At 37.4% G+C, this 527,219-nt stretch overlaps 3 protein-coding genes and 1 long non-coding RNA gene across 22 annotated transcripts; 1 reads left to right on the top strand and 3 right to left on the bottom strand.

Annotated features, from left to right (window-relative positions):
* Positions 1-161,598: 161,598 nt before the first annotated feature.
* Positions 161,599-257,290, bottom strand: CEP170 (centrosomal protein 170). 9 transcript variants are annotated; one of them, XM_048296282.1, is made up of 20 exons: positions 257,105-257,289; positions 232,540-232,685; positions 227,631-227,720; positions 223,712-223,790; positions 223,086-223,144; positions 222,807-222,969; positions 220,035-220,169; positions 211,581-212,057; positions 208,271-208,914; positions 196,114-196,263; positions 189,558-189,684; positions 184,931-186,739; positions 180,856-180,906; positions 179,001-179,235; positions 174,000-174,177; positions 172,412-172,579; positions 172,051-172,139; positions 168,043-168,136; positions 165,166-165,217; positions 161,599-163,619 (listed from the first exon to the last, which is right to left on the bottom strand). In XM_048296282.1, exons 2-20 carry the CDS (start codon positions 232,642-232,644, stop codon positions 163,333-163,335), a joined length of 4,992 nt encoding a protein of 1,663 aa, XP_048152239.1. In that variant the 5' UTR covers positions 232,645-232,685; positions 257,105-257,289; the 3' UTR covers positions 161,599-163,332. The 9 variants fall into 9 exon arrangements, with proteins under 9 accessions (XP_048152239.1, XP_048152241.1, XP_048152244.1 ...); XM_048296284.1 differs by having other exon boundaries at positions 174,030-174,177; XM_048296287.1 differs by having other exon boundaries at positions 174,081-174,177.
* A 10-nt stretch (positions 257,291-257,300) lies between these two features.
* On the top strand, positions 257,301-366,421 carry SDCCAG8 (SHH signaling and ciliogenesis regulator SDCCAG8). Of its 7 annotated transcripts, none has more exons than XM_048296295.1 (19): positions 257,301-257,388; positions 266,965-267,129; positions 267,236-267,318; positions 270,679-270,792; positions 271,198-271,323; positions 271,619-271,759; positions 273,109-273,173; positions 275,224-275,412; positions 277,475-277,613; positions 280,192-280,344; positions 282,692-282,826; positions 285,873-285,989; positions 297,962-298,104; positions 317,536-317,663; positions 319,761-319,869; positions 326,701-326,832; positions 359,543-359,669; positions 361,723-361,805; positions 366,080-366,421. In XM_048296295.1, exons 1-18 carry the CDS (start codon positions 257,379-257,381, stop codon positions 361,771-361,773), a joined length of 2,127 nt encoding a protein of 708 aa, XP_048152252.1. In that variant the 5' UTR covers positions 257,301-257,378; the 3' UTR covers positions 361,774-361,805; positions 366,080-366,421. The 7 variants fall into 7 exon arrangements, with proteins under 7 accessions (XP_048152252.1, XP_048152256.1, XP_048152255.1 ...); XM_048296292.1 differs by lacking the exon at positions 257,301-257,388 and adding an exon at positions 257,664-257,930; XM_048296294.1 differs by lacking the exon at positions 257,301-257,388 and adding an exon at positions 263,948-265,938.
* Positions 366,422-369,104: 2,683 nt separating this feature from the next.
* On the bottom strand, positions 369,105-519,453 carry AKT3 (AKT serine/threonine kinase 3). 4 transcript variants are annotated; one of them, XM_048296301.1, is made up of 14 exons: positions 519,366-519,453; positions 506,662-506,816; positions 439,414-439,539; positions 427,535-427,646; positions 425,958-426,102; positions 419,273-419,404; positions 415,330-415,395; positions 413,650-413,718; positions 406,536-406,658; positions 404,586-404,714; positions 386,766-386,980; positions 384,000-384,087; positions 374,854-374,956; positions 369,105-372,810 (listed from the first exon to the last, which is right to left on the bottom strand). In XM_048296301.1, exons 2-14 carry the CDS (start codon positions 506,705-506,707, stop codon positions 372,725-372,727), a joined length of 1,440 nt encoding a protein of 479 aa, XP_048152258.1. In that variant the 5' UTR covers positions 506,708-506,816; positions 519,366-519,453; the 3' UTR covers positions 369,105-372,724. The 4 variants fall into 4 exon arrangements, with proteins under 4 accessions (XP_048152258.1, XP_048152257.1, XP_048152260.1 ...); XM_048296300.1 differs by lacking the exon at positions 519,366-519,453 and adding an exon at positions 519,055-519,317; XM_048296303.1 differs by lacking the exons at positions 506,662-506,816; positions 519,366-519,453 and adding an exon at positions 456,304-456,307.
* On the bottom strand, positions 479,077-487,501 carry LOC125322544. 2 transcript variants are annotated; one of them, XR_007202067.1, is made up of 4 exons: positions 487,143-487,501; positions 486,551-486,608; positions 485,168-485,219; positions 479,077-484,186 (listed from the first exon to the last, which is right to left on the bottom strand). It is a non-coding gene; the product is annotated as an uncharacterized LOC125322544 (long non-coding RNA). The 2 variants fall into 2 exon arrangements; XR_007202066.1 differs by lacking the exon at positions 487,143-487,501 and adding an exon at positions 486,738-487,098.
* Positions 519,454-527,219: the final 7,766 nt, after the last annotated feature.

Here is a 527,219-nt window from a genome sequence, read left to right as displayed (position 1 = left end):
TACTCAGCAAAATTTTCATCACAAAAAGTATTAAAACAGGAATTATCCAAAGCAATCTTACACAAAAGACTTTTTTCCTATATTTTTCTACCATACAAAAGAGTATACTTCAAAATAATCCAAAAATTTTTAACACAGACAAAAAAAGTCAATATATTCTACCTAATTTCACAGCACAGAAAATTTTTGAAGATATTTCTCTGAACCAAAGAAAATTATCTAAATTATAATTGCCCTTTGGAAATTAGCTCAGAACTTTCTAAATAATGTCAAAGTGCAAGCTACAGTATCAGAAGCTTTAACACAACCTATTTTCTAATTGCAATAAAACTTAGAAGAAAAGAAATTTATCTGTATTTGTGCCATCCTATCTACCATGGATACAGTTGCCTTGCAACGTTTTTCACTGAAGTGTTTGTAAGCATTTGGATGGTGGCTTCCAGTGAAATACAGGTGAAAGGGTCTATTTGCTGAAATATTTTCCACTGAGAGAAAGCAGAAAGTTATGCCACAAAAGTCATGACTTTTTTTCCCCAAAAGAATTATGTCATGTTACATCAGATATCAGACTTCCTTGTGTGACCAGAAAGATATTTATTGGTGTGACAGTACCTAAAATTAGATTAAATAGGACTCATGAGGCAATGTGACATGAGTTCTTTAACTGTGTGCTTATCTTTGTACCATGGCCCAACAGCATTTGGGGTAGTTGCATTTGAATCAGACCAGCTATGCGTAGAAGAGCAGAGAGGAAGGACAATGTTCACACATGGTTGGTGCAGGAGAGAAGAAGAATAGACTGTAGCAGCCTGGATTTAGAGTGGTTTGAGTTACAGAGAATCATGTCCTTACAAATAAGTGTATTTTATATAAAGCTTGACTGATTCAGATGATTAACATTTCAGGCCAAGTTTTCTAAAGGTTATTATCAATGAGTGCCTAGCATACATTATGGCACAGGTACAGTATAAAAAAATTACAGGCACTGTCTCATTCACATTTGCTGTGACAGAGATCTTGGGATTCTTTGTGCAAGATTTTGCATAGATATATTCTAATTGATACTCTCTGCCTCTCAAGCTTTCTATCTGAATAAACAAGACAGATCAGAGAAAGAAAGGAAGCACTTATTTCATTTTAGCAGATAAAACTTGAGATACAAAGAAGACATGCCAAAAGCTATTAAGTGGCCTGTAAAAGACCTAAAGGTTGAGATAGAATCTCCTAGAATTCATTCCACTCTGTAGCCAGAAAACACACCATGGTTTTGTGTTAATGATTCAACACTACAGAGGAAATTTCAGCTCACTGGTTATGCAGTAAAGGATTTCACTATGTTTCTCTACTATGGCTTTACTAACATAAGTACCAGTGAGGGTGCTGAAAATACTATAAATGTGCTGTCAAACAGATATGGCCTCAACCAGACTTGGAGAATTCATTACATGATTTTGACAGCTGTATTACAAACTCTTGATTACTTTACAACCCTGATGCTATTTCACAAAGTAACACAGAGTGAAGGAGAATAAGGTACAGAAAAACAAAAATACAGACGATATCAACTGTTACTTAAAGGAGGTGGAAATTAATAACTATTGGTGACAAATGCTAACAGGAGACAAAAACACTTGTAATAAGATGGTGATAAAAAATAAGCAATATGTACCAGTTTGTGAGTTGTAACAATATGAGGCAAAGATAAAAATTTTCAGGAAAGTGCATTTACCTTGACAACAAAAACAAAGTGGATTCCTAGCACAAAAAGATTTACAGGTAGAGGGCTAGAGGGGTTTTCTACCAAGATAAACTAATACAAAGGAGGAAACAAATGCAAGTACCAACAGTCAGGGTTAGGTTTTTCATTGGTGTAGATCCCCTCATCTGGCTCGGCTTTGTTTCTTGGTTACATGGGACATGAGTCAAAGCTGCTAATATTCTGTCCCTGACAAACTGTTTTCCACCTCAAGAAGCAGTAGTTGGTTTGAAGATTGAAACATGTATAGTGTCTCACATTTCAGAAAAATGGGGAAGAATTAATGATGTAGTCTTTCTCACTGCCCCCAAAACTATTTTTTTTCCTAATGCATATATTTCTGTTACATTTAACGTATTTGAAAGGGGACATGCTGGAGCTGGCCAGAAAAGCTGCTGGTTTATACTTAATTTTACCCATTTGAATATGCACTCATGTGCAATTTTGTTAATGTGAGCAAAGTGACCAACACTTTGCTGAATCATTGATGATTCAGCAAGGACTGATTCAGAAAGGACTGAAGCTGTCTGAGATCCCTGGGATATAGGATAGTCTTATTTTTTATGAACTTCTGGGAGCAGATTAACATAATTAAACACAATATATTTGCCTTTAGAGCCACAGCTCCAAAGAAACAGTCTTAGCTCATCCTCACTTGGCTGTATCCTCACTAGGAGGTTATACTGGAAGACAAAAGCTGAATGAGGGAGCATGGATAAGTGTCTCTGCAAGCAGTGCTTCCTCTACTGTATCATTTGGTTAGGCCCTTGTATGCAGAGTCAGGCAGCATTGCCATAGCTCCAACCTATCACAGGCACATGTGAGACATGCTCCTGCTGAACTTTGCTGACTTCTTGTACAAAATGTGTTTCATTCTAACAAAATCCACCGGAAATGTATTCTAAGGTAAGAGTTATTTTTCCTCATAAACATCCTCAATAGCTTAAACTAAATCTTCTTGAAATGAAAAGTAAAAACTCCTGTGAAGTTGGAAAACTTACTTCCTTAAATCACCAGAACGGCTGTAAACTGGCAAGGGAGGGAGGGACTGCAGTATTTACACAGTTTGCATACTCTACTCTAGAAAGGAAAAAATCAAAATTTCTTTAGGGGACTGAAAAATAAAAATAATTAGAGCTTTTATCAAAGTGGAATTTTGATCATCTGCAAAGCCTAGAAACTACTGTAAATGTTCAAGCTATTGAATGTTGAAGTAGGCATTACCCTTTCCTGAAAAATGTTGTGGTGCATGTGATCCCTTTTTATATGGCACAAGAGGGATTCAGGTAATCCCTAGATGTGTCGCTCAGATTTTTTCATGCAGAAAACGTTTGCAATTGTGGTAGTCCTTAGGAAAAGGTAGAAAAGATTGATGCAGTGTAAGATATTTTAGTATTTAGTAGATATACTGGGTTATTGCTGTTTGTTTTCCAGTTAATTTGCAGCACTCTACTTTCCTTCTGTAAAGTATTTAATTATCCTTATGTAATGAAAGTTAGAAGCTGAAAAACCTGAAGCAGTTACATAAATGCTTAAACCCATCAACCAAATTTATCAGGCATTCTAGAATTTACAAATTCAAATACAAATTCTTGAAATGTTATAGAAATCAAAATAAGGGCACTTTAGGGATCTTTTTTTAAAGATGTTTAATATGCTCCATGCTTTGGAATAGAAGTAGAATTTACAAGGGGTTGATTTTGTACCAGGAACGTGCTTCTACATTTCTTGTAAAATTTCATCCAGAACTGACCATGTTGTAGTTCTAATTCATACAGTTTGCTCATTATGTACTTAGAGCTCACATGAAATTCCAAGAAACTATATAGGTAAAGAATACCCCACTGTCACATACTAAAGAGTTTTCCTAGGCTTCTTCTGTCTGTATTTCTTCTGTGGGGTTGGGAACCAGAACAAGAAAAGATTCTCTCTTCTGTGAATCTCTGTCTTAACAGCAAGGCATAAAAGACAGAAGAGTCCATTCAAAAAGGAAAGGAAGTTTAGAAATGGAATATTATCTCTGATCGTGGGAACTGCAAAGTGGGAGTTAATTAGAACTGGCTTTCTAGGAATGAAGGCAGTCATGGAGTTTTCACCGGAAGAGAAGAGAGTTTGCTTTTAGACAAGACTGAGGCTTGTCTTTCTGCAATTCAGAACATACTGTTTTGGGGCTATCCCGTAAGTGCCACATCCCTACAGTCAAAGTATTGATCAAACGTAAGTTCTTTCTGCTGGTTCAATGGATACTTCTTCAAGAGCTTTCCCTGTAACTCTGACTTTAGGCAAATGCCTGGCTAGCACCATCACAAAATCATTAAACTAATCTCAGTATTACATAGAATCATAGAACTTCTAGTTGGAAGGGATCCATGCGGCTCATCAAGTCCAAATCCCCGCTCCTTGCAGGACTACCTAAAAGTAAACAGTATGGCTAAGAGTGTTGTCCAGCTGCACCTTGAACTCTGGCAGGCTTGATATTGTCACCACTTCCCTGGGAAGCCTGGTGATTCTCACTCTGTCTCACTCTCACAGGCAGGGTGAAACACTTTCCTAGTGTCCAATCTGAATTTACCCTGATGCAGCTTCATTCCATTTCTTTGTGTCCTAATGCTGGTCACCAGAGAGAGGAGATCAGCACTTCTTCCTTTGCTGCCTGCCTTGAGGATGTGTCTTAACTAAAGCATGCTAGCAGTCTTTATCAAGTCTGTTAATGGCAAGTCTGTAATGGCCCCAGTCTGAGCACGGCAAACAAAGGGGATGGACTAGCCTGAAGAGGATTGAGCAACATTATGGAGCCTGAACTCAGGTAGCTGAATTCAGAGCAAAAGGGACTTAGAGTGAACAGAGAGGCTGGGGAAAATAGTTTAGCATTTAGCTGTGTGCCTGCAATGTAAAGGCCTCTCTAAGTGGAGTTTCTTTATTCAAATTAAACTTTATTCAAATTAAACTGTAATTAAACTTTTCCAGTCTGCTGTGAGGGACTTGCAATTCAAGATGCGAATGTCACTATTTACATTTGATTTTGAAATATCCTTCAACACTCTTCTAATACACTTTAGCTTTATCATCTCAAAAGAACTAAATTCTGTGAAAATTTTATATTTACTTTTCTCTACTAGTAATGTAGTGAAGGAAACCTTAATACTTATGAATATGTTAAGGGAATCCATTTTGAACAATTCTTTACAGAATATTTCTTTCAAAAACTAATTATTAATAATAATGAATATGCCTTCCAAAACTAATAAAACAATAAACCTATATAATTTCTTTTTGTAATACAAGCTGTAAAGCAGTTCAAAAATGGAGAAAGAAAAGCATGCTAAAAAGTTAAAAATTACTCTTTGAACCCTCAACACTTACAGCCTGACATGCTGCTTATGAGCAAAGAGCCAGTCACTGTGAGCTGATATTCCTCCAGTGTTCTTCCAAATACATCTTTTAAGGAACTAAAGTAACTGGCTGGGAAAGGTATCTGATGTAGCTCATGTGAAAGAGCAGTGGGATGTGCCTCCAGATATTTTCACAAACAAAAGAAGAAACACTGGTATGGCTAGGGCCTGGCAGAGAGGAAGCTTACATTCAGGGTAAAATAATCCACGTACCAGTTAAAAAGTGAGGAAGATCTGGAGCATCCTCCATTACCTTCAGGCCAGATAATGCAGAAATGTCAAGACCTAATGCATAACTATTTGACCAGAGCTGCAGGATGCAGTCTCCTCACCTTGTGAACAGCTGCTCTACCCAGCCCTCTTATTTAGAACCATCATTCACTATGTAGTTTTGAAACTCAAATATAAAAGTTTCAAAATTAATTTTTTAAGAAAGAAAAAGCTTGCCATTAATCCTCAGAGCACACTACAGGGGCCACAGTATCTCATACAAGCATATCCCATAGCCGTGTTCTGTCATGTCTTTATTTAGCCAGCCTAAGGAGGTTATCATCAAATAGCTGTTTGACCCGTGGTAGTTTGGAAGACCATCTAATGGCATTCAAAATATTCAGTAAAAAAGAACAACCAAACAAAGAATCCAATGCAAAATAGTTTCTTCTAACAAATAAGAATTTTGTATGTTGCATATTTGAGGGAGGAGAGTAACCTAGGTTTGTAGAAGAAACCCTGAAAATATGACCCAGTTGCGCCTCACGGTTTTAAAGAAACAGAAAGCAGATACAAAAGATCACATTTACCAGTGATTTTGGCATTTGGGGATATATCATGTTTCATCCTCTTTAAATTATTGAATTTGTCAATAATATTATGCAAGTTTTTTTTTTCTGGATACCTTACAGACATAAGTTTCTTGCTTTTGTACTACTAATTAGGCCATCGACAGCAGTTTCAGGTGGTTTGTGGTTTCCCAGAGTATCTGTTTTAGGAGTGAGGAACAATACTGTTACTTCTGTAATTAATGGATTGGCTTATCATTAGGGCTTGGAAATCAGCTGCAATTATTTGTGGCTGCAGTACATAACTATAGCTTCTGTAGTTTTGTATAGTGGGATAGGAACATCTAATAGCTTGTTACAGAGCCTGCCTTAAAAGCTGAAACATTTGCCAGTCTTCTGCTTGGCATTATTGACATTTGGTGTCAGAGAGGAAAAATAACACACTGAAAAACAAACAGAAAGAGCACGAAAATAGAGAAGAAACCAGGCAGAAAAGCTTGGAAGTTAAGATATTGATAATAAACTGTTGTCTGGGACAGCAATAGTTTCATTTTCTTCCATGTTTCCATATCGTTAGTTCATTCTGTTCAATAGGGCAGCGAAGGCAAGGCAAAGGAAAGCAAAAGAGGGGAAAGAAGGGAAGGCAAGAAAGCAGGTATTTGTTTGACTCTTCTGTACTTCTAGACATGTACAAAGAACAGAGTGGATTAATCAATAGCCCAGAGGATAGGAGTAGTAACCGCACTATATGCTTGTCTCCCATGTAGAGCAAAATAGGCCTATATACTGTAGTTCTGTCTACCTCTCTACCTATTCCCAGTGAGAAGCAGTAATAGTGATGGGCTCACAACTATGCATGGACTAAGAATTCTCCTTGACCTCCTGTACTTTGGAACAACATTCTACCTTGTGTCCACTTGGCCTCCCACAGAGGAGAGGGACAAAGAATAAAAGAAGAAAAAAAAAAGGGATATAAAGGAAAGCAGCGGCAGCACATTTTTTTAGGCTGCAGGCTTTTCTTCCTGCAAAAGGAAAGCAAATGGCTTTTTATTCCCATTGCTGCCTGTGGCACTTTTCCTCTCTGTGGATCCCATTAATTTTAACACACTGGTCTTACTGCGTGCATCCAAGTTCCTGTCTCATTTTTGGTGCCTTTTGCTGACCTGAAGACTCACAAGAGGAAATAGGACATCGCTTCACAGGACAACAGAAGGCAAAAGCTCAAAGTGAGAATTTTCTACAGAAATAATAGATTGTTGACAACCTTGCAAAGTAAGGCAATACTTTCCCCTTCCTCTCTTCATTCATTTTCATTTATTTTACAGTCAGAAAGGGGAAAAGTTTTTCTGCAGAAGTTGAGTGTACTAGTTTGAAAACAAACCAGTGGGAGGCACCAAGTCAGAATAACAATTTAATGGTGAAGTTAAAGAAAAGGAAAGAAAAAACTAAAAGAAAACACTGGTTCAAACTGACAGAGTCAAGATACAACCTGAGTCCCTGTTAGGCAGGGTGGTGGTAGCAGTCTGGTAGAATGGTGGCTGCAGTCCTCCCGAAGCTGCAATCCTGTAGGAAAAGGGTCTGCTCTTCCTCAGAAGGTCCAGTGGTGGCTGTGTAGCTCCTGTCCTCTGGAAATCCAGTGGAAAGGCGTTCTCTCTGGTGTTCAGCCTCAGCTTATATCCACGATGGGATGCTTGGTTCCTCCCTCTGGGTGGAGCATCTCACAATGGGGTAATGAGTCATGAGGCCAAGTGTTGATTAGGCTCATTAACAGAAGATAGTCCGGAGGGAGTTATCTCTGAGTCATGTGGCAGGACAATGATGGGCCATTAACAGAAAGATAGTCTGGGGGGAGGAGGCAAGGAAACGCTGCCCCACCTGATTTCAACACCTCATGAGGATGGTGATAGAATACACTGCAACCCAGGACATTGAGCTTCTGTCTACTTCTTAAATAGTCAGAGCTTGTAATGCTCTAAGTGATCATTTCTGGACTAAAGTAAATGAAATCTCTATTAACACATTTAAAATGTAATTTTTAAGCAAAATGAAATAAAGAAGGTGGAGATGTATCCTTGCAGTTTTCTTCAGTGACTTTGTGTTAGAAATCTTATTCTTTTCATGGTTAATAAATTCCACAAAAACATCATTAAGGCAGGTGCTTTGTAACTAGTATTGGTGATCAATGACTAATAATCACACTACCCTATATTTCAAGAAATTTAAATTGCAAAGAGGCAATTGTGTGTTAGTTGGAATTACTGAGTTCTAAGCAATCTCTTTTTCTGGGTCTACTCTTGGTTCATGATATAAAAATTAAAATTACATTTTCAGCAACTCAGAGCAGTTGAGATTTTAACTCCAAATTTTCTTAACCTTCTTTCACTGAGATTGCGCAGGACTGTAAATGATGCTGAGTGGAAAAAATGGGAGAAAGTAATGCAATCTTATTTTGCATCAAACACCAGACTTTTTTTTTTCATATTTGATTAACAGTATTCTCTCCCAGTTCACAAGGGAAAGACTTCCTATACAGAATGGAGCATGATTCTATTTTTATGGAGATGAGTACAAACAGGTATTTACTGCCTTTCTCTATTGTCCTCAAAGTCTTTGAAGATGTGATTTTTGAATGTCAAATATTTTTTGTATCATCCAAAAAGTATCATATGCAATAAAAATCAAAATAAATATTCATTGTTTAAACTGAAGGTAGTTGAGCATGAACGTTTTGTGAACTATTTTGCATTCTGCTAACCACATTTTGTAATCTTCTGAAAGGATATGCCTGTATTTTCTTTGATCCACTGGCAGCATCATTATTTGATCCATACAATTCCAAAGACAGATACAAAAAAAATAAAAATCTGTCTCCCCCAAGATTAATCAACAGCCACCAGCACTGAAGTTTGTTCTTAGATTCACAGAGAAAATAGGGAGCTCTAAAGCTATATCACATTTTTACTTGAATAGATTTTATACACAGTGCTGAACTCAGCCATTGAACAATGCATTTTGTGATAGCCTGCTTCCTTAAAGTCCTTTGCCTGCTAGACATAATCATCACATAAATATCTTTCACAGTAAAATTAACCCCTTGTTTCTCTTGACCAAGAGGAAAGAGCATGTTTCAAATGATGCAAAACCAGACTTTCTGAAAATGAAACCAACAACAATGAGGCGAAGAGAGTTTTTGTCAGTGGAAACTTTTTCTCTCTCTGGTGGTTGTGTATGCAAATGTTTCTACATTTTTGTTACAGGAAATCAAATTTATTTACAACTGAATAAAAATTGCAAGGCATTGATTTTTTTCTGACATTGCTGTTCTGATTATTATTTTGAGCAATAAAAATGAATGCAAACAAATAAAGAAACCACCCCCAGAACATCAAGGCAACATGCCAATTTCCTCACTGCTTCCTGTAGCAGTGCTCCTGTTCCAAGGCTCATCCTTGTTTATAAAACATCTCAGTACATATTGCAATGTTACCTTCATTTTTCCAAAGCCTTATGGTATTTTCATCACTAGTCAAGCCTTAGGGCATTATCATAAGCTAGAAACAGGGCAGTAAGAACTGTAGTTGTACAAGACAGTACGAAATGAATGCCCTAAATTGCACAGTCTTAACTTGGAATAGCCCAACTTTTCCAGCTGCTGGCTGCAAAACCAGCCAACACAATGGAAGGCTCAGGCCACTACAATGAGAAAAACTGGGCCTTTTGTCAGGAAAAGCATGCAAGCTGCAGAGTACAAAAGCATCAGCAACAGACTGATGCCTACGTTAGTGTGAAATACATTTCCAAAAGCATTTCAAAATTTCATCCAGAAAAGGTACAGTATAGAATTGTTATCTGATACTCTCTCCTCAGTAATGAGTGGTGGCCACAACATTGGCAATCTTAGTCATCACTTTGGTTAGGGGAAGGCTCTCTTTCAGCACCTCAAACCTATATTTAAACAAGAGAAATTAATCAACACCAAGGCTCTGGTGCTTCAATTTATCTCCCCTTGCTGCTATTTCACCTCTGTTTAGCAACCTAGGAATCTTTCCAAAGTCCACAGAGATACAAATTCTTTATCATACTGGATTAAGTCCTAATGGAGTAAATTCAGAAAAAAGTCCAAGCTTCTGTTTATACTAATGCCAGCAGCCACATCAATCTAGTAACGCCATACAGAGCAAAAAGATAGATAATAGAATCTGATTGGGGATTACGTGGGAAGTTTCTTGCAGTTTCTATGGACATGGCTAATTTGTTAAATTCTGTAATGGACTGGATTTTGCATTCATGCAAAACTATCTCTACACCTCTCTGCACAAGGGAAATAAGGAGCTGAGTAACTCTCAAGTCTATTAATCGCTTATTCTGGACTGCAGATACCATCAGTGCATAGGTGCAGAAACCATTCAAGATTATTCTCTGCCTTTCTGCAATCTATTTTGTCAGAGAAAGTCAGGAAAACCAACAGGTTTCATAGCTGAGAGTGGCATTTTGGCATTTGCAAAGCTGTGCAAGTTTCCTGGGTAGTTCTTTGTCCTTTTGTAGCCAAACAAATTTTTACCCCATTTGTTATAATAGAGACTTTGAGATTGCCGCTATTATCGGTAAAATAAATAAAAACATTAGAGTTCTTTAAAAATTCTCTCAGGAAACATGTAAAACCACACAACCCCAGTAACAGTATTTGTTATTGCTACTGTGAACTGCTCTTTGATCCTAGGATCAGGAGAAATAGCTTGAAGGAATTTATATTAATCATTCCAAATAATGTGAGTTCCTGTAGAATAATGCTACCTAAATGGAATACTAACATTACTCTCCAAAATAAAGGCCAAAACTCATGACATCAGTTTTTATCTATAGTATAATACTAGTTACTTTGACAGGGATGCAAAAATATATGCTCCATTATTTAAGCTGCAAATACTATGCTGCTATCATAAACAGATCTCTTAAAAAGTATTCTTAATATATTTTTCCTTGCCTAGAACTGATTTAATATTCTCTACCACGATTAAAAATGCTCCAAAGGTAATAGATTTTGATTGTTTGCCCAGTGTCTTCTAAGCATACATAAGAATAAGTAAAAGTATCCTGACTCAGCATAATCTGAATATATGATATCTATATTTTATCAATGTATTTCCCTCTCTTTTATGTGTGGAAATCTGAATTTTCTTTGTATACACCTCTGAGATGACCACCAGCATTACTGTACAGAAGGAGAAACTGGACTTAAAAAACCTTTTGCTCCCTTTTGTTAGCATTAATTGCATTTACAATGAGTGTGTGTCATTTCTTATCAGTAGCAAGTCCCTTCCTAGCAATAACTTCAGAATATGTGTTAATCTGGGATGTGATAACACAAATGGAATGTCAGCTGGAGCAGACCCAAATATTACAATTTATTTCAAAGACCAAAGTTGTCAGGGAAAGAGAAGGCATTTTAATCAGAGAAGTCACCTCAGCAGGTGTATCTAATCCTCAAAAGAGATCTATTCAATATTGCAACTGCAAATTTGAGCGTGGCCAGAAGGCCAAAAAGAAGAAAAGAAGTTTATTTCTGCAGCTCTTTCCAAAAAAAGTAATTAAAAGAGCACCCTCTCTTCTTCTCATTGCTCTTAGAGAGTACAAGGAAAATTGAAGTGTAAAAGGGTGCTGCAGAGAGTGTTGAAGCAGACATAAATTTGAAGGCAGTTCTGAAAAACAGAGACAGCAAGGAGAAAGCTGAGAATTAAGATTCTCTTATTACTGTGTTAGAACATGCTCAAAATATATTATGCATATTGCCTTATTGGTTTTTGGTTATGTTCAGGTACAGAATCAGAGTAATATCTGATATACTGTCTCCTGATACCACTTGCCACTCGAGGTCCTGAGGCTGTTCTTCAGGTTGTTGTCTGCAATTTCTTTTCTTCCTCTATTTCCATCCTGTAGCAACACTGTTGCATTTTGCTTTTACCGAAGTTATCAAGAGAAAACTAGAAGAAAGTTATAAAAGATAACATATGTATGAATTTGCTCTTGTTACACAGTGGAAGGCAGTTCTGAAAATCATGTATTGGTGGATCATTTGCATTGATAATTATTTCTTTGAATTTATCTTTCAGTTAAAAAAAAAAGAGTGTGTGAAATGTGCATGTGTGTGTTTTATTACATACTCTATGTGTATGCAAATGGTATATGAGATCTTCTAAATGAGAAAGAAGAGAAAAAACATAGACATACAACAATAGTGGAATTTAGGTGAGGCACAAATTCTCTTTCTACATTCGTCTTTTTTTTTCCCAAAGAATTTAGCAGTTGGACAAACACTTATCAGCAATCTGTCAGCCCTTTGTGTTATTACAGTAAGCAGAAAGCTGCTACTGTCATATGGCCTGTAGCAAATGATGAAATGTTCATGTGATGTAACTGACACCTGAACATAATTGCTATGGGTTTGGGTTTTGTTTGATTTTGTGTGGTTGGGTTTTTTCACAAATTGGTTTCAAATACTTTAAAATACTGAAATAAAATTTCTTCTCCCACACATTGGGTATGTGACCACAAATGGAAAATAATACTATTTTGAAATGGAGTTTAGATGTAAAAAAAAGTCATTTGTAGTGTGTACTTTATGATCTGATTTTTAACACTTGTACACACACGAGAAGTTGTCACTAATTTGTTGCTCTTATTCCATTAAATAATATTTTCATGGCAGAGAATAAATTTCAATCTATATTGTGTCTAGTCCCATGAGAAGAACAATTAAATGACAATGGGATTAATTATTTTCTTGGCCTCAAAAAGCTGCACAGATACCTGGAGGAAACAGAAAGCTGGGTTTGCCAAAACAGTGAGCTATAAACACTGTTGTTGCTATTTCTAGGTGAGAGGAAGGAAGAGGCTTCATTTTAGACTGAGACCAAGAGTCAGAAGAGGGATGCTTAGGATCAAATCACCTCTTAGATGCAAATAGATTTCAGTGGCCTTCTGCTTCCCTCAACTGCTCTCTCACCTAAGAAGTATCAAGATCATGATGTCAAGAAAAGGATTAAGGGATTTTACAGATAACCAGAATTTGAATCAGCAACTGAAATTAGAAGCTGGCAGAGTCAAACTGGAAAAATAATGCTGTATTTAGTAGTGAGACTGTGAGGGTGAACATCATGGAACTTGACAAATTCATCACCTTCCATTATGAAGGTTATTCATGTCCTTCTAAAAGATTCACTCAAATGAGGATTTTACAATTCAAATGTAGCAATGACTTTTGGTAATTCAATATTAATGTTATCTAAGAGGTCAAACAGACATTTAAAATATTTGTCTGACTTTGAATTCTATGAATATTATTAATATATACAGCAGAAAACTCTAACACATGTAACAGGATATTTATGAATGAGTAAAAGATGAAATCAACTTTTGCTCCCAAGTAACCAATTTTTCATTTTATACTTGCCTCTAAAAAGAAAACAAAATAAATTAGATAATTATATTGGATAATTTTAATTAATGTTGTAAAATAAGTATATGCTAAAAAATCTCTATAAAAATAATAATTGCAGTAAACATGGTTTAGAGATTATAAAATAAAGTTACTGATAAGCTTGTTGAATCACCTATTTTAGAATATATTTAAAGAACATCAGAGGTAATTGGAAATTAATTTATTAAATGGTGTCTGTTTAAGGTATCTTCTCACTTGAAAATGCTGAGGGACAGGTGAAATGTTCAGATGATGCAAGTCACAAAAGCCACCTGCTGAGGTGTAAGGATGCTTAAAAAAATACTTTGGATCAAGCTTCAGGAAAAGGCAGCACATATATTACATTCTCCATCTGGAGGATGTGATCAAAATGGGTCTATCCAAAAAAAAGAGCTTCAACCTCTAAGAGCTTTCACTGTGGTCACAGCTGGAAGCTGGGCTGTGGTTTTGTAGGCCAAGCTTTTACACTTATTGCTGATAACTATTACAAATATGTGGAGTGCTGACAGGTTCTTTTCAGGCACTGACCTAGATTTAGCCTGATTCAGTTCAAAGGCCTTTTTGTAGGGAGAAAACCCTGCCCTTCCTTATATTCTGTCTAATTTATGCAACTCGTTTAGTCTAGAAGACCCTACAGCCTGTAGTACACAAAGACAATTCAAAGCGTCAAGGGAAGACACTAAATATGAGCATACCCCAGTTTTATCATCTCTGTGTCTGACAGCAACAAAGATTATTCTATAGCATTATAAAATCATGATTCCCATGAGCTGTTCCCAAAGGACAGGCATCAATCAAAGTTTCAATCTCATTATGGATTGGAGAGCTTTTATCTCCTTTGACAAGTTCAGGTTCAGAAGGATGACTTTGACCTTCTCAGAGCACCTCCAAAGTCACAGAAATTGGTGTCTTTGCCACGGGCACATATTCACGTATATAAGCAGAGCAGATTATAGACATTTTCTACTGTATTCACCATGGGCTTAGATTTCACTTTTCCACTCCTAATAAATTCCTTTTCACATGAAGAGAAGCCAGGCATCTACCACTACTCTCATCTTAATAATTACCTATTAAAAGTTTACCTATCCTTAAAATACCAAGATTACATTCTAATGAGTACCTTCCTACCTAAATCCTTACATGCTTAGCAAAAAACCCCAAACCTGTGTTTTTCTTACTAAAACAGCTGTGCTCAACCTCAACTGACCTCAAAGACAGAAAGATGTCACTGGTTACACGGGGAGTTTGTGCCATTCTGTACATTCTGCTCTTTTCAAAGTTATTAATAGTTGTAATAATTTCCATGTTTTATTGTGTTAATGTTTAAATTCTCCAGGGTTCCTTTTTCTTGAATTCTGCTTGTCACACTGCCAATTTGTATAGTTTCTTTAAATCTATTTGAATCCAGTCCTTTCCAGCTACAAGTAATGTAAACAGCATCTACATCTTCAACCAACTTAATTAACATGCAATACATTCTGACTTCTCAGATTGTCACCAAGGGCAAAAATATACAGTGAAAATGAGGGCAGAGGAATTATTGATGCATAATTTGTAAATATGTAACTGAAATGCTAAAACTAGTTGGTTTTGGTTTTCTTTTGTGGCCAGTAGTGAGCAAGAAGACAGTGCAAAGTGCCTAAAGGTGGCTTCTCCTTTCATTTTCTTGCTGAAGGTTGACTATGTAGGGAACCAAAAACGAGATTTGTCTGACCAAATGCAGATATGAAGAGCTGTGATGGTCACTTGAGGCTTCTTTTCAAGGTCAGTGGGAAAAATAAGGAGTAAATCTTCTTTAAACTGCATGTCTGTATCAGGTCTAATGAATCACTTTCTGCTTCCCCCACTGACCTTAAAAAGAAGCCTCAGATTACTTTTTTAAGTGCATATGCCTTCAGCTTATGTTGTAAATGCCTGAAGTTGATCAGATGAACTCCACACGAACTTCCTAATTTAGATTATTAAATTTAGGTAGCAACTTCGTGCATAGCTCCAGGCTATCCAGTAATTAAACCTTCTTTTCAAGCATTGAAATGTGTATTATTTTGTTCCCTCACAGTTCATGTTTAGTTTTCAGGCAGCAAAAAGAATTTAGCAGACACATTTGACACCGAAACCCTCCCCACCTTATCCTTCCAGGCCTGTAGCTCTCACTCCATATCCACATCAGACAGACATCCAGATTCATGAAGTAAAAGTCTTTAATTTGTGATGTCATGCGGGCAGAGCCACTTCCTCTTGTGAGGCCCCTATGATCCCAGCCCTCAGTAGGACCATTGGTTCCTTCTGAACAATTGGCTCTGGGATACTGGACAAATTTTTGGATGCAACAGGAAAATTCTAGTTCATAAATGGTGTGTAACTATTACAATTATACATTGCTTTGCCTGGAAACAAGAGACATCCTTGGAGACATTTGGCTGAGATGGCTGCCAGAGAGTTGTTCACAGTAATTTATGTAATTGGATGATCACCCAAGACACTGGTGGTGGTGAACAAAATAGGAACAGAAGTAGAGAGGTGTCTGACTTGGGCATTAGGAGAGAATGTGTCATCCTTTCCTTGTAGATTTCTGTCTCAGCTCAGAATCTCTAAATTTTGTCTGGAATCTCCTTCCAGTGCATAGCTGGGACAGCAGCAAACTGAACAAAATGAAATCAAAGTTTGAATAAATGCAAACTATACATTTTTCTTATACACTTATAATAATATACTTCTAACATTTCAAAGCATTTTTACCAATAAGAGGTCACTGTTTATCAATACAACTTATGGTGGCTCCTGTTTGGCAATAACTATCAACAAACTCTTCGCTGATTTAAAATTTTGTTTTCTTTTTTCAACGATTCATAATGCTCTACAAATCATGAGAGTATTTTCTTGATAACAGAACTGCCTCTTAAAAAACAAGACTGTACTCAAAATATATACATATGACTCTTAAATTGTCAATGCTTCTAAAATTATGTGAGCTTTTGCCCAATTAGGATTTTACATAAGCAAATGGCACGCAATTTTTTATAATGGCAATTACCAACAAACTCTTCATCTGTCTGAAGGAAGCGGGTTTCCTGCAGCAGCTGGCAGCACACTTGATTCTATCAAGACACACTTGTTGTGTCTGTGAAAGGGGAAAATGAAAGTGTGACTTGTACTGCTGCTACTCCACTGCCATCATACCAGAGCCTTCCAAGCAGGGGGAGCACAATCCACGCTTGTATCACTGTACTTTTTGGGGTTGTATCTTGTAGTTGTACTGGCAATGAAAACCCCATGGAGCAGTGGTAGCAAAGCACTTCCAGGGAGGAGCAGGAAGGGCTGCAAAGCTGAAGCTACTCTGCGTACCAAGCTCCCACCCAGTAATAATCCACATCTCATTGAGGGGGTAAGTCAAACTGTTTGCTTCTTTCACTGAATAAGAAATGTTCTGCCAGGATGATGGGAGAATTGGAGTCATTGTAAGAGAGGGAAGTTTTAAAACTGTTTGTGAATGCAGTGAGTTATTGCAGCTGTTGCTTTGGGCTGCATCTTTTAAAGAGCTAGTGGGGTTCCTTCTGCAGGAATATAAGCAGCTCAGAAAATGCCTTGCTGGTTCAAGACATAGAAAGAGGGTAAGGGTGATGTACATGCCACAGGGCTGCAGAGATACAATGTGCCTTAAGTAGCTGAAGGACCTGAGGAGCAGGTCTTAATTTGGGGAAGAAGAGCAGAGATGTACGGTAGAAATAAAGGGAATTATCAATCACTATGGACTACAGAGGGGAAACACTGACCTTGGTGGAAAATGGTTAAAGAGATAGAAGGTAATATGCTGGGATGGTGGATTAACAGGCAGAGTCTGCACTGGGTCTAGAGGATATGTATATATTTGTGCACATACGCAAATATATTTATGTATGTGCATGTATATATTTTTTACTTAAGTTTTCTATAGAGTATAATTTGTCTTTACTAGAGTTGTCAGTAGTTGTTAGAACCATTCAGCAACATGAATATACCCTACTGTGTGTGATAAATCAGTAGTACTTGCATTCAGGCTTATTTATCACACAAGTCAAACATCGTATCACCAGTCTCCTCTTTAATTACTACCCCTACTGAAAGACACTGGCCTGATTTACAGAGCAGTACAGCAAATGTGAGATTACACAGACTTGATAATGAGCTGTAAGCACCTATGAAAATGAGGCCAACTTTATAGTTGGGTGTTGCACAACCCAGAGCTAATGAAGCAGCCACACTGCTGAACACCTCCTGTATAAAACATTCATAATGAAAAGTACATACTGCAGTGTGGAGGCTGGCACTTCGAGAGTTTGTTGGTTTTTTTAGTCACCTACTTTTCCTTGAGCTTTGCAATATCAGTGAGAACAGAAAGATGGCAAAAGACAATGACTTTGATTTTTGCTGACTGTAAGCATGAAACTGTTTTATTTTATATAGTCTTTAGTCTATCAATTTATTTGAATACCAAAATATTGGTGCAGTCTGCTAAACCACAAATCATGACAATACGAAAAATTCTAAATACAGAGAAAATAAACCTAAATATATAACAAAATATGTCTGACAAGAAAGCTAGGTTCTTTCTAGGTCTTAAGGTTTTTATTTTTATTTTTAATGCTGAAAAAATGTCCATATATATCTTACAAATTTCACAACTGTCTTATGACTACACATGTCATAATGAAGTCTGTTCTGGTTACTTCTGAAGTCAGCATGTGGCTTTTATTATGAACCTTGCTAACCTGCCATTTCATCCTGCTTAAATTCCTGTAGGGCTTGCACAGCTTCAGCACAATTTTCTCTTTGCATGCATTTTTAAAACTAACATCTTAGGAGAGGTACTGAAAATACCACTTTGACCAACATTCAGCCCTACTGTAAAATGCCTGAATTCTTCTGAAGTTTGTGAAGTTTAGACTATACTCTGGCTAAATTTGTCCCCTTGTTCTTATAGAAACAAAGGTGATTTTGGTAGCAAACCTGTTAGAAGCTATTCAGAGCTTATAGTTGTGTTTAGTGTTTGAAAGTCGTATTCTTCATGACATGCTTGTTGATCAATATTGAAAAACTACAATTTTAGAGTAAAATTTCCCAAATATTCTGTAATTATAGGATTTGAGGGACGAGAGCATTTTTTGCAAAATCTAATGCAATGCTGCTTGCAAGTTCCTTGAAAAGTGTAGCAAGGGATTTAAAAATGCAGTTGCAGTCCATAAATGCCCAGGAGAACTTATGCTGAGAAATGATTAGAGACTATTCCTGTAATGTAATGACCTCCCTGAAATACATTCCCTGGCCATGAATGTATTAACAGCTGTACCTCCTCTTCACTAGAGCTGAACCATTACAAAATACTGATAGATTAAAGTGTTAGAAAGTAATTAAACCATAATTGCACAGTGAAAAATAACTATTAGAATGGTGAAGAAAAGAACAAACTTACCAGATTGTTAATGTTTTGGTTTTTAAATACAACATAGCAATGTAATCCACTGGACTACAGCATCTTTTCTGGCACCAATGGGAATTTACAGAAGATTTCAATTAACAATTTTCTTCACTGTTCAACACTGTCAATTAAAACATGAGATATACATTTAAAAGAAGTCTAAAACTGCAGAGCCTCAGAATTTAGATAAGACTAACCTCCATCATTCATATCAACATCTTTACGTGCTGCAGTATTTTATGTAAATCAGACTGTATTTACATCCTCAAAAAAGCAAAAGATTAGAAAGGACTTCAAGCCTAATTAATTACAACGAAGGACCTGATTATGTAAAGAGTTGAGCATAACTCACAGGAGCCTGAAAAGGGACATTTTATCTGCACCCAGCTTCCAAAATATAAAAATATGGTATAATCTAAATTGTGATTCCTTTGCAGCATCTGAGCAGCCTGGACTAGTGGCAGGTGTCCCTGTCTATGGCAAGGGGTTTGGAACTAGATGATCTTTAAGGTCCCTTCCAACCGAAGCCATTCTGATTTTACGATTCTATGATCTGTAGAAAAATATGCCTAGAATCTTTCTGCTTTAAAAAATCATCGAGACTTGTGTTTATCTTTTGAGGAAACCTTGGTCTTCTGATTAACTTCAAAGTGCTGTCAGAATCCAACACTTGCTCTTCATCAAAAATGACCCAATTGCATTAGGTATTTTTAAACTGAGGATTACCTGTAGAGAAAAGATCATGCTGAAATGTATTAATTGCATCAATTATCTTAAGTAATTCATTAAAATGTCACAACACTGAGAGATGGCGCTCTCCAGAGTTCATGTATATATGATCTTGGTTGCTTTAATGTTTATTTTGTATCACCCATAATTATTTAATTCAGACAAAATGCTTCTCTGTGTATGTAAGGAAAACAATGAAAAATTTGTTCTTTCTGGACATGTAAAATGTGAAAAACTTGCGCACAGATCTGAAAGCGTATTTTTTTTCTGGTTTTCTTTTCATTATTTTGGAAATAAAAATCTCCTAAATAAATCACTGAGAATCCATGGACTATGTAATAATGTAATCTCTCACTTTGTTTTATATTTACTGGTACTCATAGAGAACGTGTTTTAATTGGTTATTCAGTGCTCCAATAATTATCTCAAGCAGAACTAGAGCTTGTTCATGTTTTAGTTTAAGCTTTAGAAGACAAAAGGAAAAGTAAAAAGTGGCATGTTGATTTCCAGGTCTCACATAAAAAGTAAGATATAAACTATGTGAAGTAAGACATAAGCATATGTTAAGTAAATTGAAACCCAATAGTAGGTTTTGAAGTGCAGTGCTGACTTAGATACAAAGGTCACCAGGCACCAGAGACACTGAGACATTGTGAGGATTTGATATTTTCAGTCAAAATATTACATGATTATATAATGTGTAACTATTTTTCTGAGAAATATTTTTTAAAACATCATTAGCCTAGTAGATGAAAGCATAAGAATATTCAAAGACTGGACAACACCAAGCACAAAATTACTTGTTTTCAGTAGTCAAAAAAAGTAATAGTTAGCTCCTTAAGAATTCATGGTTTAGGGTTCACATTCATAGAAATTATTCTGTATCATGTAGAAATTAGTATGTTGAGTGTGGAGCCATTGAAATGCAGAAGAGAGAGAAGAAACAAATGTGAAGGCATGCAAAGGCTCTGATGCTGAATCAGAAGGCTGAGAGACAGTTCAGAATATTTACCCCATGAGTTTTCCACAGAACTTAGAAAATATGGGTAGGAAACACTTAAGGAATTTCTTCACTGTCTTCAGAGCAGAATATAATTCTGTGTATGGGAGATAAAGGGAAGGACCAAGAAGAAGCTAAAGAAGAAAAGGGAAGAATGCCAAGCTCACAACTGTGATATTTCATTGCAAATCAATGATTAATTCCTAATAATACAACTTGAAGACACAAAGGTGTGACTGAGACTTCCAGTTTCCTAGACTTGCACTCTTTGCACTCAGCAAAAATAAAGGATAATTATTTAATGGGTATATAATTGCAGAAAAACCAACATCAATTTTAGATACTTTGCAACCAGGATTTAACTCGTGCCGTCCAGTCTTTAAAAAGACCACTCAAAGCATAATGTCATTGTCCAGGAACAAGCCCACAGCTAACCAAAACCATATCTGCAGGATTCAAACTCTACCAGATAGAAAAATTAATCTGAGCAGTCTTTGATTTTCCCTTGCTTCACAAACTCTAGTAGAACAATTTTGATGTTAAGAAATTAAGACTTTATTATATCCTTTCTATAGTTACTAAGATGTATTTCCACAGTTATGTATATAAATACATAAATACTGGTATGTGAGCACATATAAACCAATCATACTTAATGAATTATGAGATTAAGTATATTATTTTTGTGTTTCAGTGTTTTTGCTTGTATTTTTCTATAAATGTAAATCCCAAAGTTCTTTTCATTTGAAAATTCTTGGCATAACTTGAAGCAGTGATAGTCTGTTTCAGATCAGCATTTCTTATTTTTTTCAAGCAGAACTCTGCAAATGAAAGTAAGTGAAGTTCCCACCTCTTTCACTTCTCTAACTCTCCTCCAAAGTCAGACCAAAGACTGACCTGTCTTTGTGTGTGAGTCATACTTTAAGCAGTTCTCTGACTCCCCAGTGGATCTTTCCATACTTTTAGAGAAGATGGGCAATGCAAGACAGGGATTTATTTCACCACAGAATGATGGGGAACACATTTACTGCACAAATTTATGATCTTCTGTGAAGAGAGATAGCACTGTTGGGAACAGTGTCACCAGATATGTGACAAAATGCATAGTCTGGATAGGTTTGGGATTTTTAAAAATAAATACTGCATAAACATGGACATATATAATGTAGATCCCTGCCCTGTATTTCTAATATCTCGTTATAAATACATGTGAAATAAGTAAACAGCTCAGTGCACCTAAATTTGCTGTAATAATTCATCCACATTAATGAAATCCCAGAAATTTTACATCATCGGTGAACTACACAGAGAGCAGAATTTTTCTTAGATGGTGCAAAAAAAACCATAACTGATGGAAAAAACTTCTAGTAGAACTAAAGAGAGTGTCAGATGACGCTATGCATGCAGCTTTTATCTCTAAAAGCAGAAGAGACTCTGCAGAAGGATGGAACTAGAAGAAACCAGAGCATCTGGTCAAAAATACATGAATTTTTTGCTACACATGGTCTTTAATTCATAGAGGTAGTACATATTTGATGAAAAAACATAGTAACTACTGTAAATAATGTTAGAATAAAATTTCATTCAATTTTATAGGCAAGTCAATATAGCAATATTGCTAGCATGACTCTAGTAATTATAAGCAAGTCTAAGCCTCTCAGAAACCATGGATCTATGTCATCTGTTGAAAATAATATTTTTATTATGCAGGGAAAAGATCTGGAAAGTTGTTTTATTTCAGAATAAAAGTAGATCCCAAGTTTCAGAAAACGAGAAGCTTGTGTTGCCATCACAAGTCATCCCAATCTGTCAAAATGGTTAACATAAAGAACAAAACAAATCACTGAGCATTTGAGGTTTTAATCATTCAAATGTGCACTTGGTATAGTTGGGGTGAACTATTTTTGGTTTTATTACATTTCTGTTACTACAGTTAATGAGTACCATTGCCTCATAGTGCTCCAATACACACCATACTCTCAGTCAGGCACAGAGTACCATGTGGCCACTCTGCATCTAACTCACCTTTGGGACTTAGAGTGCACTAATCATGCTTCACTTTATAAAGCAAAATGCCACTTTGGTTGGATTGCAAACTGCTGGAAAACTGAGAAAGCTACTGCCAGGGGATCTAGAGTATTTGGTTACATATACATGAGATAAAGGAAAGAAGAAAAGAATTCTGGCTTAACTAGAAAGAACTTACCACCTGTGAATGGAGAATGTCTAATATGAATTTAATTCCCAGAGCTGAGTTGTGGATGCTAAAGAGCAGGAGCAGAGGAATTTTCCAGCTGCTGAAGCATTTTGTAAAGTTTTCCTTTCTCATGCTTTAGCTGAGAAACAGTGAAAGAGGGTTCTGTAAATAACTCTCTATCTTGCACCTGCATGGTCTTGTTTTGGTTCACTGAAGAAGATATTTTGAAATAGGGGTCATAGCATTCAGCCAATCACTCTGGGAGGTGTATGGTCAAGCATCCAATAATGTCATTTCTCTATTGCGAACCAAGTTATATAAACGAGGTGATAATTAATTAAATAATCCCATTTTATCCTGGAATTCCATGTCGTGATTCTCGCCATCCTTGGGGACAGCAGAGACACTGAGTAGTAAGGGAGATAAAGGGAAGTGAATGAACTAGCAGCTCAAAAACCAATACCAACAAAATGCTAAGTTTTAACTTGGAAATAAGCAGGTTACCTTAAACATGTGGAAGACTTAGTGATCTTATCAGTTCATTTTATTGCTGTCTCTAATATGTGGGAAAAATACTTTGATTAAGATGATTTTGACCCCTCTATGAGAATTGTCTTGGGTATTAAATAACTATCCATTCAGTAGTACTGTTACTTGTACCCTGAATGTACTGATAACAATCAGCAGTTCAGGGCTCAGAAAAGACAATCTGAGCATTGCAAATGACAGCATTGCAGTTTTGCTCAGAAAAAAAAAGGCTGAGTAGAGTTTGCAAATGGATTACTTACCTGCGATGAACATTAGCTAACTTTTCATTTCATTCATCTAGAATGGGCCTTTTGATATTAGAAAACTCTTCAGAAGATAATGAAGATTAACAAAACTTACGGCACACTGTTAGAGTTTCCTGCCAATTCAACACAGTCCTATCAGAAGTCTTGTGGCATAATATTGATCTCAAATAAAGACTTTTTGACCTGCCAAAGAAAGCCAGAAAAAAATCTTTTTCAGAAAAATCTGAAAATCACTAATGCTATTGAAATGGCAGGTATTATAAAAAATTGACTTATCTATAAAATGAAATGAAATTTTATTTTAACATTATTTACACTAGTTACTGTGATTTTTCATTATCAAAAAGCAACAAATGTATTTGGTAAAAACTCTGACCTGAGATTAATGAAGATGAGAAATAAGATGGCTAAATGTAATACATACTCAGAACAGTTTTTCCTCTCTTATGTGCTGTTTTACATAAAAGCAAGCTTTGAAGAATTCAGGTGGAGTACAGTCACATGGATACTTACTCCTCAAAGCAAAAATAAATTAAAATTGCAAAATTATATTACAGTTACATAAAAGAGGTTTCACGACAGCTCTGCAAAGTTGTCTCTTAATGTTCCCACTAGGTATTACTCAGCAGCACACAAGACTGTGCTTTGGTATTTAAAAAGGCAATGAATAAGTAATGTCCTTTGTATTAACCAGCTTGCCAAGAGGTAGTTGTGCAACTGTTTCTTCTGGTCATAAATTTGTATAGAAGTCCATATATTTTCATAATGATTGATTGGGGTGCCCTCTGTATGTAATGTAAATATAAAAGAAAGATTATCATCTCAGAAAGAGAATATACCAAAAAAAGCATTTTTAATTTAGATGGTATTGTCATCTATATGTAGAATTCGAAGTATTCAGTATTTTGACACATGCAAAATGAAATGGTAAAGGGAGTTAAATAAATTCTTAAACAATAGAAAAGCTAAACAAAGCTGTGAATGCTTCTGATTTCAGTCATAAAATTGTAAATAATATTTTAGCTAACTTCCAATAATTACCTCTGACATATATAGAACCTTTCATGAGTTGTATTCACAGATTCTAAGTATGTGGAAGAATTTATTTGTGCACAAAATCTGTTCGTCATTAAATCTGGAAAGTTTAAAGTCAAACACATTCAAATTATTTTAAAAATTAAAGTTAACTTCCATGCATCATTAGTTTATACTGTAAACAGAATAAGATGTTGCTTTAGAATGTCTCATAACTAAAAAAGCACAGACAGAAGGTGGATATTGATTTGGTTGACATTAATATGAAGAAACGTTTCGATATTCTGTCTCATAAAACAATGAAAGCCAGAAGAAACTCCATCAGAGCCAAGGGATTCACAGTCCTGCAAAAGTGATTTGAAAAGAGAATATAGACCATTACTTCTTTGGCATCTTTCCAGACAGAATTTTTATCCCGGCACTGCCTGGATTGTTTTATTCTAGGCAGTGGCTCAGTGTATGTTATGGATTCAGAGATCCTCCTCTGTGCTTACAATATATATTCACAAGATGCAGAAGAAAAAAACTAACAGCTGTGTAAGTACAGGAATAACTGTTGCCACTGGCAAAGTTTTCTATCATGTATCAGACAGCTGCTCTTTAAGAATTTTTGTGCTTCCTTGTCCCAGTTACAACTGCTTGCTCTCTTTTCCTGTCTTCAACTTCCTTTATCCCATTTTCACATTTGTTCTTCTGTCATGTAAATTCACTGCAAAGTCACTCAGCTTACATTGGACCTGTTTACATTCACATTTGAGTTTGGCTCGAGTGTGCTTTTGAAGTAAATCCCCTCTTTGTGCTCTACGTATCACGTGTTGGTTCACATCACAGAGCAGCTATATTATGTACAAGAGACTTTCTGTATGAAACTGAACTGAAAGATGCCCTCGAAGGATGCACCTCCAGCACTGGCCATTGTATCATCTGCACCAGCTGCTTCTCCCTACACACCTGCTCCTGTTGGATTGCACTACATGCTAATTACTGCAGTTGCATGCAACCAGCAACAAGCCAAATGTATCTCTTGGTTGCCAAAATAATTCATTTCCTTCAATTTTGATTTGTCTTTGGACACATAGCTGAATTCTTTTTGCAACAAAAGGATGTGATGAAGAATGTAGCCTCTTGACACAGGACCTGGAGAGAAGGCTGTTTGGGAGTGTAATGTGAGATAGCAACAGGTCTGTCATGCAATTTAGCATGACAAATGCATATGAGGAGCAAAACATGCAATATGTGCATTGTATCAGTGATGGGGAGGGTAGGGTGAGTCCTATTAACACCTGGGAATACTTCCCTATGTCTGTCCTCTCTCTATGCATAGCTTAGTTCACCTTCCTTTCCCATTTTTAATGGTAGTCCTCAAAATGAACTGGTAGGAATAGAATTGGGGTGGTGATCTCCTCTACGACCAAACAAAGCACAGTGTCTGTGCTTACTCCCAATACTAACTTTGAAGGAGGGTGGAACATGGGGATCCTTCCCAACTGCGATTGACATGTTGAAATAAAGAGAATGAAGGGACCATATGTTTTGGGATTCTGACTGAAGAGATTGTCATCAAGTCATATATGTGTCTAGCCTGCTAATGAGTAATCCAAGCCTCTTCTGTTACACTGTTAATTTCCTGTGCTGAACAGTGTTTCTCTAAGATTACAATGAGTTTGGGATTTAAGTATTATTTCTGAGGGTGGTGTGTTTACACTGAGTCATCCATCCATCCTGGTGCCCTCACCTTTCTTGGAGATTCTTTTTAGTAGAAGTTTTGTTTTCTTTCCATTTGTTTGAAGAGTCAGATGGGGTTTTGGACTAGTTTCAAGGATGTTAGCAAATGCTGAAGGGTCAGCTGGAGCGATTAGGGGTTTGTTCTGGGGAGCCCCAGAGCTATCTAAGTGGTGGAGATCTCCGGGTTGAATCAATCAGAGAACTCCGATTTGAGCTCATCTGTAACTTGAAAGTTTGATGCTTAAAACTGAAGACTCATGTCTACCCTTGCTCTTTCAGGGGCCTCAGCTCAGGTTTCAGGCACTCCCTATCATACTGAGAGTAGGCCTTTGCACTGGAATACCATCAGCATCAATGTGCAGCTGTGCCTGAGCTCATATATCACCTATAGCTTGAATTCCATAGACAAACTAAAACTCGTAAGGTAGGAAGAAAACCGTCAGAGTATGTATCAGGTACATCTGGTACTAAGCCCAAATGAGGCCAATAGCTACTTACAGCTAACTACCAACACTTTCACTTAGCCCACTTCAAGCCCAAGATACCTTTTAAAATTATCATTAAAAAATAACACCAGAGCTACCTCTCTTTTACTGCTCCTAAACATGCTGCTTTCTCTCTATCCCAGTTCTCCTGTGGATTAAATTCTCATCTTCCTGCAGCTGTCTACAACTCTCCTTGCAGACTAACTCACCTGCCTTCTTTAAAACCTGATTCAATCCCATGAGCACACCTTGCTGTGACCTTTTACAGCTATCTTCCTCTTTGCTTCCAGCTTGATTAATTTTGCCTCGTTTTCTTCCTTCTGTGCTCTTATTTGCACATCTCTCTTATACAATCTATTTGGCCTTGTCCTCTCTTTACCTTTGTCTCTCTCTTCAGTTCTCTGCCTCCTGCCTTCTATTTACACTCTTTCAAAAGGAACAGGGTTCTCCTTCCTGTGCTCCAAATATTCTTCTTTTTTCCTCATCATACAGCCCTTTTCCTGTCCTCTTTTGCAAAGCCTTACTATAATAGATTTCTCTCACAGTGACCTTTTGTTTTCAAAAGTGTTAGTCTGCAAAACTGCTTAGCAGTGAAACCTCAAGGATGTGTGCAATGGTAAAAAGAAAAGAATCAAACCTGAGTGCTTGACCACTGTCTGCATGTAATGTTCAGTTGTTCCTTCTCCCCCAGGCTTTGCCTGGATGGTTCACACCAGTTTTCTCCAAAGCACCCTCACTTCATCTGGGCATGATTCACATCAGGGATCACACTGAAAAAGAGTTAACATAAGAGTGCAACAGTGTTGGCTCTCCCCACCCTGTACAATTCTTCACCACCACGTCCTCAGTAACCAGAGAACCTCAGGGCCTGTCATGGACAATGTCAGTGCCAGGTGAAAAAACCATTTTGGTGGAATGTAGAACATTCCTCACATTGTTTCAACATTTTTGAACATAAAAGTAATTGCATTTTAAGGCTACAGGAATACCACATCAGCCAGGTGATAAATAGCTGCCTGCTGTAGAAGGTACCAGCCAGAAGCAACGTAGGTATAGCTGCATGCACACAAATTTGCTTTAGGGACAAGGATATTCTTCTGACTTTTTTGGATTTCACTCTGTAGATTTTTTTATTATTGTTTTTAAAGTTTGTTCCCCTACAGAATGAGCTAGGCACATATGGCTCAGTGCTTTACAGACATAATCTAACCCACCATGATGATACCTTCTCCATTATCACACTTGTGGCTCTTCAGAGCTACAACTGATCTCAAGACAGACATTTCTTTCTTTCATTCAACACTTTTTCTGTCAAGTTAGTCCACGCTATGTGCACGCTCAAGCATACATGCATGGGTGAAAGAAGTGCTGAATTTTCCACGTGCCCAATCTCCATTTAGGCTTTCTTCTGCAACTGAAAGCAGTAATGACTAGATGCTGCTGCTTCGTACCTGTGCCCACAATGTACCTCTCTCCTGGTTTTTTTTTTAGGTCATGGTCTTGCTCTAAGATCCACAGAATATTGCAGGACTGCCCAGTTTATTACAAACTCAATGCCAGGTTGTATTCTGATAATTTACTCATTGACCAGATGGCAAATAAATCTTTAGAAATTATGTCAAGTATCAATGGAAAAAGAGAGACCAGATGGAATTATGTTGCTGGCCTCTGATTGAACAGTTCTGGTTTATATGGTCATAACTACATGAGGGCAAAAACCATTTTTACCAAAATCAGTGAAAATCTCTCCATTAGTATAGAACATGTGGTGATCATAGTTTGAATGGAAAAGTGTATTTTTTAGAGCAGTTGATACAGGTGGAAAAAATAGACAAGCATTTTTGCACAGGCTTTTTTAGGTAAGAAAACAGAAACAAAAAACAAAACACTTCAAATAGCTTGTGAAAATTGGTCTCAGTTTAATTATATTCATCAGCCTGAAAAAAAAAAGAGGTAGGAGTTAGTAGTCGTAAGATAGGGTGATATTTTAGCAAAGGGAGGAGGAGAGAAGTTCAGTAGCTCCTGTGAGAATACAGAAAAAGAAGTAATTATCTCCTATGGAGCAATGAGGTAGGAGTGATGTTTGGCACAAGGGAAATTCTAAAATCTTGATCTCATTATATGATTTTTTTGTGGATTAAAGTTATGAGAGTCAATTCCTAGGCTTGTCTTTTAATGATACTTTGAAAGTTTTCTTTGAAATCCAAGATGTAATGGTTATTTTGTGAATGTTCTGCTAATGATAACATAACTCTTCCAGCAGCTCTATTTATGTCTTGCTTGAAGATTCCTTTTATGTGGAAGTTACATATCTAAGATGTATGTATGTTGAATATCCTGCTGGATAAGTGATAGATACAGATTATTGCACATTTAAGGGGTGATAAATGAGATGCAAAGAAATAAAGAAAGATGAAGAAAGATGAGGAAAGAGGGGAGCCTGCTCCTAGAGAACAGTGGCAAAGGGAAGGAAACCTTAGCTTCTGCTCTCCATCTTCGCAGAAGGGACAAAATAATGAAAAGAAAGTTAGAGGGGAAAAGATGAGATAGCCAAGCTCCTGCTCTACAAATGAATCTTGACTAATATTAAAGGTACTCTAATGGTAAGTCTGGGACTTTGAAAAGTGAAGAGCTACATTTAAGAAAAATTCTCCCAGGCACTCATTAATTACTTCCTTCTGACAAGCAGCAGAGGAATGTGAAGCAGCAAAAGACTTAAAAAATTCACCCCATTGTTACATGAGGCAATGAAAAGAAAAGGAGCAAATTCATTAATTCATGGAGACTGGAAGTTTTGTCAAAGTTTACTTGAAGGTTGTCCGTTTAAATGTATATGCTGACTGCTTGAAATACGCTGAAAAAAAAAAAATCTTTTTCTTCCTTACTATTCTTTGGGATTACATTGAAAAATCTGCTTTAAGCACTATTGCTTTCTGGAGGTCATACCTTGTTTACTTGCTTTTTTAAACCTTTATTCTTAGGCAGGTCAGAGTGAGTACCTTATCCTATCAGTAGTACAGGAATGTAAAAACCTGATGAACAATGAATTTAAGTGAACAAAAAAAAAAAGGATAGGCATTTAGTGTGCTTGGTTTGCAGCAGCATCTAAGATTTAAGCTTTCTGGGAACATAGATAAGCAGGTCTTTCCTTTCTGTTCTCTCCTCACCAGAACTGAGGAGATACATTTGTTGTGGGTTTCCCTTCAAGTATTGTTTATCAGGTAATTCTGTGCTTTGGTGGAGAGAAATATAGAGAAAATTTATCTACTTAGAGAGAATGTTCCAGAGGGATTTGAAATTCCACTGAACTGGATGTAGTGTTGGATGTAAATGAGAGGACAAGTGGGCCTTTGTAGCTACTACCAAGCAAAACCACCCTGGATATCACAGAGTATGGGGAAACACAATTGCTTTTATAAGTGCAAACTTGACCCCTGCTGTTCTTATTCACTGTGAAATTGTCAATAAGCAATTTGTACTCTTTCATCAAGCATGATATGCATTCAGAGTAAAAAAATAAGAGAGCAGTGTTAGACTAATCAAAATAACGTCCTTATTATGATGAGCTTAATACGCCAAAAATGTATCTTAATTAATTAGCTTTAAATCAGATGCTAAAAAAAGTATCTTGGTTCTAAGTGGGACCTCAGATTAACTAATTAGTTAATGTTTGCAAAGTGTGGTGAATATGTGGAAAGGGAGGGAGTTTTTTCTGTAGTGCAGGATCTGTGCTTAGTCTGGGGGAGTGTGGTCTCAGCTGAGGCCCTGCCTGGAGCTTGCATGTTGGAGAGGATATAACTTGGTGGTTATAGTCAGCTGTTGCCAAAACATCAGGGTTCGGAGCTGCACTCTGCTACTGATGTACTGTGACTGGCAGCAAGTCTGTTTTGTTTCCCTATTATAGCAGAAGAGTTAAAGCAGACTACTTTGTTAAGGCAGAAAAGTTCAGTCAGCTGATGGTTGTGATGCTCTTGAAAGGCCATTGAGTGATACTGAGTGTGAATTTAATCTCTTTATATTGACTGTGATCAAATGCAGTCCTAAGGATTGTGCTGGTAGGGTGAGGGAGGATAATGAGTTCTCTGTGGCTTTCACAATGCCACGTGCCTGCATGAAAGCAGCTAGGTCTTTTGTTTAGTTGGCATACCAAATTGCTTTGATTTGCAGATGTACAACTGAGGTGAAGTGACCACCATACACAGGGAAGCATGGAAAAGATTAAAAGCAGAAGAGATTGAGGGGCAGCTGTCAGTGACAGGCAAGAAGCACAGATTGAAAAATGAGGGAAGGCATAAGGTGGGTTATGACACAGGAAAGGGCAAAGTGGGGAACACGTACTTAATAACAGTACAACAATTAATCTTCAATTCCTTCCTTGGCAAATGACAACACATTACTAGAAATTGTTTTCTCTCTGAGAATTACTCAGAAATAGACTGGGAGGGGAAAAGTCATGGAATTTTTACTGTTATGGAGTAATTTGAGCACTTGTGAAGGATAGCAGAAGGAATTTATCTGCTTGATGATACTGTGTAGATCAAAGGCATTGTAACAAAGCAGGTATGTTCATGCCCCACTAAATTGGCTCTTTCTCACATCCAGATGAGAAGATGACACTTGCTGTATTTTGTACAAAAGTTCGTGGCTGCTTGTTCTAGTTGCTTTCCCCTTTGATGATCTGCCTCTACTTCTACCCTCTGCTAGACAGCCTGCACCACTGGCTCACCACTGGCTGTTGCAGAACTGACATACGTGTCAGGATTCTTGGTGACTGCCTCAGTTTGTGCTCCTGCCTAGTTGAGGACATCTGTTCCTCATTAGATTTATCTATGAAGTCAGAAACTAGCTTGGTCTCAGGCTCCTTCACAAAATTACCAAGTAACACATAAAACACTAGTGCCAAAACAGTGTTCTGTGATGTCCACTGACAATAGCTTGAATTAAAGAATCCAAGCCACAGCTTTTTCCATATCCATTTACTCACTTCTTTGTATGCAGTATCATGCATTTCTCATAATTAATCTTATTTTCTTCTATAAGTTGAATTTTCATTACTACTCAGGTTCATTAAAATGAAGGAAAACATCATTTCCCGTCTACAAAATACTGTTTTACAATGTTTACTATTTTAAATTCCTAAAATGTATTTAATTTATTAGTAATTTCTCCACTCTGAGGAGCTCCGTTCAAGTACAAAAAGGAAACTTCTACAATATTTTGTCTCTTTATGAAAGTTTCATACAATACTCCAATGGAAACATGCATGATCTATTAAATGCAGTTACTGATGAATTAATTTCAGGATTATTTCCCTTGCATTCTTAATATTTACCTTTGCCTCAGTAAGGGCTGTTGCATGCTGCTAGAGGCTTTCCTTGGTTTGGAAGCAATCATTCCTATCTCTATATTTCAGTATATCATCATTTAGAATTCAACAGTGCCTACAAATAGCATCTAATATGCATTATTATGGATTTTTCAGCAATTAATTTCATCTTTTATTATATTGACAATTTATCTACCTTTTTTTTCCCAACTGATCTTTAGACCTGACTAATCTAATTACTCTTTTGTTCTTCAAAGCTGAGAACAACTTGACTCATCTGAGGAAACCAGGACCACTGAAATGGTAACACAAAATGAAGCTGGCTAACAGGGAAAATAAGTTCAGGTTACTTCAGTATCCTTTCCTTGAAAGGATACCTTCTTAAAATTTTAGTTTTATATTTTAGCTATGTTCTGGAATATACTCAAAAGGAATAATATGCCATATTCAAAGAAAGCAATCATTTAGAATTCACAGTCATGTGGATTCACATTGGAAACACCAGCCAACCAGAGTGATGAGAAAGTACAGCGACATCAGGGATCCTTACTCTTCCATGATGTAAAAACAAAACTGTGAAAACTGTAGTGGTTTGGCTTGAGAGTCATGTTAGAGCTGGACTGTCTTCCTGTGCACATAGAGATGAGGCCGAGTATTTCTTTTGCCTACCCAATCTCCTAATTATGGTGAAAGTAAGTTCAATGGGAGCCCTGCAGAGCAAAAGGCTCAGATTACCCTTAATCTACACATCCCCAGAGTCCAACTTCCACATGGATATTGGGGAGGTTCAAATACTCATATGTGTACAAAACCCATCCCCACAATTCCCACCACAAACATAGGACGGGGACCAATGTTACAGCTTCACCCTTCTTACTGTTTTTCTCTTCTAGTCTTCATCCTTTTCTCTCACAATAAGTTCCTTGACCCCCACTAATTTACTCCCATTATCTCATTTTACTTCTTTGCCTCAGCTTTTGTACCCCTGCCCATACTATTTTCTTTCTCAGTTCATCATGAAAATATTCCTCTACTTACTTTTCTAAAAAGGGCCTACTTCCCTATCTTCCCTCTAAAGAGTGTATCACTCCTTTGATATTGTGTGGGCTCCAGCAACGTTTGGAGGACGCGAAGAACCTGGCAAACACAAAGTGAAAGATACAGCATATGAAACAATAATAGACATTGTTTGTAACTAAGAGTAATTTTACAAATTAAGAAAATACATCAGCTTTTAATTTGGTAATTTTAAAATGGCTCCTTTAAGTAATTCCACCTTTCCTTTGAACGATATGAAAAAATCTGACAAAGTGCTGCTAGCATGAGGGCTGTCAGGGGACATGACAGTGATAAGTTTTGAAGAGAAAGCACAGACAAAGAGGTTTGATGAAGTAGAGCACATTTTCTTTGTTTCTGCTTAATTTGATGCAGCAGGAGATATAAATATGACTCTTGGTATCTTGGTTCAAAGAAAAGGAACATAGCAATCTCTTCTCACACAAAACAAAACTCAGCTGAGCCATTACCTGCAAACGGATCTGGAAGTTTTGATAGCTACTTACTTTTTATCTGAGGTGTGCTTATCAACCCCACATTCAGATCAGTTTCATTGCATTTTAGCTTAATGTGATAAGGAAGAAATGTTTTTTAGGAGAACGAGAAGTCAGGCTCAAGACAGTTTCTGCTTTTAGCAAACCTGGGCAGTTGGTAGCTAATCTCTTGCACATTTGGTCCACAGTACCACCACACAATTTTCAAGTGCATTGTCAGGACAGACGCAATGTCAGAACAACAGCAGTAAGTCAATACACATGTTCAGTGCTGTCAGAGGCAGAGCAAAGAAGGCTTGTACAGACTGGAGTTTGGAGAACTGTGGTATTTTTCCTCTGACACAAAAATGTGATGTTATCTCCTGTCTCCCAGGAGATGAGTTTGATTTAAGGAGTGAAGAATTCATTCTGTATAGCTATTGTGTTGAGGGAGAGATTCATAACAATCCTCAGGATGGTGTCTGAGCAAGAGATGTGTACTTCACTTCAGGTGATGTAATTCAAAACAGACTATAGGAATCTAAGGAAAGTTTAAAAAAAAATTAGGAGTCAAAGAAATTTAATGATCTACTGAAAATATCCTCTGTAGCCTGAGGAGTTTATCAAATTCATTATCTTTTTTTTAGTATCAGCATTATTAATTAATTGATTAAAAGAAATCAATGTAGCTAGTGAAACAATACACTTAGCAGACCTTTCAGATATCACAGACAAGAAAAAAGAAGCAGTGACTATCTAAACCACATAGTTCACATACCATCTTTAATCTGAAAATTTTTCACATATGCTATTAGTTTGTGAAAATGTGAATAAGTAGCAAAATGAAAAATACAAAAAAGGCTAAATTTATCTCTAATTATATGTGGTTTGCAGGCTGGGGACTAACTTTCTGCTTTTCAGTGTTTGCTTCCTTTTGTCCTTTTTCTTACTGTAAATATTTTAGAGACTTTCTGAGCTAATGGCATGACAGATTTTTTCCAAAATGTCCTTGTAAGTTCTCAGCAGGGAGCTTATACTTATCAGTATCCTCTTCTTTAACCACCTATCTTCAGGGAATCACTGCTTTCAAAAACCCAGGTTTGACCTGAAGCTGTGTGTATCCATGGAAGAGAGAAAACACACCAGTCACACAAATTTTTCCTGTAAGCGCCATGCTTGAATGCTCTGTGCAGGAATGAGATGTCATGTTAAGTTCCATACCTAAGAAATATTTCATTCTTTGCTGAGTCTGCCAAAAAAATAGTCAATTAATGCTAGAGGTGAGCATAACCTACCCTCTAGAAACTAGTAGCAGACAGACAAACATAATTTCATACAATCCAATATTGCTCTAGTGAATAATGCAGCCATGCTGATTGAATATTCCCATATAAATCCCACCTCTGAGGAAATTCTGTCCTAGAAGAATGACTTTTCAATGCCACAAGCAAGTGCAAAAAAAAATCCTCCATACCCCCTTTTCATGTATAGAAACAATGTACAAATGAGATAGAAATTGAATCTAACTCAATACTTCCTTCAAATTCTCTTAACTCTTGAGGTGATCCCAGCCAAAAAGCCCTGAAGCTCCACTCCACCTGCTGGGATCCAACCTATTGGGAGTCCATCTTCTGGTGTTGGCTGCAGCCTTCCATTGAACAGTCACTGTCACAGCTAAGCTTGTGAAGATTCTGTGTGAAATCTCTTCAGATATGTGGGCTGTGGGAACTCAGATTGGTGAGGACAGCGCCTGACGGTACCACAGAGGGTCTCTGCAATTACTCACATCAGCCTCACTCATAGGTTTGGAGAGAGAACTGGTAAAAGATTAGACTGTCACTTTTTCTTGCTACCTATAGGTCCTCAGAAATGCTGAAAAAGTGCAAAGAAAGATGTGTGTGAAAGTGGTGACCATTTTCTACCCACAAAAGGAGTCATTCTCCCAAGCAGCCTTTGGCTATAGAGAAGCACTGATAGCAGATGAGCAAAATAGCAGAAGGAATTTAAAAGTAGATGCACAGAAGGAAGATTGTGGCCTTCTTGATGTTAATTTTCTCATGCTCAGAAGGTGGACCCTGAATAAGGAAGGTCTTTGACTACATCTTCTGATGAATGTACACTTTTTTATATCATCGCCTATGTTTTATACACCTATTTCTGTACTGTTAATTGCAGCACTGGGCTTTGAGGCTAGGTGAAATGAGGTCTCCTTACTAGGTTAAGTTTTCCTAAAGCAGCTTCTAGAGTGACAGAAGTTTGCTTCAGTATGGAAGAAATAAAATTTAAAGTGAAATTAGTATAGCAAAACCATAAATTGTGCCAGCTACAGAGCTTCATTTGCTAAGCAGCCTGATTCAGCCTGGTACAGATTCAGTTGCTTATCAGCAACTCAGTGTTTGAAATCCCAACCATTGTCACAGGACAGTTTGACATTGCTTTAGCTCACAAACCTCAGTTCCTTGGGGCCCTTCAGTACTGCTAATGAACTAAAATAAGGAAAGGCACCATATGTTTAACTCACAAAGGGAATCGAAATGCAAAAACCATGACAAATTATTAATATAATTCATAATCCTGCAGAGACAAAGTAGAAGTTTCTGGTAGAAGCTAACAGAATTAAAGACTTAGAAATACTTTCCTGTTTAAAGGACAATTGTGAGAGGTATTTTTCTCAGTGAACTTAATTTTTTCTACCAGAAATTCACGTTGAACTATTCTGTTTGGGAGGAAAACTTGAATGCAAAGAGCTGCAGAATATACTAGCGTGTATATGCTAGTATGGGGGAGGGGGTTGTTCCCTAAAAATGGGACTTGTACCCCTTTCCCACAACAGTCAAACCAGGTATACAATTTTTATATAATATTTTTCGAGTGTGCATTCATGAAGCTTGTTGCAACTGTTCAGTCTGAAGAACAGGAGGCTAAAGAGGTACCAGATTGTAGTTTTCAATAGCCAAGTAGATAGCTATGGAGAAAATACATGGGAAAAGGTCAGTGTCTATTTGAAAGTGCACAGCAAAAGGAATAGAGGCAACACTCACAAGTTGCAGGAAGGGAAATTCCAAAGAGAAGGTAAAAATTCTCCAATAGGAGTGTGCTTAAATGCTGAACCCAGCTACCCAGAAGGGTTGTGGAATCCCTGCCAATGGACTCAAAACTCCTGTGTACAAGTCCCAGAGCTGCTCTGACTGAGCAGGTAACTGTGCTGTGAGAAGGTTTATCATGTCCTCCAAAAGTCCCTTCCAAGAAAGTCTCTAAACAGTATTTAGAATAACTTCATAGTTGCTGAATGTCAGAGTAAGTATAAGTGAAATAGCTGCATTAATGAAAGGCAAGGTCAAAAGGTACTACGAATGCATGGAGCTATGTAATCACAAACTCTGTCATTTCAGCATGAAAAATTAATTGAATTTACTTTGAAAACTGGGTCAGAGACAAATTGCTTCATGGAGAAGGCTCAATTTATTCTTTACCACATCAAAATCCAAAGCTCAGGTTATCTAAAAATAGTTTGGGAAAAAAAAATATGTGGTTTTGCAATAACATTCGATGTTCTACAAAACAAAATATTCTCTGACATGTACTTATACATGAAAACATCTACTGAGCTGATAAAACACTGATTCAGCTATGACTTTGACAGTGTTCAGCTTCAAATGCTCTGCTTCAAAGATGTGAAGACTACTAGGCAAGTCTAAAAAACCTGAATGATTAATTGATCCACCACTAAGAAGAGATAGTGAATAAGCAAACAACCTGAAACTAAGATTTTTTGTATTTGCTGTAATTCAATCACTGTTTATTAGAACAATGCCAAACATTTCCAGTAGTGCTGTTCATTTGCATTATACTTTCATATGCTTACATTCACCATAAATTTAAAAAGAAAAAATAGTCCATGTAATATTCAATGATTGCACTGATGGCCCCCTACTATGAAATTAAAAATATGGTTTTATTCTGAAAATAATCACCACTCAGAACCCTTCTGTTCATAGGTTAATATTTTTATTGAAAGGGTATTTAAATTGGGTCATACTAATTTAAAAAAAATTTATCACTGTTTACACTGAGGTACTGAAACTAAAACAATAACTGCAATGAAAAATCAATTATCACTTAATAACCTCAGTCATTTGACCAACCAAGATTTAAATCAAAAATAATATGCATGAGCAATAGTATCAATAGACATAAAATTGAATTCAGTTTTTTGCCTGTTAAAACATAGCATTTAACACAGATTTGGCTCACTGAAGAAACACTATAGACAATCATCATATATACAGGTGGATGTACACAGGTGTGTATATATATATATAGCATACATAAACCTGTCATTATACATGTGGTCTAAAGAGGTTTAATGTGTTTGTCTTATACCGTTGCTGTAGTGCAGCATCATTTAAGATAATACGAGCATAATCAAATAACAAATCTCCATCACACATATTTTTTTAATATCTTGTTCGAGTTGGCAAAATTCTGTGTTAGTCTGTTACACTATGGTTGTCACTGACTATTGTAGCAGTAAAATCCAGTCCTATTAGTTTCTGAAAGTGATCTGAATTGTTTGGTCTATCTTCTCTGAATTATCTGTGCCCATCTCTCTAAGAACTCTGGAAACAGAAACACAGCATTATACAGTGCCACTCTGCCACTTTCCCCCGTGTCCTTTTTAAGATCTTTTCACTGAGAACCTCACATTTTTCTTCAAGCAATTTGTATCTACTGTGACATTGCTCTTTTTCCTGACAAATCTTTTCTGCAAAATTCATTAGCATTCCAAATCATCTTTCTACATCTTTGAGTTCCTTTTCCTTTTGTAATCAACCTGTTTCATGCTAAGGAGAAAAATACATTAATTATTTATTTCTCAATGCAATGCAGTGCTGAATAAAGAATAGCCAAATGGCTTCAACTTACAGTTTGCACTACACAAAACACTGAAAGAGGATTAATTTCAGCTGCTATTATTCTCCAATGTGAGTTCTCCATAGCAGTTGCATTAAATATTTTATCTAACTCTTCTTTTGCAGCTAATTTTTCCACAGAATACTTTTTCTGGGAACAAGAAGAAAACACGTACAGTTTTAGCAGGATGAAAAATGGGTTTCTGTTATGTAAGACTTATCTTTTCTGTAGATTAAGACCCTCCCTTACTAACTTAACAATACATAACAATAGAAAAGAACTCCTCAAAGATAGTCACAGAAATACTCAGAGAAGCTGTCATTGATTGTATTGTGATCAATGACTTTCAAAAACACTGGATCAAACTCAAAAGGAAATGCATTTTAAGAAGAAAGATTACTTAAAACATTAAGAGCAAGTAGGTAGGAAACTCTTGGTAAATAGTTTTTACTTTATACTGCAAGAACATGACATTTGTAATGATAAAGAATTTTTTACTAGAAATAAATCATAGACCACCTTTAAAGTACTTCTTTGTCATATAGCTAGCTTTTCACCTTAAAATATTTCATATTTATTAAAATTCAAAACATGATTTAAACCTGAAACTAATAACATTTCTTACAGGAGGAATAAGAGATTCCTCTCTAGCCAACATGAAAGCACTCAAACCACATAGTCAGCTTCAACAGTGAAGCTTGGAAAAGCAGAAATAAATGCACCATCCAAAAAGATTCCCAAAAAGGTAGGAAAAAAGTTCTTTCTGTTTCATCCTATGAGATGGACACATTTTTCACTGTAATGAATTAAGTAATACAAAGGTGTTATGTCATTTGTCCAAAGAACAGTTTTGGTCTTAAGAGAAAGTTTATGAGCATTTTTGGTTCCTTGGCCTTCCTGTTCCCATGAACAACTAAATTTATACCTTCTAAAATTGTATTGTGCCATCTGACTTAACCAGCTTTAAGGCCCATACTTCTACCCTAAATCTATATAATCTGGAAATTTTAAATTCTGTGCATTAGAACTTGTAGATTATCCATTTGGTAGGTAAAAGCTGACACACTTAAATATTAATGAGTTTGTCACCAATCCACTTAATTTAAAAACTAAACAGCATTTCAATTACTTCCGGCTTTCTGAGGACAAGAAATTGAACCAAGTTCAATATTATGATGTAAAACCTAGCACTTGTTTCAAGCAGCTCATTTATTATAGTGAGTATATCATCATTGTTATTCACACTCCAGTGTGATCTCCAAATGGCAGGATATATATCATTCAAGTTGATATTTACAAAAGAAACACCACATGCTGCAGAGAAGGATTGGGAAAGGAGTAAGCCTTTCAGTGAGTTTTTTCCTGTGAGAAGCTTACTATTCTTGCCTCGCTGTAAAAAAATGGCAAAACTCTCAGTATGCTTCAGCCATTGTCTCTTGCAGCCATTTGCCAAGCAAAAAAGGTAACATAGCAACTATTTGTAATCATGTTTCTGAAAATATTTAGACAGATGGTGTGGTGACAAGATGTTGGTAACTGCAGGTTTGAAAGAAAGCATACTTTCAAAATCATCTTAGTCCACCCATTTACAACAGCAGCTTAGCATAAACAATATTGCTCACATATACGAAAGTTTCAGAAAAAGATTTCGTTAAAAAAATCTGCAGAAGTTTCCCTGGCATAATTGAAAGCAGACATTGTTAGGCAGTTAAATTAACTGATACAGGAAATAGTGATAGTAAAATAGTCAAACAATAGCCATGAGAAACCCATATTCTCTTTAAAATTGATTAATAATGCAACAGTGTATAATCCTTACACTATAAAATCTAACATTTATGTAGCACTTAGTAATATTGAATTTCATGTCATTTTTATCCTTTCAATAAATATTAAAGAGATAACAGCCAATCTCCATCAAAATCTGTGATAAAATTTCCCAAGGACTTCAAGGAAGACAGGACTTCAATAATGTGTCTTTGGGAAAGGGTCACTGATTAAAGTGTTTGCCATAGATCCAAAATGGCTAGAAAAATATGAGATTTAAAAAAGGTAGATTCTTAGGGAACAGAAAAGATGACCTGTAAAAAGCCAAGAGAACTGAGATTAACCAAACTTTCACTTCAGAACATTTGCAATTCCTCTCTGTCTTGGAAGAAAATATCTTTAAGAAAACTGAAAATTGTCACTGATGTACTAATATAATTCTAAATATATTTCTTTTAAAAATGTCTTATATTTTATATCAGCAATTCCATATTAATGATATTGAAAACATTTTAGCTTAGTAATTCAAAAGTGATGCATTTGTCATACATCTGAGTTCCACCACAGACACTCACTGATTTCACAAGCTTTTGTGAAATGGAGGCATGTGGACAAATCAGTCTCATGGCTCAAAAGCTCTCTTTGTCCTAGTGAAGATGCTTGGAATTTTATGAAATAACTCTGCAATATCTACATCAGCCAGGGTAGCTCTGAGTGCATTACAAAGACTGTAAGAGGAGCCCATAATAATTGTAAAAACATGAAACAGTAAACAGTAGTTAATAAAGCAAGCATACAGATATATAAAATTTCTATTCAGAACCTCACCTCAAATTTCGTAACTCTGTGGGACTTTTTTTTATTCATGGTACTATTGAAATTAGAAAGTCCATTTCTGGCACACTAATAACAGAGAATAATACTCCTAGAATGCATGCCAGCAGACTGATTTTGCCTGTACATTTTCAAGCAGAAACTCTATCAGACAGATAGGATAATATCAAATAAATCTGCAGATCAATGAGTACAAATGAAATGGATGCTCTTGGAGACAGAAGTTCTGTCCAGATTGGCATGGTTCCATTTGAAAGTAACAATTTCTTGCTTGCACAGTATGGACTGTAGATATATCTGTGCTGTGATCCATCAGTTTAAGTGATAAGAAAATTACATTTCTGTATCTAGTAATTCTTCCACCTGTTTTGATGCTGCTAGAAAGTGGTTTATAACTGCTCTGCAGGTGACAGGTGCTTTGGAGACAGCAGCACTATGGAATGTAATGATAGTACAATAGGAATTTCTAGCTATTTTACTATAGACACCCAAGGAAATCAAAAGGCATGTTTAAGATTGCCCATGTATGCTTGCTCAGCCACACTGTGTAGGCACTACTATGAACAACTCTATGTAGGACTCATGAGCACAAATAAACACATCCTCAAAGAGGGAGCAGTCAAGGAAAAAGATTAATTGAAAAGTTATTTCCAAATATATTTTGCATTTTGGAAGAGTATAAGTTGAAAAAATATCATTAATCATCTTCAAAATTAATCTTAAAGATTTGCTTTTGTTTTTTGAAGCTCTGACAGTTCTTTTCCCTTCTGTACTTGTTTATCCATTCCTAGTGAATTTATTCCAGTTCTGAGTTCCCAAAAGTCTTCTCAGCAAGCCTACAACATCTTCTTCAGCTAACACAATTCAATTACATAGAGCTCATCACTTTGCTGGGAATAGATATGCAGCATAATAAATAGGGGAAGATAAAGACTTTTCAACTCACTGTCTGCTCATTTTAAAAACACTGCTTTGGTCTAAGCTTTACACTGGCAAAGATCAGCCAGGTATAGCAGAGGAGTCAGTTCAGTCTCACAAAACGGTTTGGTACAGAGTGCTGACTTAATAACATCTAAAAGTGGAAAGTACAGTGCCAGCAGGGATGGAAAAGTAAACAGGTGTCACTGCAGGAGAGAGTGATATGCAATATTATCAGTATTCTTACTGCCTCCATTTCAGGAGATCATAAGTGGACTTACGAAATTCCATGATAAGGAAGAAAATCAGCAAGTCAGAAAGACCTGCTACTCTCTGTTAAGTCTGAATATTAAGATATAGCCATTGTGGCACTATTAGCAAAGTCAGACAAATGTTAAGGTCACACAGATGAAAGTGCCATGATATTATTTGCTGGAATGAAGCATGGAAATCAAGTTCTCTGTTCACAAGGCCAGGCAATCTTTATTCTATTATTCTTGACTCCTGAAAGCTTGATTTTGCATCTAGTTTGCATAGTTTTTGCATATAATATCATCTATATTGTTTTGCCAAATAGTAAGTGATTTATTTTTCTTCTTAAATTCTAAATGAAATGTGTTTACTTGTTACCAAATTGGGAACCACAGAAGATAAAGTAATTGCCTCAGCTGACTACATTCTAGCATGACATATCTGGATTTAGTTCAAAGATGTGGTTTTTTTCTTTTCAGTCAATTAAATCAATAGATAGCCTGTAATATTTTCCAGCTAAATCCCTACGTACATCATATATACTTATTGTTCCAAAGCTTTTGTAGGTTAGGATCCATCAGCACTTGCAGTGGTAGTAAATAGAATGCTAATTTAGATCTGTGTACATGGAGTAATTGATTATTATTTACAGTTTGCATGAGTTTGCCTTGAGTAAATCAGCATGGAATATTCTGATCCAAACACTTTCCTGAGAAAGACAGCGCTTTGCTCTCCTTTCAGGACACCTCAGTTTCCGTATCAGCCAGTAGTTCAGAAACCTCTCCAGGGAAAACAATTCAAACGAACAGGAACTTTTCAATGAGTTTAAAATCTTTTTTTCTGTCAATTCCAAGTCTTCTTTATTAAAGTTCTGTCTGAGGCCTTAAGGTAAATTTCCAACAATAAAAAGTTGTATTTAAGTCAAAACTTCACTGCTAGAAAGTTCTTTAAAGTAAAAACCGAGCATTAAGAAGAGGGGAGAAAGAAGGACAGGAAGTAAAGTCAGAAGCCAAGACTCAAAAGACATCCAAAGACACAGACACCCTAGCCTTCAGTAAAATGTTTCTGCAATATGTTATTAGTGCAAAAATGAAAATACATAGTACAACTGAGGTAACACAATCCACTAATTTCCTCCTTGACTATTTAGCTGAATGTTATTCTAAAAGTTCTGAAAAAGGAAAACCACATAAACGGCATTCGCTTGGAAAAGGATGTGGAACATAAGGTAGTTCATAAACTAAACATATGTCAGCAGCAATGTGATGCCATGAAAAAGAAATTATTGTGTACAATTTTTACCAGGTAACACTCATAATGAAATTACTTCACTCTGCTCAATACTGGTAGAGCCCCACCTGGATTATGAGGCTGACTGCTATCCACTGTAATGCATACAAGATGAAAAGACTGCAGGGAAGAAAACATCATCCCCAAATGATCGACAAACTATAGAGGAAAGAAAATGGAATCTGTTTGCTCTACAGGGTGAAAAAAGAGCAAATATAAATAAATTTATCAAACACCTAGTATTTTAGAAAATAAGAGCACAAAAGTTCTGCAAATGTTCTCTGAATATGATTTACAGTAATGTTTGAATTTCAGCAGAAATATTTATACTAGATGTCAGAAGACACCTTGTAATAGGAGAACCAAGGTCTAAACAATTGCCTGGTTGAAGAAACACTCTCATTTTGAAAATGGTTGTATAGTAATTCAGGAATTATGGCAGGCTGGTGAGGATAATATATTGATATTCTTCCAATCTTATTTATATTATCCAATGAATAGACATGTACACATATGTACAACTACATATTGCTTATTCAGATTTCCAAGAGAGACCTTTCTTATTTGAAGAACAAAAGAGCAAAAGCATGAATACAGTGATAACTGTACCAAACCCCAGACTCAGTTCCTGGCGTTCGTCAGATTAGTGCGCTTTATAAGTTTTACAATCATGGCATGAGATAGCAATTTTACAGTTGTTTTTCAAAATATACTCATGAAATTCAAACTGTTTTACTGTTATTATTCATGCCACAGTATATTTGAAAACTGCAATACTAACGTAACTAATCCTGCTCACATATGATGGGCAGGTCTAACACTTTGCTGGTTTCACTGAGTGATATCGTGTCACCAACATTTAGGTTCTCTTTCTGATGATTCCAAGCAGAAGTTCTACTGAAAGTAAGATGGCACAGTATGATCTACTGATATTATATTGCGTGTCCATACATTTTAAGAAGGAAGATAAGCACATAAAATGATTAAAATCATAGGTTTTTTCATGCTGCTTTATTTCAGAGTGGCTAAAACATGAGAATAATACAAGGTATTTTAATTGGTGATAAAATAGATTGTAGAGCTATGTAAAAAAGGCATATAGATTATAAGTGGAACACTTCAGTCACATAAACATTAATTTTAAAAGAGATACTTGATCCTATTCACCCTCTAATATCCTTGGAAGACACTAATTATCATGTTGATATGACGACTTAAACTGGGCAAGTCAGGGCCTTCACTTTCATGTAAACATACTGCATTATCCGCAATATCTGATCCTCACGAGTTTCTATGCTAATTTTGCAAACTTTGCAAAACTATTACTTTGATCCTGCAGTCATAAGGGAGCATATGGCTGCTTAGGTTTTGAACCAAGACTGTCCACATTTAGCTTCACTTCATCACAGTATCTACTACATTTCCCAAGTTTTTTTAAGTTCAAGTCAGTAGTTGGATCCTGCTTGACTGAGAAGGTGGAGCCAAGGCTGTGTGGCACAGAAAAGGGCTTCTCTAGTTTTGAAATGCGACACTGGCCAGCAGTTGTCACTTAATGGTATTTGAACCATCTCCCAAGAAAACAACAGAATAAGCTGGATGTGTTGCCTCCCCTTGGGAGGCAAACATGGTGTGTGGTGTGATGATCCATATCTTTCACCTGTCTGGAGTTTGCCGGCACCTCCACATTGCCTGCATGCCCTCCTTTCCTTCCTGTGGATATCAGGAGTAGAGAAGAAGCTTGTGGGCACTGGCCACTTTGTTTTCAGATGCGGGTGTTAAAAAGCACACTGGAGTACAGTAATATCCAAGACTATCAAACTGTGGATAAAATTCCAAAGGAAGCTAACAGTGGAAAACATCAAAAGGTTAGTTTCTCATTATACCTACGCATTTTTACAATTCACAGGTATGGTTTTCTGTAATTTCGTGTCTTTGCACTAGTGAGAAACTGACTAGAAATCTGTTTCAGACTTAAAACTGCAGAGTTGTTCATTCATCTTGTATAAAATTTTTAGTAAGAACTGACATAAATATAGACCAGAATTTACACAGGGAATAAAACTTCAAAACCTAGAATATTCAAAAGAGAGACAAAGGCAGAACAACAGTCAGAACTTACAAGCAAGTAATTGAGAGATTCAAAAGACTGTTAAAATGCATTTTTTTAACAATAAGGAGCTACTAAACCATTTCTCTGAAATCTCAGAAAATGTAAAAGCTTAAATGAGTGTAAAAAATCAACCATTTTGTTTCAATAGTAATCAGCATTCAATTTGTCTTAATGAGGATGATAACTTATCCCATGCAACCATTCTCCTCCTTTGTGGAACAGGGTAACAGTTCCCTAAACTTACTTCTAAAAAAACGCCTTATTTTTTCAGGAATAATATACCAAAAAATATAAGGAAATTGTATGTACCTCTAGACAGGAAAATCCCACGAAGGGAGAAATTCAACTTGAAAGCACATCTACTAAAAACTCTTCTAAAAAAAAGTTACCAGCTTCCATCAATTACTGTTTTGAACAACAAAAAGTAGATATTACTTTAAACTTGAGTTACAGTGCTAATATTTATTGGTAAACACCGCCTTTCTGATAGTCAAGGCAGTGATTCTTCAGCTCCCTGTCTTTTTACTATTAACTGAGCATTACTCAGCACAGACAGGTAATGTTTTTAGGAGCTGATTTATCCCTGCAAGTCTAGAGGCTTTGGTATTAGGAATCTTCAAGGAGAGTCAAAACTCATTGAGCACAGGTGGAACTACAAAATGAGTAATGTACCAACAGGGATGGCAGTCCTGAAAAGTGCAACCTGACTGGTAATTAAATACAAGTGTGTGTCTGTTTTTTGCTGAGGGTTGAGAAGTAATAGTCACACCTCTTATCTAATTCATTCCTGATATCACTCTGCTTTGCAGCACTGAAAAAGCAAGCACCTGATGTCACCTAATTGAGAAACCAGATTTCTTACAGTGTTAACATGCATTTTTTGAAGCCTGCAAACATCTTGCCTGTTAGAAGAATGTGTCTATACAGAATTGTCTCTGACAAGATTTTGTAAGAGTATATACTAAAAGAAATATATTTTCCTAATACAAGTACATGATCTGATAGAAATTCATCCCACTTCCAAAATTTATTCTCAATAACCATTTGCAGACAGCATAAGCAAAATAGTGTGCATATGAGAAAAGACTATTCCTGTGATATTTAAACATCTAGAGGTGTTAAGCACTATAATGAGTGTTAGCAGAGACGTATCAAAGATAAAATAGACACCTATTTTTTCAGTTTCTAATACACTAATCAGCAAAGCTAATAATTTCCCAAAGAGCTTAAGTGCATAAGGCAGAACTGAATTAAATAAATTGCCATGATTAATTGTGAAGATACTTCTCGAGCTGTGTTTTGGCTGACCTTCATGATTTAATTGGCAGTGCTGTAAAATATCCAGTGTCACATACAGAACTGGTTGAATAGTTGACTTCAAGTGTTGGAAGAAATTTTCAAATGTACAATATTAAGATAGAAATCAAATACTTACCTTCATATTTACCTACATATAAGACCACACCTCTGACATTTGGATCCTATATTTCAGCTCCCAAACATGGATTTTGCTGCCTTCAGTCAGGCAAAAAGATATAACAGGTTGTGCTAACATTTTCTTACTGAATTGTTTGTGTTTGCCTTCTGGAATGTATTTTCTTTCATGTGAGCAGACCTCTAGCTAACAAAGATGTTGCAACAATTTGACTTACTGAGTTTCTATCAAGGATGTGGGTATTAATGTGCTCTATAGCAGATGCTGGTACTTCTCATTATAAAGCCACTATCCCTTTAGAAAAGCTTTTCTGGCTCTTCAGAGAAAATATGACTGTTGTAATTGAATTTAATCCTAAGGTGCATATCTGTTTTGTGACTTGAGATGAGAAGAGAGTGTTAAAGTATCAAACCCCTCCAGACATAAAACAATCTAAATAAATAGATCAGTGAAAACTATGCATATCTGGAATTTTATTTATCCTTTGTGGCTTTCATTTTTAGTATCAGCCATCTCTAAATCCATAGAAAGATGACAAGTAAAAAGTACTGGATTAAGTGTCTGTAACTTATGCAACAACAGATAGATACCAATATTTGTGAAGTGAATTAGACACATTAAAACACTGATTATAGAACAATCACTTTGCTGTTATTCTCCTCTAAGGCAAAAAAATTAGAAAACTCTGCTAAAGTTCCTGAATCACCCTGAGGTTATTGTGAGGCTACAAATCTCTGAAGTGAAAGTTTCTTCATCCTGTGAAGACCAGCTACCAGAACAAAAGTACTGCTCTTAAAACGACCTTCTGTCAAGGATATCTTCAAAAAGATTTCTTTACTTGCCTGCAAGCTAATGGGCAGGAAGAATTAAAGTTTTTTATTTTTTGAAAGACATTATATATGGAGAAAATCATCATTGTATAGACTGACAAGGGATAGAAGGACACTTTGTCATGACATATCCAATTGACATGTTTGTCCTTTGTTTACTCCTGAACTCACAGGGTAAGACATTCTATCACAAAATAAACCCTGCATAGATGGCAGTAAGGCAATGGCAACACATTGTTATGTGATTAAGATTTCCAAACCACTTCCTACTTAGGAAGATGCAGCAGCTCATAATGCTACATTTCATGGATTCTCAAGGGTTCAGATATGATGCTTGTGCTCTTCTTAATGAAATTGGTGAGGCTAGAGACTAACAGCTGCCATTGATCACTGCTCTCTATGTTGATATATATATAAATCTTTAGGGAAACAGTATTGCAACCTTTCAATAATTAAAGTGGGCTTATAAGAAAGATGAGGACAGACTTTTTAGCAGGGCCTGTAGAGATAGGACCAGGGGTAAAAATCAAAACTAGAAGAGGGTTGATTTAGATAAGATACAAGGAAGAAGGTTTTTGCAAAGGCAGTGAAGGCATTGAAACACTAACAGATTGCCCAGAGAGGTGGTAGATGCCCCATCCCTGGAAATATTCAAGGCCATGTTGTATTGTCATCCTGCTTCCATTGAAGATGTCCTGCTCATTGCAGGGGAGTCGGACTACAAAACCTTTAAAGGTCCTTCAATTGAAACCATTCTATGATTCTATGATTTATTTTGAATTTCAAAATAAAAGGACTTTAGAATACAGGATAATTCTCTCTGTATGCTCGTGAGATGACAAGAGCCTACACATTTCTGTAGTAATCAAAAGTCACTACCTCAAGACCAATTCTTCTAACCTGAATTCCACTGGAAATCTACCACTTAAAGAAAAATACAGCCACCATTTACTTTCTTACTGTCTGAAGTATGGGGAAGAGAGCTTCTGCTTCATGACTTACATGACTTAAAGTCTCTTTTTCGTAGTCTTGTTCACAGTAACTAGATACAACAAAAATGATTCAAGATCTATTCTATTAGCTGTCTCAAAGGTGACACGGTTTAGAATGAGATCCAGTTTGAATGCAAGTAAAGTTTGTCATAATGGATTTTATGAAGATAACTTCACAAGGTACCAAGAACTAAATTTCTACACAAGAAATCACAAGTATGCTTATGCATAAACTATAAATGCATGAGACTGTGATCATGAAACCTTGCTCTGACGTTTGGCTGGCATCACATCTGGTTTACCTAAGATCTTCTGAAAAAGGCAGAAAACTCTTGCAAGTGATATTTGGTAAGGTAAAAAAAACCAAAATAACTTCCCTGTTTCTCTCACAAAAGGTAGAATTCTGTATAACAGTTCTTGTGAAAAGAGGCTGAGAAAACTCTATTTGTTGAGTCAAAAAAGATGGAGAGGCTTTAACTGCCCTCTTCATCTACTTAAAGGCACACTGCAGAAAAGACAAAGCTAGTCTCTTCTCACTGGTACGTACTAAGATATGTATATTCTGCTTTCTGACATTTAAAGAATAATACAAGAAAAGTATTTGACTTTATCTCTGATGTTTTACCAGACTGCAGTCAGGCACAAATTGTTTTACAAAGAACATCTTTAGAAAAAACCAATATATTTGTAATGCCTAATTAGTACGTGTTCCTTTTTCTAGATTACTAGAGCATGGGGTGGTATTTCATTAAGAACCATTACACAGAGCAAAGCACACTGAGTTATGCCCTTTATGTTTTATTTGGTCTGCACTGGATAGAGAATGTAAATAGTGCTGAACCATATCAACTAATGCATTAAAATACATTTGTGTATCATTGTCAAAAAACTTAAAACAGACTTATTACCATTTTAATTATTTTTACAAGCTAACTTCTTAATCAATATCTATAAACCATCACTATCTTTCAGAACAAAAAAAACCTGCTCTAAAGTAACAGCTTTTTATCCTTACTAAGCAACAAATAAGGTCAATAAAAGCTTTCTACATAGTAAGAAAATTTCTGTATGAGAAGAGAAATAGTAATCAACTTATATCAAAATTCCAAAGTTTAGCATTTACTCTATGAACTTCTGCAAAGCTTTTCAACAGGATCAATGGTACATGATTTGAGGGAATATCTGATACCACAAACTGGTACTACAAAAATATGAAAATTATACAGAACTCCTAAAGAGTGCATTTAATAAGCATCTTCATGCTAGGAAATTTCTAGCGATGTATTCCCCTTAGATATCTAATTCCCACCAATAGGCAACAGTTATTCAGGGCTGCATCCTTATGATGGGATTGGCCATTTTTACCATTAGGTTTTTACATTAATTTTTACCTTAGGTTTCTACGTCACCACTTCATGCCTATACTCTGCATGGTCAAGACCGGGAGGGCCTGAGATGGTCTCACATTTTCAATACAATCTAATTCTGTCTCGTGACTCTGTAACTATATCCCCAATGCCCAGACCGTCAGCCTTGTCCAAGTTAAGCTTCAATCGTGTGGCCTTTTTTCTCAAGTACTTAAAAATTGCCTTGACTGGACCATATACTGTCTGCCTGCTTAACTCCACCTCACAGTCATTCCTGTGGCAGCACCTACTCCTTTGTTTTCTCGCAAATATTTAATGGCACTCCAAAATAGCTACTATAAATATCATCTCAATATAAGCATTTCCAGATCATTCTACATGAACTCTTAGAAATAAATATAAATATAGATTTTTAGCAAGTGAATCAAATGCAAAATACATGGTAATTTGGTCAGTCTACCAGTGCACACTGCAAACATTTATTCTTTCAACATATCTCATAACAACCTCATAACAACAATGGCTCAAAGGGAGACTCACAGGTTGTGAATTTTTTGTGCATCTCAGCACTTTAGTTGAGTTGATATGTAATGTATTTCAAGCAGTATTTAGCTGAGGAGAGAAGTACTGCAATGGCTAAAGAGTAAAACAGAGGACTAGATCTTCAAAGAAAAAAAAAAAAGTGAAAAAAGATTGTTATCTGTTTTATTCCATAACATATCTTTAGTTAGGAATAATAGTAAAAATAGACCAACAATTAGGTGGAAAAACCCCATGATTTATCAATGCAGCCAGTGACTCTGCACTGAATTTAAATTATTTAGAAGATTCAAGGTGCCTGATTTTTTCTAATGAAATCAATTGGAATAATAAAAACCCTTTCAAAATATGTTCAGCTTCTTCAAGAATCTACTTTAAAAAGAAATGTAAATCTAATGAACCATCTTCCTTGTAAAATCATCACTTATTCAAAGAGAAAATAAAGTTTGTAGCAGTTTTATGCAGTAGAACATTATTTTCCTCACATATAACCAAGAGATAGAAACCTTGATCTCCAAACAGAGCACAGTTCAAGCTTAACTACAGAGCTAAAACCCTTGCTCCATGGCATACATACAGACACGTTCATTCAAAGGGATGGTTTTGGTCTCCATGAAACCTGAACACTGAAATTGCATATGTCTAGACATGATTTTTTCATTGCTATTTTTTTCTTGTCACATATTCCTTGTTTCTCATTTGCAGAATCCCATGCTGTTTGCCTAAGCAGTGATAAGGAGGATAGCTAGTAGCTGCACAATTCATTGCAAATGAAGCAGCACCACAACTAACGAACAGCAGGAGCTAAGGCTCACTAAAGCATCTTTAAGTCAGCCCTGAAATGAACAGGGGAGCACCACTGGGGAATTCAAAAGAAACACAGTTACCAACATACTATCTGGTTTAGAAATCTTTAAGAGAATTAAAGCCACACAGATTGACCACACTTTGTTGAATAGGATAGCACTCTTCATCACTGTTTGTTTATATGCTCTGCCTTTAATTTTTAATGTTATCTTGTATTAGCTCATTACCAAGTATATACAAAGGAAAAAAAAATATTAATCAAATTCATACTACCATTTGGATTCTACTTAGAGCAATTCCATATTTATTCTGCGGATTGATTAGCTTTATCTTCTTGGTTAAGAGCTTTGCTAAAAATAGGAGCGAGAAGTAGTGAGAAATGATTTAGGAAGAAAAAACAACCAAGCCCCCTAAGCATTATGATCATCTGTTTCAGCTCAGATAAAATGCTGAAAAAACACCAGTGTCCCATGATTCAGTGAATCCAGGTCTGCCTTGTCCTGGTCCCTTCCTCTGCCATCTACCAATCCTTTCTGAGTTTATCCAAGACAAGGATTTTTTGTTAAAATTTCCTCAATTATGATTCTGTCCTCCCTTTGCCACTGCACTGATGCTGCTCCTTCTTTAACACTTCCTTGAGCATTTTAGCTTCACCGTGCAATACGGTCATTAAAACTGAAATAGAAAAAGCTCTATGGGCTACCTTGAACTGCTACAATAATTTAGCATGAATATTGTATTATATGTATTTCTGCCAGGCTGCTGTTAGCTTGCATAAAAATGTGTGTTTGAACATTGAAAATTATCTAAAGAACTTGTAATTAATGCAGGTCTCCCATGTGTTAGTCTCAGAAAAGTAACGTCTGGAGGACTGGATTCTGAATGTGAGCTCCTCACTGGATGCAGTTTTTAGAAGCTCTGATGGCAGCTGCTTCTTATAGCTCCCCTCACACACTGTTTCTGCTTTTCTGTGGCTATCCATTACCCAGGCTTTTTCCTCATAAGAACCACACAAGAACAGGGGAGGAACTCTTGTAGAGCTCTCTGAATTTGGCTGAGATGGGTGAATCCTGATAAATCCAAACTACTTTGCTCTGAAAGCAAATATGCATTAATTTGTTTTTTCTCAGGTGAAGTTTCTGGCACACACAGATGCAGAGAAATATATTCTGTAATATGCATTTTAGAGCAATCCTTCCATAGCTGATTCTCCTCATAATTATCAGTGCTCTACCAGTCTCTTGCCACTACATAATTTAAAGGAAATCTCGACGAATACTTTAAGCGATGCAGGAGAGAGCAGCCCCCAAGCACTGAGATATGTCATATCTGGTTTCATATACAAGCATCTTTATGAGAGAACTGAGAGGTCCAGATTCTAAACTAGCTGCAAATTTTATTTAAAAAAATAAAATATTAGTATTCAGTTCTGTTTCCACATCAAAAAAAAAAAAACAAAAAAAAAAAAAAAACCACAAAAAAAAAACCAAACCAAAATAGGAACATAAGCAATCTCCTTCAGAAAGCATCATCTAAGGAAAAATATTATATTCAAATGTTTGATGAACATTTTTCAGTGTGCCTATAAATCACTAAAAATCACTGTCATCATTTCATATCTGGAGAAATTTAAAGGGAAAAGTTAGCCTGTAAATGATTTATCTATTCACACTCCTAGAATTCCTAGTTCAGGCGTTCTCATCCTTTTGATATCCAAGTCTCAGCTCAAAATATTGTCAGGTGAATCCAAGTCTGCCTAGTCCCTGATCCCTCCACTGACATCTACCAGTCCTTCCTAAGCCTATCTAAGCCTCAGGATTTCTGTCCCAATTTCCTCAACTGTGTTTCTGACCTCCTCCTGCCACTGCATGGATGCTGCCTCTTCCTTCTCATCCTCTATACTCTCAGCTGTAGCCACATTGGTGCTGAAACAAGAATAAGGAGCCCATTGAGATGCATCTGATTGGGTCATTTTGATACCTGTGCTTGGGAGCAGGGGAATGGTGCAGAGGCTCTGACACCAGTCCTGCACAGAGATAGCATGGATACGTGCAGCTCTTTGCTTGGAGTGTCCTAGAGGAAGGGTCTAGTCAGCAGAAACCACTTTCCTACATCACATCATCTTTTGTGGGCTTTCATGTTTATGCAAGGAGAGTAAATGTGAAAGAAGCTGTGCAAAGCAGTTCTCCCAGTAAAATATCTCCTATATGTTAAAACAATGATTTCTCTCCAGTTGGTTCACTGGGGAAACAAAACACATTATCATTATTTAAAGTCACTGGAATTTGATGAACGTATCCCATATCAAAATAGAATTGTGAGAGTATGAGCATCTAGTGGACTTCTAACAGAGTTCAACTTACAATATAATAATTTGCCTCTAAGAAGGATGTAGCTTTACATAAAAAGACTTTAAGAATCTGACAGTACAACCCTACAGAGAGAGAGAAGCTTCTTTTTGCTGCTTGCATATTATAATATGCATTTTACGATGTACCTGACCTTGTCATGCAAATGGAAAATTTAATCAGTGCAGCTGTAGAAATCTATGTAAATTTTAAAAACTAAGTTGTTATGCAATTCAGAAAAAATCAATAGCTTCCAGACTAGATGTTTCCAAGCTATTATTTCATAGATAATTTAAACTCCAAACTGCTAACAGCTACTCTCATAAGGTACCATGTGTACAACTGTTCACTGAGCTTATAAAGCAGACCTTCTGGGGTTTCTACTTGAAAGCATAAAACAGAAAACACCATATATTGTACATAATTCTGTATGATTGGTATCATCTAATCCACTACTATAATACTCCAAAAGATGAAAAGGCAGTAGCAACTATGTCAAAATTTCCACCTACCAGCCTGTTTCAGATGAGTGCTATCTATCTTTTCAAGGTAATCGGGAAACTAAATGTAAGTGAGCATGGAACAAATGTCTGATGGGTGACTTACCTGGCATTAATGCTTTATACTTAGTGGGGAAAAGCAAGCTAGTGTGTGCTTAGCTCCAGGCTTCAAAGGGAAATATTAAGATGGACTGAGTGGGATAATCTCCTCCTCACTGCAGGAAAGGATGGAGCTACTGGTAAGAGTTAGTGGACTCAACAGAGAAGGGTGCAACAGTAAAAGTGGTGATTTTGTGGCAACAGTGGGAGACCAGACAGCTTTTTTCAGAAGGCAAAATTGGGCTCACTGAGCCATTCACTTTAGGAAGGGAGCACAGATGGCTTATTGACACATTTATCAGGCACTTCAGTGACAGAGCTTCAACTTTTATGCAACTTTGATGAGATTAATGTTTCTAAAAACATTTCAGTAATTATCTATTTAATTTTTACCAAATTCACCCTCAAGTCTCAATCCCTTCAGTTAGCATATCTGGAAGCAGATGAGGACCTCTAAGTTATACTCTGCTAAATACTGAAAAATGAAATTAAAAATCTTCTTGCTTCCTACCATCACAAGGTGTAAATCTCACTGGCATTACTGGGAATTTTATGAATAGAGAATAGAAGAAGAGTATTTGACAGACAGTTCTTTCATGCACAAAGAGGAACAGAATGAAGTGATAAATGTCACTACAATTTGGATGAACTATTAAAGAAAAACTATTTTTGTCACAAAACTAGGTAAGATAGTACTGGATAAACTGATCAAAAGCCTTGCTAGAGCTTTGTATGATATAACAGAAAGCACCTTCTTTTTTAAGTAGTCGTAATTGTAGTCTATAGTATCTTCTCATTGTCAGTGCTGCAGATTCTTTATCTGAAGCTTGAGTATATACTGTGAAAATGAGGGAAAATCAGCTTTCTAGAAAATAACACCTCTGGGGTAAGTTGTAGTTTATGTGAAACTAGTGATTATGCAATGCAGTTTCTTTCTCATTCTTAGTCAAACTGCTGAACAATTTTGCACTGCAACATTGAAGAGAGTAAGAAAACAGAAGACTGAAACAAGAGGAGAATAGCAAGGAGCTCTGCCATACTGCAGCACCTCACTGGTCACTTCATACTCAGTCTTTGTTCTGACAGAAAATTCCAATCCATCCTTTCATTAGTCCTGGTGATGTATAGAGGTTTACAAAACAAAATGGCCCTTGGAGATATGAGCCATTTCTTTTACTTAGAGAGCTGAAGGACTAATTTACAAGATACTGGGGTTTTTTCTCTTATTTCCAGATTCTTCAGAATCTATCACATTTTTTTTTCATGTTTACTCTGTATTTGAATACAGTATTGATCACAGATATTTAAAACTTGTAATATATTGGATAAATAATGTCAGTAATTCCCTCTTTCTCAACTGAATGAACATTTCTACAGCTAAAACATCAGCTTTTTCAAATTGAAGCAATCTGCAAATATTCCTCTATGTAGCAACAACATTCACAGCTAATAAGATGTATTCTGTTTTTCCAAATGTGGGAGAGGAGAATTACCATAACGCAGCATTAAATTAAGTTTAATCATAGCAAGCCTTGTTCATCCATTCCTATAGACACCATGGCAAAACATGGCTCATGAATAAAATATGGAGCATTTTCACATTGTCTAGCACAAGCTGAGGTAATACCTAATACTCTTCTCCCTTTGACTCTGCTTAGTCCAGAATAGGACAGAGTGACATATGGAACCTTCTCTAAAAAAATTATGTCCACTTAAAAGCAAGGATCAAATGTTAAAAGAAGGTAAAAATGCCCTTGGGGCTTGAGGGAACTTCCAAGTTCATAGGCTTTGCTTTCACAAGCGATTACATCATGCAGTGTTTTTCATGAGGTGATGACATGTCACTTAGAAGTACTGAGTGCTTTTCACCACTACACTAATCATTATTGGCCAGCTGTTCCCAACTCTCGTGAAGTGTACTCATGGCTATTTAATGTTTAGGTTTTCTAGTACTTAGAATGTCTTGTAATTTCAATATCTCATTTTCCTTCCTGGAATCACACTTTGAAGAAATCCTCTTGTTTCCTCTAATGTTTTCATAGACATTTTAAAGTAGTCAGTTTTCATAATAAAATGTTTAGTGTTATCTTATCATGGGAATGAATCTTCTGTGAACTTAAAGCTCTAGATATTAGTCTAACTCCCCACATAAATTAGGATTTTGTCCATTCATGTTAACTACACTACTCTGTAGTGCTCTGCAGGGCACTTCTTTCTTCAGACAAATTATATTAGCAGAGAGGATATTGGTCAATAAGCTAGAATCAGCATTTGTCTGTTCTGGATTTTTCAGTCAGTAAGACACGCCAATTTGCAGACTTTTAAAGATTAACTTATTACTTACTTATTTTTTCAAAACCATGTGTTATTCCAGCCTAAAGCCATTCTGATTCACTCTCTGCTGCTCTCCCAGTCCAAGATAGTCCTACCATGATCTAGAGCTGTCATAACTGTTACTGTGACATCACATTCTATTATACAGGTCACGTTCGAGTAAAGGCTAAACCATCCCAAATTAGAATAGATAAGTCTCAAATGGGCCAAAGGCAAAGGCCAGATCTTCCATTTCTGACAATATGCTGTTAAACAAAAGCTTTTTTCCCCCACTCCTTTGATTCAAGCAGAAGTCATACTATAGATTTGGCTTATCAGATACCTAATTGAATCTTTCTTTTGACTCAATGCCTCCTTATATAAATCCTCAGCCTGAAGAGAAATTCACTCTTTATGTGTGAAAGTACGGCTGGGAGGAGATTTAGCACACAGATGTGGACCTACATACGTCAGGTAAGATTGTAGAACAATCTAAAACTTGAGTAGTACCTAACTGCCCATAATTTTTCATGCAGAGTGAATTTAATCCTAAGGCAAAAAGTCCTCTCATCCCCAGTGCTTGCAGAGAGAAAGGGAACAATTTTTTGACGACAACATATAACAGCTACAGAAGAGGTTCCAATTTCAGTTTGGGATCTCTTCAAAAATAACTTGAGCCTAAATGATATTAGTGACTTATAATGACACTAACTAGTCACATTACTTTCAAATCCAAAACAATTTTGTTTTCAAGTGGTTTTGAACTCAGAATCAAGTTGCATATCTAGACCCAAGGAAGTACTGTGCAGATAGGATTTCTTATTTGAATGTAGAGTAACATTCAAATAACCTTACAGTACATGCTGTTTGACTGGAGACATAAATTTTCTGAGTTGACAAGGCAGTAGCACATTCACAATACAATGATTTTTAACAAAAATCTAGTGCAGTTTAAAAGAGATACAGCTTATGGGATGTGTTCATCTTATGCAATATAGTCCAGTGATACTGTCTATGTACTGTCCAGTTATAAATAGAGTTTATAGTTCTTGTTTAAATATCCAAGAAACAATAAAATATACCTGAAACATTTCTTGTATTAAAGGCATAGAGCTTTTGGTTTTATTATTTTCCTTAATACTTCTCAAGGACTAGTGTAAGAAATTGCTACTCTACCTTGTTCCTTTGTGGGAAGTTCCCAAAGGCAAAATTCATCATTTTGAGAAGTCCATCTGCTTTGGCAATGATTTGCAATACCAGAAAAGCACAGGGAAAGAATGATAGAGTAGAAGATGGACTGAGAGCGCTTCTGTCTATACTTTTAAAATGAGAGGCATGCCTGCTATTTACCTGAGACATTGCAATGGAAAGATTTTCCTAATAAGAGGAGCACCAAAATGTATTTGCCTGTCTAGAATACAGCTTCTTTATATCCTGTACCAAATGTTGTTACATTTCATATAAATACCTTCCATTTTAGTGTCTTTGGTTGTGTTTAAACACTGAGAGAATCAAGCAACCAGCAGAAATTTCTGGTCAATCCTGCTGACCAGCGTAGTGAAAACAATATACCCTCTCATAATCAAATTGACAAAATCTTTCATGCTAACAGGTACTTATATATCTAGGGATTTATTAAAGCTTTCCTCTTTTAAGGTACCTGCAACACATCAGCCTTTAAGACATTTGTAAAAACCTTCAAAGACATCTTGAAAGTTTCCTTCTAAGTTCGTAAGCACTGGAATGTATGTACAAATCCTTCCTCTCACATCGTTAAGCAGATCAGAAACCTGTCAAAACAAAGTATGGAGAAAACATTCTGTGCTCAGATACAGTTCTAGGTGCTGGAATGAGAACAAAATACAGCTAAGACATTTAATTTTCTGCTTCAATGATATCAGGAGGCTGAGGAACTGTGGTGACCTAATAATAGCTGTAGTTTAATGGATCCTCCACTTGATACTGCAACAAAGGAACCATTGGTTGTTTTTTCCTACTGTTTCATTCTTGTACCATCATCTTCATTCTCTTTTTTGTTTTACCTGAAAGGCTAAAAGCCAATCTGCTAAGTAAGGGTAAACTATTATTGCTGAAGTCTTTTTTCTGTCTTCAGAATAAATTGCCATAACAGACTAACTTTGTAACCTTCAGTTGGAGGTCTCAGAATTCTAATGAAATTACAGCTGTAGGCAAATAAATATCTCCTAAGTGACCTAGATAGCTTTTTCCATTATGTATTCTGTGTCAGTTTAGTGTGACACAGAGCAAGAGCACATTTGATATGAGAGCAGTTACTTCCCCATGAGCAGAGTTTCTATTATATTAACATTCTCTGGTTCCAAGTTGACTCCTTCCTTCTTACATTGCTTATACTATGAGCCTATCCCCTTGTAACAAACTTGCAAGACAAGCAAAAACCTGAATGTTAGGATCCAAATTTTCAAATAATACTAAGATGTTCAGCACTGCAGTTGTGGAATATCCAGGTTAAGACTCCTATGGACAGAGATCTTTTGGATTTTGACTGGAGTTACAGATTTCAATGTCTCTGGAGAATGAGGATGAACATATCTTGAGCCAAGTATACAAAAATGTAGACATCTCATATCTGTGACCCAAAAGAAAGTGGTAAGATACATTAAGATTTTAAAAGGGTATCTCTGATATTATTGAATGATGGAACAAATTATCCATGTTTATACTAGGTGTAATTCGGTGGCATTATGTCAGCTCTGAATTTGACAAGTAGCCTCACATGCCACACAGAGAAGCAAAATTTAAGTATTGGAGCTTTCACAACATATGATGTCTGTGAAGTGATCACTGAAGACATGAACTATGAGGAGTAAGACTTCTCTCTAAACCAAACAGAAATGTTTAAAACTGAGGCGTATCAAAAATGGGGCCTTTATAATGGAAATAGTGACAAAGCATCATAACAAAATAGGATGTTACCGCAGAGAACAGGAGAAAATAATACTAATGAAAAACTTAATAATCTAAAGAACGGCTGAATTATTTTTTCTACCTGTATAGTAGGAAAGTCGAACATATAGACAGATATAACTACTTTGCAGGCAGAATTTCGTCCTGTCACAGAGGAAGCAGTGTGGTCATGAATAAAAAGTTTTCATGTTTTTCCTTTTTTCTTAGTTTGAAATAAAAGTACATTTTCTCTAAATGCTACTGAATGACTATAGGGAAATTAAGTGTGAGGATCAGACAGATTTTTTTCATAGTTTCAAAGGTTTTTGCAAGGTTACCTCATTTACCTCATTTCTTCCTTACTTAATGAATATATACAATAAGGTGTACTGGGATCCTGGAGCCAAGTATTCTTACTGATATTGATTTTAATGCAGGTATTCAGATTAAAAATGACACTGAACGAATCAGCCTTGTTGTGTGTATTTTTCCCATCATGTAAGCTACAATACAATTAGACAAATGCAGCAGCAATTTCTCTATTAAAATTAATTTTTTTTTTGCTTGAAAGACAAATATGTCATCCTTTTTGGTGTGAAAAAATTACTTTATGCTTTGCCAACTAACACCACAAATATATGAATAAAAATAAAATTCCTTGTGGATATTAAAGTAAGGCTGCAGTTTCTAAGGCAGTATTATTTTAACAATTAAATTCTTCAGGCATACCTCAGCACAGATCTGTAGAGATGTTGGCAATTTTTTCTTGTTATTTTTCATACTGTGATATATTTCTAAATTTATGCTATTTTTCACTACATATATTATGGTCATATTGCCCAATAAGACTTAGTTCCTTTTGTCCTCTATAAACACAATGGCAAAATCCCAGTCTTGAAGGTAATGGCATTTTTTCTTAGTCAAGGAAAGAAGAGGCTCCCACTTCTGCTGGTAAAGAAGACAGTGTATTCTCTTGTCAACAGAAGCCTGTCAATATTTGAAAAACGTTCTTAGCTGTCATACCTCTTGATCTCTGCTAAAATATGAGAGGTACATTCTCTGCTTGGTTCATCATCACAGATTACACTAATTTCTCCCACATAGAAAGAAAACATCTCAATGTTATTGTTTCTTTCTCTTCAATATTAAAATCATAAAAATCTCCAAGAACTAAAAATAATCCAGGTAAATATGAAATCCCATCCAACTTTTAAAATTTCTGTCCTGTGCTGCTACAAAATCATTCTCAGTAAGGCAGCAGCCATGGCTTAGGCACTCGAGATGAAAGAGTTACTGTCTTTTTACTGACCAACATTTACAGGCGCATAAGTGCAGATTTATTTGTGTTGGTATAAACCTACTCATTCTTATTCAGCTGCAGAATACAGGGAAACAAAAGCTCTGATATCAAATTCCAGTTCCTGAAGCAGTGTTGCATAGGAACTACAGATGTTTTAATTAAACGCACGGGTTTCACAGATTTTCCTTCAGAGATGGCTTGCATGAGTTCATTATGCAGAATGTACCACCACTGAAGTGTAAAAAATATCAGGTGGAACATCTTTATCCCCTAGTTCCTGGTTTGATGCATCCTTTTATAACTTAAAGAGCACTTATTTTCCACATAACCAAGGAGCCAGTTTCAGGTGTTTTTTTCCTGTGTGACATTAGAAAGCCCTGCCTGTCGCAATGCAACAGCTGACATCAGGTAGGGGAGTCCTTCTGCTATCGTTTGTGTGCAGGTTCTGTGGCTGGAGGCTAGGTGATTTCCAGGTGCAATCTTCATTTTTGAAACTGGGAGTTTGACCTATAAAGCCAGCACAAGGTTCATATTTTCAGCTAAAGCTTTGTTTCAGATGTGCCATGGCAACATCCTTCGTACAGATTCATAAAAGCTATATCCTTTTGATTTGTGTAATGGAAGTCATAAGTCCCAGAGTCAGTAATGTCATTATGGTAGTGGCTTTAGACAGTTCTGCCGAAGGAGCTCAGACTTCTAGGATTTGATTTTGCCATTTCCTGTTTAAACAGTCATAATATTTTGCAAGAAAGCATTGATCAGGAAGCCAAACCATTTTCCTCCAAGACTGGAACAATAATGGAGCATTGCTTGTTGTCCACCGAAGTTTTAGACCTACAGACTAACAGTAAACGTCAGAAAATGGTCACAACATTTTACCGCACCTCAAAATATCATTGCACATTTGAAGTCTGCAGCCAACAGGCTTCACTGCTGACAGTACACAGCTGGTGTTTAAAGCTGTGCAGAGATTACAGTATCTGCAGTAAATACATCAGAGGTTTTAAGATACTAATTGGATCCGCTGTAATTTGGAAATTCCTATGTGACTGGGCATATGCAATGAATCATGCACATCCTTCTCTGCTCTTAGCACCTAGTAGGAATATTTATGACAGTAGCTAGAAGTTAAATCATGAAGGACATGCCATGGTCCTATCCCTGGATGATATACGTGTATACATATTGGGAAACGTAATACAATAGTGTATTTATTACCTCCTACGGCTTTGCATAGGCTCTGTCACTTACAAAGATAATAAAAATTGATGTGTGTTTTTAGATAGGGTCTCCCACAAGTTTTAAATCACATAAAAATGGGGCAATTAGGCAACTAAATTTACATAATGTTCGGAACATATGCGAAGGTGATTTCAGCACAGATTTTCAATTAAATTTTTAAGAGTTCATTTTCCTTTCATTGTTTTATTAATTTGAATATTCCATACATTTTTATTTGTGTTGTATTGAAAGCCTTACCTACTAAAAAGTGGGAGCTGTCTTGATGATAGTTTTTAATCTAAAGCCTGCTGCCAGTAGTTCTAGCTTGCATTAATTAGGTTTGCTGTCTTCCACTGATCACAGAGAAGTGAAGATCATTATTCAACTTATAGACAAGCCTACTGTTTTCTACAGGCCTATTTTCCCCTAATCTAGGAAGCTTTGTTCTAGTAACACAATTGGGCTTGGAATCAAGCCTATAGAAACACAGAAGGATTTTTCTTGCTTTTGAGACTTCACTTCAGGCCAGGTTCTTGAACTGCCAGAAAAGAAAGGATGTAAGTTTTTTTAGCAATGAATTCTGCTCAGTCCTTCAGACAATATAAAGAAGCGTGAGGGAGAGAACAGTGTACTGGGAAAGCAATAGAGTAAATATGGCCTATAGCCAGAATTTGACCCTCCTAATCAAAGACACTTGTCCATCTAGGAATACAGTTGCTGCAGGCTCTTTGTACAATCAAAGATCTACAAGTATTCTTACATTATCTTAATTAGTGTCTGAAGATTTCTTGCTCTCTTTCTAGAGAGGAGAGTTCAGGTTGAATTCTGTCACCTGTATAACACACCTAAAGATGGGTCTGGATGTGTTACATCTAAGAAATATATGCCATGTTGGGAGGATGATTACTAGACAGAAAGGCTGGCAGTACCAGGTAGTGAAAATTGTGTTTTCCAAGGAGGTGGAATGGAATATTGTGGTTGGAATGTAAACTTGGCCTCAAAAATTAGGAAAGAAAGAAGCTAAAACATATCAAATCTGAACAAATTATGTGAAGTGCAGCCACAGTACATTAATTATGTTAAACCAAGATTTCTAATTCTGACCTGAAACAACCAGTTAGATACCCTGCCAAAGCACGTGTCCTATACCACTTCCCACTCTACATGAAAGACAACACCCAGCTGCTGCTCTTAATACTTCGTTAGTTAAAGTAGCAGCTGTTAGCCTGAAAAGGTTTCAGCCCTGCTGATTGTAGCTGTTAACATGATTCTGTTTCAAATGACTCAGTTCAGTTTTGCATGTTTGTTTGTTTAGACTGGAAATTACACATCTGAAAGTTGGCATTAGAACAACAAGATTAAGATTGAAAACCGCAGCTCTCTGGGAGATTAATGCCAGAATTGCCCAAAAGTTTTCTGATGGGCAATTCACCAGGATGGCAGTCCAACTGGGCATATGCAACAGCACAACTACAGGTTCCTGGTGAAGATTGAGGTGCCTGTTGCCTAAACATTAGAAAGTTCCCCAACAACTGGACGGGGGTTTTGTGAACACCTTGCTAGAGTCAGTAGTCTAATTTAGGTGCTCCTGTCCATCTGAGTAGCTAGATGTCTGATTCTTCAAACAGGTGTTTTTAAAGGGTGATGAAGGATAAGGATAAGGATATATGCATTTTCCAGTTATCTACCAAGGGTAGATGTGCTACTAAGCAACCTAATATATGCCTACTAGAATTGTTTCTGTGCTTTCCCTCCCTATGGCGCTCACTGCAAAACACAGCTAAAATTAGGACTCAGAGATTTACCTTCTGCTCTACGACAAGAGATGCATAGATTTATTAACTGGCAAAGACAACAACCAGGACCTTGTGCACATGGAATATTCCCTTTCATCTTTATTTTAAATGCAGTTGTGTAGAAGTTGCATTAATAGGACAAGGTGATATTAGGGTCCATGCCACAAGCTGTACAAGCCACCAATTCTTCCAACAGAATTGTGCAAAAACCTTCTGAGAAAACAGGCTCATGACAGTAACCTTTTCTTTCTCGCCTGCAGTATCTCATACCAGATACTACAATCTCTCCTAAGTAAAAATTCAGGAATATCACACCAACCACTGCTTTTGGTTGGGTACATTTACACTTCATATCTTGCTACTTTTTAGGATTTTTAAGTGATTAACCTATAAATCCTAATGACTGATAGTTCTTTTTCTACCAAAGCAATGTGGAAAAATCACACTGATTTTTCATGAGAGATGATTCCTTCAAGTTCTGCTGGAGAAAAATTTCATTGAATTAGATTGTTTCTGTAGTTGCTAACTTAAATAAAATCTAGACAAGCAGACGACCTCTTAACTTTGCGATGTAAATAAATGTGTAGGTCCCATTAGAAATAGTTCAACTTTTCTAAGAATTCAAAATCTTTTGCATAAATGATTTAACAAATATTTAATACGGTTTCTCAAATTTCAACTATAGATGAATGTATAATTTATTATGTGTGTATGTGAGAGAGAGAGAAAAGCAGCTAAATAACTTTTCAAGTAAAATTTGGAGCATTTATTTTGCATTATTTACTGAGATACTCCAGTAAAAGCATGCTACTGTTGAAAAACAATGGCTGTAGAAAGAAGGCTGGTGAACTCCCATACGGACTTGACAAATACTTTTTAGGCTGATAGATGAGCAGGGGGAGCTCTCAAAACTGCTATTCAAATTCAATTCATTAAGCTTAATGGAAGAAACCCCAGCCAAGGTATGAGCTTCTAGTTCATCATGCATGCAAAACCCCAATTATGTTCCCACTTCCTCTAGTGCTAGCAGCTTTCTTCAGAAATAAGTAAGCAGAAGACATAGCTGAAATCATAGGCTTGAATAGATTGTTTTTACCTAGCAGAAATTTTTAATATCATGTATATTTAATTCAATATATATGTTAAAAAACTGTTTAAAAAGAAAGGAAGAAAAATTTGTCAGGTGCAAATTTTTTTTAGCATCAGACAGAAATAAAGAGAAAAAATTGCAGCTAATTATTTGTTAACAAAAGTGATTCTCTGAAAATCTTATTTTTGACATCACAGTTAAGAGTAGCTATTTACTTCTAGTTAGTATCCAATAATAAAGTAATAGCACAGAAAGTGCTGTAGTAATTATGCTTTATGCTTAACAAGGTAATGATTCTGTCAGCCTGACACATGTTGAGGGATAATTTACTCTGTATACTGTCCTAGTAATATGAACAAGTTATTTTACAAATCAAGGTATGACTCAAAATGAGGGAAATCCTTGAGTGATTCCCTAAACAGAAGAAGTCACTATAAATAATAGAAGCCATGGCAGACTTTTCATCTTAAAAATAAAGAGTTTGGCTCTTTAGACCAAAAAATACATTATTCGTATCAGAATTCACTTACTGATAGGAATGCACAAATTCTTGCACAGTTACAAAAAACAAAGCATTTTGAGTTGCATGTATCATCACTACATTATTACTTTGGAAGTTCTGTCTTTTATGTTTTGGGATTTGTGGTTTTTTCCTCTTTATGACAATTTCCCTTAAGCACACTTTAATTAGTGATTTTTTGATCTTGACTAGTCCCTGTTGTAAGCAGGACAAATGCAGCGTTTCTTTTCTGGCTTGCTGTGTCTGCAGTTTGGGGCAGGGAAGCAGACATCTTTCTGAAAGAGAGAGGAGTACCCATTCTCATATTTGAAAAATGTTTTTTGTTTACCATCACCATTTTGTTAATGACTGAGAGCCACTTTTCAGGTATTCTTGAGACTGACATCCATCCTCATTACAATAAGAGTGCAAATCTCTCCTCTTCTATCAGGACTTGCATTAACATTTTAATTTTGCCTACTGCACAGAGGCATTCATTTTTTAATGGAAAATTTAACAAGAGCACACAATTCCCCTGCACAAAATACTGGCCAAATCTTAAACTAACAGTATAGCTCAATACTTTCTAGAGTCCTCATTGCTGAGAATAAATTTCATAAATAAGGGAAAGCAGACAGACTTTGGTTCAGACCTTACAAAAAATTGTTGCTTATCTGCTCTGAGGTTTTCCCAGGAAAGCAAGCTCTAGATGATGGTTTTATCAAATTTTCTTCAGTTGGTTATCAGTTAAGTACAAAATTGAATTGTATGTTTTGACATGATACCAAAATAAGGTAAATTTCAGCATTTGTAATACTTCTTGAGATTATATATATAATTGTATTGGTCAATACAGTGCATCAACTTGTAAAAACGTTTGCATGCTTTAGGAAAATTAATTAAGACTGCATATATGCCTTTCTAGAGTCATAGCACTCTTGCCATGATTATATATCTAGCTGTCATCGAGTCACACTTGCAGAGATGTCCTTTGCTTTGTGGAGAGATAAACTGCATGATCTAATAGGTCATTTTCTATTCCTAACTTCTATGGCTCAATGAGCAATAAGTAATATTACTGTGTATATGTAATGTCTTTTTCCAGCAATAAAATATTGCCCACAAGACACAAACATCACTGAGATTGTGATATAATGCCTCAAATGACTAGAAATGATCAATAGATCAAACACAGTATAATTTTTCTGTACTGTGGGCCATATTTAACATTGCTGCTTCTCAACAAATCAATTTGGTTTACCCCACAAATTAAAAAAAAAAAAGGAAACATGAGAGTTTTAAATCCTACAGAGAGAATCTTACAAACTAAGGCTCTTTGTTTTCTGTTTTCCTTCACAAAGCACATCACAGATAAGCATCTCCGTTAGACACCAAAGAAAATAATTTGGTCCTAGCACACTCACAGTGTTAAGGACAGAATATATATTCAGAGCTGCACAGAACACACCTAACATTTTATCTCACATGCTCCACAGCTGCAGTCTGAGTTTGGATAGGTGCCTAGAGAAACCAAATGTTTTCCCCAGTGATGATAAGCTGAAGCTGAAGATAAAAATTATATATTTGAGAACAGCAGAGTACCCAATTAGATGGCTACATTGGTCAGATATGTCTTTATGAGGATGCTGGGGTTTTGTTTTCACACGCCTTACTTAGATCTGTCCCCTCAGATAAATTAGAAATTTAATACATGGAGTGCTTTTCTATTTAGAAAGCAATAAAAAAGAACAAAAATACTTGCAGTTCATACTGTTTAGCAGTTAAATCAAGTATCTGAATTCTGCTGGAAAAATAAATGCATTATCTAAATATTTAAAGGTACAGCAAACATGATAATATGGTTTCCATTATTATCACAGTCACCAAAGCCTTTGTAATAATTCCTGGATGAAGTCCAAGGAAAATCTATACTGTGTCTTCCACCTCACTCTACTAGACTAAAATTTATATCCAGTCCCCTTATCAGCTATGTAATCACAAGGAAGTACTGTACCAGAAGCTTTTTATAGTTTCAGGTGCATTAAAAAAATAAAAGTGCATTAGTTTCCAGCTCTCCAAAAGGTCAAGATTCCTAGAAAAAGAGCTTCTTCATTTTTTTTGTGAAATATACAATAGCAAAAGCTTGAGCCATAGAAAGCAGTGTGCTAATATTGCCAGTAAAATGTCAAGATTCCTTCATAGTAAAGCAAATTCAACCAACAGATTTATTTGCTTTTGCAAATTAATTTCAACCCTGGGTTGCAATACAGGGTGTGCCGTATATTCCCATAAATATGTAATAGGTAAAAATCAAGCTATGTAATTACCTGTCTGAATTTGAAAGTGTTCTCATATTTTAAACAGAAAATTTCTTCATTGTCCATCCCTAAGCAAAATTTAAATTAAAAAACTTTATTTAATGATTAACCAAATATCAGATAATGAGCTGAAACAGGAAAACCAAGAAAATCCATGAAATTTAATTATAAGTGACGAAAAGGAGATAAAAATTCAATGTAAAATTTTTAAAAATTTTATCCAATTATTAATCCACCTCTACTAATTTCCCAGTCCTAGTAGAATAAAATACTCTTTCCCATGGCATAACTCCTGATGGACTTCAGTGTTTTCATGGTTGATCACTGTTGTTTCTATTGTCCTCAACATTTGTTCATGCTCTAGGTTTATAAGATAATGAGATGAAGGTTTGTCTGCCCCATATCCTCCAGATAAAGTTTTGCAGAACGCTACAAGTATTTTCTCCTGTGGAATAATGACATAAAATCATGGCCACGTGTAGTAAGTGCACCAAACCAGAGCTGAAATGCTCATTCTCAGCTCTGCTGTGGACTTATTTAGAGAGTGAATCAGTTTAGATCAGCACGCCCTACTTTTAGAACTGAGTAATAATAATGTCGCCTCACTTTCATTTTGCATGTTTTATGTAGACTCTACACTCCTGCACACAGGGAATTGTTTAAACATGTCCCATGTTAGTTTAATGGAGACTCAAATCTAGACATACAGTCCGTGTAGTACTATAATTAAAAAATTACTGAATTCAGTCTAACTTAAGATTCACCTTGGGCCTGAACTTTGTCAGCTATAAACCATGGAAATCTAGAACAATCTTGCTTTATGAGTTGTGTAGCCTACCTATGCCAAATTCAATAGACTCACCACATAGCCTTGAAGTTCCATCAATGAATTACTTGATCAAAGTTCTTTTGTTCTCTGGATAGAGTTGTTTATCTCCCATTTGAAACGTGATCATAATCCTAATATAGCTACTTATAAAATGGAAAAGTCTAAAAAGTCTATTTGAGTAGAAATACTGAATTATCTTTATATAAGCAGGATGAATTTCTGTGTTGACAATGGCAAAATTGTACAGTTATATCTTCTATTTACATTGATTTTAAATTTAATGGACTGGTTATTTCTAACTGAATAACAATCTTACTGAGAAGATTAATAAAGTTTATGCCAGTTTTGAAAATTAGTAGACTGCTAACAATTTACACTGATGACTTCAGGGAATCAAGCCACACAGCTCCATTCTTACATCCTTATCTTCAAGATGAGGGATTTTCCCTCAAATTTTTGTAGCAGTCCATAAACTAAAGTTAATCTTATAGTATCTGTTCCAGTGTTTTATTCTGAGCTGTAAAGATGTCAATAATCTTCTATATAATAAAAATACTTATTTCATATTAGTTCCAGTCTTCATAAGCCAAAAAGGTCAGGCTGAAAAAAGTTTGACAAGGGACAAGTTTGACAAAAAAGCAAGGGACATGCATGGTAATACAAACCGTATAGGAAAAGAATTATGGTGAGAAAGTGGAGGAAAGGACAGGTTTCACAACAAAGAGAATTTGAAGAAGCTTTTAAAAATATCTATAACTAAAAAGATTAGTCAAATATAAAAAATTATAAGTAATTCTTGGACTTGAGTGTTAAATGTAACAACTGAAATGTTCTTGGGCATTTATTTGACCAAATTATCAGCAATGCATGAGGTAACTGGCAACATAATTTTGTGGAAATATTAGCAGCAAAGGGGAGTATTGCAAAAGTGTTCATAAAAACCCACACTGGACAGGTAGGAGTATATCTGGAACAGCACTTTAAAAAGGCAAAAAAAAAAAAACCAGCACCAAAAAGGGAAAAAACCAAAACAGACTCTTTCTAGAGGGACTCCATATCATGGTTGCTGACTGTAAAATCCTCAGCATCATTCATACAGTGGTTGCACTGCCTACCACTTCCACCCAAGCAGACTAAGCCAACACAGCAACTTTGCGAAAACAAGAATTTGTTTCTACAGATGTGGAAAGGTTCACATCCAAATTCAAAACACACTATCATGAGCAAAATAGCTTCTATCAGGCTTCTTTTGAAGGCAAGACATTAGCAATTAATTCAGTCTTGCCTTGGCCTACAGTATTGATTTGTTTATTTCCTTTCCAATACTTCCACTGAGGCTGTGATAAGAGGGGAAAAAAACTGATTAAATTCAGTAAGTTCAGAAGAAAAGCACAAGGAATATCACATCAGATCTGATTTCAAGTCAGACTTATCTGCTGACAGGAAGAGAAATTCAGAAGAAAGACAAAAGAGGGAAAGAGAGATGCTCTTTCATACAACTTCTGTTAATGCATATATTCAGGGTGCATTCCAATCCTGGGTATCATGCAACATAGCAACTATTTTTTAGGGAAAATTTCTACATTGTAGCATTGTGGCAGCATTTTGCTACTCTTTTGCAAGAGAATTCTTTGTTGTGAATGTTAGGTTTTATCCCCAGAGATATGCCTTGTTTCTTGGCTTTAGAGAAGACAATATCAAAGTAACATCTTTATACTTGAGGCAGAAGTTAATGAGATGTTTTATAATCTCAGTTCCCAGAAGGGATTTCATTCCAGTCACAGGCCAGCTCTCTCTTGAATTCTGTCTTTCAAAGAGGTAATTTTTTACACCTGCAGCTCTATCTTTGCTGCAAAGAGAGACACAGAATCACAGAATCTTAGAATGGTCTGGGTTGTAAGGGACCCTAAAGATCATCTAGTTCCAGACCCCCAGACATGGGCAACCTTCCACTAGACCAGATTGCTCAAAGCCCCATCCAACCTGGCCTTCAACACTTCCAGGTGAGGGTATCCATAACTTCTCTGGGCGATCTGTTCCAGTGCCTCACCACGCTCACAGTAAAGAATTTCTACCCTATATCCAACCTAAACTTACCCTCCTTCAGCTTAAGACCAGTCCCCCTTGCACTGTAACTGCAAGCCCTTGTGAAAAATCCCTCTCTAGCTCTCTTGTAGGCCCCCTTTAGGTACGGGAAGATTCTGTAAGGTCTCCCTGGAGCTTTCTCTTGTCCAGGCTGAGCAACGCCAACTCTCTCAGCCTGTCATCATAGGAGAGGTGCTCCAGCCCTGTGATCATCTTCATGCCTCCCCTCTAGACTCACTCCAACAGGCCAACGCCCTTCGTATGTTGGGAGCTCCAGAAGTGAACACAATATTCCAAGTGGAGTCTCATGAGAGCAGAGGTGGAGAATCCCCTCCCTTGACCAGCTGGCCATGCTGCTTTTGATGCACCCCAGGATGCAGTTGGTTTTCTGGGCTGTGAACATGCATTTTTGGGTCACATTGAGATTCTCCTCCACCAACACCCCCAAGTCCTTTTCTCCAGGTCTAGTCTCAATCCATTCTCTGCCCAGTCTGTATTTGTGCTTGGGATTGCTCTGACTGAGGTACAGGACTTTGCATTTGGCCTTTTTGAACTTCAGGAGGTTTACACAGATCTACCTCTCAAGCTGTGACAGTCCCTATAGATGGCATCCCTTCCTTCCAGTATATTGACTGCACCACAGAGCTGGATGTTGTCAGCCAGCTTGCTGAGGGGTGCACTTGATCCACTGTTCATGTCACTGATGAAGATTTTAAACAGTGCTGTTTAAACAGCACTGGCCCCTGAGGAACATCACTCATCACTGGTCTTCACTTAGGCGTCAAATCCTTGAACACAACTCTGAGTGTGACCATCCAGCCAATTCCTTGTCCACACAGTGATGCATCTGTCAAATCCATGTCTCTCCAGCTCAGAGACAAGGATGTTGTACAGGACACCCATATGCCCTGCACAAGTCCAGGCAGATAACATTACTCACTCTTCCTTCATACCAATGCTGCAACCCCACCATGAAAGGCCACGGAGTTTGACAGGCACTATTTGCCCACAGCAAAGTCATGTTGGCTGTCACCAATCACTGCCATATTTTCCATGTGCCTTTTCATAGTTTCTAGGATGATCTGCTCCATGATTTTTCCAGGCACTGAGGCAAGACTGACTGGCCAGTAGTTCCTTGGGTCTTCCATATTTCCCTTTTTAAAAATGGCAGTTATGTTTCCCCTTTTCCAGTCAGTGGCAACTTTACTGGGTAGTCAAGAGTGCATGGGTAGAAAGAAATTATCACTGGCAGTTGTCATCCCAAAATCAGGTACTAATCTGAAGAAGGGGTGAGAGAGTTTGTTTTGGAATTCTGTGGGAAACCGAAGATGACAGAAACAACTACTGTTGTACTGTGCCTTCAGATAAAAAGCAGAGTTCACTCACTGTTAGGGGTCTGGCTTCAGGCCCAGAATACAAGCCAGGAACCCCTGAAAAGCAGCAGAGCATGAAGAGCCGAAGGCTCACACCACTATCCTTATCCTACAGGGAGAAAAATTTCCGATGCTAAATGTATCCATTGTTAATCAGCAGAGAGCAACCTACAAAGCAGCATGCTCACTCCAAAATATCCCACAGACAATTCTGTCTCTGTGAGGGTTCAGATCAGGAAAGCACCCATAAGCTCTCTTACAATATGAACTAGTCTGTGGATATGTGCCTTCAAACAAAGAAGTCTGTGCTGTCACTTCACATTTTTCAGTATTTCACCCTTCTGTTCTTCACCAAGATACAAATATTTTAAGTGCATGCCTCAGCCACTGAACTATTCACAAAGTGGAGATGGTAGAAATGAGTATCATCTGTGCATTTCTGGCACCTGAGCCTTATCATCTTCACTGTTTACCTGAAGAATACATGTGCTTATTGAAAAGATTAGATACACCAGGATTCTAATAAGAGTTAGGGGTCTGGTTTCCCATGACTTCCTGGCTTCCTGGCTACTCCTCTTTGCAGAATGAGTCTCTTTACTCAATCCTAGACTCTTTCCATTTCTCTCAAATGTAAGAGAAGTATTTCATGGTCAGTGCTGCAGTGGTACTCAGGATTTATGAGTGAGAATATCTGCCTACAGAACATTGAAAGGAAGAAATAATTCATCAATGCCACTAACTTCTATGTCTTGGTTTGTGTCCAAATTTTTTGCCCAAGTTTATAAGAGTTCAGCCTAGGATTTGAGCAGAAAAACAACTGATATGTCAAAACAGAAAAAGAAATACTGGCAGCTGTAATTGTGTATGTGAAAAATTGATACTGACTACAGGTAAGTATTTTGCAATATAAAATTCAGAATACATCTCTGGTTTAAAAAAAAAAAAAAAAGCTTGAATTCAGACTGGATAAATCCTCATGCTAAGCATCTCTAGAGGCTTAAAATTTTTATTGTTAAAATCCTCTTCATCTCATGGAATAAGTGTTTCTCCCAGTGTCCCAGAAATACTAACATAATGTGCAATCACAGATCACTGATTTTTTTCTGCTTATTGTCAACATTTGTCTCCCATGATGATGTTAAGAGAGCTTAAATACTATCCTGCTTGTTATTTCAAATTGTGATTTAGGATAGAAACATATTGCAACAAAGCCAGAAAGAGTTACCTGTTTTTCTCTTTCTGTTTGTATAAACCTCTTCCTGTCTGGGATTTAAGCTTACCTCCATTTCTTACATTTTCCTGTAATGGAAAAAACATAGTTAATGGAATATGAGCACCTATTGTGAAAGCAGTTTAGGGTACACCATAGTAGATAATAGCTGTCATAAATTAAGCTAGGTAAGGAACACTTTGTTTTGTTTGCTTATAAAGTACACAAGGATATTCAGCTAGAGATCTGTCACGAAAAATATTAAAAAAACCAAAATAGATTGCCTCTAGTTTTTAAAAGGTCAGTTATGGGAACTATTGTCCACTAGGGAAAAGAACTCAAACAAAGAGATGTTCTGAAGATCTGCTTTGCAGATTATTTTTTTTTTACCTACTGAAATTAGCATAACACTGTGATAGAAAAGCTGAATCCTGATGCTGAGATAAAATGAAATTTCCTACCTGCCTCGAGGGAGGAGATCTGTTTTTTGAAATGAACCTAATAATGGTGGTAGCTGCCCATTATTCGAAACATAATAAAATGATTATGCAACTACTTCACTGAGGATTTCAGTGACTCACGGTCCTTGAATATCCCACAAAAATTATTAGCAAACTTAGGGTAGCTAACTCTGGGAATTTCCACCATATTAACTAGCCCAGATTAAGTTCTGTGGAGGATGAGAACAGATTCTGTACATAATAGCTGATTCAGAAAATCACAAAACACTGGAATTGCAGGTAGATGATTTGAGCTGCAAGTGTCCTAGTAGATATTAGTTCTGTAAAATGCCTGTTGGTACCTCCAAGTCCCAACACCTGTTTAAAAAGCTGGCTCTCAGTCTCATTGAAAACAGAGTTGAAAAGTTAAACTATTAAAACCAAACTTTTCTTTAAAGTGGCCTGGTTTTCACAAGCTCCAGAAGAAAATGAAACTTCCTAGCAAAAACTAAAAATCAAGAAAAAAGAAAACAGTTCATTACAATTCACCATTCATCTCCCTAGCCTGATGTGGACAAAGTTTCTTTCAGATTGCTCTTTTTCAGGCATTGAAACCTTATGAGAATAAATGTGTAACTTCATAATTAAAATAAGTTCTTTCCTATGAGAAACAAGACACCCAATAAACTACCTCACAAGCTGAAAATCGATCACTCTAATGCAGCTACCAAGAAGATGCTTAATGCATATGGTATAGTTAGTTACAACTCTCCAGTGTTAAATTCATCCAAGATTAATTCCAAAGAATAATGCATTCTTATTTGGCCAGAGCTAGTTGGGTATTTAGTTCTGGAACAGTTATTGGTGAATAAGGAATTAAGGCTGTTGCAACAATAGCATATGAGAAGACTGTTTCATTGTCATCATTTTTCAGACTAATTCACTTTGAGAGCTGATTTCCTATACTAAATGCCCATGTTAACCACAGAAGTTTTTTATCCTTTATCAGACTCTTAAATGTTCTGTATTTAAAAGCAACTCTCTGACTTCAGTCACTATACTTTAGATCTTGTCAGAACCAGGATTATTGATCTACCATGAGAAAAAACTAGTCTATATTAAAAAAACCTAAACAACCCCAGTTCCAAGAAAATTTTCTTTTTTGTTGTTTTATTTAGTCCATATATGTAATCTGCCTTTATTGGTAAAGACAAAGGGGAATCTCATTAACTGCAGTTATCTGCAGAATACTGAATTACTTTTAATTTGGTGAACAAGGCATCACGTGGTCACAGGTAGAGAAGGAAGAAGGCAGAGCAAATGAGTTCTTTTCTGATCAGAGAGTTAGGGTATTTCTGAGGAGCCGGCCAAGCAGTGGGATGGGGCTATGGCTCGAGGATGAAATGTGAAGAGTTTAACACTACTTCTTTGAAAATGCAGCCCTCCTAAAGAAACACAGCCTCTGACGCGGGCGAGACCTGACTGAACCAAGCAGTTGCATCAAGAAGCTGAGTTCCCTGAGAACGAATGCAGAGGCCTGCCCTGACAAGGAGAGAAGCTGATGACACCACACCAGGAATGCACAAGAAATATCAGAAAGTAAATTTCATGAAAAATGCGTAAAATACAGCAGATCTGTTCTTTCCTGAACAAATTACAATTTACTTAAGTCTAAAGTACAAGCATTTTGAAAACAGGGACTATGGAGAGAAAAGAAGAATATTTGCCATTAAATTCTCCATTTGCATATAAGCATTAAAAATCATATTTCCACAGACTAAGAGCCTTAATCTTCCTGGAGAAGTGAAATTCCATTTCATATCCAAGAGATCTTAAAGGATATTTACACAAAGACCCAAATGAAAGTACAGATATATGTATGGTGTCACTTTTCTGGAGATGCTGAAATTACTTTGACCTGAAATTCTTAACATGTTAAAGGTTCTGCCACATACGTTCATCAACAAAAGAGGCATTTTGCATGTATCTCCAAAGTCAGCGGACAACAACTGTGTTAACTGGTCTATATGTCTTTCAGACTGTAATTGAACTGTCTAGTGTAATGAATGAAGCATAGAATCATGTGCATCCAGTTTGCCTTTGTTTATCCACACTGTCAGGCTGACTTTGCTTCACTTTTACAGGCAGATTTCTCTATTAATGTCCATATAGTTTCTTTCAAGTTTAACTTCCCAATGCTTAGCACTCCTTCAGGTACAAGACTCATTACAGCACTAGACTAATAATTGAAGTGTTTTTCTTTCTGTCACTGTTTTATGTAAGTAAATAAATGAAACAGTTTTAGAATGCCATGAATTACATTAATCATAGCCTTATATGCACAACTTTTCTCCTCACAGTAGCTCAATCTTCTCATTAAGTTCAAGCATGAAACACCAGCCAACAAAAATTTGCTTTGAACAACAATCTTAACAAGTTCTTAAATACATGAGAAAAAGAGGGAGAACTGGCTTTTCTTTTCCACTCCAAAATATATAGCTCAAAAAGTTTTTCCATGCAATGTTATTCTATTGTGTGATTTATTCCACATAAGTACATAGAAAATTCGACCTTAAGTATTTATTAATATTTTGCAATTAACACAGGCATACAAATGTATGTTTACTAAGGGTATTTCTGGGGTCCTAATTTGCCCGATATAAACAGAAACTCCAGTAAAACTGAAATATATGTCCATTTTATTCTTTGAACGTGAATCAAATCTCAACAAAGTCAAGAGGAAGCATCTGTGCATTTTCAGTAATTCTGCTGAAGTCTAATTGAGCTTCCAGAGATCCATTTGGGGCTTAGAGGGATAGAAAACTATCACTCCCACTCTGAAGTGCATATGTTCCTAGAGCAATAAAAATTTCCTGCACACTCATAGTTCTAGTCTTCCAGACAAATAAAACAGCAGAGACAGTTTGATTGCATGAACAACCTTACTGAGAAGACTAAGAATGGGCCAGGATGATTCCCCTCTCAGTAAATATCACCACAGCTGAATATCCAAGAGTTCTATTCTTGCAAGCATTCATTTAAGGATTCTGCTTTGGATCAATTTTAAAAGCACATACATAAGGGGGGAAAAAACCTAACCAACCAACCAACAAAAATCCCCAAACCACAAAAAACAGCAACAACAAAACCCAATAGTGTATCCTTTCCTTACAAAGCTTAGGTTAGCGCATAATTACTGGTTTTGACAAGCTTTAGTTGATAAAAATGAATGGGAAAATGTTTGCATGTGTCTATGTATTTATATATCTATATATCTATATTCACATCTATAAATTGGTTCTAGCTTACACTTGATGAATGGCTGAGATCTAAATTCCAAGTCTCCATTATTTCTTATTAAATATGGCATCTGAATGATTAGGTCATAATCTTTTCTCTACAGAACCTATCACATGCTTCTTCCTAACAGCATGGATTGTAAAGTCAGTGAATTAAGTGTCTCCTTTGAATTTCTGAAGGAATCTGCCATCTACCTAGATGTAGGCAGTCCTGCATCACTCTGCATGTCCTGTATCACCAGCCTCATAGATTAGGACAGGAATGCTCGGTGTTTATCAAATTCTACGTGGGGTTCAGATTATTCATAGTCTTCTGCAATTATATGATGAAGGGAGGGCGAATCTAACAATGTTCTAACCTCTCACCCTCCCTAAGCACAACCACAGAATTTCAGACTTTTCTCTCCATTCATGGAGAAGTCCAAAAGGAAGTAGTTCAACCCTAAAACAGATGTGTCACTAGATCCACAAGAAAGATCTTCCAGAGTGCATGTGCTGGTTCCTAGGTGGCCAAATAAGTCCGTAGTTTACACCATTGTTAAAGGTAAAAGATTCAATTTAACAATAAGGAGGTTGGGTGTCAAATTCATGGAAAATTGCCATGTACTTATCTGCCAGAAAAAGTCAGGGTGCATTCTAAAATCATTCAACAAAGCGCTATGAGATAACCCCTCCCCCCCCGTATCCTAGAACAGAAAAGATCTTTTATTTGACAAGTCACTAAGCCAGGTGTTACGTCATCTTCTTGTGACCTTAGACCATGCACTGAGTTTCATCATTTCCGGGAAGAGTGCCTATAGTTCATGATAACTGAAAAGCACACCCTGGATCTTGCAAGCTCCAGGGAAAACACAGAATCAAAATAAGAATTAAAAAAAAAAAAAAAAAAAAAAAAAAAAAAAAAAAAAAGAGGTAATAAAAACAACTTCCCACCTTAAGTAAACACCAATAAGCATAAAACCTCCCTAAATAAGAAATAATTGGATGAAACTTGCAGAAGAGTATGCCATTGCCTGTGTAAGGCACAGAGTTGATATCTAAAATTATCCAGAAGACTGAAAGGAGCTGGAGGATTTAGAGCTGCACCCTGACACTTTATACCATGCATACTTCACAGGAAAGAAATAAAATATGAAAATGTGCCTGTAGGCACTACAAGGCCTGGAAATGGGTAGGAATTCTTGTACACATATACTACTAATGAGATAAATGCAAACACAGATTATCACTTCAAGAACGAAATGTCACATCTGATAAGGATGTTGAAAAAATAACTGGACTGGAAAATGTTCATCTACTTTTAAAACACCTGTGATTGACAGGTGATGCTGAAATCTGGATGAAAAATTCCAAGAATGTTTCATGCTAATGATTTGTCACGTGACACTATTACCACTGACTACATGTAAGCATCAGGATTAGCAACTCAGCATGGTCCTAAGTATATTATGCTGCTAGAAATAACACCTCTGTGTAGTACAGTGACCTGATTCCTGGCTTTGTAGGAACAGAAGTTCCACTCAATAAAATCAGGAAAAGGAAGTACAAAATTAAGGAGGGCAATAAGGGCAAAAAGGGAACCTGAATGTGCCAGTGGGAATGGGCTCAAAATTCGGCAACAGGAGTTGTTAAAAATTAGCAACCAACAAGTATATTACCTTATTGTCCAATCAATACATAGTGTCCTTGGTCCTACAATTGGACTCTGACAAAAATAATTGAGCAGCACGTTCTTCTATAGTTGCCAACACATTAGATCCCTACCACATATTCCAAAGCAAGTTGTGGGCGAATCTGCACAGTCCCCTCCTAGAATTCTTCAGTAACCTGGTTTGAATAACAATCTGTGGCAAGGGAAGAGTGTAAGTGTAAATAGTTACAAAAGCAGCATGAATGTTTGCAACACGTGAACAAAGCTGTAGCCAAAATTCACTTTTGTGTCAGAAAAGATTTACATTGTATTCTCCACAAGGGTGTGGCAGAATCATTCCCGTTGGGTGCTGTGAGCAGCCTGCGCTCAGATCATGGACAGGCAATACGAAGTAGAACCAGCAGAGACCCACAGGTCAGGGATGCACAAGTGCACCTGTGTTGTGCTTTCACCAATGTGTGTGCCAAGGGATTGTGGGAAGCAGCTAAGGTTCACAGAAAGTTGGAATACCAACATCTTCAACAGGAGTCTTGTGTAACTAGGGGAAGCTGCACCACAGTGGGGCTGGGCTGACACGGGGCAGGGATAGAGCTTTCCAGGATTCAGTACAGAAAGGTGTTTAAAAAATTGTACCTGTACTTTAATATTTTAAAATACCTATTATTGTGGTTTATCTATTGCATTACTGATACTGATCCTGAAGATGCAGCTCACTGATTTTTCGTTAACTAGATGCCTAATAAAACAATAAACTACCTCAGTCCTTATTTGAAATACGTGTATCAAGGAGTTTTTCACTGCAACAAAAGGTGCTATTGCTATCATTCTAACTCCATAGCATTTCTGAATGATTCTAAATTATTGCAAAGAGCAGAACAGAGACTCAGGCCAAGCTTTTTGGAGCAGCAGCAGAATCTTGTTCCAGACTTGCTGTTACCTTACGAGTTCTGAATTGCAAAGAACATAAGAGATTTTAAATAACTGTATTCCTTTCAGAGAACTGGGGAAAGCAACTAAATCTTTACAAGCTGGAAAATTCAGTAAAAGTAAAAAGCTGGACAAAACTGCCACTCTTAACATACCTGCACCTGATATAACATCTTTGGCTATAAATGGCAAAGCACAGTGCTATTAGATTTCACAGCTTTCTTTTAAGCATGGAACACTAAATAGATTTGGGATTGTTAAGTCTCCTATTAAACATCCTAATGCAACATATAGAGGAAAAGTTGTCATTCTTTTTTGTTGCTTGCTCCAAAGACAAGACCAGAAGACACAACAAATCCAGGAAATCAAGTGAACTGATTAATCAAGTCAGTCATTCTGCTCATTACTACAGGACTGGAATAAGTAATTTGCACTAGTCCTTCCCTTAATGCTCACATCTGCAACAGCACGCAATTGGTATTTTTATAATTAGGTAAGTATGTTTTCTAAGAGCTGGTGCAAGTGTCAGAATGCAAGAAGTATGTTGACTAGCTGGTGTCAGCTCTAAGGCTCAGCAGAGCTCTAATTATATGTTGGAATATTAATAGGTGCACTAAAGACAGTTTTGGAACTTCTCATAACCTTCTGTAGACACACAAAAATAATTTTAATTGATAGCTTGAACTCTGTTATGAATTGACAATGGAACTTGAAAGTTTTGTGATTAACTTTATGTGCAACCGAGCTGTTCCGAGCTGTTTATTCAGACCAAGATGAATATTTAAAACAAAATGCATACTGGGAAAAAAAACCATTATAGACAGATAATGCTTGGGCAAAAAAAAGAAATCCTCTGGGAATTTTGCTAGTGACTGAATTAAAAGGTGCAGTATTTTATCTGTGGCTAATGCACTACTTGGTACAACTCTACAAAGCAGTTGAATGTAATAGAAAGGTTTCTTGGAACACAGCACATACGCTCCTTATCCTGAAGGACAGTGGGCATAAAAAGAACAATTAGGGATAAAAATATGTTTAATTATGTAAGACAGGCTAAATGTTTGTAAAACATTTGCATCATGACTAACTTAAATGTCAGGCTTTCTACCTAGCTATTTAAGTGGGAAGATTCCTCTCAACTTCCATGAGCTCTGACTCAGGATGTTATACAGATTACAGAATGTTTTCTACAACCTTGCTACTATGAAACACACAAGAAGAGGCAACCATAAACCACAAAGCTTTTTACTCACTACCATAACATGAAGCGCTGATTTTCTGCTGCACTGACCTTTGGCTTATTCCATCTGTTCCATTATACCTGCAATTCTGGAACCAGCACAGGGAGAAAGGCTTGCTTAGTCATAAAAACAGCAAGAGAAGAAGAAATATATGAAAGAGTTGTGCAAGAATAAAAAAAAATAGCATACAGCCTTGATTCAAAATAGACCTGGACAGCGAAGGAATTTCCAGAAGACCTGACTGCGCCTAATGATGGTAACAACTTCAGCAAGGGAAAAACTGACAAAACTCAGTCTGCTGATCCTTGTAAGACCTTTGTAATGGCAATCATTAACATTTACATTCCACTGTGCCCTACTTTTACACAACTACATTAAAAAATAAGAATAATGTCATTTAGTTGGTTTGGGTTTGTTGTTCTTGTTGTACTTTGGGGGTTAAATAAAAAGGTATCACTTCAGAGTACTAAAATAACCCCTATTTTCTAATCAAATGATACTGAAAGTGCCATAATAGAAAAAAGTCCTCTTATTATCACAGTATAATGTGCAAAAAAACCCCACCAAGCATTGTTTTGAACAGGATTTGGAGATGACCAATTCTAACAGGCAGAATTGGAGTCAAAAGACAGGAAATGGCAAGAAGTATCTCTTTGCTTGTTTATATTCTTCCCTTATAACTCTTACATTGACTCCTAGTGACCTGTCTAGAGCTATTTGCCCAAGAGATGGTATCACTAGGACAGAACAACATGATCAGATAAATGGTAGTGACAAGTTGTTGGCATTGCTGTCAAAATCATTGTTAAAATTTGTTTCCTCTCACTCATCATTGCAGGAGCCTGTATGAATCAACAGGAGTATACTTCTCCTGAAAGCTTTTAGTATGCAGTGCCACACAGAAGGATAAAGGCATGTACTAAGTATTCTTGCATAATTTAGCTAAGGAGTGCTTGTTATAAGAATTAAGATGAAAAGACAGTGAGTAGGAAGGATGGTGAATTCCATCTCAACCTTTAGTACAAGCATGAGCAGGCTGAGTTTGTATGACAAAACTGAATGCAACAAAATGACTGGTTTTGTACATCACACCATCAACCTTTTTTTTCCTGAGTTTAGGAAATCACAACTTGATCTGTCAAAGACAACAAGGCATTACCTAGAACTGAAAACAGAAACTGAAATAAAGAACATCTTGGGAGAAGAAATACACTAACATGGCTGTTCATACTCTGACATCCCCACAGAAGGAAGGTCAGAGTAGTTTAATAAGATGCTTTCAGAGCAGCATGTAGGTTCTCTTAAACTAACACAAAGGTTGTGTATTTTGGACATACTTTTCTCCATTTTTCTTTCCTTTTGGGAGATTACTGTTCTTTTGAGTCCATTCTTAGAATATTGATGTCAGAGGCACAAGACTTATTCTCAAGGTGAAGCATCCCAGTCCTCTCTCTTGTTCCTATCCTAGGGGAATAAATGAGGTCACAGTCTCAGTGGAGGCAGAACTCAGAGTTTGAAGAATATTCCTTCTGTTAACAGATATAATCGAAAATTATCCAACTGAGAGGGTAAATGAGACATGATTCCTTTTGACAATTTCTCTTCTTGCTCTCTTATGATAAGCAAGCAAGTATTTTTTACAAATAAATTCACGAGTTGCAATTTGTTGTCCTGATCCTACAAACATTTCAGATGTCCGAAATTAATTTTCACCTGATGTAATCTGCAGTTAGTGAGACTATCCAAAAGGATAAAAAGCTGCCTTTAACACTTCATCTGCAAGTCTTGGTTCTGTACTTGAAAGCAGCTGAAATCGAACAGAAGAAAATGTGGTACTAAAGGTTGCTGCATTTGCTGCCAATCTCTTGGCAATAGCATGGCAAATCATGCTGAGCACCTTCAAATTCTATTGACAGAGAGGGAAATTCCAAATGAAAATCTGTGAATACTCAGTTAAAAATTAGGGAGGATGTCGGAAGAGGATAATCCATAGGTAAGAATCTACAACATAGAGTTTTCAAAAAACACCTTCGAATTAGGTGAATTCACCCTCACCTTCAAATTCATCTTCAAAACACCTGAAAATCACAAACTGACCATCAGAGGGTTTATGATTAATTTTGCATAACAGACATCTGCAAATCTATTCTTTGTCTCATTCATATTGCAGGCTGGCTAGCTGAGCAGCAGAGGTGGACAAATTCTGCTTACACACCTTCCTTACAAATCTTAATTTTCCTCTGTTTCCTAATTAGAAAAAAAACAGTGAAGTATTCAGCTTTTTCACTGATTTTGCTTATTGATTGCAAGATATGTTGTTAAGAAAAATTCTGATCATCCATGTCAAAGTCAGCCAAATATTCAGGTCAAGAAATGTGTAATAGGGCTTGGGATGCTATAAATTTTCACAAAAAAATTGTATCTTCAACTCTGCCTTGTTTAATGTTATGGTTCATAATAGAATGTATCATTGAGCATTATTACTTCAAAGCATAGTGCTTCTAATGAACCTTTTTATTCTTTTAGAGGATGAAGTGTTTTCTCAACAACAAAGGAAAAGTTGCTGACAGATGAGTGTGCTAATTACTACAGATTTGTTTAAACCAGACAACCACCATCAACTGCAGAGACTTCACCTGACCGAGCAAGCAATATGCAAGTGTGCAGAGCTAATCACAGCAAAGGAATAATGGTGGACAGTAGATGCTGGAGTATCAGTTCCATCAGCATGGCTACTTAGATGACATTAATGCTCTTAGCAAAACAGACAAAATTTGTAGGAGGTATCTGCATACGACATCTGGAACCGATCCATCCTTCAAATCTTACAATAAATTTAGGATCTATTCACATTAAAAAAAAAAGGAGACAAAGTACATGCACACAAAAACTACAATGCAGGAAGAAGTCACTCCTGAAGAAGGGAGTTTGCTGTTAATTTAGCAATGTTAAAGGGACAATAAAATAAAACTTCATAATGTATCACCTGGCAAAACAAGGTGACAGCAACATACATATTCCAAAGACAGTAAGATTAACAGATACAGTCAACAAAGAAGAGTAAAAGGAAAGGTCAGAATAAAATAAGCGAGATCCTGCTGAAACTCTCCTTGTAGTAGAAAAATTCAAAAATCTCTCTCTATGCCTCTCTAGAGGCTTTGTTGTAAAATCCAGGTGAAAAACTCATGCTGTATATTTTTCTATCATGAATACACTTACTGGTTTTCTCTAGTCAGCCACCTATCCCAATCAAATGCTAAAAAAATGAAGCCTCTTAAAATCCACCACTGTTATATTTGGTATAAATTTTCCATAAATTTCAGAAGATCTAAGATGAGGACTGAAAGACTGACAAATGGAAAGCATGATATTTGTATCTTGTTACTTTATAACACCACTTTCAAAAAACGAAAAAAAAAAAGGGGTTTTGGTTTTTTTTTTTTAAAGGCAATCCTGTGTAAGCATAGCCAAGACAAAAAGTATATTTAATTATTTGCTCTGACTGTGTTCTGATGTTAGTTAAAGCAGTACAGCTGTTCTTTGTTCCTGCTAATCAGACTGTCTCTGACTGCAATCAGTTGTTCAATCTAATTTTGCTCTTTGTATATCTAGATCACACAGTTCAGTCTATCCAGACTCAGAGAGAATCATATCTATTTCACAGTTTTCACACAAAGCAATACTGGAGGATTAGCTAAATATTTCACCTTTAGAAAGAATGTGAGTATCAATAGGTCTGTATTTCCACATCTGGTTCAGCAGCAACAGAAACTTTCAAGTAATAGAAATTACTGAGATGGGATGAAAAATTCTGATTGCAACCTACAAAAGCTCCCTCTTCATCTTCTAATGGCATGGCAGTGTCACTATGTTGATTTGGGTTTTTTCTGCAATAGTGAAACTTAATGAATGTAACCTTCAAACTTTTCTGTGAAACTCCCATTGGGATAAAGCAGATCTGTGCATCTGAGATTCACTGGGCTATGCAGTTTAGAGACTGTGACTACTACACCACGCAGCTGGACCAAAGTACCACTGATTGCCATCTGGTAGCAGAATAATGTGCTCTGGGAACTCTTTGTGCAAGCCACTGCCTTCTGCTAGTGAGGAATGCCTTCAAAAAGTGGGTTTACTTCTAGTTATTTGTTTGTAAAATAGTACATTTTATCCATCCACAAAACGTGAAAAATATTTTTTAGGAATTTCTCACACATGTTGGATACTACAGAATGGTATGTACACTCATTTTTCTTAAATACTTCCTTTAATCCTTCTGTAAAATTAGTTTACAGAAGTCTACAAGCCCATAAATAAACCTACTTACCTGAAACACTGGGTAAGTTTCAGATAATGTATGTGACAAAAGACTTAACTGCTGAGCCTAGGGAGCTGAATAGCAAACCTGAGAATTGACATGAGCAGGATACCCTAAGAAGACAAAAAAACCCCAAATTCCTTACTTTAGTAAGTGAAGGGAAACATCTGGACCTCAGAAATTCATGTGTTAACAACCAGACTGCACCAGGATGCCTAAGAATACTTCAAAGGAAGCAAATGTTATTGGAGAGGACTAAAGGATGTCTGTGTACTATTGGATAATCATGTTTAACAGTTTATTTCAGCTGTGTATAAACTGCTCAAAAATTCCTAGAAATACCACCTTTCCCATATGATGGTGGCAGGCGGCATCTCATGATCTTGAAATAAATCTTTTGTAATTCTACCCTTGTGTCGCTTAGTCAAAAAACCCCATCCCAAATAGGTTTTGCAACAATGTATCTAACTTTTTTTTTTTCTGTAAAGCCTGTATTCTGCAACCTCTTTCCTTCAGGTTGCCATGACTATCCCAGCTTAAAGTGTAAGCAGTAATCACCATTTGCAAGTAGATGGCACATTATCACAGCATACTTATAAACACAATGCACTTGAGACATATGTCTCAGTCACACAGTAAGACATCTGAGATCATTCCTTACTGCAAATTAAACATAGCTTAGTTTTATATAAGTTACAGTTTATACTTCAGAGACTAACAGTGCTAGCAGTTACTAGTAGAGTAGATATGCTTAGCACACTAACTGCTATTGCACATTTACTGAGTAATTTACAAATGGCACAATTCAAACAATGAGCTGAAGTAAACAGACTCTGTGACCTTTTACATTTTAAAGTAAAATCAAGATTAATTTCAATAGAACAGACCATCCAGTAATGCATAATCAAGGAGCTTACTTCCCATCACATTGCTTATCATCTCAGCCAAAAGCTAGAAGACTTTGAAATACTGCTGCTGCATCTCCATGACATGCATTCTGTTTCAGTTTCACTAACCTTTTCCTAGCTGGATGCCAATGTGTACAAGAGCAATTACAAAGTTGATTTATCAATTATTTGAAGCAGAAGAAAGTGAAAGGTGATAATACATTAAAAATTACAAGAACTAATCTTATTTATAGGATAGAATCATAGAGTTAGGGTTGGAAAAGGCCTTGAAGTTTCTTGAGTCCAACCATTAACCTAGCACTGCCTAGTCCACCACACAATGTAAAACAAAATCACAATTACTGCCAAAAATGCCTGTACATTTCCTGGTGTCAAGGAACACTTAGGTACAAGAGTGAATATTTTCACCTTTACAGGTTTCTTGAGTATACCCTACAGTCTGATATCTTTTAAGCTTTGATTTTAAATGATTCTTGTAAGTTTGGGTTTATCTGACAGTCCATTAGCTAATCACATAAAGACAAAAGCCTCTCCATCATAGCTAAAGATGACAAATACTGCACTTTTTTTCTCTATCCCTCCAAAAAAGGTTTTCATAAGCAGGATTAGTCTGTCATTTGGCAGCCATAATGAACACAGTCCCAGCAGTCCAGTCTGGACTACTTCCTATTTCAACTTTTCACTTTAATAAGGGCTTTCAATGTAATATTAATGGAGGTGCAGGAAATAATTTCTTTGTTGGGCACCAATTAAGCCACTGAAAGACCTTCACTGTCACCATATTTTTTGGTAATTCCAAAATGGTGTGCATTCAAAATTGAAGTATCTGTGCCATAGACCACATAGAGTGTCACTGGATAGGGAATATTTCAGATTTTTATTTTAAATATTCTTCTGGATCTAGGATATGCTACGCTCAAAGCATAAATTCCAGGTCTGAAGTTACATAGGTACACATCCATTATCCCGTGAAAACACTGTACAATCAATACACCAGAAACATCTAATTAGGATGGAAAGTACTAAGACAGTTCCCTAACTTGATGTAGAACACTTCAGTCGTTGTATGGCAAGTTCATTACTCAGTTTGTGGTTTCCTGCATTCCCCATAATTTGTTTTTTATGACCTAGAAGTTCAATATTTAATTATATTTTTGTGGTTCCGCTCCAGACACAAACCAAGCTCCAAGAAGCCTCTCACTCACATCCCCACCAGGGGGATCAGGGAGAGAATTAGAAGGGTAAAAGCCAGAGAACTTGTGGGTTGAGCTATAAACAGTTTAACAGGGAAAGCAAAAGCCACATACACAGGCAAAGCAAAACAAGGAATTAATTCACCACTACCCATGGGCAGGCAGGTGTTCAGCCGTTTCCAGGAGAGCAGGGCCCCTGCACATGTGCCAGTGACTTGGGAAGACAAAAGCCTTCACTGCAAGTGCTGCCCTCTTCCTCCTTCTTCCCCCCCCTTTCCATATTGAGCATGATGCCATAGGTCATACATTTATATAAGTAGTAAAAAATGGGTATAAATTTGCAACTGTCCTTTCTTCCTGCTCTGTTTATTATTTCCTTTTGGGGTTATATACATCCTAAGATCAAGAAGGATCAATGATATTCCACCATTAAACCTACCTAGCTGAAATGTGCGTTTATTTCCTGTTCAATCTCTAATTTCTAGATATTTGCTTTGACATGGCTTTGGGCCACTTCCTTTGCACCTGTTATTTTATCTCTGCACAGGTTCTTGCCCAGCCTAACTTCAGCAAATTTATTCCTTTTGATAAACTAAGCAGACATAGCTACGAATTCCCCATTGTGAAACAATTTCTATGATCCTAAGAACACGTAAGATTCATTACTGTATTCCATAGTATTTTTTAAATATCCATATTAAAATTTGGAAAAGAGAACCAGATGAAGTTTTCTATCACCAAAGCCATACACAGAAGTAAGATCACTTCCCTCCTTCAATTTTCTCTACCTCAGTGTATTCAGTCTTTTTGACATTAGAGCATATAGGGGGGACTCAGAGTTTTTTGTTTCTTTTGAATTCATAGATCCTTTCAGAATCACAGTTTCACAGTGTTTCATGCTTAGACAGACACTAGAGCATTTCATACTGTAAAATAATGTCTCTTTGAGGGGGATCTGGTTAAAAAGCTTCAGAGTGGTGTTTGTGACAAGAAATGGAGTATAACAGAAGAATTCATATAGATAACTGCCTCACCTCTCTGTTATTATCAAAGAAGTTTTCTGTGCCTTCCATTATCCTGTCATTACTCCGTTTTGTGCTTTCCTTGCTCCTATTAAAGATCCCTCGACTGAAAAAAGAATGGATACAGCTAGGATGCTGACAAAGAAGGGATGCTTACCTTTCCTTTTGCACCATGTGGTGAAGAACACATGCAGTTCCAGATGGTGCTAACAGAAAATATGATTGGGCTAGAGCTTTCTAAATCCCTCTGCCCACTCCAATAAACATGTAACTGCTGTAACAGTTGGTGCACAATAAATAATCTCCTCCTTCTGCAAATATGCAATTGGAGAAACTTGAGCAAGAGATTCAGTGAGTTACTTTATGGTCACACATGATGCTTGGTCAGAGATTAAGCACAACACTGCTGCACACCCATGAACAATTAGTTACACCATGTAACCCTAACACTTTGCACCCTAAACAGTTGTGTGCTATTGTAAGTTAGAACGAACACCACATAAATAATATGTCATGACCCTCACTTGGCCATTTGTATAGAATTACTGAGAAAGTAAAGGCCATTTCTTCTATTCTGCCAGAACCAATTTCATTGAACCTAACTCACTTTTAGTGACTGTGTATGTATTCTAGAATGGGGTAGCTCAGCAGTTTCCCTTGAGCTCTTCTTTTATTGCCTAACTGTCTTTAAAATTTTAAGATACAAATGAACATCCCATAATGAGCAGTTATTCTGCAGGTGATAGAAGGCAGCATTGTAAGGCAGAAATTTGCTATTTCCAATTGTAAATTTAACTGTAAAATTCTTTCAATAAATCAGTTGTATTATAAAGGAAAATGACACACACTGATGGCCTATTGCCTACAGCACTGATGATTAAAAAAGCTCTTCTGCCTGCTTCTACCCTACTCTGTAGAAGAGAGAAGTGTAATCCCTTCATATATCAGTTTAGTCTGTCTTTAAAAGGGTGACACTGATGCTTACCACTTATGCTTTTTCAGATCTCTTCAGACATTTGTAAGAAACTGAAGCATTGCTACGTCCTAATGGGATTCTGGCTGTCATGCAATGAAACTCTGTAATTTCTGAAGTCCCCCTGGCTAGGAGAAAACCTTTCCTGTGTACAAAAGTGGCACTAAAAACCCAGCCAAAGCTGAAAACGAGATTTATCAAGTATATAGGCAGTGTTTGGTGAGGTATTTGAGAATTTGTTTAGTTCTAGAGAACCTCTCGATGATGCACGTTAAGTGCCTAATGAATCAGGACCATTGCTAAAACATATATTCACAAGAAAAGAAAGGAAAAGACACAAGAGAATTTTTACACACCTTGTCATTTCTGCTTTTTTGTACTGAGGTATGTTAAAGCACCCTTAGTACTTGGTTGAAGTATATGTTTGTTTGACCCCTGTCATCTCTTTCAATATTTAATAGGTTCTGTTTCCAGCCCTCAGCAAAATCTCCTGACTTCATTTGAAATGGTAGACAAGCAACAGCCCCTTCGTTTATGAGATAATGAGAGTTTGGGGCACTGAGGTTGGACAAGGTCAGTCCTAGAACAGTTGGAAATAGAGCCCAGATTTCCATTGTGACAAATGTTTTAGTCTATTGGTTTTCCTACCTACTCCCAGGATGAACATCTTAGATTCTGTGTTTGGGATGAATAAAATGGTGCTATTACATTGAATTCACTTCAAAAAGGCAATAAAATAAGGAACAAATGAATGCACACAGTAGTCCAGATTCCTGATAGTATGGGGTGGTTATCAAAAGCAAGACAAGTGTCAGAAGACTTCTAAATGTATGGTTTAAGAGAGATGTAGACTAAAACTTCTGACAGTCTCATTTTCACCCTATATAATTGTCTTTACCAGAAAAAAAAAATAAAGCAGAAATAAAAAATCCTGATGTACGTTAGAAAGAATATATGCAACCCAGAAGACCCAATACTGTGCTTATCTTTAATGATCTTTAAGCAGGCAGAAATGGAGCATCGTACTTCATGGAATGACTGTACAAAACATGTTTGAATTCTGAAAATCCCAAATACAGGTTTTATAATTGGGCTCATAAACTTGCAATTTAGGAATTGAAAATGTCTAGAAAATGAACCAAGTTTAAAACCAATCACAGTTAAGCAATCACTATATAACAAATCAGAAATTTTCTCACACAAATCAAAATACTGCACTGGAAGCTGTAAGCACAATTACAGTTGGAAATAGGTAATACATGCAGGATCTCATTATTAGGGATTAATAAATACACCTGTCTTGAAGAGCTCATTAGGCAGCAGTGACAGTGAAGGAGAAAAATTTGGCTGTCATAGCCAGCCACAGCATGAGCTGAGCCACATAAAAGATGTTTAATGTGAACACAAGCTGTCTCTGGCAAGGTATTTTCAGCAAAGATCTGAGGCATTCATTGTATACGGTGTAAGGTATGGGCTTAAGCACATCTGTGCAAAATTCTGTCCACCCTTATTCAAAGCAGATGAAATCTAAATAAAAGTGGCCCAGAGGAAACTCATTACTTAAAATCACAGGAATTGCAATTCTACACCGTAAGTAAAGGCAGAAAGAGCTTGGGAATTTGGTAAGCTGTGGTATTGTCTGTGTATACTCATGGAGATCAAACATCAATAACAAAATTTTTAGGATGAAGGCTACAAGAAAAAAATTCAGGTGAGTATTAGTTAAGACCTAGATCACAAACCAGCATGGTGCTAACAATCACAGGAAGGAGGGGTCTGGATCAGAACACATCTCCTACCCAGGATCTTCTATTAAAATCAGAAAGGAAACTTGGAAAGGGCAGAGATAAGTGACCAGTTTCAAGATGGAGGCAAATCATTTTATGAAAGAGATTACATAATGAGATAATCCACTGTGGAAGGTTGCATTGATACCGCAGATCTTTTGCAGTCTTACATTTTAAGAAAGGATGGTCTTGTGACTACTGCACTAGCCAGAAAGGTATTTTATCACAAACTTTCTGTATAACATTGCTCAACACAAAGGACCTTATTTTTAAAACATCTGAACTCTTAAAACTGAAAACTTTTTATAGAAAGAGGAGCAGGAGGTGCTCTACAATTTCTCAGGTTACATAAGCACAGCTGAAAAAGTTAGCAATTTTCTGTCTCTGCTTTAAGTCCTTAGCCGTACTGCAGAAATAATACCATTGTTTCAGAGATGTGAAGCATCACTGTGTGTTAGATATCACTGTGATCAGTTTAAATTGAAAGTGCTATCCTTTAGCAGTGCTATATCCTTATGTGACCAAAAGAAAATTTAAAATCAATTATTGCTCAGCAGGAAAGAATATCCAAAGCAAAACAGCCAAATGAGAGGTTAGGTACCCTGACACACCCTTATAATCAATAGGATGCCAAGACCCTCCCAGACATCAAAATAAGCCTTGACCTGTGTGAACTAACTGGTAATTTAATCAAAGCAATGTGCCCAAGCACATACTTAGGAGAGCCACTTGCTCTTTTTCCTTTGAGCCTCTGTTCCAAAACAAACAAAAAATTAGGTTTGCTGTCTTAATTTCCCCATTGGTAGTTAAATCAGCAAATATTTGATAGAGGTTAAGAGAAAAATGTAACACAAAGAGTATTTGTTTGCCTGTTTTCCATCTTATTTATGTGAACAAGCAGACCTCAGTGTGCACTTTGTGAGGCTGTGCATGGTGGCCCTTTACCCAGAGAATGCAAATATGCTTCCTAGCTTCCCAAGGCTTAAAGAAATTAAGTTTTATTTTGAGTGTTTATGCCTGCTTCTGGTTCAGATTATATCAGTATGCATTTGTTTTCTGTCTTCCAAGAGGGCTGGTTAAGGAAAGAAAATAAAACCAGTGAAAACAAACAAAAAATCATGCTGGGATGTTTCTCACTCATATAAAGTGGGTGTGACTGATTTCACACTGGACTCTCCCACCTAAGTGAGGGGGTGTTAAAGTAATACTTTTAATGCTGTAACTTGGTTGTACTAAAGGTGCTTGTATTCTTAAACAGACTCCAGCAGTTAGAATGGCATTTTATGGTAGCTCTGGAGGAAGGAAAAATCAACAACGTATTTTCTGGGTTTGCTACCTGCTGTTGTCTGCACTTGCTTTAGAATTTTTATCTAGTGCAATATTAGCTAATAAAGAATAATATAATAATAAAGAATGTAATAATTTTCTGAGAAAAGGTCTGAACCATGGAGATACAGACCAAGTCAAAGGTGTACTCTATTGAGTACTATGCACAGGCTTACTATACACCTGGGGAAAACAATTAAGAGATATGATTAGCTAAAGGAATCATCTCTTTTTTTATGCTCACAAAAGCAATTAAATAGCTAGAAAAGTGAGCAGAAAATCTAGGATTATTAAAAATGTTTAGTTAGTTCAAATCAGGTCTTACATTACTATAAGAAAAACACAAGTTTGCAACTTTTTAATTCTTGCTTTTTTAACCTCTTGATTTCAGTCTACTGGATTTTCCATAAAACTTTGATTCTGTGAGCTCTTTGTTTTCAGTTTTTTGTCCTACCACTATAGTGTCGACAGAGATCTATGACTCCAGGAGAGAGGTGGACCATACTCTCGTTTTACAGAGTAAAATAGGATCACAGGTCTCATGTAACACAGCAGGCCAGTGGGAGAGCTAGAAATAGAATCCACATTCTGTGAGCCATAGACTGTTACTTCATGTGGACTCTGAAATGCAATACAGTAGTGAAATGCTCACAAGACCAACTACAGGGAAAATAATTTGAGACCCTGACACTGAAAGGGAAGGAAAAAACCCAGGCAGCAAGAGTTAAACAGGTAAAGCAGCAAGAGTCTTCAGACAAAGCTGACAGCAAATTAGACACAAGCAGGCAAAAATACGCGAGATACTCTGATCTTGTACTGAAAACAATCTCAGTAAGAAGTCCCTTGTCTTTTGTTATTATGGATCTCTTGCAACTTCAGACAGAAAACTGAGAGGAAGTTGGGAATGAAAAGAACATGACATTTTTTAATAGAAGGAATTCAGCAACACACAGCTGAAATTATTACTAATCTGAAGCCTAGATATGACAAAATACTAAAAAATGTTTACATTAAATGAATAATTAAAAGCAGCCATAATGACTATTTATAAAAATTATTGTAAAGATTATATGAAAGAGAAAAATTATCATTGTGGTACAAAGAAAAACGTGTCTATGAGTAAAAGGATTAAATAGATAAAGAATATTTAAGCACTTGTGTGAGAAACAGATTTCTAATGCTCAGCCCTCTTAGGCAGTGTAAGTCTCCCAAAGGAAGGAGTAGAGTTTCACTGCATGAGTCTTTTAGCTAGAATATCAAATTAGTTTTTAAGTGGTCTTTCAAGATAAACTAGCATATATGCTCTATTTTTGCTACCTCCTTAGGGTAATGGCTGATACAGTAGCATTTATATCTTTTTGCAGAACACATCCTGCAGATACAGCAAAATCATTTTTTCTCTTCACCGAGTGAGGGTATTAAATTACTTACAGATCTAAAGTGCAGCAACTCTTATTATACCAATAATAGTGAATGGGAAGCAAAACCAAACCTCTCATACTGGGATATTCTACCTTAGGCACAGCTCCTTGGTATGGCTGTTTCTAGACACTGAGGTGCCACAGGGATACAGCAAGATTTCTCTCACTAACTTTTAGCAATGGAGAGTTGCAAATATAACAGATCTTTCTCAGCATTTTCCCTATGGCTTCACTAAAAGCACTCAGATTGTTGTCAGGTGGGCTTTTAGCACAAAAGCAGTAAGGGCACACCAGCTAAATGCTGGGCTCTGCTTTTCTGGTTCTGATCTGTGAGTAGAGGGTACAGTGCCTCAAAAAGTAAACAAAAAATGCTAGGTGATACTACCTTTAGTGTGCATTTCAGGCACTCAGATTTTAAGAATAATTTATGCTCCGTTTTCTTCATAATCAATGAATAAATATGTTCATGTGTGACTTTCTAACTCACTTTTATTGGACCAGCTGTGTAGCTCACCTGTTATCACAGGTTATAATAACATAACTCTGCTTCAAGCACTGGCTTATGGTGCCTTAAGCTCTGGGGTTACAGTTCCAGAGCTGAGACTCAGCGGAGACACTGCGAAGGATACTAGGTGAATAATGTGCACAATGCAAGCACCTGTAAGGGAATCAGCTGAGAAGGATGAGGAAGATGCACGGGCTCTTCCTAGGGAGCTCACTGTTTAACATTCCCTACTTAACTGCAACCTTATGTTATTATTTCCTGCCATTTCATTATCTTTCTATGAAAAATCCATGTCTCTTTGTGAAAAAAAATAAAACAACCAAACAACCAACTCCCCAAAACAACACAAAAACACAAGCAAACAAACAAACAAAAAAACCCCCCAAACCCAAACAAAAAAGGCCCCCAAGTTTTAAAAAGGAAAGCCTTGGATTTTGACATGATACCAAATTTTCCAGTGTGAGACCTTAGCTTAGATTAGTGGGTTAGCCATATGCTTTAGTTATTTTTCTACTTAGTGAGTCTGAAGGTTCATACAGCTTCACAAAGTAAGAAAAATTCCCATTCCCTTACAGCATCAAGAGTTGCTGTAAGCTGCCTTTTCTAATCTTATCAAAGTCCACTTCAGAGAATATTACCTCAGTTAAATGGAGCGATTTAGGTTCTATTTACTTCATTTCTTCAAATGCTAACTAGACTTTCACTGCTAAGGTAGATGCATTTTTGTATCCCCTGTGTGGCATGAGCATTCATGTATCATGTCATTCACCTTTGCCTACCAGGGCACAGACAGCCCCACATCAATAAAAAATTCCTTTGGAAAACTTTCCAGTGAATTTCATTCTCATCATTAAATTAAAGGGAAAATTTATGCCCTCCACTCATGTAGTGGAAGACTAATAACAACTGCAACCCTGGATTACAGGTTAATTTTAATATAATGATCCATTTAAAATTTTCCCTTAATTGCCACATATTTATCCATCTATTGAAAGAAACAATCATTATAATAATTATTTCATGCATGCCATTACTCATAAATTTTATTATTCAGGAGTCGCGAGATAGCAGATTCACTTACAGAAGGCTAATTAACTAAAATGCTCCTTTCACAAAACTATTTCTGACTTATGGGCAGCTATCCAGAATGGAAATATTTACTCTAAGATTTCATTTAATTATATAATACAGTTAAGGCAGATATGGATGGCAGCTTGCCACAGAACACTACTATTCCATTACTTGTTTAGCTAACACTCTTAAAGAGAACTAGAAGTGTAACTTGAGATACACGCATAGCTTCCCATTACAAACTGGTGGTGCTCCAAATCCTAGATTCCTATGTCATCCTAAGCACTTCTAGGCATAGTATGCTGGATTTCTGTTGCATCTTGCATTAAATCTATCTTAGCAGAAATAAAAGAGTTTGATTTAACTTCCAGGTATTCATGGAAAAATCTAATGATTAGCCAACCCTTTTTCCATAGTAGCTTTTCTCAGCTGTAGCAAGAACGCATATGCTTCTGTTGCTATTAATATTACCTATTCTGATCTCCAGCTGTTTTCTGTTCTGGCTGCTGTCATGAGATAAACTCAGACAGAATGGCTAAGAGGATTTGTCATGAGATATGGAGGCTTTTAACAGGAGGCCACAGGGTTCTGCCTGTCCAGTGACCTACAGAAAATAAGGTTTTTTCAGTTCAGACTCCAGGGGACAAATATTCTCACTGAAAAAAATAAATCAGAAACTACAATTCTTTTTGATTTGCCTCCTAAGTTGTAGGTTTCAGAGAGCACGAGAAGGACAAATGCAATAAGCTAACTTCCTCAAGTACTAATTTTGTCATTAATTGTTCAAGAATGCAGAACGTAACTTTCAAAAGGGTGTTGTAAGAATTGGCATGAACAGCGTACAAGAACTGACTACAAACTTGGTTGATAATCCATACAGTCAGATGATTCATCCTTCCACAAATCAAAAGATAGACTTATAGATATGTAATAGTGACTCTGTAAGTTAGTTATTCAAGTCAAGGTAATAATGAGAAAGTGGTACAATTCTTTTGGTATACAAGCAATCCACTTGATCATACACATCTTTGAATTCTGAAACAAAGAAGCAAATAAGTTCTTTGATGGGCTCATGGTTTGTACTGAAGGGGTGAATAGTGTCTCTTTGACAAATCAGAAGGGGAAAAACAGTTTTTAAGACAATTGTTTATATTCTGCTTTAATCAAACTCTGAGCCTGTCACTGTTTATTAAAAGCTGAAAGTGTGCAATCCATCCCTGCTTACACTAACATTTGTCAAAACCACTAGGGGTTAATGTGTTATTTTTGTAGATGAGATATTTCTCTTCCATTTGATTAAGTTTTTCTCGCAGATATTTAATAGCAGGAAGATACAAGAAATAACTTTAAAGAACATTTCTAAAATATGAGGCAGAGTATTCCTAGCTTATTTAAGGTAAGGATTCTTGTACTTTGGAATATCTTTTCTTCCTACAGACTAACCTCCTACATCCAACGGAATCAAGGAGGTGGGAAATCACCAAAAATGAGCCACCTAATTACAGGCTCTGGTCCTGAATCACTGCTAAAAATCATGGGATGGTGTTTGTTTCCCACTGCAATTTTAAATATCTTTCCCTTTATACAAGAAACAATAGAAAAGCACAGTTTTTTGAGTCAAGGAACTGCCTTTTGTTGATTTTTGAATGTCAGCTGAAGCCAAGCATACGCTAACAGCTCTAACACAGAAGAGAGGTCACATTTGTGACCTGCAACCAGATGGATAAAACAAGTGGTGAAGCAAGGCTGGTCCATATGACTGCACAGGATGAGAGCTGCAGTATCTCATCTCACTTCCAAAACAGATTAAAAAATGTGCTTGAAATCCTTTAAAAGACATCTGCAAAGTGATACAGTTTTAGGTGAATGCAGTTGAAGAAAGAGGCAGTACCAATTTTACTCTGCAAGTAAACATTTAGAGGAGGAAATGGAACCAGGGAGTCACTGGACCTGAAAGAAGATGAAGTCCTGACAGGTTAAAGCTACTGCTCACTAAGCTGATGGTTACATCCTGCTTGCCTGATGGTCTTTTCAGTTTTCTTGCTGTTGTTTAATCTACTACTAATGTTTGGGGGTTTGGTTGGTGGCTGGTTTTCTTCTTCATATATGTTGGATACCACTTTCTTTTACGGTGACAGTCTTACAATTGCATCACCAAGTTGTATGTTCACATAGTAGGAGCCTACCCACATGCAGAATAACAGGACAGAACAGCAGCATTTCCCCCTCCCCCTGCCCTGCTGGAAAGTTCTCTTACTGCTACAATATTCCTTAATTAGTGCACCTGGTATTCCTTAAAAAGAGCATTCTTTCTGTTCTCGGTGACATATTGATACACAGCATATTTCACATTTTCCACTTTTTCTCAATATGGTAACTTATATGTTTAATCTTTATTAGTTTTTTCAGCTACTTCAAGCATATTCCAGACTCTTGAATATGTTTTGTAGAGACCCTCCCAATATGCTTTCCATGTAGAAATCTGCTGCTGAACAAGAGACATTTTCCAAGGACTGAGAGAAGGGCAGCACTGAAAGAGTAATTCTCAGAGGGGAAAAAAATGACTGTATATAACTATTTTTTCTAAAAAAATAGATTAGGGTAGCAAGCCATGCAAAGAATACTCAGTGCAGAAGTAGTCTTACATTCTTCATGCATCTCAGATGACAGCAGACAAATCTGTGCCTTCAGTCATCATTGAACAAGTACTCTGAATCTGTTTTGGATATAAAATCCCCAGAGAAGATTGCTGTTTCTGTTCACTGACTGGAGACATTGTGCTGGAAGCAAACAAACAGCCTGCAATTCACAGCCAGCTGCAAAACCAGCTGGTAAAATTCCACATAGTCATATTCTTCTGAAGGTGAAGGCTCTGTTGTTTCAGGATTTTGATTATTCTTTTTTCTGCTCTGCATCCTGTACCCTCTTGAGGCAAATGAATAGGGCTGATCTCTGATCAAAAAAAATAACAAATAACAACGTTAACTAAAGTATTTGTAACTATCTATCCAACACTGAATATTGAAAGAGGCAGAGATAGTTTAAATCCTTTACAGCTTTCAAACTATTCAGTATGCCATTATTTCAGAATTCTCAAATACCAGCTTATTTGACAATTGACTGCCAACATGGTCTGTAAATCTCCTGCAGTGAGCAAGGAATATTTGTGCAATGGAAACTGACAGTAAGAACGAAGGTCTGGTGATGTCCTGTGCAGAGAGCCCTCTAAAACACGGGAAGAAAACAACCATTCCAAGGCCCTGAAGGGAAACTGTGAGCATGTACAGCAACCTACATGGCTGTCTCATGACAAGGACCAAGTGTGCCACGTAAACTGCCAGGTTTTACTTTGTATTTCTAAATCTGCTATATGAAGCGCTGTTAATCCTTTCTTTGAAGCTAGTTCAGTACAAATTTAAACAGGTTAACGTGGGAACTCCAGGCTGCCAAGACATAATCTATGGCCAGAAACTGTTTTCTTTTTGACTAGGTGCATATAAAATTACAGCTAAAATATATTGTTACATCATCAGTACTAGGAGAAATAGTGTCTGTGCCTACCACCAGGATAAAAAGCCTTTACAATTACTGAAACTTTAAAACTTGGAAGTTTTCCACAAGAGAATGACTTCCATGTTCACAGAACAAGTTACTTTATTTAAAGAGGCTGGTATCCACAGGAACCCTGTGTTCAACCATTAAAAACAATTTTTAAAGCCTTCTCTCAAATATGCACTCAATGCTACGTAACAACATCAAAGCATACAGTTGTAGATACAGTGTTCCTCTGTCTCAGCAACATGATGAAGCCAAATATTCATTGACAGCCATACGAAGGGGCAGCTGAGGGCTCTTGTCTGTTCAGCCTGGAGGGACTGAAGGGAGACCTCATCACAGTCTACAACTTCCTTTGAGGGGAAGAGGAGGGACAGGCACTGAGCTCTTCTCTGCAGTGACCAACAACAGGACCCAAGGGAATGACATGGAGCTGAGTCATGGGAGATTTAGGTTGGATATCAGAGAAAGATTCTTTGTTTAGAGGGTGGTTGAGCACTGGAACAGGCTCCCCAGGGAAGTGGTCACAGCACCAAGCCAAGCAGACTTCAAGAAGGATTTGGAAAATGCTCTCAGGCACAGGGTGTGACTCTTGGGGTATCCTGTGCAGGGCCAGCAGTTGAGCTTGGATGATCCCTGTGAGTCCCTTCCAACTCAGGATATTCTGTGATTCTGTGATTGTTCTCTGATTTTCAGAGAACTCAACACTAATAATAAAAACATTGTTTTTTGTAATTTCAACTGAAAAGCAGAAACATTTTCATTTCTCAATTTGAAACTCCATGCACACAACCTCTGTCATATCTTGTAAAGATAAAAATTTCTGTTACAGATTTCAGCTGTGCAATTGTATTAGCAATTGCAAAGTAATCACTACAAGTAGTATATTTAAAATTAAATAAAGCTGAGAAGAGCAACAGTTGATTTAATACTTAGTGAGCTGAACAATTGAAGCTACCATTAAAATAGCCCTTCTTTTTTTTTATAGAAGTACAAAAGAACATGTGTCCTTAAAACCTATTCCATTTTTATGCATATTGAAAGTAAGCTGTGTCAGTTGTGTAGAAAAACTTCTCTACAAATTTAGAAGCATATGTGGAAATGTGCAATGTATGAGTAATTAATATAGTGAAGAATCCGACAGGAGCAGAAATATCTATAACTCTTTGTCATCAGCTTTGAAATGGTTTAAAATCTGCAGGCTTAAATAACTGTAAACAAAGACTCCCTCTAAAACCTAAATAAACTGGATTAAAGTGTAACACATTTTAGGAAGTAAAAGAAACTCTGTTCAAGTGAAAAACAGGTCAGTCAGAGATCCTACAGGAACCAGCCTGAAGCAGGATTCTCAGACTGGGTATGGCTGCCTTTAGGTTTCACCAATACAGTTCTAGCCTGTGCTTCCTTTCTTGACAGTGTCCATCACATTTCTTCGCCAACAATTCTCACTTTTTTTTCACATCCATCTCAGCCTCCCCATCCTCCCATCCACAAAGCTGAAGCACCAATAGGCTGCTCATTTTACCCATTCTGTTTATGTCCCTTTTGGTCTAAGCAGTTGGTAGCCCCTTCAGCACAGGAACCCCCACCTATTCTCTGCTTCACAAAACGCTCAGGTACTGGAGAGATTTGAGTTGAGGAGGAAGGAGCCCTATCACAGCTTTTGTTTCTTAAAAGAAGATATGGTGTGTATTCCTGTCTCATGCTCTGGCGACACAGCTGCTGCAGTCCTTTCATTTGTATTAGGGCTTTATCTCAAATGGATGAGTGATACTGGACAGCTACATACCTGATCAGCCCTCAAGTACTACAATAAAAAGCACTGTTATGATTCCATATTAAATGACACTTCAACTCTGTGCTGTAAAATTACAGCACGGACGAAAGGCAGGAAAATTACTGAAGCATGTCTAGAAAATCTTTCTTTCCCTACTGATGCCTTTCCTCAGGCTATCATAAATACTGACTTGACCCAAGTTCATGTAAAGTATTGACTATCTAAAATTGAAGTGAAGTAACATCATCACCATCATGCAAATACACTGACGCTGGCTTTCACTCAGAAATCCCAGAATGCTCAGCACTTGCATGAGATGGCATGATAATAAAATATTTTGCCAAAGGGCCGAACAGAACTCAAATGAAAATTTACTGGAACAAGACATATTCTCTTACAACTTGTTCTCTTATGGAAGAATACTTCCTAGCTGTGTGGTGTGCTCCAATTGTTGCCTTCCAGCAAACTGTCATTAAATTTTAGCCGACTGGTCTGCTGTAATCTGGGAAAATAATCATGCCCACAACAGCTTTCATGATTTCTACCCCCTGCCAATGCTCAGCTTTCCTTTCCCCACCTAACAGAATGGAGGACAAAGTCTCTCCAATTACATCCAAGCTTTTCTGGCAGTAAGATCCAGTCTACCCCTTAGACTTCCTTCACAGACTTTTTGCATATTACCATGCCTCTGTACCCACACAGGCACATCTGTAGTACACATATAGAGAACTACTACTCAAGGAGTCCTCAAGGAGTACTTACAGACTAGATAAATAGTACTACCAACCTTGTAAATTGCTGGAAAAAATGGGGACAAAGAGGTTTTGAGTTCACAATGATTCAGAGCCAAAGGCAAATCTACACTTTCTCTCATTGTCCTTTTTACTCCAGGTTGCACTAATTACAACTAACTACAAAGGATGCTCTAATAAAGGAGGTTCAAAACCTACCCTACACTTAAGAATAAAACAAAAAATTCCACCACATCTCAGAAGAATTATGGAATTCTGAATTTGGCTGTATTCTGCACGTTTTTGCTTTTCAAATTTTAAGTGAAAATAGCTACTTAAAAATATTTTTAGGCATTTGGAATAAAATGGGGATTTGACACAATTAAAATTTTTTTGTGATTAAGAAAAATTTTTTGCAGTTTTGGCAGCACCTTTCAGCACAGTAAATATTATGGGCTATTTTACCAATGTCTTGAATGACTTTATCATCCAGAGACACTGTAATATTGAAAATCCAATACTATTGTATGCAATACCAGCAGGAAAATTCCAAGACTAGAATGGGGTAGAATGGCAGAACAGGATTCTGGTTCCAAATACAAGTTCAAGAATACAGCAGCATCTGTTCACTGACTCAGAACTTGCAGGTGCTTCTTCTGTGCCTATTTCTAAGCAAAGCTCCTCCGAAGACCCATTATTTAAGTAATACACATGGCTTTGCAAGAATAAAAATCAGTGTGTGGCAGCTTGGAAGAAGAAGCTGGCTGAGAATTTCAGGCTCTTTACAGCACATCCCGCTTGTACACATTATGTCCAGAACCAGCACCTAATTTCAGATTCCACTTTAACAGAGGTCTAGCACAGTTTTTGAGAAATTTTATCAGTTTGTCACTGGGGTAAATCCATTCTTTCGTGAGTTGCATGACTGCAAGTTTATCCAACATTTCCCAGAACAAATATACTTTAAAATCAAATCCTTCTGCAAAATCCTCAGAAAGCTCTATGACAACCTTAAAGATTGTACCCCATCAAGATTATTTTATTGCTTAAGAAGAAATTGAGACAAGTTTGTATTCAGGAGAGGCTGCCTAGTTAAAAGCAACATCAAAAAAATCTCAAAAACAATACCAACAATGAAATCAGTTTGAAGGTGTCATCCTTGTACAACGATCCTTTTAAATTTTAGTTCAGTCACAAATCATGGAAACAACACAGATACATATGTTTCAGAACTGAAAAATGCCACAAAGCCTTGAATGTTTAAAATAGGAAAAAAGACAGTGATGAAAATTAAGGACACACATTTAAATATGCTTTCTTTGTTTTTCACCAGACAATAGAAAAAAAATGCTGGAACTACCAGTAACAGATGGTTTTGGCTAAAAAGTAGTTATTGGCTTGCACCCGCTTTGGTGATACCAAATTTTTCACTCAAATTTTATTTGTAGATGTAGTAGAAGTGGTATGTAGTTCTGCCAACCTATTTCCTGCACATAAGATTGTTATGTAAAAATATTTTTAAATTAAAAGCAGGTATTTGTAATTGATATTTGAGCATATTTAACTCATTTCAATCTGGATTGGTGTTAAGTGGGCTCTCTATAGCAAGGGGACAATTGTACAGTATGTTTCTTTGCTCCTGTTTCTTCATGATTGCTACCACTGCTTTTCTTCAAAACGTAACAAATTTGACTTCAGGAAATATGGTCCTATTCCGTTGTTAAAGACATTCCTTATAAATTCACTTTCTGAATCAACTTGGCTCATGCAGCAAGGAAGACATGATGTCAACAACAACCTACTTCAGCAATGCTTTTTTGTCCATTAAATGGTTTTGACTTTGCCTCAAAGGTAATTTTGATTTCTGATATTTTGCACTCCAACATATTCATGTGGTATTCATGGAAATACTAAAAACTGCTTAATAAAAAGCCATCTAATAATTTGATTGAAATAGGTCATGAAATGTGAGTTTAATTTCATAAAAGTAATTGAACAGAATAAATTTTTATTATTTCTGAGGTCTTTTTGTTCCGCTTCTGTATTATGGCAATTGTCTATTTCCATTCTCATTGCTTTATTAAGCACTGAGATATATGTGTGAGATACTGACAGGCATGGGAAAAAATAAGCAATGTATTAAATAATATATGCCAACACTCCATGATGTAGGAAACAGTGAAGTGCAGTTTCAGACTCAAAGCCAGCCTGAGTGCAAGGGGGTATAAAATGTTTTAAAGAAACACCTGGACTCACTGCAGGAAAAGTCTATTTCAAGGACATGTAGGAGCAATACTGGAAAATTAAGGAAGCCCTAATCTGCAGAAGGAAACTAATGCACTCAGTATACAAAAGCCCCACAATAAACTACTATTTTGACATGTATCCTCAGATACTTTAAAGAAAACTCTGATAATAATTTCAGTCTAGAGATGTATTCTGAACAACATAAATAAAATTTGACATCTAAAACTGACAATATACAAACTGCATCAAAAGTTTTCAATTACCAGAGTAGGCCAGCAGACATGGGCAAAAAGATGAGGCACAGGAGCTAATACACATTCCTACCTTTGTCTTTTTGAAGTATGTACCTAAGATGCATTTAAGGCAACTAGTCTGCAGGAGCCTGAATTTTCAATAAAATACAATGCAAAAAGCTGAGTACCTTGAAAGACAGATTATGTTAGTAAGTTGGAATATTAGTGCTAAAATTTGTAAATATTTCCCTCATAGAACACTAAAACTGGTGAGAAAAGAGCTTCCTTGTATATGGAAGCTGTATGGAGAAAGCAGGTCAATCCCTTGATGGAGCTGCCATTTTATGTTCCCCTTGCATTTGAACAGAACTCCATTCTGAAGTTGGGATTGTCTGAAGAAATGCCCCAGATAGCACAGCTGAGAGAAAGGCAGCAGGGTGAGAAGAAAAACCAGAGATCCCATCTGGATTATAGCTCAGAATTCAGCTCTATCAATCAGAGCTGCAAGGGATCAGCCAGGTGGAAATGAAGAGTAAATTCACAAGGGAAAACACAAAGAAAAATCTGATTTTGATTAAAATCTCTTCACATAAAGCAATTCCAGGGTCTCAGAGCAGAGCTCTGAAACAGAACTCTGAATTTCCTAGCTTAAACTACATTTTGTTCTTTTTCCTTCTTCATTCTTTTCTTTTCTTCTACATTCTATATAAAAGGGCTTTATACCGCATTTAGAATGGTTTAGCAAGGTACCACAGTGCTCTGTGTACACCCTGTTCAGCAATTACAAAACATTTCTACATTATCAATCCTGTTTTCAGCACAAATCCAAAACATATCCCCGTACTAACCACTGTGAAGAAAATTAACTCTACCCCAGCCAGAATCAGCATAGAGTTTAAAAAATGAAGAAAAGGAAAAGTGACAAAAATGTTATGACCTAATGTGCAAATAATATAATTGTGAAATCGCTCAGGAAGCAAACAGTATATGTTTAAAATCTACTCATCATACAAAAGTAAATGCTAGAAGATAGCTACATAATTGAAGCACTTCAGGTTGTATGCATCCAAAAGCAAAATTGGAGACTTAAGATTAGCTTAATGTTACAGCTAAATTAACTTAGGTTAAGGATATAAACAGCCAGCAAAATAATCAGTTGTTTCATGATGACTTTAGCTGCATGAACTAACTCATCACAAGATCAAGCAAGAGCCATTGTAAGTAACAAAGAAATTGCAAGAGCAGACAGATGGAAGTGACAGAGGAGGTGTAGGACTGTCTTAGCAGCAGAGACCAACTTTATCAAGATATCAAGCAGTGCCCTTGTGGACGCTGATACAGATGTGCAATATTCAAAAGTCCAAGTTTATCACATTTGCAAGTTGTTTCCCTCACTCTACCACACACACAAAAAGCACTTGTATGATATTAGCGTTAATTTGTCCTAATGACAGCAACTTGCAAGTATTTCCTTCTGTTTTTCACCATGCGAGACAAGCAGTTCACTTTCACTTCAGCCATGAGTTTCTGTAACGATTGGTGAAACACTGCAACAGTCAGAAGTGGCAGTAAATGCATTCCTGTTCTCAGCAGGAAATCGGAAAGTTATTAGAAAAGTCAACAGCAGATTTTGTAACTATTTTGATATATAGTCACCAACATAGACACTACAATACAGCATTTTTCTACTTCTGTTTTTTAGAGGATAAGTAGTCCCAATAGTAGGAAACATTTAAGAAAAATGGTACAAAACTATTTTTAAAAACTGATTACATGTTTACAAAATAATTCTAGTACGTCTGAATGGAACTTTTCAACAGAAATAATGAAATGGATGCTTTTCAATTAAACATAGATCTTTCCTGATCCCACTGATACTAGGACTTCCAAATACAAATCTGAAGTGGAAGATATGTCATTGGGCAGGATCAGAGCAGAGTTAGCCTGAACAAACCCCTGGAAGGCACTCCAAATATCAAGTCCTCTACATCAACTCTTTCAGTCTAATGGTCTACTTCTACTTCACAGCAATACTTGCTTATGAAGAAATTGCTGGAAACTTGATTTATATCTCCTATAAGATAAAGGACAAAAACTTTCCAAGTTGCCCAATTATTTGACTAGTTCCTGAAGATAAATCAAGAGTTCTGATATAGAGCAGCGTCAAACACCCTAAATTCACTGGAGTATGGATGTACTGCCCTTTTCTACTAACAGGAAAAAATAATCTTCCAAAGTAACAGCCATCTCTGTATTAAGGCCAGAAGTTTGCAAGGCTACTGGATTGTTACAGCATCCAGGTAATAAGGATTTTTCTCTCATTTCTCTGTCAATTTCCTTTGAAAATGCAAGTTGCTTACCAGAAATCATGTAGCAGCTGTTATACATTCAGTATGAAAACAGTGACGCTTATTGACGCAGCATGGGGATAGGTCCAGCAAAAGCATTTACAAGCTGGATGGAGAAGTTGTGTGGCTGCCTCTCTGTCATGCCTACATGCACCTACAGGGTGTTAATGAGAGGGGGAACAGCAGATTTCAGTTCTTTTAATATTCATCTGTCCTATTAGAAAGGAACGTGCCACCAAAGGAGATTTCTGGGGATACAGGGTCATGGTATCATTTTAGGAAAAAGTAAATCAGATCTCCTGCTTTTGAAACTGTCAAGAACGCTTATTTTATTGCATAGCACCATAAAGCATCATTGACATATATTATTTATTGTTTTTAAAGTATTATTTCCAATTACCAAAAACTACTAAAAACCTGTAGATTATACCTTCAGCAGCTTCACAACAGGTAAATGAAAAAGTAAATGAATGGTCTGCACTGAGAAGAGAAAAAATCTATATTAGGACATGCATCTTTCTTTGGTGTTTAGAATACCTTTAATCTGTGACTGCAAATTCATTGGATTCCCAAGCAGCTGACCTTTCTTTCTTCTGCAGTCTCACTAAATTGATTTCACATACACTACCTTTTAAAATGAGCTAGCCGATCATTTTGCTCCGAGTAGTGAAGCTCCAGCTATCACATCATTTCTTCTTTGCCAAAGTCCTTTCAAATATAAAATAGAACCAAAGAGAAGACAATATGTTCCATATCGTGTCTTTCCATTTCCAGAGATCCCTGGGGCAATGAGAAAACACTTAACAATGCAAGCTCTGCGTGTAACTGCGGTGGTGATTAAACACTGCACACTACCTCACTCACAAATTTGGATAAGGCATTAAAGTATATGTTAGAAGGAAATAAAGTCAGTTGAGATACAGATTCTCAAATAATTATTCTGAGTTTAACTGGTGATCCTGAGCACCCCTTTTGTTTGTAGAATAAAGGGTATAATCAGATAAGCAAAGCATGATTGTAAAGCTTGAAAAAACCTAGTAGAACAGGATTCAAACCTCACAAAATTATCTTAGGTAGTCTGTAACAAAACCCAAGGAAATTTCTTTCTACTTCTTTTGAAAAAGATAGTGCATTGTTCAGATTGTCACTTCATCAAGTAACAGCTGCTGTAGCAACTCAGGCTTCCTGTTTAGAGGATGACAGATCTAATCCCACAGCTGGTGCCTAGCAGTGCACCAACACAGCAGCAAGGTAGAGGGCTACTGTGTGAATTCTGAGTCTCAAAACATCCTGATCAGTTCACTGAGTCTGACTTAGACGTGGTCAAAGTAGTCATTTGGGAAAAATTAATAAGATTGAATTGTAACTCACACATTTGTGCAAGCGTGTGCTATTGTAAGTCTTGCCCAAAATGGAGGGAAATGAAGACAGAGAAAGAGAAGTAAATGACATCTACACCCTTTTGAATAGTTAATGCTAAGAAGCATAATCATATCTGGGTACAAGAAAAATCAAACAAGTTATAAAACCAATTAAATACTCCCTGACATCTCAAATTTATCTGTGGCATACTGCAGCATTTTGGGTATTGCTCAGTGTCTGCACCAGCTCAGGCATAAAGAGCTGCAGCTGACAATAGTACAATACCGATCTCTCAGCAGTCGTAGAATGAGGAGGTAGTTCCTTTAAGAATAATCTTTTTTACCCTGAGAACATGTCCAGTTACTCCACATTACCCACATACTTCCACAGGGTATGCCATATGTCTATCAGAGTAACCTGCAGCATCATCACTTCCATTTGGCCTCCTAAAAAACTCCACCTATTAAGCTGCATTGCTCTTGCACAGATGTTTGGCTGCTGTCTCATGCTGAGAAATGCTCTCCAAACACACTAATGCTGCATTGGTACATTACATAAATCAGGCTCCTCCTATCTAAAGATACAACAGTGTTGTGCCTAGCTCACTGCACATAAACTACATCATTTGCCATCTGTAATCTCTCAGCTACTTTGCATTGAATGTAGCCTAAGCAGGAATTTACCAGCAGGAACAGGTGCTTGTTTCACTCTCATAAGCCCTGCCCAGTACAGCACTTGCCCCTGTATTAAGACACCTGCTTGAAACACTAAAAGCTGCACAGTGCCTCTTTTATCCTTCCTCCTTAGATTATGGATGAACCCCCCATTTAGCCATATACTTCATGTTCAGACCAACTGCGGCTCAGTTGCTTAAATGGAAAATGAACAGTATTATATTCTTCAGGTTCAGGGTGGCTGCAATACAACTCCCCTTCCCTTTAGTGTGATATGTACCATACGTGCACGCTCTGACATTAAAGCTTCTGGAGTGCCACTCCTAAACCTCAGCAATGCACAAAGCACTCCTCTCAGACAGAGCCCTTTGTTTCACATATCCTGCTCTCTCCTGCTGCTTTACTTGCAGTCTGCTACCAGATCTCATACACAATTTCTTATAGATATTTGTGCCCAAAAGCTATTTGTATTCTTTTCCTCATTTTTGGGGATAAAAATTTGCAGGTTGTTTTACAAAAGCAGATAGCATTAAAGACTATTTTTTTCCAAGTGAAAAATAACCAAACAAAGATTTAATCTTTTTTTTCTAATACCACAGAAAGAAAAAACAACTCCAAAACCAGTATCAAAGCTAAGAAATATGGATGCAATCAATCAGTTTGACTGCTCTGTGACCTGTGCAACATTAAGCAAAGAATGGCTCTGGTTTTCAAAAGATGTTTGCTTTCTTGTGGTAATAATTATATTAGTATCTACTACTATTTACTATAATTACAGCTAAATTACAGCTCGATATGAAGGTTTCACACCTATAAATCATTTAAAATGTTTAGATCCAGCATGCACAGGAATGTTAATACCAGTAGTTTTTAGAACTAAGTTTTACTAATATGGAGAGTGGAGTTAACTTCTTTTTTAAAGAATATACAGAAGAACTTCACTGAACTCCAGTTCAGCATTCAGGCTTACACTATACATCTAAAGTATCTTTATGTACCACCCTGTGATGCTTCATAACTTGTTAGGAGTTTTCTATTTCTGTTACAGATAAAAAAAACTAAGATTCCATCAGAAATGGTATATTCACGTCAGCTTTCTCTGCTGACAAATAAACAAAACTACCCTAGAAAACAAAGACTGGGCAAAAATAATAAATAAACAGTTTCAAATAAAGGTTTTGCTCAAGAACTGATGACAGTTTGAAAAGATATCCCACACTAACACATCTATTGACATGCCTATCAGACTGTATAGTGATAGGTAGATTTTTTTCAGTTCTAATAAAAAACTTAATGAGGCAGGGTCTATATGTCTGGGTATTAGTTTGAGTATTTCTGTTATGCTTGTTAACAGAGATACAGAAGCATGGATCTGAGCAAGGATGCAGGTCTCCTGTCTAAAGCTGCTTATCTAGTTTGGATAATACAAGCACTCAGCTGTGCCAACACTGTGACCTCAGTGGAGAGGAACACAAATACATTTCTTGTGAACATAAGATCCATCTTTCCTCTTCTAATGTAGCCATCAGGCTTGTACATTGCTGAGCTAGGAAAGGGATTCAGAAACTTAAGAAGATGTAGGATATCTGAGGCCTACACTGGTCTAACTCTGCCTTCTAGTAAACTAATCCAATATGGCTCATTTTTTAACTTAATATCTGATTGATATACTTCCCTTTCATAACAAACAAAAAGTTTTGAGGTTTGTGATAGCTAATAGACCACCTTCAATTCAAGACTTGTACGTGAAGACTCTTCACACTACAGAACTAAAATTGTCATAAGCGACAAAGGCAGGGGCAGAAACCAGGTATCATCTCAATCTTCCTGTACCAAATCCTCAGCAACTATACTTAAAATATGTTCTTGAGAGGGAATAAAAATATTTAGGATAAAAATGAACAAAATACCGAAAACACATGTTTAGTTTGGGGCACACCTTAGTATCACAGACTCACATGCATAAAAGCCAACATAGCACATGCTGAAGAGTTTCACCTATAGAGGTTCTTTACAGAGGAAAGAAATAAAATCCCTCACTCGCTGAGCCAGGGAAGGAGGGCCCAAGCTATGCTATAAAACTCTTGAGAAAAAGCAGAATCAAATGATTCTTTAAATGGTGATCTCATTCAATATTCCTACTTTCCAGAGTTTTTTAATGGCGAAAAATCGATGTCCTAATTGATTTTTCACCCATTTTTCATTTTCATCTGTAAGCAAATGGCATTAATAATGAACTGCTCTTGAGAAAAGCTTTGATTTATTAGTGTGCCGTATTGTTGTACAATTAGAGACTTCACTCTTTCCCAAACTTCCTGAACTACTATATTCTGGACAGTTTAAAATGTCTAATTTTCCAAAGATGCAATTAACTCCTTTTTTTTTCTTTTTTAAGTAGGGAATGGACATTTCATACTTGTATCATACCAATCATGTAATTTTTATATTGCTATCTAATTACATTTAAGAAAATAGATCCAGTTTAGAGCTGAATCTAAAGGAAACAAGGAAGCTATCAATGACCTCTTTTTTTGACCTCTCTAATTTTTTCTTCCATGTGTTCCCTGAATTAGATTTGCCTTTGCAATACAAATATGGAAATAAAACAGGATTGTAGCTCAACAAAGCTGACAGACACAGTGTTGAATTCCTTCACTCCATGAGCACCAGGCAGAAGCGAAGATATTGCAAAAGGGAACTATCCATAACTACTCTGTCTCAAATAGGTTTGTGTTGCTTTTGTCCCCAGTGGAACTTAAGCAATCTCTCAGCAGCCTAAATTATGCTGCTGATCCTGAAAGAGATCTCAGCAGCGAGATACCTTTTTTACTGTGCCATAAAAGCAGGGTAAGGAGAAATACATTCAAAAGCATGAGACAGCCTGGGGATTCTCTATGCTGAAGAGATGTCTTACTGAACTGCTATTTTTAAATATTCTATTAGAAAAATTGGCACAAATTTGGAGGTTTAATGACTCAGTTGAAACTGCTTATTGATAAGCAGTGTATCTCTTAGCTCTCTGAGAATTATACTATACGTCTCATAGAGGATTCTTTAAACTGCACTTTATTAACACCTCATTAGAATCTCATTAAGCTCTTAAAGAAAATGTGGAAGAAACCAAAGAGCTTTTTTTTCATTTAATTTGAAACCATACTTGCATGACTGTGAGTAAAAGGAGAGAAAAGCAAAACAGGAAAAGGACTAACTAAGCCTTATGCCCAGCATCCCATCTCAGGCAGTACAAGTAAGAACAAGGCTGGTTATGTGATTGATTCCTTCAAAGGCTGTTTGGTACCAGACATGCACAGACACTGCTGATACTGTCACAAATTAATATGATGTGGTGTTATTTTCATGAAACCTGTAATGAAAACACTAACATACACGCCAATACTGTATGTCCTCTTCTCAATAAAAGAAGAAATAAAAGAAATTTTAAAAGAATGTATGAAAGATCAGCACGAAAAAAGAGGAGAGCCTTACCATGTTTTGTGTTGAGGTCACCAATGGATTTTCTCTTTGGGTATGTTTATATTCTTAGGAAGCAAAACTAAATCGTTGACAATATATTTGCATTTTATTTGCTTACTGAGTCTTTTCAGTAGCAGAACATAGTGTCAGTTCTTACTCTTCAGAACCCTTCTTTTTATACAAATGCAGGTCTTCTGGGAATCACAGAGATGCTTTCAAACTACTTATCTTTGATGGGTCTTTATGTACACATGGATTTTATAAGACACTGCTTCAACTAAGGACTAACTTACTTATGTCAGTATTAAAAAAGAAATCTACTTTTTTCCCCTGAAATACAGCTCTGAATCTAGTTTTAGTCTACTCATTTATTAAATGAGATTTTGTGTTTTCTTTTCCCTTGCAGGTAAGTTCTTAATCCATGGGCTAAATTTTCAACAGAAGGACAAGGTTTTCAGACAGACGTTCTGAGAAACTCTAGAAAAATTGGCAATTGATTGAAAAAAATTAACTGATTAGAAAGCACTTTTCTGAATGAAAAATATGGGTAAATAAGCTTTTTTTCAACTCCTTGGCAGCAGAAAGCTGTTCTTGGTGCCTGTATGATATAACCTGGCTTTTAGGCACACAATCAAGTTTTGACAGAGTCTTCGTACATATTTTTTTTTTACCTAGTGAACAAACGCTCACAAAAAAGGCAGTAGTGACCATTGGTACAACCCAGCATTACTGTAGGTGTTGGGGGAGAAGATTATAGAGGATATGAATGAGGAAGAAATAATAAATACTTATTATAAGCCTAAGGTAGCAAAGTTTCTCTACTCTAGGATGAAGAATATATTGGTGCTCAATTCATTAGAGTGCCTATCTCTATCCTTATGGTTCGATTGGAAGCAATGGCAAAAAACCCAAACTGATTTAAATCTGTGACTGCATTTTTTAATGGACCTGATACATCATGGATTAAGTTGGAGAAAAATTAAATGCATGGCCAATATTGTTCATTAGCATGGACTACTAGTACTGCTTTTCTCAGATTCAAAATAAAGATTTGAGTGTTTTCAAATAACTCTATTATTTTCTTCTCTGAGTTTCTTGGCCAACCAAATTCAAACACTCTAAAGGGATTAGTTGTTAAGAGTGTCTAACTCTCTAAGCATCAAGCTTATTTATAGAGGATCAAGTTAGACACCTAAATGTCGAACATACAAAGCAGAGGAAATTATTTCTCCTCTCATTTTCTCCTTAGATAAAAGCTCTTATTAATCATTTCCCAGTTATTTTTGTTTTCTGTTCTCTCCCCTTTGGTTTGCTGCTTCTGTATTTTTCTCCCATTCTTCCTTATGTTACTTCTTAGACCACCCATTTACACTTGGAATAACCTCCATAGAAAAATACATCCCACTTGCATTCCTCCTACAGTATGTCTTAACAAAGCATAAGTATTTCAAATTATTTCAGCCCTACACTCCACATACAATAGAAGACTTCTTGGGAACCAGGAAATGGAATTTAGTTTATAATATTACAGAGAGAAAAGTTGCTCCAAGAGTTAATAAAACCCCCAGTTAATGTAAGGGGATCTAGATGAAGTGTGACCAATAACAATGATTACCCAAGCTAAAGTAAGGATGAGTGTTAATGCTGGACAGAAGTCATACTCATTCCTCACATGCTGAGCACAAGGTGATGTGTAACTCCAGGCGTATAGAGAGAAAAAAGACAGAATATAGGAAAGAAAACAGAAGACTGAAATAGGTGAAGCGACAAAAGAAGAAAAATGAGACAGGAAGGAGAATAGAAAAGCAGATAAAGCTGACAGAAATCTTCCAGCATAAAAATAATGGATCATGGCAGGTAAATTTATTTGCATTTGGTGGAACATGTGCTCTCCAAGTATCTGACACTCAGATGGTATCCTTCCACTAATCTGGCACTGTGTCCCATCTGCAACACCACAGCACCTCCTATATCCTTAGACTTCTGAAAGCCACAACTTCTGCCCATCACAAATACAGATTCCTTCTCAGATTAAGCACAAAGAATGCACCACTCCTTTTTCACTTCTTCATTTTTATTGCCACTAGAATTAAAAAAGAAGTCTGTATGTGCAGCCAGGGAGTCACACCCTTTCATCCAGGCCCATGGAGTGTGCTTCTTGCAAATGATGAAACGAGCCCCTTGTATATGAACACAAATAGATAAATTTCACAGATAATGGAAAGAAAAACTCCTCTACAGTGCCTTGCACTTAATGAAATGACAAACCTGAAGGGTCAATTGATGAATAAAAATCTATTCCCATTCAATTCTTGACCTGGCACCACTAAACACCAATATAGCTTACTTTTTAGCTGAACAAGGAGAAAAAATTTTAAGAGAACAGTGGCATAAAAACAGTCCCACTTCTGAAATAATAAATTATTAAGCATGTTAAAGGAGATGTTGGGAAAAATTGCTGTAGTTATGTTTCTTTAACATTCAGGTCCTCTTTCTTTAACAAACACGAGCATGCACTTAGATTAAAAAAAATGTCTGACTTGTAAATTTTTGAAGAATAAATCTCCTTCAATTTTTTAGCCAGCTTAATTTACCAATATATTTAAATACATTTTGTTGGACAGCAGTTACTTGTAGTGCCTATCTATCTTCATCTGTCTCTGCTTACATTGTTCTTTCCCTTTCTTTTTCCTTTTTAGATAAATGAAAAGTGGCCCTTCAATGAATGCTTCTCTATTTTTTTACATCGGTCATGATTTTGTACCAGCAAAACAAAAAAAGAATTTAAAAAATGGCTTTCATACTTTCAGTGAACCATAACTCTCTCTACAATAATTCATGTTTAGTATAAATACACATTATTTTCTCCTTCCATCATGCCAAGAGCAATGGTTGAAGCAATCAGGTCGAAGTCCACATTTTCATATCAATGATGTCTAAACTGACCAAACACTTTGCTCCTAAACTTTTATTTAGTTGTTTGGTTTTTACTTTGAAAAAAAATATACCAAAAATATTTTAATACTCAACAGTACATGACAATGCACAGTGGTGCACAATGGCACACATTTAATACACAATGGTACCAACCTTTTTGCCATTTTAATATTCTCTTCAGGTCCTGGGGGCACTGTATGTATGGACACTACAATGTATGATTCTATTTAACTTAGCTCTATGTTTGCTTTTGCTTTTAAAGAAACTTGCATGTCACAAACATGTTATTGGCTGGCATGCCTTTCTATATTCAGTATTATTAGGATAGATATATTTAGATATATTATTATATATAATATATATTATATATATATTATACTACATATATAATCCATATAATAGATATATTATTAGGATTAAATAACAGCTGAGGTCATACATGAGAATCTGCTTACATATTCCAATATTCTTGATGGTCTTTCTGTTCATCCAAAGGCTGTATTGACTTCATGGTTACTCTTTTTCTTCATATGGTATGGTCATTCTTAGGCTTTTTTAGACAAAGAAGATTTGGTTAAAATGAAGTTGGTAGGAATTTCTTTAAAATATACTGACATTCAGCTTTCCCAAAGCAATTTATGTCAAATGTATTAGTCTTTTATATCTTTTAATCAAGACCAGTCAATATTTTTAACATACACTTTCCCTTCCCTACACAGCTCACAGGAAGCCAAAACAACTCTAAACTAAGTTTTCATCCTTAAGAACAATTTGCATACCCAGTCACAAAACTTCCCCTCTGGATGAGGCAGGCATTAACACACCATCGAAGTTTTCAGCTGATCAGATATCAGGCTTCTAACAATGACTCTGATGTGTACCAGTGAAAGAAGGCTCAGCCCTCCTCAGGCTGCCTATTTACCTCGTGTCCTGTCCCATGGTAGAGGGAACACTTGTGGAGTCATTTGTGGCCCTCACCTTCACTCACCAGTCCTTCCATCCCAACCAAAGAGTAGGAATGAGTGGCTGGAAAGCAAAGGACGAGCCCAGAAGAGCAGGTGGGACAGAGGCTTCAGTGGCTGCCATTCCCCCCTCAGCGGGATATTGAGGGGGTGCTGGGGCTCGCAGCTCTCAGGCCACAGGGGGTAACTGTGGTCCTTCCTCCGAGCTGCATCCAGCTTTACATGGAATGTTGTGGTTTGATGCCTCAAACCTCCACCATCACAGGATCTTGTATCCACTGTGCAGGCCCACAGACTGCACCTAATTCCGAGAATCCGTAAGGGAGTTTAAAATGACCAGCTTCCTGTGGGAAGGGACCCTGAGAGTAAGGTCAAATAGAAGTCGGGAAGAGGACGGTGATGGAAAATACCTGCAATAATAATAACAAAATTTCTGTGACTATAGCTCTCTGCCTTGCAACTTCCTGTGCTAGGTGGTTAGTCTAAACAAGCAGTTCAGATCACCTCAAAACTGGGATCAATTTTTTGCAGGGATGTGCAGCTGAGGGAAGACAACCTCACCCGATACGTCCAGAAAACCTCCACATTATGACCTATGACCTGTCTCTCTGGGAACATGAAAATTAATCCATGCTTCTAATTGTGAATCCATGCCTGTAGCTCCAGGCAATGGAGGGTAAAGATGTACCTCAGAGATCTGCAGATATCACATGATGGTACTCACTTGCCTCAGAAGATTGTTGACAGGTTATGTTCATTAGTTTTCGTATGAGTCACACTGTTGCTAAATTGATAGAGCTACAGAAAAGCCTACCAGTGAACAAAAATAAATAAGAACATTTCTTCTCCCTAACTCACCATCTGCCACAAGCTTATGATACCTTCAAATTACTTCAGGTAGTTAAGGCATGTTTTCTACAGACTGGACTCCCTCTTTTCTTGATTTTTCCTCAGAAAGTGCAAGCAATTGATATTCCATTAATACAGTCCTGAGGAACTATCCTGTATTTGGTCCAGATAACCACTTCTGTGATGTTTTCTAAAAGCACTTAATAAAATCATTAATTCCACAGCTCCATGGACTTGCTAAAAAAAAAAATATAGTTAGATATGAGTACTACTGGTAAGCATCTTCTGAGATGGTACTGAGGATGAATAGCACAACTACACAAAGTCAGACCAAACCTGGGACTGGCTCCAGCAGAGACCAAGAGCAGGGGTCTCGGGAGCAGCAGAAGAACAAGGCAAGCCAAAATGTTACTTCTCAACAGTGTTTCTACACCCTCCAGACACTTTCAGCACAGGGATTATATTTATCTTTGTAGTAACCATTAATAGATGCACTTGGCCAATCCTCCTATAGAGGATTCCTCCATACAGACTTTTAGACCCAAAATAACTTCTAGCTCAACAGCTCAGATACCCACTGCACAGAAGGTCACCTTTCATGTGTGGAAACATGTTTCTTTCCATGTCCTCTGTTTTTGTACACAAGTGATACATGATTACATAATGTTGACACTCTGGTCATAATATTACCATTGTTTTATTTAGTCGTTTCCAATATGTAGGTCTTCCATGTGTTTTTCCTGATGCCCTTCTTCAAATCTTCATATTGCATCACTTCTGAGATGGCGGAAAGAAGGAAATGCCTTACAGAATTAGAGATGCAAGCATACCATGGATGTCACATTACTAAAAATTCCTAGTGTTTTATTTTCTCTTTTGACTGATAAGAGCATTAATCAGACATTTTCTTGGAATGCTGTATGATAATTCCTAGATTTCATTCAGAGCAAAGATTAGCTTAGAGCTGGTCACTTTATATGTGTAATTAGAAATTTTTGAGTCAATTTGTATTTATTTCCATTGGATTTTATCTGAGGGGGCTACAGACTAATTCAAGTATGTGAAAACAAGTTAAGGTGACCACAGTTCTGAAACCTTGATACCTAAGTTAAAATAAACACAATTTGCAGCAATAACAATGAAAATGGTGGTACTGTACTCTCTTCTGACGTTGCAAATGCAGGTAACACCCCACCACCGAAATGCTTTGCATAGACTAACTGTTCTTCATGACACAAAAGGGATCTGAGCTGTCCTGACTGATACAGGTTTACCTAAATACGCTATTTTATTTGCAATTACAGGGAAAAATACTGTGTCTTGTATGTATTTAATGCAAAACAAGAGACTTCATGCAACAGCAAGTTCTTACTTACACTGGGAGTGTGTGGATTTTTTTTTATAACTGCACAAACGCACTAAAAGTAGAGCATAAAAATAAAAGCAAAACATTTGCAGTTTTTCATTTAATTTAAATGCAAATAAAACATGTCTGGCCTACATTCCCCAAGTTTGTCAAGCTGGAGCATGTGTGACAAACATTATAAGAGGTAAGGCTCAACAACAAGTCTGGTGTTTGGGAAATTAATTGTTGATGAGTTGACCAGTAAAAAACTAAATAAAACAAATTATAAACTGAAAAAGATACATGAATTCCCAGCTGCCTGTAAGCTGGATTTCATTGATAAGACTTGCTCTGACATAAATAAACAGGTTGAATCACTTTTCCGTAATATTAACCAAGATTTTATATTGGTTTTATTTAAATACTTAATCAGTTGGATGTAACAAGATTTCCTTAGAATTATGTGAATTACCATGAATCAGGTACTTGGTACATTCACATTTTAGCTTTTCTTCCTTCCTCATCTGCAATAAATTCGTAATATATTTGGCCCACGCCTATTTAATTTATTGCACCTTTTTTATTATAGTCCTTTCAGCTGTGATGTTCCTTGTTCTCCTGATTTTCAACACGGGCAGTGCATTTTGCACCAGCTTCCCCTTTTAGAGGTGTTAGTTATAGAAAATAAGAAAGTTGAACTTTTAGAATTATAGTCATTTTAAGCCAAATGTTTTCTTCTGATTCTATTATATAAGCAGAGAATTTGGACCCAAATAGTACCAAGATCACCACTGCATTATGAATTCCCATACTAGATAAACGATGGAAGATGTCACTCAGTTTTTTCTGATTCCTGTGTCTGGGCTTTTCTCAGCAGAACCTAACACAGTCTGTCCTACCTTTACAGTAATACCACCCACACTGGTAAATTGAATTGCCAGATTATGTGAGAACCACAGCCTGGGATGCTAGCTGGTAGTGGCTTTGACATGCACTTTATAAGTAGCAATTGTACTGGTGCCAATTGCTGAGTTATGTCTGAGGTGGTGCAAGGGTTCAAAACTAAGCAGGATTGGGAGTTTGGTCTTTTTATTGGCCTTCAAGAGCAGGAAGAAAAAATATGTGACACGAACAAATAGCTTCTGATTATCTGCAGGCTGTTACAGTTCACTGCATGTTGACCAAATCCATAACCAGGTGTAGGACTGCAAATAGTAACATTTACAGGACTCAAAACATAACAGATCGAGGATCTTTCTTTAGTTCTGGTCCTGAAAGGTCTGAAATAGGACAGTGTCTGTTTCCAAAAGAATTAAGGCTAGTTCCCAAACAGTTAGAAAGTTCTCAGTGGGCAATTTTAGGATTTGGATCCTGCAACAGAAGGTTAACATGAGGAATGCTACTAGTATGGGCACATGCTGGCAGCAGTAACTCATAGCTAGTCTTCGTTCTTTAGGATGCCCTGAAGAAAGAAGAGGTTTACCCTTTTCACCGTGCCTAACACCCTCATCCTAAGAATGGCTCAAATAAATAGACAACCTGGACAGTCACGTAACTTGTTGCTATTCTGAGCTGCCATTCAAGACAAGTTTAAATTACACTTGGGATTAGTAGAAAGACGATAAAGATTCAGTTTATTATTAGGTGAACAAAGACAACAAAGATGAGGGCTGATACCAGCTGGGCAACTTTTCATGGATATTTCTGGAGAAGATACAGGATACTAAGCTAAGATGGATGGTAGGTTAGCAGCTAGAATTTGAGTAACAAGCAGTGAAGGGCAAAACTGTTGCTGCATTTTGAAATATTTCTGAAACAAGATGTAGACTGCAGAAGTCCAGTGATGTGGTTCATAATTTGTTAGGACTGGGTTCATTTAGGCCACAGTTTTCCTGGATGCATATATTGATAGACTCACTGATAGGACCATTATTCACTTATTCTACAACCTTCCTGCCCTCATTGCAGCACATGAGTGTTTTTCAGATTCCACCAGAAGAGCAATCCTTTTGGTGCCTACTGCTGTGAATATCCACCCTATGCCACAGCTAAACCTATATGCTGATCTGGTCTGCAACAAAACAAACGAAACTGCTGGCCATTTTTTTGCCAACCCTTATCTCACTGATGGGCATTTTGCACGACCTGTCAATCAAACTAAAACTTTATTCCCTCCTAGTTCATCCATAACTGAACTCTTAATATAAGACCCAGCTGTAAACATGGTTCTCAGATTTGGTTTGTACCTTTGCTCTGGAGAATCTGGTACGTTCTCCAGCCTAACCCTTACTCTACCTTTTTTGTCCATTTTTTTCTTAGGCAAAGTCTTACCTCAGAACAAAAAGTTTTGTCCCATGAAATCACAGTACCATTTCTCATTGTTTTCCTATCTATCTTGCAGGATTTAATGACTAGCCTTAACCTTATCCTCAGAATAAACCAGGAAGGAATTGTCTTGCTGGCTTCAGCATCTTTATATCTTGCAGTATTCAGCCATAATCATAAATTCTTCAGTGCCCACTGTTCTAACCCCCAACCCTCAGCCTTGGACATAACCTACCATATACCTGTACCTGCAGACACAGAATTACCACTGCTGGAGAAACAACATCTTCCAAAGAACATTTACCCTTCAGCTACTCGTTCATCTCATGCTATAAGAATCATGTGCTCTTTAGGTTGTCTTACAGATGGAATTCAGGTTGAAACAAAGTACTGCCGTCAGACCGAAGTGCTATCATCCTGAAGGCTACAGCATCTAACTAGGATGTGTTTATACTGTGTACAGGGGAGTTCAAGGCAGTATCATGTAGAAATGCTAGATCTGGGTGAACTTAGATTTGCACTCGTAGAGCCTGAAATTTCAGGCCATAAAAGGGTTATTTCGACATTATTGGGGTACCTAAATCTAAGGTACATGACAGTGCCTCTGAGCACATGAGTGTGAAGCCATTATCTCACTTCCAGACTTAAGTACTGTCAGATCATTTGTGCAGAAATGGGTCTCCTGAACACAGCAGCAAAATAAGACTGCAATAACACTCAGGTTTTATAGTAGCTTAGCAGCAGAAACGAAATTCCTTTCTGGCTTCCTGGCAGATCTTCTCCAAAGCGCTTCATCTATCACGGTGTGTGGATTTCTGCAGTGGAAACAACCAATATCCACTAGTGAAACTCCTCTGGTTTTTAAAACTAATTGAAGTACAGCTTGGAAAACACAGTGGATATGGCTTTGATAGTGAGGTCTTAGAATCAGAAGAATTGATCAAAGGAGGGAGACCTCAGATTCTGTCCCTTTTTTAAAGAATATTCATGCATTTCATCCCGCAGCTTTTTCATTTGTAAGTTGTTGGGACAAACGCCAGGACTTATATCTTCCCCTCATCAAGAAAAGTGTGAAGTTAGAGGACGTGCACAAAATACTCCCTCCTACTCTTAGAAGAAGCCAGTGCACATCTTTCTTTACTAACAGCACTGGTAGTGTTATTTCTCAAATATATTGGTAGATTTTCAATGAAATGCACCATGGAGAATTGATCAAACAGGCCAATGTTTGTAAGTTGTCCTGTAAAATTCTAGCAAGACTGGGGAGGAGGATGGGTATGGTTTGGTATCCAAAGTGAATTACAAGCCTCACTGAGGCTGGTGGTTGCTGTTAGCACTTTCTGGCTCAGCTGGAGCGATCCAATTCCATTCTCTAGTAAGAATAACAAATTTAGTTTTGATACCTTTGTTATCACTTTGATAGAACATGTTTTGACTGAGCACAATTTCTGAAGACAATCTTCTAGATCTATAACCAGCATGGCTTATATTAACCCCTTGGAGATACAGCCCAAGTACATTTGGCTGCATAAGCAATGCAGGCAAGAACCTCTTCTGCCAGTGATGGGTGTACTGATTGCCTTTGCAAGGATTCTGCGTCACTGAGTGCAGCCTGTGCAGCTTGGAGGAGAAAGCCAACAGCAGCAGTTGCAAGGGTGACTAATTGGAGCACAGACACAAGTAATAGAGGGTAGGATACAAGAGATGTGTCGATTTTGAAATAAAGCAGTTTCACACTGTGCTTAGAGAAACATGACTTTCTGTAAGTAAACAAGATTAGACCAGAGACTACACCAGACATTAAAGTCTGCTTTTCAATTCTAGCAGAACAACCGAAGTCAATAGGTTTGAATTGTATGCTAAAATCAGGTACCATATGCAAATATTTTCCCGATTTATGATCTCTGCTTTTTAAACAAGAAGTCAAATTAATCAAAGCAATGAAAGAACTGAGGGGAAAAAATCCCTGAAAATTAATGACTGCCTGCATGTCTCCATTTCTGGTCCATCAATAGCAGCTCTGAAACTTGTGGCCTAGATACTATAAACATTATACTCAGGCTTCAATATGACATTAGTCATATTGAAGATGCTGTTTGATAGTTTCTGTACTGTTTAAGAGACCAATATGGAAAAATGACTGCAACACCAAAGTCAGGGAAAGCCATTTATCTTCATACTTTTTTTCCCCTTATGCAAACAAAAAGAAAATACATAAGACAGATTAGAATTTAACTGAGGAAAACAGTCTTTACAGCCTTAGCAATTAAATAGTTGAAATTATTATGACAAGTTCCATGTTGCTAATGCAGGCATTCGAAAACAAAAGATACTATTGTTCTCCTGATGTCAGGTTAAAGCTGTGAGTGAACACTAATGTGTTTCTCTCAATAAGGGTTTTCCAGAAGATTAATACAGAGACTTTGATTCTACAAATATCTGTACCTTTTTCATTTATGAGAATAAGCAGTTGAAGTTAATCTACTGAAATGAGATGCAATATTTGCTTAGAACTTTGCCTTGTTTGATAGAAGACTCGATATAATAATCATAAAGAGTTTTTAATCAAAGGAATGTGAAGATACACTTTAACTGCGTACACTGCAAAAGGAAAAATATTATGAAATAAAGAGATCGTGGATTTCCTATCAGGGATTGAGGTTATGAGAGTAATGACTATAAAAATGGTTTATCAGCACCAGACAGTAAGAATTTGACCATTATATCTTAATGTATTGTGAAGGAACAAGCAACTTATTCGATCTGTTTATATATACTATTCTTCCATTAGCAGAATAAGTGACTTAAATTGTCTTTTTTTAATTTCAGAATTGAAAAGATGAAGAATAAATCTGTGTAGCTTTTAGAATACTGTATTTGACCAAAAAAAATTCAGATGGGCATAGCAGGAGAGATTAATAAAAGCCATACTGTTTATGAATCTAGAAGATTGTCTTCAGAAATTGTGCTCAGTCAAAACATGTTCCATCTAAGTGATAACAAAGGTATCAAAACTAAACATATAAGGATTAAAACCACTCTACAGGGCAATGGAAAACAAGAATGTTCTAAGCAACAGGATTCTTCTGGTTAATTTAGGCAAGAGACTTAAAAAAGATGCATATCCTACTAGAGATTTCTAGTCCATTTCCACTATTAAGTTGAAAGAAAAAGAATAATGGATGGTCTGCCTCAGGCAAATGGAATTAATGTGTTTGATACAACATCTGCTGAGTTCATGGTAAAAAACCCCAATCTCTTCCCAGTTTTTGACCTATGTTGAGGCTTACGGATCTGGAGGATAGAGAACAGAACAGGGACATTGCAAAATTAATTCTGTTCCAAGCTCTCACACAAATCTCCTGTATGACTTTGGAGAACTCACACCATGTGCCTTTCATTCCCTTAAAAACATTGTGCCTGTTGTATGAGGTTAGACAGCAGCCCTTGTGAGACAAGGGCTTTTACTGTGTGTTTGTACAGCACAAGCGCAACAATGTCAGGGCTTAAATTAAAGTCTCCAGGTGCAGAGAATAAATATGGGCACATTCAGCAAAAATAAGATAAACAACAAAAGAGATTGCACATGACAGTACAATAAAACTAGGAAAATGGACTGCTTGGATTTGACACCATCTGGGTGTTAAAGGTAACACTGAGTAGAGACACATAGTATACCTCTGACTCTTGCTATTGACACCAAAATGAAGCTAGATAGCAAGTTTAGGATTTTTGTAGGACAAGTTCTGCCTTGCAAAACATAATTGGATCTGTTGCAGCAATTACTCTTAAGTGGAGACTCACAATTTTCCCTTTGATAATTATGTTGCAAGGTTTGAAAGAGATTTGAATACCAATGCACCTAATTGTCCTTTCACACAAGTGAAAGTTCCCAGTAAGGCTGACAGAGGTGTGAGTGAAAGCTGAAAACTCAGTCCAGGTAAGATACAGCAGATCCAGCAGTTAGTTACGAGCAGCTACTCCTCATCTTAGACTTGCCTGGTTTATTACAACGTCCTTCTAAAAACGATGGGGAAATCACTCCTCACACAGCACAGAAAAAATATGCTTTAGCTTTTTGAAGACAGCTGCATTGCATCAGAGGAGTAAACTTAGTCTTGTTTATGTCATTGCTAGTTGATGTCTCAGATTTCCTGTGCTATAATTAGCAAACACTTGAAGATAAGAATCTGACCTTGGGTTTTCTGCTTGGAGCAAAGTCTGTGGAATGAAAAACAGATCTGAAGAGTTTGTGGCAAGCTGTGTTGCTGAAGAGGAATAGTGCATCATGCTGCAACAGATAAATTTTTCAGAGTGCTTAAGGTTTCTTGCTCATTTATAACCTCATTACACTTCAGAAGTTGTACCAAAGACAAGAATAACTGAAGCCAGGTTATTACTTCAGGGTGAGGTAAGTCTCCTAGCCCACAAGAATTCCCAGGAAGCGTTACTCACCACTGCTCAGAGTTCTAGGCACTTGCTGGGACTCTCATAGGAAAAAAATCTAAATTACTAAAGTGTGGGTGTAGATCTTTAACCATAGCTCAGATTTGCAATAAGGTGTTTGCAATATTTATCCTACAAAGACGGACCTTTTTCAAACAATGAGCCGCCCCAATAAAGGCAGTGAGTATATGTGGTTTAATACAGGAAACAGCAGGGAGACATTTGCTTATTGATGATGTTCAAGGTCATGTCACCTATTTCATTTACTGGAATCATGTAGATTTTGCCTAGGACCAATAGACAAGTGATCCTTGTGAGATTTCCTAATGAAAATGTCAGTTAGTAAAGAAGAACTTTCTCATTTCTACAATCCTCAGATGTGTCCATCGAGGAAAGATTCAAATATTTTATAGGCACTACATATTTTTAGCTATTCTGATTACTAAGTGTATCACAGAATAACAGAATTAATAAATGGTCTAGAGTAAAAGTCTTGTGAGGAGTGACTGAGGGAGCTGGGGTTGTTTAGTCTGGAGAAAGGAAGCTCAGGGGAGATCATACTTTTCTCTACAACTACCTGAAAGTAGATTGTGGCAGGGTAGGTGTTGATTTCTTCTCCTAGTTAACAAGTAACAGGATGAGAGGAAATGGCTTCAAGTTGTGTCAGGGGAGCTCGAGATTGAAAAAAATTTTAGCTTAAGAAAAATTTCTTCACTGAAAGGGTTGTCATGCATTGGAACAGGCTGCCCAGGAAGTGACTGAGTCACCATCCCTGAAGGTATTTAAAAGGCATGTAGATGTGGTGCTTAGGGACATGTTTTAGTGACACTTAGACTTAAATATAAGTATCTTTTAAATGGTAATGAAATAATTTAAATTCCATCAGTAAGTAACCCAGAAAAATAGTCAACTGTAGGTACTAAAGTTAGGGGGTCTTTTTTCCCTTATCTGTTTAATGGCCCAGCTAAGAATTCTGTGAGTTCCAGCAGAGTTAAAAGAAGGAAGTTGCTCTACAGAAGAAGACCTGGAGGTGCTGGTGAACACCAAATGGAACATGAGCCAGCAATATGCCCTTGTGGCAACGAGGGCGTATTCTGGGCTACTTTAGAAAGAGCACTGCCAGCAGGCTGATGGAGGTGATCCTTCACTCTGCACTGGTGAGGCCACAGCTGCAGTGCTGTGTCCAGGTCTGTGCTTCCCAGTACAACAGAAATATGGAGCTAAAGGAAAAAATCATGCAGAGGGCAATGAAGAAGGTTAAGAGACTGGACAATCTGTCCTATAAGGAAAGGCTGAGAGAGCTGGAACTGTTCAGCCCGTGAAAAGAAAGTTCAGGAGGGAGTTCAACAATGTGTACAAATATCTGAAAAGAGGATATAGAGAATATGGATCCAGGCTCTTCTCAGTGTCCAGTAACAGATTAGGAGTCAATGGGCACAAACTGGAACACAGGAGGTTCTGTCTGAGCATCAGGAAACACTTTTTTACTGTGCAGTTGACTGGGCACTGGCACAGGTTGTCCAGAGAAGTGATAGAGTCTCCATCCTTGGAGATATTCAAAGGCTGTCTGGACACTGTCCTGGGCAGCCTTCTCTAGGTGTCCTTGCAGGGGGATTGGACAAGATGACCTCCAGAGGTCCCTTCCAAGTCAGCCCTTCCGTGATTTTGTGATTTGATTATGAGTGCTCCGAATCACTAATGCTGGTGCTTGGTCATTCTTGGAACACTGGCAAAATTCTAGATAATAAAAGAAAATTTATGCTATTCTTCTATGCCATAGAAGAAATATTATGCTAATATTTTATAATATTAAAAACACCTATTAGAAAATATCAGTCTTGGCCAAGATACTAGAATGGCTGGAAAAGAGTTGAAAAGTGAGGAATTAAATATGATAGTGTAATTACAGCTAAGCATTACAGGTGCAAGCAATGGGTATTTTCATTAACTTGATTGTTTAATGGCATTGTATTTTGGCATGCAAATACACACACTCCACCCTAAAAAAAAAAATTGATTTAATAAATTGCTTTGTTGCAATTTAATAATAATTTAAAAACCCAAACAACTTTGACAGAATTTAAATTCCAGTTATAGAATCTTTATGTTTAAGCCAGGATACATCTATAGCATTTATAAGTAATTAATTCAGGTTTTCATCCCTCAATCTGAGCAAAAAAATAACATATAAAATGACTAATAAGATATACAGGTGAGATTGGAGAGCTGGACATTAATGAATAGGACAGATAACTGACAAAAGTCAAACCAGGTTACTGGGTAAACAGTCCCTAAGTGGGGGAAAAAGGAGTAAGCAACCAAATCAACAACCCATACTCACCAAGAGAGCATGGGACGTTTTACTTACGAGGCAGGAGTAGTCATATAGTCATATATTATGTCTTAAGAAGACTCTGTCCTGCACTGTATGGTCAGATCAATACGAGCACACTGTTTATGAAACTGTCCAAGAGCAATAAGGAAAGAATCCCTGTGCAGCCTGGAGCTCAAGGCTGCATAGGTTAAAACATTACTACTTTTTGTATCCATGCTAATGCCACTGGAATCATGTGTCTGGTTCTAATAGCTAGAAAAGTAGGAGAGAAATTACAGAAGATTTAGAGAAAATAAATCACAAAGATAACTAAGATGTGGAAAATGTTCCTTACAATGGAGGACTTTCAACTGCTACCAAAAAAGAGATAAACTCTCTTCTTTACATGGGGGTGAAAATGTCGTCATGTTTCTGAGATAACTGTATCTTTCAATCCAGTAAAGTCTAGTTGAATGCTGGAACTTGCTTAAGTATAGCATCAACTACATTTAATTAGGTTTTATGTTTCTCTAATTCTCCAGCCCATCATCTCAAGAAAAAACCTACTTCTTAAGACCTCCCAGTAGCTGATGATTCACACAGTAAAAGAACTTTGTGCAGCAGAAACATAATATATGCAGATAGCTTTTTCAGTCATCTCAGAGAGCCCCTTTGGCTCATCTTACTAATTCAATGCACATATTTCAGACTGTATGCTTTGAATTACAACTTTCTTTTCCCCTTCAGAATGAAAATATTCCTAATTATACAGAGAAAATCCTGACATTTAGTTCTCTAAATTGTTCATAGCTTTAAACTTCAGCATCCTGTCATGAATTTGTCTCAAACTGCTACTTACCTCTATTTTTTTGTGTTTCTGTTTCAATTGTCGTAGCAATGCTCAGGTCATGACTTTGGGCAAAAAATATTCATAAGGATTTGCTGAATGCTAATAAGATGATCCCTTAGACAGTAAATTTCTCTAGTATAACAAATGTGGAAAGAGATGCAGATAATAAAGAATGGTATTGCAGCAGAACCATGCAAGTGTATGTCTTTTGCAATGTTCTTTGAAGCATCAGGCATTCAAACTGTAGATAACACAAGCAAACAATAGGAAGTTCTTTTGAGCAGAAAACAGTGAACAGCCCCATTAACAATGCTATTGTAATCCAGCATTATACTTTCAAAGTTAACAAAAGAAAGAACCACAGAGATTAAACAATTAGCCAAAATCTGTATAAAATAAGATGAATGAAGTAAATATCACATTGATTTAACGTTGTTCAGCTGAATCTGCCTAATATCAAGGGTCTCAGTAAGAATTAGATTCCTGATTTAGCCTTTGGCTATGTATGAGTAAAGCCAGAGAGAAAGGTAAAAGGTCAACTCCATATCTCAAAAACTCAGTGTAAATTTGGTCATCATTTAATAAAGTCAAGTAAGATCTTTTAAAGCAAATTATTTAGCCATGGAATCCTGAAACTATAACCACACAAAAGGGATAATCCAAGTATTTTAATCCATGGTCAGTAAACAAAAAGCTCTAATTCCCAACTGCAATCTCTCTTGATTAATGTTCTTTAACAAAACCAGACACTGTTGTGACAGTTCCTCCAAATTCTTGCCATTTTTTCATCTCATTTGCTTCCTTCAGCATCCATCATGCGTGGCTGGGTCTGACAGACAGGCTGGTGATAAATCCACAAACGAAATATGTCATCAGGGAAGTGGCTGAGTCACCATTTCTGGAGGCATTTAAAAGATATATAGATGTGGCACTTAGGGACATGGTCTAGCGGTGGATTTGGCAGTGTTAGGTTTACAGCTTCGCTCAATGATCTTAAAGGTCTTTTCCAACCTAAATGATTCTAGCATCTTAAAAAAAGTTGTATTCTTCTACCTCAACGCAAAGTGAAGACAATGTTCTTATTGAATAGTACTTTTTAAATTTGCCTACCATATGATATGAGGAGGTAGGCTTACGTAAATTTTGTTGCTTTATTGGTAAAATCAAGTTACTATAGAAAATATATCGGTATGTATTCTTACTTAAAATATGTCTGTTTGCTGTCATCTTGTAAACAGAAATCTATCATTTGCATGTCTCAAGATGTGAATGCATCTAATTTCTTCCTACCACTGCAGTATATCACAGACAACTTCTAAACTCATAAAGACCAACAAATTCATGTCAGTCCTTCACATCAATTGCATTTTTAGGTTAACCATGAGTTTATTTGCTATGAAGATACTAAAATACTGTTCAGAAACAGTCTCTTTGAAGGGAAATGAACTTCTACTTTTCATAGGATGACAGCTATTGATCTCAGAATATTGTTTTTTGTTACCCCTCCTCACCTAAAGTCATGTGTGTGGCTGGCCATGAAGCCTGTCCATCCAGGTTATGTCCCATGGACTGATTTCCTGGCCTGGCCTCATCCTGACCCTGGGTCGTCCTGACCCTGTCAACACCCTGAGCCTGTCTCTGACCCTGGTTGCCTTCCCCAGACCCGATCCTTGCCTCCACCTGTGGGCTGATGGCCCAGCCAGGCTGTCCTGCCTGCTCACCAGCCCACCCTGCTCTCTGACTGCAGCAGTGGGACACGCTCTGGCTGGCCCTGCCCTGCCCTGCCCTGCCCTGCCAGCCCAGGAAGCCCCTGCAGCTCCCAGTTCCCTGGGATGCCAGCAGACTGGGCATGGCAAAACTACCTTCCCTCAAAACCCTCCCTGTGAATCAGATCTGTGGTGGAAATAAAAGCTAAAATCAAAGTCTGGGGTTTGTCTTGTTTGTCTTAGTATATTTGTATTTTTTCGTGTGACATTATGCAGGTGCGTATTGTTATCCTCACTTTTTCTTCCTGTTCTTAGCTGTTTGTATGGAGCCACGTAAAGGAAGACACTCATTCATGGCATAGTCAGTCACTGGGAAGTCTTATCAGCATTAGAAGTCTGTATCTTGGAAACTCGGTATTAATAACTCTTATCTGGAAACCTGGGGGAAAAGTGCTGTATTATTTTACTCTAAATTAAGGTAGTGCTCTAGAATGATTTATTTTAACCATTCTATGAGATACATGGTTTTGAAAAACCAAACAAAAAATAGATGGAAGTTGAATATTTTGCATTTTGAAATCTTGTTATGATTTGATGCTATTTAATGCTTCCCACATGGAAGTAGAGACAGTTTTTCAAGGGAACACAAGTCCCTCAGTCTGGGGAAGATAATTTACTCTACAATCTGAAATATCTGATATCTCTAAAAATTAAATATTTTCTCTGCCTATACTGTCTTACAGAATTAGGTCAAATTCCAATATAATTTTTGAAGTATAAGTCTGAGTAACTTTGTTGACTTCAGTCTGGAGACCTGGAAAGTTCTAGCATTTATATATTTTCATGTTTTCTACTGTCATCAACATGGCAGCCTTCCCAACTTTTGTGTGGATGACAAAATTATATCCCCAGTTACTTCCCCCAAAATGATATTGATCAGTTTATAGATTTTGGCACTATGCCCAGAATTTTCTTTAATAAATAATTTTCCTACTCTCTAAAGATTTTTTTGTCTTGAATTTACAGTTTTTATAACAAGCCTCTTTGATTAAAAGCACTATTAAGTATGGTTAAGAATGAATGGAACCAAATTTAAGCAATTCATCATTTTCAATTCCACAAGCCAATATTGGTAAGTATAAAACAGCTCCAACTGTCCCTTACTGAGATATGGGCGATTTTTCAAAGCATAATGCCTGTCCAACCTGGAAAACAGCCACAGGATATGTTACAAAAATTCCATTCCTTGGTACTTTTGCAGCTATCATGCTTTATGAGCCTGCAGAGGCTGTTGACTGTTCTCTGTAGAGTTTACTTCTTGCAGACTGTAAATGGTAAGTTTACCATGTCTCTCTGCAAATGACCTTGTTATACTTGCGTTCTTTTCACTAATACAGACTGGGTTTTCTTTTTGCAGGTAGATATTTCTGAACTCAAACACCAAATGGAACCACAACTTTTAGGAACGGGTAGTTGCATAGTCAGGTTTGTGATCTGCAAACTCAGAGAAGGCAAATCGCCGTTCTTTCATCCTTACTGTCTTGTGTAGTGTACCCAAGCCACATTCATCTGTTCCCTTCTGTGCCTGTGGGTATTCTCTGGTGTCAGGATTCAAAACTAAAGGATTTCCAAGAGATGGAGAGACTGACAGACAGACAGATAATTATGTCGATGGTGGGTTGACCCCAGCTGACCGTAAGCCCCCACCCAGTCACTTGCTCATTTCCCCCAGAGGACTGGGGGAGATAATCAACAAAAAGACAGAAGTGAGATTAAAAACCCCAAAGGTCAAGATAAGGACAATGTAATAAGTGAAGGAAATGGGGAAAAACCAAGAAAACAAACACAAAAAAAACTAAACCAGAAAACTACCCAAGTGATATAAAGGCAATCACTCACTACTATCACAAGAATGCCCAGATAGTCACCAAGAAACAGTTATTTTGGAAAAACTCCCCTCTATTTTGCTGCTAAGCATGATATTATATGGTCTAGAACATCCCTTTGGTCAGCTGGGGTCAGCTGTCCTGGGGCTGTGTCCCTTCCCAACCTGTTGTTCACCCTCAGCCTACTCCACTGGGATCACAAAGCGACAAACAGAGAAGGCTTTGGCACTGTATAAAAAAATTTCAGCAACAGCTAAAACACTGGTTTAGTCAACCATTTAAAATACAGTACCAAATAGGCTGCTGTGAAAAAAATTATCTCTTTCCCAGAAAAACCCAGAATGGTGGTTTTCAAGAAATGAACATGCATAGTCTTTCCTGAACAGCCCCGAGGGCAGAATTTGTTTCAGTCCACTGGCTACTGCGTGTAGCTTGTTTGGCTTAATACACTGATAGTATTTCCTTGGCCAAGACTAGGTGTGTTTTGGTCATATTCCACTTAAGCACAGTCTTAATATTTCTGTTTGTGAGAGTAATCAGTCAGAAAACTAAGATTCTGTAATATTAGAAAATAGAAACAAAACAGACAGAGAGGTCATTAAAATACTTTGCTGAAAAATATGATGTGCTACTCCCTGTCCTGTCATTTTTTTTCACTGAAGAGCCATAGCACAGTAGAATCATGCTCATTTCTAGACACAACTTGGCTAAGAGCAGCTCCTTCTTCCTAGAAAGTAGGTGGGCAGGCTATCTTCTATTCTTGTAAATAAAACAAAGCCAGTGAATGGGTTATTGGCCCAGAATCTGAGCGACTTGGGCTACATTTCCAGTGACTAGCATCTAACCAACACTCGCCTCTGGCTTCTACAAGGAGTTCAAGTTTTAGTTCTCAGAGGCCATGCTGCCACACCTCAGAGAGGTGTTTTTGTAGGGTGAGACAAAATGTGTCTCTTCTTGCCTCTCTGAGGTAGGAGCCTCTGAGTGTACAAAGCTTGCTGGACAGTGCTGAAGGATAGTGAAGGACCAAAGGAAGTAAACCTAAAGCAGTGCTGTTCACACAATGTATTGAAAATAGACTCTGGCACATTCTTTTCCCTGGACTGTTCCTAGGCATTGTCTCAGAGAGTGCTACTTTTCACAAACCAAAATTATGTCAGGAGCTACGCAGTGGGAAAAATTAATGATACCTTATTCAATCTCATGTCTTAACCCAGATCAGTTTTGCACCAGAGACAAACCATGGGGTCTGAAAAGACCTTTTCCACCCCAACACGCAAATGTGGGTTTCTATTGCCATCTAAGGTACAGCTTTCCCAGACCACTACAGCTGCATGGCTAATGAACCACTGGCTAACGAACCACCTGTTTTGTTGCTAGTGATGAAGAGTTATATTGCTACTACCAACTGGCAGCTCTTACTTTAGGAACGTACCTGAAATTAATCATGGTTTTCAGATAAAGTAGCTTTCCCACTGTAGCGTAACTCAGATGCATGTAGTTCGTGCTCAGACAAAAGCCAAGAGGCTTGTTAACCAAGAGGAGTACTGTGTTGTGGATTAGGGAAACCACATGAACATCACTGCAAAGCACTGCCAAGTTGCAGCACAAGATTGTCAGAACATCTGGCATTCATATCCTTTGATTTTGTCAGTGATGAGGCAGTCATGAGGCTGCTTTTGACTACCTTTGTTTTGTGACTTTCTTTTCTTTCCCAGCTGCTAGCAAAGGTCTGTGTACAGACCATACGACTGCAGAGAAATTCAAATATGCTTTCAGCATTCGGTGCTCTTTGAGATGCTGAAGGAAAAATGGCACTTGATTCAGAAACACAACATTCAAATATTACAAACGTTTCACAGAACTGCAAGTTCACACCAGGATACCATGTCTCCAAAACTAAAGAGAAATATTTGGCATGCTAAAGTTCTCTGTTGTAGGAATTTTTCACTGGTTCACATAAGGGGCCTCTCCTGAGTAATATGGAGCTAGGGTCAAGGAAAATTAAGATGCTGTGCAAGATAACATCTAGGCCATGTGGTGGTTATAATGAGCAATCGATTGCTAATGCTTGCACTGTTTATGGATTGTGAAATGCCTTGGGACATGTTTTAATGATATGTTACTGGGTACCGAAATGCCTGTTGTGCTTATTTTTTAGACTCCTGATGTGAAAAGACTGCCAATCTGCAAGGGTTATAGTATGCTAAATTGATTTTATAGATTGTGTTGGTAAAGGTCAATTCATTTAGCAAATAAAATATCATTTAATTTTATCTTCAAGCTTGCTTATTAGGGGCATAGTGTGCCATTTAATTGGTTCATGTAAATTGTGTGAGCTTTTGTGTGTGTCTGCACATTTTAATGAAAACTTTTTGCAGATCAGTGGCTTCCTCTTTCTTGCATTTAAAGCACTGAGAATATGTGCTTGAACATGGTATATTAGGAAAATCTTGACGACAAGTAAATATACTTCAATCACTAAACAAGGTTCAAATTGTAATTAAAAAATGAATGTGAAGGCATCTTTGGTAGAAAGAGAGAAGGATTTCTTGGTAGCTCAGTAGTGAATTCAGAAGAAGAGGAAATTGTTTTGCCAGGTGTGTTTGGCTTAATTATTCTGCATCTCTTTCCCAACACTGTATTTCCAGCATCACCCACACCAAGGTGGTCACTTCCCATGATAAAAGAAACTGGAAAAAACACAATCCCAAGCACTAGATGTATTGCTACTTCATAAATGTAACAATAGCCCCAATGCATCACAGGCCATTTGGGAATTGTTGCTGAAGATCAGATGCTGGGAGCACTGTCATTCACATCTTCAAATTGCACAAATAGGAGGCTTTGTTGGACTGCTGGCTAGTGTCTTTCATGGTTGTTCTTTTGGCACTGTTACCCAAACCTGTGAAAGCCCAGCTTAGTGACATTGCAACATGAAGAATAATTGTTCTGTTACTGAAGCCAAAATTATGGTGCTTGGCCTATTCTCTTCATCTGTTCACCAAAGTTGAAGTATCCCTCTCTGAGCAACTATCTGCATAGGAACACAACCTTAGCTTTCTGTAATGGGTGTTACCTGACCATCAGAAATCAGCAGGTACTCTGTAGGAAAAAGTGGGGCTTTAATGCTGAGTAAGGCTTTCTAAAATGGCATCCATCTTCCAGTAAGAAGAGGGACAGAGTGGTCAGAAGACACAGAACCAAGAAGCTGTAGGACTAATAAGGGCTTGAGGCAGTCACTTTCATCTCCTTGACAGTTTTATTGCAAGCTGAACGTGTGCAGAAGTGAAAGTAAGAGACTGGCATGTACTTGAGACTTGAGGAAAAAGCCTCAGTACAGAACCTGAAACATCATTGCTACATTATTGGCATATTTTAAGTGAAAACCAGGCTGTTCCTCTGAGAAGTGACTTGGAGGAGGAAAATCACCTCATACAATTTTACAGATAAATTCTCTAGAGGGGTAACTATAGTGGCTCCGAGGTCTTTGGCCTCCTTAGCTTGAACAGGTGGAGAGATGCATGCAGTGAAAAATTATTGTTTTTAAATAGAAGAACACTAACCCCTTTGATATGTAAATATTAATTTTTCTCTTTGTGTTAAAGAGTTTGAATTCCCTTCTGATTTGGTGAATGTTATTTTATCCACAGTTCCTGAAATGCAGTTGAAATCAATTCACTTTATTTAAAAGAAGGGCACCTCTCCATCCTGGAGATGTCAGGAGCCAACTCTGTACAGGAAGAGCCTCAGACCCCTAATTTGCATTTGTGAGATTAACTTGTTGGTTTGGAACCAAGGAAAGCTAAAATTTCAGTAGGGTTGCACCACTACAAAACTACTGTGAGGAAGAGAAGAATCAGTACAGGCCCTGTTCTGTGTCTCATGCTGTTGAGAGTGCCTCGACTAAGAGTTGATCCTCAGTTGCACTGCCTCTGTGTTTAGCATTGCAACTGTTTAATATCCCACAGACAGAAAGGGGATGACTAATTCAAGAACCTTCTTTTATTAATGACCTTGGTTTTTAATCAGCAGATGTTTACTTCATGCACCTTTCAGCTATTTAAAGATATTCCTCTTGCTTATCTTTGAAGTTCCTTGTTTACTCCTCATTGTGCGTGACAAGTTTAGACACACTATGCTAATTTAGTTTTTTTTCAAGTCTGTGGCATGAGAACAGATCTGAAAGCTAGTTTTCATTGTATTTTTATATTCTCATATCTGAAGATAACCAGCCAGATTCTTCCAGAAGCTCTGAAGCTTGTAGTACTGCCAGCATAAAGAAGACAAGCACAGTTACGTCCCAGAGCATTCAGAGTCTGCACATGGGCTACACCATGAGAGTATGTAAAGAGGTGCTGCAGGAGGCAGCATGACAATCCCTCCCCTGTGCTCTCTTGATGTGAATTGCCTTGTTAGAGGCTTGAAACACTGCCATGATATCACTAAACAGCACTGCACATATACCAAGACATCTTAATAAAGCTTACGTTAAACTGTCCCTGGGGGCAAGAGAGCCTTCAGCTGATGGTTTAACTACATTTATTTGGTGAGGAGTAAGGAATTATTGCTGCTATGAAGTATGACTATTTTATGGGTGGTGATATTTGTTAAAAATGAGTGTTTGAAAGATTTGGGGTAGCAAGGAGAGAGCTAATGCCAGGCTCTACAGTGTTGAAACACAAACCAGGTATTTCTTGACATAAATAGATAAAACAACACTAACTTTCCCCAGTGGAATGAATCTTTCTGACAGTATGACTCTTCTGGGGTATTCATTATGCCCTGGGATGAAAATAGAACTGTTTTGCTTTTTAAAATCTGGTTATCTGAAAACCAGGTATTTTGCTTGGCATAACAAATTATCCATTATGCAGATGACAGACAGATTTTAATAGTGCTGACATCTGGAGTATTTTAATTAGACATATATCAGCAGAACCCTATATCAGAATCACAACATTTGTTTAATTCTATCTTGCATGGCAGTGGAATATGTTTCAACACAGAAATATTTTCAAATTTTAGAAGAACGCATTCAAGCATTAACCTTCAGGGTATCAGTCATTATCTGTGAGTAATGACTAACTTGCAGTAAACAGCTCAAAGTAAAGACAAAATTAATGTTGCAGCCAAACATCAGCAGATAAAATTTTGCTTAGCAGCTGTGTTTCTAAATCAACTGTCACCTAAAATGTCACATAATCCATGTGATATTACGAAGCAGATGTTTTGCTCAAAAGAGGATCAAGTGATAAGGATGCTCTGTTGTTCAACTAAAACTGGCCTTCTGAGGATTTCGCTCTTATGCTTACATGTAGCTGGTCTGCTGGTGAACCTACGCTGAAGTGTTTTCTTCTCTCTGTAGATGACAGTTCAGACACTGGGCATTCCTCAAAGACAAAAAGAAACTCAAGATGCAAAGTCCTCATTGCTTATATGACAGTTTAAGTGGGATAAGCATGTCGATACAGAATACTGGCATGGGGCTTTTCCCTAAGTAAACAGAGAGAAGGAAAATAAATTTTACATGATTTCACAGTTATAGTTCCCCCAAGAATGAGACTGGGGAGAAAGTAGCTGATGCAACTGAAGAAAATGCATGATTTCTAAAACCCTGCATTTGCCACTATTTCACTTTCCTCCTTCTCTAAACTTCAGCTAACATATTTGTGTTCACTTTTGTTGGAAACAAATTTTTTTTAGGTACAAAAGGAAATACTTTGGGGGATATGACTGATACCAAGATTTTGGAAAACCATCCTCAAAATCTAAGAAATGTAAGGTTTTTTGCAGAGCTCCTTATTTATATGAACGCCACCATCAAGGAATAAACAAAATAAAACACATGCAGACTCACTTGATGGGAAATTTACTAATCTGGGCTACTGCCTAGAAATGAGTCCCAGCAGCACCTTGTTACAAGCTACTGTCCAAGCCACACAGAGGTTCTGTGAGTTGTTGATAGGGAAAAGAATGAGGAAATCGTTGCATCAAGCAAGTCGGACATTCAGAATAAGCCACCTTTTGCTCTCCAGTTTGAACCTTCTTGGACACATTTGAGTTTCAGCACAGAGGTAGCAGATGTTTTCCTTATATAAAATAGTCCATACCAGTAACATCATTCCATGGACTGCAAATTAAATAAGGCATGTTGTCAACAAAGCCTACATTGTAGTGTGACACAGTGTGTGAAAGATATTGCTGTGGCTGTGTTACCTGAAACAGGAATGTCTATACCAGAGAAGGACTTCCTCATGGGTAGTTAAACCCTGTATGCTACTGTTACACAGAGTTAATTTGTATGGCTTGAACTACCAATCAATAATTTTTCCATTAACTTTGCAGTAATGAAAGGTACTGGAGTGAAACTATTGATATATTTGATAGCTAATTCCAAAATAATAGTTTTGGAAAGGATTTTGTCTGACATTATTTATCACCTATGAGGAAGGTTTAAGTTTTCAATATTTTAAGTTGCCTAGAGAAGCAAAAGAAGCCCCTTAACCTCTAATGCACTGAGTCTTTCTTCATTGTGATTTTCATCTGCCTGGATGTTCTCTTTATCTTTTATGGTTTTTCTTTACTGATAAAGGTGTCGATTTTTATTATTTCACCAGAATGAAAACATCTATTATCAACAAGTAATCAGAGCAAAACCATAAGTATGCCATTTATCAGATTCCTGAAAAGGGATCAGATTAATGTCTCTTAGAAGAGGTCTAAGATCTGATCTTAAATTCCGTGACCAAATCTTCCACTGACTTCTGAGAAATTTTGACGACTATAAGAAAAATGGATGAACAGCCCTAAAAAGACAGGTTATCTCCATGTTGTCAGGGTCCCTTGTGGGGTACTCACGAATGACTTTTCTTTCTGGCTAATTTTGTCTCACCAAACAGAACAAGAAGTCTCACTTATCTAAGACATTCATATTTTTCATCCCATATAGAAGCAGCCTGTAAAATACACACCAACAAATCTTGACTCCTTCCCGAGCTCAGATACAGATGACAAGCAAGACTCATGTTTGGTTTCTCTTCCACAGGAGAAAGGATAAACTGTCCACTGATTCAAAACATGTATATTGACATATGCCTCTGTTTACCCCAACCTGCACCATGTGGTCACCTCCATCTGTTTTCCTTTCCTTATAAGTATATAAAATGAGGGAATCACTCTCAGCAAGATAAAGCCGATGCTAAAGAAATTGCTGGGAAAAAGACACTCCCAACGGTGTCTGTCCCTACAGCTTTTCCCTGCTTCAAGAACTGAGACAGTCCTTTTAATTCCTGCCCAAAGATCACAGCAGAACTGTTAGCTAATTCCTGAAGGTTAAAAATTCAAGACTTTCCCAGACTTGGTAAAAATCAAGTCATATTTCAGAATTAAGGAGAAGAATGAATCCACTGCAGAGATGTACCTCTAATTTTAAAACTGCACCAATTGTAAAGGTCTTTTACCAAAATCAATTTCTGTAATGTGAAAGAAAAAGAACAGTTGTTGAATTAATAACCTTTTTTCCCCTGGATTTTATCTGAATCTGAATTTCAACTTAATATATGCTAATATAAATGGCCAGTCCCACATCTCAGGACAAAAATACATAATACAAAAAGGGAAAAAAGTAATTGGGGGGCAATGGAAAGCCACTTAATTCATCTAAGATCAAGATCGGTTTTACTGCACTGTAGAATTCAAAATGAACCTGATGTGCTGAGTCTCCCATGAATTTCCTGCTTCAGTACAGAACAGCCTTACCAAGAACAAAAATTATTTCTATACTTTACTAAGCTTCTCAACATGCCTGGCTTTTTCCAGTGAGCGGAGAAGTTAGGGTAAATTGAGTGCTTATGCTATTAATAAAAGAAATGCAACACCTTCTCCATAGATAGACCTCAATCCTGTGGTTTTAATATATATTAGCCTTCTGCCTTCTTTTGAGAATTTAGAACTTGAAATTACTTCTGATAATCAAAGTTCCCAGCAGTTTCAAATCCCAAAACCAAGGACTTTCTCAGTGTACAAATAACAGACTCATGGGGTAAACAACAGCAGAAAATAGGTAAAGAGAAAGATAGTCATAAGCAAAACAGAGCATGTAAGGTTACCTCTGCACATATCTTCTTCAAGAAGGCATAAAAATCTTGGAAAAGAAAGTGAATGCACTGGAAACTGTTGAAAAAGAAGGTGCTTTCCACAAACAAGAAAACAAATCTCTGAAATGTGTTGCTGGTCACAGCGCATTGCAGAAATTCATGCACAAGTTACCCATTTCTGTAAGCTGCAGTGGGTTTCTGAGCCAGCAAATGGTTTCTTGATGAAGAATGGCAGGAGCAGGGACAGGGCAGGGGAAAATGGCAGTAGTTAGGAATATGAAGCACTTATTCATGGCTTAAAATAAAGACAATAGATACACAACACAACACAAAATAGAGTGTTCTGGGCTCTGACACATTGCCTTTTTTCAAATTTCAGGAAAAGATGTCTAAAATAATATCTGAAAGCACCTTACTGAGACATTGGAGGAAGCCTATCCCTCTCTACCTGCAAACCGATATAAAAATCCTTGCTACCTGTTCTGCACAGACCACTTTGTTAGTCATTTAAGAGTAGTGCTCCTAAGGTCCATTGCATGTTCTTTTAAATATGAGGTCCTAGATAACAAAAACTGCTTCAAGGAGGCACTGAAGTGTACAGTCTGATGTGCCCTTCACCTGCTTCAAGTGCAAACCAGAAAAGTACGTACAGATGGTACTCAGACACACATCTTGATGTTTTTTCTCTCCCCATCCCTGCCTTGAATACCAGTACATAAGCATCAAGCGTCTGTATCTAACGTAACTGTATTATGCACAGAGCAGGAGTCTCAGAAAAAGCACCCACACAACTCTATTCCTTTATGTCATGCCTGGGACTTGTACACACTGGCATGTGTACATACACACATGCACACACAGAGCAAGTAACTATGCAGTTACTAGCTGGTTCCCCTCTATAACTTGCTGTTTGTCCATGCAGTTGCTCTGTGAGCTGAAACTTTAGACCAATGTGCCATCTAGTGACAATGTAGATGATCCTGAAAACCAAATGCAGATTCTACCATTTTATCTGAAATAGAAATCACTGCTTTCTGCCACAGAAGCCCATTTCTCCTTGGAAGAGATTTGTGTTTTCAGGTCTTCACTTGGTGCTGCAGGAGAATCTGTGGACTCTGTAGTCATAAATTTTCATACAAACCTGTTTGTTTTGAAACAATGCTTAGCCTGCAACGGGCAACCCTGTAACTCCTATTTCCAGAATTTCAGGTTCTGTCAAACAGCCACATTCTTAGAAAATCCTGCTTTATAGTCTTCCAAAATCTCACAGGTATTCATGAGGGTATGTCAGATGTGCAGTCATGAAAATTGTGTGCTTGCAGCCCAGAAAACCAAACATATCCTGGGCTACACCCAAAGCAGTGTGGCCAGCAGGTCAAGGAAGAGGATTCTGCTACTCTGCTCTGGTGAGACCCCACCTGGAGAGCTACATCCAGCTCTGGGGTATTCAGCACAGGAAGGACATGGAGCTGTTGGAGCAAGTCCAGAGGAGGACCACCAAGATGATTAGAGGGATGGAGCACCTCTTATATGAGGAAAGGCTGAGGGAATTGGTGTTTTTCAGCCTGGAGAAAAGAAGGTTCCAGGGAGACCTTACAGCAGCCTTCCAGTACCTAAAGGGGTACTAAAAGAGTAGGAGAGAGACTTTTGCATTGGCATGTAGTGACAGGACAAGGGGAGAATGGTCTTAAGATGGAGGAGGGTAAATTTAGATTAGGTATTAGGAAGAAATTCTTCACTATGAGAGAGGTGAGACATCGGAACAGGCTGCCCAAAGAAGCTGTGGATGCCTCATCCCTGGAAGTGTTCAAGGGCAGGCTGGACAGGGCTTTGAGCAACCTAGTTTAGTAGACACTGTCCCTGGTGTCCCATGGCAGGAGTGTTGGAACTAGATGATCTTTAAGGTGCCTTCCAACCTTAGCCATTCTAAGATTCCGTGATTTTATGATTTTATATTAGAGTCCTTTCCTTTACTTCTCCTTTTCCTTTCTGCAGTTAGAACAGCTTGATTAGTTTATAATGGTGTTCATTTATATTTGAAAATGTCCAATTGCCAGGAAATTGGTACAGGGAAAGCAGATGATGAAAGAGAGATTAACATTTTATTCTGAAAAATGCCCTTAATTTAAATATTAGCAAGAGGTCATCATTCAGCATTCATCATGTGCACTGAAACCATATCTGAAGGACAGTGAAAAGATACCAGGAAGCTGACAGAAGTCCATGGGTTTAATTTAGAATTTTTTTTTTTTTTTACTTACATGGGGTTTTGTTTTAAATAAATATTTATCAACATAGTTATATATGGGTTCTATGTACGTTAAACTTACAGACATGTCAACATACATATGTATATATATGTGTGTAACCTGTGTGTGAGTGTGTGCATGTGTGTGTTTAAAAACAGACACCTATCAAATTAATGTCTAAATAAAGATGAATGACTCATGTGAATTCTTGAGTGGAGGATTTTAATGGTGAATGCAAGAGGGAAAGGCAGAACATAGCAGTACCAGGTACATATCAGTACAAGAGAGCTCGTGTGGGTCAGAACTGGGATGATACCACACTGAACAGTCTACCAACAGAGGAATTGACTAAAAGTCACTTAAGCATGGATAAAGGTCAAGAAAATAAATCAACTGTTCTCAGTCATAAGAAGATAATCACTATTCAAATTTTTTTTAATTGAAGTTGCTCACTCAGCTGCTACTAAAGCAGAACAAGATCAGAAGAGCTGATCCAAGCTGGAAAGTACCTGAGAAGCTAAAAAAAGAAACAGACAATTAACAAGAGGAACAATCAACAGAGAAACAATTACCAGTCTGTTCTGGTAATAGAAGTGGCCACTATCACAGCAATGCAGTTGTCATTCTAGATGCTGTTTTGCCCAAAAAATAAACTCATTCATCTCAGTTAATATCAAAGTCAGGATTTAGAGCCAAGATGTATAAAAAAGTGACCATCATGATTGTTTCTACTGCCACAAAGGTTTTGAAGTGGCCAGTGACTTTGGTTAGCTCTAATTTTAGCATCCAAAATTTACCAACTTTTCAGGATGTGCCTAGCCTTGTTATTTTTTAAAATTTCACCATAGATCTGCATAGCATTTTTTTGCTGTTGTTACAGAGGGCAATGTACTGATCAGCTCCATTTAATATGCCAGTTTTCACCACAACCCAAATTTTGAATACACTAAACAATCACACCTTTTTAATTTAAACCCATTATCCTTTCAGTCGTGTGTCCAGTATAACCAGCAAGAGAATTTGTAAATCCACAAGTAATTCTAAAATAATAATAAATTGTAGCTTTTAAAAATGAATCTGATGAATTGATGCATATCTAAGACAAACTTCATGGGTCAGACCAGCTGGGTTTGTCTGCTGTCTTTTGCTATCATTTCTCAGTTGATACCATCAGACTTAAAAAACCCCAAGGTGCAGAACACCAGTGATGCCAGTTCCAAGCCTGCAGTTAAAAAAGCAGTAGATCAGAAGCAAAACTGCTCTCTCACAAGCTTTCATGAGTATAACATCCATAAAAGAAGAAATATTGTTTCATCTTCTGAGCTGAAGTTTCTAGATGGAGGATGTTTAGCAGTGAAGATACAGAAAGATATTTATAGTCTACAGAGGCCCAGTTTTGCCTTCCAAGGATGATTTGGAGCACTAAAAGGACACTGTATTGACTCATATTTCAGTCACAGAATGCAGAGCTTTACAGACAGGCCCACAGAAACTCATTTATTCCAGAGCCACGGGCAGAAAAATAGGCAAAAATGGTCATGATAGCACACTCTCTAACAAATATGTGGTATACCATGAATTCTTGTAGGACTGTGAAAATCCAGGTCAGCATGAAGTCCTCTCTCCCTGCTCTGGGATAGCCTAGAACAGCCAGCCAGATCTCATGGTCTCAGCCAGGTCTTTTGCTGGGACTCTGACACAATGATGGACCAATCCCCTCCTCTCGCCTGCTTCACCTCCTCTCAAGGTGTAATAGGATGGGACTGAGTGATGACAGCAAGTTATTAAACCTGACATGAGCAGCATGCAGGTGGAAATACCTCATCATAGTTGGTATCTCTCCTGGAAAGGAATTAGACCTGTGAAAATGGACAGCTGCTGGGGAATTTCAGACATCACTGTGGAAAAGAGCAGATTTAACAGTGAAAGAGCTGTACAACCTGCCATGAATCTTTATGCAGATAGACGATAGAGATGGTCAGATTTGCATATATTATTTCTGTTTCCCTTTGGGAAACACCTTTTTCAATAGCATAGGTTCAGGTAGTAAAACTGTGTTAATATAATTGTAACATGTGCATTCCCAGTAAAGTTGTGGCTCAATTTGTAGTTCTTCAGTGCTCCATAAGCTGAAGTAATGCACTCCAAGAAACATCCCAAGACACCAAGGGCATCCTGGATCAGACTATAGGAGGTTAGTCAGATCCCTCCCATGATTTCTTTTACCCAAATCTGTGAAACTACCAGTGCTGTACAGAAGGATGAGCAGAGACCCCGGTGAGTTCAGCTGGAGTCCAGTGGAAAAGTTTGGAGTTATTTGCATGTCTGATGGACTTTGGGTAGCTCCGTAATAGCAGAGAAAGACAATAATAATGGCTAGAGACTGAGCCAGGGCAAGTAAGGATGAAGAAATATCACACATGGAGGGCCCTAGATCGACTAAATCACCCAGGATTTGAGAATCCCTGAAGGAGACAACACTGGAGTTTTAGTGCATGTTGCTACATGAACAGCAGCTTCAATGGCTTTTAAATCCAAGACCTGTTTTTTAAAATTTTGATGTCTATTTGAGTCAAGCAAGGCAACTTTGCATTTCTAAAAAGACCAGAACTATCCAGCTACCAATTACAAAACCAGGCTGAGTATCAGGTTTGATATTCATAAATAATTCTGCGTGGATGTATATAGGACAGAGCGCAGTTCAGCCATCTGCCACGCAGCTGGATGGCTTGTATCACATGCTGGTTGATTTGAAGGCTGACAGGTGTAGCTTTCATGAAAGAAAGAAGGAGCAAAGAGGAGAGATGGAGAGAAGAGAAGAAGCATTAGTGTGGGAGAATAAAATCTCCACAGTCTTTCCTGGTTTATGTTTGCTTTTCCCAGGTGCTCACTCAACAGCAGAGCTAGTGCATCTAATGTGTGTAACACTGGTGTGCTGGCTTTTTTTGAGCTCTTTGGTGAGAAACAAGAGCTTGTACTGGTGAGATGCACATAGTGGAGGGGACAGAGACCTGCCAGCAACCACCACAATCTGCTGACTCCCTCATTTTAGTTACAATGAGTATTTAAGTTCTGGATATGTTTGTGTTGCAAGATAATTAAGTGTAGAAACCCTTTCATCAATGTACATGTATTACTGGATCTTGTCTATCTGTGTGTTCTTTCCCAAGACAACAGCACCTTAGTTTGCCACCTGGTGATCTGTGGAGGGTGAGCAGAAGAGTTACTTGTTTGGAATTGAGACAGAAAATGTTCTAGAAGAAATAGCTGCTGAACACTGGTAATAGATAGCATAGAAACAGAAAACCTGAGCATCTGCACTTCTTTTCTAAGGCTTCCCCTCTTGCTGGGTCGGGAATGATGGAAAATCAAGAGAAGCAAAGCATCTGTGCCAGGAATCCCAACAACCATTGTCTCAGAGTCCATCTATGGTAAACAGCCAGGAAAACCTTACAACTGTTTAGAAAAGCCTCAGCATGGATGTGGACTGACACAGGTAACATTTTGACTTGATAGAGTATAGCACAGTACCTATCTCATTCTAGAATAATTGAGCTGATTTTCAGCAGTTCTAATTACCTGTATGCCTGGTAATGGAGTGAGTGTCAGTGAAGGGTAAACAGCTAAATGCAGCAGTGTGAACCCTTGGTTTAAGTACTGGAAGGTAAATCAATATAATACAAATCTTCCTAATCACTTTGCATTTCAGCTTTGACCTGCAGCATAGTCTCCACAGATGTGTGTGGGTTAAAGGGAAACAAAAAAATGAGGTAAGGAAACTGAAAATTTGCAAGTTCTTTGGATCTGAAACATCTAAAATGATGATTTCATATCATATCTGAACAAATTATTTTAGACATGATTTCTCATTTTCTCTTAACCACATATGCCATATTTCAAATGCCTATGAAATAAAAATCTAAAGCTTTAAATCACTAAAATGTGTTTAGCAGAAATGTGGTGAACACATTTATTCTCCAGATATCAGTCACGTGTGAAATGAGTTTGATATGTTCAATTTCTTTTCACAGCTGGCAGAAATCTTAGTTTCTTCTTTAGTACCAAAAATATATACGTATGTATGGTTTGCAATCCTATCTCACATTCAAAATTATCATCAAAGCTCATTGGCAAAGGTGCAGGGAATTTATTACAAGAAGTTTCTTGCAAAATATTACCTAGTTGTTGCAAGTGCTTTACTATGAATTCCTCCTATTACTGAAAAAAGTTTATAAAACTAAAACAGCTATATACAACTTTAAAAAGCAACAGGATGAAAAATGAGAGAGGTTCCCCATTCCTCAAGAGATCAATCCTTATTTGCACAATCTGAAGAAGCTGGCAGAAATTCAGTGTATATGGGAAGTAGGATTAAATACAAGACAAAGTAAATTAATGTTTTTGTCAGTTCAGCTTGCATGTCCAAAATTTGCAGCTACAGACACCAGTTATTTTTTAAGTCAGCCATTTCCACAACCTCCCTCAGCATTAATTACCTGTGTCTGAACTGCTGTATTGGGTTGTGCAGTTGAGACAGGAGAGGTGAAATTTAGCAGGAGCTATTGCATATTGCACTGTGAATCGGGAGGTGGTTTCAATGTCACTTGAGAAAAGCCATGCTGTAGTTTGAACTTTAATTTGATATCATTGACTGTACTCCATGACTAATGCTGAAATGCTAAGGGCTGTTTCCCATGGCCTCAAGCTTTACTCCCTAATGACCAAAAGGCATGTTAGACTCTGTGCCATTCCTCAGATGTGCATGGGAAATGTAAATGCTACAAAGGCAGATTTAATCCTTCAGTTGTGTGATGGAAAATGTCTGAGGAGTTAAAATGAAAAAACCCCATAGCTTTCTTACAAACCACTTTAATTACATTCTTTTCTCCAAGTTCAGGAAAATGTTATGAGATAGATGAGACAAGAAGGGTACCCTGTAGGTGATGACAGCATAGCACTTGTCATAGGTTAGCAAGCATAGTCCCAGAAGGGATGTCCTTGCTAAGGGGTACTTACAGTTTCCTCTGGGACCTGATAGAACCTATCAGCTGGCCAGTCTGAATATGGACAATTCTCTAAGCCACTTAAAGTTGTGACCGCCTCTGTGATCCACACTTAAGAATAGACAAACTCCCCCCCCAAGCTCTCTCTCATTTCCGCTGCTGGGACAGGTGGCTGCGGGCCCCGTGTGGGCCCCTGCTTGGGCCAGGCCGGGCCAGGCCACGGCCATCCTGGAGCCGATGGACCTGTTCCAGCCATGGAACCCCCCCCACTGCCTTGCCGTGGGCAGCCGGAGCGGCTCGGCTCTCCCCCCTCTCCACTGCGATAAGAAAAATTCAACATTCCAGCTGCAAAGCTGCAAGGCTGAGGTGAGATTAACCCTTTTACTGCTGTGAAGAGCTGAAAACCTGAGGGAAGAGAGAGAGGAGATGCTTAAAGCTGAAATTCTGTTGTGAAGCTATGATATATCAGAGTATCCCGTTGTAATTCCATGAAGATATGGGGGGTGGAGTGTTCAACTCGTGAGCAAAAGCACCTGCGCTGAGATAGGCAGATGCTGACGCAGCTGTAATTTCATGAGAAGTTTGGACAGGGAGAGATGGACCAGATGAGGACTTTTGCTCCAAACGGGAAAGGAGAAAACCTCGGTCCCTAGAGATGCTCCCAGAGATAGCCCTAACGATGAAGATGATGAAGACTCTTTGCTCCCAGGGAAGGAGAAGGGCCTCTGTTTTTGTTTCTGAATGGCTCAACCTTAAAATTGTACCCCAAAAAACTTCAAGAGTGGACCCTCGAAAGCAGTTGCGGGAAAAGCTGCAAGTCGGGGGAAGGGACTCACATGCAGGCAGAGAGACTCCTCTTCCTAAATGGACTGAACAATATTTGGAAGTGGGCGGCTGTCTCGTTGTGATAATGTTTTCATAGCATGAGCAAGAAGAGACTTCTCTTTCTAAATGGACTGAACAAGGTTATTATGGAAGTGGTAACAGACTGAACATCTTAAGGGTTGTCTTTTTACATTGTCAGTGGGAGAAGGGAGGAAGGTGGGGGGAGAAGGAGAGTTCTGAAGGTGGTATAATTTTTTTTCTTTCCTTCTTTTAGGTCTGTTAATAAACTTCTTTATATTCTTTCAAGTTTGGTTCCTCCTTTGCATTTCTCCTAATTCTTATCTCACAGTTTGTAGACCAAACCACTACAGCACTCAAAACCAGATACTGAACTTCCTTGGATCACACTGTTCTGAAGTGCAAATGTGAATAGCAGAAATCAAAGGCCACTGCTCTCAAGATTATAACATTAAGTATCAAATAGGAGAAAGATGTAACTGTCTTGGTTTCAGTTCTCTGATGGCAAAGGGTTCTCTTCAAGGTGAAGAAAAGCCAGAGTAGGAGACTGACCCAGTACTCTCATCTTCTCATATAAAACAGTATCTCTCATTCTCAGACCATTAGACCAGATAGTCCTGCTGACTAGCCACCACAAATCTAGGACCATTCTAGATGAGTTGAAATGTGAAAGAAAAAACAGGACTTATATTTCAATAGAGTCTAAAAAAATGGTGGAGACAGACCCAAAAAAAAAATTAAGTGTTGGTGCTTCTTTCAGTGTCAAGGTTGGAGATGTTGTTTTACATTTTTTTCCTTTCTCATTTCATGGACAGTAAGTATCCTGCCTGCAGCAGACTTCTTTCAAGACTTTCCAGTTCAAATTCCTCCCTCCTCCACCTCTCTAAAGTGCACAAAAGCATGGCTACCTGCAGCATCAGGAGTTTTGTTATGTGACCTGGCTGGTGATGGCCAGCCTTCCTCCTGCCCATGGCAAAACCTGACCTTTGCTACAGATATTCTTCCCTGAGTGAGCCAGACTTGCTTCAGTGCTCGCTAGCTGGTTGTTTACAGGAGCTGGCTGTCCACAGCTGCACTGAAACCAAGAAGAGTTGTTGCTCAGCTCTTGTAAGCATCTGGCTGTAGCAATAACAATAACATCATTATTTAAGTAGTTGATGCAAAATCTCTTGCTGTGTTTCACTGCTGAGATTACATAGCAAAAATCACTTATTTATAGCAGTTTATTAAAGCTATCTCAAGCTAATTTTAATTAATTCTGCTTGGTCATTCCTCATCTAATAGCTATTGTTCATCACTGCTCAGGTAACTCAAACTCCTGGAAGCAGACAAATATGATAACCTGTAATTTTTGACAGCTCAGTTATAGGTCATTGGTCTGCCTTTTGATGTAAATAATTATGTTACTGAGAGCATGAAAAATCTGGAAACCATGCTAAGTACCAAATGCCATTTTGCAGCAAAGGGTTAGCTTCCCAACATGAGCATTTAAGTGCACTGCTCAGCACAGCTGACATGTATTAATTCTTATTGATGGTCACCTGGAAAACACAGAGAATTAGGGAATAAGTACAGACACAAAAAGCATCAAGCTGCTTTTGCTTCTTGTGTGTTGTCCATGGGATGGAGTTTCTCTGACTGTACCTATGTGATGGATGCTGTGAGACAGGAAACATTTTGAACAGGACAAGCATCTATCCTCAGGAGCTCTGCTGTGGGCTTTCTTAAAAGTGACTGACTGCAGAAGCTGCCAACAACCAGAGTGGCAGAGAGGAATAAGGATATTAAATTTCAAGAAAATACAGAGCCTGAGCTGCCGGCAAATGTATCACATAGAGACAACCCACAAACAGATGAAACATGTCACATAAGCGAGGCTCATTGTGGTCAACTCCATAACAAGATTTGCTCACACACCAGATGACAAAAGGAAAAACCCTGAATGCTCAGGATTGATCTCAGACTCACAACAAAACAGTAGAAATTCAGACATTATTTGTTGTATCAAGTGATAGAAGATGCAGAAGGAGTGTCCAATGAACATGGCATCCAAATGGGCCTTTTCTGACCTTCAGGAGAAAGTGGCATGTCTCAGAAGCTGCCTGCCTCACTGGGACAGACACTTTGTGGCTTCTGTTCTGTTTCTGTGGGAATGGAATCAAGACCAGTGGGTTGTTCAATCTCATGAAATGTATCTGTCATTTGTTTATTTAGTGTAGGAGCAAAAAAATAGCTAATTCATTCAATTTCATTTTGAACGTAGAGGCCAGCTTGGCAAGAGCACTCTGAGCTATCATCATTTGAAATTTGAGAGGCAGTGAACTTAGAGGATTCATTGTACAGGATACAGGAATTCTTTGCTTGTTAAACAATTCCAAAATGTTTATTCTTGACAAGAGCAGCTACTTTTCTGGCTCCCCAGAAAAACCCAGGGATCACCATGGAGTTGGAAGATACATCCAGAATTTGAGGACTGCAGAATTAAGTTACATCCATCTCTTTTCTGTGGATAAGAATTGATTTATCTTGAACTATGCTATTAGAAAGAGCTCTTTAAAAACCCAGATGGAAATACATGATCTTGCTTTGCTCTTCAGAAAGCTGTTTGATAGTAAAACAGAAAATAAATTACTAATGTTAATCTAAGATATGGTTTAAAACAACACAAAGAAAATCAGTCAAGAAAAGTTCTCATGAACCTTTTAAGACAGATTTTGCTTTTAGTCACAAGTTCCTCCCATTACAAAACAAAAATTACTAATGATGGTAGACCTAGGCAAAAATATAGTAGTCTGAGAAAGATACAGATTCAGCTATCAGTAAAAATCTGGTCAAACTCTTTTAACTTCATTGCAGTAGAGATGGGAAAATTTGCTAATGTACCTTGAAATGCAGGACTTTACTGTGCACTCACCCTGCATCTATGGTGCTTCAGCATTAGAGAGCAGCTGCTTGATAATTCCTTTCTACTTTACATCTGCCTCTTGAAAGTATCTCCTCTAGAGAGAAACTGTGTCCACATCTTAAATAGCTCCTGGTGCTGTGCTCCACACACCCAGCACATTGCTGTCCTCCTTTACTGCCTTTACGGGTAATGTTGCGCACTCAGTGTGCTCACGTCTTTGCAAAATTGTTAAGAGTGGTGCTTTGAACAAAAGCAGCAGAGTGCAGAGCATGGGAAGACATCTCTCTGCCCATGGCAGGGGTCTTGGAACTCGGTAATTCTGTGATAAGCACATGGATCACCCTCGTGGGATGGATGCTGTGATGAGACTGTGAGAGTACTGAACGGCCCATAAAGTCATCTTCGAACAGGTCTCAATACGCTGAAAATCCTCTCCGTGCAGTGATATTCAGAACTGGAATGACATGGTTAACCAGGCATGAGCCACAATTTTTTGAATAATCCTGTGATGGATAGAGACCAATCAATCTAATCCAGTTTTGTGTTTCCTGTGGAAAACTTCTTCTTTGCTCAGATTTAATGTTAATATTGGGGATTTGATAGCCAGATTCTCAGTTTTATTGACTTGAATTCTCTGCAAAGCAGCTTAGCATCTTTTTATAACCCCATTTTCTGGTCAAAAAAACAAAAGAAGACTCTCCTTATTTCCTCTGGGTTAAATCTTCCTGGCCAGGCCAAGGTCAGCCAAAAAACACGAGGAGGTGATGAGAAACCATCAATCATGCGAGCAGTTCTAGAAGCACATTGCTGTTGAGGTGCTCCCACTGGCTTTCAGTGTACCACTGCAGTGCTGCTGGCTCTTCAAATCTCTTCCCATCTGTTGTTATCTTCATAAATGCAGCTGCAGAGTGACAAGGACAGTCCAGAGAGCTACAGCCGGAGCTTTAGTCCCTCAGAATGCTGGGGCCCATATGTCATGGCACTAACTGAGCAGGCAATTTTCAATCTGCATTTGTAATAGCTTGTACAGCATTCTTGCCATGTGGCAAAAGTTGGAAACTCTTCATTCATACTTCACTCAATTTTCTTCTGAATATCTGTCAGCAGGCCAAGAAAAAAAAAGTACTCCCAAAAAATAAGTAATGGCCAAAGTTATTTTTTGTTATGCATGTGAAGGTCATGTGCTGCCATGGAAGGGATAAAAATATTCCAGTTATCCAGGTTCTCAGGAAGTCAAAGATAAATTTAGATAAAGAAATGACAAGCTAGTCAATGTAGTAAATGTAGCAAAGCTTAGTCAGAATTATTCAAATTATAGTTCCGACATGAGAACTTCACTTTAAAAACTTAAAACCAAAAAAGTTAGAAAATTTGAAAGGCAGGATTTTAAATTTGGGGAACAAAATTATTTTTGCCTGGGCTACATATAAAGGGCAATCTCCATGAAGGGAATACTCAAGATACCTTTCCATTAATTTTTCTCCAATTACTTCCTAAAATTAAATTCTGACTGGTTTTTAGCACACTACCCGCTCATAATAATAAGCCTTCTTGCCCAAAGTTCAGAGTCTGGCTTTCTGATTTTTAAATCTCAGCTTCCCAGTTCTCTTCCCTTTTTGACCCAAAACAATTGCATTTGGCATCTCCATTTGTCAGCTTTATTTGTACACCCGGGCAAAAAACGGTGTTTGAGCCAATGCCTTGCTTTTCTTGATTTTGTGGATCTATTCACTTAACATTTGGGCTTTAGCAACACCTGACTGGTTCTGGCATCTCAGTGTAGCAATGGCCCTTTCCTCTCTTTCGTGTTTTTGAAGCAGTTTGAGGGATTTCATAAAGCCCCTGAGGCATTTTCTTTCATTGCTTCAAGCAACCCCATCTATGTTTCACTTACCCTAAGAGGCAGAGTAAGCATTTGCACAAGCCTTCAAAATTGTTTAAAATGTAATGAACAAGATCAGCACCCTCTTTTTGCCCTATGTATTAGTCATAGAGGAAGACTTACTTTCCAAGCTCTTGCTGGCATTTCCCTCTCCTTCTGTGTCTCCCAGGAGGGCTGGAAGGGCTGTCCCTGTCCCACGAGTGTCACAGCCCACAGCCGCTCTGGCTGCCCTCGCTGCCCCGGAGCCTGATGAGCCGCAGCACCTGCTCTGCCGACTGCTGGCTCCTGCCAGCCTTGCCGTTCTTGAGTGAGGGAATTAATGGCTTAGGAAAGCCCAACCAAAACCAGGACAGTGCCCAGTGAGAGACTGAAATGTTATGGTTAATGGTTTAAACACTGTTACAAAGGACTTTTGGCCCATCATGGCAGAATTGTATAAAGAAGCTGTGACCACCGAAGCCCCCCTCTCCCTGAATAGGCCTCCTGAGGGGAACTTCAGGCTGTGAGGTAAGCCCCCTAAAGGTAATTGATAAGATAAAGGTGACACTGTTGGCCAATTATCTCAGGTCTGGGGAGAAGTAAACAAGGCTGAGGGAGAAGATGTATAAAGCCAAACCCAGCAGCTGTGCTGAAAATCATCCCTGGCTTGGGTTCAGGCTTGGGGAGGCCATAGCCCACAGACCCATCTGCTGAGGGCAGCTTCGCACACACGCCCCCCCAACATGAGGGGAGGAGGAGAGTTTTGGGTGTGTGGCGTAGCCTCTGGTCAGAGAGACTGAACACCCACCCTCGCTCACACAAACTGGCTCAGTTGTAAACCCCCTCCCCACCCCAGGAAGGCCACACTCACGTGAGAGGCAGCTGAGGAGGTGTCATAATGCATCAAAGACCCCCAAAGCGCTCCCAGACTCATTCCCGAGGCCTTGCCCCAGAGCCCTGCACATGATCCAAGTGATGAAAGTGATCCAGAGTCTGTTACAAGAGACAGTGTCCAACTTGCCCCCCTCAGGGGAGGTAGCTGGGCATTCCCACCTGGCTCAAATGTATATTAACCCAGTGAACTCTCTATCTTGTGGGACCCTCACCACCAAGAAGACCAGAAGAAGAGGATCAATGGGATGCCATTGGGATCCATGGAGTGGTGGTATTTTCTACTTAATCTGTCTCTCATTCTTCCAGATGTATCCATGTGCTCGACAAGGCCCATTACCATATTCTTCCTTTTTTCTGATATGTTGATAGGACATTTAACATCTATGAAGAAAACATGCACAGTCAGTAACTGAGGCTCTAGACCAGAATGTTTCCATAGAACCCTCTAGAAACAACCAGGGTCTGCAGCTGTGTCCTTCAGGGAAACTCCTTTGTGACTATCTATCACATACTGCTGATACTTTTTGGACAACTAACCAAAAACCACTTGAGAAGATGCCTTTCACACTGGGCTTCTGCAAACATGTAGAAATGGAATCCATACATTAGAAAACTAAAATAAATGAGTACATCAGTGTTACTGCAGTGCTGCAAAAGTAGCAGCAAATCTAAGGCCCCAAGTACCAGTGGCTGAACATGTCTATTGATAAGATCTGTTAGTTCATTAAATCTTGAGATTAAAAAAAATTAGACACTTTTAAATACATGCACATAAACCAAGAAAATTTGCATGGAGAATGAGAGCACTTCAAGCACAGGCAGACCATATTAATTCAAATAAAAACTGATACATATCACTGCATCCAGTGTTGTAAAGAAACAGGGATAAACCTGAAAAAGGAATTTTCAGGAGATGTGGAAATTCTGAAAAATGCACAGCCCTGAGGACAATGTGTGCGACAACTCCATGGCTAACAGAAAGAAGAGACTATCCCAAAATGCCAAGTTAGCCTCCTGCTGCAATTGATTGCCAAGATCAGCTAATGAGCTCGCTGCGTCAGGTAGCCACATCTCAGCAGCTCCAAAGATGCCAGCAAGGTGCACTGGGGAAAGAGAAGTGAGCAAAACTGACCTGGCCAGAGAGATGCAGGTCTCTGTCTCTGTCGTAGTCACTCAGGAGTTGGGGATAACTTTGATATTAAAAAATGGGCACTGTCAGAACAAGTGGTGCATTATTAGTACCATCAGGCTGTGTGTTGTCACTTACTGGGATTTCAGTGATGGCAGAGCCTTGTCTCAGCACTTTCTAGAGAGGAAACGAGATTTTTCTGAGTCCGTTTTCCCATCTGTGACACCAGGATGAAGTATTTTCTCATAGATATTTCATAACAGAATGAATGTTTGTGATGTGCTTGAAAGATTTCAGAAGAAAAGCTCCACTGGAAGGTAAAATCTTATAACTGTTTCTTTGGCTTCGATACTGCAGTGAGAGCCTGCAAGCAATATTGATGTTTGTAAAATTATCTGTGCTAGTCCTCAGCACTGCCGTCTGGGAGGCTCCAGAAAGTGCTAAGACCAGTTCATGGATCTGCAGTGATTCTCCATAATTCATTTAGCATCAAACTTTTCTCCGTGTCTCCCTGGAGAAAATCCTTAATTAGAAATTCCCTTCAGATATGCTTTTTAATCATACCTATTATTCTATGGGTTTTTTTCCTACTATCCTATGCCTTCCATTTTTTGACTCATTGCATTTTAAGCAGTAAGACAAGTTCCAGCATGTTTCCTCATCTGGAGGAATTTAAATATCAATTACAAGAACTCATTGATGTCAGTCAGGATTAATTTTGTCCCACTAATTTTAAAATCATTGCTTTTGCAATGTCAGGCTGAAGCTTATAACCAACTCATTTAAAAATACTTGTGCTGGGGGGAAGCTTCTCTGAATTTTACATAACCACATACAAGTGAAAACCAAAGTGTAGTGATCTGGGTTTGCACCCAGATAAGCAAGTACAAAACTTCAGCTGCACGGACCTTCCCATTGACTCCTTGGAGACCAGCTCTGCTGAACTTGTAATTCACTGCTGGAGCATTAAGGGACAAATGCATAATTTAATTGACAATAATATGACGGTGACATAAAATCCACATATTTTCCGAAGCAAACCACTTCATCATTAAAAGGGAAATGATGGATTTCTTTGTTCATGTCACTTTTAACTTTGAAAATGCTCTTTACTCTCTGACAAGGCTAAGAGAATTGGGATTGTTCAGCCTGGAGAACAGTAGGCTTCAGGGTAACCGAATTGCAGCCTTTCAGTACCTAAAGTGAGCCTGCAAGAAAGATGGAGAGAGATTTTTTACAAGGACATGTAGTGATAGGACAAGGGGAAGCGGCTTCAAACTCAAGAGAGCAGGTTTAGATTAAACATTAGGAAAAACACCTTTACTGCGATGGTATTGATGTACTGGAACAAGTTGCACAGAGAAATTGTGGATGCTCCACCCCTGGAAGTGTTCAAGGTCACGTTGGATGGGGCTTTGAGCAACCTGGGCTGGTAGCAAATTCCCTGCCCATTGGAATGAGAAGATCTTTAAGGTCCCTTCCAACCCAAGCCACTCTGTTATTCTATGATTCTGTGATAAAATACTTAACCTGGCCAAAGTTAGGAATACAGATACTCAAATAGCTTGGAAGCCTAAAAACACATTCTCAAAACTGCAAGCAACAAATGCTGCTTGCACCAAAGAGCAAACCCTGCTTATGCAGCCTGAAATGTGGCTCCAAAGGTCTGTATGCCTGGGGCTCACGTTAGGGCTGAGATAAGCCACTAAGCTGTGTTTTCAATTTTGTATTTGAACTTCTGCTGCCCTCGGAGTAGTAACTTCAGCGAAGCCTCAGATGAGATTTTCAATATAACCCAGTGTTTTTAAAATTGCAAAGGTGTTGAAGAGGATCTTTATTTGAAGAGCTTGTACACTTAGAAAATCAACACAAGAAGTTACTACAGCAACACTTTTACCTCAGACTTGTGATGGGAAGAAAGCAACTTATTAGGTGTTAAGAATACTACCTAAGTTGCATGTTAAAAAGTGGATTTTTGTAAATGACCATCTTCTCAGCTGCCCATCATACTGACAGCAGCAATGACATGAGTGGCCTGGTTTGTGTATATTCCTTGCATGTTTGGAAACAAAGAAAGAATGAACATGATTGTGCAGCAAATTTTTGTTAGCACTCAAGTTCCCGAGCATGCAGGTAATGAGATTACAATATTATACACGTGCATCTTTAGTTGGTTACTTAAATTTTGTCTGTGAAGTCCAAAAATTATTTCAGATAAATATAAAACAAACTGCACTGGGGGATAGGAATTTGTTTGGAGGGTTTTATTCCATTGTATGGAAAGTGCTGTCTATTGTTTCAGTCAGTTTGAGAACCTCCAGCTATTCTGCAGAGTGAAAAATGATGTGATTACTAATGCATGCAGTAACTCCCACATACTTCCAGCTGCCATCCCCAGCCAAGGAGCAGAGTGGCTGTGGTCTCTCTTGCACCTGAGGCACACCTTGGAGCAGGAAAAGTGTTTTCCTGCATAGCTTCTTACCAGCTCTGAAAGTACCATTCTTGCAGGCAAATTATTATGTGCCTCCTGCATCTTCCAGCCCTCCTCTGCGCTAAAGTTGCCTTGAATCAACTGCATGGTTCAGTCATGCCTACTGCCCTGGCTGGAGACACTGTGTTCCCTCCCCACTGTCCCTGACTTCTGTTCATCTGTCATGTGATTTCTTTCAGAAGCTTTTTTTAAAAGTTTGCTTAACTTTTTGCACTTTATTGAGTCTCCTAACCCAATAATGTCTGCTGAGAATGTGGTATTCTGCCTGCTCATTTATGCATCAGTTGCTATACTGGGAAATACCATTTATGACATTTTCTTCAATAACTTTATTAAGGTATTTAATTTCTAAATACTTTTAAAGCCTCCTGAATTATCTGCAGGCATTTCCCTCATTGCTCAACAAAATCAGTCATGGATAACTGTCATGGATTAGCATAGCTACGGAAGTGATTCTTTTGCAAAGAGGTGCTTACAGCTTCCTCTATGACTTGACAGAACCTATCAACTGGCTAGTTTGAATATTGACAATTTTTTAAGCCACTTAAAAAGCTTGACATGCCTCTGTGGTCCACATTTAAGAATGGACAAACCCCGGGAAAGCTCTCTCTTGCTTCCAGCCTTGGGACAGGTAACTGGGCTGGGCCCGATGGGCCCAGTGGGGCCAGGCCGGGACACAGCCGTCGTGGAGCCGTGCAGCCCTGTTCCATCCGCGGCCCCCCACAGCCCTGTTACGTGCAGACGGCGCGGCCCGGCTCTGCACGTCCCCCCAGTGCAGCCAAAGATTCAGCTGAGGCTGCCCCTCTGCCCGGCAAAGAGCATGTGACCAACAGCGATAAGCGAATTCCAGCTGCGGGGCACGGGCGAGATTAACCCTTTTAGTGCTCTAAGTTTCCTCCAGAACAGATGAAGCCTGCAGACATTAAGTAAAAAAAGAAGAACTGAAACCCTGAGGGAGGAGAAAGAGGAGGTTTGCTTTAATTTCTTGTTATTTTTTACTTTTAATTCTGTTAGTAATAAAACTTTTCCTTCGTACTGCAACTGTTTAAGGTTTGTGCCTGCTTTGCTTTCTCCTAATTCTTATCTCACAGAAGCAAAATAAGTGAGTAATAGATATTTTGAACCAAAACCACTACAATAACCCAAACCACATCTCACATCCGTGTCTGTATTCTTTCCTCAATGAATTTATCTTGACTTAAAAATCATACTACCCCAGAAGTGATGCTGAAAATGAAATGTGAAGTCACCAGGTAACTTTTTGTAAGTTTATATATAATGCTTGTTCTTTGTGCTTGGCTTCATACAGGTCCATGTGTCCATACAGAACTTAGAAATCTCATGTTGCCCATTTTTGTTTAAAACATAAATTAATTAAAATAATAACATTTTCCCTTAAGATCAGAGTTTGGTTGAAAGATAATTAATTCTACTTCTAAGCTGTTATTTTTTTACATAAAATATTTACAAAATATATTAAAATGTATTTTAATATAAAGATCTTTAGATTTCTGTTACTTTTAGCTATTCCATAGTAGCAGAAAGCCTTATAAACACGTGTACTAATTTTTTGAAATAGGTCTAAAATGCTAGCCCTAAGGAATTGATAGACAAGAGCAGCAAACTCAGCAAGAACATGTTAATTGGTAAGTGGAAGTATAGGGGCTACCCCTGAAACGAAAAAATCTCTATAACCCCTCACTCCACCCTTAAGGCTTTAGGTTTTGAATAATTTTGGCAAGTATTACTTGAAAATGTCACCCTATATTGCCATAAGGGTATTCAATAACTACAAACACCTGTTTTAATACAGCGCCCCAGAGAGGGCATTTTGTAACACCCTCTCATTTTAAGAGCTCTCCTCAGACATGAGGTAAGAACTGTTCCAAAAAATAGTAACTGCTCATGAAACTGCCAGCAGGACAAAGCAAGCACTGGGTTTAGTTTTTCACTGTTAACTCTGGTCTCATTGGAACAGGTAAAGATCTTTGACAGCAGGCTTCCAGTTCTCTTAACCTGCTTTAAAGTATTTCCAGGGATGCATTATCCCACTTGTTTGCTAAATGCATCTTTTCCTCCCAAAATATATGACTAGTGAAAAAAGAATCTGAAAAGGAAATGCCTTTCTCTCCAACCAGTGCTTTGTTGGCTGTCACTGGCAGGAACAGCACTGGCTAAGGCTTACCAAGTTGAAAACAAAAATTTCTTTTACAAGATTACTGAGCTAGTGCAGCTGGAAATGCTCTTCAGCATTAGGCAGCTGTCCTTGGACAATACTGCCAAGACAGACATTGTCGGATGTATTTAATATTTGGCAATCGTGGTTGAACTACCAGGACTGTAATGCTGTCAGCATTTACAGATCTATCTCTATTTGAAGTCAAAGGTGACATCCTTACATTTCAAAAACTCTGGTTATTCATCAAGATTAAGCTACGCAACTTGTATGGTGAGTGGCTAAGTTTCTTCCTTGTAAGTTTCTTCAAATACAAAAGACTTGGTGGAATAAAAACTCCTTGGCAGGCAGTGAGTGGCCTCCTTTTACTGTACACACCATGTCACTGACTGCTTCATGCATTCCTGCATGAAGGAACAACCTTTCTTTTCATGGCTGCATGCCAAAGCAATAATTGTAGATCTTTCCTATGCTTAGAATCTCTCCAGTTCAAATTACAAAGGCCTTCCAACAGGCATTGACTGGAAGTCAGTTTTTGGTATGGGGCAGCATTCTCTTCTGAGATTGCAGTACCAGTTGCTTTGGTATAATGTACATGCAGTGGTGAAACACCACCTTGCTGTTACCAGGTCAGGCACACAAGTCATATCCTCAGCTTTATTTCTGTACACTGCAGCTAGATGTGAGCGTCATTACAAGTAGCTGTTGGGTGTAGAATTCGAGCAGTGCATGTAGCCAAGGGAGGAGCCACCAGTGCTGATCAGAAAAGGCTTGAACTCTGCTTTCTCTGTGTCCTGGCGCATCAGCACCACTTGCTGGTGTCTAAAGGGAGCACAGACTGATGCCATCTGGCTGGATTTCCTAAGGACTTCTGAACAACAACCCTGCATAACCTTGGCTCCAAATAGAGTGGTCATATAAAAATACCGCATGGGAAGAGTTACACTTCCACTTAAACATCAGGGAGTCTGCGTATGAGAATACAAGCCCAGAAGTGCACTCCCCTATCCTCTGCAAAGACAGAGGGATACTGGCAACCAGTGAGGAAATCATAGCAGAGCATGAAGCTGGGGAATATGAAAAAGTCCTGCACAAATGGAAAGCCTTGTAACCTTCTCACAATTTTGACTATACTAAACTGGCATCTCTGAAGAGCAGTAAAAATTTCCTCCAGAGCTGAGTGCTGTCAAGTGTTACTGCGTGCCATTAGTGCTGTCGTAATGCCATCAAGCTGGGATATAAAGGAAAAATACACAGAAGCAAGATCAGAGCAGCTGATGTTAAGCCACAGCAAAGCTCAGCAACACTGAAATGCTTAACCTGGGAAGAAATTCTTGGAGCTTTTACTAAATTCAAGGTTTTGTTCCTGCATGAAGCCAGCTAAGAAAAGGCAATTTAGTGTCTTGCAGGAAAAGAATGCATAGAGTCAAACCCGGGACAGAAGAAAAAAAGGCACCTGTCTGGAGCCAAATTAGAATGCTCAATAAAGTTTTCCAGTATATGAAGCAGAGGGAAAGCAGTCTGATAACCATCTACTGTTGCAGCTGGCAGGTGCACTAAAACTCACTTTCATTCTACAAAGGGAAACAGAGCCACTGTTTGGTGACTGGCATACTGGATAATTTTTGCCTCTAGCTTTGCACACAAAATCAATTGAAGTGTGGAAAAGAACCTGAGTACAAGAAAATGAGCCAATACTGTCAGCACAGAATAAATGATGCACTGGCAGCAATAACAGAACTTTTTCTGGAGAGAAGATATTTATGAAAAAATGTAATTTCCTATTTCAGTAAAGGCACGTTAGTCTGCAGGAAGATTGTGTGAACTTCCCAGCTCTCAATTACATATTCACACATTTGTAAAGTTCCAGAAACACTTTATTTAAAAATGGAGTTGTAAATGCATATAACAAAATAACATACATAATAAATGTAACAAAAATAAATAAGGAGAACATGTCCATACAAAATAATAACATAGTAATGCAAAATGCTTATTACACAACATAAAAGTAAAAATGCCTGAAATAACACAAACAGAATCTCATATGAAGAGCCTGCACCTTTAATCCTTCCTAGCCATTTCCTACTTTTCACTTGAATCTGCAGAAAAATTATGTTCCCAAGCATTAAACAAAAGAACGAATTATGGTGATGGTTTGGTACACTCAGTTTTCAACACCTAGCTCTAGTTTCCATTTATTTTTGCCCTTCTGCACCTCCAAAAAGTTTTCCTGTAGCCTCTGTAATCTAGTGTCATTCAGGCTCCCACAGTTAGCTGGAGTAGAGCATATTGAGTCATACATGAAGACTGTTTGCTTTTAATTTTTTTTAAAGAAAATATGAAATCCATTATACAACAGATTAGTGGTTTTGTTTTTACATCTCTACAAAAAAAGTTTTTGCATCTTTATTAACTGGTCCAACTCTTACTGATTTCTGAAAGCCTGTACAGTTTAAAAGCGTACAGAAAGTAGGTTTTTTTAAAAACAAATCTCATATAGGATTATTGCTGAAATATTAAAGACCATTTCATAAAAGCTGCAAAACTGTATCTTTAACCTTAATATATAGAGATTGATGCAAACATAAGAAAATTCCAGTCTATTAGTTACATTTAACAGAAAAAACATTCCTCCAAATTACAGTGTTCTGGAAATACAAAGTAATTTACTTTAATTTTTATTATTATTTCCAAATGTTAAGTTACTGGGACAACTGATAAGGAAAATAAGGCTTATATAGGAAACTTTAAATAGACTTGCTTTTCAGTGATAATAAGCAAAATGTCCATGTTAGCAGTCGTCGTTCAGAATCCTTTTAAATATGTAAGACAGGGACAGCTTTACTAGCAAGACTACAGGAAAATATACAGAAGCAAATAAAACCATTTGCTTGGGAGTGCATCTATCGATCAAGCAAATCATGACAACTCTATTTCCAAGTCCCCTAAAGAAAATTTTACATCTCATGATCATTCCAAATAAACAGTAATTTCTTCTGTAAGCTTATGTTGCATTTGGATTGGTGAGAGCCCATTTGGCTCAATATGCTTTAATATGTCCCACATTACTATATGTTTAAATTTGTTTCCTAGTTTCAACAAAGATTTGGACAGATATGAGATATGAAACACTTCTACTTTCGTTAACATCAAAAAGACTTTTGAAGAAGATCAAAAAGTGCCAAATAGTCTTTTCAGAAAGTGGATTAAAACACTGTAATGATAATACAAGGACAGTATTATCAGTTTTGTATATACACCAAAACACTGCTTGCTGTTCAACGATATCGATATGTTCACCTACCACTCCCAGCAAATCTTAGTGCAAACATAATATGTGAACTTATTTGTAAACCCCAAGACAATTTACGCAGCAACAAGGTTACATAAACCACAGAACTGTTTGAGATTTTCCAGTACGTGAGGATGAATGCTTTCTAAAATCTGTCTTACTTTCGCAGTAATGTGTCATTGTAGTCAAAGATAATGTTTCCTATATAAATCATCTAATTCAGAATCAAATGTAACTGTCCAACAGTTCTGTACAAGCTTTAGAGGAGGAAGTCCATTCATCAGAGCAGCTTGGCAAAGAGATTTGGGGTTTTCAGTAAATGTTAGACTGCTTGCATGGCTTTTAAAAAGAAATAAATCTATTAAGGGAAAACTGCTGATATAATAATTCTTTTGCAAAGCACACAACCACAAAGGGCAAACCTGCCACAATCTGCTTTCCTACACTGTATCTATGCATATCTTTATGATTTGAAAAGGATTTGTGTGACAATCAAAGCATCACAATTAAAGAAAACTGGTTTAATAAAACAACTGCTGTTTGACCAAGCCTTTTTTTTTTTTTAATTATAAAAACGAACATTGTAAGTTTTCCTTGATTTTCTAAACATTCCACATGAAAGGTTTTTGTATCAAACACTGAGATGTCACTCACGCAGGGTGGCATCTTCTTCTTCCCCATCTGGGTTAAACCTATTGAAATGTATGCTGAAATCTGCCTCGGATTCAGCATTTTCCAATTCCGCTGCCACTGGGCCGGTGGCGGGACGAGCAGCCCGAGCCTCGGGCTGGCAGTTTGGCTGCGCTGGAGGGCGGGGGCCTTGGGAAACAGGGCTGGACTTCGGCTTCGGCTGAGCTGGTAACACGGGGCTGGCGAATCCCAAGTTGCTCAGAGCATCCAGGGTACCATCAGGGTCAATCATAGCATTAATTGCTAAGCAATCAAGAGAAGATGAGAAGGATAGGGAAGAAGCCATAAAAAATACAATTTTCTGTTACTATAAAAATATGGAAATCCTTATCTTACACTTTTATTTTTATGATGACAGATGCGAGGTTTTATGTGTGCTGCCCATGACAAAGAAATGGTGTATCCAACATAGCTGTAAACTGATACATATATTCAAAAGCAGTTACATAAATTAAAACTTAGCTGAAATGAAACTGCACAAACTAAACACTGCCTGATGTGTGGACAGGAAACAGAGATGATAAACTACCTACGATAAGGTCATAGGGACTGAAAAAGGGAATTTTAATTTAAGTGTTTTTTTCCCCCTGATGTTACCATTTTATCATGCTTTGTTCCACCTCACCCCCAGTAAACAGCCATAGTTGCTGATTCCATGATTGAACCAAATTTGTATAAAAGAGCAATCATTTAGCTACTCAGTGAGGGCAAACTGAAGCACCTATTATACTATTATAATTATACTATTAACATATTTGTCACATTTAACAGAACTCCTTTTTATTTTCAAAAATGTACTAACATTTATTACTAATTTGTCTCTAAAGGTGGTTAATGACTCCTCCTGAAACATTCTTTTAAAAAAAATGTTTTGCAATAGGATTAAATAGGATTAAATCTGAATACTAAAAACAAAAATGATAAGAAATTTACAACTAACATCATAATGATAAGCATGGACCACTAATCCATTTGACCACCATTGTTATTAAACAGTAAACTAAGTATAAACAATACACAAATAAGACTGCGACTTCTTTTTTAAAAAATACTCAGTTTTAAGTTTATTTTGATAAATGGAATATATGTAACATTAATATTAATTAACTAAACAATATTAAATAATATTAAATAATTAAATAGCAGACCTTGTAAGGAAAACATACTTCTTTCCACTGTATATATAGATAAGACTTTGTGTGTGAAAAGCCTAAGTAACTTTTCAATTTTGTAGTCTGTGGGCTCCAAAGTTACAAGGATTGGATTTTGCAGTGTGAAGGGAAGATGTCAAGAGCTAATTCTAAATTTTCATTTTATTGTAACACAGACACTTGTGGGTTTTTTTGAGGTTTCCTACAGATTATGTCTCAGTGCATTCCTTATACTGAATTGTGCTACACATGAGGGTATTACTGATGCGAACAGCTTATTTTATAAAGCCTGATCTCAGGATTCTCTATCACCTACTCTTCAATATTTACCCACAAAAATATTCTATTAAGAATGTTTCACAAATAACTCCTTTGGGATTCCGAGGACTACTTATTTATCCTTTTATCACCCATATAAAAAGATATGATCACTCTTCTGCTTTTAAAAAAGCCCAGCCATGTTTGTTTATCAAATGTATCAGCAGTTATATGATATAAATGCATAAAACTGATACTGCGAATAAATTTTAATAAATCACAGTAACTTTGTTTCATGGTATACATATACACATATAGATGTCTATTAAAAAAATTTAAACAAGCAACCACAGAAGAGAAAAGTGAAAAAAGATTTGTACCTTGGAGCTGCTTCTCAACTCGTTTCAGTTCCTGTAAGATTGATGATATTTCCTAGAAAAGAAACAACCATGTTTCATTATCATAGAATCACAGAATCGCCGAGGTCAGAAGAGACCTTGAAGTATTAAGTCCAGCTGTCCCCCCAGCACTGCCACTGCACCCCTTAAACCACTAAATCATCACCCAGTGTCAGATCCAGATGCCTCCCAAACAACACCAGGGATGGTAACTCCACCACCCCTCCGGGCAACCTGTTCCAATGCCTGACCACTCTAACAGTGAAAAGTATTTTTGTAATACCTAATCTGAATCTCCCCTGTCCCACCTTAAGGCCATGATGGAAAAATAATGGAAATTTCCATTATGGAAGAAGAGATTTAAACTACCTCTCAGTAGTGAACAATCACCCTCCCCACCTTCAGCAATTGCAATTTGCTATTTGCATTGTCCCTTCTGGCATCAAGAACATCCCTACTGGTGGTGGCCCAGCCATGTACCCCAGGGGTCCTGTGTGGCTGTGCTGGAGGCTGGAGAGCCATGTCCCACTCAGAAATCCAGAGCCTTCTGCACTGACTGCCTGCTGCTGTCCACAAGGCCTCATTCTGACCCTTGCTCATCTGCCTGTGCCACCTCTGCTCAAGCACAGACTTACAGACACCACAGTTCTGTAGAGATCGGGCAAAGTAACAGCAGACCTTGAAAGGGAAGTTACAGGATGAACTCAGTATTAAATGGAACAGAGTGATTTATAAGGTTGTAGAGATGTGAGTCAGACAGTGAGATGACTGCATCAAGGTTCTGTCTGCACCCACTGGCCCTGTCACCATGAGACCCCACACAGCACACCAGTGCTGGGGCCTCAGCACTCCTCTGCCTTACAGATTTTTCTCCACTGTGCTAACACAGCCACAGCCACAGCAACACACTCAGAAACATGGCAGTCATTAAATGTACTACATCTTAAGCTGCAGAATCACAGAATATCCTGAGCTGGTAGGGACCCCCAAGGATCATTGTGTCCAGCTCCTGGCCCTGCACAGGACACCCAAAGGATCACACCATGTGCCTGAGAGCATTTTCCAAATGCTTCTGGAACTCTGGCAGGCTTGATGCTGTGACCACTTCCCCGAGTCACTTTCCTAGTTATATAATTAGCATATTTATATTAATATAAATATGTAAATCCTACAATTGAAGGATCCTACACTGGACAATAGTGTTAATCCAACTGCTGAGGAGAGCTGTCAGTGGTATTCTAAAGCTGAGAATTTTCAAAGGCACTGATTTCAGAAAAGCATTAATCCATTTCAGAAAGCTGGTCTGTACTAAGTACTGTGATTTTCAGGGGTGGCAAAGAGATTGATTATCTTTATGAAGTCATATCTTTTAGTAGATTTCCCATCTGAGCTGGACATAAATGTTCCAAGGACAGAACAAACATCATTTACAACTGTCTCTCTTAACTTTTAATGTTCTGTGGTGAAATTAAGCACTGCATTTGGAAAATATATTGCTCTGAAAACTAAGCAGAAACTTGAAAATCAGTGCACAGACAAAAAACCGCCGAACAACCCAAAAACTTTCAAGCAATGCAAGACGCTTCAATACATTGAAAAAAATTAATAAAATGCTGAATTTAGGAATAAATATACAACTAACCTTTTTTCTTTTTTAAGGAGTATCTTAAAACCCCATATTCAGGGCAGTTAGAATATAAAACATTAAATTTGGATCTTATTCTGCACATGGATAAGAGAAACTCCTTATATTGTAATATTTCTAAAATTAGAAACTTCCATGAACTTGCTTAATTAATTTTTTTAATTAAGAAACTATCAGCAAACCTATTAAATTATAATATTGAGTCACTAATGATTGCTCTTGATAAATACACCATTCTGCAGAAATGGCCAAGTTTTTATACTTCCAGAAAAAATCAATCAGGAGGAGTTTAATAACTGATGATGGGCTAACAGAGAAGTGCTAGCCCGTTCAATGCCAGGGGAAATGTATTCACATTTGAGTTCTGAGCAATCCATATGAAGTATGTGAGCAGTTTCCCACCTTTCTCCCAGGAAAAAACCTGCCTCTGTAAGCAGACATTCTTAAGAGCAAGACTCTGCAGATGGATAATGCAGCTCAGCTCTGCCTGCTCTCACATGCAAGGATGTTTTTCACACTCTACACTCTGTGTTTAGAAGCAAAGGAGAAGTGTACTGAGACACAATGTGTGGTCTGTCCCCTCACACTGTCACACAGTCTGGTCATGACATGGCCTGAATTGGGCCATAAACCATAGCTGATTTATGTTATTAGGCTTTTACATAAAACAGCTGGAGTTCTAGTGGGCACCCTATGGTTACCACTTCCAGACAAAACCAATGGGATTAGTTTTCACTGAAGAGTCCTTTTATTGCAATGTGTCTATGGATTATTTTCATCACGTGTATTAGAACACAACAACTTCTTGAAGTATTAAGAATCAGTATTAATACTGTTAAGCATTATATACTAAGTATTAATGATTAGTAGGTAAAGTAGTTTTTAGATTGTAAACCAAGTTCATCCAAAAGCAATCTAACATCCAAAATAACAGTTGTTACCTTTTGTTAAACAAATATACTGATGGTCTATATATAGTCTGAATCCCTTTAACTGCACTCTTTATCTGAATTTTCCCTGAACAATTACTTGTTTCTTTATGAGACAGTAAGTCTTAATAATTATTAAAGATTAGGTTTATTCTTGAAATGTACTTAGTGTCTAAATAAAGCCTTTTAACAATTTTTGCCCTTATGTCATTGAAAACAACACATTCCTCTACTGATTACTTAGCCATTAGATGAGCAGCGTAATCAGTCCCAGAAGATTCATACCATGCTTGATGTTTTCACAATAGGAACTTCACTTTCAGCTCGTAGCTTGTTTTCAATTTCTTCCCAGTTTCTGTCTTTGTCCTTAAATAATATTCTAGAAGAAATACAACAGTATGTTTAAAATAGAAAAAAACCCACAAAATAAACTGAAAGATTAAATAACATGATAGGAGAAAACAGCACTAGGAGTACTGAATGGAAGTAAAATGTAAAATATTGAAACCTGATAGAATCTAACCATACAGTTAAAATTTTCAGGGAAGCATACAGGCTTTCAGCAAAATCATTATTATTGACATTAAAATGGCAGTTCTGTAGCTAAGTAATTGGTGTATATATATACAGACACAGCTGATTCTGTCCTCCAGCACTGACACATTTTTTAAAAAGCCAACTATTTTACTGTAGGGAGAAAATTCCCCATTAATACTGCATTTTACAACAATAGCAAAACATAAGATAAATGAATTCAACTTTTACACTTGTATTTTATATTAATAAAAAATTAAAACACTTTAGGAAATTACAAAAATGCATTTCATAGAAGAAGTTTTTATTGTAAAGTCTTAATATGTAAATTTTATATATATATATATATATATGTATGTTTTAGTAGTATGAGTATCACTCGTATTAATGTTTAAAGAAGTCACTTCAAATTGTAAAACCCCAAAGCATACTGTGAGATTCCTATTTTTTATGTTCAGTTCCCTGCTTGATAAAATTTTTGTTTCCATTGTCATATAATAATTTAAACTTTCTTCATTGACACAATTGGAAAAGAAAAAGCAAAAAAAAGCAATGTGCAGATTTAAGGTCTGTGAAGTGACACCATGATGACACAGAGGTGTCCAAATCCACTTCTTCTCTAATTGGTATTTCACAGTTAAAAGTTCAAAAACAGCTGCAGTAAAACTGCTAAGCAAACAAACCAGCCAATTTCAAATCATGGTCAAAGAGCAGCACATTTTAAAGAAACTGTTACTGTAACTAGGTCTCTGAAGAAATACTTTTTAAGTTGGAAGTTCGTGACAGAGTGAATGTCACAAAGACTAAGAATTTGAAAGAAAGCTGTGAGACTTAGTACTGCATTTCTGTTCACCTTTCTTCAGTTATGTATATCCTATAGAGAATTTCATTCTCCATATATTACCCTGCCAAGAATATCTAATTTTGCAAAATAGCTACCCTGCCTTATTTTATCAGTGCACAAATGTCTGTAGGCCACTCATCCAGAAGCTGCTTTAACTCTTCTGTCTTTGAGGTCTTCACACCCTGCTGCTTTGGAACGTGTTTATGTCAGAGGTTTCACTGCAAGGAAGTGCTACTTTGATGACACAATGTCATGGGATTGAGGCAAGTGACCACTTCTGCCAGACTTGGGTGTATTCACGTACAAAGCATACAAGGAGTAAACATTAATACATACTTTTTCTTCAGGAAGGAATAAATAAATTAAAAGTAATCAAAATTGCACTGAAGAAAGCATGAAACATGTTATGGCCTTAACTAGGGTCATCATCTTTTGAAAAAGTTCATCATCAGATGTCTGGCGAATTTTTTTATGTTCTGGGAGTGAAAAAGCTTGCAAAGTCATACAACTGCAAACTTGGATACCAGAAAGTTCAAATATAATGGATAATTTAGTGTTTGCCTGTCATTGAGGAGTCCAAATACACATTAAAAAAAAAGAAGAAAACAAAGCAGAGACAATGAAATCCTTTACAGGATCGTAATTAAAAAAAAAAGGCAACTTCTCGAAATACTTGACTCAGTATACAGACACTTACACAGCTATACTTTCTCTAATATAATAGCATTTATATCACCCTGGAAATCAGCAGGAACATAGAAAATAAGGCTTTATTTAGCAGTAAACAGCACTAGCACAAAAAAAAGGTAAGCTATTGTGACATTGTGTGATTTTTCATCTTCCTGCTTGCCATGTTCTATGTTATGTTCTGATGTATGTGATTAGTGCCTTTGCTTCTGTATGTGGTGTTTTTAGAGCTAATGTTCTTACTTCTATTTTAAAATTAAATTATCTAATTTAAAATTTAAAAAGTTCTCATTTAATTGGTCATTTCATTAAAAAAGAAGGAAACAAAATGAAAGCATTAATTAGAAATTTTGAAACTGTTATTATTTAAACTATAAAGTGGACAGGCCAATTTGTTTTTACTATAAAGTTAGGAAGCCTATTTCTTTTTACTTCATCTTTTTGAATTCTTCCTTTAGCTAGTTCTAACTTCCTTTCAACTTTGCTCTTCCTCTTTCTAACCATACTTTTCAAGTTAAAAGAATGTATTTATAAATGCCTGTTGCCTTCTTCTCTTGCTTCTCCCTACCTTCTGAGGCAAATCTTACTTGATTATGCTCAATCCCCATTTTTCTTTCGGTGCACTTTGCAGGATGCACAGCAAACAGCAGAGGCCAACAAGCAGTACCTCCACTGACATGACTGCTTTGCTTAGGTTGTGCCTGAGTGAAGAGGCACGTGCCTGCTACAAGACAAGCCCATGACACTGCACTCACACAGCAGAGCACTGATAACACCGTGCAGATCTTCTCACCACAAAACCTCCTTACCTCTTCCCTTCACAACCTCTGAAAACTCCTGCAAACTCATTGTGACATATAAAAGCACAAACACAGGCTAGGTAGAGAACAGATGGAGAGCAGCCCTGGAGAGAAAGGCTTGGGGGTGCCGGAGGATGAGAGGCTGGACATGAGCCAGCAATGCACACTCACAGCCCAGAGAGCCAATTGTATCCTGAGCTGCAACAGAGAGTGGTCAGCAGGGTGAAGGAGGGGATTCTGCCCCTCTGCTCTGCTCTGGTGAGACCCTACCTGGAGTGATGCATCCACCTCTGGAGTTCACAAAATAAGAAGGACATGGACCTGTTGGAGTGAGTCCAGAGAAGGGCCACAAAGATAATCAGAGGGCTGGGGCACCTCTTTTATGAAGACACTGTAACTTTTCTGGGCAGAAATTTCAACTGGCTTAATTCCAGAAAGAGGAATAGCAGCACACCAGCTGGCTGAACTAATGTATTTCAAAACAGCTAAAGCTAAGGTAAAAATCTGTAACAGGTACTAGCTGCCTTATATGCTCCCTAAAAAACAATATTAAAAGTAGTGCTGCTTTTCTGATTCAAAATATAAATGAAATTATGAATAACATGGTATTATTCAAATCCATTCTGAGGAAAAGAAAGTCTTGAACATAGCCCTGGGGAATATGCTAAATAATCCCTTATTAATATGAATTTACTGCATTTTTATAGAAACAAAGCAATTCCCCTTTCTTTAAGTATGTATAAAATGTTTGTACGTATGCTTGTATTTGTAATATCATACATGATCACATTATTATTACATTCAGTAGTAGCTGTCTTACATTTTAAGATCAGCAAATTAATCAGAAATGTGTAAGACCTAGATTTAACATTACCTGTTAATCACCAGTAAAAACAACTCACAAAAATCCTTAGAATAGCATAATAAAAATGAGTTACAGGCTCCTAAAGAATTGATTCTTCACTTGGTGATACTCTTCCTACTAGAAACTAGGACTAGAAATGGCAGTTAACCTACAGTTTTTACCAATTTATATAGATTATTATAAGTTTTCTTCTTGATTTCTATGGTCAAATCATTTTTGGTATTCCCATGAGAATACAATCTTCAGATATGTTAGTATTTTGCTGCTTTTACTAGTTACAGCTCCTCTGCTGGAAGTATGACGGATGTTGTTCTGTCCATGTAAACAAACTTTCCTGATATTCCTCTTCATATAAAGTGAAATAAAAAGAAGGAATAATGGAAAAAGTATTCATTCCAAATCTTTCTGAATTCTAAAAAAAACCCTAGCTAACAGTGCTTTTTTAAAATACAAGTTTCTACTACCTACATTTGTTCTGTGTCTATTATATTATCTTTTTTACTGCTGGGAATGTTGATGAGAAGAGACATTTTCAGCAATAATAGTAATTTTTGAAAACCAACCTGATTTTTCCAGCTGTTTTGTCTATGGATTGTCTTATTTTGCGAGAAAACTGGAAGACTGAGGACAACAGCAAACTGTCCCCCATAACCTGCAAGAAGTTTTTAATAAGAAAGGATATTATTAGTTTAATAGTAACAATTCCATATATTTTGGTATCTTTAACTATAAAAAAATCTTACTTATGTTTTAATTGGTATCATATACCATGATATTTGAACATTTTGCCAATAAAATAATACACAATTTTTTCCAATATTAATGCCACCTGCTAGAGGTAGGAGAGACAGGATAATGTCTAGAATATTAAGTGGGGAGATAATTGTAAAAGCTTAAAATCGAGACATTCTGTTGTGTGCTCACTTCATCTCTGCTCCAAGTCCTTCTGCGGGTAATTGTTGGGGGATCGAGGGCCTCTGTCAGCTGAGGTCTGGCATCACTAGGCCGACCATTCCCTTCCGGGGGTTTCGCATGCACTATTGGAGGGATTTTTCTAAAATTGAGACTTTCATCAAACACTCGGTCCACCAACTGCAGGATAAAAGAAAAATGAAGTTCATGAAATCTACTGGATACATCCAAAAATCAGATTACTGGGGTTTTTTCTCCTAAAACAGTTTATAAGATGCCTATCAAATAATAATCATTCTGTTGTCTTCTATAGTATAAAATGATCATCTCTTGTGTCAGAATATCTTGTACAAGTGAATGTTTGGGTTTTTTTAAAGTATCAGACATACATGGCAAATTTAGACTACCCCACTGAAATTTTGCTTATTGGCAGGTGATACAATAGCTACCTATAAACTGGTACTGACCAATTTATTCATTCGATTAATGGAATATATCTGTGGAATTAAGAAGAGTACTCTGAAATTTAGGGGTTTTTTTCCAAATTAGTCACAGTGTTACAGAAAGACCTACACTACCTAAAGGAGATACTGCCACCTGCAGTATGTACACAATGCACTGTATTTTTTGAAGAAGAAAAGAATTATTTAATAATAAAAAAATTGGAGTGATCTAACTGGATCTGAGAAAAGGTGTGTTTTACTTCCTTAAAGTTTACCCACAGTCCATGAGAATTAAAACCAAAATCTATGTGAGTGCATTTATAATTTTTCAGAGTACCCAACTCACAGATTTCTTATTGCTGTTTATATCTTTTTTTCCACAGAAAAAGGCAGTATTAAACTAACCACAGTAAACTAGTGTATTAACCAAAATTTATGCACACAAAAATGAATAAAACACATTTTGAAAGGAATACTATGAAGAAAAAAATGCATTAAACATTTACAACGCATTATTATGGTGAATTGTAACATGGTAGAAAGTGATGATTTAAATTCAGATTAACATGTTTACCAGCATTAGACCTGTGATGGTTACTAGAACACGTTAGTCAATATATTCATAGAACAGCACATCAGAGGTAGGCAAAGAAAATAAGAATTGTTAGAAGCATAAAGCAAACTTACTTCAAGGCAGTTTTTGACAATGTTATTAAGAAAGAAAATCTAAAGTTAACTGATGGTACCTAAATATTTCAGTGTTCAGAAGATGAAAGTTTTATGTCACCTGCGAAAAGAGGGACTTTTTTGTTTTTAATAGCTTTGCAAAGAATTAAATGTATACATTTATATATAGTTTTGCATATACACTAGTATCTTTAAATGCACTTAGATACCATCCAACAGTATCTAAGGCTACAGACAAGCAGGAAACAAATAACTATCTTGTCCTATGTTTCGTGGAAAAAAAGAGACAGACAGTATGGCATCCTTTTGACAAGCTGTGTTCACAGGGTAACTTCTGGGTTGTTTGTTGAAATGTAAAGGAACTTTAAATCAAAAAAACAATGCAGAGATCATGCATACGGGTTGAGTGGAAGTAACTAAAAAGGCTATGCAAAATGCTAAAAGCAAAAGAAATAAAGAAAAGGAAGAACCTTATGCATTTCTCCATGAAGATCTCCTACCTCTTCTCTAGTGTCTATGGCAGAGCCAGGGGTGGTGGCAGCAGTGCTTACTGTGGTACTGGGGGCAGTGCCTGATGAAGTCACTGAATCTATCTCTCCTGCTACATCGTTGATTTCCCGTGCGATGAGAGCCAGATCTTGACTGATCCTAGTAATAAAGAGAGTGTTACATTCTCCCCTACAAACGCTTTTGGGCCAGTAGAGCCCAATCTGCAGCCTTTGAGGCTGGAAGTTCTAGTTCCTGACAACCGTGCTATGAAAACGTGCATGCCTTTCTAAACAGAAAGATTATCTGTAGAACCATAAAAGCAAATTCTGTCTGAAGCTTTTAACAGCATGCCTTTCTGGAGGAAGAAGGTGCAAGGCAATCTCAAAAGACAGAATATTCTAGTTTTCTTCCCAGGATTCAGACAGATGCATGCAATATGCTGTATCTCCAACACAGAGGATGCATAGGAAATATGCTGAAAATACTCCACACATGACCTGTGTAATATGGCAGTAAATCTGAAATGTTCAGAAGGCATTTAATTTATACCTTAGTTTGCCAACTTGAAAAAATCGTTTTCAAGACCTCTGATTTTCTAGCAGCCCTGCAGCTCGCTCAAAACAAGCTTCCCATGTGTTTGAAATTCCCTAAATCCTCAATTTAATCAAGACAAGTTTTTCAGTGGGAAAAAGAGAACATACCTTTAAAAACCCAGATATGATAGCATTACAAAAATACAGCTGAATTCTCAGCCAAAAATTCCTTTTACTTTCTTCTGATTCACCACACCGAAAAACCAGCTTTGCTCTGTGTTCTGCTCAGCACAGGGAGGAAACTTGGCTAGCTCTGCTTGTGCTACTCCTCCCCAGGACACCCCAAAAGGAGGAGAGAACAAGACAAAAAAAACCCACAAAGCAAAAGCTAAAAACCCTTACTAATTATGACACCCTGAATCTCCAGCTTGGATCACACAGTTGAGAAGAGCAGACTGCCAGGTGATCCCCTTTCACACTTCTGCCCGACAGCACTGAAGGCACAGAAGCCGACAGTGCCACTTCTGTGCCACCGAGGACTCGGTGACGCGCAGCACCCACCACTCAAGTGGGAGGAGGTGCACAGCCACACGACAGTGACACACCCCGGGTTCAACAGAGATGCATTTTTCAAGGTGAGCTTCCTTCTGCTCATTATTTTCACTTTGTCTTCAAGTCAAAAAAATGGACACTACTGGCCTAAGACTAAGTGAACAGAATTTCAACTAGACAGGCAAACGTAACTAGAGAAATTTCCAACATTGGATTTTGCGAGTAACCATCAGCAATCTACAATGAAGCGCAACTTTGTGCGGCTTAGATACACATGTAATTGGAATATGGCTGTAAACAAATATGTGGCAATTACCTGTGACCACTCAAGACAGTATTTCTGATTTTGAACTACTAAAGACTGGAACAGTAAAGCATAAGAGAAGTCGATTGCTCATTTAAATAAATTAAAATATGATAAGTGCCTATTACTGCATTAGTTAATTTAACTTATTTATTATAGCTTTTGGGTTAATTTAATTTATCTTTCATGTTCTTATATATGCCATTAAAAATCCAATATTCTTAGTAGTAGAGATACTAAAACAGCTACTTCCTTTGTCTCGTACAATCATCTAACTTTTTCCTGAAATAGAGAAGTTGCTACTATTCACATTTGATTTTCTGGGACAAATTCTGGTATTTAATGAGTACTTGTGAAGAAAATAAAACCAGGAGATTTCAATTATCAGCAAATTTTCCAGAAGAAAAATGTCATTAAACACCATAATCAAAAGTAGCATCAATTAACTAAGACTTAACTCTTCACAGAAATCAGCAATGCTTCAACACGACACAACCACTTCATCTGAGTTCTTACCAAGAAATCAGAATTACATAAAGTGTCAGATCTCTATATAAAAACGAATTCAAATGAATCCTGGAAGTATCAGAGTAAACAACCCTAACATTGATGGCAAGCAGCTTGGTAGATAATTACCATAGTCAAACATCAGTCATGTGAACAAAACCTGGAATTATTTTCAATGTGACAGTAAGCTATAGTCCAGTACTCAATTACATTTCTGTATAAAAACAAGACAGAGCACTACACAAGAAGCATTATGAAAAATAAAATAAGACTCCAGCTGTGAGTTGAGCTTGAATTTTCATAAATGAAGTTTTCAAGTAATTCTACATTCATTTCAGAAACAGAAAGCTTCAGTATAAGGAGTATGTTTTTTGAAATCTGGGACAAGAAACTTAGGCTTTAGGTGTACACTATTTACTCTGCTGCAACTGTAGGCTGCCTTGGAGATCTCTACTGCTTCCTCCATCCGACCTAGCAATCATACAAGGCAAATCAATTCACAGATGCAGAACTAATAAACCTCAAATTCCCTAAATCCCTCAACCTACTCCAGGAAATACTGCTTTAGATTCACCCAGTGAGCAGACTCAGGCGGCTACGCAGCTACATGTGGAACAGAGTCAGTTTCCAACACAAAGGAAAAGGTGAGAACACACGGCTTGGGATGGGGAAAGCATGACCACCTTTTCCAAAAGCCTGGAACTCTAGTTCTTATTTACCTACAGTGAAAGAATACCCAATGTTAGAAAAAACCACAATGAAACAGGAATATTTCTAAGATACCTGTAATAGTGCTGAACTACTGGATTTCCAAAAACATTTTTATGCTTAGTCTACCATGTTACACTTCCTATACTGAGTCAGTGGATTTTAATATCCTTTTTTAACATTTTAACATTACTTTAACATCCTTGAACAAAATATACATGAAGCTCCTCATATTCTGAGGGTGTAAATTCCCTCCATGTCAAAGTGGCTTTAAATCAAGTTTAGTTATCCCAGTAAGTTTTTCTAAACACCTCTTTCAAATTTTCAATTTTATTAACATCTGAAAATTGTGAAGTTTCTGCAAAGTGCAAACTGGGTCACTCACAGAGGACCAGTTAAAACAAAGTATGATGGTAATATGGATGCAATGAAATATTTGCCATACAGTTTCTACACTACTTTCTGCTACACATGTATTTTATGAAAGGCTTATCCTTACACCTGCCTAATCTAATCAGTTATTCAACAACAATAACAACAAAAATAAATCAACTAATTTTAATGAGAGCATATAACCATCTATTAATTTTTTAAAAACTCTAAATAGAGTTGAAGAGACCTTGATCATAGAGGCTGGACTGATGGCTGGGATGGAAAAAAAACCCCAGTGTGAACAATAATAGAGCCTATGGTTAGCAAGGCAATGGGAGCGGAGACAAAAATTATCTTACAGAGGACAGAAGTTAAAAATGAAGCCAGGGGACCAATAATGTGAATCAGTACCAAGATATGCAGACACAGAAAGGGTGAACTAGTGACCTACAGCAAGGGCTCTCAGCAGAGGCTAACCAAAGCAACTGTTATTGGAAGCAGTGAAAATAGATGACAGCAACCTGGAATTTCTCAGATGCTGAATGCTAGTTTTCTTTACCTTAAATAAGCTCATTTAATGTAGGTTGTGTGAAATTTCTACATAAACCCAAAAATTTGGCAATACTGATTTGAGTCTCTCAGCACTTCCACTGAAAATAAAGGTGAAGAGGTAGGAGAAGTACACAGCCTTTAAAACAACTTTTAAAGCCAATATATCAATGTAGAAAAGGGTATGAATATCAAGGGAAGATAAAAACCTGCAAACCTAACCATCAAATGAGTTTAGACTGAATCATCAATTACTTCCAGTGTCAATCTCTCCTAGATGAGCAAAACACACCAAGAAGTTTCACTGAAGTAGAGGTTCAGCAGTACTATTTATCACAAGGAATCATATAGAATATGCTACGGCTATCATTTTTTTCCCCATATACACACAGACCTTCCTACAGCCATCTCTAACTTTAGATTTCTGAAAAGAAAGAGATGTTCTAGGAAGATGATTTTGAAAAGGTTTATTTCATGATACTATGAGACTCCCTTAGGTATCTTCTGTGTGCCTCTCAGGCCTCTACATCTTCCCTTTGCACAGATCACACTAGAAAAACAAATGTTAAAAAATATTACCAAGATCAGGAAACAAAAAATAATTAATCACACTAAGGAAAACACTTCCACAGTATTAAGATTTAGAAAATACTCCACACTATAAAGATTAATCTTAAAAGGAAGACGTATTTCTTGTTTAGGCTTCCAAATTAAGTTTGGTGAAAGTCTTTGGAACCTGAAAATCTTCAGAACCTGACACCTAAGTATTAAATAACATTTACGTGCTTGTGCATTCTCTCTGAAGTTTTCACTGCCTGGCTGTTGCATGATGTGGGAATTAACTGGTTACCAGAATGTGCAACTAACTTTTCCTTGGTTCACTTGAAGCAGAGTGGCCCCAGCCACAACAGAGGTATTGATATATTAATCTCAAGGACTTGCAACCAAAGAAAATTACTTTTTGGTGAATACGCATGTTTTAAATCAGAAAGTACCTAACATGAAATAATGTCTAGATAAATCAAAAACAAAATGAGAACATGGTCTCTCATGTTCCAAAACTCACTTTTTTCCTCTCTCTGTCACCTGTGATCGATCTGAAATTTTATCTCAATACGTAAAGGTACTACAAAATCACATATACTTCAGCCTCAGGAAATACACAAAGTACCTCTGCAAGTCCCAATAATGCAACTGAAAGTTCATCTTCTGGGACTTGGCTATCATAAATCAGAAGTTACCATCATTTTCCACTAAAAAGAGATGTGCTGGTAACGTGAGTGTTCTGTCTGCCAGTTTCTCACAAGAAGAATTTTAAGTTACCCATTCAGTTAGTGAATGAAAGTAGTAAGCAGTGACACAGAAAATCCATTCCCTCTCTGTGACCTCTCTGTGCACTTGTACAAGTGGCTGGGTACAATGCTCAGTTATTCCAGAGGCACTCCTTTCAAACCAACCTTGCTATCTCTTCCCGGTGGGCAGTCCAGTCACGAATGTAGTCTTCCTGCTCCTTTATCCTGTGCTTGAATGTGTTGCTGCTTTGAGCTGCTGTCCCAGAGCTCTGCAGTCGTGTGGTTTTCAGGGCTGGAGAGGTACGTAGACGGGTATGTTTAGGGGAATTACGGTTTGATCCGAATTCATCTTCTGAGGTGGAAGCATAATCTGTAGGAAAGCGCCTCCATCTTGCACTTACTAAATTAGTTTAATTATTAAAAAAGAATTATTATGGCATCTTTAATAAGAAAAAACAGCATTATTTCAGAAACATCACAAAAAGACGCAGCTATTCATTATCCATCCCCAGGTACCTCACAAAAGATTTATTTACTACATCTTTAAAAGAAAGCTACAGAATTTGTGTTAAATAAAAAATATTGATTAATAAAAACATAAAACTCATGCTCTTTGTATAGTGATGAGTGAAGTAAGATGTAAAAGTCAGTGATTGTACATGAGCTCGAACAAACTGTACTACAAAACAAGGGCCCAATTCATTAACATTGAAGTATATAGTCAGATTGCACTTTTTCTGCAGATTTTTTCCCAAATTTCATTCAAGGTTTATGCAATTCACACACAAAAAAAAAGAAGAGATATGAAGGAAGGATGGAGCTGGCACCAAGCCTGGAATGCATGCTTACGTAAGAAAAGCATAAAACTCCTGGATGATAGGTAGGTCTTTTCCAACCTTAATGATTCTATGATTAAATGTTTAGTACAGAAAAAAAATATGTAAAATTAATACTGTGTTATAAAAATCTGCAGCACATCCATAAGAAAAGCAGCCTCAGAGAAAAAAGTATATATTCTGACATGCAGCACATAAAGCATTACACAGCCATGTTGCTGAGGACAGCCTGAAGTATAGGAGAACTGAAACTAAGGAGGAGGTTCTTGTCCCCTTACGAATTACTGAAGTCTAGAAAATGGATTTCAGATGTGCTGTCCTCAAACATTCCCAGCAGGAAGAGATATCACCAAGCGTAAAGAAATCCCCATCACCACAACCTGCAGGGGATTTAATACCCCAAACTCATTGACATTCATGAGGCTCTGTAAGTATCACAGAAAATTAAAAAAGGTGACTACCTCTTGGTAATTGAAAAATACTAGAATTGAATGATGTAAATTATTTTTAATAGTATTACAAAATGCAAGAATTAATAATGGTTTCTCCTGATACATTAAAAAAACCAACATTACAAATGAAGTATACACCAATATGAATTTAAGTAATGAATAATGAAAGTACTTATTGTGTAATGCAAAGATTACAGTATGTAGAATATGACATTGGTGTACAAGCTTACATCCCTTCCCTCATATAAATAATGAATTTTCAATTGCTGAAAACAAAATTTGTGTAATTTTTTTCAGGTTTAAATGTGGGTTTCAAATTATGTCCAGTTTTACTTTTTTAAAATTTTCTAACTTTATTGAAGAAAGTAACAATGTCTCTCCAATTACTTTCTGATCTCTTTTTGGAGGCTTCAAAGTTGTTAATCTTAGGGAAGTAAAACATGAGCAGAAAAAGTACATTTTCCCACCAATAGCATGCAAGCGATGTGTGACCAAAGTCCAAAGAGCTTTATGAGTTGGGCCCACATTTTATCATCGATTTTTGTGTAAATTCTTTGTCCCAGTTCAAATTATATTCTTCAAAATAATTATAAAATTTATCTTAAAATCTCTCAAGTGAGCTAGTTCAGCAACTCAGCACTGTACAATGAGCATATGTAATAATATATTTAAAAACTAAAAATTGAATGAGAAGTGAAATATCAGAAACAGATTTGATTTCTAGTACTCTACCACTGTAAGTTTCAACATCAGGGTCTGGGTCTGGGAGAAGCTTGGATTTCTCTGTGTACAAAATAGTGTTTTATCATGTTAATTCGTTTTAAAACATTCAGATTAGAAGCATTTGCTTAAATAAAATATACTGATGAGATTAGCCTTAGGTCCTCTTTTCCACCCACACTTTTTTAGGAAAAGATCATACATTCAATCAAAAATACTGAATTTTGTAAAGACTTAAACATTTCAGAGATACTAACTGAAATGACATCAATAACAATCGTCTACATAGTATCATAAAAACCCTGTTTTTAAGACCCTTAAATTTTAAGGCCTTAAAATGTTGGGGGATTACATATTATCAACGTGTTTCTCATTAATATGAGGAAAAAGTTATTGTAGGCCTAGCAGTAAAAATCTGAAAGTTGTATGATTCACAACAAGCAATATCCAAGCATGTTTCCCAGTAAGGTAGCTATATGTTTGCACATATGTGCTTTTAATACTATTTTTAAAATTATGCAGGCCCAAAATGTCATTGTAGTTTATGTAGATTTCTGAAAGCTGTTGTGCAGTTCCTTATCTCAGACACCAAAGACTGTGAAGATCAGTAGCACTAACTAGAAAATCCTCCAAAACCCTGGCTAAAATAATCAGCATTCAAACCTAATTTAGTGACGACTCTGTGAGAAGTATAACATCCTCACAACACATTAAGCTGGCAAGTTTGGTGATTCGGACAACACACTCTCACTTTAGAAAGATCTGAGAATAAATTTTATTGAAGATATTCCTTAAAAAATACTCTACTCTCATTGATGCAATGCCTTCTCAAGCTGCATCCATTTGCAAGATCCTACTACTAAAATGTACTTAGTAAGAGCTGTTTTTTCTCCATTATCAATTTCTTTCCCCCCCACAGTTACCTCAACAGCTTTGATCAACCTATCCTGCCAGCTATTTGCAATGACAGCTAGGTCAGCAAGCCAGCAGAGCTGCCAAACACAACTGGCTGCTCAAGGTCTCTCTGTTCTGACTTAATTTTACAGTTGCAGTTTAGCACTTTTGTGCTAGGTCTGATCCTGCCATTTGTTTTCCCCGTACATAGCTCCTTCTGTAACAGCATCTTCAGTTTTCCTCTATTGTGAAAATAGGTCTTTGGTCTCTGTTTTTACTGATCACACTCTACTGTTTGATGATGCAGTGCCTTGATCAGAACTTTCACTGCTTGTGCTTTATTATAAAGTTACTAATTCTGCTTCATGTGTCTTCACAGTGCTGTCAGTTATCAAGCCTCCTAACCCAGAAACACTCTGGTAAATCACTTGAATGCTGACAATTCTTATCCAAGACGTTCCCTTTATCTGCTTGCCCTTTCATATAAAAGTAGGCAATACTTCACTGCATCAAGGATTAAAAATGATTCTTGAAATTACAGACTTGCTTCTAGGTCTGACAATTTTAATCCTATTATGTTGCAATTCCTCCACATAAAGTACAAGACAATAAAAAAAATCCAGAAACTACATCTTATTCTTGCTCTCTTTTTACAGGTATGTGTGTCTGAACAGTGATTTCGGAAGTGCAGAAATAAATCCAGCCTACAAAGAGAAAGTTAAGAGGCTACTAATGTTTAGAGATCTACAATGTGGTAATGTTAACTGACCTCTGATGAGATAACCCATGGAACATACTTAACATTTTGAGAGCAGCTAGTCCTCTGGTAAAGGAAACAAAACCCCAAACCTATATTGGTAATAATCATGCATTTTCCAGTCTTTCTATGTCCAGGGAGAGAAGAAAATCCATTCCTGTTACACTTTGATTAAATGTGCCTGAAGTAAACACATTCAAACAGTTGAGCCACTTTTGTCAAGCACTTCATTAGTGCTTTCCAAAAGAGCTAAAATGAATTGAATTGTTGACTCTTCTAGAAACAAAATTAAATGGAGGAAGTAAAAGTGGCCTATATATAATAGGAGATGCATGTATATATATATACTCCTATATACCTTAGAAGATTACACCACTTTCAAAGCAACTCAGATTTTCCTAAAGTATCTAAAGTATCCAATCTAAATAAACAAGTAAAAAATTATACTATAATGTTACTGATACAGACAAAATTCAGAACTCTAAATCCTAAACAAACAGTAGTAATAATATTTTTACTTATATAGTAACAAGACTTGATTGGTTTATTTAGCAATGATTTTGTTTTGAAAGTATCCAACTGCCTTATTAATTGCTTTCAGATTTTAGCCTTTACATTGATAGGCTTCTCCCTTCATATGTATTAACTGTAAAATTTTATATGACAGAAGCTATTACTACTGTAGATTTTTCTAGCAATGGCTTTTTTCAATTACCTAGATTATTATGTTGGGGTACCCATGAGAAGATGGCACCTTTTCTCTTGAAAACACAGCATTTTATACAAGCTACAGTAAACTCTGACTGTGTGATACAGGTAAATGAACATTTAGCAAAGACAACTGTGATAGACAATAGAGTGGGAAGAGAAAGACACACTCACTCCCCTTAACAGAAGCAGCAAACCACTTCAATGCAGCAACCTGGGAAAAGTTTATGAAGCCTGCAATACTTCACATGGACACAAACCTCAAAATTCATATAGAGTTTTGTGAAAAATGAAAGCAGTGAAGTAACAAATAACATCTGGGCTTTACCTGTTCAAAAATCAATATCATAATGTGAACTAGTATTCGTTATTAAAATAAACATATAGAAGTCTTAACTGATGCTTCTTTAACCTAGGGTTGCCACTTTTCAGGCTGCATTGTCAATTCAAAATTTTGATTAAAATTGAAAAAATGCTACTTTTCCAATTATATCTTACAAGGAAAGACTGAATTTTTATTGGAAGTGTCACCTATTTTGGGTACCTTTGTAGATCCCCGTCATAGTATCAAAAAGATTCAACTTCATAGTTCAGTGAACACCTCATTTGTATCTCAGCAGAAATTTCTATTTAGCTAATAAATGACACAGCCAAAAGTAACTACCTGGGAAATACACAATGCTAAGAATCCTGACATGATCCACTTATGATATACAAACAACAGAAGGACAGCAGGAGGGTGGGAAATTAAGTATCACAGTTGCTTATATCAAGTCAGAATAGGATGTAGCAAAATTTCAGTGTGCTGCAACACTGGAAGCTACTCTATTAACTTTATTCTTAAGACTGTGAATTGACTGCAAATATGGCAAAGTTGGTTGCATGACAATTCTAAAAGCAAGCAGACATTTTTTTTAGATACTCATTCCACATGAGAGTTCACTTCTTTATAATTACCACATTTTCTTTTGATAGGTTTAATATTGCTGTTGAAAAAACCTACCACCTTTTACACTGCTTGCACTAAGAATGTTATGTTCACTTCTAACAGAATAGTAGGTTAAAATTCGTAGATTGCATGGATTTTTCCTTCCACACATAAGACAAGGTGGAGTAACCACCACACCAAAGAAATCGACATGATTTGGAAATCATGATGAAATCATAAATTACCATGATTTGGAACAGAGAATAGGAAATAATCCAAGATAAGGCAAACCCTTTAATAGAAATTACTTTATGATATTTAGTTAGGTAGTACATAGTTTTTCAATTCATTACTTCAATGTTATTATTCTTATCAAAAAAATATACAATTGCCTATTTACAAGCCTACCTTATAAATAAATATTATATCTTCTATATAGTAAAATGTGTTGCTGACCTTCTGAACTTCTATTACCATGACTTGAGCAAAGAGATCTTGGCTCTGTTTCTGCGCTAAAGCAAATGACTGCTGACACATCTGACTGTTCCAATGCAGCTCTGTTTTACTAGTTTTAAGATGAAAACATATCCAAAGAGTTAAAGGATAACAATTTCTTGTCTTTATGATTTTAAGTGAGAAACCTCCACAAGACTTGCCATGGAAGCCTCTTACTCCAAAGAAAAAGACTGCATCAACTAAAACTCAACATTTTCATAAGAGTTCTTTCTCAAACAATTTAAAAAAATCCACGTTAAAAACATCTAGTATTGTATAAAATTATTTCAAATAATCTCACATACCTGAGGGAGAATTATGAGCCGAAGCCAAGGATTTGGATTTTGAATCTGAAAGTCGAGAAATGCTATTGGCTCGAGTTCTAGCAGAAACTTTAGTGCTATCTCCTCCTGAGAGCAACCTTGAGCCACTTCTGATAATTGCTTCTGGGGTCCGAGATGAGGCAGTGCTTCTGGTTATTGTTGCTTCAGAATCACTACGTGCTGATAAAGAGCCAAGTCGAGTTCTGCGAGGTTGAGCAAGTAAGTCTATTCTGGAAATATTTCTCCTCCCTGATGGAGGTTTTGATGTAGAACTTGTAGTGGACACTTCAGAAGCTACTGAAGCCTTATCAGCATCAGCAAGCTCGCTGTCTGAGACTTCACCAAGGCGTGCTCTGCGCAAGAGAGAAGTCCTTGTGGGACGAGGTCTTGGAAGAGTGGTAGATTTACTAGATTGCCCAAGTCCAACAGGAGAGGATTTTGATTTAGCTGACTTTCCTTCCATCTTGGAATGTAAAAGTTCATCTGCTGACGCAAAAGGAACTCTTCCATGTGATTTGCCAGAGTAGTTTTCCTGGTCAGATGACAGGATATCAGAAATGGCAGAATGAGGTACACTGGATGTTTGGTCATCATCTGTTAAATCTACTGATGGTTGTCTCATTCTTCCACTGGACTGCACAGTTTTGCGAGCGTCAGCTCTAGACCCACCGTCTGAAGATCGACTCTTCGTTTTCTTTTCCATCTTTTCTCTGGCACTCGTAGAAGATTTTAAAACATCCTTTGAAGGGGAACCAGTGGAACATCTATCTTTATATAAGGTTGTAAAGCTCTTCCGCTTCTGTGTGGATTTTCTTTCAGTGTCACCAGTAACAAGACTGATTGTGCTGGCTGTATCGACATCTGATTCTGGTGATATGGAGTTATCTCTGTTATAACTAGGAGTGTCAGGACCTTCATCAGTTTTATTTTCTTCACGCAATTTAGCTTCAAGGAAAGCCATTACAGCTTCTGTGTCTTTCAAAATGAGTGTTGTATCTATACTGGAATCAGTGTCCATCGAATCACTTCTGTCACGTAACCTGTTTGCAGATACTAAAGGGGCAGCAGAACCACTTTGCTTATTAATGTGAGGAATAAGTTCTATAGGTATATTTGTGCTAGGCTTATCTATAGTAAAGCTACCTTGCCTCACTAATGGTTTTGAAGATTCCTTTTTTTCTCCTCCAAGTATTTTAGGACTTTGTCCTCTAATGATTTCCTCATTTTTCCTTCTTTTTCCCTCGGTCTGCACCAACTTAATTTCTGCTTTATCTGTAACATGTCCAGGAGCATTGTCTTGATTATCCAAAGTTTTGGGTGACATAACAATCTCTTCCCTACCTTTCTCAACCTGGATTGCAGCAGATTTTGTAGAGGATAATTTTGAGGGTGTCCAGTGTGCTTGCTCCTTTCTTTCTTGTTGTTGAATTTTTGCTAAAGCTTGTTTCACCACAGAAGTTTCTCTGCCAATTTCAACTCTCTCTTTGCTAGAAGAGCTGGGAAAAGAAAACACTTTGTCTCCAGTAGCTTTAGGTGAAAGACCATTCATTGTTCTGCTTGACTTAGCATCTGAGGCACGAGCTGGAGTTTCTTTCTCCTGAAGTTCAGTGTCTTGCTTTTCACCTATTTCTGACCTCTGATGAGATACAGTTTTTGTTTTTGAGTTTTCATTCACTTTCTCCTCTATGGGAAGCTGTGGAAGTGTCCTCCTCTTTCGCTCACCTTGGCTGGTCATAGAAGCAGCTGAACCAGCACTTCTAACAGAAATACCAGACTCACTGATGTCTGTGTCTAAAAATGAGAGAGAAAGAAATATTTGAGAAGACATTCAACAGCACGGCAAATAGAAAAATTAAATGTTTAAGACTGTGTAAGGCTAATACAACATAGAACTGAAAAAGTCATCAGTCCATCCTGCTGTTCTATGGCAATATCAATTATACTTAGACAAGTATAGGCTGAAAACATTTAATGAACTCTTTCAGCCAGCTGCATCACATATACAAAGTTTTTACAATCTCACAGTAGGGTAAAATAGGTAAGAAGTCACTGTTACATCGATCAGCACACCATTACAACAAGAAGTGGAAAGTAAGTCTTAAATTCCTAAACACCTTTATGACCAGATTTCAAAACTACTAAAAAGAGTAAGATGCTCCTTCTTCCTCCCTAGTTGCCTGTTCCACAGCTCGAGGTCTGCCTCATGGACAGACTACAGCCTCTCTGTGCGAGAGCTCGCCACACTCGGGCAAGAATCTGCAGTGCTGGGAGACACTTTTCAGCAATATTGAAAAGCCCCACTCATGAACAAAGAACTTACTATGGCTGAGAAAGCAAAAATAATGTTTTCATCCCAAACAGGACACTGTAGTATAAAAATGTATAGAAAATGTATACAAAGCATCAAAAGAATGCAGTACTACTGCTAAAGCACTTTCATTGAATTCTTATTGCACACAGAAAGCTCCTGAGGCCGAAAAACATGGCCATCCCATGGACTGTTGCAAGGAATAACTGCTTTAGAAACCAAACTTTATTTTTCCACAGTGATGATGAGTGTGCCCTCCTTGCTCATTTAACAAACACAGCAGTTGTGCTGTCAGAAACAAGCCTTTATTACGCAAAGGTGATATAAATTGCTCTATGAATTGCTCTGCCTTTGAATATTTGGATAGAAAAATTCTTTTTGCAGTTCATTTGTCAGCTGTCGCAATATAATGTGACACACTTAGTAACACACATCTGTCTATTTCCTTTTTGCCAGGAGAGATCTATAAACAACTGTTCTGCACACCCTGGTGGGATTCTCCTATCACGGCTTGCCACCAACATTGGTTGCTCCAGGAATATAAACTGGAGTATAGGGTTTCTCTCTCTGCAAGAATCTTCCAAGCAATTAATTGAATATCAACAACCATGCTGTATGTACACCTGCTACTTTCTATCCATGCTCTTCAATCTATCTTTTCTCTTTGCAGTGTCACACCTTTGATGAAGAATGCAAAAGGGACTCACAGGTTTTTTTTCTATAATCTATGTTAAGACACTGATCTGAGAAGCAGTTAAGTACCTCTGAAATCTAAGAAAGGTTTTCTAATTCCAGGATTTTTTTTCCTTGAAAATTATGAACCAAATTGAAGGTTTAATGAAAATCAATATGACTGCCCTCTGTGAAGATTGACTTCTCTCAGACATACCTACCAGGTCAAATATTTTATACATATATAAGCATGTAACTTGCTTCTTGGTGAATTTCAAACAGCCTTTAGTAAAAAAAAAGGCCTGGCGTTGTTCAGCATCCTATTTGGCTACATTTTGTTATGTGAAGTTTAAATACTAAGATTTCTAAAGAAGATACAGGCATCTAAGTCAACAAGACATATTTTGTGAGTTGGTTTTTAGATGTATAAACCAAATTTTTTTTTTATTACACCTTTGGTGCTTGAATGCTTTAGTTCCCTTTTAGTATTTTAGAATTCTTGCAGTATGGGTATGCACTACACAGTAGTTGCTTCACTTTATCTCTTATCTTAGTTCCTATAATGGTAAAAGAAGCCTTTATCTCTCCAAAGAAGATCGTAGGTAGTACCTCATCTGAAAGTGACCATTTAAAACAATACAGAAAACAAAAGACCACCAAAGCTCCCAGTTAACCACCCAAAGGATCAGTCTCAATAGCTATGATTTTAAGTGCCTGGTATGTACACACACAATCCTTTCAAACAGTGAAAAATTTGCTCTTGTTTTCCATTATCCTGTGTATATTGGATAATTTAATTTTTCCCCTTTCCATCTCCTTTGACTTTTAGTATCCTAGACAAAGTTCTATGCTTATGACGGGAGGAAAAGCTACAAAAGAAGCAGCAGTCACTGGTAAGAATTCTTTCATGCATTGATGCAGAAGTTTGCATTATTCAACATCAAAAGCAAAACTTCTTTGTAAAACTTCTCCCAAAGGCGTTCACAACCTTTAAAGTGAAATTGGCGGGAAGAAAAAAGCAGAAAAGCAGCAAGGTAACTAAGTAATTTATAGTCAAGAGTGCAGATGATAATGAATAAACCATTTAAAAACCAGAAATGTGAATTATTGAACTATGGAGGAACATAGCCTGAACATCTGACTCTCACAAGAAAGAGAGATAAAGTTGTTCATTGCTAAGGAGAAGGTTTCAGGGTTTTTCAAGAAATATGAAAGGTTTTCTGTATTTCCAAGATAAGGAAGGGTGCTATGCTTCAGCTAAAGTCTCTCAGGTTGGATTGTTTACTAATCATTACACTGAAGTCCAATTTAGACTAATAAAGATGTAAGGAAAGAAACATACTATGCAGACCAACCCAAACTGCATTTAAGTGAAAGTTTCTCTAATATTAAACTTTTTATGAACTCTCCTGTTTTAGTAACATTCAGTGTAATATTGGCACTCAATTGCCACGCTAGACACCACTACTGCTGAGCTTGTTTTTACACTGTTTCTGCTCAATGAAACAGAATTTTATGTGAAAATGAGGCATTAGGAGTAAAAAAGCTGACCAAGTACATAATCATTCTTTTCTCCCTTTCACAGGTTTTTTCAGCATAAATTATGACAACAAGAAAAGTTTTTAATACCATTTTCTAATGGAGCAGGCACTGAAGACTCCAGTCTCATGTCATCTTGGTCATGACGTGTGTGATTAGCAGCCAAACTGGCCCACTGCGATACCCAACGTTTACCTCCAGGGTTAGTAGCACCTTCCTAAGAAAGAAAAAAAAAAGCAGAAGAAAAATTATAACTGTTTGATAAAAAGCATGCCACCTTTCCAGGTTTTTCCTGAATAGGTATGTCAGACACTATTTTCCTGGAAGTTGAAAAAAATAGTTTACCTCAATAAATTTTAGAGTCCCCAGCTCTACAATGGCAAACAAACAAACAAAACCTATAGAGCTGCAGAATCAGTACCAAAGAAACAACAATTCCTAGTGCAGTGAACTTTCAAACATCAGAACCTATATAAACTTTATCAGAACATGTGCTAGTTCTAAGGACAGGTTATTTCAGTCCTCAGCTCAGAAGTGCAGGACAAGAATGTGGGGTGTAGGGGTGTGCTAAAAAATTTAGAATGTGCTTCAGGAAGACAAAAGAGCGACATTTTACCACTTTAGAAGACCGTCTTGTCCAGATGAAATACTGTATTTACTTCGTTACAGAAAGACTACCTTAAGGACTGAAAGAGTAAGATAACTTATGATGGAAAGGAAAGGAAGCTCAGATTATTTGTTTGGCCTAAACAAAAAAAGAAGCAAAGATTAGTTTTAAACCATCCTACTGAGTAACAGTGAAGTCAACGTCATCAGTATTTTACAATTTTTTTGCAGCTAAACCAGAAAGGAAATTAATTTAGTTTCCTGATGGCAAGCCTTTTGAAATCTTGAAAATTTTTAAAATGTAAGAAAAGCATAGAATTAAACCATCTCCTTGTGTTACTACAGCATATTTTTTAAAAACCTGATTTCTAAATACAGTGCAATGTTACTGTCATATCAAATATATTACAGTCTCTCTTGCTTACATCTCCGAAAAATATCACCAGCTCTGCTGCATCTTCAAATCTTCACACACTATTCAAAATGCTGGTTTTTGCCTAATGCCTTGACCACTCTTGGGTTCTAGTCTTCCACCAGGAAACAACACTATATATTTTTTAAAATACATTTAGCAGAAATAGAATGGTGAACAATGTCACCTATTATATGACAACTTCTTTTAAATTAAAAGTTACTCAGACATTTGAAAAGCTTGAATTTATGATCTTGAACTTCTCCTGATTAATGCAAACAAGTGCACTGTAACAAATCTCTTCCGGAATATCATGAATGTAGTAAATCAGAGATGCAGCAGGCAATTTGTTTGAACTGCTATACAAATTTCAAAATTCAAATATTTTGAATTTATTTTTTAGAATCAAAATGTTATAAAATTCAAGTCTAACAACAGCAAAGGAAGGCAAATCAATACTTCTGTTACTTATGAGCATTTCTGAAGACAACGCAAGGTGCCAGTAAGAATATTACAAAAAACACACAGCATTTATGAACTGACAACTACTGAACCCTCATTTTTCTTTCCTATCACTAAACTTTCCTTTCCTGCCTGTACCAGCGAACTTCTATCTAATAAAACAACTAATTATAGTCAAATCCAAACATGATAGACGTCCCAATCACCTTTGCTACAGGAAACTTCAACTAGTTCCTTCTGCACCACCTAACCAATTACAGAGATACAGGTATGTGTCAGAAATCTGAATTCTACTTCACAATGGAGAAACATATTAAGACTTTGCAGATTAACTGCAGCAAAGCAAAATGATAAAATTATTTTTCTCTGAATGTAATTACACTGCCAAAAAATGGTTTCTACATAACAGTGAAAGTAAATGTGTGCTTTGCCAGCTCTGTGTATACAAGCACAAACAACAACAAAAATATGCAGCTTCTTTTCATAGTAGTTTAAGCACACCCAGAAGGTGCAAGGTTTATAAAACATGTATCTAAAAAGTCACATTCAGTTATCCCAATGTTCTTCCTATAATCCATATCAATTTGCATCTTACAGGCTCTCAAGATGATGCCTTGAGGTAGCCACTTAAAAACGGAGGCTAGACAAAAATTAGAGAACAAAAGTAGGTATTTATTTGAAGGGCCTTCAAAGGTACACCCTGAGCAGTCTAAAGGCTACAGCCAAGATGGACCCTGGGTCATGGGTTCTTCACACTTTTATAGGTTTGGTCCATTTGTATACTAGGGTTAATTCTCCATTATGACTTCAATTAAATGTAATTATCCCAAGTTTGCCCCTCCTCTCAAGGCTTTAGCTCACACATTTTGGGGCCTGGGACAATCTAGGTGTCCTTGGAGAGCAAACCAAGACAGGTTTGTTATGTCTAATTAGCATAAGAGAACAGCAGGCCACATGACACTCCAGAGTTACACACTAGGCAGTACAGGATTTGAAAAATATAAAAGTTAAAACCTAAGGCATCAAAGAAAGCAATTCTTCAAATCTTCTCTTGAATACCAGGAAGAATTTCCTAGTCTTTCAGAAAAGCTGGGTTTACCTATGAGATACCAGCCTTTTACCTTCATGTTAAATCTGCTTTCTCTTATGCTTATCACACATACGAAGTCAATAGGAGTAATAACTCTTTGGAAAATGTACCAATGGATTTCTGTGGGCTTATGATTCAGCCTGAAGATTTAGGGCTTCAGGCCCCACATCTGAAAAAAATCCACAGTGCACACACATTACACCTGAAAGCATCTCCAGTTCTTGGCATTTCAGAGCAGAATAACAGGTTTTTTTAAAATAAATTTCAACAAGGTGAATAAAAGTAATAAAAAAATAAAAATGTCTTTTCAGAAACATAACTCCAGTCAGTTCAAGTTGTAAGAAAAATATTATGTCATCTTTTCATAAATTGCTGCCTTGAAAGCAGTTCTTCCCTCCTCACGCTACCTGCTTCAGAACCATATTCCTCCAGGGTGATGATCTTTTTACAGATTTCCATACATTATTTATTTACAGCCAATGTCTTCAAGTTATTCCTGGAACAACACTGACATGTATCTTAAACAGTTCTTTTTTTCTTCTGTTATACTTACTCCCTTTATACATGAAAACCCAGCAATTGTACCCATCTCAGCTATTACTTTGAGAGACAAATTGAACAACATTGTTAGGTAAATCTCCATTTCCATAACAACCTGAGTAGACTTCTTTGTACCTTCTCTAGACTTGTATCCACCCTTCCTGACCAAGAGTGGTAACAATTCTAGTGCTGCTATTACAGGGGAAGCTTCACTGTGGGGAAACTGCCCTTTTCTGCTGATAATACATCTCCTGGGTATCCAAGGGCCCTATTTGCCTTTTCACAACCCTATGATATTGGTGATACATCAGCCTACATTTCAGTATAGCATCTAAGTTCAAATGAAAAGTAAGTATCAAACTTCAAACTAAATGGATTGTTCTACAGGATAGGAAATTACAGTAATTTGAGAGCACAAACAAAAGGAAAATACAGCCTCTAAATACTCCACTTCTAAGAAGCAATGTAGCAAATATTTACATGAATGAAATTATTAAATATTCAGAATGTCACTAGTATTATTCATCTGATCTTCAGTGGGAAAGACATAAAGTAGGCATTCAAAACAGCAAAAAGAACATTGTAGTCAATGGCACTGATTACCCCGAAGATGAAGAACCAGGTTTCTGAGCTTTAGTCTTATAAAAATTTTAAAAAACCCAAACAAACCCCAAACCAACCAAAACCCAGAAGATATCAAACACTGTGTTGATAAACCATTATTTAAGAATTGTGTTTAGCACAGACAACTGACCACTGAAAATTAAATGGAAACTGGATGGATAAATTATAGCCCAATGTCTGCAGTATTTTTATTAACCAAGCTCATATGGTCAGAACAAGTAATAATAATAACAACAATAATAATATTCTCTTTGTTCTCTATTTACTGATTTTTTGTTCTTAAATCACACCTTGGTTGGGAAGTGGCAGCTTATAATATAGAAAATCAAAGACATTGAAATATTTTAACTAGATGGATTTAGTATTTTCATTGCCTATATGTAATCATTGAGAAGGCAAGAACCAGTGCACTCAGGCTCAATCCAGCTCTGTCAAGACACTCACTCTGCGCTTTATTTTATTTCTGACACACACTACTCCAAAGTACTTAAAGACTGTTCTATCAAAGAAAAAGCCGAGAATTTCTTTAACAAGAAAAGCATTTCCAAGCATTTCATTCATGCTTCACAAGCCCTGTACTGCTAAGATATTTAAGTTCAGAATAAGCTTTCAACCCCCAAAGTGACTCCAGGTGACCCTGTTCTGCCTTGGCAGTGGCGTTGGACTGGATGGTCTCCAGAGGTGTCTTCCAACACAAACTATTCTGTGATTCTGTAAAACTGTTTTTATAAAATCTTTGTAATTTCCCAGGCCATCTTTTCCGTCTTCTTGAACAGAAGTATCTTAGATTTTTCTTCTTTGCTTTTTCTATGCCAATCATGTTCTGAATTCACCTCACTCTGCTAAATCATCTACAGGAATAACTGTGATGGACACCTGGAATAAGGCCCACCCACAATCTGAGTGGATGCAAAACTGGAACTCTGAGCTACCCTGATGTTACCTGACTATTTAGCCAAGATCTTCAATAAGGTTTATAAACTTATGATCTGCAGCTCAGTAATGCAGTAAGTCTTCCAAAACCCGCAAGCAGAAAAGTTTGTATATGAGAAATCAAACACATTTGCCTCTCCCTTTCCTACTGACAAAACAAACTGAGTGCAAGTTTTGGTAATAAGACTTTAAATGTAACAATCTTCTCTCATTAGTTATACTCATGATTGTTTTCCCATTATTTCCCTATAAAACATACCTCAAATTTTCTGAACTAGCTTCTCTGTTACTTCTACATATCTATCAACCAACTTCGACTTTTGACTTTCTCTAGTAAGCTTTCTTCCACCTTCATCTGTCCTCAACTCTTCTCACACTAATCTTTTATCCATGTTGCTTGTCACTTTTGCTCCTTGACTTACCGAATAATTTTCATTTTTTCCCCTATCATCATGCCTTGTAATAATATTTTAAATTATGCTAATAACCTTTTCTCTCCCACTATATAAAGAGCTTTTAATGCAGCAAAGCAGTCACAGTAATAAAACAGCATAATTCTTGTAATTTCAACCTAAATCAAAGTGAGTTTTACTTTGTCATTGCCAGAAGGTTCCTTAGACCTGCCGTATGATTGCAGGAGGAGTCTCAGTCTTGTAAAAACAAAGCCTTTTATTTGCAAAACTGACACCTGAAAAGACCAATTATGTTCATAAAATAAATCATGTATTCTTCTTCTGCTTATGGAATTATAAAAGTGGAAAAATATCAATATTCTTGAAAACTTATAGGGCATGAAAGAGCTGATTGCTGCAAAAGGCCTAAAAAAAAAAAAATAGAGGGAGAAATAATGGGGTTATAGATTTGTGCAAGGAAGCAAGGTGAAAAATCTTCTGCAGGATATGTCTATGCTGTGTGGCAATACTTCACTTGAAGCTGTAACCTTAGAGAAATTAGTCAAAGGTACTAATCTAGATACAGTGACATACTTAGTGTCTCAAAACTTCACAGTAGCTAAAATACAACCATGATAAAACATACCTCTAGGAGAAACAGATTTGTAAATACTAAAATCAATGTATTTGCATGGCAGGAACACTAAGCAGTACTTTAAGCTCTTGATATATTTTTAAAAAATTGCTTATTTATAAACTTTGTTAAATTACAGGATTATGCTTCAGAAACAGTTTACCAAGGGAAGTAGAAGTGTTACGTGCTTCATTACTGTTACCAGTTGATTCTGCTCCATTGTGATCCTGCTCTGTTCCAGACACATTTCAACCCAGTTTATCCATCACAGTGATATCAGAATGTCTCCCAAGATTTCAATATGAAATATGATCAATATCTAGCTTGTGTATGTGTTCTAAGTCATATATAAAGCCAGGCATTTTCCTCTGTTAAATCTTTCACCAACTGATTAAGTCATCCTGCATCTGAATGAACTAATGTAAGTGACTTGTGTGGAGTGGCACCTCACTGGAGAACTTAAACTGCAAATGTAAAAACCTATAGTCCTCTGGCTTCAGAGAAAAAATCTGAAAAGTATTATCCACCATTTTTTTTCCCTAGCTGACTTTGCAACATGCATTAAATGCATACATCTTATTTCTGAATTTTAATATAGTTACTTGCTTTGGGCTATAAAACATGATCAGCTTTTCCTCTGCTGAACTTACATGACATGTATACTGTGCAAAGTTATGTTGTTGCAAGGAAACTTCTGCTACATTTCCAATACACTGGTGTTAGTGCACATAGAAAGGTAGCCAAGTTTTAAAACACCTCTGCAATGTAATGTGCCTATCTCTGACAGAGAAGCTTTGATAATGCAATAGAGGCCTAGGAGATATAAAATACTTATAGATCTGAGTTAATCTTTTCCAGGCAAGATTTTGTTTCCTGTTTAACACTTATTGGTCAGTTCTTAGTGCTCTCTTTTAGTGGAAGAAAAAAGAAGACCGTCAAAAATTAAATTCTACCTCTGTGTCAAGAAATCCAGTTGTACTCAGTGGTCTTTTTTCTTCCAGCACTACTGTAGCAGAATTTATAGCCCAATCTCTTACTAAATCTTTCTGGTTCTCGTTGATAACAGGCCTATTATAATCCTGGCTGTCATCCACTCCAAATACCTGAAAATGAAACAAACCATTACATTCATTAACCCAATACCATCCTTATGCAATGTTCAATGTTAATGGATGGATGGTGGCATGCTGGATAGTGAGTATAAATAAGTTTTACTGTATTATGCTTATCTGTCACCTTGGTGCAATATACAAATTAAACAGAAGAAACATCTACAACAATTTAAAAAAAAGTGGAAGTCTACGTCAACATTGTGAAAATTCAAGGCACTGCTAGTTGAAATGGGCAGATATGAAAAAATGACACTTTGATGAAAGGAACAAAAGATAAAAGCAAAATCACTGTAAAACCCATTTTACCAATTAAGGGAAAACCTCAATACCTAGAACCACGAATTTTTCAAATTTTTGCTATTGTCTAATGCAAATAAGAAATACAAATGCTTATTGAATAATTTCTCAAATACAAACAAAATTTCAGTTTTTCAATTGTTAGGGACTTAGCAGATGTTAAAAGTCCACCAGGTCTCATGAACCATGTTGACCCATCTCATCCAAGATGTGACCTGGCATAGTTCTTTTACTGCTTTTTCCTAATGGTGCTTATAATCTCTTCCACTTACGCCAGAATAATTTTCCTGTGACATTTTAAAAACATTGCTCAGAAAAAAATACTAGGAAAACATTATTACCAAGGCAATTTAGTAATAAGAACTTTAGTAGGAGAACCACCATTCTGTTGGTCAAATTTCTCATGAGCCACAGAAAACAAGGAATATGAATTGCTTTCAGAATTGATGTATGATCAAAGACATTTTAGAAAATATTTTGTATCTTGGAAACATCCAATTTATAAAATTCGCAAATTTCTGCCTTTGAAATAAATTCACTACTTTACTACTAGGGACTTACACCTTAAAAAATTACAAAACAAAATGAATCTCCCACACACATTAAAACTGTTTGCCAAAAAGTAACAGTAAACATCAAAAATTGTTTTCTCATCTTCACAGATGTTATCTTCCCGTAACAAACACTACTAGTGCAGAATAGGAAAAGGTGTACAGAATTCTTTTTTCTCCAAAAGTGTACTGGAATCCAGTTTTTCACAGCAAAGCTAGAGGACTGGTTTACTACAATTCTGAACAAGGTTAGTGTCTTCAAAATGGATTCACCGCTAGATGGCCACAAACCATTACGTTGTCGGCTTCTGAGAAGCAGACAAAGGAAAAAAGAATAGTTAAGCACCCTGTCATTCAACTCCTTATGCTCTTCCAAACATACACGAAAACCTTGCTACAGCATTACTACATTTAGACCTGAGGAAATTTTATCAAATGCATTGGATTTTTATTTTGCTCTCATGAGAAAAGCCTGCTTTTTTGACATCTTAAAATTCAGGCAGTGCTCCCCAAATTTTCAATTTACACATAAATCATATCTAGAGTCTCGGGATTATTAGTTGCTTAACAGTATTTACAAAATATTTATTTTCTTTTTTTAGAAATAGAGTGTTATAACTTAAAATTTTGCTTTCATGATATACTTTTGATTTGTATGGTTGTAGCAATTTCTGAAGATGGAAACCAGTTACCACCCACTGACTCCTTTCTTTGAATATATCAGTATTCTGCAGAGACTTTTTTCTTTGTGTACCATAGTTCCATTGATTACAGAATTTTACATGTTCTTTTAAATGAAAATAAATTCTGGTATTATCATATAAGCCCCGGAAGGAAAGTATGAATTCCACACTTCCATATCTAATCAGGACTAGAGCAGCAAATTGCTGCCTGTAAATTGCTTCCTTTTATCTGACAGCACATTCATTTACCATGTCAAATTTCTTTACTTTTATCAGAAATAACGCCTCTTTCAGTCTTACCTTTTCTAGTACTGAACTCCTGTTTAAGCAAACTTGGTTATTCTTCTATTACTGAAATGACTGCAAAACCAAATTTGAATATTGTCTATTTTTTTTCTGTGAAAGGTAATATGGATATCACCAAGACCCAAGTAATAGCACTCATAATGTTCCTTCTCTCTATACACTGTGGGTATCAGAGGAGATAAGCAAAATATTTGGGGACAGTACTATTAGAAAGAAAAGTAAAACATCTTCTTCAATAAAAGTATATTTTTGTACTACAATGTCATTCTACATTTGATGTGTGCATGTCCTAAGTTCCACTGCTATACAACTGCAAAGCTCCTCTTCTCATAAGAAGAGATGCACATAAGTGTGATGTAGCCCAATGACTAAATTTCAGAATTGTGATATTTAAAAACCGCTTGAAAAGATTGTTACTAACACATAATTAAGAGTTTAAATACTAAAACTACCCACAAGATAAAACAACTCATGTTAAGTATTCGACAAAATTTAGATCATTACTTTCACACCTGTCACACACCTGCAGAAAAGCAATAGTATCAGAACTTCAGGATTAACCAATCCACATACTCCATTTACCAGATAAGGATAATATATCCTCAACGGAAACAGCCATGAAAGTTTTGGCTGGAAATCATCTCTTTATCATTTAGAAAATGCAACTTTTACTTTCTGGGTTGCTACAACATGGTACGTGTGCAAAGGGGGGGCTGTTGTGACTGCAGCCTGAGTGGATAGAGACTTCTATCTTCCTACAAAGACTAGATTACATTTTTCAAGGCTTCCAATTCTTTAGATGTTTCTGTTCTTTAGATATCTTCATGACTGCAAATTCATTTAAGGGAGGTCTAGGAGATAACTTAGTCAAACCAAGATAACTTAGAGGAAATGCTGATGAGAAATATTGCTGCACCTCTCACCTATTTAGACAAAAAGACTTAAGTTTCTTTCTGTAAAGCTTCTATTTGTCAGGAGCAACTATGAAATGTATTTTGATTAACTATGTTTTGGGGAAGAAAAAGATGAAGCCAGGTTCCACAATCAATAGAGATTTGGACACACTGAGCTGTTTGAAAAATGAGAAGCAAGCCTTTATTTTTGATAAAGGAGGTAAAATATTCTATGTATTAATCAGGACATTTTGAATGGCAAGGGAATGATGACATGCTGTAGAAAGTCAAGACCTGTCTATGAAATGTTCTCAACATAGTTTTCTTTAACCTGCAATCCAGTTGGCCTCTTAAGCAAATGGATTAACAGGTGATACAACAGACATTGTCCAACTGGGGGAGCTCAGCAGGGGCTACCAAGATGGCCAAGACTAGAGCATTTTACCTGTGGGGAGAGTCTGGGGAAGCTGGACTCGATCAGTTTGGAGATGGGAAGGCTTTGGGGTTACCTAACAGCAGCCCCTCAAGTACTATGGGAAGCATATAAAGATGAAAGCCAGGCTCTTCACAGTGCTCCACTGCAGGGAGACAAGGGACAACTTATGTAAATTGAGACAGGATATAGAGAAAAGTTTTTTCACTCTGAGGACAGTCAAGCAAGCTTGCCTAGTCTCTGCCCAGGTAGGGCATGAAGACCCAAATGGATGAAGTCCTGGGCAACCTGGCTGACCTCAAAGCTTCCTTGAGCAGGGGGTCGGACTAGAGGTCTCCTTTCCAAGTCCTTTCCAGCTTATGTAATTCTGTGCTCCATAATAACAGTGATCATTTGTAATAACTTAGCATTGCAGGTCTCCTAGTGCAAAGTCTTGAGAAAGCCCCAAGTATCCTAGAGCAGTAGAGAAAAGGTGAGCTCCTGGAACATACTTTCCAATTTCAAAGCAATGAAGTAAGTCCTCCAAAGATCCCCTATGAATACTCCATTTACATTCTGCAGTTCACCCAGTAAAACAAAGGGACAAACCTGCAGGCTTAAACTATATCAAGTCTCAAAGCACTATCATGTTACTTGATGGAATGCAAACTTGCCCTGAAAAAATACAGAAGGATAAAATATGCAATAACTAATGGCAAAACAATTGTAGCTTAATGAGGATATTCACAGATTTCATCACTTTATAGCAGCAACAGTTTTTCCAATATTCTGAGAATATAACCCTATCTACATTAACCAGTAATTGTTAAAATTCTTCATCCAACCAAATCCAAGAATTAAAAAAGTCTATCTAACACAATAAAAGCAAGGTGCAACTCTTGTAAGAGGTACTGGCATATTTTTGGAGACAGCATGAGTTCCAGGACCAAGCCTGAGCACATGCCTTGTTCTCTTTGGCAAGGGCTAATTTAGTAGAAAGCAGAGTACTCTCTTTTGGCAGGTCATATACACTTCCCTGTGACAACAGCTCATGACTCACCTGCTCATCATCATAGCTGCAACACAGCTCTAGCACAAGCTAGCTTTAGTGATCAGGAATTGGTCTTGTTCACTCTCCCTTCTCCTGCCCCAAAGTAGAAGAATTAATATTTTTTGTAGCACAGAAGAAAGGTGAACATAATGACTTTAGAATAAACTATCGAGATGATTCTTTAAAACCACAGAAGTCGGTTTTCTTTCTTGATATGTGCAATACTTTCAAGAAATTAAAATAAAAACTCATCAGAAAAAAATAATGGCAACAGAAACCATTATATTCTGAATCAAAGGGAAGACAATGGTTTGCTAAACCCACCCCACCCCTACCCACAACCCTCATCTGATGTTCTCCGTATGTGCTTTTCATAAACTTTAAAGTTCTCGACCAAGAAAAAAACTTTTTCCAGTTGTATCTCATTTAGATGCTTTTCAAAGTTCATAATACCTGGACTTTGTATCTGCTTTACCTTTAAACTATACCATGGTGTAAGACGATCACACTGCAGTTCTACAATACTGTAACTATTCAGTATTTAATGACCACAGAGCTAGTTCTTCATCCAAATCATTACTGAAGATACTAATATAAATGGAAAAAAAGTGTAATTTGAGACTTTTAATAGATCTGTTCACTCAGTTTTATAGCAGATTATGTATATTAGAATGGGAAGATCTGAGAATCCTATCTAGTTTTAAAATTTTTAGTTTACAAAGTTTCCCCAGTAATCTTATTGCTGAAGTCTTAATGAAAAGGATATGCAGTAATTACCAATAATATAAATAAAATTAACAGAAAATCAACAAATAAGTAGTAAGAATTCTAGTCACAATTCCTGTTCATTAATGATGGTATTTGAAAAGTAAAATTATTTCAATAATTCTTTTTCTATTCTTTCAGCACCTAATAACAGTCAAGGACATAATCTAGAAACATACTTGAAAAAGATCATGAGTTGAATGCTATTAATTTCAGTGTAGGCAATCTGTATAAAAGGAACAGAACAAAACCCAATGACAAGAAAGACAAAAGGGAATTCCAAGATGAACAGTTAAAAAAAATAAAATCAAAGCAGAGCAAGGGTAAGGGACAAGGGGCTACACTGTACAGTGCATTAAAGAAGGATCATGGCAAAATAAACAAGGAACAAATGATTTCATTTGAAATAAGGTATTTGTCATTGTAAAGTGATGGGAATATAAATTATAATAGCAATTATGTTTCATAACCTTTTAGGGCAAAGGAAGATGATGAGTATATTTGATTGTCACAGGAGTCAAAAGTAGATTTCAGAAACTGAGCTATGAACTGGTAAGAGTCAGAGCAGCAAAAAACCAAATTAAATAAAAAAAAGGGAAGGAGTATGATTTTGGAAATACAAGCAGGATTTCAGGATTTGAGCACAGTTTGGGTGTACTAAGAAAGAAGAAATTGTAAATAAACCACACTCAGAGGATGATTGATTGATTGATTGATTGATGGCAAGAGAGGATTCCAGAGAGCAAGGAAATGGAAGAAGCTTCAGATCATCTCGGCAATGCTGCATTTAGTGTTCAGACTGAGCTCCTGACAGTTTTTCCACAGAAGGTAGTTCAGGCATTCATAATACACAGTAAATTGGTCATTTAAAGTCAGTTAAGGATCACAGAGAAAAGACAAAAAGCAAACATTTTTTCCCACCTTTCAGACAGCGAGATAGGAGTGCAATGCCTCACTTCACTTTGTGTTTAGCTACTGCATGAACTGTGTTTAACCAAGCTGCTTCTGAGGACTTTCCTTTTAATAGTTTTTGCTTGTTCTTGGCAGTTATCCTGGCCATCCCAGGCAAACAGACTGTGTTCTGTGCAGGGCATATCTCATGAATAGCCATGGAGTTTCACAGAAGCTGTTTACGTCATTTTAACTCTATATTGAAGTTACAGACTCAGATGCAAGATGCTCTGGTATAAGAAAAGCCACATAAGCAAATGAAAAGGATCAACGTGCCAAGTCTAAGAGCTTCCTCTTACCAGACACCAGTTACATATTTACATGCATACGTATTTTGTCCCTGTTTGCTACCGTGAAGAATTAATTTTCTTTAGGATTCCAAAATAAAAAGGAAGCAATAAGTTTAGAGGCTGTAGAACTCTTTTCCTCGTAAGAAGAAAAGATTATAAACGTCCTCTGAACTCTTGACAAAATTTATAAGCTCAGATGATTGGATAGGCTTCGACTGGTCTACTGCTTTTTCAGCACTGTATTCATAAAGTAGTCATTCTGCAAACAAGACACTCTGTGGGACTCAAGGCGTTGCTCCCAAAGAAACTGCTGAAGCAATGGTAAAAGCAATTAAACCCAGAGAGTGTGAAAAGACAGGAGACCTGAAAGCAATTTTCTGAAAATAGATATATCTATCTTGGTTCCTTAAAATGTCCTTCATTGAGACATACTGAGATTTTTTTGTCACCTAACTTACTCCCTGCCCGTTGATTCTTTTCAGGTAGCTTTTCCACTTAAAATACGGAAAAAATTGCCAACAGGAGTTCCATAACATGTATGTTAACTCCATAACAAGGGGAATTATAACAATAACCATCTGCAAGATAATTGATAAATTAAAAAGAGAGAAGACAAGATTTGGTATACAAACTTTATGAACACTTAAAGCAACAACAATAAATCACTCAAAAGTAAACACTCCTTGAAAAACACATTAGCCATTATTATAATGTGGTATGAATAGGTACACCCTGTGAGCAAAAAGAATAAGGAGATTCCATTTTATAATAATCGTCTTTCAGAATAGATTCCCATTCATACCCATACTCAAAAAAAGTCAAACCAAACTGAAATAAGTATCATGATGAACAGGAAGACCTAGAAAATAAAATTGGAAAATGCACTGTCTACAGCTCACACCAACAGTTTTTCCTCTGTAATTACTATTCCAAAGTTTTAAAGACGAAAGAATAATCTCTCTCACGATTGCGTCAACAGAATAAGATTTTATGTAAATTCATTGCACAATAGATACTCAAATAAAATCCAAGGTGATAGTCTGCACATTAAAACCAAGATCTTTACTATTAGGGCCTGTCTATCTACATACAAAGACTTTAAGACATCGAGAATAAGGAGTTTGCATTGAAAACAAAATCATTACATGGTCACAGTAAGTCTTTTGAAGATGGCAGAAGGATGGATGGAGGTTTGATTTTGATACATTTTTTCAAGTCTTCTGTTTGGGAATCAATATGAATCAGTTGAATTTCCGATCTAAATTTACTTTGCTGATGAAAAAATCAATTATCTATCAGGAAATTTACATGAAAATAACATAAATCAAGTAAAAAATTTGGGGACCGAAGAAAATTTTAAGCCAAATGTTTCCATGTGCATATGAACTGCTGTAACATTCCAGATTTCCTGGTTAGCTGATGGGACTTGAAACATTCATATAGCCTCAATTCTATCCCTTCCTTTCCCTTCCTTTCCCTTCCCTTCCCACACATGCATAGAAGAGCTTACATCTGCTATAGTAAGTTCTACAAAGTATTTCCATTTTTAAATACCCTAAAATGAAACTGGCTGAAGAAGACAACAAAAAACCCTACGCAAAACAAACAAAGAGCCCTCAAGAACTTGCAAAAAAATCATTGTTGCTTTTTATTTACTGCAATAGCCTCAAAGTATTTAATATTCCAAACACATGCAGAATTATTTGCACATTCATTTATTAATATTTATTACTGGCAGTACTTTGCTTTATTGAAAAAGGGAAGTCATTAGCATGATAATTTGGTCTCTTTATATCAACAAAAAAAGGAAGATGAACTGCAGAAGCATCATTTTGAATTCTTTCATCCACTGACAGACTTACCTTTTCTGCGGCATATGAAGATTTTTTAATGCGATATGACTGCTGAGAACAACTTTCTTCTAATAAATTTGATTTATTTAAAAAATGTAAAATGGAAAGAAAATTTACAGCTCAGAGATAAAAAGAAAGCAATTGCTAGGAGGTAACAGAAGAAAGCACTGAACCCATCTAAAGAGTAGGAAGGCTGGATGTAAAGGAAAAACAAATCCTACAACTGTGCCCGATTTACTAGTGTATTTTATATGGTAAAAGTAACACTGAAAACATGTTCTAAATTAAATCAAGATCCTGAATTTGTTTTATTTTATACAATAAGACCATTATTCTGTTAGAAAGAGTTGTGGCTTTCTGATGCTATTTGAGTAGAGGATATTTTATGCCACATGTGTTCAAGGTGGGCTTTGTGGTATGTAAGAGCAGATTGCTCTCTTAACACACATTGATGAAATTGGTGTCAATGCCAATTTTAAAAAGAGCTCTATAAGTATAAAAAGATATATCCATAATCTATTTTTTCCTCCTGTTATTAATATATTTATTTTCTAAACCTTAGCCTACTAACCAATTCATACTTCTCTATGAATTTAAGTGACATTTGAACACCTGCATGCAGGAATATCATTGGCTAATGAAAGGACTTTTAGGAAGCAACATTTAGTTATTTTTCAAGTATTCTCTATTCATAAAGAACATTAAGACACAACCATAAATTCCTACTTGCATCTTCTTTGAATGTTTACAACTGAAAATTATCTGCATATGTACTCTATTTTTTCATCTTAAAATAAAATATTTTTTTAAAAAAAATTCAAAATGCAAGTTTGAAAGCTGTATAAGACACAAGCCATAATGTGTTTGAAACCTTTCATTTTAGGTAAGTAGCAGACATTCACCCCAAGACAGGAATGACTGCAGATATATGATTACACCTCTCTGTTAGGGAAAAGAATCAAAATTAAAAAGCTTTTCTCTGTTACTTATGAAATGTCTTCCTCTTTCTTTCTAATAATGCATTTTTCTCACATTCTTTTCTCAAAAGTCAGGCTTTAAAATGGTTGAGAAATAAAGGTTCTGTCATTTGCTATTCTACTCCTTTTCTGTTGAAGTGACAATACTTTTTTCTTAGAGGCTGAAAGAGCACCAGAGGAAGAATTGGATCCTTAGCAATCTAAATGAAATGAAGATGCTGAATAAGCAGGGCAGAATAGTTTCTAGATTTTTAAAATCATTTCACACAACCATCTACTTTTCTTGAAACTATTTCCTAGAATCTTTAGTAAAAGGCTACATTAAGCAAAAATAGTACTTTTGAAGGAACTAATAAAGCTCGACATTAAGATTTTTACTCCCCCTTCTTTCGAATTACATAGATAGATGGGTGTTTTCCTTTTTGTTTTCTGAGAATTTTAACTTTGATTTCCTGCATGTTTCTCTTGGATTCTTAACTCAAAGAAACATTAATAATCCCACCTTGATTTTTTAAAAGTTAATACTACTCTTGCATTTGTGGTTTGCTCTTATGTTCCTTTCCAGGGAAAAGAGAAGAAGTAAGGCTAAGGCAAAGAATGAGTCACACTTGGAAGTAATCTTTGGATATTTTGGTCATTCTCACCATTTTCTCCAATAAAAGGGAAAAAATACTCAAATCCAGAAGTACTTTATTCCACTGAAAATTCTTCAGATAAACCACACACAAATTTTAGCACCATTCTAATATAAATTGCTACTGACAAGACTGCATTATTTGTGCAAATGTTTTACATAGTGATCCTTGCTATTTGTAGTGCATTTTCATCCCAATCCTATCAAATTAAACTCTTGAATTATCAAACTTTTGACCCAAGAGACACCCTTAAATGAGACTCAATTGAGCAGACATGGTAACTACTCAGAAAAAGGACTGACTTGCCAACAATGAAAGAGTGGTTATACTGAAATAACTGATAAAATGTAAACCAATAATTCTCTTAAATCCTCAACAAAGAAGCACAGGAGTCAACAGGCTAACAAAAGCCCTTGTCTTATACCTCACTTAACCCCCTTTGGCAAAGTAAGATTATCCAAAGCACTAGCAATTTAAAATAGGAGGGAAGCAAAGCTGAGCTCAGCTGGAGGACAAAATTTTGGCTTCCATTTGGTTTAGTTTCTTTGTTGGCTGTTCTTCTGCACTTCATAAAAATAGTATCATACTGCTTTCACATTACCAAATCAAATAAGAACTGCATAGCAGGGCTCTTTGAACTGGGTGTAAAATACAGATGCTAAGTGAAATGATACAGAAGACCTTGAAGAAAAAACATCTCTGCTTTACTTCACAGTAAATCTTTAATACCTAGTGGTGACACCTTATAAGTTAGCAGTAAGGGAAATTTATGATACTCAAAAGCTTTTATATAACACTAAGATTATTAAGCAATAATTTACTATCTTCCTTAAGGCTTCCATTCACTTCCTGCTCCTGAATCTCTCCTGTAACAGGAGAGATTTGTTTCAAACAAAAAACTGACTTCAGATAATCTGAACGGGTACTGAAGGCCACCAAAAATTTGCAATTTTATTAACACCCTCAGGCACATGGTGTGATTCGGCATATGGCCAGGAGTTTGACTCAATGATCCTAATAGGTCCCTTCCAGCTCAGCATATTCCCTGACCATAAATATTAGTCAGTATTAACATTTTTATCAAGTACATAAACTGTCTATTTTCAAATGTTATTACTTTTTGTGGTTTCCAAATAAGCCCTGTTGAACAGCTATACTTAGCTAAAGCTTGACTTAAAAATTTTCTGATGCAATTTAGTTGAAGATTTATAATTTAAGAATAAAATGCAGAAATTTGTAGTTCTTTAATATTCACTTGCTTCATTTCGAATGCTTTTGTTTCTCAAAAGAAAATTTTTTTGTTTTTTTGAATATTGACTCAAAGAAGTAAAAAATCTCCTTTTCAGAATCCATAAGAGGCAAAACTATTATCTTTATTACTTTATTGAAAGCGCTACCCTTTACTTTAATCCCTGTCCCCAAATGCTCCACAAATACCTTTTTAAAAGAAAACCGTCTATAATAAAATGTCCCATATCCCCACTACTTCAGAATTTTTTTAGACATGCAAATGAATGCTTAGATAATTCTAAAACAAGTAAGTGATGAATGTTCTGTTAAATTAGCAAATCCCTAGCCTAGAATTGGATTGCAGGCATTCTACCACAGTAGATTATCTAGGAAAACACAACAAAACCAGAAAAAAATCCATTTCAAGAGTTATGTTAAGCCAAATGATTGAACATAGCTTCTGCTACCCATATTTTCCTGTTGAATCCAAAGAACAGTTATTTAACACAGTTTTTAAACTGCAAATACAATTTGTATTGTTATTTATATTTCTATTGTTACCAATAAGTAAACTAGGAAATTTACATTGTTATCATATAAATACTTCTGGAAAATTAAAGCATTTTTATACTTACTCTTTATAACTGACACTGAAATTTAAGCTACTGTTACTGAATATACTTTTTTAATAAGTATAGAAAACATTTACAATCTATAGCTATATGATCATTTGGATGGAACCAATTTATATCCTGAAAACTAGAGAGACAATAGGCTTTTAAGAACAATTGAGTATTTCCACAGGGACACAAACCACCCTCATAAAAATTAAATTATTTTTGGTGCCTAGTATTTTTAGAGTACTGAAATCTTTTGAAAACACATTAAAACTACCAAACTTTAAGAGAAGAGCTGTATGAAACAGGAATAACGTTTAGCCAAATGTCTGCTGCGGCTCTTAGGACATTCCATATTTCATCATTATAGACTGGTTTAGAAACTTGTGTCATTGCAGCAGCTTTAATAAGCAGAACTGAAGTGGTAGACTGCTGCCCACACATCACATAACACTTGTAACATCAGTATACATTTTAGGTTTCTCACCTTGTCAATCATTTTGCGGGCTTCCATTTCTTCAGAATTGGGATTTTCCAACTCAATAGTGTAAGTACCTTTGTCACTCTGGTCATCCTCATTGTCCTTTTCAGTAGCAGCAGAAATTTGTTGGCTCTTCAACTTTTTGTCCATCTCCTGGTTATGATTAGGCCTATGGCCAAGGCTTCCTGAACTCCTTAACAATGCAGCTTGTAAGGCAGGTAATGCAGCAGAGGGTTCTTCTGATTTCTGTTTTAGAAGTTTGGCATGAACACCATGTACTGCTCTGTGATGTGATGAGCTAGCTTGCACAGGTGAAGGGACTTTCTCTCCTGATGCAGGTTTCACTCTTTCAGCTCGTGCATGAGATGTTGGAGATGGAGATTCTGGGCACAGAGCTCCTACATTCTGAGAGAAAGAGTAAGAACGTCTCTTGCGAGGATGGTCTTCATCAAAAAACTCAATCATAAAGGCAGTCTGACTAAAACCAGCTTGCTCTTGCTGCTTTTCTGTAGAATGGACTTTCTGGTGTGTCTTTTTCAGCTCTGTATGATGATGCCTTAAGTGTTCTTCAAGTGCTGCCCGTTTACTGTAATGCCGGTGTGCACCAATATTCTCTGAATCACTTTGTGTGCCATCATCATGTTTATTCCCTACAGGCAAAGCAAAATAATATACAGCACAGTGAAACAAAGAAAGACCTCAACATAACATATACAAAAAAATGCAAGCAGCGAACTAGGAAGGAAATGATTTCAAACTGGATTTCTGTTTAGACTCCAACAGCTTACAGTACCTGGCTCTGCAAATTTGGTACAGTTCCTGGAAATGCCATCAACTTGCTACAAGTCAAACAATGAAACATTTTAGAAGCTGATCAGTAACAGCAGTGCATTTGAAGTATCCTTTCCCCAATATTCTCATCTGTGAAATCAGTGACATACAAAAGCCAGTATTTTACCAGCTGTACTATAGTATGTTTTTGAATTATATCAATTTTGTTACAGAGCCAGTTGATTACAAATGACTACTGACACATTCCAGGCAGGGTTAAGAGGAAAAAGAAAACCTTAATAAAGTCCTTCAGACAGTGGAAAGAGAGCCCCAGTTCATATTGCTGGATTCCTCCCACATTTACAACAGTTTATCATGAGAAATGTCTACTTAAAATTGGATTGAATTCTTTATTACTCTTTCCAAGAAGAACAATGAGTTTTTCCATAATTCACTCCACTCAGCATCTGATGTGTGCATGTAAAATGGTTGTTATTACTTATTCATTCCACAAACTACTCTGAGATCTATGAATAAGGATTACATATTTCATAAATCATACACTACAAATGTACTTTGCAATGATACCTGAAAATGCACGGAAGGCTGGATACCTACACATAGTAAGTGCATTTAACACAGACCAACCTCCTGTACAATGAAAGTGTCAATGCTCCTAAGTTTTAGTTCAGTACCTGGGAAGGAACAGTTTCACCCTCTCTGAACTCTTTTGGATCAAGTTTTACTCATATTTTTATATATACATATATATGTATATATATATATGAGTAAAACTTGATCCAAAAGAGTTAAAAGAGTTCATATATATATAAAAATAAATAAATATATGTACATAATATAATTTCTGTATTTTTGATTCTCCAGAGGATAGACTTTTTTAACATTTTCTCATTTAAATTGTTAGGATATGCAGTTACTATTCAGTTAAATAGTAACTACATATTAGCTAATCTTACTTATCAGACTAACACCACTGAAAATACAGCTGAAATCCCAACTTACATTCCTGTTTTCTATTTATTAGAATCGTGCCTACAAAAATGATGTGATGATTCATATACTTCCAAATAATATTAAAGCAGTATCAACACCACAATGAAAGTCATATAATTTTAGCAGTGGGACTTCAGTACAGAATATTATATGAAAAAGCTGAGGAGAAAAAAAACCCAATAAGCTTTGATTTTTTAAAAAAAATCGGTCTTTCAAAGCACCTAGGTATATTTGCTACCTAAAAATACAACTACTGAATGAGAATACAAACAGCCCATAGGATATTACAAAATGCAGATATTTATTACGGCCATATGCGTCCCATAACTTACACCTCTTTCAGATGAAAATTAATCAGACTTTGAGGAGTTTCTGCCAGGAAGAGGCTTATAAGCAAAGCCCCTTCTATTTATCAAAGTGTCATGGCTAGTATGTTAAAGAACGTTCATGAATCCAATACATTTACATGAAGGCCAAAGAATGTGATTTACAACGGAAGAAATAATATACTATTATCTTTATGCTAGCACATTAATCTAATTCTGCTTCCAGAATTTTATTTTTAGCTTAATTTGAAAGAGCCAGCCTTAGAAAGCAGACTTTTCATCAATAAGGCAAAGAATGTTGTACCCAGTCCCAGCTGGTTTAAGAACTAGACATGATAATGTTGCAGAGCCAAGGAAAACAAGAATTGTACGGTTAACCTGCTGAAATTAAAAAGAGAAAATAAGAGAGACTTAAAAAGTTCATCAGAAGTTTTCATTCTGAAAGTCTGAATGGTACTGGAATCTTCTTCTGAACATCAAGACTACCTGCTTCTCTAGTCTCTTAAGTGACACTCAAGAGAAAGTACACTTGTCATGTGTAACATTTAATTTCATTTGAAATGTCACTGTCTGCAATAAATGAACATGTATGATCACCTGGAACTCCATTCAACAGCAGCACTCATATAAATACAATATTCCATAAGCTGAGTATAAAACTTGAAGCTCTTGCTTTATTTCTGATTCCCGACTCAAACTTGACTCCACAAAACATGATCCACCTAAGCAGAATGACTATATGATGTATTCTTTGCCATAAATGATTTTCTCATAACACATAAATATTCACAGCACTGCCATTGAAAGAGTTGCTAAAAGTGTAAATTGAACTTCAGAGCTTTGATTCTAAAAAGCAATTCAGCTTTTTAAAGTAATTCATGAGAAAAAGTGAGATATATAGAATTTAACTAAGGTTTGGGTTTTCTCCTTTTCTTTTTCAAGATCAATGTTTAAATATCTGATGTTTTCAGCCATTCTAGAACATATCCAATTAGCATATTGATTGTAAGATGATTCAGCATTTGGTTTCTTATGCTCTTTGTAAGACTTTATTCAGCAAAAAAATTTCCCAACCCAGATCCTTGCACACATGTGGAGTATCTGTGATTTCATCTGAACTCCGCAAGGGCTCAGGGATCCTCTGACTGCATGCTGGTGAGGAATTGCTGCTTTCAGAATAAGCACAGCTGGAATTATTCACTTACCTTTCAGTCTCTTTAAGTACACTGGAACGTCGCTCTTAATACTTTTGGAATCCTCCTCTGTCGGTTCCCACACCATTCTTGGAGGATTGTTCTGTGCAAGCCAATCTGCTACTTTGCTCTCCGCGGCCATCATCACCGTCTGAAGCCCCGGCAGGTCCTGACCACTGGATGAAGAAGGCTTTTTCGACTTATGACGCTGCTCTGACGTGAATTTTGTCACATGATCTTTGATCTTTACTTTTCCTGGAGTGTTGTCATCAAATTCAATGGTAAAGGAAGCGTGCCCAGAAGCTGCTGTGTGGGAGCTTTGGGTATCTTTTGTGGGAATTTCATGAATAGTGCTCTCTGCTACCTGTGAAGCTTGCTGGCATTCTTTAGTAGGGATTTCAAAATAACTGGGCTCCCTACAGAAAGGATAAAGTTCTTCATTTGCAGATGCAGACTGCTCCTCAGATTGCTTGGCATCTGTGCTGCATCCTGTTAGGAAAAATAAAAAAAACAGATTTCACAATACTTGGGAACTTCAGGCTCCTCAAGAAGTTTCTGAACTCCTATAAAGGCCACTTGAGTAATTTCTGGAATAAACAGTAAGACTGTGGAGTAGATTGAGCACCACAGTTCTGGAAAAAAAAACTTTTTCACCAAAAGTATTAATGAAAAGGCAGTTTGAATTTTGGCTGTGAAAAGTGCAAAGTGGCAAAAAGCTCACTCAGAATTTGTCAAAGTGCAAGCAAAATATTTTTAGAAGATTTAAAGGTCAGATGAGTTATCTGAACATGGAAAACAGGTAAATCACAACAGAGAAATTGTTGAGCTGATCATTATTGCAATTCCATTCTACTGGAGAAAACAGCAAATCAAGGTGCTCCCAAAACAAGTGCTAATGATCTTCCATCTCCTGCAGTAGATAGAAAGCATAATTTTGTTTGGCCTAATTCTTCAGAAAAATAATTCACACATTAATGCAAGATAAACATTAATTCTGGCTTGGAAAGTTGAACACTGCTAAGCACTGGAAAACGTTGTGGAATTCAAACCCTTTATGTTTCTACAAAAGATAAAACCAAAGAATGAAGCTAAATTTTACTGTCATGTCCTCTTATTTTACTTGTTGCCATAGTTTGTAGATGAACAGAAAAAGGAACAATAGCTGGAAGCATGCAGAATGTTAGCAAGCCATACTCTAACTGGCTAAAAAAAGCAGAAAGTAGAAAAAGCACAGGGTAGTAATTCCAAGTTCCACCGTGTAGCCTTTAAATGAAGGCTAAAGCTTCCTGTGGTTGCAGCAAAGCTACCAATGTGCTTTTAAGAAACAAACCTTCTGACTGCATTCCATGAACTACTACATCAGCCAAAATACCTGGTGCAGAGATGTGCTAAAAGCAACGAAAGTTTGAGACATTAGCAGCAATGGCACGTTGGATTCCAGCAAAAGAATTCAGAATAGTTGCTAAGCGATTTATCATGGACCACATTAAGATGTTTAAGAAATCATTTCAGGTTGCCAAGCAAAGAAATAAGCCTGCAACTAATTGATTTTGGGTGAAAAAAGCTACACTACATCAGCTGAGAAAGTTAATATTTGTGTATTAACCTATTATGCAATAAGACAGCAATAGAAACATTTATACTGAAGTCAGGAATTTAAAGGGTAAAGGATGCAGGATGGAATAATGTACCTATGCTGTTCCTCAGAAACGCATACTTCTTGTGAGGATTTATGAAAAGGTTAAAAATTAAAAGAAAAAAAGGATGGTAGTGTGATACAGAGAAATAAACTATTTAAGGGAAAGAATAATAGCTAGAAGAGTAAAAAAAAAGTGTTATTGAATGAAAACAAGAGCAGTATACATTCTTTATTATTGCAATGTTTGGATATCCATTGGATAAAATAACTCCAATGCAGGTAACAAAGCAGTTTTAATTTTTTTTTTCTACCAGTAGCTGTTAAAACACAAAACATGTTCAGAATTCAGACAGGTTTTTCTACTGTGCTGTTGGATTCTAAGAATCCCCTAGCTATCACTTTTCACTGCACCATCAGCTGCCTCATGTCTGTGGGGTTGTTTTCAGGCACTACAACAGCACCTCACTACCTCCCTCCCTGGGAAACAGAATGCCTTTTTAATACCCTTCCTGAAAACACTTACCCAGCAGACACACAATACAGAATTAATCGATTTTACTGATGCAAAGGTTATTAAAAAAACTTCTCTGTTCATATAGAGAATGTAAGAAATAAACAAAAATCACAGTTTGCAGCTCCTAGACTTTAGGTAAACCACCATCACGCTCCATTTGTTTCATGTAGCTAACAAGCACGAATGGATCAAGCTGTAGTAGGATCAAACCTAGAGCCTGAATCCTTACAATATGAAACAGTCACCAAAAAGGAGAGTAACCCACCACACAGCCAATTCATAGACAACTTTTTTTCCCCCACATGGATCTACTCAGAACTTCAAGTCAACGATATCATGCAATTCCTGTAGCCAATAATTAAGCCAGATAGAGTGTTCAATGCTCCTTCAAAAAAGATAACTGGCTAATAATCTGTTTTGAGAATTATTTCTACTTTGGGGCAAGGCAGGAGCAACCTGCTGGCCACACAAGACATAGTATTTTTCCGTAATTATACAATAGTTGGTTTATTATCATCTCTTGAAAATAGTAAGACTGTAGGCAAACTGCATCAGATGTACGGCAGTGAGAGGATCTCTCACACTGATTTGTCAGCGTTGATGAAGGACTTCATAAAAAAATTTCTGTGTGAAACTTGTCTGCACCAAATTTAACATTTCAAATCAACTGTTTATACTATAATAATATGGACAGTATTTGATTCCAATATTTTTGATTAAACAGATGCCAGTATATAGTTTGAATCTAAATTAAGACAGAGTTTATTCAAATGAAGCAAGAAACTGAACTACAACTAAATTGTAAATTTTATTAAAACTGGAAAAATTTTTAACAATTATATAAAAAAAAATACCTGAAGTATTAAATTTAATTACTTAAAAATCCTATTTTCAGTCAGAAGTACTTGCATTTTTAGAAGAGTTAAAAGCATCAGAATTGATTAAAATAAGGAATAGAAAACAATGAGGAAACAAAAAATTAATACATATCCTGAGCTGAACCACCCTTCAGTATTTTTCACTCAGATTCTAAATGCAAGTCCTTACAGCTTTCTAAGTATTACAAAGAGTGATCTATAAAACAGCCTTACCTTTGAAATCCTATTACAAAATGTCATCTGCCAAGACGAAGGAAATTATATATCAGACTAAATACAGACACCTTTAGGAGAAAACTGCAAGCAAATATTGAAGATAGTAGTTGCCACTGCTCCGTAATTTTTTAAACAGAATAAGCATAGTATACATATAGCAAAAAAGGCAACTTTTCCCAAGTGAGTTTTGGGAAAATGAGGGGATGGGTAGGTTGTGAACTGCAATCTCTTCAAGGACTGAAGAGATTTCATAACTGGCAAGACTAAAAGGAAAGGAGCAGAAAAACTAACAGGATTATCTGTGAAAAGGGAGCTCTCACTCTTCAAAGGTCTAGAGCTATAAAAGACAATTGAGCAACTGGTTCTACAAGGCAAGCAAGGAAGCAATAATTGGTAGCTGCTACCCAGCTGTACTGAGACTATTATTGAAACAACCAGTCTAGGAGAGACTAGGAGGGAAACTATGTAATATTGAGGAAACCATCAGCTTAACCAACGGGAGATTCAGGGAGATCCTTTACTACAGGATGGATCTGAGGGAGCTGGGTTTGCTTAGTCTCGAGAAGAGGAAGCTCAGGTGGGACCTCATCGCTCTCTACAACTCCCTGAAAAGAGGCTGTACTGAGGTGGGGGCCAATTTCTTCTACAGTGCCTGCAGTGAGAGGACCAGAGGAAATGGCCTTCAGCTGAGACAGGGGAGATTCAGATTACATACCAGAAAAATATTTTTCACTGTTAGGGTGGTGAGGCATTGGAATAGATTGCCCAGGGCTACAGTGGAGTCACCGTCCCTGGAGGTGTGCAAGAGGCATCTGGATCTGGCTGGATGGTTTGATTGGATGATCTTGAAGGTATCTTCCAACCTTGGGGATTTCTATTCTATTCTACTTTATTCTATTGTATTCAGAGATGACCATCAGAAATGCAACATTCACTTTGTGACATTAGCAGAATTGATTACACTTTCTAGGACTTTTTGGGGTTTTTTAAGTCTTTTTTCTCAAGTTACACACACAAGTAGTCAGAATCTTAACATTTTACCTGCTAACCTGGACAAGAAAAATCATAGGTGTCTGTGCTATTCAGATGTGTAAAACTGCCTTTGTATATTAATATGTTATCATCTGCAATGATAGGGAATCTCAGAAAGTATTTTGCACAATCTTCAAATTTTTAGTAATGCTCTTTTCTTTCTGCTTAAAAAATACAATTTTAAGAACGAAACCTGTAAAAGAAAATGTTCTGGAATTCACAAAGCACTTCCTGGAAAAAATGTCTGTAAACCTGAAGCAATATATTCATTTGCAGCAGGTATAAGAAACAGCCAAAATATCATATTTACACAACACCCCAAAATATTTTTAATGTTAGCTTTATATTTGGGACTGTGCAATGGTATGTGTAATAAAAGAAGTTGAATTTAGTGCTTTCAAATACTTAACAGAATTTCTTTTTTTCCTTCCTCTTTCTTCTCATATTCCTACTTTTTATTTCCCACTTACATTTCAGGGTTTTTTTCTTTTGCTTTGTCACTGAAGCAGACTTTTCATTTTTTACTTAAAGACAAGATTTCAATAAATACATATAATGATCCACCTAGTATTGAATATGAAGACCTTTGTCTTTCAATGTTTTCATAACCAGTCTTACGAAAAAAATTAGAATTGCTCTTTCAAAATAAAAATATAAAACAGCATTGTATATAAATCCCCATCTCTCATAATAAATCATTTAACTACCTGCTTTAAAGGAATTTAAGTGAAAAAAGGGCCAAACTAATCTTACTTAAATATATTGCTGTGAGTGGTCTGAAGAGTTCTGTAAGCTCCCCATGACATACTGTGCACATGTACTGCTAGAGCTTTGCAAAGCAAGCCTTATATGCAGCACTTGCATGTATTTCAAGACAAAACTCATCAAAATTCTAGAACAAACTTCTAGGAACTTAACTGCTAATACTCCTGATTAAGCGTCACACGTTACAATGCATGTAATCTACACACACTGATTACACTGGTATTTCTCATGTCAGCCTGCTTAACCTGAAAATGACACTGTTTCTTAAATCCAAGGAATGTTTAATCTGACATTTTCTTGTGCAATGCTGGAATTAAAATTCATGCCAATTGGAAAGAATTACTTCAGATTCCTAAAGTCTTCTTAAAAACCTTTTTCTGTCTTTTCTTAGATTTCTGGTAAAGGCATTAATGACATAAAATTCTACAACTAGTACAAAGATCAGCAGAGAATGCAGTTTTTGCTTTCCCAGGAAGTGAGAGTGTAACATATGGCAATAATAATAATTACACACCCCATAAACCTGCCAATAACATGGACATTTAACAGCTGCAGCAGAAAGTCACACCAGAGATGTACACACAACTGTTCATTTTAATAGAGACTAGTAGACCTATGGATCATTAAACTGGAGCATTACAGATATCTGCAAAATGTAGAAAGGACTTTTCTTTTCAAAGTTTTCCAGACTATTCTGCTCTGTTTGTAAATAATTTTCATTAGTGAGTTTGTGTTGTAATAGAAATACAGTAACATTGAAATAATCTTATTAACCTGAGACTGTAAAGACTAATTGTCTATAGTTGGCTTAACAGAAACAAATCTCCCGCTTCAATCTCCTCATTAAACCTTGCCCCATCTCTTAGAATTCAAGTCTTCTATTCAGTAAATAATCATGTAATAAATCAATAAAGCATGACAAAAGATTTTTAATAGGATTACTTTGTTAAAATGTTATTAGACTTTATTGATTTGAGTTAGTTTAGAATTCACCTGTAATGTACTTACTTTTAGACAGTTTATATTAAAAAGCATGTCCTAGATCAGTTTTAAACACTTAGTACAATTTAACCCATGAAAGAATAATTAACTGCACCAATCTTGAACATTTTTTATTAAAGCTGGCTTATATTTTAAAAATATTCAAGCATGACAGTCTTGTGAAGCTTCCAATTTTCTTCCATACAAGTGTGTCTTCATAGTGATTTCCTACTATTATATTAATCTACATTATAAAACCTAAGTGCTTGAAGAAAATACATAATAATTTGTTGAAAAGAAGTTCATCTTTTCATAGAACGCAATTGTAGGCAAAAGCAGCCCAAAAACCTTATGATTTTATAATTGCATGAAAACATTCAGAATGTCTTTTTCACACTTCTACACAGACACAGTGTTCTGAGACTGTGGAAGTGTCCATAGAAGCAAATGCCAACTCTTATATGGATTCTCCCCTCAGACACTCTGCCAACACTACTAAAAAATATCTGCAACAGTCAAAAACCAGACTAGTAGAACATACAATTAGTGTCTACTCAGAGATTAAGTGATCACAATAAATAAATCATTTGTCTATACAAGGAATTGTAATTCTACATCCTCACAAATTAAAGTTTTGCAAAAATGTCAGGTTTTGGCTTTTTCTCGTGTCTTCCTTTCACCTAAGCTATTCTTTAGTATTTTGTTTCAAACTGAATTCCATTCCTGCAGCTTTATAAGTTTTTCAGTTTGAGGAAACAAAACCTATTCCTACACTCTAGTTAGATCAATACTATTAATGAGATACATTCATAGCTAAACAAAAGCAACAACGTAAGTAAAAGGAATTTGTAATATTTTTGAAAAAAAGAAAGGAAGAAATGTATTTGCCAAGAAGGCTTTGGGCCCAAATTTAGTTTTTTTACAGTGTATATATATGGAAAACAAACAAAAAAATTTAAATACTTCAGAAAATATGAATACATTTTCTCTATTCATCATTTACCTTATGATGACTTATAAGCAAATCATGTCAAAAATTACTGAAGTTCAGTCTAGAACAAATTTATTTTTGTCTACTGCTGAAACAGATGGCATCTCCATGATCAGTTTGAGTACAAATTGGAATCTTATTTTTCTTGGAACTCAGGAACTAAGATAGAAGCACTGGTCACTTGCCGAAAAATCTCTTGATAAAATAAATACATGAGCATGTAAACCATTTGATGCAATTTGATGCTTCTGAAAAAGCAATTTAAAATTATAAAAAATAAGAATAGGCACACTACTAAATACCAGCTGGCATCTTGTGTCACACCTTGCTAATGGCATGGCATCGCATCAAAAACACAGACTTTAGGATATTACTTTTCAATAATCCTATATTTAATGAGGGAAAACGAATTTAAATGTTTTCATCTGGTTTCTTTATACTAGTCCAAATCTTAATGGATTTACCCTACTGTCTGAATGATGACAACTTTAGAATAATATGAAAAAGGTCATTAAAAAGGCTATGGCAAAAAGTTAATTCCAAAGACCTTGCTTTCACTACACTGAAGTGTTCATTTAGTTTGATCTACATGTTTTTAGACTTCCCTCCAGCTCCTGCAAAATATGATTCATGTTAACCAAGGCAAGTACTATGACAGAAAAGAGAAATTCTCACCTCAATTAAAGTACTTTAAAAAACTGCAAACTTAAAACTGTTGGACCTTAAACGTGTGTCTAAAGAACTAAACAAACATGGTTGAATTTTGGCCTAACTTGAGCAAGTTTTAAGTTACTGTCTTTATTAGAATAGCAGTCACTTTATTTATATGCCTGACGATAGATATAAAAGCCTAATTATAGGCACTGAGATAGAAGTTTTGGCAATACATACTGTGTCTAGACAAGTTAACCAATAAAAAGGTCTGTGTTATGGGGAAATAAACATTACCAGTTTAACTTTAGACTGCTCAAATCTTTACTTCAAGAACTATGATGTGCAATTCCCACTAATACAGCATTTCTGAATTACACAAGAAAATGTTAGCACAGATAACCTTATATAGCTAAAAGCCAGGCACAAATATAAAACACTACCATTTATTTTCAGAAATTATTTCCATGAAATATTCCTATGCATATAAAATGACAGATATGGATTAAACTGAAAAAGAGGACACATTGGTTCAGGCAATGTTACTTGATACACTTACTGATAGAAAAATGGTATTATATACTAGAAAACTGACACATCACATGTGCAATTGATCTCTGGAAATGCACCGTTTCTCGCAAAATACGTATTTTTAAACTACCCTAAGTTTTAACAGGCTTTCATCTATGCAAACTGTGAAACTTCCAGACATTAATATCTGTTTAGTTCCCTAATTAAGAATACATGCAGTTCAGTAAAGAGAAAAATAAACCAAACAAAAATAAGACAACTGACTTACCCGAAGCCCCTGTCTCAGGCATTTTTGCTTCATGCTTGCTATCTGGCTTACAACCACCTTTTTCATCAGCTTCATCTTCACCCCACCAGGCTGGCTGTCCATACAGAGGTGTCCCACGAGGCATGGCAGAAAGATCTATAAAATCAGCCCAAAGCAGAGGATATGACTTTTCTGTTTAGCTGTGATATTTAGGTCAAAATAACATGACGAGAAAGTAATTTGCTTGGATCATTTCTCCTGGAAGCTGAAGTGAAATGGTTGCATGCATTTGCCTAAATACAAAACAAACTTGGAGGCTGGACAACTGATCTGGGTTCTAAATATAAAAGCTTACTAATGACCTGATCAAAACTTCTGGCACAAATGTGTATGCAAAGGCAGCTGGCATCTCTTATTGTTAGCCTGATATAACTGTAAATATTATTTCTTCTTTCAGTTTGAAGTCATCAAGAGAGCAGTACATTCCTAAAAGCTGTTTGCTGCTATTTCTGTGAGAAGATTCTCATTCTTACCCACATTGACCTTCCAATGAAATCTGAACTCACTCCATGAAAAACTGATCAAATTTTGCAGTGTTGCCAAGGTTCCAAATTGCTGACAGCTACTACAGAGGGCTGAAAGGTACCTTGTGTGTAAAACATTATTAAGCACAACCAGTTTTAAAGGCTGGGGTTTTTTAAAGGTATTAGTTAAATTACAGTACAATTAGAAGTGCTATACGCACGGTTAAATACATTTAAATGCAAAAATTAAATAAGAAAAAACCCACTGACATAATTAGAATTTCTAACTTGATGATAAATTGGCTGGGTTAGGTTTGATCCGATTTTTTGGAAGAATACTTCACCCTACAGAGATTTAGCTATTCTAGCATCATACAGATGTTCTGAATATACTTTAAAGAGTCTTTATATAAAAAAAATCATCTGTTAAAATCTGTATTAGGAGCTTGTCTGTTACTTTACCTATTAGGAATATCAACTTTTTTTTCAGTATTTTATACACTTGCATTCCACAGATGATTTCATAGCCATGCCAAAGGTTTCAACATGATTTTAAGACATTAAGTACTTTCTTTTTACACAGCATTGTGCCTTCGTCAATACTACATTGTTTTTAAAAACTTGATGGTTGCACAGAGAATTGGTGGATGCCTCATCTCTGAAGTGTTCCAGGACAGGTTGGATGAGGCTTTGAGCAACCTGGTCTGGTGAAAGCTGTCCCTGGCCATGGCAAGGGGATGCAACATATGTGTTATTTAAGGTCTGTTCCAACCCAAACCATTCCATAATTCTATTCCTGTGCACTGAATTAGCAATAGTGAACAGATATGCATTTATATAGCAATAGTGTGAGAATCAATCCCCAAAAAGCTTCTGAGAGTTGCACTCAAATATAAATCCCTATCCTTAAGTTTGACTCCTATTTTTGGAAGAGTGAAAAGAAAAATAGAAGATGAGGATAAACCCCCCGCCACTGCGCTACTTTGTGTATGCTTAACAGGATGCTGGATTAGACAATAAACCAAACAGGTTAATCAGGTATAGCACAGAATCCCATATGTGGGGAAGGGAAGTGAGTCTTCTGGAAGAATACCTGAAACCTAAACAAAATTGTACAGCCTTGACCTAAGAAAATCTGACCTAGACAGTCCCATATTAAGGAAACAACAATACCTGATCCCTTTCTCATTCTTGTGGTTATATCCACTACACTTCAGCAAGCCTCATGCTTAAGTTCATCAGAGAATGGTTTGGGTTGGAAGGGTCTTTTGCCAGACCAGTTTGCTCAAGGCCTTGACAAACACTTCCAGGTATGGGAAACCCACAAACTCTTTGAACAACTGTTCAAGTAGCTCACTACTCTCACAGTAAAAAATTTCTTCCTAGCATCGAATCAAAATCTCTCCTCTCTAAGTTTGAAACCATTCCACCGAGTTTTTAATCACTATCTGCCTGTGTAAATATGCTCTTCCTCTTTTTTTACAAGCTCCCTTTAGGTACTGAAAGGCTGCTGTGAGGTCTCCCTGGAGCCTTTTCTTCTCTAGGCTGAACAACTCTATCTCACAGCCTGTCTGCTCCAGCCCTCTGCTCATCTTTTTGGCCCTCCTCTGGCCTCACTCCAACAGTCCAAATCTTTCCCATACTGGGGGCCCAGAGCTGGATGCAATACAACCCAGATGAAGTTACTCACAGCAAAGCCACCACGACACATTAAATAACTATGAAAGATGATGCAGAAACAAGGCTGAAACTACAGTACCTAAAAATCTTTAAACCACAATAGAACACTTAGGATATATCCTGACACATCTAACAATGAATGCTAGGAGCTATAGAACAAACAAAAAAAACTCCCATCCATTTAAAAAGGAAAAAAACCCAAACCAACCAAAGAAAAAAAAGTGCACTTGGTAATGGTGATGGTAAAAAGTACAAACTGCTTCTGAACAAACACTTTCAGTTAAACTGCAAAAAATAGCGTTTTCCTGCCACAAATGCTAAAAATTTGTTTGTGATTTGGGGAAAGAGACATGCAAAAATCTTATAAATGCTGATTAAATCTCTCTTAAAAAATTTTCTTAAAACTTGAATGTTACTGTAAAAAAGGTAGAAATTAACTTCCAAAAATTATTATTTACAGCTAAAGTATGGTTAAAAGTTCACATATGTGAAATTTTTACTATTCCAGAATTTCACGAGCATCCTACCAAAGCAAATTAACATCCTTTCCAAGTTTTTGTGCTTCTGCAACAAAAAAAATGAACCTTACCCACTGATTTTTCTTCAGATTTCAGGGCTTCTGTAGTTTTGTGGTGCACTTCAGCTGTGGAGTCTGTTACCTTGGACTCTGAACTTTTGGAGCTGCTTTGTTTCGATCCTTCTGCCTCTGAAGATTTTTGGGATAACTGGAGTTGGCTTGTGAATTTTTCATGCTATATGACATTAAATAGAGAAAAAAACACAAACCCTCAAAGAATGGGAAAAAAAATCCCTATGTTATAATAACTACACAATAGCAGAAAAACATGCAGGAACTGCACACTGTTACCTTAAGTGCTTCTTCAGGGACTCTCATCTCTCCCCTGACCACAGTAAAAAGATTAGTATGTAGGAAATGATAAGGAAAATACTAAAAAAATTCTGAATTCACAAGAGGATTTTACAGAAAAGCAACAATTGTGCAGCCTGTTATGCCACTAGAATGGTGATGCCTTTAGGATACCATACACTATCATACTCATCAAAGCAAATGAAGCTATTTACTATTTGTAAACAGAAGACTGAGTGGATACCTTAGTGTCATAACAATACAAGTCATTTTTTTTCCATTCAGTAGATTACTGAATAATTAATTGTAATCTTATCTTCTCTACTGGTATACAATTGCATATGATACAAATATTCGTGTATTTGCCTCAAAGAAAAGTAGTACTTTTTAGCAACACAGAAGATACACATTATGTTCTAAATTGTAATTGAAAGTTGAGGTTTCTTGCAGCGAGAGAAAATGAAATGCACTTTATCAATAGTTCAGACCAAGGAAGAATATTCTAAACCCTGAGATTTTCTCTAATACAGGCATTTTTGTAGTAATGAGAACCCTTCACTTAACACAACCATACTTCTAACAAGAAAAGTGTGTCCCGACACTGTGCGTTTTTATGGCAAGGATATCATATCCAAATCTCAATTTATCTTCTAACTTCAGAGTGATGTATGTCTGTTCTGGAATCCTCACATCATTCACAAATGTCTACAAAAAGAAATGAGGACAGAAAGAAATGCTGTTAAATTCCCAAACAATAAAATTAGATCACTTAATTTCATAAGAAAGTTTTCAGCACCACAAATTTTCTACTGGTGATTCACAAGGAAACCGTAAGCTCAAACTGCCAGATACTTAATAAACTAAGTCAAAAGAAAAGTGAAACACCAGTAGCTAACCAAGTTGCACACTGGCCTTGAAAAATTCCTTGCACGTTTAATCTTGTTAGCAAGATTCACGGAAGTGTTGATTCATGTTCCCTTGAATTAGCACCTCCACTTACTATTTTTCTTGTAATTTGCTTTTTCAAACCCAATTAACTGCCAGAATTGATTTATCATCATATTTGTACAGCATTTAGCATTAGATATGAGAGTTCTGAGGCAGCTTATTTCTAATCATTGTCAAAGGACTTAAGGAAAACATGGACCAAATCAGTGCATCTGAGTAACACCAAAAATCAGCGATAAGAATTCAGTATATTGCAACCCTACAGGATCATTCTACTTCTAACTTAAAAATTCTACAACATGTACATGTTTCTAAACAAAGAAACGGTTGAAATATGCAATTTTATAAGCACTTTGAAGTTGGAAAAACTTGAATAATTAAATAGGCCAAGAATCTGAATCTTTAAATGGTTCTATCACTCATATGAGTCTAGTATTAAATGAACTGTGGTTAGAAACAAACAATCTCCTTCCCCAAAACAGTAAGAGGATCTTCCATTTAATTTTCTTTTTCTAAAGGAAAACAATGTTTATTTCATTATTTAAAAAATTATTTACCTACTTCACAGAAAATATCTTCCACGGGAAATAAGAATAAAAGGTACAACTATTTAATGGTTTGTAAGCATGAAACTTTCAGTAATGTTTCAGCCATATTTATTTCACTTTAACATTTTGAGAGTCCAGGGTAAGAACCCATGTGAAGACTATCCTCAAGGCAATCTAAATTTTAGTAAACCAAGAAAATTTAGGCCACCTTGCAGACATGTATGTATATATGAATGTATGCATTTTTCCTCCCAGGTTGGATTTCTGAAATTCATGTGCATGCAGCATACCCAAAGCAGAGAACTCCAAAGGCTGTGTGTGCAGCCTACCAATATCCTCATGCTCATGACTGAACTGATGGCAAACAACAACCAAGTCTTAGTTACTTTGCCACTGGAGCTTTACAATCTCATCACATGCTTTGGGATGCAAGACAAAGCTAGCTTGAAAAAGCTAGTTACCGTGTAAATAAAGAATTCTTTTCCCCTTTAAATCATTCCATTCACATGATTTCTAAAGTTTATTCCTCAAATAGTGAGAGTCAACTGTCTTTAAGCCTTCATAAAGTTTGCTAAGCTTTTCACAATCCAGTCCTGAAACATCAGTGTGAAAGGACTTTGATATCCTATAAATATTCCTGAGAAGAATGTTATTCAAGAGAGTCATGGGTGTTTAATACTTCTTCTGGTATGTTTTTGAGTTCACAAGTCAAAGGAGAAAGTACAGTTGAATTCTACTGATACTAGAGAAATATTCATTACATACTAGGAACTGCACACATTTTCTTCAGGAAAGAAAAATTCCTTCATCTTTTTTGTATGGCAAAAAGAATAAAACCCAGGACTGTCCAGAATGAGTCACAATAGACTATCAGAAATAAAATTTTACTTCATGTAAAACTGACTCAAATTTACTTTTGCTTTATTTTCAAATCTAGATGTCCAGGATAAAGACTTCTAGATTTAGAAGTCCAGGAAAAAGACTCCTGTAACCTTTTCACTGAACTGAGTGTGAATCAACCATACATATAAGAATATTCAGGCATTAGGGAATCAGGTGCAATTACAGTTCAGCTTGTGAAATCATAAGACTCATAACACTCAAAACAAAAGTACTGGTATTAGCCATCTGCCCTTAAACTCTGAACTATCTTCAGTGGTTAAAGTGCATCACACCAGGAATGGAGTAGTCCTGTATACTAAGAAAAGTATGCATCTGTTCTCAAAAGAGATGGGACCAACTGGAGAGATGCAAAATAAATCTTTTGATGAAGTATGCAAAATAAGAAAGGGTAGAAGCTGCTGAAGCACTGGAAGAGGCACTTAGCTACTAGGGACATGGTGTTCTCAGTGAAAACAGCAGCTAGACTAGAAGAATTATTACCTAGTTCACCATATGGTACTGAGGCATTGTTCTGCCACACAATTAAGTATAGTGTTACAAAAATAACGTGTTTTCTCCTTTAACCGGAAACCAGGTGGACAGAGGTATAAAAGAAAAGCACAATGGGAAAGTGATAGTAAGGAAAACATTATGAAGACAAAGAGCAAGGACTGAACTCCTCTGAGTTGATATTCCTTGTCCCAAAACCGTGGGAAGAAAGAGTTCCTTTGATGTCTCTGAGTAAACAGCTCTAAAGCAACAGAAGCTTCACCTCAAACTTGAGAATGAATTAGATCAAGTGAAGCAAATCACTGAAAGCTCTTTATGAGAGGCAAAAAAAGGAGTTGAAAGAAGGCCTTTTAACATATATTTCTATTAAATTCCAGTTTTGTGACATGGCAATGAAAATCTGATGATATGCCTACTGACTACAGGAGTTAAAGAATTAGGGAATAAAATAAAACGGTCAGCAAAAAAATTCTATGTGCTGAACTTATTCTTCATCACTGGCTTGAAACAGCACACCGACTTTGAAAATACAGAAGTATATTAAATATTTAAGGACCAAAGTCCTTGTATGTCTACAACTGTTCAAAGGATATAGCCCTTCAGTGGTTTCACGTAGAGTTGAGACTCTGACTCCTTGGAAGGCTGAGTTAGTTACCTTAAAACACAGAAAAGCTAATAGAGATAGTGACAGAGTTTTTTGAAATGCACTACAAGATCAAAAGGCAGTAACTTGAGAGTTCTTCTTCATCTTCAATTTATTGAAGCATTTGACAAAACCATTCACTATCAGTAGCTTTCTAAGTATTATTCAAATAAGCAGTCACAGATGAACTCATGATTTTATTCTGTACATATTCATGACAGAGCCAAACATTTAAAGTTATAAAATAACAACCATAACTAGTGCAAATACACAGTTCATAAAGAAGTATTGAAAGGGCTACAAAATTATGACAAAGTTACTACATTTTAAATAATTTGCTATAATATTAAGAACTTTTATAATAAGTGATGCTTAGCTAGACTACTGAATATGCAATTCCTAGAAAAGCCTTAAAACATAAAATGTCATATGAATCTTTACTTTTCTCATAACTTTGGATTTTTCCTGTGTTTGCAATTACTTGACACAAATTATTCATAGAGATTTTAATAAAAATGATTCTGAAAAACTAAATTAGTTAAACGGATTTTCATACAACATGGTTATTGCATACTTAATTTTTTTCCACATATGAAGTACAGTTCAACATTCTTTCCTCTATCGTAGCAGGAGAAAAAGGAATAGCACATGAAATAAAATCCATACCATAATCGTACATTTTAGAGAGTGAAATACGTTGGTGTTTTTACACAGTATATACAAGACTCTCTTTTTTTTTTTACAATTCTGAAATACAGAAGTATAACATATTCCTTTTTAATGTTCTGAGCTTTTCCTACTGCCAAGGTCCCTTATTACTGGAATTAACTGCAGCCCTTTAAAAATCATGCAGTGGAAAAACCCTGCAAAGACTATGCTCTCCTTTTGAATGTTCCCCCATTTCCAGTCTTGCATTAAAAAGGTATTAATGTACAATTAATAATTGCTCAAAGAAATCCCAAAACGAAGATACAGAACACTGTGAGGAGCTATCCATTTCTGATGTTAACTTACCCCATTCAAGCTGCCCAAATCCTTCACCAGGTGTTCATCTGTAGAGGCATCATAGTTGAGTACAGCATGTTGCTTGTCCACACTCCGTGACTAAAACACATTAAAGAAAATAAAACAGGTATTTGAAAACCACATGAAGTGGTTATGGCTGTTTCCTAGAGCAGTGTGATTATTTTCTTTCTACATAGCACATTTATTCAAATTATATAAAAAAGTTAGTCCCACATATGAAAAAGACAATCTCTAACACAAATCAGGTACCCATAGCAGAATCCTAAAATTAAATCACAATAATTATTTTCTTAATGTTTCCCTAAATATGATGATGTCAGATCCAGGTATATCTCATCCAAAGGTTTTCTTTTTTTCAGTCCACTCTAGTATCAATGATGTTTAATCTAATATCATCAACTTCACTTTATTTCTTACTCTCTCCCCTTAATTACATGCATCTTTCAAATCAAGACTACGATTCGGGGTGCTGCTGCTCTCTCTGAAACACACCATTTCCTGTCACACATCTGGGATAATTACCGTAGTATACAAGCATTCAAATTGTTTCTCCTTGATGTCAATTTCCTGAACCAATTAGCTATAGCCTCATCACTAAATGTCTGAGCAGTTCCTGAATTACTATTCCCATCAGTTCTGACTTTCTCAGTCCTTCCTTAAGCACTTCAGTATCTATTTATTTATTTAATGAATTCTTACTTCACATCTGAACATCACCACACAGATGAGGAACAATCCTTGCTACTATTTCATCCAAGAACAGCAGCTCCGTAACAGCCAAGTCCCTCTTTCAGCACTCACTCATGGCCAAGGGTTTGCAGCCTGGGGTGCTGACGGCAAGCAAGAGAGATGGGGCTGGATGTATGGCTCCTACACGGATGCATATGGTCAACACCTGGACATCTACAAGAGTTCCCAAGTGAATGGAGACCACAGCTCATCTTTTCCACCTGCCCACACTTGATCTCACGTTGGCCAGTAATTCTGCTAGTGCACTGTCACAACATGATTGCATAGCAGCAAATTCCTTCCACCAGCATCCTTCCTAATTTCAGGTTTGCATCTTCTACCCTTGCTACTCAACTCATTTTTAAGGACTGTATTGCACAGAGAATGGTACATTTCTGTCTGAGACTTCTGTGTACCAGCATTTGTGGTCTGCCAGTTCTAGGAGTCCTGCCTTACCGGTGCACTAGCCAGTTCAAGGCATCAAGACATACAATTACTACTCCTAAGGAAATGTTTTCTCTTGCAATCCCATAGTTATCACCTCATTCCTTCTCTATCTCTTGAGACTTGCTGCTATTATTTTCCTTATTTCCAATTTACTTTCTCATTCTTCCTTTCCATGTAATTTTTTGACTGTTTTGCTTTCTCCTCAAAGAAGTAAAATAAGTGTTCTTCTGCTTATACTTACTATTTTATTTTTAGACTTTTTATTTTGCTCTGCATTTTTGGGGGGTATAGTGGGAGGGCAGGATATCAAAGAGGAGTGGAGAATAAGGAAGAGACAGACAAAGGAACAAGTTCCCTGCCACTATAAGCTGCACTAATATACTACACCAGTTAAGTGTTTTTAATGGCAGATGAAGACACAGCAACACAGTTCATTTTCTACTAACTTAGTAACCTTTCAAGTGAAAACAATCTCAATACAATGAAATTCATTGATGTGCATGTTCTGCTGAGCCTACAATATCAACCAGAGATTACATTTTTCCACACTCAAGTGGAACCAATGCACCAAGAATTACCCTATTTTTACCTAAGCTATTGAAAAAAATTCTTAACTTCTTTCAACATTGTTATTCAAATACATACTGTATCAATAATAATTTATTTAATTATCTTTATGTGCTACGTCCTCTTAAAAATAAATTAAAACAGAAAGGACAGAAAAAGATCCCCAAAGCTTCATGATACTGTGTCACATCAACCGAAATACTAAGAATGATTACTCAAGACCGTGGCTTTTATAGAAACACTTGAAATTCTGAAGAACATTACAGTTCTCCTCGGGTTCAGATTACTTGCATATAACTGGACATATTTTTTATTCATTTCAGCTGGTCTTTACAGGTGCAAAGACTGTGCAAGTCTTTCAAATGCCTTTTTTCCTTTGGCTTAGTTACTGCAGCCTTCCACTCAAATTTAAGGGCTTTTAAAATTCCTTTTAATAAGACTGCGGTGCCCTGGCTGGCAGCTGAACACCACACAGCTGCTCACTCAGCCTCCGCTGCCCCAGCGGGATGTGGGATAGAACAGGAAGAGCAAAAGGAAAGAACTCATGGGTAAAGTGTCAGCAGCAAAGGAAAGAGGAAGAAGGAAGAAGAAGTAAAACAAACCAAGCGATGAGAAGGCAATCACCACCTCCCACAAGCAGCCCAGTGCCCAGACCATCTCTGAGCAATGGGTATCCTCCCCAAAGACCCCCTGCTCAGTTTTCATTGCCAAACACAACACATTATATGTCACAGGGTCAGTTCGGATCAGCTGTCCTGGTTGTGCTCCCTCTCTACCTCTTGTGCACCCCCCCAGTCAAGGGTGTGTAGGAAGAGCAAAGTGAGAGAATGCCTTGAAACAGCACCAGCTGAAATAGTGGTGTGTTATCAACAGTGTTTTGGTCACAAATCCAAAACATAGTACTGTAATGGCTTCTATTAAAAAATCCCCACCAACCAGCCAGATCCAGTACAAAGATTTATATATGACTGCAGAAATAAGAATCACAGAATAACTGCAGTAAGAGCCATATGAATATAAAGAGGAAAACTCCATCCTCAGTTTAAAAAAAATTTGTAAATGGTATTATTTTAGATAGATACTCTTCAATTCAATCCAGACTACTAAGAAAATATTCAGAATACAGAAAATAAATGCATTCTTCTTTGCAAATAATTCTGATATTGTGAATAATGTATTTTATTTTCTTGGAGATGATTTCTCCATCAACATTCAAAAAAAGATTTCTAACCATAAAGGTGAAAGAAGGGGAAAATTTAGTATTTATCCACAAGCAGGCTGATGCTAGCTAAACAGGAAGACTTCACCTTATTTATTAAAAAAAGGCAAATCTGTATTCCCAGATGTGAACAAAGTCTCTTAGAACAACAGTGTTAGGTACAGATCTGAGGTCTATCAAGCATGAAACGGAGTTGAAACTCTTTTCATTAAAGCCTTTATAACATGTTTTCTGTCAAGCAATTATGAATAAAAGCATTAAATTCTGCTTTCTTCATCATGCATTGTCCACATGCTTTGCAATAAGAGAACAACCAAGTTGTCAAGAGTGGAAAGGAAGGTCCTGCACAAAGAGCTATACATACAGAACAAGAACACATTATTAGCTTTTCTTTGGGTGGGTTCCTCCCCCTGAAGCACTGTGTGGTATTACAGTCATGCTGGCATGTAGACCTAACATACCAGCAGGCTAAAAAGAATATTCGTGGAAGTCACCAGGCCCCTTGATTTTTTTTCACTAACTCTGAAGTAAATACACAACAAATAATGTTTGTAAATAACTCAAAGCTATTCACAGTATTAATCAAAGAGGCAGCTACCTTTGAAGGTGAAGTTCAGTAACACAAAAGAATAAATGCTTCACTCTAAGGACTGATCTACCATGGATGGCACAGCAGAGAAAGAAGAAACTCCCTTATTCACAGACAATAGCCCTCTAAAACAAGTTACTAGTAAAATAAAAGCATTTCTGGATTATAACCTACTGGGCTGGAACCAGTCAGGTGGGGCATTTTGGTTGCCTTTCTTTTGTTGTTTTGGATGTTGGTGGGTTTATCTGTGTGTTTCTTGTTTGTTTGGGTTTTTTTTAATACTTTCCACATAAATTACCAAGACATCATCCTATCTGCTGCTAAAGAGTAATTAAGAGTATTTTCAACTGCTTTCTAACATCACCAATAAAACATCTGAATGCCTTCTGAGGCTAAGAGCCAAATGCAGTTTACTAGAGATGCTACATTCTGAGTATTACACGTAGGATTACATCTCATGGCACTTCATTTGCAAGTAAGATTCTAATTTGGCCAATAACGGCTGCATACACAACTTTTGGGAACAAAAAAATAAAAAAAAATACTTTATTGAATGGTAGGAAGGGTAGAGAATATTAGTTTTGAAGTTCAATCTTCTTAAGAGCTCTATGGTAAACAAAGACAAAAATTTAAGAAGAAACTCCCAAAATACTACCATTAGTCATTCAAAAAAATATATTTTAGCAAAAGGCAGCTCAGAGGACTACAGCTTTGACAGGGCAAAGTGCGTGCAATGTGGCTACATAACAACACAGCTACACATATCTAAGAGTTCCACAGAGTGATCCTCAAAGTTGAGGAAGTTACTGAAGGATCAAGCTATTTTGACTTGTGTATTTTCAATTATATTGAAACTGAGTCATTCAACTTCCTTAGAGATAGAGAAATACTCTTCTCTACTAATTTCATTTTCCCTTGTACAACACAATCAGGGCATAGGGACAGAGTTACATCAAGTCATGTGACTAAATTAGATTACAAGTTGCTGAAAAAAGAAGGCTCCTTTCAAAAGCAGCCAGCTCTCTTAACGTTATCACATTTTATGGAAAACAGTCTACTTACTTTACTGGTCATATTGCAAAATTTATTCCATCTTCTATTCTTGCATTCTGCATGTGACTTATACAAAGAAAATGTGATTCTCTGTACTTAAGCAGTAACTTCAGCTTAAGTTATGATTGATAGCAATACATTTAAACTAAGTTTTTTTTCTATGGACACAAAAGATTCTTCGAAAAAACTGTTCCCCCAACATCCGGGGAATTTATTTTTCAAAAGGAATGCATGAAGCTGGTGCATTAAGTTCACGATCTGAGCAGTTGCACATGGAAGGCTGATACAATTACCTGTAACATCAGCTCACAGTCATCTCTTCCAACAAAAATCATTTCTCGTGGCAGCCTATGTCGGGTGCCTCCACTGCTCACCAAAAACCAGGATGTTAAGCTCATTTTCTGCTTAGCTGATAAATCCTTGGCAAAGCTACGTCATCCTGCAGTGAGAAAGAAACAGAGACAGAGAAATTCATTTTAGTTATTTTTAGCTACAGCTTCTGCTCAGCAAACACTGTGAGCAGAATACAAAAAGCCTTTGAAAAGACAGCATTCTCAATACCATGTACTGAATCCAGCAATCACAGGAAGAGACAGCCTTCAGATTTACATATTCTCAGGCTCTGCTTCATGCAACTAGGCAAATTTAATTGGTAACCTTCTGCAAGAGGAACAAGCAGCTAGCTAATGCCAAAGTTGTATGCCAAGTTGTCAGAAAGCTTTCAGCATTTGACCGCTTATTATTAAGATAATTGCTACAATAATGCTTCACTATCACAACCAATAAACAATGTAGCAAACATTCACAAAGTACAGCAAGTAACTTACAAGTGTGTCATTACATTTTCCTGTGAAAAAGAACTACCTCATCTGATTTAAAGCTCAAGTCCTCTGTACAGCACCAAATCGAAGGAGCTTTAAATTGGTGGAATTTTTGCTTCTATTTCATCTCAGATTTTCATGATAAAATGTGTATATTGGAAATTTAACAGTGTGTATTTAGTATTGTAAACAAAGCAGAGCAAAATGAACAAATTAGAAGTTATCTGTAAGTATTAAATCCAAAAGAAGTATTCCTACAAAACTTTACCTTTATTTATCAATAAAAAGTCCAACATACTCCATAAAACAGAAGAAAAAACCCACAGCTATTTAAAATGTCATAAAATTGGATAGCATCTTTTATGGAAAACTTCTTCACATAACATGATGCACTTGAAACCGGACAAAAATATGATTAAAGCTCTCTTCAGAGTAATTCAATGGCTAACAGTTGAAAAAACCTTTAGGAGTATTCCAAATCTCTTTTAAAGGAAATGCAAACCAAAGCAATTATTTCATTCATTCATAACCACACTGCATTCATTAAAAGAGAAGCTAAAGAAAATCGAAAGCAACCAGCCTGCTTTTCTCTCAATACCAAATAGCTGGCATTTCTCTTCTCTTCTATTTATATGTCAATTAGTGAATTTCTGCAAGGTTAGCAAATGTACTGTAAGTAGACATAAGCCTGAAGTGGACTTGAGCGTACTCTTGAATAGTACCAAGAATTCAATGAGGTCCTCAAAACGAAGGCTAACATGGAAACACTGAATAAAATGACAATGCCAGTACTATGCCATCAGACAAACTACAATCAAGGAGACACCATAAATTACTAAAACATGTAAAGATAACTAAGTTTAAGTCAAAACTGCATGTGACATGACAAAGCAGATATTTAAAAGACAGTTAAGTCAAAAGCATCCCATGTCAGGTGTTAAAATGTACCAGCAGAGCTGCCAATCCAGTTTAAAAAAATTAATGCAGTCCACACGGAAGAATTTAGAATGACTTAATTTGCTGAAGAGTTACTCAATAAAAAAGTAAATATGTATTGCAACAGTACTCTCTTCTACAGTAATACTTACAATAGAATTATTTTCCCACAGCTGTATCACAACACATTCAAGTGAAATGTATGTTATCCACTTAATGTTATCTGACTCAACATAAGTAGTACAGCATCTCTAACATATTTTATTCCTAGAAACTAAAAAGATTAAAAATTACATCTACAATAAGAACGTGCTGAAATAAAACTTAAAGTGATGTAGTTACTAAATACGTTTTAATAATTAAAATGGCTTTTTCAGCACCTTTGAAGGAAATTAACATTTTTAATTTTAATTTAATCTAGTTTAAAATTACAAGATAAACTGGGTCAATCAAATGACATTTTTCAGTTTCCTTTAAGAAAGGAAAAGGAAGTATCACAAATGGCCAGCCTATGTTCCAGATTTTAACAAGTAAATTAAACGGATGTTTGACAGCAAGCATGCTGTTCAATATCAAAGCTCCTCATACTGTTTATATTTTACTACCTTTTAAAATCTCCCATCTGTTTATCAGAATTACATTTGCACCATTTGGCCTTCCTGCTCTAATTGGAAATTCATATGAAAATCTCCAAGACGATATAAAAACATTAGAAAATTCGAAAAATTTCTTAGTAAAAACTATGTTGTAATTTACACAGGCAGACTGACTCTAAAAGAGGAAAACTATTATTATTTATAAAACAGACAAGTAGGTCAGCAACCAGAGCTAGGGGAAAAAAAACCAACACCCCAAACTTCCCACAAATGATAAAGCCTGACAACAAACAGATTAAATTAAGCTATCTCAAAAAATTTTAAAAAATGTATTATACAGAGCAATCATTGCCATACAGCTTGGCAGCACATTTGTAGTTAAAAGTCCATCACCAGTTCTATCGAACTTAATAATGTTGTTCTTTTCAAACAGTTGCTGTCTCAACTGCAAGAAACCATCAACCCAGATACATATTTTATTTTAAAGTATTCTTTAGAATAAACCAATGCCTTTGATCAGAGCTATGCTGGAATCTGCATAGCAAATCTGGCTGAAAACAAGATCCAGTAGCAACAGTTGCTTAATATCAGAACAAAAAAGGGCATTAAAAATTGGGTATGGAACTGTGCACTTATTAGTCATACAGACAGTACGTGGACAATTACACTGCACCCCAAAAACTTTATGGAGGCTTATAACGTTTTTAATATACTGCTGTCTTAAGTGCTCTGGCTGTAGTATTCTGAACAATACAAGGATGAAAGATGCTTCACTGCCTAGGAGATACCACATTAAATTATTATATGACAGGTGCAAAATGATCACAAGAAGTGGCTCTTTACACAGAGTAAATTTAGGTCATGGTAATTCTTGCAATGAAATTTTATGGATACTAAAAGGTTACACAGGGTTCAAAAAGCAATTTTTTTCTTTCATGAATGCTTATTATCAATCCTGTTACATGCACTGACCCCACCTATAGCCCAGGAAATGCATGCACTGCGCATTTTGAGGGGCTGGGAGGATGCTCTAGGAGGTTTCACTGTCCTACCCTAAAACCTCTCTTCCTTACCTAGCCTTTGTTTATGCAGAACAGGATATTGTCCCAGATGGACCTGTCTTACTCCAGTACAGACTACACTTTTCAGATCAAATATTTACCAGAAATATTTCTACCCTAGAAAAAAGAATTTTAAATGCTTTATTGAAGCATTTGGTTTTATCAGTATTTCCTAAAATGGCAGTATTGTGTTGTAGTCTTTAACCAAACTAGCAAACATTTCATAAAGACTTGATCATTCAAAGCTTCATTCCAGATACCTGCAAGTCAGCTGCTGAGACATCTATGGGAGCTGCAAAGTACTTCCTTGTCTGCAGAAGAAACAGCTTTTTATGGTGAAGGACTACAACTTTTAAAAGGCAGTAATCAGCGTGTCAGAATGAACATGTGGGTAATAAGTCATTTAAAACAGATGATGCAGCTACAAGGAAATTGGCTGCATCATCCCTGTAAATATAATCCATTCCTAAGAACTAAGATCCTGTATTATGCAGCCAAAAGATGGGTGTAACCAATTTCAAGTGACTAAAGAGATACTGCCAAGATTAGTTTTGATAGTCATGTTATTGCAAATAAAAATCCTTAATAATCTCAAATTTGAGCATTTTAGAATCTACATTTTTGTATTTGCCTGTAACTGAAAACAGCTCCAACTAAACTATTAGTGAACACTGAGACATAAATCCTACAGAGAAACAAAAAGCTATGTTTAAAATTCAAATGAAACATAATATATGTCTGAAATTCCAACTTTTAAGCACTGCAGTCCTCCACATTAAGACTGAAAATAGTGTAATTTTAATGGTATACAATTATCCTATCATTGTACAACAAATTCTACTTATGACTATTTTAAAACAACGTGAAAAAAAGCCCTGCACCAAGCTGAGACACAGTGCTGACAAAGCCAGAACCCTTTGTTGCCCGTTATTTGGCCTCATAAGTTCCTGTTTCCAGCTGCTAAAATATTTGCTAAAATTAAGTTCACCTTCTCATACAATTGCCTGGTAAATTTGGGGAAATTTCTGAAGAAATGACTCAAATATTTCTAAAACAAGGTTAGAGCAAAACATTCTATGTCACCACCTTTAAAAAAATATTAGCTATAGCTCATATATGCAAATTGGTACTGAAATGTGGCAGGAGGCCTGAGTATCAGTTTGTACCTTGCATTATTGCTCTCGTGCAAATCCATCCAAATGCAGACAAGCAAGAGGCTTTTGAAAACCTTCCTCGTGTATATTCATTCAACAAGGGCAGAGATAAATTCTCTCAACATATCTGTCTACACAGAGGTAGTTGAATAAGTTTGTGGAGCATGCTGTTTTAGTATTATAGTGCCAGCTAGAACCAAAAATAAAGCATTTTTTCCCCAGTACTTTCAACTCATCCAATGTTGAAACAAACAGGGGTAAAAGACACAGAAGAGAACACCACCACACCAGGACAACACACTTGAACTGAAGCTAGACAGATTCTGGAATCAGGACTCGGGAAAGGGGAACATCAGAAGTAAGCCATGACAAGGGAGAAATCAGAAATGAGAGCAGTAATGGAGCCAGTAATGACTGGAGACGACCTGAAGTTGAAGCTGGTAATGAAATCACAAAGAAATGCAGTCAGCAAACAATACTCACTGGAAAAGCATCTACCATGACTCCTTTATTGACTATTCAATGTAATAAAAAATACCAGTGCCAGCACTTCTGATTTTGACTGAATTGGAGAAATCTATGCCAAAGAAAGAAAAAGCCAAACTGAAGGTAACTTCAACCCTGAGAAGATTATTGTACCCATATAATTGATATTAAAAAGTAATATATAAAAATAATTGATTTAAACCTAGGAAGTTATAAGTGGTAAACAACACAGTAATATTGTCTGCTTTGTAAAACCCTCTGAAGTGGGGTAGTGTAACACCCAAAGTGTTCTGTGGGTGATCATAATTAACCTACTTACATACATGCATTAGAAAACAACCTTTAACTACATCACGTATTTTAATCAGGACTCTACCGTACTCAGGTTAAAACAAAGAGCTTAACAATCAGTTAATCAGTATTTTTTTCCTCTCCTCATCAAGTGATTAGCCTGCGCCTTATTTACCACACATCATGAAAAACCTTTCCTGAATTATTAACTTCCTCCTGACTTCATCTACCATGCTCAACACCACCACATGAGAAATCCATTAACACTTACGGTAAAATCTTCACAAGTAGCTGTAGAGAGGTTTTCATGTAAATGGGGAACCGGAGAGAGCTTTTTTTAACACTGAAATACCTTAGTCTTGAATATTTAAGTTCCAAACCCATCAGCATTTCATTCTAAAGTACCTAGTTTCACCCAACATACTGGTGTTCAAATGGTCTCATTTATTTCTGTTACATCTCTGAACACCTAATTCTTTTGCAAATAAGCTTAAGGCCACACATAGGGTGGCTAGAAAATTAAGACCACTTTTCCAAAGTAAAGGGTAGACGGCTCTTCTGCCATCAAAGGGACTATAAAACCAAGAAAATAAGTCATACTCTAGCATAGCTTCTAAATGTCTACTCATGAAACTATCCTTGGTGCTTCCGTAATTCTCTGCTGCCTTCACTGCTCACATTGCTGTCATCCCAGAAGGGGAGACAGAGGGCTGCACAGACAACAGCCTCCTGACTGAAACTACTCTCACCAGTTCCAAGGGCTAGTGTACCAAGGCATTTTGTTAACAAAGAGGGTATCTTGTGCAGGAAAAAACTCAACAAAAACAGCAAACCCAAACAACAAAAAAAGAAAAGTTGCAGGGCTGAAGAACCTTCTGTTGAGAGCTGGAATTCAATCTACAGAAGCCATATTTCATGCCACAGTAGTGTGTAATGTTGCTCCTCAAAACCCTTAAATAAATAAATACCCATCTAAATTTAAATGGCTTAGGCTAATGATCAATAAAAATATTTTTTGACATATTTATGGACCTTTTGTACACTCAAGTGTACTTCACAAGGGGAAGTAAGAAAACTACAGTGTTGGCCATAGAGGTTAATCAAAGTATTCCTTCAAAAGGCTGTCAAAATAAAAGGCAAAGGACGCATAAATAAGGTAATTTATGCTTAAACCCATTGAAATTCTTCATCAAAATCGGAAGATGAACTCATACTTAGGAAATATGACCAAACAATCCTAGATTTTCAGCAATTGAACAACAAGCTAGTATTGTTATTTTCAAGTGTATCACTGACTGGAAAATTCACCTAAACACATCCCTCTAGAAACATTCAAATGCTATATACAGCTCTGAGCATGAAACTGTTGCCATTCTCACTGATATAAAGAAATACTGGTATTAGTTAGAAAGTTCATTAAAATTTTACGCAATTACTGGACAAGAGTGGAACTGGACGGCAAGCATGCAAATAGGTAAAGTGGAAGAAAACAGGTAACTCAAGAGAAAGAAAAGGGACTTATCCAGTCAATTAAACTTCCTTGCACAAATGTGGAACAGGAGCACAATTAGGATAACTGCCCTTATCACTAAACCAAAGCATCTCACAAAAATCTCAGTCTTTCTTGGTCTGTTGGCTTCTCACCTAAACTTACTAAGATTTAACTGGCAGGGCAATGGAATGATACCCTTGAGTATTCCGCTTCTGAAGTATTTGATCTGCTCCACCGCAGCTCAAATATCCAAATTTGGCCACAATTTCTTGAAAAACAGATTAAAAAAATCTTACTGAAGCCTTAAACTATGTCTAAAAGATGTCATTTCCAGCATGGACTGAAAGATGTAGCCATGACAAAATTTTACAGTACAAAAGAAATACTGAGAGCAAAGAAACCTTCTTAATCACTACTCTGCAGTACCATTCTCTTTTACCTTCTAAGCCCTCCACATTTTTAGTCTTGTGGTTGATGCTCTTCTACAGAGAGATGGAGGAGGAAAGAAGGCAAAATAAAAATATGTAAATCTCCTTGAATCTTATGTCTGAAAAAATCCCCGGAACTTTTGTTTATAGACAGAGAACATCTGCTAGATCCACTATTTTAAAAAATACTTTTCTAAAAGTTAGTTTAAGCTTAAGAAGAAAAAAAATTAGACATAATTAGCAGATGAGAAACAACAACAACAAAAAAAAAAGCAAGAAACTCCCTTTATAAAGCATCAGGACATCAAGCCCAGTCATGCCCCTTACTTCTTTAATTAGTACAATCCTACATAGGCAGATACGCACATTACCTATATTGTCTATCATAAAAGACTAAAACAACAGGAGTTACAGAGTTGTACCAAATCTATCAAGTAACAGCAGTGTATTTCTCAGGTAGCCTGTGACTAGGAGCGGAAGGAGAAGGGGGTGGGGGAGAAGGGGGAGGCGGGGACCAGGAGACAACCACACCTTCAGCTTTAGGGTGGTGCAACGGGAGGGTACAGGCTGGCCGTCGCACAGGCTAGCACCGCAGACTCCTCAGCAGCATTTGAAGGAAGAAGCGTTTCTTCCTCACATTTTAATTACAAAGAAAGGCCTTCTAGCTGTGAATATTACTAAGCATAAAGAGAGATCTTCCTCCTGCATTCAAGGAGTTTGAGATCTCTCTCTTGCCCTCCAGGTCACCCCATGCGTCTGACGGAGTAAGGCCAAGAAAGCAGCTCAGGAGGCTGTTGCCCTCTGTCAGGCAGCAAATGTGTCCTGTAACATTGCTGCAGCCCTGGGACTGCACAAGCATCCTCTCCCTCTGGTCCAGATCAGAATTAGATCCACGTCTATTTTACCACTGTGACACACAGGAATAGTTGTCAGAACAGCAACCGAAATAGACTTCTTATTCTGCCAGCAGTGCAGCTGCACTCCAAGTTGCTTTGGGGTTTTGATTTTGAGGGACGGTGACTTAAATACCTTATCTTACTCTGTTTTTGATATAATAATGACTAAAAAAAAAAAAAGAACACTGAGATCTTGTCCTTTGCTATTATACCAGTATCAACATACAAATGCTGCAAAGGAATGTATAAAACATAAGGCTTACCTGATGGCTATCAGTTATTTTAGTGTCACAGTATGCAAAAAGATCCGGTCCAGTGACAATTATCTGCTGCTATTACTTCATGTGGGTACCAGTGATACAGCCAGGAGCAACCAGAGGAGTCCCAAGGATTACAGAGCCCTGGGAACAGTGATAAAGCACTCTGGAACACAGGCAGTTTTTACACCAATCTTCCCAGTTAAAGGGAAGAGTTTGAAAGTGCCAGTTGAATCTGGAGAATCAATAAATGGTGCCACACACAGAGGTTCGGCTACTTAGACCATGGGACTCACTTTGAAAAACCTGGTCTGCTCAAGGACTGCTGAGGTTCATCTATCAGAGAAGGGGAAGAGTATCTTTGGACACAGGTTTGCCAAGCTGGTGAAGAGGCCTTTGAACTACAGTTGGCAGGAAGGCATCAGAGAGACATGGAGTGACTGGAGCGTGGGAATGGAAAGATACAGGATCTTTAGGAATGACAGGCAAGCCAGAAAGGATGGGGTATCACCCTCCATAGCAGTAACCAGCATGGAGCTCTACCTGGGGATGGATGAGGAGCTGACTGAGAGCTTATGGATTGTTTAAAAGGAGGGCAGGGACAGGTGTCATTATAGTGGGTGTCTGCTGGTCACCTAACCTGTAGGACTGAGCAGATAAGGCCCTCAATGGACAGACTGGAGTGTCCTCACATTCACAAGTCCTGGTCCTCATGGGGGACTACAACCACCCCAGTTGTAGTCTGTAGCAGCAGATACCACTCCAGTATCTATCTGCTGGAGGGGTAACATGGCAGGGTATAAGCAGCGCAGGAAGCTCCTGGAACTCACTGATCGTAACTTCATTCTCCAAGTGCTAGAGGACCCGTCAAAGAGGGGCTGGTGGACCTTGTTCTCATCAACAAGGAGGGGCTGGTGGGAAATGTGAAGCTCAAGGACAGCCTTGGCTGCAGTGACTCCGTGGAGGAGTTTGAGATCCTTAGGGCAGTGAGGAGGGTGGACAGCAAGCTCGTTACCCTGCACTTCAGCAACGTAGACTTTGGTGTCTTCAGGGATCTTCAGTATATTCCTTAGACTAGGATACAGCCCTGAAGAGAAGAGGGGTTCAAGAAAGCTCATTAATATTCAAGAATCACATCCTCCAAGTTCAGAAGTGATGCATCCCAACACAGAGGAATTTGGGCATATTTGCCAGGAGACCTGCAGAGATGAAAAGCAGTTTCTGGACAAACTCAAACTCACTCTAAAAAGGAAGCCTACAGAAGACTGAAGCAAGGACAAGTAGCTTGGCAGAAATAGTGTATGAGCAGCCACAGATCGGGCAAGGAAAGCTAAGCTAGTGCCCTGATAGAATAATCTGGCCAGTGATGTCAAGGGCAACAGGAAAAGTTTCTTTGGATATACCGAGATAAAAGAAGTACTAGAGAAAATGTGGGCTCTCTCCAGAAGGAAAAGAGTGACCTAGTTACCTGGGATATGGAGAAGGCTGATGCACTCAACCACTTTTTTGCCCCGTTCTTCACCAGCAAAAGCTCCAGTCACACTGCTCAAGTCCCAGAAGACAAAGACAGGGACTGGAAGAATGAAGAACCATCCACTGCAGGCGATCAGGGTCAAAATCACCTAAAGAACCTGAAGGTGCACATGTCCATTAGACCTGATGAGAGACATGCAGCTCCTGAGGGAACGGGTAGCTGAAGTGGCTAAGCCACTATCCTCCCTCCCTAAAAAAACCCCCAAAATTGAGAAGCTATTAAGGGGGAAAAGAAACCACGTATCACAATCCCTAGTAGAAGCTGAGATCAAATTGTATTAAGAACAGCAGATTGAATCAAACTCCTACGCCAACTTGACAAAAAAATAAAATACTGGGTTATCTTTACAGAGAATACTGGTAAACAAGCAAATCCTTAAAAGACTGATTAGAAATCTTTGCTTAGGACTGGTACTGTACATGAATACAGTCTTACACAACAATCATAAGCCTTTTTATGCATGTTCTTATAGTAATGAGAAGTACCTGAAGATTTAATTTTTCCTTTTAAGTTGTCCTATCTAAACATTAAAACCTACTCTGTTACTAGCCATTAGGATAAAGCTGTTAAGACTTAAAAAAATGATCCTGTTTAAGTCTTTGATACCAGACAATAATGACATTTTGCATTTATTAAAGAAACAGATAACTCATTTCACATTCCCAATCTTTACAATCATTAACAAAACATAATTTCTTATGAATGTACTTCTCTGCAGCCTTCCTACACTGAATGGCAATAGTTTTTAAAAGCTGCTTTCAATAAACAGCTAAAATAAAGGCTAATAACTACTTATAAGAGTAGTTTAATTTATGTTCAAACAATCAATCATTTTTTGTCCATCACTCTCATTCAGATTAAGGAATTGCGTAAAAGAAATTATTAAAAAATTTCTCTATTTCACATGGTCAAAAGAGGTCATCTATTGAGAGATTAGCATACCAAGCATGCTAATAAAACAGTATATCTGGTAAGTAGCCTTTAGCAATGATTGTGGCAAGCAAGCCAAAGAAATCATAACCAAATCATCTTTGGGAAAAAGCTCCCTGTGATGAAAGCTCCAGAAAGACTTCCTTTCCCTCTGTTCCATATCACACTATACTATTGCTGAGGCAAGCAAAGAAGAAAATAAACAAATAAACAAATACAAATCAGGCATTGCACTCAGGCAGAATGCAATCTTAAAAGGAGCAGTCAAGTCCTCCTCTTCCACTTCCTATTCTCAGTGCCTCCATCCTGGCATATTTCAAGTGATTTTGTAGGCTGTGTGAGATGAGGCGGTTTTATTCGCATTGGCAAGTACTGACCACAGCCCCGAGCACTACTGAAAAAACAAACAGCATTTTGCAAATAAAACTGGACCTCTTAACCTCCCAAGGGTGGTGATTTCACTTTCCCCAAAATTGTGAAATATATGAGGTTTAGCTCACGACCCAAAATACTTAGTAAGATTAAATTACATTCAAGGCAATGCAAATTTTTTCATCCTTCATACAAGGAATTATTTATTTTGTGGGTATGAAGATAAGCTTACTTTCCAAAGAAAAACATGTATTGAAGTAGTTTTAACATCTACCTTTCTCCTTTCAATTCCATTTTACTTCTTGACACAACGCATGAGTACACAGAACATGAAAGGGGAAGTGATGGAGGAGGACAATTCTTGGTATCAGTGTTACTGATCTCCACATCCATTTGTAGTATTACAGATACATAACTTCAAAAAGGTGTTCAATTATTATTCCCTGCTACATCTCCACTGTAACATGAAAAAGATTTATCATGCTGCACACAAAATATTTGATACATTCTATCCTCTCCCTCATGGAATGCTTTGGAGCTTTTAACAATTACCCTCAACAGCCACAGATGTATTTTTCTTGGAAATACACAGAGTTGTTTGTTCCAAGACCAGTAACACAAGCCCTACATTAAAAAAAAAAAGAAAAAAAAAGTTGGATGAACTTATTTTACAAAGCGAGCAAAAGCTCAGACTTTTGCCTTAAAGTTGTAAGAGATGTTTGCTCTAGGCTATCTTCACTGTCTGAAGAGAGGCACAGCATGTGTGCATGCACAAAGCATAAAAATAATTCTGTGCCATAATTATGTTGAGCTATGTGGGTATTCTACAAAGTAATTAACATCAGGACAATCTTAAAATCAAAATTATTTTAAAATCAGCATGGTAGCTCTGATGTAAAGAGATCAGATTTTTTTTTCAGCATTTTCCAATATCAGACAAAAACATTGGACTTGATTTTTAGATCTTTTCCTGATGGGAAGTCCTGTTCCTAGAGATTCACATAAAAACAGAGTAGAACATAAAAACAGAATAGAACAAGTCTTAAAATGCCTTACATTTTAATTATTTGTTTGGTTCTTTAATCAGAAGCCAAATAATGCAGAAGAAATCTAATCTTACAGTTTGGAGTATGGCATTTCTTTAATGTTTATGTCCTCCTATCTCTCTCCTTCCCATGAAATTAAACTGAAAGGTACCAAATGTAACAAACACTTTCTCAATGTACAATCATATGCAAACACCTGTCAAAACAACAGTATTAGGAATTTAGCAAGACAAAAAGCAGGGTAAGATATTTGCACAAATGCTAAGAATACCCATGGTTTTAATAATCAATTCTACTTACTGCAAAGACTTTAAACCAATCTGTAATTAGTACCCAGTAAATGGCTTCCCTGCAGAGAAGCTATTCCACATCTGCTTGTGGTGCCTACTCACTCCTTTCTTGTATGCAGCCAACAAACAGGAATATAGCTACTAGCATGGTGAGCCTTAATTCTATTTCTTTTACTCTCTTATTTACTAAATGTCATTAAACAGATACAAGTGAATTATCAAAATAAATTTTCAGAATTAACACAGAGTGAATACAGAGCTTGAAATTTTTATGCAAGAACTTATTTGAGCAGGTAGATTACAACCCCTCAACTAAATTACAATCAGAAGTCCTCACTGCTAAGTAAGCAGACTATTTTCATGTGGACTTGATAAGCTGGTTTAAGAATGACTGGGGACTTAAACTTGAGCTGGTACATTAGCATATATTTTGCAGAATGCTACAGTGAAAATCTGATAAATTTCAGAATACTTGGAAACCACTGGAAAATGCTTTTATTAGTATCATAGTACAAATATTTTTAAAGCCTATCAAATTAATGCAAGTGTGTCTTTCAATAGACAGAAATCTGGAATTCAAGTTATTTCATGGGAGGAAATCTATATAGATTTTCTGCTGTAAGTTCAATAATTTTGTCTCCTTAAAAAAAATATAAATATATAAAAGGAAAAGATGTGAAAGGGAAGGCTAAACGGGAAGAACTCCAAACTACACATACTTCTCCAGGCACCAAACCAAACAAAAGAGGAAGTGGTACTGTAACCCCATCCACGAAAAAGGATCAAGTCATGCTTTTTGTTTGCACTTTAGTGAACAAGTTTGAAGGCTTGGATTTTGATTACTTTAAGAACTACCCACAGTTACTATAGAAGTTACTAATTTTATGTCTCCAACAAAAGGATTAGACTTCAAACTCAGTTAAGCCCAGCTGCATAAAAAGCTATGTTAAGCAACACTGACCATGCCGCTGCAATAGAGAAATAATCTTCTGGTTTACCAAAAATATTTTACAACATTTTAAGATGGAACTAAATATGGACAAGAACATAAGAAGTTGATTAAGATACATCATTATGAGTTTCATTTTTAAAGGCTGGAACAATTCACATCCTGTATTCTTTAAATTATTCTATGTTTCATAGAATCTCAGAACGGGCAAGGCTGGAAGGACTTAAGAGTGGGTCATCTGGTCCAACCTCCCTGCTCAACCAGGGTCATCCTAGAGCACATGGCACAATTGTGTCCAGACTGTTCTTGAGTATCTCCAGTGATGGAGACTCCACAAACCCTCCAGGCAATCTGTTCCAGTGTGCAGTACCTGCAAAGTAAAGAAGTTCTTCCTCATGTTCAGGTGGAAGCTCCTGTGCATCAGGGGATTCTAAAAACGTATTCGCCTTCTACCACACAGCAATTAAAACTCTTACTGAAACTATTTTTAGTTACCTGAGGAAATAAGGCTTAAACAAACATTTTGTTTCCACCAATTGCTCCTCCCTACAGCAAGCTTTAGAGAGCTGGAGATTTCAGAGATACAAAGCTCCTAAAAGCTTCAGGAAAATGGAGCACTGAGCAGAACAAGTTCAAAAGAACAAGTTCATTGTCCCACTAGAAACACTATGGTACAAGTTTGACAATTCCCAGCTCCTTACAGCCTGCTGGCTGACCTGTGCTCACACAGCACCTTTGTGCTCTCGCTGCCTTTGCAGCACATTTGCCACTCAAGTTATTTTCCCCACAGAACATTGTGGGAATAGAACAAATAATTTTCCCCACAGAACAAGAGCAAGCTCATGTGCATGTTGAGGTTCAGCACAGTTTGGGATACAGGGCACACCCCTAAGAAACCAGACATTACTTGTTTTCCTGCATATGTTTTTCTCTCTATTTTATCTTAATAGGATTGCTTTACTTCAAATCAAAAGCAAAGCGCTTTCCCAATGTTGCCAGAATTTCAGAAGTGGTTTTTTTTCCCCTTTAGCCTTGAATGCACAAGACATGTACTACTGCAAGCTAGAGGGAGGGAGAGAGAAAGAGAAAAATACAAATGTTCTCTGTACTTGGTCCCCAAGATGAACACGTTAAGGGCCACCCCATCCAGGCACACCAGCATTTTCAATAAAATGAGTGCATTCTCATGGCATTGCAAGATAAACACACAAGCAGCATAATTGATTAAAGAGATGTTTCATTAATAATGGTCCAACTGTGTCCACCAATACATCCATGGAAGTTGAACTCTACAGTTAGAAAACAGCTGATCTAGAATATACCACTAACTATCAACCTGCAATCTTTTGCAGGCAGCTGAAAAATAAAAGAATGCTGAATAATCATGACCAAACAATTATTCTTTATTATTTGTATTTTCATTCTAAGTAGTTAAAAAAACTCTATGAACAACAGAGCTCCAAAGACTGATTTTTATTCAAATTTTATCCTCAAGTTCAAAGTGCTTTTCAGATAGTTTTGCAGGTTCGTTTAAAGAGAAAGAAAACACATTTTATTTTCAGATTCTGCACAGCTTTTAATATTTGGTAAAATGCCAGTGTATACAGAATTTATGAGAATAAAGCAGCCTGTGCCTAAGTTTTACTAGCTGAAACGGGGAAGTTAGCTTAATTAAATTTGAAGATGCAAATATAGAAGCAGTATGGGATGTGAAATCTATAGTGTGGCACCTCTTCCTCACTAGCAGCTCCTGCTTGTATTACAGCAAATCTCAAGCATCCTACTTTGTGTGAAGTACCTTGTGTTCCCTGTATCTGCCATGGAGTAGGAGTTACAATACAAAATTAATATATACACCACTAATGCACAGATTACCCTGTCATAAGTTGCTTGCATATCCAGAACTTCACTGTATTGACTTATTTTCAACCCTAGTGTTGAAGATTCAATGGACAGGCAAATGAGCAATTTTAACCCTCACCATATAAATGCTGAAGTGAAGAATCTGCAGTTCCACATTAACTCAAGCCAGTTTCTCTGCTGTCAGGATGCCAACCCTCTCGCCCCACCTCAGCCACAAAATCACGACTCCTCCCTTTGCTTTGGCTGCAGGACTCATGTGCCTGTGCAGCTGAGCTGGGCTATTTCAACGTTCAACTAGCGACAGAATAACTCTTGTGCTCTTCTCCACTCCCATAAACAAATGAATGGTTCCCAGAAGCTACACACCAATGTAGGACCGAAGCAAAAGACATGAGGCTGTGCAGCTGGGGCTGGGAGAAAAGGGAAGAACAGGGCAAGACCAGGACAGTCAGTTGCAAGCTCTGCTTAGGCTGCTATGAGAACACAAGGCAATTACACCAAATCTCCCTAAGCCTCACAGGACTTCCTATATTTAGATGAACCTATAGGAACTGTAAGTATTATTAATACAGAATCACAGAATGGCTTGGGTTGGAAGGGACCTCAAAGATCATGGAGTTCCAATCCCCCTGCCATGGGCAGGGGCACCTTCCACTAGAGCAGGTTGCTCAGGGCCCCACCCAGCCCAGCCTTGAACACCTCCAGGGATGGGGCATCCACCACTTCCCAAGGCAACCTGTTCCAGTGCTTCACCACAATTACTATTCAAATATAAAGTAGGTTTTTGTATTTATCCATTACAGATTAAAACTATATACTTTGTGAAATGTTTCAGTGTGTAATTTTATTCTTTTTTCACTTGCTCAACCATGTTTTGTAACACACCCAATGATCAAATCTTTAGTCTCTCACCTCATGATGCAATAATGCAGTTGGTCTTCTAAATCTGTTTTAGATCAGTGACCCCTAATGTGAATAAGTATATTGAACAGAAAGAAAGGAAGAATTCCTATGAAAATAACTACATAAATAAAACAATACATGGATATTACTGAGTAAAATTTTTTGAAGGCCAATGGCATTGTCCCTCAAAAACCACAGAAGATAAAAATAGCAAGGCATAATGCTTTTATTGGTTTTGCAATGAAACTGCACCAAGGGAAAGACTCACAAAATCCAAGAACTCAAGGATCTTAATCTCTTAAAACTAGTCTTGTCCCACAGTGCTGTTCAAAGTAATTTCATTAACTATACTACAAATATAGTAGTACATTTGATAATATTAATACTTTTTAATGAAATTAAAGAGTTCCATTTGACTCAACTGGACAAGGAATGACTCATGACTTCCTGGTTCACTCTCACGTCTTGATGGTTCATCCTTTATTTTTACTGCCACATTTCAAAAGACTTTACTATATGCTATAGGCTGTCCAGACAACATCAAAAGGAATTCATCTTCTCAGGCATTTAAGTAAATGCCAGTCATATTAACCAAACCAACTGAAAATGGTTATTGTGTGGGGTACATAAATGAGGCAAGTAAAATTTGAGACCAAAAGCAACATCAGAAACACTGGCAGAAAGAAACTTCTCGCTTCTTAACAAACTAGCACTCGAGCCATGACGAGCAAAAAAAACTTTTAAAGTACTTCAGCTATGTGCAGGTATTGAAAGGTGATTGTTGCATAAATGAGTTCTAGTTGTGTTACAAACCATGACCTCCTCGAAGCAAGTAACCAGGCAGCATTTTGAAACAATCCACCTGCAATGACAATCCTCCAAGAGTTCAATGCAAACCAGACTAGAGTATGAGTCTGCCCTAAGGCGGAAGTTGACTGTTGCTATTTGCAGCTTCAACAACGCAACACCTAACACGTTTCACTCTGACAGCTGAAGCTGCCAATAAAGTGTGCTAAAGAAAATAGCCACAATCAGGCCACAAAAATGGAGAAAAGCGAGGTGTGTTTGTTTAAGGGATGGTAGAAAAAATACACATACAGTTTGCAAGACAATGACACGTCATCTAGAAGTTGCAAATACTGGAGAAAGTAACAGTCATTACAGGAAAACAGAAAAAGACAATATTGGTTAATGACAAGCAATAAACTTCCTACAGCAAGGTAAAGAATATAATGCAACAGAATTATATTGGGCTTTGTATTGTGTAAGAACAGATCCTGCCATACACAGCAGTCATCTGCAGCACCTGAAGATCCACAGACTGCACTAAGACCTGAGACAGACAGAAACTTACTCACGCTTGACGAAGCTAAAAATAAAATTCTGAATGAGAAGAAGAGCCAACAAAACAAACAGGGTATAAAGATACAGCACAAAGTGGCAAACTATGATCATGGAAACAATGATACATTTTCTGCAATGGCAACCTTATTTCAAATATCATTTCTGCCAAACTTAAAAAAGAATTTTAAAAAAGTTTGTGACATATCTGGGTTTTCAAGTGATTGACTCAATCTATGTCCAAGCTTAAGTTCAACCTGGTATTTTTTTGTGTGAATGTATTTTCCATTGCTCATTCTTGGTGCTCTTTTTTCTATTTTGTTTCGGTTTTGGTAGGGTTTTTCTTTTAAATATTTATTCTTTTTCACAATACTCTTACTGACTATATCCAAACTATTCCTTTTCACTGATTTCAGTTCTGTGCCAGCAACATTATCTTTCTTACTGTTCTCCAACTAGGACAAAAACTAAAGAGAACAAAGCCACATAGTACTATCTGCAGAACAAGGAGAAAAAGCAAAAAAAAAAAGCATGTTCATCAGAAGCCTCACTGAAGCTCCCCATAAAACAACTGGAGACAATTCTCTACATCAGGAATCTGTTTTCAGATGAAAAACACCCATATGCTTCCAATCCTCATTTCAGACCCTGATGAGTTCATGCCTCTTTCTGATAGGCTATGTAATATGTATGTGTAGGACTGATAGTGGGCATGCAATTGCACCTCTCCGAAGAACACTCAGCAACAGTTAGGCATAGGATTCCTTGTAATGTATTAGGACTGGACCTTGTCTAAAAAGAGATCACAAGGTGAATTTAAAAGCTGATTAATTAAGATTTGATTAATTAAAAATATGCTAGAAAATTTGTGACCAAAATGCTAATAGTTTGAACAAAAAGCATTTATTTAAACAAACAGGCAGGAATTATGGCATACTTAGAACTAATTAATTTCACGAAGGCTGTTAAAGATTCAAGTCTACAATGACTTCATCAAAATAAAGGCTCTACCCAATTATCACCAATCTGGCCCAATAAAATAATCAGCATGATGTTTAAATGGCTATGAGAGCATGATGACTGAGCAATATTTAGAAGAAAAACAGTTTTTGAAAGAGACCTTTTATTCTGTTCATCAACAAGAACTGTAAAAGTAAAACAAACACAAAATGACCACCGAGGGCAATATTATCTGTAACAGGAAAAAAATGTACAGGTTCCGTAATTCTTATGTCAATAAGTTGCCATCATTGTTCAAAACGCTCTGCTAATGCAAAAGCTGAACAAAAAGTTCTGGGTTCTGAGTGGTTCCTCAAAGCCTTCCTGAATAATTTCTGCTTAAAATTAAAAAAATATTTGTAATAGCCAGTTTCACAGTCAACTTAAAGCTAAAATTCAAGCTGTGCTTTTGACTGGTGAATCACCTCAAAAAGTCATTCCTACAAGAAGGGTCTCACCCTCATTTTACCTGACTATCCCCTCTGGAAACCAAGTACAATAAAAAGAAAACATGACCATTTAAAGAAAGAGGAGATGGATGGCCAGAAGAGTAATCATCATTAATCTCACAAAACTGGGACAGCTTTTTGCAATTAAAAAAAAACTGTAAAAAACCAATAATTTAATTATTGAATTAGGCTGATCTATAGTTGAACATGAATAAAAAATTAGGCCATTTTTATTGAATTGCCTTTTCAAGACTCAGTTGAAGAAATTAAGAACAAGTCGAAGGAACAATCCTTAACAGAAACTATGTCTGACTCAAGAGTTTGAAGCAGAAAACAGATGAGAGGCTAGCAATGCCTCAGCAGAAACTACCAAATATTGCTTGCACCTTTTTCAACTCTGCCTTGGCACCAGGTTATACCTATTCTTGGAGAAAAGATACTGAGTGTAAGTCAGAACAGAGGTCCATCTATGCGGTCATTTTTAGGAAAACTCCAAAGGAAAAAAGAAAAAGAAGTAAAACTACAATATTACCCATGAAGTGTTTTCTGTTTATTAAATTAAACTATGAAGTTAAGTAGAATAATTCCTGACATCAAGATTCCTGTGATGATACAGTTGCACAGGACTAAATAATGAGCTAGGTCACAGGGTAGAGAGAAGGTAGAATTAAAATAAGCAGGAAAAATGTATGTTATGAGAAAACTGAAAAGGTATCACAACACTCTAACTTCCTGCATTTTTCTTCCTAATTCTGAAATGCAATCCACTTCGAGAAGACAAATAAGAGAAAATTGAAAAGGCTTTGGTTTTGAACACAGAATAGAATGCGTATTTAGATGGCCAAATATTTGCAAATGAATAGAAAGATCATCAACAAAATTATTTGGGCATGTAATTTTGAGGGAAAAGTTGCAAGTACATCTGATTTAACGCACTGAGTGTATTACTACTTTCAGACCATAATGACTTGCTAATGGATTGATTACAAGTTTTTCATATACCACAGCTGAAGACTAACTAAATACTCCATGCACAAAGAAACATCTTGGAAATGCCAGGGAGCGGCACCACTTCTGTTATTTTGTCTCTGAAAAGCTCAATAATTGCAGTTCTTCCAGGAAAGAAACAAAATGAGCAGAACCAGAATTTTATTTGGAATTAAGTACAAAATGAGATCTGGAAAATGCACCACACAGACTTCAGAAGACTCAGCTATTTGTCAAGGACAATACCATTTTAAGTTTCACTGACTAGATCAGAATATAAAACATTTTAGTTCAAAACAATGGAAGCAAGAAAACAGAGGACCTGTTACAAGAACACCAAACCTTGCAATAAAAGCAGCAGAACCAACCAAAAAAGCTAGACAGTATGAGGGCTGCAGTTGTTGCAGCTGAATCAGCCCACTAGACCCACCAGTGCATGATGCTGAAGCTCTGAAAAGCACCTAGCTAAGGAAAAGTCTATTTTTTCAGTAACAATTTCTCAGAGGAGAAGAAGAGAAGGAGAAACAAAGCTGATGGATTTGCTGGGCTCCCATGTAAAAAATTTATCACATTCTATTCAGGGAATAAAAAGAAAAACCATGTTTTAATCTCTGTTTTGAATAAAAAACCCCACAATTTCTCTAAACCCCTACTTATTAGCACCTTCCTACAATTCACAAAACCCACACACCTCAAAACTAGTAAATAGGAGAGCCAAAACTACGGAAATACTTGAAAATTTATATCCTTAAATTCCACAAAGGAGAAGATACCAACATTAGCCTGGAACAAAAATCCTGCTTATCCTAGTACAAAGGCCACAACACTTAACAGAACTACTTGTTCTACCTCCTTTCACGTTTACTCTCCAGAGAAACATTTTTTTCTTCCAGTGATAGGTTCTGAATGTTCAGTCTTGTGGCTGTGGACATTTTACATATCAAGGACCTAAAATAAAGACTAACAGAACAAACACAGTATCTTAATTTTTTGTTTTCTTGTATTTATACATAACCCACCTCCTCTCTGACTGCAGTAGCCTGCAGTGGTGCAGTGGACATCCATATGGGACAGTAAAGTAGATTAAATGTATCTTTGCTACTGGAAAAATGAGTATTCCCCTCTTCCTGGCTTGACACTGCCATCCCCATTCTGTGTACTTGCTCTGGCACTCATCTGGCCACACAATAAGATAATTCAATTTGCCAATCCAAGGGAGGAAGGAAAAAAAAAAAGAGCAAAACAAAAAGAAAGTGTTCTGCTGGGTTAGTGGAGTGAATTAACTTCTCATGTACTTCGAAAACTACCAGAGTCACTGCAACAAAGCAGTGCAGCCATGCTGTACCAAACCCAAAGAAGAGGGAGTAACTGGGAATACTCCATGCAAAGGCATTAAGATATGAGAACGACGAGTCAGCCTCTTTAATATCCACCCACTCCCTTACTTCTCACCCACAATCGAAGAGCCGGCAGGAGACACTTCAATTTCAGTGATGCAGCACTGAGTACATTCCCAAACACGGGTCTCCCCATCTGCAATCTAATTATGTCAAAAATCTACTAAAATATAATTGTGGCTTTCATCTGAAACCTCTAGGACAAGCTAGTTTTGATGTAATATATGATAAAAAATTATATATCCTAATTTAAAATATAAGGGGTTTTTGAAGGTCAAACACAATTTTAACTAAAAAGATCATTCTACCTACAAATGCACCTGTAGAATAAAAACAGCCTCCCAGCTTTTTGGCAGTAGAGTCAGGAAATTAAACTACAGGACAGAACTAGGCATTTGCAATTTATTTTAGTATTTTTTAATATTTTTATGCATGTATAACTGCACAACAGACATACATGAAGTTGTTTAAACAACTCTCTTCCCACCCTTATTTGCATGCATTATTACACTGTTACAGTTTAAGTCACGTAATCACATACTGTCCTGCCCCATTCAACGCCCTAGCTAGACTGTGATCCAGGGAAACATTAGCATTGTGCACTGAAGGAAGCTGCTCTCAGTAGACCAGTCCCTGGAAAATGCGTGGATACGCAAGGATCAATACTAGAATGCAAGACATGCAGCTGCTCAGTAAGAGCATCACAAACCTACCACACAATGAAAGGCCCCCACAGGCTCAATTAGCACAGTGAAGATGCACACCTTAGAGGAGATAAACACATCTAACCCCAGCTCCCAGCTAGCAGACTTGAAGCTCCATCCCTCAGTCACAAACAACTTCCTTTTCTCAAATTGCAGTCTCTTGGTCACAACAGAATCAATCTTTACTACATTATGTAGCATATCCTTCAAAAAGGGGGAAGTATCACTGCGTCCTTTCACAATCTCACAAGTGCTAGAAGCTGACAGAATTTACTTGTAGAAAACCTATCTGCATGTCTTCCATATTTGACTCCCCAGTTCACAATTTTCTAAAGAAAAAAACAGGATTTCACAGTTTTTCTTTGCTTTCTAGCTAAAGTAAAAACAATCTGTTGTACCGCAGTTCCATTCTGCCTGCAAAGCTAAGAAAAGCAGTGCTAACATGGACACTGTCCTGTTAAGAGAATCAAGGAGATACTATGGTATCAATATACATTAAATACCTTCTCTCTGCAATTGCAAGAACTGGAAATGGTACTGCAAAATCCATTTCTGCAACTCCTCATGCCTTGGGTTTCATTCCAGGCATTTGAGAAAGCTTCCAAGCTCTCACCTACAACCAGACATAGACTTTACCAGTTCATTTTCATAACCTGGCTCTTTTCTGACTTGTATGTTATCACCAGAATTTTGAAGAAATTTTGCCTGTCAAGTCCATTACAGCAGATGAAACACAATCTGTGAACCCACTGTTTTTTTCAAAAGTCAGATTAAACATGGGAAATAGCCATATGTCAGAACCACTCCCCAAACAATGCACTGTCATGCCAAAGTTTGGTAACAACTTACAAGTGAGAAGGTTTCTCTTCAAAAGAATTAAAGAAAGCGTTTTTATCTGATCCATAACAAATAATGTCTAGATTCTTGATATTTTGACAAAATTCTTTGTATCCCCAGCTGCACTACTCTCTCTATTCAGCCAGCCTTCCTGACCTTCATCAGACAAAGGGAAAAAAAAAGCCAACAGAACAGAACATTTACATGAAGGTAACAAAGTGTTTAAAAAAGTGATAATCAAAGAGTGAAGGAAGATTCTTTGCAGTGTTTATATTAAACTTTTTCTCCATTAAATAAAATTTAAAGTTGAGGAGCTTCCATATCAGCAGAGTTCAGCAAGACAGACTTCTCAACATCTGGACATAAAGGAATTCCCAGAGGAAATTAATCATAGGAAATCACAGCATATTTAATCTGTCTCCGTTCAGTTTACAAAAACTGTCCCATCCCACATATCATTTTACAGACGCACGCCCAGGGCCAAGAACGCTGTCACAATGCCTTGAATGGCATTCCAAAGGAGAAAAGATGATCATCGCAGTGCTAGAACAGGTTTTATTCTTTCAAAGTACTTAAATATTTTATGAGTACCTTTGCTTTCACAGGGAAGAAAATAATTTCCTCCAAGTGCAGATCAGTGGATGCTATCTAATCGCTTGTCACAAGAAGGCAGTCCTTATGTATCTGCAACTCATCAGCATAGCATCTACATCTCATTTTTTTTTCCATCAAGCCGTGAGCATTGATGGGCTAATTGTCGGCTTACGTTAAAAAAGCGCTCAAAACACGGCCGCAAATGCTGGCAGGCAGCGCACGCCCAGCCCGCCCGGGTCCCGCCGCCGCTCCCGGCTCACACGGCCCCTCTGCCCGGCGGCTGCGGGGCGCCCCCGCCCCGCCCCTCCCGCCCGCCCGCTTCCTCCGCTGCGACGCCGCTTTCTGCTCGAAAATCGCCATCGGGTTTTTGTTAGCGCAGTAACCCGTTCGTCCCCACGGCGGGCACACAAAGTGGGCTCGGGCCGCTCCTCGTCATCGGGGACAAAAACCCTGATTCCATGTTTTTCCCTGGAAGCGCCTCGAAGGAGGAAAAGCTCACGCCTTCGGGAGGATATTTTGGGAAGAAGGGGACCTGACTCGTCGGGTGGAAATGCGCAATACGAGGAAAGGCGAAACCCGCAGAATATCTCCATCACCCTTTCACAGAAGACATTATTTTACGGAGAAGGGGGGAAACGCCGCAGCCCAGACGAAGGGCGTCACTGATTTTTAAATCCGGAGAAACACGCCGCCTCCAACCCCGGGGCAGTCAGTGAAAGAGGGCAACCCAAAAGAAAAAAAAGAAAAAAAAAAAAATTAAACCTCTGGAAACGTCTCCGCTGGAACCGCGGAAATCCGCCCGCGGGAGGGGAGGCTGCGCAGCCCCGGGGTTGGGTGGATGAGTGGGTGTGCCGGGGTCGCCCCACGGGCAGAAAGGGCCAGGGAGCCGCGGGCAGCGGCATCCAGCAGCACCAAATGCCAGATGTGGGATGCCGTCCGCGTCCCGCCTGAGGCGATGCCTCCTAGCACCGGCGATCCCCCCCGCGCCGACGAGGGGAAAGGAAGGCGGGGGCGCGGAGCAACCGACGGGCCCGGCGGGGACGGGGGAGGGGGAGCGGGCTGTGCCCAGACCGTGCTGCCTCCCCCTCCGCCGGCCGCAGCCGCCCGCGTCCCGGCCGGCGGGCACCTCCTGACACAATAGGCACCGGGCGGACCCGCGGCGCGACCGCGGCCCCTCTGCCCGCCACGGCTCCCGCCCGACACGCAGCCCAGGGCGGCGGCGGCGGCAGCGTCATCCTCACTCACCCCTCCGAGGAGGCTCGCCGTGCCGGGGAGGGGCCGTCGCTAGCGGTTGCTCAGCGAGCCGGCATCCCGCGGGATGCGGGAGCGAGGGCGGAGCACTCGGTGTCCCTCTGGCAACGGCCCCGGCGTTATTCCCGGCACATAGCGGCGGGTAACGGCACCGCGCACTGGCCGCACGGCGCACGCGCCGAGGCCGAGCGGCGGCGGGGCCGCGCTGCGCCTGCGCCGCCCGCAGACAATAGCGCTCCGCGGGCTGCGGGCGCTGCCCGCGCGGGCGATGGCGGGAGGTAAACGGCGCTTCCCGCCCCGATCCGCCCCGGCCGTGACGGGACCGGCGCTGAGCCCGCTGCCGGCCCGAGGGCGTAGGCGGGCGAGATGTGCTGTGCGCAGGCGCGACTGCGGCCGCGATCCACAACAAAGGGGAGATGGGTTGCGGCGACCACCCTCGCCCCGTTGCCGGGAGAGGGCGGGGTCAGGGGCTCCGCCTCCCGCAACACGGTGCATGCCGGGATTTGTAGTGCTGGCGGCGGCATTCCCGCCATCGGGAGGCGCGACGGGCTCCCGGTGTTGCCAGGCTCAGCTGCGGCGGCCGGCGGCAAGGGCTGGCGATCAGAAGCCGGAGGGAGTCCCACAGGTGGCTCCTCCGAGAGCTCATAGCGGGAAGGCCGAACGGGTGGAATTACTGTCCCCCAGCCTCGCCGCGGGGAGCCCCCGGTGTCGGGGGACAGCGCCGGCTGCTCCCCGGGAGCCAGCGGCGTCTTGATGCGGGCGCCCCGCGGGGAGCGCGCCCTGGAGGAGTCCCTGGAGCGGTACCAGAGGCGCCTCCGAGGTGAGCGGCACCGGCGCGGGGTGAGGGCGGGCCGCTCCAGCCGCCGCCTGGGTCTGCCGGCGGGCTGCGCCGCGCCCGGCTGCCCCCGCCCCGCGGAGCGCCCCGGCCGGGCTGGGACAGGCGCGCGGCTGCCGGCGCCGCTGGCGGCAGCACGGAAGTTGCGCCTGGTGCTCCCCACACCCGATCGCCGGCGCCGGTCTGGCTGTGACACGCGCTCGTCTCACCGTAACTCGGTTCGGGCAGGACCGCTGCTGCTTCGGGCGCGGGTTTGGTTCGTGTGAGGGTTTTGGCCATCCTTGAAGCATCGGATTCTAGTAGTGGTAAAGATGAGGGTACAAATGGATTCTAATGAGAGTGGTTATTTCCCACGTCATCGAGTGTTTTCATACCTGCCACTTAGTCCAAGAAGCGTGGTATATAGCCTGACAGAGAGTACCTGAATCTGTCAGCCGTGACACCTGGGCTTTACCAGCTTTCAGATTGTCACTGCCTGGGCAAGGTAATGTCCGAATTCTGAAGAAAGCCAGTGAATAGTTTGCGGGTAAATGAAGTTCTGGTGCGAAAAGTTGTGTTCTGAGCACAGCACCCCCACATGGCCTGTTGTATGTTTCCTGTGTCATAGGAAACAACATTGCCAAAAAAAAAAAAGATGAAAGGATAGAACAATGGAAATACTTTCAAATAGCTATTTGATACTCGATTTTCAGCAAGTATTTTATCTTTCTTTCTCAAAAGTGCATCAGTTCTTTACATTGGCGATAGATTTCATTTGTCCCAGAAGACAGAGCTTCGAGGAATAATTTCTGTTTACTTTTCCTGTAGATGAAATGGGCATGGTAATGGTACTTGACGCTTACAGTTAACAGTTGCTGCAGAACAGTTAGGATGACAAATATCAGGGCTGTTTAACTGTGTGTAAGACTATTAGAGCTGACCATATCTAATGGATACACTGGATGCATGTATTCTCTTCAGACAACTTATTTTCATTTTTTCTTTTTCTAACTGGATTCCCTTACACTGGATCCATTATATTTGTTTAATAATTTCAGAACGTGAATTTCTGATGAGCCTTTTCCCTTTACATTCTTGGAAACAAGAATTTTCTTTTCATACAATGCCAAGGTAGTTTTGATTTCATTCATCCAGGGGTGCCTCTCAGGAGAAATCAATATGGTGATGCACAAACATAGCCCCAATACAGGGTGATATAACTTAAGTTCCGTTCTTTTCTCAAAGAACCTCTTTATTTCTCAGTGATGTACAATTTTTAACTCTTTTGTGCTGTACAGCATTTTTCACATCATTACTACCAGTGTTAGGAATTCACTGTAGGACAAACAGGTCATCATTACTCTCAAAGCTGTCAAATCTAATGCTTTACCTATTTCTCTTATACAGTTATGCAGCTTGAGATTTTCCTCCCCATTGAGATAGTTCCTGTCATCTGGGTTCTACAATTTTAGGTGACATGCTTTGAGCATTATTTGATGTGTTTGAAATAAAGCATTCTTAACCTGCCTGTAATGCTTGACATTATCTGGATCCAGGTTGAGCTCATGGCAACAGGTTTTCACCACCCAGAACTGGACACCAGAAGAATCACTTTACAGCCTTACTCAGTTTGATGGAAGGGTGGATAAGTTCTGAAAGAGTAACTGATTATTTCAGTGCAGTGTCCTTTGTTGCAAAGGGAAATCCCTCAGAAGACAGGGAGCCTGAGTGTTCAGTAAACTGTGTCTGGTGGCCAGAGGGCAGAAAGCTGGACCAGAAAAACCTGATTAAGACCTAACTGGTCTTGGAGCTCAACAGAGAGGCTTTGATAAAATAACCAAGGTTCTATAATGTAGCTTTTCCTGACCTTGTATAATGTAAGTCTGTAATGCTGCATGTAGTACTGAGTTAAGAGGGTGGTATTTGTACAGCTGGGGTTATTAGGTTACTTTGTAAACTTTCACGTAATTGAGACAATTTCAAATGAACCTTAAGAACTTTAGGAGATAATATTTCTAATAAAAAGTTATTCTCAGGGGAGTAGAGGTATTTTGCAAAGGAGAATCAGTGGTGTGCTGCTGTATGCATGTTAATAACTGAAAATTTACAGGCATAATGTGAATGTCCAGTGGTCCTTCTACTATACCACCGCCAAGACCAGAGCATGATGCCTTTCTGTGACTTTCCCCTTTTCTTCTACAGCAGTAAATTGAGAAGACTATTTAGAGTCGACTTCTTTGTTTCTGGCATATTTCTGGTTTGAACAGAGAACTATTAGCTTATTTTTAATGTTGAGTTTTCTGCCTCTTGAGTAAAGAGCATTGGCTCACTGTTGGACCTGAGACCGTATAAGAGCAGGAGCAAAGGAGGGGCAAACCATCCTTTATAGGTACTGAGCCTGATACAGTCATCCTGTCTGCCTCTAGTCTGCCCTAGGAACTTGGGGAAATTACATTCTGTATTCCACTGCATTGCTGAGTGCCGTGTCCTACATATTTCAGAGAACGGAGATGCAAACTCTGAGAGAAACAGATGAAAATATAAGACTTTTACAAGTAAAGTTTCATTTTGTGGCTGTTTTATGTGGTTCCAAAAATAAAACAGGAGAGATGGGAAGTCAAAGCCATCTTAGAAAAAATGAGTATGTGGCCCAGTTTCCATCACAAGTTAGCTGTGACACTGAAGCAGCTAAGAATTACATTCTAAATTGTTTTTTGCTTAGCCTTTTTATTTTTATCTAGCAGTTGTTTCTAGGTATTCTGAACATAAAATGTTCTTTTAGGGGTGGAGAATCTGTCAAAAGGAACTGGGCAATGCGGCTTTCACATGTGAGGGTTTCTATACCTTAGGCAAGTGCTTTAAGCTCCACATAAAGCGCTTGGTTTAGGAACTCGTGACAATGACTGCTGCAGCTCCAGAGAACCCTGTGTTTTAAAGATGATAGCTTGGTAAAAGTTGTGCTGAAAACTGCCTATTTCTCATATAATACAAAGCAACAATAGAGACCAAGAAACCAAATCAAAAGGATTCATTATTTTGAAACAGCTGAGCATTTCACACATCTTGGGATCTTTTGAGGCCTGACTAATGAACAGCCTGGTGGTGCTCATTGCTGCATGTAAAATCCTAGCAGCACAGGTAGTGATAGATAGGATACTTTTAGTCTCAAAACTGCCATATAGTGTGTTACTTCCACGGTAGCATACCTGTGTTTGGCAGCCAATAAAGAAGAATAGCTGCATGTCAGAATGGGAAGTAAAGTAAGTTCCAAGATGTGCTAAACAAAAAAAAATCTTATAACCAAATTCTCAGTTTCAGTATTTTTCAGCAGTTACTTGACTGAAATGCTATCCCAGAAGAGTTAATATGATACTATATTTTAGATTTTTAGCTGTCAATAGAAGCAAATGTTGATCTAATTTTGGACAGGAAAGTTTTTTTTAAATTGACATATTCTTTCTGTTTTCACTAACTTGTCTAGTTGTCTGTTTTGTCAGTTACTGTTTCACAAAAATTCTACAGTGGTTTGGCTTGGGTTTTTTCAAGACCTAAAGAATCAGTGTAATTCCTTTAATTTTCTAATGCTGTTTGCTGATTGGGAACCATGAGATATTAGAAAGTGATGCTGTTTGTTGAATTTACAGCCAACTTCATGTTCTTGTAGACATTATTAGAACTGGACTGTTTGCTTTGGATGACAGACTTACAACTTTTTCATAGAGTTGCCACTTGTTTTCTTCAATTTATGTTGCTTAATGCCTCCACCAGCTGGAGTTATTTTTCGCGTCTTTCAGGCAATTCTGTTGTTTTGGATGATTGGTTCTTTTGCTCCCAGAGTATTTTCTATGGCATTTCCGAGTCCATGAATGAGGTAGCTTTGGTGCTTTCATTTAAAGGAGTACTCTTTTTAAAGAGTTCTGTGCCGTGCCTGAAAAAACATCTCTTGTTTAGGCAATGCTAACCCAGTTGAGTGCCTTCTGGGGTTTTTTTCTGGTTTGACTTCAATGGCAAATTGTTCTTACACTGACCTTTTTTTTGTTTTGTTTTGTTTTGTTTCCCCCAAAGCTGATGACTACTTTGGAAATATAGCTACCTTTTTCATGTTGTATTTGACTTCTGAGTCTCCTGACTCTAGTTTCTATGTTTTTTTCTTTTGACAAGTTGAATGGATCTTTGATGTGTCTCCAATGTAAAAAAAAAATTGTTCAGGAGTATTATTGACAATCCCATATTAAAAAAAGAAATCTACCATTTATATTTATACAAAGATACTTTTCTGGAAAAAGGGATAACTATATTATATTTCCAGGGAGTACTACTTAGGTTTTGTAGTGACAGTGAATACAGCAAATAACTGTAGTTATCAATGCTTCTTTCAGGGCATTGACGTGTATTTATTCATCATGTAGAATATATGTCATGTGCTTTTTGAATGTTAACTTGTGTTTCAGTCATGGCTCTATTGGTTTTGTCTAAAGTATTATGCTTAATTGGACTTAGTCTAGTCCAGAGGTGCATTCAAGTTTTGGTGAAATGAGGGATAGGATATCTCTGTACCTGGAATAGTATGGTCTTGATCCTGGATTAGGATCATATCGCTGTCTCTGGCCCTGCAGCTTCTGTGCTGGAGTGCGAGGTGTAGCGATCTCTAAAAAGCGTCTCCAAAGCGAAGCCGCTCAGCAGGATCAGCCACACACGCTCACACGTGTGCATGCACAAATGCACGGGTAGATGCAGTAATATGGCTCAATGGCAAAGAGGCAGGAAGGGTCTTGCATAGATTTCCACAGACGCAGTTTATTCCTACCATGCTTTGGAGGGTTCTAGAGGCAAAGACCCAGAACAACGAAGAACTCAAGCTTAAGTAAGGGCGTGGGGCTAGCAGCAGAAACCAATGATCTGAGGGCACAGGGGTACAAGGCAGGACTAGGGAATGGGGACCCATGGGGAAGCTCTGGGGGAGTGGTGAGGGGCAGAGGCCAATGGGGGAACCTGGAGTGGAGAACCTTCTATGGCATGGAACATATTAGGTAGCAAGGGGGCAGAGCGGCCAACAGCCAGCCAGGAATGCAGAACTGGGGTAGATTACCATAACAGAACAAAGCATTCGGGGAGAGGCTTCTTTTGACACCATGATCTGACAGAACTCTGTGGTACCAGGGACTATCTTACCGAGAACTCTCTCTGTCCCTTGTCCCAGAGGCTAACTGGCCACCGCAGGATCACTTGTTGCTTCTATCCTTTAAATAATAAGCAGTAATATATTTTGGTTTTTTGATGTTTGGTCAGCTGTGTATTGCTGAAGTGTTAGAAAAGTTGTCTGCCTGTCCCAGGCAAGAGCTGCCTGGGATTTACACATGATAGTTGGCAACTTGGCAGCATTTTCATGGAGCAGTTGTCTTTTTTATGTATTGAGTTTGATCCCTCAAGTTTGGCTGCTAGCTTGTCATTTTACCTAATCATGTCAGATCTCTTAAACACTGAAAACCAAAGAGCTTAATAGTAAGTAAGTTTTATTTTTTGAAGTTTCATCGACATGAGTCCAATTTCATTTATATCCTCAGCTGTTCCAATAGGAAATAGCACTTCAATGATGTTTTATCGTAGAACAGGAACACGTTTGGATTGTTTTTGTAGAGTCTTGTTAAGACATAGAAAAGTACGATGCTGATTGATTTTGATATGCAAAATCATAGTGCTGCATGTGAGCAGTTTTTGCAGTATGTTTTCACTGAGACCATGCTTCTATAAAATGTACTATTACAGGAGGAGCTTAACCAAAAAAGATTGAATGTGGAAACACTTAGAACTTAATTGCTTCTGAATTAATTAAAAAATTAATCATGTTGTCTTTAAACAAAGGTTTTGCATCCTTTTATCCTTTGCTTTTAAACAGTGGGTGTTTTTTCAATTTCTTTGGTATTTAAAAAGAATATTTTTAATATTAGAATATTTATTTGTCAGAAACAACAAACAATCTTTCTACTCATTGGTGCATTATCTTTTATCCTAATGCCCAAAATTATGTTCCTTACTTTGGAAAAATGCTATAATGTACTTATTCCCTTTTAGGCATCCAGTTCAACTCTTAGTGAAGTAAGTGTTGGCTGTTTTGTATCTGGTGAATGTAAAGCCACACCACTGGGACCTCCTAATTCCCAGTGGTGAGTGTTTTGCCTATGGCAGCAGCACTAGTACTTTGGAAATAGGCAAGCTTTTAAGAAATTAAAGCAAATACTTGATGACACTTTCAAGAGTGTGGTGACATTATTTCAGAGGCAGGAAAGCGTAGTCAAAAAAAAAATGCATTAGTGTGCCACTGATAATGGTTTTAATGTGTTTCACTACTACTGCCCTGTATGTTTATGGGAAAAAAGGACAGAGTGTAAGAAGATCTGTGTTATCCTTGTGGATAAAGTAGTAGCTTGGAGTTCAAAATACTACAAAGAGAGAGAAGCTCTGGGAAAATGAATATATATGAGCTTGGTTGGTTATGGTTTGGTTTCCTTTGTTGTTTGTCCCCTGGCTGTGGAGCAAATATTGATACTCTGGGGTTCTCTGACAGACATCAACAGGGAATGGGGAAATGAAGGAGCTGTATTGCTATCAGACGACACACCACATAATAAATGACATAGAACACTTCCTGGCAACAAATGATTGCAACATAGTTCACTAAGTATCTTAGCATTTGCATCAGGGAGATACTTCTGCCATTTCTCAATTAGCTCTTCCGCCCTCATAGCATCCTGGAATGCTCAAGAAAGGATGAAGACCCCAAGTATGCCAAAAGTGAAATATTTGACCTAAACCCTTCTTTTTTGAGTCATTGCCTTGTGAATTGTATTCGGGTTTGTTTTACTAAATTATGACTGTTTAAAATATGCTTTTTATGCCTTCTTTTACATTAAGTCCATTAAAGGGTGGAGAAACTAGAAATGGTGATGTGAGCCCTAAGATAACTGGGCTTTAAAAAGAAGTGCTGAGAAAAGATTAATAGGTCAGAAATGGGTCAGGTTACTATTAAAAATTAGCATTGCTAAAAAGAGTGATGGTTGGCATACTGGACTGAGAACATGTTCTTAAATATAATGCTTTTTGGGGGGTTATTTGTATTTTATAAGCTGTTGGTAAGTTACAACCAAGTAAAGAAGACTGAAAAAATGGTGGAAACCATTTCAGTGGGGAAAATGTCAGTTTCTGAGCTTCAGTCAAGATGCAGTGAACTTGAAAATACAGATAAAGTGAAGGCTGAAATACTTATCTAACTTTTGTTCTCTGACTTGAACTGCTATTTACCTTTCTATTTGGAAGAAAAGGGCTATTAACATTTTTACAGCAACCTATATTCTGAGGCATGTCTTCTGAATTCTACCTAGCAAATGCTTAACTGTGATTATTATTTGAAGGATTTTTTGCCAGTGACAAGAAATATTTTTAGCTATGTATGCATCATATCAATTTAGAAATTACAAGCATGTAAAAATTAATTAAGGATGTGTGTTGGAAAGGTTACCATTTTTCTAATTGTAGCAGTTACGCCAATAAAAGATGTTTCCTTATAAGCTTGGCTTACAAGAGTGAAATTGCTGTTCTGTGGGCATTTATACCTAAAAGTTTCATAGTGTTATAGTCTTACGGAAGAGTAGCCCTGCAAAGAATTCAGGGCTAAATGAAGAAAATGGCTGTAATTTCCTGTTTCTGAAAGTCAAGTGAGGTTTTGAGAGTGTGGGGTTTTGTTTTAAATTAAAATTATTAACTATTAATGAAACTTTTCTGATTCAGAGGAGTTGTGACTGATAGTCACAAATGACTATGACATTACTGAGGAGAAACACAAACAAGTGTCCTTGTACTCCGTGAAGTGGCTGTGAAGGGTGTTGGAGGACTGTCTCACCCTTTGTGACTGACGCTCTGTGACTGACGTATGGGCCATTTTCTTGGTTCACTTGGCATTACAGCAGAACCTGGAGATCCTGCTTTGTTCAACATTGCATGAAGCCATACTACTCAGGTTACTACTCTGTCTTCTCTGGGTAGTATATACATTGCTTACTGGGGAGCAAATGAACTAACCATCTCACAACTACATTGGCAGTTGAAATAGAGAAGTAATAAGTGAGTTGTCTGAGGTCCAGTGCTGCAAACTAGATGTATCCTTATCTAAAACCAAGCCCATATTTTGTGATTTCCAATTCAGTTTTTATCTCTTAGCTGCAAATCGCTCAAATTTCTTTCTTGGCATATTGGAAATGTTCAGCTTTATCAGAGTGATATGGCATTTATGATTGGCATTTATGATTTCTGTGAAGTCAGCTGAATCAAATAAAAAAATTAGAAAAGGAAGAAAAATATATTGAACATTAGATAAGACCTTTACTATATCATCTGTCAGTAAGTCAGTTCTTGAAAATATTTCTATTCACCTGGATAGAGGTTTTCTGTTGTGTTTGTAGGGTTTTTTTCTAGAATCATGTGTGTTGTTATTTATTTTTCACACTTGTTCAGAAGTCATTGGTCTTTTTTAAATAACTGTTTTATGTTGGCTCGGTTTGCTGAGTTACTACTTCATTTACTCAGGTATTTGTTTCATTTGTGATACATTGCTTTGTAATATATGGTGGCACCACTAAAATGCAAAAATATTGTTCTTGGTTTCCAGTCCTGCATATTGTACAAAATGCAGCATGAGAGTTAGGTTCATTGAAAAGTATGGAAGGTTCATATGCTAGGAGATATTTTAGGGTCAAGTATATTATTATTTGTGCTGCTGCAGAGTGCTGTTGAGGGGCTAAGATGCTATTTATCGCTCTTCTCTGAAAAATTAGTGTTTAGTAAATGTTTTGCAAATATAGTAGTTGTTTTGGCTGTTTGCATTAGATAATTGCTTCCAGTGTCTGAGTTTAGGTCAAGTAGTCTAGCTAGACACATGCTGAATGCTTTTAGTTCTCTTATGTTTTTTTCCATTTAAAATATCAGCCAGTAAATACTTTCTTTTGTGTTGCTTATTGTGGCCAATGATGTGGTTGGGTTTTTTTAGAACGTGCCATTGAAAGCATCTCTCAACTGAAACATGCCTTGGCAAAAGGTGAGGATGGCATTGGATTTGACCAGTCTGCTGTGGATGAGGGCAGTGACAATGCAGACAGGGACAAGGATGACTGTGGGAATGCAGCCAGTCAGGAACTGCAGCACAGTCACGCAGGTAAGATAACTCCGAAAGCAAATGGTTTAAACATGTTGAGGAATCATACTAATTTCAATGAAAAAGTAATTATTTATTGGTTATAATGGTTTTTATCTCTTCCTAGTTAACCAACTTAAAATGTTGTTGCAACGCCAAGAAAGAATGGAAAGTGAAGAGTCTCCCTCAAGAAGGAAGAAGTCATTACACGTATGTTTCTTCTGGTTTCATTTGTGTTGTTTGAATGAGTGCTGATTTTGTAGTATACAGGGGAAAAAAGAAACACTGAATCATTTTTACAGTCTTAAATATGGGAGGTTCCTGAGACTATGGCCAGAACTTGGTATGCTTATGACCATAGTGGAATAAAAGGAATCTATAATACAGGGTTTAGACTTTTCTCCGCTTTTGTTGACCATACAGTGGGGTCATCCATCCTTTTTGTTTTGAAAACACTTGGGATAGACAACAAGGAAAAATTTCTGAAAAAGCATCCGCTGTTTTCCTTTGACTGTACCTTAAGGATTCTCAATGTCCTTCTTGTGCTTTAACTATGCTTTTCCTTGAAAGAGTTAGAGACATTCATACAAAAACAGGTTTTGTAGTTCTCTGCCAAAATGCAGTGGCCTCTGTCAAAGTTTGTTTACACCCTTACATGGGCTTCTCAGATGCTGCTTTATTGGAGCAGAACTGCACCAAAGTATGTGCAATGCACCGTTCAGTTACAGAGCAGCTGCTAGTTGCTAGAACCTCTGTAGAAAAATAATTCAAAGGCACTGTTGCAGTTTTATCTTTTGATGGCCTACACTGAATATTTTTAGATAATACTAAGCAAGACAAACAGCTCTTTGCTGTCGAAGTTAACAGCAGAGTGATCTAAAACCTGTATTCCTTCTGTGTTGCTTTCAGCCTGTGTAAGAAGCAGCATAGCTCTACTGTTCTGACATTAAGGAATTTTATTTAAAGTTAACTTTTCTGAGTGTTCTATGATCCACGAGTTTAGTATGGTTGTCCTGCCAGGTATTTTGCCTCATAAAGGCATAGGAAAGAGTTAGTGTTTTGTAGCTCAAGGGATCAATGCATCATTGGTTGACTTTGGCATGACATGAATCAGTATCAGTTTGTATTTAGCCTTGGAAGCGAGGGAAAGAATCTTTTATTCCATCTTTGGTGAAGTTTTCTACTTATAGTGGGAAGTTTCAGTTTTCAGAGAAAAAATAGGAATTTACTGTATTGGTACAGCATTGTCCCATTTCTTCCTCTTGAAGTTTCCAGTGAGAGACATCCTGTGAAGTGGTGACTTTATTCTCCTTTGCAGCTGTCCTCCATCTGCTTGAGGATATGAAAGTGTTCTGAAGACAGACAACGTGTAAAGCTCAAAAAGATGTTGAACTGCAAAAGTGCACACACACCGAAAAAAAGCCCAAAACTTCATAAAATACAAGCTTGTCCGGTGATTTACTGGACACTGCAGAAATGATTCTTTTATAAGAAGAATCAAATTTCCCCAAGGTCAAGGCAAGCCAACTTAGGTTATGAGTAACCTTAATCTTTTGCTTTGAGTGATGCTGAAATACCAGATGACTGCTGAATAGTAAATGACTGCAGGATCTATAGCTAAATATAACATTTCATGAAAATTATACTCTTTAGTAACCTTTACCACACTTCATACATATAAATAATATTGTCTTAACAAAATTCCCTTTTCTTTCCCATTGATTAAAGTTGCAGTAGACATCAAATGAGTACATCTTTTCTTTGATTACACCCAGATGGTTGGGCAGAAATTTTCCTTCTGCTCTACGCTTCATCACCTGAGGTCAAGGCCCTGCAAGATTGCTTCGTATAACAACTGCAGTTCTGCTGGCTGGGTTTTAGCTAACCTAGCTGTACCCAGCCTCGTTTCCTGACACTGTTCTTAAGCTGGAGATGTGATGGATGGATTCCTGTTGTTTCCTGCCAGTTTATAGGGTGGCAGAGTTTCTCTAGTTCTGTGGTTTAGATGCTTGAAATTTGAGGCATTCAGGAAAAGTCCAAGGTGGGCCAAATTATTTGTGATGTTGGCAAAACTGTTTGTCACCATGTAGAATGCTGGCTTCTAATGCTGCTAAGCATTTATAGTTTATAAATCCTTTTCAATATTAAGTATTTGAATGTGAATGACTTTTCCGAGACTCAGGCATAATTGTTTGGTAATTCATACTGATCAGATGTGTCTTTCAGTTCTGATTTTAGTATCTGGCCTAATTTACATTCATGACTCCCCTGACCTCTGTTCTTTCACCCTGTTTCACATTATATTGTGAGAACATTAATTTAAAAATCCCGAATTAATTTATAATCAATTTATAACAGTTATGTTGTTAAAAAGGTAAAAAAATGTCACAGAGGTCCTCTGTTCTTTTTGTGTTGAGAAAATGTACTACCTGTTATTTTCCTTTTAGTGAAACATTCCTTAGCACTATTGTTTACATTGCAGTGATGTTTCTCAGGTGAAACATTATAACTGTTTTTCAGTGAAAAATAATTTTAATAGAAATGGAGTTTTTCCACATTTTCTAACGCTGCTGTGGTATAATCTTTTCAGGGAGGCAGCTGGAGGTCTCAGCTGCAAGGTATTTATTATGCTTTCTGAGAAGAGAGAGGGATCAATAGGAGCCAGAGAAACAGTTGACTTACAAATATTATCAAGGCTATATCATATATACTTTAACAAGTGTGATTCCTTTTTTTAAAATTTAATTTATAAAGTAGGATTAGGAATTTAAATCAAGGTGAATTCTGAGTCAATAGAACATGGGGCTTATGTGTACTGAGCCAGGCAGAATATGTTGCAAATTTGGAATTCCTTCTCTAAAGGGATATTTTTTTCAAATGGTTCTGGACATCCTCCATTTGTCTCTGCAATCCTGGTTCCAGATATTTCAAGTGTCCCCCTCTTTAAAAAAGCTAATACTTATATTTGATATAATTTCACTGTAAGGTTTTTGTAGCTAGAAACTTTCACCTCATCCTGATTGAAGGATTATACCTTTATAAAGATTGGACAAGAAATTTTAATATATTGTTTGCAGAATCTGTAAATAAGATAAGTAGTAGGTATAATAGCTAGCCATTAGTACCTTGGTTTACTTTTTTTTATTTTGATTTGTGGGGTTTTTCTTTGGGGTTTTTTTTGAATGGTGAATATTTCAAAAGTAATATTTAAAAACAAGGATGTAGGTTTCTGAATTTTTGGTCTTTTTAGACTTCAGTTATATTTGAGAAGTATATAATGGAATATTTTTGCACAAAAAGGCACGTTTCAGACCCAAAATCACAGGTGTTAGAATTGTACGAGTTTCAAAAATAGGTAGGGATCAGCATACAGATGTTTGTTTTCCTCCAGAATCATGAGCTAGTGCTAGAAATATACCTGTTGCTCCTCTGAGAAGACTCCATTAACAACTCTGTGCATTTTGTGAATCCTTAACAGAAAACTGTAGGTTGTATTCTGTGTGCAAGCAGCATCTTACTGCAACAATGGAAAACCAGAACGTAACACATGCTATTCTTAACTTCCTTCAGAAACCCACAGAAGCTGTGCCTGGAGACTTACCAGCCCTTTCCGATCTCGTTCCTGTAATCAATGATCAGTCGCAGTACATTAACCATTTGGAAGCAGAAGTGAAGTTTTACAAGGTATCAGACAACATATTTGACCTACTAAACCCCTGGTCTCCCAAATATGAAGAATTGCATTAAAAGCAGCTTACACTTAGACTTGAGATTGATTGCTGTAATGACCAAAAGTGAGCCAAATGCAGTTCAGTAGATCCATTACCCTGTGTCTTGGTGTCTGGCTTTTAAGGATCTTTGAAGACATTTTTATGTCCCATCACAAATACAAATTAGCATTTTTTTTAAAAGAAGTTTTATGGGAATTTCAGCTGCAAAAATACAAAATCTGTCTTTTGAGTTTTCTTAGTCTCTCTTAAAGGGTTAAAATAGTTCAGAATGTTAGTCGAGACCCTTGGTCTCAAGATGTATCCCAATATTGACAGCCGTCTGAAGGAAGCTTTTAAATGCAATTCCTTTATCCTATAGGACGAGTTGTGTGGGATGAAAGATCGAGAACAGGCAGTTTTACTTGAAAATGAGGAGCTCCATCAGAAACTGAAATTCTTAACTGCAGAATACACGTTGAGAGAACAAACTCTTCTAGATGTCTCAGTAAGTTTTTATTTTTTGTTCCTTTCATCAGTGCTCAAGGATCTGGCCAGATTATTTTTATGGAAGGGTCTACAAATGGTTGTCTGCAAACAGAATTTTAGTCAAAATTTAATGAGAATTTGTGAACATGGATTTCCTTGGGTAACATCATTATCATAGGTTGCTAACCTAATTAACTTGTTTATTGGTTCTTATATTCTACTGAAGATTATAAAATTCAATACTTACATAAGTACATTTGTTTAAAAAACCAGCCTACATAATCATAACTGAAGCATTAATACTTTTATTTTAGGCAAATACTCAGAACTCCTGGCCTGTAGGTGGTAAAGACTGCAGCACACACCAGCCTGTCACCTCATCAGCAGCACATAACAAAGATCAGGCTTTTGTTACAGCAGCTTCTGGAGACAAAGCAAAATGGCCTGTAGGACTGGTTGGTATTACCTTGCTTCACAGAGTCTTACCTTTGCAAAGCTGTTCAGTGCTTTGTTGTTGTTCCAGTTCTGATGATCAACCTTGTAACAGAGACAGGAGAAGTTTTAGTTGACTGAACCTTAATCTGAGCTCAAATTTTATTTTCTGAAACCTCGTTACACCCTAATTAATATTATTGTGCAGTTAGACACAGATGGCAGACTGTATCTGCAGATGATGACTTCCCAGAGATAATTCTTGTTTAAAGATAACGGCTTCACTGTACTTTGGAGATTCTTACGAGTAGCACAGCGCCCAAGCAGGTGGGAATTTGGCTGGTGTAACTTATGTAGCCCTCCACACAAGCTCTTTCATAACAAGTTGTTCTGCTCCTGGAGCAGCACAGGCTCACTAAGGTACAGAAATAGCTTTGTGCAATCTGCTTTCCCTAGGCTGAATTACATCTTGTGCTTTGAGAGATACAGAGGAGTCCTAGTAATTTAGAGATGATGTTGTCTCTTCCTGTATTTTTTATTTCAGAAGATATTAATTTTCCTTTTGCTCTGAAGTAGTGGGGTAGTGTTGCTATCTTTTGGGAGAAAAACTTGGCTAATCGAAAAGTTTTGAGATATTTTATCCATGTGCATTTGTGTACTCTGGAATTCATAGGGTACTTTAATTCTTTAATTATATGGGATTTGGGGTTTTTTAATAGAAAAATATAGTTTTGGTATTTTTATGCTATTATTTTAGAGCTGAAGACCTCAGTGGTCGCTGATGCAGTTGTTTGAAAGCTAGTTTTTACAGTAATTGCTCTTTTCTTCATCTGCCACACTTAAAGTAGGAGAATAATGTTGATTGTAACTTCTTTCCAAGCATAGTGAGCTAAATTTGTAGTGCTTTATCTGGTTTGTTATCACCATTGTATTTAACATGGGTGTGGTTGATTCATATACCTAGTTCTTCACCAGGTAATGAGTAACTCACTGTATTATAAATAAATAGCCTGTGTACTTGAAGTTTTTCATAATTCCTTTTTAAAATCTGCTGACTTGTGGGAGAGCAAGAGCAAGCTTGAGACATGATCATCAATTTCTCTGAATCATTGTAGAGAACTGAGGACTGCAGTTGGAGCTGAAACAATTTACCATATGAGGATCTGGCAAAAAACCTTATTTAGCAATAAAAAATGGGAGGGTTGTTCACTTTTTAGATTTTCAGAAGTGTGAAACATTTAGGTTTCTCTGCCACTAGTATTTCAACAGGTTTATGTCCTCAGGGGAAAAGAATGTGGGTAAAGTCTAGGTTTATTTGTAAAGACTATTATGAAGAATGCAAGACATATCTTTTCTCCCATCTTTTCTAAAGGAGAATCTAAAACTTCTTTATCAAGAAAAAGTCAGTATCCTTGATGCTCAAATACAGTCTCTAAGGTAAAGTGAACTTTTTTTTTCTTAAAATGATCCTTAATAAATTGTCACCACATAACAGCATGAACCACTCTTAAACTGAATTTAACTAAGAGAATGCCTGAATGGGTGAATGTTGTGTCTTCTGATAGTGTCCCTGAAAACCGGTTTTCTATTAAGTTCTCTCAGATATAACTGTAGCAAAATGGAATGTAGTGCTATTTTATAGAAACAGTAGCAATATAAAACATCTTATCTTTTTTACCCTCTTTCCCCTAAAAAAAGGTGATGTAAGATGGACCAATCAAAGAAAAAAGACAAGTTAAAATTTTAACTTGCGTGATGACTCCCATAATTAGCTGCCTTCTGCTAATATTTTATATTGTAAATTTTGGAGATCTTAAGCATCAAACTAGTTTAGGCCACATAATTTTGGAGCAGGAAAACATAATTTTGAAGCATACGGGCATATTTCTAGCTGTGTGACCTGCACATCTTTAAATGCAAAAATATTTGAAAGTAAGTCCTTATGTACTCCTCAAAATATTCAAGGTTTGAAAGTAGCAAACTATGTAAAAACAGAGGAAGAAACAAGCACTTAATGATTTGGTTTTCAGGACTGAGCTTCCCCCTGTACACATACATTAATAATACTGCTGCTGAGTCTGTTTAATTATGTTTTTCCCTGAATAAATCGTAGTTTCATATAATTGAAAATGCTAGACTTTTCTGTGTGTAAAACCAGTTATTGCTAGGGAGACAAGTTTAAATAATGCTCTCTGCATTGGTGAAATCTGAAACCTGCAAAGCCAGTTGTGTTAGTGAATGTAAAGGAGGATCTTAAATTTCAGCTGTATAATCCAATTTTTATTTTTTTCCCCCCTTGGCCTCAAATGTTATATTTACTCAAAAATAATTCTTGGAGGCTAAGGTTGTCTCAAAAGTTCCTCAAGTATATTATTCTGCCTCTTGATTTCTCCTAAGAGGCACAATCTTGCAAACAGGAAGTTCTGCAAAGCTAAATTTTATTGAAGTGAGAAATTATATCACTTTCAGTGGGACTATCTTTCCTTCTAACTTCAAGGATGAATATATGCAGCACTTGCTGATTTCTGTCCAAGGCTTTCCAACAATAGGTTTGTTCCACCATGACTGTCTAAGGATATAAGCAGAGCAAATTCTGCTCAGGTTACAGTGAATTATATGTAATAGACCAAGTACTAAAATTGGAAAAAGTGCACAGAAGATTTTCCAGATGGAAATAAGAATGCATGCAGTGTATATATCATGTGCACAGTAAATCCGATGCAACCAGAATGTGTCAGACTTTCTATGTGTATGCTGCCCAGATGGCCTGCATAACAAACCCAAAGTTTTGGATTCATTGCACAATTTGTCAAATTGATCTATATGTGCACAGTGTGCATTTGTCTGGAACTTCCTGATGTTAACATTCCTATTGCTTGTGAGCTCCCCAGCCTGACACATGCTTGGAAATTCTGGAGAAAATTCTTCAGAGCACCTGGTAAAAATTTTGGAGACAAGTAAAAAACTCAGGCTGTTTTTCTGCATGTGTTTGACCTCAAGTTATGTATATTGCTGGATCTGGGTGAATGTGCTGATTATGTCTGGATTCTTGTCTAGGGAGTAGAGAATAAATATGAAGTTAGTGATGTTATTAATAAAAACAACAGAAAATTGTTAGAGTATTGAAATATTTATACGGCTGATAGTAGTTTTTGCTAATGAATATTATACTCTGTTCAGACAAAATGTAAGCCTACAAGTATTTCATCTAATAATTTTCTGTTTAACTTCAATATTTTCTGATACTACAGGGGAAGAAACAAATTAACACAGTATTGTTCTGTCTTTTAGTAATTTTGATTGGGCAGTTCAACTGTTATTTTTCTGTTAAAGTCTTCCTTAGCCTATTGAAATGTGTAAAATAATGTTCATTACAGGGATACTTACAGTTCTTTTTAGGTTACATTTGTAATCATATATTGTATATGGATATAACTTGTAGAAATATATAATTTCACAAATAATATTTTTTATTTCTTCTTTCTAGAAAAGACCTTTCAGAATCTCAGAAGACATGCAAAGATTTGGAAGAAAGGCTGCAACACCAGAAGTCGCTCGTTGCAGCCAGAAATTCTACCCAGGTTGGTGGTCTGTGCCTGAACTGTGCCCAGCACGAGGCTATTCTTGCACAGACTCACTGTAACGTTCATGTGCAGACCATCGAGAGGCTGACAAGGTAGGTTGAGGGGGAGGTATGTAATTTGTGATTGGAAGTGTGGCTGCTGGCATTAAACCAGTTAAGTCTCAATGTGTTGGGTCCCATTCACAGAGAGATGTGTACTTATGGAACAATACACTCCCAAGCTGGAGTCATAATGCTGAAATCAGTGAATGTAGGTCACAACCACTTTGAAATCTACAATAGCTTTGCTATGTATTTCAAGTGAGAAAGAGTGTTAGTTGTTATCATGTAATTATGATACCTTGGGCTGACCAGATAATGAGACTATTTACAGTCTGTTTCCTACACTTTTTGTACAAACAAGTCCTTCACTGTCAGCACAAATATTGTGCAAGTCCCTGTGTTTTGATTGATTATTTCTTGCAAAATTCATTATATTTCTGTAGCTGGAAGTTTTTGTGGCTCCACTTTGTTCTTCTTACGTATGGGGAACTTTTCAGATACATGAACAATAGGTCAGGTGCTTGGGGTAGGATGCATTTCCTACCCCAAACACCTGTAGTAGTTCTTCCCTGACTACAATAAGACAGGGGAAAGAAGTTCCATTGGATAAAAATAAATTAAATTATTTGGTGCAACCTTCTTTTTAATTCTAGTTTTTGTTTAAATAATTTTAAAAACCCCAGCTATAGAGGCTGAATACATATAGCTCAGAAACCCCAACAGCATTAAATTTTTTTTCTTAAGGAATTCTGCCAGTCAATCATCTTCAAAAAACACTCTCCCTTTCTACTTGCTAGTAGTAATGATAGGATACTGCAACTTTCTCAAAGTTTGTTAAACAGCTATCTTAATTTCTTCTTAAAAGCTTCTTAATTTCTGAGGTATAAGAATGAGCCTGCCAGAGATGGAATAGTGGGTCAATTAGAAGCAGGGAGACTGAAGGGACATAGTAGATATATATAGTTGGTCAAGTGGGCATTATCCCTCTGCAGGACATGGCTCTTGCCAGGATTTATGTATTTTTTTTCTATTATCGAGTCCAAGAATTGTCTGGGAAAGCTTTATTGCTGCGAAGTTGTGTTTCAAAATCTGCTTTTGTAACAAAAGTAATTATTTGTCACAGATGTTGGAAAATATGAACAAACTGTAAATCAGTACATTCTCGTCCTCTTATATTATAGTGCAGCTTGAAATAAAAGATTTGAATTGACCTCTTTATTTATCTTAAACCATTATTTCATTTGGAGGTTTAAAAAAATCTAAAAGCTACCCCTACTTGAGATGCAGTTTATTATAAAAAAAGGGTATTTTAGTAGGAATTTTCAAAGGAACTTTGTCAAATTCAAAAATGAAATAAAATTTCAAAATATGGCTGCTAGGTCTCTGGGAAATACCAAAAAATGTCTTACCATTTCACACAACATTAAGAACACAACAGTTTTCAGATAGAATCTCGAGCTGCACCTAAACCACAGGCAATTAAACTTAATTTAAAAGCTTTTAACATATCAAAATAATGAAAAGGTGAGGTCAAGTATTACAGTTTTACCAACTCTGCTTCACCATTAATACAGATGTCAGTGTCTTAGTTAACAAAAGTTCAGAAAAGTCGTAGAATCCAGGTGTCTTATTGTTAGGCTTAGTTCCAGTTTGCAGCAGATGGATTTAGATTGTCATTTGACATACTTAGCGATTACTTGTTGAACCTAACCCTTCCATTTTATTGTTTTTCCCTCTTTTATTTACATTTAATGACAGTGTAATGCCACATCGCCTTTTTTTTTATTTGTGTGGATCCCCGTTTTGTTATGTCAACAGAATGTGCTCGGCTTCAGTATATTAATGACTTGAGATCTGCTCTCTTTACTGGCAGTTTCTCTAATGGTCCATGCTTCTGAAATGAAGGACTGGTTGGCAAGCAAATGATATTTTCAATATCTGCCAAGCTTGCAGTATGCTGTCTTTCACTCATGAGTTCTAGTCTTGCTTTGCTTACCAGCCTTATGTCTTTTAGCTGTTTGTATTTTATATTTGGTATACCTTTTGTTTGGGGCTTTTTCTCTTACAAAAAGATATAGAAGAAGTATCTGGGTTGTTTTTTTTTAATACGCAGAGAAAGAGATGACTTGATGGAAGCACTTGTTTCAGTGAGACAAAGCATGAAAGAGATGCAGCAAAGAGAATCTAATGCTTGTAGGCAAGTTGAACATGCAGTGCAAATGGCAGAAGAGGCCAATTTCGAAAAAACAAAGGTAAATTCATCACGGAATTAGAGCTTTTTAGTGTTCAGATCTAATGCAAATGTTAATTAGTTTCCATGCTAATGAGAAAATACATGTGTAAGACCATTGTCATATGTTGAGATGATGTAGATTTAAAACAACTGCACCATGTGACAGTTTCTGAACAGTAATATGAACTCTGTATTCAAGTTCTTAAATTCTCATCAATACTGTAAGGAGTGTTGCATTTTTTAATTGTGATGTAGTTTCACAGCTAAGTGATATAAACTGAGGTGTAGAATTTTTAAAGGCATTCATGACACATAAGAGGATAATTTTGACATCACATTTCTGGCCTACTCTAGGAAGAATAGTTAAAATGCTTACAAACAATTCTTTTTTGCCTCAGATCAGAGCAGTGCAAGAACTGATTAACTATCAGAGCTCTTTGAAGATGAGAAATTTTGTCTAATGATACCTGCAGGAAGCTTTTGTTATGTAAATAATAAAAATAAAACCTGTTTTGATCTAATGCTTGTGTTAGCCCTAGTTCTGTACACAATCAACCTATATTGACCTAAATTATTTCCTTGATAGTTAGTGACATCTACTGTACTATTAGTGAATTACTATGAGAGAGGGTTGTTTTTGCTTGGTTTTTGTAATTAAATGCAAACAAGATTGATATAATTGTTGTATTGATTGAATTGGTATTATTTATCCAGTGCTGTAAGAGAAGAGCGTGTGCTTGTAGGGTTGTGTGAAGTGCTACCTGTTTGTCTACAAGGTTGAATAGTAGTGTGGGTTTTTTTCATGCTCCAAAACTGTTTTAATATGAAAGAACAGAAAGAAAATTTTGTACTTATACTGCATTAATTTTACCTTTTTACAAGTACTGTATACCTCTTGGTAAGTACAAACCATCCTTTTTTTCCCCAGTCCTATTCTACTTGTGAGGGCTGGTTTTCTTAATAACTAGCATGGAATCCCTTAGAACAGTCCACGTAACAAGTGAGAAGTTAACACATTAAGCCTCCAAATTCTACGATTGCAATTTCATCAGCCTGTTGACCCAAAGTCTAACCTCAGGTGCTTATCATTTAAAACCACCATTTCTTCTTGTCTTTTGGTTGTCTCAGTAGTTTGTGTCCTCTTGCTTATTGCATAGAGCAGGGAGGAGATCTGTTATGGTGAAGTTTACATAACTGAAGCAAAATCAGAAATATATTTTCAACACAAATGTCATAAAAGAGTTATTGTTTGAGCTGCTCATTGTCAGAACAATGGAGCTAACAAAATAGACATTTCTTCTTGAAATGCAACTAATGTAACTACTTCCTTCTAGAGTGGCACTGGTTTAGATGTCTACCAAGCTACAGCAGCTTTATGCAGGCAATTGTTTGCTGATGTTGATGATTCTTTCCTACAGAAAAGGATTCAGTGCCATAACAGAGGGATTCTCTCGCCACGGTAGACTTGATATAGGAAAGGGATCCTCCAGAGAGTCCCACAGAATTGCCATAAAACTAATGGAGACTATTAGAGCATTCTCTAAAAAAACATTGTGTAACTTACTCCCCTCATGAACAGTCCAACGCCAAGAAAATTGAACACAGGGGATTGGCTTTGAGTTAAAGAAAAATAAAAGTTAAAAAAAAAATTAATTTGAAAATAAATAAAATGGTTAATAAGTTAGAATTCCTAGAAGGAGGTTACTCTAGCTTCTTTGAAACAGAGTATGCTGGATATCAGTGAAATGTTGAAATCTAGTTTACTTGCGGGCTAGCAAAGCTCCCTTTAGAGTGCTTTGAATACTTGGATTTACTTGTAATGGAGTAGTGTATTTCTGATTTAAACTGACATAACACTCAAATTCTGCACTTTGGCAGAGATACAGAAGCATATATGGATAAATATCTTCTTAGCTTTTTTAGAAGTGTTTTGAGAGTATTCTTGAACTTAAGTTTCTTCTTTTTTGCTAGAAAACACATCTATACCCTGTGTTTTAGCACCAGAAATTAAGCAGTACCTTTATGAGGTTTTTTAGTAGAATTAATTTTGACAAACCCTAGACAATTTGTAAAACGTTTTTTGTGTCTTTACTGACTGCTTTCAGATTTCTTAGCATTCTGCACTCAGTAATTCATTTCAAGAGGAGATTAAGTAGAAGTGCATACATTTTATTAATTTTTCCTTCAGTTCTTTAGTTAGACACTGGCCACTGTATTTGCAAGGAGTCAAGTACTGGAGGCTGATTCTAGTGATGTGCATTCAGGAATTTTAAATTTTAAATGCAAGGCAAATAATCAGAGTTTTAGAAGAGCAGCTACTTATTTGGAAAGTACATTTGGACAAATGCTTCCATCTTTGCCATGATTTCTAAAAGCAATTAAATTTCTCAATTACAGTAGGGCATGTATATACATACAAACATATACATCTGTTTTGATTTTGTTAGTCCTAGATGTTAACACAGTTGAGTATGTATAAACATCATAATAACTGCATAAAAAATAAAAACATTGGTTTTTTTGAAGGTATTAGATAAATACCATGTTTGTTTAAAAATTTTAGGTTTCTTTCACTTAAGCAAATTGGGGTTTTTCAGGCTCTAGTCCACTGTGACCAACTGAAAAGTGAGATGGAACGGCAGAAGAATTATCTTGAAAAGGAGTTGGCTGCCCAGCTAAATAAGAGGGCTGATGAAAAAGAAGCACTGCAGGAAGAAATGAAGAAGGAAAGGGAGGACTTGACAGCAATGGTATGAGTTGGTTCTTTTTCTGTTTGTGTATTACAATGAGGGTATCATCCTCTTTAAACTTTGTTTGCTTGTCTTTTATTTTTAGTTTCGGATGTGAGAGCTCAATAAGTCACTTCCACCATTTCTTTAAAGCAGTGGTAGATAAGTGGTCCTTTGAGTTTGAGTAACTGGGGTTTGTGCTGTGTCTCTAGATACATACTAGGTTGTTGATATTATGCACTTTATTTTAGGTTGCATAATATTTTTAATGCACTTTGTCAAGGTAAGAAAGGGTTAAGTAATATGTGATGCAAGGTTTGTACCTAGCTCTTTTATAAAAATTATTACTTAATTTGCCAAGGCAAGCATTCAGAAGTTAGCACATGTCAAATTTAGGATTCTTTGCTACTTTGATCTTACATATACATTAATGTTACAATATCATAATTTCAAAGTGATCTTATCATATGTTTAGTTTTCCCACCTGCAGAAATGTGTTGGAGTCTCTTTTCTCACTTTTACTAATGTTTATAAACTCTCTGAGACAGAATCTGTCTCATCGTTTATGCTGTGACCATTGTGATAGTCTCAATAACCTGGTTTTAGACTTCTAGATGCTGCTGTAATTTGAGTATAAAACATAAGGGTTTTCTGCCCAATGGAGTATACAGAGGAAAGCTCATGCTAACAGCAGTAAGCCTGTGATAGAGGTTGCATTTCTAAGGTGATTGAAATGGGAAGAAGTGTAGAGAGATAAATACTTCATGAATTAGTGGTTTTCACACTTGTGATTTGCAAGGTCTTCAACCATTTTCTGGTGGAGGTTTGGAAACAATAGAGTGAATTTCTCTCCTGATTGTAGACTTTTTCTTATATTTTGGGACTCTCTTACAAGTTGTATGGCTTATTTCTAAAAATCCGGCAAGCACAGACTGAACAAAATAAACCATTTAAGTGTGTGTAAAAAAACCTCTTTGACTTCAATTCCAGATATAAAAAGAGATATTAAGCACAGTGATAGGAACTAAGTGATATTTAAGTACATGCACTGATCATGAGTGATCTGTTGCCAGGGAAACTGAAATTAAAGAAAATAACCTTCCACTGGAGACAATTATTAAGCAATTCCTTGTTTGACTCCTTGCTGTATATTAGAAGTTATCCCTTTTATGAAGTTAGCTGTTTTGTTACAGAGTTTCTTTAAAGCAGTGTATTCACTCCAAAATACAGCCTACTAGACAAGCATTTAATACTTTTTTTTGGTAGAATATTTCACTCCATGTCATCACATTACTTTGTATTTCATCACCCACTGAGATGTGTTTTACTGCAACCGATTCCCACTTTAAGTAGTTGTAGTCTTCATGTTTAAATCCTGCATTTACATAGAACAACATATAGTGACACTAATGATGATGTCATGCCTGGTAATTAAAGATATGGGATAACTTTGTAGAAAATTATGATCTATATTAATGATTTACACCTACATATGATTAACTACTTTTATGTTTTGGGATTATGAGGTGGTAGAAATGGTATACTGTGCATCAACTCAAGATTCGTTTGAATATTTTATTGCTTACTTTATGAAATGGTTTGTTCGAAGGAGAGAATTGGCATGATACATAAATCAGGTGGTTGTATAAGGAGTGAAAAATAGTTACAAATATATAATCCTCTAGGTCTGGCTTTGAATTTCTGAAAGTTAACCTAGAACTGTCAGACACCATTATTTCCACTTATATTAGTGAGCTTCAGGGCTAAATAGCTGAAGGTTCACTGTCTCTGTTTTATTGTTACATTTTTAAATCATTTAGCAAAATTTCATCGAAATTACATTAGAATTTTGAATATACTATTTCTATATGAGTTTTGCACAACATTATGCTTTGATTTATAGTGTTGAAGTGCTTTCTGAACTTGAAAATTAATTTAAGATCTGTGGTTGCAACAACAGTTTTCTTTAGCTGGGAGAACATGATTTGGTTTGAATCAATCTACATAAGGATGGATAAGAAGGTGTTAAATAGTACTTTTACACTGCAAAACTAATGTATTCAACTGCTTCTGACACCTTGTCCATATTAACAAGTCCTGGAGACTAGTGCAGTTGATGGAAAGTTTCAAATAAACTACTGCATGATAAATTAATTAAAAATGGCAAATCCATTAATAAAATAATGTAGCCATATTCTATTATTAATAATATAGGATGTATTTTTATTGTACATGCTTGATTTTTTATGACACTTTTAATGTTATGTATTTTGTCTACATACAGTTGCTTTTGAGGAGAAAGTTCCACAAGAGTTTGATCTGTGGTTGGTCAAATTGCATCATTACAGTGTTCTTGGACTTTTTGCAGGTGACAGCTTTGTCTAAGGATGTGGCTGTTTTGGAGGCTCAAGTAGAGAGAATTACAAGAGAAAAGAATTCTCTAGTTAACCAGTTAGAAGAATCCCAGCACCAGCTTGCATCTCATGAAATGGAGATGAATAAGGTAAGCACATTTATAAAGGAGTATTAAGCTTGGTTTTTCTTATCACTGTGACCTGAAAGAAGAGAATCTTTGCCTTGTCCATTTTCTTCTGTTTTGGTAAGGGATGTGTGGTAACTGTAGATTTCATCTCAATATCCCAGAGGCACTACAACTATCCCAGTTGCAGGGGTAAAAAAAAAGACTTTTTCAGTTTCCAAGTCACCTTGTCATGCAGAAGCAAACTTTTCTACTTTGCAGCCTATGAGGGTCACTATTTAAAACTCTGTTCCAGTGTTTCAGTAAGAATTGTGTTTGGTCTGAGTGAGACAATGTAGAATTCAACAGTGTCCTCAATTGCTACCTGTGGGACTTGCAGTGCTAAAATAAAGGGAGCTATTAAAATCACTGTTTTTCAAGTACTTTCCTTTAGACTTTCTATGTAGTACACTGCTTAATTCAGTACTATTGATAGTATGCCTCTTAGAAAGAGATCTTCTAGTTAAGAATTATAGCTTAACATGCACCTTGTGTAGGTGTCTCACTCTTGGGTGCTTTCTTTTGCACGTTTCTCAATCAGTTAGTGCCTTTATGTGGGTCATAACATGAGAAAGAAAAAAATATTTGTTACAGCCTCTTGAAATGTCTATATTCCTTACCAATAATCCTAGGGCCCATCCTATTTCCCCAGTTGTTAATTGCAAGGATTTGAGGAGCAATTTATTCTTTGGGCCTCTAGAGATTCCTAGAGCGGTTCTCAAGAGTTCCTGTCTTCCCCTGCTGTCCTGGCTGATAGAAAGAGGCGAAAGTATTGCAGAAAATTCATAGCAAAAAGTCATCCCAACATACTAGAAAATTGAATTTCACTTTAACTGAAAGATAAATGAGTATTTTAAGAATGTCAGAATGGTTTGATTTACCAAGTCTGAAACACACTTCTGGTCTTTCAGGCTGGGTTCACAAGTGACTAGCACCACTTGCAGGGGTGAGGAGGTGGTGAAAGAGGCAGTAGGTACAAATATTCATTGGTCTGAAAAGAATAATATTGTACCCTACCAATTTGACGTTATCTCTCAGGAGATGATACTGTGGTTCCAGTCTCTGCTTCAGTTAATGTTAACACAAAGGTGAATGGGTGGTCACCTTGCAATAGTCTATGCTGTATTTTAATTGCATTGTCCGGAGAGATTGGAAAACTTCATTTGTGTCCCTGTACTAAACTGAGAAGTCTTGAAAATCCTGGAGGAACCTCCCAACCACTGAGCTGACGGGACTCTGTGCATCACCCTGACATTTTCATTGGCTATGTGATATCTTTGCTTGTGAATCTGACTTCTTGTTTCCAAACTCAGTTTGCCTTTATTAAAAACAGAAAATAGCAACACTTTCGTTTTGAGTTTTATCCTAATTATTGTTTTCCTTCATGCACCAGAAGTCAGGGAAAGAAAATATGGAGTGAGGATCTATTTCCTTCTTTCCTTAGGAGACTGAAAAATCCATTATTAGGACAGCACCATCTGCTGATTCTTCTGTGTTATTCCCTTTGTACAATGTATGGGGGAGCTGAAGGCAAGGATTGCTGTATTTTTTTAGTTTCACTTGGAGGAAGTGACATACTGCATTTTGTTACATCCCTCAGGTAAAGGAAGGAGGAGGTAGAAAGCCAGGGTTTGCAAGCCATGCAGTTGCATCTCAAGATTTTTTTTAGTTGCATATAATATTTTAGTGTTTAAAAAATGCTTTAGAACTTTGCCATTCTTCAGAGCATTTGCTGCTTTGTGTTATTTGCAATGGCTAAATTCACAAGCTGTCCTTTGAATTTATAAGTGATGCTACTTTTTAAAAGTTATGACAGTTGGTTTAGTTTTTTGCTAGAGTGATTTCATTGCAGTATGCATATTTACTTTTTCCCCACTTTTTTTTTAAGGAGAAAAAAAAAAAAGTGAAAATGAGAAGAGGTATAAGACTGAAAAACAGAAATTAATTTGGGTTGTAGAATATGTGAGAACGTTTTTGAGAAGCACAGAGGATTGTAGCAGCAAATTAAAAGGATGTACATTTAAGGAGCAAGTGCTAAAAGACTATAGGCAAGGCAGGAAAGTAGAGTGAGTTGGGAGGAAAGTTGACTAAGAGGAGCTGTGAGTAAACACATTTGCATTCTCACTAAGGCATGTGCACGTATTTGGATGGTTAATTAAGGTGAAATGAACAGGCACAAATTGGAGGTGATGGCACAGGATAAGGACAAAAAGGGGACAGCTTAGATTGAAAATGGAAGAATAACAACCCTGCACAGCAGTATAGTTATGTGGAAGGGATTAGTGATCTTCTGGTTTTGTTTTGGTTTTTTCTATTTCTTTCACTTTCTCCTAACCCCTTCACAGATTGTCTGAAGTTGAACTGCCAGTTGGAAAGGATTGAGGGGGTAATATAACAAACCCTGCAACATCAGAGAATAATTGTGTAAAAGTGATTTCTTGAAGTGTTGCTTTGATCCATTTCTTCTGGACCATGTATCTGTTTAAATCAGACATTATTTTTTAAAGACATTATCTTCAGTTTGCAATGAGTTTGTAATGCTCTGATCAAACTTTGAAAATTATTGTGTTAACATTTAAACAATTTCTTTCTCAACAGCGTAAAATTGGCAAGTTAAAATACACCTTTATTTAGGAGTGTGATAGATGCTTTACTTCTAGGTTTTGAACATGTTGACATAGACTTTCTTGGGATTTTACAGAGAATGAGAGAAGAATATAAAACCAGCAACTGTCATCTAACTGTATCTAGTGACATGTATTTACAGCATAAGTATTTATACTTAGCAAAATCTTGATCCAAATATATTTGAATCTAGAAGGTACTGCATATGTCAAAGTTAATTACTATATATAGAATTCAGATCCACCTTTCTATGTAGAAACATTTACCATTTGTAGACCCAAAATATCTGTAAATTAAAAATATGTTGCATTTCAACGACCTGTAGAGGGCACCAAAAGATCTAATTGCAAACCCTGGTCTATGGATTCTTCAAGCTACAGATCATGTTGTCTGTGTAATCTAACAGGTGTGTGGAGAAATGCGCTATCAGTTGAATCAAACCAAAATGAAGAAGGATGAGGCAGAAAAGGAGCTCAGAGAGTACAGAACAAAAACTATAAGGGAGCTTGAAATTAAGGACCAGGTAAGAGATAATACTGCTATAACTTTGCAGTTATTAGTAACCTAAGTAGGGTTTTTTCAGAAGCTGGAATGATTCATTTTTCTAATAGTGGTCATTTATTACTGTTAAATGGTTTCTAAATTAATGGCAAAAAGCCAGATTTTACTGCTAAATAAATACCTCTTGGTTATCTTAATCTTGTTTTCAGCCCTAGTATGTTCAGTTTTGCGCATCACTCATTCCATGCTTTCATATAGAATTACTCTATCATATTATTCATACAAGCTACTTAAATTCTATGTACTGTATACATGTGTTTATACACTTTTTCTCACAAATAAATCCACACGTAATTACCTATACATGCAGTCTAACAGAACATTAAAGACTCTAAACATAACCTAATGATACCAAAAATGAAAATTATTTATCTTCCAATTTCTTTAAAGATTCAATGTTACTGAATGCTGGGATTCATAAAAAAGTTTAAAAAAACAAAACCAAAACAAAAGTAACCTTCTAGAAAAATAATAACTATAGAAAAATTCCACTTGGCATTAACTGTTGCTTATCTAAAACTGGGTTTTATAATAATACAAAAACCAGTATATGCCTTAGATAGTTTGTGAGAAAACATCCCATGCAGTAAGAAAAATTATTAGAGTAACCTGCAACATACTTGGCAAACAGCTTGAACAGGTGTAATCTGCATTTTTTGAGGTGCCCTTTTTCTTGAGATTCTATCAATTTTTCTCTAGGACTTCAAACTTTCAGTATTCCTCATAAGTTGTGATTTGCACATAAGAGTCTTCTAAATACACAGATATGTAAGATGCACATGAGGATGATTTTTTTAATATGCTTTTTGTTATTTGAGCAGCCTATCCAACAGGTTTTGCATCATTCTTTTTCTTGTAAATAACTGAACAAATCATTCCCTGTATAAGAATATATGTAGGGGGAAAATAAAGTATTTCAAAAATTAAATTTTTAATTACCAGTTACTCAAAAGCTTCATGTAGGACAGTAAGTTTATTAAATTAATAATGCAACCTTAGTCTGGAAGCAATATTAATTCAAGTTGTAATGAAAATATATGTAAAATCCAAAGGAGGAGCTTATTAGGTGAAATAACCCTTCAACATGTATAGAAAATCATACAGTGCAGAAAAACAGAGGTCTTAAAGCATTCTTTTTTTCAAGGTTTGCTTTTTTTTTCACTCCTGCATCCTTTAGGCCTAAGGACACTGAAAAACAAAAAACAGGCTTGTCGTCTGTGTCTTGACAGATATCACAGATAAAAGAGTTGGCATAATCTTGGCATACAAAAAAAACAGGATGTGTTTAATAAGATACTTGAAGAAGTATCTTGGATTTTAAATCCTGTTCTCCAACATGCTTGAGGATTGCCTTTTGAACAAATTACAAAATTTAACAAAATATTTTAACCTCATGTATCGACATACTGGTATATTAATCAGTGTGGGGCTGAATACACCAAAATGTGGTGATTTATAATTTTATATAAATTGAAATGATGAGAGGGAAAGTTCCTATAAGCAAAAAATTATTAGATAATTAGAAACAAAGTAGATATTCAGTAATTATGTTATTATATTGTTCAAATATGATTGTTGGCTTGTCAAAAAAAAGGAAAACATGCAATTTTGAAATTGTCAGACTCCGTATCTAGCAGCTGTTTTATAGCTGTGGCTCCAGTAACCCAAAAAGTTCTGTATAGGTCCTAGAATTATTTAAACATCAAAGGCAACCCAAGGAGAGTGTTAGAATGCCTTATTCTGTTGTTGTTGCTAGTTGGCTGGGGATTTTTAAATCAAATTTTTACAAGTGTTGATAAGTCATTGCAAATTATTTTGTTTATAAAAAATGAGAACAGTTCAATCACATCTATCTTTATATTTAAAGAAAACCTGAAATGTTTTATCTTATGTGGCACTGAATAGCAAACAATAATTGTTCTTTGGTCTCTCAGCCATGACCTGACCTTCTGGCTAAGAGACAGAGCTGATACCTTCCTTGGCCACCATCTGTTCATAATAAATACATATTTATTTTTTTTTAAAGTAGAGAGATAATAATGTATGAGTATTTTCATGCTGTTCTGTATTAAATGATGGCTTTTTCTCTTTTAAAAGCAAAGGATCATGTTTTGGATTGCCTTTTAACATTGAGAGCAAGTTTACTGTTTCTTGAGGTATAATTGTATTTTTAATTGTGCTGTGGATAAATTTCAGTTTGGAAAATATTTTTTAGTTTACATGTAGTGACTTTTAAAAAAGGATTAAAATTATTCAGGTGTGTCAGAATAGGCAGAAAGCCCCACATGTACAGTTTAGGATCACCAGGCACACACATCTATATGTCAAGTAAATACAGGTTGATATTTATCATATGCTGGTATTTATAAATCTTATCCAAAATTGAACTTACATCATTTAGGAAACCTAAAGAGAGTATATATCTTTGGTCTTACTCTCTTTATCCTAGTATCTTTTTTCCTATCTTTATTGTTTGGTTAGGACTAATACCCACATGTCAATATCTGTTATAACTCTCTGTTATTAACATTTTACGTGAATATTTCTTAAAAATTAAGAAGCAATGAGCAATGTTACCATTTAAATTGAATAACTGTTTCGTAATATCATCCATCATGATCCTGATTAACATCAGGATTATGGAGGGAGGTGGGGGGAAAGACATGTACCACACAGTTTCTCTACACAAAAACCACATCTGTTCATCTGGCCCGATATGTTGTAAAGTAGCATAACCTACTGCCCTCTCTTTTCCTCTCTCAGCCAGCCCTCCCATTGTGGATGTAGCTGTTCTGAAATAACAGTGCATTACTTAATACTTTTACTGCTTAGGAGCAAGCTTTATAAATTACACGAATATAATGCCTTCATGGCAGTAAACTGTGTCCACACTAGGGGTTGTACTAGCACAGCTATATCAGAGAAAAGTCACGCCCTAACCTAAATTGCTGTTATTAGAACAAAAATTGTGTGGCATATTTGACACAGCAAGGCTTCACTTTTATAATACTTTTTTGTTAATTTGTAAGCACTGCATGGCATAATTTATGCATTTCTAACAGAAATCATACTTTTGACACACTATGAAATTGTTCCTCAGATTAACATCACTTGCTCTTTTCAGCCTTGCCTTATAAAAATAAAAATGAAGTTCACTGTTAATAATTTGCTTTCTGTTTATCTGAAATAATTTATATTTGGCTTATAAAATCTTGCAAGCTTCAGCATGTAGAAGTGAAAACAGTTTTTAATATTGGTTTCTGCTGTCCAAGCCAATTTGGGTGTCATCCTTATTAGATAGTTCTTACCAGTAGCATGGCTCCACTGGGAGTTGTGGTGTCCTTGCAATAAAGTAACAAGACATGTTAAATCCAACTCTGGAAACTAACTGCAGCTTTTCAATTTTGCTTTATCATGTTTTATGGAATCAGATAAATGCTTTGTGTAGAAATAAATCCAAGCTAGTAATCTTAACCTGTAAAAAAACCTTTACATTTGGGCAGATATAGTTTGGGCAGATACAGTTTGAAGTGGGGGATTACAGAATTCTGTTGCCTACCTTGTAGGTGACAGAATTAAAAGCTCCAGAAGCACTGTACTAAAACCCACCAGTTTTTAAGAGTTGCCTGCATGGCTGTTCATGAGTCCAAATAAAAAGAAGTTGAGACTCACAGACATGCATAACCTATACAAATAGGAAGAGCTACACACCAAAGTATTTTTCTGCAGTATGACAGAACCTAAATGATGCCTCTGTACATTATAGACTGACAATTTCGCAGACAAATAAAAATCTGGCAAAATTGCAGTCCAAAAGCATTTTGCCAAAGGGTATTTTGGGAATGTTTATCTCATTTGTCATAAATCTGTGATTTATAGTAACCTAATTTAGATGTTACAAGAGGAGAGATTACTGACTCTGTCTTCATCAAAAATAATTCAGGCCAAGAATTTGGGTATATATCCTGGAAATGCTTCAGAGTATCCAAAACAAGACCAGTAACACCTTGTGAAGACCCTGATTCATTGAAATGTCTTTTTATGAATAGATATCAAGCTTTCATGAGTCAGGTTTTAAAATACTAGAGTTTTCAACAGCTGTGACATTCAGCATATCACCAGATGTTTTGAAACTTGCAGGTTTTAATAACTGGTGAAGATAGGATTATGCGTTATGTGTATTATTGTAACAGTCTATATTTATATCTGATATTCTGTTTCCTCATTAGTTATGAAGATGCTCTGGAAATTCTCTTTTGAAAAGAAATTCTATTAAATCAGTAAATGTATACTTGAGTAATATTTGGCAGGGAGAAATACCCCAAAACTCAGAAGACAGCTTGAAACTCTTAGCATGAAATTTTCTCACTTGGTCTGACCTTGAGTATAATGGTCTTAAAAGTAGCAAACCCAAATTGCTTTTGGACAAGAAAGCATTAAGGAAATGTGATAACCTTTACTGTAACTGAACTCTTCCTAATTAATAATTTTGTGTTTTGGGCATTCAGTGCATTAATTTGAAAATGAGTAAATAAGGAGTAAAATGGCAGTACTTTAAGCCTTGCTTTGATAGGAATTTTCTGGCCTGCTCAGGAGGAACATCATTCTTTTCTTTGCAGCTGAACTTACTAGCTCATCTCACGAGTTTTGAGGAAGACATTAACCTGCAAGCCTGCCATATATATAAAAATATAATATGGCTGCTGCTGCTGCTATGGCATAGCTTTCCTCTGTCAGCCATCCATTCCTCAAGGGTCAGTGGTATGAGCAGCCTTCATTAAATCTTACCGATTTCCTTAAGAAAAAATCCTTGGGACTAGGATTCCCAGTAGTAGACTTTTCTGTACTCACTTGTCTGCATTTTCTGTACAGGTCTGCTTCCCCTAAGCATCTGGCCTGCTAAGAGGAATAACACAGGATTGGGATTTTATTGTTCATAGGTGTAGGTTGGCCCATGTAACCTTGATCCATATTCTGGCATCCATAGGGATGTCACCCCACAGTATATGGAAAGAGAAAATTGTGTATGTGCATTAAAAATTATTCAGAGTAGGAAAAGAATTGCACATCTCTTGATATAGTGGGTATACATACTTTAAAAAATGCTTGGTTTCTGTTGGGGTTTTTTTCTTCTTCTCTGACTAGAAAAAGTGGTTGTTTTATCAATAGTCATTGTGTCAACAATCAGAAGAAAAAGAGTGTAAAAGTCCCTGTCACTTGTCAGTCATTATTGCATAGGTATTCTTTTCAGCTACTCCTTAATGCTGTCCAGGAAGTAAGAACCAATCTCACATCAGTAGTCTTAAATAGTGTTTGAAAGGATAAAAGGAACAGGTTTTGTTCTCTCCTAGTTTTCAATAATAAAGTAGGTGTAATCTTCCCCTTCCTTCTTTCTACATGCATCCTTCCTTTTCTGAAATTTTTATCAGCAAGTGAACCATGTATTTTGCACTACCTCATTGTCCCCCATCTCCCCCCTGTGCAATACATTAACAAAAAAAATCATCTTGTTCCACTGTGAACAAAATCACTTTCTTATCTCTGCTGGTAGCTGCTGAGTTAATCTGTAGTACAGCAATGTTCTCTGTTAAAATGTGACTGTAATAATATCTATGGGATTGGAAGTTTTGTTCCTGAAATAGTATTGCAGTTCAGATATTTTGGCAAATTAAAAGCAAATATTTTCATGGAAATGATGAGGTAAAATCCTTGTATAGTATGTTTCAGCCATTCACTCTTGTCATTTCCATGGGTATTTATCCACAGGGACCATGGTGCTCTCCAAGAATTTGCACAAGGACAGACCTTAAAGATTATTTCTTAATTAATTAATTAATTAATGTGAGTACTCATAAATATATACTATGCAACATAAATTTTTTTCTTGCCCCAGCTAACAACTGCAGGTAACAAGTTTGCTTCAGTGAAATTTAAAGTGTGTTCCTCTAAGCGCATCCACCCTCCATGCTATTCCCACGAAGTTCTACCAGCACCCCTGCTCTTCCTAGCAAACTGCAGGGTCCTGTCTCTCTTAATTCTCCATCAGTTTGGAAGCAGAGATGGCTGCTCTGAGAAAGGCTGATGGCTTTTGCTTAGGTGATGGCTCCTGTCTTGAGGCTGTGCCCTTTAGTGGAGTGCACAAGGTGTGTGGTACTGCCAGGTGCTGTCACACTTTGCAGTACAAGTGACAAAGGGGTCACAAAACTACTTGTCTTTGAGGAATCCAACAGTCCCACCAGATCTGGTTAGGATGACAGCCATCCAAGAAATCACAGCCTGCTTTGCTTGTCTAGGCTATGTCTTCGTTTGTCCCTCTGGTCTCCAGAGATCAATTGATTTGTGAGCTAGCCATACAGAAAAAAACTTCCCAGAGGAGCCATGTGTGTTTCTTGGGGCGACTTTTTGTGTTTCTGGTCAGGTTACTTGCCTTTCCTGTCAGGAAAGGTTTTCAGATTCCTATTTTAGGCTAAATGATTTGCAGAATTTGCAGTAGTCCTGTGGTTTTTTGTGACTTAGCCTCTTAGAAAGAGGTGGTCTTTGTGAATTCTTTGAAGCCTTGTATACATATTTGTATATTCTCACAGCTTTAAAATAAATCTACTTCCAGAAAGGAGGTTTCCCCTTTGAAACCACGTGTAGTTTTCATGAGTACTTTGTATCCTCATTCAGATTTGAATGGGAAGCAGCAGTAATTCAAATAGAATGCAAAAGGGAGAAAGCCCTTGTTGGGATGTGGTGGGGGTTAACCTTGTGATGGCCCTCACTCTCTTTACAAAGTTGGATAGTTCTTCAGGTGCAATATGCTATGTCAGATGGCCATGCCTGGGAGGTCTGAGGTTTAGAGACCACTCTGAACCTAGAGTTGCTTGATTGATACCAGGATTAGGATAGAAATGACTGCAAATGACCCCTGCTGCATATGGACTGATAGCAATCCAGGTGAAACACTTGAAATCTTGCTACCAATCTTGTTTTGTTGATCTTTTTTAATTAAAAAATAATAATAAATAAGAAAATCCAATTAGTTCTGTCCCTGATTAATTAGTGTTATTATTAGGTATGGAAGGCAACATGGATTGAGATCAGTGTTAAATAGTGCAAAAATTTCCTGTCAATGGTGTACATAGTATTTAAATGTATGTGCAAGGCCGTACTGGGGGCACCTCTTTGAAAGACTTCATCCTGAGCACTATCACTGGTCTCACTGCTTTGAAGGCTACTTTAGTAAATGAAGCTAAGCTTATGAGCATCATGGCCTGTAAAAGTGTATTAACTTGAAGTGTGTCTGTTTTTATAGATGCTGATTGCCTTTTGGGGATGTACATTCAAATACTAACAACCACAGTGATTATATTTCACCTTCTATTACTCTATATTTTTTCTTCTATTTTTGCTTCTATTTTATGCCCCTTTAACCTTTTAGTAAGGGTGGCAAATGAAGTATGAAACAAAAAAAAAGTATTGTAAATTCACATGAGTATTTTACTCTCCAGAGTTATTTTACTGCAGAATTTGGGCAATTATACAGTCAGTGCAGAATTTACTTTTTAGTTTATACTGTGTATGTTTTTTACCTGATGTCTGAACATACTGGGACAACAGTAAATGTCATCAATCACTTAAGAATTAATTTGATTTCAGTTTATTTTTCTTTTTTTTAGAAGTCTTCTAAAGCTGTTTTTTGCATTTTCTTCAGAGTACAAGTTCTTGTATCACCACTTAATCATTCTCATTTGTTAAAAAAAAAAAGTATTTGTCTTCTCTGTCAGTTTGCTGTTATGTAAAATTCTATGGAAAACATCTGCTAGTTTGAAGTATTAAGTTGTATTTTTTGCATACAATAGAATCAGCATCAGTATGAAAAGAATTAAATAATTACTTTAATCTTTAATTTGACTTCTTTTGAATGAAATTATTATTTAATTTAATCAGATTTAACAGAGATAGAGATAGAGATGTCTAGTTAATTAAAAAGCACATTTTTGCAACATGCATAAGTATTTTTAGGTGAAGATAATGTCAGATAGGTTGACTCAGTGTTTGAGAAATCATCTTTTATGTTTTCCAGTAAGCTGCATTTATGTCACTGAATGAGCATCTCCAGTGTGTTCCCCTAAAAATGCATTGTGAAAATCTGAAGATAATTTTTAAATGTATCACAAACTAATGAATGAGAAGTGAAACACTTCAAGAAAAGATACAATAGGGTCCTACATGCTCCAAAGTGGAAAACTTAAAATATAAAAGGTGGTTGGTGGTAATACTGAAAAAAGAATAATTGATTTAGAATAAAAATTTACTTCAGTGATACTTCACCAATCCTTCATTTTTGTTTAAGTAAAACTTCTTTTGTGTAACTGAGCTGAATATGGATGCAGGATGGTGTTAGTGTGTTTCAGCTTACTAATAATGGAGAGGTTTAGCCTGCCATCTTTCCATGGCAAAGTGCCTATTGATATTCCTGGGAGTTTGGGCAACTGCAGAACAAGACATATTAAATAGTACTTTTGAAATTATGTGCAGAAGTAATAAGAACATTAAAGTTGCAGAGTTAAACACCAGAAGTTGCCTGTTCTAACCTTAATGTAGTCTTGTTGTACGTATACATTATGATAATTCTGTTCCTTGTTATACTGAAAATCTGTTTCAGATTTTCTTAAATGCAAGATTGTCATCTGTCTTTTTGCAGTTCTGTGCTCCATCTCTTGTCTCTCACATACATTGAAAAGTTAAGTACCTTGAAGAAATAACTTTCTGATCATGTGGTAAAAAAGCTGTATCACAGGTGATAGGCACTGAGGGATCAAATTAACACTGCATGAGAAACAGAGCTCTCAGCAAAATGCTTTAGTTGGTGGTTTGTTTCTGTTTCTGTCCCTACAATTACACTGGGGCCTGGATAGCAGCTACAGAACTGCTTGCAGCTTCCTGATAGAAGAAATGGTAACTGAAGTAACATGAAAATTATTCTGAGTAAAAGTTGGGAAAAACGGTGCTGATAAGGTTCCCTGCAGAAACAGTGAAGAAGACTCATTGATTCTGTAATTTCTCTGTAGATTAAATCCCAATTACATTGTGATGACCTAATGATGGACTATACATATTTCAGAATTCAGGACAGAGTGTATTTGTGAGACTATTATTGTTGATAGGAGGGAGAAGAGGGTTGTTTTTTATTACATGAACATGTCTCAGATTCTGAGTGTTCATGTTTCAAATTATTACCTGAGTTTTTAAACTGAAGTTTCCCATAGTGTTGAGAGTCTGGTCTGTTTGCAGCCTGTAAATGTGGTGTGGTGTGTGGCTCCTACGAAATTATTTTGAATGAACATGTTTTGGTGTTTCAAAAAGAATAATTTAGTTGATAAGCCTAAATATACCTGGACTGGCTGTTTCTGAGTTGCTGTTCACGTGGTTTTTTGGGTGGCATTTTTCTGCCATCCCTTTCTCATGAGGTTGTCTGCTGTTTCTGCCATGGTCATTACCAGAATTCTTGTGTAGAATTCCTATTCTTCATATAGCTCATGGTGCAAGTACCTCCAAACATTGGTATTTTAAGATGTTTATGTATGTCTGTATATACCTACACATGTGCACAAACGTATGTACATGTGTACATGAGTGTAAAACGGAGCTGATAATGGATTTTGGAATTACTGATGAAAATAGCACAAGTAAAATTGTTCTTCAAGCCACATGTTTGTTTTCTTGATACTTCTAATAGAAATTATAAGACACCTGTGAATGTTTAAAGATCTGTCATGAAGTGACACTTCCCTATCTGAGAATTTCCCCCTGCACTTTCATGACAAGTGAAAGCTATGTATGTGTTCTTGAGTTCAGCCCTGAAGGTTCAACATCTGGCTGATGGAAACGAAACATTTTCACCAGAGGTTCTTGCACTTGGAATTTGCTTCCTTCTGTGGGTCTGTGTCAAAACCTGACTGAGCCTGTTTAACTCGAGGCAATGGTGTAAAGCCCATCTGTTCCTTGAAACGTTTCCCTCAAGGAGTGATCTAGAGTGTATTTATGTTCTCAGCTGTGGCTGTGCTTTTTTTAAGTACTTAGCTGATGCTTTTGGACTAATGTGTGGTTTGGGGTTGTTTAAAGGTGTGCTGAAGGGATGTACTTTTAAAGCAAATTTTAGGAATGTTGCAGAACTTCCCTATCTTTAACTTGTAATGACAGTGAAGACTTCATGTCCCTGTTTATTATGGATGGAGAAATAACACCTATGAACTGCTACTGTTAAGAAGAATAGAGAACCCACTGAGACTTCTATTTAAAATACACAAAAGTCCATGAAAAGTGAAAATGCAAAGCATTTGCAACTGAATATCTTTGAGCACCTGATTTTAAAAAATTCTGTTAGTGTAATAGGTTGTTATATTCTTTTGAAGGGAAGACTATTAATGATTTTGTAGATAATTTTACTATCTTTGCATTTGAACTTGGAATTCCCAATATTATTTGGTAGGAGGTGCATGTGATAAACAAGGTAACATTTAAATTCCAGTTAAAATTTCCTTCATGAACCTTTGTTGAGTGCTCTTGGGGGGGGGGAGAAAGTGTACAGTTAAGTGGCAAAACTAAAAATTAAAAAACTCCCAGCCCTATGAAATGGTGTTGTTTTTCTGGATTAAGAGATTGTATTAGTCTGAGTTCATAACTTAATGTAAGTAGTTTAGCTTACATTTTTATGGGTTGAAAAGAGACAAGGTTTTACGAAAGTGCTTCAAATGTAAATATTGGGTTGGGGTTATATTCATTTGTTTTTGTAGGATGTTTGAATAATTTCATTAATTAAAGAAGATACTGTGTCTTGTCTACACGAGGAAGCTATCACAAATAAGCTATGGTATGAATTTAAAGTATAATAGCTATTCAGCACTAACTCCTTATAATAAGAACAGTTTTATTCTGTACTACAAATGACCTTTCACAGTATAGTTGACTGAAAAACATGCAAGTTCCCTCCAGCCCCAATGACAAGTAAATATTTATGTAGGGAGTTAATGCAGAACAGTTGTTACGTGGTAAAATTACATTGTCAGCTTATTCTGTACTCTAATGGCCTTTTTAAAAGCATCCTTAGGACAAAGTATAGTACTGTGTTACAGATGTATTCCTACAGGTACTTGTATGTTGTATATGGACTTAAAGAAAAATATATTATTTCTGAGAAATTTTATGAAAAATGTTTAAATTGCTGACAATATAAGTGAGAAAACATAAGTCTAGTATGTATCACTGGAATTGAAGATGCTGGTCATGCAAACTTGACTATTGTTGTTTGTAAAATAAATTAACAGAGTCATCAACTTGATATACAAAGACTAATGATATTAATAAAATAAAAGGATTAACAGCAGCTGGTATATTTAGGGTTCAGACAGAAGTAATAAATTACTTCTTTTCAATAATGGTAAAATCACAAAATTACCTTTATTCTCTTGCGAAATACTAGGTGACAAAGCTAAATGCCCACTTCTCATTGGTTAGGTAATAGGCATCAAAAAATAAAAATAAATTAATTATCACAAGAGCTATCCTGTGTCAAGCAGCTTCCAAAGATGGTGACTGTTCCGCTGCCCTTCTGGCTCTCTACCACAGTGAATTCAGGCCACAAATATGGAGCCTTCACATAAGAAAATTGGAAAATGTTTGAATGCCTGTAACTCTTAAGCAGCATGAACACAACAATGTTGATTGTATATTAGAGTATTTAAATATGAAACACATTTTGGCTTCTCATAAGAATGTAATTTCAAATACTTCAATTTGCTTGTTTTGCAGTTTTTATCAAGTAACTACTTTTGTTCAAAAACAGAAGTGTGCATTATTTTCAGGTGCTTTGATCATGGTTTTTTTTCCTTAAAATGTATCTCTATGTATTTTTTAAATATACTTTCTTTGGTTCTATAATTTCCTAAGAAAATAGAAAAACTGGGATTAGAGTTGAATGGAAACAAACAGCGTTTGGAACAAGCCCAGCAGGATGTGACAGGAGCCAGAGAGGAGTGCCTAAAACTGACAGAACTGCTGAGTAAATCTGAGCACCAACTGCACCTCACCAGGTACCCCTTATCCTATTACATGCTGTAGTACCAATTTCATTCTGCTAATTTTTTGCCACAGGCTTCCCCACAGTTGTTGTAGATACTTGCAGTCATTGACTGCACGGGCAGCTCTCAGTCATGTTAGAAGGGGAGATTTGAATAAGTGAGTTATGAACTACAAAGTGAGTTATGAACTATAATTTATGAAAGTGAATTACTAGTGTGTAGAAGAGGCAATGTTCAGCTTTGGTGAAGAGGTGGCATGCTTCTAGGCAGGAAGAAGAGCAAGGGAGACTGCAGCTACTTTTTCTTTCTGTTGCTGTGCTTGGTAGGACAAATACATTTGGAATGTTTGACACTGTAGTGTAGAACAGCACCTTTAAGCATAGGAGTTCTCAGAGTAATAACCTGAAATTTCATCAGCAGAATGACCAGGAATCTGTATATAAATATATAAATTAACATAATTTTGTCTATATGAGGCAAGCTCAAGTATGTGAGGAGGGTGTTTCAGTCTCTTGCTCAGTGAAGATACAGTACAGTGCAATGTGTGATCAGAGACTTCCCCTGTGCATATTCCATCCTTGGGTATAGTTCCCAATGTCTTTTGCTGCACTATTCATTACATGTTTCTAGAGAACTCCAGAAGGTTGACATGCCAGTTATTCATTGCAACTTGAGTTTGGGTAACTACAGAACTTTTTCCTTTTGCCTCGGAAAATGCTACTGTCCAACTGTTTGCAGGCTTTTGGTTGTATGTGGGGGGTTTTTTGTTCCATTGCCCTGCTTCCCCCAAGAATGCACATCCATAAACAGATCTGGCAGCTTTTACTCAGTACTTAAGGGAAAAAGTTAAGTTAGTTTAAATTTTTCATGGGGGGAAAAAAAAGCTCAGATTTTTATCACTTAACAGAAGTCTGTGTGCTTATCCAAGTCTTGTACTTTTTGGGCTTTGTGAGAATTCTGCCATTGAGTAAATGGAAATAAAACAGAACCTTGTCTAAACTATTAAATTCAATGAATCATTTTTTTATTCAGCTAAATTTCTGTGTAATTCAGAGCACGGTTGTTTAACAGATGGAAGAAAGTACCACTCTAACAGCCTGTATTTAGAGAAAAAAATATGCTAGAGGTTAATGAACTTGAAAAAAGTTTTGGGTGAGTTGTTAAGATATCTAAAGTTTGGATTTAGCAGAACTTTATTAATAATGATTTGTTGTGATAGTTAACCAAATGGCTTTACCACGCTCCTTTTAGCAAAGGCTGATTATATGCAATAAAGCTCTGGATATCTTGGATAAATCTGACTAGCGAATTTTTTTTTTTTTTTTTTTTTTTTGGTGAAAATACTCAAAATGTAAAAATGAGGATTACTGCCTGCTTTTACTTAGCAAAGTAATTAAAGCTGGATATCTAGCACACAGATGATTCAGGTAGCTTTTCAATGTATGATCTCTGACTCGGAAAGTTTCTGAGATGCAAATCACTGGAGGCTGGGAACAGTATTTTGGGCAAGTAAAGCTCTGTGCTGACCCTGTTCTCATACAATTTCACAGGCACCTGCTTTTTGAGACAGATGCTGAACTGCCATGGCTTCTTTGACCTACTGCAGACACTCTTCTGCAAGGTCCTCATCTCCTTGGGATTTTTTTGGTTGTTTTGGGGGGTTTTTTTGTGGGTTTGGGGGGTTTGGTTGGTTGGGTTTTATTTTTTTGGGTTGGGTTGGGGTTTTTTTGTAATACTGTGTGTTCATGTTTGGCATCTCCTTACAAGAATTGAAATATTTGCTATGTTGACATGTATTTATTGGAAAAATGTATATGTTGAGGCATGGGAAATAGGTTCAAATCTTTCTTCTTGACATTCCCCAAATTCTGTAACACTTTGTAGATTTTAGTGTTCTCTGTACACTTGGAGTGTCTGTCTGGTTTCCAGGAATACATTAGGTGATGTTGCTTAAAGAAGAAGGGGGAGAAGAGATGAGCAATTTGTTGCTCCTGAACTATTACCTGTTTTCCCCTTGAACTGAAATTCATAGGGCAGAGTTTGAGATGTTCTCGTAGTGTCGCCTAGTTGCAGAGGAAAACATCCCCTACTGAAATGAAACTTGTCCTTAGCCTGTACTCTTTTTCTTCCTCTCAGCTCACTTCCTCACAGAACAGGTTTTCTGTGTTAGTGAAGGTATAAAAGTTACATGTCTCTAGTGGCATTAGTTTTGCATTTTGAACTCAGTGTGTTTTTCATGGATTGGTACATCCATAGTTGTTGCATGTAAATTATATTCACTTGGTTTGCCTTCTTTCATTTATTCCCTTCACCTCAAATGGCAACTGTGTCAGTGAAAATACTTGAAGGGTAGGGGTAATAGCAATCCTATGGGGGTTGTAGACTCATTCACTGTAGCGCTTGCCAAGGAAAACAGATTTTAAGCTCTAGAGTCCTGCCTGTGGGAGGTTGCTGCAGAAATTGCACTGATTTAGTGCATCTCTTGGGTATTCTGGCCTTGGCCTCATCTTGCTGATTCTCTTCTTTTCAGGAGAGGACCAGCTGGTTCACTCCAAGTCTTCTCACAATGCTGGAGTTGAGGGAGGCCTGTACTGCTGTTTACACCATTGTGGATAGTTTTTCTGTTGCCTTGCATGACCTGTCTGTGCTGTTCTGGCAGAAATTAGAGGTAGTTGAGGAGATACAGAAAGAATTCTTTTTGTATGAATTATTGTATTACTAAGGAGAAAAGCTTCACTAGTCCACTGATTCTAAGTTTGGATATTGTAAATAAATAGGATTATAAAAAAATGAATACAAGAACTTTGGATTTTAATGTACAAAAATGAGATAAATGTATATGAAAGGAATAAATGAGAAAAAACATGCAGTCTGTGTCATAATGAGAAAAGAAAGTACTTTGAGAACAGCACTCTTCTCCAGGAGTCCCACTTCTTTGCTGTATCCTAGTTTTCAGACACTGTTGATTGATTACCAACTAAACAGCTTCTAAGTTAACAAAATGTACTTGTTAAAAATGAAGAAAAAAAGGTTACAATTAGCTATTCTAAACCATTGCCACAGAGTTTAAAATTGCCTTTTCCTGTCACCTTTCTTCCTGGAGCAATATGTTGCTTAGAAATACTTGCTATTAACATGCACTTTCTGCTATTGAATCTAGTTAGTAATTCTAATTTGTGTATCTTCAAAAGACTGGGGAAATACAGAACTTCTACTGTGTAGTTTTGCTTGTCAGTCATGTAATTTTGCAGATGTCACCATGCTATGAAACTGACCATGATTGTTTAAAGTTTTCTTGGGGGTTTCTTTCACCCTAGTTTCAGCTTTGAGGTTACTGTAGTAGGAGAATCTTATGAAATTAGTTTGTAAGTCAGAGTTAAATTGCTGTTGCTTTGGCAAGGTTAGGTCTTGCTAATGAAACTTACCTGAAGCCCTTCTTCAGAGAGTAGAAAACATACAGGTCTGTTGTCCTTAGTTAATGAGAAAACAGTCATTAAAAATCATATCAATATGCTATGGAAAAGATCATATAAAACATGCAAGATGTTAACAACTTGTCTGTATCTTAGTGTGCCATCTAATGTAAAAAAAAACTTTCACTATTCTTGTGTAACAGAATCATCATTAAAAAGCATTCCTCTTTTTCATTCAAACCAGATCTGAAGGTATTATTTGTTTCAGTTGCAGTCAGATGTAGTTCCTTTTTACATATGCCAAAGAAGTTAAATAATCCCTAAGAAGCGAGTGAATCATCAATTTTCAAAATTGAAATTATTATGTCATTATGCATTTTCTCAGGTATGAAGATAGATGGATAGATAAATAGATGGCTCAAGATTTTTTGACTGAAATGTCATCTGAAATTTGATAGGAAATATAATTGACTAGAATAGAAGCAGATTTAGCTTACTTTAAATTTTATTGTTCTTGTTTGCTTGTATGAAACACTGTGAGAACTTCTGAAGGTCAGCTTGTAGGTAGGGAAAATTACGAAATGAACATAGGCTTTCATGTTCCGGTGACCCACCAAGCTGACCTAAATCCCTGTGTCACTCTCTTGAAGGATCCCCGTTAATGTGATATTTCTTCCCTCTTTTTGACAATGATATGATTGCTAGAAAGCAGCATACCTAAGGAAGTGCCAATTGGGTTTTAGCAGTGCTGTAGTCATCCTACTGCGCATTGGTGCTTCTTGCTAGTTTCAGTGACTCCATTAAGGCTAATTTCTATTACACATATAATAACTAAAGCACATACCCTTCCAGGTTAATATGGCATTATTTAATCTCTGATGCTCTGGTGTTGAGCTGTATGTCATCACTGGTGTTCCTTGTTAGAATTTACAACCTGACTTATTAATTGATTTCTCTACTTTAGCTTTACTATTAAATGATGAAATGTAAACTTCCTGGTGGTTATTCACAGCCCTCTAGGGAGTTGCCCAATACTTAGTATTTATTGGGGGTTTTTTTTCTAGTAGTATCTATTCGTTAGGAACATGCTTAATACCATGCCTTTTCCAAAAATTTTAGCACCTCAGAGTCCATCACCTATGCTGGAAAGGAGTTTTGGAGAAATGTTGTTACTAGTATTAAATGACTGAGATATGCTTAATGTTCTCAGACTGACTGACTGATGAAAGGACCAATAACACTTGAATTGGGGTGTGGGGGGAGGAAGCAGAAATGAGGTGTAACCGGTGATTGATTTCTAATTTTTTATAGTCTGCTCATCATGTACAAAAGCATTATTTTAAAATGCAGGGATGAGTGATAACATGAAACAACTCTGATAACTAACAAACTCTTTCAATTCTATTTCATATGTTTACTTTTCATTAAATTTAGGGGTAGTTGCAACTATGTTGTTGTGATTCAGTCAACATTTATTTCTATCTGGTTTTCATATACAAAGGCATCAGGATGCCAGAAAATAAACTGTTAACGGAGAATTAACTTCTTTGGCACGCTTTCATACTTATCTTCCAAATTAAAGAAAATGAAATGGGCAGAAGCAGACTGTAGATTACCTCCTTTTTGTCAAAAATGGTGGGAATTTGAAAATTAATAATAAAAAAGGGAACAGATGCAGTAACATGCCAGAGGGAGATTAATGTGGAGAGTAAAATCTGTGAGCAACAAAACTGAAGCAAACTGAATCAGTGGGAGGTGGTTGTACAATCAAAATCAGGATAAAAGAGAAATTACAAACAACCCTGCACTTGTCAAAGTAGTAGTAATGAAATCCTGACTCTGCCAGCAGCGAGAACCTGTGTTAGCACTTTGGGGTAAGGCCGGGAGCCGGGTGCCAGGTAGGAGGGCAGCGCGAGGCTGCTGGGCGGCAGCCATCGCGTGTGGAACAGATGGCAGGGAAAGCTGGCCGGGGAGGGGCTCCTTCGCAGAGCTAATCAGACAGTAACGGATAGGGCAGCTGGGAGGACTGACCACCGCCAGGCGAGCGGCGGGGTAGCCGCAGCCGTGCGCGATGTGTGCAGTGGTGTGCTCGCCGGCCGCACACGAGACCTTGCAAGGTCTTTTCGCTGCCGCGGCCGCACAAAGTTGGGAGGCGGGCGGGGACGGGCCCGGGCCGGCACCGCGACCCTCGGCGGCCTCCGGGGCGTCGAGCGTGTCCCGCCGGCGGCATCGCGCCCCCTCCTTCCTCAAAAACGCGGGGCTTTGCTCTCGGCCCTGCCCTGTGATAAGGTTGCGTGGTTTCGTGTTTTACCGTAGCAGTAGAGCGAACGTAGAATGTGGCGACTGACAGAAATGCGAGAGCACGTGGGTCCGGGGACTGATCCAGGAAACCGACAAGGAAAGTTTGCTCCCGCTGAAAGGCGGGAGAGCTGTAGGTCGGCACCTTCCCACAGGGCTGGGCCCCTCCAATGAATGGAACCGGTTTTCTGAGGTTTTATTTTTGCTCGGAGGAGGCACTTCCCTACACATAAATGAGAGCTTGTGAGGAATGAATGGAGGTCCGAGCCTTCTGATCTTGAGTCAGATGGATAATTTGACTCACGTAAGAAGTAAAGATCAGTAGGATTTCTTGTGCAAGTAAGAGGTAGTCGTGTGTGAGAGGATTACGAGGTCATGCCCCATGTTGATGACTGTCAGCATGAAAGAGAAATGAAAACAAAATTTTATCGTGGAAAGGGGGAAATAAAATCCTGAAGTGTAGCAAGGGAGATCTTACCTGTTCCTACCTGGTTTTGTTTGATCAGGATATGTGATACTTTTCCAGACAATGTCAACAAAAAAACCCTCCGTGTCCTGCATCTGCTTTTTGAACTTGTGTATATCTTGTCTGCAGAAAGTTTATAGCTTGGCTCAATTATCCATTTTGAGCAGGAAGGGGAGGAAACGTTACAGGGATTTGAAATAGGTAGTATACATAGCCATATGCTATTTATGAAGCAGTTTCTGCAATAAATCTAATTTGGTGCTGTCAAAAAAAATTAGACTTATTTGCTATAGCAGCACATTAGTAAATGATTGTGGTAGCTTTAAAAGTTGTCATTCACTCTGCTTTACTTGCAACTGAATCTTGCAGAGCTCTTTTTTTTTAACCCCCCTTCCTTTTCCCCTGAGCAGCTCTGTGAAAATCTGAGTTCTTTGTCCTGCAGCTGTAGAAACTGCAAATATTTTCACTACTGAAAAGAAGGGCTTGCTTTAAGGTAATTGAAGCAGGAGGTGGAAGAAAGAATAGCCTGTATTGTTAACAATCATATGAATGTATAGGTGGAAAAATTAATAAAGTGGTGGGGGATAAATTTCTCCCTTGCTTACAGGTTTTCATAGTGCAGCTGAAATTGTTTATCTGATTATACAGCATGTAGATAAATTAGCTGCTCTGCGTTATTATAGAACGTAAAATATTTTACCTGCCATGATAAGACCATATGCTGCTTTATGAAGACTGATACTGAGTGATTTGAAATAAATCGGTTCTGTCGTCTTCTGGCAGTGCGTTGTAAAATTTTCGAAGCTGATACACTTTGTGTCAAGATAACACACAATTATTTAAATATAATTCTATTTAATATTTTAAACATATTTAAGTGATTATACAGACATATAAAGGCCACTGATTAGTTTTATAAGGGAAGGAAAGAAAATGTAAGTGAAGGAGTAAAAAACAAATACAAAATCATGTTAATTTTGAACATGAAAATGTTTATAAATTATTAATAATTTTTAACAAGTTTTAACATGCTTGACAATTGTATTTATACAAGAAAAGGCAATAATACACTTTCAGATTTTAGTATTAGATTCATCTAAATTTTTCTTCACGGCATTTAAACTGCAACTGGTCACATCAATGATCACATCAGGTTGTTGAGGCAGCCAAATTGCTACTGCATGTAGAGTGTGGTTCAGGAGCAGTGACAATACTTAAAGCGCTTTGGAGCGAGTAGTGAATTCAGATGAAACACTGAAGAGACTAACTGCTGTAGAAAACAAACATCTTTATAAGGTCTTTGTTTTGAGCAGTTATTATTCAGCACTAACAGTAATAAGTTTATGACTGTATATCAAATATTTACTTTGGTCTCATTCAAATTAGGTTTTTTATTTGTGTGACTAATGACAACAGGATAATGATTTATTTTTTTGAACCAAAGAAGTCTTTCAGATACATGTATTCAAGGCTGCTGGATTTTTTGCTGAATTTGCTACTGGAAAAATGGTTCTGATTTTTATCATTATTTCTGACTTGTTCTAAAGCTTTTCTCTCAAGTACATGGAAAGCTTGTTTTTATAGTAAGCTAAAATGTACTTTTTATGTCAGCACTTGGTATTTGTGAACTTCAACAATTTTAAATGCTGTCTTGTGCTTTCAGAAGTATATTCAAAGTTGTTTATTTTATGCAGTCACAGTGGTTGTTCATTTGTGGGTATTTTTTGGGTTTTTTTGCTGTGCAAGATTCTGCTCCTGAAATTCTTGCCTAGAAAAAAGATTCAACAGAGGACCCAAAAGATCCTCAGCTGGAGACTTTACCCAATTTCACTTTGAAGAGCATCAGCCTGCAGGTTGTCATTGCTGGAGAAAGTAGCTGCTGGATGGAGGGAGGAAGGAAAAAAATTCACCTGAGCACGCCAGCCTTGGCTGCTTGGCTGCTCTCCTCACCCCCTTGCACAGCGCCCTTGTGCCCGTGATTGGTCAGGAGAGGCTGAGCTGGGAGATGCCCGTCCTGAGCGAGCAGATGAGCTGCTGTCGGCTACTTGACAGGGCTGAACTCCTTGCCCTGGCTGTGCTGGCAGTGTGGCAAGGTTAACAGTGTGCTGCTCTTGGTTGCCCCTGTGGTTTTGGTGGTTTGCATATCCAACTATAGTTCTGTAGAAATAGGAGCAACTGTTCTTGATTAGCTTCTCCTTGTTGGTCAGTTTCCTTCTACGCAGCTTAAATCAGTGGGGAATTGAAGTGTCTCTGTAGTCAGGTGGGGACACTGCTGCATGCTCTTTTTGTACCAGGGTTCCTCTTCTATTTCCAGTGCATTTGTTCACCTGCATATAGTTTCCTATGGAAGAAGATCATAAGAAAGTAAGAGATAAGAAAATACTTTCTTGCAAATGCAGGGACTAATCGCCATATAAGGGATAGATCAGTATTAAGTTTTTATTCAGCTAAACTTGTGCAGTATTTGTCAATGCAATTTTCATTAAAGTCAGATTCAGACCTAACATAAATATAAATGCATTTCTGCTAATGAGATTGGATTACCTCCTGGATTTGATCCCAGAAAGCTTTACTTTAAATTCATTTTTGATAAAAGGGTAATAAAATGGGTAGTTCATTATAATTGCTTACAAATCTTCAAATATGTATTTTATTTTTTGGTATTGTATTTAATCTTTGTGAAAGGTTATCTTTTTTTTAAAGGATACCCAAGGTATGCATTGAAATTGAAGGTATTTCTTATTTTAGAAGAATGAGACTGGCAAGGAGGTTAGTTAATAATTCAGGAACTTTTGGTTATCAGAGTGTATTCCTGAAAAGAAATATGGACACAGGAATTGCTAAAAATAATGTATCCTGTTGACAATATTAATTTAGTTTCAGCCCTTACAAAGAATCTTTACAATTTTCCTCAATGTGGAAGGCAATATTCTAACAAAGAGTTGCATGTGTGTTTTACAAGGCTTGAAAACAGGAAAAAATATTAAGGATTTTTTTCTTTAAGTAGTGTTGCGTTTGAAATATCAGTAGGTAAGGTAAAAAAAAAAGCTGCAGATTAAAGAATTTAAGATGAATACTGTTGGCCACTTTAAGGTTTTACTGTAAACTTACTCATTCAACTGTTCCCATTTTCTGTTTGTATTTTTAGTCAATATCTCTGTTACATAGTGTTAAAGTGAGAGTCAAAAGCTTCATTTATTATTTTATTTGTAATATTTTTATGAGCCTTTTCCACTTCTTTACATAGCTCTGCAAAGTCTTTCTCAGTTTGTGCTAGCCCTAGCAAGAAGGAACAGATACATGTATTTGAAGAAAAACACGTTAGCTGCTGGAGTTAACAAGTAATGATTAAAAGCTATTCTTTTGCTTCTTATTATTTCTCCTATACCCCAAATTGATCTTCACAAATACAGGACTGTAAAGAACTTCATCTGCTGCTGGTTAGCAGAAGTGGATTTAAATCTACACCGACAGTTCATTTGACAATGACCTTGAGGGGCTTTGCTTCTTGAAGAAGAAAGCAGAAGCTTGCGGTAAACAAAGTTCACTTCTGACAGATGGATTGAATGACAGAAAGGTTGCGAGTGCCAGAATAGCCCTGGCAGAGGAGGAAATGTTCAGTGGAATCCAACAGGAGAGGAGGTGTGAACAGGTGCAGGGTTGCTGACGGAAGGGGAACCAGATGGAAGGAGCCAGAGCCAGTTTATTTAAAGGAAAAGGCAGAAAACACTGAAAGGCTGTGCGATCAGTGGCTAAAAGTGTGCATGGAAGAAGGTAAAAATTCACAAAGCAAAACTGCACAGTGGGATATCTAGCACTTAGCATAATGGTAGTAATTTGTGAGTTTCGTTTTAAAGTTGCTATTGAAATATGTTTCTCCCTTACTCTTGACAGCATAAAGAAGAGATTTATAACCTGTCCAAAAAAGAAAATAATAACACCAGTAAAACCACCACCAAAAACCTCAACTGTTACACTGCCTGTCCATTATTTCTAATACTAACATGCAGACAGTTACAATCAGGATAATATAAAAATTATGCCACAGCTAAACAAATGAATAAAAGGCATATAAGGCTGGATTTTTATTTTTTGACTCACCTGTTTGTATCTAGCTCTTGTGACATGTGGGCAGATGAGCATGCCTTTTATTAGGATGTTTCTGTAAGATCTAGAGCAAATCAACAACAGTCAAGTACAATGCAATGTTAGCACAGTATTTTGCATCTTTTTTACTTTTGGTCATAAGTCTGTCAGTTTGCTGGAACGTGTGGTATCTTGATGTAGGATGAGGTAGAAGTCTAGCTTACCCTAGATCAAATTCCCTGAAAATCAAATACTGTCTTTCAAATTGTCATCCTGAAGAATGCTTTGTTGTGTTGAATGGTTCTGCTTTTTCCCAAGCTGTTCTTGTGAGGCTTGGTCCTTTAGAGGCAGGAAAAAACATTCCTCAACAACTTCTCAACTTCAGCAATAGCTGGGGACATCATTATCAGCTTCCACATATCAGGCCTGTGGCAGCTTAAGTGCCAGCTGTGTGTCCATACCTAATGTGTGTGAAAAATGCAGGTAACTGTTGAGCAGTCATTCGTAGTGCATCTGTGATCTACTGGATCATTCAGCTGTGCTGAGCTGATCCGGATCAGGTGTGAGCACACAGGGGCTTTCCTTTTTAATTAGCTAGAGCATGCAACGCCGTGTTTATGCTGACTTTATGCCAGCTGCAGGAAGGACAGATGATACCTGATTCAGCATAAAGCTCGCTGGTACAAAGTTAACGTTCCAAAAACATTGGGTTTTTGAACAAATTTAAATTGGCAGAGTGAGTTCATAGCAGATCAGGTCTCTGCATCATTTAGCTGCATCATTTTTTGATTCAGTGGTAGGAGCCTGATGGTTGGATTTACTGTATTAACAAGCTGAGTACAGAGTCAGTTATTTGAACCTGGTCTAAGCCTATGCTGCTGCTGAAAAAGCAGGTCCCTGGAGTGGCTGTGTCTGGCCACTTATTGCCAGGCCCTTGCTTCTGCTGACACTGGGAGACAGGCACCTATGTGATCAGGTGGTTAAGGGAGTTACTCAGATTGAAAAAGAATAATTTCTTGAAGAATAAGTTGTGTGAGTGCTCATTTTAAGAGAATGAAAAGAAGGACCACACCTCTTATACAGTCAGTCTGGCTTAAATGTTTCCTGAAGCTGTATTGTAAGAGGCTGCTAGTGCCAAATTCAAGAAAAATCATAAATCAAGATAAATAATCCTTTATTTTAAATATAGAGAAAATAATACATGCAAGTGTGTGTATACAAAATACATACCTGTACGAATCTTCTGTGTTAAGCAATTACTTCAACATGCAGTCATTTGTAAAAGTGGCTTGTGGAACAAAGAATATTCTAGAGAAAGGTGTACAGTATTGGAAGTGTTAGGGCTACATACTAAGACTTCACAAAAATCACCTCTTCCCATGCAGCTTCTACTCTGTACTTAACTGTGTGTTTCTATAGGGACTAAGCAGCCAAATAGTTCACAATCTGATGGTAATAGTCATGAGAGGGTGGGTGTTTAGTTACAAGCTACGTATCTTGATGGTAAAGCTTATAAATGCGCCAGAAAAATCGAATTTTGAATCCAAGTTAGTATATTTGACCTAATATGAGATGTTAATTACTGTTAGAGACATTTTTTTCTTCTCTAACATCTAAATAGAAGGAAGCTAGTGATAATATTTGACTGTGACTTGATATACAGAGGACTGCCCAGATTGAAGAGAAATTATTGAGGAACCGGTCATTTCCTGGGTGTATCTTGAAGGTTATAATGCCAAAAGAGTAAAATTATGTTATAGGCCAGGTGTTTGCAAGCTCTTACTGTTATGCTGAATGTAAAGTAAGAAATCCACTGCTTTGGTTTTGTTAACTGACCTCGCAGATAGAGCTAAAGATGGAATATATCATCAGTCACATATATACTCAAGTTAACTATGTTCAAGATTCTTTATTTCATAGAAACTTCCATAGGAGTAACACTCTGTGTCTGTCTGTTCCTGTGCTCCTACAGCTTTTCATCTGTCTCATGCTCATTAGTATCTCCAGTTAGTGGAGATAATTTTTAAGTAGATTTCAAGTATGGCAAGCAGGAGTAGGAATTTTTTTCACGTGCAGCCATTAATGTATAATTTCTCCTGATGCTTCAGTAGAGCTTAAAGAGCAAAGTGGAAATGTTAGACTTAAGTGTTTCATTGTTTCTGGAGACTTATTATTATTATATAAAGTGGAAATATATATAAACGTTATAAAGCAGTTCCAATGGTGTAGCTGCATTCTAAATAGATACCAAAAAAAAAAAAAAAAATCAATGAGTACAAGAAAGTTATATGCACCGATTTCTGTTTCAGCAAAATTTAAATTCTCAGAAAAAAAGTGGAAAATAGTATAACAAGTTGACATTATTTGAATTCTGGGACTGGGGATACAGGTGGCAATTTATCTGCATTTCAGGGAAAATAGTTTCAAGCTAATTTGTCAACTAATTGTAGTTATTCTCATGATGAAGTTGGAAATGTGTACAGAGCTTAATCTTTTCTCTTTTTTTGAGCCCCAAAAGGGTTTCTAATTTTTTTTTTGAGGTTTTTTTATGAAATAGTAGTAGCAGCCTGGCAGAGTTGTCTTTTCCAGCCTTGCATCCCAAGTAGGGTAGTGAAAAATTTCATTTAGTTGATTCATTAACGTACTTTAAATGTATTTCTGCTTTCAAGTTATTTCTGTAGTACCTTCTAACTTCCTAGATCCATATTTAAAGAGCTGGATCAATTTGAATGCTGAATTTTTTACCCCTTGACCTTTACCTAACTTTTCTAATTGCTTGTAATGCTTCTCATGGTTCTCATTGCTTCTTGTGGTTATGAGGAGAAAGCTCTGAGGTTTCATTATTTTGGGAAACTCTGTATTTCTCAACTAATAAAAGACACAAAATTTCAGTTTTGGTTGGTCGGTTGGGTTTTTTTGAGCCTCAGTTCTCATGAATAGGCCCACATGTATCCTGACCAATGATGCAGTCCTTCAAATCCACCAATTAATATAATAGTTGGTTTTCTTCAAAATTTGACCATGCAAATATAGATTTTACTGAAGCTCACCAAACACAGTGTGCTGGCTGGGGCAGTTTCCAGAAACTTGAGCTTTCTGCTGAGAAGACCTGGCAGCCAACTCCAGAATCAGCATCCAGTCAGCTCCCAGAAACTGACAAAAAGAGCAACTCAGTGGGTAATTCCCTCAATGGGATACAGGAAGGACAATTTTTCAGCTCCTTGGAAAGGTTTAAAGAAATGACCTTATCATGATGCTTTTAAAAGATACTTCTGCCTAATTCTATCAGAAACATGCACACATAAATCTTTTTTTTATTTATTTTTTGACATAAGAACATTCATTTCATGCCTTTCTTCTGCCCTGTAAAGCACCAAGAGCCATAAAATCCAGTCCAGTGTGGATTTACACAAGCATTGAAAAAATCAAAGCCTTTATTACAAAAATTCAGATGGCAAAAAATTCTACAGTGTTTAATAAGAGGAAACCGCTCAACACTGTCCAGCTAAGTCCTCATTCAGAGCAGCCATAGGTATTAACAAGGTCCTATTAGATGAAAATTTGTAGGCCTAACAAAGGAAGATGTCCAGAGTAGTCAGTGCTAAACAAAAGGTTGCTAGAAGCCTGATTTAAAGGAAAGGGAGAAATCTTGTGACCCTGAGCCTTCTTATTGAGTTGGTCCAAACGTATAAGCAAGGCACATGCTCTAGAACTCGGCTAATTTAGAAGATTTGGAAAGTAATAATTTTGAATTGTAGCTACATTTAAAACCAGCATGTACCTATTTACCTGCAGAATTACAGGTCTTACTGTGTTGCATTTTCTTACTTAAATGTTTGAAAATACTAAAGACTGGACAGCATATGATAAAACTCAGTAAACACATTCTCCATTATAAATAGCTGAATTGGGATACTGCAGTGCTGTTAAATTGAAAGGCTGGTCTGAAAGGAGTTATAGAAGTTTTACATTAATAGAGAGAATTATTTAAGACTATTCCTGGGGGAAATGACTTCTTGGTAAATTGTTGGGGTTTTTTCCATGTTTGTAGACCAACCTTGGACTTGTCTGCTAACCTGATAAAAATAAAAAATGAGCCCTTATTCGTCTGTGTATGACATGCATACAAAGATATATACAAAATACAGGGGGAACAAGTTTGTGAAGTGTGATCTTACTCTGTATACCTTCTCTTATGACCTTTATCATTGTGGGTTTTGAATAGTGCCTGGTAATAAAGTTAGAGATAGCAAAAAATCTTCTCATGTTTCCCCTTAGAGAATAGGGCAGGTATTGTGACATCTTGTTTCAGCTTTTATACTTTATTTTTGTTTTTATTATGAGTTTGTGGTTTGTTTGGTTGGCTTTTTCTCCCCCTATAGCCTGAGAAAAGAGCAAGGATATACTCTGATTTTCCATTCTTCCCTTGACACTTGCAGCTGAAATAGTAAGATAAAATAGCCTATGAGAAGGTGATTTAGAAAGCTGCTTGTAATGGACAATCACTAGCCCTGTATTGTGGAAAGCTTGCAAAGTAGTTTGCATAAGACACTGCTGAGCCTTTGTATCCAAAGTTGTTTGGTCTTTAGGGCTCCTAGTACGTGTAGTCTTTCAAGTCCTACTTTGAAAAGTGTTTTAATTGATTTGAGTGTCTCCATGCCAGATTTTACTAAAGATACTGGAAATAAAATGCTTGGGTAACTCCTCAAAACTTTTACAGTTTAGTAGAGAAGCTTTTGCTATATATTTATTTTCAAAAATACTGGGAGAGAAAGCTCATTTCCTCTGAAAGAGGTAAGGGAGCCTTCAGCTGAGTCCTTTCTCTCTTCTGAGGTAATTTGTTGTGCAGTGGCTCACGGTGCTGGCCCACTTGGCTACATGTTATCTAGGAAGGAGGTCTGTGCTCAACCACTGAGGCATGTTGTAAAAGCAGCAGTGTTAGGCTTGACTGGCCCTCCTGCTGCCCAAGTCTGAGTGTGGGTGCAGAGTTCCAGGACTGGTCATCATTTAGACAAGTCTTGTTAGTTCAGATAGCTAAAGCATTTAGAACTCCAAATGCTAGCTACTCCTTAATGATTTATGAAGTTCAGTTTAAAGCAAGTATGTATGAAAGCTAAAATGCTTTGTAGTTACATTTTTAACTATAATTAATATGAAATGAAGATGTCAAAAATAATGCTATGATAACCTCTCGTGTATCACTGAACTGAGATAATTACTAGGGTATTTTAATTTGTCCAATTAAGTTCATAGTCCTTACTAATAGATCCATTAGCTTTTTTAAAAATGCCACATGTTGATCTCATGGAAAAATCAAATAGTCAATATAGGAAGCATGGTTGCTTCAAATCATAGTTGCTTTGCCAGAAGATTTAGTGGCAGCCTCCAGTCAGAGGCCTAATTCTACGTTAAGAATCCTCCTGATTTTTGTTTTGGTTTTTTTTTTTTTTTTTTTTTTTTTTGTTTGTTTGGTTTTTTTTGTATTTTTACTGTTACCAAACTGAAAAGACTCTTTCAGAAATACCTACTGTAGAACTGTGTAGAGAAATTCAAAGTTTTATCAGTCTAAGTTCTGTTCTTTTCTAGTCAAAAATAGATGAGCTATTAGTGACGTCAAATATGACTATTATGTCACTAGTCTTTACATACTTATTTTTTCTTTACTGCAAAGCCCTTTGGCAGAGAGAGGACTTCTCTTGCAAAGGGATCTGTGATCCACTTTTTGTTTGTTAGTGTTGGAAGAGATGTTTTGGGTTTGGGAGCTATTTTGGTTTGGTTTGGGGTTTTATTTGGTTTTTTAATTAAATTTGATGGCTCAAATTCAGTCAGCATACTTTTATGTTAGCTTTAAGATCAAAATGAACTTTCACTTCATTTACAGCAAGGATTTCTTTTAAAGTTTGCTAGTGATGGCAATTTTCTTCTTCCTGTGCTGTAAGCTATAGTTCACAGTGCCTTTTGTTTTGTCATGAACATTTGAAAAGCATATCTTTCATGCCCAGCAAACCAATATCCAGTCCAGTGAGATACACAAATCAGTTTGCTGTGTTAACTGTGGCTCTTGACAGCCACAATGCAGGCTTAAAACAGGCATTATCACTGTGGAAAACCTGCACTTCAGAATAGGGCTCAAGAAGAGCTTGAGCTTGCTCCATGATTGAGTCTTTGGTTGCTTCTGAGTTTACCACACAAAAGTGAAAATTTCCATGAGTTCAATGCATCTGCTTTAGTAAAACTGATCAGTGTTGTGACCAAATGCAGGATTATCGTCAGATGTGCATTTAGTGTATTTAGTGTTTTGCACTCAGTAGAGCTGGTGTTTGAGTAGAGAACAGGCTGATGCACTTTAACACCTCTGTCTCCTATTTTTGATCTCTACAGATGAAGTTTTAAAAAGCTCTGGAACAATTAATCTTTAGCTGTCATTTCTGGTTCAGATACTACCTATGTCGTCAAAATTAGTCAGTTGTACTTTTGCTTTACCTTGTCTCTGTGCTTTCTATCAGTGAATATAAGAAATTCTGAAGTCTTTGCAGGAGGAGACTTCTGATATCTTCACGCTAGTGCTGGAGGGACTAAGGACTGTTTCTTTCTGTCTGCAGTCCGTAGATTTTCTTTTGCTCTGAATTGTAAAAGAATTGACATAAGAGATTGCAATTAGGCATAGTGTCAAAGCTTCTATAACTCCTGCAGTATTTGCTGGTTGTAGCAGGAAAGTTACCAGTAAGTCCTGAAATCTCTTGGGCTGCCTTCTGCATGTTTTATGCTTGCTTCTCTTTTTTTCTCCGTATATATGTTGGGAAAATTTTCAGTTGGAGGACAGGGAGATTGAACTTAGAGAACAGGTTCAACTCAAGGTGTGGGTGAAGGACTTGCCACTCTGTTTAGACAGGTTTGGCTCCAGGTTATTGTTTTGCTCCTGAACAGTTCTAAGCCCCTCAGATATTGCTCTGTATAGAACTGGATATGTTTTAATTCCAAAATCTTCTAAGTTCTAAGAAGCTGCTCTTCTGTGTAAGAATTACTTGTGTTTTCCTCGTTTTACAATTGAGCTTTTATCCACTGTATAAATTCATCTTCACACCATATACACTTCAGCCATAGGGCACTCACCACATATCCATGGTTTCTGAGCTCCTGCTAGCTTGCTCTATACAGCGAGTGGCACAGGTGAGTGGCTCTTTTGAATGGGTCCTCTACACAAGAGAGTGTTTCTGGCGGCAGTAGATTCTCCATCTATTTCAAACTTGCTGGTTAGCATGTGTTCATCAGGAGGAGCCTTAGCGATGAGGAATGGACCTTCACAGGTTTGCCTTGGTAGCTTGAGCTGTGAAGCCTGCTACATGCTGAAGGTTACCCCCAGCACAAAGCCAGCCAGCCAGCTGTGTGCCAGATGACAGCACAGCACCCAACTGCACACAGCCATCTCACATGAGAACTTTTAAATAAAATACTGTGCTACTGACACTTTCTTTAGCTGAAAGTGTCAGAGGAATGTGTGAGGTGCTGGTGGCTTGGTTTTGCTTTGTTTTTTTGGGCAGTCCGGTGCTTATAACAACTGTCTGAAGGTAAAAAACATTCATAAAATAAAGGGGTTTGCACAGACCGGTTTCCAGCAAATATGGAAAAAATATTCTTAGTAACATTTTCTATATTTGAAGCTTACACTGAAAAAATGATGGGAGCATCACTCCTTAGGACAGCCCCAATATGGTTACAAAGCAGTTCTGAGAGTGATGTGATAAAGTGCCATTCAATATATGAAATTTCCTTTAAAAATGTATTTTTTTCCTTAACGCTCTAATATTTTTGGTATCTAAACGTATTTTCTGTCTTACCTCAGAAGAAACTGCCTGTGATTTCCAAGGGAGTTTTGCCTAAGGTAGGCTTGAAACATCAGGACCAGGAATTAGTGTAATGTGACCCACCATTTGTATTGCTTTGGGGTAAATTCAAGAGAGAAGATTTAACATTGTGTGTGTCATGCTGAGATATTGCAATATCTCGGATGGGTTATTAGGCACCAATCCAAAGGTTAAGTGCAGCAACCACATGAGATGCGGCTTTATCCTTACATGATCTGTGCTCGTGTTCTGTTTTGTAGTCCTGTGAAATAGGTAATATCCCTAGAATAAAATATGTTTATAAGACTTTTTTGAAACCCATCTCAAGCTATTAAATGTCATTTCAGTAGAAAGGTGTATCATTTGAAATCTAGAAATCAATCCTTGAATGTGTGAACTCAATGACGTTTTAAATGTGGATCCCAATGTGCACCAGATAAATATTCACGACCTTTGGGAAAGTCTAGATCTGAATTTGCAGTTCAGGATCTTTTCTAATTTATATGCATATATCTTTTTGGAGTTTTATTTTCCATGCTCTTTTTGCTTGGCTTGCATTAAATAAAATGCTTCAATGGAGTGTGGTAGTCTAGCATTTGTTTTGCCTCAGGAGTAGATTGCCCCATCTTGCGTATCTGGTCAAGTAAATTGCTCTCTTGCCTGCCTACTTCAATAATAGTACTGGGCTTTAGACCTTCGTGTACAACCCCCCGGTGAGCAGAACCACAAGGGGCTGGGCCTGTGTGGTGCTAGCAGTCTTCTCTATTGTAATGGATGCATTCATCTCCTATTTACATAAATTAATAGTTAAAACTTGTTTGGTTGCTTAAGAAAACTCATTAAGCTTTCAGAGTAGCTGTATCACAAGCACTGTGGCAATCGCTCCCATTGACTTATCTCCTGCTGATTCACTGGGAACCAGTCCATCTCAGGGTCAGGTCCCTAAGCTTCATTGCAGAATTAAACAAATGGCATTTAAAAGAAAATGCAAATAATATGTTCAGTGCAAAGTAGATGCTGGTAAACTTCCTTCTGAAAAAGCGGTCGTGTTTAAAATTTTTAAAAATAAAATCCTATTTTTGTCTGCAGGGCCAATTTTCTCTCAGGAAATAGATCATAGTTTTTATCCATTTTCTACTAGTCACTGGAGAATGTTTGACATTGTAAGAGAAAGGTCAGTTTGTATAACTTGAAGTGGGAGGAGAATGTTTAATGTGAAAAGCTTGGCCAGATTTTTTGCTATTGTTATTTGAATGTTCTGATTTACCCTTTTAATTTATCCTCTTCAGTATATGATTTTTATTTTTCTTTATTTCCTATTTGGTTTCTTTTATAGACTGGAGAAAGAGAGCATTCAGCACAGCATTAGCAATGAAGCAAAGGCCCGAGCCCTTCAGGCCCAGCAAAGAGAGCAGGAGCTGACACAGAAGATGCAGCAAATGGAGGCCCAGCATGAGAAAACTGGTAGGTGGTAGGGAAAGATTAGAGCCTGGGCACTCACTCACAAGCCAGGCCCACGCCTTACTGTGAAATGACATCAGGAACACCTGTAACCTTTGGCTGGCCGAAGGGAGCAGATGCTAACTACACCGGAGATTCCGAATTACATATTAGTTAGCGTTTAAAAGAGAAAATGGAAAGTATTGCCCACTGTCTGTTGATTTCAGAGTGCTGCTCTCACATCTGCTGCACCATCTGGATTATGAGTTTATTTACCTGTGTTCAAGAAACGTAAAGCTGAGAGAGACCACAACAAAGTAGAAAAACAAAGGGCTTGTTTTTGGCTGGATTTTCAGGCACACATGTTATATAAAGAAAATAGCATCAGAAGCTCTGCGGGAAATGCTCTGAGCTTACAGTTAAAGTCTCCTGAATAGCATTGAACAGTTCCCACAGTACACACATTATAGCTACTCTAAAAGCTTAATGAGTTTGCTTCGGCATCCAAACTGGAGAAAAGCTTTAGCCATTAATCGGTTCTTAATTCACTGTCGCAGCTGGATGTAATTCACTGGCTCCAAATTGATATGTTCCTTTATTTAATCTTTGCAGCCTCAAACATTTTTAGCATTACCATGTGCCCCCCCCACATCCTCAATCTAGAAGAAAGATGTTTAATCCCTTGCGTACTTCAGGTTCTCTTAATAAGAGACTTCATTGCATTGACTTAGCCCATCAATAACATCTAACTTTAATCTGGAAGTAAAATGGGTTTTCGAAACAAACAAAAAAGAGCTTTTTGTTATTATGAAGTACTATGCCAACAACATTAATAGAGGTGCATATTATAAATAAAAAAAAAAAAAGGAATTTTTAAGAGATGAAATTTGTAACTCCTATTATGAGCATGGAAAAGAGGAGGAGCTTTGGCTGTTAAGGAACATGATATACTCATGTGTTTAACAAAATACCATATTTACCCACCAGTCATGCAATACTTCTAGGAAACCGTGTAACATGTATTGATCCTAAACAGTGTTGGATAATACATAAGGCAGCAAGAATGTTTATATCTGCTATTCGATTTTCTGCCCTTTTTTATAGTATTATCACAGTACTAGAGGACCTTTCCATGTGTTCAGGGAATGCAAACAGCTGCATTATGGCTGCTGTCTACACTGTAGGAGAAGAAAAGAAACTCTCAGAATCACTTTTTCCTCCTTTAGCCAGCACGTCTGTGTATGACCATGTGTAATTCTGCACAAGAGTGATGTCATTTACCCTCCTGCTGCATAAATTGTCCCAGTATACAAAAACGAAACAATATGATGTCTGGGGTTTTTTTAATGTATCTCTAGTAGGGTTAGAAGGAGTTGAAAATTATAGTCATTTACAATGTGTATAGAGAAAACCTTGTTTATTATGACCCTACACACATACAAGGAATTTGGGTAAGAGTGGTCATGCTTTCACTGATTTTCAAAGCAGCAATCAAGAAACATAATTTTGCAGTATCTTCCTTTTTAAAGAATAAAGATACCTGGATTCTAGGTTGTGAGTTTAGGTGCAGCCCAAACTCATAGTAACTGAAAATTAATTTATAAAAGGGTTTCATTCCAACTGTAACTGGGCAGTAAGTCTAAATCCTGTTGTTTAAGAATGAAAAATTACATTATTCGTGGTAAGCTCAGGACACAGTAAATAAAAGAACTGCTTTTTTAAGGAGATACTGAAATGAGTCTAAAGTGTGAGCATTTGGGTTGCTGGTGTTTCCTCTGCACCAGTTGAGCAAGCAAAAGTCTGCTAAAGCATGCCTTGCCAATTTTATTCCTCCTAGAAATGTCAATGAACTTTTAGCTAAAATGTGAGCCCACCAGATTAGATATCTAGTCTTCACAGTGATTCTTCTCTTACAAGACCAGATTCAGTGGCAACATTGCTTTAACACTTTAGCTAATTCTGACATAGAGCCTTAATTTGGTAAGTGATGATGTCCAAGTAGCTGAAGTTTAAAGAACATTTCAAAACTAGAAGAAATTCAGAATATGTAAAATTGATTCTCTCTTATCTACAAATTTATATAATTGTAGTCTTATAGTATCATAATTTTATGGTTTCTAGTAGAAGAACTGGATTCCTTGCTGACCTCCCAGAATACCTTCATAGCAAAATTAAAGGAGGAATGTTGTCTGTTGGCAAGGAAGTGGGAACAAATGTCAGAAAAATACAGGTTAGTATATTTTTCTTAACCTGTCCCTTTTATTACTAGGACATACTTCTTTATTTTTATTTGTATTGTGATATTTATTATTATTTATCTTATCCTAGTTATTACATATCATATCAGTAATATATGCCCCTTAAGAATTCAGTATAATATATGCCCCTTAAGATTATGTCTCTGGCTATTAATTCAAATTTCTTGGACGATTGCGATGTAAAAATTGCATACTATTTTCTTCCTTGTGTGCATATTCTTAGTATGAAGAGTAGAAAATTGTTAAAAAAGATACAGTTCATCTGAAGTTATATGAAAAATGCTAAAGATTTAGTGATGTCAAAACTGTTTTCATTTAAATTATTTACTTAAAATTCCTTTCACAATACTACACTACGCATTGACCGTTGTCTATGAAATAATTGTCATCAAAATTGCTTGCTGTTGACGCTCAGATTTTGCTGCTGCTTGGTTTCAATCAATAGTAGATTTAAGTTGAAAGCTATTAAAAATTGAGGAAGAAGCAAAACCTGGAAGTAATAATAATTTAATTTAAAGAAATACAAAGCTATGGAAGTATCTATTCAAAAGTTCTGTAGGACAGAAAGGAAAATGTGAATTTTGTACTTCTGTAGCAGCAAATAATTTGATTTTACGTTTTTAATTGTGAAAATAGTATCTTTTGAAATTTTCTTGGGGTTCATATTTAGAGTGGTAAACTGGACTTAACTGGAGAGTTGGCATTCTGTAGTTTCTGTAAATTACATGTGAAGTGAATTTGGTAATTAGGGCTAGGATTCATCTCATGGCTGGATGGGAAGTGAGCAAAACATTCAGCAAAGACAAAATTGGTTTTCAAGACAGGATTCTTCTTTTGCTGGGTGGATTTAATCATCTTCTTGAGGTAATGTAAGAGACAACACTTACTCAGGGAGAGAGCTTATTTACCCCAGTATCCTCTTCCTAGGAGTGGTCAAAGGGGAAAGATTTAAGTAGATGACAGACATTTCTTTCTTTCTATCTATCTGTCTATCTGTCTGTCTGTAATAAATAAAATATATGATGCTTCCCACGGGTACTGCCTCCACTGCCCATCCTACTTCCCACTGAATATAAAGTGTTGACTGGCTGTTAAGTGGCTGAAGTTGGGAGATGAATCCCATCCAAAGTGTTTAGGGGGGAAATGAGAAACTTGAGGAACTGTAAGCAATATTCCCGTGCAAATGTTGTGATGGGTACTTGAGAGAGAAGCAAACAGAATTTTTCTTCTGAAAAAGCAGTGCTCTTCTGCTAAAGTAATGCAAAATCTAAATAGATTCAAATCATATTATTATTCCAGCAATAAAAAAGCACACAGACTTTGTTGCTAGAGCTCACAGTCACAGACTAGTAACTGTAAAGGATGAAGGAAAGACAGAAAACATACTGTGAAAACACATTATTCTCTGAAAATAAATACTAGAGAGTGCCAAGTGTTTCTTCACCTAGCAGCATTAGCTGACTATGTCAAGGACCTGAAAATGGGAAAAGGAGCCCTCTTGCATCTCCAGGAAGTGGTATATTTTACACAAGAACCTGTAAGGAAGAATGCATGAAAGTTGTTCTGAGAAGTGGTCCTAAAATAGCTTGAGATTGCCTTCACTGGAGTGGGAGCTGCTGCAGTCAGTAACAAGGATAGAGAAATAGGTAGAGACAAAAAAAGAAGGTAAAAATGAGAACAGAAAGGTGGAACTGGAGATGGTGGAAAATGACAGACTAATATAGATGGCTTCAGAAAGTGATGTGATCAGGAGATCAGATGCAGAAAATTATTTTAGCCAGGTTCTAAATGCATGGTCAGCATGTGTCTCTCAGTAGCATCTCTCTGAAAGGCAATCTTCATGCTCATTGTCACTGAATGTAGTGTAAAACCACGTTCTGCCACAGAATACTGTAGTTTTGTTTTCTGTAAAAGAGTAATAATTTGGGGAAGATTTTATACCGTAGTTCTTATGTACATTGATAAAAGCAGATTGCAAAGCAGCAGTGTGCCCTACTTTCATGGAAAATTTTTTTTCTTTTTTTTTTTCCATGTTTTTGACCTTAACATAAACTGAATTTTGGACCTGGATGTGTATTTTCTTGCGAGAATCTTTGTGCCTTAGTTTCCCTAGGTTTAAGTAATGACTGTATGTCATTAATATAATATAATATAATATATCATTAATATAAATAATACCATTATTTAATTGGTGCAAAACTCAAGCTCTTTTAATAACAGATGCAATAGTAAGTTTATTTAAATTTTCTTGGGTTTGATAGGAAGTACCCATTTGTAATAAGAGACATGTCAAATATATCTGTGATGATTACATGTTTGTCCAATTTCAGTGGAATGCATCCAAATGGCACATATATTTTTATATTTAGTGCAGGTTTTCTGAGAAATATAAACTGAAGTTTTTGTGTTTATATGTAAGCTGGAATCATTTTTTGAGCTAGTCCCTACACAGAAAGGCGTCAGAAAGACAATGTCAGACGAATTATAAACCCCTCAAGCTGTGCAGAAAGAAGATAGTGTCTGTGAAGGTTTTTGTATGCATAGGCATGTTTAAAAATATAGTCCTTTGTTGATTTCTTCTCTGTTTCTCTCTTGTTTTGTTCTTTTTTTTCTCTGATTGTCACTGTCTGAGTTTCTAGGTTGTAGATTAATGCTTAACACTACCCACTGTGTATTTGTGATTTGCGTTTTGTAATTAAGGGGAACAATGGGAGTCCATTGGGTCTCATTATATATAATGGTTGGTTTAATTTGTTTCACTTCTATCTTGTTAATTGTAAATTGATCATTAAGATTTGAATTCTAATCTGTCACCAGGGTTGTGAGTATTGAAGCTAGAGCAATGATCCTGGTTTTAATCACTGATGATGAGAAACAAATTTTATAATTTTGGTACATATTGCAGTTCATATATTTTAACACTGTATTTTATGGTGTTATAAATATTGTTAAATGACTTTTAGTGTAGTTTTACTGTTTGGACTATAATGTATAAATTATATTACTGGTTTGGCAACAGTAGGCATCCAACTGTGTGAGTTTAATTGAAGTAAAGAACACATACCCGGCTGAACTATTTTTCTGCATGTTTGGTTGACTGCAGTCGTTGCACTCAATATCAGGAGTGAAATGTTTGTTGAAGGTAGCTGTATGAAGATGGGCAACAGTCTGTCTGAAGGGTCAGTCATTAAATTTATATGCAACAATACTGCATCAGCAGAAAATATTTTAGAGCGTGTATTTAATTTCTGTGTAAGTAAACAATTGGTTTTAAGAGCAGGAAAAGGCAGTGTTTAAAAAGCACTGAAATGCAGAAGCTAGTTCAGAGGAATAAAGGCAGCATTGCCACCTTAGTGTTCAAAAATCAGCTTATGCTAAGATTGACTTTGAATTGTGACTATTTAACATTTCCTCATTTTCTTGCCTTTAGCATTTAAGTGTTTTGGACGCTAACCTGTTTGGGGTTTTTTCCAAGACTCTTCCAGCAAAGATGGTAGATAAAACCTCAAAGTGGTTTTTAAATAGAAGTTGAGGTAGTTAAAGGGATTCAGAAGTATAGAGAGGGGTTTTGTTGCTGTTGTTGCTCCTGCCCCATCAATTATTTTTGATGTAGTGACAAGTAAATGAGATTTGGCAAAATCTATTATGCATCCAGTTACAAGCATGCATTTTACATTTTCATGTGATGTTGTAGCTTTGCTCTGTGTAGTTTCAAAATAACAGTGATTTCGTAGAGGTCATTTGAGTGTATCAGATCTCAGAAGCACACACAGGTATGTGACTGCCTGACTTGTGGGGCCAGCCTGGGTCTGCAGAAGTGCACCTTCCTGCTGAGTTCAGCTCTGATGGCGGCACTCCAAATGCCTGCATGCTTCAGTTTCTACTGAGTCCACCGCTGCTTATCGCTCAGACTGTTGGACCCAGAGTAGCTCTGGTGGAGCAACATCAGCACATCCATGCTTTGTCCTCCAGTTGTGCAGGATCCATCAGACGTAGTGATTAGTGCATAGATTTTTCTGATTTGCCTCTTTCCCCTGTATTGTGAGTGAACTATCTTTGGAATTCAGCACTGTGTGCTTTGACACTTGCCCCCCTGTCTTTTCCTGCTGTGGTACTTCAGGAGCAGAGTCATTCAGAAGCATTTACACAGGACTGGTCCTGCCTCTGGCTGGGTAGAATTGCTACTCCTGTATAAGGTATATATATATAATATAGCATTCAGTACAGTTATCAGGCTTATTACAAATTGTGGTTGATTTGGGGGTTTTTTTTAACGCAACAATGTGTGAAGTTACTTAAATATCACGTAGAATTAGCTGTCTTATCCTAATCTTTGGAAACTGAGGTGAATGAAAGGGATGTTTAAAGATGCAGAGGGAATCGTTGACAAGTGATGATGGAAGACTCCTGATGTGTGATATTGTATTGGACTGGTGTTCTCTCTTTAATGCCAACACACACGAACCTTTTAACATGGACCTAAATAAGCACTCTGTCCTTCATATGTGCTGTCCTTCAAAACTTCAGTGTCATTAAGTACTTGAGTCTTGGTGGTCAGACTCTTAGGTAGTTAGATGGAAAGGACATTGTGTAAATAATGTCGTAATTGGAATGAATTTTTTGGGTTTTTTCTGAGTTCTACTGTAATTACGAAAGATGTTTTAGGAGAAGACAACACTCATAACATGCTTCAAAGCATCAGGCATTTAGAGCTCTGTTTTAGAGATTGGAGATTATGCTACTCATGTTTTTAATTAATTAATTACTTACTTTTGTTTCATTAGTTGTAATTTTCAGTAGCATTTTGGTTTTGGTTGATTTGAATTACTTGATCTTTCCAGAAAGACTTTGGGCACCTTCAAATGTGATGGAGATGAATAAGTACTTGTAAAACTTTGAGGCTTTTATCACCTTGAAAGTTGCTTCTGCTGTTTCCATGAATGAGACAGTCACATATAAATACAGAAAAAGAAACAGGATCTCCCAGTTGGGAAACCCTACAAAAGTGATAATTTACACTATTCCTACATGGCAAATGCTGTTGCTGAATTTTGCTGGCAAAAAAAAGCAACGCAAGACTGAATTTAGTCCCTGTTATCACTTGGTTGGTTGGGCTTTGTTGCGTCAGGTCTCTTTGAGCTGCTCTGCAGTGAACCTTTGCTTTTATCCACTGGTTGTCTGTCTTACAGTATCAGTGTCAAGTACAGACTGCATTCACATTGTGTGATAACAGTTGGTCCAGCTGGCAATGCTTTGTTAATGCTGACATTTAAGTTACTAGTGTTTCTGTAAAATGATCGCTGGAAAAATTCAGTTTCTGCTACCTTCCCATAACATCCTGCCCTCTATTACGTACCCATCCAGGAAACTTCTATGCACTGAAGTTTGATGTACAAATCTATCAGCACAATTCTGATGTCTTTGTCTGTGATCTTCCTTAATAGAGCTATAACTCTCAATCTAAATTCAATTACATACAGTCTTGGTCCAAAGTTTCCCTTGCTAAGTTCTTTTAGATTCACAGATGATACCATGCATTGTTCTCTATTTAAACATGAAAAGATCATGTTGTCATTTCTAGATTTGACTTGTCAATGTAACAACATGTTTTTGAAGTAGGAGTATTCCTTTCTCCCTGCGCTTTGTTGTATTTTTCAGAATGTCAGTTGTTGTTGCATTCTCTAACAGCCAGGAAGGTAAAGTATCTTTCTGCTGTAATTGCAGCATATTTAAGTTTATGATTTAAAGATATATCTGAAGCTTTTTAACCTTGAGATCTGGAGTGGCAGATGCCATAAATCAAATTTGCTTGCTTTTGATTCGTACTTTCTGATGGTATAGCAGATTCTGACATGTTCTCATTAACCTTTTCCAAAGAGTTAAAATTGTACAAGTGCATAATGTATATTTTATCACAATTTAATCTGAGGTCTTTTCCTGATATTAAGAAACAGCTCATGCCTTTTTCTCCATGGGCTGATGGTTAGAGATGTAGCAAGTAGCAGTCCCAGGTCATTCATGGATCTGGTGTCTCTGCTCACCCGTGAAGAATAAGAATTGCTTAGAAGTGACTAATATTCTTAAAGGCTGTGCTGAGTTTTATGTAGATTAGTGTGTGCCTGTATGATTTGTCCCTTGTTTCTTAAAGTTTTGTTAATTTTCCTCTTAATGAGGCTTTGGTTTTTTGGTTGGGTTTGAGTGATTTTTGTGGAGGAGGGGTTTATAGGGGTTTTGGTTTTGATTTTTTTTTTTTTTTTTTAATCTGTGCAATGTTATTTTAGGCACAGAAGGTTAATAAAGTTTCTAAAACAGTACCACTGTTGAGAGTTCAACCTGTGAGCTGTTGAGAGCTCAACCTATAGAGTGGAGTAAAGGTTGAACAAGGTTTAGGAGCTGTTTTTTTAAACTAAATGTTAGCTTTTGCTAATAAAGAAGTTGAAATGTGTTTTCAAAATGTTAGCCAAATTCTTGCTTAACAAGTACGAATTTACATTTATTGATCTTATTTAACATCAACGCATAATGCCAAATGGCATGCCTGTTTAAATTAGGCTGAAATTAGCTTAGCCAGCCTATGACTGAGTGATTGCCAATGGCATATTTAGAAGATACCCACCAGTATCATGTTCTTTTGTCTTAAGATTATCTGAAACAGTGTTTTGTTTCTGTAAGTTCTAGTAATAGCTTGTTTATGCATTACATATAAATGTTTGAAATTTTATAAATGCTGAAGCCACATATTGATGGCACACTGCAGGATGAAATCTGACAACATCCATCATCGCTTTGTTTTACTTCTGTAGATCTGAAGTCAACCAGCTTAGTCAGGAAAAAGAGTATCTTCATGGCAGATTGGAGAAGATGCAGAAACGGAATGATGAATTGGACCAACAGTGTATCCAGCATGGGAGAATGCATGAGAGAATGAAGTCAAGGTAGGAGGTCCTGTTAATCTGTCAGTGTGTGATATGCTCAACTGTAACAGTTGTGTTGTTAATAAACATAAAAATGACGCTAGGTTATGTGAAAGTAATATTCTTTCCTTATGAAATGACCACTCCTTCCCCCTCCCCAACCGTTCTGTCAAGTTGGGTTTTTTTTAACATCTTTTGCTTGTGCCATTTTGGATAAATAAAAGGAAAGCTTGAACAACACAGTCTTCCAAAGAATTTAAGGCTAGTACATATGTGTGTGGGATGCTTCGGCTGTTCTCTGCTCTAACTTGTATGAATAGTCTTACCATATTAAAAAAAAAAAAGGGAGGGGGGAGCTGGGGAGGAAGTAGGGAGGAGGTTATTCGGTGATGTGAATGTAGAGTACAGATGTGGGTTCCATTATGCTATGGAATAGTTGTAATTTTTGGGGTTTACCGTCATTTAACCGGGATAAACAGACAAATCTTGTTGAAAATCATAGTAACCAGAGAAATACTGACAGTTTGCAGGCACCACTAGCCTTTCAGAGAAGCAGTGACTTCCTCAGGAGGAGCTGGGAGCAGCTGCAGCAAGCCTAATATGAAATATTTCCACCCGTATCAATTGACTGTTCTGGCCAGAGTATCCAGACTGATAATGGCTTGTGCTGTGATATGGATTAGACATCCTCAAAGATCACTGTGGAGTATTTTCCTTTTAGTTCCAGAAAGTTCGTCTATGCTCTCTTGTTCTGTTTTCCACTCCACACTAAGTGTAACAAGCACTGGAAGGAGCTTTAGTATGCTTGTGGAGGTAGAGGATGAAGGAAAGAGGAGGCTGAGAGGCAACTCTCCAAATCCAATCATCCAGGATACCTCTTGTTGGTAGTCAAAGGCAAAATGCAGTTTAACTTTATTTGGACTAGACAGCCCTTACTGGGAAAAATTCTGTTTGCTTTTTTTGATCATTGACCACCTGAGAGGAACAGAGATTGCATGTATTAAAGCAGCCAGTCCTGTATGCTGATTTCTTTAAAGTTATTTACATTTTAGGGGATTTTTTTTGCTGCCATCTCTTTATTCTGTCTATATAAGCTTCTTTCTTGCAAGTACTTCATGTGTTCATTTCAGTCATCCAGAACCGCTGCTTTCCTCTTCCCTTTCAGATTTCTGTCTGTGCTTCATCCTGTTCTTCTGTAACCTTGGATTGTCATCATCATTTATAGCTCAGAGAACAAAGAAATTCAAAACGCTGCAACTGCGTCCTGAATCTGTGTAACCACATAATCTTTCCATTTATCTCACCTCCCTTTTGATTCCTTTAGTTGTGGTAGATTCTTACCATATGTAGGACTGAGGATTCAAGGTTACTTTCACGTGAAAATTTTTTTCACCCTCTTTTTCCTCCAAGCTGCTCTTCTGTAGAATTATGAGTATCTAGTAGAATTTAAGAGTCCTTTGTAAGTTTTTAGGATAACCTTTCCTCTATCAGAACCAAATAAAATAGATCTACTGGAAAATGTTGCTCATTCTTTGCTGCAGCAGCAATGATTATGCACTAGAAAAGACTGAAAGCATTAATCCAGAACACAAAAGTGGTTTGAAAGCAGAGTGGTCATGCTGCAGGCAATGCCTTACCTTCTGCTGCTGTTTTGCAGACAACAGAGAGAGAAAACAGGGCAGTAATAGCATTTGTCTTTTTTAATATTTTAGAGTATGTAAATATGGCAGAGATAATCAGGTGTGTTTGAAACATGAACATTATACTTTCCCAGCATTTTAAGAGGTGGCTCTTTTAACATATTTTTAATTGTCATATTACACTCTATTAATTTAAAATCCAACTAATAAGTGACATGACTGATATTCTAAACGGCTTTTAAAAATCAGTGTAATCTAATTTTAATTTCCATGTGAACACTGTAGTAGATTTTCAGGATTAGTTCCCAAATGCTATAAATTGCTTATGAAGTTTACAAATCTAGGTGAAAAAAAAGCAAAACGAATAACTACCACAACAAATAAATCTCCCAGTTCCTTATATTTATGTTGAAAGATTTCCACTAAATAAAAATAGTAATTTTTCTCTTCTGATTTTAAAAATAGAGATCTGACTATGCTATTTAGTAAAAGCAGAACAACAAATAACAATAATGTATTTTGCCTCAGATTTTCATCCATCACTTAGATATTAATAAGCGCAGCAAAATACTGTAAACGATGGTTACTTCTTAACACGTTTGTTTCTCCTTTGTATGCAGCTACAAATAGCAGTGGTCTTGCTGCAACACAGTCCCACAAAGTGCATTCTGACCTAATTTTCTAGCTGCTGTTATTCTGGATCTTCAGAAAATTTCTTGTGTCAAAATGATTTTGGCTAAACTTGGGACCTAACATTTGCATTTGAGTAATGAGGTATTGTGATATTTGTTTGAGAAGAAATCTCCGTCAATATGTGTTTTCTCCAGGGACAGTACGACAGTCCCCGATACAACTGTTTTGTGGAAGAAGCAAGATCGAGTTGATCAGTCAGAATTTCTTTTGTAGCAAAAGTGTGTTGGCAATCATAATAGTTGCACTCCTGAAAGTGAACAAGATAAGTCTTTTACTGCCATTCCTATCTCTGTATGAATACATGCTGCAAATAAATACAGTCCAAAATTAAGTAAGCAAGTTTATAAAAAGAGATTACTTTAGTTGCCGTCATTAAACAGGATATAGAATCAGCCTTTTCAGTGTAATGGAAGTATCCAGCCCTTTCAGTGTGTTTTTACTCAGTGAAATATGGCATTAAAAGAAGTAGATGTCCGTCTTAAATGATGCAGTTGTTGCATGCTACTGAGGCAAACTTGAATCAAAAGATGTATAGTTTGCAGGAGTAAGGTGACACGTTAAGAGTCCAGTGGAGTTGGTCATTATGTGTGACTTCATGGATATGAATCTTGCAGAAATAAGTTCTTATCTGTTACGTAGCAGAGTCCATTTTTATAAATTTGCAACCTCAAAGCAAACTGTATAAATCTAAATTCTTCAGATTCCCATTATGTACATTTGTGTTCATAGTAGAAATTAGCAGATAGAAGAAAGTACAAAATTTCTTATAAGGCAGCTGTAAAGGTAGAAACTAGCCAAGAATAAAAAGAATATAAAGCAAAATTAAAGGTTTCTATGTTTTTGGGGTTTTTTCAGTGTTTCACTCTACATAATTAGAATAGATTCCAGATGAAGGAAAATTCAGAGCCAAATGAATTGGGTAACTGTATGCATAAAGTTGGTTCATTATTTCCTTAATATGTTTTCAAACTGAATTCCCAGGTATGCATTTTCACGTCTGTAGTTAGACCAGTTCTGTAAATGCAGATCCACTTTCTCACTAACTGTTTTCCAATTTGAAGAGTAAGAAGAAAAAGACAAGAACCTGCCTGGATCTATTAATGTTTGAACATACTTATGAATAAGCATTATTTGCCCAAGGTGCCATGGGTCAGGATTTCATCAAGCTATTTAAACTTTCGCTGAACTTAGTTAACAACTCTTGTAGTTACAAGGTTCAATTATAGCTTCACTTTTCTGCATCTGTTCTTCTTGTAAAACAAGCATTTGATTGTAAGTCAGCTGTTTAGAGGATTGCTTCTGTGGACAGCCAGTGTCTAAAATGGGAAGCATTTAATTAAATATATCTTAGCTCTTTCCTGTGTACGTTTCCAGTTGAAGGCCCAGGTGATGTGTGGAAATACAGCAAACATGGAATAGTATCTTCAAGTGGGAGAAGAAAATCCTAGGCAATTTCTTTATTTTTTTGAAGATGAGCCAGACATGCCTTTACTTTTTATCAAGCAGGTAAAGAAAAAAAAGGCATTTGGCCAGTAGTTTGTATGAAATAGAAGACTCTTTTAAAATCTTCTTAATAAAATATAAATTTAGAAGCTTCTAATGAGTTTCTTTCCAAACATTTTTCCGAAGTTCAGCATATGGAATTTGGGGCTATGAATTTACACTCAGGTTTTATGGTTACAGTTAATATTACTGTAATTTTTGCTGTAATGCATGTGATCACTGTCCAATCTGTATAACATTAACAATAATAATACATTTTATGCAAATTTGTATGGGGCTTTATGTTGTGGAGGTGACACTGTTAGACGTATTTCAACTGCATTTTTGCTAGCTAAAGTTAAAAAGAAGAGCCTACAGGACTGGCAGTTTGGGGCAGATGTGTGTCTATTCCTTAGGCATCAGTGGTTGTAAGTTAACTATAAAAATGTTACAACCATCTGTGTAACAAGACGGCAGAGATCTGCTCTCGCCTGTTACTATAAATAAGAAGGAGATTTGTTTGACTTCATAGACATTGGATTTATAAAGACTCTATGTGTCAAATTGTAACTACGTGCCATGTTGCTGAGATATGTCTGCAGCCAACTACCTGGGGTGTCTTCCCCTTCAGACATTCTAGTGTAGTGCAGCAACTGTGCAGAAATGTCTGTATAGCACAACATGTGACAAATTATATTTGTTTTCTACCTATGGCAAAATGTATGGTTCTTATGGATAAGCTAATCTGGAAGAGTAGCTATAATGAATCTTTAAATGGACCACTCAAAGAGTGAAAATGTGATACTCAGTTTGACAGGGATTTTAAAGGCTTTTTTCCACCATTAAATTCTTTTTTTGTTGTTGTTACTAAGTGATAGTGTATGCAAGATCATGTGTGCATGAGAGAACACATATCTACAAGAATTTAGACATATAGAGAGAAAACACCAGCATTTTCAAATAAATGAAATGTAAAATCACAATAGCTGGTTTGCTGTCACTATTACACTTCTGAATAGAGATTTTGGATTTCTTGGAAAATCTTCAGTAGAACAACTAATTAAAATTATTTCTTGATAACTGGAGCAATCAGGATGCATTTGAAATTTCACATTTTCTGCCCAAAGCTCTAGGGGTTTTTTGTGTGTATGTGTGTTTGCAAGAAGTAATGATGGATGGAAGAACTTAGGTTATGTCACTACCTAAAAGACCTTTGTTTTTTTCCAGTCCAGTTCATTCTCAGTTGAATACTTTATCTTCCTTATTCTACTGATAGATTAGTGCATTTTTTTAAGTGACGGTGAGGCAATTGTTCCTATATTTTTATTAGACTAATCATCTGTTTTGCAATGCAATTATGGAATAAAAATGCACTGTATTGTGGCTTTTTAGTTTAAAATACATCCATTCTTAAATTGAAAAGAGAGATTAACATACGTAGTGTCCATAGAACCCTTGATACTAAAGATACAAAGATATTCACATTGTCTCAATGTGTAAAGAGCAGTCTGCTGCACTTTTTCCTGAGCATCATTACTCATGCCCACATAATCTTTGGCATGGTTTTGCTGTAACAAGATGGCTGTAGCAATTGGAGATACATAATTGTTTGTGCAGCCCTTCATACAAGGAGTTTGTAAAAAGCTTTGTGGTCACTGTGTGTCAGCACTGCAGTTCAGAGAGATAAGACTCTCAGCTCTGTCCAGTACTTGGGGTTATCACTATTACTTAATATTTTTATTACTATTTAATAGACTCATATTTTAGATTGAGAAATGCATACTCCAGAGAACTACTATTAGGAAATACTGAATAGAGAATGTGTCTACACATACACACAAATATATGCTGCAAATCCTGTTGGGGTCTGAAAGTGTATTTGGCTTTTGTTTAATGTTGGGGTATTTCCACACAGTTCGAATTCTCTGGAATAGAAATTGGATGTCCAGAATCTCTCCCTCCCTCTTCTTCTGCAGTTCATCATTTGTCTATTTATTACATATCTTTTAAACTACTTTTTCCCTTTCTCAGTTTAAATAGATATCTATATATAGTGTGGTATAAATACATCTATTATTCATGCTTTTGTATGTATAATATTCCCATTCAAAATGGTTAATAAATTATATGTTTATAAGACCCCAAACACTGTTTTAAAAGATTTATTCCCCAATTACCTAAACAGTAAACATACAAAGCAAAAATTTTCTTAGTTGTTAGAAAAATTGAAAAAGTATACAAAGAGTGAAATACAAGATTTTCATAAAATGCTGCCAAATAGTGTGCAAATAAGTTCTCAGGCTTAAGAAGCAAGTAAGAAGCAGAGGGGAATATCCTACCCAGTTTCCGGAGAGATATTTAGGGAAATTAATAATGTTCTTTAAGATGTATTCTAGGTCACAGAGTACTGTGTTCGTCTATTTCCAAGTGTGTGTATCTAAAATATATTTACCTCTATATATAGTTTATATACATATATATTTCTTGGAGAATGTATTGAGATCCTCTGTATAAAACATTAGGCTTCACCGTTCCAATTTTGGCAACTGTTTCCACTGATCTTCTCATTGGGATCCTTCTTATTTTTGGTCTGAATTAATTTCTGTTTGGTTTGTACCTACTTGTCTTTGAGCCAAAACTGGGACACGTAGTTCTTCAAAAGAATCTGCACTGGTAATGCAAATAATTGTAGACAATGAATGTATCTATTCAGTCCTACTTCTGATTGTAAGTAAAGCCTTCCTCCTTTGTTCATCTTTTTGCAGTAAGCTCTTCATCACCTTGGTGTTCCGATTGTTGATTTTTTTTGGATGTGGGCAAGCAAGACTGTCTTGGGTCTTGGATGGGGACATTTGAATGTATTTGTATATATGGAATTGATATATTTACTAGAAATTCATTGACCGATGGATCCTAGAGTCATATTTGTCTTTTTGACAACTGCACTAAGAAGTGCATCCAGGACCTTTTTCTCCCAAGTAAATTCAAGTTTTCTGCAGAGACTTTTGCTATGAACTGAGAATGCATTGAGTATATAGTGTAAGACTTCCATCCCGTGTCTGCTGTTTCAATCTTCTGAGTCATCTATTTCTTTCTGTGCAGTATCCCAGATTTTCTCAAAGCTGATAACATCTCTTAAATTTATCAGCCCACTCCTCCTTTTTTGTGCTGAGTCATAATTCAAAATATTCAAAAATCTGTTTAAATGTGAAGAAATTCTCTTAGAATTCTTCTTCCCTGTCAATTGTTCCTGTTGGCTGTGCTCTTTGTTTTAGTCAGTCACTTGTCTACAACTTAGTTAACAATTGCTGATGGGCATGATATTTAATGTTTTGTTGAAGTTAATGTCAGTAAGATTTATTGCATTTCCTTTACCAAAAAATGAGCTGTCAAAGAGTTTAGGGTTCATGTGACCAAATCTGCTTGATCTAGCTTATGTTTCAGTTTCTCATGTTCCATTTACCTCTTTACACCCTTATATATTCCTTTCATTTCTGAATTAGTTGCAGCCTTTTTTTGCATTTGAGGTCATGTTAATGGGCTGATAATTATCTGAATTACCTTCTTTGAGGATTAGTTAATGCTGCACTTGATTTAATTGCATAACAATACAGTCAGTATGAAGAAGAAGGTGTAGAGGGGAAGTCAGTGTCTGTGTTCACTTTGCACATCAAGTCTGCTGGCCACGGCAATTTCATTGTTTTAGAAACTGGAAGATAATACCTGGGAGAGTCATATTGGTCCATGTCTCAAAGAAAAGCTAGGTGGGAAAACAGGTTTGCTTGTTCCTGTGTTCAGCAGCTACCAACTCTCTGACTAACACCCCCTCTGCTAAGAGTCTGGTAATTGTCCACTTCTGAGAATATCTTCTACTCTACTGCTTTAATGTATTCTGCCTTCTCCAAAACAGAAAGGGGGATAGTTCATATTCATGCCATCATGAACTGAGTCAAAGCCTACAGCTCACTAATAGTAAGCTTGTGTTCTTGTCTACCAGGAATGTAAAAAGCCCTGAAATATGTGTGATATAAAACAGCACAACATAAGGTTCCAGGCTGTTCTTGTTACTTTCTGTTGTCAGCACAGTTGCTGGTTTTCAAATTTAAATGTTAATTTAGCATTAACGAAGCATTCTTGATTCCTCTAAAATGGAGGTGGATAAAGGTGATGTCTTTGACAGCTCAGCCCAGACTCTCCTTGATTCGGCAAGATCTAGAAACTCTTGTCGCTATGCAGATCATAACTGACACTGAAAAAGATGTGCATAATTGGACAGAAGTGCACCCGTTGTTTTCCAGGGAAACCCTATTTTATTCTCCTACATTTGCTACACACCTGCAAGAGTTTTAATTTTGGATAGGGGTTGCTTCTGGTGGTGATACATGACTGTTTTAATCCACCAATTTATCCCTTCATGACCACCTTATCTTCTTTGAAACACTTTGCCTTCAGTGCATGGTAGAAGCAGCTCTGGTCCAAGGTAGTAGTTACGGACCAGTCTTCCTCAGCGTTTCCCCCAGAGATATGAAATACAAAGTGAACAAGCTGGGTCCAACATACTCCTTTGCTTCCTTGTGCATAAAAACATAGTTGTTTAATGGCAAGAGAGAGCACCAAAAAGCATGTTGGTCTTGTTCATTCAAGTTACCTAGAGTTTCTTTAAGTTACCTGCTCAAATGTACCCAGCACTAAAGAATAAAGGTTTACCTTTCCGAAAGGGTAATAGCCTTTCCAATGTAGTATAAACTCTGGAGGACAGCCCTAGCTGTTCATGTTCCTCCCAAAACATTTAACAATCTTGTTGAACAAAATTGTTGAAGTCCCTGACTGTTACACTCACCTTCTTTTCTTTCTTCTGTATCATTTTCCATCTGCATTTTCAAAGTTCATTTTCCTGTACTGTATTTCTGTGATATCCTTGTGATGTGTCAGAAAAATTATAAAAACACAAGTGAGGAAACCCACCCAAGTCCTTTTCAAATAGCCCATGTGAGACTACCACTATGCAGTAGTTTAGCAGCAAATACCTAATTGGGATATTCGACAGTAATTGGGATCTTGCTATTAAGCTTTCAATGAACTCACAATTATAGTAAAATCTAACTATTAACCCATTTGGCAAAATGCTTTAAGCAGTAGCAAATTTCCTTCCAGTTTTGATCTCTGTGTATGATTCTGAGATTTTCAGACAAAGGCTATTTAAAACCCTCCATTCCCATAGAGTTCAGAACTGAAAATGAAGACAGATGAGTAACATTTAAAGAGCTTTGCAAGTGTGTCATGAAAATTTACCAGCTCTGTAACAAAATCTATGCACCTGCCTACTTTCAAGGTTATTGTAAGAGAAGGAGACACAAACTAATGATAATTTATGTTTTAATATAGTAAGTGATGGAGTTTTGCAAGGTTATTGGAAGACTGCTTTTTCCCAGTAACTTCAGTGTTTTGATTGCTTCTGCAGGATCCAATACTGTTCCTGTGGAAGTTGATCTAACTGTGGATGCTCTTTATTTTCCATACATAGATCTAACCTGTTCTTAAGTCTCTTTAGCCTTTGTTTCTTAAATCTGTTTAGCCTTGATGTGTCTTGTGCCACTAGTTCCATGCCAGTGTTGCTCTTGAAGGTGGGGTATTTTCTCATCATGCTCTTTGTTTTCCATCTTTCAAACCAGTAAGTGTTTAGTTTATGCGTTACGAGACCAGTGTTTTTGTCAGCTGAAACACAGATAGAATTTTATTTTGCCTATTCCTTGTCTAACTTAAACTTCCAGAACTCCAGTCATATTCATTATCAGTTTCTGAGTGCGCTCTAAAAAAATTGCCATCCTGAAAAAAATGAAATGCTAAAAAATAACTGTTTATTAAGCCTTGTGATGGTGCTAATTGGTAGTAGTCAAATAGTAAAAGGCATTGGGCTAGTTTCTAGAAATGTGGTCTTAAATGTGAAATCCTTCAACTGCTAATGGCAAAAGTTTTAGTGAAATAGAGATTATGGAAGTGTCTATAAGGAAGGATAGTGTGATAAGACCTACTTAGCATCTGTATTTCTAGGGTACTCAAGACAGTGTTGTGTGTGCTTCTCAGCAGGGCTTCTCAGTTTGGTTCTGGAATAAAGTAGTGATGATGGAAAATATGAAAGAAATGGAAAAAGATAATAAGATTATTCTGTGTTCAAGTTGTTCTTTGTGAACTGTAAAGTCAAGTATGGAGAGGAAGAAAAGGGAAAGTAGTTTTAAAATTGTTTTAAAGTTCTTTTTAACCTCAGAGAGCCAGATGCCACCTTTAATTATACATATGGAAAGATATCCTTGTCCCAAATATATCTCATTACTTGGGGCCTGATCCTGAATGGTCTTTAGAATTCTGATTTGATTCAATTCAAGGTTGCTAAATAGTTTCAGGTCTCCAGTTTCAAAATGTTGTCTCAGTGGCACGGCTGAAATGACAGTAAATTTTTCTCAGCTTATTTAAAGCGATGTAATTTTTTTGAGTGCTGCACTAGCACTTCCCACACTGCCAGGGATATAGCCTTAGTTTTAGCTATGTGACTTGCATGTAGTCAAAAAAGTTTTTGGGGGTTTTCGGGTTGTTTTGTTTGGCTTTTTTCCCTATTGCTTGGATCATTTGAGTGCCTGACCTTTTATATTCATATTAAAAATATATATATGTATATATATATATATACAATTTCAGAACTAAAAAAAGCTCATCTGTAAATTGATACCAAACATAGACAATTGCACAGAATAAATGTTTGGGAGCATGTGACTTAAAAGCACTTTAACTTTTACCATTGTGAAGGCTGCTACAATCTTCTGTGCTTTGCTACGCATGTGTTAGATGATACAAATACTTGTGCTTCTCAAATAAGTTTTATGAATAAAATGCACAGACAAGCTGAGCAGAGGCATATGTGTCTTTGGGAAAGGACTTTCATAGGCTGGGCAGAAATGGAGTTTCTTCATCGACTTTCTGTAATGTTAACCCATGTTAATAAAATCCACAGGAAATGTGTCTAGCATTTTGTCCTTTTAAAATTTCCATTTTTGATAGCAAGAAGACACTCCAGGCAGTGCATTTCTGAGGGATTATTACATTTCTCGGGTGGCTGAAGTCACTCACCCTTCAGCCTTGTGCCTCGCAACACACCCGAGGCAAGCAATAATCCCCAGCAAGGCACTGCCTGTCTTATCTTATTGCTTAATTATTATACCTATTTAATGGTGCTTAGAACATTGTCAGCTGTTGAGAAAAGGTAATTATCACTAGTCAAATGAAAAACACTTTTTTGGCTGCCTTACGGATACACATTTTACTGGTACCTTGATACATAATGAAGCCTGATAGCAAAACTTTTGCTTGTCTCTTCTTCAAGCCACAGCTGTTTCCCTGCTAAATTCATCCCATCTGTCTCCCCTTCCGTAAGGCTGTAGGCAGTATAGCATAAGTACAGAAGCAGTTCAGTGCTATTTTGGATAAACATAGCTGAAATTTGAATCTTTGCCATTTGCAATGCACACATTTTGTTTTACTGCTGTAAAGAGAGCTGTCAAAATAAAAACTACATGGATAATTTACTGAAATGCAGTCAAATAAAGGGATGATCAAAGGGAAAAAATGAAGATATAATATAGGGTCACTCCTATGATCATGTGTATTCCAAACAATTTAATTGTTGACCTCTTGACATTGCTGGGTTCAGAGGAATTGGTAGTGAATAACAAAAGTAGAAGCCACTGAATTAGAATAGGACTTGAAGTCCAAACTTCATGTCAGAAAGGGTAATCGTAGCAGGCAATTATTTGTGATACTGCCCTGTTGAACTCTCTGACCAAGGTAGAGTTTTTTGCTCATTTTGTAAGGAATTGGTAATTATGTGAGATAATACAGCTTGGAAATCAAATCCATCATTTCTATATGTGACACTGTCTCTGAAAATAAAAGGACACCATAACGATCACAATGAGGCAACAGTCATTACACCTCTTACTCTTTGCAGTTGTGATTGACATGGAAAAATATATATTAAAGCTGAGTGCAGTCATCTTCATTGAGTTTATTGTTCTAAAATGGACTGATGGTCAGTTATCCAAGGATCGTGTTTGAAATTCCAGGTTTCCTGGAAGAGAAGATCCAAGTGACAGTGAGATCTGCTTGACTCAGATAAAATGAGTACAGTGCAATCTACAATATTTAAGAGTCTTTCAGGCAAAACCCCTTTGAAAAAATCCTGTATTCTACTGAAGTGTTAGAAGTCCTATGGCACCTGTAGTAGGAGAAGGGCTTTGACCACTACTTCTTGGACATATTTTCCTTTCACTGTGTTACTGTGTTCTGTGTGGTCTAATTCAGAGAAAGATTATGAGTGGTAAATGCTCATAAGTCTGTTGTAGGAGAACCTTGGAAGCACTTTCTAGGTTAGCCCTGATATGTATTTGGGATCGTTACATGTTCTGTGGAAGTTAGGTCTTGAAGGCTTGTGCTTCCAAATCTGTATTGCCTTAGGCAAAGGTGAGCAATGCCATGTTTGTCCTGACCTAGAAGATGCTCTTGTTGACAAAGAAAGAAGCAGATGATGAACTTAATGGTAGTGGACAATGAAATTATCTCAATATAAAATTGACCTAAATGTTATGAGCATAAAGTTCCTTTGGGGAAAAGCACTTTGTGGAATTCACTACTGAAATACTGATTTCAGTGTTTTGTATTGAGATAGAGAAAGGGGGAAAAAAGGATGTTAAGTCACTAGCTTCTGTATTTACAGAACAGTTTTTAAGCTGTATCAAAAGAAACAAAGTCTTTTGTGTTGTTACTAAGAAAGGTACTGCTACATGAAAAGCTCACACAGTGGCTTTCATGTAAATATATGTAAAATCAATAGTCTGTGGCGAGAATCAAGACAGCATTACTCCTCCATATTAACAGGAAGAATTTCTCTATCTTTATAGATGCTAAATTGAAATGTTCAAAGACTTCAAAATAATATTTTTAGTTTTGTTCCATAATATGAACATAAATAATGGTGTTATATCTGTGAGACTGAATGTTGGTAGTTCGTCCTCCTGTAACTAATCCAGGAGCTGGTAACACACCTACTGCACCAGAACTAGTGCCCTGATGTATCAGTTTAAATGAAGAAGGGCTCCATTATTTTTTAATGGAAGCCCAGTTCTTCAAGGACTCCATCAAATCTAAAGGCCCCTCACCCTCTGACTGAAAAGTTAGTTGTACTGACTTCTCTGAGGTCACCAAAGTATTGCAGTAAATATCCAGCTACTAGGTCTTAGAACAACTGCTTTTATGGTAAATATATTGTGATAATTCTTTTAAGTCCTATTAATGTCTGAGCTGGTATTTTGAAAATAATGCCTATGGCTTGGTCATCCAGTTTTTATAACACACATTTGATGGAACATGTGCTTTTACCAACATAATGTTTCAAGAAACTTCAGCTATTTTTTTCTTGCTCTCCAAGAAGAGCGCTTTACTTTTGTGCTTACATGTTGGAAATGGTCAGTTCCTCTTAGAATCATTTAGGTAGCTGCTGTAAGTTGAAGTGGGAGGCCTGTACCCTTGTGCATAACAATTTTGACAGATTCACTGCATTTTTTCCAAACATGATTTCAAAACTGCAAGTAGATGAAAAAATGTAGGTAGTTACAAAGAGTTTTACCCTCTTAGAGGGTTGCACAGTTGAGATTTGGGGATGGAGAAGTGAACATCAAGAGCAAAACAAGTTATAGCAACTGTCTTTGCAATGTGCAAAGTATTAAGAAAGTTGTCAATATTATGCTTTTCTCATATTTAATAAATTAAATTTTTGCATTCCAGAGTACCTTGCCATAAGGATGTGCATTTGTTAAAGATGTGATCAAAATCTCAAGATTAATGTGAATTCCTGTTGATCCTTCATCTAAAGTGTTGAGTGTTCCCCCACTGTTGGGACTGTTTACGGTGATCTGGATCTAATAAGGGGACATTTTTCAAACCTAGAACTTAAATACTTACTTGGTTTTTCTCTGCCCATCATCTTTTTACTTACATCCAGGATTTTTTTTCTGCCTATGAGTTTTTAGATGAGACAGAAGGCCTTATATTTCCACTCATTCTTTCTGCAGGTTAGTGAAAGGACAAAAGGAAAATAAAGAATGGGTTAGAGGGCTCACATACTACAAGACAAAAAAAAAAAATCAAGGAAAATGGAAAAAAGATAAAAACTTCAAAGAAAAAATATAAAAAATATTCTTACAGTGGTGTTTTATATTCTTTTCCCTTTACCTTGCTATGTTTTTCTTGTGTTTAAGGTAATTTTAGGTATTCCATCAGTACATGTGGAGGGAACATTTTCTGGAAAAAATGTTCTGAAGATTCCTGGATCTTCTGGAAAAAATTTTTTTTGGATGCACACAGTGAACAAAAACCTCTGCTTGTTCAAAATTTTTCATGCAATCTACTTGTTTGCTGAGTTGTCTTGTGAGTTATATGTTCAGAACTGAAAGCCAGTACAATCTTTACAGAATATTATTACTTTCTCTCTGTCTTCCTGTCTGCTTCCACTTTCAACTGCCCCTATTTTGGCAAATTTTAGACTAAGTTGTTGTTATTATTAATGTTGATATTATGATTAGATACAATCTGCAAGCTCAACAATTTGAAAGTAATTTTTTTAATAGCATCATGGCATAAACTGACCAGTACATTCCATATAGATGGAACGTAGATGTTTTTCTTCTTTTAACCTAGGTTCTCTCAAGACAAATTATAGCATCTTTTAGAAATGCTTGCGGGTCATCTATACAAAACTAAAATCCTTTTCATACAGAAATAGTCGGCTCTGGTTTTTTGGGTAGGGTGTTTTGGTTATGGGGTTTTTTCTTCTATTAACAGTGCATGGGAAAAGCTTACCTTATACAAATGCTTCCCTCTGAACTGTTCTTCACTGAATTGTCTCTGGACCCAGTATACCCTGTTCCATTTGAGCCCCTACCAATGTACAGAAGCAGCCCCAAACAAAGTTTTAAACAACAGAGACTATTTATGCAAAAACAGAGGTTAAATTAATTTTGGTAAGAACCAGAACTGATTAGCATCCTGATAGTTAAATTCATTAGCAGAGTCCCCCAGTTGCACTTTGGTTAAAGCAGTGTTGCAAGATAAATGAGTGAGCCTTCCCATGCTACTTTCTTTCCTTTTAATAATCAGTGGAACTTTGGTTGCTGGAAACATCTGGATTCATTTGGTCCCATAAACACAACAGATAACTGTAGAACAGAATTAAAAATTAGAATTACTTGAGATGTTAGTGTTGTTTGTGTGAAAATATCATCCTAAAATTTCTGTTCCACTAAAATTTATTCTGTTCTATTTAGCTAATTTCTATTCATATTTTCAAATAGCACAGTTGGGGATTTTTTCCTTTGTATACGTTTTGGGAAGAAATTTTTTTCTAATACTTCAGTGACTTTCTGCATCAGATTGCAGGATAATGTTACAGTCAGTAATGTTTACATCAACAAATGTAAATTCAAATTAAATCTATTATTTAAATAGCATAATGGAAACACATGGTGCTTTGTAGTCATGTAATTAAAGAAGATCTGTGCCTCCAGGAGTTTATGATCTGAAGATCAAAAACATTTCCACATGCAACAGACCTCTTCTAAATTATCGGTCTACAATTTGGGGATTTTGTCTTGCATCTACTTTAGCATAAATTTTACTCCTGAGCAGGGATTTCAACCAGACCAGTGCAGAACTGTCTGAGATGCAATGCCTAGGTTTTGTACTTGACACTTTGTGTAGGAGCAATTTCCTAGCTAGCACAGAAGAGCTCGGTGTTTTGATGTCAAGATTTATACCTCCCTTATTTAACAGCAACACCATGAACTAAACTTTGTGAATTGTACTAGTTTAGTTAGGGGGGAAAAACCCAATTTCTTATGTTTATCAAGGAGTCTGACTAGCCACAGGGGTTTTTTTGTCTTTTTTTTTTTCCAATTGTGAAAGTAATTTTGTGCAAAATTGCCTTTGAGTTAAATTATTCACTCATTCTGGGGCAATAGCCTGTATTCACTTTCCAGCTGAGCCAACTAAAAATATGGGAAACAGACCAGCCTAGTATTCCATTGTTACCTTATGTAATATGGTGTTTTGGAAATGATGATGAAGGCAACCTGGATATTTCATGGATGAATTAGTAGATTCATAAACTGAAAGCTTTGCTTGCTATTTGTAATGGTGTTTTCTCCCTTCCTTTCAAAACTGTGCTCACAAATCAGAGATGTTGCTTTTATTTAAAAAGAAAAGAGGAGGACAAAGAAAAAGGGGGAAAAACAATCAAGCTTCTTTCTTCCTTTGAATAAATCTTTGCCTGAATTACTGGCTGAGTTCCCTCAAAAGGCCTGGACTCCTTCAAAAGTTGGAACCAAGTTCAGACCCCAGCTAGGTGAGGCAGAGTACTTTGTTCAGTTTACTTAGTTTTCTCCCCACAAAAGAGTCTGGGTGTAAACACATTGTTCAAGTGTGATGGTTTGGGATTTCTTCCAACTATCATCCTAATTAGGACCCTGAATGAAAAAGAATTTTTCATTTCTTTTGGGCATGGAGAACTAAATGAAGACTGGTCTGTGAACCCTGTGACTCATAGGTACCTGCAAACCTTCAAGCCCCTCTGTTGCTTGTAATAACTTAACTGCAAAATAATTTCACAGCCTTAAGTGGCAACTTTTGCCTTTACCGTCCTTGTCTGAGGACTTTGCCTAAACTGAGGTAAGCTTGGACAGTGCCTCGCACATTCATATGTTTTGTTTTGTGTTCCAGTGCTTTTTTTTCTCAAAGCTGTTGCTTGGGATTGCACAGCTTGGAGGTGCTGCTGTGTTTGGTTTTACTGAGTTACTTAAATCCATTAGACATGAGTTCTGGTCATTTCCCAGTCCTGTGAATCCATTGAGGTCTGGCAGCTGACAGAGACTTCTCAGCACTTTGTTGGGAACTATAGCCATTTTTCTCCAAGCATTGTGTTTCACTTTTACCGCTGCTGTGCTACAGATCCTGACATTGCTGGATTCAGGGCATCTCTGTGCTGTGTGGATTTAATATTGTACTGATCTTTTCTAACATCTTTTAAGATAAAGCTGTGAAATGATTGCATGTTATGAGTTGTAGGCATTAATGAGTATTGGCGTTTTTCTTCCAAACCTGTTTGAGCAAAGTTTTGTACCTCAGGTACAGCTTTATGTTGATCAGAGTAAAGTAAAAGATTTCCCCACAATGAGTGGTGGTCCACATCCTACCTTCTGCATATTTGCAACCGGATTTCCTTTGTACTGTACTTTTTTTTTAACCTAGCTGTAGCTTTCTGAGCCTTTGGGTCATATGGTGTGTGGCTTCACACAAATGTTTACTACATGACAGGCTGACTTAGCAACCAAGATTTGTTTTCTTCTTCTTCCTACTCAGTGCTTTTGTCTTGTGCTGACATATTGGATTCTGTGCTGTACAAAAGGAAGCCCTAGATGACAACTAGTGTAGCATAGTGTTTGGGACCTGTGTTTTTCCATGTAGGCTCAGATGAAGGACTTGTGCTTAAAAATATTCAATACTTGGCAATACCAATAACCAGATTTATTGAATTGGGGTAATCTCATAGTTCTAATACAACACTGAAAAAAAAAAATTAAAAATCCTTATCAGTTGGGGTACCTGAATTTCAGGCTGCTTTGGGTGGAAAAATAACCAAGAAGAGTAAGATTTCCTAAGAGGGTGTAGCATTAATAGTCCTTAACAACTCACCCTCCAAAATACAGCAAAACAACCTCAAACTACAGAGGTTCTGTGAAAAGAGACAGTAATTCTGACATCAGACAGTTAAATAACAGATTCTGATGTGGAAAACTGTCCCAGATTCCAACATTCCTTTCAGCTGACATTAGAAAACAAGGTAGACTTAGCATGAGAAATAGTGTCTTTATATGAAGAGATTGCTCTTGTTAGGCCCATATGTGAACCATATATCCAGATTCTCTCTACATCCGCTCACTCGTCTCCCTGTCAGCATCTGAAGAGAGCTCCCCAAATGTTCAAATGTACCTTTCAGATCAGAGTTTAATTTTAGAAGACTATCTTGGCCTATTAATTTTGATTATAACAATGCTGTGGTGGCAGAGACATCAGATTGCAAGTAAAATTTCAGAAATAAAATGCTGCAAAGCTGTAGAAATAAAGTGCAACTTGCAGTAATAGATCACAGTAATTGTATGTGGTAAAATATATGTCATTATTGAATAAGTAATAATTTATCAGGGCATGTATTGATGCCTTTTCCTGGTCTTAAAATGAAGAGTCATACACGGTTAGAAAGGGAAAAGGGATTTTACTTAGGTATTTATTTTAAGGATCCTTAGGTGCACACGTCCAGGTCATAGGCATCGAAATGCACCCCGCAAAATGCCCACCCAAAAGATCAGGTATAACATTATAGGTTTTACTAATTAGCATATCTATCAAAGATTCCCCAATGAGAGGCTCAAGTGAGCCCCCCCTCCCCTAGGAGCCTTCCCCTGGATGGTTCTATCTTGGTTTACAGAATGTGTTCTGGAGAGGACCTTGGGGTCTGGGGCACACTGATCCCTAGCTACGAAGCTTCTAAAATGTTTGGTCTCTTAGCTTGACAAAGAAGTCCAAGAATGTAGGCAAAAAGCTCTAAGAATACAGAAGTTGTAAAAAGGTATAACAGGGGTATAAAAGAAAAGGCAAAAAATCTTCATGGCATCATACTGTTCATGTGCACTTGGTGTGTTACAAACTGCAGTGTGGAGCCTGAATACTTCCAGGATCTGTGTGTGTCAGATGAGGAAGGCAAAGTTTAAGAGCCGAAAAAATGGTTCCAGAGCTGACACTTGTAGAAATATGGAACTTAAGTATACTGCAGAGCATCTTGGACATTTATGTAGTTTATTTGTTTTCTCATATTCAAGGAGTTAAATTAATGAAAACTGATTACATTAGAATAGTTTGCATACCATGAAACTTGTCAAAATGTTAATTGAAGTCTTTCAGATACCTGATTGCTTACTCATTTTCCCTTTAAGGTATATTTTTTTAATTTTATTCTTAAGTACATAAAGTCACCATCCAGAACTAGAAATGTTATGAAAACAGGAGCCACAAAATTAAAAATGCCAGTATGAAGTGATGTAATTTTTCAGTGTAGTGGTTCTATGTTTTCTATTTTGACAATGGATATCTAAGGGTGTTCATGTGGTTATAAAGGAAGAAATCAATTCTCCTGCTAATATCCTCACTTCCCCATGTAGTCCTTTTCAAATTGAAGGAGTTTTGCATTCAATTCCCCATTTCTCTTTGTTTCAAAAGAGGAAAAGCGTTCTGTTATTTCTACAAATCACTGTTGAAATTCTGTTGCTTCTACAACTTACAAATCAAGTCCCCAGTAAAACTGAGTAAATTATTTACAATTTTTATACCAAACATTTCAGGTGTATCTAGAACATGAATACAGGAAGCTCTAAACCTATTTTTATAATTGTTGTTACTCCATATAATAAGAACTGTAGTTTCTTTAAAAACTTAAAAAAACCTCACCCTACCCCCCACATTCCAGAAAGCCCCACCCAAACAAACCCAAAAAGATCTGATCAAGATATGATAGTGGAGTCTTCATCAAACCCAGTCTGTTCCTTAAATATTCCAAACTGCAATCCAGTGAACCTATTGGCACTTTCTACCGAAAATCATTGAGGGTGGCCATGTATAAGCAGCAATTCAGTTCCACTCTGCAGTCAAGGGAGAAGCTTTTGATGTACACTGCATCTTCATAATTTTCCATTGCTTGTCAAGAGAATAAACTATGTATTTCTTTTTTTTCTTAGCCTGCAAGCAATAAGAAAGTGTACAGCATTTTCATTATTTCTACAGTAGTCAGTTTGCAGCAGGTCTTGGTGAAGACTTCACACATGGTTCCTTTATTCACCTGTTCTTGGACAAGAAGTCATAGCACATATAAGAAGCTAATTTTCTCTCTCATATCTAAATCTAGAACCACACTTTTTGCCTAAAGAGTAAATTGAAATTCTGAAGTGCCTAATCAAATGCATGTTTCACATGTACAAAATAAAAGACTTCTGTTGGCCAGGCCTCCTATTTCTGAAATTCTGTTTCTGATGTTTGTGTGGACTCTTACTGAAAGGAGGGCACTACTGGATGTTGCTGGTGAGGGATTGGGATGGAGCGAGGGAGTGTGTGTGGCAGCTCTCCAAGCACACCTTTCTCTGGAACTTCAGTCACAGCTGATGGGCACGGTCCTACCAAATGTGGTCATAGACAATTGGTTTTGACCTGATCAGTTCAGGAGACATCCTGCTGGGTTGATCATTGCTTTGCTATCCAAAGCAACACAATGGATAAAATAGGCATTTTTCAACCCTAAGTGTGACTGAGTTAATAAGAATCTTTCAGGAAAATGCGAACAGACACACACACACGCCCCCCTCATCTAGGAAAATAAAGGAAGTGAATATGTGTAGTCTGGTAATTGGAAATAATTTTCTCTCTCATGTCCCAGCGTCCTTTAGGACTGGGGCAAATGGCCCAAGCCTGGGCACTAATACTTGAAATGAAAATTAGTCAATGATCAGAAAAACATGTGAAACATAGAAGGTCTGAAAGAGATTAATTCAAGAGGCTTGGGAGGGGGTTTGTTGATTTTATTATATATATTTTGGCATGATTTCATAGTTTGTAAATTTTGAATATTATGCATAGAACTAATTGAAATCTTAATCTGTAGTTATAAATATTTCTTGTTACTGTAAATACCCTGTATATAGTTCTTTATTATAGATGGTAAATGAAGCCCTATCAAATTTAAACTGAGCTAAATTGCTACATCATTGAATACATTGCCACATTTTACATTTTGAAATACAAGTATGTTTTGAACTTCTGTCATCTTTTTCTTAAGAAAAAGAGGGAAAAAATGTAATTATTGGAGGAGAAAATGTCTTTTTAATTTTGGTCTTGTATAAAACTGTTCAAAGCGATGTTGATGAAATTTTAAATAGCCTTGAGACAGAGAGTACTGGGGGAAAGGAAAGCACTAGCCATAAACAAACAGCTTGGAAACCTAGTATTGTCCTCAAAAATGCTGGTTTCAACCAAACCTTCAACATTGGTCGGCTCTTTCTGTGAGGGTAGGACACAGCCTCCCCATCCTTTGTGTAGGAACTCTAACTCCTAAATAGCTGAGGGGAAAAACAATTTGTTCACTGTGTAGCTGAACACAAGCATTCCCATATTGTAGGGAAAACTGTTTTTGTGAAGGCAAAGGAACATTCTGTGCACATTGCAATGGAGACTTGGTGCAGGGAGACTGTTTGGAGCAAATACACGTCTAGTTTCTATTCTTCTAGAAAATTGCTAGAACAGACACATGTGCTTCATGTTCCTATGCTCCACACTGCTTCACAGACAATGGCATGAACAGTACATGTGAGCAGCATTTGAGGTGGAAATGTTATCTTTTATCTCTTTGATGTCTTATAGTAGTGATGCAGGAAAAGTTCGAGGAAATAGTGTTTCTGAACAAAAGGTGCTGCAAATTATCAGCAGACAGAATTGCAAAATTGTGTAGTGTGTCCTTATGTATTTCTATCTCTGCCTGTCCTTCGTTAACTAAGATGGTTATTCATCACAGAGTGGTCAATGGGAGTTTTATGGGAACATTTATTTGTAATTTCTAGGTTCTTTTTTTTTTTTTCTTTTTTTTTTTTTTAATTTCAGGTTCCAAAGTGTATATTTTCTTTTCTGTTATAGTCCATTATGTCATCAATGGACAAATGATAACTCATCACAAACAAAATTATTTTTACAGCCTGTCTTCCTGGCGTCTGGATTATAAAGAGACAACCTGGATGCCTGCATGCCAGTGCAACCAGGATTTTTACAGTGTCAATAATCTTTGCTCATCACACCAAAAAAATCAGTGTGTCAGTGTATTCCTGCAGAGTCATTAGCATACAGACTCACTCTGCTTGCTTAACAAAGCATGGTTTGGTGTATTATAGTTTCCTAGTCTGCTTGTCTGATTCACCTCTGACAAAAGCAGAGAGCGGATTCAGTCCCTTCTTCCATGGCACACTAATGTAGAAAATAAATCTTCGGGCATAAGGTCTGAATGGCAGTCATTTAAATAATTCAAATGCAGCAATCATTTTGCCCATGTGCGTTTCATTTCTTTGTTTTGTTTCTCTGTATTTCCCAAATCACTGAGAGACAAATGATCTTCTCCGACAATCTATATTTTTAAAATATCTAGAGCTAAATAATTCCTGTCCTCTTTAAATGCAGTTTAATTGGTACATGTAAAATAATTATTTGCTCTCTCTTTTGTGGTGTGGAGGGGGGAGTTGGAGGGGAGAAGTAACATACAAGCAGATGTGCTGCTAGATCTACAGGCTTCTGCCAACCATATGGCATCTTAAAGAAAGATGGTTGGAGCGTCTGGATTAGCAAAGAGTCGGGATGGAAAGCCATGTGTCGTGTTGGTACAGGCAGTTGTTTTAGCTCTCTGTAAAAGGCTTCAGGAGATTGTGTAATGGAACAAATGGTACTGCAAGCCTAGTAACAGCCTTACCGCTGCTGGAGAGGCAATTGGCCCCCAGGCGAGTACTGCTTCATCCTTGCTTGTTGGTTTTTTGTGAAGGATTTTTAGATCGTTATTTTGTGTTCTTCTTTTAACGTACAGGAAACTTGGGACATGTAATTCTGAACTTTATACTTGAAAGAGAGCTATTGTGTGGTTAGCATTTTTTCACACTCTCATTTTTTATAATGAAAACACACAGTTTTCTTCTCTTTGAAATGAAAAGCTCGTGCCTCTCTGCAAATTTCCCGCATCCTTCGTGAGCACTTTGAGACATCAGTTCACTGAATTTCTAGCTGATGCCCAGATTTTGGGGGAAAACTGCTCTCTCTAGGATTTGCTTAGTTAAAAAGAGTGGGGCTATTGTGCTTATGGCTATAATGTACCAGCTTGGCATTTGTATTCTGTTTGACAGGTTGCTCTTTATGCAAACAAGGGGCCTGCCTCTATTAAAGGCAAAACTCCTCTAGTTTTTAGCAACACAGGATTGGGCATTTCATGGGGTTTTGTGTGCTTTTCAGGAGTCTGTACTTCACATTACAGCTCATAGGAGTTATTCTGGATCAGGATGAAAGCTATTGTATCCAGATCTGTAACAGAAATAGGTTTTAGTCATTTTTCTACTGTCACACAATAAAAGTCTAAATTCCTCTGTATATTTCAATGAAATCAGGCCTCTAAGTAGACCTGTAAATGCAGTTTTCCCTCCTTGATAACATTTATTTCAAAGGAAATTAAACCCTGATGTTGCAGTATGGAAGTTCAATAATTAGGATTATTTTATTTGAAGAGATTTTAAGTACATTATGATCCCAATATCATGATTTTTATGTAAGGAGATAACATGAGGGACACCCAGACATTCATTTGTAGGTAAATACTTGCTGAGCAGGTAATGTTATGGTTTCAGAGACATTAGAAACAAACCATTAACTACAGAAGCATCTTCCCTACTGAGAATCTTTGCTGGAAAATACACTATCTTAAACTGAGACAAATGCTGCTCTAATATAGCCTAGATTCACAGTAAAAGTAAACTTACAGTTACTGCTCTTTTTTCTCTTTAATTTTTTTTCCTACTCTCCAGAAGGCTTCTTATCTGGAGCTTAGGAAACAGCAGTACTCAGCTTAATCTGCAGTTTAGTTACAGCAGTGCACGTTTTTTCCTGAGCTGCCTGTGTGCCCCCCTGCTCAAGCCTGCATATGTTGCTCAACACTGATCAAAAGTAGCCTCCCTCGGGAGGGAGGCTTGGGTTCGTTTTGTCGGCCTGTTCATTACCTCGCCTCAGCCAAGGCTGAGCCAGGTGTGAGGTGGACAGTTGTCTACCAGGAGTGGTGCCAAGACCACCAGCATCTCCCTGGAAGGCTCTTGTGGTGGCTGCTGAGGAGGAGCAGAGTCGGACCAGTGAGCCCCAGCGGGGACCTTGAGCTCTCTTGGGGCACCTGCTGAGCTTTCGCTGACTTTCAGAAACCCCGGCTGCTTTCTGCCCCGTGTTCCTGTGTGAGTTCACCAACAGAGAAATGTGCATTTTCTCTGCGTTTCCCTTATAAGAAATTTTGAGTAATGATGTACTTGTGCTGCAGCAACAGTATCAGAGGTTACCAAGTCTACAGAGACAGCAATTGACTGATAGCAGGTAGATCTCGTGTTCTCATTTTGCATACATGTTTGTCTTCTCTATCCCTAGTTAAAAGAGCAAACTCCGTGGTTATATTTTTGAACAAAGAGACACAGCTTTGTGTTCTTAATTTACTACTCATGATTTAAGGCAGTTAATTTTCATTTATGTGAGAATGTTCCATTTCCAAAGTCACATCAAGACTTTTAAGCTTGCTTGTTTAAATGTTTGTTTCAAAAAGCTACCACTGCTTACCACTGAAAGATGAGAACATGGGGAAGTAGTATGCGAAAAGCGTAATTTACCTAACAAAACTAAGCAGGACCTTTTGATATAATCCAAGGGGAAAAGTATTCTTCTCTTACAGTTACACTGAACATGTGTCAAGAAAGCTATTAACATTTATTTCAACTTGTAGCAAAGAAAAAGCTGATAGTTTTGCTAGAATTTTTTACTATAATTAAAATGTGGTGGCAACAGGAGAGTCTGTGTATGCACAGGCACAGCTGTGGACAGAAGGAATCTTTCTGCTGGAAGGTGCTGGTGGTCTTAACCAAGCTGGGATGTCTGTGCAGGGTCCAGTGACCACTGACTGATGAGCTGAACTGTGACATGGGAGAGCTGGGCTAGAGACACCTTTGTGCTCATTTTGTGTGGTAATGCTGACAGCCCTGTGCTGCTATTGCAGGGACTCTAGAGCTGTTGTCATCCACAAGCTTAGCCGTTTTCACCAGAAAGGCATAATTGCCCCTTTGCACTGGCTGTGGTCTGGGTGTGTCAATACTCATCTCCAAACTGCCTCATTGCAGTCATATTCCTTATTGTGGAGGGTTAATGTTTTTCCTGAAGATAACTGTAATGATATTTGCCTCTAAAACAGCAATAAAATTCCTCTATTTCATAGCAATTATTAAGTTCACCTTGCAGTAAATTTAAAGCACAGTTGGACTAATGCACATACACATTATGAAACAGCCTTTCTGTTACAGAGAGTGTAATACTGTCCATAATGTACTAATACATTTTTAAGATGTATTTCCTGTGAAATGCTTCCCTTCAGTGTTGCTAAGCAATTGCAGATTTCAATAGCTTCACGTGCAGTTTCACTGTTTGTAGTATAGTCCAAAACAAAACACCAAGTAAACTCTCTATTCATAAGAGCTGAGCTCTGTGAAGGTGAGCTGACAATACTGCTCAGATCCTCCAGCTTTTCTCATTTTTCTAAAAAATTTTGGTTTCTCAGAATTAAAGTGCTTTTCCCTCAGCCCTTCTCAATGCAAAATTATCTTACCATTTTCCCTACCTTTATTCTTCCGTGTTACATCCCGCATGGTGTTTCCTCGATGCTGTGACTCCCTTCAGTCTCAGCAGAACTGGTTTATGGGTATACTGGGGAATGTGGGGAGATTGGGGCTGGTCCCAAATGGATACAGCCCTGGTCCAAAGTGCTGCGTTGCGTGCCAGCAGCAGCTTCCTGTGAGGTGGGAGCATGCTTGCTTGGCCAGCCAGCGCAAACAGAGGCCAAAGCCTCCTCGGGTCCCTCGGGTGTATCCACACATATCTTGAACACAGATCTTTCTTACCTCTCACGCACATTCTAGGCTCCTCTGCCCGCCCTGACCTCCTTCTCAGCCATTCCTCTAGATCCTTACTCTGTATCTGCCCCTATTCTCCTTTTTGTTTCCTCGGAAGAGGAAGTTTGGAAATTAGAGCTGTAATAGAAGGGGAATAGGCCAAGCTTGGGCTAAGTTCACAAATGGAAGCAATCTGCTCTGTGTGGATGTAGAGAGCAACAGGCCCGTGTATGCAAGACATCTATCTGAATATGCTGTGCAAAAGAAATTGTCTGTCACCTATATAAAGTCATATTCCTCCTTATCTGTGTCTTAAGCATAAAACTAACTCCGTACAAACCCTACAGCTGTTAGTTTGACTGTAATTTATGCAAACCATAATAACCCTCTGTGAACCCTGAAAAATAAGCAAATGTGTGTCACCTGCCAGACCTTAAAGGCAAAATCATTTGTTTGAAATGAACTGGAAGGAGGGGCACCTCTAGAGTAGAAAGTAATGGTAATAGGGATTAAGCAACAAAACTGACAAGTGACACCTCCACAGATATTTAACACTTTGTGTTTGATATTTTTAGAGTTTATTTTCATAGTGGTCAAACTATGCAGTATAGCAGCCTTGGGTTTGTGCTGAAGAACAGTTTTGAAGGACTGTGATACATAGTCCTTAAACTTGGAAAGACTCCCTTGCAGGTAACCAAATGAGAAGGACTGTACCCAGCACTATTGGCAAGGTCACTAGTGAGAAACATTTTACCCTTCAAACACAGTTACTGATAGCTAGAGAGATAAACAGAAGCTTTATGCTCTGTACCTCAGCACCTGCAGCCCTTGCGGGTTGCAGCAGGATCTGGGCTTGGTGAGGACAGCAGGACCGAGCCCAAAGCTGTTCTGTTCGCCTGCAATTGTGACTGTCAGAACAACTGAAGCAGTTGTAGCTCAGCTGCACTACCCTTTCTAGCAGTAGGTTTTTTTTTTTAATTAAGACAATATCTGACAAAGTAAATTAACAGAAGTTGATGCTTTTAGCAGTTTTTTTGCTTCAACTGCCTGATGTCAGCTTGGGCCACATGTACATTCTGCACATGCCATGGGATAGAAAAAGTGAAGACTTCTTTTTCAATTCTCTGCTGCCTGCCCAGACACCACATGTACTGTCTGTTACATGTCGCTTCTGATGAGGTTCATGCTGGGAATTTCTTTTTAAAGGCAAAGTGTTTGTGAAGGAAAGAGTTCAGATTGGGCAGATTGCATTAAAAATTCTCAGTGTCTCCAACTTGAATACAGTGATTGCTTTATGTGGACACCAACTAGCAGTTTGTACAGGTTCAGGTTTGTCTGGTAATAAAAGAAATAAGAGGAATTGGACTAAGCAGTAGGGGAAATCGAGCAAACGTTTATAGAAAGTAAACCAGCCACAAAAATTGTTGTAACTAGTGACACAAGCACAGGAAAAAATGTATTTCAGTAATACAAATATGTATCGTATAAAACATGAGAAGGCCACTTTTAAAACCTTAGTGGGATATGTGTCTCTTAGCATTATGATTGAGAAATTGTGCAAAATCTGTTCTGTCTGGCACATAACAAAATCAGAGAGGTGAACATCTTTTAAAAAACAACAACAACAAAAAAAGTAGAGTCTGATTATACAATTCAATAGATTTCTGTAACATTGCTCCGAGCCCTGCCTCCCTTTTTTTTCCCTAAGGTATTTTACAGCATTCTAAATTACTAGCATGAGTGATTTGGAGAATTGTTTTATGTAGTTCTTGTCAACTAAAGGCATAAAATAGTAACCAGAACTATTTCTTCTCTAGAGCTAACCTGATCCAGAGTTCATATTCCTATCAAAGGTCTTACTATTTTGTATTCCTTTAAAGGAGGAAAAGCCTCATCTTCAGCCAAGGGATTCAGACACAAATAGACATTAGTGAAGCTTTCACCCATATCTTTTCCAGCCTGCTGTCCACTCTCTTTCATTGTTTCCTTCCTGTCAAAACCCAGTAGGGCTAAAAGTGGCCATCACAGCAGCTAAGCCCAGCTGCTACACCCCCCTACTGAAGAGCAGGCTGATAATGTTCTCTTCAGCATGTTAGACATGAGCTATTAGAAACCCAGGAATAGATCCAGGCTCAGGTTTCCTATGTGATCTATTTGTTTAACCTGTTGGGCCAGCTGTGGAAGTGAAGATATATTCTAATAGTCAGTGGTGACATCTGAAACAAAGAGGAAGCTCCTATGTAAACTTTTAATTAAACCCTATTTGCAATTGTTGTTGTGGCATGCAAACATTGTTATCTTATTGGAGATGATATACTATAGATACTTTAAAAGTATGTGGAAAAATTGAGAGTGCCTTTAGTAAAAGGGAATTTAGAAGTTACACAATAGATATTGGAAAAAACAATGATTGAGTGATACAAAGCCACCTGGGTCAAGGGGTTCATGGTGAAATGTGGACATTTGCTTCTTAGGTGTCCTATTCCAAACTGTGCAAGGGATATTAACTTGTAGTTACCATCTGTTAACATCAGTTGGATGAGTTTGTTCTGCCTGTAGCGTGGGCAAGTGCTTACCTTACTAAGCTAGAAGTGGTGTAGATATTCTCTGCCTGAGCAAATGATAAGTCTTGGCCTTTTTGTGGCAACAGAAGTCTGATAGGGACTCCAGAGGGTGGGAAATTCCACAGAAACTTTTTTTAATATGCCCTGAACTGTTCCCCTGTGTCCTGTTAGAAGTCAGGACTTCCAGTCCTGACAGAAATGAGGTTTATTCACTACCTTTAGTTCCTACTCACTGTTACAGGGTGGCTTTTTGGTCTGTGTGTTTTTCCTCTTAGGCTTTTTTTTTTCATTCACATGAAAAAGGTGGATCATAGTGTTTTGCTTTTGAAGCTAGATGCAAGAATGGAGTTCAGTTAAAGGATAGGTTCTATGTATAGATATTCCTGTTTAAATTTTGGGAGCATGTGGGGGCTTCTCTGAGATGCTAATCCCTTAAGATTGTTTCAAGGCCCTGATCTATGGGTCAAGGACTCAAATAAACAGTAATTTAGGACACTAGTGAAACTTTGGGGTTTAATTTACTATTTGTCTGCCTTTCTAAATTCATAGACTATAATTTTTTTACCTCAAAATTCACTATGTGAATTTATCGATGCTGTAAACCACAATGAAGATGCAAGTTGCTCATATGAATACTAATCTTACTATTGGTTTTAATGTCTTAGTTGTTCACAGAGCTGATTCAAGATACAAAGAGGTAGTGAACATAAGTTTTTCTGCCTTAATGAAAATGACAACATCACTTCTGCTATGAAAAGGGAAGACAGAAATGTAGCAGAGTTGAGGTGGAAAGAAAGCAGAGGAGACCTTTCCTACCATGCCTACAAGAGGAGTGGGGAGTGACAGCAGCTGGGGCAGTTGTGGTTGCAGAAACAAGTTCACCATGAGCACCAGCCATACACCTTAACTCTGATGGCAGCAAGTCTGGCACCAAGATCATCATACAGACAAAGCAAGCCTGATCATTGATTTGTATTCAGCAGGAGATGACCTTAGACAGTGCCTGATCTAGCTGTGTCAGGAACTAAGTGTGATCACCATAGTTGTATGGTGTTGTATCTCTGCAGCATGACAGAGGTCTCCATCGTGGTCTTTGGTTTTCCCACTCAGAACCAGAAACCACCTCTGATCATTGTATCCCCCTCAGGCAAACAAGCAATGCAGGAGCAGCATTAGAAACTCATAGCTCGACACTCTTGCCCTGACAGGGCAAGTGCATTTTAAAGGCAGTTTGCTGCACAGTGACATATGCCCGTGGTGTTGGGTTTTGGTCATTTTGGGGGGCACCAGGAGCCAGGTCCAGCAACCCTCGCCCACAGAGATGTGGCCCCCCTGAGTGGCTGGTGGCCCTCCTGGGTGGCTGGTGCCCCAGCCCTTGCTGTGGGGTGCCCGACGGCCGCGGCACCCACTGCTGGGGCGATGGGCTGGCCTGTGTTACCCTGGCAACTGGCAGATGGGGGGCTTCGGCAGGGTCAGCAGGGAGGCAGCCGCGGCAGCGCGCTGGCCGAGCTGCTCAACAACAGCCCTTTCAGTGCTGACAGCTCTGCTCTGGCTGGCCAGAAGTAGTTATCAGATTACTTGTATTAAAACCTAATTAAGATGTGTGCCAGTAAATGCAGCATGATTATTGGATTTGGTGATTTAGCTGCTGCAGGTTGCTGCAATCCAATCACGCCATTTCAGCAAATCCAGCTCCGTGGAGTAAAGTGAAAACGTTTTACATCAGTAACCTGACTATGCTGAAAGAGTAAATAACCTTTTAATGCCTCTGCTATGTCAAGGACTGACTGATCCCCACTGCAGGGTGAATGGGTACTGCCCACAGATCCTTGCATATTAATTTCCTTCAAATCAACATTAAAACCCAGAGGAGGATTGACAGGTTGTATCAGCTTTTTCCTTCATTGCAGATTGCCTGTGGATTAATGGGCATGAGTCCCCCAGGGAAGGGAGCTCGCAGCCAGAGTCTTGTGGGTGCCCCTGGTTTAGCAATGTGTTGTTATAGAAAAGAAAGAAGCTTTTGTTTTTATCTGTAGGCCACACATAAGGGGAAGTGTAACATAGTGGGTGCTAGTACAGCTTTGTGGTGTTGGATGCAATGGAAGTTTATTCTGCAGGTGGAATTCACCTTGGTGCCCAAGCTCTGCTTTGTGTTTGATGCTTCACCTCATTTCTGCAGGGTCTTGCAGTGATTGTCTAGCCATACCTGTCAAAATGTAACAAAACCCTATCTATCCCTTTTCACTTCATTTCTGAACAGCCTGGGGTATAGCCTAGTCTCAGATCCAAATTTCACTGCTGTGTCTTCTGCATGTTGTAACTGCACAAAAAAGCAAGGTAGGTTGGAGCCATTTTAACATAAAGCTGCTTATGAGCTCCAAGTACTGAGAATCAGAGCAAAACATTTACCTCAAAGCTTTCACTGCAGCTTGTGATGCCTCAGTTGTGTTCTCCTTCTGTGGAACCACTCATCTCATGAAACTCTTTCTTTCCTGCCTTCATGTAGAAATAGGGATTTAGGTTTAAAGTAGTTAACAGGAAATTATTTGAAGGGTATTGTTATTAGTACTGAATGAGAGAGCTTTCTCCTTAGTGCCAGGTTGTCCTGTGGGTAGTCCAAGCGTAACATGGTTCAAGAGCTACGTGTTTTCATGTTGTGCCTTGAAGTAACATGACAGAGTATGGAGTCAGTCCCTGTCCTTCAACACTACTAGGCCAAGGGGGAGCAGCCACATGCCATCCCAACTGGACAGATCTTGCCACTTTGGTGGAAAAATGATCTCATTTAGACAGGAGGGTGAGGACACAGTGGTCAGTCAGATGCTCAGGACACCGTACATTTGCCTGATAGGTGGTGTTGCCAAAGTGAACATGGCGACCGTGCAACCTCCCCTCACTCGTATTAGCAAAATGTGCAGAAGGTTCTGTCATCCAGTTGTAAAAATGATGGCAGGCATCGATGTGCAGTTGTAACATATGGGAAGTACAGTGAATGTGGGTGGAGCTGTTCATTTCTCATCTTGAATCATTTACGAGATCAGCAGGCAGGCCAGATACAATGCATATGGGAATGTGTGGCTGTGCTGCACATGTCACACGTAATAGCAGATACTGTGAGAGGGCCCCGAGCCTGTCCTCAGGAGCTAAATGCACCAGAGCAGGCTGGGAGTCCCAGTGTGTGGACCAAGGGCCAGCTTGGCAGCAGTTTTGGGAGAGCAGACTGGCAGACTGAATTTGGGAATTCACAGATCCAGATCTGCACTGACTAGAACTGCACCCTTTTCATCCATCATGGCCCAGAATTGTACACTGGAATGTTATTAAACCTGTAGTCAAGCACTGAAGATACAGATGATAAAGGTAAAGTTGTGGCCTGCTGGTCAAACTCAGCTCAGTGCCTATGTCATATTTTTCCCTCTGCTCAAGGCGACAGTCTAAATGTAACACTGGGTGGTGAAGTTACAAACAGAAAAGTGTAATTAAGTATTTTCATAATTAATTAATTAATTAATAATTAAGTACATTTCCATAATTAAAGACTTTTCAATTTACAGCAGTTCATTTGAACGTACATAGAGCTTTACAATAGAGCACACCAGGGCTTGTGTCCAGTAATATTTTTGAAATTTGCATGGGCTACCTGTGATAATCTACTAAAAAATGTTATTCTGATGTAAAATTCATGAGTTGGAAATTACTTCTGATTGGATGCCAGGAGTAATAAACAGTCACTGGAGAAATAACAAGTGATACCTGCTTCCATGATTAAAGAACTAAAAGTGCAGTTGACCTGTCTTACAGTGGTGTTGTCCCAACTCAGGCACTTGTTCTTCCAGTGTAAGCAGAAGGCCTCTGCATGTTTCTTCTGATACCTGCCAGCTTTTTCCTCTGTCTTGCAGCCCCTGATGAGGAGGACCTTTGGAATGATGGGCTCTTTACATCTTTCCCCAGGAATCTCTGTTACACTGTTATAGGATCTATGCTGACATGCTTAATTAACACTAAGCTTACTTGAAATAAGTGCTATGTTCTGTAATGAGTTTTGGACATTGACCAGCTTGCAAAGAGCAGTGGACAGAAAACAGAAGTTTTTGTCATTTCAAGTCCTGTTTGTCAGGGAATTTGGGTATTTGGATTTATAATCTGGGCTACTGTGTGTGTTTCAAGAAGACAGTTACTGAAGCAGCTACAGAGTGTGCAGCTTGCTTAGCTACAGGTGTTGGCATGCAGTCCTGCAGTCTTTACTGATGTCACAGCAAAGCAGATTTGCTGTTGTGTCCTCATAAGGCTTCTAAATTAAAAGCGCAGACCTTTAAAAGTGCTAATTTAAAGTGTGAAAATACATTTAATGCCCATCTTAGGAGTAATACTTTAGTATCAGCCCAACCACCAGCCTGAACTCTGGCCTCTGGGAGCTGACACCACCAGTAAAACATCAAAGCTTCTTCCATGAACTCCAACTTCAGATGCTCTGCAACCCTTTTACCTATTTTTTTTCCAGGTTACAGCAGCTTGACAAGCACTGCCAGGCCACTGCCCAGCAGTTAGTGGAGTTGCTCAACAAACAGAATCAGCTCTTCAAAGAGAAGCACCTGCTTACAGAAGAGGTGCAGTTTCTGCGAACACAGGTACTGCGCCAAAAGAAAAGAAAGTCTGAGGGGAATATTCTGCAGCTTTAGCAGAGAAATCTGCCAGCAGTCTCATTTCAACTGCTGGATTTTGTTGCTGTTGTTCTTTTAAATACAGCATTACCTTATAAAAAATAAAAATACATGCAGTTGGAAAGAGACTGGTAACTGAACCTGACTTTCACTTAAACCTAAACTACATGAAAAAAGTGTTTTGAAGTGACAATAAATATGCAGAAGTTCTTCTCAGTGACAGTTCCTAGCTTTCTTATCTGAAGATTTTTGTGTTGCTTTTTCAGAGAAAAGGGAAATCTGTTCTTTAACAGCATTAATGTTTAAATAGTAACTTGATGTTGATAATTGCTTTGAGGTTTTTCTGCCATTTGTCAGACTTAAGTCCCTCTATCACTTTGTGATTTTTTTTCTCTTTATTTCTAAAAGTCATTTATGTATTTTTGCTGCTCGATGACCACTCATGGTGAGACTCTTGGGGCTGTCCTTTGCAGAGCCACTAGTTGAACTTTGATGATCCCAGTGGCTCTCTTTCAACTCGAGATATTCTGTGATTCACACACCCAAATGTGAGATGGTAAATGTACAATCCATCATGCCTGAGCACTAATCACTGCACTGCTTCTCCAGCAGGTCTGATTGTTGCTTTCAGTGGTCCCTAGGAAGCTATGGCTTCTTATGGGCTGTTCTGGCTTTTTTTGTTGTGGCCACTGTTCTCTGGCCAGTAAGTGCTTTGGAAATAAGGGAGAAGACTGTAGGGCTGTTTTTTTTCTTTGTCCTTCTTCCACTTTTTTTCAGAAAAAGTAGGAGAACTAACAAGCACAGAATGAGGTTTTCAGTAAAACTATCAGATAATCAAACTCATAGTTCAATTAGTGTATTCACTCAGTCACAAAGCTAATCACAATGCTTTCTAACTTGTGAGTTTGCCCAGGATAGCTGAAGTTCACTTAACATGGTAACAAAGGACATTCAGTGTAGGAAATTTAGTCTAGTAGCACACCTAGCAGTAAATAGAATATTAATTGTCTTAGAACTTTAAAATAGTGAAATCACTATTTTTGTAGGCTTTTTATCTGTAGAATTCACTAAATGTTTAACCTAAGGGAATAAAATCTGTACTTTGTTAAGCCCCTAATCACGTCCATGTGTTCGGTTTTATGGCACTTCCTGTTCTAGTAGACAAACTCGGTGGCTTATGACAGTGTAAGGTTATCAGCATGTAGTAACTACTGGCAAATTTTAGGGCAGCCATAGGGTTCTCTCTATAAGAGGAGTTAAGGAGGTGGTTGTTCCCAAAAGCAATTACAATTTCTGTTTTAAGAAAAGCACTCTTGGTAATGTGAACAGCCTTTACATGGTCCACAGGGATTTTGTTATTGATAACCTATTTTATCTGGAATTGATTGTGTTTTTATGGAGTTGGACAGAAGTACAAAAATCATACAAAAGAGGAAAAAAACATTCAGATAATACACTTCTATCGAGACTTGACTGGCAAAAGCTGCCTTCTTTATGTTCATTACAAGTTAATTGTGCTCCAGAGGATACTTTTAAAGTTGAGAACACTCCGAAAAGAAGAATGATATAAAACTTACTACAAAATGAGCCCTAAAAATCTATTTGCAGCCATTTAAAGCAATGGTGGTTCTCTGGGAATTGGAGTTCAGCCCAAAAGAGCTGCTTGGAACATCAGACAATTGTTTTAAGAAAACTAAAGAACAGTTCACCATAAATGGAAGCTCTTTGCAGAAAGATATATGTAGTTAGTACAGAAATAAATACTAAAACCAAGCAATTTCAGAGTCAGTGTTGATCAAAGGTGAAAATGACCTCATATTCCACATTTTTCTGTATTGTCCAACAGTTCTCCTTTATAATTAACCAAGTTTTTGGAGGGTTTTTTTGGTGGGGGGGGGGGGGAAGGTGGAAGCAACCAACCATTGCCTAATCCTTTAAAGATTATGTAAAATACACTAACCTAAATGTGCTATTGTGTCTTGGAACATAAGCCTCTAGTAACTACAGTTGCATATTTCAGGAGAAAAAACGGGATGCAGATCTCAAACAGGACACAGATGGAATCAAGTAAAAACCTGGATGGATAAAGAGAAATGAGCAGAAGTACGTATTTTTTTTCTATATCCTATATATAGAGTGGGGGAAGAGGAAAGGAGAGCAGGACTAAAACTATTTGCAGATGTGAGTTGAATCTGGCAAACACTTAAAGACAAAAGGAAGAAGGAAGTGTTTGAAACATTTTTGGGTTTGAAACTGTTGAAGCTTTTTGTGCTTTGTTTTTTTCTCTTTAAGCACTTAAAAATTTAAGGACAACCACTCCATAGCAAAGACAAGTTTACCTAACAGAATTTAAAAAAATATCTTAAATATGTAAATTGAAGGGAAAGGGGGATGTACAACTCTTAGCAAGGTGGGAACTTCTAGAAGATCTCAGATTTAACCCAGGTACCTTTTGGTCTGGATAGGCTCTAGGTGTTTGCCTTTTGATTTGGAATTGGTTAGTTTTGTTGCTTCCCATATTTTCTGTCTGGGGAAGCTTGAATCATCCCTATGTCTTCAGAAAGGCTGCAATTTGTTTTATAATAAATCATAACAGTTAGTGTCACATTGACAGAAACATTATCTAAATATTTGTATTTGGAGCAGTGGTGTCCAAGTTACGCTAGTGCAACATAGCTACAGCTGTTCCTACTGCCTGGTAAGAGTTACTAAACTTTCAAAGTTTAAAGGATTTAAAATTGCATCCTTTACTTGAATCTAGCTGACCTAGTCAACAAACCCTGACAACCCCTGAGCCTTGATAGGATTTGTTTTCAAAAGTCAGGTTACTTCCACTGTAATTTTATTTCTAGTGTTACGTGTTTGCTGTATGGGGGGAAAGACAAACAGAAAAAAAAAATTTTTCTTTAAATTCAGCTACATTCTGGTGTGTTAAGAGCCTGTTTTTCTTGGAAAACTCATTTGACATTGTAAAGAAAATTGTGGGTTTTAAAGTGAAGGAAAAGAAATCAAAAGAAGTACCTGATCCTGCTATAATGCTGCATTCCTTTACAGGCCACATGAGCTAAAAGGCTTTTAGAATCCTTGTTGAAGGAATAACCAAGACAAGTCCACCGCTTTTGAAAACGTCTTTCTCATTCTTAGCAGTGAATTACATGCTTTTAAAATAACAATATTAAATCTCCTATTGCTGAAAAAAAGCCCAGTGTTATTTCAGAATAACCATCTGCCTATGGCATGACGATGCTTGCATTGTAATTTTCATTTTCATAGAGCCGAAAAAGACCAGTATGATAATGTCCCGACCTCTGTGTATCAGACCGTTACACTAATATTTACTAGATGTCACTAATACTTAATAATGGGATACAGCATAACATATTCAGGACCTTGTAAAGGTAATCAAAATTTTAATTACGGGATTTACATCTCTCATTTTGAAAGTTTTTGGAACACTCAGGTCTGGAATTTCTACCTTTGAAAGTCTTTTGTATATTGGAACGCACCCCAAGGCAGGAGGTTAAGATACATCTAACTGCCCTCCTACATAGGTATGAAATACAGAATACTAAATAAATGTGCACAGAAAGCAAACAAACATCTAAACAGAGATTGCTGGAAACCTCAGCACCCCCCGCCAGGCATGAGTGTATTTGTGAGAGCTGGGATGCCTCTCCCTTGCAGAATCTGCCTTGGTGTCCATCAGTTTGACAGAAATAAGTATTTGTCCCAGTGGATAATCCCCTCACAGACCCCGGCTGCCAGAAGGGTTTGCTGGCCAGCTGAGCCAGTGAGAGCACAGACGAGTAGGATCTGGACCTTGAGGATTACCTACAGCGAGGGCTGTCATCCTGTGCTGCTGCTCTGACTTCCCCACGAAGATGTCCTCCTGCAAGCCAGCCCCTCCCTGGCCATGAACCCGTGCTCTCCCTGTGCTCTCCTTATGGCTGAGCCACTAAAACTCTCTCCTCCCTCCTTACAGATGTCTTTGTCACAGTGAGCATGTCTGTGAGCTGATCACCCTTGTTCTAAAAGGAAGTTAAAATACACTCACCCGTGCCTGTGTTCCCATCCTCGCCCCAGTCGCTCAGCGGGAGGCACTGTCAGAATTATAGCTGTTCTGGAGCAGGGATTTTCTTTCCTTTCTTGTGTCAGCACGAATTTTCAGTGAGGTCCCAGCAGTTAATGTAGCAGTGCTCCCAAGTGCCCTGTTTGCTTTTTATTTTTTATTATATATTACAGAAGGGGGAGCCTTATTTCCAGCAAACAGGTGGGTCATCCATCTCTGCTGTCAAAAGTGATTGAGCTGATCCTTACATGGCCCTCAACCTCAGGAGACCTGAAGATTGCTTTGGTTATTGGGAGAGAGCTTTTGTTTTAGTGCAGTCTTAATGCACAAAGATAGTGCCGCTGCCAGGTGTTTGTAACAGCCAGTGACAGTGCACAGACAGGTTGGTGGATGCTGTTGTGGGGTTTTTTTAAGCAGATGAAAATCTTTACTTCTGCTTAGATGGAGTTTAATCAGAAGTGATGCAAGTTAAACTATGACAGGAAGGGATAAAGATAGACCTCTGTTTGATGTCTGACTGCACTGACATGAGACTTCAAGTATTCAGCTCCTCAGTGTTTGGGAGGAGCAGCTGTGGGAGTCCTGTGCATCCGAGTCCTGTGCATCCCATCCAGTGTCTGGTTACTGGACGAAGCTGGGCACCAACTGAGGAGCTGAGCCTGGCCCTCCTGAGAGTTCCACCTTGGGTTTTACAGCCATGCAGTGGAGGATTGAGGCACTGAAGCCACCTGAGTGCTTTCTAGTCAAACAGGAAGTCAGTGGCTTTTCTCTCCTCCCAGTATAGCTGGCAGGAATAAAGTAAACCAGTCAGGCATCTGTGGTTCCACTCCTACAGACCCTTCTAATTTGTACATCTAATACCCAACCACCCTGTTAAAGCAGATGCCACTGAGGTAGGAGGGAGTGTCTAGAGGAACTTGGGCACTGTGCACTGCAGAGGTCTGCACACTGAATACCAAAATATTCTTGGGAGGAGGAAAAACTAAGGCTGGAAAGGCCCCTACCTCTGACTATGCAGTAACCAACTCGTTTACCAATTACCTGGATGTGACAGTGACAGTTGTGCTCATTTCATTGGAGAACAGCACACCTTAAATGACAGCTTTAACACCTGGGCCCTTGGACAGTGGGCTACAGAGACTCTGCCAGGATTTGTGCTTGCTTTGTGAAGAGGTTCAGGTCAGGCTGGAGTCAGGAGGAGATTTGCCCACTTCATCAGTCAAGCTGAGGTTCTGCATCTCACAAAGCATTAACACTGGGTAACTGTGGTGTGGAAGGACACCCACAACAGAAATTTCCAGGAGACTTCTTCAGGAGTTGAGTGTTTGGGATCCTTTTAAGCTTCTGCCCATACTCTAATGCCAAGGGTCACTGCAGCACAGAGTAGGTTTCCTCCGGTTGTCACTACCCAGGCACTGACATGGAATTTAAGCCCCAAGGCTTTCCATTGCCATAATTCCTTGCACTGGTTGCAGACACAAATATAGCAGTTGGTGTTGGTGCATGTATTTTGGGGGGAAAATTACCATGTTAGTGTTTTTAATTCTTTAGTGAACTGCAGCTTCATGAATTTTTTTAAATTCAGCCTAACCAAGCAAGGGGGGAAGGAAAAAAAACAAAACCCTTCAGTCTTCTAATGCAAAACCAGCCAAAGTAGAAAGTTTATTTTTATTTCTGAGGTCATGTACATCTCTTAAATTCAATTTTTAGCACTGCAGTGGCTTAATTCGAGGTAGCTCCCCCAGCTCCAATCGTTTGATGTCTTGCTCAATTCAGTCCTTAAGTGCTACCGAGGAAGCACAAACAACAGCTATGCAAGAGCTTCAAAACTGCGAATTAGCCTTTCCACCAGAGGTTTCCTACGGGCACCAAGGCAACAGTTTCCTGTTTTGCTACAGCTGCCCACCCCAGACACACACTGAAAACATAGTAAACACCCTCTGGCAAAACCCTGCCATCTTCTTCTTGGAAGGGAGAAGGGGCAGGATCTCAGACGTGCCCCAAAACAAGAGCTCACTTATTTACTGCTAAACAGGAGCCATGTCGAAAGCTCATGGAGATCCTGCTTTTCAGAAATCAGATGCCTCTTGTTCTTGCTACCTGTAAGACTTCTGAGCTTAGAAAGAGATGAGGACAGCAGGCCCACAGGAAGTGCAGGCTTTGAAACAGTACTTGTTTACTCTGCCTTTCTGCAGTCTTAACGAATTTTTATTTCTCTTCTAAGAACTTGCCTGCAGGCTGAAGTGACACAAATGAGAAACACAGGCACTGCCATACAGACTACCCATCTCTTCCTTTTATCTTTCAGGTCTGCTCTGCACCTGGCTGAAACTTGTCTGAGGTTCACCCAAAGACACCTCTGCAGAAAACAGGCACACTTGCTAGCTAATTTCAGCTGGTTTCTATTTGGTTTTAACTACAGAATCACAAATATTTTGAAGCCTTACCAGCCTACCAAACTTTCTGGGATGACAGCTGAGACATTTCTGAAAAGACCAGGCTAGCAAGCCAGTTTTAACAGCTATTACGTGATGTGGATGTCAATAATTTGTACAATTTTTATAAAATGTTTTTATCTATTTTCATAGTTGAACATACATGTCTATATTATTTACAAACTGAAATATCAATAAACCTAATAGGATCTCTAGGTTCCTTGTTCTGTCCTTCTGAATTCAAGGGAAAGCATGTGCAGGGGGAGGAGGGAGAAGGGGGCTGTTTACAAGTGCTACACATGTACACTGCCCTCCTTTTTACAAACTCAGTACCAGAGTATACCTGGGAACTTTCTTCAACAGGACATTTGCCACTTTTATCTAAAAAGTGAGAGTCCCAAAAACTACTTAATTAATCAGAAAAGCGTAAGAAGGTTGAGAAATATTCCACCTAATGTGGAGGAATTTCCATGGGTCAGGTTGCCCTTTAAAACATTCACTGAACAAAGCCTTTAAGAGAAAGGAGCCCTTGATCACTACCGAGGAGCCATTACAGGAGGTGCTAGGCTCCACACTGAAGCGGTGGAGCTGGACTTTTCCACCAGCACATACTCAGGGCACCAGCTGAACTTGGCTTCAAATTACTCAACTCAAAACATTTGGAAGGTACAGGTGGAGGGCTTTTTTTCTGGTTAACTGTGCACTCGTGTTTTTCAAGGTTACTACTCAAATACCCAACTGTTTCAGAAAGAATTTATCTGAATCTTTTGCTGTCTAGTGTGGTAGAAGCTACACACAGAAGAAGAAATTTCTACAGCTATTTTTTTCACTGTAGTTGGTAAAGGGGGGAAAAAAGCACAAAGAACAGTTCCCCAGCAATAAATCGACTTCAGCCAGCATGAACACGGAAAATGTAACAAAAATAAGAGTAACAACACATGCAATAAATTACCATTGGGTGTGGAACACAATCCTTCCTTCCCTTATATTTTAAGAATTATTAGTGGTATAGCCCTAACATCAAAGTGATTTTTCCTCCCTATTTCAATTTCCTGCCATATAAAACTGCCAAACACATCTGATCGCCTCCCTGAACAGCTTCACAGATATGACACTAAGCGTGCTGAGAAAGGCCTCAGGTCTTCAGGGACAAGAAGGGCTGCTGAAGGAAAGCCCTCTCCAGTCGAACTCGGGATTTTTCACAGTAATCAGGCTGACAGCTTTTTAAGTGTCACTACTTTATAGATGGTTACACAGTTAAGAATATACATTTATAAACATAGGAAAATGCAAACTTTAGAATTTATTTTTTATTATTTCACAGCATAAATCTGTGTTTAAATAGGAGACAGTGCCTATAGGTTACACATGCAAAGGAACTCAGGCACCTATTCCTGACACTTAGGCTTCACTGAGACCCTGGAGCACAGCGGGACCCTCAACCTTTCTGGACCTGCCTCACCTACCAGGTGGCTTCTGGTGGCCACATGCAGGGCTCCACTGCCAGCCACCCACATGCATGTACAGCTCTGATTTCAACAAAGGGTCCTGGGCTGCCAGTATATATAGCTGGAAGTAGGTTTTTATACTCATCCCAGGCATAGGTGCAACTATTGTGTTGCTGGGAGTCTACAAGGAATAACTTCCCCTGCAGCAGATACTCTATAGCAATTAATGAGTCATTACAGCACCAGTTCTACCTGTCTCATATCCCTCCCCCCCTTCCCTTGCTTCTACTTAAGCACTAAATGCTTGGGTTTTACAAAGTTTACAAGTATCAGACTGGACAATCAAATCCAGGTCAGCACACAGAGCGTGATTCCGCAACACGGGATGCAGCCTGACCAGATAGTCCTGTCACTGCTGCAGCTTTGTCCTGGTCAGTGACATCCTGGTATCACTGAACTAATGGATGGCTGTCTCCCTGATGCTCTTTCCTATTACAAGGTGGGGGAGGAAAAAAAAGGAGGAAAAAGGAAAAACCTGAGACCTGGATGAAGCACCTCTATTCCTGAGAAGCGTTCACATCAGAGAACAGAAAACCCGTCAGAAAACCCGGATGACCCCACTGCTTTAAGGACACTCAGCCCTCCAGATCGGCTGGTTGAAACGGCCCTGGACCAGCCTGTGGGCTTCAAAGAGTCCCATTCTGCAGTGCCCTGCTAAGCCCACCTTCCCTTTTTTCCCCTCTCCTTGCCCAAACATCACCTAGCTATGGGATATGAGGCCAAGAATTTCATCAGCTGAAAATCACTTAAATGGTGAATGTTCTGATAGGAGTGTGCCTTCAAATGTATAACCCAAATATACTTTTATAAGTGACATACACCTCATAGAGTTAACAGGAGCCACCTGTATGGAAACAGCCTCGGTCCAAAGCACAGATACATTTTGCTTAGTCATAAAAACTTTTTTTTTTTTACAATACTGTAACTGAATCATTTACAAGCTGAAACTGTTCACCCAGTATCTGAAATACGTCACAGCGAGTTACAGTTATCACTAGGACTTCACAGCAAATAAAACTTGTAACTAAACATGCACAGATCATTATATATACAGTGATAAAAAAATAATGATGTACATTTTCTTGTAAGAAGAAATTAAGTAAATTCTTTGTGCATTTCAGGATTGAAACATCTAACCTATATAAAATTACTTTAAAATATGAAGTAAGTATTTAAACCAAAACTTGAGAAATCTTTTCTAATCTGCAATATAGCCTTCTCATTACCATTTTTCTTTCTCTGACACAGAACAACTTAAGAATTTTATCCTCTAAGATATTTAATAGTAATGTGCAGATATAAAAAAATACGTCCTCTGTGGCAAGCTTGAACATATATATATATATATTTACAAACCTCCAGAACAAATTAGCATTAAAAAACACAGAAGTAGCAGATTGACATAGTGCTTTATTTAAGCTGTCTGTACGAAGGAAAATAATGTGCATCCCTATCATATACGTGTAAAAATACTAAGGATGTACAGTGTACAAAAACAGTTTCTTGTAGTTATTTCACATCCTTGTGGGTCATATACTTAAGGAAATAAACAGTTTAAGTATGACCAACAGTAATACGGTTTCTTGGGTTCGTAGTCGTGTCTGCTTAATATCCTTAACCATATGACTAGATCTTGCATGGATCTAATGAAAGAACTAGCAAGGTCAAGAAATGTCACAAACTCTAAAGCTACAGGGAGGTAATTCAATTACCAATTTAGAGGTTTTTATTTAAATAAATACTTTACATTTCATGCTTGCCTGTAATGCACTACCAGGAGCAAGATAAGGAAATTCTACTGTAGACAGTACAAACAGTAGCAGCAAAGTGTGTACATTGAGGTGTAATATATAGACCCTGCAGTTAGTAAGGAAAGACCTTACTTTTGTACTCTAGGAGAAGCACATGGCCCCTGCAAGAACAGTCAGCTTTAAGAAGCCACAAGTAAAGATGGGAAAAAAAAGGTAAAACAATACTGGAATAAATGTTCTTTAAGCAACAGGAATGTACTGGAAGATGGGTTAGTGTGGAAAGCGAAGCTGTGTGCAAAACTGCCAAAATCCAAACAAGAAATGACCTAGTTCCTCCAAGATGGCTGCAGTACAAGAGGGCATACTGTATGTCATGGAAGTCAGTACAAGCTGGAGTCAAGCTCTGAAATGTACTGTGCTCAAAAGGCTCACCAAGACAACCAGCCACCACCTCCTGTCCAAATCCAACCACAACTGCAGACAGCAAAAGAAGAGCTTCAAAAGTTTCTCTCAGCACTGCTTGTCCATTTCTCTGTCATCTGTTTCTAACACTGGTAAGAGGGAATCCCCCAAGCCTGGGCAGCACAAGGTGGCTGCAGACTCTTTGCATCATAAACTCGATCACTGATGTTTCAGAAGGCAGACAATGCAATGCAAGCGATGTCTTAAAAGGTTTTCCAACAGTTCACTGACAGACCCTTCCTGCAAGCCGCGCACTACCTGGCTACGCAACGGAGAGCAAAGCACAGGGTGTCACTGCCACAAGGAGCCACTGGCCAGAGTCACGGCCAGTCGGTCACTGGCTGGAGCTGCCCTGTGCCGAGAAACTTATTGCTGTTACAAGCTGCAAACACAGGGGAGAAAACACAGGCATGTAACACAGATTTTGAATCATCATAGTTTCAGTCTCAAAGTACAAGACCTTTGCAGAGAAGTAATTAATGCCCGTCTGTTAAGTACTTGGTTATTTCAGTCACTCGCGCACTGTGTCAGTGTAGACACCTCTACACCACCAGTCCAGGACTGACCTGCAACGCATTTGCTGCTCTCTTTTCTCTCCGCACTGGGACAACATCTACATGTCTTTAGTGTTACAGGGTGACATAATGAAATCCTATGCAGTTAGAATATACATCATGATATATTTCTATCTGATTATCCATCCATTACTAAAGATAAAACACTAAACATGAAAAATTGTCTAAATTACTCTGCGTCTTTAGCTGCCTTGCTAAAATGCCCATCTACCCCTTGACCATCCCAGCACATGCACTGCCAGCAGTGGGCTTCATGCTTGGGCACTCAACTTTCCACATCAAGAGGCTAAGGCATCTGTGTAGGAACATCTCTCCTCTCAGACTCATCTACTCACTCACACAATGCAACCAGGAATACTCTGCAATATCACAGTCTTTGTGGGAGCGAACAAGAGCTGAACGCAGAGATACTTCCAATGATAATCCTATGGAGCCGGGGGTTCCCGATGTTGCCTGCAAGGGTGCGCGCACTCTGTCGCTGCGCCGTGTCACGCCCCAACTCCTAGCACCAACGGGTTTATTATTAAGATTATCATTGCTGAAGATCAAAGCTAAAGTTTATGCACATGTTCTGTTAGATACAGATCTTCGAAAATGGAAAGACGTTTCCCTATCAGTGGAGCATTTGTTGTGATGTTTGAAATTCAGTCAATCAGGTACCACGGTTACACGGAACTTGCTGGGTTTCGGGACTCTTTTGGTTGAGGGCAAATCTTCGTTGAGAACGGCTGATCTCAGAAATTTACTAATTTAATTGTTAAAATAAAGTGCTTTTCTTGTAATCACTGTGGTCTCGTTGTTCAAATGCAATTCCTTCATATAGAACAGACATTTTCTCTTGTGCTGTCAGGCTCTTACATTATGTTTATCCTAAATGGAGCACAAGATACAGCTTTTTTGTCTGTTCACTTTTAACCCTTTGGCACATGAGGTTGGAATTCCCCACCTCCACTGCCAAATGGTTAAAAGACAGTATTTCATTCACAAAAATCTGATTCTAAGCAGTATGTACAATTTCAGAGCCTTGTTAAAATTTCCACATGGGAGAAAAGTGCATTATTCCCTTCAGCTTGTACAGTCCTTCCATATATTACAAAATTAACTGCTATAAGCCTGTTCTAAGATGTAGCAGCATTTGCAAACATGACACATACAAACCTTATCTCTAAAAATAAATACTACCGCAGTATAACCAAAAAAAAAAAAAAAAAAAAAGGAAAATAAAGAAGAAAAAAAGGAATATTCAGAGTTAAACACCTGGAGAGGAAGCTAATTCACAAACTCAAAATAAAAACAAGTAAGGCAAACACCTGTTTACCTTGGTGCACACATTTTGGTGAAAAGCAATACCATTATGCCTGTCTACATTCTTCAGCCATCAGAGGTGATGCATATCATGAAAGAGAAAAGCATGAGAAAGATGTTATCTGGTGCAAATTATAAGACCCCTTGAACAACTTCAACTGCTGCTTTTATGCCTTCATTTCTTGCATGTATAATGTTCGATTCTCCATGATTGCACATGAACCTGGAAGTTCTAAGTGGCAGGCTGGGTGAGCCCAGCCCTTCTGCTTCTTCTGTAGTATCCAACAGTAATTAAAAAATAATATATATATATATTTATATATATCAACAGTTTAAGTCCTTCTCTCAAACATTTCCCAAACAAATTCCAGCCAGATGTTAATGACACAGACCTGCTTCAAGTAATGATATGCCTAACAGAGACCTTGCGTATGTACATCACCACCTCTACATTTCCTCATTCTAACCAGCACAAACAGATGCAAGAAAATGTTATCACCTAGTCTGTTTAGACTAATTACAATTTTGATTCATCTTCTGGAAGAAGATAAGCTGGACCAACACGGCTTTTGTTTAGCCTCCACTGTGAGGAAAAATAGATGACTACTTGTTCACAAAGTGTACAATGCTGAAGTCAAGTCATCTACCTTCAAAGAACTGTTAGTAACTTCTTGATGTTGCTATTATACTGAGACTGTGGGCAGCAGCAACAGCAGGAGAGCAGAGTAGAGAGATTCTCATATGTCATGCAAAACCAGAACGGATTTTAGGTAGGTTTGGGAAAGAAACTTGTTCAATTTGGAATGGTCTCTGAAAGTGCCCCTGCTATCATAGTAGTATCTAGTACTGGTGGTGATGTTCAGGAATCATTTTCAGTGATAAACCTAAGATGACAGTGAAGCAGCAGAACAAAAGAGTTATTCTCGTCCACTTGCAGAGTAGGAAAACTGGGGGAAATGTGGCCGCCTCTCATTGTCCATGCAGTCCATGCCATCCTCGTCATCTGTGTTAAGGAAAAAGTTCAAAATATCACTATATTTGCAATAAAATTTTATTATTCACCTGATATGCAATACATCTTTCAGGGTTCAATGCTGAGGTTAAAGGCTCAAGTTGAAGTAAGACTTTAGTTAAGCACATAAGCTTATGTTCACACAGCAGAGTGATACTCACTGAAAGGACATCATGCCCAAAAGTCACTCTTTATTTTAGGCTGGGTTGATTGGTTGGTTCATTTTATTCTGACTATCACCTGAGAACTTCAATCACTACTACCCCTTCTAGGCTATCCAAACATGCCAGCATACCCGGCCTCTGGCAGCACAGAAGCCGAGTGCCAATTGAGGCAGCCAGTTTCCATCATTTCTTGAGCTGAGCTCAGGAAATTACAGTCTTACTGTAGATATGTTTAAATATTCCTCCATTTTGAAGTGAGTTAAAAGGAAAAACAGCTGCAAAATGAACAATTCATACAGGCTCTATGTGTTTCAATGCTTAGATATTATTTTTAGTAAATTACTTATTTTTACAGTATTTACTGGGATTAGAAGAAATATGGAATAAGCCAAATTCATAAATATTTTTATTTACATAATTCCTCCAGTGCCAATGGAAAGCAGGCACCAGATGTTACCTAACTCCGAGAATTTGGATGTACATTCTCACATGGCTTTTTAACAGAGCTTATTCTTAAAGACTCCTGCTGAGACTGTTATTCTAACAATGTATTTATATGCAACCTTTCAGAATTTTGTGTCTTTTGTATCTTCATATATTCTACACATAAAAACTAGAGTTAATGCAGATCTGATATCGAATCAACAGACCCCAAGTTAATCCAAATTTTAGTGCAATTTGTTGAAGTTACAAAGATGAACAAATTGTTATCACGATAGATGGGAGAAGAAAGGGTTCTTTTTTCACAGCAGAAAGACTTAAAATCACTTAAATTATGGATTTTGAGCAACCCAGTCTGGTGGAAGGTGCCCCTGCCCAAGGCAGGGGGATTGGAACCAGATGGACTTTAAGGTCCCTTCCAATCCAAACCACTCTATGCTTCTATGACTGTGTTCAAACACTAAAAATGCAAAATCCAGAAAATACTCTAGATCTATTTATGAACAGAAAACTGCAGCTAACCTGGGAGTCCCAAAACATCAAAAAATGAGCTTGCTTTATGAAAAGCTAAGCAACCATAACTACAGCCTTTATTGTCTACTTTTGTGATCCTCCTTTCTCAGCCTCCAATATAAAGAAACAAACAAAACCCCAAATATCCCCATTTAGAAAGAAAATTCATTCACAAACTCAGGAGCAAGATTGTAACTGCTCTGGCTTGGTGAGTAACTGCAAAGCCCTGGCTTGGCTGATCAGATCATGATTCTTGTGTGAAACAGAAGATGACAAAAACACAAACTACAGTGAATTCACATTCACTCTAATAAAGAAATTGTGCAAGGTCCAGTGCCATGGTTACATCCATATTAACACCTTCTTTAAGAGCTCTGCTGAAGCAAAGGACTTGATAGGAAATTTAATTTTCAAGTAATTAAGGTTTTTTTTCAAAGTATTGTCTTCAAGGTATTTCAAAACATGCCTATGTTACTAAAGCTACACAGCCCACTGAAGCCACCAGCACTGTCCACATGCCTAAAGAAGGGTCCATGTTCCAAGTACTTTGCTGAACTGGGGCCCTGACTGCCAACCAGTAAACACTTGAAGCTGGTGTCTTCTTGTATTTAACAACAAACAAAAAAAAACCCAAACCAACAAACAAAGAAAAAACCCCAGACAAAATCAACACCAAAAAGCCCACACCAAAAATGCCCCCAAAACCCAACCCAGAGTGATCTAATATTCTAAGTTTTGTAATTATTGCATCTTAAAAATAAAGCTGTCATTGAGAGTTACTCTTACACACTTCCATATGAAGACTTTTATTAGTAACAGTGAGAACAGCTTTCCTATTCAAACAGAAAAAACCTTGCACACAGCTTTATTACAAACATTGCTGTTATGTCATGCTTATGCATCATTTCCGACTTACATTTTTCAGGCGGTGTTATTGTAATAGTCTGAGCTGTAAATTCTTCATCAAAATACCTGGTGTCTGTCTCAGATGTCACTTGAGGTTTAAAAGGAGGTACAAGCTGAAAGGCACCAAGAAACAAAACAAAATTACTACACCTCAAAGCAGCCAAATTACTATCAGGAAAACAAGTAAGTTCTTTTCCCTTCACCCCAGATCAAACAAGGAGGTCTGTGGAGAGGCAGCTGGGTCTCTAACTTCCACTAAGAGATAGAACCCATTAGAGTCAATCCCAAAAATACCCATTCAGAATCCAGTTAATAGCACAATGCAGCTAAATTCAAAGTATCACTCTCACATGACTTGCAGATAAATTGAGCTGCATAAAGATAATTACCTAGAAACTCTTCAGGCCAATTTAATTACCCGCAGAGCTGCCAGGCAAAGGCATCTCTAGATACTTCACCACAACTGGGTGGTATAAACAGCTAAGAAGAAAAAGACTACACAGAAAGCATAATAAGCATGGTTTGGGGTTTTCGTTTCCAGTGGTAAGGCCTTCATCTGAATGTACCTTTAGAAGAAATTACATGATGTGAAAATAAATTTTACATTTGAAAAAAGGCCAGTTCAGGCTTAAGGGAGTTGCTGCATCTAAACCTGCCTACCGCTTTCACAGCACAGTGTGGGATTTCCCAACAGCAAATCACTAGGAGCCACTGACAGCCTGCAGGCAGGACTCCCTTGCCCCTCTTTTGAACCAGCCTTGCTATCCACCTTCTCCACCAGAAGAACTGGTAGTAAATTTTTACTGGAAGGCATATCGAGTATGGAATATCACACTGCATGCTGCCAGTCCAAAAACAATGCAGCAGTTTAGTATGTATGATATTGCAAATTGTGTGTGTGTGTGTGGTGTGACAATGTCCTTGTTTGGGCCTTTGGTGCTTCCTCCTCATGTGCGATGTAAAACACACCCTGAGAGTACGTGTAATTGATTTTCCTTTCAGTACAACAGCTTATATCCTGGCTCACTGATATTACCAACTTGCGTGTGGTTTTCACTAGTTTCATGTTCTCTCTCTCCTCGACTCCAGAACACTAACAGCAAAAAATTAACTTGTTCATTCACTCCACAGCAAAGAAGGAGGAACTGCTGCTGAACTCCCTCCTTTCCCCAAGTTCTATGCACTAGATGCATAGATGTACATGATCTGTACATAGTAAGAGACTGATTTTATCTGATCCAGATCTTCAGTAAGTGCAAGCAATTATTAAGTAAAACCAAATCTATCACTTCATATACTTAACAGTACAATAAATCTGATTAATATTTTTACAAAACTAAGTTCAGCTTTCCCTTACATTGTCCTGAATGGAAAATATACAACAGCAGAGAGGTATTTTGAAGTAGAAGTTCAGGGCATTGTAGAATAAATGCTGAAGGAGCTAACATATATAAACACAACATCAGAAGAATCATCCAGGTATAAATCAAGTTACATCCAATGTTTATAAACAAAGTATTCCATTTTATTGCACAGATTCCTTCAATTTTTGAAAATTATTTTTATATGCGTCCAGGCTATCCCAAACAATTCTCCACTGTTAAAGCAGATTTCCAAAGTTGTACATCTCTCCAGCAATGCAGCCACACAATTCCTAAAAAGAGTTACTTGAGTTATTCCAGTGCAACATCCCACATTGTCATTTTATTGTAATTTTTCTATCTGAAAAAAGAACAGTCAAAAAAAACCCAAACTGAAAACACCAACCAAAACACACAACAAAAAACACCCAAACCAAACCAAAAACCAAACCAAAAAACAAAAAACCAACAAAAAAAACCCCAAAACCAAACCAGAACCAAACCAGAACCAAGACAAAAGAAACAAGCCTACACAAGATTACAGGAAGCAAAATACTGTATTCTAGTCAAGCCTCACTGTACATCACATCCTTTTAAAAAGACATTTTCACAGATCTTAGCAATAAATTCAGTATGAAAAAAATTTGTAAGATAACAGGTTTATAATAATTTTACTACTTCTACTACTTCCTTGATTGGAATACATTTTAATGGGCAGAAACAGAAAATGCCATTTCACAAAAAAATAAAACTTTTCATTTGAAAATAATGAAAATACAAGCTCAGGAAAAATTTTCTTCTTTCTCAAGTCAAGGACAAGAAGCAATGTCTTTTCAATGGTGCAGCACACATCTGCAGTAGAACAAACTACTCCTGCTGTGAAGTACACCAGAGACCTTTCATGCTACAACTACTTTGCAAAGAGAAGGAGCAAACTCTCACTTCAGTCTGTAACAACTGTGAGTCAGGTTCAAGTCATTAATGAAACACAAAAGGTATGGCAAGGTAAGGTCATTGTATGTTAGCAGTGTATGGCTGTGCTGCTGGAGAGGAAAAGGAAAATGCATCAGATGACAAGTTTCTTTCTCAAAAACTTACAAGCTAACTACTGGTTTATCCAGGGATTTGTTATATCTTTTTTTTTAATCCACTGAGATGAACAAGCCTCACTACGACTTTAAATCCTCCCCTTGTTCTCTCCATCTACCTGAAATAGTAATGGTTATGGAAAATACTTTGAAAACATTGTTTTAGGAAGGGAAGCACAGTGCTAAATGACTCTTAAGGAACAAATAATTACAATAATAATTTTAATCAGGTATGAAAAGCACCGTTAAAACAAAACTCATTAAGTTGGTGCTCCGACTCAATGCTCAGCAGCAAGGCTTATTACAAAACTGTTTATCAATAACATCCAATAAGTCCGCTGACGAAAGTTTCAGTGATGACAGAAGTTCAGCTGTCTGGGGAAGTGAAACAAGTAGAAGACAAGAAACTCCACACTGTAACTAAAAGGGAGGGACCTGATGCAAATTTATGTCAATGGTTTTAGGATTCATCTATCTTACAGCAGCATCTTTCATATCTGGACATTAAAGACATTTGGAAACTTCACTGGCTGCAAAAACAAACTCTCCAGCCATGTGGCTCTCCACAATAGTGTGCACTGGGTTTTATCCAGGCTGTGCCCTTGTTTACAGCCATGATCCCCTAAAACTTTTGGAGAAGTGGAATCGGTAGCTGAGATTGAGAAGCATAGATACAGCTGGACAGAGAGTCAGTGAGGTTTCTTGAATCTTTCCATACACTTTGTCTCCTTCCCTCACAGCTTCACCTCCACCTCCCACACAGCTGTGTGGACAGACAGAACTGGGGATTGCTCCTTTCCATCTGTTCTACCTCACCTACACCAAACCTACTGGGGCTAAAGTCTTTTGGACATCCCACTCCAGATTCCTGAGCTGACACCAAAGTACCACCTCCCCTTCCCTGAGTAAATTCTTGGCAATCATTTTTCTGGAGGGGTGTCTCCTTTGTCCATTAGTTGTCAGACTTCATTTAAAACCAGAAAGCAAAATGTCCACAAATTTCAGCTGTAATGAAAACATTAGAAAGACAAATAAGGTGCGAATGCTGCAGAGATAAACGCTTAGATTGACACTCCAGAAGCTTCTTCATACATCACAACGAAGACTGAAGCTGAGGTTTAATGATAAAGATTAATACACCCAACATTAAGAACCACTCTGATGATTACAACATGAAGATGCCACTCTACAGCCAGCGACATTTCACATTTGGTGCACAAGGAAATAGTATCCAGGTGCTGCTCACTTCTGGCCTGAGAAGTCAGAAGTCCAAGAGTGATGTGAGCACCAGAAGGCACATCCAGTAACCTGTGTCCAAAAGGAGTAAGATAAGCTTTTGTTAAGTACAGGCCTTGTCAGTCTGCAAGAGAATCGCACTGCTTGGTCCTGGCTGCCAAATTTTAGTGTGGGATAATTTTCTTCCTTTAGCAGCCTTGATTCAGAAAAATGCTCCAACCAGACAGGGAACTGCACCTCCTGACAATCTACTCTGTGGAGCAGAAATACAGATTTTCTGGATTTATGCATTACACACACACATATGCATAGATATGCATGTGCCTGTACAAATAAATAAATAAAAGTCTAAATTCAGTGTGAGTTAAGTGACTTAAAGAGTTTGTATTCAAGACAAAAATCCAATTTCATATCCATCTGTCAAGCTGAATCTGCCCTGGCCATTTCAAAGGCTTGATGTTAGAAATGACAGCAGAAGCAATATCTTAGTGTCTTCATTATCTCCAGTGAGTGGCATTTCCATTTGGCATCCATTGAGAGCAGTGTGTGAGAAACACCACAGTTTTTCCACAGTTCAAGTCCTAGAAAATTTGACACCCATCTCCTAGAGGAAGGAAAGGGGCAGGCACAGTATTTGACTGTTTTAGGTACACTGAGATGTACAGGCTTGATTCTACGCCTTGAACTTTCTCACACTTAGTGAAGAACTACATAAATACTTCAGTATGAAGGAAAATATGTAACCCTTCTTGCTCAAAGAGAATTTACCAGGAATCACTTGTCTTGGTGCTGTACAGAAATGGGTGAAGCTACTTCAAAGTAACCATGATGCACTCAATCTGCCAAATGAGAAGTATGATGCTTAAGAACATCAATCTCCTTTTAATTTAAATGGGATTTTCACAGAATCACAGATTACGCTGAGTTGGAAAGGACCACAAACATCATCATGTACAACTCCTGGCCCTGCACAGCACCACTCCCAAGAGCCACACCATGTGCCTGAAAGCGTTGTCCAAACACTTATTGAACTCTGTCAGGCTTGGTGCTGTGACTACTTCCCTGGGGAGCCTGTTCTAGGGTCCAACCACCCTCTGGGTGTAGAACCTTTCCCTAATATCCAACCTAAACCTCCCCTGCCACAACTTCAGGCCATTCCACTACCATAAGGATCCCACTGACCAACAGACTGCGGCTGAATCATGCTGAATAGACGGGAGGAATACCTGTCCATGCCCCTCAAACTAGAGTTAGCACCTGGGGGAAAGAGGGTAATTTGAGTTGAACTTCAAGCCAGTTAATAAGCATTCCTGTAGGGACTGGTTCATCCCCATACCTGGCCCCAAAGCAGGCAGCTTGCTACCCAGCAAGCAGCCACAGCACAGCCAGGAATTGGGAATACCCCACGGACACTGCATGTGGTGATCCTAGGCAGGGGGAGGAAAAGGAGCTGGAATTTCAGTGGTGGAAGGACATACAACACAAGCCCACAGGCAAACAGGTTTCAGTAGAGAGTTTTATCCACGGATAAACTGTTTTCCAAGTGATACAATGCTGTTACCACGGACAGAGAGAAACCACAAACCCCCAGGACTACAGCAATTTTGTAGATTCAGAATCAGACACCCTTATGTATATTTTCCTTCCTGTAAATTCAAGCAGCTGGGGGAAGGGTGGCAATCAACCTCTAGGTCTGCCCATATAATTTAAGGTATCAGTGGAAACACAATGAAAGCACCAGACTGGCTGTTGTCTGATCTTTCTACAACTTTGCATGGCAACAACACAAAAGCAACCAATGAGGGTAATTTCTGCAGTTTTTGTGGCAGTGCAGATAATTGTACAAAAACAGTATGATTCAAATAGCAATAACCTAAATCCAAATGGTGGTATTTTCCTATTTCCCTCCCACCCTTTCCTTTCAAAATCTGATACACAGAAATACTTAAATGTGCATTTAAGATCATAGTTATACTGCAGATTTTGCCAGGCCTGAACCCAGGACTTAGATCATGGGATTTCATCATTTGCTGTGTTTGTGTCTTCAGTAAACCAAGGTAGCCACAGCTGAAGGGTAAGGAACAGCTTCTTGCAGCTGTCAGACTTCCTGCTGAAAGCCACTGCCTCCACACTGGGACAGGTGCCTCCAAAAGCACCACGCGCAGCAAAGCCAGGCCTCCCCGCTTCAAGCATTGCTGCCACTTGTCCCTGCTCCCTTCCCAGCACCAACAAATTCACTTGTTGGCACTTCCTAATTTTCTTCAGGAACAACCAGAGGTATTACCACCAATCAGAACACGTATCTCAGCCCAAATTTCCACATGGTCTCTCTCATCTTTCATCCATATTATATGCAGGAGGAAAAACAGGCCTCACTACAAGGTCTGGACCTCCTCTGCCATGAGGCTACCGAGTGCTTCAAGGTTCAAGCCTGAAGACATACCCAAATTTCGATCTTTTAAGTAATGCCCATGTGCTTTTTGTTCAGTGAAAGACCCTAAACAGAACATCTGACAACTTTAGTGTATTTCTGCTACCCAAATAAAAATATGCCAAAGCAATTCTTATATAAGAAACAGAGAAATTTATAAAAGCTTCCTGATTCTACCTAAAAATAAAACAAATATTTTATTTAGTACATGGGCTTTTGAAGTCTTTAGAGTTTGCCAAACTATTCAATTTCTCATACTCAGGCAGAGAGATAAAAACTCATCAGGGCTGAGATGATCACAGGAAGAACCTGGCACAGGCTGCTCTCTTTCATATGCCCTCATGGTTTTTCTGCCAAAAATAAATACATCAGATCACAAATGCTAACTACTATACATTTTTCATTTAAAGGCAACGACCTTCTCTGCTCCAGTGTGCCATACAATATTTTTTTTATCATTATGTAGTACCATTTTAGGTTAACGAGTTAGCAGTATCAGAAACCTAATAATTCCATTTGACCATTTGGATCCATTTGACCTGACAGAGCTGTGGTCTGTCACATGAAATACATGAAATAGTTTACAGATATATAATTCTGTTTCTAATCACACCAGTAAAGTGATAACCTAGTAAAATGATAAAATCAGAGGCACAGGAGCACAGTGTGCACATGTACAAAACTATCACCCAGCAACTACTCAGAATACACATGATTTTTTGGTTTCCATTACTCTGAAAGAACTTCAGTTCTTTCATTTCTAACAGAAACACACCCCTGAAATGCAGCCAGAAAATTACAGTGCCATGGTGCATAAAACTCAGGCAAAATTACTGTGAAATATTTTTACTATGCAAATAATTATATCCACTATCAATTTCATCAAGTGACCCTACTGCTGAAGACTCAACATCCAACAATAAACAGCAACACAAGCAAGCACAGAATAAACCTAATTGAAAATCAAATTTATTAGATGCTCTGAGTTATTTTAGAATACCAAAATACCTTAAAAATATTCATAAAAGCATTCTAATTAATATACTTGATGAAAGTTCATTAACCTTATTATTATGTTTGAGGGTTATATTTCAGAGCACAGCTCTGAAGTCTGCAGAGTGTAAGACTGTGTGTGCAGAAGGAACAACTGGATATTTTAACCAGGCAGACAAATGGCTTTGTAAGGAACAAATAGGAACAAAACAATTTTTAATTAGACAGAAAAGCATATTGTCAGAAGTAATTTCCATGACTTATTTTTCCATAAAGGACACACTGTGTGGCAATACTGCACAAAAGCAATTCCTATGATCCTTGAAGTTAATTGTTCAAGTGAGGAAATTCAGTTGATGTTTTACCAGCAAATTTAGTTTCTTAAAGCAAGTGTCCAGAGTAAACAAAGAATGACTAGAGTTTCTCTAGTTATAATACTCCAATAAGCCATATCCACTTCCATGAGCATAAAATCAAAGTGTCGGCATTTATATATTTTTACATAATTATATAAAAAATTATTTTTTTAAATCTGCAAAATGCCTCCTTTTATTTTAATAGCTCAGAAAAAGATCTTGACTGAAACACATTTGCCATGTTCGTTTGGAAAGAATCAAAGCAATTAGGAGTATTTATATATTCTTAACTACATAAGATGCTGAACACAGTATAGAATTGAAAGTTCTATTTCTAATGTAAGATAATTAAGAAATGTTTTTCAAGGGAGCAAGAATAATGTAACACCTTTTTTTTTTCTCACCCACTCCTAGCACATTGCAATCCTATTGATTTTAGTGGGGTTTCTTTTTACTCTAGAAAGGTCCTCAAATTTTATTTTTAGACTTTTTCCTCAAAGTGCTTCTCTACAATGTCCTTACGTAACCAACCAGTGGTTGAGCTCATAAAGTAACCTGATTAATACACTTGCTCTGATAATTTATTGTAGAGTTTCTTGAAAACTTGTGATACTGCCAGGGAAAAATCACACTTGTACCAAGTAACTTCAGAGTACCATATTTTGTATCATCATATACAGGCTTTTATTTCAATTCCGGTATTTGTCAGAGAAGTTACCACACCAACAACCACACATTTTTAAAATTCCAGTTCAACAACAACTGAAAAAACAGTTTGTATTACTGACATTGTAGCATAAACATATTCTGCTCAGTCGTATGTCTTCCATTTTCCTTTTATTTGAACAAAGCAAAAAAAAAGGAGAAAAAACTATCTTTTAAAATTACGCAGCTCAACTGGCAGATTAACAATGTAAAACAGTTGGGGAAAAAAGAAAAGTCTTTATCAAAATAGAAGGGGTTTATAGCAACAAGTAAATTCTTACAGAAATACTGAGATAAAATCAGTTTCTGTATATAAAACAACTTAAGTTGAATTGAGTTTCACTCCCAAGTAAGATAATTTTCTAAAATCATTCCCAAAGTGTTGATCATTACAGGAACAGGACTGGGTCTGGAGAAAACTGTTCCAGTTGAATTCCCAGCACTTGCTTTCTCCACAAGCTGTTTTGGCTCAGTGTTGTAATGCTATTTTAATTTTCTTAGCTATCTCTTTAAAACTAAGTTTGAAAAAGGTTTCTACTTATACACAAACAATCAGAAAGTAGATTTTTGCTATGAGTTCCTTATGATCACTTAATTTCCCTTTTTCATAAAACAATTTTTCACTAAAAGGCAGAAATAAAATGACAATTCAGGATAAACTGTATTACATTTTTCACATTATCTTGAGTCATACATCTACTTTTCTCTTGAAAGCCCAGGAAGAAAAATGAAAAGAGAAGAATTTGGACATTTACATTATAAAAGGTTTGGGTTGGTTTGCAAAATTTATTTCTGGTGAACTGACAAATTATTACTGAAAACACAAAGACTAGGTAAGTAAACCTTGTTCAGAATAATTATTCAATTGTATTAACACAAAAAAGTGGCAAAGAAAAAATTACTAACTCCAGAAAACAGCAGTCTATGACTACCAGTTGAAACCACCTTGCCGAAGCCGGATTATTCAATGCCATATAAAGACATACCTTTTTATCATATACATCTTGCCAGTTTACTCCAGCAAAGAAACTATGACGCATGATTTCTTTTGCATCATCTGGGCCTCCACCAAGTCTAAAGAGAGTGGGGGAAAAAACAACACATATTAAACTTTTATAGAGAGATCAAAGTATTGCTATGGTTGGAAAAGTGACCATTTCTTTTTGACTGTCTGGGAAATATTCTCACCCAATTAACATGCAATTTTCACCCTTTTAATATGAATTCTGATGATCTCGAGGGAAGACGTGATAGTGGTAGTATCCATGCCATGGTCTGTTCTTTTTGACTATTCCAACTACACTGTTCGTTACTGCCCATGATGAGCTTCATTAGTAATTCATTAACTTTAAAAACATACTTAAGTTTAGTTTGCTTGAAAGACCAACTAATGTCCTGGCACTATTAAAAACCCAAACTAACCCAATAATGCTGATATAAAACTTTGCCAAGGATGTGCCAGGCACTGAATCAGTAATGACTTGTGCATCATTTTTATACAGTGCTTACTGCTGTTGCATCTGGGTGCTGTAACAATTAACCAATTACCATAAAATAGTCTCAATCTGAGTCAATTAGTATAAATTAATAAATTGTAGGCCTGCTGAGAAGGTTATTTAAAGGCCACTGTAAATAACCACACTACTCACTGTGGCCCACAGTTTGCCAAAGCCAGACTCTGTCTGGTAAATCATCTTAGGAAGTGGATTTCACCTACTTTGGGTGCACTTGCCCAAAGCGGTTTGAGCTCACAGAAGTGGTCACTGCTGCCAAAAGAGGAGTGTCCAGTGTCCTGCCCATACCTCTCCTCTCTCACTTGGCTCTGTAGCATCATTCCCACTTGGTGACTGTGAGCAGAGTCAGCTCCCTAACCTGGAGAAAAACTAACCCTGCCATGAGAAAAGAAGAGAGAACTGGCCATTTTTTGTTGCATTAGCAAGTCCACTTTGACTCGACAAGTTTAGTGAGCTCCCTTGAGCTGCTGCTGTTGGTTGAGAAAGAACCACACATTCAGTGATGGGAACCTCTACCCTTCTCAACAGCACATCAACTTTCAGGACTGCTTAGCTCTCATCCAACTTCTCCCTGAGACTGGGGATCCTGCTGCCCTAACAGAAGGAAGCTGCAGCAGAAAAAAAATCTACTCTTAACTAAATAAGCAGAGCATACGTGTAAATGTTAACAAGAAGAGTGACAAAAACAGTGCGTGTTTCATTAAAAGGAACTGCTAAAGATATAAAGACAAATTCTAAAGGCAAGCATTTAAGTAAGATAAATTCCTCTCTAAAGCATTTATTGTAAGGAGGAATAATTTCCACAACCAAGGAAAAACGTCTGTTTTGGTATTACCCTGCTGCCAAATTTCAAAAATATTCTGGACTACTACGTCAGTCTTGCAATAACTGAGTGCAAAGTTATTCTAATTTTCAAGCTGTATTCCTCCTTGTTTCTCAACTACTCATTGTAAAATTCTCTACATCTTGGCAAAAAATGGCAGTTAGCCTTCAGTCTCCAGACTTCTCTCAATATCTTCTAGCTGCTCACAAAAAAGCTGAGTTGTGTTAATCTCTGTGTTCCTCCCCTATTTAGCATTAGCTATCACAAGAACTTGAATATAAATAAGCTTCTAAATATAAGTCTGTAATAAACACTACTGTCTGCAAAGATTAATTACAAGGAAGCATCTTTCCAATTTTAAAGGTTAATATATTTGATGGGTCAGATTGTTTGGAGGTTAAAAAGCATTAGGAGTTGCTACAGAAACAAAGTTTTACTCTACTCTGCCTGTATTTGGCTGGCTGGTCACAGTTTGCTTTTCCTGCATACACTGAGCTCAGCTGGAGCAGACAAGCTCACCACTTGTGCTGTCCTGCCTGCTGCACCCGGCTGCATCCAGGCAAATGCCTTGGAGAAACACAACAACCAGTCCTGCCCTGAGTGCCTGCAGGCAATGCCCACTACTCAAAACTTCTTGAGAACCAGCGGCTGAAGGAGCACAAGGAAAGAGGGGCAGACAATGTCTGCAGCCCTGAAACATCCTAGGAGACAAGAATGACAAAGATATTGGGGGAAAAAATGGTATCTATAGACAAATCCCACTGATTTACAAAGAGATTTGTCTTAGAGCCAGGACACTGCTGGTCCAGTACTGGAGCCACTGGAAAATGGCTCTCCTAGGGAACAATCCCAGAGGGAAAAGCCCACCACAAAAGGGCACAGACATCAGCTGGGTGATGCTTTCAAACTACTCACTTTAAAAATTTTCACTTCCGTTGTATTCTTTAACAATTTACTAGTTTAATGGTCTAACATGTGATTTATTTATGTGCCCTAATAAATGTAGCTGTGGCTATCTATGCATCTCTCCTGCTATGATCACCAAGAACAAGTGCTACAGTCCCCATGAGACACTGCAGTCAGCTCAGGGTTAAGTTACAATTGGAAAAACAATTGAGAGCTTTCCCTTTGTTCCAGTACACATTCTAAACTTGAAGAGATCCCTGTGTTTGCTGTGAATGATTAAAAAAGTTTGTCTTCCACAAGCCTTTCTTCCTTTTGCTGGTTAAGTCCATTTTGTAAATCATTGCTGGACTGAAAAAATGGAAATCTGAGACTGTATGCCTGTGTATGACCCTTTCCTGTGATTGACAGCTCCTTCAGCCAGGAAGACCAGGCACCACGGACCTATTTTTACATTACCCAGCACAATCAGAGCATTTATTATGCCTGTACAACCAATTAATTTCACTTACCGCTTATTTGGATCCTTTATCAGTAGGCCTGATAGTAATGATTTTGCATCTGCAGACAGAGTTCGAGGAAATTTTATGTCCTCCATTAGTATCAGTTCAAACAGTTTCTCATGATCTTGGTTGTAGAAGGGTAATCTCCCACACATCATCTCATACATGACAACTCCTAATCCCCACCAGTCCACTGCACGACCATAGTCATTATCTTCTAACACCTGAGACAGAAACCAAAAGCACCTGTGAGACATAAACTATTTCATACATCATCATTTCAGTCTGTTTGATGCATCTCTATAGGACTGTGTTTCTGAGACTTGATTTTCACAGTATGCTACAAGGACTCCCAGAACCTGACTCAAAACTGTAGCACTGACTCACACACCTGAGCTCACTGAAGTTCCAAGCTTACCACTGCTAAAAGCAAAATAAAAAATTGACAATTACCTGCTCCAAATAATCATGACTTCTTTTTACCCTTTCCTATGTCCTCTACCAGGCCATTAATATCATCCACAGCTTCAGGAAGAGACATTATCTACAGGTACACCAATGCCTCATTTAGAAGTGGTGAAACATCTCTTTGCTCAGTCACTTCCCTCTCTTTTGCCCCACCTGTCTAAAGTCTCCAATTTAGAACCACCTTAATCTTACTAATTCAAGTTTAGTTTCTTTATGATCTTTGTTTATATCAAAAGTCCTCAATGGCTTTCTCCTGACAGTTTTCATTACAGTCCATTAAATAGTCCTACCAGCTGAAGCGTGCCAATGCAAAAAAATACGGCAGTGTTTATACAATACTATGTTTACCATGAAACTATGCTTATAGGGTATTATACAAACACAGAAACTGGTAATGATTATACAATTTGTTAACATAATGTCACTGACGTTGTGTACCTAAAAACAACTTATTCCACAGCCCTTCTCCCAGCAGCCCCAGAGAACAGGAATGGGAAATTTAAGCAGTGTGTCTTGACCTTAATACACCTTCATATTAAATTGCAGACATGGAGACAACATAACAGCAGCATTCACCCATAAAAAAATCATAAGCAATAAGGAAACTGAAGGTTACTGAACATATAATTCCAATTTCTGTGTATTTCTAGTAGATCATGCCCCTTCATATAAAAAAGATTAAATAGAAGTCAATAAATGTTAATACAGAAGGCTGTGTGTGTCAAATGGCCAATATTTGCTGCAGAAAGAGCTATCCAAAAACCTTAAAACAAGAAATTAGACTTAAATAATAAAGATCAAAGAAATGCAACTAATAGAGTAGAACTACATATGTAAAGAATGTAAATAATTGTTTAGAGAGAATTGTTACTGTATCACTGACAGATTCTGAAAGGCAGCACCCTATGACTGAATTTTAAAAAAAGAAAAAACCAAGAACAAACTAATCCCCAGAAAACAAAATACTTTTTACAACATAGAGACACATGCAATCACCATCACAAAAAGCTTGTGTTCGAACTGCAAGCATAGAGAAACAGTCATGTAGACACTTGGTAGTGAAAGTAAAGTTTTCAGTCTTTAATGAATAAGGCAATCTCTACAAGATCAGAAATAATTTTATCCATAAGTAGATTATCTTGCAATTGCCTAAAATGTGTAATAATCTCCCCTGAACAAGGGCAGAGGCAGTCCTCATGCACCTAAGTAGACACTAAGTGACCACAGGCACAAGCACTACACCGTAGCCAGCTCTAACAAGGGGTGTTGAGCTCATTTATCTGCCTCTCTTCTTGCTCCCCCAGTAAACCCAAGCCTGCTCTGAAGTATCTGGGACGTGCTGTTAGCAGAAGCAACATGCAGTCTGATCCAGTATGGCAATTTTGGAAAACCCACAGTAATTAATGCATTCATACTCCTACTTTTCACTGTCCTTAAGGATTAGTAGCAGAAACATGATGAAAAGAAGTATATTAAAAATCCATCTTGTGTATATAAGATTAAAAAATCATAAATATTAACACATTAACACATATGATTTACAACTGTGCCAAAACAAACAGACTCATTACATCATTTATATTTCCAAATAGTGGGTGAAATTTTGGAAAGTGTAAAATACAACAAATTATCTGAATAAGTACATATGACAAAACTAACTAAAATAACTCCTGCATTTTAAAATTAATTAAATGTTTTATGAGTTGGAGCATATTGCAAGCTATTTGCTGGAGAACTGTGTACGAAATCTGTGACGCTTGTCTTTAAATCACCACTTCTTCTGCCACAGAATAAAAGCATTATATATTTTCCTGCTTTATCTATTAGCACTGTTACTGCTTCTCTCATCTGTACAGTTACAGTCTTTTCTTTTGAAGCTAGCAAAATACATAAAATTGTGCGACAGTGGTAGATTCTTTTTACAAGTAAGCTGAGGTGTGGTTTGCATGTGTGGTTTATAAAAGAACGCAACAGGAAAATAAAACATATCGTTCTCTGAACAAGGCAAATCACATGGCCAATAGCTAAAGCAAATTGTATTTGCAGCTTTATGTAATTTATGCAGGACTTTACCTAATAATAATAAAAAGTATGAACAACCTTTTGCTGCATTCCCACAACAGCAACAAAACGGTACAAAGAAAGAGCCAAATGTGATTTTTAACCTCTTTTTACATAAAATCATAAAAAAGCATAAAAGCTGGATTAACTGCCTCCCAAACCCGCATATCACCAGCCGGGTTCTCATCCCCAGCTGGCAAAACTGGCAACTCTTTATTTTTGTTTAAATACCTGGTTTACAGCCAGCCAGACAAGCAAGAGCATCAAAATGGTTTCATTTAGGCAAAAGGAAAACAGCCTGAAAATAGTGTAAATAAAGCAAAATACATCTCAACTTATTTTAACATAAACGTAATAAAATTGTGCATAATGCATTCACAGCAAAGATACACTATTATTTCCTTTAAGTAATTTCTGATCTTCACGGTGTTTAGGAACTCCTGAATTTGTAGACTGTATCAAATCAATGGAAGTGAAGTGCTGGAGTCCAGCAGCTCCTACAACCAAATCTATGCAGTTAGGGCAGGCATGAGAACATGTCTGTACACACTGCCCTAGCGTTACAGAATCCTTTCCAAGCAATTCTTGGATTGGAGGGATTTGGTTTTAATTACACTGAACATAGGTCAAGAAAGCTTCAACTCAGTGCTAAAATGAACATGACATGCAGCTGTAGGCTTTGCACCTATAAATAATTCAATCTTTTGCCCACCATGAAGTGGATATCCGCTTTTAGAAAAGTCTCCTTTGGTTGTGAGGAGTGATACTGCTGTCTCTCCAGTACCTCTGGGATATCTTTGTATATGTGGGGCACCAGTCTAAGCACCCAGCCAGACACAGCCACTGTGGAAAGTTTGATCCCTTGGACTCTGTACGCTGCCCTTAAGAGCTGTCTCCACCAGCCAATTCTTGTCCCTTGCTATAAGGACGCACAAATCTATCTTTAAGGAAATGCACTGCACTAAGAACCCAATCCCTTCGTGGTCACAGCAGGACAGGCAGCAGGCCTACCAAAACCATCACAGTGGGCACAAGGTCAACCACTCTGGTATCTGCTGTAAAGGAATGTACTGATATTTTCTGGGAGTACAACACAAGGATCACATAGAACTCATGAGCTCAGAAAGAGTACCTACCCTGACTACATACTCAAGTCAGGGATGTTTCCACAAAGTAAAGATGGACTTACTTGCTTTCTTCCACAAAATTTATTTAAATAGTCAGATCATTCAGATTTATGATTTCCCTTCCTTCATCCTCTTCACACACATGGGGTGCCAAAATCCAAGCCACCTTGCCAATATCTAGGTGAGGTTTTAGGAGACAAGAGCTCCAGCACAGTGTGACTTCAGTGTGTGGATAACGCTTATAGTCATCCACCCTGGACATAATCACCATACCCAAGTGATTTCCCATCACTGAGCAAAGCAGAAGGTGGATAACTGCAGTTCAGTCTGGATGATACCACAGATCATGGGAAATAAAACTCAAAAAAACCTACCATCATTTTTACAACTTGAGGAAATCTTACTCCATTTGTTTTCAGGGCTTTAGTTCAACAACCGGTTCTTTCAGAGGCACTGCCAGCCTAATCCAGGCTCTTGTTTCTGTTCTCTCACCACAGCTTCCCTTACCTTGTCAAAACTATGCAACACACTACATCAGACAGGAGAAAAAAAAAGGGGGAAAAAGTTTCACCCTGGATTATTTTTCACTTGAATCAAGTTTTCTGACCTAAGCCACTCAATTACCATGTGAACAGTTGCAGTAGCACAAGTTGAGAACATGGGCAGCATCAGGTGTGGCATTGCTGCAGAAAGAAATGCTTGCCAATCTCTGCCCCAAAGTTACACTGACACAGAAGTTACACTGACTCTGCCAGTTTTTCCTGCACACACTGACAGCTGTAACAGCTGTGCTCACTTAGGGTGAAGATTAAGGCCTGCTTTTCTTCCCAACCTGCATTTCTCTAAAGCACTCCAGCAGTATAACAGGGTTCCAAAGTGGGCATAAACTCATTGCTGCACTGAAACCACTCCAGTTTTTACAGGCATTGTAGCTCCTCCAACTCACACCTATGCCTGCAGTACAAGGACACAGCCTGGGTTTATAAGGGTGCTTTTAAAAACAGCTGCAGAGGTGCCACTGAACTTTGTATTTTCCCTTCTTATATAAATATGCAAAAGGTTAAGTAACACACATGCTTTCTAACAAGCAAGAAACATTAGCCAGGCATCTGCTGCCAGGCATTTGCAGGTACTTTAGTGCTTTTATGGATGTTTTAGAGGCACTGGACAGCACTAGAGTTTCTGCTAAGGGAGAGCTATTTATTTGCCTTAAAATTTTCATCTGTATTGTGCTCAAAAGGCCACAATACAAATTTAAAATCTTTTAATTTAGTGAGATAGCAGTAAACAAGGGAAAACAAAGTATTCTGTAATGATTGTACCGTTTCTGCACACATTGGGGTTTCTGGAAAGTATTACTGGCAGCGAGCAAGTATACAATGGGATAGTGCTTTGTACACAGAGCAGACTGTAAAGCCCTACATACAAAATAAAAAATTCAGTTCACAGACCAACCTTTGCCATTATGATGATTAAGACAACACAAACACTGCAGGACTGCTAAGACTGCAGTAATTCAATTGTATTTTTCATTTTTCCCTCGCACATAATAAATCATTTTGTTGGCAAATAATTACAGATCAGTGAAGAAAAATACTCCTGTATTTACATTTATTCACCAAAAAAAAAAAAGCTATCTTATCTATCTTATCTATTCCCCACTGCTGAGAAGCCCACTGTCTTGGACTTGAAAAGAAGATTGTTACTACCACTGGAAGTTTTCTCTTTCCCAAAAATAAAATCCACAGAAATGACCTCTTCCTTCATTTCACCAGTGGCTGTAGGTCTTAATCTTTAGGTTTATTAGTCAATACACCTTCAGGTCCTTTGCTTTATGCATGTCACTCCTTTATGAGCCTAACATACAGTCAACAGAATTTGATGTCCATTTAATTTTATGGTGAAAACCAGTGAAAAGATATATTTTATTATCTTTACTGCTTCGGTAGCTAAGAGGCGAAAGTTTTTTTGGAGACATCTGCAAACTCCTATTTACAAGGGCTTGGGGCAGAGACATAGGAAGCAGACAACTGAATGCCAAAGAGAAGTTGATACATACACAGACAGCGCTTTTACAAGTTTCTGTGAAAATAAATTTTTTTAGGAAGTGAGCCAGCAACATAACAGGTGAAGTCTGTGACCATATTAAGTCAATCACCTAATTCCACTTGCCCTAGGTGGAAACTAGGATTCTCCTATACTTTACTAGTCACAGAACACCGAACAAGGTGTGACTGCCTCAGACAAACTGAAGAAAACTCCCTTAATCCTATCTTTATTGCATTTTCTTGAAATACAACATCCCTGATGAGCAGCGTCTGGAAGATTTTTGGTTGCACAGAAGAAATTCACACCATCCAGAGCTGTATTTCCCACACATCTCTATATGGTAGTTGCTGTAACTTCTGCACTCTGCAAACACAGACAAATTTAGCAGTAACCTTGAGCATGAAAGGCTTTGTAAAATTCATTATCAGTCCTATACAAAAGGTTGCCAGCATGGGGTTTTATCTCTAAAAGAAGAATATCAAAATATTAGACTCATACTTCGTGCTAGATAATCAAGGCAACTTACTGGAAAAGCCATTACATTTTTGTCCCAGTAATGTTTCTCCTAATCCAGTAGATATAGACCTTCAGATAGGACATTAGAAGTAGCTTGCTGCTCAATCAATAATTTTGACAGAACAGATGGGAAAATATTTAAACATCTAAACAAACTGTCTGCACACCTATGTTGTGAAAGAAAACTGAGAACTTGGATACACCAATGTACTGTTAATTTAAGGGGGAAAAAACTGTTTTCAATTAACCTTACAGTTCAGGTGGAGTGTATGTTCCTTAAGCATTCCTGGTAACCCTTCACACATTTTTATCGCTGTAGTTGTTGGTCTGTTAAACAAATATTCACCCACGTATTATTCAACAGAAGTTAAAAAGTGTATTTGCTAGAACTTTCTATCAATTGTGGTAACAACAACAACAAGGAGAAAGTTTAAAATCTAACACTAATAAACAGGAGCATGGAACACATAGTACACACTTCTTAAGAGACATGGACTTTTATCCAGACAGATGAAAATCCATCCTGCAGAAGGGTATGTTTACTAAGAATTATACAATTCAGTTACTGTAACTGTATCTTGGTATGAAAAGTGAAGTGCTGCGTCAACAGTAAAAAAATCCACTAAAATGAATGCTTACTGGTTTTATTATACACAGCTGAAAAGACAAAATGCCAAGGTTATAGATACCCTGGGAAATAGCGGAGATTTTCTACTGCTCTAATTTTTGCAGGTAGTTTTTTCTCCATTTTGTATCTAGTTTGCACTTCTGTTTTACTTCTGGCCCTAATATAAACTATCTTTCTATTACATTTTTGTATGCGATATTTTGCCCATCTCACCTAGCTTTTTGTTATGTACCCTTAAATAATACATAGCAAACCAAATTTGTTTTTCATTTGTTGGCACATGTGCTCTATCAGAAGTAGTATATTCTGGTATAAATGTGAATTAAGCACAGCTTCCTAGGGTAAAGAATATACAATACTAATTAATGCATTTAACCTCCTAGAAGAGACAGACTTCAGTGGAATTCAAAATTTAAAAAAAAAATAAATAAGAAAAGAAAATAAGAAGTAGTTAAGTTACTGCACACAAAAAAGAGTATTCTAATCAGGGCTTTAAGAAGCCAATGGTAACACTGGAAGAAAAAAAAAAGCCAAGAAAACAACAACATCAAATTAAAAAGACCCGTCAAAAGACACCTTTCATAGAAATGCAGCAAATAAAAGCAAAATATCATTTCAGTCTACAGAAAGATGGCACTTGTCTCTCGTAACTCTACCCACTCTACCATTAGAAAAAAACTGCAGACCTGTTCGTATCTGTATTAATTATCACAGCACTAGCAGCAGTCTCTAAAACATACACTGCTGTAAGATGCAAGATGTGTAAGAAGTAATAAATAATGATAATACTGTGATATGTCTTTCTAGCTGCTCATTCTTCCTGAAATTATTTTGAATATTTACTGATGTTAAATGGCATTTGTTCAGCTTTTGTTTATGCTTCATTACTCTCAGAAAAACTAAAGGCTTTGGCTGAGATGGAAATAATGTTTGTATTAATTAAATGAAAATAAATGAAAAAAACTTCAAGCGTGCTATTGAGACAGTCTTTGTAAAATTGTCAAACTTACTTGTTTTACAAAAAAAATGTGTGTTTCATTAGAAAATTGCTCTGTGCTTTAAAGTTCTGGTTTGAATACAAAAGTTTATTTATGTGCAGTGTTGAGCTAACCTTTCCTCAAGTATTCTGTTTATTATTTTTGCATATTTATTACATCTTTTCCCTTGAGAAGTCTGATACTGCATGTGTACAATTGGTTTTTGTGACTGGTGAGATCACCCAGGTAGTGAAAATGCCAATTCTTGTTTCATTATTGGTTGCCTGGTTTCAGGAGAAAGTTCAATTTTTGTGCTAATTTATCTGTTGTTGCAGCAATTCTCCTGTCTGTGTAACAAAGCAATGTTTTCCTACCCTCATCTAAATGCTCCCCAGCTTTTGACCTTGGTACCAGTTATTGCCAATAAATGATGTTCTGCTCTGGATACCCTGCCTTGTCTACCTTTCATCATTTTCATCTCAGGGGTCCACTGGCAATACCAAGCTGACAAAAGTGCTCAAATTCAAGTCACCAGCATTTTTGATGACTTAGAATCATAAGATAAAAGAATGTGGGACACTAAAATACAATAATTGATAACCAAACAGAAAAAAGACCACATTTGAATTTTCATGAGATGTGAGCATTTCAAGATAAAACAACTTCCTGCATTTTCGTTTCCTTATAATGTAAGAAAATAATCTGGTGCTTAGAACTCTAGTGTAAAGAGAAAATTCCATATTGTGAATCTCCCATAAATCAGATGGGAAACTATTTTCAGGCATAGATGTTTTCCTCCTCACCCCCCTCCACTGGTCCTCACCCAGAAACAAAATGTTGCCAAATATACAACAGACAGCTGTTCAAGAGCACAAGCCAACACTAAACCACTCTTCCACAGGTAAAATAAATTCTATTGTGCCTCTGCAAAGAATCAGATTATGCATGAAGCATCTAGGTAAACAGAGAGAAAATAAATTTCATCAATCCTTTTGAAGCCAAAAGAAAAATCAGTTAAGCAAAACACAACAGCATAACTACACTGTTCAGGTACCAAGCAAACTAACTATACTTTCAAGAAAATGAGAACAGGTTATCAGAAGTTGAGGCTTTTTGGTTTTTAAGCAAAGCATTCTGCCTCACCAGGAAACAGTAACGCCTCACACTGTAGGTTAAGATAAACACCCACTCAAATACAAAACGAAAAAATAATTATGGCATCAGTGTTGGTAGAAGACTTGGGAATTAATATTAATCAGGCTAGATACTTCATTATTTTATGGAATAAAATATATCTCATCATTGAAATTTTTAAAGGAATTTTAATGTTTGTGGTTTACATAACTCAATAGATATGAATTTTGAGACTTCATTAAATTAATGCAAATGAACAAGCAAATCTTCCACTCTCATAGTAGGGTAGGTCCTTAGATGGGGTTTACACAAAAGAGGGGTTTTTTTGTTGTTGATTATACCTTCTCTACTTAATTAGCTTTACATTTGCTTATATGACAAAGAAGTAATGCTGCCGCTACAGATTAGCTCTAGTCATACAGATATCTTCATTACACATGTAATTTATTTACCATTACAATAAGAGGGTTAAAAGCTTTTTGCAACATCAGAAGAAAAATATTATCATAACCTGCAACACCACCAATGTATTACTATAAAGAATGACCTTTTTGACAGCATTCTTTGAGCATGGAACACAACTGATTTGAATTCATCATTTTAAAAGAAAGAAAGAATACAACTACCACCTTCCTAAGTCTCTGGCTGATAAAAATTAATGTTCTATCCTTGGACGAAACAACACTATACTACATACTTTGCTAACTATATATTGAACACTCATAGGTTCCATTTCTTTTTATCAGTAAAGTTTTGGATTGGGTCGGGTTTTTTTTTGGGGGGGGGGGCACTCTATTTTGTTCATTCTAACTTGGCGATCAAAGAATTTTTATTTTTACACTATTACAGAAGTGCATTTTTCTAGGTTTCCAAAACCACCTTATTCAACCTTCCCCATCTGTCACCATCTGCTTCTTTTTAGCATGTACTTTTTGTGTGATCACATAAGCATGTGAAAAATAACTAACATTCAGATGATTGTCTGCTGGTACATTTGAGGACTGGGCATAATAAAAGTGAACTGCCAAAACGTACTTAACACTTCTAATTTTGTTGGGTCTTGCATGTAAGCTACATTTGATTTTCAAACTGTTTTACAGTTGGAAAGTTGATCAGGTACTCTAACTCAACAGTAAAACTGAGACTACATAATTAGCTCAGCACTAAAAAGATTATATTGAAAGGGAGGAACAAAACCCAGAAATATATCCACACGAGTTCACACATCCCTCTTGACTGAGTCTGTCTGCACAATGTTGCCTGAGGCACAGGATAAGATGCTACAAGCAGCCTACTTCTGGACAGTCACAGCCTGTGTCTTCTCTCCAAGCTACCACAAGGACAAGGATTAAGGACTCTCATATTTACAAGGGTGTAAGAAATCTCATAGAAAATGCTTGGAGAAGCAAGGACACTAAGCCAAGGACAGAAATGCATAGAAACACAATGCAATTCCTTAACTGTGCAGCAGATACTGCTTCTAGCTTTAGGTGAAAAGTAATTGGAAAATACCATCATGGCACTAAAGCTGAATGATGGAGGTATCTGTTTCCAGGACTCTATTATGCTACAGCATAGCATTTCTGCTTAGAAATGTACTTCTTAATACAGTTTTCACAGGAAAAGAACAAAACAAGACTAAAGCCGGAGAAACAAAATTACCTCCAATCTTCCAAAAATACATTAACCTAACTTCATGAGAATTTCATACAGAAAATTCTTCCCATCTTTTTAGAGTAGCACCACTTCCAGGCCTATCGGGTCTTTAGCAAAACCATATGAACCAGAATACCAGTATATTTTTACTGATGCAGACAGTTTGGTAGAGTGTCTCATTATCCTTTCTCTAAAGAAAGAATTAACAGAAGTGAATAAAATGAAAAGAAGCACAATAAAACCAAGAACAGTCCCTTCCCCCAGATAAACCCGAACAACCAATCTTCCATTAGTGCTCACCAGAGGTAACAAAATGTGAGTGAGAACTTGCCCTCTAGAGCACAACGGAACTCTGAGCTCAACATAAAGTTTCTTTTCCGCAATCTCTTTTTTTCCAAGTCCTAGAAGTTCATACTGGTCTTAAAAACTTGTGAATGCATATCCATGTTGCAACATCTTAACAGCAGCCTTCTCTTAATTTATGCCATTTCCACAAATTCCCTTTTCCATCCAGTAGTTCTAGAGGTGGAAAATAATGGCACACACCTATTATTTATATAAAAGTTGCATAGAATTTCAAAAAGCACATTACTTTGATGCCTCGATTACCTTCAAATGCAAATTAAATTTAACAGAAAAGGACATTAAAAGGAAATTGCGTAAGTCATGACAAAAATTATTCTGTCCTTCAATTCCTCTATATTCCTAACCAAACAACTCTTCAGCAAGCTTCTCTTCAGTTTTAAGTTGCTCATTAATTTCTCCTGCCATTTGTGTCTCTCTGCAACACATCTTCTTAGATTTTTCTACTTAGAAAAGATTAACAAAATAACATAATTATCTTTAGTCCAAACTCTCTTTCCTGCCCAAAATCACATTTTTCCCCATAAAAAAAATCTTCTAATCTCTAATCTGTTTTCTGATCTACCAGTCTACCTGTGACACCATTCCATTCATTTCATTCATTTCCTTTCCCTCTTATTAGCTTCCCTTGCTATCTTCCTTCAGTTTACTCAAATTCTTTTCTCTACCCTGTAAGAAAAGGGAAAAAACAGGAAGAGGGAGAAAAAGGGAAAAAGAGGGGAAAGGGGAAAGAGGGGGTAAAAGGCTTCAGCTGTCCTACCCATGCAATTTCATTTTCTCTGTAGTACAGCGAGCTGAACTTTTAACATCCTCACCTAAGCTGATCTCTCTCAACTGGCCCACCTCAGTTTACCTGCAATGTTAACTGCTTTCATCAAGTTGTTTGCAAACAAGTGCCTTCCTCCTTTTCCCCACACTTTAGGGAGCTCTTCTTTAACACTGGCATTGCAACTTCTATCTGCATTAAAATCCCTGTTAAAAACAATGCTTTGTCATGATGCCTGCAAAAACTGGAAACATCCACTCCTGTTAGCCTCAGTGCATTTGAGTAGTTCCCTCTCTGCCTACACACATAGCACTTAGTTTCAACTCATATCAGACAAGTTATGTGATCATCATATTCTCACTCCAAAAAATTACCACACTGCCTTTGGCAAATATCCTGATCCAATCCAAGCAGGTGTTAAAAGAACAAAATAAATGTACAGCTGCACAAGTGACAAAATGCTTTTTCTGACTCTATTGTCAGCTTTTTGTAATCTGTATATACCACAACGCTCTTAGAAAATTCACTTCAATTCCTGAAAACATGGGAAAAGTGTGGGTTTTCTTGCTGTAAGCATGCCTGCTTTCCCTTGCTGAAATTCAGCCACTGAACTTTGATGGCCAGGTTCTAGATTATATCAAAGCCATATCCTTCCCAAAAAGAACAGCTGTAAGTAAGAAATTATGTGAAGTGTGAGGAGAGACAGCAGTTGCTTCTTGATAAAAGAGTTCTATCCTTCACTCCTTTGAGATAAAACTCGGGGAAATAATTGATTACACATGATCTCTCTCACTCTCTTTTTTAAAATAAAGATCACTAAAAAATACTGGCCAAACAAGCATTGTATAAATGATCTTACTATTTCCTTAGTTTTCACTGGTCTTATTTTAAAATAAGTTACAGGACATGCACATCTTCTCCTGTCTAGGGGTAAAGGCTATGAATCTGCTCTGGTCTTTTTCACTGTCACATACCTTTGAGTGATTGTAACTGCATAAACTGTATTGAAATAGTTTGCTTTTTTAAATAAAATGCAACTGTTCTTACAGGAATGCATCCCTCTAATCTGTACATATGAACAATTTTGTACATATTCATCCACCTAATCTGCACTTTTATACTAACAAAACATAACAACATCCTACCATTTTCCCTGTTATTAGAACAGACCTACACACCATTGATCATCTACATCTTTTAAAGAGTCATTTGAATGACACCAGTAAAGTCCCTTACAGACTTGTTCAGAGTCAAAACACCTTCTCTCCTGTTATTAAAAAGATTTAAAATTTCAAAAGTAATTTCTGGTATTTAAAGCTTGTCTCTCCCACGACACCAAAACTTAGTACCATATTTGACTGCTCTCCTATAACAAAGACTGTGCGCTTAGTCCTAAGAACTTGAACAGAAATACAGAGATCCAGAAACTGTAATCTCATCTAAGAAAACATCCTTATAAATTATCAGAACCCAAAAAACTTTTATTTCTCTGCCCAAGTAGCTTCATTTCCTGAATGTTCTATTAAAGAAAGTCTGCACCAATCTGTATCTTTACTAGCACCTTTACAGTCAACTGAAAACTATCAAAATCCAAAATGCTTTTAAAAGACTCACAGGTGTATTTACTAGTACTTTCTCAGTTTTATTCTTTCTTTTTTAAGCATGTGATACTGCCTGTAAAAGACATGTGGTCCTGTCCTGCCTTTGCCCCTCCAAAACTGCAAGAGAAGCATTTTTTGGAAAAAAAAAAAAAAAAACCCCACCATACATCTCTGTTACCTAAATGGGATAACAATTCATCTTTTTCTCATTGGATATATGAATAGTTTCTGACACCACAATGAGCCCTAATGTGACAGCTTGCTTTGAAGAATAACAACGGAAACAGACTTCTAAGAAATAGTCTCTTCATCCTGAAAAACTACTAAGTGAGAAATCATAGCATATTTTATACCTTTTAAATGGGGAATACCACAGATTCTTACAGCAGAGGGAAATATTAAGTACCACTACACTTAAACACACATAAAAAAATTAGGCTTGTGTTAGTTCTACTGCAGATGATAAGAGTAATTCCACTATTTATCACACAACCAAATTATTCTCAAAAAACTATATAATTTCACAAACAAAAAGTTACTTGCTCACTCTTCAGTAAGTGTGACAAATGCACATCTGTACTGTCAACAAATATAATCCCTGCTATTTGGCAGTGGCAACTATTTTCTTCCTACAGGATGAGTTTGTACCCTACTGTCTTTTATGCCTGGCACATAGTGATGCAAGACAAACACAGCCAATGCTGTTTTAATTTTCTTTAGACCATAGAAAACTGGTGTTGGATAACAGGGAAGGACTAGGAGAGCAGAATAGAAAGGGAATGCACCTATGGACCACTTAGCCAAAAGCCCTGAGCACCCTGAACAACTCAGCGTGTGGTGAAGGTGCACATAAATTTCCATATGGGTTCCACAAATGATAAAGCAGTGGTGGTCCAGAATTCTATCTCCACAGATGAAAATTGATTCTAACCTGGCAAGTTCATTACAGTTTTTTCCTGTGGCCCACTGTCCATTTGATCTCTGCATGGACAGGGGCATTTTTCTGGATCTGCTAAGCACCTACACAGCCAGTGTCAGGCCCAATATGAGAGGTCAGGCCCTATCAAATGTGAGGTGAAAGAGCTTTTCAACAGAAGGTCAGAAGGACTATTTCGATCTCAGAAGTATAATGTCTGTGAGGGAAATGCAGCAACAGGTAGGCTTATTAACTGATCAAGAGTAATTCTGAAATTGCCTTGGGTAATAATTCTGTATCAATCCACAAAGATACCTTCACCTGAGAGAATGTCATGCAAGGAGGAAATACACCTTAATCTGTCTTAGCTACTTCCCATTTTACTGTTGGAAGCATCTGTAACCTAGTTTTCGTAAAACGATGAAATAGTGAGCAGGACTCTACGCCCCAAGCAATGGTGCAAAAGGCCTTGGGAAAACCAAGTTTGGAACCAAAACCACAATGCAGAATTAATACAAAATAAAATATGAAGTCAATTCTCAGGCTGGGTATAGATTCCCACCAGTGCAATGCTCCTGGTCAGCTGCCTCCTGGGTGGTAGGCAGCAGCCTCAGGCTGCCCCTGTGTGTTACACAGTACGCTGTTCTAGTGTCCTCTACCACCAGCCAGAAAGTACATGGGAAACTGAACTAAAAAACCTGCAGAAGGGATGCATCCATCACAGCTGACACAGATGAAAAAAAGGATGCAAGGGTATTACTAAAAGGACAGACAATTAATAGATTCCTCCACATAACCGGAGAATGAGTATCTTGCTTCTAAAGAAAGGCTGAAAGGCCTTTAAACTTACCATGACCAGGCAAAACATAAGTATATGCTGCCATTTGTCTTGGGATAGACAGGCAGGAATTCAGTGTGGTAACAGGATTAAAATCCAGTTGTAACATTAGGTTCTCATGCTCTGAAGTTTGTCACAAGTAAATCTTTGGCACCTGATAATGATTTCTGTGGCCCGAACTGCAAAGAGAAGTGATTTTTGAGCATTCATTCTCTGAAACGTGCACAAATAGACTGGAGGGCCCAGACTCTTGATGGTCCCTTTAACAGTCAGCTGCCCTGACAAAAATAGATGCAATTGTCTCAGGTGAGCGACTATCCAGCTAAAGGTGTTGACTCTTCTTATGCCATATCTGTAACTTGTCTAGGTTTCTTGCTCAAAACCCTTCATTTCTGAAGGAATAGGGAATGAGTTCCCTTGCTTCCAAGGTTAATGAAGAGTCAATTTCCTTCAGACTGATTTTTACAGTGTGGGTCTCCAAAAATACCCAAAATGAGAGCAGAGCAGAGAAGTGGGGCTTCTACAGAATAGAAGAGCAAACTGGATCAAGTAACTTGTGCTGACTGTCTAAAACCCAGAATGATGCCTTGCCAAGTTTGATGAAAGAGAGCTAACATGTTTTCAAAAGAGAGAGGAGGACAAGCAGATGAAAGCAACTGAATGGATATTTGCACCCTTAGAGGATGTCTTTAAGACTGCTGACAAGAAAACAATGAGGGGGTAAGAGCTGGCACACACAAGACAAGTGGCCACTGTACCAAGTCAAACAGGCAGATTTGCAACTTCTTCTAAGTAGCTACGAAAGACTCAAAGCAGGCCAAAAACAGGGCTGGAATTCTTAACTGTAGATGACTGCTGAGCATCTCTGCACTAAATACAAAGGAGAAGTCATAAATTGCCAAACAGATTAGCAACAATCCATACCCAAGTCTTCCTTGGAATCTGCCAGAGGCAATTCTGTGAAAGAGGCCAGGTATCAGTGAGTTTATCTTCATAGCTCACGTAGTTTATGACTCACCAAACAGCTGAAATGAACACATTTAGCCAACCAAATTATTTAGGTACCTCAAACCTTCAGAGTGAGAGTATGACTGTTCAGATTTCTCTTCACTGCTGAAAGAATCAAGGCAGATAGTACCAGATAGATGAAAAGAAAGTTAGTGGCTCCTAAAAATACTGATGTTTCCTTTACTGTTGGAGAAAGAATGTATCAAAGGATCTTGCTATGATCCAAAATGGTTTCATTACCTCAACCTACCTTACTGACTTACAGCCAACTATTAGAAGTTTCAATTTCCTCCGTGACTGGAAACTGAAAGGGACTTTAAGAGATTTAGAAAGACTCTCAAACCCACAAACCTAGCCATCCTAAAATCTTGATTTCCAGGCAGCACTATCCAGAAGGTGATGTGTACCTGTTTCTTTGACATTCCTTAATTGTACGGTTTAGAATAAAAAACAAAATGCAAACAAAATTGCTTGTTGAAACAAGACTCCAGGGCTTGTGGCTGCTACTCTGGATTCAGTACTGCTGAAAATAAGAGAATAAAGAGCTATGTGTAATCCGTGCCTCCTCCCTTCAAACTAAGGCACATTGTTCTTCAAAGACAATATACAGTAACAAGACTATATTGTAGTGCTGAGTTGTTGCAAGAGGTGGGAAACCCTTCTGAAAACTCCTTAAAACTTTCTTAAATGAAATGGTAGGACTGAAGGGCCTTTTAAAGCCCTTTAGGTTGACTAGGAAGTTATCTCAGTGTCAGGGTTGGACCACATCAATTAACAATTTTGAATGCTGACAAGAGTGGAAACCAGGGCTAATTCAGCATCCACAGAATTCTCATCATTAAGTAAAAAAATTAGGCTGTCTTTCATATCAATACTGGAGCTGCATTTGGCAGCCCCTGAGGAGAGGCAGGGTGACATTTCTGAGCACCACAACCAGTACTGTTGACTGAAGCCAGGCAGGACAAAAACACAATCTTGGTTGTCCTTCCCTTGCCATTTTTCATCAGCGGCAGAGCTGTCAGCACTAATACTGGAGATCATTTGGATGAGTTGAGCTTCTACAACAGACTCGCAAGTGGCCAAGCCAGAGCTGCAAGAGGAACAATGTCCTGATGTCCATCTTTTTATCAATCCTTGAGGAGTGTGATGCTTGGCACTCTGAGCGCCAGTTAATGGTAAAGATGGGGTGGCATACTCCTAGTATGTAAGCCACTTCTGCTTACATACTAAGAAACAGCCAGTTTTGGTGCCCATCTCAACCAGTTCTGAGGTTGATACACTCAACTGCTTTTAGCAGAAATACCTAAATTTCAAATCCCTCTCCCTGCAACCAGGGAATTCGGATAAAACCCATCAAACTTAGTACCCTCCTATTCCCCCTCGCCTCCACTGAGGCTATATAAAATGCTAGTTACATAGCTCAGTTAAGCAGGATCATATGTTCCAAGTGACAGACAGATGGAAGATTATTTTTGAAGAAATCATTGGAAGATAAAAACTTTAACAGAGGAAGGCAAACATGAGAAGGAAAAGGCACATTAGAGGCCTTTTTAAACACTAAGAAGCAGAGCATCAATATATACACAATCACCACAAAGAATAGCAGCACATTCCATTCCAAATAACAGCTATAGAGTATTAACCAGGCAGACTGGCAGTCTAAAATTAAATGGAAAAGAAACTTTTTATACAGTATTATAAGAAAATATTCTAAATCATACCTCAGGTGCCAGGTATTCTGGAGTACCACAGAATGTTTTCATAGTTGCTGCATCTGTGATTCCTTCTTTGCAAAGTCCAAAATCTGTAATTTTTATGTGTCCATCTTTATCCAACATTAGATTTTCTAACTGTGTGTTGGGGAGAAAAATATTCCCTTAGTATTTCTTAACAGATTGATGCATTACATCAATTTTGTAAGAAAAGAGTTATTCCCTGCAACAGAATGTAATTCATTTGTAGTTAAAAAAAAAAAAATACAGCATTTACTATATTACGGCATTTAACAGTGTTTACTGCCATACAAGTTACATGATTATTTAATGCTTTAACACAACTTACAATAGTAAATCTCCAGTCAATGACCTCATAGGTTTCCTTTGCTCTAACATGACATCCACTGATCAAGATACCTTTTATTTTCTACACTGTCATGAAACAGTATGTATCCATAAATCCTTAAAATACCCCCATCTTCCAGAACTTTTTCAATAATAGACAGAACTGGGGATAGGGCAGCTCCTGATAAAAAAGCCCCTGAGGTAAATTCCTCCTTGTCTACTTGCAAAGGACACTTCTTAAATGGTGAATATATACCTCTGCATGCTTTGCATTGCTTTTTAAATATATGATTCTTGCTTTGAAATGTGAAAACATTCAAAATAATGCCTAATATCACGTTCCCAAACGGTTTTCATCAGCCATACTTGAAATACAGATAGAATTGAAATTTTTCTCAAGAGAAAATTGTTTGGGTTTTTTTCAAATTATAAGGTATGTAGTGAAAGTACCAACATAGAACAATCATAGCCCTGTCTTTCTAAGTCTGCATAAAGCCTGAAATACAATTCAAAGGTATAGATTTTCTGTTGAGTCTAAGTGTGTTACAAAGAAAATGTAGAATAGATAACACAAGAAATAGAAGATTAGTGATGTCGAACTCCTCTTTCCTTATTATTTAGAATTTAAATTAAAAACTGTCACCAATCATTCCTTGACCAGACAATTCCATTTTCCCAGGATGTCACAGCATTTCACATTATTACAACAGATTCTGCTACAAGCAGGTAACCCAGAATTTTGTTTTCTGTTTGCCCCCCTGAGCAGAACTTGCCTACCATTGCCTCCTTCTCCTCGGTTCCTGTACAAAGGATTGCATGAGTGAATTCCATTACTGTGCACGTATAACAGAAAAGCACAATTTCCTGTACATGAAATTAAAGGCTTGACACAGAAATAAAATTGTCTCATCATGGAATTTCGAGGTTCCTCCCACACAAGTTAGAAAATGTTCCTGTTGAAAACAGAGGTTATTTTTCCATAGAACATAGTTATAATGTGTCACAGAGTACCTGGAGCAACAGAGTACCAGGCAACTGCATATGCTGGCAAGTCTAAGACAAACTACATTCCATTAATAGAAATCCTTCCCAAGATATAAAAAGACAAAATAATTTTTTTGTCTTTTGAAATCAATGCCAAAATTCTTTTTCTGTTGAAGTATGCTGAATTGTTCTAAATGTTTCCAAAGCATACAGAAACACCTCTTTGCTGAGATAAAAAGAGTGCAGTCACATTGTCCCAATTCACCACTTCCCTTGTTTAGGGACTTTGAGAATTGTATTTGATATTTGTGCTGAAATCTAAGTTAAGTTATGAGTAACAGGGCAGGGAGTGGGGAGGATGAGGATCAGAAGTTTAAATCTCCTCCAAGTGTTGCTACTATGGTATCCTGTTTCATTTTTTAATCAAGGTAAAGTCAGGGAACGTACCCATCTAGAGATTACTATATCAAATGACTTCCTCTAGCACACACAGAACTTAAAACTGAACACAGATTTTTTTTTTCCCCATTAACTCTGAATAGTGCAACTTTATAATTACTTTGTGTTTGTCCCCATAGACTCTGCAAAAACAAAAATTTGATTACTTTTTTTTCTTTCTTTTTTTACCTTGAGATCACGGTACACAATCTTCCCAGAATGCAGATAGTCCAGGGCAGAGACAATTTCTGCACCATAGAAGCGTGTGCGGTCCTCTGAGAACACCCGCTCTCTCGACAAATGGAAAAACAGCTGCAGGGTAAACAGCAGGGACAGGATTGTAATAATTACTGATTTAGTGGGAGAAATTAACACAAACATAAAACACCTCTCATCACCATATTGTGATGATAGATAGTGTACTCTCAGTGGACACTCAGCACTCTTAGACAGCAGCTGGCTTATCTTTTCCAGGTTTCCAAAGGGAGAAAGCGAGCTGTTAAATCAGCGTTTTAATCAATATACCAATCTTGTTTAAGGCATTCTGCTTGCTACTCATTTAACCTTCAGTTACCAGAGGAAAAAAAAAAAGTATGCAACAGCATCATTCTGTTCTTTTCCCTCTGCCACTTCCTCAGATTTTTGCTTTAAGCCACTGAGAAATATCACTAAAATGTACAGATTTGGGGTTTTCTTCATGTTTTTCAGTGCTTTAGTAATTTCTTTGAACTGAAAAAAAGTCTAGTTCTTCAGTAGATTTGGACTGAACAGGTGAACTGGCATTTTACAAACCACATGTGCATACTGCTAGCAATAGTGGCCACTAGAAAAAGCAAATCAACAACTGCTTAGGGCTTATAAAAACAAATCTATGCATTTAGTGTACTTCTTTGCTACAATGTAAACATTGCTTTGGGTGTTTTGTCTCTTCCTTAACACTTTCAAAGTAACAGCACTTTGCAGACCCTTTAAAGCCTTTCAGCAAAAAACAATAGTCACTATGTATTGCCAGTAATTTCAGCTGCAACGTGTAAGATGAAACTCTGTAAGGTTGTCAGTATCTTAATGGATAAAACATCATCCTCAGAACTTGGAACAACATCTAAAAAAGCACATTTTGGCTATTCAATTCAAATGTTTTCTAAAATGGTGAGTTTTAATTACTGTTTAAAGCAAGTTGGGGCTATTCCTCAAGCAAAGATTAGTGAGTATATTTCTGTATTCTTCTTAAAACCAGATCGGCCCTGTAACAATGTTTTTGGCTTCACCACAGGAGCTAACAATCAGCAAAATACAAAATATGTTATCATTTATAAATTAAATATAGACAGTGAAATCCACAACAACTATGCATGCTGGGTTTTTTTCACTGTTTAAAGTATCAAGTAGATGAGAATTCTGAAATTGCAAGGTAGGTTAAAAAGAAACCCAAAAGCTAACCAATAAAAAAAAGCCAATGATGTGCTTAATCTGTCTTTATCACATCCTATTTTATGCCTTTAGAAAATCTACACCATTCACATGGCACAGAACAGTGGAGGAATTACTGCAGCTATTTTCAGTGGGTGGACTTCTGGATGTGGCACTTGGGGATTGGGTTTAGGGGTGATTATGGTGGTGCTGAGTTGATGGCTGGACTAAATAATCTTGAAGTTTGCTTCAAACCTTGATAATCCCGTGACTTTTCGAAACATAATTAAAAAGTCACTGCTATGAACTAGAAGGCAACTTCTTTCCTGAGAACTGTAATTCACAATAGGTGTATCACCTTTGTCTTAGCTTAAACAAACTTCCCAGAAAACTGAGCCTCTTGGCAGCATATATCGGTATAAGCAGAGACTTCACAGAACACAGAAACTGCACTAGGATTTAAAGAAAATATTTAAAATTTTGTTCGTTGTATCTGGATTCCCCTTTCAGCTTCTTTTCCAGTGCTCAGGACACCCTGAATAAAAATGGCAAACCTGCATGACAAAAAGGATCTTTATTTTGTAGGTGTGTCTGTTGCTCCTGTTGCTTGTTCCCCTGCTTAGGCACCAATCTCTGGTGGGAATGAGCCCTCCCTGTAGTGACTTGGTCTCTGTACTGATGGCTGCCTAATGGTCAGTGCAATCACAAGACTCATCCACACTAAGCAACCAAGTCTCACTTCATTAAATGCCTCATGTATTACCAAATTGGGAAAAGAACAAGTACATTTCCCAATTTGGGTAGTCCTTTCCACACATTTTCACAGTATTTAAATAGAAAATAAATACCGCTAAGTAGAATTATATTCACATAAAGCAAAAACAAAATTTATGTAATTTATGCTTTTATGTCTGTTTCATGGTCTCTTTCATAAATAATGAGCTAGTGTTACTCATTTTTAAGAGGGCTTTTTTGTTTTGATGGATTGAAAGTAATTAAAAATGTAGGTCAACACACTCTGAAAATTTATAACTTCCAGTTAGCTCTACATTCATATCTATTCTAAAGGACTATTGCAATTTTCTGTTTGAAAGAGACTAGTCCAGTAGCTGAACAGCAGTCTTAGAAAATTCTAAAGCTTCAGGATACTTGACACCAACACATTTATTTTAGTTTCCATTAAAAAAGTGGCCTAAATCTGAATCTGAGAGTTGATAGCCCAGCAAGTTAATATACAAAAAAATTTGCTTTCTTTAGTGTTTATTTCAAGAAGATTATTAATATTAATTAAAAATACTACCTTCAAAGTAAAATGACCAGCTAGAAACAACTAACAACAGTTCTGTGTTTTTCGAAGAAACTGTGAGCTTCTGAGTCAGCTTATTTCAAAGTATATGTGACACTACAGTCACTCTTCTTCATATTATTATAGCAGCTAACAGAGCTGTCACCAAACCATACTTGCTAGTTTTGAATGAAGAATGTACATTTAGATATAAAATGCACACTAAAAGCGCATTCATACACTCAGCTATATGCTAAAGATATTAAGAGGATTCTAAAATTAAAATAGGGAAAGCAGGGTGATTACAGGGGGATTACAGCATAATTTTCAGCTAATTATTTAGTTGGTTGACTGTTTCATAATAATTCTGCGACTGTGTTCTATTTACAGCTGTCAGAACAGGAAGATTATTAAGTCAGAGAAGGAAAAGACAAAATGTGATGGAAGGTTATAAAAAAGGTTTCCAACATTTTCACTATTTATTGATTTACAGTTATTAAAGATGTGGTATAAAATCACTGGAATTGCAACAGAAATAGCTTTGGCACAAAGAAAGCCATTTTGCCCATAACATTTTTGATGGCATACACAAGGGTGCTATTGTTACAGTGAGGACTGGAGCTACAAATTTCCTGTTACGCCTTTAAAAACTGAACAACAGTGCTGTCATGGGTTCTTTTCCTAATAAAAAAGTTTAATGGAAAAAATTTAAATGAAGATCAAACATATTCCGTTGCAGATCCAAGCATGCCAAATATATAAAAGACACAACCTTGTATCAATTGATATGTTTAACTTGTACACATGCTAGTGACCTACTTAGCATGTTGTAAGTTGAATGTCTGGCTCTTGCTGTTGTGTATTGGGTTTGCTCAGCTCTGCGTTTTATATTTGAGTGTTGATTTTGCAAAGCACTTGCAGTAGTAGCCTTGAAATTTCAAATTATTTGTTTATTGTTTCAGACTTTGTATTGCTTCTAGGCACATTCTATATCCAAAGAAATATAGCAACCTTATCATGGACTATCATAATTTTAGGCTAAGGAATATTCTCCTGCTTACTTATGTTTTGTTAAGTAGGTTGTAAATCCTCTTTCTCTTTTTTTTTTTTTTTCTAGACATTAATAGCACTTGTTCAATTACAACAAGCCATTTAGTTCTCTCCTGCCTAATGAATTGAAGTAAGAGCTGTGGAACAAAAATGCCAAGAGGAAGAGAGACTCAGAATTCTTGTGTGGTGTACCATCTGAACAAACTTTAGGGTCTAATTTTATTATACACATAATTACCAATTAGGTTTGTTACAAAGTACAGAATCTGGAATTATCCTTAAAATGCAGAGTGAGGAAGTTAACCAACTTATTAGTCAGCTGTATCAGTGTACTCTGCGGAGTAATGTATGTAATAGATTTCATTCCTAAAAGATTTTCAACCTGTAAAGCAAAATACTGGAAATAAAAACTGGGTAACATACACTCCAAAAGTATTCCCCAAAAATAAAGAGCCATTTGGTCAACTCAGCTACACCAGATAAATATTTGTTTTCTAAAATCAAATTTCAGTTTCCTAATGCTACTTTAACATTATTCCTTCAGTACAACCAAGGTACTGAGAAGTAATTACAGTGCCAGAAGTATGATTTTAGCTATATACTGCAACATAGTTTATGATCAATAGACATTGGTAAACATTTCATCCACAGAGTCTAACAGCAAAACCAAATGAAGAGAAAATTAAGCTTTTAGCCCACAACAATTATTTCAAGATTGGGCCTTAGGCAACAGGAAAAATGTTCTCAGTACAAGGAAAACATAATCACTATTTCCATCTGAATAATCTGTTTGAAAAAAAAATCCCCTAATGGTTTGCTTTGGTATATTTAAGTACATAATATGCTGCTTTGTTTTTAAAGGAAACCAAGAGAGAATTCTTTACTGTAATACTTTGTACACTGTAAAAGAGCACACACACAGACCAGTAAAACTGATGCAGTTCCATTTTCATTGTAATATGTTCCCTTATTAACTAAGCCTAACCAACTTGAAGTCGCACAGGCAAGGTAAGGCAAAGATAAATTGTTATTATTCTAGAGGGATATTAACTTCCCCATGGATCTAGATTTTTAATAGATATAAAAGATTCTCGCTTACAATCAGTTTAACACAATTTCTTCTTCTTCAGTATGAGGTAAGTTCTGCGCCCCCTTCCTTTACTGTTTTCCTTTCTAGCCACAGAAAGAGGAAGCGAAGACTCCTACTACCAACCACAGGTTTTATTACTCTATTAGGGCAGAAGCCTAAATTGTGGCATTTTCTTGCTTTCACCTGGGTAGGAGTCAAGAATATGTACACAAACTTCAAGAACTCCTTCATGAGGAGAACTGTTTGGGCAATGGTGCTCCTGAAAGACATAATCCATGAAAATTCCCAATAAATTGATTCAGACACAAGAGTTTACCTCAAAAGAAATATTTAATCTAAAGTAATTTAAAACAGAAACACACTGAAGGTAGCACAGCACTGGAGAGAATCAAAAGCAGCATAGTACAACTACAGTCATTTTCCCACTGGAAGGATATAACTAAAAGATGAGTTTTCACCATCTTCAACAGTCAGAATACGTAAGGAAATGTAACTTCCTTGGAACACAGACAGAATAGTAGATAGAAGCAGCGAAAGAAAAAAGTCTGTGTATCATATAGGCTAAAATCCTGGCTAAACTTTGAGCAACTTACTTTCAGTAACTGAGTTAATAACAAGGCTAATTTTACAAATTCGAAATCCTCTGTATTTTTTGGCAGACACTGACTAAAGTCTGAAATTCACAAGAAAATTTGATAAGATTAAAGATTTTCCTATTAAAAGAGACAGTTTGTCCAACTTACTATTCCAGATCTCTAGTCAAAGAGAAGCACATAGGCAAATCAAGAGTTTCCTCAAAGGAAACTGCCTACTCCCAAAAAGCCATTATTTCCCACTGTGGCAAAACTTTAGAGTTAGCTTCACTGAATTAGGGAATCATCAGCAAAGTACATGAGCAACACTGACAAACAGCAACATCATACCTGGGAAAGTAACCCAATCCTGGCACAAGTACACTGCAATTGCTCAAACCCCATAAGCAAAAGCAGGTTGCCTCCGACAAACCCATGACACATGACACTTGCAGTCATAGCCACAAGGCTGCACCACCCAGTGCAAATAAATGCATTGACCGAACTACAGTTGACCAAGACACAGTCAAAGCACCCTCAGTCACAAGAAAGGAGTTGAAAACATCCTCTCTGGGCTCTGCTCTTCATTCAAACAGTATGGAAAAGTACCTTTCAAAAAGACAAATACCTAAATTACAGGATGATGTTAACATACTTTTAAACTGTCTCCCCAGAGATTACAGAAATGCAGTAAGACCTTACACAGAGGAAAATGATGAAGAATTAGCTGGTTTATAAGACAATACTTAAAACTCATCACAGACAGCATTGACTTAATATTGGTGATGTAAATTCAATGTCAAATAAGCCAGCTGAGTGTCCAAGGGAAGGCTGTTATGCCTTTACTGCTGAGGGAGGTTTTTTTATTTGGTTCAACCCCTGTGATGTGCAGAACTGGGTTTATACATTGAGTCAGGCAAGCCATCCTCCCATATGAGAACCCTATAGCACCTTATGTAGCCATGGCTGGTAGAGGACAGCCATGGACGAGTTGGGATCCAAATGGGCTGCAGGCATTGGAATTATAGCTAAGCACAGTTTTATTGCAGGAGAAGACAGCTAGAACATAATGCAAAACATTACGTCTCAAGCCACAGCAATTCCTGAATGAAGAAAGAGTTTTTTAATTAAAAAAAAAAAATCCCATAGGAAACATTTAGTCCTTTAACATTACCATGAAGCATATAGTTGACAAAATAAGGAAAATCTCACAGTTCACATTGTAACAAGACAGTCTGAATAGCAAACAGCACCTACAAGGTAGATTAAAGCCCTCTTCTTCGACTGCAGTTCTCTAATTCCATTTGCTGGGCATCATTTTTGATATTTCATTCTTTAGTAAACAGCCGGAAGACAACAATGGCTTCAAAGCTAATACCACTCTCAGAAGTTTAATGCTTAGTTGAAATTTACAGAGTACATGGCAAGTCAAGGGGAGAGAAGCAATGAAAAATACGAATACTCCACTCTTTTCCAATAGATGTTTGTAATAGTTATAGCAAAGAGAGCACACATTTCATATTAGGAAAAAGTAAGACTTGTCAACATTATTTTTGCTTGTTTACACTGCATTATGACTGTTTCATGCCAGAACAAGCTATAATATGCTTAAATTTAAAAAAAAACAATAAGCAAGCTATTTTTAATTATTTCTCTAGCATTAAATTATCTCTCACTATACAGCAGTCTAATTTTTTCAGAAGAGGAACTAGTTTTGACAGCAAAGCTATAAAAACATGTCAACTTTTTTTTTAAAAATAAAACAGTTCCTTTAAAAAAAAAAAAAGCCCTTTAAATATACTAGAAATCAAAAAGGCAAGATAAAATATAACCTTAAAAGAGTAATCCAGTGACAGCCTTACTGTTACAAGTGCAGAACATCTTTCTTAAACTCACCTCTCCTCCGTTAACATACTCCATCACAAAACACAAACGATCCTTTGTCTGGAAGGAATATTTCAAGGACTTGCAAAGAAAACAGCAAAATCAAACCAATTATCATCTTATATTAACTCAATGTCTTGCACTGTAACTGTAACAAAACTTAATTTTATCTTTTTAAGTAGAAAATTTTGATTTTGGTAAGAACTTTAAGAGTAATTAAAAGTGCAACTTTCTACCTGGAGCTTGAGATGAATTAACACAAAAACTTCCAAGTGTTATCTAATCTCTGCCACATGTCCGCTGATATGAAAACATCATTACATTTAATACATTACATTTATAACATTATTACATTTAATACTTTATTACAATAAAGTATTAAATGGCTAGTAAAACACACAATTTTATATTTCATTTCTTACAACCATACACAGTACCAGCTATTTCCATCATTTACTTTATGATGTCCACTTCCACAGTGCCCATGGAGAGATTATCATATTCTTTTTCATTTCTCCCAAACGAAATCTTAAAAGTGATCTTAACATCCTGCATGCTTTCATTTCCAAAGCAAGGACTCACTAGTTTCATATTAGGAAATATTAAGAATGCTAAGTGCCAAATTAATATATTAATTTCTGTATCATTTTGAAGTTGCAACAGATGTTATTATCTTAATTGAAATTGTTGACTTATCAATGATACCACAGAAAATCTACAGATGAAGACTTGCCCTAAAAAAAATGAAATGTACTAGAACTCCATGTAACAAGCGTTAAGACTCATGCGACAAAACTTGTTGAAGGATAACAGACAGCTAGGAAGATACAACTGCAGTAACTATTGTTGCACTATTCGATGGGAGGTACCCCCTACTCCTGCTTACCATTACACTCTAATTCAAGAAACACTGCAGGATCTCTTTTGTCTTTACTGAATTTCCAAGAATATTTTGGCCCACCAATGTAAATTAAATCTTCTGCTTTCCAAAAGGTTTTAGTTTTTCTAAGTAGGAAAGTTTCCATGCTATACTTTGATATTTTAATACCAAAAAAAAAAAAAAAAAATTCCCTGTCTCAAAAAGCATGTTCATTATATTTTGAGATAAAAGAAAGTATTTTTTAATATATTCTCAAAGAAGAGAAATCAAAATTACTTCTGCAGAAGAAATTCAGCTGTAAAGTTAAATGAATTAGTTGTAATTTGTCATGAGTCTCAAATTTTTCATCTTTTCAGTCTTTCCCTTCTATTAAATATTAACCATATGAAGACAAAGGTAGTAGGGTTTGAGTTTTGTGGCTCTGTGAGCTACTTATTTTTAACAAATAGTTATTTTTATTGTTTTACTGAATTCTGAATTAAGTTTTCTTGGTAAGAAATACTTACACCTCTGTGAAATTAATAACTTTTATTTTAAAAGTGTTCATATACAAAAACTACAAAAAATTGCACAACAGTTACACAGTTCTACAATTAAATTTGTTTTCAGTACAGTAAAGCTTTACAAATTTATTAGAAACTTTATTTCTGAATTCTTAATTACATATCCTGATAAAGGATATCATAAGCACCAGATAGCTACTGATTGTTTACAAATCACCATGAGAAAGAATTCAAAATCTGTAAAATATATTCATAATGGATATTAAATATTACCTGCTAATGTACTTAAAACTAGTTCCCAATACTTACTGTTAAAAAAGGGTGCCTGGTGTTTTTCAATACTCTGCTTTCTGTAAGAGTATGAGCCACTTCATCCTGAGAAATAAAGAGGAGAAGAAGTAAGTCTGAATTAAGATACAAAATTTTTATTTAATTAATTATAAGGAAAAGGTCAACACTTTCAAAAAGAGAAGGCTACTGTACAGTTTTGAAAAAAGAAAGAACCTTCACGTTTTTTGAGAAAATATTCGACAAAGCACAATTTAATATATTTTATTTGGTTTTCTTATTTTCTTGCTTTAAAATGAAGTCTTCACATACAATCCAGGGAAGAAAGAAATTATAATATTGGATGTGATAGCTTAAAAACATAGTCATCACAACTTCACAGTTCTGGTATGAATCACCTGAACAATGTATCTACAGAGAGACTAAACCAATGTGCGAGACACATACACATGGAGTAAGTGACAGGCAAATATAAAACCCAGTCTCATCTAGCCAAGTGTTAAGTCAGGTTTTCTGTTTTTAAACTTTCACTTGGTTTGATGCTGGTTTTGTTTCTATCCACCCAAGCTGCCCTGACGAGCCCAGCAGCGAGCAGTGCTCCTCTGACCAGGCTGACCTCCTTCCCTGAGGACACTGGCCTCATCCTTGGGAACGGGAGATGCCCGCACAACCCCCAACTGACTTCCAGCCACAGTTTGGAAAAGAGGCACTTTGGAGAGAGACAGTGACACTCTCCTGTCCGTGAGCATGAAAGGGAAAGATAAAAATGAGCCCTGTACCAAAGTGATAGAAGGAAACTAACCCAGTCCCTGTGGTTGTTTGCTTCCTGGCAAGCTCATCCATGTTCGTTCCCTGCTCCTTCCACAGGCCCTCTCACCAGCCCCTGGGGTGGGCACCATACAGGTGGCAAAGAAGGAGACTGAGGGGTGACAGCAAGGCCCTGGGGGCACAGCTGTGGCCCCTCACACCGCCAGGTCTGCAGAGAGCAGGGCCATGCAGGGGTGAGGGGACGAGGATGGTGGGCAGAGGGCTCGCCCTTACGACATGAGCAGCTCCTGAGGGCTAGGGAGCAAAGCAGAACTCTTAGAGTATTCACAGTATGAATACACAGCCATTTTATACAATTCTGCATATAATACATGCTGTGAATCCCCCTGGGCCAGGCCTGAAAAGCCACTGGGAAGGTGTAGCCATTTTCTGTAGTGCCAAGCTACCATTGAGCTTTATATTACACAGAACTACAGTCTGCCCTACTATGACTCAAACTTCAACTGTAATCCTGCAGAAGTAAATACATTTAGTCAGAGTACACGTTATTATTGCCACAAATAATACCAATATAACATTATTGTACTACACACATGCTTATCAGACTATGCTCTGAAGATAAGGTATTATTAAACTGGAAAGTAAACACAGATGTCAGGAGTTTTAAACTAGACTTTAAAAATTGTCAAAATAGGAAGTTGAACAACAACAACAGTCAGTGGTAATAAATTATGATGCCATTTAGCTGAACAGCAGTGCAACACTGAGTATATGCACTACAACCACATACAGGGGGAAAAACAAAAACAGAAACACTTCAAGGAGAAAAACAAGCATAAAGGTTTGTATATTTATTTAGTTTTAAACCTCTGTGGTTCACCAGATATATGGCATAAAAAGCTGGCAATGGCCAGTTTTTCTGGCATTGCCTCAGGAGCCTGTAATACTGGTAGTAATTTCCTCATAAGTGTAATATTAATCTGCCATGTAAACTTAGGATAAACAAATTTAGTCTGAACTGGGCAGATGCTATACAGCTGTTAATGCACCACTTTTCTGCTTCATACTATGTTGTTAGGGGTATAACCTTCCATAGGACTACTTTTTGCACAGGCAGGTAGCAACAGGACACGAGGGAATGGTTTTAAACTAAAAGGAGAGATATTTCAATTAAATGTTAGGAAGAAATTCTTTACTGTGAGAGCGGTGAGACATTGGGAACAGGTTGCCCAGAGAAACTGTGGATGTCCCATCCCTGGAGGTGTTCAAAGCCAGGTTGGATGAGGCTTTGAGCAACCTGAGATAGTGGAAGGTATCCCTGCCCACAGCAGGGGGTTGGAACAAGATGATCTTTTAGGTGCCTTCCAACCCAAGCCATCCTGTGATTCTAGAGTGTATATTATATCACTTACATGCTGAGTTGGGACTGCAGATCTATTCTACCTAGTGACCATATCCTTAGCACTGATCTCCAGAGCTAAATGCTATTGATAAATCCCCACAGCATGTTCACATGCTGACTGGGCTAGATCGCTAAATTCAAACTTAAACAGTTGCATCTCTGATTTCTTCAAAATTTCTCTACTTTTATATGTACTTCCATGAACAAGAATTTTTGCTCACCTTAGACAAAGTCATCCAATAACCAGCTTTAACCATTCAAAAATCAGTGATATTGTAGCAGGCAGCAAAGTAATTAGAAAACTCCTAAAATTTAAAAATATGTTTCATCTGTAATTGATACAAAGAAACAAGATGAAATGCGCTGAAGGCTGGAAGGATACAAACCAGCAGCTGCAGAAAAAGAGCTCACAATACCTCCTGAGGATCCCCAGATGCCAGGGGTGAGCAGAACACTGGTCAAGGATGTCAGGCTGGAGACCGAGGCACAGCATGCAGAAACCAGACAGACTCTGAGACCCACAGGGAAAACCACAGAGCTTGCTGCCAGGTCTTACAGGGAGGGCCACTGAGGTGCTACTTCCCATGCAAAATCAGGAGAGTGCAGCAGCAATACCCTCTGTTCTTCCTGTATCTCCTGACTATGAAGAAGAAAAGGGCACTCTCTGCTGCTGTTAGTCCAAACCATCTACATGCTGACTAGGCTGTGTGTCTCTGCACACGAGACAGCTGCTAAGGGCACGCAGAACTCATAGCTCGGTCTCTTCAGTGTGGAAGACATAAACTTAAGCCTCTCCCTCTGTAACAGGGCTGGTTTTAATGACACTCAAGGAAATATAATTGTCTTTGAGGCTTCTATTCCTCTACCAAATTTAATTGAAACAGATCTACACATTCTAAAGCTGTTAGAAAGTGAGTGACAGACAAATGAACATAGACTGAAAAACTCTTGTAAGCCCTGTTTTCATAGGCCAATAGGAAAACCAGACAAATCTGAAGGATATTTTAATATTTAATATATGTAAAACAGTATTTATCCATTCACATTCAATTTTTATGGATACTGATATCAAGCATTCAAAAATCTCAGTCAGATCCACATCCCTCAAAACATCCTTATTTAATAATTGGGATTATTTTTAATTGTGTCTCACGGTGATAAATGTATGTAGGTTTCTTGCTTTCAACTTGTTCTGTGGAAGTGGGATTCAAAACTTCCGAATTGCTAGAAACAAAGCTCAGAGCAGATGATCTAAGTTTAAGCTTGGATGATATTATGACCAAGCAAAGAGCTACTGACACTAATTAAGTGATTGGACAATGCCAGTTTAAATCACTTCTTCAAACACCAGCTTCAGACTGTCCCTATTTCTCAAAAACTGAAGAAATGGAATTGTTAGTCCCATGGATAGCAATCTTGTATAACATAGCAGGAACAGAGCACAGGCCCATTGAATTAAATCTGTTTATCTGAATAAACCTGCAACTGATTTAGAAAAAAACTTGAAGTATCCAATATACCCCATAATGCATTTTTCCTTGTATAAAATCGGATTACACTATAGTCCTGCCCAGTCAACTCTCTGTGTTTAATCACACTCTAGATTATAAAATACTGGGAAAAGGCATGCAAAATGGCCATACGTTTTTTTTTTTTTGCATTCTTGTTTTCTGAAGATACACACATACTTCTATCAAACTAAGTTATCATCAAAAATCAAAACACCTTATGTATTGAATATTGATTATTCCAGTCCTAAAAATGACCCAATATTAAATATATAGCCTTTCTTACCTTTGCAATAATTACTTCTTTTTTCAAAATCTTCATAGCATAGTATTTGCCACTAGCCTTCTCTCGGACCAGGATAACTTTGCCAAACGTGCCTTTGCCCAGTAGTTTTAAGTAGTCAAAATCATTCATTGTCTAAAAGGTGCAAAGAACAAGGATTAGCAAGACATAGGTCATCCACTTCCAACATATAGCCAAATCCTATTATCGATAAAATAAGGATAGTTTAGAAAAATAGGCCCACTTCTATGATCAAGTTTGTAATCATAGAATTGTTTAGGTTGAGAAAGACCTTTGAAATCATCAAGCCCTGCAGTTAACCCAGCACTAACAAGTCTACTGCTAAAACATGTCCCTAAGTGCCACATGTCTTCTAAATACCTCCAGGGATGGTGCCTCCATCACTTCCCTAGGCAGCCCGTTTCAATGCTTGACAACTCTTTCAATGGAGAAATGTTTCCTAATATCCACTCTAAAACTCCCCTGGAGCTTTCTTTCATTTTATCACTTCTTACTGGGGAAAAGAGATCAGCCCCCCTCTTCTAGCTACACCCTCCCTTCAGGTAGTTAGAGAACAATAAGGTCCCCTCTGAGACCTCTTTCTCCAGGCTAAACATCCCCAGCTCCCTCAGCTGCTCCTCATAGGACTTTGCCCTAGACACTTCACCAGCTCTGTTGCCCCTCTTTGGACATGCTACAGCATGGATCAAATGACTGAATATTTCCCCTTGGATTATGGGGGTTTCATTCTGCTCCCCCTCCCTGTCTTCCAGGTCAGGGGGGAGCTGAGTACCCAGACAACATTGGTCTTGCTACTGTAGACCAAGGCAAAGGAGGCAGCTAACAGCTATCATTAAACCACCAGGACAAATCATTCAATAGCACTATTACTATAATTCTCTAAAGCCACCTGCACACACTTTTATTTTTACAAAGCACACACAGAACAAAGCCTTAGCCTATATCAGCATTTCAAGAATGCTCCACATCTAAGTTCATCAACTCCTGCACTACCAGGGACACGCAAGCATGGCTTATCAGTAGGTTCTGCATAACACCAACCACTGCACTGATGGCTTTTTTGAAACACACATGATCCTCACTGAAATATTGTCTTGTAAGACTCTACAGCAGCCTTTGCATTACAGGTAGACTTTTTAAAATTTCAGTACAGATTACAATTACATGGTATTTATATTAATCAATCTGGCTCTGAAAAGGAGGAGGTGGGAAGTTTTCATCTTTCATGTGATTCTATTACTGCCCTAGTTTTGCAGGTTAAATACAGTACATCCAAGAGCTGGTTCCATCAACAGACAAATCCAGTCTAGTAGGGTTACCAGCTCAGCTGGAGTGTGACACATGGTAAGAATATGACCAGATGATCTCAGATTGCAAAGCAGTATAGCCACCTTCCTGAGCTCAAAGTTTGAGTCAATAATCATCTTAGTTTTACAAGTTCATTTCACTGCCAGTTAGAAGCATCAACTCAATAGTCTATGCATTAGATGCAAAGATGAGGATGTAGAGGAAAAACAGAACAATACTGAGAGTGCAGTGACTGCACAGTTGCCTTGAATTGACAGCAGAATTTACTTGGCCAATCACTGTGTGCTTCTACAGCGTATCTGTTGCTGTGCTGTGTTACTGGTTTGGTTGTAGCACCACGAAACCATTGAGTTTTGTGGTGCTGCAACCCAGGAGCCTGGAGAAAAGCAGTTAAAAATTCTAAAAGAAAACACACTCAGATATTCTTGTTATCATACTGTCCCGCAGTATCAGTGACCTTTCTTCCTTTGTGAAAAGAACATCTCAAAACATTTTTAAAGAGTAATTATACTCTGAGTCTCAGTTCTGCTAAGTTAAATATACTTCATCTTGTTTTGTGAGAGAAAAAGATCATCCCTTATCTTTCATCTTCCTAGTGTCTCTTTCTATTACTAGTTGTGGCCTCAGGCAGTTTTGATGAATACTACTGTTCTGGATAAACTTCTACTTGTATTTTCCACAATGGAATTAGTACTTTCCTTATCTCTACCAGAAATACCTCTTAACACTGCCTACATATTTCACACACTTTCCAGATGTAGAGGTATTGGGCATATCCCTGGTGTGCAATAACAAACAGTGGCAGCAAAATATATTCGCTTGTGCAAAAGAACAAAGGGCAGAATTTCCTTCTGAAATTATTTATTCCTTTAAGCTCAAGTGCATGATACTATTATTGTGGATCTGAATTTGCTGTCGACAAACTGTGAAAGTAATTTAGGCAATTGTTCACTCAGAGTCAGTCTGCGATCTGCAAAGAGGTAGAACTGAAGTTCCATCAACCACATCAATGTGCAGTTCCTTAGCTTTTAAGTGTTCAACCTGCAACTTCAAAGCTGCAAAAGGTCTTCAACACTCTACTTAACACCTGGATACCTACCTGTTTCAAAGCTTTATTAAGGAGAAGATGCTTCTCATATATCAATTTTCTAGCTATATCAAGAGGAATTAAATCTTTTTCCCACGTAATTGTTGATTGGTATCTTCTAAGGAAACTAACCTTGATGCTCACACAAACATTTTGCAGTGACAGATCTTGTTTTGCTGCCCAAACCACCTCACATCAGGAGGAACAAAACTGCGTTTAGCCCAGCAAGAAATACAGGTAACAGAGATTTCGAAGACTTGGTATAGATTTTACCCACTTTACACAACTGAGTGTGAAGTTAAAGTTTACCACCAGACAAATCCTTTAAGAGTCAACTTTTCCAAAAACTAGTATAATGTGTGGTAACTCACAGTGCATAAGGTAGTATGTAAAGCTGAAATCCAATTCAATCAACTAAAGGTAAGACTCCTCAACTATCACGTTCAGTACTTTGGAAAGTCAGGTTATCTACTCGATAGTTCTACGACAACCATCAAACAGAAAACAATTGCCTTTGAGCAAAAGCACTGAATATTGACAAAAACCCATGAAAAACTAAAAACGCATTCAAAACACAATTCAGGCAGAAGATGAGTAATTCAGGGCAGAATCTTTCACCCATAAGCTATCATGTTCCCTGACAAAGAGTGGCTGACAGCTTTATTGATAAAAAATACTGAGCTAGTGACTGTAACAACTTTTCACTTCTAAGAGTCACAAATTTATGGGATCACAAGCAGCCTCAAAGGAGTAACTTCTCCCACACTTCTGATTTTCTCTAAGACACTGGAATTAGAGAGGGACCATCAGTCTGAATAAAACCAGGCCAGAAAAGCTGCCCTTTGCCCACACACAGAAGGAGGATCTTGGCTCAACTGATCACAGACATCGATTTGATGCTAAGGGCAGCAAGCCAGTCAAATTGAAAGACTGATTTGCCCAAAATTTGCTTACATAATGTTCAGCAAAGCAGTCATGAATCTAGATGCAAGCTCAGTGAAAACAAGTTAAAAATAGATGTATAAGAGAAAGGTAATAGGTTTGCAAGATTTTGAGCCATGGCTTAACAGCACATTATGGCAGTAGTGTTAGTTCTAAGAATAAAGTCTCCTGATGCTCTCATTCCTTAGAAGCTCAGCAGAAGGCTTAGAGATGATACGCAGTGCAGGGTAACTCAAAAAGTCTGCCAAAGAACACAAGACCTTGGGAGATAAAAACACAGATGCCATAGTTAGGGGTGTACTGAAAACTGGTGGAAAAATGGAAATACTTCCTAAACCTGAAGGAAGCTGGTAAGCAAGTTTGGAGGCTCCCATAAGATTGGATTCTTTCTCCTTCATGATTTTCCCTAGTTTTTTATTCCTACTGTACTCCAAGTTCTGAATATTTTTCTTCATTACATTACTTCTAGGCTTCCTCTGAGAAATCTGTTCTTTATTCACCCTGCAACCTGCAAATCAAATTTGTAAACAAAGAAAAAGCAATGAAGCCACAGGAGACTGCACTAACCAAAAGTTATGACATCCAGACTTCTACAAAACCTTTTTACTCCCCTTTTGGAGTATCTGTTGACCATCTAAACACACCATCCCCTATGGATAATCTGTTCAAAAGAATACACCCTAACATAGGTGTTGAAAATTCCTACCAAAGAAACTAACTTTTTTTTTTTTTTAATTCCTGATGTGCACAATGATTATACCACATGGAGTTTTCATCTGACTTCATCAGGGAAAAACTCTACTAAGAAGTAATAGTACAGCAAGAAATAAAAGCAGTTTGCTAAGAATTTCCAGTATTACAAATTTTAGTAATGTGTAAAACTTAAATTGCACGTTGACACCATTTTAAAAAATTGGGGAAAAGAAGAGGTGCTTCTGGTTCTTCCAGCTAATCTAACCAGGGACATAGCTGTCGTGTCTATTCAAATCAAGTTTCACATCCTAAAGGCTGTTTTCTTTTCACTACCTTTTCAGAGAAGAACAGGCCCAACTCCTCTCTGTCTTGTTTCTTAATCTGATTATGCTCTTCTACTCATATGTATACCATCTGGTGCATACACAAGCAAAATTCACTGGGCTTAGATGTAAAATCAGGTGACAAAACAAGCTTTTGTCAAAAAAGGACACATTGTGTAAAAATCCCTGAAAGGAAAGAAATCCAATACAAAAAAAAAAAAAAGCAATAAAAATGCATTAAGTCATTTTAACAGAAATGGTTCTGATTACATTAACAACTATGAAATCTTAAATAACATCTTTTCAGAAACATTTCTACAAAACAGAAACAGTTTTAAAAAGACCTATTTTTCACAATTTCAATTAAGATGGAGGCAGTGGCAATTCGTCATAACGGTCACTTAATATTTTTTATTCCAAAATCTTCCGAGCACCTTTCACTAAAGTCTTCCAACAGTTAGAAATCTGTAGCGGGATAGTGGGATTCTGAGTTTTGGCTCTATTGTTTTTATTTTTTTTTCTTTTTTTAACTTTATTACCTTTTTATTTATCTCTTTTTTTCCCCTAGTTTTGTTATTCTTCTCTATTATTAGGTGTTGAATATCACCATTTTTCATTTCATCTTTGTTTTGTAGATTTCGCTTTTGGCTTGTTGCCAAAGCCATTAAATATTCTGTAGCACTGCCCATACACTGTCCCAGCATATTATTTCAGCATTTCTTAAATCACACAGTGGCAAGAGAGAAACAAAATGGATCCTCCTCCTCCTGTTCCCACAACCCCTTTTGTTGTATGGGAAAACACCCTGCATTTTGAACTAGGAGAGCACATTGCAGATAAACTACTTGTATCAGACAGCACTAATTCTGACACCTTGAAAATGAGTGTTGTTATGCAGTGGTTTTATACTCCACTAAGAGGATACACAGGCTTGGAACAGTGCTCAGATCTTTAATAGAGCAAACCCAAATCCCTTCCACATAATCATGCTGCCTCTCACAAGGCTGACACATCTTAAACACTGCCTCTGTCTTGCTGTCACTTATCATATTTTACCCTGGAGCACAGTCATTAAATATCCATGCCACCAGGCTAAAAGTTCAACGTCAGTCTGACAATTATATGTTCAGAGTATTGTTACAGCTCTATATAATTGATTTTACCTTTTTCTATAGCAGACAAAGGTTAGAAATTTGCATACAATGAAACTACATAAAAGAACTCTGCTTGGACTGCAAACTCAAGTTCTCAAAAATTAGGATATGATAGAACTAAAGATACCTATGACACCTTTGTTACATTCTTAAGGGTATAGTTATCAGCCCTGATTTTTCTACGTTTCTTACTTTATGTAGTGCAACACACAAAACATGCTCTATTAGTAAATAGATAAATGTTCACCATTTCTTGTACTGTTTGTCACTCAAAGGCATTCAGTTACATGAGCTATAAGACTGTTTTGCTTTGTCAGGAGACTTAGTTTTCTACAGGCTTCACTCCTAGCTAGAAATAGTGAAGCCAGTCCTGTGTAAACTGGTTACTATTTTTCATGCAATTTCAGTGCATTTCTTGAGTCATGTCAACTCTGTAAATGAGAGACATCAGTTTGAATGATCCATTCTTCAAGAGTAGTCTATCCAGGACAAAATGGAGACACATAAGCAAACTCTGAATGGCATCAGGTCTTTAAAACATTCTCTTAGCTGTGTGTTTAACCTGTTGACTCTGGAGATGCAACCACAGGTATGTTATAGCCAACAATGCACTTGTTCCTACTTACACCAAAAGCTGTAAAGGATCGCAGAAAAATAAAATGTTGTTTTCTCTTACTTCATTGAAAACTAAAGCAAACTTATTTCCCAAGTTAGCAAAAAACAAGGTCATTAAAAGCCAGATCCTGCTAGCCTTTCTCATGCAAATTACCTAATTTGTACTGGGTATTATTTACATGAGAAAAGGGGCAAATGTACTTGTCCAAAGAAAATATTTTATTACCATACTTCTAAAACAGTAAACAAAAAAAAAAAAAAAAAAAAAAAAGATGAAATAATAGTAAAACAAGAAGCAGAATGTTAGTATGTGCCTGAATGGTTGAACTTTGTTTTTTAGAAGTGCTGTATCAGATAGCATAACAAATAAACAAAACTAGAGCAGTTTGGCTTTATTGAAATAAAACAAAAAAGTAGTTTGATGCTTATAATACACTGAAATTTATGTTGAAATACTCTTCCCTGCATATTGCTTTACCGAACTAGACCATTCTACAAAAGTTATTTACATATGAGCCCTGCCGGTTATTTTTTAAGGTCATTACCTTTCTTTTATGATGGGTTGTTGAAGCATCCATCTCTTCTTCTCCTATATTGTCTATCTGAGAAGTTGGACTACAGTTCATCCTCTCCTCTTCTTGCCTCTGAAGTCTGTCTGCTACAGCCTGGATTGCTTCTGTCCATTCTTCCCTATCATGAACAAGCCAACATCTCTATTAGACACTCATACATTACATAGTTCCTAAGGTTTTTCACACATGCTACATTGCTTCAATGTTCAATTCTCATGTTACACAGCAGAAGACTCATATTAATTAATCACTTCCATTTCCTTCCAAATTCTGCGTTTTGTTAAAGTGGTGAAGTTGACCAGAAAGGATCACACTATGTGCGTAATTTCAAGAATTAGCAGTTTCTGATTCTCTAAGTACTTTACTAGTGGAAACTTGAAAGCTCTTGTTCTGGGTATAATACACCTGAGAGCATAGGATGTCATCTCTTATGCAATGCTATCTCATAATAACTTGCTATCTTAAGACACTTTTTGGTATTCCCCCTCTCTTCAAGACATTTTCACAGCAAAAAAAAAAAAGATTTCTTAAACCATATCACGTGTTCAACTCTTTGTCTGTCTCTTCTTAAAGCTCAGCTTACAGACTTTTTCTCAAATTTCCCTCAAAAAAGGCCCTGAAAGATAACTGAATTCCTACAAGCATCCTAAAAACCTGTGGCTGCACTGAGGGGCAGGCCCAGGTGATGGTTTCTGTGGAGGGACAAGCAGGGCCAGCTGAACAGCACAGACACACCAGGCTGCCCTTGAGCAGGCCACAGCCCCACACCAAGCACAGCACCTGCAGCCTTTTGCTCAGCCAGCAAGGGATACGGGATATTATCGTGGTATTTATCACTGAATGCAGTGCAAGGTACTAAACTGCACAGAAGAAAGACAGGGTGGAGACACAGTACCAAGGTAGATGAAAAAAAACCTCTACGTGAAACAACAGAAAAAGCAAAGTTGTTGCTTATTTACTGATACAAAAAATGATAGCCAGATCATAGTACTAGTCTCAAAAGGATAGATGTCCACAGTGGGAAGATTCAGAGCATCTAATCATAGAGAATGGAAAATTTGAATGCATTATCCCATATCTCCTACGTGCATTAAAGAAGTTTTTGGTACATTAAAAAAGTTAATTCTTAAGAGCTTGTGAATGTTTACTGAAACAAGAAAAACTAATAAGCCAACATAAAATAAATTAAAATAATCATGCTGCTTTCTGTGCCAAAAGAAAGGAGCACATTAGGAGGAGTAAGACAGGAAGGCTGGAAATATTTCAATCCAGGCTTTAGATGTTCAAAATTTAACACTTCAGAGACATATCATGACATAGTTTTGGCTTATTTGAACACACTTATCCCACCTACTCGCAGGCAACTCTTATACTAGTTATGAGCTCAGATAACATTTTACAGAAGCTGACTTAAAAATCTTTAAGTAACTGCTCACATGTGCTCAGAATGTCACAGTTCCAAGTGCTGATTGCTGTGCTGGCCCAGCAGAGACTCTGCTGAGGCTTCTGTGCAAGGATCACAAAAAGGAAAACAAGAATGAAACCCTCACCGTTCTTCTGGAGTGTCTACGTGGAACGTCCTCTCTATGACAGTGGTCCACTGAAGACATCTGATAATGAATGTGTTCGGCTTTGGTCGCTCTGTTTTCATTAGCTGACATTCTAGAGAAATACATGACATTGCCTTTTTTATACGTTGCCAGTTAATGGGTGAAGAGCAAATAAAATTACTCAAAGGAAATACATTCAGCTTATGTATCCCCATTCAGGATCTATCCAGCACACAAGGAAGCACAGAACAGCAGTACAAACGTGGGCTTGAACAAAAGGTAGCAGGTAATAATCATAAGGTGAAGAAAGCAGTCAGACGAATTGATGAAACTTGTATTGTTGTCCATATAAAGAGTGCCATCTCCATTTGTTAACTCGGTCTGTGTTACGAGGGAAAGAAGAGTATTAGATCCTGGATTGCTATAGCATGCCAAGGAAACAGCAGTAGCCACTGGCATATTTTTCCATCTGCACCCAGCAGGAGGAATATGACATTTTCCCTTCAGTGGTAAGCATGTCACAATTACTGATAGTACTGTCACTTTAGGGTAAGATTTATTGTAAAATACCCTAGCTAAGAAAATTCAGATTTTGAAATTAGTCTGATTATTAAATATAGAACAACCCCACACACACCCCCAGTGGGGCTGCCCCAGGAAATCATCTCATTCTCTTTGTGCCCTAGGCCAGAATCAGGTCTACCTATGCTATTTCTCCTAAGTATTTCTCTACACTCCTTCTAAAATCCCCTAAAAGTACTAATTTCAAAACCCCTGTAAGCAAACTATTCTATCCAACTATAAAGAAATTAATTATTTTTATAGCTGGAAGATTTTTCCTAGGATTTAATGCAACTGTTCCTATAATTTCAGCACACTGTTTCTTGTCCTTTTGACTAAATTACTTCATCTTTTCAGCAGCTGACCCTTTTAGACATTTGAACACTGTTTTATCTCCCTTCAGTCTTCTCTAAGTCAATTCAATCAATCTGTCCTCACCAGTAGTGCTTTCAGATCCAAGATCTTCCTTGTTCCACAATTCTAGACATATTATAGACCACCTATCACTCCTCTGTTGTAAGACTACAACCCTGGCGATTCAGGCAATGGTTCGATGTTGCTGGGTATTAGTTCTACGATGCAGGATACTGCACTAAGCACCACAGCTGCAAAACTCTCTGACAAACTAGAACTCCTTATTCATGCAAATATATTTAAACATTTTTGAGAAGCTAAGGTTACTCTGTCAAAAATGTTACTTGTTTTCCTGCAGCTACCACAACGTAGACACAAACCATCACATCTCATGTCTGAAATATTATCACTTGTTCAAAGTTGATCCAGATCAAATGTGTGCATGTGAGCTAAAATGATTCATCAGGTTCACAAATCAATCAATAATGATATGGAAAATGAATTCCTGTTCACCTACAATCTGCTGTAACTTCTTTTTGATATAGCTACCACCTACCAGTTGACCCACACCTTTTACTTATGGAGCTTACTATTCTTTATTCCAGTTAATGTCAACGCTTTACAGAAGTCATATGACATGTACCACTTAACAAGGCATGCTTTTCTTTCACAGAAATAAATTATTTTGGCTTGACATATTTTCTCTTCACAAATTCAGGATCCTGAAACCTCAACTATCATCCACTACAATTTTTTAATTTGAAAAAACAAAGAAGAGTGGAAGTAGGTATGCCTGTCGATAGTATTCTTTTCTGCAGCTTAGCAGAACACCTCAGAAGCTTGACAGACACAGGTATGAGAAAGAGGAGTAAATGCTGTCCTATGCACATGCGTATTCCTTGATGAACAAACTTACATGCTCCCCATACATATATAAATTATTATGTAAGTCAGACTGCTCACTTGTCAAGGAGATGCCATTCCTTTTAACAAACATTTCATAAAAAAAGAGAAACAGTAGTTCACCCTCATTGCTTATACACACTCTGCTAGGTTTTGGATGGAATGAGAGCCATCCTCAACACATGGAAGAAAGATCTACAGCAGGATGGACACAGGAAGAGGGAATTTAACACAAAAGCTGGAAGAGAAACAAGGAGGACAGAAGCATGATGAAGTAGAGCTGCTGAGGGTACCTAACCAGGGTTGTAGCTGGGTGCAATTACTCATGAGATCAAAAAAAACCCTGTCTTCGGGGGTATGGTTGAAGTCCAACTATAATCAGAGTAACACTGAAGGCAGGGTTAACAGGCTTTTTTTTTAACCTCCTCAGCTGTAGTTCCAAGGAATGTGTGGGGCTACCTTCCCAAGAGAAGAGACTAGAAGCATTGTCTGCTCTAAGATTATCTCATCTTACTCCTAACAAAACCATCCTCTCATCTTTAATCCTATCACACTTCAATCATGAAGGCTGAAATTTTCTTTACTGGGTGTCTGCCTAAAGCTGCACACTGCTGGAAAATACTGCTTTTTGGAGATGAGACTTAAAACTTGGCAAATCAAGACCTTTGATATCCTTTTAGTATTCCTGTGAAAATGTAAGGCATCTGGCCACACTACATGTGGGAGGGATAAGAGTGCAGTGGGAGGAGGGTAAAAATTACAATAACAATTACTAAAGCATAAAATCATTGAAAATCTATGCATTGAGTATAATCCAGAGGCTACAGCTACCTCCTGCCTCTCCACATGCTAAATTCAAAGCATTTCACTTACATTCATAATGCCTTACCCTCTTCCTCAGACAGTATGAAAAAGAAACTACCTCACTGAGGCAAAATCCAATGTAGAAAGATGGCGTACAGCAAGTTGTTTACAGGAGAGCTGTTAGGAACAAAAGACTAGGGAATAAAGGGAGAAAAGTGGAAATAGGACAGAAAAAAGACTGGAACCTATGTGAGAAAGAAAAGCATGGGAATAGCTAGAGTACAGCTAAACTAGAGTACCTAGTTTAGAGGAAGGAAGGTGAAAAAAAGTTGCCAGGGAGAAAAGAGAGGTGACTGTGTTAGGACAATCTGAAGGAAAAAAGGTACAGAGACAAACCTGCAGAAAAATCTGTACCAATCAAAAAGCACGTCCTCTCCAGTGCCTGTGATGGAACTGAAGATTTTGAATTCCACCACTTCTCTTTGCATACATTTAAATTGGATTATTTATGTTTTCCAACTCACATATGAAAAAATGGAACTAATAGAATTACACATGCCTATGTCCAAATGCTATGTATAATATGGCCTTCACCTATATGTATATAAAATATACTATATAAAGTATAATAAATATATATATAGGTATGTACATTAGGTAAATCTGTATCTAATACACTACTTATATTGCATGTTTTCAGTCAGTCCTCAAAGTGATTATTGAACATGAACAAAACATATGGATGCATATACTAAGCTTTGTAGCTACAAAAAAACCCATTTATTCTGAGTTTTCATTACAGATTATTAGATCAATTAAAGGTAATAAAAAGCACCTTAAGAATTGAAAATGGTTCTGAAAACATAAGAAAAATCCCAGACAAATAACCCCCAAAAATGCCATTTCACTATCACTGGAGGATATTATTGAAAAATAACATTTAGCAAAACTTAATTAGCTTTGGTAATATTCTGCTACAAGTGGCTAAAGACTTGATTTCCTCATGGAAGGTTACAATTTAATACATTTGTATCCGTCTCTTATGAAGCAAAAAGGATTTCAGAAAGGAGTGGAGGACCACTGTATTCTCAAAAGAGGTGTACTACCCATCCTTCTCAAGTAGATAAAAATAATTGAAGTCTGCTGATATTTAGTAGCCCCACATGTGTCATGTGCTGCTGTATACAAATGTATGGGATAAACAGTATTCCTGCCATGACTGCAACATGAATAAAAATTTCTCTGTGAATATCTTTCACCTAAGACTAGGGGAAAAAAAAAATCTATTAAGATGAATAAGTGCTGTAATACACAGTTACTGCTAATTACCAAAATATTTTTCTACTAATTAGTAGAAAAACCATAGTAGTTAGAGACAAGAGTGAATAGTTTGGAAAATACAAAAGCACAGAAGAAAGAGTGAAACTGGCTACTGAGAGCTGGCTCCGAATGCTCGAGTGATAGTTGGGTCATTACCAAGAGTAGAGAACATTCTACCATAATGTCTTCAAGTTTGCTACTATACATAAACATATGTAATTAAAGGACTGAATCTCAACTCAAAACAGTTGGAAGTCTAAATTACCATTCAAAAAGATGAGTAAGCCAGTAAACAGACAGACTCAACTTTGTGTTCTTGTATGCTAGCCATCTACAACTTGGAATTACACATTTTATTCCTAAAGCTTTCTGCCTTTCTGGGATGCAACATCGGTCATGAGAATTTTTCCTTTAATATTAGAGGGGAGGAAAAACCGTGGGGGAGAACACTTGTTCAAAGCAGCAAAATACAGAAACAGTAACAGAGAATGACAACTCTGTTCCAACAAGTGCTTAGCACTCCTTTGGCCATTTTTGGATGTATACAAAAAATGTGAAAAAAATTAAAAGAGTATAAAGAAATGCAATGGATGTTTCTCAATTATTGAAATTCTCTTTTCAAAAAACGAAACAAAACAAAGTCAGGTACATACCAGAGGTTAACTTTTGTCTCCATATCGACAACCAACTTGACAATTCTAAAATGTTAGACAGACTATCTTTTTCAAATAACTGCTACTGTCTAAATTAAGTAGTTATGCTAGTTAAACTCTCCTGAGCAACTCTAACTACAAACTGTATTTCAAAACGTTCTGTTTACTTTACACCATTCTGAACCACAGATGACAAAGTTTGCTTGAAGCTGTAATTACTCTGCAAAGCTGGGAAGCCAATTAGAGGGCCTGAAACCTGCCAGTTCCAAAAAAAAAAAAAAAAAAGCACAGATCATCTGTTCAGATTTTATTAAAAAGTTTAAAGTTTGAATTCTATAACTTTAACCGTATAATCACCAGCACTCTTTTCCTAAATGCAGTCATTCAGCATAAAAAAAAAAAACAGAAAGAACACTAATACCATTTTATTATTTCATATATGAAAGGTTTCAACTTCAGCAGAATGTGTTGATATGGCTAGACAAGAATACTAAACATTCAAGCAGCCATAAAAAATTGTACTAAAAAATGAACAGAAGGTTGCATATCTGAGAAATTATTTCTAATACAGACAATACAGACTGAGTTTTAGCACAGAGGATAACTTCCCGTGATTATCAAATTATATCAAAAAACCAGTATCAAGCCACTGCTTGCATTATTTATAATGTATGCACTTTTAAACATATAGGGAGAGTGTTGTCTTTACACAGATCTGTATCTCTCTATGTATCTATCTATTTGCATAATAATTTAACCTTGATTTCTTGCTTTTCCCTTGGTCTTTCCTTTACAAGATAAACATTTTTGTCCCAACCTTTGCCTATTTAATTGCTAATCTAATTTTTCTTTCTCATATCAAAACTTAATGAACACACTCCTTACAAATACCTTTTTCTGTTGTTGCTACTCTGCACTCCAAATCCACATTTCTCTGATGACCTTTTTTGTTAGACAAGTAGTAGACAACTAGCAGAACTAATATGCCATTTTCATAACACAGAGACAGATACAGATATTTTTGCTCATATACACATGAAAATCCATTAATTTTACATATAGTGACAAACATAGGTGTGTACCTACGCACACCCTTAGCTTGGTCCCCTTTTGATTCTCCCACTTGTTTACCCACTCCCTATGGGAAATCTGCTTCTTTGAGGCTTTCCAAAAGGCTTTATTCTTTCTTACTACATCTTATCTACGGGGAGTATCACCCTAAAATTAAATTTGGTCCCATAGAGGCTTATGTGAACAATTCAGTATCTCTTCTTTGATCCAGACAAAGACAGGTTTACCCTAAAAATGCTATTCCCAAAACTGTTCATAACAGATCATTTTTGTCCATTGTCCCCTTGATCACATCACTCTTTTCTTGGCATTTCCCATTTCTTACCCAGCTCTATCACATCAACTATTGGAAGCTTTTCAACATGGTCTGTCCCCACAGCCTACTCTCATCCTTTTTATCATTTTTTATTCAGTATCAAAATGCCACCCATCCCTTTACTGTTACAGTTTCATCACCAGTTCTCTAAAACATTTCTAATTTCTCTCTGTTTGTCACACTACTTCTCTTTAAAATCCTCCTTAAAACTCTCCTTCACCATGCCTTAAAAAACAGGAGGGAGGGAAGGAGGGAGGAAGAAAAGGGAGATGAGAGTAAAAATCTAACCTTGACAATGGATTAGTTGTTGATGTGCTGAGACCATTGCCTGTACTACAGGCTAATACTGTCTCATTGTTTTCTCATACTCCCCCCATCTGTTTGCATCCATCTGCTGTCACTTGTTTTATATTTGGAATTTTAGTATTTTGGAGCAGGGACTGACTTTTTGTTCTGTATGGGTAAAAATCCCACTTCTGTGGGGCTTGGCTCATGACAAGTACTTAGATGTGCTTTGATATTACAACATACATGACAAAAAACCCCTTAATTATATTCCTTGAAGCTGTAAATGATCAAACTTAATGCACTTCATCTTGCTGCAAAGTCTTTTATTTCCAATACTTCAAAAAGTACCAAAGTAGCATCCATGTCTTCCTGTCATTACAACTAGTTTCCCATTTGCCCCTTCATGCAAAAGGGAGAATGGAAGTAGGAGATTTCTGCATGGGTTTTCCTTTGTTTTCATGGAAGACAGTAAAATTATACATCCTTCTCTGTCTTCCATGCAAACACCCCAATTTTATTTAAGCAACTGGGTATATCACACCAGCATAAAAACTTTCAGGCCTGGGTATGAACTTCTAAGTCAAAGGACAGAATACCAACTATACCACCTAGAAACCATTCATAAAGCAATTTTAAAGCCTCCCAAACATTTCTCCATTCAACGCAGATGGAAATATTTCCTATACACATTAGATTTGAGTTTGAATTTCCATACATGTATTTGCAAATGGAGTATATGACACATAAATTGACTTTTTCTCTCCACAAGTATTTTCAACATTGAAAGAACATCTCTTATTCAATTCTACTACTATTACTTTGCAATCAAATTCACACCGTAATTGTAAGTACAGTTATATCTTATCTCTGGGTTCATGTCATCCAGTATTGTAACAAATTTTCTACAATGGAATTAAATCTCATTGAAAAGTTATTTTTGGAGTTGCACACAAGGTCATGTCTAATGCAAAAGTATTTTGATACATAAACTAATCTCAAAACAGACATACATATTTTCCTACCCATTTCATTGAAGAATGTCTTCAGAATTCCCTAACATTATTCCCCCAAAACTTTTCAATCTTCATGTTCTGAGGATTTTTAAATCCCAAAAATAATAAAAACTTGTCTCTGGCCCACTGAAAAGTTAAGACTAGGGAAAAGATTCTCCATTTAGAATAGCCAAGCTTCTTGACAATCACTTCTGCAAAGAAAATTAAAATAAAGTTTATAAAAGATTGCCTTCTCATAATAACTAAAATTGCTTTATCTTTTTAGAGACAAGAAAAAGGGTAGCTGTACCAGAGTGCTTAGAAAGCACTATCTTTCAAGATAGGAAAAAAGTTCCAGGTGACATCATTTTTGGCCAAAGCTCAAAGGATACTGTGAAGGGATACAGCTCTTCCCAATTATTCCCCATGTAAAGATCAAAATGAAGGCAAAGGGCCAATTCTTAGAGATACTTCATCCCAAATGTGCTGTGTGATTACCTACACACTCACTGTGCATGTGAGAAGTTGAGGTTTTTTTAATCAGTGCAGTCACAAATCTTCCTTAAGTAGAACTGAAGTAGAATTCTTCTCCACTCTGCTTCCCCAAACAATGATGACAATCAAAGACCAAAGTGGTTTACATAAAGCAGCGTTTATTCCACTTACACAACAGTGGACCAGCTGAAAACAGCATTATAAGGCCATGTTGGGTTATTTTTGAGGGAGTGGGGGTGCACTGAGGAAATACATCCTGTTACCCAGAGTATTGGTTTTGCTCTCAAAGAAGCATAATGGAGTTGTAAAAGACAGGACATTTTTATCAGGCCTTTGCCTGTACAGAGAAGTCATACCAACTGAATCCAAAATTATTTTTAAACTGGTTCTGACTGCATAAATGCCTAAGCAAAAGCAATTTAAATTAACATATTTTATTTTGCAGTTGAAGTGGGCTAGGAATGCACACCCACTCAGTTACCGTGACTCAGTCAATCAAGAGTATCTGTACAAGCTACAGCAGTTTGATTACTTGCAACTGCTCCTCTCTACCTGGAAAGAGCTGAACTGATTTTGAACCAGACAATTCCAGTAAGCTCACACCTCTGAATTTACCCCTAAAAACCAGTATCACCCGGTTTTAAGTTTTCACAATGAACTTCCCACCCATGTAATTACACCGCCTTCATCTATCTTCAAGTGCACAGTAAGATACCAAGGCACAGCTTTTTGTGAGTCTCGGTGTCAGGGCATGAGCATTAAGGGACTAACAGCCTGCTTCAAATACACAGCTCTCACAACTTCCATTTAAAAGAAGGTGGTTCTGTTAGGTGTAAAATAAGCTGGCCCCACAGGAGAGGAGCCAGTGATTCCTACACACTATTCATTGTCACCAAATCTGGCTGATTTGTTCACCCTGCAACCTTGCAGCAGCTCCAAGATGCAGTGCAAGATGCCCATGGCTGCCTTCCCTGTGCACCCGAAGTTAGGAGAGTAGTGGCCACAAAGGGGTAAACTCCATTCAGGACACCTAAGGACAGCCTGTGTCCTTCCCCAGGGCTCAGCTCCACCCAGCCCCACTCTGTCATACCTTCACTCAACTGTGTTTCATCTTCAGTGCTCCAAGGAAGAGAGATCCCTCATCTCCATTTCAGGCTCACATGGCTCCCCTGCATTTTGGGCACCTGGCAATGGACTGAAGCATATTGTGTGCTGCCTCAGTCTCTCTAAGTGAAGTCTACCTGTTTACACACACACTTCCAAATGCCTTCCCCCTACATTTTCTCCCAAAACACCCCAAGGAAAAGGGATGGCCTCTGAACACTCCATTCTATGACAAAACACCACTCAATGAAAAAGGCTCTATTAGCAAAGACATCTTTATCACTGGAAGCACTTTTAGCAGTATGTAAAATAACTTCATTCTCTCCAGCCTTCTTGTCATTCCCAATGGAGTTCACAGATAGCAAAAGACCAGGGAAAGAGAAATGCTCAGGTGCGTAACTTTGAAGTTATCTTGGAAGGAATCAGGGAGCCACACTAGGGGAAATGATACTATGCCTGGGAAAGAGCTTTACTTCTGCAAAAGTAAAGCTGATGTCACAGAAGTGGAAGGCAGGGGACACTGGTGGGAAAATATCTACATAATGGAAGTAGCTAGCTTGACAGAGGTGCTTATAAAAGTTTTAAACTACACAAGTATCATACAAAGTAGAATTGTGCAAACTTTCCAGTGTTTAACTCCAACAGTACTATGAAAATAATACCACAGCCTTGGCCTTTTCTGCTTAAATAACAAATTGCAAGCAAGAGCCAAAGATGTCTATCATTTGGAGAGCAAAAAGTAGACTGAGACCACACTCTCACTTTACAGATAGCTACAAAGATTACATGAAGATAGGACTGTAAAGACATATCTTTAAGTCCCTGCCAACCTAATCAAGATGGTATTAACAGTGATCTCACACTCCATCTGCCTGGCTAGTAATTTATGAAAAATGTACTTCACTATTACAGGAAAAATATGTTGCGCTGCTTGTGGCCACAAACCTACTGCAGCAGCTCAGGAACTCTTGGATCAGAGGCCATGAGACCAGTTCTTGACATTTACCAGGTACTTCCCATGAGATGTGATTCATTCATATAGCAATTTTGTTTGTTTATTTGCCCTACTGATGATCTCATCTTCAGACAGATAAAATAGCTGATAAAAAAACTTACAGTCCCTTGCAATTTAGAGTATACTACCACCCTGGTTTGCTTTTTATCCTGTGAATCTACACAGGCACCCCACTTAATTTCATGAGATTCTTTTGATGAGTGATACATCGTCCTATTCTTGCACTGATCAGCCAACATTTCTGATATTATGCCTTTTCCTGTCAGAAAAACAGAAAAAGTCATCTTGCTTATCAAAACTGTATTTTTTCAATTAATATTGCATGCTTGTTCCTTTAGCTTACGCAGCCTAAGAATCAGACCTATAGGACTTGCTAGTTGCAGAAAGGAATGGGTTTTTTTGGTGGGGAGTGGTAGGGGTGGTGATGGAGATGGTGTTATTTTGGAAAACAATGTGAAGTCTTCCAATTTCCATCAAGGCAAAATTCAGGGACAGCATTCTAATATCAGAATTACATAACATAACCTCTGGGTACCAAAAAACTCCCAGCCAAAACCAGTACCAACACAGTGGATTTAATTGCTAATTAAGTATTTCTTTGCTTGGCAGAACTACCATGTCGATTGCCCTTCTAGTTTCTGCAGCAAGGGGAGACAGAATATGCAACAAAGTACAGGGTAAAGCAGGACAAAGAAGTATTTCTAGAAATTGTCTTTCTGCTGCGAACTGGGGAAAAAGTATCTAGAAAAATACTAACTGATAAAGAAGAGCAAGAATATGCAGAGCAACAACAAAGGAATAAATAATGGCCTATGATTTTGTCAACTCCTACTCATATGAACAACTTAAAGACATTGCTGCTTTTATGCTGAATACCAACAAGGCAAAATAAGCCTCTAATACTACTAGAAGGTTTGCACAATCAATATAATTTCCTATTGCAATCAGAATATGCAAAGTTTTCGTCTTCTAGCTGCGAAATGATACATGGGCTTGGAGCACAAGATTATTTTCTTACCAAATAAAATACACAAATTACTTTGTATACATAAAGGCTGAGTCAGTCTCAGGTACAATTTCATCAAAAAATAGGAAAATTCAGTCTCAGTAGCATTTGTTCCAACTTCAGCAATGAAGATGAAGGGAACCCTTTCCCTAAGCACAAATACTCTTGTGGCTCCTATACTCCTCTATAAAACTAAACATTGCAAAACTTATTATACTGCAGTACACATTAATACAATTTTGAAAGACACTGGGTAAATTCTCCAGTGTTCCTCTGAAAGTTTCTAGCTGCGATATTTGCAACTCATACTTGGATTTTTTGCCCCCTCAATTTTGCTCCTCAAATACTTTCATTTTCTGGAGTGTTCAGAAACACTCACCAATCTCACTATGACAGATCAAAAACCCTACAAATTTGTCTTTTAGAAACATTCTTGGAAAACACACAATCTTCACTTTATCCAACAGATACACACTTTGTTAATATATGCAAATTGTCTGATTGCTTGAAATTACTCATTAACCAGGCTGGAGAGCTGATTACCTGATTATCGAAGAGAAAAATAACTTAGCATGATTTTGTGTCATTTGACAGTCTAGATAATTTTCTAATTAATTTGAGTTTTCAAGTGAATTCAGAGATACTACTGAAAAACAGAGAAGAGGTCAGCGATCTGAATAAAGGTAAACTTTCCAGGAATTTTCTTCTTACAGCAATCATTTGTCAAATGTCCTCGTTATTTACAGACACTTCAGACACACACACAAAAAAAATGAGAACTTAGACTTCCAAAAAACATTCAAAAACCAACGTATGGTTCTTCCATGCTACTGTAAATACATCATGTAGAGCTGGATGTAAGATTAGTGGTGCATTAGTACGGCACATGACATTAAACTTGCACTGTTACCAATAAATTCTGAATTATACACGAAGAAATATGTAGCAGATAATCTGTCAATATGCTGAGAGAATAATAAATACTGGAAATACATACTTGCCACTGAAAAGTTGTTGAGTGGATATGGCAGATCCACATCCTGGGGCTTCTCCTTATAGCCTATGAAAGAGCCATCTGTCTTTAGCAGGAAGTATCTCGGCCGCCAGTTTTTTATATATTCTCCTAAAGGAGAAGAAAAAAAAAAGTTCATTAGCACTGTACAAAAAACCCCAAACTTGAATATTAAAAAATGTATCATATTATCGGTATCAAACATTAATTATACCAAAATCTTTTCAGATGTTTTCAATTTGCAGAGAAAACCCTAATTCCGTCCAAAAGACGGGAAAATTAAATTGCAGTGGTAAGCCTGGACTGTACAATGATGCCTCTGGAATAAGAAGCTACAAGTATGGTATATATAATTCTACATTTTATCATACTATACTTTTCAAATATCCTACATGCTTACACCATAAACAATTCAAATTTTTTTTTCAGGAAAAAAAACAACTCTAAAGCTTGACTTTTAATAATGAAATGAAATCTAAACTACTACAAGGTAGAACAGTTCCCCTGCTGAGCAAAGCAGAAGTGATTAATTTCTTCAAAACATACACTAAGCAAATACAAGGAAATTGGGGGTAATGGAAAAACCTATGCAGAATATGCCTAAAAAATATAACTGAAAGCAAAAGGAATAAAAAAGAAAAAGTAGAAGCCAATTACATTGTAAGAGGTAAGTCCACCAATAAATCTACTGTGCCACCTTCCCCCTACCCCAGCCTGAGCAAAAGATTCTCCAATCTATGAGGAATTTAGGACCAGAAACATACAGAATACACAACCCCCTAATTAATGGCACTTATTTGCTATTAAGGGTGGAAAATTTCCTCAGTACAATGCCACACCAGAATCTCAGCAACAATTTCATCTTTAGAGTGCAATTACTCAATTCGGTACAGGCTAGTTTAGATTTGCCCAACTTCCCTCATCTTTGATTTCTATAAATTCTGCAGAGTAAATAATGACTATTACTAAAACTTTATTTAAAGTCACTGTTTCATCATTATAGAAGTGAGTATTTTCAGAAAAAAAGTGTATTAACAATGCAGAATTTCCAAGAAGGAACCTAGGACTTCTCACCATTTGTGAAATGCTCAGAACGAACCATCCCAGGGGCTGCACTGGTCCTGGGCTAAGCCCCAGCCCACCAGCGCCCTTTACCACCTCACTACCCTGTTAGCTGTAGTTATGTAGCTTTTAGGCCACTCAAAAGTCAGAAAGAAGTTTATATCCCCTACTGTGGAGATTACTTCATTAAAGCATAATCTAAAAATTCATTAATTGCACCTTCAGCTTTCCATCACAGCAATCAACTAATTGTCACTGAAGTTCAACATGGGAATTGCTGATATGGCCTTGATGAACTTGAGCACAGCTTGTAAGGATTTTGACAATACCCAGATCAAATCCAACTGCAGCCACTAACATGTCCAATTTTCAACATGTATTTAAGCAGAGAAGGAGAGTAGGGAATACAAGATGGAGAAGAGAAAAGAGAAAAATTAACCCTGGGCTATTCAGGCTGGCTTATGTAGCAAAACTCTTTCCTATTTAGTCCTGCTTCTACATAGCAGGGTACTTGCTTGACTTTGTTATGCAGACATTTTCACATAGGTAGAAAGAACTGAAAAAGCCCAAGCGTGACTTAATTTGACCACTAAATGACTACAGAGATATCCTAGAGGCACTAGTTACACTTGTATTGATGCAGAGCTTTATCTCAGGCCTTCGGTTCCAGTTTGGCTGGGAACCTCCCTACTGATACTGCCAGTCTGAGCTCATTTCACAGTAGGAAATCCCAGTTAACATGAAAGCATGCAACAAAAACCAAACCAAAACAAATAGGTACAGGATACTTTGTAAGTTGAAGAAGAAACACAAGTGCAGTGTGGGAAAACAAATGTGTAACTTTAATACCAGCAACAATGAAAAACTGTATCAGCATTACATGAAAAGCAATAAAGTTTGCTGAATACTTGAAAATGAAATAATTATAGGCCTAAGTAAAGGTATGAGTCATATTTTAAAAATATTTAAAATATGCCCTGCAACAAATTTGCTGAAATCTGCATAGACTCAATAGTTGAAGGCAAAACAAAACCTAACATATCAGATCATCCAATGTAAGTTTTAAAAATGCTAACATCTTAGTTGCTTTCTTAAAGAGATGATAAAGAGAATCGTCTGTATTTTTCTAATAAACTACATCTCCTTTCTTGTAAGTGACTGTTAGGAGAGAAAGTGTCTGTTACTGGGTTTGCAATCTGTCAAGATCTTAGTCTTATCTAGAAGGCAGGCACCTAAACCTACTGAAGAATCCAAGGAGAGCATGGAGACTGTATCAACTCAGCCATCCAAGGGCTCGGGTTTCAGAGAGAGTCCTCTTTTGTGCAAGGAATAAACTGGAGAGGGAGATAAGCAGACTCTGCTCTAAGAATCAGGGCTGATAGGGTAAGTACACTTAAGTCACTCAGGAAAGAATGGAAGACTTTGTTTGCTTACATACACTCTCCAGAAGGAAACCTGTTGGAAAAGGAAACTATTCTAACAGGTGGCCTTACAGACCCAGCACACACTTCTCCAATCACTTACTCCCTCTTCACCACTTAGGACAACACTTTAGATTGAGCAGCCAGTAGCAGCCAAACACAGATTCTCTAAATCAGAAAACTGGACAGATTTTTAATCATCTGCTGAGTTATGCAGCTGATGTTATGCCCGGAGAAGAACCATTAGAAGAGAACAATAGCACTTCCAAGGTCCTCTGAAGAGAGTTAGCAACTTTGGATAATCATAGGACAGATAAGTACCAGTTTACCTATGAGCACAGCTGTACCTTCGTTTTTGCTCTGCAAACTATAGCCAGACACAGAAAAGGCAATTTAAAAGCCATTGTTAAACACTATGGCTCCATGAGGATCCATATATTTCTTTCACAGACATATTTCTTCGAAGAATTTTTCTCCCAAGTCGTTTCCCAACATGAATCATGGCCAGACTACTTTTACAAAACATCTATACAAACATGCACACACACAAACTCTGGTTTTGTCTTGAAAATACTAATCCAATTCCTCTCCAAGGCCTATATGTGAACATTTATCATCTGCCCTATATTTGTTTTGTAATTTAATTAAGAAATGGGTGAACACTTTTGAAGACTAAACTGTGGTATCAGTTCACTTAGCTACTCAAGTGGTTTAAGGGCTCTCAAGATGCTCTCTAGGTGCTCTCTTGTAGCTGCATTCCTTTTACATAATCTGCCTAAAGATAGAATAACATTTTAGTCCATACTTCTTAATATATGTGCTTACTGATTTGCCTTGAAAGAAATTCTCCATATAAAAAATGCTACAGCAAAGCAGAGTATTTGAAAAGAAAAAACACTTCCACATGTCTTCTAACTTAGCAGCCCTACATCTAAAAAAAAAGCTTATTTCTCAGTATTACCAATATTAAATAATTTTAAAGATATTTGGAATGCATGTTTATTAAATACTTCAACACAAGCAAACTAGAGGAAATTTACATGTGAAATTTATTAATTCAAGTGAAAAGTAATTCTATGAGAGATGAGAAGTCCAGGCAGGCTAACTAAACCACAAGATATCCTGACAATTTAATAAAATGGAGCTGCAGTATTTAAAAAAGCAGTGGATCTGCCATAGAGCTTTAATCGGTTTGTACCCTGCTTCCTGCTGAGTTATTGTAAGTTAAATTATTATTTTGCCTAAATTTACACCCTTCTAAGTTGAAAACTACATTCTTTCAGGATCTGTTTATTAGACAGTAAGAAGAGGTCTCTAATTGCAACCTCTGGAGCAAAGAAAGCCAAGTAATTCCTACATCATTTTAATTCTAGGCAAAGTTTTTAAGCTGCTTGAGGAAAGTGGCACTAGAATATGCATCTTGCTGATCCATACAGACAATAAATACATACACACAAAATACAAATTTTATGTTGTTGGGGTCTGCTTTTCTTAATAACTACTGAGAGAATACACCCAAAAGATTAAGTAAGACAGCAGTATATTCCTGAAGCACATGAAAATTTAATCCAATCTTCATGCAAAAAGCACCCTCGTAACATGCAACTCTTTAATTAACGTTGTATTTAATAATACACTGGCTAACAACAGTAACAAAGAGTGCTTAATGAAGGTTTGTTTAGAACATGACCCTCGCGGCTGCCTCTTTACTTGCCTCTGTACTGCAGCCTTAATGATTTTTCTTTTTTTTGCCTTTGACAGCCAGTAACAAGAAACCTGCCTTTAGGACATTTCACAAAATATGTTGATTCCAGTGATGCAACATTGGTAGTTTTCATACTGTTGAGAAGCTTCACAAAGGAGAGCTTTCTAAGAAATCGTATGAGTAGTAAAAAAAACCTGTGTTAGACAAACCTATCACTCAGAAGTTTGCAATTTTTTTACTTTACCTTGCAACCCAAACTCTCTCTTCAAACATGTATTTCATCTCAGATTCGGCAGTTGCTATTGTTAAGTCTCACCTTTTGTAATCCTTAAGCATATGGAAATTTAGCAATTATTGAAAAATTAATCAGCAATTTAAAATTAATCTTATTATTTTAAAACGTATTTTAAAAAAACACTTTTGCAAAACATCTACATTTTTCAATATGTAAATGGTTTCAGAGGTGTGAAGGAAATGTCTTTAATATACAGTGCTGATAAGCAACAGAAACCTGAGTTCAAAAACTTGCTTCCTTAAAAGAAGCAACAGCTGCCACACAGACACAAGTGAGATTTAAGGGGGGGGGAGGGGGGGGGGGAAGGGAAAAAAACCCTCCAAAAAGAGAACACACCAAAATTCTGCTTCTTGTCTGTTTCATTAATTTACTCAAATGGATTTGATAGAAATAATACATAAACATTGTCTCCCCTCCTTTTTTTTTTTTCTCTTTTTAAGGCATTTTTTTGTTAGATCAAACTCCCTACAAAAACATTTAATTAAAGAGAGGGGGGGGAAAAACTGAATTTATCTAAGAGCATTAAGCAACTTTATATAAAAATAAATCACACAACTATATGCGAGTTTTCTTTAAACGGAACAACTGTAATTAATGTCAGGTCAAATAAAATTGTCAGAAATAATGCCAGTGGTTTTGAGACTGAATTTCCTTACCTTGGCCCTCTGAGGGCAGTGTTACCTAACACATGATTGGAAGCATCAGCAGACTATTTGATTAAGTCAGTAGACACTAAGTAAATGCAAAGCACTGCTGTTAGAATATTTACTTACTTTCAATTTCATTGTAAGAAATTTGCCGCACAGTTCAAAGCTACTTTATAAAATAAATGTTTAAGATAAGTAAAAAGTATATCTATCCTAATAATTTATGTCCTTCAATCTAATTGAGTGTGCAATCATATATTATGCAAGTATTTTACAAAATCTTATTGCATAGTAAAAATTTAAATGAACCTGTGATTTTTTCTAACACGCCTTAGCATTTTAAAAGGTAGTTTTATTAGAAGCCCTCTCATAAGTATTTGCTGGCAGTTCAAAGAAAAGCAGAATTTGGAACTACCACTTTCTGATTCTCTCTTGCACTGCGAGACAGTGATTATTTATTTATACTAACTGTTTTCCCACAGTTCCCAGTAATGCTGAATGACATTTTGAGCACATCTGTACTTGCATTAGACAAATGAATTTTTCTAGTCCCAGCTGAGAAATAGGAAACATTTCATGCTACATGTGAGCATTGGCTTATACCACAGCTAGGCTTCCATTAAGTTTCTTGCAAATGGCAAAGTTTAGGTGAGAAAGTTCAAGTGCCTTTCCGTGTCACAGCATCTCAATGATCAGCTCAGATAGAAGACCGGTCAATTTATGTCCAGCCATTTAAAGGTAGGTGGTCAGAAACCAGTGGAAACCCCACAGATGTTAATATTGTGCAGAAAGCAGTGAGCAGCCTCGGGTATGAGCTCCAGAAGTGCCTCAGCTGAGCAAGGGGGGAGGAAAGCAGGGACAACCCTCTGTCCTCCATGCCAGCCCAGATGCACTGAAGAGCTGGCAAACAGCAGATTCTTTGTTCCTGAAGCAGTACTAAGTAGTGACCAAAGAGAAGGGCTCCTACTAGGAAAGCAGATTCCTCCCAAGCAGAGGTGCAGTCAGCAGGCAGGGAGAGGACACGGAGCAGCTCTTCGTGGTTTCAGGCGTACCTCTGTAGCTAAAGTGATGGGGAGGACCAATCTCTCCAATGGAAAGATTTTCCCTGCTCTTACTGTGGGGTTTTCTTCTCCCCATGTTGTGAATGCAATGTACAAACATATTCCAGGATTCTAGGGTTCAAATCACCAGCCACCATGGCTTTGTCATTATGACTGGTGAAGTGAGTCATTGTCCTACCTTGTGCAAATGCAGCAGCACTTCAGCTCCTGTTATTTATTCAACGATTTCCTGTTGCATTAATAATCTTTTCTCTAAAACATGCAAAAAATCTAGAGGAAAGTACTCAATAACAGAGAGACAGACATACCATTATTCACACATAAATGCAGTTTTGAAATTGGACATCTACAATACCCATTCAAAATTACTGGTGTGTTTTGGCAACGCATCGAAAATAAGTGTTCATTTTCATATGCATGCAAGTTTGTCCTTTTAAAAAATCCTACCAGAAATACTGAGTTAGCTGACATCCTGACAAATTGAGAATTGACCTTTAGCATGCCCATTTTGAGCCAGCAGGAAGAAAAACTTGCCAGTTTCAACATCACTCTCACTTCCCCCTCATTCTTGAAGGATAAGAATTAGAACAATAAATAAATTAAACAGCAGTTGCTATTAGCACATGCTGTCTGGAATAACAGAGTCCTCTATTGCATCAGCATCTCTGAGCAACAAAGGTGATCAATATTTTCTAAATATGCTTGCTATTCAGGAATGGAAAACCAAGGTCTGTTTTCCAGAAACATTTAGAACTCTGCTCACATTTTCTAAATTTCTCTCATGCACAAGGCAATATAGGATAAAAGCCCAAAAATGCTGAACTATTTATCTGCTTTTCAGAGCAGTTTTTTATTTTTTAATAGTGTTAAGCTGTTCTTGTGTAAATGCAAAAAAGCATTTTAAATATTGTTTCACGTTTTTTTTTATAGCTAAAACCTTAATGTTCTCAGTACTTCTAAATATTTATGGTTTTTATATAGCACTATCAGTATCAAGTAGTACTTTGTATAACAGAAAAAAATACTACTTTCCTTTCTTTTGCTTTTACCAAGTGCTAGTAGACCAAAGGATCTTTTTCAGGTTTTGAAAATATTTTAAGAGTAGGGCAAATATACAAATACTAATCAATAAATTACAGTGAATAAGACAGTCAGTTACAGCAGCAACAATTTAAATTCACGTACTTGGTACAAATGCATTAAATCAGATGATTAAAATACAAATGCTTTTTACATGTGGCCAAGTTGAATTAAACATCTTCTTAATATTATCTACTTACAGCATGTTGTAAAACAGCTAACACTTGTTTACACAAGAAATTTCAAACTCCCCATTGTTTGCAAAAGAATATGGTAAGTTTGACAATAGCATTATCATTCAATTGAGTTTCTTTAACAGATACGTGCGTCATCAAAAATTATGTGACTTTTCCCCCCTTAAAACTGGTACACTTGCTAGCATGTTTTCACAAAGCAAACTGTCTCACTTTTAAAACTGGCACATTGCAATAATTTTAAAATAGCTCCTCTGAACTTTCTCCTTGTCACTAGGTGTGCTCCTAGACTCAAACCTTGCCAGGTGCCAAAAAGCCAGCACCAACACCATTCACCTACGTTTCTCCCTCAAGGCACGTCACTGAAGTCAACCTTTTTGCTTTGTTGCTTAGCCTGCATCATTTGCAAAGAATCAGCACGAGATAAGTCCAAGCATTCCTCAAAGTGCATGAAGTGGAACACCCATTACTGCTGTACACATCAAGAGATCTCTTTGGTTGCATGAAATGCTTCATGATAGGCAGCCTTGCAGCACTACCCAGAGTAACTGAGCTTCACACCAGCAGTGATGGAACACATAAAACACCACAATTCTGGGAAGAAGAACCAACAACCCACCTAACAGGCAAAAAGCAAGTCTCCATTTGCAGTGCTGGTGACCTCTGTCTAGGCTCAGATGCAGAAATGGGTACTCAGGCAGGAGGCAGCCACACCTGAAGTTTCAGCTAAAACTGACATAATCCAAAACTGACATCTCCCACTCCGCCACAGTGATGACAGAAGGGCACATCAAATGCTCTTGTCAGTAGTTACTGTTATCAATGACCTACAGATGCTTATTAGACTTAAGATGGAAGACACAATAAAGTGGAGTACCTTCACTTTTGGTAAGGGCTTGGTGGGAAGCACTGGTTAGGTTCATTTCAATAATATTTAAGTCAGGCTGAAACTGACCAAAAAACCCTGATACATACTGGTAACATGAAGATATGTCTGCAATCCACATCCACAAAGCACCTCAACCACTGTTTCATTTTCCATTTTTCAGTTCGGTACAGGTATCTGAATGTTAAATGTCATGTAACATTAGAGATGAAAATTCATTATTTTAAAGTTTCCATTTCTATTATCAAAGTAAGAGATCACCTGTACAACAATGCTTTCATTTAGCCTTTCTGGCCTCTATGCTTGTATCCTTTCTCACATTTCTTTCACAGTATCCTGGAAACTCACCATAATCACTGAACAAGAAATAAGAAAGGATTTTAGTGAAAGAAAGAAAACTATATTCCTATGGAGCAATCCAAATTTATTTTATGTACAACTGTCAAACTGGGAAATATAAGCTATGCCTGACCAGCTCCTTGCCTTCAGAGAAATAACTGAAAATAAGATCAAGCGAAAGAGAAAATTAGTTGCTAATCTCGTTCTAACCCCTAGCATACTCTATAATACTGGACAATCACCAATTGGCACTTTCTGCATAAGAAAAGCTCAGGATGCAGAAGTAGGGGTATGCAATGTACCAGGCTTGCGGCAGACAAAGCTATGTAAGAACTTGTAAAGCACCTGTCCCCCAAATGTCTGAGACTGAAATAACTACATTACTCTTTCTACGTCCACAAGTACCAAATTTGTTAAGTTGTTGCTTTGGTTGTTTTTTTTTTTTAAGCTCACCACACGGAGAAACCGAAAGTTTTCTTCCCTACAAGAAAAGGCTCTTTTTAGGAATAAACAACGGAGGGAGGGAAGATATTAAACTCCTGAACTAATTAATAGAAGTAAAGGAGGCGGTGGGGGACAATGATAATTAATATGTACCCTCCTCCTAACCAAATCTCCACATACATTCATTCTGTATATGCACACACAACAGCAGCATCATAAACCGTCTCAAGTTCTTGCCATTATTCAGTTCGACATCTGCACATGTTTATGCGTCTCTCCAAACAACCTCTTGAACACCCTGCTGGAGCTGTCATTTTTTTCTTCTCCCTATCTGGCAGATGGCAAGTCAACAATCGGCATCAACAGCAGCCGAATATCTCCCCCCTCCATCCGACCCCCCTAAACAGACACAATAATAACTTCTTTGTGCTTCCCCACAATGCAGCTGCTTAAACCATTTCGCTACAAGGCTGCTTTGCCTTAATAAAAAAAAAAAAAAAAAAAAAAAAAAATCCCTTCTGTCAAGTCTAAAAAGCAGCATAATGTTAAGCAAGCTAAAGCCACAGCACAGCTGCAAACGGGCAGACACATTGACAGCTCCTCCCTTAACAAAGCCCTGTGAATTGAAGGGGGTTCATCTGAGGCTCACACAGTAATTAGTATAAAAAAGTCCGACAGCCTCTATTATGCTAGGAAAAAAAAACTGGACAGAACTGGGCTGCTGTTTTGCGTCAAGAGTTCTGCTGCAGAGTAGATAAATCATGTTGGGTTTTTTTCCTCTCTTTTTAAAGACAGTAATAAGGAGGATGAGAGAAGCTAATTTGAAAACTTGGACACAGTAATTGTACCATATGGTGAGCATTTATCCCTTCTGAAATACACGCTAACAGTCACTTACATGCACAGTGCTTTGTTTTACAGTTGTTATTCTCCCTACCATATTCATAAAATGGATCTGAATATCCGATACTCCAGAGAAGTTGTGTGTAATTAGCAGCAAAACTGCCTGAGCTTAATACATTGGCCTACCATAGCAATCCAATTAATTGCAGAAAATTCCATGCCCCCAAATTTAAATAGAGTCCACTTCAAGGATTTTTTAAAAATTTCTCTCAAACTGGCTAAATATCACACATAATAAAGTTCAGAGAAGTAATTTATTGACACTAATACTCCTTGATACTGTTGGCTCTAAAACACATGAGCAGAAACTATTCTTCTTCTCACCCATGCAGTATAGAGGAATTAATTCAAGAACCATTTAAGAGTAACCACAAAATATTTCAGTTCCATCATATTTGGGACAGGAGCTATTCAGTAAATTAAAGGTGAAACGGAACTTCAACACAGGGCACGGGAGGGAGACAAAGACTTCAAATCCACTCCCTCACCTCCACCCCCATTTTCTTTCCAGATCATCCTTTGCAATATTTTTGTTAATAAACCAAATGCTTAATTCATAAGGACCCCTGCAAAATTTGGGAAATATACCATCCAGCCCTTAGGATCTGCTTGTTCTTTAGGACATATTTCCAGCTTTTCACCCTGTTCTTACAACCAAATCATCATGGAATCAGACAAGACAAGGAACCAGTTGAGTGGAGCTGGGAAACTGTAGGTTTCTTTACATAAAGAAATACTGTAGTGAAATGGGAAAATCAATAAATCTTAAGTGCTGCTTTCAGAAAATAAGACGTAGTGAGCTTCCAAGCAAGGGAAATAAAAAACAGATTAAGAGATGAAAATTTAGTGAAAAATTAACCAGACACAAAATGAAGTCTGCAGCTGAGCACAACACACCTGCAAAGAACCAGAACGATTTCTTTCTATTAGTTTTTACCTCAGAAGACAACAACAGAATCTACTTCAGGGAACAGAAAAATACTTTCAGTCACTCTAGTTCAGAAAGGAGGTATTGAAGAGGAGCGTTAAGTACTAAAGTGTCCCAGAACTAGGCAGAATACATCCACAGTTACTAAGAAATTGTAAGTGAGGTGAAAACTACAGGCAGAAAAAAGCTATCCTTCACTGCTAACAGGTTGACTGAAGGATTCTAAATGGAGAATTACACCCCACACCCCCAAGAAAAAAGAAACAAAACAAAAAACCCCAAGAGTTTAAAAAAAACCTTGAAAATTTCAAGTAACTTGGCTGGATGGCAATCAAAGAAAACTGCTTAAAATTCTGGTTTTAATCACAGACTTAAATAACATAAACTGACATAAGATAAACAAGACAACACTGCTTTTGAGTAGAAAAATCATGCCCATCATATGGGCTATCTTTAAGAATGTCAAGAAAATAAAATGGATGGAGACTGACACAATTTATTTCATCTTTTAAGAAAAGCTTTTATTAAGTTTAAAGAACTTAATTGTGTGAATGAAAAAAAAACATGTGGTGGAACAGAACAGAAAAAGGAAATTGGGTAAAAGAAGGAAATCAAAATAGGAATACATAGTCAAATTTTCAACTTTCAATCCATGAAGCTCTACAGTTCTCTGTTAGGAACACTTTCAGTCAATATATACAATGATCTAGGGTTACCACTGCATGTACTGCAAAACAGTAAAACTATTTGAGTTTATTAAGAATGTGAAGAATTTCAGAGTGGCAACACTATGCCAGTGAGCTGAGAAACACCAGACGAAATGCAGTGAAGAATTACTTGAATTAATAAACAGCTACAGAAATAACCTGAAATGCTCACACACTGTTTAGTTTTAAATTAACCAGTAAAGAACAATTAATATACCCCTTGTTTAAGTATGCAATACTGAGAAGAAAGGGAAATATTCTCATTTGTAAAGTTACAGAATTTTACAAACACTGTAAATATTATTCCAAGGTAAACAAATAAATTACAGTTTTGATAACTACATTCTTAAAAATGACAAGACAACAGAAGAGCTTCCAAGACAAAACACACACACAGAGAAATAACCAGAGTTAGAGAAAAGCAGAGTGAGGAAAGAAAGACTGGATTAGGCTCCACTTTCAAAGGAAGAACTACAACAAAAGGGTTTAACAACACAAGTGGCCAATAGCAGGGCACCAGTCATTTCACAGGAACATGTTTTCAGAAGAGTTCAAGAAAAGTTTTTCACACATTCTGTATGCACAGTCCTAGCTGAATGCTATAAATTCACCACAAAACTAGTGGTTTGCACCATGGCAATACAGCCAATCTCCCACCAATTCAGCACCCAGTCCTACCAGCACCTTTAGAAAAAGCCAGCCTCTCCTTGAATGCTGTGACACGTTTCCAAACTTGTGTGAGCACTTTCTCTTAAAAAATTAAAATCTCACCATCAGGAAATTGGAGTAAACATTCAACATAGGCATGTTCTTCCTTTAATTGCTATGCATCTTTTCTTCTAGCACATATCTGGTACTAGCCAGGAAGTACTGATGGTGAACTAAAGTCCCAGTTCTTGGCCACTTTGGTTCACCTCAAATACAAGAACAGTAACAGTATCAGGGCAGTTCATTTGGGAAGGTGAGGACCAGCTGCAAAGAAGCATGCAGCGTATCCCACATCCCACTCCACTGCATCAGCACTGGCACCCACACAGCTGAGACAGGTCTAAAGAAAGCGCACCCCAAGAAAAAAGGTTTTGACCAGATCAAAACAATTTCAGGTCACTGTACAGCTAGTATCAGCACAAAGGAAAGATGGGAGTAATTGGCTGGGGGCAAGAAAGATGCAAAGGAGAAGGGGCATCAGCATGAACTTAGGCAAGATTAACTACTAATTAATGAGACTGCTGCTCTGCCTTGTGAGTGCAATTCTTGCTTTCCAGTCAGGCTAGAAAATCAGGTTCAAGTGATTCTAGCCTCTAAGATCAACTGCATCTCTAAGCAATGATGCCACAATGGTTCTGACAAACTATTAAGCCAAGAATTTCCCTAATAACAACTGCACGTTCTATACAACCAAATTCTATCCTGACATGTGTCAGAATATACTGTCATTTACTCTACACCTATATACACAGAAATTATAGATCAAAAATATGTAAACTATGCAAATCTCTGTACTCCGACAAATAACTGAACAATCACTTAAAATGCACCATTTGAAAAGCTAGAAATACATACTTCTACATGTGAAATCGTTATTACAATTTAATATTATTACAAAATCTTAGCAAATTAGAGATCCCAATATAAATTGTAATTTTGAGTTAGCTGTGAAATATGTCCTATCCTAACAGCAGTGCTAAGAAAATAAGAACAATTTGGTCAGTAAAGGATTTTCTTAATTTACAGATTACAATTAAATTAGAAGAAGCTAAAAAAATAAAAACCCAACTAATTGATAACCTCAGAATTCTACGTATTTCTAAAAGCTTTCACTGCCTTTAATTTAATAAAACAGCTCATAACCCCCACATAAGAACTACTACACAGTTCAATTCTAATGTACATATCTTACATTAATTTATCTTGCACGATTTTATTATATTACAATTGCAATAAATATTCAGGCAAATGAGGTATTAAAAGTCTTTTGCTTCAAGTTTTTCCAGCCTCTTAATTAAAAAAAAAGCTTGAATGAGAAGCAAAAATGCAAAATTTTTAGCCCTGCCATTTTACTAGCACAAAATTTCTGCATCATTTTCAGTGATTTTAGAAACTTTTAAAACACAGCTATAAAATATGACCCCCAAATTCCGGCCACAAGATGGAACTGAAAGATGACTGGCCTGGATAAGACATATAAATTTATCTCACCAAGCTCAGGATGAAGTTTGTTACTCTTTTTTTCACTAACAGATACATATCTTGTGGTTTCTCTGCTATTAGCATACAATTTCTTCCTAATCTAACTACTGAAAAAGGCTTAATGACTTAGCCTCCAAAACAGTATAATAACTTACAGGATGACCTTAACTAGATCCCAGCAAACTCTACAATTAGTTTATTCAATGCAGAAGTGAAATTTTATACATGAGAAAACACTGATAATCTCCTCCTACATCTGGCTTTTCTGAAATTCTGATTATACATACAATAATTAACTGGCACCAAATATTTAACATTTGTGACACCAAAATAATAGGGACCAATAAGGAACTGTAATTTTCAAAAAAATATATTTGCATTTCTATTGAATTAAGTAAACAAATTTGATACGCTTTTAGTGACTTTTTTCCCTCTAGAAAATAAACAGCACAATTCTCTAATTAACAAAAATGAAATGGAAACTTACAACACTGACTTGAAAATCCTTGTGAAAGTCTGTACTGGTGATGTCACAAATGCTGTCACATCTGAGCAGGTATTGTCTGTAGAAGGTTCAGAAATGTCCATTTTAATCAAAACATTTATTAGAGGTAGTTGTGAGTTTCGCTTTTATTTTAACGGATTAAAGAATTCCTTAAGAATCATGGTTGAAACTCTCTTTTAAAGTAATAAATTAGGTAAAATCTAAATAGCAGAAATACGAGAATCTGATCTGTAAGGGATATAAAGACTTATGTAAGAGTGAGGGCAAATCCATACTTTAAGCTTCCTTCAGCCTTTAATAATGATGTTTTCATTACACTGATGTAACACTTTTATTTTCTAATTTGCTTAAAATGAACTACAAATTATCTCCTCAGAGTACTAAAACACCAGAGATAAAGTACTACAAGACAGAAAACACAATTTCTCCAAGCTTGCAGTTATTTTTAAATTAAATATTTTAACTTCATGATACTTGAAAGCCAGTAATATCTTCCATTTCTCCCCACTGCAAAACACTATTAAACAATTATTTTTCTTATGTCAAATCCTCACATGACTGGCCCAAACCCCAGAGACAGAGATGGGGACTCTTAATCACCTGGATGCAAGTTTTAATTGTCTGGAAAAAACCTTGTCCTCCTCTCTTTTTTCCCTATGCTATTTGTGAACATGGCACTGTCAAAAGGACCAAGCTGTACTATGGGAATGGATTTGAGCTGTGTAGGTGCCCAAAGAACTCTTAAACATTCATCTCCCTATTTAGAGCCTAACTAGATGCTTAAGCTTCTTATGAGGCAAGTCATCTACATTCTGTAATAATTTCTGTATGTCCCCAGTAAGACTAACCAAACAAAGAAAGAAGCCTTTCCAATAAAGACTTAAGAGTGATAAAAACTTGGGTGCAGAACTTCTTAAAAGATCTTTTAGAGTTTCAAGTCTGTGACATAAGAACTGGAACAAATGACAACCGAATAAAGCTATGCTTTTATTTCAAATTTCAAAGAGGGGGGAAGAAAAAATCTCATGCCAGAATGAGGTATGAGGACATATGGCCAGTCTATCACCTGACTACCAACAGCACTACTAAAGCTGCCACATGTTTGTTAATCCCGAGAGGTAAAACGCTGCTTTGTCTTCCGGGAGTCGTGCTGCAGATGAGCGCCCGTTATGATGCTGATGCATTTTTCCATGCTGACGTTCACCAGGGAATACAGGTTCCACATCAGGGAGAAGTGACACAAATTTTTCATCTCCTCTAAGAGTCTTCCATATTTCTGCTTACACAAGAGTGTGCACTCAAGAACATCAAGCATCAGCAGCACAGCTGAAACAGTTTTAACAAAAGATTTTCTTCTGGATTTCTACAGTTTAATTCAGTTAAATTTTTTATCTTGACCATTTAGTTTAGGTATATTAGGCATATTTAGTCTTAAAAGTTAAGAATATTGAGTTTTCAGCGACAGCTTGGTCTTGTAACAGCAGATAAAATTTTGGTAGGGAATGACTGAAAGTTCGTGATACGATTATTCATCTACAGACAGTAACCTCTCTTCATACAATCCATGATTAAGGGGAGAAACATTTCCCAGATATCTGGCCATTCTCTAATGTACTTACCATTTCTGTAAGGGGCAGAAGAAGGGGACATCAAGGGATCAGTGATCAGTAAGCTACAGAAAAACTCCAGCCCTCTAAAGATGCTGAAACAAACCTGTTTTTTCAGACTCCCCTAGTTCCACCAAAACCTCTCTGTGTATTCCAGATGAAAGTTTTCACTAGATCTGTAGCAGGATGCTTTGCCCTGAAAAAACTGATCCGCTTGGCCTGGAGTCTGGTCAGAAGACAAAGCAATGCAAGGTCTCTGTGGGAGCTACTGGTGGCACCATAGTGGTATTTTTTGGTGTTGAATAAGCTAAAAGGCTGGCCTGGCTTACCAGCTTCAAACACACATCTGTCCCTTTGAAGTAAGACTTGACAGCTGCTAAACTGACCTGGAGGCCTATGACTGGCAGCCAGCTTCTTTATGCTATGAAAGTCCAGTCTACTTTCATACAAGTTAGATTCTTCCACAGCCTTTTCTTGCAGTGGAGTTTCTCCTGTGGAGTTTGGGACACCTCTCTACAGTTATTTCCCAGGCACTGAGGGAAAGCGGAAGAAGTATTCATGACTGGAGTGTGGTGAGATATATCAAAACCTCTACTTAATGTTTCTATTGCTAGCTTTAATATAATTGCTTAAAAAGAATTGCTTTAATATAGTGCACTATACCATTTACGTTATACTATAGTTGACTAGTATTTTTTAGCTTTTACACTGTGTAGTAATTCTGATTAAGATCTTCTATCTGTTCATTTGTCATAATAAATAATTCATCTTTTATAAATATATCTGATTTGCCATCATTAAAACCTGCAGGATTAAGTGATTTAATCACACCTCTATAATTCCTTAAATTTAAACCGCTGACAATATCTGAGGCTAAGGAAGGATTTACCTTCATTTAAACCCCTTTCTGTGAAGGAGTTTAAAAACACAAGGGAGTTCTGCCTGCACCCCAGACTCAAATAAAGGGCTTCTCTAATGAAGTTTGTCTAAGCCTTCTACTCCCCCTGCAACAACACGTCAGCTGATCCAGCTGGGAAGAAACACTTCCTCCTCCTCCTCCTCCTCGTTCCAGTCCTGCTGCCCAGTGGTCTTCATTGTCTGATTTGCCACTTGCGCAGCTCACTAGCCCAACAGGTAAAAAAAATAGCAGGTGGAGCAAGGCAGAAACCAGACAGCTTTCTGCAAGATCAGATAACTGACCCCATCAGCTGGCAAATCCTATTCCTTCTGAATTCATCACAAGGTATCAAGGGGTCTATGTTCCAGGCAGTGTCTACCTGAACTTCTCCCTTCATTAGCAGTGTACCATTTGATCTGATTAGATATAAAAATTAAAACATCCTTTAGATACTGTTTTCACAACCTCCCTCTCTCCATGACACAGTGGATGGACATCTGTCTAAAGGACCTGGTTATGTGAGTAACAAGTGGGAGGGCTGTATGTTTATCTACTGTTGATTGTACAAGCACCCAAGCAGACACAAACAGCTTCTTGTTGCCCCTCTCTTTGTAAAGGGATGGTCCTGCTGCCCCATTTCATCTTTCATGCAAGCTTGCTCCTTAGGTGAAAGTGCAAAAATAGTAACACTCCTGCTTCCACTTAAGGAAAAAAATTAACAGTGACTTACACAACACCTTTAGCTCCCTACGTCTGTAATTGTGCCACCACAAAGAGAACAGTAGTATTCTGAGCCCAAGAACACAAAGAGCACTACAGAAAGTGCCTTTACAGTGACTTTAAAGAACTCCGTTTGCTTAACATGTCAAAACAATATTATAAGAAATTATTTCATTACCATAAATCAGTACCTTCGCTTAGAAAAATGCAAGGACCTAATGGGCTTAACAATACAATGAGAAAACAGAAAAACACAGGAAGGGAGGTATGCAGACACTCCACATTCAGTAAGAGAGCTCTTTCCATGGTACTGAGTAGGAAAGTGCCAAATTGGTGGCAAAAGCAGTACCCAGCTATGAAACACACCAGAAACTACAATAGTTTTATCTTTTAATACTGATGCAGTGTTTCTCAAACAGCATGTCAGGAGGGACTTCAGCAAAGAGCAACTGGATTTTTACTGTTTCATTTAAATAACACTCTGAGCAAGTCTTGGACAAATTCTCACCAAATTTACATTTCAGTGCTAATCTGAGTATCTCATGTGCAAATCTGTATGGGGCATTTTATGATTTTTATTCATGGCATCATATATTTTAAGATGAACAGGAACATCTCATCAGTTCAGTATGGACTCTTCAAAAAAAAAAAACTAAGTGACAGAATTTTCTCCCATTATGCAGGTACTGGCAAAAAACTATTTGGTTTTTTAAATGCTTATCTTCCAAAATGCACGCTGTCTTGACACAGTCAAAATATTCTCCTTAGTATTTTTCAATCTTTCTCTTAATCATCCCCATCTTGGTTCTGAATACAACTGGATTCAACCTTCAGTCACAGAGCTCCATTACTCTTTAAGCTGCTGAATTCAAGAGCTCCTTTACATTTCTGCACTAAGGTTCTTTCTCATGCAAGGCAATCCCATATTCCTCAATAACCACACAGGCTCTCAGAATCTCAAGTTCTAAAGGCATTCTCTCCAAAGCTGAAAATATTATCATTTTTCTTCTCTATTTTCTTCTCTCTGGGATGTAAATATTCATTTAAATATTAAATATTAAAAGAGAAACTGGAATGGAACCATGATTCCCATTCCCTATGCTAATTTACTTCTCTGTATTCTTACTCTGCATCTTGAAAAGCTTCAAGGAAACCATTTTCTGCATTACTTGCCTAGGAACTATCAAGAATTGCAAGCATTTAAGAACCCAAACATTTTTTTTCACACAATAGGTTTCAAATTTTTTCAGTTCACGGAACGCTAACATTTTTCAGCAGAAACACACAGCGTCCTACATATCAAAAGAAGTTCTGTGTCCAGTGCTTATACCCTGGACAAGTTGGCTAGTTTTTTCTCAGTAACCTGTTGTAGAGTCTTCCAAAGTAGTCCACAGATCCCCCTGAATCTGAAAACAGGATGAAAACTACTTTATTATTACTTGTAGCGATTATTGTTTTTAAAATAATATGACTCCTCAAGTGTAAGATTCTCCCTTTCCCAGCTGCACGAGTGGGTTTAGCACTGGGGTGGAAGAAAGCTGCCCAATTAAATCGGATATGCAAATATTCATCATTAACAGAAAAATATAGGTAAAAATAACAAAAACAGGTATTAAAAAGGCAAAGAACTACCTCAAAAGACCTTACAAACAGGCAGAATACTAATGAAAATACTGAAGTCAGAAAAAATGGCTGCCATAACGAAGAAAGAAAATAAAGTCATTCTCCCTTCCTAGCCCTCCCCCCTTACCACCTGCTAAGGTCCACTTGGATGTCTTAATAGAAGAGTTAAAAGGTGGTTATAGGGAAAACACCAGGATGAAGCATGAAAAGCTGCCTAAAAGAAAATGAAAGATGATAAAATAAGTCAGCATATAAAAGAGAGAGTCAGAAGGTCTCCCAGCAATCAAGGCTGGCATCATTTTCATACAACATCTTCCTCAATGACCTGGACAGTGGTGTGACCTGTGACATCTCACAGCTTACAGATGATACTACACTGTAGCTAGTAGTCAAATGCCACATCTATGGCACAGGAGAACAGAAGGATCTGATCTCACAAAATTGAGTGGGCAAAGATGAAAAATGAACATCAGGTACATAAATGTGAGGCAATATATCTAGGAAAAAATAATACAAACTATGCCTAACAATGTTTACTTCAGAATAATAAATTATACTTCAGTTGAGTCCTGGATTCATCACTGACAGCTCCGTGAAATTGTAAGTTCATGTCAACAACAGCCAAAAACACCTGACAAAACGTTGGGCATGTGAGAAAGGATACTGAGAACAAGAGAAAGGATGTTGTTTTGCTGATACAGAAAACAGTGCTGTGCCCACATCTTCATTACCTTGCACAGTTTTGTCTCCAAGTCTCAAGAAGAATATAATTGAATTATGAGAAATCACAAAGAAAGGAAATCACAATGATCCAGGCATTGGAACAGCCACCTTTTCTAAGAGAAGATGAAAGACAGGAGCTCTTTAGTTTGGAGGGGAGAAGGTTGAAGTTTCCAAAATTGTGAAGGCAGGAGGTAAGTGCAGAACTGCTGTGCACCAAATCCACAGTGCAATAGTTACACGTCCATAGATAATGCCATCTAACATTACTAATGCAACAGTTCTGGACACTAGGAAAGTGCAAGGGGAATGAGAGGCAAGAAAAGAGCCAAACTTGGAAGCTCTCTCTAAACAGCACATCCTCTGCCACCGCAGCAGACAGAATGCTGAGCTGGATGGGCCATTGGTACAACTCAGTTGGCTCTTTCTCATGGGATGCTCACTTCAAAAAAGGTTTCCTGGTTTGAAAGTCAAACTGCATTGCAACAATTTCTTCTCTCTGTGTGCACATGAAGAACACATCGTATTATCACTTCTCTTTTCTTATTTAGCCTCAGCAATTGCAATTCTTCCAGGCTATACTATATATAGGTCCCTAAACCATTGATCTCTCTCACTGCTGATCTCTATATAATAGTCTTTATAATCTTGAACTTCAGCCTCAGAAATGGATGCATTTGTCCAGCTAAGACCTTAATTGCTCAATGGAGCAGAAAGACGCATCTTACAGGTTCTATCACGGTTTATGCATGCATGTGTTTTCCTTCTTCACAACACTGAGATATAATTAATGTCCAGTTTGTCATCCATGGTACCTACTGGACATTTCTCTGAAGAGCTTCTTACCTAGCCACTCATTCTCCATTAACTTCTTTCTAAAGTATGCACTCTAGAATGCATGTCAAACTTGCTCCCCCTGAACAGCTTCCAGCTCTTCACACAAACCAGGTCTCCACATTAGCAGTACCATTGAGAATTCTAACCTCATCCTCCAGCACACCTGCAGTCCTTTTCATTTTGGAGACACCTCAAAATATTAATAACAATTCTAATTGTCATTACTCTCCACATCAATGAAAGTACTGCTTAGGCAGAAGTCAGGAAACAGCCTAACAAAATTCTGCTCCATATTTACTTCTATTTTGATATGGAACCTTTAATAATTAGTCAGCAGTCTCTTCTAACAGTTTTGCTCTTAGAAGCAAACCTCACAGCTGTTTCATCCAATCTAGGAATCCCTTTTTCCTTATGAAAACATAATTCATAGAATATCAGAAGCCTGAATAAATCCAAGATAGAATATTCGAAGTCTCTAACCTATACACAAAGACCACTACCTTGTCAATAAGAGGAAATTTGATGAGTTTCATACAAATTAACCTTGCCAAATACATAGTGATTCAGCTGATTTTCTAAATGTTCATGGTCTACTTGTTGTAGAACTCTCCCTTCAGTTAAATTGATGTTAAGCATTTTGCTATATTAAAAAACATTTTGTTTGAATGTAACAAACATTAAGAGCAATCCAAATAATTTTCCCAGTGTTATGTATTAATTACTGTGTATGTCACCCATAAATTTTATCATCAATGATTTTGTGTTTGTTTTCCAAAGTACTGAACCTGTCAGAGAGCCAGCTGTAAAACTAATCACTGCTGAATACAAGAGTATCAGCACACACATTCATCTCCCAAATTTTTAGTCATACTTTCCAGTTTGACTTCGGGTTATATAAAATTAAGAAGGAAAAAACATGGAATCCATCTTAGTCTCATAAAATTACGAAGGAAAAAAAAAAAAGAATCCAGCTTAGCCTCAAAAGAAGTAAATGATTTACTAAAGGTCTTATTCCTTTGTGTACAACAGGCCACATGACTGATCTTTAACTCTGACATTAAAGTAACATAGTAAGTGTGTTCCAGAATAATAGTGTAATTAACTAAAAATGCCTACTGCAAATATAAAAGAAAAACACCTTCAAATATTCAACAAATACCACCTTGCCACGACTATTGTTATCTGCTGCTGCCAATCAGTACTGCTGTGGCTGTACAAAGACTCCAGTGCACCAGACTGTCGCTAATTATGTATATTCAAGTGATTAGCAAGCACTTGTTGCCTTGTTCACACCACCCTCCAAACAGCAGCCTTTGAGAGGAGAATAGACTGTAAATTTATTGAGAGAACACTGTTAATCCTTTGGGGAGAATGTAAATGTAAACAGGACTACTCTACATCAAGGTGCTTTGACAACAAAAATCATCTGCATAAACACATGCTCAACAACAAACAGGTGCTCTATTTCACAACTAGCGCCCATTTGATGCTTTCAAGTAAGCATTATGCACAAACTGTTAGAAGTACTTTGAAACCAGCTGCAATTACTATAATTAGCTGTTTTCCTACACTTTGGTGGGGTTTTTTCCTATACCTGTGCAGTATTGTGTTGGTTGCAATCTGTAAACCAAAGTGAAGCTAAGGTTCTAGCCTCCTGCTTAAAATTTGCTATCCTCTTAGTTCAGAACCCCTATGCTAAGTTCATACTTATCATTAAAGGACCACCAGTTAAAAGATGATGTTGGCATTAAATAACTTAACAGGCCTACAATTGTCAGGTCACTCATCTAACACTCATCATCAACAGGAAAACAAGGACGATTGCCAAAATAGCACCATGAAAACAGTAAACCTTCAATGTTCAGGAGTACCCTTTTTCACAGAAATGTCCCTAGGAACACACAAGATTTATTTTTTAATAACAAGTATTTTACTTCTAGCTCTATCAAACAATGGGTGGTGAAAATTCTTGCTTGTAGACAGCTGCTCATTCTAGTATGTTCCAAGTAAGTGTTTTGGTCAGAGTGCACATGCTTCCTTCTCTTTAATGAATATAAAATACTTACAAAGCACCTCTACCTCTTTTTTAATTTTATTAATATTATGTATTCAAGCATTTTTCTAGTCCATCTCAGCCTTTCATGGCATCTACACAGCTTAGTTTTCAGCAATTGCAAATGCTTCATCACAGTGATGCACTTCTTGGTGACTCCAAGACGAACAAGTCTAGTGGCCTTCTCCAAAGTCAAACTCTAATGTGCTAATTCCATAAGCCTGGCAGTGTGACCTATAGATAGCTAAAATCCAACTCTCCCACCTCAGAATTTGCCAAATTTTAACCACTGAACTCAATAATTTCATATTCAGCACCTGCTGAGAGATTTTTTTTTTTTGGTCCACAAATGAAAAGCGTAACAAGCTTAGACTAGGACTTCTCAGGGAGTAAGAACATTACCAGGAGGAAGGGCTACAGATGATAAATACATAGTACTAAAAGAAGGACAGGCAACAGAAAGAAAGAGACTCCTTTACCTTTGGTGAAACAGGCAGGAAAATCTACGATTGGCATAAGAAAATTTGCAACACAGCACTTTTCCAAGACCTGGAGACAGTCTACTGTTGACCAGTTTACTTGACATCCTTCAACAGCATTAAAATGTACCTGAGGTCCTTCTAACACTTTTTCCATGTGTAACAGAAGACTTCTGTGTTTTTGGACATCCACACTGGGTGATTAGGAGAGCTCTATATATTTTTAACCACCATTACTTTCTTCTCATCAACTTCTACTCAGCTGGAAATTATACAAATTCTTCAGTTGCGTTGAGCCAGCCAAGCAATACACACTGTATTCATAGAATTTATTCCCTAAGAGGCCAAAAGAATGACCAAAAAGATTAATAAAAAGTTGTAATATTACAAAATGTCAAAAAAAAAAAAAAAAAAAAGGCAGGAAGCATTGTCTAGAAAATTCCAGGAAAAGCTAATTTTTTGGGCTTCTTCCAGAGACAGCATCCTTTGTGAAGCCCAAACAGAGGCTAGCAAACCAATAGGTACTCTCATTTCCTCTATTAGCTCTTACGGCAAAGATGTACATAGTGAACCCAACAATTTCCATTGTACAAGCAATCCCCACAATGACACGGACAATTTGTTTTTTCTGCTGCTTCTTTCTTAGCAACCAGAAAAATCTGGTAAGTTATAAAAACAAAAAAAAAAGGATGACTGTATCTACAGGTTGTATATTCAAATACGAAGAAACACAAGATCCAGTTACTTTAAGCTTTTCATGTACACTAACAGCTCTAACGTTGTTTTGTATTGGTCATCTTCATGATTCATGTTCTTAGCTCTCACTGCATAATAATCCAAAATCAAATTTCACAATACAGCAGCACCCAGCCACTAAAAAAATGCAAACGCTGCATATCATCAACACCACCATTCATCCACCCTGCAGTAAAGTCAAAGGAGTTAGACTTCTTTTTGCAAAGGGGTATCTTTTTTATGCCAGTTGAATTCCCTGAACCAACGCTGCTTGCTTAGATGAAGACTGCTGCTACACCAGAAGACGTAGCTGAAATGCACATGCAAAGGTCAACTTCTTTGCCCTTCTAGGGAGAGACAGACATTAGCTTAGCTAATTTCAGTGTATCACAATCTCTCCATCTCATCACATGAACTGATACGTAATAGTTTAAGCGAAATCTTCTGATTTTGTAGTAAAACGTGCTAAGAGTTACTATTTTGTTACAGAATTTCTGCTGGGAACAGTAACTTCTACTGTCACCCCACTGAAGAGATTGGAAGGGGGAATAGCTGTGAAATGCTTCAACAGCTCCAAGCAGATACACAAGTATGGTTCTGCTATTTTATTGTCTAGTAACTCAGCGACACGCTAAATAGAAAATACAACTATAAGGGTGTTCACTACTCATTCATATGACCACACGAAGTTACACGCATACACATCCGCTTTCGGTTTGTTTATTTAAGACTCTCTGTGAGACTCAAAGGCAACTAATTAGGAGAAATAGTGTATTGAATTCCAACATAAGCAGGAGGTTAGTGTCTGGTTTCCCATTTACATACACAAGTATGTAGTGTTTCTGTGTTTCAAGTAAAAGTTATGAGAGAGACCTAAAGAAGAGTATATAACAGAAGTCACTATCAGCATTTGTAAAAATGTACATTATTTGTTAAAAATATTAAAGCTTTACAATCAGCATTCTGAAAAATCTGTGCTTGTGTTTACATTTACTTTAATACACGACATAAATTTAGGCATGTATATGAGATCAATATGGCAACATTCTAAAAATGCTTTGAAATTTCTAGCTTTAAATGCATCAGTCAAAGAAGAAAATAAAAATAATAGACATGGACTCCAGAGAAGAAAGAAACATAATTTTAACGGGAGATAATTCTGAGCCTTACAGCATTACAGTTATCTTGGATTTACTGTTTTATTACGTTCTTCTCTTTAAAAAACCTTTTCCATGAATGCTGCATCCAGATTTTTAATTTTTTGCATGTATTCTGATGAAAGGTGAGATCTTCCTAGAAACAGAGTTGGGCAGATGAAAAGGACTGATATTTTTGGATCAAGCTAAAAGTTCTTAGCTAACATTCCTAACAAGTCCCATATCAGACTAATGTTTCAATATTATATTCTTCCTGCAAAACAGTATACTGTGATTACACACGCATTAGATCTGAGAAGGTCAGATGTGACTGCTGGATTTCTGCAGGAAGACTGAAGAACTTCAGGGAGAACCAGCTACTCTTTCCAAAAGCTCAGGTAAGCAAGCAGGGTGAAATCTGAAGGGGACAATCAGTCCTCCCTTTCAGGATTCTATGACTAATTTGTTAGCTATCATCCATTAGGAACGAAAAGATGACTAGCATGAGCCAACATACCACACCTACACAGCCCTTGTATCTATTTCTCACATTATTTTGAAGTCTCCCTGTTTAAGAGAACTAACTTACAATGACAGAGAAATTATGGTATTTATGAGTATGCTGAAGAAAGCATGAGGAATCCAACAATGTTCAACATCTTCCAAATGAAGTAATGTAGCCCACAGTTGTAGCCTGTAAGCTTTGTTAGCTAAACTTTAGCCAAAAGTTTTAATGAGTTTAATTGTCGGTAAGAAAGGGAAAACCTCTCTTCAGAAAGTCCGCCTTTTGTGGCAAGGGCTCCATACAGGCTGTATACATGACTGTCTATTGCAAAAATCAAACATTTAGGGCTGCTATGATAGGAGACGCAAAGCAACAGAGGAGCTGCAGCTCCAAGACTGGGTGTCAGAGCAAGCTAAGAGGCCTAGCTAATGGAAGCAGTCAGACCCCCCCCACCCCCCCCAGTTTCAGAAATAACTAGCAGTGAACAAAGGAGCAACTAAAAAGGCTGCCAGAAACAACCTGGCAGGGACAATGCAACATTCAAATCAAACACTCCATAGCACCAAAGCCTGCACAAGGGTGACCACTAAAGCTGTTACTCTTCACACAGCCCTGGCAACTGGGACCAGTGAACTACCCTGTCCATGAGGCAGGGCACCAACAAAGCAAACAAAGCACAACTCAAGGAACAGGAATAGTGGTAGGCTACTTTGGCATAGCTTCATAGTTGTTTTGGGTTATGGCTACTGCCAACATGTTTTGGGCATGGTTATTGATACTGTTAACTATATTACCAATAGTTCAGACTTCTCAAACAAATCTTTCACTTTCACTCCTTTTAATTATTTTCTGCAATGGGGAAAGCGTTGCTTACAGACCAGCTAGAAAATGTAATTTAGTGTCTTGGTAAGAAATTAAGTTAGTGACATTTAAGTGTTTCTGTAAAGATCCTTCAAACACCTAACAGCATCCCTCCTCACAGACCAAGCTTCTAGAAAGAATACACTCTCCCTACAAGAACACGTGCGGTAAGTCGTGTTCTCTGGCTGCCTCCATACTTGACATTCCTCCTAACTTCCTGGAAAAAAAAAAAATCTCCAAAACAAACAAGCATAAGCTTACAGAAAACATACATAGCCCCTGAAACACCTCCTCAGTGGATTGGGTGATAGTACTCCAATCAACTGGTTTGTTGTTTAACAAAGAGAGCGCTACTTGTACAAATACTTTAAATAAGTACACTTTCAAAAGCACTTTGTTAAACAGGGCCATATTATAAATAAATCACTGTAATACATTTACATCTAAGGCGGACTGTACAAAATTTTCTTGCACCAAAACACCCACAGCAGAGCAAGCATATTGTGATGGAGATCAGAGTCCCCTGCACCACTCTAACCACAGTACGGCAACTCTTTTTAAGCCGCCTTTGTGGTGCTCACTGTCACAGCCCCAAGGCAGCGCAAAGCAGTTCCTCCTCTTCTATCCCGTTCCCAGCACGGGCAGGGGCTGTGAGTGGCCTTGGGAGCAGCGCTTGGGGCTGATGTCATGCTGGAGGCTGCAGGGAGAAACAGTACCAGGGAGTGTCAAACCCTGGCACTGTGTAGGGGATCAGCACAGGGGGCAGGTTGGAAATCTGGCCTGGGACCAGCGAGACTTTAGATCACGATTTCACTCAAGAAGGCAGCTGGAGCAATAAACACAACGTTCGCTTCTGTTCCACGGGATGTCTCAAATGTAAACATTCACTCTATAGCTGAATTCCCAGTTTACATTACACCAAGCACAAAGAAGGAGAAATGCAAATAGCTGACCTCTAGTAAGGCTAATAAATCTCTAAGTGTTGATTCCCAAATACTTTCAGATAATTCCCTTCCCCACTTCCACAAAATACCTTTGGAGTGACATCACTACGGTTTTAAACAGTAAACTACATTTATGACCCTGAGAAGTTAAACAGAAGGAAGAAACAATGAATGAGATCATCCGAGGAGAGGGGGGATGTTTCTTTTCACAAATTACTGCCACTTTCTTTTTTCCTTTTTTTTTTTAATTTTTACTTTAAAAAAAATTTGCATCCTAAAGCTTTTCTCAGTCTCTCCATTATGTAACAGTTCTTTAGGAAACAGCCAGCTACCCTGACAACTGGGATGTTTTGCCAGAGTGGCTTTGTCTAAATCCTAAAGCAGTACTTGGCTATGCGCTGAGCCCAGTGCCTGCCTGTGATCTGAATGCCAATTAAGAGTGCTGCCCTTCTTGTCTGACAAGTCAGAGACTTAAAGGTCCATCTGAGGTCAGCAAGCTGTCTGGGCTACTTTTGTGAGCTTATGAGACTAAGAAACACAGCCAACAACATGGTCCTTTCCTTTAAGTGTCACACTGGGCAAAGAGCATTTCATGTACAATTGTCATTGCATTTTATTTAAAGCAGAAAGAAAAATATTCATGTTTTACTCCAGTTTGCTTTCAAGTTTTACTTTCACTCCCTGCATCACCAGTGAAATTCAACCTCCTAGTGGACAGGTAGTAAACTACTTGTACTTTGAAGTCAACCAAATAAACATCCTGGGGTGCATCAGGAGCAGTGTGACCACCAGGTCCAGAGAGGTGATCCTGCCCTCCTACTCAGCCCTGGTGAGGCCACCTCTGGAATGCTGTGTCCAGTTCCAGGCTCCAGAGTTCAAGAAAGACAAAGAACTGGAGAGGGTTCAATGGAGGCCACAAAGACAATGTGGGGTCTAGAGTATCTCTTTTGAGGAGCGACTGAGGGAGCTGGGCCTGTTCAGTCTGGAGAAGAAAAGCCTGAGAAAGGATCTCATTAATGCACATAAATATCTCAAGGGTGGGTGTCAAGAGGTTGGTGTCAGACTCTTTTCAGTGGTGCCCAGAGACAGGATCAGGAGCAATGTCTAGAAACCAAAACACAAGAAATTCCAACTCTATACGAGGAAGAACTTGTTTCCATTGAGGGTGGCAGAGCACTACAACAGTCTGCCCAGGGAGGTGGTGAAATCTCCCTGTCTGGAAACATTCAAAACCCACCTGGGCATGTTCCTGTGAAACCTGCTCTATGTGACCCTGCCTTGGGTAGGGGGCGGTGAACTGGATGATCTCCAGAGGTCCCTTCCAACCCTAACAATTCTGTGATTCTTTGACACTCAAAACCCAATTAACAAGACTAACAAAAATTCATAGTGAAATACAAAATAATTCCAGCTTGGCATATGCATACTAATTCTACTGTAGAGGCTCTATACTATTTGACTCTCCAGCTTTCCTATGAGTCCCCATTCAAACAGCCCTATATCCTATACCCAAAGCTTATATATTTTGTTGCAAATTATGAGAAACAGCGTAGCAGGTCAAAATGCTGTTTGTCTGGATTTGTTATAAACACCTTGAAATACTCTTCTTTTGACACTTTGAAGAGATCTTTTAAGACAGAAATGGATATCTAATTTATCACTATCAGGAGTTATAAGGAAGGAGTAACTTCCTTTCCATTCTTTCACACAGTTTCTTCTTTTGGAGGCAGAGACAATTATCTGGTAGCTACACAAAATGTTATTCTCCTCCTTACAATTGCTTTTCATGTAAACAGTGAAATCTTACTTTGTTGTATGAGCTCTACTGTGAATGCCAGATTTTTTGTAAATATTTAGCTAAAACTATGAGCTGAGACAATTTTCTAATCTAATAAACTATCATTTACATTCCCTGTTTTTCCACCTTTCCTTTGTAATTGGCATTTTAAGCTTCAGTTCTTCTCATGGGAAATAGCAGTTTAAACACTGAATTTTTACACATGAGCATCTTTAATTAACCCCCAAAGGAAACAATACCTTGCTTTCCAGGATGATGAAGACAACTAAATTTTGCACAAGGTATTACTTTATTCTTTCCATGAAGGCTTAGTGAGAACCCACATTACTGGATATTAACATACATTCCAGAAATAAGATGATGAAAAATTGGAGTGTGGCTATGGATTTTTACTAGGCATTTTGTTTTTAGACATTAAGAGTTCAAAAATTAATGAAAAAAAATGCAAAATTGGTCATTAACTTGTCAGATAATACCACAAATTAAAGAGATATTTAAAGGAACAGTTTCACTGAAACTAAGGCTAGATCTCCCACTGAGAAAAGCTGCTAATATGTGTTTGAACTTGCAAACTCTTCCTTGTACAGCTACATTAAGAACTTACTGTGATATATTTTTGGCATATGATCTTGAGGAGGAGGTTGCATTTTTCCTTTATTTTACCTACAGTAATTCGTTCATTCTGAATGTTACTGTGAGCAAGAGGGAGAACTGGTATGGAGTAACACTTATGTAATTGACAAAACAAAATTCTGTGTGATATTTATAAATATATAGATGTATATTTAAAGTTGCATTAAAAATCCTGGAATGAGAACTATGTTATAGAGCTGTCTTTATACCGAAAGAATTTAACCAAGCATTCTTGTAATTTTTTTCAGTCCATCTCCTTCATTATAATATCTTAATTTTTCTCATATCTCAAAATGCACATCCTTCCTGACCAGAAAACAAATTGCACAGATAACACAAAACTTAGACAAAATATTCTCAAATCTTTCTCCCAACTTTCAACTCAGGATTCCAGTACTTCTGCCACAGATGTCTACAAAACACTATATGCATGCCTCATATCAGTGAGCTCCTCTCTGAAGCTTCTAGCTCTTTTATGACACATCTTCAACTTCTGTTCACTCTTCCACATTCACAGGCTGTTGAGGTCTTGTGGAAGTCTTCCCTCTTAATTAAGTGCTGAGCAAAATGCTTCTTAAGTCAGTGTTGTAAAAAAACCCTCAGATCTCACAGAACAGCAATTGAAATTGCATCAACATTAACATAAACAGTGCCTCAGGGCCAAAACATCAAATTTCCATTACATAAAATAGAGGCATTCTCTGCCCCAAATAAGTATTATGACCTTCCAAAGTGATCAAGGCAGCCTTGTATGACCATGGAAAAATAACCCTTTATCTGATGAATTTCACAACCTCGGAAAAAGCAGGAGCAAGTTTATGAGGGAAGAAAATAAATAAATAAACCCTGCACCAGTCTGTTACTCCAAGTATTCAAAGTCTTCAGCCATGCTTACAGTACTGCTGGGAGGCACATGTCTGATACCCCTTCCACAGCAACATACACCTTTGTGTTCTCAGTCCGTGGACAAATCACCAACTGACAGCACTGGAAGACAAACTCCTTGAAGAAGAAATTCAAAGCTTCCTCCACAATTTCAAGTAATCAATTCCCCAGTGCTCTTGTCCTGGGGTGAATTCCCCATGGTTTTCAGAAAAGTGAATTTTCAAAGCGTTGCAGCTTTTGTGTTAGACCAGAACTGCACTACTAATTAATCTTATCAGCCTCCTGATTATTGGTGAGCATCAGTAACAGCCATATATTGAGTGAAAACTGTTAAGAAAAATAACATTGTGAAACTAACTGCTTACTTTGATTTCTCTCTTTTATCTTCTCTTTCAGTATCCAGGCAGCATCATAGAAGTCACAGGAGGAACAATCCTACACACTGACATCACTTACAACCCTCTGAATACATGGCCACAACATCCACATCCGCTAATAGATAAAATCATTGTGCTCAGCACTACGCAGCAGCAGTAGAACACATAATTTCAAAAGGATGTTGACCAGCAGAGTATCAGCTGATGTCTGAAATACAAAGAGGCCATGCAGGTTTGACAAAGTCTCACTGTTAAAGCACATTTTACTTTGGGGAAAAAAACCCCAAACAAACAGGTTTTTATATATTTGGGATACCTACTGTGATATTTATATATTGAGCACAGCAGAGCAACAGTTTGCTACGTGGAATATAAATTAAATAACTAAGCCATCTTATTTAGGCAATTTCATCTGGATTCACCCTTTTAGGACCTAAGAAACAAAACGTATTTTCTCCAACTCCTTTTTTCTCCCTCAGTTCTTCTCCAGTCTTTGTCATCCTGTAATTTTATTTCTAGTCCTGATCTTGTATTTCAATCTCCTTTTACTCACTTCGTGTAAATACAAAGCTACTGTTCTTTCAACATGTAAAGAATTGCTTCTAAAACAAACTCATTCAAACCTTCAAATGTAATGAGACTTCGCAGAACAATTTTCTGCAACATCAAAAACCACTATGCAATATCTTCTTCCAATGTGAAGAAGTCTACTTCATGGAATCTATAAGAAGCAACTGTAAAGAAAGAGATTATCCTTGACACAACAGACAAAAGTCTCCTCAAATTTGGGTTCACAACTGAATCCCATTCCCTATCTTTTGCTAAAAACTTTGCATATGACAAGGGAGAAAAAAAAGAAAAGTTCTGAGAAAAAAAGATTGACCAAAGATGTGTTTCAGCATGCTGAACAACTTCATGATCTTGAGATCAGATGAGAACTTCTTACATGCCTTGACAAGAAATTCCATAAATGTCTGATACTGATCATGATTGCTCCTTTCTGGTAACTTCTGACCTTTCCACAGCAGCCCATATGTGTACATTCGCTGCATGCTCTTCAGACAACTCTGACTTTAAAAGGATTTTAATTACTATAGATATACAAGCTTGATCATGTTTTTGAGGATTTTCACCCAAGTGGCTGTGCCGGAAAATCCTGCCTATAAACCTCTTTATGTTTACATGTTAACACAAGAAATCGCATCAAGTGCTTTATCGAGTCTTTTCCTGCTAAAAGACAAATGAGTTAAGCAGTGTAAAAGGTAACAGCTCTCCTTCAAAGCAAATACTCTTTGCTTTCTCGACTATCCTTTCTAACCTTTGGTACTTGACAAAGGATGGTCTACCTTTGCATTTGTTTAGATGTGTTGGTAACTCAAGAAGTGTTACCTAGGCAAATTTCCTGAGCCATTCTGATTTCCTCTGTGTTCTTCCAATATTAATATGGCTTAAAAAAAATTCTAATTTGTGTTCCAAATGAGATCCAGAAATCTGAAAACCAAAAAACTTGACATCTGAATTGAACAAATTAGTATAAACTACTCTCAAGAACAAAATTAGTGGGCAGACAAATAAGCTTGGAAAAACTGTCAAAACAGCCTCTGTAAAAAGAAATAACATCCCAGAAATCTGAGGTTTCTTTTTTAGGAGTTAGTAAGCATTTAGATCAGAAAAAATTTCAATTGATATGGACTGCCTACGTTTCCAAACAACACTGAACAATGTCCTTAACCTAAAAATCCTCAGTCTCCACCGGAAGAAATGGATGACCTTCACAAAAAAATTAAATAAATTTTAAACAGTCAGAAAGTAGGTATAAAAAGGCAGAGTAAGTGGTCAGTTTCCACAATGAAAATCAAGGTCATCACTGGAAACCTTCAATGACCTACCCTTGGGTGCAATAGATCAGAGATGATCCGGAAATGAAAGTAAGGGATGACGAACCAAAGCTGCTGACGACACAAAATTGTCCTGGCTAGTAAAGAGGAAAGCCAGCTGTGAAGAACTGCAGAAGGACTTAATATCTTTCCCTTTTTATCTTCACTCTTCTCTAGCATCAAATGTTAGCTGTTTGAGCAACCACTGGTGCTATTCTTGGTTTGTTGTTAACTAGCAGGAGAACAGGTCACCTATGTAGATCAAACCAAGTCAATAGTCAGCTCCTGGGTGAGTGTTCCAGGACTGGCATTGTCATGGCATCTACTTTGGAGGTAAGTATTGTTAAATGGGTTCTGTTTGCTTCTAATGGCTCCTAAGGAATGATACTTCTAGGCAGCAGTTTTCTATTCAGTACCAAAACGTTTTAGGGATTCTTTCTGAAAGCCTGGTCTCTGTCTACATGTTGAACTATAAACCCTTGGAAACAGAGGCCAAGTCTCTCAAAAAATAGAGCATTTTAACTTTTGGACGTAAGTGCTGTAACCATGAGGACTGTTTATTTCAAGTCTGGATGGAGAGAAGAAAAGTCATTTTTCTGTGTGAATCTTAGCCCTCTCACACTGTTTCAGCAAGAGCTGGCCACTCTTAAGCCACATTCACTCCAAAATGCAATTTACAAATTACATCAGCTGCTCAACTCCTATATTCGTTGTGTCAAGTGGAGAATTACAAAGAGACCAAGAAATACTCTGGTACATAGGATAAAGTGCAATCTAGAGATGGTATGGATTTCAGTATCTGACCAATACAAGAATACACCTGCAAAATATACATATTGGGTGGGGGTAGAAAACTAACAGTACTTTCAGTATTCAAAAAGAACCTCTGCAGTTTCATTTTATTGACGAGTAATTCTCTACCCATAGAGTTCCAGCATAACTCTTATCTTCTTTATAAACAACTAGAAGCACAGCTGTAATTATTAATATAATCTCCCTTCTAGATTTTTAGGTCTTGTTCCATTTTCACTATTCTCAACTTCATCTTCATAAAAGGGGCAGCATTATTTGAGAAACTCCCTGATAATCAGGGACTAGGCCCACAAAAGCAGGACATTGATAATCTTGGCTTTGAATGAGTACACGCTCAAGAGAGTAACAGAAAAGGAAGAAAACTGAGCATTTAGACAGATATTAGAAAATTCAGTATATGAATGTCAAATTCTGTCATATTAGAAAATTCAGTATATGAATGTCAAATTTTGTCATGTAACACATCTAAACAAGTCTTTGCAGAGGAAAAGTGAGAATAGAGGGAAAAAGATTTTTAGCAAATTAAAAAAAAATTAAAAAGTCCACATGCAAGAAGAATATTTGGAACGTCAGGCAACAAAACCCACTTCTGAAAAGAAATAAAGTTCCAGTGTGAAGAAGAAAATAAAGTGCTTAAATAGCCATGCTAAATGATACTTCCCTACTAAGCACATTCAGCAAGTGTACACAAGCACTTCAAGCCATCTCCTTTCCAAACCCATTAGCCTGATTTTATTTTTTAACTTCACACTCTTACTGACTTCTTACATTAAGAGAACCAATCGTGAAAAGGAAGTAACAACTCTACCACCACATACCTAGAGAGCTTTACCAGACATCAAAGACCTAGAGTATAAACTCTTTTCTTACCAGCTGTGCAAAGAAAAAACCCAAGTGTCATCTATTGTCAACATCATTCTCTGGTCATCTGGACTCCAGACTTCCAGAGTGCTAAACAAGATGCTGGACATACTCCTCCCCTGTGTGCCAGTTACCTACACTGTCACACCAGACACATGTTATTTTGGCAGACCAACAAGTCTGGACTTCTAGAGCATCCAAGAAGTTAGCACTACACATTTTGTTTGCACAATTAATATTAGAAATAGTTTTCAAAAATTACACCTGTCAAACAATTCTAAGTCTTTGATTTATCAAAATTCAGGCAATTTCATTCCTAATAAATAAATAATTACATGTACGTATGTATGTACTTTATGGATACTCTAAAACACATTTAAAATTTACATTTGAAAAGCTGTTTGAGCTCTGTATTGATTTACCTACTACGTTTTTGTCAAATAAACTGAATATTCATATTCAGCTTTTATGCACTTAAATTATAAGTCTGTATTTTGAAACCTTTCCTTACCACATAAATCAATTCCTTTAAATTACCTTGTGCTTTTCAGAGAAGAATACGTCAAGGTTGTTCTTTACCTTCCTCCTTCACAGTGTAACAGTTATCAAACTCTGGAACAAAATCTGAGATTCTTAAAGGGCAGCATCCCCACATTCAAAGCACGAAAGAGCACACAGGAGCATGGCTGACACCAACTGCTTGAACAGTAACCTCAGCAGTCTGAGCCAATCCCCACATTACCTACAGGTAGCTTTCCACTGGTTTATCTGAAGTTGAATACAATTTGAAACAAGTTAAGTCAGTTATTTCTCAAGGAATTAGGGGAAGGTACAGGGTCATGCTATTGTATAAAAGCCTTATAACAAATCTTTTGTCAAAAATCTCTGATAACTAGGCTTTGAAATTTGACTTGGAACTTGCTGTTTGGCAGAGGATTCACTGGGTGTCAGAGATGTCTGTAGGTGGAGACATTCAGATGTTATTATTATTAATTTTATATATAGATACATATAAATATATACTCCACATCTGCTAACATAAGACTTGTTGAGCCTGGAAACTCAGGCATGTTACACAGGCCACTTTCCCTCCCCTGACGTAGAGACTGGTTGTTATTTCCTGCAACTGCTCCTTCTGACAATCAGTTTTCTGCAACAGAATGAGAGCAGAGGGGCTCTTCCTTGCACTCCAAGTATTACCTTTAATGATGTCTGGGTAGTAGAGAGACGAAGGAAGCAGTCCAAATGGAATAATTCACACCAGGACAAACGCACTGCAGAATTCTGAACGAGGCAATGGGGCAGCAGGTGATAAAAAGAACAAGTTGGCCAGAGTGGGTACTTGGATGGCTAAAACATTTAGAAGTTGAGAGAAATTCAAAATTGCCACAGAAATGAGCTGGAGCAACAGCAGGGACTCACAATGTTCTGAGAAGACCCAGAGAAAGAACAGGGCCAGATCTGGACTGGGTACATGCAAATGAATAGTAGCAGGACAACCGAAAGAAGAGAATATGAATATGAATATGAAGTCCTCGAAGGAAAGGGCAGATAAGGGCTTGTTACAGCCACTAGTTGCGTGTTTCAAGTGCAAATGTCCATTCTAACCCAAACTGAGAGATAATGTAACTCCACATGATACAATCACTTTTCAGCTGGCTTTTAAATAGGACGTCACATCCAAAGCAAACTCCTTTAAAAAGCTGACCAGTTAGTTACCAAGTAAAGTATTTAAAAAGTTTAAAAGATGCCAGAACTAAAGCTGACTACACAAGCTTAATTTCAGATACATACACATTAGCATGGGAACTCTGCTCTTGTCACTAAGGAAGAAGCTACTCAGTATTTCCTTTATTCTTTATTTAAGAGTTAGCCTCAACTTTGCTTCATAATGTCTAATATCTATTAAAATTCTCCAGCAGATACGTTGGATTTAAGGACCTTGACACACAGTTACTTTTACAAAGTTTACTGTGTATGCATACTAAATATAGTCTTAATTCTATGTGTATACATTTGACAATGGATTTTCCATGTTACACAATTATTTACCTATATTTTAATTCATCTTTTTATTTCAAAGAGTAATTGTTGGCATACTGTATTTTTTTCTTGCATTTCTGTGTCTAGAGATTTCCCCAGAGGAAACAAAAACACAAACAACACCCCATTAAAAACAAAAACAACAACAACACAACAAAAAAACAATAACAACAAAAGGAAAACCCCCAAACTCAAACTGAGAACTGTAAAGTGAGAGGAATTGTCCCAGCTCATATATAATAAAAAGTACATGAGTGCATCGTTCACAGTGTTGGACTGTTGAGGTAAACCTAAAAAGAAAATGAGCAATTTCCCTTACATATTTGCTGCAATTGCATATTTTTTTCAACAGATAGTAAAGCGTTGGAATAAAAAATTCCTATTTTTTTGACAAAAAAAAGCAACTTGCAAATAGTTCATATTTCACCCCCAGCCCCAAGAAAAACCCCAAACCACAGAAAAATTATACACATGGGTCTGCTCCTCAATAAGAATTGTCATATGCCAAATGCGAATTATTTCAATACTCAAAGCTGAAAGGCTGTTTTAAAGAGAAAACAAATTACTAATAACACTGTCTTGTTTTCTGCTTTTCAGAATTCCTTTTTAAAAAATAACATTATGGAGCTCATATCATCAGGCAAATTAAGCTTCTGCTGTGATCTAACACCTCTAACAAAGTGATCAGCAACAGAACAGGAATTTATTCTACATTATATCAGTCTCCCATATGAAACGATGAAGATTTTTCTTTCATGTCTCTTCATAAACTAGTGCTCATTCCGCATGTTATAGAACCTAACTGGTGTGATGTACATTCTCCATAAAAGACACTTTATCTTCCTAAACAAATGCAGAAGGCAAATTTGTCTATCGTAAGAAACAGATTTGTATACCTCCTTTTTTAATTATTAGTTTCATAACTTAAGACTAAATAATGCTGAACTGAACATTCAAAGTTTTATGTAGAAAAGTGTTTTGTCAATATTATTTTTTACAGTGTTTCAACTCAGAAGAAAAGCTCACCAATAGTGGGGGGGTGGTCTCATTTTAAATTTAATTCATCAAGATTTTCCTTCCTCCTATGGTTTATACAGCTATCAGAAACCACTAAGAGAAACTCAACCTTTCACTGTAGCATATAATTGTGTTCTTTACACAGTATGCTTTTATTGCCATCCATTACAAAACCTGGTTTTATCATTCAATCAATATACCATAGTATTTTGCAGTAAAATGGTATCTGGCGAAGAAAGAAATGTATCAGAATGATCTCTTTTATCTGGCTGATGCATAATCAATGATCCTTCCTCTACAGATGGCTATGAAAGCATCCAAAAATGCTTAGATGTGAGAGTTCATCATGTGCCACAAGATGCTTTTTTTTTTAATTAGATTTTTAACATATACCCTCTGCCCTGATCCATTCTGGGCTTCAGTGATTTTTAACAATAAATAATGAAAGACGTGAACAGCTAAAGCCCTGATCTCATCACATCGGGCCCCACAATTTAAGCATTAGAAGTATAATATTGATGATTTCAGGTGCGAGCACGCCATAATTAAGCACACCTACTTGCAGGCAAACAGGCTAAAATAAAAACATACAAATGTCACCATAGAAAACAGCTAAAATAAAAATATACAATTGTCTCATGTATACAGCACATCAGGCTTATCAGAATTGAACATTAAGTGTGAATTTAATGAACATTAAGTCTGCCTACCCACTCAGATCACTACCTGTACTTTCAACAGGTAGTCGATCACTTTCTGCTACCGAAAGAGGAACTTATTCACAAAGTTAATTTTAGTTAGTCAAAAACTCCACACACCAAGAAACATATTAAAGCTTCCTTTTTACAAAAATTGCCTAGAAGAGAAGAGAAATGCAATCACTGTAGGAAAGACTGTCCAAACGACATTGTGCACACTGCTGGATGTCTTGGCTGCATGAGCAGGGCACTCCCATGGCACTGAGGAAGTCTTATCTTCCTCAGGCTGTTTTCCTCTCCACTAATACCACAGATACCAAGACACAAGCCCCCATTTTCTCCTTCCAAGCAGTATGAGATTTTTCTCTCTCTTTAAGTATCAGCACAGTTTTTTCATTCTCCTGTAAGAAACAGGTGGCCACATTCAAGTAATAATCACTACCATGCTCCTAGTAATTGTTAAAATCCCTTCAACACCTTCTTCCCTCTGTAGCCACAGTAAAGGCTGGATGACAAAGCTTCAAAACAGAAGCCGCAGCTACTATGAAGTCAGATGCTGTGATAATCCAGCATCCTCTCCAGCAAGGCAAAATTCATGAGCAATAGAATTCCTTTAGAACCAAATTAACTGTCATTTTCATTAAAAAAGAAAAAATAAGCCAATCCACAGCCTGCATTTCAGTTGATACTGAAATACAGAAAAAAACATGACTTGCAAAAAAATTCCTATTCAACTCAGAATACAATTCCCACTTAGTCTCCATCAACATGCATCCTTTATCTTCTCCCACCACAAACAGCAGCTTTCTCATGCACTCATTACTTTTCTCCATCCCCACCCAGAAACCACCCCACCCTTCTCCTTCCATTTTGTTCCTCATTTTCACCTGAAACATTTTTATTTCCTTCCACATTCACATCACCATCACTACATATATACTGAATTTCTCATTCTGCTTGTTGACACAGAAATAATAAAGCTTGAAATTGGCTCTAGATTATTATAATAGATAAATGAAACTTAAAACTAGGTAAAGCTTCTGATTACATTAATTACAAAATGCAGCATTTGTTTACTCTATTACAATCTTTATTTACAGCCTCCTAAGGAACAGCAGAACTGCCTCTCAAGAAACATAATACAGTTTATTAGGAGTATGTAGACTGAATGAGAAAGTGTTCTAAAAATACCTCTGTCCTCCTTTTTAGGACATAATGTATTACAATAGCTGATTAAAGTAAATTTCAATATATTACATATAGGGGGAGCAACATTCATTTTCTACCAATCTCTCAAAAATATTTTACACTCCTACTTTGAGGACAGGCATCTAAACATTCTGTGGCAAGTTTTACATTTATAAAGCACAGGTCAAAAATGTACATAATCGCAATTAATGCTACCAAAATCAAAAGGCTGTCACAGATGAACTGTCCGCCTCAGTAAATTTCACCAAGGTGTAGCACCGTGGTGGCAATATTTTTTAAAGTACTTACAAACATATAAAGAATCCTATTTCATGCACGACAGAAAATGAGTTTAAATTGTAGTAACAAAGAACCACTAATAGAAGAAGTGAAAAAATGGAAAGTCTATATTTAACTTGGTGCTCAGTCATTAGAAAGGTGCCCCATAACGACCATATGTTACTCAAATATGTTATCACACCTACAATTTCATCATATGTCTCCCAAGAAATTAATTAGCTCTAACTTTTTCAACTTTGACAAAAATGTCTGCAGTAAGTCAGATTACTAGCTGTTGCAAATGCTTCAAAATTCAAAGCTTGCCTCAGCTTTTATTTAACCTTTTAATTACAATCATTGAATAACATTTGGAAGGCAGATGTTCCCTTTTTTTGCATATGTGGTTATTAATAAAAAAGACCATTTATTTTAAATTAATATTACTTTTTCAAGTACAAAAATGCTACGAAGACAATCTTTATACAGCAAAGAATGGATACATCAGCAACACTAAAATAACAGTTACCTTAATTAGGAGGAATAACCCGAAGAAAATGAATTCCAACAAAAAAATCACATGGTGTGATCCATTTCCAATAAAGAACTGGAGCAGAGCAGGAATCTCTGGTGATGTGAATATACTGAACCAACACAGAAGAGCTCACCTTTCAGCTGTCATCTCAGGTCAGAAAAAAACAGTGAGAATTATGTTTAAGCTTGACATAGCCATGATGAGAATTGAGTAATTCCATATTTTCCTTATATTCCATAAAATATAAGGGGGAAGATGCAAGGATACAGCATCAAAAAGCAATGTTATATAACCTAAGTTAACAGTACCCACTAAACTGCCAGGTTTGGTGTGTAAACTACAAGGTCAAGCCTACTTCACAACAAACCATAACAGTCTTGGTAGATGTCATTCACGAATCTGATTTATTTTGTTGTGATAGTTAGAGAAAATCTGCAAAATTTATTCCAAAAACTTCTTAAGCCTAAAAAATTACCCAGTAAATCATTACCTGTGGAAGAAATAAAATTTTTTTTTTAATACAGGCAGACCAACATTCTAAATGTTTTTATCACAAAACACTCTGAAGTTTCAGTTTTGGTATCAACAACAAAAAAAAAAAAATAATTTTACAATCTATACTTCCTCAATTCTTAAAAAGTATTAGGCACACCAGTATAGAGCTTCTTGAAGGAAATTTGAATTTCATTGTAAAATTATCAGACGTTTGAAGAGAAAGAGGTTACATCACTGCTGAAGGCTTGTATTTAGAGTTCCTTGAGGACCAACAGTACAAAGCTATTAATTTTGCACAGAATTAACAACTAAAGGTTCAATGAACAATCAACACTTTCAATAAAAAGGGTGAAGCAATAATGTTTCAACCAACTTTTTATTAACGTAGCATGATACAGCATGTCACCATAAATAGTAAAACAAATAATTAAATAATTTATTCTTGTCTCCTCCAAACTCAGAGGAAGGTTCCTATCCTATCACTTCATCCACTGTCAAAACTACCCTTTATTATGAAAATGTAAATTTAACCATGCACATACATGCATGAACACATGTAAGGAAACACCAAAATAGAATACATTTTCCAACAGTTCCGAAGACAGCTAAGTTATTCCTGTGATTGTCCATAGGTTTTACTAACCATTTATAAAGTTTAAGCCAAAACATAAGATGAACCCACCCTTTTTAAATTACAGACAAGAAATTTTTAAAAAGTAATTGAATTTAACAAGTCCTAACTCTGTGTGCAATGATACCATAACTAATTTAAACTAATTCAAAGGAAGGAGGAAAAGGGAAAGGGGAAAGAGAGAAAAAAAGAAAAAATCCTTGTTATTTCTATCAAGAAAAAAACTTGAGAGAGGGAAGGAGGGAAACGATGCTGAACTTTAATTCTATCATCTGCTACTTTTCTCTATACACGTTTATATTTTTTAAGTACAATATGTCACTATGCAGTATTTCTAGTTAAATCTGCTACTGTAAAGTTTGGTACACAAAATATCAGGGGCCAATTATAGTACATGATCATATCCAAACATTATTTCTATAGCATCAAACATACAGGGGCAATATGAGACTAGAAAATTGATTTTAAAGTAAATATTGAAAATACTTTCAACACAAAAAGAAAAATTCATGGGTGAAAATTCATGACTACAGCTGTACTATAAATAAAATTTTAAAAATCATATTTAAAAATTGTAAGAAAAAAAAAACTGTCTAGACAAGCTTGATAAAAGCAGCAAACCATTAATGATTACCCACCCCTTAACTCACTCAATCCCACATTATAATTCCAAGTAGTGTTTCTGTGTCTGATTTGAGGGTAACTGTCCTCAACACCGAACACCAAACTAACTGGACCATCTGCAGGCAGTGCTTTAGCATAAGCAGACTACTAATTTTTAAGTGTTCATCCTACATGTTTCACATAGCCAATGAAGTTTCCCATATAAAAGAAAAACGTCTGGTAAGAAAACCATGCACCTATGTGTGTTTCTACTGGAAATATAAAACTGAGTTCACAATATTTTTTCTAATAACCAGGCTCCAAACACTTGAGTACAGGTATAAAGAGACAGAAAAGCTGCTTCCTTGTCCTCAATTGGGCAGGTGTTGATTCACATCTCCTTAGGAATGTTCTGAAGTGGGAGATGACACTTAGATAGAAATCATACCTACCTTCAAAAGAAATCCTTACAAAGGCATGTATTATTTCCTTAAGAGCGCTTTGAAGATAACACAGAAATAGCTGTGCAACATAGAAATATATATATATCCTCTTAAGAAACTTATTTTTCAAATGAGTGAAATGATGTGTGCTAGTAATACCTATATATATTTTAAAGCAAATTTTAATGTTTACCATCATCATCATCTAGTTCCCTTTTTTTGAGGTCAGTCAAACAAAGAGGTGCAATAAAAAGCCATAGAAAACCAATTGTGATTCAGGCTGCTCAAAGTGCATGAATAAAGAAACCAAAGTCAGTATGCAAACCACATTTTTAATGGCAGCACGAAATTTTATTTGGTATTCTCAAGTAATAATCTTCACACTTCTAAATCAGTGACCTTATGACAACCATTAATAAACATTGTCCAGACTTTTAGTGGCCAAAGAGCTATTCCATAATTTTAATTAACCACTTTGTTAATATATGCAGCCCCTCCGAAGTTTTCACAATTCCCTGATTTTCTTTGGAAAAGAGAACAACAAACAAAATCCAGAAATTTCCTTCACTACAAATACCCACATATTCACCTTTCCTGCCCTCCCACAAAACTCATGTGCCAGGGTGGATGTATCTGAAAGGAAAGTGTCAGTCCATCCTAAGAAACATTTTCAAGAAACGATTTTCACCTCACACTGGAAACTAAGATCGTTGAGATCACAGATCAGCAGAAATTTTCTGTGTTTCTTTCAACCCATATCTACAAAATTCAAGAAAACCCAAAGAAAAAGCCCAAGGATATCATACCATTATCAGCATAGCAAAAGGATGCCTAGAGAGGGAGGAAACAAACCCAGGAATATTCACCCTGCTCATCAAGTACTGAGCACCTTACACACAGATCCATGTAGCTACTCCCCTTTTCCACAGGAAATCCATCATTCTTCCAGCGTCCCTGAACACAGCACAAACTGAAATCCAAACAGAGAGCACTGAGAGGAAAGGATTTTGTTCTGCTTGCAGGCCAGGTGAATTACATGTATTACCAGAATTTTTGCGAAAAGACAATACAGACTTTTCCCAGCACGGGGGCAAAAAAATACAGATTTCACCAAAAACTTTCTGAAAGTGCCCCAGTTAAACTCTCCAGATGTAATTTCTTTTGTAGCAATCAGACTTTATTTGTTAGTTCATATCCTAATCAAAACAACACAGGCAAAAATAATTTGCTTACTGATGACACTTTTTTTTCTTAAAAACTGTCTGCCTTTTTCACGCTCTTCCTCTCCCACTTTCGTGTCATTGAAATAGCGACTGACATCAGAAAGCAGCTGTGCTGCACGCACCCCGCCACCGCGCCACAACTGCACAAGAGCCTCCCAGCCTCCCTCTGAAAAGCTGAAACCTAATTAGGATGCTTAAGATAGCTTTATGGATATTGCAAACGATAAATAACTAACCCAAACATATAGGCTATCACAAATGCAATGGATAATTTTTTAATCTTTTTCATCTAAAAATATTCTGGTGTTCCTACATATTGCAGAGAAAACAATCAATGCCACTTGAAAAAACGCTTGCTTTTCCATTTTGCACCTGCACTCTTCTGCTGTGAAAGTGTTTCACATCAAGATTTTTATCACCAGCTCTCAAGGTGGGTTGAATTAGCTTAACAGTATTTCTGGAAAACACATCACCAATATACTATGAGACTCCTTCACAGATCTAAGTAAAGAATAAATTGTCCTCTTCAAATTTTTAAGAATATTATATGATTATCTGTATTCTATGAGTTTGCAATTATGTGAAAAGTAGACTTAAAAATACTTTTCCATTTTTAACATTAAAGAAATTATGCAAATAAAAAATGACATGACCTTGTAATTTTGTGAGTAAGCTACGTACACATAATTCTGAATTATTTGAGGGCAGACCCTAACTCTTCATTCATGCACCTGAATAGAGACATTCCAAGGTGTAAACATCACAGACTCCACAAAAAGTTAATACATCCAGCAGGGGAGCAGTATCTTCAGAAAAACAGGGAGCCCTATCCTTAGGGGTGTAAAATTCTGGTATTGATGTTTCAACATCCTGGCAACTAGAGAGAGAAGGGAAAAAAAGAGAGAGAGAGAACACAAAATGCATTACTAACAAAGATTTTACTCATTTGGGTAAAATTAGAGCAGAAGACTTATAAAAACAGTAGCTATGTCTGATCCATCACACTTATTCTAAAGTTCTCTGAGCAGCCACCTGCACAGGTCACGAGGGCTGAATTCAAAGAAAACTCTGCTGAGATGCAGGGATCTACATGGCTCTTCTGTCCATAAGATGCACCAGCCACAGGCAGGAGGCATCCATAAGATGCCCCAAGGAAACCAGGAGCAGTCAGAAGGCAGTATGTGCTCATTTGTGAGGTCCCGGCCTTTGTTCAGTTTTCTGCTATTATTTTTCACCCTCAAATTCCAAAAGTATGTGTATTTAAAATGCAGTGCCACATTATCTGGAAGTCTATAATTTTAAGGAGAAATTACCACGGTAAGAAGTAAGGCTGTAACACGCCAGAGAAATGCACTGGCAGTGATTCAAATTCATCTCAACAGGGCTCGGCACAGACATCAGAGACCTTCGCAGGCAAACCCTCCCGTGGAACATAAGCATTCAATTACATTCTAGAGTAACATTAGAGAGTTTGATTCAACTGCTACAGGCTTTGGCACTTTCATCTATGCAATCTTTCACTGCACGTGTAAAATGTTAAGATATGCTCACAGTTTCACATATAACAATACTACAAATTTCTACAGGAGCTCTCAGGTATTTAAACATATTTTCTGTCTGGTCTTGGAAACCTCAGTTCAATATCTGAAGCTCAATAATGAACTTTTTAAATGTATTCACTACCAAATTTTTTATCATTACAGATATATTAAATATTTAATAATTATTATCAGTTTCCCTTACACTGCCTTAATGCAGTACAAGTCAAAATTTGCACTTCTGATGTGAACTGAAATGATTTTACTCACAGGTCTTTACCCACCCCAGACATTGACAACTGGAATCGTAAGCATTTTACCTCCTATCTGTGTCTATCACCACACTTCGGTCAGGTTTCAAGTCTTCCAAATCTAATGGCAACGAAGCAAAAAATTAAGGTACTACAGCATAACTACGAAAATATTTCTCCTTACAAGGACCATATTCGTAGTGCAGACATTTGTACCAAACCACAAAGAACCTTTTGGATATGATAAAACAAGTGGAGATTTGAAAACGTAAGTTACGTTCCAATTTGTACTTGGTGCAAGTGTACTAATTCACAAACACAATCCTCCTACACCATTAAGCAAGCACTACTTTATAGAAGGCAATAAAAATTGCAGCTCTTCCTGTATATGTTTTCTGAAGAAATTACGTCTATCAAAATGAGTTCTAAAAGCAGAAAAGGCAAGATTTGCTACCACAAAGATAAAGTGAATTAGGTCAGGATTCAAAATTTCTCTAGTATCACCATTTTACACTACTTCAGTGGTGCTTTATATATCAGTGCTTATGTTCTGCAGAAAAAATCTACAATGTTAAACTGCAAAAAGACTATTCATGTAAGGTTTTTTCATCAAGGAAAGTCATTTAGGCAACACATCAAAGAGAAGTGTCATCTAGATTGCTGAAAACCATGTCAACTGGGCCACTGGACACTCATATACAATAAAAACAACTTGATTTTGAAGTAAGTTTATGAAAATTTAAAAATACATTATCAGCAAAGTTTGCAGTTCTACTTTTCCTATTCCTGTGTTTCATACTTCTCAGACAAGTGACTTCAAAATTGAGAAGTAGGTCTCAAAGCTGATTCACACTCCCAAAACACTTGACTCATTTGGAAAAGCATGATTTAGCTGATTATGGAGTCCTTATTGTGTCTGGCACTATAAACAAAGCACCCAGCTACATCCATAGGTAAGAATAAAACAGACAAAATTTTTTTTAGGCTACTTGCCGCAACTGAAAACAAATTTCTAAGCATTTAAGGGCTGCAAGAACAAAAAATGGAAAAGGAAATTACTACTTTACATAGAACAAACGAAATAAAATCTCTGCTGGCTAGCTTTCTCAAATTTAAAAAAAAAGAAATTTAAAAAAATCAAAAAAGGGAGAAATAATGATCAGCTGTTGGAAAAATAGCTTTAATGAGCACTTGTAACACCACATTAAAACACCCAATTTGCTTAATAAGTAGGGAATGTGAGTCTAAAACTACAAAAGGAGTGTGAAATCCCATGCTACAACAAAAACTGGATCAGAAGAAGACAGAGTGCACATAATTTAAGTAGAAATCTACATGGAAACGTACAGTAACTTCCTAGGAAAACCATACCAAGTTTCATATCTCCAATTTAGCATTACATGGCACTTGCCATCTCCAAAATAATCCAAGCCCTCAAAGGTACATGCTTACCAATGTATCCTGTCTGAAGTCCCAGATGATGGAGATCAGGCAAAGCTGGGGGCTGGGACTGGGAGGAGCAAGAAGGGAAACCAGAACAAACATCAATCAGAAAGAGAGTTCAGTGTTGGCTACACATTCCTAGGCACCCACATATTAGGGCACCTGTGATCAGCAAGTTAAACTTGACTTGACTGACCTGGCTTGAGGGCTGGGACTCCAAACATTTCTGTAGATACCTCAAGGCTGAAGCTGTGAACTTAGTGTCAAGAAATATGGCTTTATGGGGAAAACCAGGTTTTTTTAAAAAAAAACCCCTCCCTACGTGTCTGCATTTAGATCTCAACTGCTGTGCAAATTCCTGCTCATGTAGGTGTCTTGTCAGAGCAAAGCCTACCCATTGCAGGAAATCCCCATCTTTTAATAGGGCAGAACCTGGAGGAATCCTCCTCCACCAAGGGATTTGTTCTGGGTTGTAAGAAGATTATCTCCTCTTTGGTAGCCTCAGGTGCTACGGTCGGTCTGTCACTGGCTGCTAAATGGAGCAAGGTGAACTCCTGTGCTACAGCAACCAGCCACATGTGACTGCTCTCCCAGGAATTACCTTGCCCGAGCTCTAAAATCCAAGGCGTCTGGCAGAGATGTCAGTGAGAAGACTGCCTGCAAGTTTCACAAAAAAAGAAGGTTTATCTGCTGAATGGTCGGGACACACGCAGGAAACTTCACACACCACTGCTTAGGAATACGGACATACTGAGTCTATTTTGCTAGAGGCAAGGGAAAGGGAAGGAGGGAAGCACTGCAGAAGTTTATTTCCTATATAATCCCACTTACAACTGGCTGGCAACAAAAGGAACAGCCAAGGAGACCACAGTACCAGAAAAGTTCTGCTGGATCATTAACTCCACTCCCAAGCCTATTACAGCAGAGAGCCCCTTTTTGCAAATAAATGTGGAAAGGGGAGGCCAGAGGAAGAAAAAAGAAAAACAAACAAAAACCAAACCAAACCAACAACAACAAGCAAAAAACAAAACAAAACAAAACAAAACAAAAAACCACCAAACACCAACCCACACACACACACACAAAAACCCCTGGAATATGTATTTGCTCTTTAAAATTAGCACTAGCACAAACCTGAAAGCAAACTTCTCAAACAGAAGCAAATGCACTGAAATAACCATCCCACCTAAGTACAGACTCACTTTTAAAGAGACTTTGTAATCATCACACAATGGATAGTAGGGGTCACAAGTAATCACCATCTAATCTTTTATCAAAGCAAGATTTCTGCAGTGATCACTGGTCAAAGATTTTGTAAATCATTGCTCAGGGTGCCTTCACCACCTGTGACAATTCAGAATATCACTATATTTATTTTCCTCAGGTGAAATCAGTAAGCTTTATATAAGCAAACATTTTTTTATTTTCTCAGCAAGTAAAACATGACAAAAATACATTATTTGGATTTTAAAAGGTCCTCTGTCCCTTCAGAGAAGACTAACAATTACTAAAAGACCCAAAATAAATATTAAAATACTAAAAAACCCACGAACAGTCAAATACTACTTCCAGCTTTCTTTATAATACATACACTAAAGCAAACAAACTAAAAATCCTTAGAGCAAAAAAGTCAGGGGCAAATTTAAATGTAATAGGATGTGTTAATAAAAGATAAGATTATAATAACACTATGACAGTTGATGGAAATCAACAGATTAAAAAAAGTATTTGAGTATTATTCATCCAGCTTCCCAGAACAATCAAAATATCCTCAATCACTCTGATGTCACCACTCATTAAAAGCCTCAGATGTTTTTTTTCCCCCCCCTAACATATTAAATGATGGAAGGACGAATAATTCTCCATTGCTCATTTCTTTGAATTCTGTTTTTAGCTGATCAGTGAGCTGACTGTCACAGGCACACTGAAGAGATCACTTATTTAGGTATAATAAAAAAAGCTATTTTCCAACAAAAAATAAAACCACCACAGAACAGATTAGCACATCTCAAAAAAACACCTCTGGAGTATGGACGCTCTTAGCAGGTAAGATACAGAATAAAAAAGAGCAAGATAAACATTCTAAAGGTGTAAAACAAATTATCATCCAGTTACAAATCAGTCACATATGGAGATGCCAAGACAGCAAGAATTCTTTACAGTAGTCCAGATTTAGAAATTTGATTGTCTTTGAAAAATCTGTGAAGAACAAGCAATGCAATGATGTTACAAAAAAGACAAATAGCATAAGAGCTAAATATCACTATGCCACATACTAACAAAGACTTTGTATGCAAATCAAGGAAAAAAGAACTAAAATAAGAATTTATTTTTTTGATCAGGCAAAGCTAAAATCTCTGAAATATCAGCATTTACAAATTTTGAGCATTAACAAATTAAGGCAAGGGGCCACTAAAGTGGTAAAGGTTCTGAGAGAACACGACCGTATAGGGCTTTTTTTTGTTTTTAAGAAAACACCAAGTTTGAAGTACACTAAAAATAACTAGGCTTATGCCAGAACAGAGAATATGGTAGGGAGTAAGAGGAAGGCGGAATATAATAATCTTAAAATATGCGAGTCTCATAAGGAGGACAGTGATTAATTGTGCTTCACATCTACAGATGGCAGTACAAAAAATGATCAGCAGGGAAATTTAGACTACATATTGTTAGAAAGTTGGTCCAAATAAAGTTTGTTAAGTTGCAGAACAACTTTGTATCCAAAAGTCACTGCAGCTTTCAAGAACACCTAAGACAAACATCATGCATGGACTTATTTTGGTTTTGAGTCCGCATCAAAATGGGGAACATACAATTTTAACGCTCAAAATTTCTTCCACTATCACATTTTTAAGTCAAATAAAAAAGTATCAATACATAATCTCAATTGGCAGCCTTGTTGGAAACACAGACCAGTATTTTTGCACTTACCTAGTTATTTTAGTAGGTAGTTTGAAATATAAAGACAACTGTACTAGTCCTCCCAGTTTAGTGAGGTTAATGAGAAAGTGATACACTACTCCATTATGTTATGAGGAGTATCTACACTGCAACCCTCTGTTCGTTCAATAAACAGTTATTATATACAGGAAGCACTCTTTCGTCATCATATGTACAACATTGATAACAGTCATGTTATCAAACATTATAAACATCATAAAAGTAAAGATTACCCAGGTTTTAAGAGAAAAGTCTGGAGGGGAAATTTTGTTTTGCTTTAAACAGTTTCTGGAAGGAGCAGGAGCAACTACACTCAGCAGTACATCCAAAGGGAAAGTGGAGGGAAATGCCAGTCCTCCTTCACAGGCAATTCCCAAAACAACATCTCAAAGCAGCTATGAAAGGAATAAAGTTGAGTCAGGGACAAGGACAAAACAAGGCAGGCGTGCTGACCCTACACAGCAGAAAGACAAAGACTGAAACATTCCAATTTTATTACAGAACTAATTTAGTAAAAAATCTGGCATAAACTCAGCAGAGCTGTACTGTGGGAACCCATGCACTCTCATCTGTGCAAACCAGAGTTCAACACCAGAGAATCACTCATTCAAGGCTATCAACCTGGCAAACTCTCTTAGTCATAACTATTACCCTGTATGTCTAGATTGATTTTGACTCTGCATCAAAATGGGGGGGATGAAGTCTTCGTTCAGTCTTTTGACAAAAATCCACTGAGGACTCCTCTCATCCTACTGGAGATCTTCTACATGGAAGGGTTGCCTCTCTTTCTTAAGAGATCAAGATTCTGCTAAACTAGATTTTGTAGTATATTGTATCAAAACACGGCAAGGAAAATGCACAGAAATATCCACAATTTCAATAAACAACCACTTCCTCAATAACTGGAATTCAAATTAAGATTTAAACAATGTTTTCTTTTTGTTCCTACTTTGTTTAATGCAATCAAACTTAATACTTAAAAATCCTCTTTCTTAAAGATGTGTTTTTAATCCTCTGCTCCTGAAAAATATGTCAATATTTTTAATGATCATCCTATAATTGTTCTCTTCAAACAAACCTTGAACAAACAATACAGGGCGACTCCTGCCAACTCTCTGACCACAGGTCAAAGAATGCAGTAATCCTGTATTTTTAGCTCTTGAAGATTTTTTATTGTTATGTACTCTTGAGCAAAAATCTTTAGCAGTGAGCACAGGACAACTGCATTTCAAACCACTAGGCAACACATAACTTGAAATAGTATATTACACTATGTCTTTTCACTTCTTTTATTTCCAGAGACATTATTTCTAAGCTTGCCTTCAGTACTACTGAAAGTACTCTATTACAAACTGGATACACAGAAATTTCAGTTGCCATGCACACAAAAGAGCAAATGGCCATGGAAACAAAAGGAGAAGAGATATTCAGGAGTGTGCTGGATTAATTTTTCCATGTAACATAACCAAAATCTGCTCTGAATTTGATGGAATGGACAACCTCTGACAAAATTTGTTAGTTTTAACTGCAATCCTAACTGGATCTAATTACACAATAAATCAGATGCAGAATCTGTTGAAGTAGAAAATCATGACTGTGTAGGCTCTGCAGGACAAACTATAACTAGATGCCTTACCTCCAGTGCATGGGAAGAAGGCATCTGAACTGAGCTCTATCAACACCAAATGTGTAAATGGGACAAAAACACTATCTGTAAATATTTTAAAAGAAAAATAAAACTTGTTTCCTGAACATTGAGCCTGTAAGTGCAGCTGAGTTGTATTTGAAAGCTTTTCTCTCCTTTATGAGGCATTACAAAATAATCACTGTAATACTCATCATACTGTAAGAGGAAGAAGCAGAAAAGCTGCAGATATCAATAAACCTTGGAAATGTTTGCAGAGTTACTCATTTTGCCTAAACTTGTTACCTGCTAAGTGGAACTCACAGTCTTAGTTCACTACTTAGAATCATAAGATGCATCTAGAAGGTGAATGAGTTGTTCAAACTTCTCACAGGATATTCTCACTCCCACATGTTAGGCTGGGACTCAGTGAGTGAGATGATTCAGTGAAGGGGGAAAAAAACCAAACAACCCAAATTAACAAAAAAACCCAAAAAATAAATACCAAAAAACCCCACCCCCCCAAAAAATCAAGGAAACAAACAAAAGAGCCATAACACACACCCCTGTTTGGGAGATTTTTTTTCCCCTGGAATATCACAAGGGGAAAATAAGACCACAGGCCAATTCTCTTTACCAAGTCTAAGACATAACTGAATGCTTACTTTGGACAAACTTTGTTGGGATTGTTATATTTTAATAAAATGTTTTGCATAACACACGATCAAGAGACAGATTGAGAGAACAGATTTGAAAGCTTCCATTTCAACTAGAAGTCTTTTATAAAATTTAAATTCTGCTGTATCCAACATAAACCTTTGTAACATTAGGCTCATACTAGGGCAAGTTAAAAGACACTATATTGCAGAGAGATGCTGGTTTGGAAATTCTAGAACTCCTGCGAAGCGAAAAAGTAGAAAAATGTAAGAGCAAGTGCTCTCAGAGAAAAGGTAATCCATAGTAGTGTCATCAGCCATAGGTGACTTGGATAAAATAAGCCTGGATTTTTATTGAAATAATCCTTAATGCTCTATTATACATTAAGCTAATCAGTGGGAATGCATCTGAAGGTTTATTTAATTACACTATCTTCTTTCTCTTTTCAGGGCTGAAATTACATACAAATTCTAAAATAAATACATTATAATTAAATGCTGTATTTAATCTGTAGTTTTTACTTCTGACCTTCAATTTTTAATCACCCCTTTCTATCTGCAATATTAAGAGAAAACAACCCAAAACTCTTCCGTTTACACCCACTGGAAAAAACCCACAGAAAGCCAAAAAGCTCTCTGCAGTTTTTGTCTGCTCTGAACCACTCCTTGCGCATCCAGTGTGATGTCCCACAACCTTTTTGCCTTTGGCGTTGTTCGATGGAGAGACTCTTTCAGTTGGTGCTTTTTGTGTGTTCCTCCAGCTGCCCAGTGGCATGCTTTCCATGACAGATGCTCTGGCTTCATTCTTAACATATGTTCCAGATGATAATTCCATCTTCTTTTCTGGATAACTTTAGAGCCAAGGGGTTTTTGAGCTGTCTAATGAATCTTGGCATCTGTTAAAAATTCATTCCATTTAATACATAGTATTTTTCTAAGGCATTTGCTTTCAAAGGCATTTAGATGTCTGTACCTTTGTTGGATTTCCAGCTTTCACATCCATATGTTGAGATGGAAAGCAATATCTGAGTTGAAGTTTCACACCCTGGTCTTTAAAACATGGATTTTTATGACCGTATCTTATTTAGTTAGTAAATGAAACTGTTGCCTTGCCAATTCGTAATGCCTGCTCCTTACTGAAATCCCCAGATGACAGGCACCTTACTACCAAAACATATACATTTATTCCTTTCTTGTATTCTTTTACTTTCCAGTGCAGACTTTGAGCTGGGAGTTTTCAGGAATTAATTCTGTCTATATTTTTTCCTTATAATTACATAATAGCACTGTAAACAAAGCACAAACACAAAAAAACCCCCACAAAAACCAAACAAAAACCCAACCAAACAAAAAAGAATGGTTTTCTTTTAACTTCATTTTCTAAACACTGAAAGACAAGGATGCATTGCAGCATGACAGAAGTTACTGCAATTACTATGGAATTCTTGTTTGTTTCAGAGACTTCTCATGCTTTCTTAAGTAATTAAAATTACCAGTCCTTGCAATGCAAGTTTTCAGCGTTTATTTTCCAAAACCTTATCTTTACATTAAACTTTCTCTATTTTTTAATTCTTTGATGCTGTATCTAGCAATACAGGTACCTCATTTCCATACCAAACTTGCTCACTTTCCCAGGCTATCTAGCCCTTCTTTTAAATGTCTCCATTCTCTGTATCCTTCCCATTTTATCAAATGCTCTGTACTCTCAACAGGCTCATCAGGTGCTTAGAACCATGCAAAAATAGTAGCATCTACCAGTGACTCTTTCAAACAAGACCAGAGAGCAACTGTGGTCAGGGGAAATGTGTAGCAAAACTAATGATAGATTTTTACACTAGAAATATCCAATAAGAGTTACAGTATGAACCAAAAGAAAAATACCTGTAAAACACACCAATTCTTCCATTTTTACACTTTCAAACTAGGAACAGAATCTCTAACTACAACGGAAGCTGAAACTATCAATGTATATTTTTCTTTCAGAAAAAAAAGTGCTCCTTAGTGCAGCATGAGCATAAAAGGCTATTTCCTTGGAGATTATCCTTAAAACAGACTCCGAGAAACTTCTCCTGATCTTTACTGCTCTCGGTACCTGCTTGGCATCCCAGACTCCCCACAGCAGCTCACACCATTCCACAGTTAAAGAGACACATCAGTGCAGCTAAAGTCAATAAAAAGACATCTCTTTTCTCACAATGAGGACTTAAGGAAACTGCCAACTTCACATGCTTTATTGAGTTCTGTCTTTCTGATTCTAAGCCTCTGCAAGGCTTTATGCCCACTAAAACCTTTTGTGTTTCAGAGGGTGCATTTTGAAACACCATTTTCTTCCTATAGGGTGTGTTCTAAACAGCAATACTGCATTCCTTGGACATTGGTTAAATCATGATGCATGGAATTCCTCAGTAGAGAGTAATTCCTAATATTTATCTATTCTGAGGAAAGATTAAAATAGATTCATTTCTTGCTTTGTGCATTAAAAAAATAAAATATCACACTCAAAGTGAAGAAATACAAACAGATTTTCAAGGAACTCTAAAGATGACAAGTTATTTGGAGCGTTTTTAAATATGTTAATTGGGAAACGACAAGAGATCATGGTAATCAACCCCATTTATAAACCATGCATCTAATCAATAAAAAACTTTCCTCCATGCTAAAGCTACAAATATATTGACATCAACAGCTCACAAACCACAGATGGCTTTTAGGGAATATAGTGGATTGCAAGAAAGGAAAGGCTATTAATATGCTAAAGCTACAATGCAGTACTGTATTTACTACAAAAATACAAATGCTTACTGTGAGATAATTTACCAGTGACAATTATTTCTCAGAATACAACAACCTGTGATTTTCTATCCACCAAAACTTACTTTATTATAGAGATACTTTCCTTCTGTAAGGAAAGGTCAGACACACTCTGGACAACTAGAGAGAGATGCTTCTACACTCATGTTGCCTCTCAATAAAAAGAGCCTTTTTCTCCCTGTTTATTTTATTCTGCTCAGGAGTAGAAACTTGTTACCTTTTTTATAGGAAAATTCATTACAAGAAATGAGCACAAATTTGGATTTCATATTCTTATGCAAGAATAAGTTAAATTATTGAAGTAGGTTCCTCAAAAAGACACAAAACACCTATTAATGTTAGAATTTTTTAGAATGTGACCCTGTTTGAGTGGGTCACGTTTTTATTATTGAAGGATAATAATAATAATAATAATATAATTATTGTTATTATTATTATTTTATTATCATTATTATCACTACCTATCTACAGCAGGTAATTTTAAACCTCACTACCAATGCATTCAACATTTGTGTGATTATCTACTAATGACTATGTGGATATGTAGGAAGCTGGCACAAAAAAACATATCTCAGACAAATACATCAGTAAGTACTACACAGATATTATGTAACACAAATAACATGCTGTAACCATAACTGTTTCCCCAGCTCTCCATTTGTAGACTAAACTACAGCAGCTAACTTCTTGGATCTTCTTCTCTACCCTGGAGAGGATGTAGGGGAACACAAAGTATTTGAAAGGATCCCTAAAAACCAGCTGAGTTGGTTTCATTTGGGGGTTTTGACTCTTTGTTTGTTTCATTTGCCAAGAACCTTTTCTGTTTCTTCTACTATCAGCATGGCTGTCCACAGAGCTGCACATAACAGCAATTCCTACAGAGCAAGGATAGTTGAAAAGGGGAATGTTCATCATCTCTGCATAAGCCTCTTTGTGCCAACAGTAGTTCCACATAAAATCCTGTGCACATGGTGTAAATTAAATGTATAAGATCCTGTGATTGAAAACCAGCCAAAGGGATCCTAAATACAATGTTTACAACAAAAATTAATTTAAAATATTCATGTGCAAGTTGAAATCAAAGAACATGATCCTTCTCCAAACTTTGTTATATAACCAAGCAAACACAGAAGTAGGGTATTCATCACAAAGAACGAAGTTCAGACAAAATCTACTTTACAAGAATTCTACCTAATGTAGCAGAAACTCTACGAGAAAACCTGATTCTTACTAATTAATATTATCTGAAGTTTCACTGATTGTTCACCAACACACTATGAATATTCTGAACTCTGAGAACCATCAAGTATGATTTTAATCTTGAGTAATACCTAGAAGCAAACAACTCACTAGCCTCAGAAGAGTACCTGTCTATCATAAGCTTTGAGAGTTTTTTTTGTTAAAATACTCTTTTTAAACAGCTTTCAAACTATAAACACAAGAGGACTACAAAGCTACTCTATTATTAGGATTAAGGAGCCACTTCATGTTCCAGACATTAGCCAAGTCACTCTTCTGTGAAAAAATTCTGTTTGTTTAAAAACTATGAACACACAGGAACAGGAATTAGCTAACCCTCCTGGTGGCATTTTTCAATTCAATCACATTTAGGACTAGCATAGAATAAATCAGTGGTCCTTTTCTAAACATGATTTTCAAAGAAAACCATCCTGAAATACAAACTAGTTGTGCCATAGTCCTGTGGTAGTGGCAATACAAGTTTTAGGTGCAGTTTTGTAGCCAATTCACTCTAGCAAAGGTGGGGGCTGCCATTAGCAGGGAGCTATCCTGCCCCTCCACATGGCTGCTCTCCCATTCCCACATTTGCCAGCTCTACTGTTTGTGCAGCTACATGGTGAGTCAGGTCAGGGAAATGATCCATTTGAAAGTTAGCTAGGAAAATAAAAATAGATTCATTTTTAGCCAGATAAATTTCCTGACATGATTCACCATGTCACCATTATGAGCACAAGTGCCAACACAACTGAGCTAGGAGAGGACACAACATTTTCCCCATTTCAGCAACAGCTTCCACTTAAGTTTCAAGTAAACATGGAAGAGCATCAGGGTCAAGTTTGCAAGACTCTAATTAAAATACAGTAGTTGCTGCTGTTTCTCAAGATAAGAACAAACTTGTTCAGAAAAGTTTCCAATGTATTAGTCAGCATACGTAAACTGGCATGATATTATAAAAGCCAACACAGTCCAAACCAAAGCGAGTGAATACCAGACTCAAAGTAAAGCAAACAATGCTGTATAGAAGCACACTACTTTGAAGGAATTGTCATGAGTGTAAAAGTTAAACCACTAACCCATCTGCAGTTTCATGAGGTCAAAAGTGTGCAAGTATAGGTAGAGATGTTGTCACGTTCCTACAGATTACTCTCTCCCAAGGATCATTGTTCAAGCGTTTCCTCCAGTCTCTCTGGAATACACCTAACAATAGAACCAACCTTAAGATTTTTTCCATTTTCTTTAACAAGTTGTCTCTTTGTACAATCTAACAGATTTTACCTCTTCCTCTGCAATGACTCAGAATAAACAAAATTTTTAAAAAATCCACTTCTTCTCATTCAGACTGAACTTCAACTATCAGATTCATTTTACTTCCTATACAAAAATTATATTTCAATTATATAAAAATATATTTTTAAAAGCCTGAATATTATAATGTAAGGCATTTTGAAGTTTCACAAGGATAACCAAACCCACATTCAGGAAGTCTCTGAGGTGAAGTAACAATACTATTTCCATTTTACCTGAGGGAAACTGTGACTTGGACAAATTCAGGTTTCCACAACACTGAGTGCCAAATTTAAGGTACTACTGGCCCAATTCTTTATATAATTTACTGTCTTACACGTCTTCCTTCATTATGAACACAGTTGTCCACAAATTTATCACAACCAAAATCACAGAGCATTTGTACCAAGCAGCACTCAAAACTCTTGCTGGTGGTGTGGTTAGGCCTAATTAGCGGCTATTAGTGAAGATTATTCTGGTTACAGTAACTTTCTTATTATGGCAATGTTGATAAAAGACCATCAGGAAGCTATGCCCAGTAAATTATTTTACATTTCAACCGTTCAAGTGTCAATAACTGACGATTACAGAGTTCGGAATTTCAATGTAAAAATGGTAACAACTAATGAAACTGGGAACTTTCTAATTTTACACAGGTAATTTGCTACCATATTGTAATTCAGTATTTTTGGGAAGACTACTCCCAAAGTCAAGACAGCCATCGGTTTGTAAGTGATCTTCTGAATCCATCTAGAAAAGGAGAATGCGTTTTCTTATCAGTGTTCTGGCATCTACACATTCATTTCCTATCTTCCTATCAGTTTTAAAGAAAGCACTTTGTTAGAAAGCAAACTATAAACTAAGAATTTACAGTAAACAAGACAGAGTTGCAATGATCTGATTACAAGGAAATTTACTTAGATTTATATAAAGTAAGCTAACAATGCCCTGAGTTGCAAGGGAAGGAATCAATAGCAACACAGACTAGCTGAGAGATAGAGTAAGTAGTACTAGTAAGAGATGGGACTGAAGAGGACTGGAAAAAAATAAGACTGGATGCGCACCAACGTTACAAATAAGGAGTATACATCCAAAGCAAATCTCCCAACTATCAACTATCACAAGCTTTGGCTTACACTGTGACCACAACTCATACATTCCCTCTGCCAAGGAGCTCTCAAGTCCATAGGAACAGACACGACACTAAGTCCAAAGCAAAGCTCTGGAAACACACATATACAGTTTGAAGCAAAATCTAAGCATGTCTCAAAGATTTGCCTCTATTATGCTGATGGAGTCCTACCCTGAGAAACAGGAAACCCTCCCAGAGCAAGTCAAGGTCTGTGCTGTTGGAACTGAGCAACAGCGTTTTGCCTGCAATTTAGAAATTATTAAACTGCTCTCAAGAACTTGCAGATTGAATAAAACCCACTCACTACCAGCATCTTTCCTTGGTTTTTATGGAAAAAAAGACTGTCATCACTTTGTCTAAAATTTGTAGAGATGCTCACGAAGGGTCAGAAGTTCCTGTAAGAAGACAAAAGACAACCAAGACAGCACTGAGTGGTTATAAAACCTTCTTCCCTGGTCTTCCCCCTAAAGCTTCTTTATTGAAAAAAGCCTATTTTTCAATATCTCAATCTGCAGTCTCATTTGCCTCATGCCCTAAAACTCTTGACTTCTTAGTCCAGTCCTAAAACTCTTTCAGAACCTAGTTACAAGTCACAGCTGTTGACCTCAATAATGTTTTTGACAATTACAGCAGAAGTAGTATTAAAGAAGTGGGTCCCACAGAGGCTTAAGCTGATTGACCTAGCTGAGGTGAGAATAACAGGTACACAGATTGCCTCTGAAATAAAGTAAATCACAAAGACTTGGGAGATTTGTTGGACTGGCATGCAGGTATATTGAGAGAAGATGATTTTTTACAAGGTATCAAAAGTTCTGGTATTGCAAGAAAATTATCCTTACAAAAACAATGTGAAAGTAACATAAACACAAAAGAATTTCATTTGTAACCAATATATTACAGTATGCCAATAGTAACACAGCATTACTATTTAAGCTTCAAGTAAAAAAGTAGAGGTTTTAATAAACAGAAAACATGTATTTGCAAAATGGTTCCTCAAATTCTTCCCCAACAGCACCCTTTGGACATTTGTTGGTCATGCAGTACTGCAAGGCCAAAAGGGTTGTGAGCAGGAAAAGGGCAATGAATTAACATCTTGCTTCCCTAATCCCTGCAACAGAAAATGTTTAACCTTGCTTCTTTAGAAGTATTGCTCTCATTGGGTAACAAAGTGGTATGAATAGGAGAAACCAGTATGAATGGAGAAACCCTTCAGAACATGAGTAACCAGGCAGCATGTATCATATAGAAAATGGAACACACATACAAGAACATGTAAAGCCACTGTGTCCAGAATACTCAAAACCACCCATTGCCGAGGTATTTTGCTGTGTAACAAGCAACCTGTTGCTGTCACGAATAGCAAAAGCACTTTTCTACTCTAGAACTCAGGATATGTGGAAGTTTAAAGCCCAAAGTGATAAGCACCAGAAACACACCTTACAAGCAACTGCAGGGAAAATAAAAGATTCGATTTAGGTATTGAATTTGGTTAACCTCTTTTCAGAAATCTGTACATCAATAGCTCCAAGCTCAACATACTAGTGCCCATTAATGTTCCATGTTAATAATACACTAATACAAACACAGGAGAACACTTCCTAATTTGAAGATATTACTGCATCTTCTATCTGACATATAATACATTCAACCAAAGAACATGCACAGAATTTTAGCCACTATTATCTACAAGAGAGCTCCATGTATGAGAGCATCATTTTTACTGATGAGAATCAAAACTGTACAACCATTTAAAAACTGGAAACAGTCTCTATTATAGCTACAATGAAACAAAAACAATTTTTTAAAAAGTAAAAATTAATCAACCATGCACAGTTAACTATATTGGCATCCAGCAAGGATATTGCAGAGAAAAATCTTGAGACCGTTTAAAATACTTTGTGTTTCATGCTTCAATATCTACAGCAAACTGCCTTTAAGAACAGAAACTGGTAATAGTGCAAAGTAGAGAGCTGCAAGAATTACACTCACCTATGTGCTACCTAAAAAGTATCTGGAATAAAGTTATTTAGCAAAGAGAACACCCCATACTCATCCTAGTTATATCAAGTTTAAGATTTTTATATGGTTCTGATCCTCGTTTAAGGACAAGTATGGTTAAAAAGGTTATAATTATTCCAAAAAGCAGATCTTGGTAGAACTACAAAGTGAGTGGGACAGAGGAAGGGCTCAGAGGCCCTCCTCTCCCAGTGGGGTAGTTGCAGGAAAACAGCATCTAAATACACAGATCTCTGCTTAGAGTGCATGTGGAAAAAAAAAAGCAAAACAAAACAAAAACAAACAAACAAAAAAACCCCAAGCCAAAAACCAAAACCCAAACAGTGTGTGACATTCACCTGACTGCAAGCAACTTTACAGATCTACCTAAATCCATTCCTACACTGAGTGCAAGGTACAGCAATCTCTTAATTATTTGGGAATTAAAAGAAAAAAAATCTAGCTTCCATATAGGGATATAAGAAAGCTTGCACTGTCATTTTTTGTTCCTTTGGTCCACATGGAACTGCCTCTTTTACATTCATATAATTTGTTGGAATTTCAGGTTTTCTATTAATTAGACAGAATTAGAGTAGAACAACTACAATATGAAAGGCTTCTTTAGTTTCAAGTGGTTCATCAATCAAGACTTTACCTTAAACTACTATCCGCTAAGACAATTAGAAAAAAATTCTTTAAATTTCTTCTACTTTGTGTAGCAGATGTTCAACATAGTCTATTTAAATTTGTCTTTGTTGGAGGTGTGTTAAATTGCTCAAATAATTCAGACAATCTGCAAACAAGACTTCTGACAGGTTGTGAATAACACTCAATTAATACCATAACTTCTGAGATTAATTTTCCAATCAATGCATTCATGCAACCATTAAAAAAAAAATTTTAAAAACCCCACAAAATAAACCAACAAGCAAAACCAACAACAACCAAAAAAAAAAAAAATCACCTCCAACATACCACATGAACTCAATCTCCAGTGTATATTTCCAAAATTAACATCTGTTTGGTCTTGGTTCAACTGTAAAACCCAATGGCCATTAAATGAAATAACACAGTTCTTTTTCTGGATTTGAGCTGGGGGTAGGAGGGAAAAGACATGTTACCCTAAGACTATAAATAATTTTCACTTTAAACAACAATTCTATTGCTATTTGGAACAATAGGTTTATTCCACTATGCTATTTATTCTTCTTGATAGAAGATATAACAACAGTAAATATTTTCCACAGTTATTTCTCAAAATCCCATGAGATCTGCATCATGTCCTGAATGGCAAAAATGGAAAGAGAGCGGCAGTTGAGTGAATCCCATCACAGTAAATCAAACACACTCCATGAACTGTGTGAGTTTAGAAACACTAACACTACATCAATTTTAGATACCAAGTAGTTACGAAAGGCATTTAAAAAAGAAAAAAGAAAAAAAAAGAAAAACACTGAGTGAAAAATCATTTGACAGTATTTCAGTGATACACTATTTACAGGACAACCTCATTACAGGAAAGCTCCATGACATCTGGTTTTTTACCACCATCTCATTACATCAAACTTCTTAAGTTATTACAGTTAAGCCACAACAATTTTGTACTTTGGTTCCCTCTCTACAAAATTGGAATGCTGTTCCATGTGAGCCATGGCAAACTGCATTACCTAACGTACCACACCAGAATGCAGAAGCCCAGAGGTAAGGCAATGGAGGTATGGCAACACAAGCACTAACTTAAACTGACAACATTTTGCTTTGTCTTTAAATAATGATTTAGCCATCGTGTTGTGCCATACATACTAGGTATATCCTCACCAAAACCAGACCTTACTCTTTCAAGTAAAGACAAAGTTAGCTGACACGTTAAATTTAAAACTGGGTCCTTTAAAAAGTTAGCATCTGTGTCAATTTTTCCTTCGTCCCTAATGATCTTTCAATAACATGGTAACAGAAACTCTTAAACCTTTTGATATGTTTAAATTAATTGAAATTCTGTGCACAGGTTATATATAAAGAAATTAGGTTGCAATTAAGCATAGTTATGAAAGATTCTTAAATCTAATTGTTGTGACTATTATAGACCACAGACAAGGTCAACTCTACAACTCAGAAAACTTTGGCTTTAAAGAAAAAATACCACATGAATTATATGCATAAAACTCATCTTAGTAATGATTCAGCCTTAATCACACTAAGCATGTTCATCCATGTAGAAAAACATCTGTTTCCAAACTGATAAATTAAAAATATATCCCCCTCTGCAAATCATTAATTTAGTAAATACAGTAAAAGCATGTTAAGTAAAATTAAGGATACTAACTTTTACATAAATTTAAAAATACTCACTCTGCAAAACACTGTCCTCTGCAAATCCAAAATGTAAAAGTCATTTCAGCAATTATTGCAGAGTGGTTACACTAACTGCAGTAATGTCAAACATTTAATTTTTGCATATCAGCAACAAGGTTCAGGTCACTGCTTTTAAGGTTTTTAGTCAAAATTGCTTCCCTTTCATCTGTATGCATTATAAGGAAAAATGTTGATTTTATCTAAAAAGTGAGTTCATAAAGGAAGACAATGCATCTCTCTTCTAATCTGGCTACAGGTATAACTGGAGAACAGAAAGAAATAAAAATTATTACCCTCACTGAGCCAGTGAACTGCAAAAATATCTTTGCAGCTGCATGTGGACACAGGCCATGAGCTGCTTGGTGTCTGCCACTGGATCTAAGATACTAAGTTACAACCATAAAGCCATCCATGCAAAATAGATTCCCAGTCCTCTCTCGCCTGAGCAGAGACTCCACTCTAAGGAGACTGCTCTGCTGGCTCTCCACTTGTTCAAGTTCTGATGTCTCACAGGGATCTGAATCAGTACTTTAGTTCAGATAAGGAGAGCGCTTTTGCAGCAAATCTTCCCACCACCCTAGTTAATGCCCTTTCATCTGCTGCTTGAAGCAGTCCCACAGTGCACAAACCTGGTTCCTTTCAGATGAAACTAAAAGCCACACAATGTACTCCAGGAGCACTACCACTGCCAAAGGGGCACAGAAGCCGACAGAAGCCAGTCCAAATTAACACCCACTTCACTTTACAAATGCACTATGTGTAGACAGGTGTCAAGCCCCCATCACCAATTATTTCATTCCCTGAATCTGCTCTTGCTGGGCTGCAATACTTGTCCAGGCACACCCAGTCACTGTGTTTCAGGGTCTCCTTTCCCCTGGGACCTGATGTTTCCCAAGCTTCTCAGGCACTGCTTCCCCCTGGGTTTTGTGTCTTCTATTGTCCAAAGTTCTCACCTCCAGCCTATAATCTCTGCTTGTTTGACCTTTCACACACAACAGCTTAATCTTCCACAGTATCATCTACTCTCACCACACTGAAACTGCTTCTCCTAAAGACTACTCAAAGCCCAAGTATGATCAGACTCAAAAAAACTTAATTCTGGCATTTTCTTAATTTTGAGTAAAACATTAATACTTTAATGGCTGCCTCATTTAAGCACACACAGAAAAACGGGGCTTTGAAGCCAACTGTGTAGCATCACATCTGATTCTTCAGTGCTCAACAGCAGGCTTAAAACCTTACAGACATATAGCCCTCAGCCCTCTATTACTGACATGGATACAGCACTAAGAATAACAATAAAGCAAACATCTTTTCACTGCATTTCACAGCCATTCATGGTGCCCTAACACAACCTGTCTTCCCTAGCCTCTCTCTAGCAGAGTCTCAATTCAGAGAGAGATCCCCAGCTCTATTTTTAGTCCTCCTCTCTCATTTCTACATTGAGTTCGCCTAACTCGCCTTTGTAATGGCCCATCTCATTAGACAGCTCCCCAAAACCATTTTTCATCCCAATACCTTCAAGTCATCCTCACACTCCTTGACTGGGCTATGAATCACAAAGAGAAGTTGGATTTTTTTCCCTTTCCTTGTACCACAAACCACACTGAGTGCTGAAGGGGACAATTTTTAAAGGTCCAGGGCTATAGTCACATGACCAAGTAATTCGGCATAATAGAAAACAGATCAGTCAACCGAAGAAGCCCAGGCCCCTATGTTCCCAGCAGGAAGGGTTTAAAAGTTTTATTTCTAGATAAATTCAGTCTGGAGTCTCAGAAATTTATGTTGCACCATACACGTGACTCAGGGCTGTCCAAAGGACCCGTCACTGGGGCTGGAATTCATTCAGTGTCTGCCTGGAGAAGAGATCCCACACTCACCCTTCTCCAGGTGGAACGTGGCTTGTACCCATCAAAACCAGCCTGTGAACTGAGCCAATGAGCACGGAGTGCTGGTGATCAAAGAATCCACTTTAAAACTGTAACAGAATGATTGCTTGTGGAAGCAAGACAGCTTTACCCAATCCCACAATGCTTCTTAGCACAGAGAATATTTAGCTGCCAGAGTAAGTGTCTACTGAGCATATTCCAATTCTCAGAATATAGATTAAAGTGGGATACTTTTTCTTGGCAACATTTAACAAATGCACTTAACAACTTTGATTTTCTTGCTCCAGGGCAAGGTGAGAGTAAAAGTTGTAATTACACAAAATGCATAACCGTGGAATGAAATGCTTATGAATTCTTAACATTGTGAAACACAACCATGCTTTTCCTTTTGTTTTCAGAAACAAACAAAAGAAACACTTTAACCCACCAACAACCAGAATAAGTCAGACAAAGAAAATTAAGGACAATATAGACGCAATTTTAAAAATTCCCACTAAATCCTACATAGTTACCTATAGCAAGAAGAAAAAAAACCCAACCATAAGTTCGAAGTTATTTATAAGGAAAAATGTATGTCATGAAATGTCTTTAATTAGAAAAGAAAACAATTACTAACAAAACTGACATCAAAATGTCAACTCAGTGGGCTTTTCTTCAATTAATAGATAGCAAAATAGGGTGAGAAGAAAAACCTTTATTTTACATTTCAGAATTTCAAATATTAAGTAAGACATTGAGTTTCATTGTACATTATCCTTTTCTGGATCCCAGTAATTAATATATGCATATCCAGTGCTCACAGAGTTGATAAGAGTTGTAATAAGAATGAGCAATATTACATGAAAGAACTGATGCCATGTAAAAGAAAATTATTTGAAGCATCCTAACCATTCAAATACATTTGAAAGAAATATATATGAATAATCAAAAAAGGAAATTAGTTCTCCAAATTGAGTAAACAACAACAAGGTGGAAAGGAAAACTAATTAAAAATTTTAAATAGTTCCTGTCATGTAAAATATAATTTGTTATAAATACACATATATACTCCAAAATAGGAAGTAGGCCTTAAGCTTAACATAGTTTAGCTCATTTTCATCTACAACACCTATAATGCATCCTGAAATACAATTTATGCAGGAATAGTAGAAGAAAAATAAATTTTTTCTCTCATTGTCTTGCCTTATTTGACAATTAATGTCAATCTGCAATAACAAAGTTAATAATGATCTTTGTCTTCACACACTGCTATTGAAGCAAAGCATTTCTTTGTAAATTAAAGGGTTATTTTGTTCCCACTATTTCAGTCTAATCTTTTTGGGCTAGGATCACAGAAACTCATAAAACTCAGAAACTCACGGCATAAATCACCCTAAAATCCAGATCACCTTCTCTCTGTGAGAGAGGTTATAATCTTTCAAAAATAATCATGTGTGCAACCACAACCTAAAGCAGAGCAGCATGAAGCATGGAAGATTTCATCCAAAGTTCATGACATGATATGAATGCCAGGTATTTCTAGAGGTTTCACAATCAAAGCTGAACATACAGCAACCTCCAAAAATTTTTAAATCCCATGGTGAAACATTTTAAAGAGACATCTCAAGAATTCACAGGAATTCAAACATAACAGAAAATCATACTTTATACTGGCTTATTGTTAGGAACATATTCTTTAATCATATGGCTTTCAGGTCTGCTAAGTAATTAGGTGCATGCTGAGCTTTATGCAAGTGTTATGTTGATTTTACTGGGACTACTTGCATTTGTAACACAAGCTGAGCCACACTGAACGGTTTTGACATCCAGGAAGTTTCACAGAAAGTATCACATCTACAGCAGCTTCCAGGCAACCTTCGACTGCACACCTCTATTACTGCCTCTGCCAGCTGCCACAACAGCCAGCTTAGTCTGACACAGAGGCAACAGCAGCTGCAGCAACAAGGCTCAAGGTGAAGTGGGAATTACTGAGTCCAACCTCCTCTGCACTGTCAGTTACCCCTACAAACAGGGGCAGTGCTGAGGGTTACCTCTCAATACCAACAAGGCCTTAATGGCCACTAATTCCATGTGGTCAGATTAGCTTGCTCCAGACCAGAAGATAAATCAAGAACATTCATCTGTGTAATACCATGTAATACCATTGCACACAGCATATGAGACATCAGAAGCACTTTCCATTAAAAGGTAGAACTTACCCCTCTTCTGTACCCAGCCTTCCTTCACAATGGTAACATCGCTCATGATGACTCCACTCTGAACCCCAAACTCAAAAGAGTATTTCTTTGAGTTATCAACTTGTCTGTTTGGCTTCTCTTCTGCAGCTCTTCACAATTTCTACTGATGAGTCAGACTAGAAGGAAATATTAGAGAAAGAATTTGAGTCTTTTCTGTTTTTCTCACTTGACAGCCAACAAAAAAGTCTTTGTTGATATATTTCACTGACTGAGCTCATAATAAAAATCTGCCTTTATTTTTAATTAACTGTATAACACAATCATGTTTCTAGTCTTCGAGCACATTTTCCATGAACACTACAATACTACAAAGCAGCAGAACGTGTTAAAATTTAAGTCATATGGCTCTTCTATAAAACGTGCACAGCAGAATTCTCTTGTACTAATGCACAGAATGCTGTTAAATGAAAGGCAGCAGCATGCTGGCACTGCTTCACAGGCCCAGCTCTGAAACCCACAGGATCTTTCCCTGTTCCTACAATCATCAGAATCCATGCAATGGACAAGTGCCTCCTCTATTATGGCTACCTACAATCGTATTAAGAGTGCAAGAAAATTGAATGAAAGGTTACATTCTTGCTACTTCCACTATAATTTCATTATAGATAATACAAATCCTGAACTTACAGGAGTTTTTCAACAACAGCATCATCTCCAAGTACACAAACAGAAAAACAACTCCTTATAAGTACAAATTAACCAACAACACCCCCAATGCTCAGTTTATAACAAGAAGGAGTGCATGTTCTCTCAAAGCTTTAAGCCAGGCAGAGACAGGAGTGCTCTTTTCCCTACAAACCCCAGCCTGAAGGGCAGAGAAGGGAAGTTAGTCCTGGAACAGGACATACCACTGTCATAAGCCACAACACTTTATTTTCACCACCTCACTCCCAGAGTACCTAACAGCTGTGAAGAAGAGATAAATAGCACTCCAATCAAGTAGGAAGAGAAGCCAGAGGCCAGGAGATGTTTCCTTTAGCCAGCAAACTGCCTTTCCCCTCCAACCTTCAAAATAAAGAGAAGCATTCAAATAATGCTCATCCAGAAAAGCATGGGAAGCCAAGAAATGGGATTTCTCTGATGGTGCAGGAACACCCTTCTACAGCTCTACACACAAGAGCACACATGTACACAGTGGTGGCACAGAACAGGAACCCACACACAACTGCAGTGCTATCAAATGCAGCCCATACACATCCATTTAGAAGACTGACCAACAAATACAAACAGGAAACAAATATGACTGTGCTAGAAGCAATCTGTGCAACAAATGAATGAAGAAAGCACTGGGAAATCAGCTGTTTTAATACAAACAAGTACAAACCAAAAACTGAATCATTATAGACATACAGGTTATTTCTTATTTATCATTTGAAAAATGTGTATTTGCACGACACAGCAGCTAGATGGAAGGCTACTTCTGTATGGATGCAGTACATGCAAAATAAAACTTGGCAGGAGTATTTTTTTTCAAGTGGTACGCAACAAAAATACAGTACAACCTGATTTTACAGAAACACTCTAGTGTGCTCACCTAAGTCTTGCTGTCACTAAACTATTCTTTTTCAAAAATACTCAGTAATTTGGCTGCATGAAAGTAAAAATCACAATGTTAAACTCACTAGAACTGTAAAGTTTAAGTAATATTTGCTACAGTGTCTTTGAGACATCCCCAGGGCACTGGCAGATATGGCAGTGAGACCTGCGCAGGTGACACACAACCTTTGGCACTGGCATCACACCCTGTCGTGTCCAGCAGGACACCACACACCTGTGTCTATACAAACACACCCTGTTTAAGCTTTCATAAGAGTTAAAAGGAAATGTTATGTACAGCATTTTGGAAGGACATGAGACTGCTGTACTGATGTTAATTCATCTAACTTTAGGCGTTGTATTATACGCAGGCCAGTACAGCAGAAATAACCAAAACACGCATCTCCACATCCTGCACCTTACTAGTGTGAGAGTTAATTTCTGGGTCACATTATCAGAACTTTTGTTTGCATGCTTCAAATGAGATAAGCAAGTCTATCAGCTGTGCATGAAAAGAGATCTGACAGATTAAGACGCGCCTGAAAGCAGGCTGCTGTTCCGCCTTTCTGGATCACCGCAGCACAGCATCAGCTCTTATTACAAACACATAAATCTTTACAAAGCCCAGAGGTGGGTGTCAAACAGCTGTGACCTAGGAGCAGCTGTTCTGGGAAGGAAGTGTAAGCACGTCAATTTCCAAATACCCAACTTCAGTTTTCTACAAGACTTACATGGCATTCTTTAAGAAGCAATCACAGTTGAATTTTTTTTCCAGCTATAAAGACACAAGTAGCAATGTAACACTGAGTATTTACCTTGGCCTGGCAATACATTTTACCCTTTTGGCAAATTTAATGTACTTTCCATTTCTGGTGTGCACTTGTCAACAGTGCAATGATTTATTCTTATTGGAAAAGACATAGCTATAAGAAATTAACTTCTGTACTAAGTAGCAATAATCTTGTCTGCCCACAGACTGATCAATCAGTCCATGATTTATGAATGAATTCATGCTTGAAGCTCCCTATTTACCCACTGATTGCAATTAAGTTAGTGTTACGCAATCAAAATGTGATCTATGACCGACTTTCATGTCAGACAGTGCCTCAAACAACCTCAAGTGTATGTCTGTAGGCTTGCATCCCACCCATCACATGTACTGCTTTACTGAATTTTGAACAAAATCCCCAAAATACAAAAATCACATAATTATGGAGATAAAATTAACTGCACTAGCCCCAGTTTAGCTTCACAGTATTACCAGAAACAACTTTAGAATTATCAACAGTTCTATGGTTGTATTGATTGCTCCATTAATGGGTAATTAAAAGTCAAGCTGAATTACATAGGAAGCCGAAGGAGATAAATCAAAGTATTAAAAGACTAATGAAAATAAGGTTATATGTGCACACTACACTTTCAAGAAGCCATTTATAAGCATCTGTAATATTATCTCTCATTAAATGCCTTTGAGCCTTTCTAAAAGCTGAACTCTTTTACTCTAAAAGTCACTCAGCAAAGCTCCAGAAGAGCAGAATTTTGAGAACTACTTCTTATCATGACTAAAACTGGCCTTATAATGAGAAATACTCACAAAGAAGCCTTCTTCCCTGAAGATGTAATAAAGAATAATTGTGTATAGATGTAAAGGAGTTGTCTGAAACACATGGGACAAGAACTCTCACATGAAAACAGCATTTCATCTATAGTTCAACTATTTCAAGAAAAGCTACAGAAATGTTTATTCTGCACATCTGGCATGGAACTTAAATACTTGGTAGCAATCAACTCTGCTCTCCCAAAGCACTTGAAGTTTCAGCAGCTGGTATGCAGTAATTTTTACAGTTTACCTTACTGCTATATAGGATGAACCCACAGAAATAGGAGAAAAACATGTAAGAACTGAAGTTGATGATGTTTTGCATTACAGCTGCTTCCTACAGGGAAGACTTCGACTTGTTTTCATATTTTCTCCAGCAAATAGAGAACACATCAGATTGCCAGACTGCTTTTTTTTCCCCCCTTTTTTTGTATCTTATCAAATTTGGAAGATATTTTTCCAACAGTATATTGTGTGTATTCTGCAGACAGTATCAGATAGTCATGTATATGCACAATACATAGGAGAACCCACTGTCAGCATACTTTACGATGCAGGTGTAAAAATTTACTCCATTACACTCAGTGATGTGAAGAATTTAGGGACACAGTTTAGCAGTAGACTTGGTGGTATTAGGTTAGTGTTGGAAAGATCTTTTCTATCCTAAATTATTCTATGATTCTATGTAAACACTTGCTGGGGGGGTTTATCTCATTAAAAATGCACAACTTTTCCTTTTTCTTCAGGAAGTTATTAAGGCACTTTCATAGTGTGAGATAAAACAATTCAGCACACTTCTAAAGAACCAGTACTATATTTTTAAGCTCCTAGCTGCAAAGGTTGCAAAGGCAACTTTCTGACTAAAGATTAAGCAGAGATTATTACATGCAACAGAGTTCTAGATCCCTGTGCTAAGGCTCATAGTTTCCCTGAGCCATGGTAAAAACTAGCCAACACCTTCTTGGTTTTCATCTTGAACTTTAAGAATAACAGCAATATAGAGAAGAACCATCTTACTTCATGATGCTACCATATGGGAACTATAAGATCGACAATTAAAATGAGCAATGGACCATTCAGTAGGAAGACGGCTTTTCCCCAGCTTCTGTTTTTAAATTAAAGGAGGCTCTTGCGCCCATCACAGCAGTCAGCTACCTACAGACACTTGGTGAATAATAAGAAGGAATGAAATCCCTTCCAACCAGAACAACTAAAAACTGTGGTTCAGGTCTACACTTAAAAACCACTATGTGCAAGTGAATTACCATTGAGATTCATAAGAACAGACAACACTCCCTTGGAATCTGGGCATCTTCCCATTCTCCCCATGACAGGAGACAGCTGAGTAAAGAAGACAGCACCCATAAATTCAGTGTAAATTGTATGATTCAGTTTTCTGTTGTAAGAACTTTCATAAACACAGGCTTCTACTTTCAACAATTTTGGAGCTGAGAAAAAACAGATACTCTCACATTTACCAACTCAAGTTACCAGAGAGAATACCAACAGGATCAATTTCAGGGCTTCCAGAGATGATCCCCATAACTTCTTGTACCATTATCAACTGAGTGAATCATCCAACCTTGTTCTCTTAATAGATGAGTACTACCACTTTCCTTTTTTACAAGTAATCCTTTGTTTAGTAAAATGTTTAGGGAAAAAAGAACACTAAGTGAACCTTTCTGATTCCCTCTGCCTGACTCACTGAGATTCTTTGGTCCCCCGTGTAAGCAGAGCCAAATCTCATCATCTCTATCTCCTTATTTTTCAGAAAAGTAACTGAATCATTTTGTGCATGCACACAAAACACATGTCACCAAAAAAGCAGTTCTCAGTCATCCTCTAGTGACTTCCATCACACACGTTTGTTTCCTTGCTTTGGGGTTTGTTTTTTTTTTTTTGTAGCAGATCAAGCTATTAAGAGTTCTTCTCAAATTTGACTCTTCCCAAACAAACAAGCAGGTTGTAACTGTTTCCAATGCAGGTTGCACTCCTAGAACAAGGAATTCAAAACGTCAAGGCTCTAAACTAAAAACAGAGTTATCTTTAGGAATGGAAGCTGAGATCCAGGTTTTAATTATATAAAAAAACACATGCATATCCTCCTCCCCTAGCAAAGTTGGCCGAACAATTAGAGGATATATTGCACATCATCAAAAATTTACACAAAAGACTATGTGGCAGAACAGAGATTGCTACAAAACTCCCTAAATCAAATTAGAATATATTGCTAATGGAAGAATCGCATTCAGGTGAGTGCTTTAACTAAAAAACATGAAGTATTTATACAGGCCTTTATAAACGAAATATTCTGGAATTGTGGTTATACTGACTGATTTAAATACTATCACAACTTGGATTGAGGAAAAAGGAACCTCTAGGCAGATAGTATTTGTCCCACTCATTAGAGTCAATTAAAAATTTTAAAAAGAAATACAAAAACCCCCACAATATCAAACCAACACAGGAGATTAACTGATTTGACAAGACAAAGAAATTCAAAAATAGGATTATTAAAAGAAAATAGATCCAAAATTCAAAAAATAGTAAACATTATGTATACACAATTAAAATTCTGAAAGATACCTTAAGTACTTCCTAAGTAGACATATTTACAGTTTTTAAAACAAATATTAAAAAATCCCAAGATCTCTCCATGACAAGCATTGCAAAAACTTTTTAAACTACATTTCATACTAAAAGCCTCGATGACTTTAAGAAAATTGTTATTAGAAATATACTCAAAACAACTCATAACAACTTTACTTCATAAGTTTTGATTTGGAATAGTGAGGGACATGATAGGAAAATGGCACGGCCTACACCTTGTGGCAAGGAAAACCAACACACTTTGGAAAACATAAATAGCTCTTTTTAATGCATGCTTACGTGTATGCTTAATATTTGCAGTGTTCTATTTTTGCTTTCAGTATGTCAAAAAGCTTCACATAACTAATATATGCTCAGATAAGCCTAGTTAGAAGAATGCAGGCACACTAAAATATTGATATACAAGTTAGATGTTTTACTTAGATTCTGCAACTGAGTAAGTTTATCAGGAAAGAAACCATCATTCTGTATTCTATTTCCTATTATAATGACAAAGCAAGTTATTTTAAGGGACAAAGGTATAATTAAAGCAAGGTGAACAAAGCCACCCTTGCCTTTGTTTACCAAGGTATAAAGGAAGTTTCTAAATGTAACTAAATTGTTTCTTTAGAATCCCACGTGAAACATTAACAACCTATTGTTTTGCCTTGTGTTTATTGACAAAAATGCTTTCAATCCTTTTTGTCCCCCTCAAATCACATAAAACAATAGCTGAAAAGCAGACAGAAGCAGAGATACTAGAATGCATGTCTGAAATGTAACCAAAGAATACATTTCAAGTAGAAAGATTAAGGGAGGGCTAAAATTACGCATTAAAAAAAGTTACTGAGACAATGAGCTTGGGAGAGTTTTGAGAGTCAGAGGAAGTCAAATCAAGGATTAGCTGAGCTGAGTATCACAACTATGATAATGTTACTTAACCCTCCAAAACACATGTAATAAGTTTAATTTGCCAAGGATTAATGCAGGAATACTAATTCTTGCCTTTTAGAGACAAAGTTCCTTTGCTCCTTAAAAACAGTTTAGAAATTACTCAAACAATGAAGAAAAAATAAACATAAGCTCCATATTTTTTAAACAAACTAGAATTAGTTTTCTATGCCTAGAAGACTCAGGGAAAAAACTAACCTAATTTTCAAAAGTTCAAAGAATCTGGAAATTCCTAGTCATTCTCAGATGAGAGATTTTAAAAGATACCTTTCAAGAGATACAAATCAAAGTTTCATTAAACTCATGTATTTAATTATTTCTGTGATGGTAATTTTCCTACAGCACAGCTCTGTATTGTGCATAAAAGACCAAGCACACCGTTGAATAAAAACCAGAAATATGTGAACTACTCATGAGTAACAAGAAAGTACTGAAAAAAAAAAAAAAGCATTATCAAACTATTAATATAAAAGATGAGGAAACTTCAGTGACATGCCTACCAAATAGCTTTCTTTTAAACTGTTACATAGTAGGTTTTATTTATTATGTCTACATTGAACAAATCAAATTCTGAATTGTCTTGTAATAGGAATGAACTTTGTGATTCCTTTCTACAGAGCAACCAAACACTGCAGAACCTGCTGTCAAATCCTGACACTGCAACATGACTAGAACTTAATCAACTTCTAACCCAAAACCTTTGGACTTTATTGTTCACACTCAAAAAGCATTATTCTCATCAACTTGAGATCTGAATTTCCTAAGGACAGAAGGAATTCTCTACAACCCTAACTTATGCACAGATGCAGAGCTCACCAGGTGAAGGTCTTCAGCAAATGTTATATGAAAAGCCAGATTACATGAAACTCTCATGTACAACCTTAATGCTGTCTCAACATGTATTAAAACATTTAGAAAAGGATATAATAATTTCAGTAAAAGCTCATGAGGCAAGCTGCACTAATTACATATCTCAAGAAACACACTTAATGCTTAGGGAAAAAAAATAAGTGTATGTTGGTAGAAATTGTTTTGCAAGATTGCTGAGACTGATTTGAGAAGCAGTGCATTTATTCTGTGGTGTTAAACCAGCTGTACAAGAAGTTCTTGACTCTTGGGCACTGACATTCCACACCTACAAAAAGGCAGTGCTCAGATCTTCATTGATCAAAAGGAGGCAGGGTCTTCAGCTCTGCTCCTGCTATAGGAGGCATTCAAACAACTGTGTCACGTGCACAACACAGGTAAGTTTGGCAAACCATGCTGTGAAGTGATTCAGACATGCACATGAAATATTGAGGTCCCAGTTGCACTCTTAAGGGAATCTAAAAATCACTACTGCTCTTTAGTCAGGATATTACAGAAAAAAAAAAAAATCACAGGGCAACAATGTGTTCTTAATGCTATTTTTGATCAGTGTGACTCACACTTAGACAGTCACATAGAAATAGGTGGGAAAAGAAGATTGGTCAAGATGGGTTAAACATATATTATTTATCCTACACATAGTAAGTGTTGACACGAATAGTATCAAAAATGAAAGAAACATTTAAATTGAGCAAAAGTAAGCACTTTCACATGCACAAGCCAAATATGCTTACTCTCCTTGACTGCAACATTTAATGTTATTAAATCTTGGGGGATTTTTTTGGAACTATGAACTTTGCTACATCTTCCTACTACACCTGAATAACATCTTTGAATAATAAAGGCAAAAACAATCTGCTTAAAATCCTTGGCATGCATCAAAACTACCTGATGCCCATACTTAAAATTGATCTAGAGTCATGGAACAAGGACAAAACACCAAATAATCACCTACTGTACCCTTGCATTTTTTGCAGGTTTTTTTTATTAGTACATATTAGTGATTTGCCTAAATAAGTTTCATTTATAAACTCTTCTCTTTAAACAGAGAGTCCAGAATGTTGTTCATACAATTACCCAAGGTAAACATATAAACCACAGTTCTAAAAATGAATTTTTATGCTAAGTAAAAAACGAAAGAGTTAAATTTCACATTCAATATTTTGTTATTTGCTGGTAGGTTTTGGGTTGGGTTGGGACTTTTGGGGGGGTTTGGTGTTGGTTTTGGGGGTTTTTGTTGTTGTTTCCCTGTCTTTAATAGATTACTTTTTAAGCACCTTGAATCAGTTTTTCCAGCTATTGTGTAACTTATCTTTAGAAAGTAATCTTTTCTATACCACAACAACTTGTTGCAAAGAAGAGTAACTAGTGCAACACATTTATTTACCAAGGACACCCTGTGATCCTGAGGAAGTCTCTTCTGTACAGCAAAAAGAAAACATATTGGTCAACAAGCAAGTTTCTCACTGAAACCACACCTTTCCTTGCAAGCAATGCAAAACTTCCTGAGCTACATATTGTGCTAGAAAGCTCCCCTGCCCCTTCCATGGTATTCTTATTAGGCCTATTGTAACAGAATGAGAATCCAAGATAAACAAATTAATCTAATATTCTAGAATAATTTGAAAGGGCACTTAAGTTGGCAACCTTTTCTTATAAAAGACAGTACTTCAACAAGAAGTGAGTTGTAAATTTCATACAAATACTGAAAATAAAAGCAACCTTTTGACCTTAAAACTCATGGATGCACACATTTAACTATTTCCCTCTTTTTGAATCACTACTGTAGTTCACAAGGGGAGTATTGCACATTTTGAACAGAACGTTTATTTTATTAGTTGGAAAAAAAGAACAGAGGACTTTTGTTATATACATGACCAAAACCTCTACAAAACATGCATTTATAGTACGGCGCATTCCTTTCATAGGACATCAATTCATTTATGCATTATCCATGTCAAAATGAAAGTATGGTACAATGAAGTTTTCAGTCAGTATATGTCCACGGCCTTCCACTCTCCAATGTGGACTAAAATTAGTAGCATGCCCAAGCCATAAAAGACGCCAAATAGTGGGTCTCTGTTTCAAAACTGAAGGAAAGCTGGGCTACTATGTTGCCAAGTCCACAGCACCTGTTGCATTAACAGCACAAAATGAAACTGCAAGCAAACAGTTACAAGAAACTGTATCATCTTCATACTCAGAACAGCGCAGAAATTTCAAATGCATTTTAACACAAACCACTTTAGTAATGGTTCATAACTTCCAAAACAATTGAGTATTTAACTTATAATAAAAGTTATTTAGCAAATAATACTGCTTGGGAGTAGAAATTATTATTCAATAGGTCTCCTTAAACTGGGAAAATGTGAAAGAACACACAATCACCTGGTGTTAGGCAAATTCCATGTAATCTGAAGGATCTTTTGGTTATAATAGAAACTACAGATACATGCTGTTGCAAAATGCAGTAGGAAGTCAAGATACGGTTTCTGGTTAGTATCTTACAAACACAAGCTTGCATTACAAACAACTGCAGAGCTCTAGTAAGTGGTTTTGAGTCAAGCTTAAAAACCACACCAGAGTATTCTCCCTTTCACAAAGCATTTGTTACAGTATCAAAAAGTCAACAATTTCTAGTGCATATCAATGCTATCCAAGCCTTATAACTGTATCTACTTCAACTGGGGCCAAGGTAAAACTAGTACCTGTCTGAATTCTCACCTACTTCCCCTAGAATTGCAGAATTTTGCTTAAAAACACATCACCTGCCCCCAAAATGCAGAACAAATGAGTGAGTAAAACACTCAAATACTACTTCCTGTAAACCAATTTATGAAACTCACTACTGAATCCATTCAAACCTAGTTAGAGTAATGCACCATAGAAAAAACTGCCTTAAACAAGACAGTCTTGTTAATACTATCTGTGTATACATACACACCATACACTCACATCAGACTAAAAAAATGAGCTATTCAAACAATACATGTAACCTTCTAGGAAACAGAGACATCTTATCCCTGAAGTTTTTCTTCGGCCCTTATTTGAACTTGACTTACTGGTTGCATCCAACCAAAATATATCCACAAGGACTACAATTAGTAATCCAATCCAATTAAAGATATTGGGATCCATTTATAGGTTCCTACCAAAAAAAAAAAAAAAATTAAAAACCAAAACCAAACAGTCCTACAAACTTAATATGCTTACTTTAAAAGCCAAAATAAGCTTCCTTCTCTACCTCATGTACACTTTTTCCATATTACTGTAAACAAGCAGATCTTGCCTATAGAGCAGCTAACAGAAATATGCTTAAAATGTTACCTGGCATAAGTTAAAGTCTACTTATCTGCATGCTTCTTGCTTTGAGAAATAAAGACATCTATGTGCAAAGTGTGGGGAACCATGTTTGCCTGTTAGTAAAGTTTTAGCAAGATCTAAACAAACATTAGCAGAAGAGACTGTTCTATGTTTCTTCAGTACCGAAAAAAGTTGGCAGTGCAGGTATCAGGCACATCATAATTTTTGTAATAAAACTCTTAAATCAGAGACTGGGACACGTTTTTATATAAATTATGAGATGATGTATGAGATATATGAGACATATACAAGGAGCCAGTCAACTAATAACTAGTGGTAGTAATTAAAGAAAAAAAAAAAACTCGAATAAAGGTCAAGAGAGATTAAATTGTTTATCCTTTTAAGCTGCAGGGAAATAAGATTTCTTTTTTTTACGTTTAATCAACGTATCATGGGAGAACGTGAAACAGTCCTGGCTATTTCACGCCTCTTGGATTCCCATCCAGAAGTAAACTAAGAAGCGGTGCCCATACAAAGCAACCCCGCAGCCTATAAGCCCGGTAGTGCTCGTTACATCACGATCATTTGCATTTAAACTACAATATATAGCGGTGCGATCTCGCTGCCGAGGGGCGTCGCGCTGACCCCCTGCCAGGCAGGGCCCCCCGCCGCTCGCACCGTTCTGGGGGCGGGGGGTCCCCGCACAGGCACCCCCGGCGGGGCAGCGCGGGCACGCCCGGCCTTCCCCGCCCCGCGGCGGCACCTGCCGGGACCCCGCCCGGGCAGACCCCGCCGCAGGCCCGGCCCGGGGCAGCCGCCGGTCACCCGGGGCAGCCGGCTGCGCATCAACTTTTGCATGTGGGCCGCAGCCTCCATGATGGCCGGGGCGGGCGGGGGCGAGCGGGGGGGCCGGTTTGTTTACTTGCAGCCAGAGCCGGCGACGGCGGCAGCAGCAGCAGCAGCAGCAGCATCCCTTGTGCGAGGCGCTGCCACCGGCGGCCCGGCGGGCGCGGAGCTATTCTTAGCGCAGGGGCTGCACGGGCGCACACGCACACACACGGACACGCTCGCGCACACGCACAGAAGTTCCCAGCGGATAAAATCCCGCGCTAGTCCCGGCACTGGCGCCCGCCGCACGGACACGGAGAGGGGAAGGCGGGGAGGGGCCACCGCCGCGTGGGAACCGCCGGCCCCGCGCACCCAGCGCCCCCGGGGCGCGCGCCCTGCCCTGCCCTGCCCCTACCGCCCCCCCTTCCCCGTTACATAACCTCTCCCCGCCGAAACGCCCCCGCCCCGCCCTTCCCCACCCCGGCCCCGCACCCCCGGCGGGGCGACCCCCGCCCCTCCGCCCCGCTCCCGCCCCGCCGCCGGGGCTAGGCCACGGGCGCCCCCGCCCCGCGCTCCCCGCCGCCCCGGCCCCGCCGCGCCGCCGCCCCGCATCCCCTCCCCGAGCGCCCCCGCCGCCGCCCGAGCGCCCCTGCCGCCGCCCGGCCCCTCCCGCCCCGTACCTGCAGAGGCGGCGGCGCCGCGGGCGCTGCTGTGGAGCCCGAGGGCGGCGGCGGCTTCGGGGGGAGAAGGGGAGGGAGGGCGCCGCTGCCTCCTCCCCTGTCCCCCCGCCGGGCTCGGCGGTCCCTGGCGGCCGGTGTCTCCGCGGGGGCGGGAGGAGGCGGCTCCGGCCCCAGGGCGCTGGCGGCGGCGGCTACATGGAGCTGCGCGCCCCGCTACGCAGGGAGGCGCCCGGGCGGGCAGCGCGGCCGCAGCATCGATGCGCGGGGTCAGGAGGGCGGCGGCGGCGGCGGCTCCCCCCCGGCGCACTCACCCCGGAGCCGCCCGGGCCCCGCTCTCGGCTCCTCCCGCCGCCTCCGCCGGGCTCGTTATTGACTTTCAGGAAAACTCCCGACGTCACCGGCTCCCCCCGAGTGTCTCCCCCTCCGCGGCGGCGGCGGCGGCGGCGGCGGCATCCCCGGCTCTCGCGAGAAGCGCGGCGGGGACGGGGGGGCCGCCAGACAGCGCGGGGGGAGCCAGACAGAGGGGGGCGGCTGAGGTGAGGGTGGGGGGGGCGGGCGGCAGGGAGGGAGGAGGAGGAGGGAGCGGCGGAGGGAGGAGGGAGGACGGGGGAGGCGAGGCGAGGCAGCCCGTCCGTCCGTCCGCCCGCCCGGCAGGCAGGCAGGGGCGGGAGCCGAGCAGAGCGGCGTGTCCCGTCCCGCCGCGGGGCCGCGGGTGGGAGCGGGAGGATGGATGGATGGATGCAGGCAGGCAGCGGCGTTCGCCGGCGCTGCGCCGCACCGCGCCTGGGTCTCTCCTTTCGGCATCGCGGCCCCTCGCCAGCCCCGCGTGCGTGTCCCGGGGTTTGTCCCCTTTGTTCTCGAACTCTGCAGTTACGCAGCCCCCCGCCCCCAGCTCGCCCTGGTACCCGGAGTGGTCCACTTGTCTCTGCAAACTCCTCCAGGAACAGAACTACCAGTTACGCCGCAGGAAGCAGTAATTCATCCCTCGCTGAAGTGTTTAGTGGATGCGCCAGCCTTAGTACTGCTAATTGTCTGCAGGCTTCGCCTTACCCCAACGGGTAAACACCTAGAGAAAGCGTACACCGGCGCTCCCGAGCGTCTGCCTCTTCCCGTTGCCACAAGCATTGTCGGAGCGGAGCACTGCAGGGTGCTGAGCACGGCGGTCCCCCGGCTCGGCAGTGCTGCCTCTGGCGCTGCGCAGGCCGGGGATGCCTGGCCTGCTGCGCCCTGCCGCAGCCACCGCCGAGCCTGCTCCTGCAACCCCAAGCAGTGCCTGAGGTTCATAGGTACGGTGCTTTCGACGCTTTGTTCACGGCTAAGTGGCTGTGTGTATGTGGCTACTTACAGGAGTTCAGTGCACATAAAGATGTCTTCTATCGTTTATGGTTTCAATAATACGCACAAATTAATTTTCTCTATAAATGCATCTATTATACACGCAGTTCACACTGACTTATGTCAGAACCTGTTATTGCAAAGGAGAAATAGATGTTTTGGATTGCTTGAAATGTTATTTGCTCTGATTCATCAGTGCAGAATTTTTTTCTAAAAACACACATTCATTAAAATTACATTACAAAAAAATGTTTCTCTAGCATTAACTTCACCTTTATTTTCTAAGCTTTCCTCTTTGTATCCCACCTTCTACAACTCTTTGAAACATCAGACTTCCTAGTCTGTGTGCCACTACAGGGCTTCAGAGAGATTTTTTGAGAATCTAAATAATCATATGAGTTGGCACAGGACTGGAAATTTGCCTCCGGGGGCACTGAATCCTTTCCCTGCTGCGGCAAGCAACCACACCAATAATCCCATTCATAAATATGCTGAGTTTCCTCTTAGAACTATGAAGTTTGTTTGCTGCACTGTTCTCAGTAGCAGGCTACAGCCTAAGCTCACCGTTCCCCTAACCGAAGAAAAACAAAATTTATACTGTATTTGATCAATGCATCTTTTTGAAAAAGAAGTTAAAAAGGACCTTGCCAAGCATTACTTCCTTTCCCAGAATTTACCGTTCGGTCTTCCTCTTTCTCAGAAACACTTTAGTAAAGTGAGCATCTTATTAGCCATCAATATTCACAGAGAACCATAGTATCAATTATTAAAATATGTTTATTCACTAATGTCTCCTTTGATCATTGCCACTGTGCTGCTCCTGAAAAACTGAAGGTGTAGTTCTTGGAATGTGCCTTGTGTTTGCTGCAATTCCTCTGAAGGGCTCAGAACCTAAGGCAGCATGAAATCTGCATGGGCAGTAGCTGATAGACTGCCAATCAACTGTTCAGGTGCCAAATGCTGAGTGTGAAATCCGGGCCCACAGAAAGTCCTGGTATTTGATATCACTCAGGTCATTCCTGCTATATGTTAATCCCTGCCACTCACAGTTGCAAATTTGTTATTAATAAAGTATATTTGTGTGGTTGGTCACCCTAATTGATATCTTCAAATCTTAAAAAGCCAGCTATGAAATACTTCCTGTATGAGGACAGTAAGTTTGCTTACATTTATAAATAGATATTTGGTGTAAATCACCTTGGAAAAATCAAACCTAAAAGCACATTTATACACTTTTTAAACGAAAAAAACCCTTGCACCATGCTAAGAAAAAAAGATTAGATAACATTTACCTACAAGGAGAGATAGTCTTCTATACTTTTATTTTTATACAAGTTGCTGAAAATGAAACTGTGGGCTGAAATGTCATTTTGATCTGGAGTTTAAACATGTATTTTTCAGCAACACCTGATTAGTATAATTTTATTCTATCTGTGTAAAGAGACAATCATTCATGGGTAAATAATTTTTTAAATTCAGCATGACTTTGAAATCAGATTCACTATCATCTTACTCCTTATAAATCAAGTATCAGTGCTCTGTTTGGAAATCCATGGTTTCTAGCTGCTCCTAAGTTTTTGATCCTGCTCAGCTTTATATATTGACCTCGGTGTGCTGAATCTAAATGATACTTTTTGTATGGACTATTAGAAGTACTATATAAATAAGTGCTGCTATGCAATGATTTTTTTCTCTCTCTAGAACAGATAATAATTTTGTTCCATAGTACCGTACTTCAAGGCTTCAAAATGATTTCTTGTAAAGAGTTAATCACTGTAAATTGGGCAGAAATGACCCCTTGATTAATAACCAAACAGAGGTATACCTCTTTCAGAAATAAAATGGCTGTGATGTACATACTGTGAACATAATGAGGTTGTAAGTTCTGCAGAAATGACATAATTTTCAGATTAATTACAATGTGACATGAATTTAATGAACATAATAACAGCATATGCTAATGAAGGAAGTATTGCAGTTCACATGAGAAGGAGAATAGGGCTGCATGTAATTTCAGGAAAAAATAGGAACCTCTGATGTTACATGTTCCAATTGCAGTCATGAAACCAAACAAATAAAACCCATTCATTGTCATCTATCTGGCACCATCGAGAAGGTTGATAAACTTTTGTATGATCACCTGTAATCATCATTTCAACAGAAACCAAAGGGAAAACCTGCAGATAATCTCAGTATAAACCTGTCCATTCCAAGGCAAAAAAGGGTGTTGTTTCACTTAACATATTCATGTTAAGTATTATCACTACCAGAGTGATAGGATCTAAGATTACAGAGATTTACGTCCTGAAAACAAATAGTTAAATAGAAGATTCTGCCTGCAGAATCAGTTCGCTCTGCCTCTACGGGTTACATCGCCTTCAGCTTAATTTCGTTCCTTGTTTCTCATGTCAGCTAATAAGCTTGCTTCATGTAAGACTGCATAAAGAAAGACAAAACAAAACAATAAACCAAATCAAGACAAACCAAACAACTTGAAGTGCAGCAATTTCATTAAAAACAAAAAGAAGAATGATAAAAAAAGGACAATGGGTCAGATGACACTCTCTGGTATTAAACACCCTTTTACCGTCTGCCTTGTTTTCGTTTGAAAACACACACAAATATCAGTGGAAACTAACCGACAGGAGAGCAACGAAATTTGCTCCACATAAAATGATGCTTAAAATGTATGTCATGCCTTTTTTTTGTAGTGAAGTTAAGGTGTTGCCTGCAAGAGTTGTGGCTTATATTTCACGTATATGTATAGCTCTTAAAACCTGAAACACCTCTGTTAGTGAGTTGAAGTTCAGCTACTACAAGGGGTGAACCTGTTCAGCTTGTGTTGAGCTCTGACTCTGGCTTCTCTGTACTGTTGAGTGCACACAGCCACTTCAGGACTTTAACCACTGCCATCTGCATTGTAGTCATCTTGTGACAATTGGATTTCTCAGAACAAGAAAGAGCTCATGGTAAAGCTGTAGAATTCAGATAAGACACAGGAAAAATGTGGGCAGGGGATGTTGCAATCCGCTGGATATTAGGAGGAAACAGAACTTGTGGTCAGTTGGATTTTACAGTGCATATCTTTTCCCTTTCTGTTGCATTCACTTCTGAGTATATTTATTGCTTTAATCTCTTGCTTCTTTGTCTGTAGTCTCTTGTATTTTTCTATTTTTAATTTATTTATTTCTTTTTTGTATTTCTGTCTCTGTGGTTGCCTCAGAGGGCAATATTCCACTACATGTCCCCAAATATCTGTGATGTTTGAGTTAAAAAATTAGAGAGTAATTTATTTATTTTTAATATAAAAACAGTTGAGAAAAGAACCCTCAGCCTGGACTCTGGATTTTGCCTCTGCAGGCTGTTTTGCTACACGTGTCACCAGTTCCATGAAACTGCTTCAGCACCACCCTCGGTGGCTGGCTGGGGTGGCTTTTGTTGCTGTCTGGCTCCTACACAAAATTGTCTGGATACAGAAAGTTGTCCTTTGCTCAGATGGTCACAGTTCATCAGTGCTTACAAAATTTAAGCCCTTATGAACTCATATAGATATATATATACACTCATACTATTATTATAAATTTAGACCTGCAGGTTGTAGGCTATCCGTGAGAACACAGTAAAGCAAGATAGCAATAGAAAGTCATTCTGTCCACCTATATTTGGCTGAGCAGTACCATAATTATGCTGAACACCATAGAGACTTTGGATAAAAGACTGTAAATATCAGTTGATTGTATTTATTTTACAGCATGTTATTATTGCCTTATTATTTATCCTCTGAAGATTTTAAAAGATGTTTTCCTTCCCCTTCTTTCCCATACTCCCACACACTGGAGGTCTACAAACACTGTGAAAGGCACATGCCCTACCCCAGTGACCTTAACCTGCTTTGAAACCAGATATGACGGTAAGGATGACAAACAACGGGAAAGAAGGATGGGAAGAGGGCAGTAGGATTACACAGTTGCACAATTTAGCTATATGCTTAACTTGATGTATAGGCCTTCAGCTGAACTTGGAAATTTTTCCTCAGTGAGAAAATAGTTTCCATGGTGCACAGATTTATCTGAGGGAGGTCAATCTACTACAGAAGCAACCCGAAAAATTAAAATGCCAACCCTTCCGCCTGAGCTTTTTTTTCCCCTCTTTCCTATCCTGTTTTAATTTCATCAACACAGATAAAATATGTCTTTGTAAAATTCTGCAATTACAACCATACAGTGATTCCTGATACAGAACCTTATCTGAGTCCTGGTCTCACTTAATTGAAGTCAATGAGAAAATGTCAGTTGAAGCTAGTTAGGAGGATCAAGTCTGTAATGCATGAGCAAAATCAAGGAGCACAAAGCTTAATGGAGAGAGGAACAGAATTTTAAACAAATGTCTCCTCTTCAGAGGTTTTGTGACACTAGCACCATATTCCCCTTGTGGTCCTGAGATGATCACAGCATCATGTCTGCTTGAAGAGCTAGGAAGAAGCAACGGAGGAGAAAGCTGGCTGTTGATGGAGAGGAAGCCATCTATTGCCAGGTTTAGTCCAGATCTTTGCCTTTATTTAGAAAATTGCTCAGTCTTTGGCAAATTGATTAGTAGTGGTACAGTGCACCGTCCTCTTTTAATATGCTCCTTGGAGCACCTTTCTGTGCCCCTTGCTACCATGCAGACTTCACAGTGTGATTTTCTGGATGGCTTCCCTACTGTATCAATCACCTTGTTTGTAGCTGACAGCCCTCCATCTTTTCAATCTGTAAAAGAGTGGCTGAAGTACAAGCAAATAGTTTCAGTGTCAACAAAAAAAGTATTTCACTAGACTAGACTGTTGGCTACCCTCATTCCCAAACGCCACCCTTGATCTGTTATGTGTCAGAATGTACCTGCACTTTCTGGAAACAAAGCTGTGACAAAAACCAAAGAATTAGCACAAAAGTTTAGAAAATGAAGACAGATTGGGGTTGCAATAACAAGGACCTCCACAGATCTGATAAGTATGTTCTTGTTAATAATGAAAAAGAACAAGGTAATAAAATATTAATGGAGCATTCATTAATAGTCTTCAGAAATGAAGGACAGATTGCCTTGAAGACTTCAGTTACTTTACACTATTTTGTTTGGTTTAACTGGATATAGGCCTGCTTTGTATTAGGCAAAGAAAACAAAAGAATGCTGAATCTGTCCCTTCACACATACCTGTTGAATATAGGAATCTGGTATGAAATAAGAGGGGTGGATGGCTATAGTAAGGTTTTTCTGCCAAATTTGTTAGCAATCTGTTAGCAAAACTTCATGGTAACAGAAATCTGATCAATTATCGACCTCTTTATAACTTTATTTACCATGAGCTGAAGGAAAAAAAAATGTGCATAAGCAAAGAATGGCAAGTTGTGACTAAGTGCAAGAGACAAAAGTATTCATCCATCCTCTCCTAATGCCAAGATTTGAACAGGGTGCTCCTGAGCAGATGGTTTAACAGACTAAAGCATTAGTTTGCTGATCCTCCGTGCTTGCTAATTAATTCTTCAGTTTACTAGGATTTAAGATGATTGTTAAAAACAAAGCTTCTCTTAAAATAAACTTTAGGTAAATGTTACAAAATGGTGGTTAAGATTCTAAAGTCTGTAACAAGAATGTTGTGTATTTACTAGAAAAGATGTTCATTATCTCAATGTCCTAAGTACTATACTTAACAGTTCTGTCTCTGAAATTTTCGTCTTACAAGAATTTGCTTTTGTTTTTCTAGTTAATTAATCCTCTGACTTCCTGTTGACACTCTTGGGTCAAGATTATGTCCTTGACTTCTATGAGAATGGCATACACACAATCATGGAAGGTTTTAATTTTTTGTAGCAAAATTGTCCTCTCCCCCTGAATTGTTTTAAGCCCATTATCATGCAAAATGTAAAAACTGTAATATCTCTTTTGTTGTTTTTATAGTCATTGTTATTCTAAACAGTCAGGATTTCATGTAGTAATTTATTTCAGTTTAACATTAAAATGATGAATTCTCATTCAATTTATTAAAATGCAGTGTTGTAGAGTAGCTTGCTTTCTATTCGATTTAGACAGTGGGAAAATAATTAATTTATTTTAGATTTCATTTTTATAGAAGTTTTATAAACTGATGCCAATTTGATAACAGAAGAACTTCTCTCAATAGAAATTAGAGAATTTATAGCACAGAAATGAAAAAAATAATCAGGGAAAAATATCAGGATGAAATAATATTTTACAAAGTAGGAAATAGGAAGAAAAAAAAATAGCACTGGGAAAAAAGGTCTCCACTTGCTAAAGCTAGGGCATAAATTTTGAAGACCCCTCTGTTGCTTGCAAAGGGTAATCCATGCTAGTATTGATGGACTTCAAAATTTGTGAGCGGACTCAGTGAAGGTCTCTCCAGACAGTTCACAATAGCTTAAAAGAAGCTCCTCTGCCGCGGTCTTGCTTTGACACAGGAGCTGCTGTGAAATTCCGCACCTGATTTTCGTATCCTGTTTTGTTACATGTGAGTTTGTATGTCTTTTGTGATATCTTCCTTCAGGTAGGGGTTTGGATTTACTGGTGAGAATTCAGATATTTTTGTTATCTCTGTAACTCTTCCTTCTGTCAAAAATGTTATTGGTTGTTTGTTATGTTAAAAACTCTTGGCAATTCTCCTTTCAGAGCAGCAGATAAGAATTCTTATTACTATTGTAAGGAATTCATAGCTTACCTCGTTCTATAATCTATCTATCTTGTAAACCAAGAAAAAGCTATTATTAAAGATGATTCAGGGCTGAACTTTTTAGTAAGCTGTCAGTATGCCGTCTTCATAGAATCAGTTCTCAGCTCTT

Source organism: Corvus hawaiiensis, chromosome 3 (assembly GCF_020740725.1).
Source record: "Corvus hawaiiensis isolate bCorHaw1 chromosome 3, bCorHaw1.pri.cur, whole genome shotgun sequence".
Lineage (NCBI taxonomy): Eukaryota > Metazoa > Chordata > Aves > Passeriformes > Corvidae > Corvus > Corvus hawaiiensis.
Note: the sequence above shows the minus strand (reverse complement) of the source record. Positions and strands in the feature narration are given on the sequence as shown.

Bases quoted from the DNA above. Each gene is read 5' to 3' on its own strand.
- CEP170 (XM_048296282.1), bottom strand. From the start codon at position 232,644: ATGAGCTTAACATCCTGGTTTTTGGTGAGCAGTGGAGGCACCCGACAT. The intron at 186,740-189,557 runs GTATTAAAAACT...TCTCATTTTTAG, and splicing joins GCCTGCTCCATTAGAAAATG to ACACAGACATCAGTGAGTCT. The intron at 179,236-180,855 runs GTAGAGTACTAG...AAACTAATTTAG, and splicing joins TGATGTTGAAACTTACAGTG to TAAGTGCAAGATGGAGGCGC.
- AKT3 (XM_048296301.1), bottom strand. From the start codon at position 506,707: ATGAGCGATGTTACCATTGTGAAGGAAGGCTGGGTACAGAAGAGGG. The intron at 419,405-425,957 runs GTAATGACCTTA...TGCACCTTTTAG, and splicing joins CAACCCATCATAAAAGAAAG to ACAATGAATGATTTTGACTA. The intron at 384,088-386,765 runs GTAAGTGAAATT...CACTCTCTTTAG, and splicing joins ATAAAGGATCCAAATAAGCG to ACTTGGTGGAGGCCCAGATG.
- SDCCAG8 (XM_048296292.1), top strand. From the start codon at position 257,864: ATGCGGGCGCCCCGCGGGGAGCGCGCCCTGGAGGAGTCCCTGGAGCGG. The intron at 270,793-271,197 runs GTATCAGACAAC...TTTATCCTATAG, and splicing joins CAGAAGTGAAGTTTTACAAG to GACGAGTTGTGTGGGATGAA. The intron at 298,105-317,535 runs GTACCCCTTATC...TTTCTTTTATAG, and splicing joins CACCAACTGCACCTCACCAG to ACTGGAGAAAGAGAGCATTC.